The 563,096-nt window shown below is 35.7% G+C and overlaps 65 protein-coding genes, 6 long non-coding RNA genes, 1 other non-coding gene and 1 pseudogene across 118 annotated transcripts; 43 read left to right on the forward strand and 30 right to left on the reverse strand.

The window, feature by feature from the left end:
• The first annotated feature begins 4,540 nt into the window (after positions 1-4,540).
• On the forward strand, positions 4,541-7,364 carry LOC121263751 (TSET complex member tstD). The gene is made up of 5 exons (XM_041166817.1): positions 4,541-4,683; positions 5,214-5,327; positions 5,779-5,858; positions 6,372-6,496; positions 7,080-7,364. The coding sequence occupies exons 1-5, from the start codon at positions 4,631-4,633 to the stop codon at positions 7,152-7,154; spliced, it is 447 nt and encodes a 148-aa protein (XP_041022751.1). The 5' UTR covers positions 4,541-4,630; the 3' UTR covers positions 7,155-7,364.
• A 1,355-nt stretch (positions 7,365-8,719) lies between these two features.
• Positions 8,720-11,676, forward strand: LOC121263753 (SPX domain-containing protein 2-like). The gene is made up of 3 exons (XM_041166819.1): positions 8,720-9,260; positions 9,743-9,869; positions 11,137-11,676. Exons 1-3 carry the CDS (start codon positions 8,961-8,963, stop codon positions 11,517-11,519), a joined length of 810 nt encoding a protein of 269 aa, XP_041022753.1. The 5' UTR covers positions 8,720-8,960; the 3' UTR covers positions 11,520-11,676.
• A 776-nt stretch (positions 11,677-12,452) lies between these two features.
• On the reverse strand, positions 12,453-15,585 carry LOC121263754 (protein BUNDLE SHEATH DEFECTIVE 2, chloroplastic-like). Of its 5 annotated transcripts, none has more exons than XR_005940332.1 (6): positions 15,446-15,585; positions 15,239-15,333; positions 15,003-15,066; positions 14,780-14,876; positions 13,927-14,146; positions 12,453-13,593 (listed from the first exon to the last, which is right to left on the reverse strand). XR_005940332.1 is itself a non-coding variant. In XM_041166820.1 (5 exons), the coding sequence occupies exons 1-5, from the start codon at positions 15,501-15,503 to the stop codon at positions 14,068-14,070; spliced, it is 393 nt and encodes a 130-aa protein (XP_041022754.1). In that variant the 5' UTR covers positions 15,504-15,585; the 3' UTR covers positions 13,781-14,067. The 5 variants fall into 5 exon arrangements, 2 of the variants coding, with proteins under 2 accessions (XP_041022754.1, XP_041022755.1); XR_005940330.1 differs by having other exon boundaries at positions 12,538-13,844; XR_005940331.1 differs by lacking the exon at positions 12,453-13,593 and adding an exon at positions 13,708-13,839.
• LOC121263752 (probable carboxylesterase 17) lies at positions 12,697-13,795 on the forward strand. Its single transcript, XM_041166818.1, has one exon. It carries the CDS (start codon positions 12,697-12,699, stop codon positions 13,633-13,635), a length of 939 nt encoding a protein of 312 aa, XP_041022752.1. The 3' UTR covers positions 13,636-13,795.
• Positions 15,586-16,902: 1,317 nt separating the features above from the next.
• LOC121263757 (DEAD-box ATP-dependent RNA helicase 15-like) lies at positions 16,903-23,099 on the forward strand. The gene is made up of 12 exons (XM_041166825.1): positions 16,903-17,126; positions 17,316-17,431; positions 17,879-17,979; positions 18,658-18,830; positions 19,023-19,254; positions 19,351-19,469; positions 19,979-20,035; positions 20,119-20,303; positions 21,014-21,158; positions 21,237-21,320; positions 21,843-21,906; positions 22,708-23,099. Exons 2-12 carry the CDS (start codon positions 17,319-17,321, stop codon positions 22,716-22,718), a joined length of 1,284 nt encoding a protein of 427 aa, XP_041022759.1. The 5' UTR covers positions 16,903-17,126; positions 17,316-17,318; the 3' UTR covers positions 22,719-23,099.
• Positions 23,100-23,234: 135 nt separating this feature from the next.
• On the forward strand, positions 23,235-26,095 carry LOC121263756 (probable L-type lectin-domain containing receptor kinase S.5). Its single transcript, XM_041166824.1, has 3 exons — positions 23,235-24,040; positions 24,160-24,879; positions 25,056-26,095. Exons 1-3 carry the CDS (start codon positions 23,611-23,613, stop codon positions 25,910-25,912), a joined length of 2,007 nt encoding a protein of 668 aa, XP_041022758.1. The 5' UTR covers positions 23,235-23,610; the 3' UTR covers positions 25,913-26,095.
• Positions 26,096-31,141: 5,046 nt separating this feature from the next.
• Positions 31,142-32,662, forward strand: LOC121263758 (probable sugar phosphate/phosphate translocator At5g25400). The gene has a single exon (XM_041166826.1). The coding sequence runs from the start codon at positions 31,354-31,356 to the stop codon at positions 32,401-32,403; it is 1,050 nt and encodes a 349-aa protein (XP_041022760.1). The 5' UTR covers positions 31,142-31,353; the 3' UTR covers positions 32,404-32,662.
• A 2,535-nt stretch (positions 32,663-35,197) lies between these two features.
• LOC121263755 (putative ATPase N2B) lies at positions 35,198-42,025 on the forward strand. Of its 4 annotated transcripts, none has more exons than XM_041166822.1 (14): positions 35,198-35,630; positions 36,452-36,588; positions 36,699-36,841; positions 37,121-37,266; positions 37,533-37,612; positions 37,769-38,026; positions 38,596-38,706; positions 39,044-39,166; positions 40,314-40,435; positions 40,515-40,584; positions 40,657-40,749; positions 40,957-41,084; positions 41,393-41,534; positions 41,626-42,025. In XM_041166822.1, exons 1-14 carry the CDS (start codon positions 35,213-35,215, stop codon positions 41,752-41,754), a joined length of 2,100 nt encoding a protein of 699 aa, XP_041022756.1. In that variant the 5' UTR covers positions 35,198-35,212; the 3' UTR covers positions 41,755-42,025. The 4 variants fall into 4 exon arrangements, 2 of the variants coding, with proteins under 2 accessions (XP_041022756.1, XP_041022757.1); XM_041166823.1 differs by having other exon boundaries at positions 41,611-41,752; XR_005940334.1 differs by lacking the exon at positions 40,957-41,084 and having other exon boundaries at positions 41,626-41,766.
• Positions 42,026-45,311: 3,286 nt separating this feature from the next.
• Positions 45,312-46,678, reverse strand: LOC121263759 (EG45-like domain containing protein). The gene is made up of 3 exons (XM_041166827.1): positions 46,523-46,678; positions 45,753-46,032; positions 45,312-45,490 (listed from the first exon to the last, which is right to left on the reverse strand). The coding sequence occupies exons 1-3, from the start codon at positions 46,635-46,637 to the stop codon at positions 45,484-45,486; spliced, it is 402 nt and encodes a 133-aa protein (XP_041022761.1). The 5' UTR covers positions 46,638-46,678; the 3' UTR covers positions 45,312-45,483.
• A 2,059-nt stretch (positions 46,679-48,737) lies between these two features.
• Positions 48,738-51,578, forward strand: LOC121263761 (adenine nucleotide transporter BT1, chloroplastic/mitochondrial-like). Its single transcript, XM_041166829.1, is given in 4 exon segments — positions 48,738-49,351; positions 49,354-49,680; positions 50,539-50,700; positions 50,855-51,578. Coding segments are annotated over 4 exon segments (1,191 nt in total). The 5' UTR covers positions 48,738-49,123; the 3' UTR covers positions 51,329-51,578.
• Positions 51,579-52,290: 712 nt separating this feature from the next.
• On the reverse strand, positions 52,291-54,875 carry LOC121263764 (uncharacterized protein At2g34160-like). Its single transcript, XM_041166832.1, has 5 exons — positions 54,641-54,875; positions 53,968-54,016; positions 53,442-53,504; positions 53,291-53,355; positions 52,291-52,519 (listed from the first exon to the last, which is right to left on the reverse strand). Exons 1-5 carry the CDS (start codon positions 54,761-54,763, stop codon positions 52,430-52,432), a joined length of 390 nt encoding a protein of 129 aa, XP_041022766.1. The 5' UTR covers positions 54,764-54,875; the 3' UTR covers positions 52,291-52,429.
• Positions 54,876-55,668: 793 nt separating this feature from the next.
• LOC121263760 (cellulose synthase A catalytic subunit 1 [UDP-forming]-like) lies at positions 55,669-63,397 on the reverse strand. Its single transcript, XM_041166828.1, is given in 15 exon segments — positions 55,669-56,691; positions 57,038-57,388; positions 57,491-57,687; positions 57,796-58,060; positions 58,159-58,371; positions 58,653-58,753; positions 58,756-58,777; positions 58,866-59,003; positions 59,635-59,980; positions 60,074-60,340; positions 60,898-61,084; positions 61,191-61,311; positions 61,589-61,767; positions 61,845-62,040; positions 63,097-63,397. Coding segments are annotated over 15 exon segments (3,252 nt in total). The 5' UTR covers positions 63,178-63,397; the 3' UTR covers positions 55,669-56,103.
• Positions 63,398-64,918: 1,521 nt separating this feature from the next.
• Positions 64,919-67,672, reverse strand: LOC121263763 (transcription factor HY5-like). The gene is made up of 4 exons (XM_041166831.1): positions 67,390-67,672; positions 66,859-67,039; positions 66,592-66,748; positions 64,919-65,448 (listed from the first exon to the last, which is right to left on the reverse strand). Exons 1-4 carry the CDS (start codon positions 67,484-67,486, stop codon positions 65,377-65,379), a joined length of 507 nt encoding a protein of 168 aa, XP_041022765.1. The 5' UTR covers positions 67,487-67,672; the 3' UTR covers positions 64,919-65,376.
• A 48-nt stretch (positions 67,673-67,720) lies between these two features.
• LOC121262696 (protein OVEREXPRESSOR OF CATIONIC PEROXIDASE 3) lies at positions 67,721-74,276 on the reverse strand. Its single transcript, XM_041165284.1, has 6 exons — positions 74,211-74,276; positions 73,958-74,095; positions 73,417-73,761; positions 72,229-72,546; positions 71,110-71,228; positions 67,721-67,889 (listed from the first exon to the last, which is right to left on the reverse strand). The coding sequence occupies exons 1-6, from the start codon at positions 74,274-74,276 to the stop codon at positions 67,862-67,864; spliced, it is 1,014 nt and encodes a 337-aa protein (XP_041021218.1). The 3' UTR covers positions 67,721-67,861.
• Positions 74,277-74,539: 263 nt separating this feature from the next.
• Positions 74,540-77,416, forward strand: LOC121263762. Its single transcript, XM_041166830.1, has 3 exons — positions 74,540-74,761; positions 75,642-75,873; positions 77,031-77,416. Exons 1-3 carry the CDS (start codon positions 74,643-74,645, stop codon positions 77,325-77,327), a joined length of 648 nt encoding a protein of 215 aa, XP_041022764.1. The 5' UTR covers positions 74,540-74,642; the 3' UTR covers positions 77,328-77,416.
• Positions 77,417-81,164: 3,748 nt separating this feature from the next.
• On the reverse strand, positions 81,165-83,071 carry LOC121263765 (uncharacterized RNA-binding protein C17H9.04c-like). 2 transcript variants are annotated; one of them, XM_041166834.1, is made up of 4 exons: positions 82,957-83,071; positions 82,154-82,572; positions 81,664-81,790; positions 81,165-81,525 (listed from the first exon to the last, which is right to left on the reverse strand). In XM_041166834.1, the coding sequence occupies exons 2-3, from the start codon at positions 82,564-82,566 to the stop codon at positions 81,688-81,690; spliced, it is 516 nt and encodes a 171-aa protein (XP_041022768.1). In that variant the 5' UTR covers positions 82,567-82,572; positions 82,957-83,071; the 3' UTR covers positions 81,165-81,525; positions 81,664-81,687. The 2 variants fall into 2 exon arrangements, with proteins under 2 accessions (XP_041022768.1, XP_041022767.1); XM_041166833.1 differs by having other exon boundaries at positions 81,169-81,532.
• A 4,491-nt stretch (positions 83,072-87,562) lies between these two features.
• Positions 87,563-90,123, forward strand: LOC121263767. Its single transcript, XR_005940339.1, has 2 exons — positions 87,563-87,737; positions 89,519-90,123. It is a non-coding gene; the product is annotated as an uncharacterized LOC121263767 (long non-coding RNA).
• A 92-nt stretch (positions 90,124-90,215) lies between these two features.
• LOC121263766 (protein tesmin/TSO1-like CXC 3) lies at positions 90,216-92,475 on the forward strand (the record flags this gene model as incomplete). The annotated part of the gene is made up of 6 exons (XM_041166835.1): positions 90,216-90,283; positions 90,354-90,531; positions 90,606-90,707; positions 90,812-90,878; positions 91,256-91,439; positions 91,591-92,475. Coding segments are annotated over 6 exons (1,302 nt in total), but the record flags the coding sequence as incomplete, so codon positions are not given.
• Positions 92,476-92,711: 236 nt separating this feature from the next.
• On the reverse strand, positions 92,712-96,579 carry LOC121263769 (acyl-protein thioesterase 1 homolog 1-like). Of its 2 annotated transcripts, none has more exons than XM_041166837.1 (10): positions 96,429-96,579; positions 95,746-95,838; positions 95,493-95,607; positions 95,246-95,282; positions 95,069-95,138; positions 94,735-94,839; positions 93,685-93,763; positions 93,469-93,551; positions 92,918-93,011; positions 92,712-92,827 (listed from the first exon to the last, which is right to left on the reverse strand). In XM_041166837.1, the coding sequence occupies exons 2-10, from the start codon at positions 95,774-95,776 to the stop codon at positions 92,746-92,748; spliced, it is 696 nt and encodes a 231-aa protein (XP_041022771.1). In that variant the 5' UTR covers positions 95,777-95,838; positions 96,429-96,579; the 3' UTR covers positions 92,712-92,745. The 2 variants fall into 2 exon arrangements, with proteins under 2 accessions (XP_041022771.1, XP_041022770.1); XM_041166836.1 differs by having other exon boundaries at positions 93,685-93,835.
• Positions 96,580-108,624: 12,045 nt separating this feature from the next.
• Positions 108,625-146,608, reverse strand: LOC121262697 (peptidyl-prolyl cis-trans isomerase CYP95-like). Its single transcript, XM_041165285.1, is given in 19 exon segments — positions 108,625-109,246; positions 109,600-109,668; positions 109,772-110,491; positions 110,581-110,711; positions 111,008-111,072; positions 111,588-111,620; positions 111,681-111,760; positions 112,864-112,940; positions 112,942-113,228; positions 113,786-113,913; positions 114,035-114,152; positions 117,521-117,559; positions 119,151-119,175; positions 119,475-119,563; positions 119,933-119,987; positions 130,687-130,811; positions 139,864-139,941; positions 140,105-140,262; positions 146,338-146,608. Coding segments are annotated over 16 exon segments (2,316 nt in total). The 5' UTR covers positions 130,774-130,811; positions 139,864-139,941; positions 140,105-140,262; positions 146,338-146,608; the 3' UTR covers positions 108,625-108,933.
• Positions 146,609-157,739: 11,131 nt separating this feature from the next.
• Positions 157,740-163,790, forward strand: LOC121263770 (pentatricopeptide repeat-containing protein At4g32450, mitochondrial-like). Of its 2 annotated transcripts, XR_005940340.1 has the most exons (3): positions 157,740-160,309; positions 163,402-163,464; positions 163,502-163,790. XR_005940340.1 is itself a non-coding variant. In XM_041166838.1 (2 exons), the coding sequence occupies exon 1, from the start codon at positions 157,953-157,955 to the stop codon at positions 160,290-160,292; it is 2,340 nt and encodes a 779-aa protein (XP_041022772.1). In that variant the 5' UTR covers positions 157,740-157,952; the 3' UTR covers positions 160,293-160,309; positions 163,402-163,790. The 2 variants fall into 2 exon arrangements, 1 of the variants encoding a protein (XP_041022772.1); XM_041166838.1 differs by having other exon boundaries at positions 163,402-163,790.
• Positions 163,791-167,725: 3,935 nt separating this feature from the next.
• Positions 167,726-170,297, forward strand: LOC121263771. Its single transcript, XM_041166840.1, has 3 exons — positions 167,726-168,005; positions 168,591-169,029; positions 169,297-170,297. The coding sequence occupies exons 2-3, from the start codon at positions 168,628-168,630 to the stop codon at positions 170,101-170,103; spliced, it is 1,209 nt and encodes a 402-aa protein (XP_041022774.1). The 5' UTR covers positions 167,726-168,005; positions 168,591-168,627; the 3' UTR covers positions 170,104-170,297.
• A 715-nt stretch (positions 170,298-171,012) lies between these two features.
• On the forward strand, positions 171,013-172,385 carry LOC121263773. The gene is made up of 2 exons (XR_005940341.1): positions 171,013-171,386; positions 171,876-172,385. It is a non-coding gene; the product is annotated as an uncharacterized LOC121263773 (long non-coding RNA).
• Positions 172,386-172,557: 172 nt separating this feature from the next.
• LOC121263772 (GTP-binding nuclear protein Ran-3-like) lies at positions 172,558-174,909 on the reverse strand. Its single transcript, XM_041166841.1, has 8 exons — positions 174,765-174,909; positions 174,551-174,620; positions 174,070-174,126; positions 173,784-173,901; positions 173,509-173,598; positions 173,231-173,410; positions 173,037-173,114; positions 172,558-172,881 (listed from the first exon to the last, which is right to left on the reverse strand). The coding sequence occupies exons 1-8, from the start codon at positions 174,765-174,767 to the stop codon at positions 172,812-172,814; spliced, it is 666 nt and encodes a 221-aa protein (XP_041022775.1). The 5' UTR covers positions 174,768-174,909; the 3' UTR covers positions 172,558-172,811.
• A 448-nt stretch (positions 174,910-175,357) lies between these two features.
• Positions 175,358-178,837, reverse strand: LOC121263774. The gene is made up of 3 exons (XM_041166842.1): positions 178,684-178,837; positions 176,678-177,175; positions 175,358-176,113 (listed from the first exon to the last, which is right to left on the reverse strand). The coding sequence occupies exons 1-3, from the start codon at positions 178,817-178,819 to the stop codon at positions 175,578-175,580; spliced, it is 1,170 nt and encodes a 389-aa protein (XP_041022776.1). The 5' UTR covers positions 178,820-178,837; the 3' UTR covers positions 175,358-175,577.
• Positions 178,838-185,429: 6,592 nt separating this feature from the next.
• On the reverse strand, positions 185,430-188,436 carry LOC121263775 (cytochrome b-c1 complex subunit 7-2, mitochondrial). The gene is made up of 4 exons (XM_041166843.1): positions 188,250-188,436; positions 188,004-188,161; positions 187,100-187,147; positions 185,430-185,718 (listed from the first exon to the last, which is right to left on the reverse strand). The coding sequence occupies exons 1-4, from the start codon at positions 188,341-188,343 to the stop codon at positions 185,650-185,652; spliced, it is 369 nt and encodes a 122-aa protein (XP_041022777.1). The 5' UTR covers positions 188,344-188,436; the 3' UTR covers positions 185,430-185,649.
• A 1,917-nt stretch (positions 188,437-190,353) lies between these two features.
• LOC121263423 (bystin) lies at positions 190,354-197,075 on the forward strand. The gene is made up of 11 exons (XM_041166299.1): positions 190,354-191,069; positions 191,673-191,799; positions 191,971-192,022; positions 192,325-192,652; positions 192,806-192,885; positions 193,337-193,384; positions 194,090-194,236; positions 195,315-195,387; positions 195,511-195,586; positions 196,053-196,143; positions 196,769-197,075. Exons 1-10 carry the CDS (start codon positions 190,740-190,742, stop codon positions 196,130-196,132), a joined length of 1,341 nt encoding a protein of 446 aa, XP_041022233.1. The 5' UTR covers positions 190,354-190,739; the 3' UTR covers positions 196,133-196,143; positions 196,769-197,075.
• Positions 197,076-197,604: 529 nt separating this feature from the next.
• LOC121262794 (probable 1-deoxy-D-xylulose-5-phosphate synthase, chloroplastic) lies at positions 197,605-203,207 on the reverse strand. 2 transcript variants are annotated; one of them, XM_041165396.1, is made up of 10 exons: positions 202,728-203,207; positions 201,809-201,922; positions 201,558-201,722; positions 201,185-201,335; positions 200,614-200,882; positions 199,591-199,873; positions 199,195-199,487; positions 198,752-199,030; positions 198,250-198,534; positions 197,605-197,963 (listed from the first exon to the last, which is right to left on the reverse strand). In XM_041165396.1, the coding sequence occupies exons 1-10, from the start codon at positions 202,893-202,895 to the stop codon at positions 197,814-197,816; spliced, it is 2,157 nt and encodes a 718-aa protein (XP_041021330.1). In that variant the 5' UTR covers positions 202,896-203,207; the 3' UTR covers positions 197,605-197,813. The 2 variants fall into 2 exon arrangements, with proteins under 2 accessions (XP_041021330.1, XP_041021331.1); XM_041165397.1 differs by having other exon boundaries at positions 199,606-199,873; positions 202,728-203,196.
• Positions 203,208-204,125: 918 nt separating this feature from the next.
• On the forward strand, positions 204,126-207,466 carry LOC121262282 (EG45-like domain containing protein 2). Its single transcript, XM_041164686.1, has 4 exons — positions 204,126-204,259; positions 206,346-206,470; positions 206,631-206,931; positions 207,192-207,466. The coding sequence occupies exons 1-4, from the start codon at positions 204,141-204,143 to the stop codon at positions 207,196-207,198; spliced, it is 552 nt and encodes a 183-aa protein (XP_041020620.1). The 5' UTR covers positions 204,126-204,140; the 3' UTR covers positions 207,199-207,466.
• A 4,871-nt stretch (positions 207,467-212,337) lies between these two features.
• On the forward strand, positions 212,338-213,223 carry LOC121262284. The gene is made up of 2 exons (XR_005940077.1): positions 212,338-212,866; positions 212,968-213,223. It is a non-coding gene; the product is annotated as an uncharacterized LOC121262284 (long non-coding RNA).
• A 1,246-nt stretch (positions 213,224-214,469) lies between these two features.
• Positions 214,470-217,087, reverse strand: LOC121262277 (3-ketoacyl-CoA synthase 11-like). The gene is made up of 2 exons (XM_041164677.1): positions 217,016-217,087; positions 214,470-216,756 (listed from the first exon to the last, which is right to left on the reverse strand). The coding sequence occupies exon 2, from the start codon at positions 216,391-216,393 to the stop codon at positions 214,849-214,851; it is 1,545 nt and encodes a 514-aa protein (XP_041020611.1). The 5' UTR covers positions 216,394-216,756; positions 217,016-217,087; the 3' UTR covers positions 214,470-214,848.
• Positions 217,088-217,114: 27 nt separating this feature from the next.
• On the forward strand, positions 217,115-219,462 carry LOC121262281. 4 transcript variants are annotated; one of them, XM_041164680.1, is made up of 7 exons: positions 217,115-217,697; positions 217,902-217,944; positions 218,041-218,123; positions 218,245-218,307; positions 218,397-218,517; positions 218,738-218,815; positions 219,213-219,462. In XM_041164680.1, exons 1-7 carry the CDS (start codon positions 217,552-217,554, stop codon positions 219,297-219,299), a joined length of 621 nt encoding a protein of 206 aa, XP_041020614.1. In that variant the 5' UTR covers positions 217,115-217,551; the 3' UTR covers positions 219,300-219,462. The 4 variants fall into 4 exon arrangements, with proteins under 4 accessions (XP_041020614.1, XP_041020618.1, XP_041020619.1 ...); XM_041164684.1 differs by having other exon boundaries at positions 218,397-218,492; XM_041164681.1 differs by having other exon boundaries at positions 217,425-217,697; positions 218,031-218,123; positions 218,397-218,492.
• Positions 219,463-221,768: 2,306 nt separating this feature from the next.
• On the forward strand, positions 221,769-223,996 carry LOC121262283 (V-type proton ATPase subunit c''2). 2 transcript variants are annotated; one of them, XM_041164687.1, is made up of 4 exons: positions 221,769-222,040; positions 222,162-222,239; positions 223,346-223,522; positions 223,616-223,996. In XM_041164687.1, exons 1-4 carry the CDS (start codon positions 221,910-221,912, stop codon positions 223,785-223,787), a joined length of 558 nt encoding a protein of 185 aa, XP_041020621.1. In that variant the 5' UTR covers positions 221,769-221,909; the 3' UTR covers positions 223,788-223,996. The 2 variants fall into 2 exon arrangements, with proteins under 2 accessions (XP_041020621.1, XP_041020622.1); XM_041164688.1 differs by having other exon boundaries at positions 221,773-222,040; positions 223,346-223,516.
• A 124-nt stretch (positions 223,997-224,120) lies between these two features.
• LOC121262278 (protein ECERIFERUM 26) lies at positions 224,121-226,175 on the forward strand. Its single transcript, XM_041164678.1, has 2 exons — positions 224,121-224,697; positions 224,968-226,175. The coding sequence occupies exons 1-2, from the start codon at positions 224,272-224,274 to the stop codon at positions 225,898-225,900; spliced, it is 1,359 nt and encodes a 452-aa protein (XP_041020612.1). The 5' UTR covers positions 224,121-224,271; the 3' UTR covers positions 225,901-226,175.
• A 110-nt stretch (positions 226,176-226,285) lies between these two features.
• On the reverse strand, positions 226,286-229,494 carry LOC121262280 (probable protein phosphatase 2C 22). Its single transcript, XM_041164679.1, has 4 exons — positions 228,792-229,494; positions 228,260-228,466; positions 227,346-227,557; positions 226,286-226,994 (listed from the first exon to the last, which is right to left on the reverse strand). Exons 1-4 carry the CDS (start codon positions 228,957-228,959, stop codon positions 226,430-226,432), a joined length of 1,152 nt encoding a protein of 383 aa, XP_041020613.1. The 5' UTR covers positions 228,960-229,494; the 3' UTR covers positions 226,286-226,429.
• A 1,208-nt stretch (positions 229,495-230,702) lies between these two features.
• LOC121262775 lies at positions 230,703-231,459 on the forward strand. The gene is made up of 2 exons (XM_041165375.1): positions 230,703-230,891; positions 231,000-231,459. The coding sequence occupies exons 1-2, from the start codon at positions 230,788-230,790 to the stop codon at positions 231,367-231,369; spliced, it is 474 nt and encodes a 157-aa protein (XP_041021309.1). The 5' UTR covers positions 230,703-230,787; the 3' UTR covers positions 231,370-231,459.
• Positions 231,460-243,653: 12,194 nt separating this feature from the next.
• LOC121263548 (probable indole-3-pyruvate monooxygenase YUCCA4) lies at positions 243,654-246,235 on the forward strand. Its single transcript, XM_041166500.1, has 4 exons — positions 243,654-244,735; positions 244,875-245,123; positions 245,230-245,352; positions 245,791-246,235. Exons 1-4 carry the CDS (start codon positions 244,100-244,102, stop codon positions 246,013-246,015), a joined length of 1,233 nt encoding a protein of 410 aa, XP_041022434.1. The 5' UTR covers positions 243,654-244,099; the 3' UTR covers positions 246,016-246,235.
• A 4,576-nt stretch (positions 246,236-250,811) lies between these two features.
• On the forward strand, positions 250,812-252,637 carry LOC121263549. 2 transcript variants are annotated; one of them, XR_005940291.1, is made up of 3 exons: positions 250,812-251,074; positions 251,746-251,799; positions 252,228-252,637. It is a non-coding gene; the product is annotated as an uncharacterized LOC121263549 (long non-coding RNA). The 2 variants fall into 2 exon arrangements; XR_005940290.1 differs by having other exon boundaries at positions 251,746-252,637.
• Positions 252,638-252,987: 350 nt separating this feature from the next.
• LOC121263550 lies at positions 252,988-254,418 on the reverse strand. 2 transcript variants are annotated; one of them, XR_005940293.1, is made up of 2 exons: positions 254,131-254,418; positions 252,988-253,374 (listed from the first exon to the last, which is right to left on the reverse strand). It is a non-coding gene; the product is annotated as an uncharacterized LOC121263550 (long non-coding RNA). The 2 variants fall into 2 exon arrangements; XR_005940292.1 differs by having other exon boundaries at positions 252,988-253,380.
• Positions 254,419-257,203: 2,785 nt separating this feature from the next.
• Positions 257,204-268,205, forward strand: LOC121262660 (transcriptional corepressor LEUNIG-like). 4 transcript variants are annotated; one of them, XM_041165241.1, is made up of 19 exons: positions 257,204-257,378; positions 257,645-257,761; positions 258,252-258,349; positions 258,470-258,579; positions 260,109-260,558; positions 260,630-260,718; positions 261,985-262,063; positions 262,139-262,214; positions 262,450-262,499; positions 262,783-263,091; positions 263,268-263,486; positions 264,530-264,775; positions 264,856-264,991; positions 265,115-265,224; positions 265,484-265,633; positions 266,525-266,680; positions 266,920-267,036; positions 267,430-267,636; positions 267,844-268,205. In XM_041165241.1, the coding sequence occupies exons 2-19, from the start codon at positions 257,730-257,732 to the stop codon at positions 267,985-267,987; spliced, it is 2,778 nt and encodes a 925-aa protein (XP_041021175.1). In that variant the 5' UTR covers positions 257,204-257,378; positions 257,645-257,729; the 3' UTR covers positions 267,988-268,205. The 4 variants fall into 4 exon arrangements, with proteins under 4 accessions (XP_041021175.1, XP_041021176.1, XP_041021174.1 ...); XM_041165242.1 differs by lacking the exon at positions 257,204-257,378 and having other exon boundaries at positions 257,401-257,761; positions 264,545-264,775; XM_041165240.1 differs by lacking the exon at positions 257,204-257,378 and having other exon boundaries at positions 257,402-257,761.
• Positions 268,206-268,614: 409 nt separating this feature from the next.
• On the reverse strand, positions 268,615-274,042 carry LOC121262664 (annotated as a pseudogene).
• A 703-nt stretch (positions 274,043-274,745) lies between these two features.
• Positions 274,746-278,683, reverse strand: LOC121262662 (pentatricopeptide repeat-containing protein At5g11310, mitochondrial). 2 transcript variants are annotated; one of them, XR_005940153.1, is made up of 3 exons: positions 277,948-278,683; positions 275,585-277,727; positions 274,746-275,032 (listed from the first exon to the last, which is right to left on the reverse strand). XR_005940153.1 is itself a non-coding variant. In XM_041165244.1 (2 exons), the coding sequence occupies exons 1-2, from the start codon at positions 278,534-278,536 to the stop codon at positions 276,484-276,486; spliced, it is 1,833 nt and encodes a 610-aa protein (XP_041021178.1). In that variant the 5' UTR covers positions 278,537-278,683; the 3' UTR covers positions 275,522-276,483. The 2 variants fall into 2 exon arrangements, 1 of the variants encoding a protein (XP_041021178.1); XM_041165244.1 differs by lacking the exon at positions 274,746-275,032 and having other exon boundaries at positions 275,522-277,727.
• A 33-nt stretch (positions 278,684-278,716) lies between these two features.
• LOC121262665 (photosynthetic NDH subunit of subcomplex B 3, chloroplastic) lies at positions 278,717-282,084 on the forward strand. Of its 2 annotated transcripts, XM_041165248.1 has the most exons (6): positions 278,830-279,128; positions 279,238-279,351; positions 279,847-279,900; positions 280,362-280,424; positions 280,756-280,818; positions 281,783-282,084. In XM_041165248.1, the coding sequence occupies exons 1-6, from the start codon at positions 278,844-278,846 to the stop codon at positions 281,816-281,818; spliced, it is 615 nt and encodes a 204-aa protein (XP_041021182.1). In that variant the 5' UTR covers positions 278,830-278,843; the 3' UTR covers positions 281,819-282,084. The 2 variants fall into 2 exon arrangements, with proteins under 2 accessions (XP_041021183.1, XP_041021182.1); XM_041165249.1 differs by lacking the exon at positions 279,847-279,900 and having other exon boundaries at positions 278,717-279,128.
• A 154-nt stretch (positions 282,085-282,238) lies between these two features.
• On the forward strand, positions 282,239-293,348 carry LOC121262663 (cyclin-A2-2-like). 3 transcript variants are annotated; one of them, XM_041165245.1, is made up of 12 exons: positions 282,239-282,482; positions 288,122-288,478; positions 289,477-289,768; positions 290,119-290,249; positions 290,697-290,789; positions 291,021-291,154; positions 291,630-291,705; positions 291,862-291,938; positions 292,020-292,053; positions 292,148-292,297; positions 292,394-292,528; positions 292,866-293,348. In XM_041165245.1, the coding sequence occupies exons 2-12, from the start codon at positions 288,152-288,154 to the stop codon at positions 292,932-292,934; spliced, it is 1,518 nt and encodes a 505-aa protein (XP_041021179.1). In that variant the 5' UTR covers positions 282,239-282,482; positions 288,122-288,151; the 3' UTR covers positions 292,935-293,348. The 3 variants fall into 3 exon arrangements, with proteins under 3 accessions (XP_041021179.1, XP_041021180.1, XP_041021181.1); XM_041165246.1 differs by lacking the exon at positions 282,239-282,482 and adding an exon at positions 286,540-286,774 and having other exon boundaries at positions 288,114-288,478; XM_041165247.1 differs by lacking the exon at positions 282,239-282,482 and adding an exon at positions 286,540-286,774.
• A 1,183-nt stretch (positions 293,349-294,531) lies between these two features.
• Positions 294,532-297,898, reverse strand: LOC121262580 (serine/threonine protein phosphatase 2A 57 kDa regulatory subunit B' kappa isoform). Its single transcript, XM_041165109.1, has 2 exons — positions 296,137-297,898; positions 294,532-295,137 (listed from the first exon to the last, which is right to left on the reverse strand). Exons 1-2 carry the CDS (start codon positions 297,280-297,282, stop codon positions 294,781-294,783), a joined length of 1,503 nt encoding a protein of 500 aa, XP_041021043.1. The 5' UTR covers positions 297,283-297,898; the 3' UTR covers positions 294,532-294,780.
• Positions 297,899-300,108: 2,210 nt separating this feature from the next.
• LOC121262659 (E3 ubiquitin-protein ligase At1g63170) lies at positions 300,109-305,465 on the forward strand. Of its 2 annotated transcripts, none has more exons than XM_041165239.1 (5): positions 300,109-300,304; positions 301,584-302,423; positions 303,270-303,395; positions 303,486-303,884; positions 303,919-304,497. In XM_041165239.1, exons 2-4 carry the CDS (start codon positions 301,762-301,764, stop codon positions 303,877-303,879), a joined length of 1,182 nt encoding a protein of 393 aa, XP_041021173.1. In that variant the 5' UTR covers positions 300,109-300,304; positions 301,584-301,761; the 3' UTR covers positions 303,880-303,884; positions 303,919-304,497. The 2 variants fall into 2 exon arrangements, with proteins under 2 accessions (XP_041021173.1, XP_041021172.1); XM_041165238.1 differs by lacking the exon at positions 303,919-304,497 and adding an exon at positions 304,839-305,465 and having other exon boundaries at positions 300,110-300,304; positions 303,486-303,777.
• Positions 305,466-310,645: 5,180 nt separating this feature from the next.
• LOC121262247 (death-inducer obliterator 1-like) lies at positions 310,646-317,228 on the forward strand. Its single transcript, XM_041164643.1, is given in 7 exon segments — positions 310,646-310,809; positions 310,986-311,044; positions 311,693-313,963; positions 314,925-315,045; positions 315,726-315,785; positions 315,883-316,192; positions 316,195-317,228. Coding segments are annotated over 6 exon segments (3,393 nt in total). The 5' UTR covers positions 310,646-310,809; positions 310,986-310,994; the 3' UTR covers positions 316,776-317,228.
• A 272-nt stretch (positions 317,229-317,500) lies between these two features.
• Positions 317,501-320,574, reverse strand: LOC121262249 (dnaJ homolog subfamily B member 1). The gene is made up of 3 exons (XM_041164644.1): positions 320,020-320,574; positions 318,884-319,287; positions 317,501-318,165 (listed from the first exon to the last, which is right to left on the reverse strand). The coding sequence occupies exons 1-3, from the start codon at positions 320,182-320,184 to the stop codon at positions 317,727-317,729; spliced, it is 1,008 nt and encodes a 335-aa protein (XP_041020578.1). The 5' UTR covers positions 320,185-320,574; the 3' UTR covers positions 317,501-317,726.
• Positions 320,575-321,956: 1,382 nt separating this feature from the next.
• LOC121263612 (polyadenylate-binding protein-interacting protein 5) lies at positions 321,957-324,416 on the reverse strand. Of its 2 annotated transcripts, none has more exons than XM_041166594.1 (3): positions 324,261-324,416; positions 322,867-323,314; positions 321,957-322,413 (listed from the first exon to the last, which is right to left on the reverse strand). In XM_041166594.1, exons 2-3 carry the CDS (start codon positions 323,284-323,286, stop codon positions 322,240-322,242), a joined length of 594 nt encoding a protein of 197 aa, XP_041022528.1. In that variant the 5' UTR covers positions 323,287-323,314; positions 324,261-324,416; the 3' UTR covers positions 321,957-322,239. The 2 variants fall into 2 exon arrangements, with proteins under 2 accessions (XP_041022528.1, XP_041022527.1); XM_041166593.1 differs by having other exon boundaries at positions 322,867-323,319; positions 324,261-324,409.
• A 706-nt stretch (positions 324,417-325,122) lies between these two features.
• On the forward strand, positions 325,123-330,190 carry LOC121263844 (psbP domain-containing protein 5, chloroplastic-like). 4 transcript variants are annotated; one of them, XM_041166920.1, is made up of 12 exons: positions 325,125-325,288; positions 325,383-325,549; positions 326,077-326,197; positions 326,717-326,766; positions 326,971-327,038; positions 327,126-327,224; positions 327,727-327,786; positions 328,034-328,093; positions 328,172-328,226; positions 328,568-328,617; positions 329,925-330,070; positions 330,158-330,190. In XM_041166920.1, the coding sequence occupies exons 1-11, from the start codon at positions 325,215-325,217 to the stop codon at positions 330,021-330,023; spliced, it is 903 nt and encodes a 300-aa protein (XP_041022854.1). In that variant the 5' UTR covers positions 325,125-325,214; the 3' UTR covers positions 330,024-330,070; positions 330,158-330,190. The 4 variants fall into 4 exon arrangements, with proteins under 4 accessions (XP_041022856.1, XP_041022854.1, XP_041022853.1 ...); XM_041166922.1 differs by having other exon boundaries at positions 325,123-325,288; positions 328,008-328,093; positions 329,925-330,167; XM_041166919.1 differs by having other exon boundaries at positions 329,925-330,167.
• An 874-nt stretch (positions 330,191-331,064) lies between these two features.
• Positions 331,065-334,663, reverse strand: LOC121262600 (tol-Pal system protein TolA-like). Its single transcript, XM_041165136.1, has 3 exons — positions 333,803-334,663; positions 332,415-332,673; positions 331,065-331,813 (listed from the first exon to the last, which is right to left on the reverse strand). Exons 1-3 carry the CDS (start codon positions 334,142-334,144, stop codon positions 331,425-331,427), a joined length of 990 nt encoding a protein of 329 aa, XP_041021070.1. The 5' UTR covers positions 334,145-334,663; the 3' UTR covers positions 331,065-331,424.
• Positions 334,664-336,902: 2,239 nt separating this feature from the next.
• Positions 336,903-340,616, reverse strand: LOC121263463 (syntaxin-32-like). Of its 2 annotated transcripts, XM_041166366.1 has the most exons (6): positions 340,305-340,616; positions 339,816-340,095; positions 338,645-338,895; positions 338,332-338,507; positions 337,816-338,010; positions 336,903-337,117 (listed from the first exon to the last, which is right to left on the reverse strand). In XM_041166366.1, exons 2-6 carry the CDS (start codon positions 340,048-340,050, stop codon positions 336,958-336,960), a joined length of 1,017 nt encoding a protein of 338 aa, XP_041022300.1. In that variant the 5' UTR covers positions 340,051-340,095; positions 340,305-340,616; the 3' UTR covers positions 336,903-336,957. The 2 variants fall into 2 exon arrangements, with proteins under 2 accessions (XP_041022300.1, XP_041022301.1); XM_041166367.1 differs by having other exon boundaries at positions 339,816-340,616.
• A 734-nt stretch (positions 340,617-341,350) lies between these two features.
• On the reverse strand, positions 341,351-380,933 carry LOC121262434 (protein MOR1-like). The gene is given in 55 exon segments (XM_041164902.1): positions 341,351-341,986; positions 342,081-342,366; positions 342,538-342,609; positions 343,248-343,343; positions 343,470-343,586; positions 343,667-343,823; positions 344,028-344,125; positions 345,429-345,587; positions 345,677-345,835; positions 349,731-349,808; positions 349,968-350,090; positions 351,072-351,204; positions 351,295-351,357; positions 351,872-351,951; positions 352,018-352,094; positions 352,251-352,362; positions 352,491-352,673; positions 352,828-352,929; positions 353,024-353,125; positions 353,215-353,310; positions 353,494-353,568; positions 353,657-353,755; positions 353,837-353,952; positions 354,031-354,112; positions 354,205-354,279; positions 354,396-354,545; positions 354,623-354,733; positions 354,834-354,958; positions 355,150-355,225; positions 355,361-355,510; positions 355,949-356,028; positions 356,106-356,211; positions 356,327-356,434; positions 356,623-356,723; positions 356,960-357,047; positions 357,159-357,271; positions 358,024-358,129; positions 358,226-358,242; positions 358,245-358,332; positions 358,421-358,492; positions 367,244-367,284; positions 367,387-367,504; positions 367,632-367,697; positions 370,573-370,709; positions 375,498-375,600; positions 376,354-376,473; positions 376,947-377,060; positions 377,190-377,275; positions 377,382-377,464; positions 378,212-378,276; positions 378,435-378,612; positions 378,830-378,909; positions 380,007-380,130; positions 380,265-380,370; positions 380,565-380,933. Coding segments are annotated over 55 exon segments (6,084 nt in total). The 5' UTR covers positions 380,725-380,933; the 3' UTR covers positions 341,351-341,714.
• Positions 380,934-387,738: 6,805 nt separating this feature from the next.
• LOC121263670 lies at positions 387,739-394,943 on the forward strand. Of its 2 annotated transcripts, XM_041166702.1 has the most exons (5): positions 387,739-388,000; positions 388,112-390,636; positions 391,037-392,758; positions 393,572-393,827; positions 393,924-394,943. In XM_041166702.1, exons 2-5 carry the CDS (start codon positions 388,195-388,197, stop codon positions 394,499-394,501), a joined length of 4,998 nt encoding a protein of 1,665 aa, XP_041022636.1. In that variant the 5' UTR covers positions 387,739-388,000; positions 388,112-388,194; the 3' UTR covers positions 394,502-394,943. The 2 variants fall into 2 exon arrangements, with proteins under 2 accessions (XP_041022636.1, XP_041022635.1); XM_041166701.1 differs by having other exon boundaries at positions 387,739-390,636.
• A 3,506-nt stretch (positions 394,944-398,449) lies between these two features.
• LOC121262447 (probable ADP-ribosylation factor GTPase-activating protein AGD14) lies at positions 398,450-404,077 on the forward strand. 3 transcript variants are annotated; one of them, XM_041164921.1, is made up of 13 exons: positions 398,450-398,594; positions 399,066-399,127; positions 399,224-399,311; positions 399,417-399,478; positions 399,766-399,865; positions 400,001-400,387; positions 400,872-401,465; positions 401,798-401,929; positions 402,007-402,114; positions 402,204-402,335; positions 403,040-403,133; positions 403,311-403,356; positions 403,690-404,077. In XM_041164921.1, the coding sequence occupies exons 1-13, from the start codon at positions 398,496-398,498 to the stop codon at positions 403,823-403,825; spliced, it is 2,040 nt and encodes a 679-aa protein (XP_041020855.1). In that variant the 5' UTR covers positions 398,450-398,495; the 3' UTR covers positions 403,826-404,077. The 3 variants fall into 3 exon arrangements, with proteins under 3 accessions (XP_041020855.1, XP_041020854.1, XP_041020856.1); XM_041164920.1 differs by having other exon boundaries at positions 398,453-398,594; positions 401,765-401,929; XM_041164922.1 differs by having other exon boundaries at positions 398,457-398,594; positions 401,765-401,929; positions 402,204-402,287.
• A 3,802-nt stretch (positions 404,078-407,879) lies between these two features.
• LOC121262448 (molybdate transporter 1-like) lies at positions 407,880-409,680 on the reverse strand. The gene has a single exon (XM_041164924.1). The coding sequence runs from the start codon at positions 409,458-409,460 to the stop codon at positions 408,036-408,038; it is 1,425 nt and encodes a 474-aa protein (XP_041020858.1). The 5' UTR covers positions 409,461-409,680; the 3' UTR covers positions 407,880-408,035.
• Positions 409,681-409,767: 87 nt separating this feature from the next.
• LOC121262445 lies at positions 409,768-414,354 on the forward strand. 5 transcript variants are annotated; one of them, XM_041164917.1, is made up of 8 exons: positions 409,768-409,916; positions 410,083-410,157; positions 410,393-410,664; positions 411,014-411,674; positions 412,164-412,363; positions 412,460-412,704; positions 412,923-413,818; positions 413,974-414,354. In XM_041164917.1, the coding sequence occupies exons 2-7, from the start codon at positions 410,137-410,139 to the stop codon at positions 413,615-413,617; spliced, it is 2,094 nt and encodes a 697-aa protein (XP_041020851.1). In that variant the 5' UTR covers positions 409,768-409,916; positions 410,083-410,136; the 3' UTR covers positions 413,618-413,818; positions 413,974-414,354. The 5 variants fall into 5 exon arrangements, with proteins under 5 accessions (XP_041020851.1, XP_041020849.1, XP_041020850.1 ...); XM_041164915.1 differs by having other exon boundaries at positions 410,089-410,157; XM_041164916.1 differs by having other exon boundaries at positions 410,089-410,157; positions 412,923-413,814.
• Positions 414,355-415,044: 690 nt separating this feature from the next.
• On the forward strand, positions 415,045-426,386 carry LOC121262620 (probable E3 ubiquitin-protein ligase RZFP34). Its single transcript, XM_041165170.1, has 12 exons — positions 415,045-415,398; positions 417,698-417,954; positions 418,039-418,126; positions 418,212-418,271; positions 418,386-418,418; positions 418,649-418,726; positions 418,947-418,990; positions 424,316-424,356; positions 424,477-424,559; positions 424,641-424,732; positions 424,905-425,016; positions 425,784-426,386. Exons 2-12 carry the CDS (start codon positions 417,755-417,757, stop codon positions 425,892-425,894), a joined length of 942 nt encoding a protein of 313 aa, XP_041021104.1. The 5' UTR covers positions 415,045-415,398; positions 417,698-417,754; the 3' UTR covers positions 425,895-426,386.
• Positions 426,387-427,382: 996 nt separating this feature from the next.
• Positions 427,383-430,110, forward strand: LOC121262617 (pentatricopeptide repeat-containing protein At3g62890-like). Its single transcript, XM_041165167.1, has one exon. It carries the CDS (start codon positions 427,435-427,437, stop codon positions 429,994-429,996), a length of 2,562 nt encoding a protein of 853 aa, XP_041021101.1. The 5' UTR covers positions 427,383-427,434; the 3' UTR covers positions 429,997-430,110.
• Positions 430,111-430,765: 655 nt separating this feature from the next.
• On the forward strand, positions 430,766-438,305 carry LOC121262621. 4 transcript variants are annotated; one of them, XR_005940146.1, is made up of 5 exons: positions 430,766-430,929; positions 431,843-431,894; positions 431,960-432,122; positions 433,417-433,678; positions 437,953-438,305. XR_005940146.1 is itself a non-coding variant. In XM_041165173.1 (4 exons), the coding sequence occupies exons 1-3, from the start codon at positions 430,848-430,850 to the stop codon at positions 432,108-432,110; spliced, it is 285 nt and encodes a 94-aa protein (XP_041021107.1). In that variant the 5' UTR covers positions 430,766-430,847; the 3' UTR covers positions 432,111-432,122; positions 437,953-438,305. The 4 variants fall into 4 exon arrangements, 2 of the variants coding, with proteins under 2 accessions (XP_041021107.1, XP_041021106.1); XR_005940145.1 differs by having other exon boundaries at positions 431,960-432,115; XM_041165173.1 differs by lacking the exon at positions 433,417-433,678.
• Positions 432,146-442,540, reverse strand: LOC121262619 (potassium channel KAT3). 2 transcript variants are annotated; one of them, XM_041165168.1, is made up of 13 exons: positions 442,137-442,539; positions 441,420-441,635; positions 440,382-440,543; positions 440,115-440,172; positions 439,671-439,988; positions 438,981-439,220; positions 438,523-438,621; positions 438,401-438,433; positions 437,418-437,603; positions 434,124-434,201; positions 433,288-433,357; positions 432,790-432,942; positions 432,146-432,386 (listed from the first exon to the last, which is right to left on the reverse strand). In XM_041165168.1, the coding sequence occupies exons 1-13, from the start codon at positions 442,307-442,309 to the stop codon at positions 432,283-432,285; spliced, it is 1,890 nt and encodes a 629-aa protein (XP_041021102.1). In that variant the 5' UTR covers positions 442,310-442,539; the 3' UTR covers positions 432,146-432,282. The 2 variants fall into 2 exon arrangements, with proteins under 2 accessions (XP_041021102.1, XP_041021103.1); XM_041165169.1 differs by lacking the exon at positions 437,418-437,603 and having other exon boundaries at positions 442,137-442,540.
• A 4,317-nt stretch (positions 442,541-446,857) lies between these two features.
• On the forward strand, positions 446,858-452,256 carry LOC121263795 (DDT domain-containing protein DDR4). Of its 2 annotated transcripts, XM_041166868.1 has the most exons (12): positions 446,858-447,318; positions 447,450-447,560; positions 448,689-448,775; positions 448,875-448,912; positions 449,007-449,088; positions 449,353-449,459; positions 449,539-449,698; positions 449,770-449,862; positions 449,949-450,072; positions 450,218-450,260; positions 450,542-450,617; positions 451,465-452,256. In XM_041166868.1, the coding sequence occupies exons 1-12, from the start codon at positions 447,133-447,135 to the stop codon at positions 452,008-452,010; spliced, it is 1,653 nt and encodes a 550-aa protein (XP_041022802.1). In that variant the 5' UTR covers positions 446,858-447,132; the 3' UTR covers positions 452,011-452,256. The 2 variants fall into 2 exon arrangements, with proteins under 2 accessions (XP_041022802.1, XP_041022803.1); XM_041166869.1 differs by lacking the exon at positions 450,542-450,617 and having other exon boundaries at positions 446,859-447,318; positions 451,461-452,142.
• Positions 452,257-453,636: 1,380 nt separating this feature from the next.
• LOC121262599 (DDB1- and CUL4-associated factor homolog 1-like) lies at positions 453,637-463,734 on the reverse strand. Its single transcript, XM_041165134.1, has 14 exons — positions 463,257-463,734; positions 462,407-462,485; positions 462,073-462,189; positions 461,817-461,983; positions 460,833-461,694; positions 460,639-460,736; positions 460,093-460,516; positions 459,362-459,959; positions 459,091-459,272; positions 458,272-458,838; positions 456,866-456,976; positions 456,576-456,694; positions 454,835-456,464; positions 453,637-454,411 (listed from the first exon to the last, which is right to left on the reverse strand). The coding sequence occupies exons 1-14, from the start codon at positions 463,493-463,495 to the stop codon at positions 453,713-453,715; spliced, it is 5,892 nt and encodes a 1,963-aa protein (XP_041021068.1). The 5' UTR covers positions 463,496-463,734; the 3' UTR covers positions 453,637-453,712.
• A 1,137-nt stretch (positions 463,735-464,871) lies between these two features.
• LOC121262597 (glucan endo-1,3-beta-glucosidase 5-like) lies at positions 464,872-469,221 on the reverse strand. The gene is given in 3 exon segments (XM_041165130.1): positions 464,872-465,977; positions 465,980-466,116; positions 468,470-469,221. Coding segments are annotated over 3 exon segments (1,470 nt in total). The 5' UTR covers positions 468,826-469,221; the 3' UTR covers positions 464,872-465,000.
• Positions 469,222-476,137: 6,916 nt separating this feature from the next.
• LOC121262598 lies at positions 476,138-480,055 on the forward strand. Of its 2 annotated transcripts, XM_041165132.1 has the most exons (4): positions 476,138-476,377; positions 476,935-477,054; positions 478,823-479,037; positions 479,539-480,055. In XM_041165132.1, exons 2-4 carry the CDS (start codon positions 476,965-476,967, stop codon positions 479,837-479,839), a joined length of 606 nt encoding a protein of 201 aa, XP_041021066.1. In that variant the 5' UTR covers positions 476,138-476,377; positions 476,935-476,964; the 3' UTR covers positions 479,840-480,055. The 2 variants fall into 2 exon arrangements, with proteins under 2 accessions (XP_041021066.1, XP_041021067.1); XM_041165133.1 differs by lacking the exons at positions 476,138-476,377; positions 476,935-477,054 and adding an exon at positions 478,473-478,560.
• A 2,485-nt stretch (positions 480,056-482,540) lies between these two features.
• Positions 482,541-493,660, forward strand: LOC121262596 (protein arginine N-methyltransferase 1.5-like). The gene is made up of 23 exons (XM_041165129.1): positions 482,541-482,788; positions 483,941-484,058; positions 484,953-485,062; positions 485,711-485,800; positions 485,886-485,951; positions 486,515-486,594; positions 486,708-486,783; positions 486,874-486,960; positions 487,486-487,570; positions 487,961-488,052; positions 488,152-488,187; positions 488,349-488,417; positions 488,566-488,634; positions 488,736-488,789; positions 488,969-489,043; positions 489,939-490,031; positions 490,114-490,217; positions 491,127-491,175; positions 491,258-491,344; positions 491,618-491,723; positions 492,107-492,194; positions 492,489-492,582; positions 493,179-493,660. The coding sequence occupies exons 1-23, from the start codon at positions 482,651-482,653 to the stop codon at positions 493,260-493,262; spliced, it is 1,950 nt and encodes a 649-aa protein (XP_041021063.1). The 5' UTR covers positions 482,541-482,650; the 3' UTR covers positions 493,263-493,660.
• A 1,614-nt stretch (positions 493,661-495,274) lies between these two features.
• LOC121263851 (guanine nucleotide-binding protein subunit gamma 2-like) lies at positions 495,275-496,420 on the forward strand. Its single transcript, XM_041166929.1, has 4 exons — positions 495,275-495,617; positions 495,754-495,806; positions 495,902-495,946; positions 496,056-496,420. The coding sequence occupies exons 1-4, from the start codon at positions 495,429-495,431 to the stop codon at positions 496,135-496,137; spliced, it is 369 nt and encodes a 122-aa protein (XP_041022863.1). The 5' UTR covers positions 495,275-495,428; the 3' UTR covers positions 496,138-496,420.
• Positions 496,421-497,316: 896 nt separating this feature from the next.
• Positions 497,317-503,498, reverse strand: LOC121262644 (uncharacterized protein At2g24330-like). Of its 3 annotated transcripts, none has more exons than XM_041165213.1 (8): positions 503,056-503,498; positions 502,413-502,710; positions 501,712-501,856; positions 500,699-500,808; positions 499,863-500,229; positions 499,366-499,625; positions 498,210-498,305; positions 497,317-497,706 (listed from the first exon to the last, which is right to left on the reverse strand). In XM_041165213.1, the coding sequence occupies exons 2-7, from the start codon at positions 502,695-502,697 to the stop codon at positions 498,288-498,290; spliced, it is 1,185 nt and encodes a 394-aa protein (XP_041021147.1). In that variant the 5' UTR covers positions 502,698-502,710; positions 503,056-503,498; the 3' UTR covers positions 497,317-497,706; positions 498,210-498,287. The 3 variants fall into 3 exon arrangements, with proteins under 3 accessions (XP_041021147.1, XP_041021146.1, XP_041021145.1); XM_041165212.1 differs by having other exon boundaries at positions 497,317-498,028; positions 499,806-500,229; positions 503,056-503,491; XM_041165211.1 differs by having other exon boundaries at positions 499,806-500,229; positions 503,056-503,490.
• Positions 503,496-503,690, forward strand: LOC121263902. The gene has a single exon (XR_005940386.1). It is a non-coding gene; the product is annotated as a U2 spliceosomal RNA (small nuclear RNA).
• A 7,979-nt stretch (positions 503,691-511,669) lies between these two features.
• Positions 511,670-516,992, forward strand: LOC121263267 (glycosyltransferase BC10-like). 2 transcript variants are annotated; one of them, XM_041166064.1, is made up of 11 exons: positions 511,670-511,897; positions 512,243-512,649; positions 513,349-513,447; positions 513,561-513,661; positions 513,764-513,835; positions 513,939-514,029; positions 514,823-514,903; positions 515,327-515,386; positions 515,496-515,618; positions 516,116-516,154; positions 516,695-516,992. In XM_041166064.1, the coding sequence occupies exons 2-11, from the start codon at positions 512,272-512,274 to the stop codon at positions 516,827-516,829; spliced, it is 1,179 nt and encodes a 392-aa protein (XP_041021998.1). In that variant the 5' UTR covers positions 511,670-511,897; positions 512,243-512,271; the 3' UTR covers positions 516,830-516,992. The 2 variants fall into 2 exon arrangements, with proteins under 2 accessions (XP_041021998.1, XP_041021999.1); XM_041166065.1 differs by having other exon boundaries at positions 511,670-511,879.
• Positions 516,993-519,499: 2,507 nt separating this feature from the next.
• Positions 519,500-522,543, forward strand: LOC121263613. The gene is made up of 4 exons (XM_041166595.1): positions 519,500-519,880; positions 520,732-520,828; positions 521,242-521,301; positions 522,151-522,543. Exons 1-4 carry the CDS (start codon positions 519,642-519,644, stop codon positions 522,229-522,231), a joined length of 477 nt encoding a protein of 158 aa, XP_041022529.1. The 5' UTR covers positions 519,500-519,641; the 3' UTR covers positions 522,232-522,543.
• A 6,998-nt stretch (positions 522,544-529,541) lies between these two features.
• On the forward strand, positions 529,542-530,074 carry LOC121262777 (flowering-promoting factor 1-like). Its single transcript, XM_041165378.1, has one exon. The coding sequence runs from the start codon at positions 529,586-529,588 to the stop codon at positions 530,060-530,062; it is 477 nt and encodes a 158-aa protein (XP_041021312.1). The 5' UTR covers positions 529,542-529,585; the 3' UTR covers positions 530,063-530,074.
• Positions 530,075-550,976: 20,902 nt separating this feature from the next.
• LOC121263504 lies at positions 550,977-551,551 on the reverse strand. Its single transcript, XR_005940276.1, has 2 exons — positions 551,362-551,551; positions 550,977-551,263 (listed from the first exon to the last, which is right to left on the reverse strand). It is a non-coding gene; the product is annotated as an uncharacterized LOC121263504 (long non-coding RNA).
• Positions 551,552-563,096: the final 11,545 nt, after the last annotated feature.

Genomic DNA, 563,096 nt, shown 5'->3' on the forward strand with positions numbered 1-563,096 from the left:
ATATAATTATATATGAAAGTTGTATATAAAATATATATAAAGTTGTATTTATAATTATATATCATATATGAAATAATTTCGTATTATAATTTATAAATTATAACATAAAATGTTAATCTTAAATATGAACATTTATAATTTGTTTGATCATATGTTATTAATATAATTATATATAAGATAATGTTATATAATTTATAAAATAAATAGTTATACTAAATCACTATAAACTTATAACTAATACTAATATAAATATATAACTATATTAATAGTATAAAATTTTTAATTATCATTTAAAAAAGAAAAACTTAACCATTCAAACACGTTGGGAAAATGGTGTCGTTTCCTCTCCAATAAACCCTAAAGTCTCCTCACTTTCTCGTCTCTACCTCACTTTGCTGCCCCACTCTCTTGTCATTGTCTTTCTGCAATCTACATCACTCTCTCATCTCTCATCTCTCTTCCTTAGCCTCACTCTCTTGTCCCTCAGTACCACTCTCTGTCGCACATAACTTAGTCGCAGCCTACCGGTGCTACCACGCACAGACCCTCGCCCTCACCTCACTCTCTCTATCTTCGATTCCTCACGGTAAGTTGTTTTTGTGTTTTTAAAATTATTTTGAAATCTCAAATCTGATATATAGTATAATATATTTGTTTTATTAGGATTTTTTAATTCGAAATTTAGGATTTTTGTGATTTGTCTTTCTACAATCTACATCACTCTCTTGGCTCTCATCTCTCTTTCTCAGCCTCACTCTCTTGTCCCTCAGTCTCACTCTCGTCGTACATAACTTAGTCACAGTCTACTGGTGCTACCACGCACAGACCCTCGGCCTCACCTCACTCTCCCTGTCTTGGAATCCTCACGATAAGTTATTTTTGTGTTTTTAAAATTATTTTGAAATCTCAAATCTGGTAGATGATATAATATATTTGTTTTATTAGGATTTTTTAATTTGAAATTTATGATTTGATTGTGTTTATGATTATGGTTAAGTTTGTGTTATTAGGACTTTATGGTTGGGTTTATGTTATTAGGGTTTTTATGTATGAGTTTATAAGTTTAAGAAAATGCGATAATTACATCTGGCTTGGTTTTGGAATGGTGGCCAGTGTGACCATTCACCTTTTCTTTAACTATCTCTAAAATGTAAATTATATTAGTAATTTATTTTAATTATTATGCTTATTTTCTTTCCTTTTGTGTATAGCTTATGGAAGACCTAGGGAGTTCTTCAAGATTTATTTATTTGGCTGTAGATAATTAAATTTAAGGTAGATCAACTTGTATAACATATTTCCTTAAGTTTTGTATTTTTTTTATTTTTTATTTAATGTAATTACTAACTTTTTATTATGATTAATTGCTTGATTTATTTTCACACAATTGCAAGGTTTGTTGAATAGACTATTGGAGTTGGTGGCTTGGTGTATAGCTATTGGTTCTAATTGAAGTTTTTCGTTGGATGTTCTAAGTTATTGTAATTTCAACTCGTAATTTATTAGACTTTTAGACTTGTAATTCAAACTTGTAGTGTTTGGACTTGTAATTTTTTGGGCTTTTGGACTTGTAATTTAGACTTTTGAACTTATTTTATTCCACAGGCGCATAGGCTCGTTAATGTTCATTCTTGAGTTTCTGGTGAGTTTTTTAATTTATAAGAGGAAATAGATCTTCATTTTCTCTAGTTTTCTTGTGACTGCTCTAAAAAATATATGTGTAAGTTATTTCCTTTAACATGCAAGGACTTGTTACAGTGTTTTGTTTAATGTATGATGTGTAAATTTTTAAGTTATGTCCATTAGTCATAGCAAATTTTTCTTTTTATTGCTGATTTTTTTTTTTCAGTTTTTGTAGTAATTATATTTATAAACTTGTCGCAGATTTTGCAGCTTTTTGGAAAGTAGTTTTTAGTAAAATAGATTTTAGTTAATCAAATTTTTTTTAGTAAAACATATTTTTTATTTAAGTAGGTTTTAGTAAACATATTTTTTTAATAAAAGTATAAAACATATTTTTTTTAAATTGGTTTTTTTTTATAAACATATTTTTAATGACAAACTATCAAACTTACATTTTAAAAAAATTGAAAAACCGAACTAAATCTGAAACTGGTAAAATCGGAAGTACCAGTTTAGGAGGATAACTGGTGTGTAATCGGTTTTGAAAAATGCAAAATTGGTACATACCGGTTTGGTCTTAGATTTTGTCTAAAACTGGACAGGATCGTGTCCAAAACTAGACAGGATCGGACCGATTGCATCCCTAGAGAGAGATCGAAGAGAGAGAGAGTGCTTGAGGAGAGAGAGAGGGGTAAAAAAGAGAGAGCTTGATAAGAGAGAGAGGGCTCAAGGAGAGAGAGAGGTAGAAGAGAAAGATGAGGTTTGATGAGATAGAGCTTTAGGAGAGAGAAAGGTCAAATAGAGAGATTGAGAAGAAAGACGTAGATGAGAGAGATGGGTTGGATTCGGTAACGAGGGTCTGACATTTAAAAAATAAAAAATAAATAAAAAGTTGTGTACAGTGTGGGGTATGAAACGATTGCTGATGTATAGCAAAACTCTTGTTTGAATTCAATTTCTTGAGTTAAATTCTCAACTTGAACTCGAGTTCAAGTCGAGTCGAGTCGAGCTTGAATTATTTATTTTCTAGTTTTGGAATAAGATTTAATAATTAAGAAAATAGATAAATAAAAAATCTAAATTTAATGAAATTTTTACAACTAACAAGTAGACCCTTTATTGAATTAGAAAATTGTAAAAATTTATAAATAATTAATATATAACTAGTTTATATTTATACATAATAACCATATATTATATACCTACCTAAATTACCAATACATATAGATAATATTATAGTATATATCAACATTTCATATATGATTTCTACATACTAATATATAGAATTATTAAATATTACCGACTAACTATTATACAAATTATAAATAGTTATGAAGTACATTCAATATGTAGACACAAGTAAGTTACACACTATGTATTTAATTATAAAAGACGTTATACTTATATTATTAACCGATACACATACATATATATATGTATGTATATATAAGAAAACTGTCTATTTGTGACTAACTATTTCATGCGAAAATAACTATTTTTCTGTCAAAATAAGTATATTTTCGTTGTAAATAGTCTTTATTGTCGCAAATAATCCATCACAAATGCTCGTTTTTTTGTAATATATGTATGTATATATACACATTTATCAATGTATGAATGAGTTAATCGAGTCGATTTGAGCATAAACAAGTAAGCTTCGACGAGTCTTAATTGAGTCAAGTCAAGTTTAGTAGAATGTGTTATTTACTAATCGAGAGGATATCTGTTGTCACGAGCGAGTCTTTTTTCACAAGTCGAGTTCAATTTGAATTTAACAGAGTGAGTATTAAACAGACTATCGAATAAACTTGTTGATTTACAGCTCTAAGTTGGAGCATCAACTTAAGCATTATAAATGGCATATTTTTCCTTCCACGAAATCGCATTCATCATTCTTCCTATATTCAGTTCATAGTGTTATAATTTTTACACTCAAATTTCTTTCTTCCTTTCCAGACTACTATTAGCTAGCACAACTCAAACTCCATATATTAGTTGGAGATTATATTATTGAGTTAAGGAGAGACACAAACCACATCGATGCTTACATTAGGAATGATAAGAAAAAAGAGTAAAGCAAAAGTGTATAAAATTTATGTGATTCTGGTTACGTTTACGGAGCTGTAAATAATTTTATTAATATGAAAATAAAAAAAATACAGTATGGCGACCGTACAGATGTTTAATACAATATATAAAAAATCTTAATTAGCAAATTGACAAATATTAGTAAACTCTAGTTGACAAATCAAGTCGAATCAAGTCATCAAACTAGATTAGACACACAAAAAAAAAAAAGAAAAAAAAGAATTAGGCCTTGTCACGATACGGATAAAGTTTCGTTTCATTTTATCTTATCATTATAATTTTTTTAAATTTTTACATAAAATATAATAAATTATTCAATTTTTTTAAATTCTAAAATAATAATCATATTAAAAAATAATATTTTATTTAATTCATCTCATCTCATCTCATCTCACTCTCTGAACGTAACCTAAAAAACATAACAACGAAGAAAAAAAAAGAGAAAGTCTACTTTGCCTCCCCAACTTGACACCTCCATTTGACCGCTAGTCAAAATTTTTTTTTTTTTTTTACTTAGTGGTTAAGGAAGTGATTTTAAGTGTATTGATGTATTTTTTTTATTTTTTAAATATATTTAAATATGTTAAAAAAATGTAAAAAAAAAAAAAGAAAAAAAAATATATATATATATATATACCGCCCAGCGGTCAAAAATAGTCACTTTTAATAGTTTGAACTTTATTGTAATAATTATAAATATTAAGAAAAATCTAATTTTCAATGGGCTAATCAGATCTGAATGGGCCTAGTCTATTTATATCGAGCCTAAATAAACGGGGGCCATGAAATTTCATGGGCCTACAATTTATTCCCTAACGATATTACTGAAACAATTGGTTTAAGCAAAACTTCCCCTCCCCTCCTTGAAGACTGACTACTAGGGATATAATTTTCTCTCACTTAACGGGAAGAGGGAAAGATGTTGCTGGCGTTGCTGATCTCCAATTCCGTGGGCAACATTCTCGTCGAACGGTACTTTTCTCGATCTCCCACTTAATTCTGAACTGTAGTATCAGTTTTTTATTGTCATCTTACATTTGAAGGGAGTTCAAACTCATTCCATTTCTCCTTTTCTGTTCTCTTCGAGTAATCTGGTCGAGCATTTTGAATGATTAAAAGTTAATATCGTTTATTTACATGTATCTTCTTCGTGTCGATTCGAATTCGTTTGAGGTTTCCGAAAAGGAGGTCGCTTAAGATCTGATTTTGTTTTAATAAGTGAATCAATGGGTAATTTTGTCTCGGGCTTAATTTCGGGAAAAATCTTCTTTTTTTCCTTGAATTTCAATTGAGATGTTTAATTGGTGTGCTGAATCAATACAATTATTATACGTTTCTCTTGTGGGTATCTTTTTGAAGAAGGGTATAAGAAGAACCAAATCCAAGTAGGCAAGTACTGTGCAATATTACAAATTAGTTGTCACTCTTCCTTAAAAGAAATAAAAATTAGTTCTGAATTTTCCTTTATTATCTGATTGTCGGTTTTTTTTGGTTAATTTCAGGTATCATGGAGTTCCTGCTGAGGAGCGATTGCATTGGAGGTCTTTTTTAGTTAAACTGGGAGCAGATAATCTTAGAGGTGCGAAAAATGAAGAGCTCCTTGTGGCATCTCATAAGTAAGTAAAGTTCGCTGTAAGTTTCTTATCAACGAGGAATAGAGTTTGGGTGACAATAATGGATATGTATCATAATAAGTCTATTTGAAACACAATTCAGAGGGTACTCTTGAAGAGTTGAGAGTAGATGCAGAGGGTGTTTATGTCCATATCAATATCATAACTCATTCATATTTCACTTTTTTTTTTTTTTTTTTTTTTTACATCTCCTCTTAGTCCAATGGGATTGACCGTATATGTCTCGGTAAAGGATTAGTTACTTCCCATAATTAGTTACCGGTTCTTTTTGTTGTAGCTGCTAGATCAATTGGAAAGTTATCTTTTGCTTCTTCTTTTTCTTCTTCTTCCCCTTTTTGTAAAAACTTTTCGAGCTAAGTTTGCTTGATAGAGATCGAGAATACTTGTGACTAATTCATATATCCTTATCTATGACTTTTGTACTTTCTTTCAGGTCTGTTTATATTGTTTACACGGTACTCGGAGATGTCTCAGTTTATGTGGTTGGAAAAGATGAGTATGATGAACTTGCTTGTAAGTGGCGTGGCTCCCTTTTTCGGTAGTTTTTGAGTGGAAGCTGAGACCTGTTTAAAATCTGTTGGAAAGGATTACATAACCAATTTTATTTTTATTTTTTTTATATTGTCATCTTGCAGAAATGTATTGTTTTATCATTGTCATCATGGCATCTGAAGGCACAAAATCATTTTATTTAAGACATTGACACCAGTGAAGAAATTTAGGAGTCCATGCCTCAATTTTAGTGAACTTCACTCGATAGGTTTTTCACTAATGTTGATTGATCTTGAGAAGAACAGGTGATAGAATTGCTCAAAATGCTACAAATAGAAAAAAGCAGGCTATTTTGTAAATGTTATGTATGCTTTGTTACAAAAAATCCAGACGAGATATACAAATGCTCTTTAAATGAAATGCTTTCCCTTCCAAAGCAACAACCTGTACCTCTTCTTTGTTATCTCTACATGGCTTATTTTGAGTTTTTGTTTCTCCCAATTGACCCTTACTCATTTCTTGGTTTCTCTCTAGTGGCTGAAGTGATCTTTGTGATAACCTCAACAATCAAGGATGTATGTGGGAAACCTCCAACTGAACGCTTGTTTCTTGACAAATATGGAAGGATATGTTTGTGTCTTGACGAAATAGTTTGGACGGTATGATTCATTTCCCCTTTGTTTTCATTATTGGATTGATTAGCTGCATATTTCTGCTTGTGGCATTAGTATCCTACAGGGTTTTTTTTTTTTTTTTTTTTTTTTTTTTTTTTTTTATATAATAATCATCCTTTCTTTGGTGCATCATGGGAAAGGCACAGTCCCGTTTTCAAGTCTCTTACATGAAAAACGGGCTGTTGACATCCTTAGGTAACATGTTAGCATTTGCACGTTACTACTACTACTACTACCACGCCATTGTGGAGATTGTTCATCATGGTTGGGAGATTGTGGATATCTGATTATGACTTTTGTTGGAATCTCAATTGAACTTCAGCCAAGTGACTAATGAGAAGTTCTCTAGCATTACAAAATTATCCAACTTTATTTCTTGTTTAACCATTTAGAGATTTCCCCAGTGTGCTTCTATCTTGCTTAAAAGCTTCATAAACAAGGCGATTATGGGTTCTCTTATCTTGATGAAAGATTTCCCCCGCTGAGATGCTGGATTTCAAGGTGCCAGGTTTTCTGCACTGTGTTTATCTTGAAAACTCTAATGCTTTATTATTCTTCTATTTTGAAGGGAATCCTGGAGAACACGGACAAAGATCGAATCAAAAGGCTGATTAGGTTAAAGCCTCCAACTGAATTTAGCTGAAGGGAAGCTGCTTGTCATCTCACCTGTGCGGATGATAGTAAACCAGCCATGATTAAGGCAAATGAATCACTGTATCTTGTTATTTGAATTGAAACAGTCTTAATTTTCAGTTTGCTCCATTTCTTTTTTTCTCTATTTGGGGTCTGTAATCGAAATCTGTAACACAAGCAAAGTACAAAAAAACCATTAATAACGCTTGGGTTTTGATTCCTTGTATTCCATTAATGATTTGATTCACCACTGGCATACATGATTACTATCAGAAATAAAAAATAATCTCATCTCTAATCTTCGTGAATAATTGCACTGTGGTCCCCATATATGGGGTAATTTATAGATCGCCTATTTAATGAAGGAATTTGCTAGTCGCTCCTCCCTTATTTTTCATGGACTGGGCCGAGAATGCACATATTTATCTATTTTTGAACCTGGCTGCTAGAGCTTACTGCTTGTTTTCAGCACAATGCCAATAAAACATATGGCATATCAAATTATTAGTTATTATTTATCTCGAATATATGAGTATAATCCATAGCTTCCTGTGATGGATATGGGTCGACTATTAAGTAACAAGAGCATAGTTCCACTATCAACCATTTCCGTACTGAACTTTTTGAAATTTGTAGAGATTTTAGTGAATTTTCAATTACATAAAAGAGAATTTTCATACAAAAAAATCATTTCATCACAAGGATTTAACACTTGAGTTTAATTTTTTATTTCTTAGCATTGGGTGTACGAGAACAGCGTCCCAACTAGTTTCGAGAATGCACAGTCCCTTGATAAGGAGTTTCCCGCAAGTAGACTTTAAACAATGTAAGAAAAAAGTTCCTTAATCCGATGGCCTCTAAAGATTATTTTGCACCCAAAAGAAGAGATTAAAATGATTTTCTATGGTCTAAAAATATACCATAGATTCTCTTTGTTCAACTGTAGAAAACAAGGAACTTTTTTTTGTATGTTTTCAGGGCGATCATGGTATTTACGAGCATCTTCAAAAGAATATATAACTTACATACATACAGAACCAACAGAACATTATGCTTGTCTGTGCTTGTAGATGATACCACACTATCTACCTAGTAATTGCCAAACAAAACCTCAAAGATTTTCTTATACAAAGGGACAAACGCCTTTTATATATGGGTGTAGATGACAATGTCGCTAGTTTTAACAAATTAAAAATAAAAAAACAAAACAAAACAAAAGACACGAGTAGTACTCAAGTTGGTACAATCGGAAATCTTTGTGACATTTCCCTAAAAACATTAGTATAATTCAAATGGTAATGTTGACCTGGTAACACAAGAAAGTTACTGCAAAATTAAGATCGGAGGCCTGAAATTAAACATAAGCTGTGACCTTATTTTCCCAACATTCATATGCTATGGATACAGAAGTTAATGTGAATCTGGCCTTTGTTATGTACATATGGGACCACAAAAATAAATTACATTTCCCTGAAAAAAATAATTAACGATTTAACTGTCGGGATATTACTTCGTTAGTTCCGAGAGAGATAACAATAATTAACGATTTAACTGTCACGGCAGACGTGGAAGAGAGGATTAAACTCGAAGATATTCCTCGAGAGGGACGTGTCGAACAAAATAGAACCAGTATATACCCGGCTCCCTATCTTCCGAAAGAATATCCGATTTCATTCGCCCAGTATTTATCTCCGTCTTTTCGCTCTCTCTCTCCCTACTTCTCTCTCTCTCTCTCTCTCCATCCATCAATCGCGTAGAAGGAACGAAGACTCGGTGTTGTTGTGGGGGGGAGGAAAATAATCTAGTGCGCGGGGCCATGAAGTTCTGGAAGATCCTCAGCAGCCTAATCGGAGAGACCCTGCCGGAGTGGCGGGACAAGTACTTGTCTTACAAGGACCTCAAGAAGTACCTCAACCGCTTCTACCCAAAGGACGACCCCAACAATCCTCCTGCTAAACGGCGCCGTCTGGATTTGGATTTGTACGTCTCGTCGGACGCTCCTGTTTGCCTACCCGAGTTGTCCAAGGACTATTTTCTCAGGCTCTTGGAGGACGAGGTAGAAAAGTTCAACGGCTTCTTCGTCGACAAGGAGGAGGATTACATTATTCGAGTAAAGGTACCTTTTTTTTGTTCTAATTTGTTCTCTATAGTGCTTGTTGAATGTTTCTTGTCGGAATATGGGAGATTTGAGCTTGGGGGGTCTTTTTTCATAATTCTTGATTTTCAGAATTACGGAAATGATTGTTTTCGCGTTGTAAACATGACAAGTGAGAAAGTGTGCGTTTCTCCGAAGATGGGAATTCCGAGAAATTGATTGTTTCCTGGTTTCGTGTTTAGAATACATTGATTCATTTCCTAGAAATTCTACCCTGATCCAAGCATCACACTTTCTTGTTTGGCATTTAATTGTACTTGGCACGTTGTTCTTCACACGATTCATGTGGGTCTACCTTCTTGTCCATCTTCGATTCTTTATATATTGAACACGTTAAATTGCTTTGGGGCTTGCCCGTTGGTGATGCAAGGATTTCATATGCATGGGCAAGGGTTCTACACTACTATTTTAGAATATTATATGGGCTTGTGGTTGGGATGCAGGAGCTGCAAGATATGATAACAAAAGCCAAGGATTCAAACGAAGAGTTGATGCAAGTAGGAAGAGAATTGGTGGATTTTCATGGAGAGATGGTTTTGTTGAAGAATTACAGCGCACTTAACTACACAGGTACTCGTTTCTTAGTGCCATATTATTTGAGAGTAAATAAGCGAAGTTTAGTATTTACGAATGCATGCATGGTCATGAAAAACTTGGAATACTGGTTTTTCAAATTCTTGCGAGGAAAAATGTATTCTTGTAACGATAGTAATGAAAAATAATAATAGGTTAGAATTAACCCAGCAAGCTACTACTAACATATAAAATAGCACGTGTTCTCTGCATATAGTTCAGTAAAGAGATAAACTTGTGAATATGGGTGACAATATGTGACACGACCCGTTAACCCAACATGAACACGACACGATAAAAACGAGTTAGGGTTTAGCCTTAACGGGTTCAGGTCAAAATAGGTTGACCCGTTAAGACACGATTACTTAACGAGTTGATAACAGGTCAACCCGTTTTGACCCGTTATAATCCGTTATGACCTTTTAATAAAGTTAAAATTACAATTATACCCTTATACCTAAAAAATAAAACTGTTGAGATTTTAATTTCGATATTTTTATTGTTTAGATTGTAATTTTGGACTTACAGTTAGTTTTATATTTTTTATAGATATTGTGATTTTAAAATTTATATAAAAATATGCTAAACTTAACTAGATCAAACGGGTTAATTTTGAGTCTGTTCAATCAATTTACATAAACGGGTCAAAACGGGTTGACACGACACGACCCGTTATGTTAATGGGTCGTATTAGGATTTGAGATTTTGACACGATAAGCTTAATAGGTCAGGTTAGAGTTGACCTATATAGTATAATATGCACGACATGAACACGAACCGTTAACACGATTTGACACCCCTACTTGTGAAGCATCATTGGTTACTAGCTTTTGAATCTTTGACCCATGACAATTGCTCCAACATCATTGCCTTGCCATATGTTTTTCTCCTAAAAGTTAGTTTTAATGCATATATTTGAGCAAGATTGATAAAATCTGAATTAACAAAAATGTAAAATCAGATGTCATGGAATTAAGGCTACGTTTGAGTAGTGAGGTTATATCAGATAAACTGTAAATAGTAGTGAAAAAGTAATGATAAAATATTGAATAATAGTGGAGTGATCTCATATCACTCCACTACCCAAACACAGCCTAAAGAGAGCTTTTTTTTTTGGGAGGGGGAGCAATATGTTCCATATATGGAGGGTTAGTATTGATTGCAGGATTTATCAGCTCTCTTTACTTCTTTCTTAATTTTATTTGACAACATGGTGTACATTTTCCACACGTTTTAATAAATAACCCTGACATGCTATACACAGGACTGGTAAAGATACTAAAAAAATATGAGAAAAAAAGCGGTGCTCCCATTCGGTTGCCTTTTATCCAAAATGTCTCGCAACAACCATTCTCAGCAACTGATATACTTAACAAGCTTGTGAAGGATTGTGAGAGCATGCTGTGTCAAGTTTTCTCCATGAATGACCCGTCGGCTCCACTTGAAGCAACTGATAAGGAAGAAGGGAGCAATTGCGATGCTGCAACCGGAAGTACACAAACTATACTTAAAATTCCCAATGAACTTGAAGAAATCAAGCACATGGAAGGCATGTACCTGAAGCTAACATTATCGGCACTGCATGGCTTAAAGATGATCCGGAGTGAAAGCTCAACAGTGAGCGAGTATTCGTTGCCGCCATTGTAGAACAATACAATGGAGATAAAAAATATACCGATACTTGAACAAGAAGCCATATAGTTTTTTCCCCTTATACCATTAGTTATAGACTATATGACACCACAGTTGTATGCTAAACACCATGGTCTTTATGGTACATTCAATAGAAAAATGTTATTCTCCATCTCTTAATGTGGCATCAAACGATTGAAAGATAGGTAAAAAATAACAAATAGTTTTTCAATCATTTGATACCACATCAAAGAATTATGAAAAGGGAGGAGTTTAAAGAATGAGAATAGTATTTTTCATTGGATAATCCTTTGGCCCTCAATTATATAAAATTTCTAATCTTGGATCCTTGCATCTTTTCTATAGAATGATACTATCATGAGCTTTTGAGTATTAGGAATCTCCCAAGATATAATCCAAACCTGTCAAGGTGCAGCTTGGTAGCTTGGGATGAGCTGTAAATTCAGATATCCTGAGTTCGGTTATGCACTAGGAATTATTCTAGATTACCTAATGCATGGTTCTAGCATATAAGGTTGCGTATTTGGGATTTATTCTCCCGAGATATATGATACTGTCTTGCTGAGGTTTCATGTCATTAAAAAAACATCATAATCTAACCCACAGGCTACCGAGTCTTGGGTTACTAAAAGCTGTCTATAATCAGTAGTTGGGCCATGGATGATCTTCTGTACTCGTGATTTTTCCATGTGAAATTGAGTTGAAAAGTAGCAACACAAAGAAATATGTTGACTCGCCAATTCTGTCAATTTATACCTTTCAGCGATGCTTTTAGTTTAGACTGAGCCCAAGAAGTGACGAAAAACATTTAATCAATTTCCTAATTGGCGCAAAAACCCAAATATGGATCTCCAAATAATTCTTGCGCTCTCTCTCTCTCTCTAACACACACACACACACACAAAGACAACTTCCTACCATCAACCGAACATTCTCAAAGTCTTCCAAGTTCCTACCTAAACTCTTAGGAACACATGCAAGAACCCAATTCACTTGACATGACCAACCAAAATACCCAACAACCATGACTCACGAATCCTTCATTATAAGAAGACTCATTTTCCTTGGCATTCCAAAGTAGCTATTTATTATAACGCCCCCACAAGCTCTTCAAAACTAAACAGAACTTAGTGTTCGACTCTTCTCCCACCCCACCCTTATATAAGAAAAAATGTCCTTGGTAGCAGAAGCACCGGGTTACCTTCAAGTCTTCTCTGATGGATCTGTGGAACGCTTTGCCCCTGAGATTGTTCCAGCCTCACTAGAATCAACTAACGGATACTCGTCTAAAGATGTGATTATTGACTCATCAAAACCAGTTACAGGAAGATTATTTCTTCCAAGTATAGCAAGTACTGGGTCCAAAAATAAGCTTCCTGTTATTGTTTACTTTCATGGTGGTGGCTTTTGCATTGGCTCCACCACATGGGCTGGCTACCATCATTTCCTGGGAGATCTGTCTGCTGCCTCCCAATCCATCGTTCTCTCTGTTGATTACCGTCTAGCTCCCGAAAATCGTCTCCCCATAGCATATGAAGATTGTTATAGCTCTCTGGATTGGCTTGTTCGCCAAGTAGGATCTGAACCATGGCTCGAGCAGGCTGACCTTTCCCGTATGTTTCTGTCTGGGGACAGTGCTGGAGGAAACATTGTGCACCATGTTGCTATCAAATCCATTCAGAACAACAGCTGTCATATTATAAAGATTAAGGGATTATTGCCAATACATCCTTATTTTGGCAGTGAGCAGAGGACTGAGAAAGAGAAGGCCGAAGGAGCAGCAGGAGAGGTTGCAAGCAATGACATGTTTTGGAGACAAAGTATACCAGAAGGCTTGAACCGTGATTATTATGGTTGTAATTTTCAGAAGGCTGAATTATCCGCAGCTGAATGGAGCCAATTTCCTTCTGTTGTAGTATTCGTGGCTGGCTTGGATTTCTTGAAGGAAAGGGGAGAAATGTATGCAGAATTTCTGCGGACTAAAGGGGTTAAAATGACAAGGCTAGTGGAGACTGAGGGAGAGTCGCATGTATTTCATGTGTTTTATCCCAAGTCTGAGGCAACCCGCCTGCTCCAACAACAAATGATTGAGTTCATGAAGAGCTCTTAACCTTCAAAATCATCTGAAAAGAATTCTAGTCTTATTGTAAGCCAGTAATCGTAAGGACAATGGTCTTTGGAGTGCTGAATAAATCAAAAGGCAATTTAAACAATGCTTGGCAAAGAAAAATCCCAGTCAATTTTGGATCCAAATCAAACTGAACAACTTTTCCAAATTTGCACTGCCTCTTCAGGTTGCAGGATCTTCCATCTCCTACCCTAAACAGATAGCTTGATTATACGATACAGATGAGCGAAAGAAACTAACAGAAATATATCTCTCACCTAAATAATTACTTACTAATTAGGTCAAGTTTCGCAGGCAATTCTGATTTGTATGCACAAACATATACACACGCTCTAACTCTGAGGATACTGTGGACCAAATCATACTTCTATGCATGGAGCAAATACCCTTCATCCAGCACACAATTTCTAATTTCTATTCATCAAAAGTGCTCAGAAAACCTCCAACAAAACCAGCTCCATTGCAATTTCCACATAGCATCTCTTTTCTACCTCTGCATGGGTACAAAGGAAATCATATTGATAATGATCCAACAATAATCATCCAAACAAAAAATAGAAGATGATAATTGAATATTAATGTCGACTACAGCACTACCACTCCTCTTCTTTGACTCATAACTCGCTCTAATCTTTTGTTTTATCACATTCTAGCATTTAGCTGAATATGGAATATTAGTTTAATGAGAAAGAGGATTGAACAATAAAAGAAGTTTAGCCTCTTAGAATCATTATAAGGGATTTGAACTTTTCCTTCCCAATTAATATGGGATCTCATTCACCGCTGTACAATCCAGGGTATATAAAAACACTGCGCTAAATGCTAATACCAATTTGTTTAGAAGAAAGATGCTTGAAGAATTCACCAACAGCCTGCTGAGATACATCATGAGACACCAATCTAAAGCATAGATTCGGATTCAACTACGTATATCAAACTGTTCTCTCTGTTTTGCTTTTCGTCCACGTGGGACTCAAGATTCACTGATATATCATAAGAGTTTCCATGATAAAACCCGTAGTTTCTAGGATAATGAATATAAGGCAGTAAGATTAATGGCGGTGTTACCAACAATAGCAATTGCAATAATAAAGCACAAAAAGGGGTACTTATTAGAAGTGATTACCCGCAAAGCCAACATGAGTCGCCAGCTTTAAACTGTCCGTTGAAAAGATCAACAGAGTTCACTCCACTACCTTTGCATTGCGAGCATAGAACTGCACCTGCTCATTGGCCCAAAACAATAAAAAAATCAAAATAACCTGAAATTTTCCCCACTTTTATCGCTTTCCCATCTTCAAAAGAAGGGAACTTTACCACAGATCACCAAGTATTTTAAGAGTTTTTACCATTTCCATCACAGTCGGCACAAATCACGCTATTCGGTTTGGGCCTTTGATCACTTTTTTCAGCCTACTTGGACAGGAGTTCGAGGGAGGAAAAAAGGCAAAAACATATCATATTTAGGGACATATACGAGATTATAAAGACGATGAATTACACACCAATTCATGTATGCGTGAAAGTTATGTTCAATAGACAGTACGCAACGATTTAATAAATAAAATGGAACGAAGGGTAGGACCTTAGCTTTTATATTGCCGAATTGAGTGGCTGCAGAACTCTGGCACAAGTCATCTCGAAAATGATTCTTATTGTAGTGATAGCCCAAGCAATTCCCTAAGCATTTAAAGAGACAGACAACTCAATTCAAGTAAAAAATGGGACTTTCATTTGCTGAAGTAAATTCAAGGATGAAGAGAGAGAGAGAGAGAGAGAGAGAGAGAGAGACCTGGTTTTGGTGTGGCTTTGAAGGAAGCAACGGATGCTGAGAACAGAGCAGAGGCCATTGGAACTTTGATCCAGCTAAAAGTTGGTTGGATGGAACAGCACGGAGTTAGATTTTTTTCTTATTTATTTAGAGGCCACGTGGCTCAGTGTCGGCCCATGGGTTGAAGATAGGCCCGGGACCATTATGAGAAATGGGTAAGATGTCCATATAATGTCCGAAAGAGGAAAGGAACTCAAGCCCAAAGAATAAGTTGTTGTAGTGTAAGCAGGCCGGGCCTGGGTGGCAATGGATCAGATTGACAAGTCAGGAAATTCATAAATGATATTAAAGAAATGATATTTATAATTTTAAGATGTACAAATTTCGTACTCTTTTTATAAATAAAAAATAATAAAATTGAGATCTCATGAAAATCACTTTCTTAATATAGACCCCATATGTTTTCAAAGAAAATGTGTAAAAACTTGCATATCATAAAATTGTATTTAACATTACTCGTGAGATTAAATTTAATTATTACTTATAAAAATAAAAAAATTATTCAAAAATAAAAAATAAAAAAACTTATAAAAAAAAATCAATCATTACTTAACAAGCAAATGTTATCTATATTTTTCAGAATTTTTTTTGTAAGCTAAAGTATTTTAAATTAAATTTTAAATATATCATGTACACTTGCCACGTATCTTTAGGATTAACTCTTCAAAAATAAATCACACGTATATTTAAGATTAACTCTTCAAAAATAAATCTACATTATAAGATTGTTTGTTATGAGTGATAATACTATTTATCATTCTTCTAGTTATTCTTAATTCATCATTATTTTAATGTCATATGAATAATGACAGTTAAAAAGATAGAATTATTCTATTATCAAGTCAGTGTATAGAGCACAACATCCACATTACTTAAATAGTAATATTTTATTTGTATGATTCAAATTTTAAAATTTATTTTTCATATCAAATTATATTATTTACACATTTTACTAAATGTATTATACACACCAACTTAATAATAGATAATAAATAGCAGTTGACCAATGTTATTGTAATTCTTAATTTTATGATCTATAAATAGTAATTGACTGATGTTCTTCTAAACTTTTTAGTATATCATGTTTAATTACGACCACTTATAGGACTTTTTAAACAAATTCATAAGCCAACCATTTTAATAAAGCAGTAATGCTATATATAATTTTAGAACGTATAGTTTTTGTATATAAAAATTTTATGTGCAGTTACTTTTAGGTATTCTTTTTGAAAAAATAAGGTTTGTTATTAAAAAATAATTTTTTTATATGTCTCATATTTACTTTTTTTTTTCTTTTAAAAAAGTATACAAAAACTACTACAAATATAAAAATATTTGTATTCGTAAAAAAGTGGCTTAGAAAATTAGAAGAAAAATTTTAAAATATATTTATTGATTTTTCTTAGGGCAATTACGGCAATATGGTGTTACTCGTGCTTATATAAGCCGGCACCAACACCACTCTCCGAACCCTATCAGATACTGTTGGAATCAGTAGCACTCTGAGCTATCGTCGAGTTCTCCGCTCTCTCGAAATCTCTTTCCCCCAAAGTTGATTATTTTTCCGCTAACCGTTTTCCTTTGCAGACTTTACAAACCCTAAACCTAGCCATATTTTTTCAACTTATTCACAGCTTCAGAGGTAATTACGATCTTATCCTCCCTAAACCCTAAGCTTTCATTTTCTCCTTAAAACTTCATCTTCAAATCCCTATTTCCTCTTTCAAACTCTCGATTCAATTTAATTCTGAAATACCCTCTCATTTTCCCTTTCCCATCTGATTTCAAGTTTCGGAACCCTAATTACTGATCTCTGTGTTTGTTTATGTAGAATATGGGAGAAACCAGGGAGAACGATGGGTACGAGGAAGAGCTTGTTGACTACGACGACGAAGAAGCCCATGCCCCAACTTCCGCCGTCAAAGTTAACGGCGAAGGCGCCAAGAAGTGAGTAGATTAGTCCTTGGAACTCTCATTTTGATTTTGGATTTTTTTTTTTTTTAAAGTAATAAGAAGTTTTATTAAGACAAGTAAATAGGCATAGCCTAAGTTCACAGGAAGTATACAAGCTGAAACATCCAAATAAAAGCATTTTGATTTCGGTCTATTCCAGTTTTATAGGGAAAACCGGAAACGAATGAACTACTTAGTCTAAATATTTTATTCTTGCATATTACTATGGAGAAGTTTAAAAATGAGTAGCATAAACCAAACTGTTCATTTATACATTGTTGAGTTCTAGTCTAACCACTTACTTGGGCGCTTTTCATGATGAATTGATGATTTTCTCAGCATTTTGCTGGTTCTATGGATTGTACCCGCAAGATTCTCCCATTGTAATTATGTTCCATGTATGTTTATTAATACCATTATTTCGTTCTGTTTGTTTTGTAGGGGCTATGTAGGAATTCACAGTTCAGGATTCAGGGACTTCCTTTTGAAGCCAGAGCTTCTTCGAGCTATTGTGGACTCGGGATTTGAGCATCCTTCTGAAGGCAAACTATTAACTCATTTTCGTACCATTTTTATTTGTGAAGCACCTATAAAAAAACCATTTTTATTTGTGAAGCTATATCATTTGATATCCTTATGTGAAGTTGAAGGAATTTTTTGTAACCAGCCCACAATTATTATTTTTTTTTAGAAATTTGGAATGGTTAGCATTATATCTAAATATGCATAGCTAGTTTTAACCTTTTTTTAGACGTTCTTTACTAATTGCACATTTATAAATCATATCCTTTCTTTGATGTAGAAATATGTTATGTGGTCCTTGCTATTGTCGTTTTACCCCTTGTGAATTTCTTAGGGCCAAATGAAATGCGTACTTTTATGTTTTGGCAAAAATTGTAGCTCACTGGGTCATTTTAATTTGGTGTTCAATAAAGATTGGTTTTGTGTGTATTTTATTGAATCTAAAATGATTACAATTTCTAAAATATAATGGCTTTTGTGCTGTTTAAAAAATTGTAGCCTTTGGAACCTTCTCCTGGATAGCTTTTTTATTTTTTATTAATTTGTTGATGTCATGATATTTTCAGGTAATATTCTATTGTTATAAACTTGATTTCGGAGAACTTATGTGGTCTGGTAATCCTTTGGATTAAAGGATCTGAGGGATTATATTTTACTTACCGATGGTTCCTTCGATCCGATTTTCTTTGGTTCATCAGTGCAACACGAATGTATCCCTCAAGCCATCCTGGGCATGGATGTCATTTGCCAAGCTAAGTCTGGGATGGGGAAAACCGCTGTTTTTGTTCTTTCAACATTGCAGCAGATTGAACCCGTTGCAGGACAAGTTTCTGCAATTGTGCTGTGTCATACAAGGGAGTTAGCCTACCAGGTATTTTCAAGATCTTTCATTGTTACAGTTCCATGGGTGAGTCCTAAGGGCTCTGCCGTGGGGTGGTTCCCCCGACATCAAAAAGATCTTTCATTGTTACAAAGCTCATAATTTTAAATGTGCTTGCCTTACATTGTAAAGCTTTTTGGGTCATTGTGGTCCCTCATTTGTTTGTACGCATTTTTTCTGTAGATTTGTCACGAGTTCGAGAGATTCAGTAAGCACTTACCTGATCTCAAGGTTGCTGTCTTCTATGGTGGTGTCAATATCAAAGTTCACAAGGATTTGCTGAAAAACGAATGCCCCCACATTGTTGTTGGAACGCCCGGAAGAATATTGGCACTGGCAAGAGATAAGGACCTTTCTTTGAAGAATGTGAGGCATTTTATTCTCGATGAATGTGACAAGATGCTTGAATCACTTGGTATGATTGAACCCCCTTCCTTGAATTCTTAACAAACTGTTTAAGTGTCAAGTTTTTGTATAGCTGTAGTCATCATATGCTTTATATGTTCTGCAGACATGAGGAGAGATGTGCAGGAGATTTTCAAGATGACTCCTCATGATAAGCAAGTTATGATGTTCTCTGCAACACTCAGCAAAGAAATCCGCCCAGTTTGCAAGAGATTTATGCAAGAAGTAATGTTCCATGGCCAGTACTACTTGAATTTAGAAGTCTATTTTATGAAAATCTGGTGCTTCCATCACTGTTAGCTTGCAATTGGGGTTGTATTTTCACTATGTATCCAGTCATTTTTTTGGGAGGTTTAGTAGGGTGAAGCTTCTAGTCCGTCCAATAATTGTGCGGGATTGGTGTTTTACTGACCTGAACTTCTGATTTTCCTTCACTTGTTTTACTCCTTTTACTTTCTTACCTTAGGTGTTGGGTGTGTGTTTTTACTTCAAGTTAAGTTATTGAAAGAAGAGAAGGGAGATGGGGAGGGTAGTTGTTCACCTGGGTTGTGCTGTCGACTGTATGATAGATTTCTGTGCTTGATTGGCATGACTTAAAATGTACCTGCGGGGGAGAAGCAGATGGAGCAGGATCTTGATACGGGGGATGTGCATCCATCATTAATTTCGTTCTGGATTCCAATAGCTTGAGGAAAGGCCCTAATATGATTTACTATGCCATTTGTTCCTTTCAGCCAATGGAAATTTATGTCGACGACGAGGCAAAGTTAACCCTTCATGGTCTTGTTCAGGTATTATATCCTTCTGAAATGATTGTTAGTTTTATTTGGTAGTCTCTGTGGGTTTCTCTTACCTATTACAATTTAAATGGCAGCACTACATCAAACTGAGCGAGTCGGAGAAAAACCGCAAGTTGAATGACCTCCTTGATGCATTGGACTTTAATCAAGTTGTTATCTTTGTCAAAAGTGTCAACAGAGCGGCTGAGCTTAACAAGCTACTTAAGGAGTGTAATTTCCCCTCTATATGCATCCATTCTGGCATGTCCCAAGAGGAAAGGTTTGTATTGGAGGCAACTTGTATGCCTGTCTAAATACTTCTGACTTTAATTTATTATTGGTTTTTTTATCAGTTTGATTGTTTATTGTTATCTGTTGTACTGTGTATGTATGCCCATATTTTATACAGCTTATTCTATCATTTTCTGACTTGTATATTTTACTTATCAAAAAAATTATGAGTTGTATATTTGAATTTATTGGTGTTGTGTGTATATGAAGGGATATCATCCTGGAAAAACTATAGATGCAGTGTATATGTTGTATGCTTGTGTCTTGATATTGCATTATATCTCTATTTGGGGAGGAGTTGACTTCTATTATTATATGTTTTTAAAATCCAGCTTTCTTGATTCAGTAATACAAACTACTTTCAATTGTATGTGCATGATTTATAGTACTAAGTTTTGTGTTGCATGGTGTATATGTTTTCTCAAGAAAGGTAGGTGATCATAGTTATTCCACATGATTTAGTTTTTGTGCTTGAAATTGTAATCTTAGGTTATTGTGTAGTTCCATATGCTATTCATTCTGTTTGTCTGACATTGTTTTGGTTGGAAAATTTGTGAATCATTCAAGAGTTCAGCTGGATTGATTTTTTTATTTCAATTTGTTCCAGATACTGCTACCCAATAACGAATAGTTGCACAACACATGTTTTTATTAAAATGTGGGACACTGAAATTATTGTGAATGTTATGCCATTTGCAGGTTGACACGCTACAAGAATTTTAAGGAGGGGCAGTCGAGGATTCTTGTGGCCACAGACTTGGTTGGTAGGGGGATTGATATTGAACGTGTTAACATTGTCATTAATTATGACATGCCAGATTCTGCAGACACTTATCTCCACAGGGTATGTTCTAATTAAATTTTCCTTTGTTTAATATAGGTTTGTGTCATTGTTATTCCTGATGTTTTTGACTGCTAACAGGTTGGTAGAGCTGGTCGGTTCGGAACCAAAGGGCTTGCAATTACATTCGTTTCATCTGCTTCCGATTCGGAGGTTCTCAATAATGTATGGAATTAAGTTTTATTAAAATTTCCTTCCATTGGGTTTTCACTTGGTAAAAAAAATCTCTATCTACCAAAAAATTAGTCCGAGTTAAGGGACCTTTTACCTTCTGTCAGGTTACTTTGTACAATCCTGACAGAAATGCTAATGAGGCATGCCCCTGAAGCAGTGGTTGTCAGTAGGGATATCTCCCTCCCACTGCAGCACTGCAGTGGTATGCCATATGGCAACCACTGTTTTAGTGGCGTCACACTGCAACATTTTGTCAATGTTCTGGATGGGACACTAACAGAAGGACCTCTTTCATCTTTTTAGAGGTCCTTAGCTAATGGTGCCCTTTTTACTTGTAAAAAAGTCCTTAACTTTGATGCCTTTTAAAAGAAAAAAAGTAGTTCATGGACCTTGTTTTTCAAGTTAAAATGTAAGGATCAATATTCGAATATCCCATTTAATTTTAATGTTTTGTTTCTCAATTTATTGGCAGTTTGATTTACTATTTTTTATTTTTTGTTTGGATAATTGCAGGTTCAAATGAGGTTTGAGGTGGATATAAAGGAACTTCCTGAGCAGATTGATACCTCTACATACAGTAAGTTCTCTTGGGTCCATGTGGTAGCGATGCCATCTATCCATCACAATTTGATTAAAATTTATATTATTTATTTGGTTAGGATAAATTGGGACCTATTTGACCATTTGAATTGGATATATTGAAAATTATGTGGTTTGGTTTGTCAAAAGTCTTATAATGTTGTTTTTGAGTTTTCTTGTTTTCTAGATTTGGGGATTGAGATCACCTATAATTTCTGTTCGGATTCCAAGGCCTAGATATGGCGTCATTGATGTGAGGGAGAGAAACTTAGCGAATGGGTTTACAACATTTAGTTGTTCATTCTCTTGGCAACATTAAACAATCAATAAACATTGTATTGCTCATACACTCTTTCTGATCTTAGCCTTATAATTCGGGCAAGAATTTTAGAGGATCCCGATCAATCAATTTTGAAAGTATGGTGCCTGATTACAGTTTTATCTTATTAGTCAAAATCCCACCCTTTGTATAACATTACCTTCCACATGGCTTTCCTGTTCTCTCCAGTTATGGGTTCCCAATTGTTTTCACTAACATCCTTATTTTCTGTGGATGAGTAGATATATTGTGTTCCTTTTTTTTTTATGCTATTTCTAATTTTATGGGGTAGTATTTGCTTCTTAAAAGCTTTTTGATGGGTAAAAGATAATTAGCTTATTTGTTTACATTTGCATGTTGATTGTAGTTGAGCTCTTTATGGCTGTTAGTTCATTTGGTTTCCTGGATTTTGCGTATACTATTTTGCTATGGATCAATACTTAACAATTTTTTTTTTTTTTCTAAATTTGTTGTTTGTAGTGCCATCATAAGTGGGTGGGTCACTTTGGTTCGCATATCCACAACGGCGCATCACTTGGAAAATGTAGGGGGGGCAGAACCATAATGTCGAAACTAATATGAAACAATTGGGGTTTGAGAAATAGCAGTTGCTCAGATCTGGTGTACACTTGGGAAGTTAAAAATGTAGCTTTTATAAAAAAAAAAAAAAAAAAAACTTGTTGCGAGTGGTTCAGCACGCGAGGAATTAGGTTTTATTCTATCAAGACTTTTACCGTGGAGTTGCATTTTGATTTTTGGCATTGATTTTCCGTATTATGTACTAATCAGAGCTTCTTCTTTTTTATTTATTTTTTAATATGTGGAACTTAAAATAAAAGCCTGTCTGTTGTTTTAGGTGGAGGATTCCGGTAGATTATCTGGTCCATACAAATATCATGTCTGCTTTTTAAAGACTGCTCTGTTACTATCAGGTCTACCTGTATGCTTGTTTGACTAATGTCGTTTTTGTTCCGCCTATATAAGTATCATCTACTGGTCAATTAATATATTTAATTAGCAGGCGTAAATTGTAATCAAATATGTGGCATGATCGTTGCTGGGTTCGAGAATAATTTACTCTGTCCATTTTATTGGCCGTATGGGTAAAAACAGCCACTTATTTGCCGGCTGGCCCCTTAAAAAATACGAGTGACAAAAGGCCATTCAAATCTCAAATTCATCTATTGTTTCTCTAAACGTTAAAAGGCTTCAAAAGATCTTTGAATGTTCACTGAAACCTAAATTCCATTATTCGTATGCTTTTGGAAGTTGTAGTTAGATTATGACAAATAAATGCCAGTTGCTGTATTTTTGCCGGATTCCCAAACTATACATATTCGTCAAAGAATGGACTTTGCTTAATGCTGTGTCCATCAGCAAACCATGTTTTTGCTTTTGCGCTTGTTTCTCTGTACGTTTATCATTCAACCTTGTTTAAGCTACCCCGTCGAACCCATGAGTTTCTCCTTCACCTCATTCAATCAAGAAAGTTGCAACACTGGACAGCTTATCTGCATGGGTTCTGTGACTGCAAGCGATGGATACTTGAGTATAACACCGGATCCACAGCAAGGCAAAGGCAATTCAACCTCACAACCTCTACCACTAAACAATGTTGGTCGGGTTCTCTACTCCCACCCTTTGCTTGCCTGGCCGGCCATTATCTCGACCACCTTCACCATAAGGATTTCCGCCTTTTCAAACTCAACGGCCTCCGGTGATGGAATGGCATTTGTGTTCGCACCAGATCATAGTCACTCACCACCTGATAGCTATGGCTCTTATCTTGGACTCCTTAATCGATCACCCCCAGGTAATTTCTACTGCTTTTTAAATGTTTGTCCGTGGGATTTTCCATCAATTAGAGGTGCTTTTTAATGCTGTATGATGTATCCAATAATTGACATTATTTAGCTTTCAAATAAAATGTAGGTGGCGTTGTTCGGCAACTAGCCGTGGAGCTCGACACCTCCATGAATGATTTCGATCCAGACGGAAACCACATTGGAATTGACACAACAAGCATTATACATCCGTTTGCAGCGAAGAGTCTTAACAGCACGGGCATTGACCTCAAAAGTGGAAGAGACATCAAGTGCAAAATTGATTATGATGGTTTGAGTAATATGCTTCTGGTTTCAGTGGGATATTCCGGGAATCCCTTGGTCAATGTTCTCAGCCGTTCAATAGTAATGTCTGACACTGTTCCAAGCTCTGTTTTTGTGGGATTTACGGCATCAACTGGAACTTTCCCGGAAAGTCATCAGGTCATTGATTGGGCATTTACATCAGTGCCATTGTCATTCCCTTCCCTCAACAAAAGCCTTGAAAAATATGACAAAATTAAGACCGTATCCGTCATTGTCGCTCCAATTTTCATGGCTTTGTTGATTATAGTGATTTGCGTCTTTCCATCATTGCTAAGAAAGCTGAAGAAGAGGGTTAAAAAGTTGGAGGATATTGAAAGTCGATCGAGGAATGCTGCAAATCTCCCTAAGATGTATACTTACAAGCAACTTTCAAAGGCTACTCACAACTTCAGCAAGGAAAACCTGTTGGGCAGGGGTGGATTTGGGAGTGTATACAAAGGCACCATCTTCGACCCTCCGAAGACCATAGCTGTGAAGAAGATCTCGGCAACCTCAAAACAAGGTTCGTTCCATGCACTTTCATTTCGTTGTTTCATGATGATGTGATTGTGGGTTTCGTACGGGAAGTGTAGCAAGATCCCAAAGTTTCTGTAATTTTTCTTTCCCTATTGATTCCTAAATTTTTTCATCACCATCTTGTGTTCACTTTTCGTTCATAATAAAAACTTTTCGCTGCAGGTGAAAGGGAGTACATGGCAGAGATATGCACAATAGGGCGTCTTAGGCACAAAAACTTAGTGCAACTCCAAGGCTGGTGCCATAAGCGGGAGCATCTCCTCTTAGTGTACGAATATATGCCGAATGGTAGCCTGGACTGTTTCATCGGAATAGGGTTTCTCGACTGGAAAACGAGGTACAATATATTAACAGGGCTGGCCTCGGCATTACTATACCTGCACGAAGAGTGTGGTAACCCTGTTGTTCATCGAGACGTTAAGCCAAACAATGTGATGTTGGATTCTGATTATAATGCTCATTTAGGTGATTTTGGGCTCGCAAGATTGCTCGAAAACGATGCTTCTGTGACAACTGTGTTAGCAGGAACTCCAGGATATTTGGCCCCAGAAGTAGGCTATACGGGAAAGGCTACCCCAGTATCGGACGTGTATAGCTTTGGCATGGTGGTACTAGAAGTTGTATGTGGGAGAAGATCAAAGGGTATCAGGGGCGAAACTAGTTTAGTGGATTATGTGTGGAATTCATATGGAAAAAACGAGTTGCTCGAGGTTGCTGACAGAATGCTTGAAGGTGAATTTGATGAGGAGGAAGTGAAGAGGACACTGATTTTAGGGCTTGCATGTTTGCACCCAGATTCTATGTTCCGACCTAAGATGAGAAAAGTGGTGCAGATCCTTCTGAACCCAAACGAGCCCCTGATTAAGTTGCCTGAAACTCGACCTACTGGAGTGTATATATCTGTATCTTCTTCTGCTACTGCTTCCACAACCACTAATTTTGGTTCTAAAAGTAGCCGTTCATTGCTTCACTCACCCGTGACATCCCCAAGTGAGATTGAGGTTGATCAGTATGACTAGTTGCTGATTACATCATACATAATGAAATTGACTAGCATGAATCACATATACACACTTGCATTTCTTTCAATTTTTTCTTGACATTCTTTTGCCATTTCGTCCTTGTCTTCTGGGTGTTTTACACACGTATAGAACATAATTATTCACACAGTGGGAAAGATTGAGTCCTGATCTGATTTTTATTTACCCTCAGACCCTTTTTGGATCCAAACTCTAGCAAAATTTATTTATTTAGTCGTTTTATTTTTCATGTAAAAGTAGTGATTGGTGGGTGGTCGTAGTTGGTGACTTTAGAGTCTAGACTTTTTGAACTTGACCAACCCTAAATATAATCCAACCCCGCCTACCACTTCCAGTTGCGAGTGAAAGAGCTTTAAAGTAATTTATTTTTTTCTTCTGTGGAAATGTAATTAGACGGTACCTCCAGGTCGACCAATAGTGCAACAAAAAGGGTAATGAGACGAGGAAGATGATGGTGGCGAGAGAGACAAAAAGGGGGGGGACAGCGTGAGAAAAAGTAGCAATCAAAAGAAAAACTTGAAGGGACTGAGCAAGATTGTGTGGAGTATCTGAAGAAAATAGCTATTTTTTGCGGGAGCCTATTCTAAAAAAGTAGGTGACCAGTTACCTAGGAGGCAGTTGGAACCTGGTACAGCAAGTTTTACCCAAATCTACTTAAAAATTTTCTCACTTGTTTTAATAAGATTTGTTTTGATTATCAATTCATCTCAATTTATTATTATAATTTTTTTAAATTTTAATATAAAATATAATAAATAATTTAATTTTTTTAAATCTTAAAATAATAATAATATTAAAAAATAATATTCTAACAATATTTTACCATCTCAATTCAACTTAATTCAATTTACTTCAACATCTAAACGCAGAAGCCACGCTTTTAGAAAACATTTAGATACAAAAATCTTTTAATTTGTTTAATCTCATTTAATTATTATAATTTTTTAAAATTATTATGTAAAATATAATAAATAATTTAATTTTTTTTAAATCTTAAAATAATAATATATATTTTTTTCATTTTCTTTGCAGTCTCTAGCTTTTTGTGCCTTCCCATCTCAATGCATCTCCCCCTTCCCTCTGTTGAATTTCCCCCGTTCTAAAATAAAGACCGGCCTTTGTTTCGTTCTCCTTATTGAGTTTCTCCATCTTATTTAGGAGAATTTAGACGATTTATCCCAATAATCAATTACCAGAATACACGGATGCTTAAGATAATATTTAGAATAGTGTTATTTAAAAGTTTTTATACCACACAATTTACATCATGTGATTTAATTTATAAGATTTAAATTTTAAAATTAGCACGTGAATGTGCGGTAGAAAGAGCTTCGAATATAATTATTTTGTACTTACTGCCTCGGTGATCCTTGCTCTCCACGTGTTAAAATTACATCATTCACTTTTCATTCTCATTAACCCTTTATCTGTATTAGAAAATTTTCAGTGTAAACATTTTGCATATATTTTGATTATTTTTTATATCAATAATCCAATCAATCTTTGCTTCTTATTAACTTTTATTCTAATATGTTAATATCATGGAATTAGCATAGAAAACAAAGGTAAATTAACTTGACTTAGAAAAAACTTTAACACTGTATTTAGATATAGAAATAGTTTTATTTTATCTCATTATTATAATTTTTTTAAATTATTATATAAAATATAATAAAAATTTTAAAAAATTAAATTTTCAAATAATAATAATAAATAAAAATATTTTATTTAACTTATTTAAAATCATCTTTATCAATCTCACTATTCAAACTTAAAAGGTTTCTGGATCATCAGCGTTTAATGTAAAGCCTGTGCCACCGACATCGTTAACAAAAACAACCAAACACGTGTCGTTCGGTCCCACTCCCATTACTTACTTCTTGGAGCGCGAGATAACCCAAAACTTTACCAGAGTGAGAGGATCATATTACTGGATATTTTTATGATTTTTTTTTTTTTAAATAAACTCTTTACTTTATTGGGCTAATGAAATCGTAATCATCATTTGTAAATTGAACTATTAAGATTTTATAATTAAGCTACTTAAAATAATTAAAAGGATAAAAATCTTCTTAATTTTACTTAAAATTTATGATATTTATTTAGTGTCGAAATATATAGTATTTTGATTGTCATGTTTCTAAAAATGATTAGAAATTATATTTCTAAAAATTAATGCATATATGGTATTAAATATCCATGAAGAGACCCTTTTGGAAAATGAATAATTATTCATGATTTCATTTCAAAATTGCATGTGTATATTTAGCAAAGGAGTCTTGTAAGGGTTTAGTTTTTAACTTTAATGCCCATATGATTAACAAAAATTATTGAGAAAAGACATTTTCGCCTTGGATTAAATAAATAATAATATTACTGAAAAGAATAATTAGGAATAATAATCAATCCGGTGGTTGAAATGGACTGGTTCTCATGGACCAAATAAATAGATTTTTAAATGAGTAATGTTAGGTACAGTTCCTATTTAGATATTGCAATACAAATTTAAGTAATTTTATCTTTAAATTTTTTAAAAATTATAAAAATATTCTTTTTAAAATAATATTTTTTCTCATTTAATAAAGAGTCTGTATATACAGTCTCTAAGTGAAAACTGTAAATAAAATTTCTTGCTTTGAATTTGTCCTAGATATGGATAGCTTAAATTAAGTGATAAAATATTATTTATGGTGGAATATAATATATTACACACCAAACGTCTCTATTATTATGTCTATAATTTTTGTGTTCCATGATTGGATAAACATTTGTTCACGTCGTAACGCTACCCAACTTGCAATTACGTACCTACTACCTAAAAGAATAATACAAAAAAACAGAACAAAACAAATAGAAAATTAATCAATATATATAATTAATTAATATATCATTATGTGTACAAAGTCAAACTCTGTACAACACAAAACAAAGCCACGGATGCTATTAAGTCCGGTTTGGATGCCAATGAGATACTAACTATCTCATTTTTGCTGTATTTCATCTTTAGATAGGATATCAAATTTTATCTCATTTAAGATTTTTGAACCATAACTACAGTAATGCTACAGTAACAATATAGTATCGTTACAAAGTTTCATCTGTCTCTACAGTAACACTAATTACCACATTTTTAATATACAAGCAATTATATAACGTGCAAAGCACGTTTACCCAGAATTTGTCTGATTGAAAATGACGTGTCTAAAAAAATAATATAATGTGTAAAAATAATATATTTTTTTAAAGAAAAATAATTAGTTAATAATTTAATGCACATGAGCAGAAAAATAAATTTTAACAAGTATCACAATAATAACAAAACGTTACAATAATATGAGTAATATGAAAATTAAAAGATTTTAGATATTTTAACAATAGTTTTCTTAGCAAAAGATATGAATTGTGTAGAATTCAACCACAATACTCAATGACCCAATGAGCACTGAAAAAATACAGAATCTTTTATTTCTATATTGCTCTCATATTTTTTCATCATTAAAGTAAGTCTCTTCTATTTTGAAAACTCTAAAAATATTATAATGGTAGAAAATCATTTTATCTAAATGATTTTAGTTAATTAAGAATATTATGAGATTTAAATTATATTAAAAACTCTAATTATTTATATGATTTTACTCTCTTTAAAATATTTAACAAAATTCTATCATTTATTTAATGATAAAAGATTAATATTTTATAAATTAACGTTGAATTTATATTTTAATTATCTATTTTAAATTAGTTTAACCTCTACTGTTGGATCAAGTTTAGAGATTGAAGATGAAGGGTTGAGATTTAAAATCCTAAACCCTAACTTTTTCCCTCATTTTGTAATTTGTGTAGTGATTTTGTGATTTGTATGGTAATTTTGTGATCTTTGTGGTGATTTGGTTATTTTGTGGTGATTTGTGTGATAATTTTGCTGTAAGAATGTAGAGAGGGACATGCACGTAATACTGTTTATTACTGTAGCTGTATTCATTACTGTATCATAGTACTGTTCATCACTATAGTACTATTTGTTATTGTAGCACTGTTCATTACTGTAACATTATTTGTTACTGTTCATATTTATAGCCACTTTAAGTTAAATGAGATGTGACTACGTATTCGAATTTTTTTATTTTATTGTAATATATAATTAGAAAAATATATTTCAATTTTTTATAAAAGCATAGTATAATAAATAGGTCATAATTAGTTCTATAAAAAAAAGTCATAATTATAATAATTTTGTTTAACAAATAAATGGGTTCATATTTAGAAATATTGAAATAATCACGGTCAATTACAAAAAATTATATTTTGAAAAAGTTAAAATATTTATGAGTTTTTAAATTAATAATAGATGTTACTTATTTTAAAATATTAATAATATTTTCCACTCAATAATTAAAATTACTTTTCAATAATTTGTGGGACCCATCATTTTATCAAATATCCAAAAAGTTAAAATTATTTTATCTCATCTCATTTTACTATTCAAACACACTATTTTTTATAAAATATCTTATCTTATTTCACTATCAAAATATATTTTTTTACAGACCATCTCATATCTTATCTTAACTCAAAAAATTTATTATTATTTACAATATCTAATCTTAACTGTGTAACAAAAAGAGACCTAATTATTCACAAACAATTGAAATAAGAGCTCGAAATTCTCTCGGAAATTTAAAAACGTACTGAGATGGAAAGATGTTTTTGAACAACTGATACTGATAGAGATAAAAATGTGCACCATCATTTAAGATTGATTTGTTTGTTACCTTGCTTGAATTTTAAATACCTTGATTTGTTTAATTAAGAAAAAATAGTTAGTAAAAAGCGAAATGTTTAGTCCGTAAAAGGATTTATAAAACTAAAAAAGTTATAAACTTAAGTTTACTGGATACATATATTATATTATAAAATATTTTATTATTATTAAGTTATATTAATTTATAAATATATTAATATCTTTTTTATATACTTGATATAATGTATTCATGCTTGCAAAATCATAGAATTTATCTTTGTTTTATAAATTTTCATTATTGAAAAAAAAAGGTGATAACTTCCCGAGACATTATGAATTGAGAAATGCTTTAATTATAAATAGATTATATAAACATAAATTTACAAATTTATTATGTTAATTAATAAATTTATTTTTTATAAAATTTCTGCTAAGTCAGTTCTCTTCCAAATTTATACGCAAAAAGGGAAATGAAAGCCACATTAGTTATAGAATCTCATACCACAACAGGCTCTTCATCGGCTTCTGGTCTGTGTCTTGCACTATACCTCTTCCGCTTCAGTTTCGGTTTTTTAAACTCCCAGAGTCCCAATCCCCACTCCGCTCCAAACACCCAAGACCCAAATAAGTGAACAACTCTCCGAATCAACCCGCAGCGCGAGCAAGAGTAACTGCGACAATGGGCAGGGGCGGCGCTCTTAGCGACAGCGTCGTCAGGAAGGCGTTTCTGGCCTACGCATACGTCTTGATCTGGATCACCCTGAGCTTCACGGTTATCGTCTACAACAAGTATATCCTCGACAAGAAGATGTACAACTGGCCCTACCCAATCTCCCTCACCATGATCCACATGGCCTTCAGCTCCTCCCTCGCATTCCTCCTCGTCCGCGTCCTCCGCCTCGTCGAGCCTGTCTCCATGTCCCGCGAGCTCTATATCTCCTCCGTCGTCCCCATCGGCGCCCTCTACGCCCTCTCCCTCTGGCTCTCCAACTCCGCCTACATCTACCTCTCCGTCTCCTTCATACAAATGCTCAAGGCTCTCATGCCCGTCGCCGTCTACTCCATCGGCATCCTCTTCAAGAAAGATCCCTTCAAGTCCGACACCATGGTCAACATGGTCTCCATCTCCCTCGGCGTTGCCATCGCCGCCTACGGTGAAGCCAGATTCGACTCCTGGGGCGTCTTTCTCCAATTGGGTGCCGTGGCTTTCGAGGCCACCAGGCTCGTCATGATCCAAATCTTACTCACCTCCAAAGGAATTAGCCTGAACCCCATTACCTCCTTGTACTACGTCGCGCCCTGCTGCTTTGCTTTCCTCTCCCTGCCGTGGATCTTCGTTGAGTACCCGGTGTTGAAGGAGTCCTCTAGCTTCCATTTCGATTTCGTGATCTTCGGGACCAATTCTTTGTGTGCATTCGCCCTGAATCTCGCGGTGTTTTTGCTGGTGGGAAAGACGTCGGCTTTGACCATGAATGTCGCCGGTGTGGTAAAGGACTGGTTGTTGATCGCGTTTTCATGGTCCGTCATTAAGGACACAGTGACACCCATTAATTTGTTTGGGTATTTCGTTGCGTTCTTGGGCGTTGCCTATTACAACCACTCGAAACTGCAGGCTCTGAAGGCGGCGGAGGCGCAGAAGAAGGCTGCGCAGGCCGATGAGGAGTCTGGAAGGTTGTTGGAAGAAAGGGAAGGAGACGGACTGGGAAGGAAGAACGAATCGCAGGATTAGGCTTACTAGGAGTTCTAGCAATTTTTAATTTAAGGAAAAGAAAAATATGGAAATAAGAAGAAAGGAATGAATTTGGGGCTTTTGGTCTGCTAGCTTGGGTTGTCTTCTTTAGCAATGTTTAGGAATTTGAGATTCGATCTAATGCTTAGCGCCATTCCTGTAGCTTAGTTGAGTAAGAATCTCAAATGCTCTCTGTTTTCAGTGTTTTTTTTTTTTTTCCTTTCTGAATTATGTTTGTGTAGGAGCTCGTTCTTATAAATTTTTCAGTGTGCTTATTCATTCATAGTTGTTTATTTTTGCCAGTTGAATTGTTTTTTGATGCGATTACGATTTGGCATCTGCATGCATGTACATCGCAAGAAAGCCCACATTTTAGGCTCTATTGTACAATTCGTCTGATATCATAACATTTATCTGGAAAATTAAGTCTTTGAATGAAAGGGAGAAAAACATCTCTCTGAAATAAGAAAGAATGATCTTGGTACTATAATCTCTCTGAAATTGCAATCTTTAAGGCTTGCCTCTTTTTATTCAGTAATGTGCATGACCTGTTGGTGTGACTTTGCTAACCGGATGAGAGGTAGTTGAATTTGAGATATGCAAGCTCCTGTTCATTGGCAATGGTTAAATCCCAGCACCATGCTATGATCACTCTCGTCCACCTATACCCTAGGTTTCTGACAATCGAGCATTGGCCATTTTGCCATTCTAGATAAGCCTTTGATTTCAGTCATGTTTTATCTCCTAACTTCATGCGTTTTATTCTACCTCTCTGGCTTTTCTCCTCTGCTTGCAGTTACAAAGTTGGAAGTGGTACCAGTAAGAGAACTGGTAAAGGACAAGTTTCCAAGAGACTGGAAACCCGGTTAACTTCTGTCTGCATGTTCTACGCTTTATTCTGCCTTTTCGTGGCTTTTCTCCTTTGCCTTTGTCATAAAGCGGTACTGTTTAGAGATCTAGGCAAGGACGAGTTTCCAAGAGACTGGAAACCCGGTACTTTCTGCATGTTCTGAAGGAAATTGATATACTTTTACAGGGTATCTGTGTACAATTATCATAGTGCTAAACCATGTCAAGCTATGTGCCTTTTTTTTTTTCTGTTTCCCATAAGAATAGAAGACTTCCCTCAGCTTGTTGATTTTCTGATGTTTGAACCAGTGGGTGAAATTCACAGATGAACCCACGTGAAAGTTTGCATTCTTTTATCTTGAACAACCTCAGCGTATCCTTTTTCAGGAAAAAAAAAATGATCCAATCAAATCTAATATGTATGGTTTGGGAAGGCACGTATGCTGACACTACATGGTTTCCAGCAATGACATACCCATCTATGCTTTACGAATCCATGAAAGGAGATACCAATGGCTGTTGATGAATTCAAAGTAGTGCTCTCGACAAGTTGCATCAAGCTATAAGAATGAGAGACAAATGTTTGAAAAATGCTATTTTGTCTATTCTTTTTGTCCTCTTATTTTGATATATTCGTGTATTTTAATTTTTTTTAACTTAATAGTTAAGGAAGTGACTATTAGTGTATTGATATATTTTTTTATATTTTTTAAAAATATTTTAAAAAAATAAAAAAATACGAATAAAAATGAAAAAGAAAATTTTGAATGTAAGATGGAGCGGCGTCAGCGGCAGAGGCTCTTTGAATTAACACTCGTATAAATGTGATTGACAGTACAGCCTTTAACTTACTACAATGTGATGAATGTTGTACGCAGGTTGTCATCATAAGACCTGGTGTATCGACAAACCCATTTTTAATTGGTCTTTTGACACTGAAAAACTGATCTGCAACTCATGAGAATCTAAACAAGTATTATTTTTCACTTAAATTTTTCGTTTTTCTGTAAAATATTTTAAGAATTATACCATACCCAGCCTGCTTGCGTTGCAGCGTGATTGGTGAAAATTTGTTTTTCATTCTTTTATTTGATAAATATTAAATTTACTATAAACTTTACTACAACAATTTTATAAAGAATAATGCTACACATCATCTCAATTTTTATCATCTTATGATGTGTTATTAAATGATTAGAGATTATTTATTATATTTTATTTGTGAACCGATCATCTAATGTCACATCATGGGACGATGAGAGGATGATGAGAAACAATTTTATGAGAGTCAAAGGCTAATAGGCTTGTTTGAATAGGGAAACGATCTTATCTCATCTCATCATTATAACTTTTTTAAATTTTAACACATATAATAAATAATTTAATATTTTCAAATCCTAAAATAATAATAATATTCTAACAATATTTTATTCAATTCATTTAAAATCATCTTATCTCCAATCCAAACGAGTCCCAATAGTTCAAAATGATGTTGCTCCAATACGATGCTGATATTAAATTAAATAATATATATAGATTTATGTGATTCAAAACAAAGATCTAAGAGTATTTTGAGGACACTATGTTGAATGATTTTACACTCATGAAATTATATGTCGTAAAAATTCAGAAAGAGAGGATCTCAAGAGAGTGGAGAGGGGCTTGTAGAAGTCTCTTTTTATTGAGATCTTAGTATTTCTGTGGAGTTATCCCTTTTAACAGTTGAGTCCTTGTATGTTTTATATCAACAAATTTTTTTTTTTTGAATTTTTTTTTTATGTCAATAATATTTTTTTTTATCAAAAATTATAAATTTAATTTAGTTGGTAGATTTTACAAAGACTACCTTGTAAATTGTAATACTTACCTCTAAAATACATTACTCTTGATCATCATCCTTCTTTTATCATCGTGTCACGATCCTAGTCGTCGATAAAATGGGGCAGTCCTAAGTGGAGTGATGAGCAACTGCGTCCGTCGGATTCAACGACGACCTCGTCATGCTCTGATCCTGCGTGATGTTTTCTGTCCACGTCGAAAACCTTCAGTTCTTTCCACTTGGTCGGCTAATACATTGTCCACGTCACTGACCATCTACCCCTCGAGTACACTTTTTTTTCCTTTATATTTTCACCGGCGGCGTTGCTGGGAAACCAAAAGGCGTCAAACTGAAGTTGATTCCGAGCCGGAGTTGCTCCGTCTCCGAAATCATTGGATAACAGAGCGAGACGCTGAACGAATTGAGAAAATGAGAAGAGCCGCTTCGATCGCTTCATCTTTTTTCTCGTTAGAGTTAGCTCCTCGAACCTTGAAGTCTCGCATCAATGCGGTTCGCCCCTACTCTGATCCGTCCTATATATCTTCTCTTCAGCCTTCAGGTCCTCTCTCTCTCTGTGCACACACCCGCCTATGTAGGTATATATGTTTCTGTATATATGTGTATATAATATCATAGTATCAGTATGTTGTAAGGTATGTCCACAGAATCTCATATCATGTCCGTTCGATTTATATCTCATGAAGAAAAATGGAATTATATGTCTTAGCTGGTTTTGAATTTTCTGCTGCATAATTTTTTTTTAATTGTGTCAGGACTTAATTACTCTCTCTCTCTCGGTGAAATTTTCATCTTCACTTCGTCCGTGTCTAATCGAAGTTTTCTGTGATAGAAACTTGAGGCTGAGGGTTGAAATCCTGTCCATATGTTATAAATGCGAACATTACAGCGCCGAGACCTGTTTGGTAACTACAGAATGCGGTCTTATCTGGCCTTAAAAATGAAAATTTGACTGGATAGAGAAGAATGAATAATGTTATGGCACATGGAAATCTGGGTATTTCTGGCGAGAATGAGAGAAATCATTGTAGGCCCCACCCAATTGCACCCTGACTTGGTTGAAATAGTTCATGCGGAGACGCCAAAGGCTTTTTAGATTTTTCCCAACTAGAAGCCCCAGAATTACATATGATGTGTCAAACATAAAAATGTAATTATGGCATGTGGGTTTCCTTGGTAGACTATGTGGAATCTAGCATATCTAACCGTGCCTTATGCATTACAGCAGTCCCTCCCCCCACCCCAATAAGATCGAATAAGAGCTAAAAAAATAAAGGCAAGGAGTTTCTGGTAATTCGTTGATTCAACTTCACCTTCTTGATGCCATCTTCCGGTTCTTACGTATGAAATCTTCTCTTTCAGGACCACTCACACAGTACAGGAATCAAGTTCAACAAGGGAAGCTACAACATGATCCTTACCAGGAAACAGTTGCGTTGGAATTAGAGAAGTTACTTGGGAGGCTGGACCAGTATGAAAAAGACATGGAGGAATATCATGTATGGTTTGGAATTCTGGCATTTTAATACGTTGGACATCTCAGTTGTCTTTGGAAACCATATGCATTTACACTCTGAATAATTCTGCATCTTCCCTTGGGAATTTACAGGTAAACCTGGCTAATTGGGAGAATGGCAGGGAGGATGAGCGTCGAAAACTCTTGATGGAGGAAGCTGAGTTGAAGCAGCAGGGAGGCATGTGGGATTCAGTTAACAAGCATCGAAGTAAATTTGTTGAAAGATGGATGTTCAGGTGAGGCACATTACTTGTGTAAATTCCTATCTTGACATGTTTTTAAGTTTGGACTAATTACTACTTCAGTGATTGCTCTTTGCTATGAACTTCACCTTGCACCTAATTGACCAGGCACGTCAGAATGTCTAATGGGGTGTTTGGTAAAACCATAAACCATACAACTGGGCCAGCCACAATTAGTAGTAGTGGTAGTGGGATATATTGTCTGTGCATTATTAAATGTATGAAGTTATTTTTTGATTCATCTCTGTATTTAAGAACTTTCTCTTGACTCAGGAAAAAAACTGAAAATGTAGAATCGGGAGTGGGGAAATGGGTTTCATATCTCAACCGAGAGAAGAAGCTAGATTCTCTTGTTGGTCGCCGTCCAACTGCTCCTCCTGCCCCAAAAGGACTATATATATATGGCAATGTTGGAAGCGGTATTATGCTAAAAAAATTTATTCATCTTTAGAGTCAATACTTTTCTTTAAAGCCAGTACTTGCCGGCAAAAAATGCTTTTCGTTTCTCATTTGACTGCATCTCCCAATGTATTATTCCATCATTCTTCACTGCAAAATATGTTGCTGTGGATATAAGCCTCTTGCCTTCACAGTCATTTTGAGTTTCTCTGTCCATTTAACTGTTTCAAAGTGGTTCACTGAAAATAATACAATTAACTGAAGTTAATTATTGTGGTTTTTGTAGGGAAGACAATGCTTATGGATATGTTTTATAGTGCAACTGATGGAGTTGTTAAACATCGAAGAAGGTATCACTTTCATGAGGTGAGCTTTTGGTTATGTTTTCACAACACCTGGTCCAAGTATGATGATCATCATTCCTGCATTCTATATGGTCTATTGAAGATTTGGCATCTGACTATGGTATTCTTGAACACACACGGAGTAAGTTATGTTTGATTTGTATTTTTTTATGCTCAGGCTATGCTTAAAATTAATGAACATATGCATAAGATATGGAAGAGCCAGGTGGAGGAAAAGTCTTTGCAGTCTAGCGTTTCTAGTTGGATTATGAATCTTCCATTTGATACAAAAGTTAAGGAATGGTTGGCTGCAGAAGAAAGATACAAGCAAGACATACAGATGAAAAATATTCTCCCTGCTGTAGCAGACAAGTTTCTCATTGACCAGCGATCAGATCAAAGAGGAGCTAGCATTCTTTGCTTTGATGAAATACAGGTTTGGCATTATATAAATTGAGAGAATTTTCTCTTATTGATATCTTGGCATCACTATTTTGAATTTTCTCTACTGTTATACTTCGCTGTTAGTTTAATCTCTTGGGATTGTAAGTCAAAAGGTCTACTGGGCCTTCATTCCGTGTTCAATGGGGAGACAGGCAATTTATTTATACAATTTTGAAGTCCACTTTAATCTTGTGTACATTTGATGATGGTAAACTAGTAAAGGGGGCTTTCTCTTTTTTCCCCGTAAGAGAGTAAACAAAATGCCCATTATTTTGTTGAGTGAAATGCATATGCCCTGCTAGCAATTTTATATGATGCAGTGGATGTTTTTTTTTTTTTTTTAATATATGCTGGAAGGTGGACATTGAACTAGTTATTTTCATTTTTGAACGATCTAGTTGCATCTCTTTTCCACCCAACTTTCCGTATTCAGATTTTAGCAATTTCTTCACATTCTGTTGATATGAGAATACTCACAGGGGCAAGTACATGTTGATAAAGGAACCAGCTCGAGGACTTTTCAGCTCATTATTGACTTAGATTTCTTGCTTTCTATTTCAGACGGTTGATGTATTTGCTATTGTAGCCTTATCTGGAATTATGAGCAGATTGTTGAGCACTGGAACTGTTATTGTGGCCACCAGTAACCGAGCACCAAATGACTTAAATCAGGTGTGGCTCTAACTTGCATCACTGAAAAAGCCGACCTATTTCCTGCCTTTTTTCCTCGGTAATAACATGCATTTATGTTTCTATTTATCTTCACATATCAGTTTCAGCTGTTTCTGTGTTTTCTTGGTTGAGAATTGATGAAGGCATTTTAAGTTCGGAATCTTTTGCTAAGATAGCTTCAAATTATTGTATAGAACTTGCTTGACTGTTGCAGACATCACCTCCTACAGTGTGAAGAGTTTCCGGAGTTTCTTTGTTTGTTTTTCACTCTTTTTTTTACCCTGGAAGGTGTTTAGCCCTAAGTTTATTTCCTTTCAACATTTTATTTTTCATGCAGGATGGTATGCAGAAGGAGATATTCCTTAAATTTTTAGCCAAATTGGAGAAGCATTGTGAGATTGTTCTGATAGGAAGTGAGATTGATTATCGCCGTCTTATAGCACAAAGATCTATTGATGAGGTGAGATATTAGGAGTCTTCGTTATTACTATTTTCTTTTTCTGAGCACAAATATGGAGCCATGACTTGTAATATTCTGGAAGAATGAAAGCAACTAAGAGAGTCTTCGAAGGGAAGCAAGTGAGAAAAATAGATATTTCCTCAACTACACAGAACTCTACAATAAAATTCGCAAAATTTTTGAACTTCTTATCAATGCTTTTTCTTGCATACCATAGGAATAGATTGATGCTTGCAATTCAGGCATATCGAAAAAAATAACTTTGCAATTCTAAATATAGAACTACTTACGAATAGAGCTTGGTTTTGATGTTTCTTGATGAATAAAATTGTGTTGTTAAATTTATCCAAAATCAGAGTCTCTAACAGATTCATCACGAAATTGTTTTTACATTGGTGCTCCAGACTCCAAGTTTTTTTTTTTAATCCACAAGTACTTTTCTTGTTCATTCTTATCTGCCATTTGGACTGTATTTCTCTTTCGATTTCTCATTAAAATACCAAAAAACTCTTACCCATCTTAGCCATCTCTCCCATCTCTCTCGTCAGCAATTGTTGCTTCCGTTTTCATTTCTCATTGGATATATTAGTTGCTAACATTGGCTCTTTTATAGCTGCTCATCTACACAAGTCCATTTGTGAATATGTTGGTTAGCTCTTGTTAATGCACCATTATCATTGTTGTTGTTTTAGTCTCTTGAGATAAATATAAATGATTAAATCTACTTCTTTTCATCAACTTAAACTTTTGGGATAAGTAGTGATTTCACATGGTATCAGAGCAGCTATAAAAGTCCTGAATTCAAACCTTGACTTTACACTTCATCCCATTTAATTAAATATTCCATGTGTTGATCTTACTCATTCAAGGGGAGTCTGGCCTACATGTAAAGGGGAGTGTTCAGATAAATATAAATAATTAAATATACCTCTTCTCATTTGTTTAAGCTTTTGGAATAAGTGGTGATTTCATATAGTCATCATTTTTTTTCATGAATATGTTGCATATGCATCAATAACTCATCATTATATACATTATATACTAGCAACTTATGCCCCGAAAATAAATTTTACATGAACACAATTTGCATATTTGTGTGTGAATGTTTTGTTCTGATGGTTGAAATTTGACTTGCATGAACATGCAGGCTCATTACTTCTGGCCCCTAAATAGCATTGCTGTAAATAAGTTTGAGAAAATATGGTGTGAAGTTACCAACCATTTGGGAGGACAAATTTTGACAGATACTATTCCTGTGATGTTTGGCAGGTACTTGTTAGTCTAGTATTATTACTTGGAAATTTTTTTGTTATGCAGTTTAAAGACATGCATGTTTTTTAGAACACAGAACATTGGAGGTTCCTAAATGCTGTGAGGGAGTGGCAAGGTTCACATTTGAGTATCTCTGTGGTCAGCCGGTATTATTCTTTCCCATGTCTGAGCTCTCTTCAGCTTGAGATTTACGTCTTGACCTTGTTAATTGTCTTCAGGTAGGTGCTGCGGATTATATTGCAGTAGCAGAGAATTATCATACCATCTTCATATCTGACATTCCGAATATGAGCATGCGAATCCGTGACAAGGTACTGTTGGTTCTTGTTAGGGTTATTTGTGTTTCTGTGACATGTTCACCTTAATTGATTTTTAACCAGCCAAAAGTTATTAAAAGAAATCTTTGCTGTAGACACAGAATATTGTTCGCCCGAGGTATATTGTAAGATGGTGAAATTTCCACGCTTCACATATATTTTTTTTCCTCATTTAAAGAACATTGAGTGTACACTTTACAGGCACGGCGGTTTATCACGCTCATTGATGAGTTATACAATCATCACTGCCACCTATTTTGTTTAGCAGCTTCTTCAATTGATGAATTATTTCAAGGTACTGAAGAGGGTACACTTTTTGATTTGGAGAGGTGAGCGTTGTTCTTATTTTAATTGAAGGTTTGATTCATTTTCTTTTCTTTTCTTCTTTCATTCTTTTTTTCCTTGCAAAACGAAATGTGATCCAAATTGGCATGCCATCACTAGGAAAGATTATGTTTCTCAATGGACCATTGAATACTAGAAGAACTATTTCGTTTTCATTGTTTGTAATCCTTATCATTTACAAATGAATTTATAGTGCTTGGCTCAGAAAATAAAATTCTATAGTGCTTGTGTATTTGGTGGTCTGAGGTGTATTATGTCTCTGTGATTCTGAGTTAGTGTACTATGCTTCCAGTTTCCAGTTTGAAACAGAGATAGAAGGCGGGAAACTTCGCAGAGATGTTTTAGCAGAAGGCAATGTGAGCTCAGGAGGTACCCCATCTGGTATTATATCAATGCAATCCGGCCAAGAAGAGATGTTTGCTTTTCGCCGAGCAGTAAGTGGTGCTTCCTCCTCCCATTTAGATCTATCTCTATCTCTATCTCTATCTCTGGTAATTATATATAACATAGGAGCTGCCTGTGTAGGTCTCTCGCTTGATCGAAATGCAGACGCCTTTATATTTGGAGGGAGTCCCTACTCTTCATCCATATTACCGGAGACCACACCAAGAATATGAAAATAACTGCACAAACAGTAGTACCTTTACTTTATAGTCATCAATCTCTGGCCTTCATCATCCGGATCAGTATCTTTATTTCAACTTAGCTAGGCTGGACTTTCCTATTTTGTCATAAACATATATATATAATAATAAAGAAGGAAAACCCTTTCTATCAAAAGAAAGAAAAAAAAAAAAAAAAAAGGAAAGGAAATTAGAATAATGGAAAGGATGGTGTAAGAATAATTGTCTTTGTCATGGCACAAGTGCCCTGTTCTTGGCCCTTGAAGGTATCGTGCATGGATCAGTGAGTCAATCTTTTTGTTCGTTCCTGGGCATCATTCGTTGTTTGTGTCGTTTTCTTGAGCATGCATTACAAGACGTTGTGAAAGAGATGTCATTCGGTCAAAACGTCACAAATAGATGAAGGGATACGGTGGGGTACGTGGAGGCCAACCCACTTAGATTAGTGGACGACTCGCCTTGCCACTTTATAAGTAGTTCATTTTTATTTTTCTAGAATTCCGCCTGCAGTAGTGCTATATTTTACCAGAACTCCCTTTAAGGCTACGTTTGGGTACTAAGAATATCTTAAGTATTCTCACTACTATTCTTTACTTTATTATTACTTGTCACTTATTTTTTTACTATTTATTACTTTTTACTTACTATTTATTATTCTATTATTATTTTTTTATTACTTTTTCATTACCATTCATAAACATTCTCAATACTTTTCAAGTATTCTAACTATCCAAACGTAAGAAGACACGATTGTATTTATAAGTAGTGCATATTTAAATAAATAAATAAAAAAGGTTAAAACCGTGTGGGACATACATGAGCATCAATTTCGATTTTGGTTTAAAATAAGTGATAAGTCATGTAATCGACCAGTACACTATTATGTTTGGACTTCACGGTACAAAAAAAATCCATCTTAGTTTATTTTATATATTTAAATATATATATATATATCAACTTATTTACATTTAAAAATATTTTAATAAGATTTAGAAGATATTATTATTCACAAATCAATTCAGATAATTAGAATCACCTCCTTATTAACTCTTCTTTTTTTTACTCGCTCAAACTAAACCCTAAAATTATGATATGCAGATCTACTGAAATTTCTTGCTCCCACCGGTCTGATTTTGTTTTATCTACTGTTTCAAGATGAAATAATAAATTCGCTATCATCGTGAATGCATACTTGATAAATAATAAGTTAGTAAAAGTGATCCACACTCGAGTATTTCAATTCCTAGTCTATTGAGAGAGAGAGAGAGAGGGAGAGGACAAAAAAAGTTCTTCTGTCGAAGAAGCTCACGCTTCTTTTGTTGAAGTAAATACAAATGGTCTGATTCGAGATTTCCTGCGGAGAGGGAGAGAGAGAGAGAGAGAGAGAGAAGGATCTTCGATCTTTAGTTGAATGACTTGCAATAGACGTCAGGACGTACTGGAACACGGACTCAAGAGTACTGGCAGCAAGCTATCACTCCGGTCTTGAGTGATGGTGTCGTGCATACTAACAGTTTCGCTATGTACAGTCGCGGGCTACAGTCGCCGCGCAGTCGGTTAGCTGACGTGGCAGCTGCTTTTTTTTTTTAAAAAAAAAAAAAGAAAAAGAAAAACAGAGTGCAGTGCATTTCGGATTCCCGCTTCGCTTCTCCGCTTCTCATCTTCTTCCTTTTGTTTGGCGATTTGTGCTTCTCTTCGGCCAGAAACTTTCTTTGACGATTTTCTCTGAATGCTACTTGAAAATGATGGCGATTTGAGTGCATTTTCTTGTCTTCGGCGATTAGCTTCTCATCTTGCTCTGGTTTTCTTCTTGCTAGAAACTGATGGCGATTTGAGTGCATTTTGGAACTTCTCTTGCGTTGGTGCTTCTCATCTTAACTTGGTGCTTTGGTTTTCTTCGGTGATTCGTGGTCTTCGGCTCGGCAACTTGAACTCTTGTGGATCTGTGAACTGGTGTAGTCTTTGGCCTGGCAACTTGAACTGGTGTGGATCTATAAACTAGTGTGGTCTTCGGAAACTCGAACTCATTTGTTTTGAAGTGGATCTGTGCTCGAGTTCATTTCGTGTTGAATTCATCAAAAAAATAATATAATATTATTTTTTTAATAAAAATATTTTTATTTTTTTCATATTTTATAATTACACTAATCATATGTTGATTAATAATTTAATTTGATTATTACATTATTATTACAAGACGGTTGGAGATTACACGTGAATAAAAAAGACGTTTGGAGATTAAAAGTAAATAAAAAATAGATTTGATGAATGAATAGTAGACCTTCAAATTTGAAGAAACCTATACATTTACTGTAGCTCAAAGTTTCACATTTATCTATTTGACTAATCCAATGCAGCTCTATTTTGATGAAATTCATCAAATTTTGCATTTAGCTAGGCTTTTGATGATGCCAATGCCAATGCTCTTAAGTATACACATCTTTAATCATTAAATAAATAAAAATTTAAATATATAAACAGTTAAAATGAGAGAATAAAATTGGGTGGCATACTAATATTTTTAAGGTTGAGTTTGGATGTTAAATTAAGTTAAGTTGAATTGAGATGATAAAATATTATTAGAATATTATTTTTTAATATTATTATTATTTTGATATTTGAAAAAGTTGAATTGTTTATTATATTTTGTATTGAAATTTGAAAAAGTTATAATAATAAGTTGAGATAAGTTAAAAGGAGTTGACGATTCAAATGAAGCAGAGTCCTATTTCTAGTATAATAGGACCATAAGCACATTTTTTATTTTTTTATGTTTATTTTTTATCTATTTTTTACACATTTAAATATTTAAAAAATATACACAAATTTATTAATAATCACTTTCCTAAGATTTTGTTTTCAAAAAATAAAAATAGAAAAAGGCAATCGGTCAAACTGCTGATCACACTATGCATGATTCACATAGCATTCCTCTTAAATTAAACCAACTGTTTAATCATCTTACGTACGTACTAGTACTGTTTAATTCTTAGTGGATGATTTGCGCAAGCGTGCTTAAAATCGAGTTGACCACCAGTAATATATATATATATATATATATATATAATGAAGAAAAGATATTTACGATCGTGAATTATGTAATTATCACGTAATTATTTAAAAAAAATGAATAAAATATAAGATTTACGTGAAAAAAATTAATATTTTAATAGTAAATTTTATTCTTTTTCAAAGCGATTACGTGACGTTTATAAATTTTACAATTGTAAGTAGAATTATTCTATATAATATACGGCAAGAATCACTAATTAATTAGTAAACGTGTACGACTTGTAGTACTATGGTTGGATATAATGAATGATCACGTACAGGAGGCCAGTAGACTAATCAGAGAAACATGGACATGGACACAAGAAATGCTGATATTCATTCTGCATGTGCTGGTCAATTTAGTGGTAGCTTAGCTGATAAAGGCATTATAAAAAAGCAAGCAAGCTAGCACTGATTAATGATCACTTCCACCCAGCAGCTAGCTCTTACGTTTACTATTTTGTTATAGTGATCGTGATTATATAAATAATATATGGAGAAACCCTTAATTTCCATGGAAATTCAGAAGACTAGTACTTAACAAATATTATATATATTTATATATATACATACGATTCAGCAAGAGAATATCTATAAATTATATATCAAATTAACGCCAAACAAATTATATAGGACATGACAAGATTCTCTTGCAACTGATCATGATGCTTGCTCGATCGGCTACTCCATGATCAATTAATCATGACGATTAAACCCTGCAAATGCAAAACGAAGGAGGTAGCGTTGTATATATCAGCATGCACGATAAATTATCTATCATGTAGTATTATATATATGGTATATATATATTTGTATATATAAATATATATCGTGTGATCAAGATGATCTATCTGTAACTAGTAGTACTACTACTAGCTACTGCATGCATAATGATGTAGTACGTGATGATCAGGATCTAATTAATAAGATGAAAAGATATTAATTAAAAAAGAAAAAAGAAAAAAAGAAATTACGTACTGCATAAATTCGATGTTGATTTGGACGTTGGTAAATCTGGAGAGGACCTTAAAGGCTTTAATGGAGAGGGCCATTGTTGCTGGGCATGAGGTGCCACGACAATGATCAACAACCAGCACCACTATGTCTTCACCTTTGCAAGGATGGCTCGGTCCACTTATGCACCGTACTCTGTATTTCCTACCGCATGCACCTCCATTGTCCCAAAGCCCCTCTGACACCGCTGCAAAATATCCGTCCGACGGCAATTGATTCTCGTCTTTACCGCTGCATCTCGTTGCTTCATCATCAACCAAATAATAGATATTTAAACGCAGATCGAGAGATCAAGATAGATCAAGATTTGCACTTTTTCAGGTTATATATATATATATATATGTGTGTGTGTGTGTGTGTGTGTGTGTGTGTGTGTGAATTAAAGTGGATTCATTTTTAATTAGCTAGGTTTAGGATCGAAATTCCAATTAGATGATGATCAGCAGGTCAGAGTTGAAAAACTCTTTCTGAATGTTCCAACTAGAATCATCCTAAATATCTAATTAAATCTATCGTATTATATATATTGAAATAAAGACCGACCAGATATCATATATCATGAATGTTGAACATTCAAAAACCGTGAAAGCTGGCTGGGTTTTTGAAGATGATCATCATGAATAGGTAACATCCAGACGTTCGGGCCGGGACATACAACTGGCCGGCCGTCCGGAGATCAGAAGGTCTGAATTATATATATATATATATATATAGATATATGATTTAGTACTTACGTAGGTATGGAGAAGGATAAGCCTTTGCCGTCCCAATATCCGCCAGAGCTCGAAGAATAATAACATCACAGCATAAGCAAACAAGAAGCGATATTTTTATAAAGGATGTCTGCATCTTGTTTTGCTTCAATCTAATTATTTGTTCCCGAGTATTAATTTCTTTGCTCGCATCCTTATTTATACTCAGGAAATTAATGACACCCATAAAAAGGTCAGCCGATATATTTTCTCTCTTATTTTTTGCGGTATATTGGATTTGAGTTTTTTATATTTCCGCACTCTTTTGACCCAAAATATTAGAAGCGTGCGTTTTTGCTGAGATTATCTATTTTGGACCTACCTGGCACATGCGACAACTGCATTGACTGTGAGTCAAATATTTAGGTTTATTTATTTATTTATTTATTTATTTTGAGATGTTTGAACGAACGTGCTATAGGTGGTGGTGGGGGTTTTTTGACGGAGATGATGATCAATTAAAGTGCTGAGAGGAATATCAATGTCTACCAAAACCAAATGTTGTGTTGGGCTCGGACCCAAACTGCACGTGCTAAACGTGTTAGTTGTGTTTTTTTATTTTTATTTTTTTTAATATAATTGTGTAAAGTGTTGTGAATATAGTTGTCAGTTTATAATATTTTTCTCTTATTTTTGTAAGAAAATCTCGATAGATATAGATTCCAAATCTTGTGATCTCTTTATTTACGCTTAAAAAACAAATTTTAAGGGAAATGGAAAGTATTTAATCGTTCTTAATTGTCTTCTTTTTTATTTATCTTTTCCTTTGCAAGTATCCATGATGCTGTCATGACCAGACTCGAAAGGAAATAAATCAATGTTCTCAGTATCTTTTTATAGACTTAGAATTAATGGTATAAATTAAGTAACAATATCTTCAAACTTCAATGTTATTAATCATTACAGGAAAAATACTGTTATTGGGTGAACTTGATCTACGTTTGCTAATTTGTAGCTTTAAATCAAATCAATTACAAATTATGCACGTCTCTGTATGGATTATTTTGGTAGAAATAAAAAACAAACCATTGCTGCCATTGTTGCAGTTCGGATGAAATAAATAAATAATGTTATTTATCATCTTTTCATAATTTTTTTTTGTAATATCAAATAATTAAAAATAATAATATAAACGAATGTGCAAAAAAAAAAAAAAAAACAAAAACAAAAAACAAAAAAAATCCTAGTTTGCAAAAAATGGAGTGGCACTTTTATTATCTTTATCCTCAACTGGAATACGTCATCCATGACTCATCTAGGTATTTTTCTACTAATTTTATCTTTATTCTTGCATCCACCTTCGTCATCTTCAACTTACAAAATTCTATTTGCAGACACAATTTTGTGTAAAGAAGAAAGAGGGAAGAGGCCGAAAGGGATTGAGAGTTTGTTAGCAAATCTAATGCATTGCAACTTCTGCCAGTAAATAGCTTAGTTATGATTACCTCGCTTTTTTATTGTTTTATTCTTCCATATTCAAATAAATATCACCATATGCACGATTCTTCTCATCTAGGAGAAACAGTAAGGAAGCAAAAGAAGAGCAAAGAGAAGAAATATAGGAGGGGGGCTGCGGAGTAGGTTGGGGGACTGGACTCTAGAAGCCACAACGTTGAGGCTGTGTAATTTCACGACAACAATTTCAACAGGGCCTACGAGGAAATAGGCACGGGGAGAAGGAGCGGAAATCGATGTTGCGCGAGGAAGGGGAGAGAGGAATCGCTGCGCGAGGGAAAAGGGAGACGAATTGCTGCTGATGAGTAGGGAAAAAAGTTTATTGCATGCGGGTGTGGAAAAGAATTTCTTGCAACTCCTAAGTGGCAAATTGTCATTGATGAGTGTAAAAATATGAAAGGCACACGACCGGCTTTAACTTTTCTCTTACTAAAAAAAAAAGACAGTGCTATATGTACATACAACTTTATGCATAATATTATATATATTGAGTATCCAACTCATTTTATAATTTTTTTTTTTAAATTATATTTCAAATTTTAAAATCTTCACCATTTTAGTAAGTGACCGGATATAATTACGTGCATAAAATTATAAATATAAATAGCATTTTTTAAACAAAAATAATTTGGTAAAATAGTTCGTTTGTAAATTGCAAATACCAAGAACATCCTCAATATAATTCCACCAGAGAAAGATACCTTGGAGTCTTGGACTCTCACCCAACAGCCGCCCACCCACCGAGAGACAGGCAAGCAAACCAAAGCCGAAGGCAAACCTAACAAATAGCAACACCGAATATTTAAGGTTAACAAAAACAGCAGCAGAGTGAGGGGAGAGAGAGAGAGAGAGAGAGAGAGAGAGAGATCACCTAACCCTCTTTCTCTCCCTTTTTGTTAGGGTTTGCCCTAAGATTTTCCTTTCCCCTCACAGCATTTTTCTCTCCTTTTCACCGCCTCCACTCTGGCATCGCCAACCTTTGCACGGATTCTCTCTCATTCTCATTTCCTCAAACCGAGTATTGCCCTCCCAAACGCTCTGAATTCGCTTAAACCCCATCAAAGCAAAATATTCGGCTTTTCACTAGAACCCCAAGAAAGATAGCATATTTCAGGGTCCTTTTGATTGATGGGTAGGAGAGAGGGACTCCAATTGTTCGACGATAAACGGGATGGGCTTTTCTCCGTGTGTGATTTGGGCTCTCAGTGGAGCCTTCAAGAGGGGTTCTTTCATCCCGGAGGCTTATTCGCCAGCGTTGGTCAGGTTGGAATGGGATTCGGCGTTTCGCCTAATCCTCCAGACTCCCGAGACAATAGGGGCGTGAAAGTACCGTACACCGATTTGTACGCCAAGTACACGTCGTCCCGGAGGGGGTTCGGATAGTTGGTGTGCGGGAAGAGGAGGGGATTGTGAAGAAGAAGAAGAAGACGAAGAACGGTCTTAAGTTGAAAATTAAGGTCTCGAATCCGTCGCTTAGGAGGTTGATAAGCGGCGCAATAGCCGGGGCGATATCGCGGACGGCAGTGGCACCGCTGGAGACTATAAGGACGCACTTGATGGTTGGGAGTAGTGGGCATTCTACTACTGAGGTTTTCCAAAATATTATGAAGACTGATGGGTGGAAGGGATTGTTTAGGGGTAATTTGGTCAATGTGATTCGGGTTGCGCCTAGCAAGGCGATAGAGGTATCCTTACACTTCAGAGCAATATTTTCGTTTTTATTTTTGACTTTCTTTGACTACAATGGTAAGTGTGGGAGAGAGAGAGAGAGAGAGAGAGAGAGAGAGAGAGTAGTGTGCGTGTGTGATAAAACGTTTTCTTGATGTTATTCTGATTATCCAACTCTTCTGAATTCTGATTTATACTTGTATGGTTTTGGCATGACATCACTAGTCCTCCAGAATAGTCTTGGATCACCCCCTGGAAGGTGTTAATTTTCTGGTGTGGTAAACATCAATTTTTGGAACTTCTGTTGCCTTGTCAAGAATATGAACCTGTATACAAATCGAAAAAAGTTATACGGTGCATTTTTGTGGGCGGTGGCCGTTGCACACTTGCACTGTCTATTCTTCACTTTGAAACACAAAATGCATCTTGTTTCACCAAGAATAAGAGATATCATCTCTGAAGACACGGTCTTGGACGTCTAATTATTTGTAATAAAAAATTATAATAAATGAAATAAAATTTAGCAACTGGTTACGTTAAGTTTTCTACATTGGATCTGATAGCAATTGAGTTAATTTGCCATTACAAATAGGTTCTCTATTATTTCCTAGTCTGTTGTTGTCCCCTTTTCTTTATAATCTGAATTGGATGTGTCCATGGACCAATTTTCATGTATTTAAGTTTTGGACAGAAAAAAGAGAGGCAGTTATACATAGTGCATTCTCTTTTGGTACTCTCCATAGAGATGTGTGGCAAAAGAAAATTAATCTTTACTACTCACCTCTATACATCAAGGGTATAGTCAACTTTCAAGACATTAGATTTAATAAATGTTTGGTCCTGTATCTAAATATTTGTGTTACTTTCTATACCAGCTATTTGCTTATGATACAGTCAACAAGCAATTGTCACCCAAACCTGGGGAACGGCCTAAACTCCCAATTCCTGCTTCACTAGTTGCTGGGGCCTGTGCTGGAGTTAGTTCAACTTTGTGCACATACCCTCTTGAATTAGTCAAGACCCGAATAACCGTAGAGGTAAACATTCATGTTCTATATTGTATGCTTCCTACGTACTTGGGTTGTGCCTTTTGCGCTTATTAATAAATTTCACTTAATAAATTTTACTTATAAGAAAATGTTTCTATCTCGAGTATGAATTTGGTAGTTAATTTGATGGTGGCTGTTGCAGAGAGGTGTTTACAAGGGACTCTTTGATGCATTTTTTAAAATACTGAAAGAAGAGGGACCTGCTGAACTCTACAGAGGCCTTACCCCTAGTCTTATTGGTGTTATTCCATATGCCGCCGCTAATTACTTTGCCTACGACACATTAAGGAAAACCTATCGTAAAATTTATAGGCAAGAGAAGATTGGCAACATTGAAACCCTTCTAATTGGGTCAGCGGCTGGAGCTATTTCAAGTAGTGCGACTTTTCCTCTTGAGGTGGCTCGCAAGCACATGCAGGTGGGGGCTCTCAGTGGAAGGCAGGTATACAAGAATGTGATCCATGCACTTGCAAGCATAGTTGAACAAGAAGGGATTCAGGGTTTATATAGAGGGCTTGGCCCTAGCTGCATGAAGTTGGTCCCTGCTGCCGGGATTTCTTTCATGTGCTACGAAGCATGCAAGAAGATACTGGTAGAGAATAATGAGGAAGCATGAAAGAGTTTTTTGAAAGTACCAAAAGATCTCACGAAATGCTGGGAATTATTTTTTCATTTGCTGCGAAGCTTGCGAGAGTATGCTAGTAGAGAATAATGAGGAAGCATAAAAGAGTTTTTTGAAATCACCAAAATGTCGGGGTATCTTCCATTTGCTCTAGAGCATGCAAGAGGATACTGGTAGAGAGACTGAGGAAGCATTAAGAGTTTTTTGAAATGATTGAAAGATCTCACAAAATGTCTCACTCGGAGTAAGGAGGGAAGAATTATAGCACTTTTTTTTTTTGCTTAAGTTTTTTGGGTTAAGTTATTGTGTTCTTTTATTGTTTACTCGCCTCTGGATTACTATTGTTTTCATTTCTACCTTGTGACTTAGTTCAATGAGCCTTGTTTGAGGTTAGATCTGATGCTTTTTTGAAGATATGAATACCAATTTAAAGTATGTTAGAATGATGGCTGTGGGCACTACCCGTATTTCATGCATTGGCTGCTATAAAATAAATTTCGTTAATTTTGGGAAACTTTTCCAAACAAGCAAATGTTTTAGACCATTGCTTTTATGTTCAGACATTTTTGTTGGTTTGTCGTTCCGAAGTTCCAGGAGGTTCCCATTTTCAAAGAATAAAAATTCTCAATTGCTTTTCTCGGCTTTTCCTAACACAAAGGTTAAGACGATAGTTCAGTATTGGTAGCTCCATTGTCAAGGAGATGAGTCTTGAAAGCCTTCCACGGGCTTATTTTGAAATCAATAACCTAAGTGGACACAATCAAGTACAGCGTGGTGACACTGTTTTAAGCATGTCACCAAATGTGATAAAGCTAACAAAGCTTGGCCTTCTGCCAGATCAACAACCGCATTAAAGTGGCCACTATACAGCAAAAGAGTGAGGTCAACTGAGTTAGATGCTCAACCAAGAGAGGGCACAAATATCCACACAACTAAGAACAAGGAGGTGACAACAATTAACTAAGAAACGAATTTGAATTTTTTATAGCCAGGATATAGTTTACAAAAATTCCTAAAAGAAATATGATGAAAGCTGGTTAACTTTGCTAAACAAAACCAATCTAAGAAACACATAGTTGCAAGCTACAATTCACTTCAGTTCTGCTCCTCGTAATCTAAGGCTTCCTCTTGAGCAGCAGCCATCAACTCATCAAATTTCTCCGACTTTCCTAGCAATATTTCAATCTAGCAAACAAGACAACACAAAATCAGCCTAGAAATAAAATCAGCCTAGAAATAAAATCAGAGTTGCAATCCTTTGATAAGTCACAGGCTTAAAATTACATGAATGAATAAAGAGTAATTTGGTTAAGACATGCTACAACCAAACCTTTGCCCTCTAGACACAAATAGCTGCTGGTTTGATGGGACAGTCAACACTATAGCAAATGCAGCTATAGATAAGAATCAACAAGTCATGAACACCCTTTTTGAAATCATACACGCTAATACTTTGAATGTGACTGAATCATCATCTACCAGAGGACAATCAATAGTCAACAGACTGAAGGGCCAGAAAACCTAAAGTTCTCAAACATAAGCACCTAATTCATGGAAATTACTAGCTCTTCTAAGGGGTTTGACACACCCACTTCTATAGAAGCAGATCACACACCATGTAGACCCAAGTGGCTATATTGGATGAATGGGAATTCATCAAAATTACAGTCATCTTATATTTGAAACAAAGTGGCACATCCTCAAGCAGCTCCTAAAAGAAGAACGATATTCACATAACACTTCAATCAGAAAGGATTGCCCAGATGTCATCAATAAATAAAATCATATGTGCTAGCAATAAGGAAATGGGTGATCATGCACCCAACTTACCAGTATTGGTGGTCCACCAATCAATAAAATATCAAAACCAAAATGTAAATGTTATCAAAATAACCAGATGGTGCCTGGTTACATATTCTCTTTAGATTTCCAACATATATTACGTTCACACTCTACCTTTGCCTTTTGAATGGGCTGCCCTCCAGCATCCTCTCTCATGTCAACAGTGGAAGTCACGATCCCTGTATGCATTGTTTTTCACCAAAGCTAAGTTTTCAGAGTAAGATTGAGAGAAAAATGAAATTTGGAAAAGGAGCAAGGATCTCACTCTTCTCAACAGCCAGTTCATTGTTCTTCAAAATCTCAGCAATAGTAACCACCGTGGCAATAGCTGGAGATACAACATAAAAGTCCATCCTTTAAGAAATACAAGAAAACCTCTCAACAGTATAAATTATATCAGTCCAAAAAATGTATAGTTCCCCACTTCTTTGAATATACTATACACGTATTGTGCACAATCATGTCTTCTACAAGGACGATGGCAGTCCATCTTGCAGGTGAACATCTCAAAGACAATATATAGTAATACAAGAATTTATCAGATGTTCACAGTTCAACAGACATGGTAAATATAAAAATCGAATTCCTACGTTGCAATCAGCAAACTTAGCAACCCATCAAAAATAGCTTGTGATCGGCAAGAGAAGGGTTGAATTCAAAAATATTAAATGCATTTCCAGCATACAAAAGATATCAATAACAAAAAAATATATGTATAAGAAACGACATCCATATTGAGATACTAGAACTACATGGTACACAAGGAAACAAACAGGGGGTTAAAAAACTACCCATTCCCAGCGCAGACAGTTCCACCTCATTGTGTTGCTGCATGTACCTCTGGAAAAAAAAATTTAAAATACATAATTACTAAAAGAAAGGGCAAAGAGATATAACGGGACATGCACAACCAAGTCGGCCTAATCGGACTGTCGGAGCCCATTAACTTTCCTAATCCCAGGAAAAAAAATCCTTTCATTTATTATTTTACGCTCGACATAAGCTCAATCATGCCCGCAACAAAGAGCATGTAAAAACCCTAAACACTACTCGGCGAAAGGACTAACTAGAGTCTCATAAAACAGAGCACAATGTTCTTTTTTCTCAATGGGTAAAAACAGAGCATAATGTGCAAACTGGCATTACGATTAAAAAAAATATTCTCAGCAATCAAACGCAGGCAATATGAAACGAAATCCTAGCGTGAGAGCCCAGTTCGTAGAAGCGACGAACGAACAGATATTATTAACTAATACAAAAAGGGAGACGAGATTAAATAACGGTAAATAACACCAGACCGTTCGGTCGTGAGTGAAAAGAGTTCGAAGCAAAAACCAAAGAATAATCTCTTCTATTTCCTCGAGTTTTCTTAGCAAACGAAAGAGGAAGAGAACGTCGCTAAGAAATGTTGAGAAAGTGAAATTATATAAAAATAAATACATAATAATAAAGAAAAAGAAAAACCTTGGCGAGATTGACGTAGAAAAAGAGGGGCTTTTTGGTGTTAGAGACTTGGATGCGATTCCGCTTGATGGACAAAGAATCCGTGATGTTGATATTGTTAACTCCCTCAGTGATGCCCTCCATTCTCTACTTGTTTCCTAATCCCACAGTTCTCTCTCTTGTTTCTCTCTGAAGCAGATTGGGACGATGAAGGGCTTTAAAACTGAAAAACCCTTCTTTCGACCAGCACTGGAGTCGAGGGTTTTTGATAAGAAAAATGCTACTTGTACCCGAAGGCGGGTACCTGTAGCAGAATTGTTTTAATAAATTGGGTTAACAGGTTTAGAACATCGCTGTTCATGTCGTGGGCTTTTGGGCTTTCACAGAACAGTACACTGACCCAAAGTCAACAAAATCACGCTGGGAATTCTGATGCGTGTATTCACGTGACACATCCATCCACTAACGAACATGTGGCACATCCATTACTGCCTCATTTATTTTTACAAAATTTTTCTTTTATTTTTATAAAATTTTTCGCTTCATCTCATTTAATTATTATAATTTTTGTTTAAAATAAAATAAATAATTCAACTTTTTTAATTTTCAAAATAAAAATAATATTAAAAAAATATTTTATAATAATATTTTATTTAACTTTCAACTTTTATCCTATCTTATTTCATCTCATATATAAAAATAATCGAGTCAGTCAATTATAGGTTTTGCCCATTTTCTTTAAAAAAAAATATATAAAATCTACTATTAAAAAAGTAATTGCTAAGTAACAATTAGCAGAAAAAAACCTACACTATCAAATTTATTTTCTATTTTTTAATGGGCATTGATTGCGAATCATCCTTTTTCAGATTCTCGTTAGCATTCTTAAAATGAAGGGTAGCTATGTAAAATTAAAATTAATTTTTAATAAAGTGTCACAAGTACTTTGATTGATTTAAAATGAGTTATAAAGGAATTGTAAGTACATCCATATCCAATTTGAGAATCCTAAGAATAACAAGTCAGTAAGATGACATAGAATAACCCTTATAATACATAATATAATTCTTATTCCACCGTCACACCAAATGATAACATATCTAGGCATCAAAGAATAATTATTTCAAAGTACTGTAAGCACTCGCATATATCGTTTGGATATGCTCAAATTCCTTGACAAAAATTATCACAGAACTGCACAAACAATAACTTTAGACAAGTTGGAGACAGACCTTATGAGGGGCCAACATACACACTTTTTTAGAGAGATGGAACAAAAAAATCCATATGGTGGTTCTCTCACGTTTTCATCCATCTTAACTCCTTTTCACACATAAATAGAGTACGTGACATAGATCCAGCAGACAACTTTCCTTTCTGTTGGGGGGCGGTGGCAGAGATCTTGATTTCTTGTGTTATTTACACAGCAAGCTTCAATGAAAGGGATGACATATCCCGCAACAGAATGATGACGAGATAATGAACTAACAGTTAATGCCGCATTGGCCTCTCGCTGCAGCTTTAGCAGAATCCGAGGTGAAGGGATCAATCCGTACCCATAATAAGGAGAAAATTGAAGCAAGAAGAATGGACCATACAATGACAATAGTCGGGGTACGATTTTGCCGACCTAACAAACCCTTCAGGAACGGATACAGATGGGCAATGACCCATATAGCAAAGAACAGCCTGCCGAAGAGAGGACCCCAAGACTGGTATCCACTGTTTACAGCATATGAAACACCAGCCACAATACCTACTAAGTTCACAATAAGAACTGTCGTTGGAGGGATGAGAAGTGATGTCCATTTGAACACATAAAGCTCTGCAAAGTCTCCATCTTCATCAGATGCCTTTGAAGTGACAGTAAAGTTGGTATCAATTCCAGCAAGCACTTTCAAGAGCCCTTGAAAGACTGCAAAGAGATGGGCAGATGTACCACCAATGACCCAGAATTGCTCATTCCTCCACCAGTCCTCAATACTGACCCCACTCCACCTAAGCTCAAGGATTCCAGTAGCAGCAATGGAGACAAAGAGGAGAATAAACAACATGCTGGCAAAATTACTTATCTGCATAAAAGTTTTTGATAAGTTATAAAAAGATTTTTTTTTCAAGTCATAAATTACTCATGCAGATATTATAGACATGTCAATGGGAGAGAGATAGACTTATCAAAAAGTGGGAGGGAGATAGACATATGAAATGGACCCTACAATATTTCTTGCTGCCCTTGTGGATCTTTTTCCCTCTTTTTATAACTTACTGTGTTGCACATTTCCAGCCAAAAGTTTCCCCCTCACCAATTTAATGACATACAAATGCCAGAAGATAAGAAAATGAAAAATTCAAGCAGGCTAGAGCAGTTCATCTGATTAATTGTAATTAAGGATCACTTACTAATTAAGGATCACTTACCTCAGGAATGATAAATTTTCCAGTGAGAAGGCAAAAGGCAGGAAGCATGCAGTAGGCAATCAGAGGGATTGATGTCAGTGGGTACACAATAGTATTTATGTAAGCCAGTCTCTCCAAAAGCTTCAGTCTCCCATTGTAGCCATACCACAAGGGGCAATGCCTACTCAGCAAAATCTCAATTGATCCCAAGGCCCATCGAAGAACCTGGTTCAATCGATCAGAAAGATTGATCGGAGCAGACCCCTTAAATGCTGGGCGAGCGGGCATACAATAGATTGAGATCCAACCACGAGCATGCATCTTGAACCCAGTTAAAATATCTTCTGTGACAGAACCATAAATCCAACCAATCTGGTGGTAATAAAAAGTATAGTTAACGTTTCAGCACAACATCATCAAATGAGTATTCTAAGTGCTAGCACTGCTAGGTCCTCTATTGCTATACTAACTGACCTCTTTTCCCCATTCAGTTTTGTCTTCATATCCACAGCTGATAACATGGATCGCTTCCTTCAAAAGAGTTGCAGGGTTGGTTGTTGGTGGAATGCCACCTTGTTCCATGAAGGTGGCTGCAATAAAAACAGGAGACTGACCAAAACGCTTCTCTAAGCTCTTTTGAGACATAAGAAGCAATCTCTCATCATCATATCCTGTGGAAGAAGGTAAATGGAGTTCACATTACAACGCATAGACGCACCAAACCATCATTTAGTTTGAAAAATTATTCTTACTTAAACTTGGGGAAACAGAAAACCAACCTTCAACACCCTCCTCAATGTCTTCCATATTAAAAATGGGAATGGTGGATTCGGTTCTTTTCATTGCCCTCTTCTTGTCAATGTACTTCTTATTGCCACCCTTTCCCTTCTTTCTTGAACCACAACAACTCTTGACAATAATATTTGGTTCCAAATCTTCCTCAGTTAACACTGGATCATACCCATATAGAGCTTGCCTGTTGAAACAGCAACCAGTTCCCACATAGACAGGACCCTGAATCCCGTCCAGCCCTTTTAAGTTGATCTGAAAAACACAACAAATACAAGATTGTACTTAAGTCCAACCACAATAAAATGTAACATGGAAAAATATTTTCCAGTGAAATATCCAGAAGAACCTACATCAAAGAAGACAATATTGCGGTTAGCATATCGATCATGCAAGTCAATGCCATCAAAACGCTGTGGGAACTGTACATAACAGGTTTTTTTTCCAAAACCAGGGTCCATCATGAAACACATGGCTTCTTTAAGAGCTTTACTGTTATTAAAGTAGTGATCACAGTCAACGTTCAGAAGATATGCACCATTGGTTAGGACAGCAGAAACTCGGATCTGCAGAACATAAGATGAAACCAAGTCAGAAAAGATGGCTTAAACAACCTACTCATATGATGATCCACCTCAATCCATCAGGCAACTAATAGAAACGCAGGTCATTTCCAAACCATGGTACAAAGAATTGTGATGTCCTTCTATTGAAGAAGAAAGGGGTTATTTTCAAAAAAATCATTGACTGGCACTACCTCGAATTGTGGACAATGGTAACTATTATGTTTGTAAATGACTAAGATATCTATCGTATTATAATAATAAAAGGCCTTCAGTAGACAAACCAATGCGTTCATTGCTCCAGCCTTCTTGTGATGCTGGAAGCCAGGCCGCTTCTCACGAGAAACATAAACAAGTCGAGGTAGCTCATTTCCATCTGTATCAAGCCCCCACTATGTCCTAAGAACACCTATTCTTCCACCCAATTTAAAATATTGTGAGAAGAATATCATGGAAGCAGTGAAATTCCAAAAACCATTTGGAAAAAAAGATGATACCTGAATCATTCCTGGATGATCTCTAGGATTATTTCCAGGCCATGGAGTGCCATCCTGCATTGTCCAACCTTCTTCAGGCGTCTTCTGTGCTTTGGCAACAAGGGCATTGATCCGTACCTTGAATTCTTCATATTCTCTCTGAGAAACAAAATGGTTTCAAAGTTCCGCTGACACACAAAGTTTAAATATTGTACGGATCATTTTATTGATCCGTACCTTGAATTCTTCATATTCTCTCTGAGAAACAAAATGGTTTCAAAGTTCTGCTGACACACAAAGTTTAAATATTGTATCTACCTATAAAATTCTTATGTTAATACTTATCAAATTCTCCAGAATAATATGCTTTTAAAATTAGTTTTCGTAAATGATTGAATTGTTATAGTTCTCAGTCAATAACATTACATCTTAAAGCATAAAAGCTTTTTCGTTTCAATAGTTGCTCCAAGGTCCATAAAAAGAACGACATACATAATTAGATAATACATACATAATTACATGATACACGTTAACTTTATTATTGCAACCATGACAAATGAGACAAGAGTAGACAGCTTTAAAAGCACCAAACCACAGCAATAATAAAGTTTACATTTCCACCATGCACCACATAATACAAGAAAGAGAATGATGCTATACAAACTACCACAAACACAATAAACATATTGATCCATCTATTTTTTCTTTAAGATCATTTTATTAACAAGAAAAAGGTGCTACCGTGCACACCGGAGAAACATATTGATTCATCATGGCAATGCTAACTGACCTTCATTGCCCGTCGTTCTTTCACAAATGAAGGTTGTATTTTGTCTTTCAAGTAATCAATTTTCTGGGCAAAGTAAAACTCAGGGGCCCTAGGCTCAATGTTGTGCTTCTTGCAAAAGGGCACCCACTTCCTAGCAAACTCTGCAGTTTCAGAAAGGGCTTCAAAGGTCAACATTGCCGACCCATCATCTGATACATAGCACGAGACCTTGTCAACAGGGTAATCCACAGCAAGTATGGACAAAACGGTGTTTGCTGTAATGAGAGGGGGCTCTTTTAGGGGATCCACAGTACTAACAAAAACGTCTACAGGAGCCAGCTGTGATGGTTCTCCTTCCCTATCGTATCTGCAGAGTTTGAAAATGTCACCAAGAAAACTCCTCATGTTCAAAATAGACATAAAATGAAGCACAGTCACAAATAGAACGAAATAAACTTACCTCAATGCAAGCCTGTCAAGGTAGGTCTCACGGTTGATTGGAGACCATTTTGGGAACTGATCCAGAAGCCAAGATAAAGCAAACCAGATCTCACAAATAATTGATGTTAGCCACAATGGGTATGCATCTTTGACTGGGTGAGTTACACGGTATTGTAAGAAAAATCCCAAAATAATAAGCCGTAGTATGATAACAACACGATAAGGTGTCAAATGCGAAGAAGAAATAGGAACCACACGACTCAAAGGTTGCCGAGCATCATCAGCCCTGTAACAAAAAAGATTTTCAATTCACCAATAAAACATCCACAAAAGAATGCTTAATACACTGTGCGAGAAAGCAAAATAATTCATTCTAGTGTCAATCTAAAGAATATAAAAGGCACCAATGCATGCTACGATATTATAACATGGCCATATTGAACGTTAAAGATATGTTATCATATAAAACATATGAAGTCATAGATGGAGACATAAATTGAGGGGTGCAGGTTATCGAAAAAAATGATAAGAAAGATCATTACAGAATCCCTTTTTTATAAGTAGATCATTACAAAATCTCAAAATGTACACATTCCAGGAGATATAAAGAATTCAGATGCCATTCAAACCAAAGAAAATTGGGAACGCCTTTTGGAGATTTCTCTTCAGAAAGAAAGAGAGAGCGACGAGAAAAAGCGGTTACACTTGCACCGGATGCAAATTAATTACAATGTGGAGTGAGAAATTATCATCAAATCCATTTATCAAGGAAACAAGGATAATTAATAAAACTCAACCAACAAAAGTGCAAGGTGATAAATATTTTATATTTGGGATGCTCACATTTGGAGTTCTTCTCCATTGGAACCGGTGCCTTCCATATCTCCCTTCCCTTCAGTGTATCGACTGGTCACCTGCGTCATATTTTTCTCCTGTTTGAGTTTCCAACCTTCAACCCTTTCCTTCCAGTCAACATTTCCAAGGCCATAAGAATTCAAGTCCTTTGATGGGTCAACAATTCTCACTGGAACTATAGAAATAAATGACATGATCAACCGACAGTTGATGAAGTCCATACAAGAAATACAAAAGCGTGCGAGGATTTCTAAATGAACAAATTCAAGTTACTTGACTACCTGGAAGCTTTGGATCAATATAAGGAAGGGAGTGGGCATGCTTTTCTGAAGGGCCCAAAGGACCTGATGTGCTTCGTACAGATTGGTTGTCAGATGTAGCACATGGAAAATCACCAGAGACCTGAAAATTTGTTGCCATATTAGTAGAGAAAAAGGTAGGAAAACATCACCAAGAACATCAATTGGAAAAATCAAGCACATAAGACATGAAAGTTTTAATTAACGCTTGCAAAGTTGGTAAGAAAAAGTTGCTGGAAACGGCAAAAAAACTGTAACTTATAAAATTTCCGAAAGAATGCAAATCACATCAATCACCCAAACTTTGGTTTCTGATAAAGAAGTAGTGCCACAAAGACATGAACATAAAAAAAGCCCAAGGGATTTCTCTAATTGCATACTGGCTGCCCATTTGTGAGAAGGGGAATCGGTTGTTGAGATTCATGTCTAGATGAAGACGAGAGTTCAGCATCTTCACCCTGCCACTGGCGTCTTGCTTTGCTTCCTTGGGTGTAATTGAACTCATTCTCTAGATCATCAACATCATCCTCATCATCATCTCCATCCACTCGAGGACTCCCTGAAGCACATAGATCATGTTAATTAGATTCCTAAATGTAAAACTGCAAATTAACAATGGACTCAGGGCAAGCTAACCTTTGTGCCTCTTATATCTAGTCTTGCACTGAGGACAAGACTGGTTCCCATCTTTCCGCTCATACTCATAACAAGGCCGACAAACAGGGAATGCACACTCATTGCAAGCAACAAAGACATCACCGTTTGCTGTAAGTCCAACAGTATCACCACAGATCTGACATATTTGGCCATTCAAATGCTTCAAGGGCTTGGGCTGCATTTTACAGAGATAACGTAAGAACCAAGAGTACGGAAAAGATAAATAATCCAAAACAGCGTAATATATACTTAAATAAGCAACTATTGCAACTTTATAAATATGAATTTAATTATGCCTACTACCCCCATTTTAAATAGAAGTTTCTAACTATGCAAATGCAATGGCACATTATTTGGCATTTCAGAAACCAGGATAGCGTTCCTTATTATAGAATACATTTCAGAATGACAGAAACAATAGACAAATTATTTATAGCTAAATAATTACATAACTCTCTCACAGAAAGAATTCAGGAAAACCAGGTAACCAACACAGCTAGAGCAGATCTCGTGTGTGTATGCTGATTGAGACCAAAGTCTGACCTAGTAGTCTTGTATGGTGGGCAACGGCTTATATCATCCACGTTCACGAAAAAGAGTATGATTCCACGGAACTTAACTTTGGAGATCTCAGCTGAACTATCCAAATCAAAGCTTAAATGCTCCCAAATAAAGCACCATCAGTTTTTATAAAGTACCAAATAAAGTACTATCCAAATCAAAGCTAAAATGCTCCCAAATCAAGTCTTACTAGTAAATATAAAAACGAGTAATTAATAGGACAAATTTCACCCAAAAAAATCTGTCAAAATCAAATAATCATCCGGTGCATCGAAATCAAATATTCTACTCAGAGGAACAATGAAAAAATAGATAGATCCAATAATTCCACAAGATCAGGACTGCAAAAAGTTCAAATTGATAGATTCAAATGAAAAATCTCCAAACTGACTGAAACAACCCCTACCTACTATCCAGTTCCAGAATAAACAGTATGGACTTTGAGTTGACACTCACTCACTCCCACAGAATTGAAAAGTGGATCCAAGCATCACAATGCAAACAAAGAAAAACACGTAACGATCGCCATACTGAGAGACCAGAATATACAAATCCTTAACTATGAAGACCACTAGAGAGAGATTTTAATAGACTACATTTGAGAGAGAGAGAGAGAGAGAGTATTTATGGGACTGAAAAAATCCAAAATGGGCATATCGATAATACTAACCCCATTGTCGGAATCGTGGCGAATCTGGACCAGCTCGTTCCTCTTGTACGACCCAGCCACCATTCCCGCATTTGCTTCCATGTTGTTTTCTCAATTCTCCAATTCTCCAATTCCCTCAAATTGATATTATCTCGCTGTCAAACTCAGAAAGATCTGATGAAAGTGTCGTGGGAGTATAGGAGAGAAGGGGCCAAAGAGAATGGTGCAAAGGCTGTGAATTCTTCGCCCTTTCAATACGCCATCTCTGTCTGAATCTTCTGCTCCGGCTATGACTGTCCTTTTTCAGTCTCGTCTTGTGAATTTACTTTATTAGTGTTGATATCAGTAGTGATGCAATGTTGCTACCGGCTGGACCGGTAGCTCCTTCCTAAACCCAGCGCGGCTCCGCGGACAGTACTCACAACTAGGCACAAGTATAGGCTACAGCAAGTGTGTAGCTCACATGTACGTCTACATAAATTCTATATTATATATCATACTTTTATCCCATTCACACCTTTGATTCGTAGAAAAATGTGAATTCGTTAGAGACGTGTCAATATCAGATTGGTTTTAAACAGAGAGAAAACTCACGTTTTATGACCTTCTCTCGGTTTGCCCAATAAAATTGCGACACGAGTGCAGTAGTTCCCGCTAGGCAGTCTCTATCGAAGTGGGTTCGGAAGGGACAGGCATCGTATTAATGTCGATAGTTTTTTTTTTTTTGTCTCGATTTTAACAATACTTGTTCAGTTGTTCTCTACTGTTAACAGCCTGTCCTATGGGTTTACCGGTAAATGTCGGTAGCTTCAGGTTCCGGACTCAGAGTGGCTGTCGGTGGAATCGATTTTAGAAATCGTTAATTAAATAAAATATTATTATTATTTTAAAATTTTAAAAAATTAAATTATTTATTATATTTTATATAAAAATTAAAAAAAATTATAATAAAAAGATAATTTTCATATCTAAACAGATCCGAAGAACAATGCATCTTTAATTTCTAACCTTTCTATAAAGGACAATGTTAGTTGACCATATCTTATATTGTACTGTATTTTTTAAATTTATTTGTTAATTATTTTTTTATATTTTAAAAAAATAAAAAATATTAAGTTATTAATAATCATTTTTTTAATTATTAAATATAATAAAATTATAATAAAATCGATCAATTTTATTGATAAGGATTCTCGATTCAATTAACATTTTTTATTCATAAATGAGTAATGATTTTCGCAATAAATTTTATTAACACTTTTTATAATTATGTGTTTGGAATGTAGATATTTTTGTAATTTAATGTTATTTTTATAAAATATTTTATAAAAATATTTTTATTTTAAGACATAATGATTTAAAATGATATATAAAAAAATACTGTGTCCTCTCTTTCATTGTAAATGTAATTATTAACAATGATTGTGATACGAAACGTCGAAAACTACAGGTTACACATTGCTTACTTCTGTTCTGTTTGGCGACATGCACACACCCATGCGCCGTCAGGAGCGAGACTATCTTGCACCAATTCAAGGGATATTTATAACTCACCAACTTTTCATTTTAAATTTTATTCAATTATTATATATATATATATATATATATATATATATTACATTTTAAATAATTTTTTTTATTAACCACTTAAATAAAACTCACTTAAAATGCACTACAATTTGGTTTCTACTTTAGTACATCTCAAATTGTTTTGAGGTCATAATGATTTCAAGAATTGAAACACCATAGGACCCATTTGATAAGGACAACAAATTTCAAGAAACCGATTTACATGTTAAGTCTTAACACAACCATCTTAACTAAATGGGTTCTAACGAGGATATGCAGAGGACAGAAATTCTTCAATTGACACAACCATCTTAACCATATGGATTCCAAGGATAATACAATAATCTCCAAAGATGCTTACATAAGTAAACTATTCATCCACAAGGCGGTATGAGCCCCGACAGAACCTATTGCACAGCCTCCATCAACACTGCACCGTCACCACCACTTCCACCACTGGCACCATAACCATAGTCACTGATCAGCCACCACTGTTGCTGGCATAGCAAGTAGCCAGATATGATCATCACAATCCTCGCAACCGGCATTGCACATTGGAGATTATTAGTACGAGAACGAAATACAAGATGAAGAAATCCTTGGGAAAACACTAATCTAGGATTAAGCATGTCAAGATTCTCTGTCCTGATACTTCCCTATGTACCTAAATTATTAGTACTCTCACATCCTCTCTATATATTAATCTTACAAACCCTACACTCGTTATCTGTCTCATAAAGACCCATCATTGGCATTAGCACCATTACTTCCTCCTTTCCTGCTTGCTGTCGTGTTCTTCAATATCTGCAAGTTAAAATTGATAAATTGCAAGTAATTACATGTCACGCGATGTGCAGTTTGAGATAAGATGCAGATACCAACAACCCAATAAAGCTTCATATAACTTGACAAGCTTCATATACCAACAACCCAAACAAGATTTTATTAATAAAGCGAAAAATCGAGAATACTAAGCTACAAGACAGGAACGGCCTTATCCTAAGAAAGGGTGCTGTTGAACATGGTTAACAATCTCTAGGAAAAATATAACTTGCTTGTGGCTGAGACCACATTGGCCTTTCATATTTTCTGTTTTCTCTCTGGCATGGATCTGCCATGTTTCCCGGCTGGGGAGTGGGGATTCACAGGATGCCCCCAAGTCAGCCAAAAAGAAAAATGGATGCCAATGCATATGGTGGTTCACAACCGTGATGGACATGAGACAGTGGATTATGAGCATCACTCTTAACACTATTTTTTTGGGGGAAGGGGGGAACCATATTTAGAGTCATGCTATATGCTATACTCACATCCCACTCCAATCACATTGTGCTGATTAGGTACTACCCAACAACAATTAGATCGGCTCTAGTTTTTTACTAAGGTCACTGTTTAATGCCACGACAACATAACTGAATAAGGATGGAATAAGCGTGTAGCATACAACATAGCTCTTTAGGACACTTCATACCATCCGTTTTGTATTGCCCCATGCCCGTGCTTATATAGCTATCAAATCAAATATGTTTTGATCATGTAGACCCTAACATGGAGCTGTGGTCACGTGGAGCCTCACCCACTCGGTCAGATCATTATCAACAAGCTCATTGCCATTCCATCATTGATGGAAAAGTGATAATACTGCAGATCTGATTACAACGGCCCACAAACATCATATATGATGACCACTCCCATGATCATTTTCTAATTGATAGATTGCACACACAGGCACGTAATGGTAGTTGGCAATAAAAATACTTAATTTTGACGCAGGGATCACAAAAATGCAATAGAATGTAAATACCGACAATGCCCTCCCAAAGAACAATTGTGTCGACATCATGATGATAATGATCTACCATTGTATAATCATTAAAAAATAATACTACGATGGTATACTCGTAAAAATGATGCTACTATGGTATGATGTAATGGTGAAATACACACATGTCTAAGCATCTGATTCTCGTTCTGCAAGGTGGACAGCCTCTCTTCAAGCTCAGAGTTTTTCTTCTCCAACTCTTTCACCCTCGTTTCCAGGTCAGTCAAGTATGCCTTCTTTCTTTCCCTTGCTTGCTGAGCCGAAACTCTGTTCCTCAGCAACCTTTTCTCCATTTATTGCAGCCCAAAATATAAAATATTACTAAAATGCAACTGACCTCACTAAACAAAACGGATAGATCGAAAAGGGGCAGAACCGTAATAAGCTAATACCTCTTTAGACGCTTGCTTTCTTTGTCAGCTGGACTTCGGCCTCTCTTCCTCTGACCTTCCCCTGCCACTTGAAGTCGGTCTGGACCTGCCCCTGAACCGCTGTCTCGTCTCGAGGCTGAGGTCCCCGCAGATTCACCACCTATCTCTGGTACTCTCCTGATCTCCTCATCACTCTCCAAACCTAAGATATAAAAGACAGAAATATTAAAATGGGCCGAGGATTTTCCCGGGAAAATACAGAGAGACCCTGTTGAGAAACTTCGACTTTGTGACTCGGATCGGAAATTTCGATTTTTTTTGGCACTAAGAAGATAACTACCGCACATGGGAAGGAAAAAACAAAAAAAAAAAAAAAAAAAAAGGAAAGCTACAGAATTTGTGAATATAACTTCACCCCTAGAAAATTCTCAGCATTTCCCAAAGCCAAAAATGGAAAATAGAAATAATCTTGGAATCAAAGAGGACAAAAAATCACCAAATGGATAATCCGATTGACTAATTTTTTTTTTTCCAAAGTTAGGAAGTTTCGACCTTCTTTGACTTCAGGTTGAAGAGCGGAGCTCGAAGATCTTTCGCTGCTTGAAGGCAGAGAATTCGCCGCAATGGAACTCGTTGCTTGCTCTTGCATTGCGTCTACGAGCAATTGAGAGAGAGAGACACACACACACAGCAAGTTTCTTCGGCTTTCAGAGGGAGAAAACAGAAAAGAGCGGGACACTAACGTTACAGCGAGCAAATAAGACGACGTCTGTTCGGAGAGATCTTAGCCGAGAGATTTTCCTCCATCCGACGGATCTGAAAGTGGGAGCGTGGAGGGTTATGAGCCATAAGGAGTGGCATAAATCAAAGGTTTACAGGGGAGAGCCGTGGAAGTTTACAGGCCGTTGGGTGGAGGATGGATCCGACGGATGGGAAAGAAGTTGGAAGCGTAATGCAACGAATCGGGACCACAAAATGCGCTGGCAGACAATGCTGGTCTCGGTTTTGGGGAAGCGCTTGCAATTTACCATGAACGTCGTTCGTAGCGGTGCCTGCACGTACCAAACACGTGCAATTAGGTAATGGAAAAGTCTAAAGGCAAGCACTTATGCGCACCGATGCGTACCGAAATGCTGATATGGAATAGTTTTAATGAAACGAATCGTTTGAGAGTCATACGGCTGACTTCATTTGGTATTCAAAACAATTGGCAAAATGCACGGTTTTAAACAACCGAAAGCCTTGAACTTTTCTTCTCTGGTTTTGCCCCAGCGATGCTTCTCTCCTCTGGTTGGAGCTCGCTTCTCTCTTTTCTTGTAGATCTTCCCTCTTTGTAAGACCAAAGTGGGTCCAAAGCCACCGAGACATATAGTTTTGCTTACTCCAATTATTTGAAGTTTTACACGCAGCACTCACTGCTTATTTTGCTCTCACTCTAATGGGAAAAGAAGAAGAGAGATTTGAAAAGAGGGGCAAAGCATTCAACGATAAATCACCTCCAACTATATACATTCCTAGGTACGTGGTGCAAATCTTTTTTATTTTTATTTTTTACTTAAATTTGTTAATGTGAAAGATTTTTGTGATTATTTGTTCAATATCCCTATCAGGAAACACTAATTACTTTAATTAGATTTGAATAGCATAGAATCTAATATTCCCTCAAAAGCAAGAACAGAGAGTAAAGTAACGCATTCATCAGAAAAAGAAAAAAAAAAAGGCCTAAATCCTAATTAATCCTAGAAAGTGGGTGACTCTTTTAGAGCAAAATCTCCTCCCTTTTTCACTCATCGGCTGATATTTAACTCCTCCTTAAGCGAGTTTTAACACTAAAGCATGTTTTTTTTTTACATTCAAATGGTTCACCTTTTTCACTCTCAGAGGTTTTAGTCGCAAAAACAGAAAAAATAATAAATAAATAATGGTGTTCTTGTAGCTCAATGTACAACCAAACCATATTACTTGACCATGTGCATAACTTTCGGTTGGTTGATTCTTCAGAGGAGATCGTCTGCATCTCAATGATTTTTTAGTTGTGCTTTAATGCCTCCACTCACTGACTTTTTTCAACAGAAGAGAAGGCTTACTTCACATCTCGCCGTCGCATGCAGAAGAAGGGATTTGGGAGAGTTAGCTTCGTTGAGGAAGAGATTTGGGAAGATAGAGGAACTGGGCTTTGATTTTGGAGGGAGACGGAGGCTTTGATTTAGGAGGAAGACGAGGAATAGTTCTATTTTTTTTTTTTGTTTAATTGCTTTTGTTTCTTTAGTTGTTATAATTACCTAAATATCCTTGTTGCCTGCCAGGTCATCTTTGGGTACGCAATCGGTACGCAATTTTGCTTGCATGTAGAAGAATTGGTAGGTAATTACCTTTGTACGAACTTACCGTTGTACATAATCCGTTTGAAAACATAATTATTTTTTTAAATATTTTTAGATATTTTAAAATGTTGTTTATGAAAAAAATATCTAAAAATATTTAAAAACAATTATATTACTAAACAAATCCAAAATATCCAAACGGGCGAATATGAATGGGTTGATATGTTTGTTTTATTAGAGAATTAGCATTAGTTTATGCATATGTAAAATCACATTTTTTGCATAATCACTTTACCATTCAAGTAAAATTTTCACATTGGCTTGTGTATATTTGAGACAAAATAATAATAAAATTTTATTATTAAATTTTTGCTAAAATCAATTTTATATATATATATTTTACAATTAGCATCCACTACATACATTTGACATTAATAATACAAATGCAATAATAAAAAACATAATTTTTTATATATTATATTAAAAATATAATAAAATAAAAAATATATATATAATATATTATAATAATAAAATGAATGTGCATGTGAAGGTTTGTTGTGTTGTTGAAATATGGAGAAAATGAAAAGATTGTGTGAGAGAGAGAGAGTGGGAGGAGAGAGAAATAATGATTAAAATATATTTTGTGAAGTAAATAGTAGTTATCAAAATTTAGATAAATACTGTTCATAACTAGCTAAATATTTAGATATACATAAGCTAATGTAGAAAATTTTAGGATGGTATTATGCAAATATGAGTTTACACATACATATACATAGACCAATGTGGATGCTCTTACTATATGTACTATAATTATAATTATTTATATAAATATAAATTGACAAAAAATTTTACGATAAAACGAGAGTATCACATATCCACTAAAAATCATAAATAAAAATAGTAAATATTTTCTCTCTGTTATGATTTGTTAATTTGTGATGGTAACATCGTAGAGAATATATCCTTCAACCTGAAGGTAGAGAATTCTAATGTTATAGAATGAATGTTTCAATGTTCCAATCTTAGAGGTAAACAAAGTATCATCAAACAGATTTTTTTTATCCGATATTTGCCAAGAGCCATTGAGTAAAAGTTATAGTTTATACCCTTCTTTCCGATTCAAAACAGATTAGATCAAGATGCATGCTTATGTGATCTGAACTTGACTTGACATAATCCAAACCGATAGGAGATCTCTAAAATTATCTCATCTCATTTTATATAATCATTACAACTTTCTCAAACTCTTATACAAAATATAATTATTCAACATTTTCAAATTCCAAAACAAAAATAATATTTTAAGAATATTTTATTCAACTTTCACCTCATCTCATCTCATTGTGTAACCAAACGATAACTTTTGTCACACCCTCCAACCTTAACACGAATCGAAAAATTAACCAATTATAAATGAAAGGTTTGACTTATTTAATTAAGTAGGTTGGATTAACATTTGCACATATATAATTGATTTGACACAAAATGTTTCTTACAAGGAATTACGATCGCCTGGATTAAATGACTCAACCAGGCCGGTAGAGTATCCTGGAAATCTTTTACAAAATGTACTTCAAAATCAGCTATTAAGACAGGTATTCCAAACAGGTGGCAAAATCCTAACCCACCCTGCGTAAAAGGGATGAAAAACCCTTGATATCTGAGACATGTTTATTCAATCAAATTGGTAATACTAAGGAAGCCAAGAAAAGAAGGTGTTTTGTGGAGGAAACGTTTGAGCGGAATCTCTAGCAGAAAGAGTGCCAAAAAAGTAGTGTCATGGTCCAGTTGCCTTATGGAATAACCTATGAATGGTAATTTCCTGTTAGGTTTTCTAATTATCTCACCAGAAAAGTAAGAAGCATAATATACTCTTATCAGAGATCATTACAGACAAAATCTCATCACATGCATTTAAAGGGACTACACAGTTCCAGGATCAGACCGTTGGTATGGAATGCGATGGTCAGGGACTCCATCTTCAGCACGTTTGTCTTCAAACCATTTCACAACTCTTTTTCTGGGTAGATTTGTCACATGCACTATGCTACTAATCATTGAGTTCTGCATTGTTTGTCAAAGTACAGAGTAAGAACATAGAATTCGAGTTTTTAGAGAAGATACCCAAGAAGCATGCTCTTAGGAGGAAATCAGTTATAACAGGGAGCACAATCAGTACCAGCGTTACAACAATTAGAAACCTTTTTTTTTTATCAATAAATAAGAATTTGATTAAAATAAGCGCAGCCAATTACACCGGATACAGCAACTAGGAACTTACACAGGCCAACCTCTCAAAATGTTGAAAACACTGCATTGGACAATACCAACAGGAAGCACGATGGGGCCAAAAAGTATAAGTCGATAATACGACTTGATGCAGAATAAGTTCTAATTTTGAGAGTTTTGCATTTCCCAGTAAATCCTGTGTAGGTACAGTGATTTGGACCAAACGTGTATAGATTTTTTAACCTTAGATTTCCTTCAATTCTAATAAAACTGACCAAATGATCCGGGCCTTGGGTTTGCTCCCCAATGGTCACTAGTTCGAGTCCCCTTAGGGACACTGGAGGTTTACCTGGTTATTAACTTCAAGGCTCCATGGGATTAGTCAAGGTGAGTGCAAGCTGGCCCGGACACCCACGGTTATAAAAATAAAAATAAAACTGACCAAAAAGCATCCATGATGAAAGACTGAACGAGATGATGTTATTGCTGTTTTTTTTTCTTTTTCTTGAACCTACAATCTCACTTCTACCTCATTCCTATGAGTGACAAAGCTTTAAGTGACATCTAGAAAATCCTAAAAGAATCATGATATCAAAATGGATTTATTTAAAATTTTAACAGCTGATATATTTGTTTGATAAAAAGTTTTAAAAGCTGATATACATGAACAGAAACATATTTTCCATTAAAATCAACCAATAAAGTAGATTAAATCAGTTGCATCCTTGCTCAGTTAACAATTGACATATGTTACTTACTGGTCATGAGGAACAAAATTCCCCAGCACCCCCGACAGTGCAAGTTTGCAATATTGAAAAAGAAACAGACTACTTACAGTAGGGCGTTTTGTTCTCCTATAAACTCTTTCAAGGGTTTCAACGTGCACTTTTTTCAGTCTCTTTTGAGCATTCCATGTCTGTTGCATGACATGGACAGGCAGTTGCCCCTTGGTCTTAGGTTCTGCTGCATCCGCACTTGTTTCGCTAGGAATTTCTGTGGGTGCGGGCTTATTTTCAGGCACTGCTACTGATACTATCGGTGCCGGTTTATCAGGTAAAGCGGCACTCATCATTAAAAGATTTGCAGGAGGGTCACGAAGCAATTCAAGAACCACAGCCCTATCAAGACAAAGCTCAGCAGCAAGAGTTTTTATCTGCAAAAAGAATAAATTGGATATGATAAGAAATAATTTGTTTAGGAAAGCAAAGAAATACTATAGATATCTAATATCAATAGAAAAAACGCTTCACAAGCAGAGTAAGAAGCATTTATCATGCTGAACACGCCCCCCCCCCCCCCCCCAAAAAACACACACACACACACGCACGCAAAGGGAAGACAGATTTAATCATTACCTTCAAATTAGTATATTACTTTCAAGCAAAATGTAAAAATATTTGATCCAACTACAAATTAATTTGCAGCTAATGAGATGATTGAAAATGAACATAGATAATGTGGAGAAAACTACTAAGGATCTCCAAGAAACTCAGAACATTAGCCTAGATGGTTCATCCAAACAGCCCATCTGCCAGAAACAATTCCAATGCGGTTTTTCTTGCCTTAAACAATTCCAATGCGGTTTTTATTTTTTATTTTTTATAGTATGTATATTTTACCTATAAAAAATGTATATTTGACAGTGCAGTAAACTGAACTTGTTCATTATACAAAATTGTGGCAATTGGCTAAAATGGTCAGGCATAGTAAGCCGCAAAGCCAAAGGTCAGGAACATGTCACTTGACGAGGTTCCCCTGTGATAACAAGATTCCCAAATGAATAACCCATTCATCTCTTCGATCAGAATTCGGAAAAATGCATACTTGCGGACAGGTACGGGTATCAGGAATGCATATGCATCAATCATACATCTATGGACTGTAGCAAATGAAAAATCCAGTCCGACTTCCGAAAGGTTAAGATTTTCCATATATTCGAGATAACAACACGTCGAGACATCATTGTCTACCTTTACAGAACCATATTCCTAGAATAAAACACACAGGATATAAAGATACGTACGCTAGTTTTTCGACGGCCAGCTTTCAAAGCTGCAGCCAATCTTCGAAGTTGCCAATTTTTAAGCTTCGCCGGCCTTTCGTATTCTTCATCGTCATCTTCTTCAGCATCATTATCACTTTCAGTGTCATCCGCAGCTGAAATCGCCATTTCTACATCATCATCTCCTAGTACCTCCGCTAATTCTTGTTCAAACCTGGCAAGGTCTTCTTCACTTATCTCATCATCCTCGTCATCTAGGGATAGCCCATCATTCTTTAAATCTTCCTCCAGTTGGCTAAAGAGTGCGTCAAAGGCATCCTCGTCTATAACGTCGTCTTCTAAAGCATCATTACGAGGCAAGACTTTCTGTATAATAGAAAGGCATGGAATTAGAATGATCCTTTACGCAGCAGAGCAGTCAGAAATTTGCATAAAACAAACAATTAAAAGGATTTTTCATTTCAGTAAGAAGTAGACACTAGGCAATTTCCAAGCCAAACAAAGATAAATAGATATAAAGACTCTTCATTTTTTCGAACCAAACAAGCTCAAGCTACCAGACCTTATTTCTCTTCGAAGAGGAAGACGCAGGGGTGGAAGAGCTGGGGTTTCGACGGCGCGAGAGAGCTAGTACGGAGCGGCGGGGAGGGTGAAGTGGCAGAAACAAACGGGTGGGCCGGGATTGGCCCCGAGGAGGCGGTCAAAGAGAGAGAATGATAAGCGCTGAACCGCCATGGAAGTGTGAACCGACGAAGCAAAAGCCATTATAGCTTATTCTCAATTCTCCAGTCCTTGGATTTGGAGATAGAAAGAACCGAAGGAAGACGAAGGGACTTGTCAGTTGTCACTTCAAAGCCTCGCCTCGAAGCGGTTTTCCCCATTCTCTGAAAACAAAACGGCACAGTTTTCATAGAAGCTCCTGGATTGAGACGGCGCCGTTTGATGACAATAGGTATCGTCCGATTCGTTGGCACAATAGGGCCCAAGATATAGGGACAGCCCAGCTCGGCCCAGACCATAAACTGTACCCCGGTAAAAAGTTTTCCTGATCTTCAAAGAAAATTAATTTTGGGCCCAGCATTAGATTACATACATTTTATACGGGAGCAGTATTTTTCATTTTTTTTATTTTTTTGAACAAGTTGCAGTATTTACAATTAAATTAGTATCTGTGGACTTCAGAATTCAGATTAGGCTCAGCCGGATCAAGAGCCATCAATCTCTCTTTCGCTCTGTGCGCGGCAATAATGGCAACTTCTTCTTCTTCTTCATTATCGTCGTCATCAAAGAGATTGGCGAGCAATCTGTCAACAATAGCATCTCGCATCTACTTCTTCCTAATCATTCTTCAGATCCCTCTTTTCAGGTACCAAATTCATTTGTTCTTTAGCTCTTCCACTATTACTTGTCGTTTATATTTCATATTCTCATGATCTAGAGAGAGAGAGAGAGAGAGAGAGAGAGGAAAAACTCTGCACCTTCCGTTTTCTTTCATTTGTCCTAGATCCAATCCCTTTAGTTATTCGCTGCCCAACTAGTTTTTTCACTCTGGCTCTTTCCTCGAACCTTTTCTTGTGATTTTCTGGTATAGGTGTATAAATTGTCAAATTAAGACTTCAAACTGTATCGATCTCTATTTGTAGAAGATGTATCTATCGAAATTGCGGCTTGGTGGTCTGAAATATGTTTGGGTATATGAATAAAAAGTTCTCGAAATACACCGCAATTCATCGCAACACTGCCTGTGATGCCATTTTTTCTTATCATTCAAAATTTTCCCTGGACGGTATCTCAGAAACACTTCAATTGGCGGAGTGAGAAAATCCACCAATTTGCCTCCAGCATGTTATGTTTAAGAAAACAAGATCTTGCTGCTTTTGGCACCTGACTGCTGTTCTGATACATTTCTATGCTCTGGGATTCCACTCCCCATACTTCGCAACTGACTACATCCCATTAAGCTTGCTTTCAGCTGCGTGTCTCAGCTGTCTATTCGGTTTGCCATTTAATATCTCCCCGTAACTTCTGTTTGCATTTTCTGGATGTTATTTTAATGTTTGAGTTTTCTATCCATTGGTTTGCCTTGGTTATGTCCCCCCCCCCCCCCCCCCCCCCCCCCCCCCCCCCCCCCCCCCCCCCCCCCCTCAGATGATTCCAAGGTCAATTCGAAATAAATTAATTATGCAACAAAATGTAGTACTTAGTTGCTGTATTTGAGTTTGGGATTTATATTTTTACCTTGGCAGGGTCCCATGTAGATCTGGTATGTGTACAACACCATTGCATGTCACATCCTCCCAATTGATTGCAAGTGAGATCTTTCCTGTTGCTGTTATGAAGACCCTTTTGTACCCTGGGGCTGTTGCAAATGGCCTTGTCAAGAACTTTACTGTTCCAAGCTGGAATAACCTGTTAGACATCTATAACTTAACCAGTGTGAAGGAAGCTCCTGCTGTAACAGATCTCCAACGCTTAGAGGTTCTGTTTAATAGCTGATCATTGCCCTTTTCAATTATTTTACTGCATAGTTGTTTGTTTTGTGGAAGTTTACAGTTTTGTTGGGGGGAACAGAGGCACCTAACACGATATTAATGGTCCCTCAATAAATAATCTCTGCGTAGTGCTTAGTCTAAAATAGCAATCAATTATGACAACATACTCTAGACATTTAATTGATCATGAATTAATTTTCCTTTGGTGTGATTCATTCCACACATCCGCCCTGTTTATGGTCTGCATGTCATTGATATTATTCCACATAATTTTAAAGAATTATCAATTTTTTTTTTTTGATAAGTAAAATAAAGAATTATCAATTATAGAGAATAAAATAAACGAGGCAGCCTATTTTCCTTTGGCTACTTCCAAGCTGGCTTGACACTAGCACGTGCATTTGCAAGCATACAGACACAAAAAGTCTGTAGCATATGTTGATTCTTTGGTGGAAATCTTGGCTGATTGAATTAGTATGACTGGTTCTTAATTTCCCCAAATATTTTCACATAAATTGCTGAAGCTTGAATAATTTCCCGGTTCACTACACCTCAACCAAGCCCATTTCTGCTTTATCACAAGAAATTTTCCCATAAAAAAACTAGCCCTTTTCTGACTCATTGGAGTAGACTATATGAATCTTCTCTGTCCGAAGCAACCTCCTCTCATTTTCTTTGGTGGCGACTTCTCTATATTCGCCCCATATGATTAGCTTCCTCGTTGAATGTTTGGTTGTTTTAATGCTTAATAAGTCGTTGAGGTTCCTCTAGCAACTGAAAATCTCCAATAGCCTGTTTTCTTTAAAACATTGTTCTCATGGGTGGGGGCCATTGTTTGTAACGGACTTAAATGTCCATGACTTTTTACTACCGGTTGTAAACTCTAGTTAGGTATTTCTCATGTATACTCCTTGTATACGTAGGCTTTGCCTACTCTTAACCTTGATTAGTGATTATCGATAAAAAATAAAAATAAAAATAAAAAATAAAAATAAAAATGGACAATAGCCTGAATGTGTATTATTGAGTAGGTCTTACATATTTCAAGTTCCCGAATTACTGCAACTTCACTTCTCCATGACTCCTTTGGGATTCTTGATTTAAGCTGTCAATTTTCTCAGCCAATCTTTTGGTTTTTTCCAGGTTCTTGCAGGAAGCTACTTCTCCGTGGCAGGAGCGCTTGTGGGTCTTCTAAGACCAGGGAGGATGAGCATGTTTGGGACACTTCTCGTAATTTGGGGCCTTGTCAAGGAGGGGATTTTAGGAAAGCCAGTAAATACAGATCCAACGCAAGCCGTATATGTCTACCCAACAATGTTGATTGCTCTGATCTGTGCCTTCTCGTCTGTAAAGTATGATGTGAAGAAGGTTGTTAGGAGTGCTCCAGCCCGACCCGTGGCAAAGCCTCTTCAGAGCTCCTCAAAATCTAAGCTGAAATGAATCGTCGAATGCTGTACTTCGGATTACTTTTTTGTGAACACTTTCATGTTAATGAGTTTAAAGTTTAAACTGGATTCATTTCCACCAAATCATTCTAAAAATTTTGTTGCGTTTCAAAATATTTCAGTTGTTTCCCCGACATATCCAAGTAATTTAAGAGGGCACTGATTTAGGAATTGAAATTTCAGGCAAAGGGTGATTCTTGCCAATGCTGTCTGGTTCCATTAGCTTCTTTTAATTGAAGTGATGGTTCCCTTGAGCCTTTCGCAGTTCGACGAAACAGAGATCGTCATGTTGGTGGCTATTTGCATTTTATTGGTGTCGGCAACGATATTGGCTGCATGCATATTTATATTTCATGGAGTACTCCTACTTCTTAACAAGTCAAGCCATGTAGCCGAAAAAAAAAAAAAGTAAAGCCCAACAACCCAAGTGTTCCATTCAAATGAACTCGGTTACTAAGACGGAGCATAAGGAGGACTACATGGATTAAGCCCATAGAGAAAGTTCCATATCGCTACTTTGCAAAACCCCACTGATCCAAGACAACTCCTTTCCTCATCATTTTTATACTATACATTATTACATTATATATTAGTTTCTATTTATTTATTTTTCTTAATAAATATGTAGAGTATGGATGATAAGTAAAAAAATTCAATTAATTTAGAAATAATAAAACCAGAAAAAAATAAAAATAAAATAAAAATAAGTATAATATATAGTGTGTAGGGATGATAAGCAACAAAACTTTACGTGAAAACCTTATCTCTCAAGCTCTATCTATCTATTTTTTTCTTTTTTTTAATATCTTCTTTTTTCACGTTACTTGTGCCTACCCTTCATCAAACCCTTGGTGCATGCACAAAGGTTTAGTTTGATGCTTTAAAGACGCGTGTTTGGTTCGACTAGGAAAGAATAGGGAAAAACTTAGAAAGTGTAAACAAAAAAATAAAAAAAATGCCCCACTTTATAAAGAAAGAAAAGGGAAAAGTACTTTAAAAAAAGCTTCGAAGCCCTTTTTTTGGTGCCTTGAGTTGGATAAAAAGTGCCCTTGTTTTTGCTACCATTGACTATCACAGTGTTGATTATTTTTCAACTCTCGTACTTAGTCCATTGAATTGTCTGTTTTTGTTTACCTTTGGGGCCCGACTGACATCTAAAATCATCATTAAAGATGTTCATTTTGTTCTTTAATCATCAAGACTCTCTCATATGTCTTGTCTCAGTTAGATTGAGATATGCACCAAAAAAAAGTAAGAGTAATATACAATAATATATAAATATTGTGTAATATTTAATTTAAAAAAATTAATTTTATTATTAAAAAATTAATTTTTTTTTATGTGAGTCCTGTATTTATTTATTTTTTTTAAAGTAATTATATAACGCTTACAAACTCATGATTGTAATTGTCATTTCTCAAAAAAATATACAGCCAATAATCATGATTTGTTGGATTCGTAAACTAAAAAAGAATTTCATGAACCCAAATAATCCTGAAAAATCGGCTGTGTTCTTTGAAATTAGTTTGCAAGTATATACAAAGTATTTGTTAAAGAAAATGTGTAAACTCTAAGAGACGAATGGAAACTATATATAACATTTACTGAAAATGGCACATGAAAAACCTCACCCATGCACGTGATCGATGTGATTGAAGAAGAGGCGTACTTGCATGCATGCGACCTTCACTAACACCAACAAAGCATTAAATGAAGTAACATAAGGTTATAAGCTTAAAGTGGAAAGACAAAGATTCTTTGCTAAAAGCTAAATAATGGAGTGTAGTAGCAGACAACTAATATGGATCATGTGTGGTTACTTTTTGACCAATCAAGTTACTTGAATGTCAATGAGGGAACACATTAAAGGGTTTTTTTTTTTTTTTTTTTGGGTTAAAAGGCCTTTGAAATGGAATCCAATGTGCATCTGATCATGACTTTTTAAATATGTTGAACAATATATATCTTCTTAGTTGAAAGTTCATTCATGTCAGTCAAAGTTAAACAAACCACTAGCTAGCTAGATTCCTCAACGAAGGTGATATATAATTAATGTGGAGTTCGATCGTGACAGTTCATGATCCTCTCTTTCTTATAATTTATGTTCGCTTTAATGAGCAAGATTACTTTATTTACGAGTGTGTTTATTATTTTTCGTTTGAATGATGACACACAAAATCATTTTTTATAACTTTTTACATAATAGTATATTTTTATAAAATGATATTATTTTATAAAAATAGCCATCGATTGCGTAAAAGATTGTGATATATATATATATATATTTTTTAAAAAAATTATGTATAATCATTTTTACTTATTCCTTATACATTCTATTAATGTGATTAGTCGTGTCACTTTTTTTTTTAATGTAAAATAACTATTTTAATCAATTACATCAATAAAATATATAAAAAAATATATAAAAATAAATGTATATAACTTAACTCTATTTCTTTTACCTCAATACGTACATCCATCATAGTCTCATGTACATATATATATATATATGTTGTTTGTCATCACTGCAATAAAGTTGTACGTCTATTAATTCAAGATTGGTAAGAAAAATGATATGGAAAGACGAGATGTCATGATTTGAGATTCTTATATATACATACATACATATACATATATATATATATATATATTGTTTTGCTTTCATCTACAAAATCTGCTTCCATCAATAATCGGCCGGCCTCAAATTATCATACGTGGCAATGCAAGAATATTATTAGACATCGAAACAACAACGGAGATAATTTTATTAATTCTAAGATCCCTAGCTAGCTCGATTGATCAAATGCATGCACCATGTAGTAGTACTGTGAATAAGAATACGACGAAGCCGAGGGATGATCTGCATCATGGTCGAAATTATATATCCCATTTTAGCCGTATACTATCATGTGATCAAGTTGGATTTATAATATTTAAGAACAACATAATTAATCATGAGATAGATGATCAGAACCATATTATATATATATATATAAATGTCATGAATAATTTTTTTTTTTTTAAATATGGTACTAAAATCATGTGATCAGTAAGCTAGCGCGCGGTTAACACTAGCTTCCTCGATCGGATGCATGGTGACAAATTAATATTGGTATATATGTTTCAATATTATATATATGTTACTAATATTAATTATATAATTCATATATTTTTGTGAATAAAAAGGCAGAAGCTGGGAAGATAAGAGGTTGAAAACCCTCAACTTGTCCATGACCATAATATACATTCGTACCCATGCATGCATGTAAGAATTAATTAATTTGTTTGATATACATTAAATTAATTTTTATATATATACACACTAATTAATATATATATATATATATATATATACACACACTTGAGAACTAGCTAGCTAGCTACTTGAAGTGCACATACGTACACGATGACTCATATTTTTAGATGAAGAAAATGAAGATCATGGAGTTTGAATAGCATTAAACCTGCATGGCACCGCGTGATGTTTTTTATTTATTTATTTATTTATTTAAATTTTTATTATTTGAATGTATGCATGATCTGATTCTCGTCTAATAATCCGGGATTGTATATTACCTGCAAAGGATTCTAATGTGGTCCACGAACAGTCCTTTAATTTATTTCTTTATATATCATCATGTGAGTATTATTGCTTTTTCCCCCATTAAAAATCAAATATTCCATATTAATTCCATGGACCAGCCCCATGAGTAAAAAGCGAGAGATCAGGCTCTGGAAATTAATATATATATATATATATATATATATTCTCGACATTATAACTAGCTAGCTAGCTATATGGAGGATTGAGGCAAGCTTTGAAACACAAGGACGGACACATGGATTAATTATAAATATATGATACACCAGAACTACATACCTTTTATATTATGCTAAATTAATATAAGAAAATAATTAATTAAGTTCATGACAGAACGCTGAATGATCATGATCTGCATGTAGCTCTGCATTAACCCTAACTACCTGATCCTTCAAAAGCTACCTACCCAGTACTGGTAGCTAGATCAAGGAGATCATAAATATGAAAGAAAAAAAAAAAAAAAGTGCACAAAACAAAAAATAATAGAGGCCGTACGTAGGCCAAAATGAGCTGATATCTCTATCGATCGTACGCACGTAGGGATGATCATGATCCGTGATATCTTGATTAATCTCCTCCAACAACACCATAACTGTAAACTAATAAATAAAAGTCATGAAAATTAGTATACAGGCCGGAATTAAGAAGCTGCCATGCATGCATTAATTAATGTTTAAAATCTGTGTCGATCGATATATATGAAAGAAGCTACCAAATCGATTAATCTTACCCAAAAAGGGAGGCCGGACATCGTCTAGGATGAATATGGAGACCTGCCGCCGGCGCTCGAGTCCCTCGGCGCATTGCATCGGAAACATTCCATCCTGTTGGCGAAATTGTGCTCGTTGCACCCCATCCTATTTAATTATTCCAAATATTCACTCACAAATTTATATATAAACTATTTTAGATTCACCCAATTAAACACACACATGCACAGACATGTCAATCATGTGTATATAGATATCATAAATAATTAAAGGGCGTGATATAATTGGGAGGTTCAAGTCTCCTTTTTTTGACAAAAAGGTTCAAGTCTCCAGCTTGGGTGTACTAGCTAGTAATAAATTTACCCGGTAAAGAAATTAAAGTACTAGAAAAGAATCAGTTAAAATACATCTGATATCCCTTATCCTTTAAAAAAAAAAAAAAAAATTTAAAGCAACCTTTTAATTAATATGACTGATGATGCATGCATGGAATATGCCAATTGAACTCACCTAGAGCAAATCCAATCACCAGATTTCCAGCCAGAGCGGCTGGAGCTGCCAGTACTGCTGCCACTGCCAAACCCCCCAAAACCTCTCATTCTAGGTTTGTCACCCTGATCATAATCATATCCCCCACCAGAAGATTCATCCTTGGAGGCACCGCACTTGAAGCAGCTTGAGCGGCTAGCAAAGTTATGGGTCCCACAGTTCCCAATGGTGCAATACCAATCACCAGGGCGGACATCTGGACCTGTAATATTGAACCCAAATGATGATGAGCCACCTGATGATCTTCCTCCAAAGCTTCCATAGTCACCTGATCTCTCGGCTGGTCTTGTCTCTCCACATCGTTGGCACGAGTCCCTCCTTTGAAAGTTGAGATGGTTGCATGATCTACAATTCCAATCTCCTGGCCTATTCATTTTCCCCTTTAATTCGATCGAAGAGATAAAACATCATTAGTCCATTAATATTACACGATACAGAAAGATCATACACTAGCCAACTTCTTCTATGATTTGAGCCAAACTAGCAAGAAATTAATTACACTGTATTATTGAAGTCTAGCTGTTATTCGTGGATAGTAACTCGTGAACAGTGCTATGCACTATTAATAATTAAATCTAGCTAGGAACTCAAGGCACAGTAAAAAAAAGCTATAAATTACAATATTCATGATCAGCTCGAAACGAATCCACGAATCGAACGTCATACAATCAACCTAGCTAGCTATTAGCTAGGATGTAGTATTATCAGAAACACGCATATATATGCATGCATCGTGGTAATCTAAGCTAGCTGGACTCACCTACCTAATTCAGAAGACAGATATATAAGATGGTTGAAGTTGAACAAATTATTAAATAGATCAGTAGTACTACTGTCTGAGCTGGAATTTATGATTGTGGTGTGAGGGTTGGAGTGGCTTTATATACTTCCTCAGGACATCGGGAACCGTGCAGATTGAGGTAGCCAGTGGAGGGTTAGGTTGTTCTTTTTCATATTCGCGTCACTTTGCTTCCTTGAACAATGGATTCACAAAACACTAAACTTAGGAAAAGAGATAAAAGAAAGAAAATTCGAAATTGGGATTCCAAAACCAAATTAAAGCAAAAGAAGTAATAATAATATTAATACTAAAGTTTGTAAATCAAAGCTAGCAAGCTCGATCTGAGTACAGCCTCTTTTAGGGTTTTTGGAGCTGGTTGCCGTAATAATTATAAACTGCATGAACGTACAACTAGCTCCCCCAAATCTTACATTATTAATGAAGTTCCATATATTGAATGCAGACCAGTTCTTCCTTGTTTAGGAAATGTCAAACCGCATCCTTAGATGTTTCTTAAACATTGTCTTCCCGGCCAGGTTATATTAAGATCAGCCATATTTCACAATGGTTCGAAGATGATCACTGGCATCGATCCTCGTATTAATGTTTCAAGAAAAGGTTCATACATGCACATGTTTCTTACTTATAAATTAAGGAAATGGAAATCAAACTAACACTTCTTAATGTACAATATTATGACCAGTACCAAATTGTCACTTTAATTTTCCGTACATCTTAATGGTCAATTAATTATATTAACGATCGAATTATAGGTAAACTAATTAATTGCGCGCAGCTCATGTTTTTAAATTAATTTGGAGGCTAAGTGACAACATTGATATTTTGGTGGTCAAATTACAAAAATAGTGTTAGTTTGAGGCCGGAGTAAAGTGTTGTTTTCCCTTGAAAGATCGATTTAGCTTATCGTGTTCAACTTTGTCAAGCTCAGGCGCTCTCAGTCTCAGCTTGCCCCTACATAAAGCAAATTAGCCTATTAAATTGACATTTTAATTAAACTCAAAGCATGACAACATGATAGTAGTACTACTCCCTCTAACATCCTTTACATCTAGTATTTCCTGATCAACACTTTAAAACACTTTTGACTATTGCATTTACGACCCTCATCCGTCAACTTGGGGAAAAAAAGTATATTATATATATATGGTCTGAGTGCATGCTTTGATCTTGTTGAGTCAGGGTTAGATAAGGAGGAACAAAATCCTCTATTTCTAACCAGACAACATGAATATTCCTCACACGGGAAAAACAAAACACCCCTGAGAATTAGAACGAAGGACCCATACCCTTATCTATATATATATTCTTATCTCAAAATATATGACCAAGGCGACTTCATGTGTCCTTCCGATCATGATATACTTTAGAGCCCACAAGGAAACAGTCAATATCTAGGAAAAATGGTGGGTACTTTTCCATTTTGAATTTTCCTTTTATTTTACTAATTAATGGAACCCAAATTTTGCTAATAAGTCAAAAAGACAACCCTAATTATTAGTAATTTTCAATAGGACGTCAATGCTAAGTTACCTACCAAATGTGCCCACCAAATATGAACACTAGTATATATAAATGAGTTTTTTTTTCCTTTTATTTTTTTAAGTGTTTTTTAAACATCTTTAGCTATTAAGAAAAAAATAAAACAAAATATAAATTTACTAATATTCACTTCCTTATAAACCATTAAAAAAAATATAAAATATATGAATGGGCACATTTGATTATCATTTTCCAAATATTAATTGCCTCTTCACGAGTACTACTCCTGCTAATGCCAGAATCCGTTTGGTAAAATATATAATGAAATAAATCAGTGGTACACAGTATTAATTCTTCTCTGATCCTGGAAACAACCACCACTTGGTATCTAAGTGCATGCCACATCTCTTGAACGCCAAAAACTAAAATCAGGTCACTTGTGCGTACGTGTCAGAATCGATTGTCTAGAGGTAGTCGAAGCTAAAGCAAAAGTTGCATGTCATGTGGCCATAAGTTCAATGAGGTTTTCAGAATCAATTTTTTACTTTACATTAATTTGGTGATTGAGATATATATATAGAGAGATAGTTTTTATGTTTACATACAGTTACTTTTGCAAGTTCTTTGTGCACTCTATTGATGTGATTGATCAAAATAATTATTTTATATTAAAAAAAATGACACAATCAATCATATCAGTAGAGTACGTAAATAATATACAAAATTTACTGCACATAGAAATTTATATATATATATATACACACATTGTAAAAGAGAGAGAATTCTCTTTTTATGACCAAATTTTGATGGGGAAGGGGTATATATAATCGAATGATGAGATATATGGTTCAAAATCAAGGATAGGAAAATGGCAGGGTTTCGATAAAGACATGATCAGTCGAAGTTGATCATGATGCAGGAAGAGAATTCTTCGAGGTTTCAAAATTTTGACCATCATTTTTCTTTTCTTTTTCTTCTTCTTCTTCGATCGCTTCCTTGCTATGGCTTTTTCGCTGCCATTTTCTTTTAACACCGGCTCTCTCAAGAGAAGGAAGAGAGGATATATCAAGATTCAAGACAGACAAGTGATCAGTGAAAGAGAGAACCAAAAAAAAAAAAAAAAAGAATAGAAAGTGTAAAAACTACAAGATCTCACGTACCCACCATTATTCTTGGGAAATGGTAAAGAAGTCTGTAGCAAACTGTGAAAAAGCAAAAAAGAAAGAAGGGGTCGCCCAAGGACTGATTCCGGTTCTCTAGCTCTTCGGGGAATGCCTCCATGCATGCATGACCATGACCCACCCCAATATACCTATTGTATACATGCCTCCCACTTTTCCTTTTAGGTCGATATATAAACTATTCAACCTACGTACGTACAGATGTTAATAACAAATCTTTCTGAAATATATAACGTAAAAAACTATAGCTTAGTACAAAATAATTTAAAAGTATATTATATATGTAAATTTGTATTTTGTTGGCACACTCTCGAACCAGCTTGGGAGTGACGGGCTCTGTTTGGATACAAGAAATGTTTCATTTCATCTAATATCATCTCATTATTACAACTTTATTAATTTTTCACACAATATATTAAATTTTTTCAAATCTCAAAGTAAAATTAATATTAAAAAATAATAATATTCTAACAATATTTTATTCAATTTTTAACTTTTATCTCAACTTATATCATCTTAACTCACTATCCAAACGGCACCTTATATATTACTTAACCAAGAATAAAATACTAGTCATCCAAAGTAGGGCCTCAAGGGAAGTGATTTGATTTTTAAAGAGATGTTACAAAATAAAGTTTATAAGCTAATCTGATACATGATCATATAATCTAGCTAGTACTTATCAACTCGCGTCAGTTTGTAAAATCTTGTTATAATCAGCGTATGTGAAGTATTCTTTTTCACTTGATATCAATTATCATGTGTTAAGTTTTCAGCTATCGTTTAAGAGGATTTCCAACTCATTAGAAGGCCGCATGAATCTTCAGACTAGCTAACTACTTTGAGTGGCAACCCGGTAATTTATGTATATATATTGGTAATTTGAATAAATCAACTTGATTGTTTAAATTTTCCAAATAAAGATAATTTCTGTTCCTTGTAGATCATATCGGTACTATTAATTAGTTTTTTTTTTTTTTTTTGAAAAATCGGTATTAATACGATAATTTGCTGAAAATTCTAATTAATTATTAACTCACGGCCTAGCCTTTCTCTTTGTGATGATCTTATCGGGATTATATCAAATAAGAGTAGTGTTATTTAAAAGCCTTTATATCACATTAATACATTATCTATATTTATAAAATTTAAATGTTAAAATTTATTTTTTAAATCAAATTATGTCATGTGAAAATATATAGTGTAAAGATTTTAAATAGAATTTTTTATCAAATATATATATATATATATTTATATTGGTAAAATAGAAGCTTCATGATAATTAATTCCTGTAATTTCCTGATCCAGTAGTGACTTTAGTTATTTCAAGTGGATTTAAATTTTATATTTAAATAAAGAGAACTGCTATAAACACAAAGAAATTATACAAAGTAAACTCACAAATTGATTATGTGGTTTCTTGAAATCCGTTAGATCTATTTTATAATAAAAATAAATTTACAATCTGACGTAATATATCAATTCACATAAGTTGTGAGTTTTCTTTTATGTATTTTCTTTGTAGCTAAATGATTTTTCTTAAATAAAAGTTATTTAAAATGTAATAAATGTGAACTATACCAAAGAAAGAAATATATTTTTCTTAACCTACACCCCGAAAAACGAAAAAGAGCAACGTGACTCCATGGCGCGCGAGAGGTTAATAGGCCGAGGCCCGTTGGACTTTGCGTTTGCTCGGGTCCGGCCCAGATGTCAGCAGCGCCAAGTCTAGTTTGCAGTCTGCATTCCCGCCTCGCGTGTTTGTTCAAAGAAAAATGCTGTGTGCATCGTTTCATTTGATTTTTTCAAAACGCACCGTTGCTCCCACATCTTCTCCACGAAGCCAACCCCTTCCCTTCGTCTTCTCCACTCCAGACCTGGTTGATGCTAAACATCAGAGTAAAAGAGGACAAGCAAACTCGCTCTGAAACACGGGTGCCTTACATCAAGAGCTCGAAACATGCTCTGAAACACTGCCTTGCATACAAATTACATTAACTGATTAACATCTACAAGGAACAAATACCCCTTAAATCAAAACTCATCTCTGTCAAGACCCATCTGGGATCTCCCATTTTCGATTGTAAGTAAACTCTTGGCCTCGCTTGTCTTTCCACTTTAATTCCCTCACTTTCTTGGTCTCTTTCACATTCACACTTGGTTTTCTTGCTCTAATTTCAAGATCTGATTGGTCACTCAAACGGGAAAATTAAAGGTTCGAGTATCTGGGTTTTTCTTGAATCTTAATTCCCTCACATAAGGAAGCAGTTCTCACCAACTCTTGAGAGTTCTTCGTCTCTAGCAGTTGCCGATTCCTATCTATGGAAAGATGTTAATACATTGCACAAATGATCTAACAGTAAGATTAGTTGAACAAATACACCCAAATAAGGATACCCAAAAGAAGTCAGAACCTTTCTTGATGCAAAATGGAATCCATCAATAGAAGAAAAGCCCTTAAAAGAACTGAGAACTTCTAGTTTACCAGGACTCTTAAGCGAATATCGGAGAAAACAATACACACGAAGACCCTGCGTTTTTGCGTTTTTGCTTATGTTTCGTCATCTCGTCTTTTTTTTTTTTAATATATGACGTGGCATTAACAAATTAGTCCATTCCCCGAGGTTCCCCATCCCCGGTTGCCCCTAGAAGAACTGAGTTGTGCCCAATTTTTTCAGTTGTTATTAAGTTAATCTTATCGTAAAAGATAAAAATTAAAAAGAGACGTAGCCTATAAGGGCGGGCATTTATCATAAAAGATAAAAACCAAAGAGAGACATAGCATATATAAAGGCGGGCATTTGTCGTAAAAGATAAAAACTAAAGAGAGACGTAGCCTATAAGGGCAGGCGGGCATTTGTCATAAAAGATAAAAATCAAAGAGAGACGTAGCCTATATAAGGGCGGGCATTTGTCGTAAAAGATAAAAACTAAAGAGAGACGTAGCCTATAAGGGCGGGCATTTGAGCAACATAATAACAACTGAAAAAGTTTGACACAATTTTATTCTTTTCAGTTTCAGCTATATAGAGAGTGTGTGGGGGTAGAGATCATAAAGATCCGAAGTTGAGTTTTCTAGGGTTATAGATCATCACCACCTCAGATTCTCTTCCAGTCCAAGTAAGCCAGTCCCTTCAATTCCTACAATTTGCCTCTTTATTTGTAGAATGAGCAATTGTACATACAATTGTAAAGTGCGTAAACGCCGCGTAATCGTTTTGAAAAAGAGTAGAGTCTATTATTAAAAAATTAATTTTTTTCATGTAGGTTTCATGTTTTATTCACTTTTTTCGAAGCGATTACACGGTAGTTGTACAATTCACAGTTACAAATATCTTTTCTCTATTAGACTATCTCCCGGAAAACTGGTTTCTTTTATCTCATTGATTGTTCCATTGAAAACTGCGTGGTAGAGTTCCGGACCTCTCTAAATGTGGTGTTTTTCATCGTTTTGTTGGAGTGGTTCCATCTGAATGAAGGATTTTCAATGAATATAAGGATTCAGGGTTTGCAATTTGATAACTTTGTCGAGTAATGGTGATTAATTTCAAACGTAATGGTTAATTGATTCATAACTTTTTGCTTTATGAGGAAATGATACCAGGATGTCACGAGTAGTAACAAGGCAGCCATGCGTTAGCCTCACATGTTTGCTGTTTTCAGAAAGGTGTTCTGAATTTTAAATTAGGCATTTGATTTTGAAAAATGATGGTGGTGTTTTGTGCATTAGAAGATAAAGCCATCAACTCAAGAAAAAGAAGCAACTCTTCTATTGTTTTTTTTTTTTTTTTTTTTTTCAAATAGAAATTACCATTTTAGAAATTTATTTTTTTACAGTAGAATAATTGCAGCAGTTTATTATAGGTCAGTGAAAGAAATTATGGCGTATGGAGACGTTGCATTCAGTTTGAAGAGGCTCCACTGAATATTATTGGAAACAGTCCCATTCCTTTGACCCTACTGGTAAAGTCACCAATTCAAGGTCACCCACTATGAATGAAGGATTGGGGAGTTTGGAATCATCTCCTGCTTATTTAAATGCAACTTCCAGCAATGGAAAAATGGTTCAATTGTCCCAATTCAGGCCTAATTCGTTTCCACTTCAATACAGTGGAACCTCTTCCTTGCCAATTTCCAAGCCGTCAGGTATTGGCTTGCATTTGAATAGCATTGCCAATACCGTGCCAATAACCTATGGTGCCACTGCAAACATGAAACTACAAGAGGATTATATGGGTGGACGGGGGATGGAGTCAGCATCTGCCTGTTGCCCGATTTCATCAAATGGAGTGGGTAAATTTTCATTTATTCCTAAAGATGTGGGGGGCAGAAGTAAGGCTTTAATAGCTGCAAGTTTTGCCTCTTCTGAGTCTCCCCATATTACAGAACCTCCAAATGATAAGAGTAAAATTATTTCTGAACAAACTGACAATTATGTTTACAGCCGACTAAGCCCCAAAACGAAAAGGCAAGTTGCATTTTATTTTTTCTCGTATGATATTCTATCTCTTCTAAGTGATAGTTGGGTTGACCACTAAACTGTATATAATTCTCCAGGACAAAAACTTCAAGCACCATTGATGGTGATGACAGGCATTGCAACTGCAAGAAGACCAAATGCTTGAAACTGTAAGTATATTTATCTCTACAAATTACGGTTTAAAATTTTTTGTAACATATGGTGATTGATTCCTTTTAGTTATTGTGAATGCTTTGCTGCTGGAATCTATTGTGCTGAGCCTTGTACTTGCCAAGGGTGCTATAACAGACCTGACTATGAAGACACAGTTCTTGATACAAGAGAACAAATTGAATCACGAAACCCACTTGCATTTGCTCCCAAAATCGCACAGCGTGTCAATGAGTTCAATAGTATGGTATGAAACACTTTCAGTTCAATTTTGTTTTCATTCTTAATTAGCAACTTGATTCACGGATTTTCCACATGCAGAAAGATGGAAATCGTGCAACACCATCCAGCTCAGGGAGACACAAAAGAGGCTGCAATTGCAAGAAGTCAATGTGTCTTAAGAAATATTGTGAATGCTATCAGGTTTTATTTTTTTTCCCACTACATAATATGGCTTAATGCTTGTAACAATTGCTTTTTTTTTTTCAATCACTCTAATTAACTTTTATCTGCTATCTTTACAAAAGGCTAACATCGGATGCTCTAGTGGATGCCGGTGTGATGGATGTAAAAATGTCTATGGCAGGAAGGAAGGTAGGAACATACCTTAAGAACCTGTGCTTCTTAATATGACCACTAAATAATCCCTACACTTTTGTTAATACTGTCAAGTTTGTAATAGCTTTTGTTAATATGATAACTAAATAGTCCTTGTACACTTTTTTTCCCCCAAGAAGTTGCCACTAGTTTATGTGCTACACTGTTGAAGACGGGAATGTCATAGGGGAAAGTCTGGAAATTTGGTATTTTCGTTTAAAGGATTATATAGGTATTCCCGGAATATCACAGGTAATGTGTTTGCACTTATCAGAGAAAAAATCACTGGTAATATATTTGTATGGCCAAAGAAAATGGTGTGAAATCATTTTGCATGGTGTCTGCTTTAATAAATTTTGTTGCCGGCTTTCCAGAATGTGCTGCTACTGAGCTTGGTATGAACAAAGAAATGGTTAGTGACGAAATTGGCAAGGAAAGATTTGAAGGCACATTTGATAAAAACCTGGAAGGGATGGCAGCCGGAGCAGATTTGTTGTATGCCGGATTGTATGATCCACATAACATCACCCTATTGACGCCAGCATTTCAGTACTCAGAGTAAGATTCCATTAATGATGACATTCTTTTAACTCAGCTCAAAGGAATATAGAAATTTATCTTACTCTATTTTGAAACTAATCTGGATCTCAATTTTTAATTACTTATTTGCTAATTGCCGTTTGTTCCTCTAATCATGTGGTCATGGAAGGTCTGAACCTAAATCCCAAATTGTTTCAAGAAGCTACGCACGATCATCTGAATTTGATTCTCCCTTGTCATCTTATGTGGATTCTTCAAGAACTTCAAATAGCAGTGACATGCTTCTGCACGCAAATAAAGAATCACTAAGTCTAGGTTCTTATGATTGGCGATTGGATTACAATAATGTGGAAATGATGAAAAAATTCTCACCAGAAAGTGATACAGTTGCTCTGTCCTATTTAACTTCACTTTCAGATCCACCCTTCATGGCCATGGCTTCTTCAACTTCATCCAAAACAAGGGACTCGGCAAATAATTCACACTTTCAACTTTCTCCGGGAACTGACTATGTCTCATCTGCTGGTTCCCATCATTGGTGCAGTTCCCCAATTACTCCAATGACTAGTTTAGAAGGAGCCAAATCACTCCAGGGACTTATTCCTGATAGTGGGTTTTGTGACATTCCGGTTTATGGCTCTCCTGACATACTGAGGGATAGGACTACACCAAGTAAATCAGTTGAAGTTCGTTCACCAAATCAGAAGAGGGTTTCTCCTCCACAGAGCCATATGAATGAGCTTGGGTCAAGCTGTTCAGGGGGCTTGAGAACTAGCGGCAAGTTCATGTTGAGGGCTGCCCCTTCTTTCCCACCTCTTAGCCCTTGCATTGATATCAAAAGCAGTACCAATAAAAAAGATACGAATCTTTGAGGAGAATCATAGTAGCATATGATATCAATGCAAGGGCTAGTCATTAGTTTTCAGCTTTCCATTTTTTATATGGTTTCTACGCTTTAGTGTTGGACATTACATGGGCTCATAAGAACTTGCCGTAAGTCGTATGGGTGAATAAGTGGCAGGTTTGGAAATAGATAATTTTCGAAACCATATCCATATTGTTATTGCTTGTAAATGTTCAATAAAATGTCTTACGTTGTTGACACAAGTTGATTTGAGTACTTATTACATCCTACAGCCCGATGATGTACTTATTAAAAACGCTTATATATATATATATATATGTGTATATATATATATATATATAGAGAGAGAGAGAGAGAAGCAACCGTGCCCCAACCATATAACCGACTGCATCTATTCTTGAGTGCCACTTGAACCCTTCTTTTTGTATGCTTTACCTCCAACTTGTCCCACTAGTATGATCACGATCCCTGGAGCCCCAAATTTGCAGTCAGCCAATTACAAACTTCATCGGTCTCTTCAGGGATTGTGTAGTGACCCAACCTGCATAGCATCATTGCTCGTGAGAGGCTTAACTCTTGAGAATATTAAAATTTATATAGTTCTTACTCCATAGTGAAGGTAGTTAAATACCCATCATAAGTTCTAAATGTAAGATTTTGAAATCCGGCTGAGCTTAATGTCTGAGCAGATCTCTTTCCGTGTTCATATGCAATCACATCATCATCTGCAGCAATGAAATGAAATGTATCCCCATTTTAAAGAGCAATCCTTTTCATTTTTTTTTTTTTTTTTTTTTTTTGTTCTTTTTCGTAGGGGCTTCGTGGCTCAGAAAATATAGAGAATTAGATGTCTCCAATACAGAGTTGTCTTTTCCAAACAAACTAGCAAAATAGCACACGATGGTTTCAGAAGATTTATGTTAGAATTGTTTCTGCATTAACATATTCTATAGGAAACTGAATGGTAGCCCATTGCTAGAAACAAACATTCTATAAAGCCAGTAAAGCAAAGTACACTGAGTTCTTATGAAGATGGACTTAAGTAGGCGAAAGCACTGTGATTGTGAAACTTTCTTTTTGGTTTCGTCTCTTGACATGATTTTGAAGAGGAAAACCATGATGTTAAACAAATTCTCTTTAAACTCGACAAAAAGCCACACTATATAAGTTGAACATGGATACCCAGCCCATGACAGAGAAATATGGGTAATGATGCTGCACGCCTTGCTGCCCCATGTGACCCTTCCACTCGGTTCCTTAAGATCCTACAAAAAAAATTATAGATGACACTGAATATGTTCCTTAATAACAAAGTGGATATATATGGTCATGTTTACAAGCTGGTATGTTGGCATTTTACAAATTTGTCTGTGCACATAGATATCATAGAATCCAAACCTTGAACATGGGAGCCAACCACTAAGACTGACAATTGCATTTAGATTGACACGATAAGGGTTTCCATTTGCATACTTTCCTGAAACAAGGCACATAACTGAGTGGAGCGCAGTTGCAGCACCCATATTGAAGCCCCCAACACCAAGTTTGACTGTAAAGTATGAGTAAAATAACATAATGAGCAATAGGGTCGTAATGGTACCTCATAAAATTTGGTGTGATCGGATGACTACAATCTCCAAGAGTTACTCACCTCCACCACCACTCTCCCCTCTCCCCCCCCCCCCCCCCCCCCCCCCCCCCCCAAAAAAAAAAAAACCCTTTCCCTGGCTCTTCCTTCCACCCACCCAGCTGGAAGATCTATTAACTATTTTTTTCCCAATTTAATTGATACATTAAACTAGAGTAACAGACAAGGTTTTTTTATTTCCTTCTAGTTTTTTTCCTTCCTCTAATTTATAGGTAAGAGACCGAAAAAAATAACACCGATCCCATGTCATCCTTCTAATCTTGAAAACCTTCACAGACCAGGTTCTGTAGTATCTTAAGATTAAGTATAATTATAAATTTTAGAAGAAAATTCATCTGGGAGAAAAATAATCAATATATCAGAAGCAATTGAATTAGACCAGGTGTAAATGAATGTAGCCACATGCATCTACTACCTTCATCCTAAGCCCTTTATATATATATATATATATATATATATATATATATATGTTGGGGAACCTCTCCAAGGCAGGGCCCTTCGGACCCACCCCTTCAAGGTAAACCCTGGTCCCATGCACCCTCCGAAGTTTCCCTACATGTAACTGGTTAAATCGCTGGCTTTTCACCAGGAGATGTAACCCTAAAGGATTGTTTGCACACATGAGATGTTGAACCTTGGACTTTGAAGGGAGTGATACCCCAATACCAAGGCCTTTACCACTTGGGCCAACCCCTTGGGGTTATTACCTTTATCCTAAGCTCCTCAGCTGTTATATTTATTTCATATAACTAAAAGAAGAGAGCGCTCAAAGAAATCAAGAATTTAAAGGAGAATCCTACCATCAGCAGGCTCTGTTGACAATAGGTTGGCTACATATGCTGCTGAAGCATCTAATCCCTCCAAATCATCAGGGTCTTCTTCTGAAAAATCTCCCACATCGAACCCTGATATAAATCATCAAAGCACTTTAAACTATGTTATTCAGAGTTCCGAAAACAGAAAGGTAATATGGAATTGGACATAAACTCTTGGGATGGAACCAGCCATAAATGACTGGATAACTTATATTTTGCACATGCACTGCCAGAATCTTAAAATTTGCAGTCATCGTAATTTAAAGGTGTCTTTGGTCAGTAAAGAAAAATTTGATATATTTAAATCAGTATATCTTACAAGCAGTACAAGGAAATCCACCAAATATTTTTACCGGCCGAGTCGGAGCTGTGGGGCAAATCCATTTTATCTGAAAAACATTCTCAAGAGAAACAGATATTAGGGATGTGGCGATGCATGTAGCATGTGCATAAGTTTAGAAGCTATTAAACATGGAAAAGGCATACTTATTCTTACATTTGGAAGAGGAAGAGTTTCCAAGAGCTGGGACCAGCTGCGAAGCAGAGCAAAGACAGAACAGTTTATCTTAGTCACAATTGGCTACCTTCATATCAAATTTTCAACTGATAACATACTTGCTGAAATAACAAAACCATAGAATCGAATTGCTAAGACAGGTTGCCAGAAACCATTAAAGAGAAGAACCATGTCAAAACCATTACCTTGGGCAAGGGTAGATACAGTAAAGAACTAGCATTAGTACCTTGAGCCCTTGTCACCAAGGCCATGCAGCCAAACAATAGTGGCCTGGTGCATCCCTTTGGGCCTGACCACATGAGTCCTTCCAAACTCGAATGTCCTTGTGGCCGTTCCACTACCTGAAACATTGGAGAAACAAATTACCTAGCAGGCTTAGATATGAATCAACTGGCTAGAAACTAACAGCATTAACTCTTCACTGAAAAACTTGCTAGCTTCATACGTATACAGAAACAATGGCAGGGATAAAAACTAACCAGAACCTATATCTGAGCTACCGTAACTCATTCTTTCTCACCCGAGTGTTTGCACACTGCAGGTCATTTGTTGCAAAGGATAAAGATGAGCTCCTGCAATGAAGAAAATAAACATTGACTATCCCTACTACTTATACCCATATGGCGGGGTGAAATTGGAAATGCAACCATGAATGCCATCAGCTATTGCTGCTTACACGAGCTATGAACGGCCAGAAACTTCCTAAAAAAACACATGGAAAGTGAGAGGCGCCCAAAAAAAAAAAAGGAGAGAAAAGGCAGGAACTCTTTATGAGCAACGAATTCACAAACACATCAATACAGACAATTAACAAACAGAGTTCTAGTTTGTAAAGTAAAGCACCAACTACAGCAACCCCAGAATACTAACCCCATACAAAAGGGAAAAAAATAAGAAAAGAGAGATGATATTTGCACAACCTGCCATAAACACAAAAGCGTTTCCTTTATACATATAAACATACATATACATATATATATATATATCATGAATGACAGCGAAGCATTAGCAAACAAGACGATAAATTTAATATCACAAGGCCAATGAGGAAATGAAAGCGGCATGAACTTGCAGGAATAGTAAAAGACATGATAAAACAAGGAAACAATATTGAATATATGGAGGTGAAAAGGTGAAGTGGGGTTAAGGTTTTTGTACCAACCTGGTGTGGAACAAACCAAAAAGCAAAGGGATTTTATCTTTCCTCTTTCATTTGCCTTTCCTGGTTTCCCACCACTTTTTCTCACCTCCTTTACTTCTGTCTGTTCATACTTCGGAAGTAAACCCCTACAGGGGCACATACAGTGATGCAGAAGCCAACTCCAAAAGCCCGTCATTTTTAATTTTTCTTACAATTACTGTTTATATGACCAAATTACCCTTGAGTTTTCCTACAACTAGCATTTGTGTGACTAAACTGCCCTTCAGACACGTGAGCATGGATCGATCCCTCTATAGAGTCTGAGGCTGCGTTTAGATATTGAACTGAATTAAATTGAATTAAGTTTAAATGATAAAATATTATTAGAATATTATTTTTTAATATTATTATTATTTTAAAATTTGAAAAAATTAAATTATTTATTATATTTTGTGTTATAATTTGAAAAAGTTGTAATGATAGGTTGAGATGAGTTGAGTAATCAAACGAAGCCTAAGGTTGCGTTTGGATGTTAAGCTGAATTGAGTTGAGTTGAGTTGAGTTGAGATGATGAAATAAATTTTGTAGGACCCACTTAAAATGAGTTTAGATGTTAAAATGAATTTAAATATATTTATAGGAATTTAAAAAAGGTTGCGGATCCCGCGTGTAAATAAGTGTTGAATTGAAAAATATTGTAGGTCTCACGTGTAAAGAGTTTTTGAATTGAGATGAGTTTAATGATTTGAGAGTTAAGTGTTTAGATGTTAGACCTAACTTATAATTAGACTGAACCGAGTTGACGTCAGTAGAGTCCAACAACCAAACTGGGGCCTAAACTCTATGTGGTTCTATTCAAAACTCCTTGAATTTAATTCAGTTATGTCCCATTTGGATAAGTAGATTATCTCATTCTATCTCATCTCAGCATTTAAATATTATTTAAATATAAATACTTTTCAAATTCTCTTTTATATTTTTTTATCTAATCATTATTAGTCATTACAACTTTCTTAAACTTTTATATCAAATACAAAATATAATTCAAATTTCAAAACAAAATAGTATAAAAAAATTATATTCTAACAATATTTTAATTTTATAATATTTTTATTCAACTTTTTCCATCTCATTTCATAAAATCTAATAAAAATCTTAACTTGAACTATTTTACTATTATTTATAAATATCTTATTAATATTCATAAATTTCTCATCGCATCTAACGTGACTATCAAAACTAGGCTTACGTACCAATTTATTTGCAAGTCAAAGATGTTACACTAGGTGCCAGATTTGTGCAGTATTTGTGAAGTCACTATTTTTTTTTTAAATTTTATAAAAAGAGGTGGATTTTAATATTTTATTTTATTTTTTAACATCATCATTCACGATTGGGTCATTCTCAGTTAATTAATTATCCAATACATAGAATATTCAAATAAATAAATAAAATATAGAACCAGGATTTAAGTTTAAGACATCTGCTTTAATATCACGTAAAAACACATTTATCAAAAGTTTAAATTGAAAGGGTGGGATAAATTGTTATCATTTAATTTATCTTTTACCAGTATCATGCAACAATAAAAGAACACGAAGTAAGGCTGTGCATCTGGATTTAACTTTTTAAAAGCGCGCGAATATCTATCCGAATAAATAAAATTGAAATCCAGACAGATATCTAGATTTAGATCTGGATTAAAACCTGACATCCAGATTTTATATATTTTTTCCTCAGAAAAATTATGTTTTTAGTTTTTACCACTTTTAAAACGCATTTTAAAAATAAAATCTTTTTAATACTTTTTAAGAGGCTTTTTTTTTTTTAGGCTTTTATATTTGTCATTTTTATAGGCATTTTTTTATATATTGAATATTTTTATAGGAATTTTTTGAACTTTTTTATTGCCTATTCAAATTTTTATAAAACTAAATAAATAATAATAAATATCAACGTATACAATACACTACAGATTTTATATTATTGTTTACATCATACTGCAAGTCATTAACTTTACAAGGAACAAATAGTAAAAAATTCAAAAACAGCAGCTAAGAACTGTGGAAGAACATTTGAAAGCAAGCCCTCTTATCATCTTTATTGTGAGTTGCGAGAAACAAAGAACTGAAAATCAAGAAATTAGTAAAAAATCATATCCCAAATAATATTCATATATATAGAAAAAAAATTATATGGAGTGTGTCGATAAGGAATGGAAGGTTAGAAAAATGGCTTTAGTCACAACATCCAAAGAGATTAATAGTAAGAAAAAACCAAAAACAAACTAGAGATTAGAGAAAAAAACAAAACCAAACCAAGACCAGTTCCAAACCAGAAAGGAAAAAAAAAAAAGTTTAATGAATGCAGTGGAGAAATAGAGAACTTTATATTCTTGATATACAACATTAAGAGAAATAAATAGCATGAAAGAAACTGAAAATAGACTAGACATTAGGAAAAAAAAATAAAACTCAAATTCAAACCAAAAAAGAAGGGGACAAAAGTTTAATGAACGCAATCCCAACATCCAGAGAGATGACTAGCAAGAAAATAAAATAAAAAATAGACTAGAAATAAAACAAAAAATAAAAACAAAAAAACTCCATACCCATATCCAAATCAAAAGGAAGGAAAAAAGAAATAGAGAACTTTAGATTCTTGACATACAACATCCAAGATTATTAGGAAGAAAAAAAATTTAAAATAAACTATAAATCAGGAAAAATAAATAAATAAATAAATAGAAAAATACCCAAGACCCAGATCCAAACTAAAAGAAAGAAAAAACAAATAGAGAACATTAGATTCTTGACATACACATCATCTATAGAGATGAATAACAAGAAAATAAAAATAAAAAATAGACGAGATTACAAAATAAAAAATAAAAAACCAAACTAAACCCAAATCCAAACTAAAAAGAAAGGAAAAAAAAAGTTTAATGAACACAATCGCACCATCTAGAGAGATTAATAACAAGAAAAAATGGAAAATAGACTAGAGATTAGGAAAACAAAAACAAAAACAAAATCAAACCAGACCCAGATTCAAGATTAGAGAGAGAGAGAGAGAGATGAAAATGGACGTCGGCAGCTCATAATATGAGTTAGGGTTTCTGGAGAGAGAGAGAGAGTGTTGAGGGAAAACTAAAGCCTCGTTTGTTTTTAGAAATGAGATGAAATGAGTTAAGATTAAAGTAAAAAAGTTGAATAAAATATTATTAGAATATATTTTTTAATATTATTTTTATTTTGGGATTTGAAAAAGTTAAATTTTTTATTTTATTTTGTGTAAAAATTTTAAAAAATTGTAATAATGAGATGAAATAAGATGAAATGAAATGAGATGTTTATCGAAAACAAACGAGGCCAAAGAAATGAAGACTAGGGAGTTGGGACCTGACATCATTTTGTACAATTGAATGGGATAGGTCTGCTCTTCATTGGAAAACGTAATAGTTAACAGCAGAACGAAAGATTTTACAATAATTCTAGATACAACCGAATAGAGCACTTGTCGCGGAACCGGCTGAAGAGAGGGAGAAACTGAAGAGGTCCCGCCGTGCGTTGGGGCGTCGTGCGTTGGATGCGTCTTGCAGTGCCGTCGTGCGTTAGAGGGAAATCGAATCCAAAAAGTTGCTTTAGGTTAAAAAATGTTGTAGATCGAAACCAGAGAGCGAAACCAAAGAATGAAACCAGAGAGGTAGCTGTCATGCGTTGGATCATCTTTGCTGTTGCTGATGTGGTATCATGCACGTCAGCTGATATATTATTGATTAAAAAAAAAGCAGACAAAAAATAAGAAACGAAGAAAGGAGAAAACGCGTCTGAGAGAGAAAATGTTGTCGCGCGTTGTGAGTAGGAGAACCAGATCTGTCGTCGTAGTCATGGGTAGCCGAGTCTGCGTCTGTCGTTGTCGTCGTGGGTGGTACCGAATCATTGATTCTAAAACCAGATAAGAGCTTGAGGAAAAACAAAAACAGAGATGTAGAATATATAACAGAGCTCAAGCTTTTTTATGTATTTGGAAGATTAATTGGTTGTTTATAATCTCTTTTGAGATTCTTATGCATCTTTGCATCAATTTTAGGTGAGTCCAGTGCCTCTTTCTATCGTCTTTCGCAGTTCTAGGTTCTTCTTCTGCTTCTTTTTTATTTTTTTTAATGGAGTTTCTTCATTTCTTGGTTCTTAATCTTGATCCAAGGTCATTGGTCTTTTTTTTTAGTGAATTTGTACGTATTTACTTGGATCTGACCTTGAACAATTTATTTCCCGAACATCAAATATAGTTTATTTTTTATCTTGCTCTGTGTTTCAGTGCTTCTATTTTTCAGTTTGAGTTATATTATCTGTTTTTTTCGGAAGGCGAATTTCTGTACAAAGTTTCCATTTTTGGCTTAGATCCATATGTACTTTTTAAGTTTCCAGTTGCGTTCTTGCACATGATTATGGTTGTACATCTCCCATTTCCTATCTAATTCAAAGCATTCTCAATACGGCTCTATATTTATGTGACTTTACACTTGACAGGTCTACTTTATCCATAACTCCTCACAAAGCATCACCAGCAACTCCAAGAGTTAGTAGACCAAGCATGGGAGTAGCTAAATCAGAATCTGATTCAGCCTCTCATTTGCAGAATCCATGCCCCCTAAACTCCTTACTAATGATGATTATTTCTTGTGATTACTAACTGTTTCTTGGTACAAAAGAAGGAATGTTTAGATCACTATGTTGAACATTATTTTAGAAGAATTCCTTGTCCCCATATGTTCAGCTAAATTTAGCTGCAAATGTATCAAAGAAACTGGTTCCCTAGTTGTATTGGTTATTGGAGTCCTTTACATATATACATACACACAAAAATTTTATTCTTTCAATTTTCAGTGGTGGGATTGACACATCCTTGATTGTCACCAACAAGTTTTGCTGAATTAGTATATACCTGGGTGGGGTGGGGTGGGGTGGGGTTGGGTTTGTATAGGTTTAGGTTTTATAAGTCTTCCTTGATGAGATTGGTATTTTCCATCCTTGTATTATATCAAAAAGTGAAGGGGAATTTTCTTATCAAATTAAAGTTTCTTTGTGACATCTCTGCTACTATACTCCATTTAAGCAAACTGAATAACAGTGACATTATAATGGTATTTCAATGATTAATCTCTATTAATCTCCATTTAAGCAAAATTGGATGACTAAATAAATCAACTACTAACTTAAATGAACATTTTGAGTACATTTTTAAGGATACATATCAATGATAACAAAACCAAAATCAGTTATGTCCCATTTGGATAAGTAGATTATCTCATTCTATCTCATCTCAGCATTTAAATATTATTTAAATATAAATACTTTTCAAATTCTCTTTTATATTTTTTTATCTAATCATTATTAGTCATTACAACTTTCTTAAACTTTTATATCAAATACAAAATATAATTCAAATTTCAAAACAAAATAGTATAAAAAAATTATATTCTAACAATATTTTAATTTTATAATATTTTTATTCAACTTTTTCCATCTCATTTTATAAAATCTAATAAAAATCTTAACTTGAACTATTTTACTATTATTTATAAATATCTTATTAATATTCATAAATTTCTCATCGCATCTAACGTGACTATCAAAACTAGGCTTACGTACCAATTTATTTGCAAGTCAAAGATGTTACACTAGGTGCCAGATTTGTGCAGTATTTGTGAAGTCACTATTTTTTTTTTAAATTTTATAAAAAGAGGTGGATTTTAATATTTTATTTTATTTTTTAACATCATCATTCACGATTGGGTCATTCTCAGTTAATTAATTATCCAATACATAGAATATTCAAATAAATAAATAAAATATAGAACCAGGATTTAAGTTTAAGACATCTGCTTTAATATCACGTGAAAACACATTTATCAAAAGTTTAAATTGAAAGGGAGGGATAAATTTTTATCATTTAATTTATCTTTTACCAGTATCATGCAACAATAAAAGAACACGAAGTAAGGCTGTGCATCTGGATTTAACTTTTTAAAAGCGGGCGAATATCTGTCCGAATAAACAAAATTGAAATCCAGACAGATATCTAGATTTGGATCTGGATTAAAACCTGACATCCAGATTTTATATATTTTTTTTCCCAGAAAAATTATGTTTTTAGTTTTTACCACTTTTAAAACGCATTTTAAAAATAAAATCTTTTTAATACTTTTTAAGAGGCTTTTTTTTTTTTTAGGCTTTTATATTTGTCATTTTTATAGGCATTTTTTTATATATTGAATATTTTTATAGGAATTTTTTGAACTTTTTTATTGCCTATTCAAATTTTTATAAAACTAAATAAATAATAATAAATATCAACGTACACAATACACTACAGATTTTATATTATTGTTTACATCATACTGCAAGTCATTAACTTTACAAGGAACAAATAGTAAAAAATTCAAAAACAGCAGCCAAGAACTGTGGAAGAACATTTGAAGGCAAGCCCTCTTATCATCTTCATTGTGAGTTGCGAGAAACAAAGAACTGAAAATTAAGAAATTAGTAAAAAATCATATCCCAAATGATATTTATATATATAGAAAAAAAATTATATGGAGTGTGTCGATAAGGAATGGAAGGTTAGAAAAATGGCTTTAGTCACAACATCCAAAGAGATTAATAGTAAGAAAAAATCAAAAACAAACTAGAGATTAGAGAAAAGAACAAAACCAAACCAAGACCAGTTCCAAACCAAAAAGGAAAAAAAAAGTTTAATGAATGCAGTGGAGAAATAGAGAACTTCATATTCTTGATATACAACATCTAGAAAAATAAATAGCATGAAAGAAACTGAAAATAGATTAGAGATTAGGAAAAAAAATAAAACTCAAATTCAAACCAAAAAAGAAGGGGACAAAAGTTTAATGAACGCAATCCCAACATCCAGAGAGATGACTAGCAAGAAAATAAAATAAAAAATAGACTAGAAATAAAACAAAAAATAAAAACAAAAAAACCCCATACCCATATCCAAATCAAAAGGAAGGAAAAAAGAAATAGAGAACTTTAGATTCTTGACATACAATATCCAAGATTATTAGGAAGAAAAAAAATTTAAAATAAACTATAAATCAGGAAAAATAAATAAATAAATAAATAGAAAAATACCCAAGACCCAGATCCAAACTAAAAGAAAGAAAAAACAAATAGAGAACTTTAGATTCTTGACATACACATCATCTATAGAGATGAATAACAAGAAAATAAAAATAAAAAATAGACGAGATTACAAAATAAAAAATAAAAAACCAAACCAAACCCAAATCCAAACTAAAAAGAAAGGAAAAAAAAAGTTTAATGAACACAATCGCACCATCTAGAGAGATTAATAACAAGAAAAAATGGAAAATAGACTAGAGATTAGGAAACAAAAACAAAAACAAAATCAAACCAGACCCAGATTCAAGATTAGAGAGAGAGAGATGAAAATGGACGTCGGCAGCTCATAATATGAGTTAGGGTTTCTGGAGAGAGAGAGAGTGTGCTGAGGGAAAACTAAGAGCTCGTTTATATTTAGAGATAAGATGAGATGAGATGAGTTGAGATTAAAGTAAAAAAGTTAAATAAAATATTGTTAGAATATATTTTTTAATATTATTTTTATTTTAGGATTTGAAAAAATTAAATTTTTTATTTTATTTTGTGTAGAGATTTAAAAAAATTATAATAATGAAATAAAATAAAATAAAATAAAATGAGATGAATTATTTACTGAAAACAAACAAAACTAGGGAGTTGGGACCTGACATCATTTTGTACAATTGAATGGGATAGGTCTGCTCTTCATTAGAAAACGTAATAGTTAACAGCAGAACGAAAGATTTTACAATAATTCTAGATACAACCGAATAGAGCACTTGTCGCGGAACCGGCTGAAGAGAGGGAGAAACTGAAGAGGTCCCGCCGTGCATTGGGGCGTCGTGCGTTGGATGCGTCTTGCAGTGCCGTCGTGCGTTAGAGGGAAATCGAATCCAAAAAGTTGCTTTGGGTTAAAAAATGTTGTAGATCGAAACAAGAGAGCGAAACCAAAGAATGAAACCAGAGAGGTAGCTGTCATGCGTTGGATCCATCTTTGCTGTTGCTGATGTGGTATCATGCACGTCAGCTGATATATTATTGATTAAAAAAAAAGCAGACAAAAAATAAGAAACGAAGAAAGGAGAAAACGCGTCTGAGAGAGAAAATGTTGTCGCGCGTTGTGAGTAGGAGAACCAGATCTGTCGTCGTAGTCATGGGTAGCCGAGTCTGCGTCTGTCGTTGTCGTCGTGGGTGGTACCGAATCATTGATTCTAAAACCAGATAAGAGCTTGAGGAAAAACAAAAACAGAGCTGTAGAATATATAACAGAGCTCAAGTTTTTTTATGTATTTGGAAGATTAATTGGTTGTTTATAATCTCTTTTGAGATTCTTATGCATCTTTGCATCAATTTTAGGTGAGTCCAGTGCCTCTTTCTATCGTCTTTCGCAGTTCTAGGTTCTTCTTCTTCTTTTTTATTTTTTTTATTTTTTTTAATGGAGTTTCTTCATTTCTTGGTTCTTAATCTTGATCCAAGGTCATTGGTCTTTTTTTTTTAGTGAATTTGTACGTATTTACTTGGATCTGACCTTGAACAATTTATTTCCCGAACATCAAATATAGTTTTTTTTTATCTTGCTCTGTGTTTCAGTGCTTCTATTTTTCAGTTTGAGTTATATTATCTGTTTTTTTCGGAAGGCGAATTTCTGTACAAAGTTCCCATTTTTGGCTTAGATCCATATGTACTTTTTAAGTTTCCAGTTGCGTTCTTGCACATGATTATGGTTGTACATCTCCCATTTCCTATCTAATTCAAAGCATTCTCAATACGGCTCTATATTTATGTGACTTTACACTTGACAGGTCTACTTTATCCATAACTCCTCACAAAGCATCACCAGCAACTCCAAGAGTTAGTAGACCAAGCATGGGAGTAGCTAAATCAGAATCTGATTCAGCCTCTCATTTGCAGAATCCATGCCCCCTAAACTCCTACTAATGATGATTATTTCTTGTGATTACTAACTGTTTCTTGGTACAAAAGAAGGAATGTTTAGATCACTATGTTGAACATTATTTTAGACGAATTCCTTGTCCCCATATGTTCAGCTAAATTTAGCTGCAAATGTATCAAAGAAACTGGTTCCCTAGTTGTATTGGTTATTGGAGTCCTTTACATATATACATACACACAAAAATTTTATTCTTTCAATTATCAGTGGTGGGATTGACACATCCTTGATTGTCACCAACAAGTTTTGCTGAATTAGTATATACCTGGGTGGGGTGGGGTGGGGTGGGGTTGGGTTTGTATAGGTTTAGGTTTTATAAGTCTTCCTTGATGAGATTGGTATTTTCCATCCTTGTATTAGTAAGGAGTTAGTAGACCAAGCATGGGAGTAGCTAAATCAGAATCTGATTCAGCCTCTCATTTGCAGAATCCATGCCCCCTAAACTCCTTACTAATGATGATTATTTCTTGTGATTACTAACTGTTTCTTGGTACAAAAGAAGGAATGTTTAGATCACTATGTTGAACATTATTTTAGACGAATTCCTTGTCCCCATATGTTCAGCTAAATTTAGCTGCAAATGTATCAAAGAAACTGGTTCCCTAGTTGTATTGGTTATTGGAGTCCTTTACATATATACATACACACAAAAATTTTATTCTTTCAATTATCAGTGGTGGGATTGACACATCCTTGATTGTCACCAACAAGTTTTGCTGAATTAGTATATACCTGGGTGGGGTGGGGTGGGGTGGGGTTGGGTTTGTATAGGTTTAGGTTTTATAAGTCTTCCTTGATGAGATTGGTATTTTCCATCCTTGTATTATATCAAAAAGTGAAGGGGAATTTTCTTATCAAATTAAAGTTTCTTTGTGACATCTCTGCTACTATACTCCATTTAAGCAAACTGAATAACAGTGACATTATAATGGTGTTTCAATGATTAATCTCTATTAATCTCCATTTAAGCAAAATTGGATGACTAAATAAATCAACTACTAACTTAAATGAACATTTTGAGTACATTTTTAAGGATACATATCAATGATAACAAAACCAAAATCTCCAATTACAGCTCCGGTTGTGCTCCATCCACCCTAAGTTGCATCTATAATGCAATTCGTCCAACTTGCAATGTAAGTTATACTGAAAGGAAACACAGCATTTGATGCAGACAATATGCTTCATCCAAAAACTAGTAAGGAAACCAGAGATTATGTGGAAAAAGAAAATTGTATCTTAGCTTATGAATAGAGAGAGACAGATCCCAAGTCACATAACTATAAAGCCTTACCAGCAAAAACAAAAACTGGACTCACATTCCGAGAGAGTGTTCCTGAACCATATTCCTAGAAAAAAGGCTAGTCACTAAGCAAAAGGCATGTAATTTAAGAAGTCGACTTGACGTAAGTGCTAACCGGGTTGAATTTCATTAAGTATGGATATACCACATAATGTGCTTACTCTGTAGTCATCGTCTTGAACAGGGCCATGATAAAAAAGAACTAGATGAACAATAACATAAAGATAGGTGTATTGTCCTACCAAAAGAATTCACTTACATACATAGTCACAACAAGTATTGTGTTTACACCAGAAAAAATTATCTCAATTCTCACCTCATAGTAGTATGCATATCACATCCAAATCATGGCACTTTTAAAGGAACAAGTTTTCGACTATGTTAATAATTGAAATACCAGAGAATAAAAAACAAACTCCATTACATAAATTTGAAAACACGAAAATTACATAACTAGTCCTTGTAGTACTGCTAAAACTAATATCAACACAACTCAGTAGCACTAACACAAGCTCATGAAAGAAATAGCCAACTACGAGAGAGGTCGGCAAAATGAATACATTCTCATATGCACACAAAATCTTTTATTCCCTTTTAACCAAATAATAAGCTGGATCAAGAATGCAAAATCAAAAACGCATATTGACGTGAGACACACCTCAACTATAATGAACATAAAATTGTAAGGTTTAGAGTTAGGGTTTCGGGGATTTATGTGAAGGGGATTTCAAATCTAGGTGGAGAAGACAAAGTGGCCATTCGATGGGTTCATGGAGAAGACAAAGACAAAGGCCTCTGTCTTCTTGGGGATGGGGGTTTCGAATCTCCCATGGGGCTTCAGTCTGTGCTTGGCAATAAAATTAGAACAACATCGTTCCTTATCTGCCACGTTGGACGCGATGCTGCAGGAGTTCCCCAGGTCGGTTGCAAATAGAATTTTTGAAGATTTTAAAACCGGATACAAAATACGGATATCCGGCATCCGTAACTGCATCCAGGCGGGTAGAAGAAATTTTCTATCCGTCTGGGTTTAATCTAGGCGGTAACCGCCCAGTATCATCCGATTTTTCAGATTTTTAACCAGACCGGAAGTCTGGATGCACACCCTTAACACGAAGTATTCAATTGAGCATGACTTCTTCAATTAGGCATTCCTCAATGCATTATTATGAACTAGACTGAACACTATATTGCGACAGGTGTTATCGTGGGACCAAATTATCAAAAATGTGCAGCATGGAAGGGAGTGAATTGAATGAAGATAATCAAATGAACTGATGTGAAGTGGTGAGTTTTTAATGATCGAACAGCCACAATGCAATTCCCATGAAACTTGACAAGATCAGCTAGAGAACTTGGGGAAAAAAAGGTGAACTCTTCAGAGGTGACGGGCAGCCAGGCAGCAGCCTTGACCAGCAACTGCATTTTACCGGCTACCCAAAATCAAGCCTTGTTATCAAGCATTGTCAAACTGCAACAAATGAGGGAGCCAAATCTGCTTGTGCCATCTAGGGACCGCTTTACATCAGGGTTGAAGAGGGATTGAACGATGAGAGAGTTCCAATGATGAGGAAGATCTGGAGAGTTGGGGGGGAGGGGGGGAGATGTCACCATCATTTGTGCGATCAAGCTCAACCTTGGTGATGGCACGCTTTTGTCTAGCTTCCACGAAGCTGGGTTGCTGACATTGTATTGTGGGCAAAAATGGCTTTGTAAAGCATACCGGGGCGGCATGTTGATGATTTCAGGGTCAATGGCATCGGAAGGAGCTTTCAATTTAAACAGAGAAGCTGAACCTGTAGCAAGGAATAACAAAAGGACAAACAAAAGAGAGGCCTATAGATAGGCATTCATCTCAGTTGACGTTAAGATTTAAGCAACAATCTCTAACCTGTATCTCTGAATTCAATAACACATCATTTTTCAAGTTCTACATATTATTCTCAATTTAACAAAACACATCCTCAAAAATATTCCAGCAATGATAAATTTCTAAATGGAAAACATCACAGCTAAATATTTAACTAGCAACTGCAATCTCTTGCGACACTGAAAAACATAAGTTCAAGGTCCAGCTAAAAAAGGCAAACCTCCAATACATAAAAGACAATGCGAGTTCCTCCAGAACAATCTATCAATGCCATGATTTCACCTTTGGGCTGAGTCAGGAGAACCATCTCCATAAGAGACCAGGCCCTTCTTACCATCCAGGCTTCCGGACAATGACCTTGACCTGTCTTTGCTTGCCCGCTTAGGAGATTGAGAGTCCAATGAGGACTTTGATTCCAATGGGCTTCTGCTCCTAGAAAGTGATCTCCTCTCAGCCCTTGGAGACACACGAGATCTATAGATCTCAACTGGTGAACGGCTGCGTATGGGGCTACAGCTACAGCTGTAGCGCCGATTATGGTAGGGTGGGCTTCGTGATACAGATCGTGTCCTACTTCTTCTGCTTCTGTATCTGCAAACAGTTCATGTAAAACCACACTGTAAAAGATATCGAGAATGCGCATAAAAACATGGTAGTGGCCAAATGCTCAGCATAAGAAATGAGACAAAACAGAAAAAAGGGAGAGAGTTGGCCAAGCTTGACTTCATTTGGCAACATCTCCAAGGAATCCAACTAAATCAAGAACAATTTTCTTTTTTGATCGGAACTAAATCACAAACAAAATAACCTCAACATAAAAACAATCTGCCTCGATATTGGAAAAAAAGGGCAAAAACCTATTCGAAGAGGAATACAAGTCATTTCAAAAGTAGTCAGTATTTGTGTGAAACACGAAGAAATTATAAAAGGGTCAGACCACAGACCTTGGAGGACTTCTCACTCTTGGTGGGCTTGGGTAACGTCTAGGGGAATACCTTCTGTAACTTGAATATCTAGGTAAGCAGGCATGCACTTTTAATCATTCATACTTGTACAGAAAACAACATGAAATCATACTTCTGACAGTCAAGGAATTAAGAACTCGTTGCCACTCACCTGTCGTGATCACTTCTACCACCATAACGATAAGACCTCACAGGAGATGCAGACGGAGTTCTGTATTGCCGTGCATAAGAGTACCGCTGACTAAAATCACGCCCCCTTCTGATACGCTTGGGAGACCCATCTGGGGAAACACTTCTTGACAAACTCCTTCCTCGGTCAGGGGGTGACTTGTTCCAGTGTGCAGGGCTAGGGCTCCTGGAATAACTGCAATGATTATTCCGGATTGGCGGCCTAAATGGACTTCGGCTAATCCTCCTTGAAGGGGCCCTACCTGAGCTTCTGCTCATGCTTCTCGGAGATCTGATTGGGCTTCTGCCTAAGCTTCTTCTAGAAACTTTTATAGGGCTTCTGCTAATTGATTTTCTTGATAAGGTTCTCCGTGGACTCCTGCTTTCGCTTCTTCCCGGTGGGGACCTAACAGGACTCTCAGAAACATTTCTTCGAGGCCGAGCTCCCAATGGGCTCCCACTGATATTTCTCCCTTTCCTGCCGCTTGCTGGACTTCTGCTGACACTTCTGACTGGACTGCTACTGCTATCACTTCTAACAGGACTTCTGCTGATGCTCCTTGCTCGTCCAAGAGAGGGGCTTCTACTAAGATTACAAGGACTTCTGCTCAGACTCCGTTTGGGACTAACACTTGGGCTTCTGCCCAGACTCCTGGGACTAATACTCATACTTCTATGCCTCTTAGGACTTGTGCTTCGGCTCCTGCTCGTCAACTTTGAATAAAATGCCAGATCGAAAACAATCATTAAACACAAAGAATAACTTAGGAGTGACAAGAATGGGAAGTAGACCTAGATTTTTCTGGGTAATCATCTACTATGTCAGGTTTTCTATCTCCGCTCCCATCGGATTTAGCATCTGCTTCTATGCCATTGCTTCTGTGCTCTCCATTCTCATTGGGGGATTTGTGCACTTCCTCCCACTTTCAATGACGGACGGGAATAGGTTCTTCCATTACAACCACCGCAGGCTGTTCTATAGCTGCATCATATTACAAAAAGCAGCAACACATGTTCAAAGGTGAGAAAAAGGATACCCAACTTGAAAAGAGAGAGACAAAGACATATCCCTTGTAGAATAGGCAATCTTATTCCCTCAATTTTTTGCAGTGACATTAAGTACCCTTCAATTCAAATGATGAGATCAGATATCCAACCTAATGAAGGATTCCCAAACACCAGTGGATTCTACAGACATTAAGCCGAGAATATAAAGTTAAAAAAGTAATGCATATTTTTTTACTGAGGTGGTAGCAGTTTTCTCCAGAAGGATATCCATGCATCCAGCAAAAAGAGAATAGAAAGAGAACAAATTCACTACTGTGCATGGACTTCGGTCCAATTATAAATCCACACTTACTACAAAGGATAAAACGTAGGTGTTGGGGTAAAGGTAGAAACTATCTCAAGAAGGATTGCCACGCATCCAATAAAAGAAAATAGTTTCAAAATTTTCAAGTTCGTTATTACAAGTAGTTCCTCCAAAGGATCGGACTAATAACGTCGATGTAGAAGCTACGGTTCTCATCCTTCAAACAAAATGAGTGTATATAGCTCCATTTGTTTTGACTATTGTAACCACCATCGTACCCCACCACACCTTTACCCAAGAAAATGAAACAAAAATAATGAAAGAAACTCAAGCACAAAAGAAACAATGGTATCAGTTTTACTTCCTTAACTATACATGAAATCTAAAATATCAACATGAGGAACAATCTAGAGAATCACTTGAATGGATCTACTACAATGCAGATATATGAGAAACTACAGATAGATACAATGGCATCAAGCAATACCAGTCTTCTGAGAATGATTGTTCTGCTTCTGATCTTTTCCAGGAACATCAAGCTCATCACTATCAGAGCTACAATGATTGTTCTGCTTCTGATCTTTTCCAGGAACATCAAGCTCATCACTATCAGAGCTACTTTCACTCCTGCTCTCACTATCAGTAGTACTATCCGACGTTCTACAGAGAAGGAAGCCAGAATTCAGCACTGTTCGTCAAAAGAGGTTATGCGAAAATGTAATGCCTACTTAAAAAACCGCTTACTCTCCAAGATTTTCTAGCTCTATTTTCCCTCTTTCACTAAGTCTATTCTGTTGCATATCACCACGTACTTCAATTATGCCTTTCTTTTTAATGATCACTAATAAAATTCTTTTTTCAAAAAAAGTACTTAAAAGCATGCTTACTCAGTTGGTTGATGAAGGGAAACAAGTTGGTTATACAAATGACAACCAAAAGATTGCTCATATTTATGACCAACTCCACAATGCATCTCTCTCATCCCTCGCCCCACATAAGTATTAACCAAGAGGTTTATCACAACTACAATAAGCATAAGCACAAATAAAATGATATGAACATCCCCCCAACCACAAATAGAAATCCCCCATTTTCCTCCTAACAAAAGAAGATCAAATAAAGAAACAAACAGTACACCCCAATAGATCAGTATAAAGAACACATCTCCACAAGAAAATTGGCTTGTCAAGCAGAAGATATCCAACATGTATGATAAGTCACATAAGTTGATTTAAGAAAACCATGCATGAAAGCTAGATGCACAAAGAGTAAAAGAGATATTAGATAGAAACAATGTATATGCCACTGAAGTCTATTACATGTTGGCATGTTGCCTACCCATTAAGAATTTTGCAACATGTAGCATATAAGATGAGGGATACAATAAGTAATAAATAATGCCATAATATGGGAAAATATAGATATGCACCTTCGCTGCCTACATGAAATGCATGTATGAAATCATCTTTCTCGAATGTGTCTCTCCTAACATAGGACAAAGTATAGAACCAAAAACATGCATTTTGGTGCTTTTCTAGCACCACCTCCGCCTGGCAATCTCTCTTACGGAATAGGGTTCAAACAATTGAGCTAGAGCACACTGGCAACAAGGTCTAATAATTTCATTTTCAGTTCACCTATTCAAATTAGCAAACAAACACCACATTCAAAAACTGGGAAAAGCAACACACATTTAACAACTCGAATGGAATCAAGTACAAACGATACAGATATTTTTAAATTGCAGAGATTATTCACAAAACCTTCTTGCTCTGCGCTTGGATCTCTTATCACGCTTCTTTCGCCTTTTTTCCTGGTGTTTATCACTTCTTTTTCCCCTGTCTATATTTATCTCTCTTAGAAGATCTCTTCCTCTTCTTGCGCCTGTCATCACTTGGAGAACTAGTGTAAGATGAGGATGATAAATCCAAGTCGGAGTCGCTACCAGATTCAGATGATTCCAGCTCAGTATCTGAGGAACTCTCTGACTCGGATGAAGAGTATCTTCTTCTCCTTTTCCTCCTATCTCTAAATGACTTCTTGTGCTTTCCCTTCCGTCGTGCTTCATGATTGTTTGCATCAGAAGGTACATCTTTTCCTATTTTCAATTTATTTGCCTTTTTCCTGTCTGCATATGGAATAACAAAAAGATACAAAAGGGAATCTCTCACCATACTATAGATCAGATAAGCACTGGAAATAGGATGAGTATACCGGAAAACACTACTATAGTCAACGGCTATCCATCAAATAAACTCAAAGTTTAACGCTCACGCCTGTGTACTCAACTTATTTATAAATCTAGCTTCTAGTGCATACATGGGCTACGCATATCCTCTTGATTCAATAAAATTTTATTTTAAAAGAAAGTTTAATCACTGATACCCCCCCCCCTCCCCCCCCCCCCAATCTACCCAAAATCAAGAGTCCCCCTTTCATGGGATGTCCAAAAGTGTTTCCCTCTTGAAAAGTTAGAGTATGAAGTACCCTTTTGGAGGAAAATATTGGATTTTTTATGCACAAATTAGATATTTTCGAGCATTTGAGGGATAACCTTGATCCCTTTATCACTATTCCTTCAAAGAAAATTCTAATTCTCCTCAAGGGACTCTCAGCTTGTAATGGAAGGAGCTTTTCATCTAAGATTGTCATAGGCAAGCATTGTTGTAGCTCTGTGATTCTTACTCTCACTAAAGTCACCGCAATTGATGATTTTAACTGTTACAGTCGGCCTTCCATTTTCATCACCCGCATTTTCAATTTTCCTCAGTACTTTGTGTCCATGAGCAAGTTTCCCAAAGACAACATGCTTCCTGTCAATATAAAGACACGTTTTTGTTATAGTTAATATAAAGACACATTTAAATAGGCTATTGAATGTACCAAAGAGTGTTCATACTAGAAACAAATTATAGGATGAAACGAAAAACAAACCTGTCAAGATGACGATCAGCCTCAAAGGTGACAATGAAATGAGAGCCTAAAGTATCTCGATCAGCAATTGCCATTGATAAAAGACCAGGCCCATCGTGCTTTAAGCTGGGTGACTCAACTGAAACAATATACCAAACCAATTGTCACTTGACACATTTGCTGGACCAAAAACCATGAGATCTTTCCATTTAGTAGACTCATAAGTCTACTAAATAGAAAGAACCACACGATACATCAAAACACTTCATCAATTTGTACATGACAAGGTAGATATGTGCATAACTCATACGCAACATAGAATACAATAAATCGAAGGAACAGATGGAGCCGCATTCATTGAAGATGCTGAGTGCTCATATGAGAGCAAAATTTCTCCCAAAAATTAAGTAGGTTGACAACAGAATTACAATCAATTGAAAGAACGGATGGAGCTGCATTCATTGAAGATGCTAAGAGCTCATGGAAAACTCATGAAACTAATTTTTTTTGTTTTCTTGATTAGTAAAAATATTATATATATCAATAGGAGTAATCAAATACACTGGATGTATACAAGAAAACACCTAGCTCATACTAGAGAGCTCTTAATGACCCAAAAAGCTCGTGAAAGACTACCCAAAATACATCAAACCCGAGTTGGAATAAAACACACCTCCCCAACCCCAACCCATTGATTCCCATAGACTAATACTCCACACAAAACACCTTCTATGAGAACATATTCATAATGCCCTCGTTTTAGTCTTCCCTCGACTTGAGTTATCGCCCTTAGCATCGTAGTTGATCCCCCAAGAAAGACGGTTCAACTCCTTGCTTTTCTTAAAACTTGATTTGGTATCACGCGAGTGGCTCGCCTCAATCGCAGTGAGTAGTGCTTTAAATTAGTCTTCACATCCTCCATATGAGAGTCCCACGATATGCTGGATCTCATTAACCTTTTGAAAAACCCAATCCGATGATGATCTAACTATATTGTTTAATAGAGGAAGAGATACCAAGGGGACAACATCTTCCCCTGACATAGTTTCCAACGGAACACTAGATCCTAAACATTCACCATCGCAAGGCACCAACGACAAACCCTTATACAAATCCCGTGCCTCCTCAACAACTCCATTGGAGATGGGTTGGTACCAAGTCCCTTCACCTCTGGCGACCTGGTATGTGCAACTTCGACGGACCCTACATCTCCTTCAGACCTCGGCATTACACCATTATCTTTCAACTCCAACATGGGAGCCATAGTTTCTTCAGGGCTGACCAAGGGTGTAACACAGACTATCGGTCTTTCCTGTATCACCTATGGCGAATGGTATTCCATTAAGGATGTCTCAACCCAAATACCCAACGTAGAACCCACTTCAAATAACCCGGTTTTCTTTTGACTTGCCACAATCTCCTAGATCTGGTTAGGGACAAGGCCGAATCCAATTTTCCATTTTCCTTTATCTGAGCTTAAAGGATTCGGGCCTATCTTTGGCTTGTTTCTTATGACCATGTTGCCTCCAACTAAAGGCAAGTCTATTTTCGAAGACAAGAAAGCGATCGCTGCCTTCAACTCGACAAGCTGGGTTTCCATCTCCTTTAATGTTTTGTGCATCTCAACAAGCTGGTTTTGGACTTGCGTGATTTGCAGGCCACTTACACAGTTCCCCTCACTCTGAGTCACCGAAGCTTGACCCGTCTTCAAAGTTGTCGCGTATGATTGCCTCGCCAAGTTGATGTTCTCATGATCGGATGTCCTCTTCTGGCTTTCCTTCCTTGACCCATCAACATAAAAGGAAAAAAAACATATACGCAGCTCTGCGTAATTCAACAGCAAACTTGTCCCAGCCCTGACCTTCACACCCTTCAAGAATGACTACAACACTCCGTTGGCCTCCTCCACCATATTCGGTGATAGTTAGATACCTACCATGTACATTGGAGCATCGTTGAACCACGAATGCTCTGTTCCCTTCACGCAAATGTTTTGAGAATTCCAAAATTCTCCCGGCCTATAATCCTGCTTCCACCGTGGCCACCAACTATCCTATACCACTACGCCCCATAGCTAGAGACCTTCAAACCCTTTTGCTTCTCTCCACAATTTTCAGTGAGGACCTCCATGCTTCTGGTAAAAACTCACAAGCCTTTGATTCCACCCAAAAAGGCACCACCGGACCCATATTAATTTCAAAGCTTCAGTATCAAATGCAGGGGCTTCCCCAGCTTCATTCCTGACAAATGTTCATGCAGAGATACAAGCACAACGCAAGACAGATCTTGGCGCCGGAGTACTCCCAGCAGCGACTCTTCTGTGTCAACAGCAAGTCCAACGGAGCCGACGATGAGTGGGTGAAACCAGATTTGCACTGGCAAAACTAAAGCAGCCAAAAAATACGATCGCCAGAGGGGGACCAACATTGGAGGGCCCTTAATGGGTTCGCCAAAGCCTGTCGGACTTGTCTGTGGCGGTGGAGATGGCGGGAGCACAGGATCGATGGTCGATATTGCCTCTGTAAAAATGACTGAATAGATTTTGCGAAACGAAAATTTATCCCAACCAATAAATAGCTCAACAACAAAACTGCAATGTATTGAAAGAACAAAATGGCACTGCATTCGTTGAAGATGGAAAGAACTCATATGAACTAATATTTCTCCCAAATTAGGCAAAAAACAAATTAAAACAATAGCATAAGCCCCATGTGGTAAGGTGGGTAGCCCCAGTGGTAAGGGCGAACTTGTGTGCATGAGCCCCATGTCACAGGTTCTATTCCCCCTAGGATCAAACTGCGATTTAAGTGGGAGGCCATGGCAGTGGGTTGCTGTGCTAAGCTCCCCAGAGGTTTAGGTTCTATGGGTGAGTCCTAAGGACTCTGCCGTGGGGTCGTTCCCCCCTTATAAAATACATAGCGTAAGCCAATATATTGGTATGAAAACTATGCAAATTAAAATACCTTGCCATATAGTAAAACATTCAAACAATTTACACAATTTACACCCATGTCCCTTAGAGATTGACCACCTTTGATTGAGGTATTACCATAATGTATCAATTTATATATATATATATATATATATATATAATATGCATGGATAATTACAATGTCCTAAGTCTCCCACTCCACTATCATGTTTAAAAACTTCTGGAAATTTTTTTTATGTTTAGGGATTAAACAGATAGAAGGGTAGCATTCAAAATTTAAATGTGACTGGTAAGTGTGAGTGTATTACTTGTCATCTCCATGAAATGTTAAATTAACTAGAGTAAATATGGCATTTGATTTATGATTTGACACATATGGTTGGCCATACTAAGGACCCATCCAACTGAAACTTAAATTTATAAAGATGTCAAAGGTTCTGGTATCCAGTTTTTGAAGCGGAATTATCACCAACCATGCTACATGTAAATACAAATATATTTCTAAATTGTTCTTTGAATAATTTTGGACTTAAAATGAGGTTTGGGATAGAAAAAGATAGGTACAGAGCTCTAACCTGGAAAATCTTCCACGTATATGCTCTCTCCACAGGTACCTAAGAAGAAAAGAAAAATGTATCAAAATCAAGTATCAAAAAATAATCTCAATGTTGCACATTTCTTTTTATTGGCACCGGGTGTCCAGGAACAGCATCCCGACTAATCCGAGGGTGCACTGGCCCTCGGCAAGGAGTTTCCCGCAAGTGCACCTCAGGTAATTCTAGAAGAAAATCCCTCAATCCGATGGCCCTCAGAGATTGCACCCAAGGAGAGTTTCTCAATGTTGCACATTTACGACTACATATTAGAAACTGAATGCATATTACCAATTGTTTGACATCTTTTAGCCATATTTCTTGACACAGATGGAGAGCACCACCAAAATATAGCATTTTTTGGGTTACTTCACAAATTAGCAACATGAAAATTGAAAACAAAAAACTCAGCCAACAAGGCAGAAGGCAGATCAACATAAAAGATTATAGAACAGAGAGGGATTAACTCATTACCGTGTGATTGGAATCTATAGACCATCCCCCGTTGTTTTATCCTTATCGGAAGAATGTAACCTCAAGTAAATGACTTATTTTTCTCTACATGTTTTACAGATCTAACATCTTATACCAGCAAGCATGAGTCAGTTTTCAACCCCTGAGCTTCAAACAGGACCACTTCTAACTATAGGCCATTATAAATGCAATTGGCAGTATAGATAAAGTTCAACAAAACAGTTGCAAAGAAAATGCAAAACTGGATGATGTAAAAGGGGACACATGACTAGGTGTTGCTCTTATATATGTCCCATGTTGTAACGCCTCAATAGAAGGCCCAAACCACATAGTCTATACTCCAAAAGGATTAATCAATGATACAATTGGAATCCCATTGGAACCTTATAAAGAACAAGAATTTCTCCTTCCCAAGCAATGTAGAATCTCATTCACCACCAACACTTATCCTTATCAAATAGGGTATCACAATCTCCCCCTCTTAAATTCCCAATGTGAGGTCGGGCCTGTCCGTTATAGGTGACATGGCTCAAGTCCCACATTTCTGGTTAGGATAGACTCTGATACCATTTGTAACGCCCCAATAGAACGCTCAAACCACATAGCCTATACTCCAAAATGACTAGTCAATGATACAATTGGAGCTCCATTGAAATCTTATAAAGAGCAAGAACTTCTCCTTCCCGAGCAAGAACTTCTCCTTCTCATTCACTACCTACACTTATTCTTACCATATGGGGGTATCACACATGTACTTGTGCTATGCCTGTTTCTACTTTCTATCAATAAATTTGTTTACTGATCAGGAGAAAAGGGAGGTCACATGAACAATGCATTTGCAAGTACAATCACAAAAAACTAAACTAGTCCACCCCTAGTAGTTATCTCCAGCCAAAAGCTATTGGTCCAAATGAGTCCATAGAGTGAAGATAAAGCATGAATTCTAACAGCATTGGCGACAACAAATTTTACGAGTGCAAAGGTTTTTAGAATATTCCATAATAATAATTAAAAAAAAAAAGACATACAGATCCAAGATCTAAAAAACATAGTGGCAACAATATCACTTTGTATTACACACCATGCAACATATACAGAATTAGATATGAAAATAATTGGTGTCAAAAATTAAACATACCATCTCGTTTAACAAAATCGCCACCCTGCAAAAGATCACCGGCTATTAATAAACCAGAAAGCAAAAAGACTGTACAAAAGTGGGTCGGGCATGGGTAAGCTTAGTAAAATTTTGAGGACGGACAACTTAGTAAGTACAACCTTAAAACTATATCACAAGAAAAGCAGTCGTGACCATCAGCCCTGTATCCTACAGCATAAACAAGGGTAACTGACTAAAAGAAAAACTACTTCTAAGCCATGTTCAGCCAGAAACATAACACAGAAGCCAAATCACAATTAGTCTACCGAAGAAATATCAGAATGTAAAACATAAATAACATACCTGCGCAAAGGAACCCCTGATTATGTGATGGAAAAATGATCCCTTGTAGTGTAGTGGTCTTCCACTTTTAGGACCAATCCCCTTTTCTCCTAAAAATGTAAAGAAAGATTAAAGAAAGAAGGAAGACAACTACCCATTGATCACGACCCCCTGCTGTTAGACTTCAACTAAAATTTGATTTCTGAAATGCAGCTACCCCCCCCCCCCCCCCCCCCTCCCCCAAAAAAAAAAAATCAATGCAGGGGCAAAAGCAAAAAATGCAAAATAAGATGAAACATAGGAAGCTCTATATGTAGGTGGGAGCAACAGTTTTCACGAAAACAAGGAATGCAACCAAACATAGTGGCAAATAAACAATTATGGTGCTACATTAAATATGAATATGTAAGAAATAAGATGAGGTGCCCATTAGAGGGCTGATAAAATAACGAAATTCCATAATATCAATGTTGCATTACCTGTACAAAGTGCACGAAAATTTTCAGCAGTCTTGGGAGCAACATCGGGGAAAAGCTGTAAGACCAAAGATGACTAGTAATAAATTACTTGCTCTTTCATTAATAACACCACAAAAGCTACAGAAGCAAACAACAAATACCGTAGAACACAGATTTATAAGCAACTGATAGTTTTTTTTTTTTTTTGATAAATAAATAAATTCTATTGATCAAAGAAAGGCAAAGCCAGTACACAACTCTGATGCCCTAACTAGGTAGGCACATTAGAGGCAAGAAAATCATGAAGGGTCATGCCATTAAAATCCACAACAATAGCCTAACTACAAAGAGTTCTAAAAAATAAAACTTTAAGCTCCTCCGACGATTTTTCCTGGTCTTTGAAAGTCCGCTCATTGCGCTCTTGCCATAAGCACCACATAATGCAAAGAGGGATCATCTTCCAAATTACTTTAATTGGTTGCCTACCTCTTATGTTTGACCAACTAGCCATAGCTGCCTCCACAGTCTTTGGCATAACCCAAGCCATATCCATTCGAGCGAATACCTCATTCAAGAGAATCCTTGCTGTATCACAATGCAAGAGGAGATGCTCTACCGACTCTCCCCCTCCTCTACACATGCAACACCAGTCTGCAATAATAATCCTCATTTTCCTCAAGTTATCAGTGGTGAGTATTTTACCCAAAGAAAGAAGCTTTAGGAGGTGCCTTGTGTCTCCAGATCTTTCTCCAAGGGAACTGAGTATTAGACTCTTGAGAAAGGGCCTTACGAACGGAAAAAGTATCTTTGTCTGCTAGAGTCCACATAACATCCTCTTGCCGCCTGTTTTGTGTCAGAATATATGAGGCCATAGAAATCTTCAAGGGTGCTTATTTCCCAATCTTGTGCCGCCCTACTAAAATTAATGTTCCAAAGGATCTGTCCCCCTGATATCTCCATAACTTCCACCACTAAAGCATCCTTAGCACTTGCAATCTGGAAAAGAGAAGGATACAAATTTTGTAGAGCCCTATTGTCACACCACGTGTAACATCCCGATCCTATATCATTAGAGATAATTACACGGATATTTTATTAGGTTTGATAATTAGGTTATTATTTTTATTAATATTTTTATTTTATCAGATTTTACGTCCCTCGGTTTTGGTTTGAATTCAAATCTTAGTTTTTCTATCTCCACCGAACCTTATCTCTTGTTTTTAGTCTCTTAGTTAAACACTTTAAATCTCAAGCCCGTACATTTTTTAGTGTCTGTTTCTAAAGTCCTAGTTCTTCCTATCCCGTAAGCTTTAGTGTATATCTCCTTGCTGAAATAATTTCCTAATGGGAAACCAACTCTCAACTCCAAAACTCGTACTCTCAAAACTGAGGCCCAAACCCGTTTGCTTTAAACCGTGAGAACCAACTCAGTTGGTGATCATCCGCACATCTCCACTCCCATGCATGCACATCTCTTTCCCTAGGGTTTATTTTTGGTGTTCTCTACCACCTTATATATATATATATATATATATGTTTATACGCTAGATTTTCTGCATGAAGAAAACCTCACGCCACAGACCAAAACCTTTTCGAGCCTTTGCCCAGCTCACACTCAGCCCGCCGGTCATCCCCAACCTCTTGGAATACTCTATTTTTCCATGTCAAAACAGAGCACCCAAAATAGGTGCTGCCGCAACGTTGCACCGAAAACCACATAGAGTAGCCCAGCTTCGAACCCACACGGCACCACCACCACCACCACCACCGTTAGATCACACCGACGCCACTACCGACCACCTTAGAAGATATCGGACCACCCTCAACCGCCAAAGCACATCGCAGCAGCGACGGACGTGAAGGCTGAAGCCTCTATTTTTCGCTTCCACTGTAGCCACCTAAGTGGACGTCGAACCACCCCCTAGCCACCACAGAAAGAGCCGACCAGCCCAACCCCATCGTAACCACTCCCTTCCGGTAAGCCCACGACCGCCGCCAGCCTCCTCTCCCTCTCGGTAGTTTTCGGTTGATTTTCGGTCTAACAGTTCTCTTTTTCTCTCTCACGCTCTCTCTCTCGGTGTCGCACCACCACAGAGAAGCCGCTGGCTGCACCGCCGTGACCCCGCCAGCAACCCTGAATCACCGACTCAGCCCTCTCTCGGTGAGATTCCCTTGCGCAGAACTCTCTCTCTCAAACTCTCTGTTTCCCTCTTAAGCCCGTGTGTTTCGGGTTTTGGCAGAAACCCGTGAGTTTTTTGGTGGGCCCTTGGGCCTTAGGCCCTTGTATGCGTGTGATAGCTTTTGTTGTTGGGCCAGGTTATATACTTTTACAGAAACTATTTTAGTTATGTTTAAATGGGCTTGTATTTTAAATTGGGCTTGATCTTATTTTATTTTAACAACAGTTTTAATAAATTTTATTGGGCTTAATATCTTAAAAGTCAGTTTTTCTTAAATAAATATATTAATCAAATACTATTTTTATAAAGATGTTTTGCGAGTATTTAGTTAATATTTCCTTTGTTGATTTAGTAGGATTTAATAAAATTATTAGATTAAGAATTTAATAAAATTATTATGTTAAGAAAGGAAACTTGTTTTAAGAATTTAAGTTTTATGAATTATTTTAAAATAGCCCTAGTATTCTACTAATTTATAATATATTATTAGTATTTAAGTAATTTAGATACCAGGATTTATTGAATTGTTTAACACTATCTTTTAGATTGTAGATTTAATTAAGTAGGATATTAGTACTTTGTGATTCCAAACCAATTTAGTGATAGTTATTATTTTATATAGGTCTCAAGTTACGAAGTGTTATTCAAGAAGACACGCAGCGAGGTAAGTAATTTGATCACAAGTTTAGGATCATCACAGTTCAGTTTATAGATAATTAGTATTCAAGCCAGTTCATTTCTAGCCATTATTTATGAACCACTCATGTCATATGCAAACATGTCATCCAGCATAGCATACTATTTTGTCATTCCGCATCATGTTTAAATTCAGAAATTATGATTATGTATGTAATATACCATGCATCTCATGTGTATAAGACACGTAAACCATCTTAAATTCAAGTGAAAGATAAGATCAGATCAGTTAATAAGATGGCCATTCAGATGCATGGTACCAATGCAGTTCAGTTTCAGGGTGGATGTGCAAGCCATGAACTCAGTCGTGGTCCACCATAGTATGCCAGAAAACTATCAGCGGCTCCCCTTGCTGCAGCGGGACGTGGGGTCGGTGCACAACCTCGCACACAAGGTTAAGTGTGTTGGCCAGTTAGATAAATCAGATCAGTCAGATTAATCAGTCAGATCAGTCAGTTAAACAGTCATGCATAGCACAAACATCAGTATGAATAGTCATGATTTTAAACTCTCAGCATGAAAGTTTTTATGAAAACCTTATATTTAGTATGTTTACGTTGTGATGGATTCCTTGCTGAGTCTTCGACTCATTTTTGTTTACTTTCATGTTTTAAACCCCCAGGTGATGATGATGAATACGAGCAAGCATGCCAGGAGTAGAAGGAGCATTAAATTTTTGTTCAGACTTTCTAAAATAAAACATATTTTTATGACATGAGTTTCGTTCAGTTTATTTCATTTAATGCTTTTGGAAGATTTTTTATTAGACCTTTTCTACAAAATAAATTGCTGATTTCATTTATGAAATTTAAGATCTCTTGCCGGATTTTATTTTTATGAAAAGTACGTGACACTCCTAGCCTACGGGAAGAGGGTGTTACAAAACATCTATCGAGAATTTGATCCTCGAGCCCACACCCAACTGAAGCTTAACATAACGGATAAACACCCCCCATCCTCTTCTTATGAATTTCCACAAACCAACTCCATAAGTCCCCCCTGACTTCTCTAGTACACCAATCCCCCCATAAACCACCATATTTCTTCTCAATCACCAATTTCCATAGATTGTCTGGTTCACAGGCAAATCTCCACAGCCACTTGCCTAATAACGCTCGATTGAATACCCTTAAATTTCTAACCCCCAAACCTCCACTAGAGATAGGACGACAAACCTGCTCCCACTTTACCAGGTGAAACTTGAACTCCTCCCCCATACCCCCCCCCCCCAACAAGAAATCATGCTAGAGCTTCTCAATACGGTTTGCCACACTAGCTGGTATTGGGAAAAGAGATAAAAAAATAAGTATGTAGGTTTGAAAGTGTACTCTTTATCAGGGTAATCCTTCTACATTTCGACAAGTACATTCTCTTTCACCTTGCCAATCTCCGCTCTATTTTCACGATCACTATATCCCAGACCGAAGGCACCCTCGATGCACTCCCCAACAGAAGTCCCAAATAAGTCATAGGAAAGGAGGTTATCTTACACCCCAATGTTCGAGCCAATTGGCGTATGTTAGAAACTTCCCCCATTGGCACCAATTCTGATTTCTCCCAGTTCACCTTCAATCCAGAAACCGCCTCAAAACAAAAGAGTAAGGCCTTCAGAACTTGCATCTGGTTTTGCTTTGCTTCACACATGATAAGTGTGCCATCTGCAAACAGTAAATGAGAAATATTAATAGTACCCATATCCGGGGTTCTGATCGGGACTCCGTTTAGAAAGCCATTTTCAACCATAGCCGAGAGCATCCTACTCAGGGCCTCCATAACTATGACAAATAAAAAGGGTGACAACGGATCCCCTTGTCTCAAACCGCGTGAGCTATGAAAAAAACCTGTTGAACATCCATTTACCAACACAGAGAACTTTTCCGTAACTATACACCAACGAATCCACTCCCTCCATCGCTCCCCAAAACCACACCTCCTGAGCAAATGAAGCAGAAAATCCCGATTGACATGGTCATATGCCTTTTCCATATCGAGTTTGCACATGATCCCAGTGTTCCTAGCTTTCAGACTACTATCAAGGCATTCATTAGCTTTTACAAAGGCCTTTTGAGGTTTTGTAACAATCTTACCCATCATCTCACTCAGTCTATTCGCAAGCACTTGAGAGATTATCTTATACACCCCATTCACTAAACTAATAGGCCAAAACTCCTTGATCTCCGTAGCCCCACCTTCTTAGGTATCAATGCAATGAAAGTGGTGTTTAGACTTTTTTCTAATTTTCCAGCCAAGAAAAACTCCTTAAACACCTTCAATCTTGGAAGAACCCCAAAGAGAAACCATATGGTCCTGGAGCCTTGTCCCTAGCCATTTTCTTCACTACTTCAAAAACCTCTATCTCCTCAAACTCCCTTTCCAGGCGTATCACATTGCTCGACGCCATGGTATCAAAGACCATCCCATTCAGTGGAGACAGCCATCCCACTTGCTTCGTTAGTAGGTTCTCGTAGAAGTCAACAACATGATTATGGATTACCTGCTCATCTCTACACTCCACCCTATCGATTTTCAGCATCTCAATGTTGTTATTTCTCCTATGCGAGTTTGCAATTCTGTGAAAGAAACGCGTGCTTCGGTCTCCTTCCCATAACCACAATGCCCTAGACTTTTGGCGCCAAGACATCTCTTCTAGTAAATATCATCCTCTCCACATTTGCAACCAACACAGACTTTCGATCTTGTTCTTCCTGGGTAAGTGGTTGAACCTCTTGAAGCCTCTCCATCTCCTGAATTTCTAGCAACTTTATTTTTTTGTTTTCCCCTATATTGTCAAAAGAATCCAAGTTCCATACTTTAAGGTCTCTTTTAATTTACCCGCAAAAATGAAACTGGGAGTACCTTGGAATTGATAGGAAGACCACCATTGTTTTACCCTATCTACAAACCCTTCCGATTTTAACCACATATTCTCGAATTTAAACGGGCAACGACCATTACGAACTCCTCCACAATCAAGCAAAATAGGCCAATGATCCGATCCAATACGGGGCATACGCTTTTGCCATACATCAGGGAAATGACTTTCCCATACTTGTGAAATTAAGAACCGATCCAATCAAGACCATGACTGGTTATTAGACCAAGTAGCGGTACCCCCTACTAGTGGCAAATCCATTAGGTTCAGGTCAAAGATACACTCCGAGAACTCCTCCATAGCTGGCCGCACTCTTCTACTTCCAAAAACTTCGCTTGGGAATCTTACAACATTAAAGTCTCCCCATATACACCACGGGAGTTCCCACCAGTTATAGACCCCCGCTAGCTCTTCCCATAGCAATCTTCGATCTATATCTAAGTTGGGACCATAACCACCTCCAAAAGCCCACAGAAAGTTATCGGAGACACACTTAAACGAGCAAGCTACCGTGTACTGCCCAATAAAATCCTCCACCTTCTCCACCACCCGCCGATCCCACATCACCACAACCCCTCCCGCTGCCCCATTAGAGGCCAAGAACACCCAATCCACATGTATTCCACTCCATAAACTCCATATAATTCTCCTATTAATCATTTTCAATTTCGTCTCTTGCAAGCATACAATATCAGTCTTCCACTCCCGAAGCAAGTTCCTAATCCGTAGACATTTATTGATCTCATTTAGTCCACGGACATTCCACGACACTATCTTGGGCTCAATTGAGAAACGGCTAGCCCCTTCCCTTTCCCCCTACCCCTGTTGGAACTGCCCTCCGTATTCATCGACCAAGTCAATTTTTTGAGTTCCCTATGCATCTTCAATTCACCTTTAGTTTTTTGTTTATGTCCCGCTTCAATTGTTGTGGACAAAACCATAAATTGATCCTCATAGCCATCACACTCAATCCCCCAAATTTTTGGATCTCTTTCACTTTATGAAAGACCTAATCTAAAACATTCGGTTGAGCCAGGAAGCAAAAATTCAACGGGATAGGGTCCTCCATCCTACTACTCTGAATTCCGTGAGTTTTGCCATCCACATAAATATCCAACCCCAACTGTCCACAAACATCAGGGAACACCAGATCACCATCCACCGAGTGCGTTAGATCCTCAAATCCCTCCCCCTCTTCAACCCCCCCTCAAAATTGAGATCTGGTCGAACAGAGACTTCCATCGAACGCACAACCATGTCTTCTGGACTTATCGGCACCGCCTGTCCTCCCATCGATAGAAAGAAACCTTCCAAACTCGGCGGAGAGCCCAACGCCTGCTTCGTCAGAACTAATTGATTCCACTATTCATACACCGCCACCAGGACATCATCGGCATCACCCACTAACATCGTCGGCGGTGTCTGTGGACATGCCGCTACCTTTTCCACTGATAGCAAGCGCGGCAATGTCTCAAATATGCGCTCCACAGATCCATCGCAATGGGACGGGCCATTGCTGGGTTGAAAAAGCCCAGACTCAGAAACAAAACCTCCACTCGAAGAGGCCAAGTTGCCATCAGGTTGGCCCGTGGGCTGGGCCTTGACCATGGCTGCCTTATCCAGCCCTCCAACGGGATTTGGATTGGGCTGAGGTTAAGGCCCAACCTTCATACACCATCTTGGCCCATGAGTCTCATTTGAATACCCTAAGCCCCATCCTTTACTTCCCTTTCCTTTATCCCGTTTCCCACATCTTTCCTTTTTCAACCCGACATGCCAACGTACTTCCTCCATCTCCCTCTGCAACTTCCCCAACTGTCCCTACAAATCCATCAAACGTCTTCTGGTCTCCCAAGCCTCCTGCCCAACATACGCCCTGCCATCCTCTGCACCCCGTACATGATGCGGGGCTCGACACTCCACCCCGTCAGAATGGCTTGCACCTCTTTCACCACTCCTTTGCGTGTGCCTAGGTCCCGCCGCCATGAGTACCTCCTTAAAGGACCGTTCAAAAACGTTCACCCCCCTTGCCCCTCTACTCACCTAAGCTCCTACGATGGCTCCATCCCTGTTTCCCCTGGAAAAGGCCATCTCAAAAACGACTTCCTTCAGCCTTCTCCATCCCCACCCATCTTCACCTTCAAGGAAACAAAGCAAAAGTTTTCTTCTCGCCTGATCGTACTATGCGATTGACAAGTACCGCCCATGGCTATTCCAACACCGTTGAGCAACAAAGCTTCGATAGCTCTCCTGTATCACCTAGTACACCTCCTTTCCCCCTCTTAGGCTGTAACACCCCCTTCCCGTAGGCTAGGAGTGTCACATACTTTTCATAAAAATAAAATCCGACAGAGATCTTAAATTTCATAAATGAAATCAACAATTTATTTTATAGAAAAGGTCTAATAAAAAGTCTTCCAAAAACATTAAATGAAATAAACTGAACGAAACTCATGTTATAAAAATATGTTTTATTTTAGAAAGTCTGAACAAAAATTTAATGCTCCTTCTACTCCTGGTCTGCCTGCTCGTAATCATCATCATCACCTGGGTGGTTTAAAACATGAAAATAAACAAAAATGAGTCGAAGACTCAGCAAGGAATCTATCACAACGTAAACATACTAAACATAAGGTTTTCATAAAACTTTTATACTGAGAGTTTAAAATTCATGACTATTTATACTGATGTTTGTGCTATGCATGATTGTTTTAACTGAATTAAATGAGTGATCTGGCTGATTTATCTGACTGGTCAACACACTTAACCATGTGTGCGATGTTGTGCACAGACCCCACATCCCGCGGCCGCAAGGGAGCCGCTGATAGTATTCTGGCATACTATGGTGGACCAGGACTAAGTTTATGGCTTGCACATCCACCCTGAAACTGAACTGCATTGGTACCATGCATCTGAATGGCCATCTTATTAACTGATCTGATTTTATCTTATCTTTCACTTGAATTTAAGATGGCTTACGTGTGTTGTACACATGAGATGCATGACATAAAACATACATAATTATAATTTCTGAATTTGAACATGATGCTGAATGACATGATCGTATGCTATGCTGGATGACGTGTTTGCATATGACATGAGTGGTTCATAAATAATGGCTGGAAATGAACTGACTTGAATACTAATTATCTATAAACTGAACTGTGATGATTCTAAACTTGTGATCAAATTACTTGCCTCGCTGCGTGTCTTCTTGAATAGCACTTCGTAACTTGAGACCTATATGAAATAATAACTATTACTAAATTGGTTTGGAATCACATAAGTACTAATATCCTACTTAATTAAATCTACAATCTAAAAGATAGTGTTAAACAATTCAATAAATCCTAGTATCTAAATTACTTAAAATACTTATTCATAATTTAGATGAATACTCAACTATTTCAAAATAATTCATAAAACTTAATTCTTAGACTAAGTTTCATTTCTTAACAAAATTATTAAATCTTATAAGAAACCTAATAAATTCTATTAAATATTCTTAACATCACAATTTTATTAAATTCTTAACATAATAATTTTATTAAATTCTACTACATAGACATGAATATTAACAAAATACTCGCAAAACATCCTTATAAAATAACCTTTGACTACTATATTTATTTAAGAAATTGACTTTTAAAAATGTAAAGCCCAATAAAATTAATAACCTGCTAATAAAATAAAATCAAATACAAATTAAAATACAAGTTCATTTAAAATAATTAGAATAATTTCTGTAAAAACATACAACCTGGCCCATAACATAATATTGTACTACATGAGCCCAACGAAAATGAGCTCAAACACCCGCGCAAGGCCAAGGGCCAAAGGCCCATCAAAAGCCCACGGTTTCCTTCTAGAAACAGAGAACACGGCTAAACCAAAAGGAAAGCAGAGAGTTTGAGCGAGAGAGGTTCTGCGATCGGAAGACTCACCGAGAGAGGTCTGAGTGCGACGGCGACTCCGGGTGACTGGGAGAGACAGGCGACGCGACTGGGAGTTCCTATGGTGGTGCGGCACCGCATGAGGGAGAGAGAAAGAGAGTTTAGAGAGAGAAACTGTAGGACCGAAACAAAAGAGAGGGAAAAAGAGGAGGCTGGCGACGGTCGGCTTACCGAAAAGGAGTGGCTGAGCTGGGGCTGGGCTGGTCGGCACCTTTTGTGACGCCGAAGAGGGGGTTCGGCGCCTCTGAGCAGCGTGGAGTTGCTACGAAAAGAAGTGGGTGGCTCACGGTGTTTTCGAGTTTTCTCCTCTCGTACACGAGGTAAGCCAGATTTATAATGGTAGCTGATAGAGGAAAAATAAGGAAAATTCTAGAAGGGTAGAGACGTGCATGAAAGAGTAGAGACGTGCAGAGTGGATATCATTACTCATTAATAGAGTCGGTTTCCACTAGAATTTGAATTTACAAAGCTAGGGATGAGGCTGAATATAAGGTTAGAATTTCAAATTCGACAGAAAATGGGATGAAACTTACGGGTTGGTCGTTTAAAGTGTAAAAAGAGGGTAAAATCAAGAGGTAAGGTTCGGTGGAGGTAGAGAAAATAAAAACCAAACTCTAGTAAATTCAAATAAAATTATAATAGTAATTGTTAAAAAAATAAAATAAATATAAATTCTGATAAAACTATAATAAAATAAAAATTTTCCAGGAAATTTACTGATGTACCCTAAAACCAAAACTAGTATGTTACATAGGCACTCCTCCAACACTTTCACAAACCACTTAGTTGTATTGAGTCCTACCATCACCTCATGTTTTGCCTTCCAACCCTGTTCTGAAATAAGTAGATTACCTCCCTCCTTCACAAGCACTATCAACTTAGACTCTACCACTAACTCTCTAGCAATTGCCATCTTAACCACCGCTTTACTACGGCGCCATCAACATAGCAATATCACTGACGAGTCAAAATTTGCATGTGTATGGAGAGAAAAGTTTTGCATGTGTACATAAAAGAACATAACTCCCAAAACAGCAACTGATAGTTAGTGTACAGGTTCAGGCATAACAATACCTCAAAAACCATTCTTTCAGCAGGATCTCCATCAACAGACACATCCATAAAAACTAATGGGTTCTTCTTCTTCGCCACTTTCTTCATTTTTCACTATTGAAACTCAAGCCAGCATAACCATTTGTCTGAGGAAATGCATACATATGTTGTTACTAACTACCAACCATATAAGCGACAGAAAACAAAAAAACTAATAGGACCTCTTGAACTGATTATTAATGAGACCGAACATGAGAAAATAAGCTTTCCAAGTATCCCAAAACTCAACTCAACACGGACACAAGTATGAAAGAATATGCAGTATCCATGCGACACATACATGCCATGTAGGATATGTCAAGGACTTATAAAAAAAAAAAGGATATGTCAAGGATACATAGCAATGATAGTGATGCATCCACATTCACCAAACTCTATTTCTTAAACTAACCACATACTTGCATGAAGAGAAAACCTGGTTTGAGAACCAGTAAAACAAAATTCGGAATTAGCCACTCAAAACAGTTAACAAGTGCATGTATCCAACAAGCAATGAGTAGACAATTCCCAAAAGAAAAATTGATTATATAAAAGTTACAACTACAACTCATCTGTTTGGTAAAAAACATGGGATTTTCATAGCTTCCTGCAGCATGAGAAACCCAAAACCCATAAACCAAAACTCAGTATCCAATTAATACTAAAAGAATCAACAATCAAATTGTACATATCAAGTTAATCCACTTGAGGAAAATAAGTGAATAGATAACGTGAAAAAAAACTAGTCAGCATCCTTTTGTATTTAAGACTAGCATAGATCCAAACCTAAGCTTCACAACTATTACCAGCGATTAATTAACAAACTTGTGATTCAAAAACACAATGAGCCAACAACACTTCCATTGAATACATGACCGGCCAAATCGCTAAGGGGAAGTAGTGCACTTCTACTCTCTCTAATTAACCACACCAACTTGAAACGTATTTACAATACAGGGTTAATCGAGTGCAGACCTTAAGCCCTAGCTGAATTTTTCACAAACCCTAGAGTAAACAAATGAAGTAGGAGAAAATGAGAACTCTACCATCAAAGCGAACTGAAATTATATTTATTTAATATTAACTCAGTGATTAACTATTGTACAAGTGCGAATTGCAAAACATAACACTTGTAAAGAAAGGATTTGGGTAAAAGATTGAAGGTGCAGATCAAATTCATGAATGAAAACAGAAAAGAAAATGAAGAAAAGTAAAGATAAACCCTAAAGAGCAACTGAGAGACGCAGAACCACTTAAATGTACGATGAGATTAGCGATACTGAGCTCAATGATAGAAAAACCTAGGCTTCTATGTGTGTACGTGTGTATGTGTTTATATATACACACACAAGGAGCATTGCTACTTCTGCTGGACCTCAGAAGTTACCGGACTAACCCTCGTTTTTTTATGGAGATGGACAAAGGTGGCTGCAAATGACGACTACGTCCCTGGGCTGGATTTTTTCCCTTCTTTAACATTCTTTTATTTAATTTTTAAATAAAACTATATTTTTATTTTTTTCTAGAATTGTGGAAATCTTCTCTATTTTTTTCCCATATTTCTCATTAATTTGAACGGTTAAATCTTAATGCATTTTACAAATTGTCAAAACTCATCACTTAAGATGCCCAGTGTCAAAGGAAAAACAGGAAAAGCAACGCCAGTTCAAGTTCCTCTAACAAAAACAACAACGTACAGAGAGGGGCTGTTAGATATTAATAGTAAATCTCCATAAATATCTTAATAAAGATTAGAGTCCCTGCTGTCCTAGTTGAGTCCTAGTCTTAGTTTAAGTTTATTTTATTTTATCTTTATCAATATGGTGTTTGCCTATAGATTGTAGATACAAAAATTCTATGTACAATCATTTTTGCATAGTTTTTGCGCATTATGCTAATGTGATTGGTTGCTTCATTTTTTTTATATAAAATAACTGTTTTGGTCAATCACATCAGTGGAGTGCGCAATGAGTATGAAAAAGTGATTGTATATAGCAGAACTCTTTTAGATAACAATTCCGCTGCAGGTACCCGGCGTTGGGTACCTATTGCGGAATCGGCTGCCTATATTATTTAAATTAATTAATTAAAATTTAAAAAAAAAAACCAAATAGATAACGCAGATAAAGATGGTCTAACACATCCGCTCGTCTGACTGACTGCAAGTTCTTTATTTTATGGAATTGGAGAGTGAAACCAAATAAGATGATTTCAACTTTTTCCCTAGCTTTTCTTTGCTAACAAACACAAGGAGATTGAGAGATACAGAAGGAAAAACTTTGATGAATTGTCTAACCTGGCACTAGGAGGAGATCCACCCTCTTGTGAAACAGAGTCAGCAGCTCTCTTCATCCCAACCAGCACCCAAATCAGTCTCAGAAGCAAATCAACATTCTCAAAGCTGTTGTTTTGAGAATGATTTTTTGGGTAGCTGTTGTAGGAGTAATTGCCTTGTTCTTTCATTTTTACAACACTATTTGGGTAAAGTCTAAAAGGATCAGAAAACAACTACGAGTACAAGGACTTGCCGTTCAGAACGAAATGGGTTCCTTCCGTTCTTGCAAAACTAGAACCTGCAAGGCTCCCACAATTCCCAAAAAAATTTACATTTAAACAAGACGAAAATTAAGGAGTTCTTCCTTGAAACACTTACTTTGACAGTGAAATCACAGATCGTCTTATCCGTAGCCGCTCTAGAGTTAACTGCCAAAGAACGAGATTTCACAAGGAACCCAGCAAAAGTTGGTTGTTGCAAAGAGAGCCCGTTCTGAAAAATGTCTAATTTGGAGGACCCCATCGAGGTTTTGAAGGATGGGATCGATAAAGACATTGAAGGCCATAGAGGATAAGAAGTTGGAACCTTTTTAATATTTTTCGTAAGGATCGAGAAGTGCTAGCCGTTTTGGTAGATGAAAAACTCTAGAATAACACAGTTACTCCTCCACGTTTTGGTAGATGAACAAAGTTTTTTAGCTTTTTAATAACACAGCGTTTCATGTCCACGTGGAGGCCCGTGTACGCGGGGGTTACTCCTCTAGTGTGCAAATAGATTTTTTCTTTAGATAATATAGTCTTGACTCCTAGTAGAGATAGTGATCCCTATTTTGTAAAAGAATGAGTATACACATTCATTGCTCGCCTTAATAATAAACATTATAAAAAGTATTGAGTAATACTATATACAGTCGTGAAGTATGCAAGCGCCGCGCAATCCATTTAAAAAAATGAAGTTCACCAGTAAAAAATAAATAAATTATGTGAATCTCGTATTTATTCACTTTTTTCAAAAGAATTACGCATCGCTTACACACTCCACGACAACAAAATATCATTTCTCAAAAATATTTGTTATCAACATAATTTGTTGGAGCTTGGACATAGCTCTAAATACATCAACCTATCGTTTTCTTTATTTTCCCACCACCATGGCTCATCAACTCCATCTTCATTCCAAATTTTCGCCAAAATATCGCCCCATCACTATTTCATAACTCGATGCTCTGTCAAGGACTCCCACGGGAGGGGAGATATTCTTTTGAATTTTTATTTTTACTTCTTACTCTTAGTATTTTTAATCTTGTTTTTTTGGTTTATGTTATGATCCTGAGAATTAAATACTTAACCAAATTAGTATTCAACAGTTTTAGGAATTTTGGATTAATAGTTGGGTCTTTAACAATTTACCTTGTTTTTCTATATTTGCTTCATAATGTATTTGCTTTTTTTTCTTCTTCTAACATTTATTTAAAAGGATTTAGTTAAAAATTATGATTTTTTTTAAAATATAAAAAAAGTAATACTAGATACAATTTTAGGTGTATGAGTCTAGCGTACTCTATTTCCAAAATAATGAGACCTACCATTAAAGAAGTAAGTTTTCTAACGTAGGTCACAGATTTGCCAACTTTTTTTCAAGTAAAATACATTAGACTTAAGGATGTTAGAATTTTGGTCCTAACCAGACCGATTAAAAAATATGTCAGTCTTGGTCCAAGAAAGTAGAAAATTTTAATTTTCGGTCCGGTCTCAAGGTGGAGTTTTTTCACTTTGGACCAAACCGACCGAATTTATTATTTAAGTTTTTAAATATATTTTATATGATATTTTATAGTTTTTTTAAAGTAGTTATATAAATTGAGAAAATTAATTATATAATTTTCTTCTAACTAATTATAAGTAATTATGTAATTGCATTTTAACCTAATTATTTATGTTTATTTTATTTTAACCTAATTATTTATGTCTAGATTATATAAAATATTAAAGGTTAAGAATGTTAAGATAGGGTATTAACTATTGATCATTGAGAATACACAAACAATCTATTACTTATAAAAAAAACAATACACATACTACTAACAATTTTATTTTAACCTAATTATTTCTGTCTATTTTATTTTAATCTAATTATTTAGGTCTAGATTATATAAAATATTAAAGGTTAAGAATGTTAAGGTAGGGTATTAACTATTAATCATTGAGAATACACATACAATATATTCCTTATAAAAAAACAATACATATGCTATTAACATTATTAGTTAAGCATATACTTAAATAAAATACTTAATTAGTTAAGTATATACTCATTTGAACATCTTAGATTAAATCATTAACTTAATTTATTTTTATTTTATATAAATATTTTGTCAAAAACTCGAAAAAGACCCGAAGCTAGATGCTTGATAAGAGTATTAGCATTGGATTATGCAAATGCAAATGTAAAATTTGCATAATATGACATGATTTTGCATTTGGCTATTCCACTCAAAACTTATTCTCACATTAGATTATCCATCTATTAGTCAAAATAATAATAAAATATTATAAATTTAATATTTTTTCTTTCTATTTTTTTTTTCTAAATTAAGAGCTACATGGAAATATTAATGTTATACAATATGAGACTTGGATAAAGATGTGGATGGGTCCTGGAGTGCAGCAAATATTATATTTTCATGCACTTGTTGATGGGTTTGTGCTCCTTTTGGAGTCCCACACCGATGGGATTTGTAAAGGGAGCCAAGGCCCAGGCCTATAAATAGGGTGCTTGGCCTCTTAGTTAATTACACCAAGTCATAAGCTTAATTAGTAACTTGTGACTCTAAGAAAAGTCCTTTATTAGCCTTTTCTTGTTAAAAGGAAAGAAGTGAGAGTTAAAATTTTACTAGTGGGAAAGCTTTGTGGGTGTCATTTGGAGTGAGGAGAAAAATTGTGTGATTGTAATAATTTTTCACATAGTGTATTTTCTTCTCTCGGTCTGGTGATTTTTTCTCCTGTTTTTGAGAGTTTCCACGTAAATTCTTGTGTTGTTATTATTTCTCTATTTTTCTTTATATTTCACCAAAAAGTGGATCCTATGGGTGAATTTGAGAGGTCAAAATTCCTAACAAGTGATATCAGAGCCACTAGCTTCTTTTTTGTGGGTGGAGCTTTGGTGTGGTAGTGTGGATACGTACAGTCTAAGGAGGTTCTGTCTAGGAGATTGGTAGTTAAGTGGTCCAGTGTGACCCTCCAATCTTTCCTGGGAACCTTGAAGTTCTGTCTAGGAAAGAATAATCTTTCCTGGAAACTTACTTAGTGAGTACCATTTATTTCTACGGTAAAATTCATCGAGGCAATGTCAAGAAGTAAGGCTTCATCTAGTGGAAAAAGTTGATGGGAGAATCAATTTTGACTTGTGGCAAGTTAAAGTCAATGATATTTTGATTCAATCAGGATTACACAAGGTGTTGAAGGGCAGACCAATCCTTGAAGTCAGCAGTAATACTAGCGTGACTGATGAAACAAAAAGCAGATCTGTAATGAGCGATGAAGATTGCGAAGATCTGGATTTGAGATCAGCAAGTGCGATACGTCTGTGCTTGGCCAAGAATGTTCTTGCAAATATTCATAGAATATCTACGGCAAAAGAACTCTGGGAAAAGCTCGAAGAGTTGTATCAAACAAAGAGCGTCTCAAATCGGGTGTACCTGAAGGAGCAGTTTCATACACTGCAGATGAGTGAAGGTACGACTATTTCAGATCATTTAAGTGTTCTCAATGACATTGTCTCTGAGCTAGAATCTATTGGAGTTAAAATTGATGATGAGGATCAAGCCTTGAGGCTCATCTGGTCTCATATGAAGCCTATTTTGATACATGGGAAGGAGAAAATAATTTCTTCAGAAGTTACCAGTAAACTCTTTTCTGAAGAGAGAAGATTAGGTGGTGGAAGAAATGGTTCACCTGGAAACTTAGCATTGGTAGTAGCTGGTAATGGGAAGAGGAAGAACTCCATGAAGATGAAAGTAGTCTGCTGGGGGTGTGGACAATCTGGGCACGTCCAGAAAAATTGTTCAAGAGCAAGAGCAGGTTCGGCAAGTGGCTCCAAGTCAGTAAATGGAGATACTGGTAATGAAACTAACGTTGTGTCTCTCTCCATAGAAGACGATGTCTGTTAAAGGGACATGTACATCCTCGTGGCATGCCGCTAATTCCCAAAGTTGCCATGATAGAGGATGTTAATGTTAATGGGTCCACAAGTTTGCACACAGTCATTGGTTTGGCATTAATGCAGGGTGTGTGGTGGAAATTTATGTCGATGGCTGATAAACTTCCAGGAAAGCCAAATGTGGAAGTTGCACCATAATTTTTTAGCAAGGTTATTTTCGACATGGGCCGAAATTGAAATACTTGAAATTGGTTTATTCTGAGTGGGTATGCTTTTATGGTGGAGCATTATAGCGGAAGCTATGAAAATCTTCATTGTCGTGAAACGTGGTTGTGGGACCAACCAAAGTCGCAAGGTGGAGATTGATGGGTTTGTGCTCCTTTTGGAGTCCGACACCGATGGGATTTGTAAAGGGAGCCAAGTTCCAGGCCTATAAATAGGGTGCTTGGCCTCTTAGTTAATTACACCAAGTCATAAGCTTAATTAATAACTTGTGACTCTAAGAAAAGTCCTCTATTAGCCTTTTCTTGTTAAAAAGAAAGAGGTGAGAGTTAAAGTTTTACTAGTGGGAAAGCTTTGTGGGTGTCATTTGGAGTGAGGAAAAAAATTGTATGATTGTAATAATTTTTCACATAGTGTATTTTCTTCTCTAGGTCTGGTGGTTTTTTCTCCTGTTTTTAGGAGTTTCCACGTAAATTCTTGTGTTGTTATTATTTCTCTATTTTTCTTCATATTTCACCAAAAAGTGGATCCTATGGGTGAATTTGAGAGGTCCAAATTCCTAACACTTGTTGGGTCAAAATCTACATAATTTTAGAGCATCTTTGACATAAATGATAAAAAAAGAGCGACCTTGGATAAGTCATCAAATTTGACCTTTATATACCATCTTAACATTTCTTGAAGTGACATTATTAACAAGCTCAAAACAGTGGGTTGCTGGAATCAGTCCAGAACATGCAGATTAGACAATGTTGTATTATTTCCTAACAATTTCTTGCCCAATCATTATGTGTGAATTTTGATTCTACCATTTAGGCTGCAATTGCCAGATATTACCAGAAGCGGAGTTTGACCTCAATGATGGCTATACTGTATACCTTAAGCATCCTATATGTCTGTTATTTGTCTACTATACTTCTATTATGCATACTCAGATTATCTTCTAATACAGTACTTACTGCTGTGAACTTCATCCATATAGAGTATCTCTGCCTACATGGGATCAAAACTATCTGGAAGAACGCTGGCAACTTTTGTAAGGGGTAGCCTTGTCTACAAAAAGGAGGAGCATGCTCCTGCTGCCTGTGGTGTTCCCATCCTTGCAAGATTGAAAAACTTAATTTACTAGTTGCTCTTGTATGTAACTGATTCTAAATCTCAATGGTATGTGAAGTTATCATCTTTCTTCAATTATGGATTTTTTGACAATCCCTTCAACTTTTGTCCATTTCCTAGCCTAGTTTCAGTCGAGTGTGTACCAGTTACTGTTGGGGGCAATTCATTAACTACTTTTGTATTCTATTACATGTTTTCATCATTCCAAGACCACCCAATATTTTAGAGTCTTTTAATTTTTTGCTAGTCATGCACCTGAGTACTTGCTACACCCTTTTAACTTGTGTTATCAAACTTTAATTGAAGATTAAGTTTGCTGGTATAACTGATGAATGCCAGTTATAAGAGTGAATACTCCTCAACCCTCAATCAATGCCAGTGAGCAAAGAAGAAGTAATTATTCTTTCTTGCAGATTTTATCGACCAGTGCAAAATTAAGCTAAACTGTGTCAAATAAGCATTATTATTCCAAGTGAAAAACACAAGAGCGCATTGAACAAAACCCAAAAATTTATATTGCAAAGTGCACTTTTGAACAAAACCACAAAAAAACTGATGCAATGGCTACTTATAACACCTACACGGACAAACAATAAAGTAATACCCTTCCCTTTTTTTATAAATAAGTAAAGCTATATTGAAAATTGCCTTACAGAATTTAATATCACAAAGACAACAAATAAATATTGATTATATTCCCTTTAGATAGATTCTACCTTGATAATTGGTTCCACAAATCTCATGGAGAGGATTAGGCAATGGTCCACAAATCTCAACAGTGTGAAAATTGGTTCCTACATGTCTCATATGGTGTATTGGAAAGCAAATATAGAAGTTTTGAGGATCGGGAACGGGATACAGGAGCTCAAGACTTTCTTTTTCAACATATTCCTCATCTCTACAACATCTAGGACTTTAATGGGCTTACTCTTCATGATTATTTTGTCACTCTTTCTATTTCTTGGTGGTCGACGCTCTTGTACACGTCGTGAAATGCCCCTTTGAGCGGTTCGTAATGAAATGGGTATCCCTTATCAAAAAAAGATTCTACCTTTAGAAAGATTCTATCTTTTGCGTTCTCTCCTTCATGACTTTATACAGTGAGTGTCCATGCAAGAGCAAATCATCCACGAGCTCTTCCACAACAATCACATAACTAAAAAGAAAAAAGAAATAGTAAGACCCAAAAGACAGAATAAAAATCTCGAATCTATTTGTCTCCAAAACAAGATTATAAACAATAACCCAATTACTCCTCTTCAAACAATTTCCAAGAAACTCAGCGACTATATACTAACCCAATTGAATTCAAGACTCACATTCTTTAAAAACCAAAACAAGAAATGAACAATCATAAAACTACAAGAGAAGTCAGATATGAGAGTCACCTGGGTACCCAAGATTCAGCAGGGGAAGAGCGAGAAGAAGGCTTCTCTGCACCTTCAATGGTGCTGGAGCAAAAGACCCTGTTAGAGAATGCATCAAGGGAGCGAAACCACTCATTATGTGTGAATTTTGAGTTCATATTCTCCACAATCCTACCCATTCGAGCCGGGGGTTGAAATGATTGGGCATTTTGGGTTGAAATATGAAAGACGGGGAGGGACTCTAGGGCAAGAAACCACTCACCTGGCTGCCGAGATGTAGATTCGGATCGTTGATGTCGATTCTGAAGCTGGGAAGATGAGAGAGTTAGCAACCGTGCGACATGTATTTCCCAAAATCAATCTCAAATGCCGAAAACAGAAATGAAGGAAAGAAAATCAGGGAGAAACGCACACACGCACCTGGGACGATGACCAAAATGCTGGGAGGATTTTGTGAAATCCTTCTTGGGGTTTCTGGACACTGGATGGAACGAAAATGGTGAAGAGGAGAGAAGAAGGAAGCTCGGGTTGGGTCCTTGGGAAAAAGAATTTCGAGGGAAAAGAAACCGGCATTGAGTTTTATTGAATAAAATAAGATTTCGTCCCTGTACAATAGACTTGCATATACGACCGCAGAGTAAAATACCAAAAGTCATATATATTTATATAAAAAATGTTACTTTACTCATTTTATTTGTGTCTTCGTTTTGATATTTTATGTATTTTTAATTTTTTTAATTTTTTATTTAATGAATAAAAAAGTATTGCTATTTTTTTTATATTTTTTTAAAATATTTTAAAATAATAAAAAAATATAAAAAAAATATAAAAAAATTTTAAACTAGTGATAAAATAGAATGGTAGGTAGAGCAGCACCACTCTTTTTATATTTAAATAATTTAGGTAATTTTATGGTTATTTTATATAAATTGAATCAAATTTCATATTTCACTTATATTTAGATAATCCAATGGTAATATTCTAACACCGATCAAAATGGATCGGGTCTAATTCAGACTTTTGGTGGATTTAAAATTAAATTCGGTCCGAAATTCTCAGACCGATATTACACTCAATTTAGAATTGCACACCTGAATCGATCATTTTCCGTATAAAATATAAAAGGAAAATGTTAGAATTGCCTACTCATATTTTATCTCGGGTGCAAATTAGTTTTTTTTATAAGTTTTTTAAATATTTTTTAAACATCTTTAATTATTAAAAAAATAAAAATATATAATTTTTTTTTTGAACTCGTTAATATTTATTTTCTTAACTATTAAAATATCTATTTTATTATAATAAGTGGCTATCTAACTGTGAATAGTAATTTTTATTATTTTTCCGTTAACTTTTCTTGTTTTTCTCTTAAGTTTTGTTTTATCAAAAGGCTTTAAAATTCTTGATCATTTGACGTGTAACTCTCTTGTAGAATTTAATGAATTATCATATTTTATCAAAAGGTCCTTACGACCCAAGACCATTTGACATGTAGCTGTCTTGTAAAATTTAATAAAAGATCATGTTTTACCAAAACGCCATTAATATTCTCGCGGATAGATACTTTGCTAAAATTTAAATTTTTTTTTAATCTTGATTTTTTGTCTTTCTTTAATCTTATATTTTCTTTTCCCAGAAAAACAAGTTACTGACTTTTTTACTTCTTTTTTATTTAAATTATTATATCAGGTGCACATCGAGGCTAATGCCGGGGTCATTCCCGTGTGTGTGTATAGATATATCGTTCTATTATAATAAGCAGCTATCCAGCTGCAACAAGAATGAACAGTAAATTCATTATTATTGTGTTTATTTGTGTATATTTCTCACTCTTCTATTTTATTCCTTTTACATTTTGTGTAAGACGATTTGTTTTATTTTTTTTATGTGTGTTTTGGCTTGTGTCAGTTCTTGTTTTATTTTTTATGGCTTGTGTCAGTCAGTTGCAGAAGTGTGTTTCTCGATTCTCTGTAGGTGTGTGAGTGGTGGGTTGTGTCAATAATTTAATTTTTGTGATTTTCCGCTAGTTGCATCAATGCATGCGTAAAAATTATGGCAATTCATCAAACATGTGTACAGGTAATTGTGCCGGTTTACATCTTTAAGTATTTAAAAAAGAACTGTAAAAAAAAACTGTGTTCACTATGGAAGGAAAAAAAAATAACAAATATTTAAAAATAAAAATCTAAAAAACAAATACAAAATACAAAAAATATTGCTAAAAATATTCTTAATCAACGGGTAAAAAAAATAAATCAAAACCTAAAAAACATATAAAAAAATACAAAAACCATTAAAAAAATATTCTTAATCAGTGGGTATAAAAAATATTCACATGCATGTCTTCTGTAGGTTCATGGTTCTGTTATTGGATTAGTCTTCTACTAACACTTTATTTATCTAATATTCCAAATTGTACTTTCCTACAAAGTAAAATAAAATACATATCAGATAGACTTTTAAGAAGAATACATCTAAATGGGTAAAAAAATTATACTCATTATTGTAGGGAAGAAACAAAAGAAATCATAAATGTTAATAAAAAACTATGCCCGTTACTAAAAAAAAAGCATGCATGATTTCGCCATTTTTTCCCATATCTGGTTTTAAATTTTTTTTCTCATATCTAGTTTGATTGGTTTTACAATATTTTGATTAATTTTGCAGTGGTCTGATGGGTGATAGGACGCTTGGGCTGAGAATTCAGGGGACATTGCACGTTAAAAGATAATGTGTTGTGTCGTATTTGTTTTCTTGATTCATGGGTTAGTTTCCTTACACTACCGGCTTCTTTTTGAAATCTTTAGTGTTTTCGTCTTGTGTTCTTTGTTTACTTTTGGATATTGTTCCTCATTTGATGTGGGTTTCTGAAATACTTTTTTTATGTTTTTTACTTTTCATCTCTTCTCTTCTTTTCCATTTTTTTCTTTTACTAGTTTTTAATGTTTATTGCTGATTTTTACTAGTGATTTCTTTTTACCATTTTTTCCAATTCTTTTAAGGTGTTTTTAGTTGGGGATTTCTAAATCTAGAACTTTCTAATTTTGATCATCGTGAGTGCATGGTTGTTTAATGAAGTATTTTCTAACTTTTTTTTTTTTTGTTCATTGGTTTTACTTGTATTCTATTTTCTTCTATTTTTTTTTTAGTTGTTTTTAATGTTTACTACTTGTTTTTATTGGTGATTTCTTTTCAGCTTCTTTTCAATTCTTCTAAGGTGTTCTTAGATGGGGATTTCCAAAGCTGGAATTTTCTGGTGTTTAATCATTGTGAGTGCATGGTTGTTTACTATAGTATTTTCTGACTTTTTTTTTTTTTTTTTTGTTCATTGGTTACTACAGTGCTTAGTATTTTCTGTAGGTTATTTTTAGTGGTTTGTTTTTAGGTCTTGTTGGTTGAGGGCTTTCAAAGTTGGACGTTTCTGGTTTTTATCTTTGTAAGTGTATGGTGTTATTTATTCTGTCACGTCGTTTGTTATATAATTTATTTATTTTTTATTTATTGTTATTCTATTTTATACTATTTTTCAAGCTTCGTTGATATTGGGTTTACGAACACTACTATGTTCAAACAGAATATATACAATATATAAAAAAATCTAAATGAAAATCGTGTTCTGTAAGTATTTAAAAGAAGTTTGCCAGATAGGTAGAGATAAAGAAATTGTATCTAAAAATCATATGTTATATTTATTTTTTCTTCTTTCTATTTATTATTTTTTTGTTTGATACTGTGTTTCTGGCTTCGTTGGTCTTATGTTTAAGGACACTATTGTGTTCAAACAGAATATACAATATATGCGAAGATCTAAAAGGAAATTATGTTATGTAAGTATTTAAAATAAGTTTGGCAGATAGGTAGAAACAAATAAGATGTTTCTAAAAACCGTATGCACCACAAAGAATATATAATAACATAATATTGCTTATTTCCTAGTTCTTCTAAGGTGTTCTTAGTTGAAGATTTCTAAAACTGTAACTTTTTGGTGTTTGATCATCGTGAGTGCATAGTTGTTTAATGTAGTATTTTTTGACTTTTTTTTTTTTTTTGGTCCGTTGGTTACTGCAATGCTTAGTATATTCTCTGAGTTATTTTTTGTAGTTTGTTTTCAGGTCTTATTAGTTGAGGGCTTTAAGAGTTGGACGTTTCTAGTTCTTATCTTTGTAAGTGTATAGTGTTATTTATTTTGTCACGTCATTTATTGTATAATTTATTTATTTTTTATTTATTGTTATTCTATTTTATACTATTTTTCTAGCTTGTTGATACTGTGTTTAAGAATACTACTATGTTCAAACAGACTATACAATATATGCAAAGATCTAAATGGAAATCATGTTATGTAAGTATTTAAAATAAGTTTGCCAGATAGAGACAAAGAAAATGCATCTAAAAACCATACGTTGTATTTTTTTTTTTCACTTATTATTTTTCTGTTTGATACTGTGTTTCTAACTTCGTTGGTCTTGTGTTTAAGGACACTATTGTGTTCAAACAGAATATACAATATATGCAAAGATCTAAAAGGAAATTGTGTTATGTAATTATTTCAAACAAGTTTGACGAGTAGGTAGAGATAAAGAAAATGCATCTAAAAACTGTATGCACCACAAAGAATATATAATAACATGATATCTTTACTTACAACAGATGTATATATTGGTGAGAAATCAAACAAATTGCTACAAAAATAAAAGTCATAACATTAGAACATACAAGCAGATAAGTGGTTTAATACAAACCAAACACAATATACAGTAAATATAACCTAACAGAATTTGTGAATGTATTTAAAAAAAATGACAGATAAGTAGAGATAAGGAAATGCATCTGAAAGCACTATCTACAAAATAGGATATGTAATAATCTTATTTACAATAGATAATATATTGGTGATAAATCAAAGAAAAATTACTACACAAATTCAAAAAAATAAATATTGGAGCACACTTAACAGATAACTGGTTTAGTTCAAATTTAATACAATATATAGTACATAGAAAGATCTAACAAAAGTTGTGAAAACGGAATTTTTTAACATTCCTAAGAAAATATTTAAATCAAACCAAAATTAAATATATAAAAAAGGAAACACAAGTAAGGAATTTATAGCAAATAAGTAGAGATAAGGAAAATGTACCTGAAAGCCCTATCTACAAAAGAGGATATGTAACAACCTTATTTACAATAGATAATATATTGGTGAGAAATCAAACAAAAATTACTATAGAAATTCAAAAAAAGAAACATTGGAGCACACTTAACAGATAACTGGTTTAGTTCAAACCCAACACAATATACAATATATAGAAAAATCTAACAGAAATTGTGAAAACAAAATTTTTTAAAATTCATGTTTTTATTAAATAAAACATAAATCCTAATTTATCTACAAAAACTAAAAATAAAACAGAATATAGGAAACCCATTGTAAAAAATGAGCACAGATTGAATCATAGAGAAAAGATTTAGGAAAATTAAACCTAATGTGTAATAATACAAAGATATAAAGGAAATCATGTTTGGACATAAAAGAAATTTCCATACAGACAACCCAGACACACCTAAAAAAAAATCCAGAAACCGAATCATATAAATTAGATGTAAGAAAGAAAAACAAACCAAACAGTCAATGAAATATCTAGAAGAAGCAAAGAATGGATTTAAACCAAACCAAAATTAAATATATAAAAAGGAAACACGAAAATTAGATATATCAAAAGAAAACACGTATAGGAAATTTAGAAAATCAAACCAAACAGTGTATATTTATGCACAAGTATTTCTCAAATATGTTAAAAAGAATCTGTGGGAATATATGAAATACAGAAGGCATTTACAAAATCAAATCAATTGTGCAATATATATAAAGATCTAGATAAAATCATGTTTATAAATCAAAATAAAACTCAATATATGAAACCCACTTCTAAATAAATTCCTAAAAATCCGAACGAAAAAATAGATTTCTTTAAAATAAAAAAAAATGGTTGATATGTGCTATTTCGACACCAACATTTCTCATATCTGTTTTGGAAAAATCTTGGGAATGCATGAAATACAAAAGGCATTTGCAAAATCAAACTAACTGTACAGTATATACAAAAATCTAGATGAAATCATGTTTATAAATGAAAACAAAACTCAATATATGCAATTGACTTCTAAAAAAATCCCTCAGAAGCTGAATGAAAGAATAGGTTATCTTAAAATAAAAAAATGGTCGATATATGCTCAGTAGTAGGAGATCTGAAATATTTTGGAGTGGGTAATCAACAAACTCGGTAGAAATTTCTATAGATCTAGAACAACAAACGTTTTATGGTAAAATTTTTTAACAAAAATGTGTTCAATAAAAATGTTTGCAAAGAACAACAAATGATTTTTTTTTTCTCATAGGTAGGGGTAAAAATCGTAGATCTAAATAATATATATATAAAAGAGGGAAAATATGAAGCGAGTTGAACCAATAAAAATACTGAGAAATGAGCTTACTGGCATGAGGCGGCCGCCTGGTGGGAGTGCTGGAAATCAGCTAGGTTGTGACTGAAGTGAGAGAAACAGAGGGAGAGAGAGGCGTTGTGGTTGGGTCTCACAACTTCAATGATTTTTTTTTTAAGGGGGGGGGGCGCTGCTGCTGTGGGTGGCTAAGTTGGTGGCTGGAGGCGACGCACAACGTCGCAAGCGGTTACATAGAGTCGTGAAGGAGAGGGAATGGAGCTGGGGTAGATCCGAGAGAGTTGAAGAATTGAGTGAAATGGGAAAAGCGTGTGTGGCGCGGAGGGGGGACGAGAAGAAAAAGATAGAGTTTTTACCCTTAACTCAAAACGGCAGCATTTAGGAAGAAGGGCTGGGTTCCCTTTTGGCACACAGGCTGGACACTTCACACACACACCCTTGGTCCAATAATAATAAAACTCACCCAAACACTACGCATAACCCACCAGCACAAAAGGCCCAATCTGAAAAGTCAAAATAAAATATAAAAAAATACTTTAACACAAAATATACAACAACTTTTGCAATAGTAAAATAAAATAGTGAAAATTATTATAATAATAATAAAAATAAGTTGAAATTAAAGAGCCAATAATAATATAAAATATTATTAAAAAATTGAAATTTATATAATAAATTATTGTGACAAAATAGGAGAAGTGTAAAAACAAATTCATGTATCCCCGTTGGTTTTGAATTAATAAGAAAGTTTTGAATAAAATACTATAAACAAGTTTTAAGAGTGGTTTAATTTTTTTTTTGCATTGTTCCAAAATGTTTGCAAAAAATATATTTGAACATTCTTTTTGTACTTATTCTAAATAAGTATAAAAAAATTGAACCATGCTTATAATGTTTATTCTTTATTTATTCTTATATTTGTCATTAATCTCTTTCCCTTTGAGTACATAATAAGCATTTTAGCCTTTTAATTTTTCTTATTTCATTTCAGTAGTGTAATTATGACTTTTTCCAAATAATGATTTTTTTGAATTCGGTAATTTGCTACATTATTAAAAAAAACAAAATTGATATTATAATGATAAAACCAAAAACACTTGGGACATTCTTTCTTTCCAAGAAAAGAGAATATAATTTAACATATTTTATTCAAAATTTTTTTTTATCTCATTTTCTTTGTAAGGGAGGAATGTTCTTTGTAAGAGAATATGATAAGTTTTGTTATTGCTCAAAAATGTAATGAATATGACAAATTCTAAATCATTTTTTCTTAAGTATTTTAGTAAAATAAAATAATGGAAGCGATAATAATAATAAAAAAAATTAGAATTAAAGAACCAATAATAATATAAAATGTTATTTAAAATTGAAGGTTATATGATTTAGAATTTCTATTTCATTCTTTATAAATATATATATATATATATATATATATAATTATGTGATTGTGGCAAAACAGGAGAAGTGTAACAAAATTTCTTGTGTACCCATTGAGATTGGGATCAATGAGAAATGTTTGAATAAAATAATAAAGAACAGTTTTAAAAGTGGTTTAAATTTTTTTGCACCATTCCAAAATGTTTGCAAAAAATATATTTGAACAACATTTTTATACTTATTTTAAATAAGTATAAAAAAATTCGAATCACGCTTATAATACTTTTTCTTTATGATTATTATTATTATTATTATTTGCCATTGATCTCCTCCCTTTTGAGTACATAAGAAACATTTTATACTTTCGTCTTTTCTTATTTTTGTTGCAGTAATATAAGTATCACTTTTTTCAAATAACGGTTTAATAAATATTTTAAATCAAAAAATTAGTTAGTTACTAGCATATCTCTGAAATTTTGACTAATCAGATGTTCTGATTGTGATTACTTGATTGATAGAAAACTTTTGGTATAGATATATATATATACACACACACACACACGATAATTTAGAAGAGATCGGATCTCCAAATAAAGATGAAACTGAATATAGAAAAACTATCCAAAAAACAAAAAATGACTAAATTAAAATAATAAATTTAGTCGTGAGAAAAAAATTGTTTATAAATATACCGATTAGAGCACATATGGTATTTACAACCAGCAAATTTGTCATTTGAATTATACTATCTATATTTTTTTGTAAATTCTTTGTTATGAAGGAACGTGATTTTTTTGAATTTGTAAATTTACTACATTATTTAAAAAAATCAAATTTATATTGTAATAATAACACCAAAAACACATAGGATGTTTTATTCAATTTTTTTTGTCACTTTTTCTATGCAATAGAGGAATGTTCTTGGTGTTTTAGGAATTGTTGTTATAATAAGTTTTATTCTTGCTCAAAAATGTAATAAATATGCCAAGTTCAAAATCTTTTTTCCTAAGTATTTTAGAAAGATTTTGGGTTTCTTCCGTTACTTAATTTATTACTGAAAAGTTAAAAACTTTAAGGTTAATTGTGCACGACAATATTATTACAACGCACATTTTTTTCTCTATGCATTAAATTATTGATTGAAATCAACTTTTTTATAAAACCACAAAGGAAGAAAACAAAATAATGAATTTTAACAATTTATACGTGTGTGTACAATGCAATCAAAACTTACAATGTCTTTTATGTCTAAACAAAAATTATTCTCCTTATCAAGATATCTAAATATATAAAAGACTCTCCACTATTCATTTCAAGACCTATAAGTGCCTTTATATATATATTATATATCTTTTTTTGCTGGTCCCTGCTTGTAATTTTTAATGGGTACATGCTAATAGTAAATTAATTTTGAGAAATATTTTATTTTAAGAATTTTGATATGTGATATCGATCTTATGCTTTTTATAAGTTCCATTTTCATGGTATTTTTTCATTTCATGTGTTATTTTGTTATCTTTATTTCATTATTGATTTGATATGTATTTTTCAACATATGAATCAACGAAATTGTTTATAGCATTTAAAACGCACCGTGGAGGTGAAGATTTCGCATTAAGCAGTTGTTAATTATTCATTTAGTCTTGATTGTGTGGAACAATATCCAACGTTTGGAATAATTATTTGTTTCATTAACATAATGAGAAGTGGTAAGATTGTGTTAATGAGTTATGTAACATTTGTTTTGAAATAGTAATATTAATTTTATAAAAATTAAGCTTAGAAACTATTTTTTAAAGATCATGGAAAACAACCAGTAAAGAAAATCCCGTATAAAGATTAATTAGAAGATAAAAATGAAGAATTTCGTAGAAAACAGACAAAGATATGCTAAAAAAAGCATTTAGAAACAAATTCATCCAGTTAAAAGATTTAGCTTCATTTGGTGCTGATTAAATGATTATGTCAATTGATGAATTTTCAAATGATGATATCAAACATATAAATATCATTCAGGACTTCATTGTTCTACAAAAAGTGTCAAAGAGACAACAAATTTTTTGCGCTGATGTTGACATTGATGAATTGACTTCGTCTCATGAAATATGTGTTCCACTTGGTGTTAATGTCAGTGTGGTTGATTCATAGGCAACTTCATAATTAAACAATGTGGCGAATCGTTATGATTATTCGAGTTATTATATGGGTTTCCTTACACGTAAATCAGGAAACACACATAGATGAAACGATCGTCTCTAATTAGCTTTTGATTCAACATATTTTCCTGAAATTATTTTTTCATCTTTTTTATTCAAGCAGTCTTATATTATTTTTTCATTGAAATTTGGGAACATTCTATTCAAATAAGTTCCATGTGTTCTTTGGGAAGAGTCAAGTTTTGAAACAAGTATACCACCACTTTGTAGGGGTAAGAAACAAGTATAATTATATTATTCGTTCTTCTGATTCCATTGTCAACTCTTGCCACTCTTCCAGTAGCTTCATTAGTCAGATCATTCAAAGAATTTGATGGGTTTACGCCTATTGTCTTGTGTTCATTTTTGAACTCAATAGGTGAGAGGCATCACCGCTCTGCAGGATTTAGACAATTATTGCAAGTCGTGCCATTTGAAGCATATTATTTGACATATGTGCCTTGTTGCAGACATTATAAAGCAAAACGATTATATCATAAAACAAATAGATTTTGTTGTGCTGATGGGATAATTTATTTGGCCACAAATGATGTCCCCGACCAACTTTATGATCTTTTTACCTCCGACATAGATGAAGTTGAGTATTTTAAAATATATGTTCGGACTTATAATAACAAGTTCGCGTTTACATATTTTGGAGTTAAATTCAATAGAGATATTTGCAGATAGAATAGAGGAATTTATACTTTCCGAATTCAATGATAGATCTATCATTATATCAATGATTTAGTCCCTTTAAAATCGTCATCCTTCTTATCTTCAATTGTATTTCTATGATACAAAGCATGAATTAGAAAATCGCATTTCTAATTCAGATATAATGAATCCATCAATTATAACTCAAGTCATCAATAATCTTCGCATCAATTCATATTCTCTGTTTTTTCGATCTCTTGGTGATTTGCCAAATTTAAAAAATCAAATAATCCATATAAGATCAGATGCTGGTCTAGATCAACGTGTATTCAATGCCCCAACATCTTCACAAGTTGCAGCAATAAAGATTGAAAATGAAGATGCAGATCAGTTAGGAGGTCGAGATATTTGTATCTTTAGTCATTCTTATGGAAGTCATATAGTTCAATATTATTTTGGCTGATATTATCCACTTCAGTATCCACTGTTATTTCCTTTTGGGGATACTGGTTTGCATCAAGGCATTCAAAGGGTCAATAGAGGAAACACATTAATATGTAATGAAACAACCCCATCAATAGATCCTTTCCAATCAATGTCAACAGAATAATTACCTACAAGATAATAGCAAGGTTATATTGTAATCTTAATCTTTCCATTTTGTGCTTAGTTTGCAGACGTCCAACTTTATAATATTGCATTCACTCCCAACTTTTGTAGCATTAAACAGTAAAATGAATGATCCAATTATTTTGTACCTTGAATATTATTGCTATAAATTGTAAATAACAGAAAATGTCAGATCAATTTTGTTGTTGCCTGGTCATCTATTGCAACAATTTGTTGTTGATATGTATGTTAAGATCGAGATGTCAATATTAGAATATTTCCGTAACAAACAACAACATATTCAATCTGAGTTATATCAAGGTACTGTTGATATCATTATGCTTGGAGAAACTAATGCATTTAATGTTGAAAAACAGATTATTCGGCCTTCGTTGTTTATTGAAGGTCCAAGAGACAAGCGAAAAAGATATATGAAAGTAATGACTTTAGTTCAGCATTATGGTAAATCAAACATGTTTTTAACCATGACATGCAATCTAAACTGGTAAGAAATTTCAAATGAATTACACCTACATGAGGAGAGTCAAAATCGGTCTGATTTGGTTGCTTGGGTCTTTCGTACAAAATTAGAAGAATTAAATGATCGATTATTCAAGCGGCAGATATTTGGAAAAGTCTTAGCATATGTTTATGGTATTGAGCACCAAAACATATGGCTTCCACATGCTCATCTTTTAATTATATTACAGAGGGATTGAAAACTCTATACGTCTGAATCTTTTGATATGATTGTTTCAACATAAATACTTGATAAAAATATGAATTTACACTTGTATAACGCTATTGTTAAGCATGTGATGCATGAACCATGTGGAGTACTGAATCCAACAAATGTTTACATGAAAAAAATAGTTGTTGTAAAAGCCATTATTCAAAAAATTTTGTATTAGGTACGACTAATGGAAATTATTATTTCTCAATATATAGGCATTCTGACAATAGAATAATTGTCAAAATGAGAAGTCATAATTTGGATAACTGTTGGATCGTTCCATATAATCCGTATTTACTTGCAACATTTAACTGCCACATTAACGTCGAGATTTGTTTTACGATAAAAATAGCCAAATATATTTATAAGTACATTTATAAATGGCATGATCGTATTGCTTTCAATTTGATTTCTGAACAAAACAATCAACAAATTGATAAAATCCAACAATTCCAATCGTCCTGATAGATTGCTCCGCCTGAAGTTAAGTGGATAATATATGGCTTCATTATTAATGAAATATACCCAACAATGTATAGCTTATATTTATATCTTGAGGATCAACACGAGCAAATGAAGACTAAATTAATGTTCTCAATTCTAATCGGTTTGCAAAATCGATGTTAACAGGATTTTATATTTGGAGTCAACAATACAAAGAGTAGACTTGTCGGAAAAAGAAAATTGTTATAAGTCAAATTGTCACAGCAAATCCATTTGAAGGTGAGAAGTATGGATATTACTAAACCATGTAAGAGGACTTTTGTCATTTGGAGATCTTAGAACAGTTGATGGTGTTGTGGCTCCAACATTTCGTGGGGCAGCAACTATGTATGGTTTGCTATAGAGAGAGTAACTTAGAAAATTGTTTACATGAAGCATCTCTATATCAAATGTCGTCTAGTTTGAGACGATTATTTACAACTATATTTGTTTATTGTAATCTAACCAATTCGAGAGAGCTTTGAGAACGTTTTGAGTAAGATATGCCAGTTGATTTTAAGTTAACTAAATATTCTATGTTGAATGTAAGAATGAAAGTTTTGCGTTCAATCTCTTTCACACTTGAATCAATGGGAACGACATCAATTCGTTCCAACTTCTTGATGATGACATTTGTTTAGATGAAGACCAATTCAAATCTAGGGAAATCGATAATGAATTAGCTGTTGAAATTTCAGATAAAGATATTTCTGCATCAGAAGCCCTTAATAGTGAACAAAGACACGTCTATAATTCAGTTTGAAAAATATTTTTTCAAATAGAACTGTTACATTCTTTGTTGATGGCCCTAGTGGGACAAGAAAGACATTCATGTATAAGACACTTATCGCCGCAATAAAATAAAGAAAATTAGTGACACTTGCAACTGTTTCATCTGGTGTTACTACATCTATCATTCTTGGAGGTCAAATATCACACTCATGCTTTAAGATTCCACTAGATACTGATGAACATAGCATAAGTTGTGTCAGTAAACAAAGTACCATTGCAAAGTTACTACATGTAGTAAGGTTAATTATATGGGATGCGACTCTTATGTCAAGAAAACAACACATCGAAACATTAGATAAAATGCTACAAAATATTAATGATATATAGTTAACATTCAGTGGAAAAGTTGTCATTTTTTATGAAGCTTTTCGTCAAATTTTACCTGTGGTTCGTAAATGAACAAGACAAGAACATGTTGACGCCAATTTGGTTTATTTCTATTTGTGGCTTACATTGATTAAACTTCATTTGACTGAAAATATGCGATCAAGATTGAATCCAGTTTTTTCAGAATATGTGTTAGAATTAGGTAACAAAATGCCACTAATCACAGGTGATAAAACTATAAAAATTCTTGATGGCATGCTTGTTTCCTATGAAGATGACTGTACTTCTTTAGATAATTTAATAGATGTTGTTTTTCATTATATTCATGAATATTCAATAAATATTTCAATTATGATGAATCGGACTATATTAACACTAAATAACAGTTATATTGATGAAATAAATACATTACTAATTCATAAGTTTCCTGGTGAGCTTAGGCGATATCATATGTTTGATGAAATAATAGATGCATCTGAACAATCAGTTATGGAGGATTTTTGAAAAACTCTAACTCCAAATGGACTTCCTCTGCATGAATTGTAACTGAAGATAAACTCTCATATTATGCTGCTTAGAAATATTAATCATTCAGAATGATTATGCAACGGAACATGTCTAATTTGTCGAGCTTTTGATCAAAATGTTATTAATGCAGAAATTGTAATTAGGCACCATAGCGGAAAAAGAGTCTTTATTCCATAGATCTCATTCTTGCCAAATGTTGATGAAAATAATAGTTTCTCATTCAAACGAACCCAGTTCCCTATCAAATTAAGTTCGCAATGACTATAAATAAGTCACAAATGCAAACATTGAATTTTGTTGGAATATATTTACCTCAACCTGTTTTCTTACATGATCAATAATATGTGACTTTATCAAGGGTTAAGATTGCATCTACAATAAGAGTTTTAATACGGCCAGTATTGACTGAACAATCAGAAAAGAACTACACAAAAAATATTGTGTATACAGAATTGTTAAGATTGGTATGTTCAGATTAATGTTATATGAGTAATGATTCAATTGTATAATTTGAGTTTAACTACTTAAACAAAATTGCGCATTTAATATAATTCTCTTTTCTGTATGTTTAGTATTGTATTCTTTAATTTTCTTTGCAATTTTTTTTTAAAATTTAGTATTGGGTTTACTATACTTACACGTTTAATATATTTGTATGTGAATAACTTTAAAGATGCGAACGGTTTATACATCGATAAAATATATCATTCCAAGTATAAAGAATTAGAAAATCAAAATGATCGAGACAGAAAAGTCACCCAAACAAACAAGCCAACGCTCACCAGTGAAATACCAAAGCCTAACATTGATTGATCCAGAGGTATAATATTTATTTTTATCTATTGTCTTTTATTTTTTATTTTTTTGTGTACTAAAAACTGATAAAGGATTCTGTTATTTTTGCATCCTATTTATTAAGCTTTGTTTTTTTTTTACTACTGGTTTGTTAGGTCTTTTGATGTTTTATTTTTTAAATCTTTTCATATTATATAAATGTTGATGATGTTCCATTCATTTAGTTCTATTCCTATACCAAATTTAAAAAAATATTTTTTTAAAACCCAAAAACAATTTAAAATCAAACAAATTATTATACTCAATTATTCATTACAATTTTTTTTTTTGTAAATTATTTGTTACAATTTTTTATACTATACAGGGAAATCGAGTGCATGCTACAATATTTGATAAAGATATTGACTCACGAGATGATACTTTACATATTTTCCGGTCATATTATATCAGTAATGCATATGTGAGGCCATTAGATTCAAAATATAGAATTAAAACACATGAATATCAATGAATCTTAAATTTTAAAACAATAATTGAGGAAGTTTCAAGGGATGAAGAATAATTGGAGCCACCCAAGTACCAGCTCATTCCGTTTAATAAATTAGAGGCTTACAAAGACTCGATTGTAGAAATAGGTAATTCACTCTTTATTTTAGGATCTTTAATTATCAATATATTAAAAATTTAAATCTTATTTGTCATATATTTTAGCCGTTGCAATCCATATCAAGCCATGTAGAGATATAATTTCAGTGCATGAACCAATAACTATTCAGGAAATATATCTCATATATGTCATGGATCAAAGATAAAAATATTTTTTTGGTATTTCACTCTTTTATAATTATGTTTCAGTCTTTATTTCTTGCATATTCTATTAATTTTTTTTTATTCCAATCTTGTAACTTAAACCCCATATGTTTAACTATGTGGGGGTCGATTTGTGCAAGATGAATGTAAAAAAATTTCGAAAATAATTAGGACAAAACCAGTTATACTTGGAACAAAGACAATAATTGGTTCTTATAATGATATTTTTAATAATTAACAATCTTATATTTTCTTTTATATTATATATGCTTGCATTAATCATAATCTCTATTTTCAATAAATGATTGTCTCTTTCATCAAATCCGAAATGTAAATTTATAATCAATCTTATTGTTCTTGAGGCAACTTCACTGCAAGAGTAGTAATCGTCACAAAAAAATCATTATTTATTTCATGCCACTTGAATATTGAAATCTCTATATTTTTATTTCTTATGTTACATTTGTTTTTATGAATTTTAAGGGTGATAATTAATGTTTCATTACTTGAGAGTATTATTGCAAAATGCTTGAAATACCCGTTTGCATCTCTGTCTTCTATTGGTATTTGGGAAATAATCAATAATTGTGATGTTGCTGAGTTGATCAAAAGTTTCAAACTCATGGCGGTAAAATCCTATTCTTCGTAACAAATCCAAATATTTATACAATTAATTTATCTAAAAAATTGTTTCTAATGTAATGTAGAAAGTAAATTTTTGGATAAAAACAAAGATAATTGTGGTTGACTTGCGCCAGATATTTTTTTACATGTTATGTATTGGTTTTAATAAAGAAACTGAGCATGATTACAATGATAGCTTCATTTTTACCATTGCAAACACCAAAACATTTCCCAACTATAGTATGTATCTTTTGAATTTTTTGTTTGATAATTTGTGTGATAGATTAAATGTATAGTTTGTATTGATTATAACTTAAAATTATATTTCTATCAAATTTATAGTTGTTGAGTATATGTTGAACTCGACGATAGTACATAAAAACTATTTGCTATTATGTTTGGTGAAGTTGTAGAATAAACATTTAGTTATTCGACAGTTGAGCTTATGAATCATATTGGCGGTGTATATTTTCTTATTTTCCATTACCTTTATTGTTATGAGTAAAAAAATCCATCTTAGAATTTTTGACATATTTATTACATTATCTATAAGGACATTGATGTTTATATTAAAAAAAACTATTAAAAGCAAATTATAATAAAAATCATTTAAATTGATTTTTATATACTTGTCTGTTATGCCAATTTTATTTTTATTTATAACATGCATAGTAATTTAATTAAAAACATTGCATTCAAATATTTGTGTTAATTTACAAGATATCAATTTTCAATATATAAGTTTTTTAAATTTTTATTAATCATGTAAGACTATTAAAAATTTCTTTTGCAGGAGCATTTGCCATATATAAAAAATCTTGTAGCATAAGCTTCACAAAAATAGTGGATAATTGAACTTTTAATAGACCCCAATCGATTCAACCAACAACAGCACAAGAATTTCAATGTCGTCTTTATTTATGTTGTACATGATGGCACAAAATGATGGATCATAGTAAAAAATCAAAGGATTCATATTTTGAACTGATGTTTTTATTGGGTTTGTTGTTAAAACTATCGATGTTATAAATATGTGTTGGACTATGCTATATTTTGAACTAATGTTTTTGTTGATCTTGTATTAAACTTATCGTAGATAACTTTGTTAAAACTATTGATATTATGAATATGTGTTGGATTATGTTATATTTTAAACTAATATTTTTATTTTCTAATCTATGCAAGTATGTAATTATTATACTCTATTTAACTATCATTATCCTAAAATATTTGTTAAATTTCATATTTTTTCTCATATGCTTTAAATTATTAATTAAAATTATTTTTTTTATAAAATATATACTTTTTTTTAAATAATTATTTTACCGAACTAAGTAAACGTTTGTACGTTGTTCAGACCTAGTATTAAAATATATATGACACATTTGATGAACATATTTAAAAATTGAAAAACTTAAAAATTAGAAATTTATTTCTATTTCATCGAACGCGTGAACAGCTAGTCCGTGTTAAATAGTTTTTTTTTTTTTTTTTTTGAATTCCCGTGTTACATAGTTGACAAAAGAAAAGCTTATTCCTTTTTTTCATTCGTCGACGAGGAGGACCTCAGTCCGTTTGTAGCTCAATAGGGTTTATCGTTCTAGCAGCGCCTCCATAAGTCCAGCATCTCCTTCCCTCTGTGGAATTCTCTCCTTCTGTAACTTTCTCTCTCTTTCTCTCAACTTGTAAGTGTCGAAACAGTAGAGGGATTGGTGGCATAAATGTCCACAAAGGGAGCGACGAGTCTCACAAACAACTTCCTCGCAGTACTATCTAAGGTATGTTCTTCCAGCAACTCATTAGATTCATTCAAAAAGCTTACATTGCTGAGAAATCTCAGCATCAGCAGTGCCGCTGAAAGAACAGATCTTCAAAACGCTAATGGATATCACGTAGACAACTCTTCAGAATATCAGCAAAACTCTGGTGGGTTTTACGTTGAGAACCAAAATCCCATGGTTTTTCACCAGAAATCAACCAGTTTTATCGGGGGAAGTTCCGTGGGGGCTTCACGGAGCTCAAACCCCAACGGGAATTGTGGAGAAAGCACAACAAACGATTTTGTGGTGAACCCAGTTGCGCAAAACGAAAGTTTTAGTGGGCTTTATGGGCAAAACTATGGTGATTTGCAGCAAAATTCTAGTGGGCTTTATAGGGAAAGCTATAGAAGTACATATCAAAACCACCCAGTTGAACAAAATGGAAACTTTAGTGGAAATTATGGTCAGAGTAGTGGAAGGCCACAGCTGGACCCAAACGGAATTTCTGCAAGTAATTCGAGAGGGTTTGAGCGGAATTCAAGTGGCTTTCACCAGAACAACGGCGAAGTTTACAAGGAAAGCACTATAAATGAATCGCAGAATAACCAATATCAGCAAAATGGGAATTTTAGTGGGCATTATGTGAATAATGACGGAAAGTTCTTGCAGAACCATAATGGGGATTACACCCAGAGTTCACCGGTACAGCATAGTATGAGCGGGTTCAACGGGATAAATAGAAATATACAGCATTCATATGGGTCTTACCTGGAGGGAGCTAGAGCAACGAGGCAGAATCCACATGGATTTAATTCCCAAGGCCTTTCAGAATCTCAGGGAAGCCTAAACGAGAACTACATGCAAAATTTTGGGCAAGCTCAGCAAGCCTCGTATGATCATAACATGGTGAATGCTGGAGTGCAGCCGCAAGGCCAAAGTTGGTGTCAGCAGAGCCCTAGTGCTGGACATTATAATCAGAGCCTCTATGGAGGACAAAATCCGCCAAACTCAAATGCTTCTCAGATTATGACGACTAGTTCTCAATCATCCAGTCATTCAACAAATGGGGGTGAATTGGCTGAAACATCTGACAATCACCCATATGTCGGTACACTTGAGGAGCTAGATAGTTTTTGCAAAGAGGGGAAAGTGAAGGAAGCTGTAGAAGTCTTAGGTATTTTAGAAAAGCAGTGTCTTCCTGTTGATTTGCCCCGATATTTGCAGTTGATGCAGGCATGTGGTGAGGCTCGATCTCTACAGGAAGCAAAATATGTTCATGAACACATTGTAAGAATACAGTCTCCTCTCAGAGTGAGCACCTACAACCGAATCTTAGAGATGTATTGGAAATGTGGTTCCATAGATGACGCTTGGCAAGTGTTTAACACAATGCCCAAGCACAATTTGACATCGTGGGATGTTATGATAACATGGCTTGCTAAGAATGATTATGGGGAGGATGCCATTGATCTATTTACTAAGTTTAAGAAAACAGGACTGAAACCTGATGGTCAAATGTTTATTGGAGTTTTTACTGCTTGTAGTGTTCTAGGAGATATTGATGAGGGAATGCTGCACTTTGAATCAATGAGCAAGGATTATGGCATTGTCCCATCCATGAATCATTATGTGAGTGTAGTAGACATGCTAGGAAGTACAGGGTTTCTGGATGAGGCTTTTGAGTTCATTGGAAAGATGCCATTGGAGCCAAGTGTTGATGTATGGGAAACTCTAATGAATCTCTGCAGAGTTCATGGGCACAGGGAGCTTGGTGATCTTTGTGCTGAGATTGTGGGGCAGTTAGAACCCTCACGCTTGAATGAGCAATCGAAGGCTGGTCTTCTACCTGTGAAACCTTCAGACATTGCAAAACAGAAAGAGAAGAAGAAACTATCTAGTCAAAATCTTTTAGAAGTTAGGAGTCGGGTCCATGAATATCGAGCAGGGGATAGATCTCATCCTGGCACGGATAGGATCTATGCAGAACTTAGGGCTTTGAAGGAACAAATGAAAGAGGCTGGTTATATACCAGAGACTAGATTTGTGTTGCATGATATAGACCAGGAAGCCAAGGAGGAAGCCCTTCTTGCTCACAGCGAGAGACTTGCTATTGCTGATGGTCTCCTGAGTAGTCCAGCTCGATCACCTATTAGGATAATCAAGAATCTTCGTGTTTGTGGTGATTGCCATACTGCACTGAAGATCATCTCAAAGCTTGTTGGCCGAGAACTCATTATACGAGATGCTAAGAGGTTCCACCATTTCAAAGATGGGTTGTGCTCTTGCCGGGATTATTGGTGAACAAACTGAAATTTGAGGTACTATTTGCTTCTATTTTTAAAAAAACTTTACAGGAAGAATATACACTGAAGCTTCTATTATGTGTATCTTAGGTGTGAATATGTTATTATATTCCATACACCAAAGCAATCTCAATATGTTAATCAAGCGTGTAATTAATATCAACTCTTTCAATGCAAATTCTGAAGTTCTCTTCAATTTTTTCTCTTTCTGTTGATGATCGGGATACAATATGCAGTTGGGTTCTTTAAATCTTTAGCTCTAGCTTTTTACGCATCATAAACAAAGGACTATTTATCTTCAACTGGAAAAACCTGAGAAGAGTACAAATGGAACTGTCTTTTTTTTTTTTTTTTTTGATAAGTATAAATGGAACTGTCTTGGTTGCTTTTATCACAATTTTGGCCATATACATCTGAAGAAGACGGGAGATTTCTCCTTTTCAGTGTTTGCTTTTGGTTCATTGGTCAACGAAATTGTCACCTTTTAACCAACGAAAATTGTCAAACTAATTTCAAGGCTCAAAATTAACATTTAAATCTAACAAAGTGAAATTAAGCAATCAAGAAACCAACTAAGCTAAGCAATTTCAATTGACAGAAAATTAATTAGCAAAACTGAAATTAATTAACCCTTAATCAATCTAATGTCTAATGGAACTAACAGATTAACAAAACTAAACTAAGAACTAAGCTAGATTAGAAAATAATTCATGCAATACGAGCTGAAAATTGAAAAGCTCCAAAATCAAAATTCTAGGGTTCATCCTTGTATTTAAATCATAAATTCTCAAAATCAATCCGTGACAATTATAATGCCTATTTAATGGAAACTTAAAGAAGCAAGAAAAATAATTAACATCGAGTAAAATAAACTGCAAATAAAATGTCAAAACTTCTAAGCCAAAGATCTCAAAAATACATCATAAACTTTAAATTAAAATTAAATAAAAAGTAGGGAATGAAAATGGCAAGGTAGATGGTTGGAGATGGAGATGGAGGTGGTAGGCAGTGGAGGACGGCTGGGTAGCGGCAGACGTTGGACCCCTTGAGTTTCTTCAATGCGCGGTGCTGCTCTATTCGTCCCTTTTGTGCTTATCCTTTATTAATACTATTGTTTACTTATAAATAAAAAAAAAAACGATTTCTCCTTTTCAGTGTTTGCTTTTGGTGTGGAGATTTGAATCACATGTAATTGTAGTTGTGTGTGTCTAGAGCTAGGAACTGCTATAATTTTGGAGTAAGTTCTTATCTGTTTGTAAATTGTTATTAAATTGAATTTGACGTTGTTTGTAGAAAGTAGGGTGGGTGGTGTTGTGTATGTTGATTTACATATTGAAATGTTTGTCTACAAAAATAGACCGGCTTTCAGTTGGAGGCAACGGGGTTGTAAGTAACAAGATAAGCCTGAATCCTTTAAATTCAAAAAAAGGAAAGTGGAAGATCGGATTCGGCCCTGTCCCTATAACCAGATCCAGGAGAGTATGGCGGGTGAAAAGGAAATATGGGTTATTTGAAGCGGGGTCTACGTTGAGTATTGGCGTAGAGACATCAGTGGAATGTCATTCGCCTCATGTAACACAGGATAGACTGATAGTCGGTATTACACCCTTGGTCACCGAAGAAACTATGGCTCCCTTTTCAGAGTTGAAGGAAAATGGTGTACTGCCGAGGTCTGAAGGAGATGTAGGATCCGTTATCAACCCAGAGGTGAAGGGACTTACTGTCACCCCATAATCTCCAATGGAGAGAACCAATGGAGTTGCTTGAGAACCTATGGGTTTGGCGTTAGTGCCTTGTGTAAAATCGGGAGTGCAGTTGGATACTGTGTCTGGGGATAATGTTGCTCCCCTGGTCTCTTTTCCTTCAATAGCGGACTAGATTCTAAAGTTAACGAGATTCAGTAGTTTGTGGGAATCTCACATGGAGGATATGAAGATCAATTTAAAGAACTAATCATTGTGGTTGAGGCAAGCCACGCGCTTGAAACCAAATCAAGTTTCAAGAAAAGCAGGGAGTTACAACGTCTTTCTTGGACAATCAACTACGATGCTAAGGGTGGTAGCTCAACTAGAGGGAAGTCTAAATGAAGGGCATTGTGAAGACGGAATCAAGAGGTTGGGGTTCGGGTAAAGTTTTAGTTCTACGGGAAACAAGGGGTTGGGGTTGGGTCTGGTGTATTTTTGGTTGTTTTTCCATGGGCTTTTTGGGTCATTTTGGGCAAGGTGTTTTCTTGTATACATTCAGTGTACTTGGTTTCTCCTTTAGATATATATCATTTTTTACTTATAAAAAAAAAAAAAAAAAAAAACATATTGAAATGCTTGAGTGGATAATGGATTATGACCAATGTTATTGAATAGGTGCCTAGGCTCACTTGAATTGCAAACCACTGAGAGAAAAGTTCTTCTGGGTCTGGTGTATTTTGGGTTGTTTTTCCACGGAATTTTTGGGTCATTAGGGGCTTTTTGGGTCATTTTGGGTAAGGTGTTTTCTTGTAGACATTCGGCGTACTGGGTTTCTCCTTTTGATATATATAATTTTTTACTTATAAAAAAAAAAAAAAACATATTGAAATGCTCGAGTGGATAATGGATTATGACCAATGTTATTGAATAAGTGCCTAGGCTCACTTGAATTGCAAACCGCTGAGAGAAAAGTTCTTCTTGATTGTAAATGAATGCCAAAAAAGAAGGAACTGTTGCCTGCAAAGTGCCTCGAATTAAAGGCTGTAGATTTACACACAAGAAAAGAACCTTAAATGAGGGTTTTTAATATTCATTATATCCTGTACTGGAGATAGAATTGGTTTGAGGCTTAAACATCTCATTAATCATGGGAATAAATTTTTGTTTTGTTTTTTAAGCTGTTATTTCATTTTGTACTGATATCTGGTTTCTTATATTTCATTTATTCTCCCCTCCCTTTTATTTACTGGGTTGTAAGCTGGGTTTTGGTTCAAAATTCAAATGACTGTGGATTGGTGTGAATTTATGACAAATGCAAAATTTTCATTTGAGTATAGCTTATCTCGGAATGTTTATAGGTCTTTTTTACGTAAGCCTGTTTATTCATCTTTACAAAATACGAACTTCTGAAATTCGATGCAGGTCTTAGTTCGGTGATTTTGAAGGTAAGGCCATGGTGCTTCCTCACACAGAAAGCAGTGAAGAAAACTGCCCATAACATGTCTAAATCATTATTGGAAGGAACAAGATCTCACTCCCCAGGATTGATAATTTTTTACTCAATGCTCTTGGGTATTTTGTCCGTGAATTGACCTCGACGCAAACAACCAGAACCTCTCTTTCCCAGCACTGAAGCTTTGTTTTTTCTTTCCCAACATTGTTCTGACATAGTTGATTGGTCTGATGTCAATATATTTGAACTCAAAACTTCATAAAATCTGTATCGGATAATTTCCTTTGTATACGCACCAGCTTGTATCTGGTATCAAGACTCAATATATGCAGTAGCAGACAAACATTTCAAAAGCTTTTATTTTGATGGCGAAGATTAGGTTGCAATTAATCAGATGGTTGAGAACAATCAGTATCATATCATGTAATTCAAAAGGTTGGATGCTAGTTTGAGATGGATTTAAAATTTCTTAGATTTTCAATTTTGTCAATTTCCATCCTGGATTAACCCATTAGGCTAATGCTATATAGTGCATAGTTTCTGCATACTCTAATTGAAAAAAAAGTCAAGACTACTGTTAAAAAAATAAATTTTTCATGTGAATTTTAAATTTTTTTTATTTATTTTTTAAATATCTCGAGATTGCATATTGATTGTAAATATCATTTTTTAATTGTTTATTACGTTTAAAATAGAATAATGTTTATGAATTTATCCTTCTTTTAGACAGTGGGAGAGAGTCAGAGACCTCTCCCTCCCCACCTTCTTATCATCCTTGAGAGGTTTTTCTATTTTTATTATTTTTTATTTTAATGTTGTGCTGAGGTGTGATGCATATCACATGTTCATTGATCGATAATAATGGTTAAGAGAAATGGTATTTGTAATTTTAGAGAGTGTAATTTATGTGAATTCTTTTGAAATAAGTGAATAAATTTGGATCCATATAAAATATATATATATATATATATATTTTAATAGTACTCTCCACTTTTCAAGATTGTATATAACATTATCCCATAACATATCTTACAATTTTTTTTACAACTTTTTATATTATTATATTTTAAATTGAGAATATTTTTATAAAACGATCTTATTTTTATAAATTACATTCATGCGTAAGTAGCTCTCTTCGAGAGTTTTACATTAGGAAAATGATAATATGGTCCATAGATTTGTTCTTTCATTTTGACGGTTTATGTATTTAATTTAATTTAATTTTAATTATAATTTTTACTTAAAATTAATAAATTAACATATCTAATATATTAATCATTAAGTAGGTAACTATTAATATATTTTTTTATTTTTAAAAAAATTAAAAATTTTAAAAAATATTAAAAAATATAATTTATAGCAGCCAACAAACCTGGGCAGCATACTAGGCTACTAGCAAGTTAGCAGTGTCATTTCCATTAATATTCCCATCCCAAGCCTAGACCAGACCAGACCAGACAAGCTCCAGCCTTGTCTGAACGATAGTGAAGACATCTGAAGTGTGCTTTTAAGCTCAACGTCTCAGGATTTTGGCTCGTAACCTTCTCTATGTGTGATCCCACTTGAACGATGAGATCTTCAATTACTTATTCTCCATGCCTTACCCACTCCTTCTTAAACCCTAAATCTTTATGCTCACAACCACAATTTCCCAATAAAGCACCCATCTTAGAGCCTCCATCTTTCATGAATCCTAATCCAAACGCCTACTAACTTTCCCACGAAACCTACCACAGAACTAGAAGTTTCCATCAACGCATTTTCCCTACAACCCAAACACGCAGACATCGCCGTATAAATATCTCAAAACTCGGTTGACTCAAACCCATGTGATAAACATCATTTTGAGCCAAAAGAGCAAGCCAAGATTGGCTTTGCAGTACTTCAAAGGGACTGAGAAAAAGCGAGGTTTTGTTAAAAGCATGAATTGCTTTTGTGTTTTATTGCACATTTTAGGGGGGTTCTGCAGACTCATAAAGCCGCTCAAAATTTGTTTAATCAGTGCGTCTCATGTGATTCTGGTCCCACCCTAGGTGTTTTAGTTGATCACTTGGCAGAATGCGCTAAAAGGTTTGCGTTTGGATTAGATCCAAGGGTTTTTAATTGTTTGTTGAATAGTTATTTTAGAGCCAATAGAATAAAAAATGCTATGCTTTTATTCTAGAAGAATGATAGAGTGATATAACTCCTTGGATACCCTATATGAATATTCTTTTGACAACATTGGTACGAAGAAACTTGTTCAATGAAGGGCGAGAGATGCATAATAAGATGGTATTGAAAGGAATTAGCGACGATTGTTATACAGTGCATGTGATGATGCATGCGTGTTTGGAGGAAGGGGAGGCTGGAGCACTAGCATTAGTTTGTCTATATGCATGTTCAAAATCACATCTTTTAGATATTTATTTTGCATCTTTGAACTAAATAATAATAAAATATTATTATTTTTAATTTTTTTCTTAAAATTATTATTTTTTTATATATTTTACAATTAGCACCACGTGCTTAAAAATACAAATCCTATATATTTAAATATGATCAATTTCATATATCAAAATGACCAATTTTATCAATAAATATTAATATGTTCTAAAAAATATTTCGTATCATCAACTAAATACAAATTTCATATATCAAAATTATCTTAATACAAACTGGTCAGTCTTGATTGAATGGTGCTGTAACAATGGGAACATGGAAAAGGCCAACGAGCTTTATACCCAAATGAAAAACAAGGGGATCCTGCCAAGTGTCTTTAACGTGAATTCCTTGATCCATGGATTCTTAAAATCTCGCTCTCTTGAAAATGCATCCCAGTTGTTTGATGAGGCAATCAAATGCGGTATTGCCAATGTGTTCACATATAATAATATTTTGCCACGGTTCTATGAAGAAGGTAAGGTTAATGAGGCTAAAACTGCAGAGAAGGGAATACGGATGTTGCAAACAGTTTATTTTTGGAGATGGTGGAAAATGGCTTAAAACCTAATGTCATCACATGATATTCTGTTTTGATGAATGGGTATTTCAGAAAAAGAGATACTGAACATGCCTTTGATTTGTCTGACCAAATGGCAGGTGCAAATATTGTTCCCACAGACTTCACATTTAACACTATTATCAATGGTTAATGCAAAGTTGGCCGGACATCTGAGGCGAGGGATATGTTTGACTTACAATAGCATCGTGCATGGATTTGTCAAGGAGGGTGCCATCAATTCTGCGTTGGCTGTATACAGAGATGCATGAAAGTGGAGTTAGACACAATGCATTGGTTTAAATATTGGAGTACGTCAAATCTAATCGAGGAAAGTAGTTAGATGGGGATGATAAACGAAATTAGACTGATTAATGTTGGACATCGAAAGCTCCTAGATTTCTCTTTCGACACATGTGGTGCATGATAGCGGGAGATAGTGATGCCCGACGCTTTAATTACAAAGAGATCTTACAAAAATAAATTTATAAATTAACATATACTCATATGATGTGTTAGAATGAATATCTCCTTCTCATTTGTATAATCTTTTTAAGGAATATTTGAAGTCTTGTTCTAAGAGATAACATAACGATCTTGTGAATATATCTGTAGATTTAACCAACAGTGTGTTACAAGACAAGTATACTAGATTATAGCAAATTGTTCATCGAATTATGGTCATTTTCTATTTAAATCATAGAGGAGTTTGAACTATTAGAGAAATGATATTCATAATTTTAGAATGTACAAATCCAACACACTTACTTTAGAAAAAATCAAGTAAATACGAGTCTATAGGAAAAAATTGTTTTTTTTAATAATATATCTCATTATTTTTAGAAAAGGATGCACTGTACTTAAACACCCTAAAACGATACGTGCCATTACTCAATTGTTCACGACGATTTTCATGATAATAATGCATGCGAGAGAATACCATTCTTGAGTGTCAATTTTAGTACGAACACTTCTCAATTCATAAGCATTCTTCCATATTGGGTCTCTTTAGAAGATTCTCATTGAATTGGTCAAATACAAATTTAAATTTTAGTTAATATCACATGAATTTATATTTGCCTGTTCAATTCAAATTCAATCTCTACATTAAATTATCTGTTTTTGTTAAAAAAAAGTTGAAAATTTGAAAGATACATTAAAAAAAATTAATTTATGGCCGTAAAAAAAATGGATCTCCTAGACTTTTAAATTTAATCTATATATTAAATATTAAAATTCGAGAGATACGTGTTGTGATTCATTCAAAATTTCAAAGGGTCTAGATGAATAGGATAACGCTTTAGACGAGTCTGTGTGCACTACGCACCCCTCCTTTTTTATCGTTGAGACTTGAGACTTGAGAGTAGGAGTTAAACTTGGAAAAGAAGTATAAAAAAAACTTGGAAAAGAAGTATAAAAAAATGTTTATTATTTATACCAATTTATTTTTGTTCTAACAAACCCTAGCTATTTTTCCCCCTTCCAACTCACAATCGCAAAACACACAAATCTATCAGAAAGAGAAGCACACAACGATAAAGAGAAAAAGTCTGGATTCTACAGTGATTCATTTTCGTACGATCATCGGGGAAGGTCAGTGAATTCTCTCCTTAATTTTTAGTTCCAGGGTTTCAATTTTTCCTCATAATACTTCTTTATTGTTGTGCTATCTGCATTTTTTGGTATCAATTCAAAGATTCTTTTTTGGAATTTTTCTCTGAAGTTTGATGTCCTCTGCATGCTCTAGAATGAAAATATTAATTAATTTTTTTTTTTGAAAAATTTTGCGGTTATATGTTTTGATTTAATTTTGCTCTATTTATTTAATTTAATAATGCTATCTTGGCCTTGGATTGATACTTGTTAGTTGTTTTTGTACTTTTATTTTTTAAATATATATGGAAACTGATCGTTTTTTTATTAATTTGTGCATGAACTACCACCGTTATGTTTGTATTTTCTTAGTTTATTTTATTCTCAACTGATTTGGGTTTCTTGGATTGTTGGTTCTCTCCAAAACAAAAAAGAGAAGATTACACACAACGCACATATTTGTGGTTGTTCCAATAAATATCGGCATGCTTTTTTATGTTTTTTAATGAAAATTGTATGACTTGTATGTTTGGTGTTCGGAATCACATAAACCATTCGTAACATATGAAATCTTGGGTCGTACAGGTTCTGTAATCTTGAATTCTCAATCAGAATAACAATCATGAGATTCATGAAGGGGAGTAAAGTGGAAGTACTAAGAAAGAAAGAGGCGACTCCTGCTGAATGGGCTTGTGCTAAGATTATTTCAGGCAATGGGCACACTTATAGTGTCGTATTTGAAGGTTCTTGTGGCATGAGAAGTGAGGCACTTGTGGAGAGAGTGCCAAGGAAGGCCATTAGACCCTGTCCTCCTTCTGTGGGAAGTGTGGAGAGTTGTGCAGTTGGAGATATTGTGGAAGTTTTTGATGTTGGTTCTTGGAAAATAGCCATGGTTGTGAAGCCTTTTGGCAGAGATTATTATTTGGCTAGGCTACTGGGGTCTTGTGAGGAGTTCAGAGTTCACAAATCCAACGTTCGGGTGCGTCAGTCTTGGCAAAATAATGAATGGATTGTGATCAGAAAGGTGGGCATCTATTTTGTCTTTCTTTGATATGTTATTATGTTTTGTTTCTTAGTTGAACTTTAGTGAGAACATTTAAAGGTTCTTGCCTTTTACTGGGTCCTGGTATGTTTTATCTTGACTAAAAAATTTTCTCACTTACTTCAGTGTTCATATTCAGATGGTGAATTTCTGTGTAATATTCAATGAAGAGTTTGCACTTTTAATCGAGAAGTGCACCGCCTATCCTTACCCTTGTTTTGACTGATTTTACATTGGCTTTTTTCACAGGGTTTGGAGAGTTGTGATTTGGTGAAATCCAACAAACCATCTAGCTCGTATTGTCATCAGATTACTTCTGGAGTTCCTCAATTCATTTCAAGAAGAAAGATGCAGGCAGGATATAATTGTTTAGCTGCTCAAGACAATACATGCTTTCAAGAGCCTTATACTGTCTCATCTAGGATATTGAAGAGATCTCTCCCTTATTGCTCCTCTAATATTGAACCATATGCCAGAAAAACGAGAGGAATCCAGAAAGAGGGTGAATCCCTCTTGCTGAAAAAGGTAGATGCTGTTGCTTGCCCACGAGTAAATCTGGGTGAAACATACATGCATGCTTCCTGTAATAATGGAACAACTGGATGGTTTGAATTGGAGAGGGGAAATCAGATTGGTTCTATTTTTTGTTTCCATGAAAGAAGTTCAGAACCTAATGATTGTAGTAGTCTTGCATCTTCTGTTGGTAGTTGTAGTGTTGTTAGCAACAGTACAAATGAGTTGTCTGGTCATAATTTATCAGATCCTACTCAAGATGCAGATCCTATTGGTAGTGATGCAGATTCCTTTTATAATTGTGGAGATGAGGAACGAAAATGTCCCCTTTCTATGAAAGAGGATGTACCTGCAAGAATCCATAGATTAGAGTTGCATGCTTATCGCAGCACTCTAGAGGCAATATATGCTTCTGGGCCCTTAAGTTGGGAACACGAAGCTCTATTGACAAATCTCCGCATTTCACTCAACATTTCCAATGATGAACATTTGATGGAGATTAGGAATTTAAAATCAGCTCAAACTAGCATTCATCTTAGTTAACTAACAATCAAGGGATTTTTTTCCTTTAGAATAGGATATTCTACACTTGACAATTTCCTTCTCGTCATTGTAAGAAGCTGGAGGAGTGGTTACATTGTGTAGCTTCTGGTTGATTCAATTTGTAATTTGGAAATCATGTACTAAATACTTTTATACAAAAATGAATTTGTCCAGGCTCATTGTTGTGCTCTTTATTTCATGTTTTATTCTTCATTTACACACACACACACACATTGAATTTTGGGGTGAATTTTTTATATATTTTTCTAAGTGGATGGATTTGTGATATTTAATTATTTTCCAGCAAAGATGTTGATTTTTTAATCATTAGAAAGGTTTGGCTGACATATCTTTTGAGAAGTTTCTTGTTGACCTCTCTATCTGCAGCTCTTGATTATTGAAATCAAGCAATGGGAGTGAAAAGAAAGCTATTTTGTGCTCCTTTGAATAAACATTTTGTTGTATTTAATATGGTATTGCTTGATGCCTTCACCCTTTAGTGCTGGGAGTTCTGTTTCAAGAATTCTATTGATGAAACCCCTACTTTTTCCAGGGCCAAAGTTGGAGGCTTGCATGCCTTGCTTCCAAAGGTCTAAAGATGATGCTGGGTTTTGCTGCCTTTCTCTGGGCTTAAACAATTGTGCAAGCACTTCATCCATGATGTATATGTATGTGTCCGTGTGTGTCTGTGTATAGCAATATGTCATTCCTGCTGTTAATCCCCAATTCCAGGATTGGAAGAAGTTCTATATTAGAACTTCGAGATCAAATATAGTATTTTATTTCCATCTCCAGTGAGTCACTTATTTGTCTGAGACAAGATATCAAAGTGATTTTCCTCCTTTTATGCAATGAATCCTCGGCTTTACTCCATTTCGGGGGGGGGGGGGGGGGGGGGGGGGGGGGGGGGGGGGGGGAGAATGCTTGCTTTCGTCCAGAGCATTGTACAAGTAAATAACCTAAAAAAAAAGCATTCTCCAAGTAAATAGGCACCACCTACCTTAGATGTTGGGCAAGGCAAGTCCCAAGAAGGTATAGGTTGGCTTCCAGCTCCATCTTGGTTGACATCTTTCTCTCCAGGGGTGGAGAGTCCTAGGGCAAACTACTCGCTTTGCTGTGTTGCCCAAACCCAGGGAAGGGCATTTGCTGAGGAGTATGGTTTTGAGGGAGGGAAAGCATGGCTGACAAGCCATCAGTGGCATGGTTGATTTCTGATCTGCTAGGAACCATGGGACCCATATGGTGCCAACTTTTGAAACTTTTGGGAGAACAATCTTGATATGGTAAATCTTCTGATCAAACTTCTAGTTCAGTTCAGATAATGTGTGTATTATTACAGTTTTCTTTTATATTGGCTAAAAGTTTGTCTTTTATCCCTATGGATAAGTTTCTGTTAATTTAACTAATTCCATTATTTCTTCAAAATTGACAACATAATGAGGTCTGGATTTTCCCAGTTTTGGCTTTGTATTTAATATATGATAGTTATGAAGCTACTCTCTAGTGATTGTACAATTCATATAATCTACTTAATTAAATGATAGTGTTTTTGTAGAATGCCTACTTTGTTATCAAGGTCAACTTTGCACCCTTGCGAGTATAGTAACGAGTTAGGACAATCTCAAAGCTCTCTATCAATACCCAACTTCCCTTGTGTTTTCCCTTCTAGGAACTTTCCCCTACTTTCTCATGTTGGATAATGCTAATCAGTAGATTAAACGACCTCTCACTCTGTAGTATTAAAGGGCACAGTGACTTGTATTTATGTGCAGATCTCTGGGCAACCCATCCTTGATAAAGCCTGTCAATGAGCGGAAGGGTTGCTGGGACTCTATCTTACTTAATTGCTGCTCTTCTTCATGTATTATCATAGATTTACTGTCTTTGAGATTTAACGCGAGTGGTGGCTGGGAAATTGAATTTGCAATGTTTCTTAGGCTTTTAAGATCGTTGATGATCGAGGTCAGACTTATCCTGAATTGATTGTTCGAGGAACAGTTGGTTGATTTTGATGGCCACCACGATCGTTCCTCAGGGTGTGGCGATGCTTATGATGAGTATTTTTAGCTGAGGATGGACCGCCTAGGCACACATTTGATGCTAATCTGAGTGATACTGGAGAGCAAACGAATGGTTGTTACTAACTGATGGAAATGAGTATTGATGTTGTAACTTGACGTGCTAATTGATTATTTTTTTTTACGCATCTACGAGCTGATCAACAGCATTATTGTACTCGAAATGGGATGTTATCTCTTACATAAATATGTTTAACCGATTTATTAAAATCTAATTGAATATGTATATCATTTTCGCTACCCGGCTTCCTGTTCTATGCACAATTCCAGTGGAATTTCAAGGACAAGGTCTTGCATGCAGATGCGGTTTTACAAACCCCAGCCACGCCGTTCCAACTTGCCAAAATCAGAGTCTGAAGCATTGTTAAACCAGGCAAAACTGAAAAGTATAGAATCGGGTATGGAGACATAAGAGGTCGTGCCCCAAAGGCAGGAAAAGAAGAAACAAAGCAACAAAAGAAAAAGAAAAAGAAAAATCGGTATAGCCCCACATCCTCAAAATGATGCAACAGCCAAAAATATATGTATGTCAACATACAAATGCCAGCAATTTAGAGAGAGAATACATGGCTCAAGTACTCGCATATATTGGTAAGAAACTCTGCCAAAAACATGAATCCCCCCCCCATTTTACTCGAATGCATCATCATCGTCATCAGGAAGGGGCTGACTAGCGGCAGCAGCAAGCTCATCCTCGTGCCTGTGGGGAAATCACCAACAAAAAGTAAATACAAGGGTTAAGATCCAAACTGATGCGAGAAGAGCAGAAGGGAAGAACTACGTTATCATACTTGATGAGTAATTCATAACTAAACAAGGGCCTACATGAAATTTGCCAAGTCAAAGAGTGTTTACCTTTGCTGTGCAGCCAAGTCAATTTGCACTTCTGGGGGAGCCAAGGCAGGAGATTCAACAAAATGCAGATTAGGATCCCTAAACAAGAAGCATATTTCATCATAATCCTTAAAACGCGTTCTGCAGAATTATCAGCAGGATTGCAAGTAAAGGGGAGTATTTTCTCTATCACTTATCAAGAAATAGGTCTTTACCCTGCAAGTTTCCTAGCAAGGTATAAGAAAGGCTTCTCAAAGTTATAATTGCTCTTGGCTGATATCTCGTAATACTGCAAATTCTTCTTTCGGTGAAATGTAACCTGCTTTGCCTTCACCTGCCTGTTCTTCACATCAACCTTGTTTCCGCAAAGAACAATTGGGATGTTTTCACATACTCTGAAAAACGATACCATATGAAGTGGTGCTGAATCCCGACGATGCCTTAACAAGACATTCAAACCTAACAAGTGACCAGTCATGGTTTCAGAACAGACCTGCAAAGATCGCGGTGCCATGTTGGAACGTTCTTGTATGTCAGGCGGGCAGTAACATCAAACATGATAATTGCACACTGTCCATGAATGCTGCAAAACAAACATGCTTTGTGAAAAGTAAGTTCCAAACTATTATACATGAAACAGAAGTTACAAACATTGAAATACAAAAATTAAAAAGGGTGGCTTAAAGAGGACAATGGTACACCGAGCATGCCCACCACACTTTTAAGAAAAAATAATATTGCCTAAAATTTATTACGAAGGATACTCACTAGTAACCATCTCTAAGACCGCCAAACTTCTCTTGCCCAGCCGTGTCCCAGCAGTAGAAACGGATTTTCCCGCAGTTGGTGAAAAAGTCCAATGGATGGACTTCCACACCAATGGTTGCTGTACACGAGTTGAAAGATCAGTCCCACAAAAACAAAGAAGTTCAAGCAGTTTTTTCCATGAAAGCGATGTCTTGGAGAAAGCAAGGCTTTGACTTTGTAGTCAAAGCAAGGTTTTAATCCTTCCTTACCACCAAGGAAAGAACCCAAAAGATGAAATCAGACTTACGTTCGTATTTCTTCTCAAACTCCCCAGTAAGATGTCTTTTCACAAACGTTGTTTTTCCTGCATTGTTCAAACACTCGAAATTAAATAAGCAAAATCGTCAACAATCCAATATGACTTCCAAAACAACAACGAAATCAAAGGTAACTGATTTATCACATACAAACCCAACTGCACGAGATGGAAATGACAGAAAAAAATTTAAACCTAAAGAACTATGAGTTATTATATACGATCAAAAATGGGCAAGGTTGCTTTTTAATTTTTGTTCTACCATAAAGATCTGTTCTTTGGAATGTTTTCAATTGAGAATTATATAATGAAAATGGTAAAGAAAGGGAATAAAACCCTAGATAAAAGAGACTATATTAGCAAAACATACACAGCTTAGTCAAAGTAAATATTTTTTTTCTATCTCACAATCCTAAATTTCCCCGACAACCAGTCAGATCTTGAAGGAAAGAATCCATTAAAGGAAATTTACCGGTTCCACCATCGCCAACAATTACAAGCTTGAAGCTCGGATAATCGACGGTCTGCTGGTTTGGCAAAGCCTGAAACGCAAAAGCAAAAGATCAAATACCCCAAAAAACTCAGAATCAAAATGGCAAACAACTGCAACATGAAACGAAGACGAAAATCAAATAAAAGAAAAGAAAAGGGATATTTTTCGAGAAATCACGAAAGCAGAGCTATACCATTTTTTTCCCTCTTTCCGCTGTGAGTAATGGCCCTCTCTGTGGCACAAATCATTTTCATTTTATATCTACAATGTACAAGAGGAGCTGGCTAGTACCTCCCCGGTAGCTTCAGGCTGACGCAGTTCTCTGGGCCGTCCGATTTGAGTCTTTTGAGCGATTAATATATCATGCTCGCGTGGGGCCGACCGATCCAATATTTGGTCCTGGGCTTGGTGATCAAGGTCCGGTCCATTCGGTTAACATAGGCTTATATGATATAATTTAATAAAGTATTTATTAAATTTAAAAAATAAGTTTAATAAAATATTTATATGATATAATTTAATTCAAAACATAAATTTTAAAATTTTAATTTTAATAATTGAATTCTATTATTTAAATAATGCATATGGTATGTTACATACAGAGAGAATATAACAACAAAGCTCTTAAAAAATATTAAAAAAAATTTTGTTACGAGGCCTAGATTAGTAACATCCAGGAGGCAGCCCTGATCATTTTTTTTTTTTATATGTACTCGGGTAATTCATATGTAATAAATATCCATTTTTTCCATTTATTTTGCTAAAGTACATGCATGGCTGTCAATATAATCAAACTAATACATTATATTAATATATCGATCGTTACATAATTCAGTATATATATATATATATATATATATAAATATATAATTTTTCAATTTCGAATTGTACTCTAAACCCATACTAAAACCCATTAATGCTTCCTTGATTACAAACAAAATTACTCAGTAGTTTGACCAAATTAAGATACAAATATACCCATCCATATGCATGCATGCAAGCTGCCTCACATCCGCCGAGGGTTACGCATACTGAGAAGCTTCAAATCATCGACAATAGGGCCACAAAGTGAAGAAAAGTCATCGCTTCTCATGGTGTAAAATGTGCTGAGGAACATTATACGTGTTCGTGGAGACACAGCCACAAACTTGAGCACAGCACGCTTATATCCGCCTTTGCCCTTAGATTCATAAGGCACTTTCACAGTGTCCTTGCCTGCAAATGCCTCAACGATCATAGACCCTTCACAGGAATTGCTGGCATCTCCCACCGCAAAAGAGAGGGTGTATGTTTTTCCAGGAATCGTCCTGACTACTTGGGCAATAGCACTTTCTTTTCCGGCCACAAGCTCTACTGCTCGTTTGCCTTGTGGCACTGAGAAATGGTCCGAGTCTATGTACTTGACTGCTTTGAGAGACTCCACCATCCAACCTGGCAGTGGAGAATGGTCGTCCTCGATGTTTGGTGGGATTAGGACTCCCCAAGACGTGTTGGGGAAAATATATGGTCCCTCTTCGAAATCCGGATTCTTCAATATGTTTTCTGCACAGTTACATGATTAATGTTAAAACAAGTCAGGTAATCAGAATTTAGCATGCTTCTGAAGAAAACCCAGAGGGAAATAAATGGCATCCAGTAGACATGCTAGAGGTTCAGTACTATATGGTGTATATCATGAGTGTCTATCCCTGCAGAGAACAGGGGCGTAAATGTTTGGTAGATTTGCAGGCTCTCATTAACTCAGTGTTTCTTGCTGCTATCTACGACAATACAGATGACGCCGAACGTTTTAACCAAAGAGGTAGGACGTGGACGTCAGGTAAAAAAAAAAAAGTAGTCCTATCGCTGCTAAACTGGGTACCTAACTGCATGGTCATCTTGCCCAAAATAGAAGCACGTAAAATAAGCCAAATCCCATGGAAAATTGACTCATGTCATGTGATTGATTTTTTTTTTTTTAATTTCTGATAAAAAACACTTACAATTAAGAGAAATATAGGCTAAATTCCAGGACATTGAATGTGCTCGATCGTGGCCTGATAATGTGGGTGTGTGTCTGCGCAAAATCATTGATCATGTCAATGTTAAAAATTAAGTATGACTTACTGTTGGTGAGTCTTGGAGGATATAAAGCTCTAATGGCAATGGAATCAATAAGAGGGCCACATGCCGGATCCTCTTCCCTTCCCGGATTATGAATGAGAATCTCCGCGACGTCACGCTCGGCTTGGAATGCCCACGCATACGAGTCCCACCCATTACTGCTATATAGAGTTTGCATCGGTAGCACGCCCCAGTCCGGCGCTACGGACACGTTCAACCGCTCCTCTTGAGCACAGGTGCGGGCTGCACTGAACGTAAGCGAATAGTATAAACCCTTAACCACTTTCATGCTTTGCTTGATTGACGCCTCGTTCCCAAGCCTAACAGCAAAGGCTCCCTCTGGCACCACCAGCAACATATCCCCTTGCTTTTGCCCCGATTTTATGTACTCCACAAACCCTGAAATCTCCCACTTCGGTATGGCGTAGCGCCCCACCACTACAGTACCCTTCAAGTTGGCAGGCCTCGGGCCGAACTCGAAGTTGCCATTTGGTAATAATCCTGCATTTTCAAGTTTGAAGTGAAAGGTACAAAATAAAGCTCTGATAAAATAAACCATTAGAAATATGATATTTCTTCTCTTCAAATATGATATTAAACTCTAATAAAATAAACCATTAAAAAAGGTCCTGAGTATAAATGTGAATAGTAATTTATATATAACATATAATAAATAATTTAATTTTTTAAAATTTTAAAATAAAAATAATATTAAAAAATAATATTTTATTCAATTTTAAATAAAACACGACGTGTAACTAAATGAGACTTACCCATTAACATAATTTTTATGGTATTATATTTTTAAATATATTAATTTATAATTTTCTTTTTTTTTACAAAGATGTCTTACTAACTAAAACATTTCTAACTAAAAATAGCCTTCAAGTTTATTAACACCAGCACCAACTTATTCCGGTCACCTTGGAGTCGTACGTAGTGCATACAAATTAACGTTAATGCAACGACGACAAAACTGAGTTGTTTTCCTTTCCTTTCCTTATGGTAAGCTGCAAATAAATTTCGTGGATAGTAATATTAAATGTATTTATAAAAAATTTACTTACATTGAAAATTATAAAACTTAAATTTAAAAAATAAACTAATAAAACAAATAATACGATAAAAATAATGAAATTTAAAATTTAAAATTTAAATTTAAAAAATGAACTAATAAAAATAAATATTATAAATAAATAAAAAATAATTTATCCACAACATTTTATACAGTTGAAGGAGAAGTATTTTTATAAAATTATATTTTTTTTTATAAGATATTTTATAAAAATATTCTTTATTTAATATATTATTATATAATATATTATGGTATATTATTACTCTAAATAAAAATATAACATGCACACAAACCAATTCATGTGCTGTGTTTTCTGGCCAGCCTGAAAAAGTGATCCCACATGGGGCAATCGCAACCTTCCAAACTCATTACTGACAAAGCAAGTGGGCCGACTGACAAAAAGCCTCTTTAACGAAGGATAGCTTTCTTGGATGTCAGAAGATTCAGAATCAAATACGTATGCTGTCAACTCAAATCAATGTGCAACAGAAAATAATGCAGAAGCATGTTATTACTGGAGAGACAAAACCTCTGACACTATCAACTAAACCCTGACAAAGATCAGATACACATTAATTCCTCCGAATATTAGGCCCTCGGAATAATGCCTGAAACTCTTTCGCCGCTCACTTCAAACTTTCAGGTTTCAAACACCCGGCCAGTAGATCATGACCATGCTAAAATTTCGAAACTCGAAGTAATTGCCATCTGATCTACCGGTCCTTGATCGCAGCTTAGAAATGAACTACGTTAAGGATGAAACTAACACAAACAATATCGATCTGATCACAGTATGCATGAGACCCACTACTTCGGAGCAGAAGGAATAAAAAACTAGTCCCAAATCTCAAATTTCAAGGATTAACACTTTTGAAAAAAATGAAAATTTATACGTATTTGATATATACGTTGGGTACGTGCATAAAAGACTCACCATCTGTGAAGGAAAATGCGATGCTGCCAGTTGCACGCAATAGCAGTAGCACCGACAGAAAGGCGATCCTTCCCATGGTGAAAGCTCTCTGCAAATTTTGGAGACTGGGGTTGGAATCGATGGGGGGAGAAAGCATTGAGCAGAGAAATGGGTAAGCATGGCTACTCTTTATATGCATGACATGTTACCAAATAACTCTCGGTTTGTAAAACAATCTCAAGATTGCCATTACTCGAGCCCCGTATAGAATGACGGATTTACGCTTTTCTTTAGATCGAGATCGGACGGTCGGACCCATGGTTGTATGTTCCAGCGAGGGCAATGTTAGGTATGGTGTCAAGATATGCAACTCTTAAGATAAAATAGTAAAGTTTATTATTAAAATACAATTTTTTTATATAGTTTTTATATTTATTATATTTTTAAAAAATTTAACACTTATACATTCTAAAATTATAAATATTATTTTTCTTTTTAACAATGAATTAAAGACAAATTTTGACTTATTTTATTTTACACATTTATTGTATATATTAATAAGATTGAAAAATTAAGGAAAAATTCAATTTATTTATTTATTTTTACTTAAAACAATCTTATCTATTTATTGCATAAAATAAAATACAGTAATATTTTAACACGATGGAAACCAAACTCGAAGACAAAAGCACGACATTACTTTTGGTCCGAGGTTGTTAAAGGGCATCTTGATCATTAAATAATTGTCGTTCAAATTTAATTAAGACCACCTCAAAAATATTTTCAATACCATTTATCCATCCAAATTCCAAGGTATATCCATCCTTCTGTACTGTCAGTTTAGATCATGTGAAAAAAGCCAGATGTCACATTTCGAAGAAGTATACGATTCACCCTTTACTAAATATATGGTATTTGAATTGTGTGTATATATATATATATATTTTTTTTTTTTTTTGTGGAACTTAGCAGCTGAGGCTTAAGCCGCCCAATAAACATACGAACTAATGCGACCTTCAAGAAACATACCACCGAAAACGTGGGCCGAAGATTGAGGATGGTGGACCCAGAGGGCCCAGAAAGTGAAGGTGGGACAATGGGGCAATACTGAAAATCTAATGTCCAATACGTCTGGCTCTGGGCTTTCAACCATAAGATCAGATGCATGTTGGCCTTTTAAAGCCTTGTTAGCTCTTCTTCGTCCTTATTCACGTGGACACCCGAGCTTCCGCGAGGGACCTAATTAAATGGAGTGGTAACCAACTGTATGCTTTTTAAAATAGTAATTTTACTCATCATTTTAATTCATATTATCTTATCTTCATCTCATGATGTGATATTAGATAATTAAAAATTATTTATTATATGTCACTTGTGAATTTATCATTTAATATCACATTATGAGATGATGAGAAGATAATTTGAATTGGAATGATGTGTATAATTTTTTTTTAAATATAAATGCTTTAATTATTAAGAGATTCTATAAAAATAAATTTATAAATTAAGACAGCTTGATCGATGTGGTATGTTAGATTATAAAACTATTTTTTTATTGTAAAGTATATATAACGTACGTATTATATGAAGTTGTGTCAGTTTATGAATTTAATTTTGTAAAATCTTTTTGTGAGTGTAGTTTCTTTTTGAAATGATATTTTCGAAGTTACTACACAGACATATATGATGAATTTGTTTCATGCATCATACTTGTATTATAATTAGAAAGTCTTTGATTATGAACGCGTGAAAACCTCGCCATATCAAAAGATCTTATATATCAAAAATTGCTATTTATATAAATAATTTTAGAATTTTATTTACAGTCCCTATTTAAAGATTGTATGTACAAACTCTTTATTAAATGAGAAAAAAGTATCATTTTATGAGGTATATTTTTATAATTTTAACAAATTTTAAAGATAAAATTGTCTATACTTGTATTGCAGTTCTCAAATAGAGACTGTACGTAACATTGCTCATAATTTTAATATTATGATATTTTATAATAAAATGAAAGCACTCCAATATCTATAATTTGATAGTACATAATAATTATGACAAAATGTCTTCTTATAATATTTATAAGAAGTTACAAATTAAAATAAAATAAAATATTAATATCAAGAACGAAATAATACAAGTTAAAAAAAGTTATTTAATTGTGAAATATAATTAACATTGAGAAACGGCGTCGTCGAGTGATAATTGGGTTGAGGGCCTGAGGCTACGAGCCTACGAGTTTCTCTTTTATGGGTTTGATGGATGGAAAGATACGAGCCGACTGATCATGTGCTTAAAAGTTAAATGGGACAATGTAATACGGCGGCCGGACAATCCATTTGCTCGCATTAATTAAATGTTGTTGTCTCGACGTAACAACATGCATTAGTACTCATTAGTCAATCCATGATCAATCCCTTTCGTTAGAAGTTCAGTGATGGAACGTTAAACTTGCATTTGAAGATGAGTTTAATTATTGTAGTTTAATGATTGTAACGCTAGATACAGTTTAAGTTGAGTTTTGGTGCTGTGGTGATTTTAAATCATTTGTAAATAATAATATTTTATGAGTCTTATTGATTTGTGTTTGAATATATAAAATATGTTGAGATATGCATTTGATTGTATTAAATAAATAAATATATGCTTAACTTTTTATGAAGAGTTAAAAAATTAGTGGGACCTAACAATGATTGGTTTGAGATGGGTTTGACACCCAAACATTAAAGTGTTCAAGTCTCACGTATTCTCTTTTTTAAAAAAAATGGAGTGCACCATTAAAAAATAAAATAATTCTACATACAACCGTGAAGTGCATAAACGCCGCGGTAATCGCTTTAAAAAAGAGTGGGGTCTATTATTAAAAAATTAATTTTTTTCATGTGGATCCCATATTTTATTCACTTTTTTTTCAAAACAATAATGCAACGGTTATACAATTTACGGTTGTAAATATATTTTATCTTAAAAATAACTTTTTTTATATAAATTTCAGATTATCATCTTTTATCAAAGAGAGTTTCCGAAATTTATACACTACTAATATCATTTCTCTTAATTATAAATTGCACAAATATATTTGATTGATGCATCTCATGATCTCCATTCCTCCCATTCGTGCATACAATTAGTACTTGACAAAGACAACAAGAAATGAAAGCCTTGATCAATTATTTCAAGCTCCTAATACTTCTTATATTTTATCCCACTCGTGTTGGTTGCCAAATCAATTCACGAGGACTGCCATAATATTCATATATAGAGTACTGAAGCTCTTCACGGGCACTCCATGGATACAAGGACAAAGATCATCACTGACAATAAATCGATCGATCGATATACTGTCTATATCCTCATTTAATTCCATAAAGCAACTCCACGTGTGAAATAAATCTTCAATCAGACTGCAGATTGAGGTGGTTGCTTTCAACTAGCATTACATTGATGCAATCCAATTCTCTCGATCATTCAAAAAAGGACGTCCTAACAACTGACAATATTGCCACGTCAGAGCTATTAGTTTCGAAAATTGATCCAGAATAGAAAATAAAGAAAAAGATTATCCATATTTGTTTTGAGTTTCAACCAAAATGATATAATTTTTCTTTGGTCCTTAATTCCATTAAATATGATGATCCATGTCAGTACCAGGTTATCGGCTAGCTGCAGAAGACGTGCAAGCATGGCGAATCAATTGCATGCAGTCAATTTTAAGGTTCGTGAGTTATGCATGCACCATACAACCGGTGACAGATACCATTATATATATATATATTTATATATTTATATACTTACTATCATGTAAATTTGTGAAAATCAACAATCGATAAAGACTCTTAATTACTATTAGAAAACTATTTATTTGTGGTCAGTTATTTCTTATAAAAATAATTATTTTATTTTAAAGCGAATCATAAATAATCATTTTATGACTATTTTATTGTAAATAGTCATTTTTATCGTAAATAATCTATCACAAATACTCGTTATATAATTAATTAATGCCGATCGAAAGCAAACTGATCATCATGATTTAGCTAGCTAGCTAGGATCAAATTAAGCATGATGTGAAAGATACTTGGACATCAAGCTGAACTAAGTTAAAAAATTCAAGCGTTTTTCAGTGTTTTCTTATTGTAATTAAGGTGGAAAATTGGCATCATTAATATAAAAATTTTACTATCTGATCATCTACCAGTTCGAGCAGTAGTGAATCCCCCCAAGCAAGGGGATATTATTGCTGCCTGCATTGTCCTCAAGTTCCCTAGCTCTTTTTGGCTTGTCTTGCATGTACGTAGCAGCAGATATGGTCAATCAACTCTGGAAACTCATCAGCTCAAAAAAAAAAAAAACCTCTGGAAACTCATCAGAACTTCATACTAATCTCTCTCTCTCCACATTTTTTTTTTTTTTTAAGGTTTTTGGGTACCATGCAGTCAGATTTTTCCCGGCCAAGACAAAGAGATAGGGGTCTTTACTTTTTGAGAAATGCTATGCTCGCCGTTGGGGCTCCCGTTAGTAATTTTTTATTTTCTTTTAATTTATTTTTTTACTTCATGATTAAGTAAATATTTTTTAATAAAATTGTAAATTTTTGTATTTTTTAAAAAATATTTAAAAATATTAAAAAATTCACGTAAAAAAATATAAAACAATAAAAAAACACTAAATGCATTAGTAGGAGCCCCAGCGGTGGGCATAGACCCACCCTTACTTTTTAGTAATAAAATATCCCAAGAGACAAAAAGGAGGATGGCTTATAATTGCTACAATACTCCTTCATTAAAATGTGGGACTGGGTATCACATGGAATGTCCAAGGTTAGATAAAATTCCACGAGGCATATGCATCCTAATCCTGATCAAGTACTCTACAGTAGTATGATGAGATATACTAGGGCTGAAATCACTTTGCGCCAATTTCTGGTCATTCCCATAAAAAAAAAGGAAATTTAATTCAAGCTCATTGTCCTTTTTGGTGCTTTTAGGTCCTCCATTATGCATGGACTACGCATGTCCTTCCTATTTGGCAAACACGTACAAATTTAAGATCTACCTCGAAATAAAAAGAGCAAGAAGAAGAAGAAGACGACGACGAAGAAGAAAATATGTATATTAAGACAAAGTACCGTCATGATACTCGGAAGAATCCGAGTAAAAACTTTGGAAACAATTAGCTCTTTTTCCATTGACACCATTTTATTTTTGGATCTCCTTATTAAGTTATCGTCATTATTATTTTTCCTTTAATTTTTTCTAAACGGAGGTCATTATCACGAGAAATTATTTGTACAAGTCTCAAATAAATAAATCTTGTGCAATTTATTTGTAAAAAAAACATATTCTTTTTAGTGTGACCTACTATTTTATAAAGAGATACATGAAATTTATCTATTTGAAATTTGTACCTAACATTATTTCTATATTGATTGACAATCTTGTCAATTCGTTGGCACTAGTCCTTAGGTCACCGTTGTTTCAGACACTACCAAAAGTACCCAATCATTCTTTTTTATAAAGAGATACATGAAATTTATCTATTTGAAATTTGTACGTAACATTATTTCTATACTGATTGTCAATCTTGTCAATTCGTTGGCACTAGTCCTTAGGTCACCGTTGTTTCAGACACAACCAAAAGTACTCAATCGTTCATGGACCACTCTCGTCCACTCTTTATTATTCTTAGTAGAGATTGGAAATGAAACAACCATGTCTCTAGCATTTAAAAGGTTGGTACTCGTACAAAATGGACAATCAGAGCCACTGGCAGATGCACACATCACATGTATTGATGAGAAACATATATAGCATTGCATGATTGAGGGAGATCGAATTCGAAGCTTGTGGACATTAATTTGTTTGGTGGATAAGAACTTCGAATAATTGCACCTTACTGTGAAAGATGCATGCATGCTATAATTCACAAAACTGCTGTGTATTTGGCAAGCATTGTTCGAGCTGACAAATTTTTCCAGAAATCAGGCTGTGTCTGACAGCAACCTCAAGCTCCAAACTATATTAACGAGTTGTCTACTTCACAAACACACACAATCAGATTTTCACCGAGTCATTTACCATTAATAAAGAGAGAAAAATAAAATGGCCCAATGGCTCAAGCTCAACGACCGAACTTCGCCCGAGCGAGCGAGAGAGATTCGAGATCAGAGGACAGAGCGTGTGAAGCAGAGATTCAACGTTATCGATATTTAGCAGATTTAAATACCGTAAGCTGCTCATAGATATCTTGGCCTTAGAATTGCTTATTTTAACTATATCTCTGCAATCATCGATCCTTGTGTAAAACAACGAGACAAAATTATCGGACTATCAATCTCTTACAAGAAATGACACGTCACGGGGAAAAATCTGAAACAATTGGGACATCGCACCTACCCTTCAAGAAGTCGGGCTTTATTTTCTATCTTCATAATCCATATGGAGTGAATATTAATAAATAATTAAATAAAAAAAAGAACGAGGAAAACAACCCAGACCACAATTATTGATAGATCGAGCATAGAAAAACAAGATCACAGCTAAAAACTCTTCAAGACACAGCAAATTACCAATGGACAGGGTGAAGAATCAATGGGAAAAAAATCAACCATTTTTTTTTCTTTTTTTCAAACATATAATAAACATGACTGGCGACAATAAACACCTAAATTCAAATCCTTACTTTCAGGATCGGCATCCTTTAATTCATTGAAGGCACCCAGTTTACATTTGAAACAAGTTTTAAGTATTCAAAACATTACAAAATAAGTTAAAAGTAGCGTTTAACTTGATTATTTGAAATAAAGAGGTTCGCCAGTACACGAGAACCAACATGCGATACCATCCAAATACCAAGACTTTGGAAATCAAATTCTGAAAGAGACATAATGTATCTCCGCTCTACAATGAAAAAAATTTACCACAAGTACCAACATAATATCATTGGACTTCCACCCCAGCATAGTGATGTGAGAGACTTGGATGCTTAAGGAAAGGTACGCTGGTAGAGAGGCAAAGCTCCCAGGGCCTCACGTTCTGCGTTCTCCCTTTTAACCTACAAAACATAGGCAAACCATTTGATCACACATTTGGAACCTATCATTGCTTTTTAGAATTGTTTGACACAGTGGTTAAACACTTTAACTGGAAACTTTCTGATTGAGTATACTACCATCTAGCCAAACCATTTCATTGTTTTGTTCATAGTCTCAGAGAGTAAGAAACTCTTATTAAGAAGTAATGTTCTTTTATTATTTGTTCACTCAATCTTACAAGCAACACATACAAATATAGCATATAATTAGGATATAAGGCCCCTACAAGGCCTGCACTAAACATATTTCAAGATACCCAACAGACATTCGATATTCCACATTTTCCACAATGTGTGTTTTCAATCAAGTTGGTTTTCCAGTGTGTCTGACGCTTTGATGAAATCGCACTGCAACAATGAGTGCAGTATCATGGTGCTGGTACAGTCTCCTCTATATCAGCATCTTTGAGCACTATTTTTTTTCCTGGGCTTTTTTAGTACAAGCTTGTAAGCATGGACCATGCCCTCATATTTGAATAACGTCAATCTGAAGTTTGAAGATAGCCATTGTAGGATATAATACTTTATCACAAGCATACTGGCACATATTTCTTCGCATAAACTGCCATTTTATGTTCTAACACATCCTCCTTTCATCATAGGTGAACCCCCCTGAACACATTATTTTTTTGTCTAGGTATCCAGCATTGCCTATAGTGGTACGTTGCAAGTGCAAGATACTTAAGTTGACAATGAATTTTACAGGGAAATTCTCTTTTGATCAATAAAAAATTTGACACCTATATATTGGTAAAAACCACATTGTCAAAAGAAGTTATGCCCATCCAGTACATATTTAATCCAATACCTTATTCTATTTTCCATTGAAAATTTGAAACAAATAACACATTATCTAGACCTGGACAAACATAAATCATAAGAAAATACTAGGTGCTTTGAATAGATGCATCAAGGAACAATGCCAAAGCCAATAAGAGTGGTCCCATTGAGGTTTATGATAGGGGAAAAATGAAGAGAGGACAAACTTACAGGTTGAAAGTTGTGAAGGGGCAATAAGTCATAACCAATGAACAAAAGAGGCAATAATAAACATCAGAATTCTTGACTCCCTGGTTCTAACATTTTTGGAAAAAGTTATTCTTCTTATTTTCTAGCTTGCTAAGGTTCAAACCTATCCCCAACTCCACTTGTTACAATGCAGAAAGAATCACGTTATGAGGATGCTTTTTTATAACTAAGAATATAAATCACGTAATATGGATGTTACGGATGTTACTTATCAAAGAGACAAAAGGATGCTGTCATCCCACCAAAGGAGGGTGCCGTTGATAAGCACAGAATGTTTCGTATGCGTGCGTGCAAGTTATCTCAAACCACTTACAAGGGCTAGCATTTCTTGAAGGTAGCTCCTGAATGGTGTTTGCACTGCCTGCAAAAGATTTTTAAACAATAACTCAAAAAGGGCCATAGGGGAATTTGCTTCATACTTAACATGTTGCAAATAGATTCACATCAGAAAATTTTCAGGAGAAGACTCATGATACTTATCCCTTTTTTCCTTTCGAAAGTGAGAGAAAAAACTATGGGGATACAATAACTAATACTTGTGTGACCTAATTTAATACCCAAACCAAGGTGGACGTTAAAACTTATAGCTTGAACTTATGTATCAAGAGCTTTATTGGCCAATAAAAATTAAAACCAAAATGCAGCAAACAACACTAGCATATCTAGTGAGTCAGCTCACAAATCCTAGAATGAATATATTGAAGTCGACAAAAAGAGGTTTCCATAGAACAGAAACACACCAAAGTAATACTTGGTAGATGATTATAATTGCATGTAGTGAGTAACAAATAAAAATCAGCAATAAGATTAGAATGCCTTGTATTAAGCATTTGACCATCTCGGTCCCAACACGAGAAATTAATTATATTTTTCCTGGAATAAACCAATTCTTATGTTAGGAAGCTTGTTTTGAGCGCCTCTAGCATGAATTAAATTTCTAAAAGCCGATCCCATAAAGTAAAATAAATTGGGGAGCAGAGCAAGAACTAAAGAATACGACAGGTTCAATTTTATTTTCTCGCGTTTCCTCGGTCACCAAACAGAAAAAAATACTAATAAAAATTCTTATTTTTGATCGGAAATACTAATTAAAAGATTTCTCCTGGCCTTTTTAGCACGGATTAGTCGGGACTCACACCCGGTTCCGATTAAAAAAACTAATCAAAAAAAGTTAAACAAAAAGATAAAAGAGAGAAAAAATAATGGCGAAAGAAAACCTGAAGGCCCTCGGGGAGGTACTCGTGCTTCATGGAGAGGTCCATGGCGCGCTTGAGTCGCTGATTGCGGGCGTCCACTATCTCCCTGGGCAGCCGATTCAGGGCCTCCTTCACATCCAGATCGTAGTACGGATCGTACAGATCGTCGTACCGAAGTCCTATATATCATTTCAAATCACACAAAATTCAATCATATACGTATTGAGGAATGGACTGGAAAATTAGGGTTTCGGAAAAGAGGTGGACCGTATCTGCGGAGGCGATTGGAGATGGTTTTCATGTGCAGAGCTGCGAGCCAGTTCTTCTTTGGGTCCAGAAATGACCGCAGAAACGAAGACATGTTTCCGTCTCCTCTCTCTGACTCTAGTTCTCGTTCGGAATGTGCGATCGGAATTTTCTGGAAGACTCGTCCGCTCCAGGAGCAAGATATTCAGAGCCGAAATTTTAAAATTAAAAAAAAAAAAAAAAAAAAAGTAGGCTAGGCTGGGTTGTCCAGTCCACGGTCAAGACAGGCCCAGCCCATTACCAATTCATTGGGCTCTGTTTACTTCTGATCCAGTGAATGCTTGGATTTTGATCCTCAGAATTTGGCTCGTGGCAATTTCTAAAACAAGTAAAAAACACAAAAAAAAAAAGAGAGAGAGGGAAAAAGGATCACACGCACAAATTCAATACAGAGACAATAAATCGAGGGTCTAGATTTACTTAAAAGATAATTGATTCACGTGCGGTTTGAATAGTAAGTTGAGATAAGATGAGTTGAGATGAAAATTGAATAAAATATTGTTATAATATTATTTTTAATATTATTATTATTTTATAATTTGAAAAAAATAGGTTGTTTGTTATATTTTGTGCAAAAATTTTAAAAAATTATAATGATTAGATAACATGAAATGAGATACTTTTTGTATCCAAATTATTAACGTCATGTTTTGCATGCCTTTGAACCAAGTTTTGGTAACTCAGGTTTTTATAACTTTTGGCCTGCAAAATATAAGAAATAAGGTAACTATGAGAGAGAGGTCTTAGGGCTGGAGAGTCTCTGATGTCAAAGTTAACTATTGAAAGTTTGTAAATAAGTGATACAATCTAAGGATCATAGAGTTTTATCGTACCTAAAATTTGCTATTTATACTATAAGTTTGGGGAACAGATCGTGTATGCTCTCATTGAGTCAATGTCCTTTGTACTATTCATTTTGTCAAAACCCTTTAATGCGGTGTGACTCTGCGATGGCGTCATTAATATAGCGTGTAGCTTAGATAATGATGTCATTAATGCAGCGTGGTTCTCCAACTTCTCTTATCCCACTAGCGTTCTCAGTGGTCCGTTATGCCTCTATTGTCAAATGATTGAAGGTCCCTTATACATTGCGCCCACTATACAAATAAGCACTTAAGAGCCTGACGCTATTTGAGAGATCTACAAGTTGCATCTAGAGGAGCCTACTTATGGGTCATGTTGGAGACTCTGCCTATTTTGGGCTGAGCCTTTAGTTCTTATGCCCTTAGTTGTCATTCTCAAACCTACGTAGATAGAGGAGAGAAAAATCCTCTTATACGAACCAACCTCAAAGGCAAAAAGGTAATGATATTTGCAATTCTCTACGTGAAAGTCTCGATTTTTTTTTAAATTAGAATTTATGTAAGAAAATATCTTTTTAATAATAATTCTATATTTTTTAGGACTGCACAAAAGTTTTGACTTATTAGAGCACTCTCAATGAATTAGCTAAACATAAAGTATATTTTTTATGAATGTAAGATAAATTTAACTTTTGACTATTCTATTTACATAAATCTCCATATTGAAATAACCATTTTTTCATTATATGATAATAAAATAATATAAGATGAATTTAACTTTAGTTATTCACATCAAATCTCAATATTAGATGATCTATTTATTCATTATATAATAATAAGTAATTAATAATTTAAAAAATATTTTAATTTTTTTAATCATGAATTTATTTTATTTTATCATATTTAACTATTCATAATATTATATATTAATCAGTAATTATATTCTAATTATATTTTTTCAATCGTCATTTAAAAGGAAGAGAGATAATTAATATAAAATATATTTGATGTATAAATAGTTACTTTCAAATTTAAAAATTATTTTAATAATGACTGTAGCAATAACTAATCTATTATAAAGCTATTTTATATTTTAATAACTAAATCCTCAATCTATTGAGAATGCTTTTAGCAATGCCTTCAAACAAAAAAAAGTAAAACCATACAGGAAATACGTGTAATAAGCCAAAACAAAAGTTGTACAAAATGAATGAATAACGATTGTTTTATGGGGTAATTGTATAAATATGGTTTCTCTTGTGGCTTTAAAACCCTACAGATCAAAACCCCGGCTATCGTTCCGCTCTCCTTCGCCGCCTCTCTCTTTCTCCTTTTTTTTTTTCACCTTAAACGCAACACCACCAGGGCACAATCACCGGTCCCCCACCGCCGGTTCGAACCTCTCTCGGTCTATGTCGCGCTCTCTGCTCTCTGATACAGACTAAACCATCAGAAACTAATTATATTGACTTGAGAAGTTTTGCTTCGCCAGTCTGGTCGTGTGCCCAGAAAACGGCCGACGTGAGGAGGAGAGACCGCTTTGTACTACTGTTTTTGTTTTCAAGACCTGTTTTTTGGAACAGGGTTTTAGATTAATCATTCGTCGGCTCCGCAAAAGAAATCAGTGTGTTGCTTAGTGTCGGATTCAATGCCGAAGAAGAGGAACCGGCATCAGAACCCGCAGCCTTTTATTGCTGACGAAAATGCCTCAGTGGCCTCAAAGAAGCGATCGAAATTGCCCAAACAGCACCAGACGGATGAGGAGCTGATATCGTCGGGCATGAGCTCCAAGATCCTGAAAGAAGCCTTGGCACAACAGAGAGAAATCCAGGACGAGGCGGAACCTCGAGACGCTAACGGAAATAACAACTCCTTGGTTTTCACTGAAACATTCGCCGAGGCCGAAGAAGCAGAAGAGGATGAAATCGACAACTTTGGTGGATTCTCTGAAACTCGGACCCTATTTGACTCTTATGATGTGAGTGTCATTTTTTTAAAAAGTTGTTTGGCTTACACTGCTTGGTTATTGAGAATCTGCATGAAATGTTGGATTTCGAATTTTAAGTTTTTATCTAATCTGAATCGGAAAACAGTCTAGGTAGTGAGATTCAAGCTTGTATTTTCCTTGCTACATTGTGATTATACCGCATTTTCTAATTTTTTTACCTATTGTTATCGAGAATCTATGGAATGACAAAAAATGAAAACTGGGAGTTGAGGCCCCAGTAAATGTTTAGGCTGCCAAACTGCGTCTGTGACCACCGTTTAGTGTACCGTTGTTATCAATTATTGAGAACTATAGCACTTCAAGATTAAAAAGCAAAATATTTTTCTTCCTTTTTTTTTTTTTTTTTGAGTGGCTTTGCGTTTCGCATGAAAATGTTATTGCGCGATCATTTAGGAAAATATGAATTATTGATAGGGCATCAGTGATGCCAGTATGGTGCAACTCTAAAGACCAACTTTTATTTAGCTGCCTGGAAGCTTCCGTAGGAGCATTCAACGAGTCAATCTGATACTAATAAAACCAACCAGCCTTTTTCCTGGTATGGACTTGGCTTACTAGTTTTTCAAGTTTCAGGAGGAGATTAATGAAGAGGATGAGAGAATACTGGAGGCATTCTTAAGAAAGGATGCAGGTCCCCAGCGTACGCTTGCTGACCTCATTGTTGAAAAAATTAAACAGAAAGATGCAAATGCTGCTTCAGGTTGATATCTATTTTTATTATTCTATTTTTTTTAATGTTTTTTATTTGTAACTGATTTAAGTGTTTCTTAGAAATATTTTTTATGGGTAAGTCATAAGTGTATCTTAGAAATAATGCCATTTATAGTTATGCTTTTTCGTTTTTTATTCATTTTGATTTGTTTGATTGCAGAACTGCGACCTTTGCCCAAATTGGATAATTCCATCATAGATTTGTACAAGGGGTATGTAGGTCATGCATTTTTTTTCATATAACATTTAACAACATAACATCTCATGCAAGATAAGTGCAATGCTCATTCATGTTGGTTACTCTCTTGATTTAAACTTATATCCATTTTTCTTGATTATTTGAATCATAAATTGTTTTTGCTTTTCTTTAAAGTGCTATTTCTATATCTTGTCTGAAATTTGTGGGAATACATATATATACAGTAATGATATTTAATTATGAAGATTTGCTGTATATGTAGAGAAAGCTTATTCCAAATGGAAAATATAGTAAAAGTAAATAAATACTATGCAGAGTTGGGAAGCTTCTTAGTAGTTATACAGCAGGAAAAATACCCAAAGCATTCAAGCACATCCCTTCTATGCAACTATGGGAGGATGTCCTATATTTGACAGAGCCTGAGAACTGGTCACCAAATGGCCTGTACCAAGCAACTAGAATATTTGCTTCCAACTTGGGTGCGAAGAAGGCAGAACGCTTCTACAGACTAGTCTTGCTCCCACGAGTGAGAGAAGATATCTTGAAGAATAAGCGGCTTCATTTTGCACTGTATCAAGCTTTGAAGAAGTCACTCTACAAACCTGCCGCATTCTTCAAAGGGATACTATTTCCTTTATGTGAGGTATACAATCTTCAACATATCATAGAAAAGTTTTGTCAAATTTGCTGACATCTGTGCTTCCTGTTAAAAGAAATCTAAGATTTAATCAATATTTCTGGTCTGAAACATAGATTGCCTTTGGATTAAGAATTACTTTTGTTTCTTGATGTTCAGTCAAGGACATGTAATCTCAGGGAAGCTGTCATTATTGGGAGCATTCTACAGAAGGTCTCCATTCCTCCGCTTCATTCAAGGTATTTCTGGCCTGGTTTCATATATTTAAGTATCAAGGCTGCGAGTCTATGTCAAGCATTTTGTATTGCTCGGCTGTTGTCGGCCTTGTTCAGGAAATATGTCGTTAACAATATATGCCTAGTTTATTTTTATTTGATAAAAGTTTAAACATGTCGTTTCTTTTGATTTGTAAATTTCTTGTTTGTACCTTGAGCTTTTTTATCCGAAGTTGTGGTTTTTTCTTGCTGGTTTCGTTCTTGTATTTGTTGTTGTTGATACTAATACATTGTATATGTGAAGTTCTTATAAATGGTGGGTATGTTGTGTGCGTGTTTGAGTAGGTGTTGAAACTTCGATGAGTGGTTTTACCTTTAGTTGAATTAATTTACTTTTCAGAAAAAACTTCAATGAGTAGTTTGACCTCTAACCCCCCAGGGAGATGTCTAACGCTGTTTCTGAATGTTTTTGCAGTGTTGCCTTATTGAAGCTTGCAGAGATGGAATATGGTGGTACAACAAGGTAGTCAATGATGTACCATGTAGTTTAAAAGGAAGTCTAACGTATGTGAATCTCAATGGCTCATTCTATGTGTCCTTGTGTGCTTGAGTAGTTTATTGAATGGATTTTCTATACTCTTAAGTACTTTGGTGTTTTGTGATTTGGCCATAAGCTAGATGGTAATTTGTTCACACTAATATCTTGTCACTATTTGATCAAATGGACAAACTTGCTCATTTTGGTATGTTGTTAGTTAGAAATTGCACAAGGAGATAGATTGTGTGATAGAACAATGTTACTATAATATGTGATTTATTGGATGAATAGAGGAGATACTACCCTTATATGCGAAAACTATTGTTTTAGTAGAAAGATGTAGGTACAAGGGATAAAGGGCAGGCTTGGGATGAGCTCTAGATTCAAACATCATAGGTTTAATTCCGCACTAAGAGTTCCCCTAAATTACTTGATACATGGCTTTTGCATGCAGGGTCATGTATCTAGGGTTTACTCTCCATGGGTGGGCCCCAAGGTTTTCCCCTTGGTGAGGTAGATTAGTTTTTGTGTTGAACTCTTTCAATCATTCACTTTAGTTTGGTGTATAAACTGACAATAGGTTTATTTATGAATTAGCTTATTGTATTGTTGATATTTTTTTTTCAACTCTTTTTTTATGGCAAATGCTTATGAAACTATTTGACAAAGTTTCCTTTGTAACCATTGCAGCTATTTCATAAAGCTTCTTTTGGAGAAGAAATATGCTTTGCCTCATCGTGTCCTTGATGCTACTGTTGCTCATTTTATGAGATTCCTCGAAGATGCCAGGATAATGCCTGTAATATGGCACCAGTCACTGCTTGCATTTGTACAAAGGTTAGTTACCTTTCCTAAAGAATATCTTGTCTTACCTTATTGGCATCAAGAAAAACTTTGTCCCTGGTAAATAATTTCTATTTCTTTGTGTTTATCGGTAAAGACATATTACTTATAAAAAAAAAAATCTATAGAACGTTATTTGGTTTACTTGCATTATGTTTGGAGGGAGAGATGGAGAGGAGTAGAAGGGAAAAAGGAATGAATAGGTAAAATCAATCAGTTTAGTAGGTGGGGAAAAGGGGAGGGATGTGGAGGAACAATGTGCCCAGGCCATCCAAAATGGTCTGCCCAAAAGTGGGTGGCTTGGGGAAGGGGAGAGAAGGGGTACAGATTGTTAAGAAAAAATAAAATTGTAAAATCACTTTTCGCCAACTTCTTTTTTGACCGTTGAAGTGAGAATGATGATAGTTTTAGCTTCACACTCTACTTGCTCTCTCTTCTTTCCCTATTAGCTGAACCAAGTGGAAGCGAAGTGATCCCTCTCACCTTTCTTTTCCTTCCCCCCTACACCCTCCTCCCTCTTCATCCTTCGTCCTGTACAGTATAGTATTCAATGTCTCTTGTCTAATCGTGGCTTTCTTCTCAAGAAAGGGCCACACACGTATAACATACAGATTATGTGTTGCAAGTTGTCTTGATTAGACGATTAAAATTGTTACGGGTCTTGTTTTGTTTGTGAGGGGCACCATAGATAGCCAAGTCTTGTTGATTTGGACTTCATTTTTTTTATAAGTGATTTGGGCTTTATACACAGACTTCTATGATTTAAATAACACGGGAAGTCCTTGCCTGTTTGGCTAATTAGATGACATAATGCATTTTTCCTGTTTATTAAGTTTATAACTGCCATACATCAAACATGCCCATTCTTTTAATAGAAAAGGAGAAAAATGCAAGTAGGATTCAAGTGGCTTGTTGACCAATTTGTAAAAGGGTTTTTTATATCTCTGACTTTTTCTAAATATGTCTATTTCATTCCAAGCTATTGTATGCTTTTCTAAGACAAGTCATGGTATGAAATTGATTTCAACTATGTTTCTTCTCTATACTACTGCCATGTCAAATTCCTTTGCAGGTATAAAAATGACCTGCGGAAGGAGGATAAAGATAGCCTCAGAAATCTACTTGAAAAGCAAAAGCACAAACTAGTAAGGGCATTCTTTTTATAAGTCACTGACTACTAAGGACATTGTCCCCGATGTAACTGCTTCTGCAAATCCTCCCAATTTAATTTGTTGTTATGTCTATGCCCAATGCCTTCTTCAATGTAGGTTACTCCTGAAATCCGCCGGGAGCTAAATAATAGCCGCAACCGTGGTGAAAAGGAGGATGATCTTATGTTAATTTATATCCTTTTTCTCTCTTTCAAGATTATTTTCTTGAAGTCTGAATCTATCTATTTCCTTTTCTTTTTTTGAAAAGAAAAATAAGTAAATTGCTACAGTGATTAATAGTTTCATGGTGTACTGGCTTGCTGTAAGCCTGTACATGTAAGCAATTATGTGGTTTCAGAATAATTCTAGCACTGTTAATCATTGACCAGAGAGAGAAGGGCCACTTAACTTGCACAAGCTATCATACAATACAAGGTTTTCAAAATACTTTTGATACATATTAGTTCCTATTTACTAATCTGATATTAGTTACTATGCATTGTAACATAAAATTGAATAAGTTTTGGAGTGAAATACTACTGTATAGTACTGTGATGATGCATCAAGGCATTCATCAAATATGGAGCTGCTTTTGTTGGTTTAAATTTATGTTCTCATTAGATTCATTGAGAAATTCTTGTTTCCTTGACTTCGCATACCCTCATCTGTTTCTGTGATCAATAAAACTATTGAAGAAGATAGGTTTGATATTCCAGAGGTGCCCATGGAGGAGGATTGATTAATTGGCTGGTATGATGCTGCATATTGCAAATTGTTAAATAATTATTGGGGCTAGATAAATCTACTGTGTAATACTAGTGAGTCTTATATTTGACGATCTTTTCTGGGATCCATGTTTCACTAGATTCAATTTGAATTACAAGGTATCCTGCTTGTCATGCCCACCCAGTTATAAAATTAGCGATTAGTATGCCCTAAACTAACTTCGCGTGGACTTTAATTTTCACTTTATTCAATTTGGATTACAAGCTATTCTCCAGTTCTTTTTTTTTTTTTTTTGACAAGTGATTCTCCAGTTCTTTTAAGTACATAAAATGTATGTGAAGTTAATACAATAGAAGGTGTATCGTGTTGTTTTGGTAAACTTCAATGTGGCAGTTACCCACAAAAAAAAAAAAAAATGAAGATTGGCTCAAACTCTGGTAAGTGGCATGCATGACAAGCATAAGGTGAATAACTTTGATAGATTTAGGGACATGCCCCATAAACCAGATGATATTAACAATCGAGAGGCGTAAGAGGCATTAGCTTTGCACTGTAACTTATTCCCTCAAATGTATAATTTTATCTGTGGATGTGTGGGGAAAGAGAATGTGCCCTTCGGCTTATTGTGGACTTTTTTTTTTCTTTACAGGTTTATGGACATGGGTTCCCCAACATGATACGCTGCATGTTCGCTGGGAGAAATCCAATTTCATGCTTTTAGATGTCCGGAACAAATGCGGTTTCAGGCATGTAGAGGTCAGGCAGTTTTGGCAGTGGTAGTTACGGTTGAAATACTGCTTATGTTCGAAAGAGTATACTCTTACAGTGCTATAATTGGAACTCAAATTGGAATCTAATGAACTAATGATATCCGATGAGAATCTGTTTCTTTATGTCTTTTGTGTCTATATTATTATGACAATACATGCTCGATAAATGTTTCTTTTTTCCTTTCATGCCAAGTTTTTGTTGTGAAATCTAGACTTTTGGATTTATTATGTCATATATATTAAGCAATAACGCACGGGACCAAATTTAGGGCCTATTTATGCAGATATGAGAAATGTTACATACAGTTATAGAGTACGCAAGCGCCGTACGGTCGCTTTGAAAAAGAGTGAGGTTTACTATTAAAAACTTAATTTTATTTTCATATGAGTTTCGTATTTGTTCACTTTGAAAAATATACGAAATGTTTGATGAGTTCGTATTTGTTCACTTTGAAAAAAAAGTGATTGCACGACACTTGCATATTTAGGACTGCAACTATTATTTCTCTTATAAAAAAAGAACTAGAAGCTGCAAGCTAAAGAGGTTTCATATAATTGGGTTGGAGGTGCAGCTCCGTATATCAAACAAGTGTCTATAATGACATTAATACTATACAATTACAATATTTTTGATGCTTGACTGTGACACAGAAGAGTCGGAAGAAATATACAGATAACTAGAACCAATAACCAAAACTCTAATGACAATACTGCGTTGAGTTCCAATGCATCTTTTCCTTTCTTCCCACTGATAGGTACAAAAATGTAGAAAGAGATCGGATTACTAGAATCAATAGCTACAACTCAGTAGAGACTGTTACATCGAGGTCCAAATGTCCAATGCATTTTTTTTCCTTTCCTTCCCCTAGGCGTTCTTGAAATGATCATAGTACTCTCCAACAACAATAAGAGAAGTACGACTTTCTAGCACATCAAGAGGAGGGCTTCACGGTTGCGGCCAAGCAAACTTAATGCTGTTGCAGCTATATGATGTCCAGTCAGCCCAGCAAGAGCAAGCTGTTCATCAGCTGATGCATGCTCTATGTAGTTGTCTGGTAGAACAATTGGACGCCACTTGAAAAGTTGAATAAGAAAATTTAAACAAAAAATAATAATTAGACTTGGGGAAGTAATCAAAACAAGAAATTCTATGGTTGCATGTGCGTAGATCATTGTATTTTCCTTAGATGAAAGTATTTTACTTTGTTCTTAGTATACACGTCCAGTTTTGTTTAGTTGGCCCCCTTTTCTATCTTTGCTCTATCAAAACCAAATTTAAGAAACACAACACAATTCCCAAGTTCTGTCTCTCTTAACAGGAAAATGAACTAATCATCATCTTTGTGGCCAAAATCGTTACCTTAATTTTTCCATCAAGTTTTCCATCAAGTGTGAGGAACTGCGCAACATGGGATCCAAATCCCCCAATAGAGCCTTCCTCAACGGTGATCAGATATTCATGGTTTTCACACAGCTGTCTGAGAAGCTTGATGTCTAGGGGCTTACAGAACCTAGCATCAGCCACTGTTACCTCAAGGCCAAGCTTTGAGAGAAGGGACCGAGCCTTCAGACAATTCTGAACCATTGCCCCATAGCCGAGCAAAGCAACATCTTTACCCTCTGCAAGAACTTTCCCTTTTCCAATCTGCTTCAGAGTATAATGTGGTCAAGAAGAGGCATAAAGAAGTCGGGTTTTCAATGCCATTAATAAAGAAAGAAGAATAGTAGGATGTTGAACATGCGATCAACTTTTAACTTTTAAAATACCATAAGTTCGGGTTGGAAACTTTTGGTGAGCAATTATAGTTGAAAAGTTTGGGCTAGTAAATATCAGCAAAATCTGTGGGGTGACAAGGGACTACCTCAATTGGAACTCCACCGCATATAGAGTAGTCTGCCCGTACGATGGCACCCCTAGGATACCGGAAGCAAATAGGTCTATCATTAATCTGGGCTGCAGTGGCCACCATGTGTGCAAGCTCGTCCTCATTGGATGGTGCCATGACTATCATGTTTGGCAAGCATGACATGAATATAATATCAAATGCCCCACACTGCAACGGGCCATCAGACCCTACAAGCCCTGCACTGGTAATGATGAATCGCACTGGAAATCTCTGCCGATCTACATCATGGACCACCTATATGACACATGAGGAAAAACAATTCAAAATATAGAATTCATAGATTTTCCTGTTCAAGCCAAACACCCAGTGATCACTGAAAATCTTTTTCCAAGAAGAAGTATTGCGTGAAATGAGTGGATTTGTATGATGAAGTGTAGAGAGAGGTAGACAGAGAGAACCTGATCATAAGCCCTCTGTAGAAAGGTGGAAGGAATTATGCAAAACGGCTTCAATCCAGCACAGGACATACCGGCAGAAAATGTGACTGCATGTTGCTCAGCAATTCCCATGTCAAAAAACCTGTCTGGAAATTTTTCCTGTAATAGTTGAAGAGTAGGCTCCATTTGCATTCCAGCATGAACTATCACAATATCTTTATCCTTCTCTGCCTCCACAGCTAAAGCCTCCACAAAGCAAGCACTATATGTCAATGAGTGGATCCTAGACGGTAATGGACAAAAATTGCTTGAATCTGCAAGTGTGTGAGGGAAAACAATCAAAATATTGAACCTAACTTAAGATGTTGAATCTTGTGAGTTACTGCAGGAAAAAAGGAAGATTAAATTGAAACCTGCCTTCAAGGTGCTTGCCTGATATTTCACTCTTTCGATTATGTTCTGTTCCCTCAGTTTCCTCTGTTACTACATGAACCAACACAGGACCCATTGAATCCAGAGATGCTACTTCTTGAAGAACACAAATCAGATCTTCAATATTATGCCCATCAACAGGACCAATGTAATACAATCCAAGCTCTTCAAAAAGAGTTGATCCCAGTGGGCCCATCATACCACGTGCATACTCGTCTACTTTGGCTGCCAATTCGTGCATACCGCTACCAATTCTTTTAGTAACACCCTGACCAGAAACATATGTTACTTTATGGTGAATAGGTTACAAATATAGATGATTTCAGCTCAAAACATTTATTATAATTCCATGCATTTACTAATGCATGCTAACTATTGCAACAAAACTTTAAAATTACCAAAAAGCCCCAAAATAAAACCAAGTTTTTCATTAAGCATATCTGACCAGAAGACCTCAAATGCATCCCATATAATTTTACAACTACTCAAATTATTCTACCATACTGACATTGCCTAAAGTACCCATGAAAAGGTCCATCAACCGAAGACCAAACATCTGCTACCAAAGAAAAAACTATGCCAAAGGACTGCCCCATCATAAGATACCAGTACCAGAAGGTGATATATAAGACTGTTACAAGCATGCAAGATCGCCTTCATGCTATAGAGACCATTCACGATACCATAAACAGGTATAAGTTAGCTTGGCTAAAAAGACCTTTTCAGATTGTACCTACAGACCTAGGATCAATTCTCATTTTCAGCAGGATTTTCCATCTTTTTTATGTTCTCTTGTTGGCAAAAGAGGGGAGAGGTACCACTCATTGTGTGTCTCGTAGGTCTGAGTGACCAAAAAACTGCATAATTCATTTTGGAAACATAATTCAATCTAACTTCACAAATATGCATATTTAATGATCTAAAATCTCCTTATCCTCTTTAGAAATATGTTGAACTAGACATTCTCTCCACAGATTTATTTAATTGTAAGGATAATCAGAGAAAAACCTTAGCAACTTGTCTCAACTTCCGAAAGGATTTACTTGACTGTAGCTTGCTTAGAGTACTAGATAGAGCATTAATGGATGTCTTGGGGCCCTCTTCAGTTTTTGGGTGTAAACAATGACGACTGTCATTTAAAATAACCACCATATTTGAGTCCAGATAGCCCACATTACTCATTGCCTCATAGATCTGACCTGCCATAGTTGTCCCATTGCTAATGACAGCAACTATACGCTCCCGCTTTCCTTTAATATCCCTTGCAATCGCCATACCTTGAAATGAAGACAATAGGATTCAAATTAGAAGTTTCTAAATTAAAGTGGAGCTAATCAAGCTATACACACACCGTGTGTGCATGTATATGTATAGCAAAGAAAGCTTTAAAAGGTTGCATTAATGAACTAACCACCGAGCATACATATTAATCCACATTCAAAAACGCATCTGATTACTAGATGCAGATAAGTAACTGTATGAAGGCAAGTGAAAGCTGGAAAAAGAAAGAAAGAAAGAAAGAAAGAAAGATTCAAAGTGGGTAATTAAACTATATGGCTATATGGAGAATGAATACTACCAAGCCCAGCAGAAATGCTGTTGCAACCATGACCTGCACCAAAAGGATCATAATCACTCTCAAACCGAGATGTAAAACCAGAAAGGCCATTCTTTTCTCGCACTGTATGCATGAGGGTCCGCCTTCCTGTTAGAACTTTATGCACGTATGTCTGCCAACCAAAAAAAGCATTAAATGGTATAATTATAGAACAGGTTTTCATATATAAACGAGAAGGTGTGAACCCTCAAGATCTATTGCTTTCCTTGTTTTCCTCTCCACATTTTCCTATAAAACAATAACCCCATGAGACAGAAATCCGCTCGGGAGATTATTGTAAGAAATTTAGAAGAACTTAATCTACGAGATGCAATATGAGCCTTCCTGATCTTACCTGATCCCCCTCATCCCACAATATCTTATCGACTGGAGCATGGAAAACGTGGTGTATTGCAATTGTCAGCTCTACCACTGACAAACTGGATTTAAAGGATTTATGTGTCTTTGACATCACAGAAGACAACTCGAAACGAATTTCATCCGCTAATTCTTTCAGTTCCTGCAAATACCACTCTTCAGTGAGCATATTATGAAATTACACGCATGCTACATAAAAAACAAAAAGTTCCAACGCTTTTAAACTACCTTCGGTGACAAATTTTTCAAGTGGATTGGGCTTTCAATTACATCAAGTAGAGGTGTTGGGACTTTCTCCCAGAAGAAACCATCAGTATCAGGTAAAGAATGACTAACAAGTCCCTGCATCAAGAAAAATCAGATGTCACAGGTTTACAAGGAAGCTCCATTGGTTTCAAAACTATAAAGAGGGGATGACCGACGAGCAAAGTGGGATCAAATAAAATCCCAAAATAAATTTGTTTCGATATTTTACCTAGAAATCTCATTTTTCTCCAAGCCTATGAGCATAAATTTGAATAACAAGAACGCAATTTCAAAATGTTATGCAAAAGCACTAACGACATCGCCTAATATTAGACTACGCTGGACGGTATTAGAGTTAGTCATATGCTTGAATCTATTCATAATCGGTTGGCTGCCTGCAGCACCTCTCAATTTGTTAGTTTTCTAGAATTTACTAACTTTTTTTGCTCTTCTACTTTGTAGAGTGCCTTCTCTTGTATACTTCATGTGTATACAGGTTGCGTCTCTTTGCATGATTAATGAGATTGCCTTGCCGATCAAATTATTAGAGTATGCCAACATGGGCCTTTGAAGTCATGCGGTATCCCCCCTTCTAAGATGAGGTCTTAGGTTCAACTTGTTATAAGTTGGGATTTGTGGGATTACTGAATTTTCAAAGGGTTGCCTTTAGTTTGCACTCACAGATAAAGTTATAAACTTGTTATAAACTCGAGCAATGTAAAGACATATGATGCATCCATATAACAATATAATTTTAACGTACCAAAACGAAGAACTACACGCAACAGTTACCACCACCATAAAACCAGTCACACGACATTTAACACAATACACGAATTTGAATATGAAACAGGGGAGTAGAGCACATGAATATGAAAACTGGGAGGGATTTTCAGCATACCTTGAAATTAATGGCATAATCGGAACTAGGGTACAACTTAATTCTTGAAACCTCCACATTGAGAGGGAAACTAGAGCTTGAGCAATCCATTCTGTGAGGAAAAGCACCGATTTTTCCATTGGAATGGATAGTAACTCCAAATGGGTACCCAGCAGAAGCAGTACCCATCTAGAAAAACAGAGATCCAGCCCTCTAAAAACGATCAATTTCAAGAAAAAAACACAACTTGAGACTTCACTTGCAGACACGGAACTAAAAAGAAAATGATATAAAAAGATGGATAAGCCAAATGAAGACGAGTGTCAATTCGAAAAACTGGGAAGATGACTAGATGAGACACAGGAAGGGCCACGACGTATGTTTTTTAACGAAAACGGCAAACAATAAAAGGTACTGCAATTTGCAAGAGAATTTAAGCGAGGAGTTACAGAGGAGACAAATAAAGCATAAGCCTTGCAGACTGAAGAGTGAAGAGGGTATCATTCCGAGAGGAATTACATGCGTAAGCTACTATTCAATTTTCACACTCCACGATTATAATTTTTTTTTTTCATAAAATATAAAATATTTTTCATAAGTTATAAGAATATTTTTTAAAAATATAAAATAATAAATAATAACTGGTGCATTGAATTTTTTTTCTTAATATTTTTTTTTTAGATTTTTCAACTGATACAAAAACTAGCATGTAGTTTAGAAGCAGTAACATTTACACATTGGGCTTTTGATAGGCCTACTACGTTGCAAATAATAGCCCTTTTTTGTGCCAGGCCCAAAATAAAGTAAACTAGGCAAATTATTTATGGGCTGGGCCTGAGGAATCTTGCTTCAAAGCTTCTTATCTGAACTTTATTAATCTGATCCTTAATTACTAAGGATTATAATTCCAAGCAGCAAGCAGCAACCATATTTCAGGATGATCTCTCTGACTCTGAGCATTCAAGCAATATCTTTCTTGTAAGGAAGCATAAACTGAGAAACTGACAATGCATGATCCACCCTAATTGCCTTTTAAGCAACAACATAATCGAACCTTCTCGTTCTTCATTGATTTTTTAGTAACTTTTCCTTTGAAGGAAAGTATGTATGACTTGATTCTATGTATGTATATAGATAAATTATATTCATCATCTTCACACATCATACTTTTTTTTTATTTTTTTCTCTTATCAAATATGTGATAAATAGATAATGAATAGAATAATTCAATTAGTTTAAGAAGAATAAAAAAAATTTTAAAAATAATAAAAAAAATGTGGTATATATATGATATATAAAAATGATGAGTAACAAAACTCGTATACATAGCACTCAGCGACCCACTTTCTTCTACGCACAATTAATATGTATTGGGGTGTACGTATTACATTACCTAAGTGTCTACGCATGCATATAAGATGTTACTTATCATCCATGCATGTCATACATGCATATATACATATATATAATGTTGTTCATGATGATCACTTTCCATCTAAAGATTATTACTCTATTTTGGCATTTGGCAGGCCTCCCTCCCAGCTGTGTGTCAGGTATGTATTTGTCATGTGGTGAAACTCTTTATAATTTATATGATAAGATGATGCCTAATCAAGTGGAATCGGAATATTGCTGATTAATTTATATTATGCAAAATACGAACTCTTTTCAAGTAGATGATCATGACTTGAAATCTTGTAATTTAATGTATCTTATATCTATTAATTTCTTTTTCTTAATCGGATTTATCTTAATTATTATTATATATATGCATCATGCACTTCTTTTCTATATGTTACGAGTTCACAGACTTTAATCTGTATCAACGGAGAAAGCAGCCGGGGATCAGAACGTAGACGGCAGAAAATAACAATTTAAGCCAATGAATTTTTTATTTTACTTTTCCCAGTAGCAGAAAAATGAGAATTATATATATATATATATACACACATGTATATATTTAATAAATTGTCACATACAGTCATTTTTACATACATATTCTTTGCATATTTTATTTATGTAATTAGTCAAATTTATTATTTTATATTAAAAAAATGACGCAATCAATTATATTAGTGAAATATATAAAATATATATATATAAATGACTCATAAATTTTTTGAAACAATATATGTCGTTTGTGTTGCCGGCGAGCTAGGACAACGGAAGCGCGGGGTATTCGGCTGCCAACTCGCTTTCCGACAATAATATTGGGCTAAAAACTAGTAAAAAGTAAAGTAAAAGGATCTGAAAACAAATTCTTTTTTTTTTGTTCCCTAATTATTCTTTTCTATTTCAAATGTCTATACTCTAATACGTAATACATATGCTTTTTTGTACCTACTGAACCGACAAATTAATGGCCCAGCTTTCCCACTTCTTGGGCCGACCATACTTTGGCCCTTTATTAAAGAGATTTCTACATAATATAAGTGTTTTAAAATATATTATTATATGAAAAATATTAGTTGAATAGTGACTGGTTGAATTTTTTTTTTCACTTAAGGAATTGAATATTAATGAATTTTTATTTTTTTATTTTTAAAAAATGGTTAAAGATGTATAAAAACATTATTAAAAAAGAAAAAAAAAAAGAAAAGAATACATTTAAACTTATCAGTCGAGTTCTTTGATTGGTGTCTCGGTCCCTGTAGAACAGTCCTTATTATATTGTTAGTAAGTAAAAGACTGTTGTAAAATCATCTCACTCACTCTTTTTTATATTATTATTATATGAAAACAAAATTATATAAAAAAGTTTATTGGTCAATTAGCAGTTCTATGACATGCCCTTCTACCTACTATCCAACTAAACCACTTATTTACTGAATCGTCTCGTAGCCCTAATTTTGTTTTCATATGATAATGACATAAAAGAAGTAAGACAAACACAAAAAAAATTTCTATATGAAAAATAAATTCATAAATCGGTATGACTAGTTTGTATCGGAGCTGCTACAACTAATGCTGCTTTAGCAGGAGCTGCTCGTGTTGGTATTGGAAACGTTTTTGTCTTTCGGGGAAAGAGTAGAAAAAAAAGTTTAAAATTTTTTTTTTCACATATTAGTAATTATTTAAATATTTATTGTACCTATATTTTTTATTTTTCATCTGTAACGAGTGTTTTTTTAACTATTTATCTCTCTAAATGATAATATTTTTAAAACTAGTACTTTCGTGACAATAATATTTAAAAAAAAAAAATTGATCATAAGATTTCAACTGTAACAAATATGAGCATGAGAGAACGTGTAAATGGTTGGAAGAAGAATTTATTTTATTAGTTAGAATAAAATATTTGTAAAATATAATTTAAGAAAGAACAGTACTATATATAAACTCCCCATATTTAGAGTCACTGTTCAAATTCTAAAACTTTTTTTCTAAAATAAGCAATAACTCTCCATATTTAAGGAGCCATCGTTCAAATCCCAAAATCTTTTCCTAAAATAAGTAGCCGGACGTTGAGGAATTTCTGTTAAAAAGTTTAAATTTTTTTAATAAATTTTAGGAAATGACCTCATGTTACGCAAGCATCCTGATGCGGATGATATTGGTCATCACACCACGGTCTTGAGAATACAATTTTACTTGAATTCCTGTCTTACCTTGATCAGTACGTACCTTGTTAATTTGCAGGATCATGTCTCCGCCTCATTACCTAATCTTCTCGGGGTGCCTTTTTCTACTGCTCCTACTACAGCTCTTTCCCGTCTTCCAAGCTGATGTTGGCACAGCTGCCCGCTACCGGCCTCCATACACACGTAAGTTAGATCAGCACGGTGGTTTGGAAAAACACAACGAATTAAAGCATGCATGCATGCATGTCCCTGATCCCAACATAACTTATAAATCGATCCATACATGATAGTTACTGTTTTTAAAAAACTAATACAGTTATGATATTCTCACGCACGTACACAGCCACAGCTTGTTTTGGAAACGACGAGGGACAGTTCCCGTCGACCAACTTGTTCGCGTCAGCCGGCGAGGGGATATGGGATAATGGCGCTGCTTGCGGGAGACAATATCTGGTGCGGTGCATTAGCGCGGCTGTTCCAAGAACCTGCGTTCCAGACGAGACCATTCAGATAAGGATTGTGGATCGTGCGCTCACTTCGGTTTCTAGGCCATCAAGGGATGCCGTTACCATGGTTCTTTCCACCTCTGCATTTCGTACAATCGCCAACCTTTCGGTTGCCTCCATTAACATCGAATTCCAACAGTGAGTGATATTGATGATCATCTTTTTCATGTCTGCAAGTAGAATTAATAACTCAACAGCACACATGCAAAGTACTGCTGTACGTAATGATCTTCTTATGCTAAAATCATGTCATGACAAACGTGTAATGATCGATCGGATACTTAATTTGTAACTTCCAATGAAGAAAGTGGCCGGGGGTAGCTTTTAAATTTGATTTTTCAGCTTCTAATTGGTATAATAAACGCCTGAATTAAAGACTAATTTCTTTGCATATGCAGGGTTTGAAGGGCCGGGGACATGATACTCCATGAATTGATTCATCAAATTACTGCAGAACCTGACTGTGATCCTGAGATATATAGTTTTGCAGTCACTGCAAAAAAATAAAATAAAAAAGATCCGTAAGTGACTGGTTTCATATCCCGCTTTATTTCTTTTTTTTTTTCTCGTGTTGTATTAATTAATTTAGAGATGATTCATGTTAGAGTCTCTCATAACACCCTTTTGGGCTCTTCTATCTTGTTATAAGTTATTATTTAATATATATATATATGAAGCCAATGGATTAGAAAAAAAAATCTAGAATTAATTTGAGTACTGGAAGTCAATGTTTGGTTTATTAGCCCTAGACTTTTCTTCCTTCAGGCCGGCGGCGGCCGGCTTCTAGAAAAGTATTCTGCATATATGTATATATGTCCTGCAAATTCAAGCAGTTAATTTATGGATGCATTTGATCTCTCTGATGATCAGAATTTCTAAAAGAATTTCTCGATCACATGTTTTAAATTTTAAAATTCTAATAAAGCTTTGTTTGATCTTAACGTGAATGAATGGACGACACAATCTCGGCATAATTAGTTGCGCACCTTGAGATGCATGGTTGAAATTTTTTTGTTGAAAAAGTATTCTTGCATAATTAGTTGTGCATGGAATTTTGTGTTGGTGGGACTCGATGCAACTTTCCTAGCTAGCTAGCTTCTTTGTTTGTTTGTGCGCGAATTGATATCCATGATCTTCGATCGGCATCTTATCACGATGTGTAATCCATTTACTTGAATATTTTTGTCATTTTCCTATCTATTTGTCTGACTAAATCTTTGGTTAGACAATAAAATGAGGTGAGATAATTTTAAATAAGTTAAATAAAATATTATTATTTTAAGATTTAAAAAAAATTAAATTATTTTTTATTTTTTATATGAAAATTTAAAAATTTTATAATAATAAAATGAGATGAGTTGAAAGTATTTTTTAATCAAATTATATCTAATGAACAAATAAAGAGTTTTTTTAATCCACCACAGAATCTCGAATAATTTCAAGAAAACAAAATAATAATAATAATAATAATAATAGTGAGCAAGAATAAGATATTTCTCTCCCTTTTACGTGTAATTGCATTTTAAAGATGATTGTTCAAATATAAATATTTTTTAATTTTTAATTTTTTTATCTAATTATTATCTAATCATTACAATATTATAATAATATTTTAACTTTATAATATATTTATTCAATTTTCTCTCTCATTTCTCAAAATTTCATAAAACATATTAACTCAAATTATTTTACTACTATTCACAGATTTTTATATAATTTCATCTCATCTGTATAACGAGACATGCCTTCACATAATACATCAGATATATTTTATAATCAAAAGATCAGTTTATACTTTAAAAAATATTTTAAAATTTAATACATTATATTAAACCATGCCAATGCGTAAATTTTCGAGATAATGAGTTTTATAATTTTCTCACTGATCTTAACCTAAACATCCTTTCATCAAAATTATAGTCTCAATCATAAAAAGATGTTTTCGTAACAAAATATATAGAACAACTTTCATAAAATTAAAAAAAATATCAGGCGCTTTATTCTCGAATATATATATTCTCAATGGACTCCACTCCATCACTTCTTCAAACCTCACTAAATAAATAAGAATTTCTAAAAATTTGTTTCAATCCAAACATATTCTTAAAATAAAACACAACTATCTCATAAAATTCGTCTTTAAAAATTCCAATCAAAATTCTCGAAAGGTTCTGGCCGTAAAAGTCCTATCAAAACTTTTGAAAAACTCTCACAAAAATCTTAGGTCCAAAGATCTTTTAACGGTCGAATCGTACGTGGTACCAATCTGATTATATATTCAAATAAAAATAAATTTTGATTTGTTTGAAGTCAAAACTGCTCTAATAGTCGTTGCGCGGTTGTTTTGTTAGAAGAAAGTTGATGAATAGGTTGGCTGATGCATGACCTAACAATATGTTACAAATGTTATATGTCCATATATGGTCCCATGGTTCACATTCTAGAAAACCGGTTTGTTAGGCGGAGGTGCCCTAAACTTATTATATGCACATCTACTATTTGACTCATAACCAATGTGCACGAGACCATAACATACCCCCACCCCTCAAGACCAACGCTGACTCCCACGTTGGTCGAGCACTATGGGAGGGGCTTTCACCAGGATGGGGCAACGTGGTGCAAGCTCAGCCCGTTAGGCGAGGCAACATAGGAGCTCACAATCGGTTCTGATACCATTTGTTATATGTTCATATATAGCCCAAAGTGAAAACCAGCTTATTAGGTGGAGATACTCTCAAGTTTATATGCACACATACTATTTTGACTCTTAACCAATGCGAGACCATAACAATAAAATTGATGGAGCTAACCATAAGGTTGCGTTTGGATGTTTAATTGAGTTGAGTTGAGATGATAAAATATTGTTAGAATATTAATTTTTAATATTATTATTATTATAAAATTTGAAAAAGTTGAATTGTTTATTATATTTTGTATTGAGATTTGAAAAAGTTGTAATGATGAGTTGAGATGAATTGAAGTGAGTTGTGATTCCAAACGAAGCCTAAATGTACTTTTTTTTTATCAATGATTATTCATCTAAAAAGAAAGAGTAATACTAGATATAAGATTAGGATGTGCAAACTTTCTAAGACTATTAAATTTCTTTTACGTGGATTATAGATTTAATCATTTTTTTAAAAGAAATATGCAAAACTTATATAAGACTGAATATATCATTTAAAAGGAAAAAAAAATAGATTTTATTGGGCAAGAGTCGACCTTTCCAAAGTTGTTGGGCCTACATTTGTTATGGGCTGGGAAAAGGTAAGTGTTTAAAGCTCAGACCAATTTAAACTTCGGGCCTGCTTTCTTATTCTCCAGATATTGATTGAGACATTGGAAAGAATTTTAATCTTGATCAGTAGGCTTAACTCGGAACAACTACCAAGCCCAAACCCCAACAATAAATGGACCAAACCAAAATTTGTTATTATCATCGCACTTTACATTTTAATTAATAAATAAATAAACTTACTTAAAATATATCATATAAATAAATATAATAAATAATTATTCTATTTATAAGTCTTTAATCATATTACTAACCTAACAAAAATTAATTTATATAATCAATTAAAATACTTAATTTTTACACAATCCAATAACTTTTCAAATATAGGAACAACATTTCCTAATTATAATTTTATGGGAGTCAGTTTGGACATAATTAAATTAATAAAAATTTTTTTAATTTAAATAGGTTTATTCTATACTTAAAATGGTGCGTAAAGCATACAATTCACATGATTTAATTGATAAGATTCAAATTTTAAAATTTATTTTCTAAATCAAATTATATTACATAAATATTTTCCTATAATAAAATTCTTCATTTAAATACACTACAGTGAAAACAATTGTTAACCAAAAATAAAAAATAAAAAAATGTAATTGTGCTCAGTTAAAATATCGGTTGTCCCGAGTCCTGACTCTTTACCATTCTTGTATTTTAATTTTTTGCCATTCTCTCTTGACGCTATCATCATCCAAGATTTTTCTATAAATACTTCCGAACGTTCTCATCCACCCTCGGCGAAATCTCTCTCTCTCTCTCTCTCTCTCTCTCCGTGTTGGTGAACTAGTCTTTGAATTGAGAGCGGACAAAATGTCAGGAAAAGGAGCGAATGGATTAATAATGGGCAAAACCCCTGCCCTAAATAAGGATAAGAAGAAGCCCACCACTCGCTCCTCCCGAGCTGGTCTTTAGGTCCCAACTCTTTCTCCCTATCTCCGTCTCTCTAATCATTGTGTTCAGTACTTGTTTCTAGTTGGTTTTGGGTTACTACGTTTTCACTCTCATGGTTATGTTTCTGTTCCTAAGATTGGATTTTTTTTAACCTTAATATTCATGCTCTATACATATGAATTGTCTTGCAGTTCATTTTCTATTATTATTTTCTATTATTATTGTTATTTACTGGGTTTTAATCTGGCTATCAGTTTCTAGGTCAAATTTATCTTCATGTTTTGGAAGATAATTTTAAAATAATTGTTGATGTCGACAACTCCACGCTATAGGGGCTCGGTCTCTTTCCTATAAAGATGAAGAATGGGGGAGTTCAGGATTATAGTAACTCCGACGCTCAAGTTAGTCCAAGGTAAGAGATGAAGAGAGAAAGTGAGAGATAGAGAGAATGAGTAGAGAAGTATTTAAGAGTGTAAGTAAGTAACCCCTTCAGAGGGAGGGTATCTATGCTTGGTCAGAGTGAGCTCTGAGGCGATGGTGACCGGTGTGTGGCTCTATACGGGATTTGGGTGTCCTTGCTTCCCTGCATACCTGGCCAGGTCAGACCAGGGTTATCGCTAACACTTAAGGGGGCATGCCATAACATGCCAACCCCTGGGATGCATTGAATGCAGCGTGGCTGTGGCACTTGGCATGGCGTGTCCACTCCTGTTCCATTAAATGCAACGTGGTCTTGGACAAGCTCGTTCGTCCTCCAGCATTGTCCGGATAGCTATGTCAGGGATGGAGATGTCTCTGACGGTTGGCCAGTTATGGTGTTAGGTGACCCTGCTGTGTCAAGGTCATCCTCTTGTCAGGACACTCTGTCTTGTGTCCTTCATTTTGGGCCGACCCGGCCCACCTCAGATCATGTACGCGGGCCCGAGCCCCATTCTGGGCCTGGCCACTGGGGATTTCTCCCCTCATAATAATATTCATTTGGCCGTCGAGGTGTTCATGATTTTTTAAGTTCATAGTTGCTCATATGGTTAGTGAATATGAGCTTGATCTTTCATAATTGTCCGCATCAAAATGATTCTACTGAATCGTGAACCTTCCTAGTTATCCAATCTCCATCTTCAACTCGAAACATCATTCCTTCTAATTAGCAGTGAATTTAGATGTTAGCATATAAACATTACAAGAATTTGGAGGTAGCAGGGGATTATGGCTAGATTAGGAGTAGGTAAATGGGGTTCTTCAAAAGCACAATCTTAAGGAACTGCAGCATTGTGAAAGATTGTCCCTATTTGTCTAGTGTTGTGTATATGGAGGGAAGGAATGGAAGGAACTTCTTAAGGATAGGGAGCATATGGTAGAATGCTCAAAAACCTTTTTCCATTGGTTAGTGAACGATTATCTATCCACCTCCATCCTTTGTAGTCACCGAAAAGAAAAATGTGCTTGTAGTTCAGTATAGGCTTAACCTTGTACATCTGAACTTGCAGTTCCCTCCTCAAGTCAAGGGTCACAGCTCATGGAAGGATTGGTGCAATAGTTGCCGTATACTCTGCTGCAATCTTGGAATACCTGACTGCAAAAGTTTTGGAGCTGGCAGGTAATGCAAGCGAAGATCTGAAGGTTAAGCGCATAACATCGAGGCATCTACAGCTTGCAATTCGTGGGGATGAAGAACTTGATACTCTTATAAAAGGAACAATAACCGGTGGTGGTGTTATTCCTCACATTCACAAATCGCACATCAACAAATCCTCGAAGGATTGAAAGCATAGCGTGGTCATATATCGTCAACTAACTTACTTAGAATGAGAGTAGTGTGTACATTTTGTGACATCTTGTCAGTGGATATCGGTCCTTTTGTAGGGTTTGCAGCCACTTCTGCAGGTGATCAAAGGACATCTTTCATGGTTCCGTTTTGGTACTGCAGTATGAATTAATATATATATATATATATCTAACATCGATTCCTCCATTTCCATGTGTAGGTGTATATAACAGAGATTTTTATTTATTTATTTTTCATAGTTCTCCTAACGCTACGAAAAGGTATTCACTGTTAATTGGATCTAAATTCTAATCAGTTGTCAAGATTGTGGACAGTTTTTTCTTAAAGCGGAGACTGGAATTAGTCACTATTCAATGATCGGAAACTATTCCCCTACGAACTTGTAAAGATTTTCTTTAATTTTCCTCTCTTTGCTTAAGCAGCGGTGGAATTGGTGAGCATATGTGCAAAGCTTATTTTGTTCGAGGAATTCTCTTCCAGATCGCGGAGCATCTACATTGGTCTATGCATATGCAAAATAATATTTGCATAATATAACCCTAAAATCCTTTACATTAGTTTATGCATATCCAAATATTTAGCTAGTTATGAACAGTACTTATATAAATTTGGATAATTACTATTCACTCCACAAAATATATTTTAATCATTATTTCTCTCTCATTCTACTCTCTCACAATGTTTTCATTTTCTCACTCCTTCAACAACACAACAAACTTTCATCTGCACATTCATTTTATTATTATAATATATTGTATATATTTTTTCATTTTATTATATTTTTAATATAATATTAAAAAATTATATTTTTTATTATTACATTTGTATTATTAATGTCAAATGTATGTAGTAGATGCTAATTGTAAAATATACATATAAAAAAAATTGATTTTAGCAAAAAATTAATAATAATAAAATATTTTATTATTATTTTGTCTCAAATATGCATAAGCTAATATGAAAATTTTACTTAAATGACAAAATAATTATGTAAAAAAAGTGATTTTATATATACATATGTATAGACTAATATTAATGCGAAACGGTAAAACCCTTGTGGCTTTCAATCGTGGGTAGCGCTGAGAACTTTTTAGAAGAATACGTGAAGGAAATGCATCCTTGTTTGCAGTTCTTTGCTCCTACACGTCTTGTCTCGGCAGTATCTTCAGTTCCTTGAAAAATTGGAGTCCAAAACCTAAATAATGTACATTCTATCATGGCAAGAACGGGCTAAAAGTCAATGTCTCATATTTGAGAAATTTCTTCATGTACGGACAAGTGAGGATAATAAGAATGATTTCTCGGTTGCCAGTAGTCATGGTCACTATCACTGGCAAAAAATGATATCTAGACATATTAAGGTTGTATAAGTTAAGTTGAAATGATAAAATATTATTAAAATATTATTTTTTAATATTATTATTATTTTAAGATTTAAAAAAATTGAATTATTTATTATATTTTATATTAAAATTTGAAAAAATTATAATGATAAATTGAGATCCAAACAAAGCCTAAAGAAGAACAATTAGAGCTACATTCTGTTCAAGATCCTAATGCGAATTAAAATTAAAATTAAAAATTAAATAAAATATTATTAAAAAAATATTTTTTTGACATTATTTTTATTTTTAGATTTAAAAAAATTCAATTATTTCTTTTATTTTATTTTTTTGTTTTGAGAATTCGAAAAAATTATAATGATTAGATAAAATGAAATTAATTGAGAAGAATTGTGAAAACAAACGAGACCTTAACGTGAAACAATCTTACTCCTAGCCTGGTCCTATCTCAAAACAAACACCTGATAAGTAGAGTCAGAAATCAGAACTCCAATTTCTGACTTGAACTAAATGGACCTCGATCTTGAATCACAGCAAATCAGACACTAGCATTCTCCATTTCCTACCAAACAGTAACAGTTGCCACCCTATAGAGCTTTAGAAAGGAAACTACACCATTCCTTGCCACCTTTTCACCCAGAGAGAGAGAGAGAGAGAGAGAGAGAGAGGTTTTAGCACTCTATTAGCAAAGAGGCTATCGTCGAGATGCTGCCACAAAGGCTAACAACCACTCCATGTCAAATGGCTGAGACCCTAGGAACATTCACTGGAAACTGGTGGATCTCGTCTATCCATGGGTTCTCCCCCTTTCCTGGATTTACAGTGCGTAGAGCATTCCAAACTGCACTGTTACATTTGAACCCAGACCCAAATGCGATCTGCCATATTCTGTCTCCCTTCTTCACCCTCCCCTTGGCTTCTGTATAAGCCAATTCATACCACAAAGAGCTGCTGGAGGTGTTGCCAAAACGGTGGAGTGTCATTCTTGAAGGTTCCATATGCCAATCTGAAAGCTGCAAATTCTTCTCCAATTCATCCAGCACAGCTCTTCCTCCAGCGTGAATGCAGAAATGCTCAAAAGCCAGTTTAAAGTCTGGAATATAAGGCTTCAACTTCATCTTGAAAAGTTTTCTCCCAAACAATGTGGCAAAGAAGAGCATTTGTTCAGACATTGGCAACACAAGAGGACCCAAGGTAGTTATGTTAGTCTTCAAAGCTTCCCCAGCAACTGCCATTAGATCCTTAGACAAAGAAACTCCAATCTTTCCAATGGAATCCTCTTGTTGAGTAACACAAGAGAAGCACTTATCGTTGGCACCTTTGTGGGTTCGAACGGTATGAACCAATTGATACTTGGATCCGCGCCAGTCAGACCTCTTGTTCGAAAGCAAAATTGCGGCTCCTCCCATTCTAAACAAACAATTTGAAACAAGCATCGATCTATCATTCCCAAAATACCAATTCAAAGTGATGTTCTCCATGCTAATCACCAAGGCAAGTGAATTGGGATGAACTTGAAGAAGATCTTTAGCAAGATCAATGGATATCAAACCAGCACTGCAACCCATCCCGCCCAGATTATAACTAACAATATTCCCTCGAAGTTTGTAATGGTTAATAACCATTGCAGATAGTGATGGTGTTGGGTTAAACAAGCTACAATTCACAATTAAAATCCCAACATCTTTTGGTTTCAAACATGTCTTGTCAAAAAGCTGATCAAGAGCACCAAACATCACTGCCTCAGCTTCTTTCCTCGCTTCTGCCATTGACAGATTTGGAGGAACCCTCAGAACTGATTCAGGAAGATATGTTGACTCCCCAAGACCCGACCTTTCCAGAATTTTCCTTTGGAACTCCAGGTTTTCCTTGGTGAACGTCCCCGTCGAACAGGACCGATCCATAAATATCTGCCTCGTGCATTTCCGAGCATCCTCAGGCTTATAGCATGAGAAGTCAACGAGGTAAACAGGGCGGGGACGAGTAAGGAAATAAAGGGTCAGTAAGAAGACCAGGAGTGTTGAGCATAGAATCACGGATATGAGATTGTATTGGAGATGGTCCCAAAGCTCATAGAGACTTTCGAGTGAACAAGTAGAGAGCTGTGCTGCGACTACAATGAGGAGAGGCGATAGAAAAAGGTACATTCCATGGGTTATGAGGTAGTGGTAGCCAAGTTTCACATATTTCAGCTTCACGGATTGTTTGAAATCTGGAAGCTTTCGCGAATATGTGGACGGTCGAATCAATGGCTCGTTTGCATTTGGATTGAATTCTGACATTTTCGGTAGAAATTTTTGAATATAGACTTAATGGAAAAGGAATAGGTCAGAGTCTGACAAAACCAAGGACTTTTCCGGAGATCCAAATAGAATAATGGATGAAAAGAGCATGAACCCCTCTTCCTTTGGAGCAAAAAGACTATGAATTTGAGCTCATAGAAAGCGCATTGCACAGGAAATCAGAATGCATGACCCCGGTAATTAGTAAAATAACTTTTAGGTTCGTGGGTTGGATTAAATTTACTCACAATTCGGGTAAAAAAATTATATGTATTTGGAAATGGATTTTTTCAGAATAAGAGGGTATCTCGGTAAGGCATTGATGAATCGCAATGAGAGAAGCATGATGCTGCACAAAAGAACCTAACATCCCTGCCCAAAAAACAAAACAAAAAACAAAAATAAAAAACAATCATCAAAAAGAAAAAAGTTTTGAATATTCTTACAAAACTCCGCACCTCACATTTTCTAGATGCGATCTATAAATGTTTCTTTTCTGTGAAGTGCAAGAAAAAGAAAGAAAAATAAAATTAAACCAATGCAGGAGAGATTCTTCGTGCAATTGCAATGCAAGAAGAGACACACTGGAGAATGGGCTGAGACCCAGATGAATAGACCTTACCTTAAAAGGCTTAGATGTAGTATCTGATCAGAGTTCTTCCTGTTCGTGCCGGAGAAGTCAATTGCATAGAGAGAGAGAGAGAGAGAGAGAGAGAGAGAGAGAGAGAGAGAGAGAGCGAGGTGCAGAGCGGAGACGCCGGAGAGCTTCAGCATTTATGCATGCTCCGATTGTACTGTACAAATGCGCCGTGACTCGTCTCAAGTGAACTTGGTGCAGTTACTCCTAGTTTCTCTCTGATCTTGGCACACAAGGAATTTGAGTGATTCTCTGAAATTCGTCTCCAACTTATATTTAAGTTTCGAGTTTTGCCATTTTCCATTCACGAAAACGTCCCTTCTGGTTATGACACGTGTATTTATAAAATATGTTCGTCAAAAATTAAACTTAGGATTGTCCTCTTCGATACATAGCAACGGCCCAGATCTAAACATCGTAGACAGCTAGCGAGCGCCATCATCATCTCCATTTGCTACTATTCTCCATTCATCGCAACTTTACACACGGGGAGGGTGTAGAGATACAGAGAAATCAAAACGATGTCGCTCTGTTCATCTTTCTCGTCTCCACCCCGTTCCCTCTCTTTCTTCTCCAAAACCAGACCCTTCAAAGACGATCCCAAACCCCTTGCAACCTCTCGCTTCAGAGCTTCTGCCGACGTTCCCGATTTTCTCTCTGCCGATTGGTACGCATGTTGTTAATTGTTCAATTCTTTCCGCACAAATACGTACATGGTTGCTTGTTGAATTTTTGGGTTTTTAGTTGTTTCTCAAGTTGGACTGATTAGGTTATCTCTGTAGTCTTATTCACAACAATTCTACAATCCCATTAACTTGTTTTGGTTGACTATGTCATTTGTAGCAAGTAATTGTTGTCTTTTGCTTTGCAGGCTTGAATCTCGTAAGAAGAGACCTTTTGGCCCAAGATTAAATGTAATTCTCCTGTTGTTTCTGTTTCCTTCTTCTATGTTACTGTTGTTTCTCTCAAGCTTTTCAATCTATGGTAACTCTTGCTATAGTTTGGTGCAGAAGAAGCTGTCCAGTACCAGCTTGATGCACTCAAATACAACGACCAGCCCCGTCAAGATTATGGCATCGAGGTTATGTACAGGGTAAGTTACTGATTCTGGCACTCTTTGTTCTTTTGGCTGGTTAGCATCACTTGGGAACAGTTTAGCAATGTAAACAACGTGGATTAGGTGAAATCGTGTGATAATCGTTTTTCCATGACAGTTTGCTGGATTCGATCCTTTTGAAAGGTCCACCTATTTTGGGCCCTTTTTCGATTTGGGACAGGTAATTGATTATAAAATTTGAGAAACTTGCCAATAATGCTAACATGTGTTGATATCTCTTCTTGGTTTGCTGCTTCATTGTTAGTGCAGTTTGAACGGTTTAGGCGGATTTTTCATCATTCAACCTATCGCGTTTTACTTGGTCATAAGGATCGAAAGATTCTTAGCAGTTTGTTTGTGGAGGAGGTATAAATGGCTTATCATTTGCATGGTAAAGAGAAAAATATAAATGGCTCATCTTTCGTGTGGTGAAGGAATAAAACATGTTGTATATAAATTACTTGTCATGTAATTTGTAAATTAGGCTGAGCACTTTCTGTTGTAAGTCATGCACCTTTCATCCAAACCTAAATTTGTTGATTCTTCATGCTGTTCTCGATTGTTTTTCACTTTGCTAATCAGCTCCTATGTGTGTATGAGCTGAAAAATAGAACCGATTCAAGCAGAGAGTTTGGATACAAGGAAGTCGCCCGGAGGAAGAAGAAATATTTCAGTTTACCATGGTTCAGGTTTGTTCATGGCGCCTTTTGTTTATGATAATCATCTGTTTCTTTGTGGCATGGTACATGGTTTCAACTTGGCACTTCTATCATTAAATTGTTTGTTTCCACTTAGATGGTTATGATTGAATCTAGGGGTGGTCAGCGGGTGTTTGTTGAACGTTATAATCATATTCCTAATTTATGTGGGCATGTGGAGGAGTTCTATTGTACTCAGTGACCTTATCTATACATTTATCTGAAAATATAACAACCATCAAAGGCATTCCATTGGTTGTATAGATGTTTTGCATTATTATAATGACAGGTTTGATCAAATATTTTTACTTAATAATATATGCTATGGAATATCAATTTTTGTTGACATAATAATCTTACCTCGTAATTTATCGAACTATGGAGGCAGAGGGTTGGTGGTTCTTGGGATGGTTATTGGCTGACGGAAAGTCTACTTCACGATGGAGATGCTTTTACAGGTGGATTGGCTTACTGAATATCGAATGCAGCCATGGGGGACTTCAGTTAATTACTTCTGCCCTGTTGTTGAAACATTACATTGTTCGACTAAACCTCAGAATCTGTACATATGGAAAAATGTAAATCGATGTCACTTCAACATTAATCTTTGTAAATAAAAAGTATGTAATTAATTATTAGTTCCAATGTATGTCTTAAGTCTGAACTTCTCTCTCTCTCTCTCCCCTAATATTCTATTTGCATTGGCTTCATCAAAGTCATCTTCAAAATTGGATGATGAAAAGTACATGTTTTTCATAAATCTAAAACCTTCTTATCCATATTTCACATTGGATTCATCAAAATAATAAAGGAGACGAACTTGTTGAGGAAGAAGAACCTGTGAAGAAGAAGGTGTACTGCAAAAGCGAGAGAAAGGGAGAGAGAAAACACACGGGGAGGAAATAAAGTGAGAGGGAAATGAAAAAAAAGTATGTTGGAGATTAAATCGTGAATAAAAAATACATTTGCTTGGTGAATAGTAACCCTTCATATTTGAAAGAACTCATCTATTTACTGTAGCTCAAAACTTTCCACTCTTCCTTTTAGCTAATCCAATGCAATTGTGTTTTGATTGCATTTGGCTAAGTTTTTTATGAAGTCAATACCAATACTCTAAACTGTGTTTTCGACTGCTGGGATGGGAGTATTTTGATTAGGACTTCTTCAGGTAAGGTGATGCACTAGAGACCTGATGCAATCGTCACTCTTTTGCTTTGCCTTGCTACAATAAAACAAATACAGATTTAGAAGTAATTTAGCCTTTTGGTAAACCATAATTGCTAGAAATTTTCTGGCTGAATTAGAAGACTGTAACCGTGGTTTGCTCATGGAGCAAATCAGCTTTATTTTACAATAGTTCTGGTTCCGGTTTGCTCATTCTTGGCATTTATTTTACAATAAGATGGCACATTTATTACACTTTTATATCCCATACGAGCTAGCCTTTAGTAATTCTTTGGTGTCCCATGCTCACCAAAGAAAGATTGGGTTGCATGCTCACCAATGCCTAACCCTCAATACGGTGCTAAGGCACCCAATGTCATGAGATAAACAAAGACAGATAGACCTTCTCAAGCCAGCATGCAACACAGATATCGCTATATTATGACAAGTAAAGGAACAAAAGAGTGAACATTAGGGATGACCAATCCAAATATCGATGGGAGCCACAAAACTACAGTTTCAATTTACATAGTAGATGTTGGAATATACAAAATTACCACAATCATAAGGTGTGGACATACACACAGCTATATGTATGTATGTATGTATGTATGTATTCTTGTGATGTGCTTCACATACGTTGTTTTTTTACATATGCCATGGACGTTTATCTACATAGTATGATAGTAGTATTCCCTTGTGCATGGATCCTGTTGTTGGGGGCTAAAGCTTAATCAAGTTGAGTCATCTTCTTCCTTCACATCTTCAAGACATAAGCGGAACCATAGACTAGCGAAGGAAGACAAAATATAGAAGAACCAACCTTCATTCACTAATACCAACCATTTCATGTCTCAGGAATTACTTGACGTTGGAAGTTGTGAATGCAGAAGCATTACAAGAAACTTGTACTGAATATTTTTAGCAAATGCCCAAAAATAAGGGCTTGAACACACCTAAAAGAATGAAGGTTAAGAATTATGCCATCAAACAACGGAGTTTATCTTGTATTCATTAGGGCTAAGCTTTTGGATTCTTCAATAAAATCTCGATTCTTTAAAAAAAAAAAAAAAAAAAAAAAAAAAAAAGAGTAGAATTATAGAAATCACTGAAACCCAAATCGATAACGGAAATAATATTTTCAATTTTAGAGTGTTGAAGTCATGCATATTTCCTTTTATAAAAGTAAGTAAATCTGATTATTTACGTAAAAAAAAAAAAAAAGTGTTATTCTTTCTACTTTTTTCCAACAAAAAAAAAAAAAAAAATACACATACTTGCCCACCATAATACTATATCTAGTATTATTATTTTTTCTAATGAAATGGTGTATAGCACTTCTTGACATTTAATTAGAAAAGAGATAATTTTTCAAATAAACAAATCCTAAGCAAGTCCTTGTAAAAATATGGATCCCATCTTAAAAGTATAAACAAAACTATTCTTTATTTATGAGATCCATTCTTTTTATAAATAACTTATTTATCTATTTAAAATTTGTACTTAACAGAATTCACGTTTATTCTTTCTTTTTTTTTGTTCTTTTGTAAACACACGTAAAAGAATAATGATACACATGTAAATACTTTACAATTAGTTTACAATTCATTTTAAATCAACTAATATAATTATAATACTTTATTAAAAGATTATTTTAATTTTACTTAACTACGTAACAAATTAGTTGTAGAATTGTAACTTTATCATTTTCTCACGTGAAAACCACAGCTGAAAAGAAACGGAAGGACGACGGCGTGAAAAAAAATCTCGCGCGTGCGAGAACATAAGTACGTGCGACATCCACGCTCGTCTTCCGCCATAACTTCTTTTTCTATAGGCGCGACGGAGTAATTAGGAAAAAAACCAAGAAATCGAAACTCAACCTCCACCAGATCAGATCAGACCGAGTAGAGGAAGAACCATGTCTGGCTCAGCAGCAATGACGAGAGATGCGTCCACTTGGGCTCACGCCCTGGTTAAGATCTCTCCCTACACTTTCTCCGCTATCGGCATCGCCGTCGCCATTGGCGTCTCTGTCCTGGGCGCCGCCTGGTACTCCTACTCTTTCTAGCTTCCCGAAGTCTTTGATTTTCAGTTCTCTCCCTTCTTTTTTTTTTTTAAAAAAATTTTCTGATTTGTAAATCCTCTATTTGTGGAGACGTGGATTTTGCAGGGGTATTTATATTACCGGAAGCAGCTTGATCGGTGCTGCAGTCAAAGCTCCTCGTATTACTTCCAAGAATCTAATTAGGTATAATGGCCGCATATATTTCTCGTTTAATTTTGTTCTCCTTAATTTTTGGGAATGATTAGGTTTCTCTTTGAATTTCCGAATTTACCTTGCGAATGTGCGGTTGATTTAGAATTTTTTTTTTTTTTTGATAAGTGCGGTTGATTTAGAATTATGCCGATGAATGCCCCTATAACTGAATGCCAAATACTTATAGTAGACATTTCGGCATTTATAGTTTTGTTAATTCAAGCTCACGTTTATTTACAAAGTGGTCTCATCCAAGTGTTAGGTATCTACTATATTCATAAAAAAAAAGTATCTACTATATGTTCGTTTCAGCTTTTGGTTTTTGCTGAAATTTGATCTAAAGTTCGTAAGAGTACTTACACTTGCTTGTTATTAAGTTGGATGGTTTTTGTCTGATAATTCCAGTTTACTCACGTATGATGGATTTAACACCTCTTTATTTTGCACAACCCTTTCACATGTTAAGGACTCTATTTCTTTGGGCTTTCACTTAAGTGCTAAGAGCTGAGCTGTAGCAAATAAATTATCCCAAACCACATTTGTCCGATTGACGCCTTTATTGAACTCAAGGGCATCAGTGTTGTTGCCTTAAACAGGTGTTTTTGTCTGGTTCACTTTCCCAATCTGCTCATCTTAATAATATAATTAACTGAGAAATTGAAAACCTATGGGAAACAGGATGAGGGATCAATGATGACATAGAAGACATTAAGAGGATTTTGGAAAGATTATGATGAGAACGATACTATCGCTTTCTCATCCATGGGTGGCTCTAACTCTTTTCTTCGGGTTTAGTATGCATGATAAATCTTTAAGCCTAAGAGGTACAGTGCCTCATATCCTTGAAGATGATCTTTATTTATGTGTCTAGTTTTAGTAAAAGCCTTGTAGCAATCATTGTAAATAAGAAAAAAAAGCAAAGAGAGAACATTGGTTCAACTTCAAATCTGAAATTACAACAAAGTAGCTGGAGTACAAAAATTTCCAACCCTTTCTTTCAACTTATAGGAGGTTTCTAGAATCTCTCAATATAAGATGGAAAACAATGGATCAGCTACTTTTTATGTATTGATGGCTACAATTCTTTTTTTTTTCAGTGTTATCTTTTGTGAAGCTGTTGCTATTTATGGGGTTATCGTGGCAATTATTCTACAAACAAAATTAGAGAGCGTTCCATCATCACAGATTTATGCACCCGAGTCTCTTAGAGCAGGATATGCAATCTTCGCATCTGGGATTATTGTGGGCTTTGCAAACCTCGTCTGCGGGTTAATGTCTTTTTCCATTGCATCTTCCATTGGATTTGCCATGATTAACATATATACCACCTTCCCCATTACTATAGTCTGATTCTTCTTTGTAAACAGGGTTTGTGTGGGAATCATTGGGAGCAGTTGCGCACTGTCTGATGCTCAAAACTCCTCTCTTTTTGTGAAGATTCTTGTGATTGAAATCTTTGGTAGTGCACTTGGGTTGTTTGGGGTGATTGTGGGAATTATTATGTCAGCTCAAGCATCATGGCCTGCAAAAACAGTGTAAAATGCCGTTCTCGTCGGAACATGATGACCTCAGTTAAGCAATGCAATCTTATCTATGGCTGTTTCTTGTTTATTTCTCGCGAAGAGGGTTTCAATCTGTATAGGCATGAAAACAGATTGCCAGAATTTTGTGCGACCTTGTATTATTGTATGTCTTTGTGCTAGTGGACTAAAAAATGCAGCAACGATACACTAATTTACCTGATTGTACATCTTTGCCTCTTTGGATTGCGTCTTTCGTTAGGTGTTTTACTTAAATCAGAAACCCTCTTGAGGATTCGGAAACGTGAGCGGAAAAAACCTAACAGCTTCAGGGTTCATGACAGCCTCACTTTCCTCAAAAGCAACAAAAAGGTTGTTTTTCTGGCACTCATGCAAATGGACCCTTCACCCTCACTTCTCTTAGTATATATAAACTCACTCGCAAAGAAACCAAAAACGTAACACAGTCAGACTTTCAATTATCTCCAATATCCTTAAAAATAATGGCCGAGAACGAGATCATGTATGTCTGCAAACGAACAGTTGTCAGCACCAAACCAGTCCAACCTGGAAAACACCATCCCTTATCAGTCTTGGATCGCCATATGGAGAAAAACCACCTTAGAGTAGTGTGCTACTACAAAGGGCCTAGGGGTCAGGAAGAGGCCGGAGAGATAACCAAAAGGCTCAGAGAGTCCCTATCGGAAGTGCTTACGCATTTTCCAATCATGACCGGAAGGTTAATCCAAAATGACAAAGGGCATTGGATGATCAAGTGTAACGATGCCGGAGTGAGGATGGTGGAAGCAAGGGCCAAAGGGAACGTGGAGGATTGGCTTGGAAGTGTTGATAGGGGCAGGGAGATGATGCTTGTGCATTGGGAAGACATGTACTACAAGCCATACTTTTGGTCTACATTTTATGTTCAGGTAGTTACCTATATGTTCTTATCCTTTGACATCATAGGTTGGATACTTCTTAAGCCAAATCACGTCATGTTAATAAACCCCTCATGCTCAAAGACAAGTCAAAAGATCAATATATTTTCAAGATTTGCATTAAAACTTATTTATTGGCACGCCAAACATACCACTAATATGAAAACTTGCTACATCAGTTAACATAAAGAATAATATTGGTGTTTTTATTTTTCTTTTATAATTGTAATCTTATAATTAAATATCATTTTTCAACTTCAGGTTACAGAATTTGAAGAAGGTGGACTAGCGATCGGCCTGAGCTGCATTCATCTCCTGGCGGATCCCACCTGTGCTACCATGTTCATCAAGGCTTGGGCTGACACAACTTTGCCACGAAAAATGCTTGCTCCTCCTTTCTTCGACCCACTGCCTCCCCGAAGACCTGGTAACAGAATACCCAACCACAAGCCTTACACTGCCTTAATTGATCACTACAACTTCTCCCTCCACAATTCCAATCCATCCACAGATGCAAAACACACAACTATAACCCTAGCATTTTCCGACCATATGGTCCAAGCCTGCATGGACATGACCCTATCCTCCTCTGCTACACCAAACAAGCCCAGCCCATCCCCCTTTGAGGCCCTAGCTGGGCTTTTCTGGGTCTGTATCAGCAAGGTGAAAAGTTTGAGAAATGGGCTACTAAACATGTCCATTTGTTTGGATGCAAGGAAAGTTCTGGGCTTACACAAAGCTTTTTTTGGGAATTGCATGATCTATAATAAGGTCCATTTGGATGGTTTGGAAGAACACAAGCTGTCACAAGCTGCTAGAGCTATAGGAGAAGTGGTGGCAAAAATGGACAGTGAGGGGATCATGGATTTAATCGAGTGGCTTGAACAAAACGAAAGCCTAACACCTCCATTGATGAATAGCTGTGATCTGATTTGTTCTAACTTGGAGGTTGTGGACATACATTCCAGCGAATTTATTGAAAAGCTCCGCCCAATTCAGGTTTCTTATTATGTTGAGCCAGTGTTTGGAATAGGGCAGGTTTTGATTTTTCCGGCTCTGCCGGGTGAGGGTCCATTGGGCAGGGTGGCTATGGTTACGCTTCCTGAGGATGAGGTGATTAAACTGTGTGAAGATGAACTGCTTATGCAATTCTCTCCTACAATTCTGATGGGAGTGAATAGAACTCATGCTTGATAATAGTTTTGAATATGGTGCCACCAAATTCTTTCTATATGGGTGGTTCTTTATGAAATACCATTTTATGATAATGAAACAAAATATATTTATGGTATGCGGTAGGAAAAGGACATGCCCGAGCCTGCAACGTATTTGTGAATGGATCAAGTACTGATCCAGTGTCGTTCGTATATGGCAACCACACGACCTAGACTAGTACTGTCGTCAATGTTGCATCTGTTGTTTCTTTATGATATAAGCATGTTGTAGACACTCATGCTGAACTGCGAAAGCTATGAAAGTCGATCGAAAACATCATGAACATGTGATTGGTCTCTTGCTTTATAGCGCAAACAGCAGAAAGTGCGAGAGGCAAGAAAACATGGAAGATAAATCAACTTCAATGAAAACAACAAATCATGTTAATTGACTTGTTGCCGCATATGTTACAGTTTGAACTCAAAATTCTCTCTCAATCTAAAACTAAAACAAAATTTTTAAATTGAAAAGACTTAAAAACAACAAATGAAAAGGGCGTTCGTCACCATTAATTTGCCAAGCTATCTAAGAAGCTTTGCACCTCCCTCAACCCTTCAGCAGAAAAGCTCCTGTGCACTCTGGGGCGTGGGGCAACCAAGTTAGGGGGAGGATGGCTTTGAAAGCAGACCACTACAACGGCTAAATTATCCCCACTATTCCTCTTCAAAGCCTCATCCACCATATCCTTACTACACAAGGCCGGGTCATTGTGCTCTTGAAGCCTGCGCCGAGCAAAATCAACAGCATTTTGGCTCATAAATACTTCCCATATCCCATCACAGCCTATGATGAGGAATTCGTCCTCCTTCGTCAGTTTTGTAGACATAAGCTCAGGCTCTGCACTGAGTGGACCGCCATCCTGACCTTTCATTCCTTCCACATGCCAGTCTCCCAGGGCACGAGCAACATTCAGTTGTCCGTTAAGGTAACCATCATAAACATAACCTCCAGATGCCTCAATCCGCTTCCTCTCTTTGCTACAGATTGGTTTGTGATCCCTTGACATTTCAATCGCTTTGCCACGGCGGCAGAGCACAGCTCGACAATCTCCAGCATTCGCCACCACCAACAACCTGCCATCAGAAACTACCATCAAATTTATGCTACAATGTAAGAGTAACTTATATCTCAGAATAACTCCAAAAACAAACTGTGGAGTTCAGGGAGTACAAGATGTAGTGTATTATACAACCAATGAACGAATAAATAACATCAATTCATAACAAAATGGCAAAACAACCTGCCAACAGAAACTACCATCAAATTTATGCTACAATGTAAGAGTAACTTACATCTCGGGAGTAATTACTTATAAAAAAATGGGAAACACCTGAAAGAATAAATTAGAAAACAAAACACACGCACATATATATATCCAATGGACGAAATGTGCATGTACATTTGGTGGGTAGAAAGCCCCTAACCTTCCAACCACAAGAGCTGTTAAAGCAGTAGTGCCAGACGCAAGGGTTGCATCCAAAGAGCAAGCATCTGCAAAGGCAGTGTCAGTTTGCAAAAATGCTGAAACAACAACCTTCTCAATATCCCTTGGAAAGTTTTCATCCTCAACAATGAACTTTGGCAAATGATAGCAGACAAAGTCAGCAGCATGCTTTCCTCCATGCCCATCAAACACCTGAACAGAAAATAATATACTGTATTTGAATAGCAATATTATATTAGAAAGCAAAATCAAGACAGACAGATGACTGTTCCGATCTTAAAACAATTTTGTGAAAGCTGTGTAAGAAGAATGCCACAGAACCTAACAGGTAAATAGAACTAATATGCAAGCATCTCCAGTAAATCTACCCAGCTATCATGAGCGAAGAGAAAACAATAAATTAGTTTTTCATACAAATAGTGCCACAAACCATCACCAGTGCCACAATGTTCACCGTGCAATCACATCAATCACACCTATTCTCCATGACCCACCATTTGAAGTAGAGGAGAATACAAGTTCTCAGAGAGAAGGGAAAACTTGAAAGATGGGAGACCAAAATAAATTGAAATGGATAGAAAAACTGGCAATAGCATTTCCAGTTCAATAAATGGATTTTACAAATATTGGCATGTGCATGAAAACTGACTTATATACATACCTCCATCACTACAAATGATCCAAAAGCAAAATAAAAAATAAGAATATAAATCGATTACTTTTTTTTTTTTTTTTTTTCATGGATAATTCGATTGTCTAAACTTTAGAAATAAGGCATAAAACAATCACCCCGGAAGGACCCTACACGTTAAATTGAAAAGTATATCAGCCACACAAGTATGGCATGCAGTAAGCGTTGATCAGTCCTTAACAACAAAAAGAGAAGAGAATTACCCCATAGAAGGCACTGGGCACATCAGTGAGATTCCAAAGCCCATTATCCCTCGTAAAGTTGTCAACACAAACATATACATCTTCCATGTTTGAACGAAACCCAACGTCGGCCCACGCTCCAGAGCGCACAATTGGAATGAACTCAGACTCAGGATTCTCTACGCCAATCCCCGGTTCAACAGAGACGTCTGCGGTCTTCGTCTTAATCTGAAAGAAAAAATTCCAATCATCAATTCATCACCGTAATTTGAAAGGAATACAGTACTACACTTAAAACCCAAAAAGAAGGGCAAAAAAAGCATTATCGAACCCTTTTAGAGCTAGAGGCCAAAAATAGAGAAGCATAAAATCAAAATTCAACGTCTACATCAACTACAGTCTACAACAATTCAAATGCCAGAGCTCAGCTTCGACAAGTTAATTGATACTAAATTGGTATCGTATAAAAATAACATAAAATACGGAAGATTTAAAAAGGAAAAAAGGAATCTTGAAAATTGAAACTGAGGCTTGCTTTGAGAAGAAAGCTCACGGGAGACGGGTGGCGAATGAGTGATTTGTTGCACGGTACTGCGACGCGCTCGTTACTAAAGCAAGGCCGATACGCCGCAGAGGAAGGGTTCGGAGGCCGACCCTGACAGTCACTCTCGCTTCCATTCTCTCCGGCGAAACACCCTTTACTTTCTGCCGCCATTGTCATCAAACGACAACCATCACATCCTCTGACACAGAACCCAATTAGCCAATGGGGTTTAGTTAGTTAGTTAGCTCGACTAGAAAAATTGGAACAAAATAAGAGCTTGAAGAAAGTTCGAGTACATGGGATTTGAACTTTGGGGGTGAAAACGACGAAATTAGGGTTTCTGGGAGAACTCTGAAATTGAATGCCTCAATAAGAAGAAAAACTTTTAACTCCAAAAAGATTCTTTTCTGCTAACAAAAATACGATAGAAGAAATCGAAGCACTGGGTGAGTAGACAATGAGCCAACTCAGTGGGATTTGATGGAAATGACTAAACTTTCACTGATAGAAGAAAGAAAATGTGTGGTTTGGGTAATCAGGATTTGCAAGAACTTGGATAAAAGGGTGGGTAAAGTTAGAGGGGGAAAGAGAGAATCAGAGGTGTAAGGTACACTAAAGACTCCTTGAAACTTGGAAGACGTCGGGGGCCATTCACTGCAGGGAGAGGGAGCGAGGGACACCGGTTGTGCTAACAGCTGAATGTTTTGTTGTTCATTTTGACTTACAACCGGTGGCATTTAAGCTACGTAACGACGACGTTTAACGTAGTACGACTACGTCCTTTTTTTTTGTGGCCAAATATGGGAAACGTCAGCTTCTCATTTTGGAAAATTTCCACATATTTGCGACAAAATATAAATGGGAGATATCTTCCACGGAAACTAAAATCGTGCCTTTTTGGTTACTACTTCCACCTTCTTTTCTTTTCCTTTTTGTCTCTCTCGCAATCAACATCATGCGATATATGATATATTAGCCAACGATTAAATCTATTCATCATCTATTTTTTTATTATCTTTTTATTATTTTATAATATAATATTAAATAATAAATTCATTTTATGACGTGATATTAAATGATAAGTTTATAAATAAAATATAATAAAATAATTTTTAAATATTTAATATTACATCATGAGATGATAAAAAAATGATGATAAAATAAATAACTAATAAATTTACTCTTAACCAATATCCCTTGGTTTGTCTTTTGACGCCCTTACCTGTATATAGATTGTTATAATTTATGCATGGCAAAATTGCAAAAAGATTTGTAGGAGAGGTCGTTGTATTCGGTCGGCTCCATCACCCATAATAAAATACAAAATTTTAATGTGTTATATTGCCCATTTTTTTTTTTTTTTTTGAATCATTGTTATATTGCCCATTAAACCATGCACTCGAATCGAACGCAGTATATATGCCTCACGACTAAGTCCGACGCTTTCACGTTTATTTTTGTAGATGAGGTGAATTGAAATAAAAATTAAAAATTTAAATAAAATATTATTAAAATATATTTTTTTAATATTATTTTTATTTTGATATTTAAAAAAATTAAATTATTTATTTTATTTTATATATAAATTTAAAAAAATTATAACAATTAAATGCGATAAAATGAAAATATTATGAAAATAAACAAGAACTTAATTTCTTTAAACTGCAATTAAAACCCATTAAAATCAATTACAAAAAAATAATAACTTCTCTCGCATTTTCCTTTTCCCATAACTTGGGAGTTGGTAGAGCAAGACGGCAAGCAACGAAGCGTCTTTGAACGAGGCATGAGGGGTCCAGGACTCCAGAGTCCATACTCCAAACCCCACGTGTTTCTCGTCTCCTGCCGACTGCCGTGATCTGACCAACCACGAAACACCCCCCTTTTTCTTCCTTAACTTGCGCAAAACACCGCCTACTAGTTTATAAACTCCTCTCCCTAGCGCTCCCACAACCTTGAAAGCAGAAGGGAGAGAGAGAGAGAGAGAGAGAGAGAGAGAGAGATCATGGCCTTTGCAACCAGTTGCTGCCTGCATCTCCCTCCTGCAGCAGCAACCCCTCCTTCAAAACCTTCTCTCACTCCAAAAGTAAATCACCGAGTTGCATGCAGGTAACTCAAACTAGGAGTAGTAGTACTCCTAATGACCCGCCAATGCATTTTGGTCTTTACATTTACCAACTTTAATTTAGTTGTTTAATATCTGTATGTATTACGCAGGAAGAAAAATGAAGAATCATGGAGAAACCGATGCATTATAGGCATGGCTTCCATGATAATTGGATTGGAAATAAGCAGCAACTTAACGATCATTGACGAAACCCATTTTGCCAATAATATTGCCAAAGAAAACACGTCGACCTTGCAGCTCGCAGTAGACTCGAACGGTCAGCAAGTCACGAGATGGAGCGATAAACGAAGTTGCCCCGCTTGGCGAGAGAATTCCCTGGAGACCATCATGCCGGAGAACCTCCCCAGGCCGTCGGTTCGCCGGAGATGGGAGGCTGTTGGGTATGATTCGAAGACTGCCCCGCCGGTTAAAGTGATCGTCAAAACTACTACCAGAAGCAACTACTGCTTTTCTCTGTAATAAAAATTACAACGTTTCCCACGATATACGATAATATTAATTTGTACGATATGATCAACATGAGTAATGATCTGTAAAAATTTAGATATATTTCTTGAAGGTCATAGTCACTTTTGCCTTTTTATTTTATTTATCAGAGTCTAGTCTTTAGATTTTTCAATAGCTATAGACTCGACTTTTCAATAAAAACTGAGATTTGAAGTAGTCAAAAGTTCGCGGCGTACAACGTTGGAGGTTTCAAATGGAAGCCCGGTGGCGACGTGGCTTTACTGATGAAAATGGGCCAATATTGGGCATGCAACGATGGGCCTGCATTACAGAAGCGGGGTTTCTTTCTATGCTGTCCAGGATTTTCCTGAGCTGTGGATTTTCGAAGTTGGGCAGGCCGGCCCATAATAATATGTCGGCAACAATAAAATCACTAGTAATAAAAGTTCTTAAAAATAAAATTAAGAGTGTGTATAGATGTTGAAGTGAGTTGAGTTGAGTTGAGTTGTGATGATAAAATATTGTTAGAATATTATTTTTTAATATTATTATTATTTTGAAATTTGAAAAAGTTGAATTGTTTATTATATTTTGTATTGGAATTTAAAAAAGTTGTAATGATGAATTGAAATGAGTTGAGGTGAGTTTGATAACCAAACGCACCCTAAATGTCACGTGTGATGCGAGAAGATGCTGAATAGAAAAAATCTAGATTAAGTTCTTGGGTTTTTTTTTTTTTTTTCAATTTTAACTTTAATTTTACAATTTTTAAATATATAAAAAAAAGGTCGTAAACCGTTGAAAAGGAAGGAGAGAGGTATTCTTGAAGATGGTTAATTCCAAGTAAGGTTAGATATTGTCATGAATTGTATAAGTACTATGCTTTTTCTTAAAAATAAAAATAAAATTTATCATTAAAAATTTAATGAATACTACTATATTTATAAATAAATTATATAAAATTAATCTCATAAATTGATATAATTTTATCTAATTTGTTAGATTTATTTTATAATAAAAATTAATGTTATGCAAACTCTTTTATTAGTTGTTAGACAAAGACTAGATATAAATTAATTGGGAAGTAGGAATTTTGTAGATGTGGGAGTATCTTAAAAGATCTAGATTTTTGTTTTCACGTGAAAGGTGAGATCCTAATTGGTACGAGACGTTGAGAAATAATAGGTAGCTAGGTAGGAAATGATGTAAGGGAATAGGAAAAGGTATGATATTTTACAGTAAATGCATAAAAAGCAAAAGGGAAGGAGAGGGCAACCCAATGTTTCTATTGGGACATTTTGACACTTTTTGAACAAGTGGCGACTGATCAATGTTTCTTTCAAAGAAGCACCAATTGTAGTAGACTTCGCACCTACTGATCTATTCTACAATTGGCAAACTAGGTGATATTATCATTGCTCTTATTTTCAGGCCTTCTGTTTCCTTTATATCCATCCATCCACGCTCTCTCCTCTAGTGGCTTTTTCTACATGAATCTGGCTGTCCAGTTTAGTATTATGGACCTGAATGCCCCACTTTAGAAAAATTCCACCTAAGCATCATATCATTATATCTACCTATATAGACAGCATGCGATTGTCCTTTTTGTTTGCACCAACCTCTCAGTTTTCAATCAATTTATATAATATATAAGAGCTATTATGCTGCCCTTTATTATATCGCTCACTTTATTTTATTAACGAGTTCCACAACATGTTATCATATGATTTGTTTAAAAAAAATATTTGAAATAAAATAAAAAATCTAATTATAAGTAATTTTGTATACTAATACGCGCATCTATTTAATATAATTGGTCAAAAAATAAATTTTATTGAAAACAGTCTTAATTTAAATTTAGAATATAAAGGCAACAATATTAATACACATATTGGTACACAAACTTACTTGTATATTACAAGACTCAAATAAAATTAAGTCTGAAAACTATCTATACTTTTTTATATTTGTATTTTAAATTTTTTTTTAATAAATCACATAACACTACCATACCAATAAGACAAAATGAGATATAACTGAAACGATATAGTAACATTTCTTTTATATATATATATATTGAAATAGAATCAACAAACTAATTGGTATGATTTTGGCATTTTTTATGGGTTAAGAATAAGAAAGAGATTTTTGTGAAGAAGATCAATGAACTATTATGGATTATTTGCATTTGAGTAACACATGAATAATTAGGTCCCACATGATTAGAAGAATATGCATTGTTGCAACTTGTCGTGAGAAAGTTGTCAAGAATTCAACTTTCAATAATTGAATGGAGAAGTTGAACCGGCCGGATCGATTTGCGATGATATGTACAAGGGTGTGTGCCTTTTCGGGACATTTAACTTTAATCATATTAAAAGAAAAAAAAATAATATAAACTTTTCTGCACATAAAGCATAAACTATGATCAAGTTCTATGTGTTTTATATTTCAAACTATTAAAACTAACACATTATACTCTCCAACTATATTACAAGTGATGAGTTCTTGGTCATGGGGTATTATTGATCTCTTCAAGATTTAAGGTTCAACACCTCATATGCAAATAATCACTTGAGACCATAACTTCTCGTTAAAATTCAGCGATTTAATCAGTTTCGTGTAAGGAAACTTTTGAGCTGGACGGTGCACGGGACCGGAATTTATTCTGTATGTGTGAATGTGTGAATCCAAAAGACCTTATCTTGAAGAGTTCCCTGATATTAATATATATATATATATATATATATATTATGAAGTAAGAAAAGTATCCTAATTTTTAAACTAACCGGCCATTCTGATGAGAAAACGTAAGATGATTAAAAATAGATGATGTGGCATAAATATCTTATTTGCCTCAAACTACTTGAAAAATGTATAATTGAATATAGAATGAAAACGAAAGAAAAATTATAAAGATCATCCCTTGGTTGGAGATCCATAAGGGGTAGGTTGGCTGGAGGAAAATTGAGGGCCGGGAAGCGCCGCTCCTCACGCGCTCCTCCACGATTGAATGATTCAAGGATATTGTTTATGAAGGAGGCAGTGCATGGGGTAAAGATTATATATAGAGATCATCGAGTTTATAGAGCTAGGGCTTTGTTCCATTACTATACTTTTACATAAACGAAATAAGCTTAACAAATATTAAACCCTTCTCAAAGTTGGCAATGATCGAATTTGCTGTTCTGTCTTCTATATATAGGACGTCTCGAACAATATTAATTGCTCTTCTCTTGCATAAATGCAATTTGAATCATGTGTCGGCAGGCAGTTTGACTCATGTGTCGGCAGAAGATAGTGGTATATTGTATAGAACATATGTTGGCCGCCACCCGTGTGTCTAGGTATTTTGCTTGAGACGACTGCTAGAATACGTATATATATCTGTGTGTGTGTGTGCAGGTTTTTCTCTGAGCAATGAGCATGCAACTAATTCCATGTTGCAATTAAGCCTTGCTAGCACAGTGATGAAAGTATATATAGTGATCGATTATATATATATATATATATGTGCGCGCGCGCGCGCGCCAATCATGTCATGTATCTGAGTTTCTTATGGTCGTACTAAGTCTTCATTTCTTTTTCGTTTTCTCCTGTAACTTCATGTTACTTGTCTTCACCAAAAACATCCATAAAAGAAATCATGACAATAATGCTATATATATATATATTATGCAGAGTGCGTGCATCCTAGCTCTTAAAGCAATTAATGATCGTCGCACGCAACAATGATATAGTACTGATGATGAACAGAAGGAAAGATCTAGAGAGATCGAGATTCCCTTTCTCTGACAAGTGGCCGGCCCCCCAAACACCATGAAAGAAAGCCAGCAGTCATGAGATTTAGCTTGTAGAAATTAGACAATTGTGGAGTCATTTGACGACAAAATTAATGTGGAATTGGAGTGTGGGTGCATATCCCCACTAACCAGGGAAGCTGCTGCTAGCTTGTATCGATCATGGGCTAAGAACGAGCATGCAGAGCCTAGATCGAGCTGGGTAGCATGAGCTTTGAATAATCAATATCCCATTAAAGAGTATCTTGGCCTGTTTTCCTCCACCGTAAGAAAAAAAAATATTTGTGATCATTCTTTTACAATGAAATATACTAGTTACGATAAAAATAGACTTATTTTAGTTAAAAAAATTATTTTATTAAAAATAACTGATCATAAATAAGCGATTTTCTTATAGTGTCAGTCCCTTTTTTTTTGTGGAAACAACATCTAGTATATATAAAAAGAAAGTCTGCTGCATTAAGCAGCCAAGCCAAATTACAACATAGAAGGTGGTCTTTCCCATTATGAAAACTTAATAAAAGAAGGTAGAATTGCAGTAATTGGAATATTGTCAAATATATTGGTTGGAGACAGCCCACTACGCAATTGAATGCGCGCATCAATTTTCATCTCGATATATTTTCCTGAGTTCCCATTTCTCAAACCCCTTTAACATGAGCCTGATGTCATGTATTATTGGTTGCACTTTCCAGTCAGGAATATAATTAGAATTCTTCACTGCTTGGAGAGTTTTGAGAAAATCTCCTGCAATCACAAGTTTTCCAAGCTTGCTTTCTTTGGCTTCTTTCACTCCCATAAGCATTGCTTCTGCTTTCCCATAATTTGAATTTTGACTATTGAGATGCTTTGTAATAACAAAGAGAATGGATCGTGATGTTGTCCAACATACAATTGCCACAGTGCTTCTATTTTGTCCGACCGCAACATCAAATGTGACTAGATAGTGATCCTTTGAAAAAATTCCCCATTGTTTGCTAGAATTGATATGTAAATTGCACCATGCATCACAATGATCTTTGAAAATCATTTCAGTGGAAAATATAAAATCAAATAAGTTAGGTTTGAAATCTTCGTGAAGGACTTTATTTCTACGGAATCACATACTATCCATAGCCACAATTGCAAAAATTTAAAAATGATGCTCTTCCTCTATGGGAATTCCTAAAGTTCTAGATGGGTCAAGGATGTAGTTAATCCACAAGCTAGTGTCATTTTGAGCACAAGAAGAAATATTTAATGGCCAAGGGGAGTGAAGCCACAAAATTCTAGTGAATCAGAAATTTAAGAAAAGATGAAATTGTGTTTCTTCACCAGTATTACAAACAGGACAGTCTATATTTTCCAGATTCACAAAATTCTTTATGCGAGATAGAGTTGGATTGATATTATTCAGAATTTTCCAACAGAGGAATGTAAGCCTATCCTATATCCTAAATCTTGAGCTTCCAAAGATGTTTCCACATGTCAGCTTGAGTGATGTTATTATCCATCCTACTTTAGTCATGAGATAAACTAATGGCAGCATAAGCTGACTTTACACTAAACAAACCAGAATTGTGATAAGTCCAGACAGGTTTATCAATAAGAGTATAGAAGCTTTGTTGAGCAAGAGGAATTTTTTCTATCTCATTCACTAAACTTTGATTGAAGAGTGCTTGAAAAAGGATGGTATTTCATCTCCTAGGTTCTTCCATCATTAATTTTGAAACTCTAAGAAATGGGTCTTTTGGAGTATTTATGTCTTTTTGAATTGGAATGAAGTTTGGATTGTTAAAATCGAAGAATCATTCCATACTTGAGTATTGTTCACTCCATTATTGATCTGAATGCATAATCCCTTCTTCAAAAAGTCTTTTTGTTTAAGAATACCTTTCCATATCCATGAATCAATGTATTTTTTACTGATATTCAAAAAGGAAGTTCCTTTCAAGTACTTCCCTACAAGAACTCTACTCCAAATGGCATTAACATTGATGATCACTTACCATCCAATTTTTGAAAGGAAAGCTTGATTAAAATTAGACACTAGTCTAACACTCAATCCACCCATAGACTTTAGTTTACAAATAGAATTCCAAGATTTGAATATTAGATGTGGAATTTTCTTCCGAAAAATCCCACTAAAAATTTATAAAAGATCGATCAATATTATTAGCAACACTTTTTAAAATCAAGATAGAGGACATGATATAGGAAGGTATTGAACTAACAACCGTTCTTGTAAGAGTAGTGCGTCCTGCTTGACAAAGTAAGGCATTGGCCTGTTTCCCATATGCTAAGCTGACAATCAGTCTCCCCATTTACATCCAAAATATTCTTCTGTATCAGATTGTGGGGTCTGATTGTGCTAGAGTCGCATATGGCAATCACGCCGACATGATCACCTTCAGGACTAGTACTTACATTATTACATACAACCCTTTTCTCAAATCTCAAGTCCAACCTATATTCTACTTTCTCTTCTCCGAATGATTTTCCTTGAGAATATCCCGAGCTAGACTAGTTTTGGAACACATACAAGAATCTATATAAGGATCCAACAGATTTCCATTTTTCTTGTCGCTTGGCTTTTTATTATCATTACTTAATAATATTATTGCATCATGGAACTCATCTTGAGCCATAGACAACTCTTGCTTGGGCTCTCTAAATGTTTTTTTTTTTTTCCCCTTCAAATATATATATATATATATATGCCGTGATAATATCTAGGATATTTTTTGAATGAGAAGTAGTGTTACAATTGTTAAGAAGTTTCATAAAAATAAATTTATATGATACGTTAAAATATCTAATTTACAATACAAATAATTTTACAATCTAATATATCACATCAAGTTACGTTAGTTTATAATTTTATTTTTATATGATATCTTTATAATTAAAACATCTATCTTTATAGACAAGGCACCATAGACTCAAACTGACGTGCGTAACTGAAAAGTGAAAAGGGCTTGTTGAGTTACATTTGGGTACAAGTGGGAAGATTTAACGACCAACGGTTACGGAAATGGCAATATTAATTTTTCTTTGTTAAAATACCAATCATAGGGTATTGTCTATTAATATTAATTCAGTACACTTCACACCCTATTTTAAAGATTCCATAGGAATCTTCAACTAAAAATTGGGTGATTGTTGTCGAAGACAGAAGTCAAAACCCCAGGCCAGTGATGACATCACCTAGACGGAGTGAAGATATACGTACGAAATCCATGTAATTATTAATTAACTAAGCCAATCAAAAGCATGTCAGAACGCATGCATATATGGAGGACTCAATAGAAAGCCTTGAAGCCGTTGCATCGGCTACAGATTGCGTTTCTACACCTTTTGAGGAGAAACTGACGCCCCGGAGTCAAGCATATATATGTGTATATATATACATATAGCAGGTCCCTTGGACCTTGGAAGAGCCAACCTCGAAATCAAGCTTAAACTTCAATCAAAATCACTCTAAAAAATGGAACAAACTAAAACCAGTGAAGTACGACGTGGCAGGCAGGGAGGAGTAACGGTACTGGGCATCTAATGTTTAAAGAAAAACGCTTTAAACGGGTCTGATGCATCTAATGTTTGCACCGACAGCTTGCAAACATTAAACGGGGCATCTAATGTTTGCAAGCACTTGGAGTAAACCGCGTGCAAATAAAATTAATGTAAAAACATTTGATGAAAGAGATCGAATTGATGAGAGAGAGTTTAGAAGAGAGAGACGATCCAAGAAGGGAGAGATAGAGAGAGAGTTGATGAGAGAGAGCGAGCATTAATAAAAGAGCTGATGAGAGAGAACATGTACGTTTAGAGAAAGAGTAAATAATTTATTTTAAATCTGACGTGGTATAGACGACTATACACCAGTTATATCTAACGATTGTATATAGAAGAACTAATATTTAAATTGCCCTTTACCTCTCGAAGATCAAATCCTTCTTAAACTTAAATTTTCACTTTCAAAAAAAAAAATTATGAAATTTTGTTCAATGATCAACAAATTAAACACATCCAATAAACCATCAACGCACCATGAATTAGGATGATTTTAATGGAACATGAAAAAAAAAAAAAAGAATTCCGTGACATCAATAATCTCCATTAATTAGTACTTTTTAATTAGTTAATTAGTTCAATTTAAGAATTAGATGGATAGCATGCATATATAATAAGAGTAATGATATACACACAATACATTACACACCATATTACAAAACAATGTTATAAAATGAGAGTATTTTTATAAAATAATATTACTTTTATAAGATTTTTTATAAAAATACCATTCATTTAAAATATAGATGTATAAAATATTATAAAAAATATTACGTGTAAATCATTTTTCATATAATAATATATACCTTGTGACAAAATTGAGCTAGTAATTGTTGTTGTTTATTATATATTATTGTTTTTGTATAGCTAGCTAGTGATTGTTGCTGAAAATGAGAGGAATGAGATGTGGGCTCGATGATTGGGTCCCAAAGGGTATTTTCCATCTTGGCCCCAATGGTCCTACCTACGGAATAAATTGGCATTTTAACTGCACGCAAATCTAATTACACATACTCATACATATATATATATAGAGAGAGAGAGAGACAGAGAGAGAGAGATCATGCCGCGTTATGCAGCTTGTGAAAGTGTATATGTTCGGTGGGATTTCCAAAAGTTGGACATCCATATTTGTCCTGGAATTTAGATACCATTTTCGATCGAATTGATTCTATTATATATATCATTGTCGAACATTTGGTGGGATGTGTAGATGGGACGACATATTCCGGAGGATTTGATGTTGGGTTGGCAAAGTTTCAACTATAAAGGGAAAATTACAAAAAAGAAAAGAAAATGCATCGATCGCATGTTGTCCTGCGAATTATATTGTTATCATTCGCCAGACAAGAATATTATACTGTTATCATTTGCCAGACAAGAATATTACGCGCGCCCAGCTTCAAATTTTTGTCCTTCCAGGAGTGCATGGCATGATAACTCTTGTTTGGATACTGAGAATATCTCTATTATTCTCAGGATACTTTATTATTATATATTATTTTTTATTATTATTTAATATTTTATCATTTATTTTTTATTACTATTCACAAAATACCGGATAATACTTTTTTACTACTTTGTCTTAATTGCATGTGATTATTTTAAAAACAAAAATAGAGAATTAGCACTTTACTATTTTTTATATAGGTCTTAGATTTATCCACTACTTTTGAAGAGAGTGTTCAGGATTTGCATATCTTAAAACTATACAAACTATTTTTTTTTTTTTTAGATGAAAAGGGCCTATGTTATAGAAAATATTGACTTTGATGATAGATACATTTCGTTTAACGACATATATACATGTAGATACATATCTCTAATTTAGCTTTGAAGTCAATTTAAAAAAAAAAAAAATGCCACCTAAACAAAATACAAACTTCACCGGACATTGATTTAGTTAGAAGCGACATATATTAAATAATAATAATAATAGTAATAATAATAATAATAACAATGCGAAATCGAAATGTATAAAATATATACCAAAAACATATATATGATCGATAGACTAGGAGGCATCATATATAACAGCTGGAATTGGCTCCAGCTAATTAATTAAGAATGGAGAATGATACTTTAAGAACATATTCAATTCCATGCAGGAAATCCTAACCCTAGATCGTGTTTCTATATTTTATATCAGGTTTAGCTATATATATATATATATAAAAGCATGCACGGAGCATTAATTAAGGGCCCTTTGATCCGCATATCAGAACATGACTCTCATTTATGGAGGTCGTTGGATCTCCCGTGATCTATGGAGATCAAAGTACTACACATGATCCATTTCCATAGATATTTATAGGCGGCTGAGGATTTAAAAAAAATTAAAACAGTATTATATATATATATATATATATATATATATGTATTTTCGTGTGTCTAGCTACCAACATTAATATCGATCAAAGGTCACCACCCCATGTTTTTTTGTTAGAATAAATGCATACAAATTAAATAGCTTTAAAAATCAACAAAATCCAGATATATATGGAGTTATTTTTACGTATTCTTTATACATTTTATTAATGTGATTAGTTATATTATTTTTTAATATTAAATATTTATTTTCACCAATTATATTAATAAAATGCATAATGACTCAGCAAAAGTGACCGCAGAACTCTAATATTAATGCAGAGCAGTAATCAGTAGGCCGAGTCGACCCTTCATGCATGTACATGATGTAGAGTAGAAGCGGGTTTTAATTCTGTGGCCATCTAGATAACGTTAAATCTTAATGAGGCGGTCATCATGTAATTTTTGTCCTGTCGTGTGATCAGTCAATAGACGCCTGCATTTGACTCTGAAATTGCCCTGAGATACTTAAATTGATGATCAGGTCCAGTTAGCCTTGTCGGGTTCGTTGTTTCCTGTATATAGCTAGATCATGGTATATATGCAAGATAGATACCTTTCATGAGTGCATGCTTTCACGCTATAGGGTTTTGAAGGTTAAAGGAGCTTGTTGGACTTAGAAAAATATCTATTTATTGACAGATCGATCAGATACGTTGCTGCATGCTGTCATGCAAATCTATTCCAGCAGTCTCAAGATCAGGATGAATAAAATCTACCATAGGGCTAGCCGGATTGAGAATTTGATTTGGGAACCGTGGATCCCTCCGTGTGCTTATGGATTATTAACCATTTTGGTCGTTTTGTGTCTGAGAATTTTCCAACCTAATTTAGAGATAAAAGCTTGAGTTGTGTTTCCCATCTTTTCTAAACCCCAAACAACTCTTTTGGTTTACAACTGGACAGACGATGATTTTTTATCTTTTAAAAAACAATCAATATGGGTAGAAATACTATGCATATAATAAAAAAAATAATACTAGATATAAGTTTTAAATAAATAAGTCATGCACATACATTTTGTAAAAAAAATAAACCATATTAATAAAAAATAAATTTTTTTTACTCCTTTTCACAATAAGATTCTTTTTTTTTTTTTTTTTACAAAAGCTGTGCGCAAGCTTATACAAATTATTACTCATATTTAAAAACTCATACTTAAAAGAGTAATATTATTCATCATCTTAATCTCATCATCTTATGATGTGACACTAGATGATTAGAAATTATTTATTATACTTTATTTGTAAACCTATCATCTAATATCACATTATGTGATGATAAAAATATAATGAAAAAATTAATAATGAATAGATTTTTTTTCTATTTAAAAACCACGACGACGTGTTTTATTCAAGCGCATGACCACATCATTCAATTAACAGGACTTGAGATAACTGAAAGACAAAGTACTTGCAAGAGCTAGGAGTTCATAAATATGACGTTTTACGTTACATTCACGCGTAAATGTTGCCACATTAGTTTTACAATATGATTATATATATATATATAATGTTTTCAAACTTTATTTGTATCCGTACATAAATGGTCTTTAAATAATATTAGAGGCCTTCTTAAATCAGGTCAATATTTTTGCGACATGCGACATAAATACCAGGAGATCATTCGCGACATATATATTATTGCCATTGGAATATTTGTCTTCGTGAAGCTTTACTCGAAAGCTTACTTAATTTGCACGAGTCTAATAATATAATGGCTAGTTATTAGGTACTTTTGAAATATTATAGAATAATTTTTCTCATCAATCACTATTTATTTTCACAACTCACGTATGACAATATTTTTTAATAATATATTATAAAATGTGAGAGTGAATAGTCTCTGATATATAATAAATTTATATTAAAATTATTTATATAAATAATAAATTTTAATAATATAAACGACGAGAGGAATGACAATTTTTTATTTATTTATAATGGACTAATTCCATCACATGATGCGGATGTATCTTAGAGCATTAGTATTGGATTGACTATCATATTCTTTAAATTTTGACAAATATATAGCTTTTTCACTTTTAGCTAATTATTCAAAATTAAAGTATACATTGGATTAGTCATCACACTCTCTATAATAATAAAATTTTATTATTTATATTTTTTAATTAATTTATATTTTATTTTTATAATTTTTAATAACCTCCAACAATCATATTCATTTTTATTTTCACAATCTAACAATCTATAATATAATAATCTCATATGTATATAGATGATAAAATCTCATATGAATAAAAATCTCATATCTATAATATAATAATCTCAAAAAATACTTTTAGACTTGCTATAGTTCTTTTTATATTTGAAAAAAATAATAAATTTATTGTAGTTTATAATTTGGAGGAAACAGTTTAGCTAATTCAATATGAAGTAAATATAGATGATATTTATTAAATTTAAAGATAAAAAAATATTTAACTAATTCAATGTCACTGCTCTAAGTTTTTGTTTTCGTTTAATTGTTTTGCTTTTTTTTTTCTTTTTTCTTTTTTTTTTTTTTTCTGGGAAACTCATGTATTTACTATTTATAGTGTATCTTCTCGATGCCCGTTGTCTCCTGACCCCCAGCCAGCATCAAGAGCACCCTGCTGAGATTAGAGAAGCTGCGAAGAAAAGGCCTTTAGAACCAAATCCTTTTCTTTCGTAATAACAGGATAACTCTCTCTTTCTAACTCTCTCCCTCAGATTTTCTCCCTCCACCGCTCACCTCTCATAAAAACTCTGTTCTCTATCTGTTTTGTCTGATGCATCTAAAGCCCTGAAGTCCCCAGACCACACCCCTGATTCGCTTCTCCTCCTCGAGTACTCTTCCTTCGAAGTACACAGTACTTCCTGCCTCTGCTTCACTCCACGCCTCCCCACTCGTTTGCTTCATCAGGCGTGACACAGTCAAGAAAACAGGGCAAGTAGAAAGAAGAGGAGAAAAAAACACAGGATTCTCTTATTTTCTTTCCCGTTCTTTGCTTTCTTCTTTCACTTTTCTTGGGATTTTCCTTCATGGGTTCTTGCACAGATAAAGAAGAAAAACCAGCAAAGTGTGTGTGGGTTCATGGCCCTATCATCGTCGGCGCTGGACCATCCGGTCTAGCTGCCTCTGCTTGCCTCTCCGAACACGGAGTTCCTTCTGTGATTCTAGAGCGAAGCAACTGTATTGCTTCTCTTTGGCAACAAAAAACCTATGACCGTCTCAAACTACACCTTCCCAAGCAGTTTTGCGTCCTCCCATTACTAGGTTTCCCTGAACATTTTCCCAAGTACCCAACAAAGGATCAGTTTATCTCATACTTGGAGTCCTATGCTGCTCATTTCTCAATCCAGCCCAGGTTCAATCAGTCCGTCCAGAGCGCAGAGTTCGATTCCAGTTGTGGGTTTTGGAAGGTTCGGACCCAGGACATGGAGTACATTTCCAGGTGGTTCATCGTCGCCACCGGCGAAAATGCCGAGCCGGTGATACCGGAAATTGTCGGTATTGGGCGGTTCCGCGGGCCCATTGTTCATACCAGTGCGTATAAGTCCGGCTCCGATTTCGCAAGCCAGAGGGTTCTGGTCGTTGGTTGTGGCAATTCCGGCATGGAAGTTAGCTTGGACCTTTGCAGGCATGGTGCTGTTCCTCATATGGTTGTCAGAAATACGGTGAGTTATTTTCTATAAGATCCTATTTCATAGATATAATTTCAGTTTTGATATAGGAGTTCTGCTACTTAATACACAATATATTCAAAAAAGCATTTAGATTTTTTGCTTATTTTGTTCAATGATGTTGATGAAACAGGTGCATGTTCTACCTCGAGAAATGTTTGGCTTCTCTACATTTGGCATGGTAATGGCACTTCTCAAATGGTTTCCTTTGAGGCTTGTAGACAAACTCCTCCTGCTTGTCGCCAACTTAACTATTGGAAACACAGGCCAATTAGGCATCCATCGGCCGAAAACAGGTCCGATCGAGCTCAAAAATGTCACCGGGAAGACCCCAGTCCTTGATGTTGGAGCACTATCGCAGATTAAATCCGGTAAAATAAAGGTAAATACCCATAAACTTGCAGTTTTCTCTGCCTATATATATCCATTTGGTTTCTATAGACCTTTTAGCTGATTTTGTTTTTTTTTTTTTGGGGGAATGGTTTCAGGTGATGGAAGGTGTGAAGGAGATAACCAGAAACGGAGCCAAGTTTATGAATGGACAAGAAAAGCAGTTCGATTCTATAATCTTGGCAACTGGCTACAAAAGCAATGTGCCTACTTGGCTCAAGGTAAAGCCATGAACTGTTCGGCTTTATTTATTTTTAGTTTTACTTCTATCGTGATATGAATCATCTATCGCTTTCAGTGGACTCTCATGCACAGAGGGCAAATGACTACAAATCTCTTCTTTTCTCCATGCAAAAAGGAATAAAATCACAACCTTGGTTCTGCTTGCTGGGTCATTTCAGCAGTAGTACCCTTTGTTATATGCATGCCATCTTTTATTCTATGGTTTTCTTCCTTACTCCTTTTTTGCACTGGCTTTAGCTTGGGGTTACTACAAAAGAAACTTTTTTTTCATCGACCACTATTTAAATTACTATTCACCATCTCACATCCAAGCTCTATTCCTACACACCCCACTACAAGAGTCTACCATATTCATGTATTCAAGTTCCTCTCTCTCTCTCTCTCTAATGATGTATTAATTTCATTTTGAAACACAGGGCTCTGATTTCTTCACAAAAGATGGGATGCCCAAAACGCCCTTTCCTAACGGTTGGAAGGGAGAGGACGGGTTGTATACAGTTGGGTTCACGAGAAGGGGTCTCCTTGGAACGGCCTCTGACGCCGTCAAACTTGCTAAAGACATTGCTGATCAGTGCAGGACAAATCAAGACTGTAGAACTTACTCTAATATTGTCCTTGTTAAAAACTGTACCAAAAAATAAACTGTAAAAAAAAAAAAAGGAAAGTGAGAAATTGCGTTATTTCCGGGGGATAAAAAGGTTTTCAAATGGGATACTTTTTCTTCTATTCATAAGGACCTGTAAATGTGTCAATTTTGCTGGGCCGGCGCCGGCTGTATATCTCCTTCTCCTTTCACCATGTTTCTTGGTTTGTTTGTACAAATGCACTTTTATCAATAGAATAGAATGCCTTTTAGTTCCATATGTTAACGTTCAGTTTTCAATTAACTCGTTCTATATATGTTCAAACTATAGTTTGGATATTTAGAAATGATAAATTTTTGGCTCTAAAATAATCTCATAAAATGATATAATTTATGTCATGTTGGAATATAGAAACACTTTCAATTTATCTCATCTTATTATTATAATTTTTTCACATAAAATATAATAAATAATTAAATTTTTTCAATTTTTAAAATAATAATAATATTAAAAAATAATATTTTATTTAAATCATTTAAAATCATCTTTTATCTTATTTCATTTAACTATTCATATGAGTTCAGTGATAGATACGAGTACTGTGATACGATACGATTGATATTCTCAAAAGAAATTATTTCAAAAGAAAATATTAAAAAAAAGAGTATATTTTGGGAACGGGAAAATATAAGAAGGGCCCAATTTTGATTACGAACAGAGTGGAATTCCATGGTATTTTTTGAGATTATAACCTTCTTTTAGAAATTTGGATCAACGTACCTTTACAGTTCGTTCTTTGAAAATAGTTCTTCTATATATAATTATTAGATATAATTGGTATACAGTTATTCATATCATGTTAAATTTAAAATGAATTATTTCTTTCTCATCAATTCAATCTCTTTCTCATCAGCTCTCTCTCATATCAACTCTCTCTCATCAATTCGGTCTTTCTCACTCATCAGCTCCAGCAGTTCGGTCTCTCCCTCTCCTTAGCTCTCTCTCATCTCTCTCATCAGCTCGGTCTCTCTCATCAAATGTCTCTATGTCAACCACATTTACATGCCGTTTATACCAGTCGCTTGCAATAAGCGTTTTTCCTTTAAAAAATATTTGAAATTATCTTTTAGGTGCCTTCTTCTTGCTCACTCTTGTGCCGGTGGCCCGGATGCGACTTTCAGCAAAGCAGCACATCAGTCATTGAATCAGGTCTCGCAAATGAAACTCAGGTTGCGTTTAAATGATGAACTTAATTAAATTGAGAGTTGAAAATTAAATAAAATATTATTTTGATATTTGAAAAAATTAAATTGTTTATTATATTTTATGTATAAATTTAAAAAAATTATAATAATGAAATAATGAGTTAAGATGAACTCCCTCTGAACATCCAAACCTCAATTCTCTATGTTATTTGTAATGTAAAAAAAGGTGAATATTATCATGAAAGAGTATAAAAAATATATTTTTTAGTGAGCATTCATATTTTTATAAAACTTTTGTGTAAAATTTATGTATTTGACATTTGTATCAGTGTATTATAATCATTTTTTTTTTGTTTTATTCATACTAAATTAATTGAATTTTTTTACTTATCATCCTTATATGATGACATATTTATTAAAAAGAGAAATAAAAATTATATATGATGTGTAGTATAAAAGTGATAGATATAATTTTTGTTGTTGATAATATATTAATATGTTATACGAGTCTGAAAATATTTATTATTGCCCGTTACACACATATATATATAGGTATGTATGTATATTACATAAATATATTGTACTGACTGCCCAATAATGGAGATTAAGTACAATTCAAAAATAGGAAACAGTAGTAATAAGCGGTCTCTCAAGTGTGTGGAACTGTGGACAAGTACGTACGTACAAGTTTCTCTAATTGGGGTGGTTGTGAGCTGTGAACTCTTTTAAATGCCTTTAGCTTTTAAGTCTGGATAGTAAGATAAAATGAGGTGGAATGGAAATATAATTTTAAATAAAAGTTAAAAAATTAAATAAAATATTATTTTTATTTTAAAATTTTTTAAAAATAAATTATTTATTATATTTTATATAAAAATTTTAAAAAAATATAATAATGCATGATGACGTGAAATAACTTTACCGTTCCTTTCCATTAATCAGCTAGCTGTCTTGGATCGAATACGAACTAACTACGTACATTAAATCCCTTAGATTAATTTGACCATTTAACAATATATTATTAATTTATAAAATTATTTTTATAAAATTTATTGATGCAAAAGATATAGATCTTCCAACGTTTAATAAAGTCTGGCAGGTCAATCAGCTGTACGCGACAAAAGGGTTGATTTCTCGACAACTTAGTGACGAAAGAATATTAATGGCAGAGATTAGAAAGTCAAAATTTACGGTGAAAATTAAAGAATCACAATAATCGCGTGATGTAATTTGAGCGAGCATTAATTCTGACTCCCCTATTATACAGTCTTCGCAGTAGGGTTTCTGAATGCATGCATGCGACATATCGCGGTTTTATTGATGAGAGTCGGTGGAGGAGTACTACTTGGTCATGTACTGCCTTTAATTTCTGGACTAATTTGTAATTATATATATGAGAATTGTTTTTCTTTTTGACTGTGCGCAGCTTGATCCCAAGACCTCATCGTCAAAAACAAAAGTGTGCCAGAAAAAGCTGGTTTCCGGGAGCACGAGAAAAACCAGAGTACTGGATAATATTAATGTAGTTTAGTTTGAAGATCGCTTTTTATATAGCGCAATAGAAAACGATCAAAGTTGAACTTCAATGAATGATACTAGGTAAGCTAAAAGGCCATTTTCTGTGGTTTGTTCCTCCATGTTTACGCTGATCTGCCTTTTTGTCCATGTCTGGAAATGGAAAGGCATGTGTCCTTCGTGGGCAAGCGACGCCATGCATGGATCTAACCAGCCTTTATGCCCCTGTAAAGTTGCTTAAGAATACTTCCCGGTTTTACATCAATCCGTGAGCATGACGCACAGTGCATGTCAACGTCTTAATTTGTAGCAATCTCTCTCTCTCTCTCTCTCTCTCTCTTTCTCTCTCTCTCTCTGTGATAATTGAGACAATGATGGGGCTCTGACTCCGTCTCTTCCATACAGATCAGACGATTGTACGAAAGTCTCAGAAACGGATTGACATCTCCGTTTCACTCTTACACCTTCTCCACGGCCCCTACTCTGCTACGTAGCTGCTGATGCAGCAAGCTGCTTCTCTCTTCTCTGGCCTCTCAAAAATAATGTCTATATATAAATTTCTGGCCGTGCATGTGCCGCCATAAGACAAAGGGTGTGCCGTGTGGGCCGGTGGGATGGACATATTAACTGTACGGAGAGGAGGAGGAGGAGGAGGAGGAGGACTGCTGTCTGTTTACGTAGAATTGGCCTGGGAGAGAGTGGGGGAAGGGTCTAGTTCTCTGTGTGTGTGTGTGTGAGAGAGAGAGAGAGAGAGCTTAATAGGTTTCTTCTGAGACATTGAATTCGAAATCCTCATCACACGCTTCCCCAAGAATGCATGCGCTAAGGTATTACTTACGTCATCGTTTTTTTTTTCTGTCTCTATCTTCACTGTGCCACCGATCAGTCCTACTGACCCATTTTGCAGAGAGCCAGAGAGGACCGAGAGGCAGATTGCATGGTTTTATTGAAGAACCTCCATCTCTCTGCGTCTCCTCCTTTGATAGATTCATTTCATTTCCCTTTGCATGCACATCCTGATCGTATCAACCCCACTCTACATACCCAACCACCCCCCACACTCTCCAAAAACTTGTGTGCGGTACACGCCTTTTCTTAGCTGCTTCTCACTTATTACGTACATTAATTATATATATGGAGCGCTAGCTAGCCCAACAAGATCGTGATTTTATGCTTACAACACTTACAAAAATTTGACTGGCACATTAATTTAGATTAGCTTGTCAATATAACTAAAAAGTGATCTATATTTTTAGATGATGAGATGCATAGATGAGTTGAAATAATTTTAAATGAATTGAATAAAATATTATTAGAATATTATTTTTTAATATTATTATTATTTTGATATTTAAAAAAATTAAATTATTTATTATATATTTTTTTAAAATTTAAAAAAATTATAATGATAAAATAAAATAAAATAATATGAATTGTGAATAACTTTCAATCTAAATATGGATTAATCTTAAAATTTGCTGGGAATCGAGAAAGTTGTTTCACATGATCATATACTATATCATACGCGCTGATGAGGTGCATGGGGGCTGATCCAAGGGGGTCTGTGTGGATCATTTATTCAGACTTCGATATATGCATATTGCAGGGGGCGTGTCAATAGGAAGTACTATAGGTTGGCCGTTGGCATGCAATTGTATACTGATCTGAGACTGATGATATATGGTGTCATGTGCATGCATGCCATCCCACATGCATGATACTTTTTTTTCTTTTTTCCTTTTTTTTTTCAAATTTACATATTGTACACAGCCAACTAGCAAAATTGAAATAGATCTGCCATTGTACTGTTGGGATCGAATTTTTTTTTTTTTTTGGGGGCAGTGATGAGACGAGGAGGACGACGATGAATGATGATATAAGAGAGAGGTCCCAAGAGAATTCTCTTGAACATGGGGCCCACTTGATCTCAGTGGTACGTTGCTTTTGCAGCAGCTTGGCTTATGCTGACACAATGACACACGTTAAATATTACAGGACTATATCGGAGGAGAGAGACCTCACAACAGTTCTTCTAGGTACAAGCAATCTCGTGTACCGATTGTGCACCATTCTGCTGACGTGGCTTTTCATATTATATAAAAAAAAAAAAAACCAAAATACAAAATGCAAAGAATGAAGAAGGCATACACGAAACGCTGAGAAAGAAGACATCATCTTCATTAGATCCCCTTCGTCTAGGTACAAGCAATCTCCCCTTCGTCTGTCTCTTCTCTCCCAGATCCCACCCCAAATCTCGTCGTCTAACCTTCGGCTGGTCTCTTCTGTGTCGATGGTCTCCTCTGCGCACGACCCACCTCCGTAAGGGAACTCCTCTGCGCGCAACCCACCTCCGCCACTCAAGGGAACTCCTCTGCGCGCGACTCACCTTTGTCAAGGTCAGTCCTCTCCTATGCTCCATGATGATTACCAGCCAAGGTGATTCAACTTTGAATGCTGAAATGGAACCCGTATGTTTACTATGAACCCGAAGGAATCACTGAACTGAAACTCTTCTCCCACGTTTACAATATTTTCTGTTAAAATATGATGGTAGGCTAAAAGTAGCGCAGTTTTATTTGCTTTATACATGGCTTTTGTTCGGGAAAATTTGGGACAAATGGAAGTTTCTGTTTTCTTTTTGTTCAGAAGACCGTTTTAAGTGGTCTAAAAGGCATACTTTCTTGTAATTGTTGGGGTTTGCAATAGAGAACTGAGAACCCCATTTCTTACCGCACATGCCATAATGCCATTGAGTTCTGCTTCAAATCTTCTTGTATGTTCTCTTCATTTTTAATTTTCTTTTCCTGGTTCTAATTGAGAGAAAATGATGATATTTGTTCAGTCAAGTCTGCCCAACTGAGATGTTCATGATAAAAAAAAAAAAAAATGTGTTACTTTGATTTCATCACCCATTGTGATGTGGCATGAAGTGGTTGGAATTGATCAAACAGGAATCCTGACCTTTTCACTCATTCTTAATAGTTACACTTTACCCACCCTTCTTGAGTCCTCCACAGCAATAAAATCAGTTCGAATGAACACTCATTCTTTTGACTTGATAATGCAGGAGATGTACATGACAAGGGTAGAGATTGCAAGGGCACAGGTTTATTAGCATGAGGTAGGAAAGCAATTTAGGCATAGCCTCCTCCATAACTGATCGAGCTTTAACTGATTGTACGAGCGTGAAAAGAGCTCTACCATATTAACATTTTTTTTGTCATTTTCATTGTAATTAATTTTACCCATATTAGTATTTCATAATTTGTTTGTATTTCATCATGATCTTACCCATATCTGTATTCCATAATTTTTTTTTTCATTTTCATTGAAATTTGTTCAAGCCTTCCATGCAAACCAAGGTGCACAACCTGCAACAAAAATAGAGGAGTCCATCCAGTGCATGCAGTATTTCTGCAGAAAGTTCTTGGCTTTTCATATGCAGCTTCTGTAGTGGATTTCAAGATTCCAGTCCTGGATGTGAAATTTTCATCTCCGGAAAATTGCAATACCAAGGCTCCCCTTGAAGCCCTATTGACTAACATCCAGGAATCAAAGGTCGAAGTTCCTTGCATCAAGGATACGGATGATGACTCCCCAATTACAGAGCAATGCAACTTAATTTCATTGTAGAATGGTGAACTGTCAGCTCCTGCAGACAACAACCATATTTCAGTGGATATGAACTATTGCGATGTAGTGGATGTGCCTTTGATCGTTGAGGGTGAAAACCTGCAGGACCATTGGACATTCTGCAGCCATGAAATGTTTGTAAAGAGTCTCATATGATACAACTTTTTTTTTTGTGTATAAACTTGGTTTAGGCAAGTAATAGATGTAGCTGCTGTTGTAATATGTAGATATTGTTGTTGTTCCTTGTTGAACATTTTCTTTTTGGTAAAAAGTGTTAAGTTTTGCCCTCATATGAATAACAGTCCCCTTGTTGAATTTAGCTTCTCGATCTCCTTATAAATAACATATTCCAGGTTCCCCTATTGTCTGTCATAACCAATCTAGGTTTTATGGGTACAAGTTTCCAAGTTCTTTTTTTCTTGTTCTTTTTTTTTTTTTTTTTTTCCAAAATGGGTAGTTCCAAACACAGTAACACTAACTAGGAGATGCACAAGCAACCCAAAATTTATGTACAGTAAGACTTCCCAACAATATTTTCGTAGCAAATATCATTACTTGGATTATCTAGTACAAAAAGTAGATTTCCATTAGCATACAACAAGTGTTCTTAATTAGTGCCAATAATTTGCTAAAGAGATAAGGATAACATAACAATTGGTCATGATCATTGTGCTAATTTTTAAAATAAATTTCCATTAGATTTCCACCAGCAAACAACACAACTTACATAACCTAACAGTTTCTTTCGATAACCTTATCCATCCATTACATAACCTGTCCGTTTGGTAGAGTTTTATTTACAAAAGCAAACCAACATTGGAAATTCACTTAGATCCTATTAACTAACATGAAATAACTATGGCAAGTCCTCAATACACATGAAGTAGTGTGCGTGAACACTGCACTTCTACTTGTTTCATCAGAAGATCGGTTTAATCATCGTGGATAGCTAACCCCCTCTTCTCAATCTCATCATTTCTCTTGTGAAGCACCATCTCCCTCTTCTCGATCTCATCCTCTTTCTCGAAGATTTGAATCAAACAAGTCACAGATGCATTGTTATCTGCAGCTTGTGACACCAACAATACAAGTTATTGAATTTTAAAAGATAAATAAACCTGAGAAAGAGTATAGTAATTGTTGTAGAACAAGTAGGTTTAGTAGATGGGCTTCTCAGCTTGTAATTAGCGATAGATGGTACAAAATGATTTTAAATCAAAAGATTAAAAACTAACTGGAATAAGAAACAGATAAACTCTCAAACTAATAGTGTGCTAGGAAAACAAGTGCATCCAAAAAAGTTATCAAACTAGAACGAATCTGAAGATATAAAATAGATATTGAAAATCGAACTTGTGTTAGCCTACAAAGCAAGAAAACTTCTTAGGCTGAGCACAAATGGACATGATTACTCGACTGCATACAGAGTTTTTCTAGAGAAAAAAAGGCCTTGCCGTGGAGGAAAAAAAAAAACTCAACCTTCCAATTGAAGAATTGGAAGCAAACTCTGGAAACTAAGCTAAACTAAAACTATTAGAGTAATTTACCAGGGAACTAACTGTTTTTTAGAAAATCTAGCCATGACTTATTTCTAATCATAAAACTAGAAAATCTAAAAAATACTCAACGCGTCTTTGAATCCAGATCAATGTGAGATCAGCAATCCCTCAAGCCTATTTTGAAAGCACAACGAAGATACTAGTAGAGAAATAATTGATGGCAAAAGGGTTGTATATTGGGAAATTTTTACTGAAAATCTCTAAACAAATCAACCTAAATTTATTGAAAATCACAGAGAGAGATAGATAAAGATATATACCGGTGCTTGAGAAAATTGGTGTTGGCTTCGATGACAAATCAGGGAGACAACAGGGTTAGGGTTCGGAAGCTTTAATGGGGGTTAAACGTTTGGAATCATATGGGGGTTCCAAAGCTTTAATGGGCTTCTAGGCACGAGACGACGGGGAAAAGAGGAGAATGAAGAAGAGAACGTCATCGTTTGAGAATGGAAGAGAGAAGTCTGAGAATGGAGGAGAGAATGAATTTCAAGTTGCAAATAATGAAGCTAGAGAGAGAGAGAGAACAAAAATGGAGAGGAAAAGTCCTGAGTTTCATTTAATTAAAACTCACCGTTTTACTAACTGACGTGGAGATTGGTACGCAATCGGTACACGAAATCCGCTTACATTCAGACTTTTCCACCTCACAAAGTCATGGCAATGGTCAGTACCATTCTAGCTTGTTCTCTTCCACGTAGATCATGGCCAGTTTGGAGTTGCCTAGCTTTTTAATTATCAACACGGCAATTGGCATTGATCAAATCTCAAACAGTGTATAGTTCTTAATTATTTTAAGTTTGAGATTCATGAAAACATTAATTTGAATCTATGAAACCTATGCTTCCACTTTTGGAAGGTGGAAATAAGCTTATAGATTTTATTTTGTGTGCTTTAAAGTGAGATTAATTTATTTTATTAAATTATTAGCATTAGGTGTTCGAGAATAAAGTCCCAACTAATCAATCAGTTAGGAGTGCTTAGATCACTACAAAAAAAATGTTTATTTAAGACCAGTTAATTCTAGCGAAACAACTATTTGTAACTAAAATTAGTTGTGAATAATCTTTTAGTTACAATAAATTGATCATAAAAATCCATTTTTCTTATAGTAGATATTAAAATGATATATATATATATCTATATATTAATAACCATACATGCACACACCACTCTGTTCTTTGTTGGGCAATGCTAACTGTACTCACAACAAATTTAGGTTTTACCATGTGTATACCAATTTTATTAAAAAAATAAATAAACCATAAGAAAAGAAAAAAAATGTGAAAATTCACGTGGATAAGTAAGTTTTTTACGAGTAAATTTAGCATTTTTATTCTTAATTTGTTACCTTCTCATATATCCAAGTCAGTCACCTTTGAAATTATTTACAAATCTTGAATTACTTATATAAAGAGGATGGGGTTTAGGACTAATTCAAAAAAAAAGGAAACATGTATAGCACTTTTTGCTGTTTTTTCAAGGTATTTAACTTGGGCAATTATATTGTAAATGAGGTTCTTATAAGTTAATTAATGTCATGTGTGGAAAAGGAAAAATGAAATAAGAAACGTCAATGGAAAATAGAAAGATTCCTCTATACTAAGTTATGACAAATTAATTTTCAAATTGTTTAGAACTCGTTTGGATAGTGAGATGGGATGATTTTAGATGAGTTAAATATAATATTTTTAGGATATTATTTTTTAATATTATTATTATTTTAAAATTTGAAAAAGTTAAATTATTTATTATATTTTATATAAAAATTTAAAAAAATTATAATATTAAGATGAGATAATTTCTATATTCTAACAACTCTTCAATGTATCATTATTCAATTAAACTTACAAAAAAGAAAAAATCTAATAAGAAAAAAAAATCACGTGCGGAAACTCATTCGTTGGCCGATATTGAATTGTCCAAAGACTGGTCCAAAGTCCAAACCCAGTCAGATTCTCTGATTAATATTTCTCTGATCTTCCACGGCATGGGATTGAATTGATACATCTAATTTTTTATCCATGTCGTAGTGGTGTAACGTTTTGTATTTTTTTTTTTTTTAATTTTTTTCATGGGCTGATGGTCGGGACACAATTTGGGCCGATAAATAAGGGCCTATGGAAAAGACCCAGCCCACTTATATATCCCTGCCAATGGCCTAGAATTGTTTGCAATGGCGTTCGTCTGTTAATTTCGCTGCAAGGACGTACAGATGAAACTGCGTACCATTAATAAAGTTGACGATTCATGACTCGTTCGGTCATCCCTTCAATCTCTATGCAATTCCACGGTCAGACAGTAGTAACGTAGTTGGTGAATTGGTGCTGAACTTGGCTTCAACTTCTTAGAATAGTTACGTTTGTATGATGAACCTGATTGAATCGAGATAATAAAATATTATTTTTTAATATTATTATTTTAAAAATTATAAAAATTAAATTATTTATTATATTTTATATTGATATTTGAAAAAATTATAATGATGAGTTTAGATAAGTTTACTTACCAAACAAAGCCTAAAATAATTCATTATTATTTTTAATATGTTATTTACTATTATTATCTATAAAATATCTGAGATTATCTTACTATCCAAAAATAATCTTGAGTGGTTTGGATTCAGAGATGAGTTGTGATAGTTTGTGAATAGTAGAATAAAAATTGAATTATTTATTATATTTTGTATGAGAATTTGGAAAAATTGTTTTGAGATTTGAAAAAGTTGAATTGTTTATTATATTTTGTGTGAGAATTTAGAAAAGTTGTAATGATGAGATAAGATGAGTTGAGGTGAGTTTTGAATGCAAATGAGACCTAATCTTCAATCTTCTCCAAACGTCACCGTTTTACCTATAGCCATGCAATCTTGTCGAGATATATCCTCCTACTGTCCATAAAAAAAAACCTTATAATAATATTTTTTCAATATATTAAAATTGGAGATCAAAGTTTAATATTTTTCAATACTTGATCCGGTCAAAATAGTCATTTCGTGGTTGATAAGCAAGGCAAGAGCTACCCACCAATGATTAGCAAACTTATAGCGTTAGGCCAAGCAAGGGCCTTAGCAGATTTCTTGAAAGTATTGTGGTAGATTCCGGAATAATAAAAACAATAGAGGGCTCCTTGATAAATATAGGAAAAGAAAAGCACCACAAGAGAAAAGTCACTGGGAACTGAGCGCAGGCACAAGATTCACTAAATTACGCAGCTTTCTCGGTAAGATTCACAGGCAATCGCATGGACACGAGGGTATCTCGGTCATTCAAGTAAAAAGTTATCCATGCGCAGAGTGTCACAGCCTGAAAATTTGACGGGACTTGCGGGCCGATTTGGTAAATTCGTTTAAGGAAGCCATCATGATATCACTGCACACACAGCAACAATCCACCGAGGGCTCTGAGAAAAATCTTTCAGTCTCCAAAAGAAAATTGAAAATGGAAGAAAGAATAAAATTAAATTAAAAAGCTGAGGAACGAAAGAAACGTTTTTTTTTGGGGACTCGTAGGTATCTCTATCCATCCTTCATTTTCTGAATATATTTATTCAATTAAATAGGATATTAACGTTATAATAAATTAGTTTCTGTGCTTCTAACTTTCTATTCGCTACAATTTGAGGCTCTGGTTCCATTCATTTACATAGATTCTCTCTCTCCTACCCTCCCTCCCTCCCTGTTTGTCTCCGCACTGTCTCCTCTTTATGTTCTATGGGTTTTGATGTTCAGTGACAAGGATTTCCTCTTCTGCTTTTCCGGGTTTGATTATATTCAAGGGTTAAGGGAATCAGAAGCCGGTATTTCCCTCGGAAATCATTACGTTTCTATTCCCTGCGCGTGTGAGCTTTCAGTTTCAGCATCATGTCACAGACTAACTGGGAAGCGGATAAAATGTAAGCTCTTTATGTTCCTGGATAGTGGTCTCTTTCTTTTCATTCAATGGTCATCTTGTGTTGCTTTTTTTTTTGGGGCAGATTTGGGTTCTAGATTTCTGGGATTTTATTACTTTTATGAGTTATTTTATTTTTTCAGATTCAAAGTTATTTTCTTTAATCTTTTGCCATTTCCTACATATACTACTTATGGGTGACCTGTGGTAATTTAGGGTTTCTATTTTCTGGTGCTTAATGTGGTTGAATTTGTTTAGTAGTCGTTTTACTTTGGCTATATGTGCGGGTTTTCTTGCCGAAAAATTTATTCTAACATTAGCGTTCTTTATAGGCTTTCTACAATCTCTGTTTTGTACTTTTTTCTGACAAGTAATCTATTTTCTACTGCAAACATGTGTTATTGTTATTATATATACTGTTCTCCACGAAAATTTTCATTGTTTCCTAGCACGCATTCCTGATACCATATGTTCTTCCCACCGCTAATTAACAGGTTAGATGTGTATATACATGACTATCTAGTGAAGAGGGATTTAAAGGCTTCCGCACAGGCCTTTCAAGCTGAAGGAAAAGTATCGTCTGATCCCGTTGGTAAGTAGATTTAGGAGAATGATCTGGATTAACAGAGGCACTTTTCAGTTATGAATCATGGGTGGGTTTAAATATTTATGTATTTTGATTGATTTACATTTATGGATCATGGATTTACAGCTATTGATGCCCCTGGAGGTTTCCTCTTTGAATGGTGGTCAGTATTCTGGGATATATTCATTGCTAGGACTAATGAGAAGCACTCCGACCCCGCTGCATCGTACATCGAGGTTGGTTTAAGAATATATTATTACTAATTCTCGGGTATGCACCTTTGTTTCATGCTTGTGATGATGGGAGTACTGAGGAAATGTGGTAACTATCCCGTATAATGAGAGAAAAATGAAACGGTATGCAAATTGTTTCATCTAAAGTCGCTAATGCTTTCATTAAAAGCATGGATTTTGAGCTTCCTGTGCAGAATCGCAGATCAATTTGAGCTTGTGTTTGCTTGAGTCCTGTATATCGGCTATAATCGTGACTTTCTAGTTCTAAAATAGCTTGTTTTGATTCGTTACTCGTGTTGGATGAGTTAGTAGTTATTATGGGATTTTGGAATTTTGTTCTCACTTCATTTGTTTCCCTCACCTGCTGGAGTTTGAGATCAACCTGCTTCTTTTTCTGTTTCTGCTTTTGGCACTTGATGACATTGCATCCTTGTCAACTTTTCCTTGTGTTTTTCCTTGATTAACAAGAATTAAGATTCAAGAATGATGGGTACTTAACATGCCAAAACACCTTACAGGATTCATTTTGAGATGTGATTTCTCCTTCTCCATGCTTGTTTTTTTTTTTTTTCCCCAACTACAACAAGAGTTTCTTCCCCTTACCTGCTGGGGTACAGCTTAGTGGTCTAAGGGCATGCTTAGGATGAGTTTTCCCTGGGTTCAATTCTGTACGAGGAGTTCCTCTGGTTTACCTCATACACGGTTCTGGAGGGTGGAATCATATATCTAGAATTTACTCCCAAGGGTTGAGTCCGAATGGCCGTTCCTTGTTAAGGTTCCACGTCATCATAAAAATGAGAGAAGAACGTTTGCCCTCCCCCAAATCTATGCTATTTATGCCCTTGTTCAAGTGGTTTGAATTTTGCATTGCTCATCTGCAACACTTCTTTAAGAACGTGGGATAACTGGTGTAGAATTAGGATGCTTATAGTTGTGGGAATCGTGTTCTTATTAAAAAAGGTGTGGAATCATATTCATTTTATCCATATATACTTGATGGATTAAGGCCCGTTTTACCTTGGAATGCATTAAAGTCTGACCAATTTTGAAGTTAGAATGGTTACACAAGGTTTCTTTGGTGCTACTTTTGCAACGAAAATAAATGTCCAACAACTAGTCAAGGGTAGGAAGCTGTACCAATACAAAAGCATTACCTCGATTATTCTCCTATGGTCAGTTTTAACTAGTGTGCTAAATACTATTTTTCTTGCTTATTTACGCCCTTGGAGAATATGATTGTGGTTGTGCAAAACAGGCCATAGGTCCAAGGAAACTTTGTGCATTGCGGGATATTTGGATTCCTTCAAGTACATCCTTCTAATAGCTGGGAGATTGCTCTATCAAAAATTGCTAGAAAAGTAGCTATTTGTAAATTGGCCTGAAGTTGATAAGGTTTTTTATGTATCCGTTGTATTTATTAAAGTGGTGGACTGAAAAATCCAACCTGTACAAATACACTGGTGTTTTTGGAAGTTCTTAGGTAAATAGTACAAGGCCAATCATTGGAAGCTTATGGGCTTATGAAATTGCAGACTCAGTTGATTAAAGCAAGGGAGCAGCAACAGCATCATCAACAACAGCAGCAGCAGCAGCAGCAACCCCAGCTGCCACAGCATCAACAACAGCAACAGCAGCAGCAGCATAATATGCAGATGCAGCAGCTCTTGTTGCAGAGGCATGCTCAACAGCAGCAGCAGCAGCAGCAGCAGCAACAACAGCAGCAGCAGCAGCAGCAGCAGCAGCAACAGCAGCAGCAGCAGCAGCAGCAGCAACAACAACAGCAGCAGCAGCAGCCACCGACACCACAACATCAGCGAAGAGATGGAGCCCACATCCTTAATGGAAGTACAAATGGCCTTGTTGGAAATGACACTCTAATGCGACCAAACCCTGGAACTGCAAATGCATTGGCCACAAAGATGTATGAGGAAAGATTAAAATTGCCTCTCCAGAGGGATTCTTTGGATGATGTTAATATAAAGGTAGGTAAATATAGCCTTCTTGATAGCCTGATTTTTTAAAACTTTTTAACCACCATAGGAAATCTTTACAGCAAAGATTCGGTGACAATGTGGGCCAGCTTTTGGATCCAAATCATGCCTCAATACTAAAGTCAGCTGCAGCAACTGGCACTCCTTCGGGGTACTTTCTCTAAAAGTTGACATCTTAAAGTTTTATTGTTCATGTAGCGCTTCTTTTTATTTCCTAGAAAATTCCTTCCACGCCCTCCCTCTCCTTCTCTCAACCAAGGCCCTATCTGTTGTTCCTCTCTTCACACCCACACAACTAACCACATTAGCCACCCCCAAACCTTGTGGTGGCGTCCCACTCCCCCCCCCCCCCCCCACCACCTTCTCTACTTAAGTTCTTATCCATTCCTTCCACCGTGAGAGGCTGATTGCAATGTGAAATCTATCATCAATATAATAATTCAAGGAATCCAAGAAAAAATTGCTGAGAATCCTGACGAGATCTCAGGAAAACCCTAAGGGAGCACGTTAGCACCAGAAAAATACTAACTCGCACCTAGAGAACTCTCTTTGAAGGTTTGATAGACATAATGCTCCTTAAGCCTCCTGTAGGTTTTAGGAGAGCTATGATTTTTTCTACAATGAACAAGAGGCCATGTCTTTAAGGCATGTTAATTGATTGCAGCCAGAACAAAGATGGTTAGGCACATTAATGCTAGATGGATGGTGGGTGGACTCCTTGTTGGAGCGGCGCTCGCATGGGTTTAGACTTTAGAGAAGAGAGGGGCTGAGTGAGGAAGGGATGTTGGCAGATTTGGGGTTGTGTGCGTGGTGTTTTGGAAGATGGGTAGGGTTGAAATTTTTTGTACAGAGAGAGGGAGGGAGGGGGGGGGGGGTGATAAGCTGAAGAAAAGAACCAGAAATTGTTTGGATCTTGACTCCCCCGATCTTTGATGGAACTAGATGAAGTGCTATGTTGATAAGATTACCTAATTTTGGGTGTTAATTCTTAAATTAGAACTTCAGACATCAAATTGATGGCAACACCAAAATAGAGCTACTGAAATGTAATTTTGCCTTCCCCCCTACAAGTGTAACTTTGCATACAATGGGAAATGAAATCAAAGATTTTGTGCCTAACATTTGAATGGAGCCTGCGCTTCATTGACTGTAAGAAGATTAGAACATTTTTGTTTATTTATGAAAAAGAAGAAAATATTTGACAAAGATTCCTGTGTCTTAGGGATCTGAATGATTGTATGTGTTTGCCCCTTCAAATTCTGTGAAATATTTATTCCTTACTTATAAAAAAAAAAAATTCTATGAAATATTTTATGGAATCATTCCCTATCTCATTTTTTGATGTTCAAATAATAAAGATTTAACATCTGATTCTTTTTTGAGAATAATGTTAGTGTCTTAATCTTCTTAATTTCAGGCAAGTGTTGCATGGTACAGCTGGTGGGATGTCTCCACAAATTCAAGCTCGCAATCAACAACTACCGGGGTCCACACCGGTATGGTATTTGGGCAACTGACTTATTATGTTTCACTTTTCTTATCCTTTCTGTTCTGACTTATTGTGGAATCAGGATATAAAGAGCGAGATTAATCCGGTTTTAAATCCCAGAGTCGCAGGTCCTGAAGGATCATTGATAGGAATTCCTGGTATTGTTTGCTTGGTTTCTTTCATCTTTTGTGGAGAGTGTATCATTCTTTTGAATTATGATTAGTACTAGAATAAAACTTATCTCAAATTCTGTGTTTGTTTCTTTTAATAAAAAAGGATGATGCACTGTACAAATTTTGGAAATGGACAGTTGTAAAATTTATGGGATTTTGTAAGTGGTATCACAAAGATGCTTGCTGCCATCTACTAACATTATAGGCCCTGATGTTGCAGGGTCAAATCAAGGTAGTAATAATTTGACTCTAAAAGGATGGCCACTCACAGTAAGTTTCTTTGCAATTATTATTATTTTTTTCTAGTGTGGATTTAATTCCTTTCCTCTTTTCCACTCCTCTCTTTGGCAATTATTTATTGAAGTTTTAAGTTCACGAGCACTAATGTCTTTCTTTTTGGTTTGAAATATCTAATACTTCTAAATATCTGTTCTTTACAAATACACTTATCAAGAAAACTTGGTTTGAAATATCTAATACTTTTAAATATCTGTTCTTTACAAATACACTTAAGAAAACATTTGGTGTTGTTTTAAGTAAGTTTAATGTTTAGGGACTGGATCAGCTTCGCAATGGGCTTCTTCAGCAACAAAAGCCTTTTATACAGGCACCTCAGCCCTTTCATCAACTCCAGATGTTACCACAACACCAGCAACAGCTTTTGCTTGCACAGCAAAACTTGACCTCACCATCTGCAAGTGATGAAAGTAGAAGACTAAGAATGCTTTTGAATAACCGGAGCATGGGTCTTGGAAAGGATGGCCTTTCAAATTCTGTTGGTGATGGGCTTCCCAATGTTGGATCACCTCTTCAAGCTGGTGGCCCTCTTTTGTCTCGTGGAGACACAGATATGCTGATTAAGGTTCTTTTCACTGTCTATTATCCTTCCATCTGCAGTTGTTTTCCCTACATCAGTTGTTGCTACTGTGGTTGCTATGTTACCCACCTTGCCTTGGGGGCCCTGCATAGAGATGTTACTGTATCCCTATTGCCCTAAATATCATGGCCTTTCAGTTTCTAAGAGTTTCTATTTTGTAGTTGAAAATGGCTAATTTACAACAGCAACAGCAGCAACAGAACAATAATCCACAACAGCAGCAGCAGCTTCAGCAGCAGCAGCAGCAGCAGCAGCATGCTCTTTCAAATCAGCAATCTCAGAGTTCAAATCACAATCTTCACCAACAAGATAAAATGGGTGGTGCTGGCAGTGTAACTGCTGATGGTAGCATGTCAAATTCCTTTCGAGGAACTGATCAGGTCAGTCCATTTTAAGTCACCTCTCGTAATATATGCTTGAGATATATTTGCACTTGGTATCATCTCCTCCCTATGTGGTACTCTTTTCTAATATTTTTGAGCAATGCACTATTGTGGAAGTTGCTATCTATATTGTGCCCGTATCAACATCGTTTTGGACTTTTTCAACTACTTATAATAAAATTTCTGTTTGGACTTTAATCCTTTCGTGTTCATATGTACAACAACTTGAAGGACCATGTTGGGAGCCATGTGCACTCATGTGTGGGACCTGTTTGTACTAGTACAGTTTTATTCGCCCATTCAATTGGGTGTAACTCGGCTTTCACCAATATGAGTCATGTTTCGTCCTTTGTAGTATTATTGTCCCTTCAATGTAATGGTGTGGAACTGCAGTAAATGCATTGTCAATAAGCTTTGTACACAACTCTCTCTCAAAGATGCATGTGAATTGTTCAAACTACAAATGTCGTAAGCATTACTATTTTCAAAAGTAGGCAAAGTAGAAGTCCTCCTTCCTAGTTTTTCTCATGGAATGTCTTTCGGTGATGTAATTTTACAAGGGTTAAGTACATAATCAGTGTGGGTTTTACGCCATATCTTTTTGCTCAGGTTTTCAATGTTGTCATTTCGATCTTTGGATGTCACTTTTTTCAATAGGAACACTATCAGTTCCCAAGGAGTAAATGATAATGATGTAATACCCAGGGACTAATTATGTACTTATCCCTTTTTATTACTTATAAAAAAAAATATGTACGTAACCCTTTTAACAATAGATCTCTCCTTGAAGGTTCTGTTTAATTGAAGCTGTTTCCATTCACCATGGCTAGTTAATATCAATTATGGTGGAAGGTTCACATGTGATGAGAATAATAGTGGTGCCATACTTTTGGGGAATGCAGCTTTTTTTTTTTTTTTTTTTTTATCATGAAGGATGGATTAGTTATATCACTGAACAATGGGATTCCCGAGTTTTGACGTGAATATCCTATGAAATGGTTGTGAGGTTCCTAACATATTTTTCCTGAATGCAATTTAAGGTTTCTAAAAACCAGACTGGGAGAAAAAGAAAGCAGCCAGTGTCATCTTCTGGTCCTGCCAATAGCTCAGGAACTGCTAACACAGCAGGGCCCTCTCCAAGTTCTGCACCGTCAACTCCTTCAACACATACACCTGGAGATGTGATATCGATGCCTGCTTTGCCTCATAGTGGTGGTTCTTCAAAGCCATTGATGATGTTTGCTGCTGATACAACTGGCACCCTTACATCACCATCAAATCAATTGGTGAGTGTACACTTTATGTTCTTGTATTAAGAAACTCCAAACTCCCTAAATTGTATTCTCATTGGAATTCCTTTTGGCAGTGGGATGATAAAGATCTTGAATTGCAGGCTGATATTGATCGTTTTGTAGAGGATGAGGATAATGTTGAATCTTTTTTATCCCATGATGATACCGACCCTAGGGATGCTGTGGGTCGTGGTATGGACATGAGCAAAGGTGTGGTTGACATGTATATTTATATACATATATTATGTTGATCATGAGTTTTATGATTTTTTAAGTACCAAAATCTTCTTGAATCTGATGTTACAATCTGATGTTACAATTTGCAAACTATAGGGTTCACATTTACAGAAGTGCATTCTGTTCGAGCAAGCATAAGCAAAGTTGTCTGTTGCCACTTCTCATCAGATGGGAAATATCTTGCTAGCGGTGGCTCTGATAAGAAGGTGAGTGGAAACTATTTGCATAAGAGAACCAAATAAGTGCCTTGAATACTCTGTGTCAAAACTTAATCTCTCTAGTGTTGGATCGAGAATTATGTGCCTAATTTTCTTTAAATTTAGAAATAATTTTATTTCTACCAATAAAAAAATTAAAAATAATTTTATTTCCACTTGACAACAAAATTAAAAATATTTTTTTTCTCCACTTATACTTTTCTAGATAAGAGCATATGAAATTCTTTGCTTGATGATTATGTGGCAGGCTGTGTTGTGGTCCACAGATTCTTTCAAGGCAAAAATCTCACTTGAAGAACATTCATTTATGATTACTGATGTCCGGTTCAGTCCGAGCATGCCACGACTTGCAACATCTTCATATGACAGAACTGTCAGGGTTTGGGATGCTGACAATGTTAGTTGAAATTTTTTCCCGATCCGTAATAGTTTTGAACTCAATTCATGTTTCATGGATCGATCTCTGTACATTTGAGTAATTTACCTTGTCATGTTCTTGTTTAAATGTGTATAAAGTGAGTTACCTGAATGACATGCTATTTTTGTTGTATCCTCGGGATAGATGTTTCATTGAAAAAACTAAGTTTACATATGAATCTGCTCCTTTTTTTCTTTTTTCTTTTTTGTCTCCCATGGGTATGGCTTGTGAACATGCCCACTTTTGGTGAAGAGGTGGTTCAGAAAAAAAAAAAAATCGGATGATATTCACCTAAGACTGATTAGCATGCAGTGGTATACAATATCCTTTGCTGGTCTCTCTTTGTGCTTTGGTATGTGGCTGAAAACTCTGACCTAGTTTAATCTTTTACCATATAAGAAGTTAAGTTGATCTATCGAGATAGATGCTTTGGATTGTGTTTTATGTATGAAAGGATATCGTGTTTCCGATCATTTAATCTGGCTACTGATTGTGAGGGTCCCATGTGTATATCTGATCTTGTCAGTGTACAATTTCATAAAGATTAAATATTGGTTCTTTTAAAGCTTGAATCTCGTGTTGCATGCCATGTTAACTTTTTTTTAGACGGCTACAGTAGATTCTTTGTCATCATCTGTATTAACAAGATACTGGGTTGATCAGCATGCTGGAAAATTGTTAAATGGCTGCATGATCCTGTATTTTCTGTATCTGGTGGTTTTGTCACATTTTTGCTATTTTAATTTTCTTTGTTGGGGTGTTGTGGTCGTCAAACCTATATTTTCAGTAATAATTTGCATTTTTATCTTCTCATAGTGATGCCCCAGTGAACTAGATATTTTTGTGACTTTGTTTATGTGCTATATGCAGCCTGGTTATTCACTTCGTACCTTTACGGGGCATTCTTCTGCTGTTATGTCACTTGACTTCCACCCAAATAAGGATGACCTCTTTTGCTCTTGTGATAGTAATGGTGAGATACGATACTGGAGTATTAACAATGGCAGCTGCACAAGAGTGTTTAAGGTAGGAGCTTACGCACTATTCCTTCAAGGTTTAGTTTAAATGGCACCTCCTTTGACATGCGAACATGGTAAAGGGTGTGGCTCTAGGTTGCCCACTGGGTCAGTCCATGATTTACCAATTTAATTGGTTTTTAAAATATTCTTCATTTGAAGGCCTACTTTTGTACGAGTAAAGTGGGTAGTGGTGGTTTCCATGTGGTTCTTGGTTTTGTGAATACTAATACTTTACACATCTAATAGGGTGGTATGACCCAAGTGAGATTTCAACCCCGTCATGGAAGGTACCTTGCTGCAGCTGGACAGAGTGTTGTATCTATTCTGGATGTGGAGACACAAGTTTGTCGGCATTCATTACAGGTCGATTTAACTTTGTCTTTTAGTATTTTTGAATTAGACCCAGTATGGATTCCATAAGCTCTGATGTGAAATAAATGCTGTGGAAGAGACCAAAGTCCTGCTTGATCCTGCAAATAATATAACTATTTTGTCCATGCAGCATGGCTCATTATTGGAGTTCTCTCTTAAAACGTGCACTTTAATTCTCGTGCTAACAGAATCCCCAGTCAAACATAAAATATTGCATCCGTATATCATTTTAATCTGCTCTGATCATTTTAGTTTTTCAAATTCTTGATCTTTTTCTTGGCTTTTTTGGTTTTTAAGATTCTTGTCTTTGTGCTCCTTTGTTCTACCTCCTGAAATGTGGCATGGCCTAACCTTCTTCCTGGGATTTTGGGTTTGTAAATGTAGGGACATACTAAGGAAATCAATTGTCTGTGCTGGGACCCTTCTGGTGAGTTCTTAGCCTCTGTCAGCGAAGACTCTGTTAGAGTATGGAGCTTTGGATCAGGGAGTGAAGGAGAATGTGTACATGAGCTCAGCTGTAATGGCAATAAATTCCATTCCTGTGTTTTTCATCCTACACACCCTTCATTGCTGGTCATTGGCTGTTATCAGGCAAGCATCTGCTTTTTTCTTTATGATCCCTTTCTTTCTACCAAGGGTATTAAGTTGCCGCCACATTGTTAATTATAGTGAATATTAGAGTATTTTTTTGTGTCAAACTTTTCCCATTTTTAATTTTAATTGTTATTGGAATGCGGGTTCCAACCCTGGCTCCGTTACTTCTTTATTTTACCTGATTCACTGCCTGGCTCCAACCAGTCTTTGGAGCTTTGGAACATGGCCGAGAACAAGACGATGACTCTTTCAGCTCATGAAGGACTCATTGCTGCATTGGCTGTGTCAACTGTCACGGGATTGGTTGCATCAGCTAGTCATGACAAGTTTGTTAAGCTGTGGAAGTGATACGATTGTCTTCAAGTAACTACACTTGCATCATTACAGGATTAGTTTTCCTTTCATTCACCGCAGATTATATCTTTGTAGTTTGTATGTTTGATTGCTTGATCTGCTCGCGTATTTATCTTTCCTTTTGGATCATTTTGAGCTACATCTCACACCAAAAACTAACCTTGTAATATTGTGTCTTATGCCTGTTCCAGTACCTACTTTTTGCTGTCTTGAGTTGGGATTTCTTTCAATGCTGTCTTGGAAGAAGGGTTATGTGCCCTTCCTTTGTGGACTGCTCCTAAAATTGTTTACCCTATTAAGAAAGATAGTCTTTTAGCTGCACTAGCTTTTGTTTTGGTTTGTAACATTAACCTCTAATGCAATAATTTTCATTTTTCTTTCCTGTAATGGAGCTTTTTTCTGATCCGCTGCCATCTTAGAAGAGTGATAATGATATTTATTCATCTGATTGGTCATGACTCATTCTCAAAGAAATTGCTCATTTGGTTTCTCTGATGTAGTCAATTATTACTAATTATACCACTATATTAGCTTGGAAAATAAGGGAAAATTTTAAAAATAAAAAATACTCTGTTCTAGGACAGGGACAAAAGAATAAGTAAGATTGGCAGGAGACAGAGATAAAAGCATATCATAGAAATTGGCCAAGTGCTGTATCTGATAGCTCTGTTGGGTCCCCTCCCTATAAACAAGGAAAGCCCCATCCCACCACCAAAGAAGAAAAATGTCGAAGCCCGAAAGAAATCAGAATAAGGAAAAGCTCGATTACCCTAACCTGTATAGAGTAAATTTAATAAATAAATAAAAATTAATAACACCTATTCCAGATTTAGCATCACATCTCTCTTTTTGCCTCTGGATTAGCTTCTTCTGCCGCTTGAACAGGGTTCCTTCTATCTTTTGCTGTAATGCTGCCTTGATGTCCCCCTACAACTAACAGTTTTTTGGCAACAATTAGTGTGTATTGAGCAGATGACAAAAGGAGCATTCGTATCCACAGTAAAAAAATCCTTATGCCCATCATAACAAAGATTACTCATAAGGACAAAAAAAATAAAGAATCATGGCAGGAATATTAAAATGATGTATTTTGGGAGGTGATAAGTCAAAATATAGGCGGAAGTACTGCGAGTATTTAAATCACATCAGATATGAGTGGTTAATAAAATATTGTCGGGTCCAAACCCACAAGTTTAAACTTTTGGATCAATCATTGCCGCTAGTCCAGAATTGGGAAACCTCCCCCCATCTGTAACTTATTTATTTCCCAATGATAGTCTGACTGAGTTCACATGCAGTACAGCAGAATTAACGCAACCATGCGCACCAGTGTGAACAAAGCAAAGCAACCTCTTAAGTAGATTAGTGGGTTACCTGATGGTGTAGATATTTGATCACCGGAGCCAACTCCATGATTTGAAACGCCAGTGGCAGATAACCTCCCACGAAACTCCCGCAAAAGGGCCATGTTAATTGCTGTACCCGTTTCATTGTCTCCACCATGCATGTTACTTTCACCACCTGCCCTCACAGATTTAGGATAGTAGTTTGTCGACCAAGATCCTCCATTTGATCCAGCTAAGGCCATTATAATGTCTGCCTGAAATATATTGGGTAGCAGATAATGATAGTGACTTCTCATGTATATATTTAAGTTTTTCAGGTACTCTTAACTGCATAAAATCCAATGACATTAGGACTGCCAAAACACCCTTAGGAAACCAAGAACAAATGTCAAATACTCGTACAATTCAAATGTTCCTCTTTATTTTGCTAGTTTTAACTATTGCAAATTCTCTATGAAGTAGGTATTATTCAAGGGCTTTATGTGGTAGAACATATTAAAAACCTCCTTAAAACTCAAGAAGGTTCTATTTTGTATTTTCTTTAGCAAATCCACTTACTTCTGAATTTGCCACAAGATCCTTGATGTTCAATATCAATATATCACAAATAGCAAACTAGGCTGTAATGCCCAATGGAAGACCCAAATTACATGGTCTATACTCCAAAAAGGACTAGTCAATGATATAATTGGAGCCCCATTGGAACTTTATAAAAAGCAAGAACTTCTCATTCCCAAGCAATGTGGGCTCCCATACACCACCTACCCTTACACATCATATGGGGTATCACATAAGCCAACTTATGCTGAGAAAGACAGAAAAGAGGATACATTATTCCAGGACAGAGAATGCCAATTCAAGAATGATAAACTTTGACCAATGGAGGCCCAAAACAAATACCACAACAAACAGGATGAGTGGAAATGCCTCATCAAGACTTCCCTAAGGATAATCTAGTAATGTAGGAGTGAACAAATCAAGAGTTCAACAAGTGTGCATAAACGTATTGCCTGTACTTCAATATTGGAGCTTGCTGACATTTTGCAAGCACCGAATGCTTTTGGAAAAATATTTAGGTTAGGCATGATAATTGGCATATGAATATCATGAACTTCTCTATAATTACTTACAAAAAAAAATGATCTGCACACAAATTCTCTAGCAGCAACATGGCAATCTGGTAAATAAAGTTTACGTCCGAAGGCCAAGAGCTTATGGTGTAAAGAAGATGTTCCAATTTGACACAAGTGATGTATACCTAGCAAGTGACTCCAAGCTTTCATGGTACACTACCATGCATATTGAAAGGTTTGTTCATTTGACACCTGGGAACTCATTACAAGTAAATGCAAGCCCAATTTTTTCATCAAAACAAGCTAGTACATGTCCCATGCAATTTATGACACAAATCCAATAAAAGACCTACAGAACTTTTCAGCAAGAAAGACCAACAAATAAGTATCCTAAACTGATTTGACTCTGTGGCTTAGGTTTAGTTGAAGAAGCAACATGGACATCATGTTACTTCAGCACCAAAGCCTTGTTTCTTGATGGTCGTTTCATATCACTAAAGCTTTTTTAAAACAGAAAAGTTTTTTGCAATTTAGTAAAACATTAATTCAAATCTCTGGATATCATACCAGTCCATGAGCGAGTAATCTTAGATCTTTCGGAAACCATAACAAGAATGTGAACAGTTCATAAAAGTTTTTGCAATTCATGAACCTAAATGCTAGCCAACAGAGTTTTTCTATCAGCATTTGTGCCAAACATTTTGAGAGTAGCTCTAAATAGGTTTCCAGTAACTCTCAAAAGATTTTGCATTGCAACTTATAGCTGTGTATTTCTGCTATTGCATGCAGATTAGCAAATTTAGGAATTAACCGTCAGTAAATTTCAGAAGTACAGATTTATAAAAGAATTTTGACAAAATTATTACTAGAAAACCTAAGAAGCAATTAAAAAAAAAAAATCTTCCAACCAGCTTTGCCAAAAATTTTAAATATAGTATGAGCCATGAGGCTTTGTGAGTTCCAAGCATTTTTATCAATCCTCTACCAGCACTGTGAATAGCACAACAATATCATTATAGGAGAGTACAGCTGGGGGAAATGCACTGGAATATGTCTCGTGTTTTATAAATCAGGCAATTTTTACAGAAAGTGGCAGGCAATTGTGAAAAGCCAATTTAATACTAATCAACTATGTAATTTCCCAAATAATTTACCAACATAACCAATTTAGGTCAAGCAATCACCATAAGTTTATTCAACTAAGAGACTATAGAATGACATGCTTAAAAGCTTATTCATCTACCTGACAGTAGAAATGGTAGAAAACAATAACATCAAACAAAGATACCTCCGCCACTGGTAGAGAACAAGAATACAAACCTTGTTGGGATGGACATCATCGAAAACATGAGCTTGACCGCCATAAAATATCGTCATCTGTCGACTAGCAGGTGTTGGCCCAAATCGACTGCAAACACAGCAGATACAAATACATAACATCAAGTATATACTCCTTCCCCTATCCCCGGTGTGGTGTAGTCCCCTCTTAAAATGAAAAATGTAAATGAGATACAGAGCTGGGAATCGACAGTATTTTCAATTACCCTGGAGGAGCAGAAGATTCTGGCTCTAACACAGTAGTCCCAGACTTCTGTCTGCTGCCACTTGGAAGCACTCCAGGTGAGTTTCTTTCAGGCGCACCACTAGTGGCATTAATGGAACTCAAAATTCCAGGGCCTTTCTTTCCAGTTCTAGATCCCTCATCAGCAGCTGAGTGTGAGATACATGAAGGACCGGCAGTGGCGTCCCTGAATCTGTTTGAAGGTACCTGATGCAGGATAGGTGCAAATTGACCCCCACGCGGGGGATATTTTACTGCAACGCCAGCATTCATAGAAGTAGACCAATCCCATTTGGAGACATTAGCATCAGCTCTACTTCCAGTGGGAGGCTGAGACACAAGAGAAGCAGAAGTTGGCCTTAGTGGCTGCATAGCAAATAACACTTCATCATCATTGGACCTTCTATGTCGCTCCACCCCAGCTCCATTTCGGAGTAACTGCAGTAGAACATGATAACAATATAAGAGAACACAAATCCACATATGGAATTCAGTGGCGCTTGTTTTGAGAATAGAGAAACAAAAATCATTATACTTCACACCTTAATCAAATGTGAGTTCTCAAGTGAGTCATGATCCAAGTTTATGATCCCATCCCTAAATGACCCCATAAAAGCAGAATCAGGATGACTTCGCTTACTTCCTGCTATTCTGTTACTTATCTCAGGCCAGTAATATCACTCCTTGGACCATAGAATGGAATCCCTTCGAGATGATTTCCAACCTGTCTCTCTACAAAAATTGACGAGGAAACTTTGATTTAGATGTGCAAAATCCCAGATCGGAAATAACAATAATAATAACAAAGACAACTACAACAACAATAGAAAGAGCAACAATACTGATGTGATCTGTCTGAAATCGCAGTTTCAGCAAAACAACGACAAGTACGGAGCATAACAAGATGCTTAATTAGACTTCTCACTTTGTAGTGAGAATAAAATCTCCCATAATTACGTTCAAGACACTTTTATTTATCAGGGTTAGCAAAAATAAGTAAAGAAACGTACGAAACCACATTAAAAGCGAAACACTAAGCACTAGATACAAAATTTAATACGCGTAATCACAAAGGAAGAAGTTTAAACATAATCAAGAAAAGCCATAAAGAGAAAAAAAGTGAAAAGGTGTAACGGATACAAAAATACCCGTGCAAATAAAGCAGAGAGGGCAATGACCTAGAAAGCAACTAAGCCCTTATTGACTTCACTAGGCCTAACCCATAACAAAGACACCCACCCCACTATGACACAGAGAGAGAGAGAGAGAGAGAGAGTTTCTAACATCACCTGATGAAAGCCAAGACTATTCAATTTATTACAGGGACACACACACAAGCACACCGTATGTCTCCAAATATTAATCAAATAACCCATGAAACTACTGAGAAACAGAGAAATTTCTTAGAGTCGCCGGATGAATAAACAAGAGTGGGAAAAAAAAAAACGTTTTTGTCAATCAAAATGAAGAAAAGCCAAAACAAAACCATCCGAAACTACGAAGGACGTGAAAACAAACAGTAGTTGAAAATAAAAAAGCAGCCACTAACCGACAAAGAGCAGAGGAAGCAGAGAGAGTATGAGTGACTCACCGGAACCCAAATCAGAAGTGGTGGAGATGAGGCCACGGCCACCACCAGAGGAAGCACCTAGAGATGCGGAGGCAGAAGGCGACTCCGCGGCTTTGGGGGCAAGACCCATGTGTGAATCGGTGGGCTTCTTCATGCCCAGAAAGTCATGGAACATTGTCTTAGCTAATTGAGGTTGTTGGGTTTGGCTCGAACTGTTACTACTAGCATTGGTACTAGCATTGTTGGGCATAGTGGACTGCTGAGCCATTACTTGTATGGCCATTGCTTCTTCATCCCCATATTATTCTTCTGCATAACTTCTCTTCTATAGAGAGAAAAACCAGAAAGCCAGAGAGAGAAGAGCACGATTTTCTGAAAAGATAAATAAATAAACAAAAGGCTAGGATAGACTAGAGAGCGAGAAGAAGAGAGAATCAGGCTTTTCTTGAGAGAGAGACAGAGAACAATAAAAATCAAGGATAATAAATTAAAAAGCAAAAGGTTCTCCTGTCTCTCACTCTCTCTCTCTCTCTCTCTCTCTCGTTAGTGTTCAGTTGTTTTGTTCTGAGAATATAGAATAGACATTTGCTCGTGAGTTACTTGAGATAAGTTGAATTTCTTTACAAATAGAGTAGAGAGGATGACGTGAATTCTGATCTGAATGATAAGATGAATTTATACCAAAAATTTAAAAAAAGTTATGAGTTGTATATATAAAAGTTGAAAAAAAGTTATAAATCTTATAAAAAATTTTAAATTGAGATGAATTTAAAAATTAAAAATTAAAAATTTATATATTAGATACAGCTAAAAATTATATCGAATCAATTCGGTCCAAAGTTCAAACGGGTCCTAAATGTTGGGGCGTGGGTTTGTGTGCTCACGTGTCTGAGCTTCAACTCCACTATATTTAAAATTAAAATTTGTTTATTCTTTGAATTTACTCATAAATTATTCTGAAAGAGATGATGATTGTCTACTAAAATAAAATCTAATGGAACTTCTTGTTGTCGTCAAATACTATTTCCTTCCTTGTTAGAGTGGTGCGATGTGGCGGTGGTGCAGAAAGCAATGGCCACTAATAACAAGGGGGTGATGGGGAAATAACAAACACGTGATTTATTATGGTTAGTTAAATTTATTTTATAATAAAAAAAAATGACATTAATTTATGAGTTTTACTTTAATGTTTGTTATAAACCCAATATTTCTCCCGATCACACTGTCCACGTTTTAAGGAAATTTGGTCCAATTCACGTGGATTCATCATTCAAGTGGCATCCATCGTTCATCTCCAATACCACAATATTCATGAGATAAAACCAACCGTGAAGTATAATCAGAATACATTAACGACTTGAAAACGAGGAGTAAAATCAGAATAGTCAGCTGTGGTTGTCTCAGATGTGGGCCATACAAGTTTCATCAACTCTTATCTCTCATTGGATCACATTCCATTCCATTCCCTCCCTCGTGCACGCCATGTTTTCTCCAATGATTTAAAACAGAACAGAAGAAAAGAGTGTCATCAACAATACGCAAAGCAAAGGTCAACTTTACGTTGATTAGAATTGGTCCGGTAAAAAGATTATCACCTAGGAAAAAGCCTTGCAATTTCTAAAGACAATTTGGTATGCCTACACACATTGCTGCTCACCACTATTTATTAGTCAAAAAGCATAATAATAACGTATTGCCTAAGCCTCGACTCCACAGGGTAACTGTTTCCTGATGCTTTCTCACGGTAAGACATTTGTGCCTTCCGTCCAATCCCCCCCCAACTACGCGTTTCAAAACTCAGACAATTTTGGTCTTGTCAACCTCTTGGATGTGACTTGATTTTGTTAATCTGAGGTCCCAAGACAAGAAATAACAACATCCTTTGTTCTTTCCTTTGAACTTTCCTTATCCCCCACCCCCCCCCAAAAAAAAAAAAAAGACTAGTAAGCAAATCCAAGTACTACCAAGAATTCGAAAAGAAAGGCTAAAGAGCAGGCAATTTCAAGGCAACAAAAAGTATACAAAGAAGAAGAGGTCTAACCATATATATAGTCTAGGCAGGATTCCACAAAAGAATCGATCCTCTTAACAATTTGCTTCGCTATGTGATATATGGGAAATCATTAGTATGACCAGGGCTAGCAAGAAACATGTTACCGAAGCAATTTAATCCGAAGGTCATCTTGCAGGTCGTCCTGAGAGATAAGCTCACAAACCAACATCGTGTCTGGACCGTCTGGTATTGACGTTTTCTATCCCAGACAATGCAACACTAGTTATACAGCAATTTTGTTGCAGATAGGAGTGGTTCATCGAGCACCCTCAATCCCTTCTTAGCAACTGTTGATAGGCCGGGAGTCCCATCAAAACTAATGTCTGCTTGATTTACAAGGGAAATTACAGTTTCATCATCGCTTCCTGAATCACACACTTGCCTTGGCACTTTTGAGACCCAATATTTATAAGGCTGGCTTCCACAAGAACACAAACCAGATAGCTTTTCAGCAGAGACTGGTCAGAACTCTTAACAACCAAGAAAACAGATTAACCGATGCCCAAGCCATCTTTGGTGAAAGAAGAAATGGTGGAAGTGATTGCAACATAAAAAACACTCCAACTCCATTTCAAATCCAAAAATATCTTGCATATTATATTCCTACAAAAACTTGATTTAATAATCCACAATACAACGCACCGTCCTGTTTTCACCTTTCATGGCATCCAACTCAGATCCCGCTTTTTCTTCAACTTTATCCCCCACAAATAAAGCCTGCACGTGCTGATGGGTTCAGTATTGATTTGAGCAGCTCGATTTTAGTCATCCATCAGATTGCTGCACAGGCTGAAATCTAAGCTTTTTGTCTTCCCAATTCAATATCTAAGCTCATCCTATTGCATGTGCAATTAAAGAGCCATTTACTCCTTGTGCTGGCTCTTGGTTTAAGTACTTGGAGATTCATGTCGTGTCAGCTTTTTCTTGATATCTTCTATCAACTTGTTTGCATTCAATTCAACATTCTTGGACGAACCACGCCACTTAACAAGCTCTCTGGGATCTTTAGAAGTCTTTAGCAACTCAGACATTGCTTCGGCTTTCTGGATTATAGATGTTCTCCTTGCACGTGATGCATCTCCATCCCCACGATATGTATTCGGCAAGTTCATTGAATGAGGGACAGAAGACATCATGTCCCACAGTCTCTGTGCCATTTCATTCATTCCTTGTTTCTTTAGTTCATTTTTTATTCTCTGGAAAGTAAGATACTGAGGAATAACACCCCTTCGAATCATATCCTCAAACTCTGCAAAGGCCTCCTCCAATCTATGCATTTTGCAAAGCAAATGAACCAACATAGTGCTTGTTGCTAAGTCCATATCACATCCCCTAGCTCTCATTTCCTTGCTAACTTGAACTGCCAAGTCTAATCTCTCCTCCTCGCACAACATTTTCATCAAAAGATGGAAAGTAAGCCGATCTGGTGCATAACCAGATTCGATCATTTTGGTATAAAGGTTCATACCCTCCTGAATCATCCCATGTTTAGAGAAATACCTAAAGAAATAGTTATAGGTTGTAGCAGTCGGGATGAAGCCCCTACCTATCATCATCTTAAGGATCTCACTTGCCCCTACAAGATCTCCTGCCTTACAAAAACCCTTCACCAGAGAATTGTATGTCGAGATAGTTGGCCCTGATTCTAAAACCAAAAACCGCTCCAACATCCGCATTGCGTCCACAAACTGCCCGGCTTCCCCCAGTGCATCAATTATAGGATTATACACAATAGCATTTGGCTCAATTCCCTCCCGTCTCATCTCATGCACCAACTCAATCGCTATTTTAGCACGACGCATCCGACAGTACCCTTCCACAAGAGTACCATATGTCACAACACTTGGTTTCACATCATCCATTTTCATCTCCTCCCAAAGCCGCTCTGCCTGTTTGAGCTTCCTCGAGCGAAACCATCCATTCAACAGTATATTATAAACACGTACCGACGGAACCCAATTTGGATCCAACTTCCTTTTCTGATCTAAATATTCTGAAGCTACCTTCACGTGGCCTTCCTTGCAGAGGGAATCCAACAAAACCTCAAACAAACTCATCTCTGAATCCGAGTCTTGAATTGGGTCTAAATTACGAGCAAATTCAAACGTCCGGATTGCAGGTTGAGTCATACCTACAGAAGTTTAGCATAATATTAGGATCACAAATCTAGCAGTCATAGTTTCAGGTCCATATATCAAATATCACCAACAAAAGCCTTGAAAATGAAAATCCAGATGTCCCCATTCAGATAACAATAAAATTCCAGAATTTCCAGTTTGAAAAATCAGCAAAGCCAAATTTCATAGTCAAATTACTTGCAAATCCAATAGCATATTGTATTATGTATATACCTGCGCGAGCGTAGCGTCTGATCATAATCGCAAAAGTGTCCCCAGAAACGAAAGCGGGCGGTTTCTCATCTCCACCAATCCGATCAAGGACCAGCGACCACACGGAATCGAACTTCTTAGATTTCCCTAGCACATTGATCACTGAGTTGAAAAGCGTCTCAGAGGATCTAAACCCAGGCTGCTTCTTCGCCCAAACAAAGAGTGTGTGCAGTAATCTGGGGGAATGATCAAAACGATCGAGTACGGCCTGTACCAGACTCGGGTTCGGTTCAATCCCTGTACGGTCTAATGCAGCCTCGAGGGATATACCGGGAGAGATGCTAGGGTCTGTAAGAAGGTCAGAAATGGTGGAGAAGTCACTGAGTGAAGAGTCGGGGTCGGGGTCGGTGCTAGGGATAGGGTTTGGTGTTGTTGGAGAGCAGGGTGGATGGGGCAGTGGAGGCCACTTGATAAGGGGGTTACCGGGAACGAATAGCCGCTGTTGGTCGGAGGAGAATCGGCGACCAACGGTTTTGATGTAAGGGTTCGAGTTTGGTTTGAAAAGGATGAAATATAGAGAAAGAAAACGGCTAGGTCCGCGCGACGGCATTAGGACGGAGCTACTCTGTGCGTGAACAGTTACGAACCCGCGACAACTACTAATAAGTAATCATATCTGGGCAGACTTTTAGTGACGAAAAACTAAACAAGCGGGATGGATGGACAAAATTTTATGAAAACATATTGTGACGAAGAATATCGCTGCATAAACGAGAGCTCGACATAGTGAACGTCTTTAATGTCGTCACAACATTGATCGGAACAATCAATATGATTCGAGGAATGTGAAACGACGTCGTTGCCATCGTACAAGACAAAAAGCGAGACTGCTGAGACAAACGATATATCAGAGATTCATGTCAGTTAGATACCTCTATCTTCGACTAGGCAGCTGCTCCTTGAAACGAGAAGACAACAGCGAGAAAGCGAATGCTAATATATATTATATAATGGCTTCCCTGAGTTTCACTTCCTCGTCTTTCCGGCCACCGGAGTTATCATTTGGCAACGGAAATTACGGGAACACCGTCAAGGTCCACCGCCGAAAGAAATCCATCTCAGTCCCGTTAGCTGCAAATTCGCCAGAAGAATCATTGTCGGTTCCACCCGGAAAGCCTGAAATCGAGCTCGATTTCATAGGGGTGCATTACACATTCAAAATGTTTCATTTTTTTTTTTTTCTTTTGAAAGTACAGAATTTGGGAATGGATAATGTAAAGCTTAACATATTTGTGGTTGTGGTTTTGGCAGCCGAAGTCTGGGAACGACGGGTCGTATCCGGTGGAGAAAGCCAAAGCTATCAGTGGAGAGAAGCTGCTGAGGAACATCATGTTGGATAACAAAATCGAACTTTACGCCACGTATGTAAGTGTTTTTCTTGTAACCAGCCATCGTTCAATTATCCCTATTTATCGATTTTTGACAATCACTGCCTCAATATCGGAAAAAGAAAAAGAAATACCTATCCCTCCATAAAACTTACTTGGAAGTACCGGATTTAGTTGTAATCGGCTATGCACTAAACAGTATCAGAAAAATAAAAATAAAAAAATCCGACCGAATGAACAGTCCTACTTGCAGAACTAAGTGAAGCCCACCAGCCCGGCACTGTCTTTTGCACTAACAACCTGTTGTATACTTTTCTTCTCCAATCATGATTGTCATGGATGATCATAATTTTAATCGCACCAGACACATTGGTGTGTACTTTTCTTCTCCAATTATTATTGTCGGGGATGATTGTAGTTCTACCCTAAGGAAGCTGTCTTTTCTACTAATATGTTTCCTGATCTTGTATATATATTTAATTTTATTTTAAATGGTCCAAAAGTAAAAGATGATGATTACAAACTTGATTAGGGAAAAGTGATGAATTGTGGTGGTGGTGGAAGCTGTGGAACTTGCATTGTGGAGGTATAATTCTGACATTCATCCGGCACATGACATCTTTTATGTATTTCTTAAGTTGAAACTTTTGTGACGCTTTCGAAGTTCAAAGAACAGTTATGTTCTTAGGAAGTAACATGTTTCCAGGTTTGTACACAATCTGTCCACATCTGCGCTATAATTCCATAATGACTGGTCAATTTGAAGCTTCCCTATAATCATTTATAATGCTGAATTTTATATATTAGGTAGTCAATGTGGGACTAAGCAACCATTATTTTTTTATTACCTAATCACTCTTATGTGTATTATTCATATTCCCAATGTAGTACTGGAGTGTTTTAGTGTGCGTGTGTGTATTGATAGGGGGGATGAGGAATATACGAGTCAAACAGAAGCAAACCAGTTGAACATATTTTGGATACAGTCACTTTTTAAATGGTAATGTTTTCTAATTTCACGCAGTTTCGTTGTCCTCTGCTTTGCAGATTATTGATGGAAAGGATCTTTTAAATGAAAGAACAAATACAGAGCTCCGGTATCTGAAGAAGGCAAACACTCTCTCTTATCTCTCTTGCTCAATTGCCTTTGAGCTTAGTTGAAAGTGCTTCTTATTAACACTCTCAAGTTCTCAACCTTTCGTGCTTATTCCATAGCTGGTAAAGTGCTAAACTAAATGATAATGATGGTTTGTAAAAGGTTGCAGGAGTGCTAAATATAGAGTTCAAACAACCTGTTGCTTCTATACAAAAAATGATGGCATTCGAACTGATTATAGCTAACATAAATAGTCTGTTGCTGTGTTTCGATTTTCTTTGGTTCATCATGTAATTAATTTTTAAAGTGATGGCTAGTTTAACTAACCTGGGTTATTATGTACAGAAACCTGAATCTTGGAGGCTTGCTTGTCAAACTATTGTGGGAAATAAGGAAAATTCTGGCAAGGTACTCTTTGAAACAATTTATTCTTCATTAGTTTCTAATATCCATGCTTTAAGTATGTTAAAATGTTACATATATGATACCCAAAGTATACAAGTTTTAGTGAGATTATTTACTTCCGTAGGTACTGCCTTAAAAGAGGTATCATGTCAACTCTTTCCTTTTTTTTTTGATACCCCATGCATAGTGATAAGGGTATGTGGTACATATGGGATCCCACATTGTTTGAGAATGAGAAATTATTGCTCTTTATAATGGTTCCAATGGAACTTAACTGTATCATTGACTATTTCTTTTGGAGTATAGGCCCAAATGTGGCTTGGGCCTCCCATGGGGCATTATACTTTTATTCTCTAGACAGTTGTGATTTTGGTTTTCTAGTAGGATTGGACAAGTATGTTTAAGGATATTTTTTTATGTTTGGAGCTTTTCTTCCTTAGCCAGACCATGTAGTTTTGCTTCATTATCTATTGAAAGAAAAAAGAAGAACTAGTGCTTTTGACTTATGGGTGATTAACATGGAGGTCTGTGATTTCTATGTAATTTCTTGGTTCACTGCCGGCAGAAAGATCAATACTTGGTGTATACCCCGGTTTGGATTCAAGAATCACTTCAACTCATCTTATCTCATCATTACAATTTTTTCAAATTTTCACACAAAATATAATAAACAATTCAACTTTTTCAAATCTCAAAACAATAATAATATTAAAAAATAATATTCTAACAATATTTTATTTAACTTTCATCTAAAACCATCTCATCTCATCTCACTATCCAAACCTCACCTTAACCTGCTACGTGTATTCCGACTTTTAAGTTACTCTAGTCTGGATATATATAAATTGAGAAATAATTTGTACAAGTCTCAAATAGACAAGCTCTGAGCGTGAAGTAATACTAGATACAAGCTTAGAGCGCGCATTTGACAGACTCAATGGTTCTCTTTTGTGATTGTTCTTTGCAGGTAGTGGTTCAGAGGATACCCCAGTGGAAGAAGTAATTAAGAGCCGAGCCCCACTGCTATTTTTGAATGAAGCCAATTATTTATTGCAGAAGCGGATGCATTATTAAGTTAAAAATATGCAAAACACCCAAGACTGGTAGGTAAAATATTTAAAATTCTTGGCTTGGCATGCAGATTTGTGCAGATGTAACCAGTATCTATGTATGCTGCTTTTTCTTAAAAGTAGGAAGTTTTTTGTGCTTTTCACTATTCCATCTGTTGTCCAATAGATGATAAATAAGGGAATAAATGATTTTTCACCAGTTCTGATTTCTCATAGAAACTAGAGTCTGGAGATACCATGAATTTCTGAAATCCAGGCCCATTCACGGAGGAACTCAACCCCTCATTCCCATTTGGACATCCCCTTTAATTAAAATAAATCGGGCAGCGGAAAAGTATATGATCCCTTTAAAGTTTCCGGATGCTTAAATTTAAGGGTTTCCTTTTACTTTTCCACTGCTTTTCCTGTCAAAATGGGGAGAATGAGATTGCAGGCTGACACTCATAAAACACTTGCACAACATTAACTACAGCCTTTGACTAGCGGCGGAAAGAAGGAAGGGAAAATTAGGTATCATCTATGAGAGCGAACTTCCAAATCAGCTGAAGGCACAAAAGGAAAGGGGCATGACAGCCTTCCATCAATCCATCCTCAAAGGGAAGTATGGCTTTTACCCTAACAAAATAAATGGCTAGCTTGTTTTCAAAGGAAAGTAAGGCCTCGTTTGTTTTTACAACTCCTCTTAATTCATCCCATCTTATCATTACAAATTTTTCAAACTTTCACACAAAATAAAATAAATAATTCAATTTTTTCAAATCTCAAAATAAAAGTAATATTAAAAATATATATTCTAATAATATTTTATTCAACTTTTAACTTTAATATCAACTCATCTTATCTATGAAAACAAACGAGACTTTAACACATCTTGTGTTTACAAAGTTATTATTTTACAACTCATTTTACTATCTGTCTGGAAAATATTATTTTATTTGAATTTCGAGTTTTTCAAAAATTTGAATTTTTGAAAAAAAATATTATAATAACATAAGAGATGTTTGCCAAGAAAATGGGAAGTTGGGGTGGGGGGGACCATGACAAACACATTATAACCCGATCGAGCTTCCTAAAATTGAAGGATTCACGGGTGCAAATGAATGGAGACAGTCGAAAAGGGACTATACATTTCTGCCTTTACTTTTCTCCTTTAAGCCCATCTAAAGAGGACAAGAGCCTGCAATTATAAAGAGCTCCTCAACTAGTTACGATATCAATTTGATGCCCCTAGCTCTAACTATTCATGCAGAAAGCACATGGTCCCTAAACAACTTGTCCAAACAACAAACAAACACATGCTACAAAGACTTTTATCCCTATTACAGATTCCTTTAAATTCTTTGGAATTGATTTTGGAATTTCAATCTACACAATGTGCATGTGCATGAGTTTCGCTGCCTATGGCCAAAGGTCTTTCAAGGAGCCTCTCTCGTTTCAGAGTCGTGGAAAGTTGGTGGCTTTTGGCCCTTGTTTTCGTTTTTTTATTTAAAATGAGTTATAAAGTAATGTAAAATAGTTGTAGGTGTATCATTTTCGCATTTTGGAGCATTGGTAAACTATAGGGTATGCATAAGATTTTACAATATTGCATCCTCAGCTCTTAAGAGCATTTTCTTTGTGCATTGATTGTGGGGGCACGGGAGAAAGTTCTTGTTCACTCGTCCTTCTAAACTATCTTTTATTGAGTAGTACCGCTCAATGTTACTGACAGTTACAAAATAATTTTTTTTTCTATTCATATTTTTTAATATTTTTAAAATAATAAAAAAAAATACATCAATACACTTAAAATTATTTCTTTCATTATTAAGTAAAAATAAATAAAAAATATTGAGCGATCCAATGGAGCGGTCATTTTGGGGGCAGCATAATAGACTTTTTCATCTTTTATAGCCTTCTAGCGCTCCACTCTGCTGCCATTTCACCTCATAACATTAAGGGTTCGTTTGTTTTTAGAGATGAGTTGAGATTAAAGTTAAAAAATTGAATAAAATATTGTTAGAATATATTTTTTAATATTATTTTTATTTTGAGATTTGAAAAAATTGAATTGTTTATTTTATTTTATATATAGATTTAAATAATGATGAGGTGAGATGAGATGTTTTCTAAAAACAAACTAAACCTAAGAAAGCATGGATTTGGTAAAGTGTAAAGAAAAATGTGTACAGTATAGCGGATTAATTCAAGGCTCCAGCTTTGAAAACAAGACGGATTCTGCAGAAATATAAGGGCATGTTGGCTAATAACAGTCCGTGGCGCATGAGATGTTTTATAATATCTTCCATCATTATTTTTTTTTATAACCCACAAAATTAAACTCATAAACTGACGTAATTTGATGTTATATAATAAATTATAAAATAGATCTAACGTATCATATGAATTTATATCAATTTGTAAATTTATTTTATGATATATTTTTATAGATGTAGAGGTTCTTCTTTTTTCTCCCTTTGAAATAAATATTAAAAAAAAAAAATGCCAAGGATTCAGTGGAATGTGACAACAGGAGCGTCTGCCATGTCTATGGCTCCTGTAAAGTTGATATATGGTATTTTTGCTTTAGCTCCATCTCTTATCTTCTTTTATATTACGACTTTTAATACTTAAGATGAATATGAACGTCCTCTCAAATTCGATTTAAATACTACTTTTAAGTGCTTTAACCCTTTAACTATTTTACATCAGTTGGGGGGGCCTTCCTAGCTTTCAAATTCTCTCTTTCAACCCCTTTTTTCCAGTTTTCCAAACAGATTCTCATGGTCGCCACACAAAAGCACCAATGTATATAGCATTTGATGGTGACTGTCTACAATAAATTCTCTAGTCTTTTATAAAATAAAATAATTAATAATTTTTTCAAAAATTGTCTTCACTCGCAGATGGGTTGTAATAAAAAATAAAAAATATTTTTTATGCAGAGTGTTGGTCCCCCATCTTCATTGTGCCCCAATCTGTAGGACGTTTTGGAGGGACCCTCATGGGCATGGATTATTATTTTAAAATTAATAATAATTTCGAAAATTTTGAATGTGATTCCATTTATGATGGGTAGGTCTTTGACAACTGGATTAATTAATTTTTTTAAAAATAAAAATAAAAAATAAAAAACTGGTCCTACTCACAGCGTCCTTTCCCAGATCAGCCAATTTCAAAAGAAAAATCATTGACATGGCAAAAGGTTATCATTTCCGTAAGGCAAGTCAAAAGCATGAAAGAGCCATTTTTCTATCTTTCCAATTGAGTTTCTATTATTCCTACTCTAAAGCCTGGATTCATCCTTTCCTTGCTGGAAAAAAATGGAACAAGACAAGAAGGGAAATATGAAAAATACATTAGAGATTCTATAAAAATAAACTTATAAATTGACGTGATTTGATGTGGTACGTCAGATTATAAATTTATTTTTATTATAAAATAAATTTAATGAATTTTATAAAGACATGTCAATTTATAAATTTATTTTATGTTCAGTTCTCGAGAAACATTGACATCTCCTAAAAGTTGCAGTGTACAAACTTGTTGAAGGGTAGATTGCTAGTTTTGATTCTTTTCAAGTTAGATTTTATTTTCCTTTTATGCCATCTCTAGGCACTGTCATGGTGCATGAAAAATGATCAACGCTAGATCTCTCTCTCCCTCTTTCTTACCCTTTTTGTTATGTAATTTTAAGAGACCATGCAGATTGGCTTATTAATCTTTTAACATTTTTGTACATATAATATTTAACATTCCATTTTTAGATTTCACATTGCACCAATCACCTTACGAGTCGTCATGAATTTGAATCTTCGCGATCGTGATGATAAAGATGAAACTCGTGTTCTTTATCACCATCTATGAATTTAGTATCATTACTATAATATTATTTTATAAGGGAATTCTTATTACTCTCGAGAGATTTGTCTGATAATATTATTTAGGGTTGATTTGAATTTAAAAATGAGATGAGATGATTTTATATGAAAGTTAAAAAAAATATTGTTAAAATATTATTTTTTAATATTATTATTGTTTTTAGATTTGAAAAAATTGAATTATTTATTATATATTGATTGAAAATTTGAAAAAATTATAATGATGAGATAAAATGAGATGAAACATTTTTCACCTTAAAGTCTTTCGGCGAGTATCCTTTTATAAAAAAATTAAAAATTTGAAAAACTTGAAATTTATTGGCATTACATTTTAAAAAAATATTATTTTTCTTAAAATGTTTGACCTCAACAACTTTTAAGAGTCATAAATTATCATTTTTTAAAACTCAAGACACTGTTTTTTTATTCCTCATTTGAATTTGTCAATTTTCTTTTAGGTTAAACTTGAATAATGGGTTAAGATAGAAGTTGAATAAAATATTATTATTATTTTAAGATTTTACAAAATTAAATTATTTATTTCGTGTATAAATTTATAAAAATTATAATAATAAGATGAAATAGATTCAGAGCCCCTCTCAATCAAAATTGGTACACTTATTTATAAAGTTTTATATAAACACATATAACAAAATATATATATATATATATACTGTATAAAAGATAAAATTAATTATTCAAAAATTAGGTCGAACTCATAAAAATAAATTCCAGCACCGTTGAAAAGATTTAAAAATAAAAAAAAATAAAAATAAAAATAGGGAGAGTGAGGAGACATCGAGACACTAGACAGGACATCGTGGAAGCAGCAAAAAGGGTGGCGGAAATAAACACAAATTTGACCTCTGGAATTTGGAAGTTCAAACTGTACATCCGTCCCGCTCTAGCTCCGCTTATATCCACGCAGCCTCTCCCAGTCGCTCTCTCACTCTCTCCAACCCCACACACTCTTCAGGCTTAGAGCTTTCCCAGGCCACCATTGAAGGTCTCGGAGCTCCCAATCACACAGTAAGCTCAGCTCTTCCACACTCTCCTTCGCATGTTTCTAATCCTTCTCTCTCTCTGTTTTATTTTTTTCCGTCAAAACTTCGTAATTCTCGTATATTGGAGCTCCATATCGCACATTGTCTTCGTTTTCGGGTCGATGATGTTCCTTGGATTCCGTGGAAACTTTCTCGATCCAGTTTCGCTACGTAGATCGGTGACCAAAACTCTCTCTATATATATATTTTTCTCGTCCCTCTTTTTTTTGGCTTTGAGAGTTTGTTTAAGTACTTAGTCTCCTTGTGTGTTTCTTAATTTTCTCATCCCGGCGGAACTAGTGGAAAAAATCGTGTCAAAGAGTTTAATCAGGTGTTTTGTTCATTCGGCACCTTCAAAGTTATTACAGAAGGTTTTAGGCTTTCGGGGCATTAGTAGGGAAAAGTCTCTCAGAAGTTAGGGTTTTGGTTGGGTTCTAAAATCTCTGTTTGGTTCCCGAGAACTCGTTCGAAGAGGAAAAAAAGGATTTGTTTATTTTCTCCCTATTTTTTTGAACTCGAGGGAAAAGTAGAATGCCATCTACGCGGTCGGGCCTTCTGCGACCAACTTGGCGTTTTTTCAGGCCAGGTTCTAGTCAAAGGAGAATTTTACATCAATTATTTTTCTCAGAGAAACAGAGGATTAGAGTAATGAAGAGCTAGAGCCAAATGCGTTATGGCAACCTTTTTTATCTTCTTGTTAGAGGTCACTTGTTTAGTTTTTAGCTTCTTTATTTTTTAATTTTATTTAATATTTTTTTTCTATTCGGTTTTGTTTTCCAGTCAACGCTACGTTCTGAACCTCATTTTTGGAATTGCAACTTAAATTTTAGATGTTAGGCTGCTTGCATTTCAGTTTCTAGCACGAGTTCCTCCGTGGACAAGATTTGTTTTCGTATCTTAAGAATTTACTGTAGTCTTTATATCCATCACTCATCTGCAAGGAAAAAAAACCGGAGTGGTTGTTGCCTCTGGCAAGGAGGATGAAATGGATTAATGGCAAGTGCCTCCCATAGTTGGCTGATAGAAACGTCTGCCTATCGAATAGACTTCTCACCATTATGCTATGAAGATGATGGCCCACGTTTTAACATTACCAACTTGATGATGAGTGGCAAAGAAAGATGTGCATCCCTGATTTAGCCCTTCTTGTTTTTCTCGTTTATGTTTTTCAAATTACTAAAAGACTCGGTACGGCTGGATTGTTATGCTGCTTGGGTTGAAAGGACAAATTTCATTTTATTTTTACTTTTTATTTTTTATTGTTTTTGTTCCCAGCTTATCAACCAGCTGCTTGTTCCTATTATCTCGGATTGAATTGATCTTAGAACTGCAGGTTCAATGAAGAAGATTTCAGTTTGAATTCATGCAATACTCTTCTACAATGCATGCAAACATGAATAAAGAAAATATAACTGCTGCCAAAGTTGATGAATCTAATGTCCGAATCACACGAGCACGGGCTAAAGCCTTGGGTCTATCAGGAGGGATATTCCCACCCTCAAAACCTTCCTTAAAGCAAGATCAGAAGCATGTTCTTCCCTCAAATTTCAAAAGAGCAGCTGCGGATGAGAACAAAGCTATGATTACCTCTGCTGGCATAAAACATAAAAGAAGGGCAGTGCTTGGGGATGTGACGAATGTGTTATGTGAAAATTCAGATGCGAACTGCATCCATGCATCAAAAACTCAAGTAAGGATTGACCATCATCTAGTTTGTAATTAATAAGCATAAAGCAGATTTTATGTTATGCGATATGTTTTTCTTCTTATTCTATCTTATAACTTCGAATTCGATAAAAGTGATTATAGCATCATGAATTGGATTGTGCGGAACAGTAGAAGGGTTGTGTGGGTATGTACTAAGTCCTACATGAAGCATATATTAGGTTAACATGGGCTACACAATTACAAGGATCTCAATTGCGAGTAATCGCTCTGAGATATTGTGCAGATATGACTCGTCAGGGTGCACTCCAATGGTAAAAGGGCGGGTTTGGAATGACCAATAGACTTGGCCCACTCGGGCATCCCAAGTCTGTTTTGCCCTGGGGTTCACTTGAATTACGTAATACACAGTTTTAGCAGGTAAAGTCAAGTAGTTGGGGTTTATTCTTAAAGGTGGGTTCCAAGGGTCTTGCCTTGGTGAAGTTCTATGTCATAAATAAGGTATCGTTCAAATATGGGAGCACTTCACTGATTCATGATAAATGATATCAATGTCAACATGGTAAAATAATGTGACTCGTGGGCATTGTAGGGATTTGAGTGGTATAGAATGTGATACCAAGATCAGATTGTGTAAAATGAGTTGTGCTGTTGTGGTTGTGTTCTAAGTCTCATATTGGGCTTATATCAGGCAATCTAGACTATATATAGGATTGTGGTCAGCCCCAAGTACAATTAATTCTTGCGAAGCAGTGTGCAGATATTTAACTCATCCCTTGGTTTTCACAATTGCCTGCGTGTAAAAATATATAGCAGGCTGCCCCAAATATGTTTAATTCTTATGAAGTAGTGTGTAGATATTTCTAACTCGTCCCTTGGTTGTGATTTTTAGGACTGCCTGCATGTAAAAATTTAGAGACGTTTTTATGGCAATAAGTTATCTCATAGACCTTAACTCGTTGGAAAATAGCAATCATTGCTCAATCATCTGAACTTAATATTATTGATATTTATGGTTGACAGGCTAGTGAGCAGGATAGAAGAGGTCGTGCAAAGAAGAACACTGGGGTGGTTGCAGGTGTCACTCCAGAGATTTCACCTGTGGAAGAGGATGCAAAAACAAAATTAGCTGAAGAATTGTCAAAAATAAGGATGGTGGAATCACATGAAATCTCATTACCAGTAAATTTAGAAGAGCAAGAGCCTGCAGAGAAAAGCATGAGTTATAATATAAGGGAATATGGTTTAGCAGATCAGATGCCTCTGGTACAGGCTTCCACAAAACCTGCCGGACTCCAAAGTGATCAAAAGAAAGGTTTGTTTTTTGTTGCATCTCCCCAGGATGCAACATTATGTGAACATAGTGTTTAATGGACCAAGTTGGATGGTGACTTAACTAAGTTCTGTAGGGAATGTGAAAATACGGTTCCTTGTAAATACATTATTCATCTGGTTGATGTTTTGACAGTGAAGGAATGTCATGATTACCATCAGTTAATTTTTTTTTTTTTTTATAAGTAATAATTTTGAAGGTGAAGATGAATGTAGTTCTCCTAAATTATATTCAGTAAAAAATAATACTAGTTGTTAGATATATCTAGTTTATAGCAGTATGTACTGAATATAATAACCCAAGGCTGAGGCTGTTTATATTACATACTGCAGAAGATATGGTCTGGGAGAGATCAGGAACCTCAAATGGTCTAGACATTGTGGATATTGATTCAAATCTAAAGGATCCTCAACTCTGCAGCTTGTATGCTCCTGATATATACAGTAATACCAGTGTTGCAGAGGTTTGTGCTGCAATTACTATCAATTTGAATTCATTTTATTCCTATTGTCCATTCTTAAGAGCATATCACACTTATTGAACGATTTAAACATATCCTTATATAAACACCTTGAAAATTTGACGTTGCCACCTTTTCATTGTTGAGAGGTATCCTCAGTGCTGACTGTAGTATGGCACTGCATAATCATTAAGATTCTGGAAAATTGTATTGTCGGCTTGCAAGTAAACTCTCATTTGATAGAGAAACACAAAGTTTCCACTTTCCAGTATTATATATTTATTAGTTTGTTTACTTTATCAAAATAATTATTTATATTAGTTTTTTCAATCCGAAGTCAACATTTCATTTAAACAATGGTTATGGGAAATCAAAAGATTGCTAAATTACAAGTTTACTTTTAGGGAGTGACATGTTATGCTAACTTACTGTAAAAATCTCCTTCCTCAGCTCGAGTGTAGACCAGCAACTGATTATATGGAAAAGTTGCAGCAAGATATCTCTCCAAGCATGCGGGGGATTCTGATTGATTGGCTTGTGGAGGTAATAATCCAAATTGATCTTGCTGTAAAAGATTCTTAGAAGTTTCTCTATTTGCAAGATTTGGCATCCATTATGCTCTGTTTGTGTGTGTCTGTGGGTGTATATACATATATTTGATTTGTAAGTTACACAGTGGATAGATCTTGAACCATGGCCTCATTATTCATCTCATTCTTTTAGATGTTCAATGGGTTTGCCTTTTGTCTTATCAATTAATATTTCCTCTTCCAGGTTTCTGAAGAATATAAGCTCGTTCCGGATACACTTTACCTCACAGTGAATCTCATTGATCGGTTTCTCTCCAAAAACTATATTGAGAAAACAAAACTCCAGTTACTTGGTGTTACATGCATGCTAATTGCCTCGTAAGTTTTATTTTTTGTGGTGGTTCCAGTGGAACAAGATGCAATAGTCTTCTACATTTGAATTTGGATAGGAAGTTTTTCTCGTTCATTGAAAGGGTTCCAATTCAGAACTATGGTTTGCATAAGACTCTAATAACAATAAAAGTGAAAGTTGAACTTTTTTGAATAAAAATATAAATTTCATTAAATTTCTGTTTGAAAACAACTTGTGATTCAAGCCATGTGTGATGTTGTTGGCATATGAAACACATCTGACATCTCTCCGTGTTTGTGTGCGTGCATGGGTGTACTGTATGCCTTCTCTAGTATTGTCATTGCATAGTTCTTAATGCAAAATTTGATGTGCTGAGGTTGACATAAGCCAATCTTCTGAGCACTTCGTAATGCTGGTAACATTAGATGTCACATCTGTTAATGCTTTTTCCTTATCATTAAGGGTTTTCTAAGATCTGTCATTTTCTGCTGTGGCTTGAAGGAAGTATGAGGAAATCTGTGCACCAAGAGTGGAGGAATTTTGTGTCATCACAGACAATACCTACATGAGAGGAGAGGTATTCTCTTGGCTATTTGACATTTATATTTGTGGCATCCATACTTCTGGTTAGTCATTGAGATCCATTTGGTGTTCTATTCATACTCATTCAAACTGAATAATCAGTCAGACATAGCGGTGTATTAGACCCCTGATTGTTAATGTCAAATGGCAGGTATTGAAATTGGAGAGTCAAGTTTTGAATTTCTTGCACTTTCAGCTATCTGTTCCTACCACCAAAACATTTCTCAGGTAATGCACTGCCCTTTTCAGAAAATGCCATCTAACTGTGAGTTAGCTAATCTTTCTGATCCTCAAATATTTTGCTTTCAGGAGATTCATTCAAGCAGCACAAGCTTCTTACAAGGTATTCTGGATGATGGCATTCTTATTACAATTAGAAAACCAATTTAATACAAAAGGAAATTAAATTTTCTTTTGTTTTTAATTTTTTTGTGCAGCTTCCTTCTGTCGAACTTGAGTTCTTGGCAAATTATTTAGCAGAATTGACACTTCTCGAATATAACTTCCTAAAGTTTCTACCTTCCCTCATAGCTGCAGCTGCCGTGTTCCTTGCCAGATGGACACTCGATCAGTCAGAGCACCCATGGGTCTGCAATTTTGAAGTGTTTTCTTCCATTCTAAGTTTTGCTTCCTCTCCGTAAAGAAAAATGATTGAAAATGTTATTGATGTGCATTTGATGCAGAATCCGACTTTAGAACATTATACCAGTTACAATGCATCAGAATTGAAAACTACGATTCTTGCACTGGAAGATTTGCAACTGAACTCCAATGGTTGCTCCCTAAATGCTATACGCGAGAAGTATAGACAACAGAAGGTAATGATATGTTATGTAGGACTTTATGAAAGAGGCTATTCCTTTTTATTATATCAGAAGTGTAATTGTAGGCTCTCTTTCAGCTCAAACCAAGCAACCAAAAAAGGAACATTGGTTTACCTAGTTCTTAATTTGGTTGTTGCTCGTGATCAGAACAGCTCCAATTACAGCAAGCTACCTGGCTTTTAGCTATTAGTTCTTAATTTGTTTACTTATATATATAAAAATAAAATAAAATCTTAATTTATTTAGATTCCTCAAAAGCGCATTTCAAGTTTGAACATGAATTTCCTTTTCAAGTATTCTGATCAAATTGAAATTGCATCTCTCATGGCAGTTCAAGTGTGTGGCAACTCTGACCTCTCCTCAACCGATTGTTTCACTCTTTGAAAATCATGATAGCTGACTCATCTCTTAAGGATGAATGAAAAATTTACAAGGTGGAACAACTCCCTGCATTCTGACACTACAAGGGTGATCAAGATCTCAAGTTACTAAACTTATTTTCAATCTAATATTTACAGTCTTTGTTCTTTACCATGTCGTTTGTTGTAGCATCTTATCCAGTTCTGGTGCTTCCAGATCTGTCCTTGTAACCAACCTGAAATTGCAGAGCATGACACATTTGAGGCAGTAACCTATATGCCCCTTTCGGCAGAATAATGATCTAAAGCCTCCTATAGCCCATGGGAAGTTTCAATTGCACCTAGGATTCCTTGGTAGCTAATGTGCAACGGGAAATATAGCCTACTTGTGAAGTAATGTATCTAAAACCTTCATATGAAAATAAAAAGAGAAAAAAAAGTAGTTCCTTTTTGCATAAAGTAAGTATTCACGGGTAATATTTTCATTGCTGTTTGTACGATTCTATTTTTTTCCTTTTTGATCCTTTTAGTCCACATGTTATATCTCCAATCCGATTATGGTCAAGAAGGTTTTGTATATCCGTAAGAAGCGTGCATGTGAGCTTGTGCCTGTACCCTAACAGACAACTCAAGTCTAGAGAACTTGATTCCGCCTCCCCTCTGTTTAGGGATAGATATTTCATCGAATACAGGTGTGGGTGAATGCCTGGACGTTTTATAGTCATCAATGTGCAACTTGCGTCATGCCCTCGTATTCGCTCAAGAGAGCAAAATGCTCTCTGTGGATGCTGGGTACGCAGATTCCAATCTTTCCACTGAAAGCAAGCAAAGAACATATTAGAGCATGATCCTATAGCTAAAGTTCCAGGCCCTTCACTTTACAGCTCTCCCACCTCCTGCGATGGTAAAGAAAGATTTTAAAAGATCACTGAATGGTGTCATATGCATTAATGACATCCACTAACCAAACGTACAATTCCTTCTTCATCGGCATCTAACATTCGGCATTGATTTGATTGTGGCAATCATTAATTGATATAATGAGAGATAAATGCTTCAGAGATGTAGTACTCCCCGAGTGAACGAAGTAGAGTCCTGGTTTAAGGATGGAATAATGATAGTCTTATCACTCTTTTATTATTTTTCTACTATTTTTTTTTAATTTTTAAAAAATTTTTTTTTATTTAATGATTAAAAAAGTGACTATTAATAAAATTGTATATTTTTTAAATTTTTTCTTAATGATTAAAGATATTTAAAAATACCTAAAAAAAAAATATATACTAAAAGTAGTACAGTGATAGTAAAAGGGTTGTAAGTCTATCATTACCTGTATATATATACACATAAGTGTATGAATATATGAACGAGGTCTAATCGAGTTGACTCAGGCATAAATAAGCGGGCCTTAACGAACTTTAATTAAGTCAAGTTTAGTCGAGTATGTGTTATTTACTAATCGAACGGGTATCTGCTTTCACAGTAGAACTTTTTTTTTTTTTACAAATTAAGTTCGATTTGAGTTTAATCGGGCGAGTACTAATCAGACTATCGAACTATCGAACAGATTGGTTCATTTACAATCCTACTGCATGCAGGAAGGCAAAAATAAAATCACCCATTAGCTAGAACAAATAATTTTATAATCAACTGCATGGCCCTTCTCATTACCATTTTTCAAGGGAGCAACTAACATTTCCACACAGCAGTAATGGAAAATACAGGATCGGAACTAAGTTACAACTGGCCGTCACAGGACAATCCAAAAATAAATTTTCACCCCAAACATCGGCCGTTTTAGTACATTGCTATTGAAGTGCCATTTCTTCTGGTTTCCCACCACCCTAAAAGAAGGAGAACCTTGAGACAATAGACTGGTAACTGCACTTAATACGCAATTGAGGTTGCTAAGGGAGCTACCAGAACAGCAGTATTCCCGGTAATTGGCTGAAGACTGGCTGCATTCTCTAATCTCTCCCACGCTTCCTTCCGCTTCTTGGCTACCAAGCCTAGCTCTGCTTCTTCCTCCTTAAAGTGAGCATGACAGGACATGAAAAGTTCCTCGTCCATCTCCATGAAAATCTTTCTAACATTTAAACTTAAGTTGAGCACTGCTTGGTTCCAGTGAGTTTGGGCATTCCTCTCCAAGGCTGGGAATATTATGGGAAGAATCACCATACGGTTATGTGCAATCAAGTTGACAATGTGATCGTTGTTCCATAAGAAAAGGGCTCTTTCAGCTACCTGAAAAAAGAATGGGGGAAAAATTGTAATTTCTTTACTTCTCAGTCAAATGACATGCTCGAGGCATCACAAAGCTATTTCAGAAAAACAAGTTCCTTATTTTTTATTTTTTGGGCTGGGGGCGACAGTTGATCAAATAAACTAACAGAAGAAAGAATGAAACCCAGCACCCAATTAGAATCTCGTGGTTATTGTACTCAGCCAAAAATCTGCATCATTATTGCAGGATGAAAAAAACGATGAAGAGTTAAGTGAGATCTTCAGTATGCTATGAGCACACAGCAAAAATCGATGTCTAAAGTTAAATGAGACCTTCAGTATCTCTAGGCAAACGTCTTGCCTATTGCAAGATTCATAACACCTTTATGGAGTTAATCCATAGGATTCCTAATACCCATGAAGAGCTCTTGCCCCATATTTGGCTCTACCTCTAGCCATGCATGGCAAGGTGACGGATCTTACCATTATTTCAATACTAACGAACAAAACATCCCCACGAGTTTGCAACTTTGCATACCTATACAAAAAGCACAACTCTTTTTTTTTTTCTTAATAAGTAAACCAAGCTCCTACTCTAGATCCATAACATTCAGAAGATGACTCCGTGTTTTCTCCCATAATTAATGCCAACAGAGGCAATCCAGATTTGTATACCAAGGGCGTGGTACTTCTCTTATATCTGGGGAAGGTGTACTTACACGAGATATTGGATGCAGAGGTGGATGTACTTTCATATCGGCACTTTGGAGCCTTAAGTGAGATGATAATATTGATAGACACCCACCCCCTAGTTGCTCAGATAATAAGTTTCAAGCCCAAAAAACTTCAACCACATATTATTTAGAAACCGTTTAATAATCCATCGAATCATCATCTAACGAAAGGACTATAACAGCAATGAAAACGCATCAAAATATCATATTCGTGTGAGGAAGATAAAGCAAATGTTCCTATATCATCTTTGGCAACAAAAATGAACGTTGTGAAAGGAAAGAGTACCTGAAAGTGGAAACTGTTAATGCAGCATCCAATCCGCCAGAACAGCGGGACCATGAGTCTCTGGAACTCCACCATGTTGATTGCTTCTAAAATCTCCTCTATCTCACCCAAAAACATCATCTCCTTCTGACTATTCGTCACCGGCCAGTACCTCAACAACCCTCCTATCACCGTACTCGTCAACTTAGGGTCCTTCTCTATAAACTGAGTGATGCAGAAGGACAATTGCTGAAAGTAAAGCCCCACAGACTTTGGCTTGTGCAGCGGAACCAAAACCCTCCACAAGAATATCTTATGCTCCTCTTTCAAAGGCAAAGCAAACCCACTGATTATGCTCCCAAAAATCTCTAACAAGTCGGCAATTCCATTGTGTCTCTCGGTCTCAGACACAAACATATAGAAAATGTTGTTAATAGCCTTTCGAATAAAAGGTCTATGAACCATGAATTTCCCATAAACCCTATGCAGAATTGTTTTCAGACACTCTCTTTCTCTGGGATCCTCGGAATCGAAGAGCTCAAGCAACCTCGATATAAAAGAATGGTCAATGTACTTCTTCGCTACCTTGCTGTCGAGGCACGAGGAGGTGATGAACCTAAGCAGTAAATCGTAAACCAGATGCAAATGCGGCCAAGCCGGATCGAACATCGGCTCTTCGTCGTCGTTCTCGCCGCCGCTCGACTTAGATCGGTAGTTAGGCGGGAAAACCCTAAAGAGATTGGCGGCGCACATTCTACACATCGCGAGGATGGCGGACTCAGTGAACCGGGTCGACCCGGACGCGACGAAGTCTACGAGTTCGATCAGGGTCTGTTTCTTCACGTCCTTCTCGACCGAGTTCTTCGACGGGTCGGTGAAATCGAAGGTGACGCAGCAGAGGCTGACCTTGCTCACGAAGAGGTTCATCTTCTCGGCGTTGGGCACTTCCGTGAACGGCACCAGGGGCTCGATCCCAGCCACCACGCTGGTCGGGAAGACCGCCGTGCGTTTGGCCACGTTGTTGGATCTTGCGGAGGCGGAGGAGGGGGACGAATTCCCGCCGTTGGATCGCGGGGTACGAGCCGAGTTTGTCCGGGGCGACTCGGCCGAGTCGGATTTCGACGACGACTTGTTCCGGGGGAGTTTACTGAGGAATTGCTTGAACATGGTGGTGGCTGGAATGTGGTGAGAATATTAATCCAAGAACTGGGCTTTCAGATCAAACACCCATCAAGGGCTAATTAGGTATAGAGATAAGTTACAGGTAATTCTAACGAGGTGAGCGGAAAAGAGCCCTAGATCTTCATAGTCATAAATCTGGAGGGAAAATGAAGCAATGTGAGATACTCAATCATGAGATCCACTCGTCGTAAAAGTCTGGGGCAAAGGGAAATTTTTGAGATTGCATTGGAGGCAGTGATGGAAATATCAGATCTTGAACGTGCGGGTCGATTTGATATTCCCTGAATCCCTGGAAAGAACCAGAATCGGGCAAATATAGATTCCGATTTCCTGAGAGGAACAACAAAAGTAGAAAATTTCAGGTTCTGATCGTAAAGTTACAGCTGAAGCTTATTCTTCCAATATCTACAAAATTTAGAGAGATAAACAGATTTAAAAAAGAAAAAGACAGATTAATAGAGAGAGAGAGAGAGAGAAGAGAGCCGGAAAATATGGGTGGTGGAGATCAACGAAGAAGATATTGTAAAGGTGAATGAAGGTTTCTTCAGCTGTCGAAGTTTATAGTTGTTTGGTCTCCGTCAAAATAATGCCTGGTTTCTAGTTTTGCTTTTCTTCTTTGGTACGAGAAAATTGTGCAAAATAAATATTAATCAAAACATTTTAAGATTAGGTTTTGAGAGTGAATTGGTATGATATAAATTGGGATAAAAGTTAAAAATTAAATAAAATATTATTAAAATATTTTTTTAGTATTATTATTATTTTAAAATTTAAAAAAATTAAATTATTTATTATATTTTATATATAAATTTATAAAAATTTTAATAATGAAATAAGCTTTCAATCCAAACTAATGTTTGAAAAAAGTTTGGTCCAATTTTATAAAAATAAATATTATTAATTAATGTGTAAAGATACTGTGTAAAAAATATTACTTAAATATACAAAAAATAAGAATGAAAAAATAAAAAATAAATAAAAGGGCCGTTAGACCTTTTTGGAACCTATCTTCGGACTACACCCTCGGTGGGGTGGGTGTAGTGTGTATACATATCCTAGTTGTTATGAAATTATTGAATAAAGAGTGTGGTTAGTATATTGCTTCACTCTTATCATTGGACGTGTTGTTCAGTAGTTTGATTTTTTTTTTTATATTTTTTGAATATATTTAAATATTTCAAAAAAATAAAAAAATATATTAATATATTTATAATCACTTCCTTAACCACTAAGTAAATAAAAAAAAAATTGACCAACAGTCAAATTGAACAGTTATAGTGGAGCGGCATAATAAACTTTCTCTTGAATAAATAGCGCTAAGTGATTTGTTATGAAAACTTACTAGGCCTATTTGACGTGATACGCCATGTATCATGTGATGCTAGGTGATTTGTTAAAAAATAAATAAAAATATGTACACAAAAATGATATAAGGAACTTAGAGTTTAAATTTCCGTCTTTTTATATTTTCAATTGTCATTTTGATTTGAGTATCAATTTTTTGTATTTTTTTTTAATAAATCATGTAGTGGTGCCACATCAAGATAGTCATTTGAATTGTAAGTAATTAATTATTTTAATTAATCACATCATTAGAGTGTATAAAGATATACAAAAGTAATTGTATATAACAAAATTATCTTGTAAATCATGATTATATAATAAGTTGTAAAAATAGTTGAATATTACTAATCCCGTGATACTCTTGGTGAACGCCGACGGTGACTCAAAAAATAAGGAGGCATCCATAAGGGTAAATCCTGTGGGTGTTGCTACCATAGAGGGCCTCGTATATTTGCCACTCGAGTGGCGACTTTGCATGAGCCAATCTGTACATGATTAGTAAGAGGGGTGGTTGGAGAAAGGAACATCTCATTCTCCTCCTCCTCCTCCACCTCCTTTATTTAAAGAAAAAAAAAAAATCTAAACTAACGCATTTTCGTCATGTTTAAAGCGCAATGTCAAAATAATAAAAGGTAAATAATTTAGAATATTAAATAAACAATTTATGAGTAATTTGAAAAAGAAATGGAAGGGTAAGTAAAAAGCTGATGAGAGATCAGATGATTTTATATGAAAGTTGAAAATTGAATAAAATATTATTAAAATATTATTTTTTAATATTATTATTCTTATAAAATTTTAGATAATTAAATTATTTATTATATATTGTGTAAAAATTTAAAAAAATTATAATAAAAAATAAAATATTTTCACCGTTCAAACCAACTAATACTCAGGATGAAAAGTGGACGGTGAACGACTCATTCGGCCGCAAATGCAATTGCTCACCGAACCTTCCGATATTTCGCTTTGACAATCCCACAAACACATTCAATTACTTTTATTATTATTATTATTATATTTTTAAATTAGAAAAATATAAGAATTTACTATAAATTTTTATAAAAATAAATTAACAAAAGTTTGTTATGTGCCTAAGATTGTAAATTTTTTAAAAATCTTATTTTGTTGTAAATCTAATACTTATTTTAAAATTATATCATAAAATTTATAATTTTGATTTTCATAGTTTATTATTGTACATATTTCCAAAAAAAAAAATGCATTCATTTTCCAAGATCTCCGATTTTCGAATTAGGATGTTTATAAATTTATAAGTTTAATCATTCCGTAATATTATATATATTCTATCTCATTAATATGAATTTCAATGATAAATATAGCGAGATTTATATACAAATTAAAATGTCTATATATTTTTGAATTATAAAAAGATAAATTAGAGAAAATGTTATAATTCATATTTTATTAAAAAAAACTATATATTTTTTGACTGCTGGTCACAAGACCAGAAGAATAAAGAAACGATGATCCCAGCTCTTTAGGCTCGTACGGTATATATTCTCAGGCGACGCTGTCAAGCAACGGGGGCCCCCAAAAGCTGACGCGCGCGCTCTCTCTGTGGTTCCTAATAAAGAAGGACCAAACCGTCTACGACTCCTACACGGCACCGTTTCATCGCCTCCGATTCCAGCCCTATCTGGTACCTGCCCCTCCCCACTACTTTCTCCCGAGCTCTGAAAGTGTATTTGCGTTTGCTCGTGCATATATTTATATATTTGTAGTTTTGATCAGTTTTTTGACTGTTTTGTGGGTTTATTCTGGAAATTGATGAATCTTTGGGTGGGTTTTTAGATTTTTTGGTATGTTTTCTGTTCTTTGAGCGTCCGACCGTTCTTGATGAGTAGTAAACGTTTGAATTCCTGGGTTTTGTAATTTCTTTTTACGATTTGATTTTTCAATTGTGCCCCCGACAGGAAATTGCTGAATTCTTACTTTTCAGCTGGTCGCTGAGAAAATCTGGGAACGAAACAAGGAATTCATCACATAACAGAACATAGAATTCTAATTTCTCTCTAGTGCTTGTTCTTTTTGGTTCTTTTCCCAGTTTCTTTCTTTCTTTTTGTCCTTTAAAGGAAAGTTACCCACTCAGTCGGTGGGTCTTGAACCCACCGTCGCAGTGCCATTTGAGCTAGAGCCCGTTGGCAATTTTAGATTTTGTATAATAATGAGGATATAGGGTTTGAGAGGATTTATATCGATCTTTGCAAATCTTTTATGACCAAACAGAGACTGCTTCTTTCTTGCACTGTAGGAGCTGAAACTGCAATCTATTTGTCATATCTTTAGTTTTTACTCAACCGTTTTGATCGGAAATATATTCATCAGAAATGGTGAAGGTGGGTTTCGAACCAGTGACCTCCCTTGGTGAAGGGAGGTGTCCAACCACTTGACCAGGCATACCCCTTTTTTTATAGGTTTGGTGATCTTATCAAGTTTATCAGTGTTGGCCAGTGAATCGGTACAGCTGCTGTCATTATAAATTGATGCAAGTAACCAGGGTACTTTTTTTTTTTTTTTTTCTTTTGTTGTTGAGGGATTTTTTCTGTGACATCTAGTATCTTTTGGTTTTACTTCAATTAAAAAACGGTGGTTAGTTTGTAGCATTATATCCTTGACACTTTCATGTATGACTTGCATATGCATGGCTGTTGAATAATTTCTACTTTTACTTTCATATGGCTTTTGTTTCTGAAATTTGGCAAGCCATCTCTACAAGACATCTAGTTACATCACTCCCGCTTGGGTTGAGGTTTTGCTTTCACCACACCTAAAGGAATGAAAATTCCGATGTTCCATTTTGTATTATGCCTTCTATTTTCTATACATTTTTTTATGTTCTTAAATCATAACAAGGGCTCTTATAAAATAATAATAATAATAATAACAAAAACTAATTGTTTTATTTTCCTTCTAAACAGAACACAAGAAATTAACTTCTCCACATCTAGTGGTGCCAATAAATTTAAGTTGGTCGGTACTGCTGAGTCTTTAGGACTGGACTGGCTTGTTAAGCAAATTTGGGACAGGATGTAAGTGCAGTATTCTTGTTACACAAGTCTATGTTTTCCTTATTCCCCACTGGGTTGGTGGACTTGGATGGACGTTCCCTCAGTGGAACTGCATTGTGAAAGTCAAAGTGACACTTGCCCATTGTTAATGGCACGGCCAGAGTACATTAATAGTAGTGAGCATGTTATTGACATAACGGGAAGTGGTGATGCTTCCTCATCTAGCTTGCCTTATGATAGATGCTCTACTAGCACAAACACACCGCAACTTGAAGACAGACCTTCGAGCAGCATTAGAGTTCCCGATTTGCAACCTACAGTTTCTTCCTCTAATGGATCGAATTCTAGGAACTCATCACTCATAAGGAGAGGGGACGCCCGTCGGCGCAGGAGTCCTTTGAATTCTGGGTTATGGATATCTATTGAACTTGTTCTCACTGCAAGCCAGATTGTTGCTTCTGTTGTTGTTTTGTCTTTGTCAAGAAATGAGCATCCGCGTACCCCGTTGTTTGTATGGATAGTTGGTTACGCATCTGGGTGTGTTGCCACCCTCCCCCTTCTTTATTGGCGCTATCACCATCGTAACCAGGTTTCAGAGCAAGATTCAACTCAATCTCATCAGACTTCTCAAATTAATGTACCTGCACGGCCAGTTTCTCTGTCTGTTACTAGGAATTCAGAAGTGGGAGATCGTCAGACTGCTGTTGGATCCTCTGTTGGCAGCCAACATTCGCGAGTACTAAATGCAAGGTATGGGCTTGTTCTTTTTTTATTAAGCTTATTATGTTTGGAATGTCTTGCACTGCTTGTTTTCCCCATTTGCCAAAGTGTTATTTATCATTGCACGATGATGTGTTAATCACATCAGTGACTGATGCTATTTGAAACAACTTGCTTCGAACATCGAAGCTCACGAATCCAAAGCTATAGCCACAGTGATTTGGCTCGTAGTAGTAGATGCAAGGTTCTTTTAAGGACTGACTATAGTTTAGGGTATGGTGCAGAAGTGACCTTTTTGGAAGAAATAATGATAATGGGATGGATTTAGCCCATTCTGCCTGAAGTTGAAATCCCTCAGTTATGCACCACAGAGTTTGGGCAGAAGGGCTGGATTTGTGCTTTAGAAAGTTCTGTTTCTTGCTTGACAGTCAACTTGCACATTTTTTGACAAGACTGCCCTATTGCTGATTTATCTACACTCTCTTTCTCCTGAAAGCATTTTTCTGCTATGTTGAGCCACATCCAATTTATCGAGTGTCAGTCATTGCTGTAAACTAGTTTTGTGATCTTTCTAAAGTGGCCATCACTGTGAGTTGATAAGAGGTAACAATTATGTTAGTGTGATCTGATGATTACCGGGAAACAACTACTTTTACGGATGATTTTTATTTTTATTTTTGGTGCTGTCATGCTATTGAACAATGTCAGCTCTTGAAACTTTTCTCTTTTTCAAATGCTCGACTTATTATATATGTACTATTATATTTATTTTTATCGCTCGGCTACTCCTATTTATTAGATGCATGGTCTTGCAATTTGGTTGGAAAGTTGGCATTAGTTTTTTTCCTTACAAATTAGTTTATTTTTATTTATCAGGATTAAGGGACTAGTGGAATACTTCAAAATTGCCTTAGATTGCTTCTTTGCGGTCTGGTTTGTGGTTGGCAATGTATGGCTCTTTGGAGGGCACTCATCTGTCGATGAGGCTCCGAATTTGTACCGGTATGGCCCTGTGGTAGCTATTACTTTCAAACATTTTAATTTTTTCTTTTGTGAGAGCACATACCATTTCTGCATCTTTTCTCTTTGCAGGTTATGTGTAGTGTTTCTTATCTTCAGCTGTATCGGATATGCAATGCCCTTCATTTTATGTGCAACGATCTGCTGTTGTCTGCCTTGTATAATCTCCATCCTTGGTTTTAGAGAGGAGGCTACCCAGACCAGAGGAGCCACACCTGAATCAATTGATGCTCTGCCAACATACAAGTTCAAGTTGAAGAAAAGTAGAAGTGGCAATGATAGAGAAAGTAACTCAGGTGTCAGTGAAGGTGGTGTTGTGGCTACTGGAACTGAAAAGGAGCGGGTGATCTCTGGAGAAGATGCTGTAAGTCTTCTATCATCTTCCTTCTTGGCATCCATCGTGGGCCTCCCATGTTTCTTTCTTTTGGATACATCACATCTTGTCATTGGCAGGGGGTTTGTGTAATGAAGAAAGCAGGGCTGTAATTGCTATTCCAGTTGCTTTTTGGTTAAGGTCAACAGTGCCCTCCACATAGTGAGTTAGATCATGTGACTATCATATGATGAAATGAGAGGCATGTAACTTGGGGGTTTGTGGTGGACTAATTACTTTGAAAAAAAGAAAAAAAAATGAGGTCATACCTTGGAGGTTTGTTGCCCCTCTTTAAGGGTGATTCCACGTTTTGTACTTTCCTATGACCACTCAAATATGGCATCTTATCATCGACTCGTAATACCCTAGATTGTGCATAGGCAGGTGGTGAATGGGATCTCACGTTCCTTGGGAGAGAGAAGTTCAAGCCCTTTGTAATGATTTCAAGGGGCTCCAATTGCAATATTGACTAGTTCGTTCAGAGTATGGACCCAAATGTGGTTTGGGCCTTCCTTGGGTTACATGATGTGTAGTCATTTCCATGATATGATGAATGCATGAAAAGTTTAAATTGAGGTGGCTTGAAAAATGCTAATTTAAATGCTTGACTGATCATTTGGGTTGAATATTTTGGTTATATATATGCAGTCATTCCCTATAAAGAAAAATGGTTACAATAAATATGCAGGGGATATGAAATTTTGAATCTATGGGATTCTGTGTGGTATTAGGTTATAATGTTGTGGAAGTTGATCTGTCACTAAAAATTGACTGACTTGTACCATTTGCTCCTTGCCACCATTATCTGATTTTCTCCTCTGTTTTGTCATTCAATGCTAATATTCGATTTGTTTGGACCTCCTGAATAGACAAGTCCAATATTGAAATTGCTTCATCACATTTAGCTGCCTTACCAATTACTGAGAGAAGCACCCGATCGCCCTCAACGCCTTATGGGTACATGAAGCAAGTCTTCATGTACAAATGACTGGCTGGTGGTGGTGTTTTTGTTTATCATCCCGTGACATTAATTATTTGGTAATTTTCTGCAGGCTTGTTGCATCTGCTTAGGAAAATATGCAAACAATGATGAGTTGAGGGAGTTGCCATGTTCCCATTTTTTCCACAAAGATTGTGTCGATAAGTGGTTGAGGATCAATGCGTTATGTCCTCTTTGCAAGAGTGAGGTGGGTGGCAGCATTTCGGGTTCACTCTCTGGGCCAAATGCCAGCCAACGACGGGGTGAAAGTAGAGTGGGAAATGGTTTGGCGAGCAATGTGCTCTAATCTGATTGTGTGCGTGTGCGTGTGTGTATATATATATATATATATATATATATATATATATACTGGCTATTGGGAGGGAGTATATCCCTATGAACTGCTTTGAAAATAACTACTGGAAATGCTTGGTGAGCAACCTGGGAAAATGGCTTGGCGCGACCATATTGACTCTGGGATTAAATCCATATGAACTGTGAGTTAAATAACTTCTGGATAGGTAGATGATTGTTCAGATCCCACTCATTTGATTCTTGCCATTACCCCCATACTCCCTTTCTCCCATTTTTGCTCCCTATTTTGGTCAGATGTAGGTTGTTATGGAGAGGCCCTGCGATGTGGGAATTTATGAATCTCTTTTATTTGGCCGCCAGAGTGAAAATATCTTTATTTGAATGTGATATAGGAAAACGAAGAACAAAGATGTTGCAAGATGGTATTAGATTGCTCCTTTCTTATATACTTATTTCGTTCTCTCTCCATATGCTCTTTCTTTTCAAACAAGTTTTTATCAAAATTTGAGATTCTCAAAGAAATAGAATCGGCTTTATTTCACTTGAAATGATGGCTATTTCGGGCATTTTATACCATATTGAGAGCATCGGCCATTGGATTATGCAAATGTAAATGTAAAATTTACATAATATGATATGATTTTGCATTTGGCTATTCCACTCAAAACTTATTCCCACATTAGATTATCCATTTATTAGTCAAAATAATAATAAAATATTATAAATTTAATAATATTTTTTTTTCAATTTTTTTGTTCTATTAATCTTTTTTCTAAATTAACAACTACATAGAAATATTAATATTATACAATATTAATTTTATACAATCACCTTCCAAATTTAAGGCATTTCACTGGAGGATGGCATATTAGAATGTGCTATTGGTATGTAATCTTAATTTTCATTCAGTTAATTTAGCAGTAATTATATGAACTGAGGGAAAACAGGAAAGAAGCAGCCCATAAGATATTAAGGTCGTATGGATGGAAGTAGAAATTGCATAATAAATTTAGCATGCTTGGCATGTTTATATGCCTGATATTGGTTGCAGCGAGGGGGCAGGCAGATGTGTGGTCGTTCCTCAAGTTTCTCTCAAGTTTCATTCTTAGGTACTACAGGACATTGCATATGGGAAATTGTTAATGAATCGCATTAGCTAGCAAACAATACTTGCAATCGTTATATACACAAGTCCACAAGATCCAATATGAAGTTTCATTAACAATACTGGCTGGTACAAATTCATTATATCAGCTCATGTTTTAAGAGCAGTCATCCTATAATGCATATCATGTTAGCTTCAAGATTACAGCCGATACATATGGAAATGTATGCCATATTAAAGTGATCACTGCAAATAAATAGGAAAATTCATTTGTTCAACAATCATTGCCTGCAATATGTACAACCACCATTTTTAAATAGTATGCTTTCCAGCCATGTCAAGAAACTGACCAATCCCAATAGAGACAGCTAAACATTTTCTCATGAAACTCAAAACCCACCATGCCCACCAAAACCCAAAGACCCAAAATTCAGATTACGCCATTTTCTTCATAGTTTCCATATCAACCAAACAGAAAGTTAACCAAAAAACCCACAAAACAAAAGAAAGTTGAGAGAGATAGTACCTTTATAATACAAAAATGGCAGAAGAGCAAAGAGCTGAAAATCTAAACCGGTTTAAGACTCAGTGAATGCCCATCCCCCTCATTCCGAAAACCAACGGGGAGAGAGATGAATAAAGAGATATAGTAAAACAGGTGAGAGATCAAGAGATTTGAGAGGGAGATTTACCTGAACAATAATGGGCAGAATCGACAGTATCCTTAGGTTGAACGTGGTGGCACCTGGCAGCAGTGATTGGACCTCAGAGGACGGCGACAAGAGTGGTGAGATACTGGGAATACAAAGCCCTAATTTTTAAGAGAGGAAAAATCAGGAGATTTTATTCCCTGATGGAGAGGATTTGCATGATCAGGGGGAGCAGGAACGAAAATGGTGAAAAGGAGAGAAGAAGGAAGCTCGGTTTGGGTCCTTGGGAAAAAGAATTTCAAGGGAAAGAAATCGGCGTTAAGTTTTATTGAATAAAAATAAGATTTGGTCTTTGTACAGTAGTCTTGCATATATGACCGCCGAGTATGATATACTATAGTTCAAAGTCATATATTTTTGCATTTAGATAATTCAATGTAGGTAATTTTATGTAAATTGAGTCAAATTTTACATTTCACTGACATTTGGATAATCCAATGCCAGTGCTCTGTCAAATTAAATGATTAAAGTAAAATGGATACTATTTATTTCATTTGAAATGGATGATCAATTTGGTTTTCGTTATTTTCAATGTTGTTTAAAATTTTGAGAAACATTACAACATTATACTGAAATCATTGAAATCGTTTTTTTTTTTTTTTTTTTTTCTCTCAATTCTTGTTCTTATAATCTGTTACGAGAATGTGATGCATTACATTAAAAAAATATTTTTTGTTGCAAGATTCTTTTATGAATATAACATCTCTCTATTCAGAATAATTCTATTCTAAAGGTCTCTATACCATACATCATCCATGTGGTATAATTTATTTTGAAAAATAAATTTTGAAATTTGAATCTTATAAATTATATTATATTATATAGATCGTGTGTGGCATAAAAATTCATAATCAATTCAAAATTGGGCCAGCGCCGCAATGTTACGGATACAAAATTAAAGTGTTAATAGGAATAGCCAAAATATTGCGGGCTTATCTCTCCAAGGACGGAATGCTTTACGGCATTGATCTTCCACTAAGCTAATATATTAAAGTTTTGTGCAAATGATTGAAGATCCGTTGCCAAATATCTGTCTACCTTCGATTGAGCCTCTATAGAATGACGAACTATGGAGTTGTGCTCCACCCTCTCATCTCAGTCCAACCTACGTCTTTTCCCAACCCCGGCTTCTGGAGAAGGTAGAGGGGTAGGTATAGGTGCTGGACTATTACCACCTCTTAAAACAATAAACTCAGCAAACAATCTAGTAAGCCCTAACCCTTGTCGCAATAAGCTCCACCTATGCATTGCCTTGCACAATTCTCAGTCCATATACTATGCCATTAATCTTAAATTGAGGGTCCAAAGTAATAGCCACATATAACAAAATATTTAATCTAATTCTTATTCTACCCTACATATTTGTTGACATAAATGAGGGGATGTAGGATTCAAAGAACTAGATAGCCTCCTGGTGATCTTGTAGAACAGTCTCTAAAATCTACAAAAGTAGCAACAACCTCCCAATCATCATTAATTGGCTTCCCCAATCCCCCGTGCTCATCAAAATATCTGACATATTGAATGTTTTCATCATCTAATAATGCAAGGGTCGACTTATATTCTTGGACCGCCTCTAACATCAAGAAGATTGGGTTCCATATTGTAGGAACATCAGTACAGAGGCACTTCTTGTATGTTATGCCGGCAAACCTCAGAGCAACCTTCAAGTTCTCCAATATAGTAGGATAATATCTCACAAATCTCAAAGCAGTTTTGACCCGAGCAATCGAGTCATCAAGATCTTTTAAACCATCAGTAACAATTAGATTTAAAATATGTGCACCATATCTCGTATGCAAACACTTATTATCAAAGATTGTCTTATTTGCCTCTTTAAGATAGGTCTTAAGATGCCACAATGCGACATCGTTAGACAATGCATTATTAACTGTATCTGTCAGAACTAGTGCCAATCCCCACTTATTTATTGCAGCCTCTAAGGCTCTCTCAATCGTCTCACCCTTGTGATCATAAATTTGACAAAACTTTAAAAAAATTATGTAATGTCTAATCTCAATCAACAAAATGCACAGTCAAAGACATATAATTAAAATTTTGGATAGATGTCCAAGTATCGGTGGTGAGACAAACTATTTGACCTGCTAATTGGCTCCTCAACAACTATTTTTCTGACATATAATATTTTTTTATATCCTTTGCAAAAACAGAAAATATAAACAGAAAACATACACAAAAACAATGCAAGTCATAATTAGATGCAGATGCAGAGAGTTATTGTATCTCATTCCTCTACTATAATTTCCTGTATTATATTTCTCAACAATTATTTTATGAGAAATAACTCATTGGAGTCCCTATTTTCTCCACCGCGAGCAAAATTCGGAAACCATTCTAATGATACAAGTATTTCATTATATTTCATTGGGGATAACTCATTCTCGGCATCACAGTTAACATATATTATACCTAAATTAATATATCTGAAAATATATTTGAAAACATAACTAAACTGAGATATCTTCAACGTGCTTATAAAACGATCTAGCATGATAATTGCAACATTTGGAAAAAAAGATTCAATTATAGTACTCAGGTAGATGACTTGAAAGTGAATTTAATGACAATCTTGTGACATATCCTGGCTTAATTAAGTGTCAAGATTTTGTAAATCTTAAATTAATTTAGAGGTTTCAATTTTAGGGGTTATTGAAACCCCTAACATAAAATTAAGGGTTTTGGATTGAAACCCTAAATTAATTTAGGATTTAAATCCGAAATCCTAACGAATTTCAAATACATAATTTAAAGATTACAATTATAAAAACACATGCACAACTCAATCCTCCACAACACATAATTCACAATCCCATCCTCAAACTTCTCAATTTAATCCCATCATCTATAACTAAGAAGAAAAAAAAAACATGTATGTGAATCGGGAAAGGGGAACTTACCTTCAGCGACAAACTAGGCGTGCAATGGACTTCACGACGATGGAGAATGGCCTGAGTCCTAACGGTGTACAACGGATGGACTATGGAGTGGGAGAGAGAGTGGCGAGTACGAGGGTGAGAGAGAGAGAGAGGAGATTCTGAAAGCCAAAGGAAAGTGGGGGAAGCGGCAGCTTGACAACCAATATCAAAACGATGTCTTTTTTATATGAGTTGTTTTTTAAAAGACAACTCAGCCATCAAAACGTCGTATTGATGATTGTGGTATTTTTTTTAATTATAAAGTTATATCGTATGTTTATTATATATATGAATATATATGATTTATTTATATATTATTATATATGCGGAGCAGGGTAGGGGTTGAGTCCATCCCGCCTCTGCTGAGGGCAATAGAATCATAGATGCAGACGGGATCACCCGCTCCCGCATTTGGCAGACGGGGGTGGGCGACTCATTTATCCAAACCTCCACAAGTGATTCAGGTTGTGTTTAAATATTGAATTGAATTAATTTGAGATGATAAAATATTATTAAAATATTATTTTTTAATATTATTATTATTTTAAAATTTAAAAAAATTAAATTTTTTATTATATTTTACATTAAAATTTAAAAAAATTATAACGATAAATTAAAAAAAATTTATCATCCAAACGAAATCTCACTGTCCAAAAGAAAACTGCGGACCCCACTTCCCAGGAAGACACTAGTACTCCACGTGTCAAAAGCAAGCTCTAGAGAACCGCTCACGAGCTCCATTACGGTTCACGTAGAAGTCGTGGTGTGCAAGTGTATATATATATATATATATATATATTGAATATTTGTATGTATATTTTGTTATCCCTATCGATCTCTAGGGTTTGCAATTCTTACAAATAACAAAGCTTTCTAAGCCAAGCAGCCTACCCCTTTTTCTCGCCGACTCTCTCCTGTATATCTGAGCTTATCTTTTCGACTGCGTGCTCGCTGATTCTCTGGCGAATTTACGTTCAGGTACTCTTCCTCACCATCGGAGCCTAACCCATCGCTGTAACAAAACCCTTGGATTTGTCTTAAATTGATTGAATATATAGGTTCTTTCGATTTCCGTTTTTTTTTAGTATTTTTAGGTGTAGTGCTTTTTTAACGTGAGTCGTTGCGTTCGATTTAATGGCGTTTCTTCTGCATAGGTGTTCTGGATGAAATTTGATGGAAACTTATCACTCGCGTGCTTGAGAAACCGATTTATGTATGGTATATAAATTGGGGTTTCTTCGCCTTTTTTTATTTTTAATTTCTGGTGTGATTTCCGAGATTTCCAATGCTGATTTCGTAAGCAGAAATCTCCTAGAATTGTCGGTTGGACTTTGATTGTATGAACCGTATTTCACTAAAATTTTTGCCTTCCTGTGATAATTTATTGTTTTAGATTGAATTTATGTAGCAGATAGTATGACAGCCATTTATGTTCTCGCGATACTTTTTGCATAGAACTGTTAGATCATATGTCATGCTTGCTAAAAAATATTTATGCAGTTCATTGCCTCCAACATTGTAAGTGCATAAATGTGTTGTACCCAAACACATCCACGCACACAAAATCCAGTTAGAGAAAATTCTGCTATCACAGTTCTTTACTCTCTTGTTGATTTGTGATTGTTGGATTTTTGTTGGCTTAACTGTGAATTTTCATTTCTCAATGTGCAATAGATATTTTATTTTGCCAGTCTCTCAGTTTGTAGTTAGTTTTGGATCTTCAGCTACGTATATCTATTTTTGAATGCTTATTTTTGTCTTAAGGATGCACAGCCTTACGAACATGTTTGAATGGTACTGGGTTAAGAAACTTTGAATATTCAAATTTTGTTTTGTAGTAAGTTATTTGTTGCTGGTCCAGTATATCAAACAATCCTGTTTATCAGCAGTTATCAATACCAAGAATGCAAATGGGTCAGTTGGAACCCATTCTGAACAAAGTGGACGCATCAGTGCAAGAGATGCAAATGGGGCTGATGGGATCTGTATCCAGTGTTCCTGCAGCTCATCCGCATTCACTGTCTAACAAGCCAGTGGGACTAATGGATCCCTTTTCCAGCAATCCTGGGTTTCCTAGGTTTTCAATGTCAAACATACAAACATTTGGTGGAGAATCGAAGGCAAATGGTCTGGGCTTCCAACAGTTTAAACCAACGGGGCAAATAGGATTGATAGAAACCATGCCAAACAATGCAGGGTTCCTGCAGTTGTCTGCATCAATTAAGCGAAAGGCACCAGTGGAACCTGTTTATAATAATACTGCTTTGCAGCAGTTATCACTTCCTAACAAACGTATAGCACAGTTGCAGCATAGACCTTGGCTGCAGCAAGTATCTGGACCAAATAAAAAACCTGTGCAGATGCAATACATGTCCGCCGCTCCTGGATCACAAACACAAATTAAGAAAGTGGTATCCAGTAAATCTGGTTCGCAGCGTTCTGCTATTCCAAAAAATCAAATGGCAGCAGTGCAACCATCTCCAAAGGTTCAAACTGAGTCTTCCGAGTCTGTTAGATCCAAGATGAGGGAATCACTAGCTAGTGCCCTGACATTGGTTTCTCAGCAGAAAGCCAAATCTTCAAGTCCAGAGAAGGATTTTCAGAGTGACATTGCAAGTGCGTCAGGGCAGATCGAGAAGACTTCTCACCCTGCTGAATCTCTCTCCGATGCTACTGATGGACCTGATGGTGTATCTATAGAGCCTAAAGCAACTTTGCCCTCCCAAAGAAACAAGAACGGTGGAAGTGAGTCTGTGGGGGTTTTGGCTAGTGAGAATACTGGTGATTCTACCCAGGCCCTGAAATCTGATGGGCAAGAATTCCGTTCAAGTTATGTTTTGCCTGATGAAGATGTTTCTTTTAGTAATGACTTCTTCGTTAGAGATGAACTTTTACAGGGAAATGGGCTCTCCTGGGTATTGGAGTCGGATATGCAGGTGGCAGAAAAAAGGGAGATTTGTACTGCCGAAGAACAGAACTTGGAGCATGATGAACTGGGTAGAGTTCCCAATGAAGAAGCCATTCAAACTCCACAAATAGTGGCATTTAAAATTGAAGCAGAACTCTTCAAATTATTTGGTGGTGTGAATAAGAAGTATAAAGAGAAGGGAAGGTCTCTTCTGTTCAATTTGAAAGATCGCAATAATCCTGAACTGAGCGAGAGAGTCATGTCTGGAGATATTCCGCCAGAGCGGCTATGTTCTATGACTGCAGAGGAACTTGCTTCTAAGGAGCTTTCCCAATGGCGGATAGCGAAGGCAGAAGAGCTTGCCCAAATGGTTGTCTTGCCGGATGCAGATGTTGATATTAGACGTTTGGTGAGGAAAACACACAAGGGTGAATTTCAAGTAGAACTTGAACAAGATGATGGTGTTCCAATGGATGTTTCTGTTGGGGCTAGTTCACTCACACGAAGAGAATCCAATAGCAAGGAGACGAAGGTACCTTACCCTTTTAAACATGATGGAACCAAGGATGAAAGGGATGCTTCCGGTGAAAAGAGTAATTTAGATGACCGGGACACCTCATATACGCTTACTATTCCTTCCAGTGAGGGTACTGATTTAATGCAGGGGCTAATGGTTGATGATATGAAGGATGCAGATTTTCTACCCCCTATTGTATCTCTAGATGAGTTTATGGAATCTCTTGACTCAGAGCCACCATTTGAAAATTTACCAGTGGGTGCTGGAAAGAAGACCCCCATTCCAGACAAGGATGAGTCAGAGCCAAGCTCTGCATCAAAGTCATCTGAGCCTACTCCAAAAGAAGATATGGCCACAGATGAACCCGCAAAACCTGATGTAACATCCTCAACAACCGATGCTGATCAGAAATGTAACGAAGATGATGGTGGTGTGAAATCCAGTGATGGTCATGATGACATGAAACCAAGTGATTGTCAGACTGACATGAAATATAATGAGAGTAATACTAGTGCTGATGTAAATTCCAGTGTCAGTCATGCTGAAGTGAAATCCAGTGAAAGCTATTCTGATTGCAGACCCGGTGACAACCGTGCAAAATCAGAAATTGTACCTCCTGCTGGTGTATCAACAGGTGCTCATGTCTGGGAAGGTTCACTCCAGCTGAGCACGTCAGCTGTGGCCTCTGTTGTTGGCATCTTCAAAAGGTGTGTCTAGTCACTTAAAGCTTTCATTTGTTTAGTGTTGTTCTTTCCTGTAAATATTTGTTTATATATATTTGTTAAAACCGTGAGGTTGAGCAAAGACCTACATTTTTGCCTTGATTACTTAGATAAAGTTTTGGATTATGTGCCAGTCGGGGAAATTGAATTATCCATGCATATAATTTTTGTTTGATAGGTAAAATAAAATTTTATTGAATCAAGTAAATAAGCGAAGTTCAAGTACACAAAGAAGCATATAAGAGAGAATACCTTGTTACAAGTTAGGAGATAAATATAAATCCCTTGGATCTATAAGGGGGATTTATAAATTCCCCTTGCTACTTATAAAAAAAGAAATATAAATCCCTTGGACTACTGATGGAAATTTATCCATGACGTCTTAAAATAAAATGGGTTTGTACTTTCAGCTGTTGGACCTAATTATGGAAGCATCATTCGGTATCATATGGGAAGATTTTGCATGGTATGCCAAAGCATCATCAGGTGCTTTTCGATCAAAAGGCTCAAAATAAAATGGGATGAAGATCGGAAACGTAATAGCCACTAGAGTTCCAAATTAGAATATGTTATAGAGTGACATCCGAGGGATGTTAAAGTGCATCGTTTTTATATTGTTTAGACTCCATTTCTGATTTGGGAGAGGTTGGAAAGGTACGTCGACATCAAAGTCTGTGCTGGGGGAATGGATGATTATGTTGGCGTTTGGTGTGATTGTCAATCCTTTTAAGCAGATGATGTGAAGATTAGTGTTGCTTGTATATATGTGATTGGCTATACACAAAATCATAACACAATAACCTCTGTCTATATCATAACAGTAGAGGATCTGATTCGTACTTATCTATAGATGATGCAAGAGAGTGATTAAATTATGTTTTGCGAATTGATTATGGATCTTTGTAGTTCAGTTTTTGCTTCTTGCTGATTTTATTTTCTTTTATAGTGGTGAAAGAATATCTGCAAAAGAGTGGCCCAGTTCACTTGAAATCAAGGGGAGAGTAAGACTTGATGCGTTTGAGAAGTTTCTCCAAGAGCTTCCACTGTCACGCAGTCGTGCTGTCATGGTATCTAATGTTACTTTTCTTCATTGTATTGCTGTATCCTTATATTCTAAGTTCATAAAAAGAAAAAAGTCCCTTCCAACCAGCTTGGTATTTTCATCGATCTCCCATCTAGTAATCGCACTGTGTAGCATCATCCAATACACCAATGACATTTGTTTTAGGCTAATGAGAGGCACGAGGAATTATAAATTTGAAGGAAAGATATTTTTTTATTTTTGGACGAATGATCTCCTTCCAAGTATTTTAACTGGCTTAAACAGGACCTGCATTCCTGCTCAAGCTGTTCGAACAAATATAACGGAGGAGTCTTCTTGTGTCGGCTAAAGTTTTTAATAAATATAGATGAGAAAAATGCCCAATTAAATGATTGTCCAATTGGCACGACGTTGTTGGATGGTTGCATTGTGTGTGTGTGTGTGTGAGAGAGAGAGAGACGCCAGTAATCTCGTGGTATACTACAAGCTGTAACAATTAATTGAACCCACGCAAGTGACAAGTCACTCTTGCTTTCGAGTGAAAAAATGTCGCTCCCATGTGATGAGAAGCCGTATCAGATTAATTAAATACAGAAAAAATCTGTTGCTCACCCCAAAAATGAAATTCTCTTTTTCCTATTGTTATTATTATTAATATTATAATATTGAATCCTAATTTTCTGTTGTTTTTTTGCCTCTTCGCAGGTGATGCATTTTGTTATTGGAAAGGGGTCTCTTGAGAGCGAGCAAGCGAGTCTCCTTGAGGTAATTTTTAATCTAGTCTGTGTATTATCATTTTGGTTTTGTCCTTTTGATAGGCAAAATCAATTCACGTGCTTGGAATAATCTGCCGTGTTTGCAGGTGGCAGATTCATACGTTTCGGATGAGAGAGTGGGTTTTGCGGAGCCTGCTCCTGGGGTGGAACTTTACTTTTGTCCGCCACATAAAACAACACTTGAAATCCTCCCAACCGAACACTTCGAGTCACTTAATAAAATCGATAATGGCCTAATTGGTGTTATTGTTTGGAGAAAGGCCCAGCTAACGTCCAGGATATCAATCAACTCATCCCCACACCAGAAACATAAAAAGCAAAATGTCACTTCTAGTAGTACGAGACAGCAACAAACGAATATGAATGCCAGTTTCACACCTAAATCAAACCCCCTCGAGGCTTAACCCCCGCCAATTTCAAACCCTCCCCTGATGATGAAGACGACGATGTTCCTCCTGGGTTTGGCCCCCGTGATGAAGATGACCTTCCTGAGTTCAATTTTTCCGGTGGTTCAGTCCCATCTTCGCAACACAATTTTGTCAAAACTAGAGGGCTTGCACCGGCACCAATTCCTTCACTTTCTCATACCCCATCTCGCCCTGTGGATCAAATCAGGGAGCTTATACACAAGTACGGACAACCTCAAGCCGTTGGTTCTTCAGGAAACTGGCAGGACGAGAAACGTTTTGGGGTTGCGGTTCAGCCATGGAATGATGACGATGACGACATACCGGAGTGGCAGCCACAAGCCCCTCGGCGCCAACTTCCACCCCAACAGTCTATTTACAGCTTTCAGCAACCAATGCTGCGGCCACATTTGGTGAACCAGCCACCTTTGGGATCAACTCCTCAACAGCCATCGCATGAGTCAATGGTGGAGATGCAGTCTCTGCAACCTTCCATGAATGTGACGCAGGTCCCACAAGGAACTTGGTGGGTTCCGGCTGTCCAGGGAGTGGGCAGCAACAAAGTAACTTAGCTTCTCAACCCAACGTAGGGCAGTTTTACGGGGTGCCCGGGCGAGGTGTTGGGCATCCAGGCGTGGCCTGGCGACAGAATGCCCCCCAAAATGGAGGCGTCTGATATTTTTCTCATTGTATAGTTAGATCTCATTTTCCCATTTTCAAGTTATGCGCGGTTCCATTACCATAGACGTCTTTCATGGTGGCTAGCTTCGCAGTTTCTGGAGCATGCCGAAAACCAATTTTGCCATGCAACAGAAAAAGGGCATAATCAATCAAGATAAGATGTTAGTTTAGGGGATCTGCTAGCTTAAGCGTGTCATGGTGTAGGATGAATAATTTTCTAAATGTTGCCGAACCCTTCCACTTCCGGATCACAATTGGAACATTTTGGATGTTGTGTGGGCGGGGTGGCCCTATTTGTGTGTATCATGCTTGCTTGTATACAACGTTGGCTTCTGGTCATTAAATACTGTAGGATTCTCGTGCGCATTTTCTTTGCTAACACATCACTTTGGATTGTCCGAATTAAAATTTATACGGTAAATAAAAGCTGGCAGGGAGCCGTGCGAAGAAGGGTTTTACAATACAAGCAATCCTCTGGTGAAATAAAAGACAAAATATAGAAGAAAAAGTACAGGAGGCTCATCAATCATCATCCAGAAAAAGAGTACGGGGGGAAAAAAGAGGGAAAAGAAAAGACTGTCAGGCATATCAAGCAAAGCAAATAATAGTCGCAAACAAAGAAAGAAGGATACATAGCACAACAGCCGGGTAAAATTCAGTAAAATATAAAGAGGAAAGGTATTTGGGAATAATTTCTCAGGACGCTGGCATCTCTCGAGTGTTCAAACACCAAAGTGGATCTCTTGGATATAATGCAACTTTAATTTTTTCGGAGTGGGTTCCATTGATGCCCCAAAGTAGAGTCAAAATACATGTAGAAAAAAGATAACAAAGTCCTCAACTCAACCCCCCAAAGCACGCTTAAGTGCTACTCTTTGCTCAGGTGTCAATCTCGTAGGAAACTTCACCTCAAATTTTATCCTTAAATCGCCTCTATTACCTGGCTCTCTCACTATTGGCATTCCCTCTCTTGCAACTACAAGCTCATAACTGGGGCTCACAATGTCAGTCACCGGAATTGATAGATTACGTCCATCAAGCGTGATGAGATTAACCATGGTCCCTCCCAGAGCCTCGGCCAACGACACTCTTTGGTTCACAATGAGGTCATTGCCATCTCTTTTGTATACATCATGGGGTTTCTCATCAATCACAAACACCAAGTCTGCTGGGAGCTGGTTATGTTGTTCATTCCCTTTGTCTGGGAAAGTGATCTTGGTTCCTTTTTTCCATCCAGGCTTCACATCAATGGTCAATATCTCTGTTTCTGGCACTTGTCGCCTGTAATGCAATGTTTGCAGAGGAAATAACAATTATCAATTAGAGGAGGAACAAGTGAGCCTGAAGTTGTCAAAAAAGAAGTCGTTTATGATGTTTAACAGGATTCCATCACCTTCTGTTTTTTACTTGTCAATGAATTTTATCACTTAAGGATTATAGACCAACATCTATACCAGCAACATGACAGTCTAGCAATGTTCAGATGTAGAACTGAAGAAATGGAGCACTTTCATCGTTACGAGGGAAAAAAAAAATGAAAACAGAACAATTTTGTTTATGCCTATGTTTTTGCAATTAAAAAACAAAGATATTAGAGTATTAGTAATTTACTATATTACAGAGTAGGTTAGCATGATGAACTGTGGAAAAAATGCCATTGAACACGCTCAAAAGAAGGAAAAACTTTCATCCTTAACCTGAAAACCAAATAATCCTATCTACCAAAGCCTAAAGGCCATAGAGTTGGTGGAGATTGCAAGTGGATAATTACTGTGAGCAGATGCGCCAGTTTTGAAAGTAAGTTGGCCCTCACTCAAGCAAGAAAATGACAAGAAGAGATATCATATGCTATTACATAAGGTCACCATAGAGTAAAACCTTCAAAAGAAGCACATCGATCCGGGTTTCAATGTGTTTCTTGGTTAGGTAAGATAACTCCAGCAGTTTATCAAGGGAGAAGAAAGCAAGAAGGATCAACAGTTTGAGAAGAAAAAGATACCCATTAGCATCAACAACAGTCCTTGAAATCTTCATTTTCCTTGTTGATCCAGAGTAAAGCTCTGCAAGGCTGCATGGCAGTTTGCTCTCCACAGGTGGTGGTTTCTTTGGCATGCTGCCCTCACTATTTGTTCGAAATACATTGTCACTCCCACTGAACCCTCCAAAAATCCCTGAGCCATCAGACGCGAACCTCATAGACCTCCCAGGTCCTGAAGAACCGAATCCAAAAGGGCTACTTCCAAAGAATTCTGCAAAAATGTCCTCTGCATTCCTAGGGTTGAACCCACTTTCCCCACAGCCATTTCCAAATGGGAACCCACCACTGCCAGATGGTGGCATATCTTTCAACCCTTCCTCACCGTACTGATCATAAATAGCCCTCTTCTGCGGGTCACTCAATACCTGAATTAACTAAAAAAAGTTAAACTTACATTCTATCAAGTCAAGTGTAATATTAACAGAATTAACCTAAAAAATTCAAATATGATTGCAGATGCTATCATTAAGGAGCAAATTTATTGCAAACTAACATAAGTATAAGATAGTGCTTCTAAGTTCTATTTGAATTCCAAGAAACTGTAGAAAAAGAAAAGAAACTTAGATCCCAAAACACTCTGAATCCGTTCTATCTAGAGCCATGTCTTCCCTTCTTTCCATATATCTGAAAAGTCTCTTCTTTCTTGCTATCTCAACCACGATGATTTAGAAAATTAGAAACAATATATACTGACTCTTTAACTTTTGCTAACTTGATGTTGTCTCTAGTCCCATAAATGTGTTCATTTTCACATAATGTTTTATCTCAGTCATCCATCTTACCATTTCAATTTTGAGGCTATCAGCTATGCTAAGATTACGATCATGTTGCTTCCTGACAATCCCATATCCAATAACATAATTTTATTCTGGTAAGAAAAAATGACACATATTGAAGGGGACAAAAAAAAAAAAAAAAAAAACGAAGAAAAAGAAGCTCAAACTTGATTTTCTTTCCTTCTCCTAAGTCACGCAAAAACCAAGCAAGCTATTTTAAATGTAACTACCAAACCAACGAGCTACAAGGGGAAAAAAGGGAATCCAATGGAAAACAGAAACAACATCTAGGGACAATAAAAGTCGGGAAAAAAGCATTGCCTCATAGGCTTCGGAGATCTGCTTGAATTTTGCTTCGGCTTCTTTCTTGTTTGTGGGATTCTTGTCAGGATGCCATTTCATTGCCAATCTCCTATAAGCCTTCTTGAGATCTTCATCGGTAGCATTCCCGTTCACCATCAATACTTTGTAGTAATCAACACCCATTTCTGATCTTAGCCCAATAAATGTTCGATACAAACTTTTCTTAAATCTTCAAACCTTCCCACAAACACCCAGATCATCAAACAGGATCCTTTGCTCAGCTCTCACACAAACTCTCTCTCCCTCTGCCTCTGACAATTAGGCGTCAAAATCAGCTTCCTCCAGAAGAAACCACATGAAAATGATGAAAGAAAACAGAATTGTTGGGAAATCTGAAACGGGGATCCTACAATATCATTGATCTTCCTCGCTGAATTTTTCTAAGGAAGTTTTCACGTCTACAAAGAGACAAACATAACGAGCATTATGGTTTTGGTGCCAATGGAGATTTTTGGGTTTCATGAATTATAAACCGAGAGTTGCGGACCTCTGTTTGTTAATGTCGTTTGAAACATTAAATACCTTCTCATTTCTGTTATTTTATTTTATTTTTTCCTTTCGTTTATTTCCGGCTAAGGGCGTTTTCTTCTCTGTGAGAGCCACGGCCCACGCCCACATTTACTACAAAAAAATCTCTCTCTTTGTGACCATACAGCAAGACATTTAAATAAGTAAAATATTTTAATCAATTACATAAAAATAAACCTATAAACTGATGTGTTTTGATATGATACGTTAAATTGTAAAATTATTTCATATAATCTATTTGTATATGCAGTAATAGTCAGCTGGCCAAGTCTTTTCATCCCAAGATAAACCTAAACCAGCTCTTCCCACGACACGTTTCATGATGTCGAAAAGCAGGAAATCAAAAGCGTTGTGATGGCACAGTAGATTTTCTGGGTACATTTCTCATGGAAATCGAAGTTTCCAGATTTTTCTCAAGTAACCCGAGGTAGAATAATTCTAAATTCTACGCTGTAATTCGATGTAATCACAGTCATGGGTATTGCTCTCTTCAATAAAATCTACGCTTCTAAGAGCACAGGACGAAGAAACGAACAGATTTGCAAATTCTGTACGAATAATTAACTGTTGGAATCGTAGAAAGAAGCATTGCAGGGTAAAGCGGAACAGGAGCTTTAGACCCAAAATAGCAAACAGAATGCTCCATGGATAATGGGATTGCAGTAGAACTGCATTTAGTGAAATTTAAGGATTCGTTTGGTCGCAGGAAACAGCACATAGCAGAAAGGAAAAGAAGATATATTGGGCGCTGTAAATTGGCCAAGAATCAGGTAGTCCATTGCTCTCTCTCACTCCCTCTCTATTTTTTATTGTTTATTTTATGGGCAGTCTTTTTATTGAACACCTTGGGGCTTGGGCGAAACTGTGTCTCCCCTAAATGTTCCAAGTAGTGCTATATAGCATCCACTGTAGTGGTGCACACAATGCACACACTACAATCCACTAACTTCTTCTCCTCAGATGGATGGCTGTGATGATGCCACATAGGGTATGCAAAGTGACTGCTCCCAAACAGTGGCTTCTCCCAAGATTATTTCTACCTTAAAATAATTATACCTTGAGAAGAACATTGGTATCATTTTAACAAGGATGAAGTTCCATCAGAGGTATGCCCGTTCGCCTAATAGTAATAGGTGATTTGATGGGTACGATAGGCATAACAAATCCAACGGTTGAACTTGAGATGGGGTTCAATCTCCCATAGCTGGGGCTATATGTACCTAAACACATTGCCTTGGGAAAAAAGTACAGAAGCTGAACCATCGATCCAAAGCTTCAGGTGACATTAGAATGAAACCATTACACAGCATATACCCCATGAAACCATTACACAGCATATACCCCAAGCATGTCAGAGGAAATTAACAGAAACAAAACAACAAAGATCACTTTCATTTCAAAAGAACTGACACCAGCACACTAACTCTGCACAGGGGTATCTGGCCCTTCAAACAGAAAAAAAAAAAAAAGAGAGGAGAAAAAGAACCTTAGAAAGAAAAGAGAGAAGTGAATAACAAGCTGCTGAGAACTTTACAAACATCTCGACTGGTGTTCTACTGTCTCCAAGGAAGATCCCATATTTGTATACGGCTTATCTACAAGACCAAATATGCCAACAAAAACAATTGTGATTGTTGTTCACAAAGTCAATCAGGAGATAGTTACGGAGCCCTTGGAACTAGATGAAGCAGCAGCAATAGCATTGGCTTCACCCTCTATATTCTTCAGTTTCAGTGATGCATAATCAGCTGAAGATCCAAATTCTGAAACATCACCGATGTCCAAAGTGTCTGGTAGAATTTCAGAAGTCTCAAGAGAATAGAACTGTCAAATGAAGGCAATCATATCCTTAGATTTAGAATGATAACAGTAAAAGCATAAGATAATTCAATCAATTAAATTTAATTGATTATTATGAAGGAGAATGCCTAATAAGTAACTCCTATAGAGTACTGAGTTTATAATGTTCTAGTAACAACTCTATTCATAAGCAGGAATTGCAGCAAACAGGTATTTAGAATACATACTCCCCAAATTTATTTAATCATTCGATTCATTGCTTTTTTTTTGTTTTATATTCTGCATATCTCGATCAGCTCTATTATGTGATGTGTTGGTAAGGAGGCAAACAAAGCCAACTCCCATTTTTTTTTTTTTGGGGGGGGGGGGGGGGGGGGGGGGGGGGTGGGGGGGTGTTGGGAGAAGAATACAAGGAAGTATAGAAAACAAAAATTACAAAAGTTATAAAACTCCAAATTAAATACTTTACTCATTCACCTCAAGTTGGTTCAGCATGTCGGTAGTCGCTTCCAAGTCACCCTTATTTGCCAAATAGACATCACTAAGGGACTGAACAGATATACCAGGAAATGACATCTGAAGATATTCCAAATCAATGTCATATTCTTCATCAGATATTTGCTTATCTGACACTTGATTCACATTTTGTGCCGATGGGCCATACCCATGGACAGGTTGGCTCTTCAATGTGAAAAATTCAGGACTGGGGACTTTTTCAGTACCGTGGAACTTAGAGTCAATAGAAGCTTTGTGATGGAGCTGCACAGGGCCTCCAAACTGGACACACTCATTGTCAATTTTAGAGACTCTTGCTGTCACGTAAGTGCTATCATTTGCATCTCTCTTGGAGAGCGGAATGTATGACTCTGCATATGGATTCAGAGAAGATGGCTTCATGGCTTCAATTCATAAAAGCAAAAGATCACTTCCCTTTTGAAAAAAAAAAAGGAAACAAAAAATCACACTATTAGCAGATACGACAAATGGTGAACTAAATTTCAATGAAACTAAACTTCAAAGTTTCTAGGCCATAATAGGTCGAATAAAATATGGAAACAAGAGTCAAGATTATAATTGGAATCCAATGAAATCATAATAAATATTACAAGAACTTCTTCCTCTCAAGAAATGCAGGATCCATTCACCACCCTCTCATACTGAATCAGGGATATTGCATTCATGCGCATAATTTTCACACCAACCAAACACAGAAACCCCTAAAACAAATATCAATTATATTACTAATCTTTTCGTCTAACTACCCCAGAGGCTTACTTAGCAATCTCTCCTTGTATGAAGGGATAACTCAAACCGTGCACGGGTGAATTCACATTATAACTTCAGAAATATAACTAAAAAATTAACACATGAAACCAAATTAATCATAAAGAAGAAGATTTTCACTTATATTGCAAGACTCCGGTCGACAATATAATAGGAAAAGCGATCCTAAGGCTTAGACTATCGATGAACACCTTCTACCATAGATCATAGATCAATTCTAAATCCACAAAAGGGAAGTTTTTTGTACGTCATACCAGATTACAAATGTAAACATCATCCCCTCTCGTGAAGAACTTGATCAAATCAGAGAAGAGAATGTTCGAGATTGATTACTAATGTTTTAGTTTCTTTAATTATTTTCAGGCATTTCTTTGGTCACTGACCTACAGAATATTTTTTTATATTAGTTTCCATCCTATAATGAAACTAATCCGACCCGAAAAACAAAACCCACGACAAAAATTCTAATTCAATGAAAAAAGATCCATGATTCAATCAATAATCCAGAATTTCATAGAAAAACTAGTGAAAAAGAAAAAAAAAAGCAAAAGTGAATGTGAACGATTGGAGATGGAGCGGAAACAAACCGAAGAGAATCAATCTTCTAAGGAGAAAATGAGAGCGATCAAAATTGAAAGAGCGATGAAAACCCGAATAGTGTTACAGACCGGTCAGCCCGGAGCGCTCAAGAAAATGGAAAATGAATGATCGAAGGGGATACGTGGGTGGGGGTATTTCAGTATCGAAAAGTTTCGTAACGTAGTGGGGTCTGTTTGGAAACAGGGTTATCGTAATCAGTTCAACTATTTGAGATTTTACCTTTACCTTAAAGGCACTTCCTTTACCTACCTCTTTTTAACTCTTTACCATTTCTAGACAATATAATTTTATTTTGTTTTTTTCAAAAAAAGCTTATAAAATTATTCGATATTTTTTATATTTATTTCATAATAAAAAATATTTTCAATTGTCTTATTAAATTATATCAGATTTTAATGATTCAGCCGTAACATTCCTTAATATAATTATAAAAAAAATTAATTTTAATATTATTCTATTTTGTATTATCAGTTTTCAATATATTTTTGTTTTAAATAACACTCATATCATGTCGTGGTTGTTATAATTATGAGTAATTTTTTTTATCAGTTATTATTTATTATTTTATATCTCACATTTTATAAAAAATACTCTATATTTTATGAAAAAAAATCAAAATATTGGGTGTATGGTGAATAGTAGTGGATGTATAGCAAAATTATATAATTATATAATAATTTTTTTCTAATCATTATTAACCAATTTCTTTGTGATCATAATTGATTTTATTAGTGTATTTTAAATAATTTTTCTATATTGATTATTTAAGTATTTAAATATAAGATAAAAAAAAATAATATTTATCACTATTTTATGGTTTTAAAAATTTTACTTTTTTCTTGCTCGGTAGAAAAACAAATTGCAGAGACAACCAAACCTATCTGCCGTATCTCCTCGGTATGAACAACTGCGAAAACTAGCAGTGTTCCTCCTGCTCTACAATGGTTCTCTTCTCTCCCTCTCCTTCTCTCTCCACAGCTAACCACCCTTTTCTTACGCACCACCTTTGCTTCAGGTACTTTCTCTCTCTGCTTTTTAAGTGTGAATTGTATGTATATAGTGATGTATGCATGCCTTTCTCTGTAAGATATTTCTTTCTTTGCAATCAGAAACCAGGCCAGAGCTACGCCAGACCACAAGAAATGTAGAAAACATGAGAAATTCCAAATTTGTGCATGTGCTGCTTCAAAACCCACTTTGGAAAATGAATTTTGCAGACGGGACTTGGTGCTCTTCGGCCTCTCTTCTTCATTATCTGTAGTTTTCCCATCTTCAGGTACCCTCAGTTTCCACTTGACCAGCTCTTTATTTAATATTTTATTCAAGCATGGTTCTGTTTTGTAATATTCTGGATTTAATATAGAGAGTGCTGAACCGGATTCTAAATTTCTTGGAAGAGATAAGTTCTTCCGGTCTACAATAATTCTAAGGATTCTAATTATAACCTTGACTAGTCAGTCGTTAGAAATGGTATTAAATCGAATCTCAGCCAGTAATGTAGGAAGTGATCCGTGACATCTACACTGGAATGGCTTGGCGAGAATGTCAAGGATTAAGAGGGTGGATTGTAATACCCCGGATTAAGTATAGGAGAATGGTGAACGAGATCCCATATTTCCTTGTAAATAATTTTTTGCGGTTAATGATTTCAGAGGACTTAATTAGAACCTTGTTTGACTAGTCTTATGTGCTTTGGGCTTTCCTTGGATCCTTCAATGTTTATTTTTGTACTCTTATGTATACGTTGAGAAATATTGCTTAATCCTTTAATTTCAGTTTATAAAAATTATCATATTGCCAAAGCCTCTCTTGCAGGTTCTCTTGCGGAGGAAGAGTTGAAAATGGCTTCACTGATTGATGATATAAATGCTTATTCTTATATGTACCCAGTGGAGTTGCCATCTAAGAAGTTCATCTTCAAATGGTAGGTCTTTTGGATCAAACCTTGAAATTTTACCGATATTCCATTAAAAAAGAAAAAGAGAATCATGCATGCCATTTTTTATTTGATACAGGAAAGTATTTTCATCATGAGTAAGCTAATGATTCCAAAGCATTTAAGGTTGAGTTACAACTCATATTTTCTATTCCATGCAGATAAGATCATAAATATGAAAAGTTTTCACAGGTGTCTAAAATTAGTTAGTTTAAAATATCTGATTGCTAAATCCCTAAAACCTTTTCAAAACTACATGCTCTAGGGTCACCAAATGCAAGTACAGAGATTGCCCTTCCCAAAATCAAAATGCATTTGGCTATTTTATGCAAAAGCAAGTCAGTTCCTCTTTATTTATATTGTACATCCTTAAATTGACCATAAAAAATTGCCCTTCCCAAAATCAAAATGCATTTGGCTATTTTATGCAAAAACAAGTCAGTTTCTCTTTATTTATATCGTACATCCTTAAATTGTAGGAACCTGACTCTTTTCATATATGTCAAGGGTGGAATCTAGGAAGCCAGAACGCTATTCCTCGGCTGCACCGCTGTCTCGTAAGTCCAACTAACTTGCCTTCCTCTGCAGTAGGATTGATAAAACTTTTTTTGCAGCAGTCCCAATTTCCAAGTTTCACTTGGTGTATTTGGGTTTTGGATCACATAGGAACCATTTTACAATCACTCTATTGAATAGAATAACATCAAGCAGCAGAGATCACCTATGTAGTACTTATGGGATATTGTTTGGTTGTGACACAGCTGATGCACGCCTGCGCATTGTCTCAGAACGTGTTGACATAATTGATAACCTCATCATATCTGTCTCGGTAACTTTTGATATAAGCATTTACTTGCTAAGTTAAATTCCTTTTGGTTATTTCTCAAGGTTTATGATCTTTATTTCTTTGGTTCAGATAGGTCCCCCAAATTCTCAGTTTCTAAAAGCAAAGGACAAGAGGACATGGACTGCAAAAGATGTTGCTGACTCGGTTTTGTCTGACAAGTCTGCCTTGGTAATTGATTCCACCTTTTTCACATGTTCTAGCTCTTCAGTTTTAGGAAATGTATTTGGTGGGTCTAGACTTTATTGAGAACCATTAGAAAGCCTTGAAGTTTTACGGGAAACTTCAGTTTTCTTAAACCATTCACTTAGATTTTGGCCCAATTATTAAATAGGATTAAAACCTTTGAGAGGAGAGATTACCTACCTGCCAACGTTAATGCCTTGTATGCTAATTGACAATGGTCTGTCAGTATGTGCATGCATAATAATGTGTTCCAAGACAGCAAAGGAAAACCTTCCAAAATTGAATTTTCATTGTTATGAAGTAAAAATCATGAGGACAACATATTTATAAGTTTCATTGTTTGGATGGAAGGAACAACACTGAAGATTGTTCATCATTGTGGTGCTTCTGCTGTGATCAATCTCGTGGCCTGTTGGATTCCCTTCCAAAAGCTTGGCACCTTTGAAGTCGATTCTACTTTGAACTAACTTACTACTATATTTTTCAGCGAGTCACCTCAAGTCAGCGCATGGCTGAGAGTTCAGTTCTGGATGCACATTCTAGTGAAGTACCCTCTCAAACTTTGCTATGATTTTTAGTCTTCCAATATTGACCATAATATAAAAGGATGCCAGAAAAAGTGCCAGAACTTACACTTCGAAAAGCATCAGTGCAAATTCTTGTTTTTCTTAGTGCTTGTATGCATATAAATGTGCAATACATCCATGCACACAAACATACATGCATGTGTATCTGTGAGTGTGTTTTTGTGTCTTAATGTGTATGTAGAACTTGATCAGAGTCACTTTTTCCAGATTGATGGGGAGCCATACTGGTACTATGAGTACCTTGTTCGCAAATCACCTACAAAAACTGTAAGTGTATATAGATTCGTAGAACAAATGTATGAACATGGTGTTATGGTTTTTCAATGCTTCCATCAAAATATGCAGGCTCAAGAACCAAACCTGTATCGACATTATGTTGCTTCAACAGCTGAACGAGATGGTATGAACCTACTATTTCCCAGTTCCGCCATTCTTTGTTATGCAAGTGTCAAAATGTACAAAACTTAGTCACGCCTATTAAGAACGGTTTTTGTTGATCCTGTTCTTGAACTTTCTTGAAATACATATGCTCATATCCAATTTGAAATTGGTGGAAGCAAAAGTAGGAGAACTAGTTTTTAGATGTCTTCTTTACTGTGATTTTTTGTCAGATTCAATGACTAAGTGAATTTATTTAGCGTGGCTGATATTTTCGCTCTACTCCAGGACCTTGGGCTTATGCTTGTGATTTTAATTCTTGCACTAGAAAGATTTTGCATTTGACTTGACACTGAATTACAGGTTACTTGTACACTCTAAATGCTTCAACCCTTGGCAAGCAGTGGAACAAGGTCTCTCTCCCTCTCTCTCTCTCTCTTCTCACACTCACTTGTGGGCATGTATGTATACAAGTTGCACACACATTATGATGATGGGAAAAAACTAGGGGAAGTCTTTCATTGAGACTATTATAACATGTTGAGATCCCACTCGACCCAGTAGTATAGCATATAGGTTTAGGCCAAATTGCGGGGTATTAATCACTCACTTGTGATTTCTTTCTAAGATCTCTCTTAACCCTTTACGCTTACGTGCAGGGACGAATTATGGGGGGGTGGGGGGCAAAATTTTTGATATTTTTCATTAATTTAATCTAAAATTATGTAAAAATAAAAACAAAAGGGCATTAGATGTGAATTTTTTTAATTCCAAATATGATTTATTCTCCATAAATCAAATATATGCTCATTGATTTATCATGTATACCTAAGTTTTTTAATTTGATTTATTATGTTGTATGTACGTTTAAATTAGTTTTGAATATCATAATATGAATTTTCATGGGTCATTTTCTTTGCCTTTTATTTTGAAAACTTAAGTTGAACAATATAGACAAGCTAAAAACTTTAAATCATAAACATTGTTAAGACTAGGTTTCAAATAAAAATAAATTGAACGGGCTTTTTCAGTTTTTAATATTGTACTTGAGATAAGGTTTTGAAACAAATGATTACATAGCAACTTTCTTATAAATTATTTGCTAGTCTATATTGAGAAGGAATGTGATAATTAATATCTTTATTTGTTGAAAGAACATTGAGATCAATTAGCATGTTAAATGTTTTTATTTTACATTCAAACTTGAAACTTCTTATATATTTATGCACGCTTTTAAGTAGTCTTTTAATTTTTGTTATGTGCAAACTTATATATATCCTATGGGCAACCCCCCACCCCCCCTTACATAAATCCTGGCTTCGCGTGCATCATGCATCATAACCATGCGTGTAAGCCACACACTGAATATAATAGCTTAAACTTATGGGTTTAGGCCCAATTATGCTCTGCTATATTAACTGCTTAAAACTAGTGTCGTCTTTTCAATGTGCAATTTAACCTTTTTATAGTTACATGTATATACTCATGTGATGTTCATAGAGAACAGATATGGTCTTATGTACTGGGTATTCTCAATTTTAGGGGCATTACCTCAGATATTATAGGGTTTGATATTACAGGATTTTGGATTTTCATTGCAATTGAAACGAATCTGTTGTTTTGCATGCTTTTAAGGGCATGATGTACAATATACAAATACCATCAGTGTCTTGTATTGAATCTTTAATAATTAACAGGAAAATGATTTGATCTGATGCAGATGGGGCCTTTCTTGGAGAAAACTGTGGCATCTTTTCGCCTTAATCTTCCCACAGAAAATTATGTACCTGCATATAAGGACCCATGGAGATTTTGGTGAACAATTCTAATCTTGTTTGAAACAGACTTTTGATCATTGAAATTTAGGTCAGGTTCAATTTTTGTTCCTGAAATTGAAGGAACTTTATAATTTCGTTTCTAAACAATGTTGTCTTATTTGGTATGCCATATCAGATTGCAATCATTCCACATCAGCGTTTTGCTAGTTACGTGTACTGTTAAAGTCTCGACAGCTCAAAATGGATCAAACACAAGGAATATGATAATAACCCAAAAGAAAATTCTATTCACAATACTATCATCCCATTTTCATCCCACTAAGTATGATGTGACAAATTTATCACCATTAAATGATCATTTATTGCATGATTCTTTATCATCTAATGGTGATGAATGTGCTACATACTACTTAGTATGATCAAAATAGGATGAGAGTATGGTGTATAGCATTACTCGCCTTCAACTTCAAGAGACTGTATCGAGGCAATTGAGTTTTAATAGAGAGAGAGAGAGATGCTGGCTGGTGTGAACAGTCTTTCACGAATTGCTCGGAGCTTTTTGTGTAGAGAAATGATAGTTGTCTGCAAGCGCTGCGTAATCACTTTAAAAAAATTGAATAAATACGAGATCCAAATGAAAACAAAATTAATTTTTTAATAGTGGATCTCACTCTTTTTCAAAGTGTTTGCATGGTGTTTGTACACTCCACAACTGTATGTAGCATTACTCATTGACGAAAATGCGAGTGGAATATTCCTATCGCAAAAGCAAAAGCCCAGAAAAGAGTACCCATGCAAAAATTTGTTATCTTTGATCACATTACATCAATTGATGATTTGTGGTTTGACTTTTTGTTTAAATGGTTGACTACTGAACTACTTAAAATATATCGAGCCAGTCTGACTGCAGTTGATAAAGTCTAAGATATCATTCCTAAGTTGCTAATGATCTCTCGTGAATCTATAAATTAGATAGATACTGTTACAAGTAGTGCACATGCCAAGTAGCCCCACATTTTTTTATCTGAACTTCACTAATTTGCAGTGATTTACAAAGGCTTGGATCACTCTTATTTCAGCAATAACCAGAACAAGATTCCTAAGCAACTGCATTAATTTTTCGTAGTGTCAAAGATTCCAGAAGATCTGAGCAGCAACCAAAGACAAAAAAAAAAAAAAAAAAACGTGGAAACACTACAAAAATACACAGCCATCAAGAAGAATATTCCAAGGACCAAAACTGCCACAATGAAATGTCCCATGACAATTGACCAACAGTAAGATCAAAAAAGCCAAAAGAGAAATCTCCTTAGGTCCATGGCAATATAACTACAAGTTATCTTTCGCAAAACCAGAGCCGAGTTTATTTCGGATTGTCATCTGAACATTGAGAGATAAATGTATCTATATAGATGTTGAAGCTCAGTCTGTCAAAATCATTTTCACCGCACTGGCTGCTGGTTGTAATGGTTCTTCTCTTTCTTTTTTGCTGCAGCAAGTCTTGCACTCCTTGCAGCAGCCTCTTGAGCAGCAGCTTTGGCAGCAGCATCCATCTCTTTACTAGATTTCTTCTTCTTCAGAGATGCCATCTTCTTTAGTCGCTCCTTCACATCAACAGCAGATGCATCCTCCTCTGTCTGTTCAGCACCAGCAGCTTCATCTTGTCCATTGGTTGCATCTGAGTTGTTTGGCTGATCATGGGCTTCTTTCCCCTCCTTGGAAGTTTTATCCTTCTTTTTCTTCTTCTTGGCACTTTTGGACTCAGCGGAGACATTTTCCTTCTTCTCCCCATCTGCATTAGGCTCCCCATCTTTCTTATCTTGTGCAACACCTGAAGATGCAAGTAAGGAATTCATTTTCAAGACAATATTTGGCATTATTAAGATCATGACAAAGGTTGCTAAATGCGTATGGCGGATCTACATCTTAGGATTCATAATTGCATCAAAAGATAAGCAGAATAATCCGAAGCCAAAACATCAAAAGGACTAACTCCTACCATTATGCAAGATGCTAAAAAACTTAAGGATTAATATCTCAAATTGATAGATCAGAAATAGGCCCCTGAAATTACAGATAAATGTGGCAATTCAAGGACAACAAATCGCAGCCAACCCTAAGCTTCAGAGGGTATGATTCACAATGCATGCATGTCTGTCTACCTGTGTTTGTGTATGACAAAGGTGGAGTGTTAAAGAGTATTTCTATTGAATATGAAAAGTTCTATTGCATGACCCTAAAAAAGACATTACTTAGATTATTGGAACAAGATCGTTTGTGATTCAAGATTTTTATTTCTTAAAAGAGTTCAAAAGACCAAAAAAAAAAAAAATCAAAAAGGGGGACATGACCTTGATATTTTAAGTAACAAAACTGAAATAGGCGCGCATAAAAATGACTATTTTCATTTACAGATCATAGGTCAAATTTACCACTTGACTCATCTTGACCATTACTCTCTTTCTGGCTAACTCCAAAATCAGCCAAAAGGGCCTCAAGTTCTGCAAGCTCCTTTTTCTTTCTTTCTTTTTTCGAAAGCTGCCTCTCTGCTTCTTTGGGTCGCTCAGAAACTTCGAGGGGTTTCTTCACCACTTGTTCGGGGTGCACAGGAAGCTCTTGTTCACGTTCATGCTCGTCCTCTACATCATCATCATCGCCTTCATCGAGAATATCTTCTTCACTCTCACTATCCTGTAACAGCAAATATATAAGCAATTTACACTTCTAATACAGAGCATCAAACTGATTCTCCACGATTCACATTATCATAGCAATGCAACCAAAAATTTAACTTACAGTCACCTAAGCAAGGCCAGTTCAAAGTAATTAAGCTATATTAAAAAAATCTAAAACTTAGAACCTGCTACAGACCCTAAACAGAAAAATGGAAAAAAAGAAAAAGAAAAAATAAATCAGCCATCTACTAAGTTCATGTGGATATATTCAACTACCACCACAAGTCACCAAAAAACCTTCAATCTAAAAGTCACCGAGACTGACTACGCAATTGCTTCAAAACAACAGCAACACATGACATTCTCTTCCCACCTAATGCTGCCATATCTTGTTAACATAGTTTTGCATCTATTCATCAACCATGATCTACCTATCGGCACTCAGAGTTCAGAAAAGACACTATTTTTCTCAGGGCCTTCATACCTATCCATCAACTATGATCTACCTATCAGCACTCAAAGGTTTCAGAAAAGACACTAATTTTCTCAGGGCCTTCATACCTACGCATTCAAGCGAAACAAAGAATATTATAGTTATAATCCCATTAAATAAATTGCCTATAATGATAAAATAAATAAATACGATAATTCTTTCTTAAACACTGCCAAAACATATTTAAATGTACCGTACGCATAGGCCTCTTACCCAGCACACGCAGCTGTTATTCCCATCATCTTGAAATACATACTTTCTTATGCACGAAGGGATTGCTTTTCATAAACTTTTCTTCCATGTCTGTATATCTGACAATACAGCATATGGATTTTAGATTTTCCGATCCTTTAGATAGGTTCCAAGCATAATCCCATCGCCCCCTTTCTAGGAAAGGCAGCCCTTCGTTTCAACTTTCAGCCATGGAGTTCTTGATATGCTTAGAACTAAGAGCAATCGACGAGAATATCTCAAAATAGTTTTAATTGAAAAAATCCACATAAAAAAGGAAATGTCAAATTATTGAGCCCGGTGATCCATATCGTCATCATCAGGCAAAAACATAAAACATACAAGGAATAAAAAAAAAAGGAGAGAGATACAATCACCAGCTCATACAAATAGAACGATAAAAGCGAATGAAATACCCCACCTCTAAATGACTCGCCTGCTCCTTATCCTGCTGCTCATGCTGATCCGGCGCACCCCAGACCGCCTGGGGTGGGGCGGCAGTAGCATAGTAGTCGTCGTCGTCTTCATCGTCAACATCGGCCCACGATTTAGCATTCAAAGGGGCCGGGGCCCAGAATACCTGGGGCTCGGGCTCCTCGGTCTGGGCTGCCGCCGAGGCGGATTGGGCTTTGGAAGAGCCTTTGCTGCTCTTGCGGTCCTTATCGGATTTCTTCTTCTTTCGCAGCGTCTCGAGCGCAGCAAACACGTTGGTATTGTTGATCACCATTGAACCCTCGTCTCTCCTGCTTCCACCGCCCACCATTTTCTCTCAGCTCCCAGATCGGCCACAAGGGATGCAAATGAAGATAAATTATGGGAAAAATGGGTCCGAAATGTATAATTTCAGTACACCTGTTGGGTTGAGGCGAAAATTCGCAGGAAATCAAATCAAATTAGAGGATTTCTATATCGTTTAGGGTTCGAAGAACTCGAGATCAGACAAAATACTATCCAAAATACACTATTTTACAAATATTGTGAGGGGAAAAACAGAAGAAACAGACAAGTTTGCGATCACGTATCAAACTTCCTTTGGCGCACAAATTGAGATGAGACAGTCGCGAATAATCAAAGGCCCTTCGGGAGATCAGAAAGAGATTCCCCTAAGATCAGGTTTTCAAAGAGAGAAGTTATAAAAAGGAGAAACTTGCAATAAGAGAGCTTGGGAGAGAGAGAGAGAGAGAGAAATGACAAATGAGAAAGAGATTGTTGTGGTTGCAGATGAGTAGGGCTAAATTTGAGACAGAAGATAACGTCAGGAGGGAAGCAAGAAAGGGAAGATTTTATAGCGGCCGTTCGGTTCTTTACCTAATGGTGCTTAAAATTCTCTGGAATTTCGATTTTGGTATTTTATTTTCGTGTAATTATTTAATTACCGCGCGCGCACACACACCTACGCTCTATATTCTCATTTCTTAAAAAGGAAAAGTTTAATGACATAATATTAAGTGATAAGTTAACACTAACAAGTCATTTACATTCTCAAATTTGTTTAATAATATTTTTATATTTTATCATAATTGCGAAAGGTGACTTTTTTAATAATGTAACGTATGATTGCTAGCAATAAAATTAATAAAAAATTAAAAATAACGCCATTCTTTGTCTTCGGTTTGAGTATTCAACTTCAGGCAAATGGATCTTTAAAATCTGTCTTCCATGAGTATTCCTAAAATCTTTTAAGTTGTCATTTATTTTTGTAAATAAGATGAAATAAATTGAAATAAAAGTTATAAAATTAAATAAAATATTATTAAAATATATTTTTTTAATATTATTTTTATTTTAAGATTTTAAAAAATTAAATTATTTATTTATTTTTTATGATAATTTGATAAAGTTATAATGATAAATATAAGATGAAATGATAATAGTTATAAAAGGTCTAAAATAACACAATAATATAACTCGATTAATCAAAAAATGAGAAAAAGGAAAAAGAGTGAACAGGTGGTCGGTGCATGGCAAGATCCACGACGGCCACTAATTTTTATTTTCACCCTTTAACTTTTATTATCTTAATGAAGGATACTTGTGAAAACTATTTTATGGAGGGAGGGGTATATTGCAATTTTTTTATAGTTTAACACAATAATTGCCGAAATCAATAGTTTGAGGAGATAGTTGCAAATGATGTGATAATTTGATTAATTTTATAATTTACACTTCCTTTTTTCTTTTAGTACAGGGCAGTGGGAGGAGTTAATTAATTTATTTAAAATGAATAAATTACTTTCGACGTCGAGCGGGACCTAAGGGCGGGCGAGTAGACTCTTCCTAAAATGCAAACAGTCCATCGGCGTTTTATTGTGTATATATATGATCACGAGTTGGGCTTAAATCTAATAAAAATAAATAAATCATTAAATATGTCTTACTAAAAAGCGAACGAATGATACCAATTTATTATATTCATTACAATCAACCTAGTCTGTATATTTGCTTAATAGAACACACCTTTTATATATATATATATAGGGAACGCACCCTGATGCGTTAGTCTCAGAGTTCACCTGATGTAATGATTTAAATAAAAAAAAAATAAAAAAGTTCATAACTTATTTATCTGAAAAAAGAAAATACAAGGTTAACGAAAGATTAAAAAAAAAAAATCTAAACTTCAACAATGTATGAACATTGGCTTGCATCCATATTAGATTTATCTATTTACTCTCTATAATAATAAAATATTATTAATTTTTTATTTAAAAAAAATTGAAACAAAAAGAAAGGAAAATAAGTACACTATCAAAACAAAGACATGAAAAAGAGATGTCAATTCATATGCGCCGCGGGCTATTAAGGACCTTTTAGTAAAATATGATCATTTATTAAATTCTACAAGAGAGCTACATGATCAAATGGTCAAAAGTCTTAAGAATCTTTTGGTAAAACAAGATCCATCATTAAATTCTACAAGGGAGCTACACGTCAAATGGTTAAGAATTTTAAGGACCTTTTAGTAAAACAAGACTTAATAGAAAAATAACAAAAATTACTATTTACAGTTAGATAGCCACTTATTATAATAGAGTCGATATATATTTCCCTGAGTATAAGCGAAATTACATGCCTATGAACTTCTTCACGGATAGAGCGATAATGCGTGTAAAAAAAAGGCATTGATAACATTGCCAGAAGAAGTGAAAGGAAGTTTCAGAATCCCATTCAAACAAGCAGAATCTACCTGCTTTCATCAATCTCTCATCATGATATAGAAAAGCAAAGCATGACACGAAAGGCTAAACAATAAATTCGAATATGAAGACAGCAATTATAATATTACATTACAACAAATCTAGGAAGAAATGAAGGCATAAGTTTTTGCAGTTCTCATTTGTTTTCAACACCTTTTATACTTGCATCTATCCCCATATATATATATATATATATATATATATGTATGTATGTATCACATTAGCGAAGTGAAACCTTAAGTTCTATCGGCGAGTCTGCCTGTCATTAATATTTAGTTCAAGCAAAATGGGATATGAAAAAGAATATTAGATGGCTAATCACAGTGAAAACACACAACATTTCCTCCATTCTTTTCAATTTTGTCCGTCTCTGCAGTGACTATGCCACAAAAAATAGAAAAACCATGAGGAAAAAGATCAGTACAAAGAATATCTTGATCATCAGCCACCTATTAGATGATATGCTGTTCAAATACTTGAGCAGGGCCCCTTGTGCCCCCTCCACATTTGCCAACGTGTCATCCATGTTCTCATCAATCCTGAAACAAAAATATCAGCATCAATTGTCAAAAAAAAAAAAAACTCGGGTCGGAAAGTGATTTAATCACTTATATTATGAACATTGCTCATAAAAGCCTTTACACATTCTTAACTGTTGAGCATATGTACGAAATTGCTGCATGCTGAACTGGAACAGTTTAAAATAATTGTCGACTATTCACATATTTTTTTAGATTATTCTTCAATGAAAAAATGTGTACCTAAATTTCCGTGTGGGTGTGATCCCGCACACCTAACAATCCAAAGGACATGGTCCAAGAATATAGAGTCACTTCATTTCAACATCTTCCCTAGGGTTGCTAAAAACTCAATGCTTCCAACTAGCTCACATTAAAGTTTATACTGGCAGAAAACTGACACAGGCCAGTTAATTGTATGTAATCGATATACAAGCAGTTCCAGCCAAAATATGGTGAATGAATTACAATAATATTCTCAACACGACTCACAAGAGTAGCAGCTAGTCTTAATACTTAGTGACTGGAATATTAAGCTACTAGTGTTAACCCCAATTTATCTGTAGTGTACATATAAATATCTATAGTGTTAACCCAATTTATATGTCCCGTATACCTGGTACTTTGTCTACTTTATGCTCAATAAAATTTTGTTTATTGATAAAAAAAAAAAAAAAAAATGTGGTGTACAGAGTGATTCATTATATATGAAGTAAAACCTGATGGCAATCTCTCCTTGCTGAGAAACCAGGGTTGCCAGCTGGTTGAAGATGCTGCTGAGCTCATGAATAGTGGACTCTACATTTTGAAGAGCTTCAGCTCTGCTCTGCATGTAAGTGTCTTGCAATGGAACAAGCTGCTGTTGTTGCTGTTGATGCTGTAGCAATGGCTGACTCTCTCCATCCATCTGCTTCCTGTATATTTAGAAACTGGGATAAGGTTTACTTGGACATAAATACAAATTCAATACTTTATTGCACCTGAATCTTGGTTCAGGTGATAAAGGGCTGCTGTTGGGTAGGCCTTAGCTTTAAATCTTGCACAAAAATAATATAATAATGATAACAACAAAACAAACTTTACACTCAAAACACAAATACTCTTGATGTATTAGATCATGCATATAAACTCATAGTGATAAAAGCAGTGTTTCAGGTCTTCAGAAAGGTGTACTTGATATATAGGTTAAATAATAATAACCTAGTTCACATGTTGCCTAACAAACAAAATCTTACCTAGGAAGCGATTGAGATGAGGATGGTGTCCCATTGGCCCAAGGCAGAGGAGGGGCATTTGAGGTACTAGCAGCTGACCTGGCAGCCAGTGGACGCTGACGCACAAAAGGATTTGTAGAGTCCTTAGAAGCCGTAGAAGAAAACAACTGTCTTCTGTTCTCGTGAACCTTCAAGTTCTTCAGGAAGCCAAGGAAATACCTTTAGTCTTGAATGTAATAATTTTAAAAGAGCTATGGAACAGTGGTGGAACAGATTCCCAACGAGTAAATGGCACTAACTGAACAAGCAAGGATACTGAGCACATTGGTCTTACCTCTGTTCTCAAGGTGAGAACATCTTTGAACTCTTTCGTGGTGCTCATCAACTGATTTTTCAGGTCATCTACAACTGTGGCTGAGTGACTATTGGTATCACTAGAGATATTCCCACTCCCGTTTCTAGAGTTGCAGTGAAGCTGAAGGTCTACCACTGCAGAGTTTAGTGCAGTAATATCTTGTTTGATAAGCACCGTCAGTTCCTGGATTTCCTTGGTGGGGTCATCAAAAACTGAAGTCCTCTTTGCCACTACAAAGGAATAGAAACAAAGGTGAGCATCATCCTTCACACAATACATTTACAATAATTATAATGCAAAAATTGGGCAAAAGTGAGCCAGTACCAGTAGGGGGGATGTGGTAAGGAATGATCATTTGGCAAAGTATTGGGTTGTAAAGTAAGAGAATTACCATTCAGATATTCTAACAAAGCTTGCCTAGTATAGAAGAAAGGATGTACATGATATTAGTGAGATGGATTACATATTTTTTCAGTGAATTATCTTCTCGAGCTTTTTTATTCTATTTTCCCTCAGGAAAAGGCAGGATAGACTGCGTTGAACATTGACTGGCAATGGCATATTCATTCTGTATCATTATCGTGCTTTTTTTTTTTTGTTGGGGGGGGTGTTCAAAAGTGTCATTTTTGGTTGTATCAAAGCTCCCCGGAAAGTTGCTTTGTACGTACAACAGCTTTAGAGAAGATTTTGACAAAAGAAAACCTGAGAAAGTGGGGAAGATCAATCCTGATTGGTGTTGTATGTGTGGAGAATCAGTGACCATTTATTAGTTTACAGTAGAGTTGTATGAGTGTAAGAGACAATGTCTGGGATGTGGAAAGAAAGAGACGATATTATGGTGTTGACCTCCCTTTAAATTCCCATTAGCCCGTGTTCTTAGGATCTTTGTATGATTGAAGGATTTTTAGGCAGATCCTCCTGTAACTTATTTGTGCTGTTTTTAAAGGAATTTTACGTATAAAAGAGAATAATTTTTTTGTTAGAATATAAAGGAAATAGTACAACAACAAACATTATTAATATCAACACTATCCAACTATCTGATTAGAAGAATGCCCCCGCGCCTCTTCCTTTCTGATGTCAGATTCTACAGTACAGTTCATGTCTGGTAATTTAACAGTTTAATTAGGACTTTCAATTCATTACTTACACTTAGCCAGCTTTGCCAGCTTCTGCGATGTCTGGTGTATCCCATACCCGATCTTGGAAGCCCTCCTGTTAAACTCAGACTGAATCGCAACCGCAGAACGTTGTTCCTCTGACTTTGAGCTACTACTCGGCCCATCTGGCACTGACCCTGATGAAAAAGACTTCTTAAGCTGCTCAGCTATACTCTGGAACTCCTGTGTCCGATCCCGGAACGATTGTGCAGATTTAACATGCATTTTCCTAAGTCACCTTAAATGCAATTCGCACAATAACATAACTACCTGAAATCACAGAGATCCACTCAGATCTTTGGATTGGAACCTCAGTGACCTTCAGATACAGATAAATCATAAAATACATTTGAACTCTAAAAAAATGGATAAATTTTCTAGGTAATACCATCCGCCTAAATCTTCAAAATCTTTTCCCTACACATTTTCTCATCAAACTGTCAGGAACAGGAAATCAGGCTAAGCGCAAGGAAAATCACCTCCAAAATGCGAGATCTGAAACCTGGAATCAATATTACTCTCATAAATAACGTCCAATTTCAAGAACAGAGCGAGTCCCTAGATCTGGATGAAATAAATTCCGTCCCCGGAAAGATTGCGAATGGTATTGAAGTCTGATACGATGTCAGATCAGAGACGAAAAAACGAAGATTTGCGAAATCGAGAAGGCGTTGCCAGTTATAACTTAGAACTTATAACGAAGCGCGTGATGGAAATTAGAGGAAAAAGCGAGCCGGTTGGGAAAACCGGAAGAAAATCAAGAGACAACGTCGCCTATGTAAACACCGGGACCGGGGCCACTTCATTTATTATTATTATTATTATTATTGTTATTATTATAATAACCATATGCCACTATTGTACTAAAGATAATTTAAAAAAAAAAAAATACTGTAAACATTTGCACTTGTCTGATATTTCTCAGAAGAGCAGTGCTACATCTCCCGAGAGATGTAGTCCGAGATCCCACCGAAAAGGTAAAAAGTGTTTTTTTATTTTTTATTTCTTTTATTTTATGTTTTTTTTTTACACATCATAAACATTTTTTAAAATAATAAAAAAATTCATAACATCATTAAAAAAAAAAAAAAAAACATTTGGGACACAAATTCGAGACCCAAATTCAGATCCCAAAACATTTCTGTTCTTAGAATTATTGCAAAGACTAATGCTACATAAATAATTATACAAAAATAATCTTATAAATTGACGCAATTTTATCTGATCTATTAGATCTATTTTATACTAAAAATAATTTTATAATCTGATAAACCACGTCAAGTCAAGTTAATTTGTGAGATCACTTTTGTATAATCTTTTTATGACTAGAGTATTTCGCAAATATATAAAAGTTTTTCGTTTCGATAATTAGGCCTGCCATTCCATTTAAGTTTGTGGTTGGGGAATGCCAGATCTGTCCACGAGAAACACAGCATCTTCCCATTCTAGACAATCCTTTGCATACATCGATTCTAAATTCAATCAAAATTTCTGTCAGATGAAACTCCTCAAATACAAAAGCATATTTAATAATAAAAGAAAAGCTCAAATTGCACTACGAAATGCGTATAGTAGTAGTACACCGGAGTATTAAATTACAGAAGATCAGGCATATCTGCCGAAACAAACATGATTCAACTACAAATATACAATTAAAACAAACAAATGGCACATGGAGAAAAAGTGCTGCTTCTTCATAGCTCCTGCCACTTAAACCATAACATGGGGAGGCTTCTTCTAGGCAGCAACTCCATGCAGATCCCAGAGCTATATTTTTACTTGAATGCACTCTGGCTCTCTTCTTTTCATTTACAAAGAAAGGTGGTGATTGATGCCAAGATACTCCTCTAAGCCCCCTTTTTTTTTCCTTCTCTTTTTCTCCTCATGGCCTACAGATGTTCAATTGTGCCGCTTTTGAGTCTCTCCATTCGGGCTTGAAGTCCAGACAACGCTTTCTCGTCCATCGGAAGCACACCACTCTGCACTGCATTATCGGAACCAGTGCGGTCTGATGCATGGGGAATCTGGCTAGAGAGTCCATGGTTTAAGTTGTCATTCATGGACATCAGTGGCTTGCTTCCGGTGTCTGGATTCCCAGCAGCTGCTGCTAATTGCATGCTCCTCATCCTTTCTCGAATTGCATCCAATGTCCCACTCGTTACTGCAATTTCCATCAGGATTTTCACTCTCAGCTCTTTCTGATTACAAGAACTTCAAGAATAAAACAAAAGGCATAATCACTAACAATATATTACCTCCAGTTACATATCTTTCATTTCTTCGGTCGCTCAATGAGTTCTCAGATGTAAATCCCCTACAAGAAAGGGGATCTATAGCCCTGTTGTCTTCATTATATGATGGTGGTAGACTAAAGTTTGTTGGATCAGATTTGACATTCAATGTTTTTCCATCATTTAAAGCATTTGCATGCAAAGGAGAAAGAGGCGCAAATTCAGGGGAAGAAATAGTTAAGGATGCTGGAGGAGGGGTTGACATCGGTAAACTCGAGGGAGTCCTTCCAGCAGCTGCATTCTTCTCCATCTGCAAAAAGGCAAAACCAAGATTATAGATTCTCATTCACTTTCAATTGTTTCTGTCTGTGAACAGGTGCACGTGTAAGCAAACACATGTTGGTGCACCTACATATGTTATTTGATAATTTTCCTTTGGCTGTAATTATAAAATTCACCAGTAAGGACAATGCTACAAAACCTGAGATAAACCATCTCTAATGTAAGTGCGAAATGCCTCACTTGCATTTTGGAGCTGAGAAAATATGTCAACCTGAAATAAGAATTACAAATACTTTAACAAGGTAATCAAACAAATGGAGCTAAGCTAAGCTAGCATTGGCAATGGCTAACCATTGCCAAGTTCAAAATTTAGCTAGAATCTTAATTTTTGGCTATAGTATCAATTTTTGACTAAATAAGTCTACATTGGACTAGCTATCTTAAAGTTAAAATAATAATATTATATATATATATATTTTTTGTAAATACAATTCATATATTTCCTAGATCTTCATGCTTTGTAGAAATAATGTGTCTACTCTATCAATATTCGCAATCAGTAGAATAAATAAAAAATTTTACTAGTGCATGCCATGCATGTTTTACCATTCAAAGAGAGAGGGAAGTGATGAAATAATAAAATATTGCTTTTTATTGTAAATAGTAGCTAGCCATGTTTGGAGAGGACTTAAGATTTACTGTAGCTCAAGTCTTAAGCTTTGGACCATTGGCTAGTCCAATGTGGAGACTTTTTCTCACATCTAGCTAAAGTTTGGACTTGCATTGGTATTTAACTAGTCCATTGCCAATGCTCTCAGGCACTGTAACTGACTTTTGATTCCATTCCACGAATAAATGGATAATCAAGCATACATGTTCCAAACGGAAACAACAAAATCAATTACTTACCTTTGGGTATAATTGAGTAATGCGGTATAGCTCATATAGACCAATGGTGCATGTTTGCTTATCGCCAATTTTCTTGAATATGGCAGCAAGTTCTTGCTGCAAGAGAGAGAATAAAATATTAAAACAGTTGTTTTTTTTTTTATAGGTAAAATATTAAAAAAGTTGATGATAATGACAAATGAATAACTGAATGGTAAGAACTGAAAATAAGCAAATTACTACCTTCAACTGGGAATCAGCAGAATGTGTGCCAGATGATGGATTGTTGGCTGTTGAATCACCCCAATGAGTTTGACCCCCAGGCCCTGACGAGGTCAACATTCTTGCTGCAGCTAAAGTCTGCAAAAGAGTAGAAAAACAGGTCTTCTCCATCCAAAATGAATCGATCAAGAAAGCACATCCTCTAACTGGATAAATACCTCAAGATTAAGATCAATGTAGGCAAGAATAATTGGCTGAGGTTTCATATCTATAGGAACCATAGATAGGTGGCCCTTTATTGCAGCTCCACGAAGCTTCACAAGTTCATGCAGGACAGTTTTGACCATACGTAATGGTTTGTCATCAGCACCAGCTCTATCATAAATTTATATTTTAGATGGAGGGAAATGGAGACAAAAGTAGTTCATATAGAGTAAGGAGAAGAGAACGAAAGTTTAACTGCAGGCAAAAAAATATATTGCAAGAAGCATGCAAACACAAACACAGATACACAGCAAACAACATAAAAGTTAACCGAAGCCTTCTTCAATATAAAGGATAACCGATGAAGCAGATTACCTCCTCCTGATTTCTTCCATCCCCAAGTCCTGCAGGTATAAATGGATGCTCTGAAGAACGCGATCAAGATCCACATCATATATGGTGCTTTGTAGAACCTGTACCATATGGGAAAACAACTTTTTTGATTGGTAAACAAATTTTTATTGATCAATAGAGTAGACAAGAGCCCAATTATACGGCACACATATAAGAGCAATGCCTAAGCATGCTAGTTTTGGGGAAAATAACTATGGCATATCCAACAATATCTGACCGTAATCAGAAAAGGCACCAAAAACACATGCAAAAACAATGCTTCATCCATGGGTAACAGGTTACCCTCTACCTTTGGCTACATCCATTTGATCTCAACAACCCAACTCCTTTAACAATTTTTTTTTTTTTTTTTTTTTTTTTTTTTTATCAGTAAACAAGAATTTATTGTTCATATGGATTGGACCTCTTGTTGATGAAGTTGGGGATTCCGAAAAGCACAATGTTTCGCCTGAAAGGTTGGACCCCGATTTGTTTGACAATGTAGAGTTGTTAGATTTCTCTTTTTCATCAATAAAGTTGGGGCAAATCAGGTTCGAGTTAAGCTTCCTGTTGCAGTTAGTCCTGAATGACTCTTCTAATAATTTTTATCGTCAGTCTCTTAAATATTATGAATGACGCTTACTCTTGGCGAACGTGATTATCTTGCATACTAGTATTAACACTCAAAAAATGTTAAAACTTATTCATGTTAGAAAAACTTCGTCGGATTGCGAGCTGCCAATCTACTTGAAATCAATTGGTGTTAGGAAAGGTACACTCAAGTTTTTTATGGCATTTGACATCCCACCCTACAGTTTTGTTTTAAAAGTCGTCGAAGGGAGCATTATTGTAGACACGCCCTAACGATGATGCTCCCGCACACTAACCCATGACGTTTGGCCCTGATACCACTTGTTAGACTATGAGCTAACCATTGGTGTTAGGAAAGACACAAGTTTTTTTATAGCATTTGACACCACATTTTTCAGGTCTGAACAATCGCAGGAAGCAGTATTGTGGACACACCCCAACACAGTCACTAAGGAGGACAAGCAATTAGCAATTTCAACCATGTGCAACGTCTAGCAACTGTCCAGTGCAAATGGTTTCTTAAAAAGGACAGTGCAGTCTAAGAACAAAACTACAGCAGTTTTAACATTAACTGTGACATCTTTGATCGTTTTATTTTTATTTTTTCTTTGGGAGTATTTAACTCATTAACTGCAATGTACTATATCCAATCACAAGAATTATGCAACCACTTGAATGTAAATGAAAGCATTGTTAGACCTTCTGTGTATGTGCATAACAGATTACCCTTACACAGAAGATGAAAAAAACAAAAGGATTCTAAAAAAAAAAGTACTTAAAATGAAAAGTTACCTTTGTAAGTTTGATTAAGCATTTGACTACCAAATCAGAGAACTTCTGATTTCTGACAGCAAATGACTCATTTGATGCCGGTGAAGGCCATCTTGACGGATCCAACGGACACAAGAGATTAATTAGAACAACAAAGGATGAAGTTCGATCTGCATTATCCTGTAAATAAAACCACTTACTAAATTAAAACAGATCCATTAAACTTACTAAAACATGAATGATTTTTCAAATTTCAAGTAGATATTAACCAGAATCTTAAGCATCAACACGTTCAAAGCTTTCAAAAGTTGGCTGCCATCATCCATATGGGGAACCCTTTCATCCAAAAGCCAAAGCAGAAGCTCAGTGATTAGACCGTCAAGGGTACTCTCCTTTACAGCATGAGCAAGTCTTTTATTTTGAAATGTCTGAAGAAAAGGTCATATAATTAGTATTTGGTAACAAAATAATTATTTGATGCGAAGTCTGATTGCTGAGGAGAAACACAGAGAAGAAAATCAATTTTTATATAATTAATAAGAGATTTTATTAAAAAGAGCCTTAGCCAAAAAACTCAAGGTATTAAAGAAAAACCCTAAGTTCTCCCATCGAGCGTTCTCCATCTTGAAAGCACCTCTCATTCCTCTCTAACCATAAGCACCACATCAAGCACGAAGGAAACATCTTCCAATGGCAACAATATGTTGTCTCCCCTCAAAACCTTTCCAACATGCAAGAAGAGCCACCATATGCTTAGGCATCACCCAAGCAATACACGTCCTACCAAAAATCTCATTCCACAACGTCTTAGCCACCTCACAGTGAAGAAAAAGATGGTTAACAGATTCACTATCTTTCTTACACATGAATCACCAATCTACTACACAAAGTCCACGCTTTCTTAAGTTATCCATGGTGAGAATTTTTCCACGAGACACCATCCGGGCCCGGAGCCTTGTCCCTTGCCATTCCTCTAACCACATCAAGTTCTTCTTCTTCTTCAAAAGCTCTTCAACCATTCTGCACTCACCTGGTCAATGGAATAAAAAATCAGCCCATCTAACTTAGGTCTCCAAAAGTATTCTTCCCTAAACCGCTTCTCATAAAATCTCACAATATGTTCCTTGATGGCCACTTGATCCAAAAGAATATTATCACCTTCATGAAGGACCTTAATAGCATTATTTCTTCAATGAGAATTTTCCATTTGGTAAAAAAATATTGTACACTTGTCACCTTCCTTCAACCAAAGAACCCGAGATTTTTGCCTCCAAGAAATTTCCTCCATTAGAGTTATCTTCTCTAATTTAGCCACCACCCGTTTTTTCTCTCCATTTCCTCACCGGATATATCCCTTAACAGCTCTCTATCCTCCAAACACTGCAGCTGTTCCAAAAGATGCTTCCTCTTATTTTCCATGTTCCCAAACACCTCCGCATTCCATTTCTTTGAATCTTGTTTTTGAGCTTTGAGTTTTCCAACCAATATAAAACTCAGAGTACCAGAAAAACAGGTACGAAGACCACCACATCCTTACCCTATCTACAAAACCCTCATCCTCCAGCCACATATTTTCAAATTTGAAGTACCTATGCCCTCCAATAATGCCCCCACAATCCAACATAAAGGGATAATGATCAGAACAAATTCTCAGTAACCTTTTCTTACTCAAATCAGGAAAATATGTTTCCCAAGAAGCCAATACCAAAAATCTGTCCAGCCTAGACCATGTCCTTCCATTGGACCACATAAAATCCCCACCTGCGGTCGGGAAATCAATCAAATCTAACTCGAAAATCAGATCTGAAAAAACAGTCATAGCATGAGAGAAGTGAAAATCCCTACTCAATCGCTCGCTAGGAAACTGAGTAATGTTGAAATCCCCGCCAAAACACCAAGGAAGATCCTACCAGCAGCAAAGACCCGCCATTTCATCCCAAAAAATTCTCCTACTACCATCCAAATTAGGACCATAAACACCTGCAAAAGCCCATTCAAATCCATCATCCACATGCTTAAAATGACAAGCCAACAAATATTCTCCCACATAATGTTCTATCAACTCCACAACCCTCTCGTCCCACATAACAATGATGCCTCCCGAAGCCCAATTCGAAACTAACTCAACCACCCCCCCCCCCCCCCCCCCCCCCCCCCCCCCCCCCCCCCCCCCCCCCCCCCCCCCCCCACACACACAATGACAGCTCCACAAACTATTAACAATTGATTGATTAACAAACTTCAGCTTGGTTTCCTGAAAGCATATAACATCAGCCCTCCACTTACGAATCAAATTCTTCACCTGGAGACGATTTCTAAAATCATTAAGCCCCCGAATATTCCAAGAACTAATCTTAGGTTTCATTGATAACAATTCGAAGCCCTCTCCTTGCCTTTATCGCTAAAGGCACTTCCTCCCCTAGCATTATAGTTAATGGAGCACGACAATCTCTTCAATTCCCTCTACTATTTTGAAGTGGATCTAGCCAAAGATGGTTGACCAACCTCAATAGCTATAAGGAGAGCTCTAAATTGTTCCTCAAATCCGTCACAAGAGATTCCCACGCAATCCTTGATTTCATCCACCTTTCTCAATGCCCAATCAGAGGATTTATTGGTCCATTCAATTCTTGGAGAAATAGAACGCAACAGATCAGGAGAAAAATCCTCATCTGATTCAAACAATTCACCAGATTCGCTATCCTCAGAACCTTCCCATCCACCAAGAACCAGTTGTAAATCTGTGTTATTAAACTAGGTACATGAGACCCCATAATCAAACTTTTCAGCAGACCCAGGAGCATACACCCTCAACCCCTCACCACAATCTACCTCCTCCACTACCACACCTCTACCACCTGCTCAACACCACCATTGCATAACTGCAAAGATGACAATGACTGCACCAAACCCTCTCTACTCTTCTTGAGGTGAAAGTCATCCTTCAAAACCACAGGATCTGAAGAAAACATCTACCTTCCTTTTGCCGGAGAATGACTCGCCGTCAGAGTACCCCCAGAAGAGTCACCTACCGCCGTCGACCCGTTCTGTGTTGATGACCCATCCATAGGAGCCGTCTTAGGTCTGGGTTGGACCGCCACACATGGTGGATTCTAGATCTTTGTTGTTGAAGTGTCATCATAGAGGAACTCAACGCTGGATTACCCCCAGAAGATTCGCCTACCGCCGAGAACCCATTCTGTGAAGTCGAAACATCCATCGAAGACGTCATACGCTTGGGCCGAGCCACCACTCCTACCAGGCTTTTGGAATTCTGCTGCTCACATAGAGGCTTAGCCCTCCATTGAACAGGCCTAGTTACTGGGCCTCTGCCCAGCCCAACTCCCTTCTTAGCATTAGAAACCAAAGCCCCAGGCAACACCCCCGTAGCCTCCTTAACCTCTTTAATACCCACAGAAACTTGGCCCAGGCCCTCATCTACTTTCTTCAACAATGAATCCAGCCTCTCCTTCCAGCCAATAAGCCCTGCCCGAACATGCCATAGTGACACTTCAACTTCTCCAAATCTCTGCAACACCACGGAAGGCCCATCAGCTCCGCCATCAAGATGATTCTGCCGAGATACAACATTCACACTATCCTTCCTATTTCTTCCTTCCATCACAGGCTCATTTTTCCTCTGATTTCCAATTCCATCATTCTGGCGTAAACCAGAATACCCATACGCTGGCTTCACCAATGCTGACAAGTATGAAGCTTCACAATAAGAGGTAACACCTCTGTTAAGAGTGACCGAGATCACCTCTTTACCTCTAGAATCCCGAGAAGCACTACCACTGTTTAAATCAACTTTGTTTCAGAAGCTAAAACAGAGGAATCAGAACCAACCGTCTCTCATTTTCCCCACAAAACCAGCCCATCCACTCCCTTTCCACCCTTCAGAAATCACAATGATACCCTTCCCCATTCCAGTGCCAAACTCAATCAACTTCACAAACCTCCCATATGAATTTTGACACATTTGAACCGAGAAAACTCTATCTCCCTCCCTCCTAGTCTGGTAAGATTCCATTTTTCCCAAAGACCTCAAACATTCCTCCACCATCTTAGCCATCCAGACAACCATCCCTCCACTAAGATAAAGGGACTTCGTCAACTTCCTACTCTTCTCAGAGATACAGAAAAAGTTGCCACCTTTCCTGCTAAACACAAACAACTTAACTGCTATCCAAAATCTACGTTCCATCTTCACCTAACTAAGGAAATATTACCAATCCCCAATAAGAAATAACTACAAAACCTCGACATACAAAATGAAGAGCATAAAGCAAAATGTAATGCCAGTTCAAATGGTAAACCTACCTGCATGAGCGTGTTCAGGACATATTTGCAAGACCTTGATGAAGCTCCCGTCAGACTGAAGTCGAAAGTAGTTGCCACCTATGAGAGAGAGAGAGGACACAAACATATAACAATTTTAAGACTATATTTGACTTATAAACAATATTTATTGCTATTTGACAGGATGAGAGAAATGAAGTAGAAATGAAGGGGGTGGGGGTGCAATTAACATCATTATAGAAATAAAGACGTAATTGCCTTATTTGCTAAGCATGAAACCAGCCTATCTGCATCCTTCACGAGTTCTTCCATTCCATTGCCATCTGGATCACTAGTGGCCTGTGCCAGCTCATGACACACAACTTTCATTCCTTCAACAGACTGCAGCAGAAGCATATGTCAGCGCTTAGAACTTGGATTAAACTAACTTTTTTTTTTTTTTTTGATAAGTTGGATTACACTAACTTACGTACATATACATAAATGAATTGCAAGTCTGAATTTTTTAAGAGAAATGCCCCCAAGAGGAGAACCACAGCTTAGAAAGAATTGACACCAGGCATAACTAGGGATCTCTAAAATGGATCCTTTATGAAATATGAGGTCACATATCCAGCATGTTAGCAGATAGAAGAGGTAAAATTGACATGGCACACAAACCTGAAAAAACCCATAACATTTAATTTTATACATACTTTGTTTACAGTTCAGTTGATGATAAAATAAAGATGAAAAATTCTGGATTCGTTGTTATGCTAATTACAAGTTCAAAACTGAAGGTAAATCCAACACACAAATACTCCAGAAACCCCCTTCTTAACCCCAGACCTAGCCAAGAAAGAGAAGCTCCACTTGGCAACAGAAGATCCTAGAAATAAATCGACAACTAAAAATAAGCATAAATAATTTTAGTAGGAGACAGGAAGCAAAAAACTAGAAGCAGAAGTGAGTCAAACAAAAAGAGCCATCAAAGTAAAAAACATCTTAAGATTGTACATTATGTGCTCCATTCCTTCATTTCATTTTTATTTTTAATGGAGAAACATTTTTAATTTTGCAAATGAAAATCATATAATGAATTTTTTTATAGTTAATAAGAAATTTTATTACCAAGAATAGGCAAAGCCCAAGTACACAGGACATATACAAAGGAAATACCTATTACACACTAGAAAACAAAAAAGAGGCTGATACAAATTCTGAAAATTTCATCATTTAGAAAAATCATATAATGAAAATAAATTTCCAAAATGAATTAATCAACACATTTGTGACAAGCTTATCACAGCACGTGTGTCAACATGCAAAAAATGATCATGCATCTTAGTTTAGTGGATGATGACTCCCCAAATATAAGCTCACCTGCTCAGGCGAACCAAAGGAAATTATATCCAAAGCTTCATTCCATTCTGTGGGGCCATTGGCACTAGCAAGAGCATGGGGCACCAAATGTTGGTCCATGAGAAGTTCAGTATGACCATAGTTTTTCCTTGAACTGAGAGACATTAGTGCCATGACATAAATCACTGTACCAAACAGAAAAAGGAACTACAAAAATTACAGAAGTTGGAAGTATGTATTTTACTTGGTAAGTATGGGGCCTGAAACAGATCGTAAAACTTCCCCACTTTGCTCTGCTACATCAGACCTGGTAATCAACAGAGGAAGGATGTTGAAATTTCGAAAGAACCATGACTAGAAATTCTCAACTTAGTACTTTTTTCTACTTTCAACAAGAAAATTTAATACTCCAGCTAAATTAAAATCCCATCTCAGCTGCATAAGCATCAATAATGGACATTAAAGGGTTCCTATAGAAAAATGTAAACGCCATCTATTAACCATCCAAATGAAACCTCAGTTTAGATTTGTAAGAACCATGACAAGAATTGTGAAAAATAACATCATGCCTTCATTTCATTACCCTTTTCATTAATTGTTAAGGTAAAGATGACCACAAAGCAGGAATTTCGAAAGCGGATTATTCTCAGTTCAACTTCATAAATTCACCGTCATGATGCAAAATATGGAAGATTAGAAGCATAAAAGAGCAAAAACAGATTATGCGGCCAATGGTACAGATATGCATATGACAATCATTTTTATAAGTAAAACAATTGTATTAAGATATGCATATGACAATCATTAAGAGCAGAACAAACCCGTTTTCCATGACAGAACGCCTTAAAGAGGCTCTAGCTTCACCAGGCCTGCCTTCCTTCTTCTTTTCCATCTCTCGGACCTGATAAAATGCATCCTGGTAAATGTACAGGAACAGAAACGGGGCACATCATAAATATATACCCACCTTCCACTTGAATCTATCATCTAACATGCTTTTCTGTGCATCTGTTAGCTTCCCGACATATCTCCATATATCGTCACCTAAAAAAATGGAAATCATAGAAGACTTCTCAGCAACAGCCAGGCCGAAGCAGAGAGGAGAAGGAACACTGAAATCCTCAAGGCATGAGTTGTATACATTATCAAAACCTATAACAAACCATAACTGGTATTTCAGTTGTAACAAATATGACATACCAAGAATCTTATAACCCATAGCTAGAGTATTTAATGCAGCTTTCCTAATTTCACCATCCCGTTCTGCTGTCAAGCTTGCAACAACTTGAAATGATTTTAATTGTCCACTAATCTGTTGAAATGCTAATAGAGTTAAGTATGCTAAAAATTGAAAATGATATTAGTAGTAGTAGTAGGAGTAGTAGCAGCAGTAGGAAGGTAATAAAACACATGAAACAAGCCAAAATCCTCTACTTCTACCTCAGCTCCATGATGATCAATGATGAATCCAATGAGATCAACACACTCTATCCGAGTACGATTGTTCTTTGATCGCAGACCCTCCAAAATATAAGGAAAACATTTTGATGGAGAGTATAAGTTTACAATTTGTTTGGTCAGCTCCCGAATTTTTTCTCGTAGCTTCTCAATGTTATGCCCCGACTGCATCATAGAAAAAAATGTAAGTAACTTCAACCATAACCATTTTATACTGCACCTAGCATCACAAAGTTTGAAGCAAGAGAAGAATAACAACAAGAAAAAATACATATATATTTATTTATGCACCCCAATCTATCCACTAAAAATATAGAACCTTTTCTGTTAAGCATGGAAGAAAGATGGCCGCTTCAGACTCGCTCAAAGAGTAGGCCTCATCCTTCAGAGTGTCAAAAAGCTTGGGAAGAAATTCTAGTACCTGTACTGTTCAACAGAATGTTATATTTACATACCTGCAGGAACAAACAATGAAAGGAACAATGCACTGTTAAAAAAAAACGAATATACACCACCTTCAGCAGGCATGTTGTGTTTGATTTACAAAACTGCAACACAAACCACCTCAGAAGTATATCCAGAACTTCAATAATTTCCTTTGCTACAGAAGGAAGTGCCTAAAAAATTTATAGAAGATTCATATAAGACACAGCTTCATATGCTTGAATTGAGTTCGTGCACTCAAGGACAGAAGAAAGCATAACACCTTCTGCAGAATCTCAAGCCCATCCACTTGCTTCTTAAAATCTGTACTTAGAAGCCGCCTATGCAAATCCTCTCTGAAGTGCCTCATCATATCATTCTACATCAAAGGCAAGTCTCAAAGATCTTCCACAACTTGGTGAGGGGGAAACATATATACCCTTCTATAAACAAACTTCATTAAGAACATAAAATTCCAGATACACGGGAAACACTACGATAAACAAACTTCATTAAGAACATAAAATTCCAGATACACGAGGAACACTATCCAGGTACAAACCTCAAGATCTTGAATCTGTTCTAGCCGTGGCTCTTCAAACTTGAACCTACGAACTACCATTCTCTCCCGATCCTCCTGAACAAGAGCCATTCCAAATGAAGCAAATTTATGAATGCCATAAATGTTATAAAAACTTATACTACCAAGAATTCCTCTGAGATACCTTATTTGAGTCCTTAACATTTAATAATGCCTGTGACTGGACAGCTATATCTTGAACAGGTATTACTGGCTCGGTCCTTGAACCCTTTGTCATGGCTCTCTTTCCAGACCATGAAAAATATAATCAATTTATGCATTAAATTCCAAAAAAAAAAAACGTAACTAAGGAAGAATAATATACCGAAGACAGAACTTTGTTCCCATGCTTCATTACACCATTTGAAGTAGATTTTCCTACCCTTGAGCTGCTTTTGAGCGTTGGTCCCATTGACATTGCTTTTGCTGATTCAAATGGTTCTAAGAAAAAACAGTTCATATTAGCATTGTGCATAACCGATCAAAAAATACAATTAGCCAAGTTATTGGCAAATCCACCTTGAAAAGACCCATAAGGTTTCAGTCGTTCATGAATAATAGCCAAAGCCGGTCCATGTATATCTCTGAGAACTTTTTCAATCTGAACAAACCATAAAATCAAGAAATGTTTAGTCACCAATCATATTTCAGATGAATTGGAAAAAGGCACCATAATTTATCTAGCAGACATACTGCCTCTTGTCCAGTAACTCTCAAGATTTCATTAATGCATGCCTCTGCCGCTTTTCGAACATCTGACGATTTATCCTAAGAAATATTTCATGCACAAGTGTTATTTAAAGGGGAAAAGATCGGAAACATATTGGCAGAAGTTGGCAAAACAAAAATTACTAAGAACTATTCTTTTCTAAATTAACTATTACCGTCATAGCAGAACAAGCTGGTTTCAACAGATGTACCCCATCAGAAAAATCACTTAATCCAGCGAGTTTCCTTGACAACCAATCAAAAAGATCCTTACGCCCTTCTACCCCAATCTTAGCATCCATCAATGCTGCTGTAACGTAAGGAACCTACAAAAAAGTTAATGTCACCTCACCTGACACTGAAGCAACAAACTTTCAAAACACCAGATAACACTGTCAGTTACCATTTTATCAAGATGGACAGCACCAAGCCAAGAATCTAAAGTCGTCAAAGTGCATTCTCTCATATGCTTCTTATTGTCACCAAGACATTTCATAACATCAGAGAGAATGCCCTGCAATAATAATAGAGAAAAACAATTCAGAATAACCTTCAAGTCTTAAAAAAATAAACGCATATAAGATTGCAGGAATTGTCGAATAAGGGCCAAACACCTTGCTTGACTTCTCAACAGCTGGTCCCATCGCAGAGGCAACGCTGCCAATAGTCGTTAGGGATGCCATGACTAAATTTTTGTTGCTGTCACATAGACGCCCCCTAAGAGCCCCAAATAACTCACCTGGCAGTCAAAGAGCAAAGCAGAACTTAACAAATTGACAATTACACAATGATGCTTTTTCAAAGGCACGAAAAGCAACATCAACAGACTCTGACCCAGGAGAGTAAGGGAGACTGAGGAAAATATAGAGGGAGAGAAGTGCCCTCATTCATTTTAAAAGCACTTGATCAGAATCCACAATGGTATTGCACCTGTTCCAGCTGGTTGAATTCGCTTATTAGCCTCTTCCAAAATCTTATTGACAGCTTCAATTGACTCCAAACGAACCTGATATATAGAAAAGTTTCAGAATCCAAGTGGTTCTAATTCATTAATGAATGTTTTCTCAAATCAGTTCCTAAACATTTGCAGCAACCAGAAGAATAGCATAAACCAAACTGTTAAAATACACAAGAATCAAACCTTCCAATCAGGACTTTCCAAGCTCTTCAGCAGAGTAGGGGTGATTTTTCCACTAATATCTTCACGTGGAAGGCCATCTAGCCCACTAACTGTTATAGAAGAATTGGATTCTGATTCCTTAACAGTCCTCTTTGGAACGGCAGAAGCACCCTGAAGGATAACATATATGTGGACAATCAGTAAATCATAAACAAGAAAAAGAGAGTTGGAACTATAAAATAAGGAAGATTGCACTTTAGACCCCCAAACTATCACTCCATTTGTGATATGACCTCCAAACTACCAAAGCTGTCACTTACTTCCCAATTTAAAACATAAGTTGTAATGTGCACCCTTGTGGGATCTGCCAGTTAAAGATAGACGAAAAATAGGTGATGTGACATGATCTTAAAAGTTGGATCACCCAGAAGGTGATGTGGCAATTGAAACATAAGTTGTAATGTGCACACCTGTTAAACTTGCAACTTATGCTTCAAATTGGACGGCTAAGTGACAGTTTTAGCAATTTGGAGGTCATGTTGCATAAGGAGGTTTCTTTTTTTTTTTTTTTTGGGGGGGGGGGGGGGGGGGGGGGGTAATGTAATATACCTCGAAAGGATTCTTTTCATACTCAGTATCAAGTGCACTAAGCAGTGCAGGCTTGACATCAGCAAGAAAACCTTTAATATCTGCCAGAGAGAATAGTTTATAACCTTTAAAAATCAAAATGAAGCAGATGGACAATTACAATATAACAAGTAGTCACCTGGACCAACAAATCTATGCACAACACCCAAAAGCTTGATTGTAGCATTTCTAGTGGCAGCTGCACTAGACTGCAATCCAGTTTCTTTGCAAAAATCAATTAAATCCTGTAAAATTAAAGTCACATTCACTTAATCACGACTACACGAGTTTATAATTGAAAACCACAAGAGAAAAGAACAAGACAGCACATAATACTAATGTTAAAAAAGCACAGAACACCTTAAGTTTCAAATGTGATACACCAAAGTCCTCGACAGCTGAAACCATCCACAACAGTCCCTCACTGAGAACCTTAGGATTCTTGTGCTCCTTCGTGATTTTGTAAAGCTACCAAAATCACAATATTGAATTATTATCCATGACAATTGTCAAAAGATTATGTGCAAATGAACATGAATGACTACAGTAGAAACTCTTCACAGCAACTTCTACACAGACACCAATAGAAATCTTTTTTTTTTTTTTTTTATAAGTAGACACCAATAGAAATCTTACCAACTAAAAAATATACTTACTCTATCAAAAACAAATCCAGGACCAACTGCCTCTGAGAAGATAGTAAGGCATTTCATGGCATGAGCACGGGTCTTAATATCCGCTACTCTTTCACTTATTCCTGTCAATTAGGCATAACAAATCTAGATAAGCCAACAGTTGACTTGACATGCATTCTTTTAGCCACAAGAAGTTGATGACTAGTACACACACACACACACTGTTTCTTTTTCTTGTGGCTAAAGGAAAAACAGCATATTCAGCATAAAAAGTTTACATCAGGTCCACTTAAATAAAAATTCAGCAAAACCGACCACAAATCTAGCTGTCGATTCAATATATAAGAACAATACCTACCCGATAAGCAAAGCACAACGCATTTCTTTGGAAATTTTGTCGCTGACGAAGCTATGTAAGTAATAACTTCAATAACCTGTTGTTGAACCTGCAATGTTCAAATTAAAACCTTTATTTTTTTATTTTTTTGCAGTAGAAAAAGAAAATAGTATTTAAAAAAGGAATCTGTCAAGATGCCAAAAGCAGAACCCTTAAATACCTGAACATTTTTTTCATTCCAACCAGGCACAGCGCAGAGTAAACGAATCAAAATCTCCACCGATTGGCCAAGTTCAGGTAAACCTTCTACTTGTTGTTTCAATGAAGAAATTGCTGCATGGGAATTTAAATATCAGTAACCATAAATCCCTCTTGCTTAAGTGGAGTATGACAAGAAAGCAATAAGCGTATTTTTGAAAGTGTGGACAGTCGGTGTCACAGCTTTAGTCATCTTTCATTAACACCCTCTTTTATTGGATAGTGGTCCAAATCACTAACACTTCTCCCTATTCCTAGTTAGGTGGATCTCTTGTATACTTCCTATGTTACCACCCTTTTTGTCTTAATAAATTTTTATCTTATCCAAAAAAAATAAAGTCTATTCCTTTTTCAAGCTTATTTAGAAGCAAAGCCTTTATTGGCCAAACCCTCAAAAGAATTTAAGAAATTATTTTGGGAAGCTCAAAAAATCATAGATTTTTCTTGTATACTTCCTGTGTACCTAGGTCTCGCCTAATTACGTGGATTAATAAAATCTCTTTCTTACTTATCAAAAAAAAAAATCATAGACAACAAAATCTAGTATATCTAGAAAACATCATAAGCAGGGACTCGTGACAAGTATTAATAGGACAAAGTATTTTTTCTTTTACAAATAAAAGAGATGTTTACTAATACCAACAGAGGAATAATCATAGCCCAAGTACACGGGACATATACAAGCGAAAATAGCTATGGTAACCATAAAATACAAAAAGCAAAGATGATAACCAACCCTTAAGTAGATATTAAATATTAAATGAGCCCAAGGTAGATATTAAATATTAGCGAAAATAGGTCTAAAAAAAGAAACGGTAATAACCAACCCTCAAGTCGTTCTTTCCATATGGTACTCCTCAATTGAGAAACGGTCTCAGCCTGTAGAAGAGAACCTAATCTGCTTTCAATCTCTTCAAGACTCATTTCTGCCGGCTGAACATTTTAAAATCATTACAGGAAGTCAGCAAAAAGCTCGTAAAAGCAAACAAAAATCAAAATACAGCTATCATAAACAAATAATTCATTTACCTCAACGTCTTCAGGGGCTCAACTGGCTTTGACAATTTCAGCTGTCCAGTTGCATCACTTTTCTTGTTCACACCACATTTTATAGTGCCCCCTTTTTTAATGTTAGGCTGATAAGGAACATAACAAATCAAGAAGGAAACACACAGTGATTCAAAGTAAATTAAGTTCCAAGAAACAAGAAGCAGAAAAACTCACAGCTGCCTGAACAGGCCTCTTCCCACTAAGCATGCTTGCTGCCGATTTTCTCACAAACACGTCTTCTGAAGTCTGCAGCAAAATCAAGCATGAAAACATAAGCTTGAAATCTAAAATAGGAAAAGAATAAACTTGAATGATACACTAAAATTGTATCATGCAACACCTAAAACCTGGTAAGGACCTAGTTACTAACAAGAGATTTTTGTATGTAAAACTTGGTATGCAACTCTTTGGTAAACATCAAAGTGCCTCAAACCAAAGATTCAGTAACACTGTTCTCAGAGGTACTGTTCAATCACACAAATAATTTGCCTTCCCTTGCTCTGTTTAGATCCCAGATCAGGAGCCTTTTTTTTTTTTATTGGCACCGGGTGTCTAGAACAGCATCCCGACTAATCCCGAAGGAACACAAGCCCTCGGCAAGGTGTTTCCCGCAAGTGCACCTCGGGTAATTCAAGGGGAATCCCCCAATCCGATGGCCCCTAGAAATTGTTTGCACCCAAAGAGATGAACCTTAGACCTAGAGGGAGCATACCCCTAAGCCCAAGGCCTTTACCACTTGAGCCAAACTAGGGGTGGGCAGCGGTGGACGCGCGGGGGGTCGGGGCCGGGCCTCCGTTCCACAGATGCGGGGGGCCCCACCCGCATCTGCGGCCTCCAGCGGAGGCGGGTGCCAACCCCGCTCCAGGTTTCCCCCGCCCTGCTTATATATATGTAATATATAAATATATATGTATTTCTATAAAATTAAAAAAAAAAAGGCTTGAAACGACATCGTTTCATACCTAGGGGGTTTAACTTAATAACATATGACCAAATGACTGTTAACAGAAATAATTTAGGATACTTGATTGATACTATAATATTTGATTTATAATATTTTAGGATGCTTTCCTTTATAACTAGCTTATATATATATAGCAGATAATTAGGCTGTAAATACGTTAGAGATACTTACCTTGTATAGCACATAGGTGTTGGAAATATGGCAACATTGATGTAAAATCTATTCTATATAATGAAAGGAAACCCTATGGAAAGGATATTCAGACCAATTTGATATGGTACCAGAACCCCTACTCTAATATTCATCTATGTGGTCTAAATCCTTCGTGTGCGACAAGAGGAATTTTTTTTTCCTCTGTTTCTGCAAGATTTTCTTGCTCTCGGTTGTTCTCGGTTGCGGAGTCGAAGCTATCTATGGTGGTTCTTGGCTGTTTTTGGTGTCTGTGGTGTCTGTCGGCACTGTCTGTGGGTGGTTGTGTGGCTGTCGGCATTGTTTGTGGGTGGTTGAGTGACCATCGGCCATTTCTGTTGTGATTTGGTTCGTCGTTTCTCCGGTTGACGTCGGTGCTGGGTGCACCTTTTTGTCTGCGTGATATCGGGCCTATCGGCACTCTGGTTTGCCAATTTTGTTTTGCCGAGCAGGTATCATTACTTGGGCTTCTTTCTTGTGGGCTTATTTTGGCGTTACCTGGGCTTCATTGTTGTTGGTTGGATATAATCATGTTTTCTACATAACTTCCATCATGTCTATTGAGAATACTATTGTTCACTTTACTGGAAAGAATTTTCCTATGTGGGAATTTCAGTTTAAGATGTTTTTTAAAGGGAAAGAATTATCAAATCATATTGATAGTTCTGCTAAGGTTCCCACTGATGAAAAGGAATTTGCTCAATGGGAGGTCAAGGATGCTAAGGTGATCTCTTGGCTGTTGGGGACGATTGAGTCTCACCTTGTGACCAATCTTCATTGTTTTACTACGGCTCAGGATATGTGGGATTATCTCCACCATATTTACCACCAAGACCACAGTGCTCGGAAGTTCCAATTGGAGTTGGAAATTAGTAATTACAGTCAAAGTAATTTACCTATTGAACAATTTTATTCTGGTTTTATTAATCTTTGAAGCGAGTATTCTGCTATTGTTCATGCTAAGGTTCCCGCTGCGGCACTCGCGGCTCTTCAAGCGGTTCATGCTGAGAGTCAACGCGATTAGTTTGTTATGAAACTTTGACATAAATTTGAGCATGTTCGAGCTGGTTTATTGAACCGTAATCTGGTTCCTTCTTCGGATATTTGCTTGGGAGAGTTATTGCGTGAAGAACAACAGTTATCCACTCAGATGGGTATAACTTCTAAGAAGGAATTTTCTGAGACTGTGAATGTAGCCTATGCCGCACAAGGGAGAGGGAGGAACAAGTTGCAGTGTTTCAGTTGCAAGGAGTTTGGTCATATTGCTCGCAATTGTCCTAAGAAAGTTTGTAACTACTGCAAGAAAGAGGGTCATATCATCAAAGACTGTCAAGTGCGACCTCAGCATTGCCAATCCCAAGCCTTTCAAGCTACTGTTCAGTCCTCGTCTTCTTCTGCGTCCCCCACTGTAAGCTCTGATTCATCTGTTCTCACACCAGCAATAGTCCAATAGATGATTGTGTCTACTTTTACAGCCTTAGACTTGCAAGGTACGAGTACTAACTCAACTTCTTGAATTGTTGATTCGGATGCTTCTAATCATATGACTTGTAATATGACAGGTGTCAATGGTGTTCGTAAGTATAGAGGCATGCAAAATATTCAAATTGCTGATGGCAATACTTTTCCTATTATTGCTGTTAGAAATTTCGGCTCTTCATTTCATAATGTTTTTGTCTCTCCTGACTTGTCTACCAATTTTATTTCTGTCGGACAATTGGTAGATAATAACTATGATATTCATTTTTCTCGTGGTGGTTGTCTTGTGCAGGATCAGGTGTCGGGACGGTGATTGTGAAGGGGCGGAACATTTATTTCCTTTACAGTTTTCTATTCCTAATGTTATTTATCTTACTTGTACGGCTACTGCCAAAAATAATGAAGTCTGGCATAAGAAATTGGGTCATCCTAAATCTGTTATCTTGGCTCATCTTATGAAACATGGTTTTTGGGCAATAAATATTCCTTTTCTTCTTCTCCTATATATTTTGATTGTGCTACTTATCATCTTGGTAAGAATAAAATTTTACCATTGGGTCATCCTAAATCTGTTATCTTGGCTCATCTTATGAAACATGGTTTTTGGGCAATAAAGATTCCTTTTCTTCTTCTCCTATATAATTTGATTGTGCTACTTATCATCTTGGTAAGAATAAAATTTTACCTTTTCCTGCGCATAGTAGTCGTGTTTCTAATTGCTTTGAGACTGTGCATACTAATGTTTGGGGTGTGAGTCTTGTTATTTCGCATGATGAGCATCGTTATTTTGTGACGTTTATTGATGATTATAGTTGATTCACTTGGATATATTTTCTCCGTTCTAAAGCTAATGTGTTTTCTATCTTCCAAAAATTTGTTGCGCTTGTAGAGACACAGTTCAGTACTTGTATCAAAACTTTACGCTCCGACTCAAGGGGGAGTATATGTCTCATTCTTTTCAGACTTTTCTTCAGTAAAAGGGGATCATTTCCAAGCATTTTTGTCCTTATACCCCTCAACAAAATGGAGTCGCTGAGCGTAAGAATCGTCATCTCTTAGATGTCGTTCGTACTTTGTTCTTCTGTTCCTTCTAAATTCTGGGTAGAAGCTCTATCTATTGTTGTCTATTTGATCAATCGCTTGCCTATTGCCACTCTAACTTATGATTCTCCCTATTTTCGATTATTTGGCATATCTCCTGAGTATCAATCATTTCATACTTTTGGGTGTGTTTGTTTTGTTCATTTGCGACCTGTTGAGCGTCACAAGCTTGCTGCCCAGTCTGTCACTTATGCCTTTATGGGATATAGTCCTACTCAAAAATGATGTGTCTGTTATGATGCTAATGCAAACAAATTCCGGATCTCCTGGAATGTGATTTTCTTTGAAAATTAATATTTCTTTCGGTCTCAGATTATTTATGATCCTCCCATTACTCTTCTACCCGCTTTTGATGATGTGTCTTCTTCTATTGAGCTATTTAAACCAGGTGTGGTGTATCATCGGCATCCTCCTTAAAGGCCCCTTCCAAACACTGATCCGTCATCTGATCCTGCGATTCCTATACCTTGGTGCTCCACCAGGGTTACACATCCACCGAATAGGTATGGTTTTTCTCATACGTCGATTATTGCCACTCTCGACATTGTTTCTGTTTCTCACTCTTATACCCAGGCAACCACCCAAGCATGTTGGCAGCAAGCCATGCAAGAAGAAATCCAAGCTCTTAAAGACAATCACACTTGAGATCTTATGACTTGTCCCTCTGGTGTCAAACCTATTGGCTGTAAATGGGTGTACACAGTCAAGTTTTGATCTGATGGCTCACTGGACAGATATAAGGCCCGTCTCGTGGCTCTTGGGAACCGAGAGGAGTATGGTATTGATTATGAAGAGACATTTGCACCTGCTGCCAAAATAACTATTGTATGGACTATTACTCAAAACCAGTTTGATTCCTCTCTTTTTCTTCACAAGACTTCTGCATGATTGGTATTGCTTTTGGTATATGTTGATGACATTGTGATTACTGGCTCTGATACTGAGCTAATTAAGCAATTACAACAGCATCTCAATGCCTCTTTTCACATGAAAGATCTTGGTCCTCTGCAGTATTTTCTTAGCCTTGAGGTGCAAATTACTCTGACCAGTACGTTGTTACACCAGAACAAATACACACAAGAAGTGATTTCATTGGCTGGTCTCCAATCGGGTAACTCTGTTCTTACTCCCTTGGAGGTCAATCTTAAGCTTCGTCAAGAGGAAAGCGAACTCCTATCAGATCCATCCTTATATCAGTAGCTCGTTGGGAGTTTGAACTACTTGATGATTACTCGTCTTAACATTTCTTTTGTTGTGCAGTAGGTTAGTCAATTTATGTAGGCCCCCCGACATCTTCACTTAGCTGCTATCCACCACATTATCCGATATCTAAAGGGCACCTCTACACTCAGGTTGTTCTTTCCTAAGGAATCTTCCTTACAGTTGGTGCGGTATAGTTATGCTGATTGGGCCGAATGTGCGGATACTCGTCGCTCTGTTACTAGCCGGTGCATGTTCTTAGGCAATGCACTCATTTCTTGGAAAAGTAAGAAGCAAGACAGAGTTTCCAAGTCCTCCACTGAGTCTGAGTATCGTGTTATGTCTTCCACATGCTCTGAAATCACATGGCTTCGTGGGTTATTGGGTGAAATTGGTTTTCCTCATCTTCATTCCACTCCTATTAATGCTTAATAATACAAGTGCTATTCAAATTGTTGTTAATCCTGTTTTCCATGAGCGTACGAAAAATATCGAAGTCGATTGTTATTCCATACATGTGATTACTCTTCCTCATATTTCCACCGAAAATCAAACTGCAGACATATTCACTAAAGCTCTTTCTCGGCACCGGCATCAGTTCTTAATTGACAAATTAATGCTTCTTGATCTCCCAGCATCAATTTGAGGGGGTATGTTAACAGAGATAATTTAGGATACTTGATTGATACTATAATATTTGATTTCTAATATTTTAGGATGCTTTCCTTTATAACTAGCTTGTATATATAGCAGATAATTAGGCTGTAAATACGTTGGAGATACTTACCTTGTATAGCACATAGGCGCTGGAAATATGGCAACACTGATGTAAAATCTATTCTATATAACGAAAAGAAACCCTATGGAAATGGTATTCAAACTAATTTGATAACGACGTCGTTTTGTCATAGACAAAACGGCATCGTTTGGTCATGTGTTTAAGAAACCCCCCCTCCCCCATGACTCCCCCTACTCCTCTGACTTCTTTGAAATCTCTCTCTCTCTCTCTCTCTCTCATCTTCGTCGTCGTCGTCCAACGTTGTCATCGTGCCCACTACACCATTGTCGTTCGTCTGCATCTCCATCGCCGAAGGTAAGAAATTTCTCTCAATCTCCGATTATGTTTATTTAATTTTTTATTGAGTTGTGGAATGAAAATTGGAGGAATGATGGGATTTAATCGGAGATGAAAGATGGGATTGTGTTTGTGAATTGTGTGCTGTGGAGACTAATTGTGTGTGAATGATTGAAATTTGAATCTATGATAGTGATTTTCATTTTTGTGGGTTTCAAAATTCGGGTTCAAATCCGAAACCCTAAATTAATTTAGGGGTTTCCCTAAATTTCCCTAAATTAATTTAGGCCCTGTTTGCTTTCAGGGATAAAACTCAAAACTTTGAAAATCTCTCATCTAATCTCATCTTATCATTACAATTTTTTCAAATTTCCACATAAAATAAAATAAACAATTCAACTTTTTCAAATCCCAAAAATAAAAATAATATTAAAAAATATATTATAACAATATTTTATTTAACTTTTTTACTTTAATCTCAATTCATCTCATCTCATCTTATCTCTGAAAACAAACGAGACTTTAGGGTTTCGAAATTCAGATTTTTCAAAGATTGAAACCCTAAATTAGTTTAGGGTTTCGAAATTCTGATTTTTCAAACATTGGAACCCTAAATTTATGGTCTAATGTTTTGAAATGATGAAAACATGCCAATTTGCCATGGATTGCACAATTTGTCTATGGCTACCTCTGCTACAGTATGACTTTGTGTATATTGGACCCACCATCGCCAATTTGTTATGGTTTGCACAATTTGTCTCTCAATTATTTTTTGCATTTATACTTATAAAAAAAAATTTTTTTTTTGCATTTATAATTTTATATAATATTTTAGTATCGAATTATTTTTCTTATATGTTTTTTAGCTTTTATATTCTCAATATACATATGCCGAATCCTAATCCTAATGACCCAATGATCTGTGCTCATCTTCATCCCAATGACCCAATCTCATCTTGGTTAGTACTTTTAATATTTTGTATTTTAAATTTTTGTTTCACGTTTATAACTTTATAATTCTAATTTGTTTTATTTTTTAACTTATTAATATTGCAAGTTTTATGATCTCCATTCTCACAATCTCACAGCAGTCGACACAACTAAGTAAACTCATCACCACCCAAATTGATCAAATTTGAAAAGTTATGATTTTGTTAATTTACAATTAATTGTAATGTTGTCAGTTGCTACAATAGTTAATAGTACAATTTGTAATATTTACTATTTTTAGATGAGTTTGTAATATTGTAATAGTTTATTAGTTCTCTTAATTTGTATAATTGTAATAACTTAGTGTCTTAGTGATGATTATTAGTTAATACTTAATAGTATTAGTTGAAACTTAGTATATAGTTAATAGTTTCTATCCATATAATTTATTTTTTGTTTTCAGTTTTTAAATATATTTATTTTTGTAGTTAACTTTTGGGCCCAAAATGACCAAAAACAGGTTCGAATGTGTTTCTGGGCCATTTTGGGCCCAGATAACTGAACTGGGCCAAAGGCCCAGTGGGGTGCCAGGGCGGATGAATGGAAGTCCACCCCCACACCCTGTGCAACGGACGAGGTACCCCGCCCCTACATGGACGGGGGTGGATTGCGGGGAAAAAATCCCCACTGAAGGGGTGGCCCCGCCCCATAGGGGCGGGTAGCACCCCTAAGCCAACCCCTAGTGGTTAGGTCAAGAGCCTTTTTTAACAGCTCTAAAATAAGTAAGGCCTCGTTTGGTTATGCAGTTCAGATGAGATGAGATGTTTTGTTGAAAGTTGAATAAAATATTGTTATAATATAAATTTTTAATATTATTTTTGTTTTAGGATTTGAAAAAATTGAAAAAATTTATAATGATTATATGAGATGAGATGGTTTGGTTTTGTGTAAACAAACCAGCCATAAATTTTCCAAACAATATCTAAACTAGAAACCCACAAATGCTTCTACCTAGGATAGTCCTGAAACTTCTAGCTTGTAGTTCCAAACTTTGAACCTTTAAGAAAAATTGACAGATTCATCCAATTTCTAGTCCACAATGATCACATCAATGATCCTTCTTACAAACCCAAACTTAAAGCCTAAGGCACATCATGAAAGCTATTTTGACCTTAGGAAGCCCCAGATCTCCAAACTGAAAGGCATCCTACATGAGTTCCACTGCTTCATCTTCTCTCTAAGCTGTCGGTGCAATGCAGACAACACATATCCTCTATGTGATAAGCATCTCAAAGCAAAATTCATTAAATGGAAAGACAACAAATACAACTATTGATCATGATTCTGGTTTGTCTAATTTGGTGTATATGGTGATAAAGAAATTATGAGTTTCAAAGACAGTACAATGACAATGGAGGAACTCAAATCTCTCTTTTGTTTTTTGATAAGTAATAAATCCTTAGTGCAAAGTGCAAAATGCAAAAGGCACAATTCAAGTACACTGGGCATATATAGGAAACACATATCAAGAAGGTGATCCAATCTCTTCTTTTTTTCTTTTGAGTACATTATACTACTGGATGCCCCCAGATATGTTTCTATAGCTTTAGCTTTCAGAAGCTTGACCCCTTTACTTTCTCTAGCTAAGTGTATCTGATGTACACTCTATACGTACTTCGATCATACCTATTTATAATTTTTCTTTTCATGATCAGTACATATCGAGAAGGTGATCAAATCTCTTCTTTTTTTCTTTTGAATACATTCTACTACTGGATGTCCCCAGATACGTTTCTATAGCATTAGCTTTCAGAAGCTTGACCCCTTTACTTTCTCTAGCTAAGCATATCTGATGTACACTCTATATGTACTTCAATCATACCTATTTATAATTTTTCTTTTCGTGATCAGTACATATGCATTTAATTGATGAGGTTAATAGGTACAGCCCAAGTACATGGGACTAAAGTTACCTTAACTATAAAGAAATGTGTCACATCTGAAAAGAAAACAGTATGAGGAGCAAGAAACTTGATTTGAAAAGCAAGTATCAACTCACCTCCAAAGCGGGCACAATCCCACCAGCAGTTTGGACTGCAACTGGAATCACCATAAGAAGATGTAAGAAGCAAGGATATAAAACCTACAAATACTAACACTGCAGTAAACTGGTGTTCACTTGGAGTACAATTATTTACAGACCTGAACTTGAAGCAGTGGATATACCAACTTCAGAACCCATAATCATTTCGGAGAGCTTCTTTCTCCGGACATCGTCAAGTTTCTCCAATGACCTCTCCAAAGGCCTCATGCCTACCAACTGAATTAAAAATGAATAAACATCAAAGTTTAAAATTATAACAGTACTTTTTAACTTCATGCATTAACGGTTTATTTGATAAGTTCACTGTTCACGATAAATAATTGTCAAAAGTTGCAAGCACTACCTTAGCTATTGCTGCCAATGCCAAAAAGGCTGCATCCCTCACTTCAGGGGTACCATCATTGAGGCTCTGCATTAACCAAATTATTCCATCTTCAGATACACACAAAGAAGAAACTAAAATACAGCAGTAGATAGTCTCAAAGGAATCATAAATCAATGACAATACATTTTGCATATAACTCAGAAAAACATTACCAGCGGGAATCAATCTTGTAATTATTAAAAAAAAAAAAAAAAAAAGCCATATCATGTTCAGAGCAAAATTCTGTCCTTGTATCAAACCCTGGTGGAGGCACCAAGGAAAGGTGCTCGCAAACACATGGTAAAATATGCACTATATCTTTATAGGTAATGCACAAATTTTATTAGAAGCATAGAGCGTCCTGCAACAGCAAGCATGGGAAAGACAAATAATCCGCCAACTAAGTATGCACAAATCCAAGTACATGCAAATAAAAAAAAAAACGATACGCTCATCTAGCTAGAAGAAGAAAGAAGCAAAATTCCTTAAACTCTAAGGCCCGGTTTGGTTACACAGATGAAACCATCTCATCTCATCTCATCATTACAATTTTTCCAAATTCTAATACAAAATATAATAAACAATTCAACTTTTTCAAATTCCAAAACAAAAATTATATTAAAAAATTATATTCTAATAATATTTTATCCAACTTTTAACTTTTATCCCATCTCATCCCATCTCATCTGTATAACCAAACGAGGCCTAAAAGATTGGAGACTTGGTAGCTGGTGTAAACATTCAACCAAGCATAAAGATTGTTGAACAAGACAGCTTTTTCTGTCATTGTCATTTCATGCCAAATACACCTCATTGCATTCAACCGGTCTGATTTCCAGACCCCTGAATTATGAACACCACAAGGAATCTGCCAACAACTCCCCCACACGCTGGGGCATAGCCCATTCAAATCCAAAAGGGCTAAATATTTCCATCATAAGATCCTAGCCAACTCACAATGCAACATAAAATTAGCTATGTTTTCCTCATTTTGCTTGGGATGCAATACAATTGTATCCATCGAAGGTCACTTTTTTCACTTGGTTGGCAACCTTCGGAAAAATCCTGACAATGGACAATCTTAGAATGAATCATATTATAGACATGGATTGGTGCCCTATGTATAAGTAAAATGGGAAAAGCATTGATCACATTCTGTTCGATGAATTTGCTAGGGATTTACGGGCAGGTATACTTACCACTTTTGTGATTGAGCAGTCTATACCTCTGCGAGTAGTGGAGATGTTAGCATATTGGCAGTGGCTGATTCCTATCACTTTTCTAACAACATGATTTGCTGGATTGTGGAATTTACTAGAGAAGTGCAGGATAGGGAAGTATGTGAAGTTTCAGATTTATTAGGAAGATTATATGAGATGAAGATTGATCAGAACAAGGAGGACAGTTTGCTATGGGTGCATTCAGTTAATTCAAGATTTTCAGTGAGTTCTTTTTACAAGGCGTTAACCAGTCATGGGGTCAAAGATATCCTTGGAAATGTATTTGGAGAGCCAAGGTGCCTAGTAAGGTTGCTTTCTTCTGCTGGCTGGTGTCCCTTGGGAAAATATTAACCATAGACAATTGAGAAAGAAAGGTTTTTAGGTGGCCGAATGGTGTTTTATGTGTAAGAAGGATGGTGAATCTATTGATCATCTTTTCCTTCATTGTGAGGTGGCGACATCATTGTGGAATGAGATTTTTGTAAAGGTTAACATTTTCTGGGTGATGCCTATGCATGTGGTGGATTTCTTTGCATGCTAGCTAGGTATTGAGGGGAGAAGTAACAACACTGCAGTGTTGAAGACGATCCCCCTGTGCTTACTTTGGTGTTTATGGTTAGAGAGGAACGGGAGGTGCTTTGATAATTGTGAACATTCTATAAGGGAACTTAGGGAGCTTTTCCTCAATACTTTAAGCTTTTGGGTGAAGAATCTTGTAAGGAATGGGAATGATTGTAAGGTTTTGCTTTAGTTGTATTCTGTTTTAGCTTGTAAGTAGGTGTTCTCATTTGTATACATCATGTGAACTTGGGCTATGCCTATTTACTTGGAATAAAATTTCTCTTATTAATTATCAAAAAAAAAAATATTTGCAGAATTGGCATAGAAATTTAGGACTCATTTGGACACTTAGAATATCTCAGAATATCTTAGAATAGTAGTGAAATGGTTTGTGAATGGTAATAAAATGATTTCAATTAAGATTTTTATTGGATTTTGGGAAATGAGAGAAAAAATTGAATAAAAATATTATAAAATTAAATTGTTTGAATATTATTTTTTAATATTATTTTTATTTTCAAATTTGAAAAAGTTGTATTAATTTTTGTGTTTTGTTTGGAAGATTGGGAAAGTTGTATTCGGTTTTGTGATTGGATAATGATTTGGTAATGATCAGATGAAAAAGTTGAAGATTTGAAATTGAAATTGAAAATTGTTTTGTGTTTGAGTAATGTTTGGGAAGGAAATATCTGGGAATACTTCGTTACACAAACAAGGCCTTAGAAGTTTGGAGGATGGTTCCCAATCGTTAAATGTGGTGCATTTGAAAAACAATCCAAAACTCAAAATTTTCAGAACCATGAGAGGACGGTGACATATTTAAAAGCTATCCCATTCAGCACCCTCCATGCTTGGATGTTTGCTCACCATGCCTTCCTATTCTTCAATTTTCTAGACTTCAAAGATTTTTGCTCTTTTTCATCTTCTTGCCCACTGGGGCATTTCTTTTTGTATATCTCCCTTGTACTTGAGTTGCACCCCACTATACTTCTAATGAAATCAAATGACTTATTTAATAACAAAAAAACTTCTCACTTATAGATCTTCAGTTAGAACAACATGGATTAGATTTGGTTAATCTAGGTTCAACAACAAGAAGTATGGAAAATATTGCATTGATAAAACCAAAAGGCACTTACCTCCATAAGAATGGGTACATAATCCTTATGCAATTTTAGAATAACCGCCTTGTTGCTAGTTTCAATACAAAACGTAACCCAGTTCAAAGTTGATGAGCGAACCAAAGGAACTTTGTTTTTTGCCGCATTTTTAATGTCTGCAATAAATAGCACTCAATATAATCAGTTTTTTTTATAATTAATAAGAGATTTTATTACCAAGAGTAGGCATAGCCCAAGTACACACGAATTTACAAAACGAAAAACCTACATACACTCTAGAGACTGAAAATGACTAAAGCAAATCAAGAACATTATCTCCATTCAATACAAGAGCCGTAGCCCAAAAATACAAGGTATTAAAGAAAAAAGCTCCCTAAGTTCTCCCATTGAGCGTTCTCTATCTTCAAAGCACCTCTCATTCCTCTCTAACCATAAGCACCACATCAAGCATGAAGGAATCATCTTCCAAATGGCAGCATATGTTGACTCCCCTCAAAACCTTTCCAACATGCAAGAAAATCCACCACATGCTTAGGCATCACCCAAGCAATACCCGTCCTACCAAAAAACTCATTCCACGTCTTAGACACCTCACATTGAAGGTAAAGACGATTAACAGATTCATTATCTTTCTTACACATAAAGCACCAATCTACTACATAAAGTCCACACTTTCTTAAGTTATCCGTAGTGAGAATTTTTCGAAGAGACACCAACCAACAAAAGAATGCCACCTTACTAGGCACCCAAATGCATTTCCAGGGGTAATTATAGACACAATGATAGGTTAGCGCCTTATAAAAGGAACTAACCGAAAATCTAGAATTTCTTGCATGAACCCACAGCAAACCATCATCCCTTCCCTGAACAATCTTCAAATCATTTTTTTTTATAAGTAAAAAAATATTATATATCAAAGGAGAAACCAAGTACACAAAATGTATACAAGAAAACACTTTGCCCAAAAAATCCCTAATGACCCAAAAAGCCCGTGAAATAAACAACCCAAAATACACCAGACAGGTCCCCAACCCTAGTTTCTCGTAGACCTAAAACTCTACCCAAACACCCAACCCCAAACCTTGATTCCCATCTTTACAATGTCCTCCCTTTAGACTTCCCTCTAGTTGAGCTACCACCCTTTGCATCCTAGTTAATTGTCCAAGAAAGACGTTGTAACTCTCTGCTTTTCTTAAAACTTTTGGTTTCAAGTGCATGGCTTGCCTCAATCGTAGTGATTAGTTCATTGAATTGGTCTTCACATCCTCCATGTGAAATTCCCACAAACTGTTGAATCTCGTTAACTTTAGGCAAAATCCAGTCCGCTATTGGTGGAAGAAACACCAAGGGAGTAACGTTATCCCCAGACACAGTATCCAAATGCACTCCCAACTCTAGGCATTCATCTACATGAGACACCAACTCCAAACCCTTTGGTTCTCCAGCAACTCCATTGGTTCACTCCAATGGTATCATGGTCTTCATTGGAGATTCTGGGGTCACAGCAAGTCCCTTTACATCTGGGGTTCCTACATCTCCTTCAGACCTTGGCAATACACCATTTTCCTTCAACTTTGATGAGGGATCCAAGGGTGTAGTACCCAATGTTTTGAATACCGTACCGGATGCCGTACCGGTCAAGGCAATGGAACGAAATATTTCGGTACCGGTACCGCTTCAGGATAGTTGATATATGAATAAATTATATATATAAATATATATAAATTATATTCCAAAATAATAGTCTATATGAATAAATTGTATATAAATATGTATATATATATATATAAATTATAAATAGCCCAATGGCCGGTATGGAAAATACCAACCGTACCGGCCGGTACGATACGGTATTAACAACACTGGTAGTACCGACTATCGATCTATCCTGTGTTACATGAGACGAATGACATTCCATTACTGATGTCTCTATGCCGATACCCAATGTAGACCCTGCTGCAAACAACCCAGATTTCCTTTTGACCCGCCATCCTCTCCTGAATCTAGATATAGGGATAGAGCCAAATCCGATCTTCCGTTTTCCTTTAACTGGGTTTAAATGCTTCTGGCCTATCTTGTTTCTTACAACCCTGTTGCCTCCAATTGAAAGCCGGTCTATTTTCAAAGACAAGAAAGCTATCGCTGCCTTCAGCTCGACAAGTTGGGTTTCCATCTCCTTTAAGGAATTGTGCATCTCAACAAACTGGTCCTGAGACGTGATTTGCGAATCTACTTCACTCTGAACTCTCGAAGCATGACCCGTCTTTAGAGCTGCCGCATAGGATCACCTCGCCACTGAGGATTTACTATGATTTTTGTGCACCTCCAAGTTTTCCTTCCCTAACACACCACCGACATGTCTGCTACGCGACTCCCTAGCAGAGCCACGTCCTGCACCTTGTCCTTCGCTCCCTCTCTTGCCGAAGGAAAAGTCACGCAGCACCTCCCCCATCCTTCTCCAACCACTGCCCCCCTCCGCAAGAATGAAGATAAAATTCCTCCTCCCACCACCACCATATTCTTCTACCGCCATATAACGTCCTCCAGTATTTGAGCAGCGGTGCGCCGTGAAGCTGTGTCTACCTTCCCGAACATTGGAGAAAAAATCTTGTTTTACATCCTTTGTGCACGCTTCCATGGCCTTAGCCAACCACTGCACTGTTGTTGAACCCAAAACCAACTTAGAAATCACCCTTCGACCCCTTTCAATAATGGCCAACATACTCCCCTCCTTCACCAGAGTAAAGGATTTAGATTTTATGGCTAACACCATAGAAGAACCCATACTGAGCAACTCCCCTCCTTCAACAGCCATTCATCATCACATTGAAACCAGTTCAGAACTCGATACACGGCTAAGAACCACTGTTGAAGACCAACGAGCTAGAATGACAGAGGGTGGTCTGTGACCACCGTGCTGTCTCTCGCATGTAAGGGTGTGTGGCGGCAGATCTGTTTTCTTAGGAGATAGAACCAATGACACGGACGCCCAAAATGGATCCCAAAGACGGATCTAGAAGAAAACCAGGTCGCTGGAGGGTGACCAACGCCGAAAAACCCTTGGCGTAGCTGCCGGGGCAGTCGTTCTATTTTGTGCCTCCAGGAGCCACTCGCCGGTCTAGGTGACTGCGAAATGGATTTCTCTCTTACAGGAGAAAACAGATCTGCCAAAAAATCATAGACATTCATTTCCTAGTCATTCACATTTCTGACAAAATCAACATTCCATTGAAGATTATTATTCAAAAAAAAAAAAAAAAGAATTAGCCACTGCAGCATCTTGATGCCTAGCAATCCTAAAAAGGGAAGGTTAAACACTCTTGAGAGCAGACTCCCCACACCAAATATCATGCCAAAAATGAATCCTTGTCCCATCCCCCACCTTGAATTTAAAATGATAGATGAACTCCCCCAAACCCATCCGAATGGACTTCCACAAGCCCACCCCTCTTACTTCATTAGAATAGCAACTCCCCCACATTCTCCCATATTTAATGTCAACAACATTTTTGCCATAATGAATCCCTCTTAATATCATATCCCCACATTCTCCCAAGAAGAGCTTTGTTAAAAAGCCTCAAATTTCTCACCCCCAAACCTCCACAAGAAACCGGTTGGCAAACCTTAGTCCAACTTACCAAGTAAAACTTTCTTTCCTCCCCTTTACCTCCCCACAAGAAATTACGAAAAATACTCTCAATTCTATTTGCCACCCCTACCTGCAAAGGAAAAAGAGAAAGGAAATATGTGAGAAGATTAGACAACGTACTCTTTATCAAAGTAATTCTTCTTCCTTTAGACAAATATAACTTTTTCCAACCAACTAACCTCCTCACGATCTTCTCAATCACCCCATCCCAGATCATAACAAATTTGTGAGGAGCACCCAAGGGAAGACCAAGATACCTCAACAAAAGCGAAGATACCTTACACCCCAAAATATTAGCCAAATCTGAAAGATTCGAAATGGAGCCCACTGGAATAATTTCAGACTTAGATAAGTTGATTCTAAGACCCAAAACAGCTTCAAAACATAACAAAATGACTCTCAAAGAATGAAGGTGGTCTTGATTGGTCTTACTAAAAATTAAAGTGTCGTCGGCAAAAAGAAGGTGTGAGACTTTTAAGCTACTCCGAGATTAATCTCCCACAACGAAACCAGACAAGAAACATCCTTCCACCGCCGCTTCAATCAATTATATTCATAGCATCCATAACTAGAACAAAAAAAAAAAAAAAGGAGATGGAAGATCTCATTGTCTCAAGCCACGAGAATTATTGAAAAGCCCAACTGGGGTGCTATTCACCAAAATGAAGAATCTCGTCGTCGAAATACAATGCTTGATCCACAAAGACCACTTCTCTCCAAAACCATATCTCCCAAGTACAAGAGAAACTCCCAACTAACATGATCATATGCCTTTTCTATATCCAATTTAACTAAAATTCCAGATTCACCCAATCTGGTTCTACTATCCAAACATTCATTGGCAATTAAAATTGAGTCAAGAACTTTTCTCCCCCCTCACAAATGCATTCTGAGAATTCAAAATAATATTTTCCATCACCACACTCATACGATTAGCTAGCACCTTGGAGATGATCTTGTACACCCCATTTACCAACAAATAGGCCGAAAATCCCTCATTTCCACAGCACCCACCTTTTTAAGAATCAATGCAATAAATGCAGCATTAGGAATCAGTATTAACAAACAACAGCTACCATGTGTCAAGTATCAAACACATATGATAAACAAATCATTCCACCCATCGGCCTCCTTACAGAGTTTCATTTTTCCTGAAGCAACTTATAGCAATTAATCAACAGTGAGAAGGAGATCTATAAGAAAAGTGACTAAAAAGAAAATAAAAATGAAGAGGAACTCAATGCATGTGGAAATGACGGAAGCATGTTTTAAAATAAATAGAAACAAAACCTGCCTTCAACAATATCAGCAAGATTTAAGCATCCAGCCCTGTGCATTGCTTGGAGAGTTTGAGTAAGTGATTCCGTCAACGTAGGTTTTTTCTCTTTCAATTTTTCCTGTTTAATAAATAACCCTCTTATATAAGAAGAATCCAAATTTCAACGGCCACTTTTTCAGGCATAGTAGCAAAAGTTTAAAAAGTCAGTCTGAACATTAGATCCACAGAAATCTCAATATACAATCAGAGCATTAAATAATTACGTATAGAAATTTGGAAGGCCGCCAATTCTCTACAATACATATGGAAATGTTTACCTAGGGATATCACAAGAACCAACTCCGCCCTTAAATCACTTCCAATTATGCATCACAATATTAAGGATTTTTTTGTTTCCAAACTATGTAGCTTAACATCAAGCGTGATTTAATTAGTAATTCCTCCAAAATATGGGAACAACATCTTCTTCTTTTTTTCATAAGTAAAATATGGGAACAACATCTAATTAGACAAATTGGTGGAACACCTTCCCAAGTCATAGAAAGCTTCTACACTTTCATTTTATACTGGTTATTTTCTTGGAAAGTGCAAAAATTGCAGGTCATGCTTTTTCATTTTCCAGTCTTCTTTCACACATTCTTGATTATTCCACAATAACTGTTTTCATTTTCAAAACCAAACGAAGAGGTACAGAAAATATTTTCAATAACAAGAGACATCCTTAGTTTACCATCACCAACAGGCACGCTATCACAAGATGACACATAGCACAAGAAACAAACAAGGAGGAATTGCAAGAAGATAGCAAAAAATATTAATATATTCCTATCAATTCTTTTTCTCACATTGTAAACAGCATCATTGTACTTACAAGTAATACTGGCAATAAGAAGCGTGAACTCCCAGAAAAATGCAATCTTAAACCACTAGCAAGATTGCCAATAGCTTGGATGGCTTCAACTGCGACAGCAATGTTCACATCTGTAATAAGCTGCATGCATAAATAACCAGGGAAATGCATCAGCAGCAGTCAACAACAAGCATAATGCATATCAGAAACTAAAAATTTTTACTTAAAAAAAATATATCAGAAACTATAAAAGAGAACAAGCAAAGCATATCAACATGCCAACTTTGAGCACTCAAATGAAAAACTCTATAACTAGTCCAGTATGCATTCAAAAAATAAAATAAACTTCTCAAACCCTTGAAAAAATGCTACCAAACTAATGGGAAATGTATAAATACTACTGTATGAGAAAGTATCTTGAGGAAAGGCTGGCCTAATAAAAGATAGGAACCATACACAATATTCCATAATGCATATCAAAATTTTAAAAGTCATGGTAGAATAGCGTTACTAAAATTTACCCATATTTCAATCCTGAAGAGAAATACAAGGAGTAATCTCAACGCAAGTGAAAATTAAGACTTAGCTGCATGAACAAAATAATTTTAACACACCTTCTTCAATATTCGACAAACTTCTGTAAAATCACCAGGTGCTATTCTTTTAGTAGAGGCAAGCTTGGTTAGCTCTGCTACAGCCTCCTTTCTTTCTGACCATTTAGAAGCTTTCTGAAGATAGATACAACGTTACTTGCATAATTTCGTAACAAAATGGAAGACTGAGTCTACCAAATAGCACAACCAAACAACTTTGTTTGCCACCCAGAAAGAAAACACAAACAGAGATAGAACACTGACCACTCCATCCCAAAATCCGGATTTTTCAAGAGGAGTCAATATATCAACAGGATCAACAAGCTCATACTCATCTATTTCCTGAGGAGCTGTTAATCAAGATACATCAGGGACAATGATAGATTAGTAATGTAGCTATGGCCTTAACACGTTTATCAAAAGCATGTTTAAAGACCATGCAGATAAATCACATACCATCAGTTGGAGAATCTGCAGTAGCAACAGGACCCACAACTTCAGATATAGCTTCTTGCTCTGGTTCTTTGTCTTGCTCGGATCTAACAAACATACAACCATTAATTCCATCCATAAAAGGAACCACCAAAAAAATGCTAAATTCGTGTATAAAATCATTCCTTAAAAGGACTGCTTTAAATATTAGACAATCAAAAAAACAGTGTTTGAATACAATTTGCATGCAGTCAGAAGGTAAATTTGTTAAACAGGTTGCAAAAATGAATTGAAAATTTGTCAGACTAACCCTTTTTTTTCTTTAGATTCACCCCCAGCCTCCAAGGAAACATTATTACAAAACCATTGAAGCACACAAAGGGAATATAATGCTACAACCTAATAGCCAGTGATTTTCACCTAGGGCATATAAGAAGGAAAATAGGAATGCCGCGGTCAAAGAAACTCCTCATTCAAAGATATAAATTTTTAAACATCTAGAAGAACTGAGACCACAAACATCAGACTATGTTTTAAAACCAGTGAATTGAGAAGCCAAGACATGAGACTACTCATATCTGAAGCAATTGATGCAAATAATAAGTAGCAACAAGAGTTATGCAAGCGTAAATTTTGATCAAGTGACATGATTTCAAAATAAAAACAGTGTAACAGATTTAAAATGACAAAATGTAACATATGAAGTAAGAAAAGAATAGCGCTAGGAGTAAAATGGAGTTCGGGGTACAAATAACAAGCATGAACATCCACTATTGCCGATGAACCTATTCAATCTTGAAGCAAGTACACAAAAGTTCAAAATTGGATACATTTCTTAACAAAAGGACATTCACCTTATTTTGCGAGATGGCTTAGCTGTTCCCGTGACATTTACAAGCTCAGCCTCCAGCTCTTTTTTCTTCCAGCCCAGGAAAAAATAATAATTAATTTCCAGCAAATAGGAGAAACGTAGACAAGCCAACAGTAAAAATGAAAGAAAAACAAATTACAGCCACACATCTGAAGAAGGAAGAAATATGCATAAATCCAAAGAAATAGACAAATAACATAGAATACCATTGTATCCCGCATTTTCTCAAATAGTATCGACTTTACAGGATCCTTCCCAATCCAACGACAGAGCTCCAAAGTCAATCCTTTAGAAGATGCACGAACATTTTGATCTTGATGGTCAAATAGTTCAGGAAGCATCTTCAAAATTCTTTTTGGAGGAACAACTTTTGCTCCAAACTCACTAATACAATCAGATAAACGAAAAACTAATTATTAATACAACAAAAGAAGTTATGCAATTTCCATAAAAGTAACAGCGCAAGTGCAACAGATCTCCATTCGGAAAACCTAAAAGAATTAAACAAATTCATGACGCCATTTCTCCATCTTTTGTTGGGGGGAAGAGATGCTTAGAGAACTAATCCATAATTTGTAGAAATGAAAATTCGTATGCATACCTTAGGGCTTGAAACATGACATCAATAGCAGGCACAACAGCTTTGGCTACTTTGTTCTTTATTGCTTTCTCCATCACATCCTACAATTACTGTGAAACTTAAGTCTACGAAGAAAATTTGACCAATCACAGCAAAGCCACAAAAAAAAACAAGAAGAAGAAGAATGCTAGGCATATCTTTGAATTATAAATAACCAGCTTAATAAATCTCCCCAAATTCCACATATCAAAAATAAATAAATACACCTCTCATAATTCAAGCACAAGAGCACCACCAAAGCAGCAAAAGACAGGTGCAATATATTGTTAATTAACGGTTTATGTACAAATATTTTAAGTTAGAATTATACAATAGATATTAACTTAGTTCAGTTATTAGGTACATGGTTAACTTAATAGCAACAAGATGCAGATTAACATTTTTATGAAATGAATTTTTCTTGATTAATAGAAAACAATAGAATCACCCAAGTGCATGGGATGTATACAAGAGAAACATTCATGTGGGATTTACAGCCGATACAATAAAGTCGTGGACACTTGGTCCGTTAAAATCTATTGCAACTGCCCAAACGATCAAGGTGTTGAAAAGAAAACTTTAACTTCATCAGTTGTCCGCTCACGATCTTCAAAACTTCTATCATTCCTCTCTCTCCAAATGCACCACAACAGACACACGAGAGCCATCTCTTCAAAACTTATTGCCTAAATGACAATCACTTAAACCCCATATACACATTTCCACCTGCCAGCATGGCGTATCAAGAATCAAATTGAACTTATAGTGCATAATCACAACTAGGATGTCTGAGTCTACAACTCACCCAAGTTTGCCTTTTAACCACTAGGCTACACCTCGATAGATGGTTTGGCCTAAAAAATTAAAATAATTTATTATATAGTGTTATGGTGCATTCAAATAAAAAGTTTGAGAAACATTGGTATGTATGCATTCCCATTGATCCTGGGCCACTGAATCACGTTCGTGCATTCTTATAAATTCACCAATAAAAATGTTTTTAAATATGATATTTCAACACTATTTAGTTGAAGGAAAATTCATCAGAAAGTTTTGCTAAACTAGACAGAAAACCAATACTTCGGTTGAAAAAATCCAATCATTGCATAATGAAATAAATTTAAATTTCAATCAAGAAAGAAAGAGAAAAAGAGAGCACCAAGAAAACATCAACAGCCTCCAATTCTACCCATAGCATAAATGCAGCTTGGGCCTTTTCCACTGTCTTTGGCCTTCCAGTGAGGCACTTGGCCACAATTGCATCACATATTTCCTTGCCATACCTGTGACATTAACAATCAAGATTTTCAGATTCAAGAAACCAGAAAAAGGCGAATAGAAAGCACGAAAACCAAAAGATTTAAACACACGCCACATGACACAACTTCTAAAAGAATAAAATAAAAAAATATCCGACCTTGCCGCGTCGGCATCGGCAGCTCGTAAGTAGGCAATCAAAGCATCCAGCGCCTTCTCTTGCACCGGCATATTCGAATCCGCCACCGTCTTCTTGAAAAGCGGACCTGTTTGAAAACAAAATTCAAATCCCAAGGCACGACCAATATCCACACAACAACGGAGAACAACACTGTATGTCACTCTATTACTTAGAAAAGTAACGAAACGAACAGATCGACCATGAGAAACGGAGAAAAAGGGATCTGGGGCTTCAAGATGGGAACCCTAAGGAGAAAAAGAAAACGAGCGAGGAACGTACCAAAATCGCGAAGGCGGGGGTCTTTAGGATCTGTAATGGAGTCGCATACGGCGATCAAGTCAATGTTGGCCTCGTTCCTGACCTTCCAGTTCTTGTGTAACAGCCGATCTTCCCACGGCAATTTCTTCGCATCCCGCAACAACTTTTCCTCCTCCGACATTTTTCTAACTCGCACGAGAGAAGAAACGCGACGCTTCTACCTCCGCCAATCGACCAATGCAAAATGCAGGAGTGCCAGAGAGTCGCTTCCTCTTCTTCCTTCGTCCTTTATTCTTTTTTCATCTTTTCTCTGCCGGGTGCCGGCGATAGACGGAGAAAGGACAATGCACAACTGAGAAAAATGTTTGGGGGGAGCGTCCCTTTCCTTTTTATTTTTTCTATTTTCTTTTGGAGGACAAGTATGGCATTTTAGGTTTTAGTTTAAAATTTTAAATGGAGTGTGACGTACTCAGAACATTCTTATTGGATTAGTTAAAAATTAAATTCAATAAGTATTTAATTATTATAGAATAAAATATATTCACATTAGATTAGTCAAATTTTAAATATTTAAAATTTAGTTACAGTGACTTTCAAAAATTTTTCTAAATTTAAAAATTACTATATATACATTAAATACATATTTTATTAATTTTTTCTCTCTCATTTTCTTTCTATCACATATTTTATCATAATTGATATATTAATTTAAGTTAATGATATATTAATTTAATAAGAATATGATTATTAATTAATATATAATAGGTAGAATAATAAAATATGATAAAATTAAATAAATTAATAATTAAAAAAATTAAATATTTTTTAAATTATTAGTTATTCATTACTATATAATGAATAAATATATAATCTAATATGAAGATTTGATGTGAATAACTAAAATCAAATTTATCTTATATTATTTTATTATTATATAATGAAAAAATAACTATTCTAATATAGAGCTTTATGTGAATGGAATAGTCAAAAGTTAAATTTCTCTTACATTCATCAAAAATGTCTTTTAACTTTGATTAATCCAATGAGAGTGCTCATAAGTCATAACTTCTCTTTTTCTTCCTACTTTATACGATATATAACTAATAACAGTAGTGATATCTATTCATTTTTAATAACTCTAATTTAAATGCAGAAAAAACTATATAAAATAAAAATTCAAGTAACAAAATTAGTATTATCAGTAAAATAGAACTATCAAATTAGGTAATTATCGTATAGTTGTAAGAATATTATTATTAATACGATAATAATTATATCAAATTAAATTAAATATATTTGCATGCTAATTGATGTGACGAGTTCTTCACATAAGTAATGTGTTGCAAAATAATCGTAAGAATATAATTGTTTACAAAGACAATAGATGTATTAAATTAAAGAGTTATGTAGATATAGTATTTATTATAATTATAAAATATAAATATATTTATTATGTTGAGTAATTTAGCATATTTATTATAAAATCTTATTGCCTTAGTAATACAGGAGTCCCGCATTATTTAAGTAAGACTCTTGTATTGCATTGGCCTCTTATATAAAGGTCATATTAGGCAACTTTCTGACTTACACAAAGTATACACCAATAAATTTAAAACTATGTTATTAGTTTTTAAATTATAATCGTATTTAAACATTTAAATTTACAATTTTGGTCTAAAAATATGTCTTTAGTCACTTTTACGCTCATAAATAATTTATGTGTCTTGTAGGCCATGGGCACTATTGAAGTGGGCGAGGGGTGGGGCGGATGAGAGATCCACCCTCGCCCCTGCCAAAACCCCACCCCTCGCCCATACAGGGGCGGAGATGGGTCGACCCCGTGGGGGCATGGATATCACCCCTAGCTATTGGCTACTTTCATTTGAATTGAATGAGATTTTTAGACATACAAACTATACTTAGAAGCTACTGAAGTACTCATAAATACTTTTAATATCAACTAAAATAACCACCCATTTTGTCTTCAATTGTTCCATTACCCTCGTTGTTTTAAGACTTGATGTACCCACCATAACTTGCAATGAGATTGAGGCAATCTCTATGCATTCCTCAACTACTCCATCTACAAGATCTGTAACTTGTTCATGATACCAGTCAGGTTCAATGGCACTACTATCAGACAACTTCATACCCTCCAATAAGCACAATATTGGCAAAGGCTCTTCTCCCTACGTTTCTAAATTTGTGCTTCAGTTACCTTAGTTGGGTTTTAAGTGTTCCTAAAATGGAACCCATTTTTTCAGAGTTATACACATTCAACCCTAACTCTTGCTGGCTAGCGTCCAAAGATCCATTATTATATTGTCTTCTTGTACTCCACACATACAGTTCTTGAATTTTGGCTAACCTAATTGCATCATTCAAGTTTACAGGATTCCACATTCTAATAGGTAGCTTAATTTTATCTCTTAAACCACCAAAGAAGCAACTAAGTTTATTCTTTTTAGAAACATATTCAACTCTATTAAAAAATATTTCAAATTCAGCTTTATAAGCAATTACCGTACTAACCTACTTTAATCTTGTAAGGGCCTCTATTAGATCGTCATAAAGTGATAAACCAAGTCTTGTATGAACAGCCTACACAAACTATTTCCAATAATGAAAAGCGCTTGCTTCACTAGCATCCTGAAACTATATCGAGGCATCTTTATCCATATGAAATGAGCCTATGGAAATTACCTGACCAGTAGGAAATTGGTGGTACAAGAAATACTGGTTTGTTCTATAGACCCAAGTGGAAAGGTTCTTGCCACCAAACCTTTGGAGTTCCAACTTAATTCTCTTGGTAAAGCCTCTGTCAAAAGTCTCCCGATGGTGTATCTCACCGACTCGTTCATTGACATCACCGTTCATACCAAAAGTGTGATTATAGTGACTATTCATTCTTGTTGCTTTATTACCCGATTAACCATTTATTGGAATTATTAAGACTTGCTACAACATTTCATTAAATTTATTGTCTTTATTTTCCTTGTTTACATGGGCAGTCTCGCGTTGTTGCAACAAGATGGCAATTGTATCTTTAATTTGCTTTTGTTGTCTTTCTTGTTATTGCCAGGGGTGATTCAATGATTCAGCTAGCTAAGCATATGATCGAGCTCTTTCTACCATGACAACTTATACCAACTATAGCGAACCCTCTCCAAATGGCTTAATTCGAGATAATTAATATTTAATAACCAATAATTAGATATATATATATAGAGAGAGAGAGAGAGAGAACAAAATGATTACCAAAGCTCAAATGCATTTCTCTTGTTTTCTTTCCTTTTTATAACATACTTCTCCATCATGCCATACGACCTTGCTCCCCATGTTTACAAAATCAGTATAACAAAATGACATCACTCTACTTATTACATAAACCAATACAGTAAATGACGTTGTTCTTACATAGCTAAACAAAACTGCATCCATTACAAAGCTTAACAAATTAACTACTACTTTCCCTTTCTTCTTCATTCTTTCCGCTGTGGTCCTCTATGTCTTCGCTGCCTTTAAGTTAACTCTTAATCCACGATATGCTACAAATTAAGAGCCATAGTAGATAATGATGCGCTGCGATTGATTACTTCTAGACATCTAATAAAACTTTATAAACCCTAATAGCACTTGCTTTACATACATAAGTATAAGAGATTATGGATTTAATATATATTAAAAACTGGAAAATCGAACCGAAACTGGTAAAATTAGAAATACCGGTTTAAGAGGGTAACCGGTACGATATCGGTTCTTAAAAATGTAAAATCAGTGCACACCGGTTCGATCCCAAAATTTATCAAAAATAGATCAAATTGGACCGGTTACACCTCTAGTTGTATAGTTTTCATGCACAAATTCAATTTGCTTGAAACATGACTATTTATTATAAAAAAAAAAAAGGGTTAAATATTATGCATTTGAGTTGAATTGGAATATATATATTAATTTTTATACAATTTGGTGCATGAGATCACAAGTTTGTCTTTGTGAGCACAATTTTTAGGAGATGATACTTGTGCTTATTGTCTATATTTGTCCTCAGTGGAATTTGGCTTAGAGCATGACTCGTAAGGGAGTGTTTGACACTCTCTATCATCTATGTACTTCCTAAGAGCCTTAGGCTTATGGTACGCCTGCTAGGATTAAGATTCAAATATCTTTGCATACAATCTTTAAGGATTATTGGACTGAGAGATTTTCCTCTTGAATTATTTGATGTGTACTTGCAAGAAATTCATTGTATAGGGTCGATACACTCGTAGAATTAGTTGAAACGCTATTCTTCGACATTTAGTACCAATAAAAAAATCCAAACACTTCCTAAGAGCTCCCCAAAATCAATCTATAAAATTTGGTCTTCTTTATTTTTTGAGGGCTGTTAGAGACACAAAATGATCTCACAAACTGACGTGGCACTGCACCACGCAAGTTTAAGGTTTTTATTTTTCCTCCCTTCCCAGCACCAACCCCAATCCATCTTTCCCCTCCTTTTAATTCCCTCTTGTTGCAAACCCACGTCGTCATCCCTAGCAAATAGCTAGCGTCGCTCATCAAAGCCAGCCTTAGAAAATAGCCAACGTCGCCGCCGCTGTTCCCATCCCTCATTGGCAGCAAATAGCCGACATCTCTCTTTCCCTCCTCTCATATTCATTCTATTTTCTTTTTATTTTTTTGACAACCAAATAGAGAACAAATATTATTTTCCATTCATTTTCTCAATAACCAAAGTCACAAACAAAGAACAAGTTGCAATTTTATTTTCTCAACAACCAAAGTTACAAACAAAGAATAAGTTGCAATTTTATTTTCACAACAACCAAACAGAGAACAAACATTAGTTTTCTTTTATTTTCTCAACAACCAAACAGAGAATAAATATTATTTATTTTTATTGTCTCAACAACCAAATAGAGAACAACTATTATTTCTTTTTATTTTTTCATCAACTAAACAGAGATAGATATTTGGCGGTAGAGGGTTGTCGACGATGTTGTCTAGCCTATCGAAGACTCGACGAGACTGCGGCAGGGGGAATTGGCAAACGAGTCTATGTTTTGGGGAGGGGGTATGGTACAGGAGAAGTGAGAGAGAGAAAAAAAAAAGGAAAGTTGGGGAGGAAAACTCGGGACGGAAGTGAAATAAAAAATACCTAAAGGAAAATGGGGGACGGTTAGGAAGTGGCCAAGTGAAATAAAAAATTTTAAAAAATCCACATGGCACATTAGTTCGTGAAATCTTTTTTTTTTTAAATAGACTTAATTTCATTTCATAAACCGAAGTTACATATGTGACTTATAAATACAGGACAAACCTGAACTGAAAGTCAAACTACGCACATCTGCTCAGGGGCACCACCGCACATAAATTTAATTATGGCGGACATTGTCTTAACTTCTATAAAACTCTCTCCTAACAGATAGAGCGCTCTGTAAAAACAGAACTAAACCCTCATCCAAAGAAGAGAAGCACCATCCCCCTCCATCCTTACAGACAGGAGGAATATAGGACTCTGCTACTATAGAAATCAAATCCAAAATAGCCTATTTCTTTTTTTATTAAAAACTAAAAACCGAAAATTACACACGAAAAATACAATAAAAAATACCAAAACACAAAAAAAACAAGTGGGCCCGCCGCCCCCTTCTACTTTCCTTTATTTTCTTTTGTCTATTCTTTCTTTTTCTGCTACTGCCTTCTACTACCTTCTTCTTCTTCTTCTGCGATTTACGTTGCCCATCACCCCCTCTGCCACTCTCTCCTAAGGCCATCTCCCTCTCTGCTACCACCACCCTTCACCAGCATTGGCGTGAGCTCAGAATAGCGCGTCCACCGCAAGCATCGACATCCCAAGTCCAGACGGCACGAGCACCCAGCTCGCACGAACACCAACCTCCATTGCGCAAAAGACCTCCTACGCACAAGCTTCGCCGCATGACCAACCGGCCATAGCATCGCCCGCCCCTCTCGACCAACTCCTGCCCCAGCTGCGGTCGTTCCAGGCGACTCAACACCACATACGGGTCCGAAAGAAAAAATTAGAGATGAGGTTCCGGATCTATAAGTATATTCAGAAACACATAATATAGAAAGAAGGAGGAACAAAATTTATGCAAAAAAGAGATCACTCGAAAGAGCACCCCTTAATAGAGCTAAAACGAAAACACGTCAAAATAAAACAAAACTAACATATTGAACATATAGACAGGAAGGAGGTGAGAGGGAGGAGCCAAACACCCTCCCCCTCAAAGCTAGAACCGGATTTGGAAGGGTTTTGTAGAGAGAAGATGGAGTTTCTCTCTCTAGAACCGGTCCTATAGAACAAAACTAACATATTGAACATTTGAATCTCTAATGCTTTTCTTATATATTTTTTTTGGCAAACTATGAGTGCACAAAAGTAAATAAAATAGGCCAAACTGGCGTGACAGCATTATTTGCACCGAATGCAATTCAAAAGCGGAATACAATTTAAGAGCTCGTTTGTTTTTAGAGATGAGGTGAGATGAGATGAGATTAAGTTAAAAAGTTGAATAAAATATTGTTAGAATATATTTTTTAATATTATTTTTATTTTAGGATTTGAAAAAGTTAAATTATTTATTTTATTTTATGTAGGAATTTAAAAAAATTATAATGATAAAGTAAGATGAGATGAAATGAAATATTTCCTGAAAATAAACTAGGCCTAAGTTGTTGGCCATAGAATCTAAATTTCGGATCTCGGCCCTCCACGTGGAGCTGGCCACAATACTAATGATCGGACCTCTCTTGTTTCCCCAAAAGCTAACGTCAATTTTAGAGCTGGTCTAAATTCTTAAATTTTAAGCGTGTTTATTTTATTATTATGATTTTATCAAATTTTATATAAAATATAGTAAATAATTTAAATTTTTTAAAATATTAATTCAATTATTTTAAAATTTTAAATAATAATAATATCAAAAAATAATATTTTATTCGATTCTTAATTCTCATTCTTAATTCTCATGTAAGACCATTTCATATCTTCTACTTTCCAAACCAGGCTTAAATCGTTCTAACAATATCCCCACCACAGCTTCCGAATCGGACAGTGCACAGTGTGCCATTTAACACATTGTGAACCCTCCAAATGTCTTCATCATATTTTCCTTTTCCTTTTCATTTACTTTATCTTTCCTTTATTTATTTTATTTTTTGTCATTTATCGATCTAAATTCTAAACCCTGATCTCCTGCAAACAAAAGAAACCCTAGCTTCCGTCCGTCTCTCATGGTAAAAAAGAAGAAGAAAAAATAGGAGCGAAAATATCAAAATTCCTGGAAATTAATGCGGAAAATCTTCGAATCTATTAGGGTTTCAAATGAGAAGGCTCGTCGTATTCACACTCTAGTCCATGCTTCTTGTTCGTGATCTTCACGATTTTTCCGAGGATTCCGTTTTTTTTTTTTCGTGGCATGTTGGTTGAGGTATGTATCGTTCCATTTTGCTTGACTATGGATCTGTATAAGTGGTAGATGAGGTTTGATCGTTAATTATGTGTCATTCCGGGGGATTTTTGTGATGGTTTTGGTGGACAGATCTCTAAAATGCGCAGGGGCATGAATGATGGAATGTGAAAATTGGGGATTTTCGATTTGGGTGTCTGGATTTATGAAAGTTAATGGAAAATAGAGTAGAAAACTCACATGGCGCTACAATTCCTAAGAAATCTAGATCTCTGGATCTTAAGAGTTTGTATAAAAATAGGGCAACGAAAGAGCTTCAGAGTAGGAATTTGAAGAGGAATAATAGTAGCTCTGAGGATGGTGACTATAGGAGGAACAAGAAGAAGAATAGGAAAGAGGTTTCTCTGAGTAGTTTACAAAATGTTAATGATAGCAGCAAAAAGAGTGTGGATGGAGTGTATAGTGGTCAGTCAAATTCCAGTTCCCATGATACGAAGGATCTGAATTCGGGTTTGAGTCAGAAATTGAATAGCAGTAGTGGGTTTGATGCTGTTTCTCATAGTTTAAATGATAATTTCATTTGGATTCCGAAGCGGAAGAGGGGTTTTACTGGTCGAAAGAAGTTTGAAGGCCATCAAGTGTTGAAGTCGGCGGGCGAGTCTAGTAGTCAAGTAGCCCTTGTTGATCAGATAGACAAGTCAAGCCCCGATGATTCAGATGCCCAGGTTGAGTCTTCAAAAGTTAAACTAAAAAAGGGTTTTGACGAATTTAAGGAAAATGGAAATAGTGAGCCGAATTTGGCCATGCACTCAAATGAAGAAGGGCATGCAGGTGTTTTGGTTGCGACCAATGGTGACTTGTCTTTGAAAAAGTCTCTAAGGAACCGGAGAAAAAGGAGGGATTTGATACCAGATCGTAAAACTGTAGTGGAGGAGGCTGTGTCCTTGGTTGATAATTCTGTTACTACATCTGATGAGTCACGGGAAGATGATGAGGAGAATCTTGAAGAGAATGCGGCGAGGATGCTATCATCACGGTTTGATCCTAGCTGTACTGGGTTTTCTTCAAACAGCAAGGCTTCTGCATTGCAATCCATGAATGGGTTGTCTTTTTTCTTATCTTCAGGACGAGATTTTGTTGGTCGTAGGTCTAAGTCATTATCTGGGTCAGAATCTGCATCTGTTGATGCTGCTTTTAGAGTATTGAGACCAAGGAAGCAGCACAAAGAGAAAGGACAATTGAGGAAAAGGCGCCACTTCTATGAAATTTTCTTTGGGGACTTGGACCCATATTGGGTATTGAACCGGCGAATCAAGGTCTTTTGGCCTTTGGACCAGAGCTGGTATTATGGCCTTGTGAATGACTATGACAAAGAAAGAAAACTTCATCATGTCAAATATGATGATCGCGATGAGGAATGGATTAACCTCCAGAATGAGAGGTTCAAACTTTTGTTGCTGCCTAGTGAAGTTCTTGGTAAGGCAGGGCGGAGAAAATCAGCTAATAGAAATTCCGCTGAGGGAAAAAGAAGCTTGAAGAGTAGAGAAAAGGAAACTAGAGGCTTGACTAAAGAGGATGAGAGTTGTGTAGGCAGCTTTAAGGACTCAGAGCCCATCATCTCATGGTTGGCTCGGTCAACTCGTTGGATCAAATCTTCTCCCTCTAGTGCTGCAAAGAAACAGAAGACATCTGGTCCATCTTTGCAGCCTGGGTCTGCAGGTTCGTCTGACGAAACTTTAAATCCGCATCATTGTTTGGATGGGGGTTCTTTGAAAAGAGATCAGGATGAGAGTAAATTACCTGGTAATACCAATTTTTCAGGCAGACTATCCGAAGCTGTAAGGCTCGAGAGGCATACCATGGCTACCGCTTGCCCCAAAGATAGAAAACTGCCTATTGTTTATTTTAGGCGGCGGCTGCACAAAACAGGCCGAGACTTGTATCATACATCCAAGGATGCTCCTGTATCAAGAAGTACACCTGATTCTGTTGCATCATGTGCTCCTCTTGTTGATGAAATTGGTGATTCCGAAGAGCACAATGTTTCTCCTGGAAGGTTGGACCCTGATTTGTTTGACAATGTAGGGTTGTTGGATTTCTCTTTTTCATCAATAAAGTCTGGGCAAATCAGGTTCGAGTTAAGCTTCCCGTTGCACTTAGTCCTGAATGACTCATTTGGAGCAGATAACTTTTGGTTCTTTCGAGCTATATTATTACTTCAGCATGGAATGGTGATGACCATCTGGCCAAAGGTTCACTTGGAGATGCTTTTCATTGATAATGTAGTTGGACTGAGGTTTCTCTTGTTTGAAGGTTGCTTCAAGCAGGTTTTAGCCTTTGTTTTTCTCGTCCTGAGAGTATTTCATGACCCAAAGGAACAGGGTAAGTGTTTAGACTCTCAATTGCCAGCAACTTCAATTAGGTTTAAATTCTCAGGTGTTCAAGATCTTAGAAAGCAGCTTGTGTTTGCATTCTACAACTTCTCTGAACTGAAGAATTCGAAGTGGGTGTACCTAGACTGTAAACTTAAGAGGCATTGTTTGCTTACCAGGCAACTACCTCTGTCAGAATGCACTTATGATAACATTCATGCATTTCAAAATGGAAGAAATCAATTCCCTATCACTTCTGATCGTGCGTGGACCTCCTCTGTCAAGGTACTCCTTTTATTTTTCCTCCATTTCTCGAGTTTGATTCATTGGATGTGAATATTTTTCCAAAAGTTTTTTGATAGGTAAAAGAAATTTTATTGATACTACACAGGAAGTATACAAGAGAATGCACCCAATTAAGAGCTAGAAATAGATACATGGATATTTTTCCATTTTGTATTTCTTCCCCCTCCATTTAGATATTTATCTCTATTCTAGCTACTGCCTCTTCCCATTATGAATCAAGTTTATTAGTAAAGCAAAGAGAATATATTTTTGTTGCCATGGACTGTCAGGCATGGAAAGGTGGCTATTTTTCTTTAATCTGGTTTATGATCTGTATTAACTCCTACTTATAAAAAAAAAATGATCTGTATTAACTCCTATAAGTTTTTCCTCCAACCAGGACTTATGGAATAAGTCTAAGCAGGGTGTAAGTGTCATGGGGTTGGCCAGAGATTGTACCCTCATGAAGATCAACAAGCCGTCATCTAATTTCAATGAGATGTGCTGGAAACTTGCTCCATTTGCTCTTTGTTTTTCTGCTGCACCTACATTTTTTCTTAGCTTGCATCTGAAGCTGCTTATGGAACATCGTGTTGCTCATGTCAGTTTCCGGGACCGTGATTCAGTAGAGCATCCAGAAAACTCTGGGAGTTCGAGGGCAGATGACTGTTTTACTATGGAGAACTGCTCTAAGGATATTGTTGGGATTAATACTGTTTGTGATGGATGGATTTCTCGTGGCAAATCAGACGATGGAGATTGCATAAACTCCTCTTGGAACTCCAAAAATGTTGATCTTGATTTCTCTAGAATGTCTTCCAGTTCCCGGGATTCTGAAAAGGCTGGAACCAATGCCACTGTCCAGCTACAGAAGTGGCAAAGCCACCATTCTGATCAGGAAGAATGTGCTTTATTGCCAAGACCTTCAGTTGACAGAGATATGTCTGATACCAGTTCCCAATCTTTTTTGAATGATTTGAGTGTTGAAATTCCGCCAACTAATCAATTTGAGAAGCCTGAGAATGGTGAATTACACAATGCTCAGCATTCTACAGATCTGTCTTGGAGTAGGAATGGTGGCATCATCCCCAGCCCCAACCCTACTGCTCCAAGGAGTACATGGCATCGAAATAAAAATAATTTTTCGTCATTTGGGTACCTCTCACATGGATGGACAGATGGAAAATCTGACATCGTCCAAAATGGCTTTAGCAATGGACCTAAAAAGCCACGAACTCAGGTTTCATACTCGTTGCCTCTTGGAGGTTTTGATGTTAACTCGAAGCATAGAAATCATCACCAGAAAGTGCTTCCTCACAAACGAATCAGAAGGGCTAATGAGAAGAGATCATCAGATGTTTCTGGAGGCTCTCAAAGGAACGTGGAGTTGTTATCTTGTTATGTAAATGTGTTGATCACACTTGGTGACAGAGGGTGGAGAGAATGTGGAGCACAACTTGTACTAGAGCTTTTTGATCATAATGAGTGGAGGCTTGCTGTAAAACTTTCGGGGGCTACAAAATATTCATACAAGGCACATCAGTTTTTGCAGCCTGGGTCAACAAACCGTTACACTCATGCCATGATGTGGAAAGGAGGAAAAGATTGGGTTTTGGAGTTTCCAGATAGGAGTCAGTGGGCTCTTTTCAAGGAGATGCATGAAGAGTGTTACAATCGCAATATTCGTGCTGCTTTGATTAAAAACATTCCCATTCCTGGGGTTCACTTGATAGAGAAAAACGATGATAATGGAACAGAAATGGCATTTGTTCGCAGTTCTTCAAAATACATCCGTCAGGTTGAAACAGATGTTGAGATGGCTTTGAATCCATTACGTGTCTTATATGACATTGATAGTGACGATGAGCAGTGGATTTTGAACAATCCAACTTCCTCTGAAACCAACATCTGCAGCTCAGGAAAGATCACTGAGGAGATGTTTGAAAGGACAATGGACAGGTTTGAGAAGGCTGCATATGCTCAAGAGCGTGATCAGTTCACATCTGACGAAATTGAGGACCTCATGGATGGAGTTGGACCCATGGATGTAACCAAATCCGTTTATGAGCATTGGCGTCGAAAAAGGCAGAGGAAAGGAATACCTTTAATCCGACATCTTCAGGTATCTTCTGAATCTCTTTTCTACTGACTAATTAATAATGATTTTTTGGTAGTATATGAAATAATCTTGTTTAGTGGGATGCCATCCCCTAGTTATAAATGCACTTTAATTATCAAAGGACTTGGCTTTTATTCTTGCCTCTCTGGAGTCTGGTTTTTGTAAAACGAGAAAAGGTACATACATACATACATATCTCTACGTAACATGGCCACCTCCACACCCGTGCACAGCCACATATACTCACATTTGTACATGTTTGAGTGTTGAGTAGCAAATGAAAAAGATTCAGAAGCCACTAGTACTAATTACAGGAAATTTACAAAAGCAGAAATGCTCCTAAGCTTACCAGAGATTGCTTTGGCGTCAAAATCATCCAAGTTATTTTTGGAGAATATAAACGCTAAAGTAAGATGACCATGTAATTTGCGGCACACATAATAAAAGGAGTGACGAAATTTGAACATATACGCATCTTTCCTAGGAATATATTTTCTTGTTTAAATTGATCTGCAATTTTAAAACGAGGTAATTTTTATTAGTAATTTGGAAAGGAGGCAACTAAATATTTTTTTCTAACTGCTTACCATATTCCTTAGCCTTTCGTCTTCTGGTTGGCCTTGTTTTCACATCCTTAATTCTTGGGCATATTTACACAATTGTGGTGATATATATTTGATGTGGGGTCATTTCCGCTGGTGTTTTAAGTTGTGATTTTCTCCAACTCCTTTTTATTTTGTTCATGTATATATAGTCTGCTGGTTCAGATGTTTCTAGTAATGCATTGCAAAGCTCATTTCATTGTGCTTTATTCAGCCGCCACTATGGGAAAGGTATCAACAAGAAGTTAATGAGTGGGAGCTAGCTATGGCCAAAGTCAATACCCACCTCCCTAATGGATGTCAGGAGAAGGCTGCACCAATGGAAAAGCCACCCATGTTTGCTTTCTGTTTAAAACCACGGGGTTTGGAAGTTCCCAACAAGGGGTCCAAGCAAAGGTCTCAGAGGAAGTTTTCAGTTGCTGGGCAAAGCAATGCATTCTTTGGAGATCAGGATGGTTTCCTTGCTTTTGGTAATCGTCTTGCACTTTTATATGTGCAGTCACTCTTTTGATTTGTTTTTTTTTTGCAAACCTTTTTTCTTATTTTGGTTTGATCTGTTTCCTCAGGAAGAAGATTGAATGGGATTGCTTTTGCTGACGACAAGGTTGCATATCTGGGTCATAGCTATGAATCTTTAGATGATTCCCCTTTGCCCCAGGTATCTCCAAGGATATTTTCATCACGGGATGCAGGCAGCACGGGGTTTTTCTCTATGAGCAATGATGGGTTTGATAGGAATCAACTCCCAAGATTTCAGAGGAACAAGTCAAAGAAACTCGGGACATTTGCATCTCTGAATGACCAGCGGATGGTGATGTCATACAATCAGGGAATTATGGACAAGAGAAATGGGGTTCATAGATGGAATATGGGATCACCTGAGTGGCCAAGACAGCAGCATTATCACTTGGATGGATCTCAGAGGCACAGTATTGAACAGTTGGATGGCTCTGATCTTGATGAGTTCAGGTTGCGCGATGCATCTGGTGCTGCGCAACATGCAGTTAACATGGCTAAGCTCAAGAGAGAGAAGGCTCAGAGGTTGCTTTATAGAGCCGATCTGGCTATTCATAAGGCAGTGGTTGCTCTAATGACTGCTGAAGCGATCAAAGCCTCTTCTGAGGACTTAAATGGTGATGGGTAGAGTCACCAAATGAAATATTATGATCAAGAGCTAGAAATTCACCTATTCCTCCAGCCTGCTGTTCACATTGACATCGTTTCGAATGGAATCAATCTGGTTTATACTTCTTCAGTGGAGGCGGCAGTTTGTCATTATTCATAGATTCGGTAATGATCTTCTAACATTGAGGTTCTGAGCAGCGAAAGGGGAGAAAGGATTTGCTGCTTCAACAGTGTGATTTGCCACTTCCATCAGTTTTTTTGGTTCAGTGCAATTGTTGCAGTACTGATCGTGCAGGTTATAGGGGCTTTCATGGAGTTTTGGCTGCCAAATCGTTGTACAGGAATTTTTTTTTTTTTATTAATATTTTTGCTTCTTTTTCCTCTCCCTCCTTAACCGCAGTGTATGGTTCGGTAATTAAAGCAGCACTTGGTGCAAATAATACAACACGACGTGAATGGAATCAGAATCTCCTGTCTGCTCATACATTGGCATCTACTAGATATATACAAAAGATAAAAAAATAAAAAAATAAATAATAATCTTCAATCCGACCTGTTTGTTATATCTTATGGCATGATGATCGTTACTAATTTCTTCGGGATAATTAATAAAATTAGAGATATTGTCTCTCTCTGTTAAAGATTTTCATCTCGGAGAGTGGTATAATCTCTGACTGCACAACACTATGGATAGAATAAATTGACTTAATTCTTTGTTACGTCTTACGCTTTGCAGTAACTTTGACATGCAAAAAGCTTAGAAGGTAAAAGATTATGGAAAAATCTAATTGTAAATGATTTTGCGCACTAATACGCGTATCCATTCAATATGTTTGGTCAGAAAGTAGATTTTATTAAAAATATTGTTAATTTGAATTTAGAATATGAAGGTAATAATATTAGTATACAGATTAGTACATAAACTTGTTTGTCCATAATAAAACTCAAAGATTATACCACTCTAACTACTAAACTAGTTTGAGAAAATTCTGCTCATGAGACTGAGATAATTCCTTGAGCCCAATATCAATTTCACAACATCAGTGATAAGCTCAAATGACCCAATCATTCATCTGGGAATCTCTCTATGAAATCTGCTTATGTGGCAGTGGCGTTAACAATTCAATCTAATAACTCTATTTCTTTCCATGTCCCTCTAATTGGAAGAAACTTTGGATTTAGGTTTCGTTTGATTCTTAAACCTATTTTAACTTATTATTATAATTTTTTTAAATTTCAAAACAAAATATAATAAAAAATTCAACTTTTTCAAATTCAAAAATAATAATAATATTAAAAAATAATATTCTAATAATATTTTATCATCTCAACTCAACTCAACTCAATTTAGTTTAATATCCAAACGCAGGCTAAGAATTTAAGATTGGCTGAAACTCTTCATCTGGAAAGTGATAAACAATATTTTGCCTTCTAGATCTCTACTGAAAACATGCATCACTCTTCCTCAATTGCCCCTATTCCATAATTCTTTGGCGTCAATCACCTTGGCCTTTAGATATATTCTCTGTTGGCAGGGATAACATTTCCAATTGGATAATTTTAGACCCCACAGCCAATCTGCACATTTCTTCTCAAGAGAGTCATGAATTCCAAATCTTTGCAATCAATGTAATGGACAACCCCTAGTTCTGTAGAAATCAAATCACTCATACTTCCCAAAGTATAAACATTGACTTGTTTGTTTCAAAAGCTTTGAAAACTTATAGGGACAACTGCAATGCTTGAGATTTGAAAGAAATCAACAGCATCCCCAGCAGAAATCTCCCACCTCTAGAATACTTCTCAATCTCTTTTGATGTTGCAGTAAGATCATCGGGAAGTACCTCAACATCAATATGTAGGGCTCATAATGGTTCAGTGGAGTTTGCAATAACAGGATTTTCAACTAGTTGCAATCCACATCAAGGTGAAGCCATGGCAGCTTTCCTAGGAGTAAAAGAAGCATTTTCAAGACAACTCAAGAAGATGACAATTGAAAATTTGAAGGGGACTCTTAGAAAGCCTTGGAAAAACCTCAACAAAATCCGGACTGGATTTTAGAAGGCATATCATGAGACACGGGATATCTTCTTCACAGCTTTGAGGTGTGGCAAGCAGATAAGTTATATTGTTTTCAGAATCGATGCGTGCATTCAATTGCGCAATGGGCTGCAACCAACAATATGGTTGGTTGTATACCCTTAATCAAAATTCTGCAATATCTGTTGGATTTAGCGGCAATGATCCACCTTTTTAAATTGTATTTATTTTTAGTTATTTTTCCTGTTTTTATTATCCAGTGTATTAAGGATGGTTAATATTTGTTGATGAGTAAAGCTACGCATTAGCTTGTAGTCGCAGCACACCACACAAATTATTTATTTATTTATTTATTTTTACCGCAGCACAACTATGGGCTGATACAAATAATTTTCCTTAATTGATATGCCGTGAGGAAAACTAGTTTGAGGTTGATATGAGTTTGTTTCATCTATTTGATTTTCTAATAGCAAGTTTTTGTGAAACCACGATAGCTCCTTAAAACGATCAACATGTACCCTGTACATGTTAATGTATTTATTTGATAATTATTAATCAATTACTTGCATATTACGTTGTCTTAGTTTGCGTTTGGGTAATGTGATATTATGAGATATTCTGTAAATAGTAATAAAAAAATATATTATAAAATATTCTGTATATAATAATAAAAAAATAATGAAAAAGTAATACGTGAGAATACCTTGACACCCAAACTAGTCCTAGGCAAGACACCACTATGTCCTAATGTAATTTTAACTGATAACAACTTTTTTAAAAATGTGGATGGAACATCCTATCCTTTATTTTATATACTCTAAAAAATCATTAAAAAGAATCATCAGAAATTTCGCATTTAGCACTGCACATGACGCAGTGCAGAGATCGTTTTCGAAAGTTAAACTCTGTTTAGTTAAGTCTAATTTTTGAAAATTTTCAAAAGAGTTTTTCAATTTCAAACTAAATACCTTTCTACCTTAGTAAAATTTATTATTTCAATATTTTCATTTAATCATTCGTCCCAATTTTAATAGAAAGTTAAAAATTATTTTTTTTTTACAAAAATCATGACAAAGTATCTTTAAAAAAATTATATTTGAACAACTTTTCAACCTTTTTAAGGCTATTTTCACAAATCTGAATATGATATATATTTTTAAAAAACTTTATTCAAATTTTCCTTTTTGACCTTTACAACATAGTACTCCAGCTAAGCCCAACGGAAACCACAACAGTTCGGCTAACCGTTATTTCCGGCAACTTCCCTTCCCATCCTCTTCACCTCTCTCTCTCTCTCTCTCTCTCGCTCGCAGAAGCAACGGTTTTCTGTTATACATCTCCTTCCTGAATTCCTTAAAAATTGTGCAATTCTCTGCAATTATGCTTGGCTATATTATTCTCTCCTATTCTTCTTCTTCGTCTTCTTCTTCAAAGTTTTCATTCACAGACCGATTTCTCTTCCAATGCGGTTCCTTTAGGCACAACTATCCGTCAAAGAACCAGGCCCATTCCAGAATTTCTCCCCCTGTTTTCCCTTAGAATTGCAAAACTAGTTCTTACATCTTCGGATTATACTGATTAAAAATACATAACCAAAAATAAGAAGGCTTGTTTGCAATAGGGAAAGGAAAATTAGCCAAGTGGGTTCAAGATATTGTCCCTGTCCGGTGGCTGAGAAAATGTAGGAAAGGCGGAGACTTGAAAGCTAAAATTGTACGTTCAACATTATACAGGTTGCCATGTGAAAGTAGAAGTGCAGAAATACCTGAAAGCATATCAAACTTTTTTTCCCTGCCCAATTCGCTCGGAGAAATAAACAGAACATTACCAACTTGGCTCTGATTGACTGTGTATCTGTTGATTTTAAAAGAAAAGTTCCTTTCTATTGATCTGTTGTTTTCATTCTTCTTTTCTTTTTTTTGGAGGGGGGGGGGGGGGGGGGGGGGATAAAGGAGGTGTGAAATTTTTTAACAATGGCAAATCGGATGAAGGAAGACGAGAGAATTGAAAGAACTATCCGCGGTCTTTTGAGGCTTCCTGAGAATAGAAGATGCATCAATTGCAACAGTTTGGTATGAATTTTCTTCACAAGCGATCCTCTTGTTATTATTTGATTTTAGTTGTGAGAATCTGACAGGGAAAATGCATTTTGACATTCTCTAAACACGCTTACTTTGTATACTGCAATCATTTAAAGTCACAGGATTGAGCACCCATTCCTGTGTTTGAGGAGTGGTGCTATCAAGGCTCTTTTCTTGTGAGCCTTGCGTCCCTAAAACATGCGCGCGCGCGCGCGTTTCACTTTCAGGGTTTATTTTTCTGAACTACTATATCTATCTCTTATTTAGGAGCATTGAGGTCGTTTGATGCCTTAAACTTCTTCAGTTTCATCTGCAATGTTTGTGTTTCATTAGTCATTGATTTGAAATGAAATTTATAATCTTGATATCTGGTCTTATTTTTTTTTCTTGAAATTTCTATGCTTTCATGTGATTCCATTTTATAAAACGATAGGATGACTAACTTATAAGTTCTATTAGCAGGGACCACAATATGTTTGCACAACTTTCTTGACGTTTGTTTGCACAAACTGCAGTGGAGTGCAGTAAGTATCTATGGATGCACTGTCTTTCTATTGGTTGAATGATCTGAGAATTCTCACTTAATTAAAGCGACATACTAATTATCGCAAGTATTCCAGTCGGGAATTCACTCACCGTGTAAAATCAGTATCGGTTGCTAAATTCAGGGCTGAAGAAGTTAGTGCTCTTCAAGCAGGGGGAAATGAGGTATGCATTCATATTCAGTTGTAGTACTTGATCTAGTTACTGCTCTTTCTCGTCCTCTAATTATACTTATTATTATTTTTTTGATCAACTCAAATGGGTTCGTAGCGAGCAAGGCAAATTTATTTCAAATCTTGGGATACTCGGCGCCAACTTTACCCTGATGCAAGGTTATTACCCAACTCCTTTCATGGGTTTTTTTTTTTTTTTTTTTTGAGTAATGTTACGTATCAGTTTCAAATAGATAAGTTATATATAAAATTTTTGTAAAAAATGAGTTTCATTAATAAAAAGCAATTTTTTTACATTTTTGTTAAAGTAAAATTCACTTTTTTATAAAAAAGACTTGTCATTTGGAGCTTGACAAATCATTTTTTTTTTTTTAATTTTTTTTTACTCCTTTTATGTTGATCTCAGAATTTGTATTGAATGTTTCTGATTCACGTATATTCTCCAGTAATATTCAAAGACTTCGGGATTTTATTAAGCATGTCTATGTGGATAGAAAATACACCGGAGAGAAGAGTACGGACAAGCAGCTCCCTAGACTGAGATCGGTAAGCTCTCCATATGGATCATATCCTACTTTTAAAATTCTGATTTTTGTCCACTGGAAAAATAGAAGTTCTATTGAGTGCTCTAGAGTCAAAGATGCCTTCATTTTTGAAGTGTTTTTTCTCTATATTCTACAGAATGAAAAGAAGGAATCTTATGAAAGCACAAAAGTTCAAGCGTATCGTGGTGGGTCTAGAAGCTCTAGTCCTGGTCGGCGAAGTGAGGATGGAAGTTTCAAATATTATTATGATGAAAGAAGAAGTCCTCAATATTCACAAGAAAATTCAAGATACGGAGGTTTCAGGAGAAACCCTGTCCGCTTCGAGATTGTTGATGACAGGTTTCGAGAAAATGAGTATGGATCCCGTAATTTCTCACAATTTCCAAAGAACATAGATAGGTCCCTTTCACCAGTGGTACGCTCTCTTAGAGATATTTTGGGAGACGGCATTCCTCCCCTACAGGTAGGCGAACTTTCTACAGCAATTAACGGGAAGGATGCTGATGGTTCTCCCCATTCTCAGGTGCCGTAATGCTATGGTTTCCTCCTTTCTTTCAGAGGCCTGTTATTGTTATGTGTTCTCTTTCATTCAAGAATGTAATTATGAATTTTTAACTGGATGCATCTGCCATATATTCCCTTGAGGAACAATATAAGGTAGCCTACAACAGGGAAGGTACCTCGACAGAAATACTTCTGGGAAAGTAATGTTTCACAAGTCAAACTGTGTTAGACAGTAAACACTGTCTTTTACTTTTATGTAATTCTTCCCCGAACTTAATTTTGTTCATTTTCTATAAACTCTGCGATATTTATATTGGTTGGTTAAGTGAGGTCAAGGTGATAGTTTATTAGGGCATGACTTTTCCAGTGCATGAGTTCTGATTACTAGCTGTTCTTGAGCTCTGCGCATTGAATTTGTTATTCCTTTGTCTTCAGTTTCTAATCTGTATTTTTGGAGTTTCTAATTCAAAAGGAACTTATTCTTTAAGTGTTCCTCGTTGCAGAAGATTGAGTCTTCCAGTGACCAGTGTTCCACTGATAAGAGCCCAGCAGAACATAAACACAAAATTTCAGGAAGCTTGATTGATTTAAGTACTGATTCTGATCCCCTCGATGCTGAAACAATACCACAGACACCACAGATGCCTCACTCAGATAGTGTTGGCGACATGGCCTCAATTCAACAGCCTACAAAGGAGAAGGCATTTCAAGTTCCAAGCGCAAATACTTTCGAATCTTTAATATTTGAATTGTCAGTACCCCCAGTTGTACCCGCTAGTGGCATGTCTGAAGGGCCTAGCAATGATGATACACTATCAACCTCAGCCACAGGCACCACCCCTACAGGTGTACAGCAGATGCCCGGATTACCCATTAGTGCTGGAGCTTCTACAACAGCGTCAACTACACACTATACGCCAGAAGAACCTTTTGACATTGGTTCTCCACAAGCTGCACCTAGTGACAATGGTGACAATATTAAAATTTCTGACAAACCATTCAACATCCAGCAATATCATCCTACCGCATCCTCAGCTGCAGATAACAGCCCTGTCATGCAACAGACTAATACACCTGTTCGAGCTTCAAATGATCAGGTGAGGCACATGATGAGGCCTTTTTCTATTAGGATTTAAATTTCATTTTCAATTTCAACCTTGATGTTCAACTCTAATGAATGCATCTCAATCTTTTTCAAAGACCAGCAAATTAAAACCAAATGGTGAAAAAATGTTGGATTTTACAGACGAGAAAATTTAGTATTGGTGGAATTGACAAAGAATGTACAGTTGTTTGCAAGTTGAAAAATGATTCATTTTCATTTTTCCAGATAAAATTTCTCCCTATGTAAGCTTGTTTATCTTGTGATCCTCTTGTTTCATCTGCATATCTCTAGCTGTGGATTTCCTTGAGTCTCCCTGATGGACAGGGGCATGTGAGCGCTCCTACTGAACAATCTTCTCAAGCTGTCTCAAAATCAGCACAAGACACCGGTTCTGGAGCTGGATCTGAGCCTCTTTCAGTGGAAACCCAGTCTAATGGAAGAAAGGAACTTCCTGCGGTAATAGCATATCCTTATTCCATTTCAATTTTCCTCAAAACTAGTCTCGGTGATATGTATTATAATTTTATGTGTAGGACCTTTTTACTGCAGCCTACGCAGCAGTCGCAGCGCCTGTTGCAGGTTGGCAAAATGGTTCTCCTTATGGCATGGGATTTGGCATGCATTATTATCCTAATGCAATGGTACATTCAGCACCACAACAATCCACCAGAATAATCTGTATTACTATATGCAGAGTGATGATGTGCTAATATGGATATTTTTCATACAGACGGTTTCAACATTTCCCAACTCAGCAAGATCAACAAACCCATTTGACCTTAATGAAGAAAGAACTCAAGTAGAAGCCCCACCAGTACGCACAAAACTGAAACTGATACTGATACTATATACTAGGATCATTGTAATGTTTTCCTTCATCCCAGTGTTCTCTTGAACATTTCAACATCTTAAATTATAAATTATGTTTATCTTGTATTTGTGGCCAACCAAGAATTGCTGGAGGAGAGTTTCAAAAAGATACAACAGGAAGTATGTGTCAGAAATGAAGAACTTATATCTAAATTGGGATCCCTATTAAATGCACACTGAACAACAGAAATGATTATTTGGAATCTAAACAACATACATTCATTTCCCATATCATGCTCTCAAGGTGATTGATTACACTTGAATGACATCAACCTGTATCCATGCGGTGTCTCACTACAATTCTTGATATTCATATCCTTGAGAATCTGTTCACCTCTCAAAGAATGACACGTGTATTAAAACTTGGAGACATATGTCTGTGCTGATGTATCTATTTGGTTTTCCATAAACATGTAGATGGAAGCTATATCACATGCAAATTTTATGCCAAAGCAAAAGGTTTCTTCAAAGGCTTTTCTACTAAAAAAGGCTTGACTGTGTTGACATTAAACTCTGCATGTATGAAGTACTTCAACAATTGATCATCAGTAAATCAGTACTGACATATTCCTATTTAAATTGTTTTTCTAAATGCATATTTTTTGGGTACTCTTGCAAGGTATTTGCTTAAAAATTATAAAATAAAGCAGATAAAATTTGTTCTAACCTTCAAAATTTGTGTTATCTGTGATGTAGTTTCCTTCCATGGCATCTTTGCAAGGTGCACTCCCAAATGTGTCGGCTGCTAGCCCCTTATTATATACTTCCAGCCTTAGTACCCAGTCTTCAGGTTTGATGGCACCTCAATCACCATCTAATGCATCTGGAATGACTCCACATTCATCTTCTTTTGAATCGGCCATGCCCCTGGGTAGTTTCACTTTTCTTTTACTAAAACAAATATTTATTCCTCTAGTGCTCCATTTTTTGTTGGCTCTAGTTTTGATGTTCAATCTAATAATCTCAGGTGCATACATAGGGACACAAGCACATAATAATATGCCACCATCCAGGTAACATGTTCTTGGTCCAGTTTTGTTCTTTTTTTATTCTCTTTCGATTTGAAGCATGCTCAAAGTGGGACCATCAAAGTGGTAGCATAATTTTATTTTTTTTTACTTATAAAAAAAAAAAAAAAATTATGTTCAAAGTGGGACAATCCTGAATAATAAGTACACCTAATGCCAGTTGATTGCTTCCCTTCATTTCACTTGAAGCAAATACCGTATTATTTTCTTCCAAAATTACACTATGGAAATAAAAGGGTCCTTGTAAAGAGTAGTTTTTTCTCACTTCAACACCCTGCCAAGGATGATAACTCGGAGCTTTCTCGAGTGTCATTGCAGATCACAAGGACTCAGTGGGATTGGCAGTGATTGTGTCTTTGGATCCTTAAACACAGCTCAACAGTCAACTGGAAAATACTCAGCATCGAGCAGTCCAAATCCTGTTTCTTCAATGGGAGGAAATCCTTTTGGATAAGTAAAAGAACAATATGATTTGCCTAGTGATCTGGTGGCTTATTTCTTATATTTCTGCCAAGTGATCAAGGGTATTAAAACATTGCAAATGCTCAGAGAAGTGCATGGATAAATGCATTTCACTTCATCCTTTCATATGATTTGCTGTCACCATTTATAATACTACTGTACTGTAGCTAGAGCCTTTGATTGCTGTATGTATGAAATGATGTATCTTTTAATCAATAAAATTGAGAAAGAGAACTTAGTACCATGGAATTACTGTTTCTTATTTCTTATTTCTGTTTTGTTTTGTTTTGTTTTATGAGTGTACTTCTTTAGGACGAGACGAGGGCTGTTTTGTTTTTAATGGTAGGAAAGTTTATCACATCTGTGATGCACAACTTGTAAGATCTGCGTGTAGAACTTTGTTTTTTTTCTTTTTTTCTTTTTTGGAATGTAAAACTTGTTTTACACATAACGTGCTGGAAAAATATTCTCTGAACTTGAGAGAATACCTATATATCTCAAATCCATTTTTCTTAATACCTAAAAACAAATAAAAAAAAAGTGGTTAAAAATGGAGCTTGTAACTACAAATGAAATATTGATTGGCTGGCTCGAGGAGATATCAGGTGAACTTCCACATTGGGTTAACAATCGACCTAAATATTCTCTGAACTTGAGAAGAGTGGAGGCAGTTAGGAGGTGGCCATAAAAGGCAAAGGAGTTGGGGCATTGCTGAGGAGGATACGTGCCATAACAGGTGTCAACTCCGATAGGAAGAATTAAAGAGAAATTGACAAACACTTGGAAGTGCTTGGAAGGACTGAAAGTTGACTTCTATGCCACTGATCTTAATCAGAGATAGACCCATTATTATTCCCATCATTTGCATTTTCAAGGGAGCCAAAGGAAGAAAAAAGTAGGGGTGGGCAGTGGGCCTCACCGCCCCGCTTTCACCCCGCCCATCATGGAGAGGGCCTAGCGGGGGCGGGGGGCGGGATGACACCAGCGGGGCCCCGCCCCGCCCCCCCCCCCCCCCGCTTCCCATATATATATTTTTATTTATATATATATATATTAATATATAAATAAATATATTGTATATAGATATATATAATTTATTAAAGACTTAAAATTATATTCAAGTCATTGGATTGTCTTAGCCTCCTAGACCAACCTTTATATAGGAGGTCAAGACAATACAATAGTCATTCTTAAACAATGTGAGACATAGTAATCAATCCAAAATTTGACTCTAATGAGTTTAAGGTTTTTTTATATTTATAAAATTTAATTTATTATTTAAATTATATTATAATTTGGGTCTAAAAAATATTTTTAGACCAAATTTTTTTTTTTTAAACACAATGGGATGGCCTAAGCGGGGGGCGGGGCGGATGTGATTTTTTCCCCTGCTCCCCGGCACCGGGGCGGGGTGCGGGGAGGGTACCCCCGGCCCCGCACCATGCTGGTATCACCTCTAGAAAAAAGGGTTTCAAACTTTCAGTCCTTTCAAGCACTTCCAAGTATTTGTCAATTTTCTCTTTAATTCTCATGCCGGAACCGGATGAACAATCCTATAATGACTGGCCAATGTGTAGTTTTTTCATTTGGAATTTGGTTCTTTATTCATATTCTTAGAATCTTTACCTTCATATTTATTTTGTGAAAGCAACAAACTTGATTCAAATGGATGATGGATTTCAAAAGAGGGCCTAATAAAAAAATTAGTGTTTGAAGTTGTAAAGATGAAAGGAAAATACTTTAACCACAAAGGGGTTCCACAAAAGTAAACCTATAAGATGTGGTGCGTCAGATTGTAAAATTACTTTTATTATAAAGTAGATCTAACGGATTTTATGAAATCACATCAATTTGTAGGTTTACTTTGTATAATCTCTTTGTGTTTGTAACAATTCTCAAGATGGAAATATATCTCATGGGCTAGACTTCTTTTATCGTTTAATTTGCCAAGATCAAGAACTTAATTTGTAGTAGACTATGAGTCTATGACAAGCAATTAAGTAAGGGGGAGTATTCATTTGACCATTGATCTGATGAATCAAAACCCTCTATATTTTATACAAAATTAATACCATTTTTTAAAATAAAATAAATAGATCAGATAAATTAAACATTTATAGCAACATCGTTGAATTTTCTCAATCAAATAACTAAACTATACAAAAAATGAGAATTACTTGTACACACTTCTTGTTATTGTGCTATTTCATTGAAAGCTTTATTTATTTTGATTAATTATTGTAAACGAAGATGTCTATTTTGATATTTTTCTGGTGTTTTCCAACTCACTCATATATTCGATATGGGCATCGATGCCCAAAACATGCTCTGCAGACTGCCACAACATCTTTACCCCAAATCGATCTCTCATAAAGAGGTACTGCCATCGACTGCTCGTGTAATAGTTACGTTGGGCATAGATATTATGTGAACATGCCACTTCGCATTAGGTGCGGTTTGTCCTATCAAAAAAAAAAGCAGCATTAGTTACAATTAAAATGAGATAATTTTAAATAAAAGTTGAAAGTTAAATAAATTATTATTAGAATATTATTTTTTATATTATTATTATTTTAAAATTTGTAAAAATTAAATTATTTATTATATTTTATGTAGAAATTTGAAACAGTTATAATGATGAGATGAAATAAGATAAAACACTTTTACTATCCAAACAGAACCATGTTTTTTTAACATTTTTACTGATTGTTCAATGTTCATGGACAACATTTCCTCTGTTTTTTTTTTTTTTTTCATTTACTTCAAAGAGTCAAATGTATGCGTGTTTTCTTCTTCATGTAATAATTTTGATCTGATATTGGGTGTCTGAAAACAATGTCCTGACTAATATCGGAATGGACAGGCCCTAGGCCATAAGATCAAGGTGCATGTTTACCACTTGAGTCAATCATAGGGATTCTCTATGTAATAGTTACGTGGGGCATAGATATTTTGTGAACATGCCACTTCGCATTAGGTGCGGTTTGTCCTATAAAAAAAAAAAAAAAAAAAACATTAGTTGCAATTTGGATAGTGAGATAAAACGAGATAGTTTTAGATGAAAGTTGAAAGTTGAATAAATTATTATTAGAATATTATTTTTTATATTATTATTATTTTAAAATTTGTAAAAATTAAATTGTTTATTATATTTTATATAGAAATCTGAGACAGTTATAATGATGAGATAAGATGAGATGAAACACTTTTACTATCCAAACAGAATCGTTTTTTTTAACATTTTTACTGATTGTTCAATGTTCATGGACAACATTTCCTCTTTTTTTTTTTTTTTTTTTCATTTACTTCAAAGAGTCAAATGTATGCCTGTTTTCTTCTTCATGTAATAATTTTGATTTGATATTGGGTGTCTGAAAACAATATCCTGACTAATATCGGAATGGACATGCCCTAGATAAGGAATTTTTCACAAGTGCAACTTTGACAATTCAATGAGAAAATCATCTAGTCTGATGATCTCTAGAGATTGTTTACAACTAAGAGGACTCAACCTTAAATCTTGTAAAAAGCATACCATAAGATCAAGGTGCATGTTTACCACTTGAGTCAATAATAGGGATTCTTTATGTAATAGTTACTCATATATAAATTAAGCTGCATATCTAGCAAAATAATAATAATAATAATAAGTTGCATAAAGAAACTACGAAGTGGAAGATTTGCCATTCGAATTGTCACAAAACGAATAAAATATTGCAAACTTTAACACCGAAGAATATGTAGTGATGTATTGGGTTCTCATTCCATTCCATTTAATCAAGAATCTGCAATATTGCAAGATACACGGGAGACAAGGACATGAAGAGTGGACAACATGATTAGAAGGAATAAGCAATCGTGAATTAAGCATCAATTACGTACAAAGAGTTTTTGACTACTTTTTATTCATATAATCATAGCAAGCAATGATATTTACATGATACATTAATGTAGGGGAACTACAGCGCAGGTGGGGAGCTAGGAAACATTAATTTAGGGGCCTCACAATACTGTAAGCAGTCCTCTAATTATTAATAAAATAACAAAGTAGAACATGCAATGACTTGACTTAATTTTTGCCACCAAGAACTTTCATTCACATCGGTACTTCAAACTTCAAATCCGAAACCTCAAAAGCAAATCCTTCAAACAAAGCACATGCAACTGCATATATGCATGTGGTAAACATTAAGATCACTTGGCTAAGGGTTTCCATGCATCCATCCCGTAGAAAGGGATTGATCCTTACTAAAATTTCGTAGCTTTAAAATCAAATGCGCAACAATCCCGCACACGAAGCCAAGCGCCGCACTCGAGCCAACTAGAGAAACGGCTGTGCAAAGAAGCATCACAAAGGATTCCTCCTTGGTATTCATGTCCCTTGAAGCCATGGCTAGTTCAATCCCGGCGAACAGGAGGAGAACTCCTAAGACCCCAACAGGAAATTGGTTCAAAATCTTGGCCAAAGAACTCCCTAATACCAAACCCAAGACCAATTTGGCTGTACCAAGAAGAGCCACACACCCACCACTTCTGCCACCAAACTTGTACTGGCCTGCTAGCCCTCCGGCGCCATGGCAACTCGGCATGGCTCCAAACCAACATCCTATAATATTCATTAATCCTACAGTCACCGAAAGGGACGTGGCCGAGAAATCCTTTTCCGGAAAAAGATCAGATGACAACTTGCACACAGCTATCACAGAATTTAATACTGACAAGGGGAGCTGAGGAATTGTTCCCTTGATGAACCCTTCCCTCCAAGCATGTTTCGATATTTTCACCACTTCAAAAGAAGATGGTCCAAATTTGATGTCGTTCACCACTTTAGGGTTTCTTATAAAAGCCAATACAACACCCAAAAGAAATATCATAAAAGCTGAAGGAAGTGAGAAGATAATTCTTCTAAAGTTTCCTCCTTTTGATCTTGGGGGCCTCTCTTCATAACCCAAATCATGAGTACCATTGACTTCTTCATCTCTTTCCTCCCTTTGTTCGTCGCCCGCACCATTGACAATGGCAATAAAACAAGCACAAACAATGGCCAAGACCATTCCATCCAATCCAAGCCAGGGCCTTTCCCCTATAGACTTAGAAAAATCCTGAACTTTTCTAATGTACTTCACCGCGGTCAGGGTAAATGACAAGCCTTGTGCCAGCTGAATTCCCCTAACAACAGAAAGAGGAATTATCTTATACACGAGCTGCATCAACCCCGTGACACCTAAAACAAATAAAATCCCCCCGGTCAAGATTCCGGAAGCCATGATTTCCGGGACGCCAAAGCCGGTCCCGGAGATGGCCACGGCAGCGATGGACTTCATGGGCTGCACAGGCATGGGGACGCCATAAACGGCCCCAGTTATAATGTTGTAGAGCCCGGTAAAGATCAATGTTGTACCCAGGTTAAGGTTATCCACAAGTGTCAAGGCCAACACTATTGGTATATACGTGCCTAAGTCCCCCATTGCCCCATTCAATTCAGCCCATTTCGACCGGAAAACCAAGTTGGTTTTCACTTTGTCTACAACTTTAGCCGTGAAACCGGACACAGAAGATTTGCGAGCGGTTTCAGGTGGGTTTTGGAGGCCATGCAGATGTGGGGTATTAGGGTTCTGGGCCTCCATGGAAGTGTAACAGTGAGAGAAGACGAATGCAACATGGAAGGTTGGGAATAAATATGGATTGATGCCGTATTTTATACTGGATTCCAAGCTGACAGAAGGTTAATATGTCTTTTCGATTGATTTAGAGGGCACCGGGAGAAAACAAAAAATATATTCGACGTGCCACAGCCGCTATTGGTGGCCCAAGGTAACTGCTCTACGTTTGACTTTGAGCCCTTGTTTGGACAGAATTGAGATGAGATGCGTTAAACAAATAGTAATAGGCTTCAGAAGCCCAAGATCCTATTGAAGTAGCCCAAGCCAGAAAGACTACCGAGGGTGGACTTTTTGGTCCTTTTGATGACCGTTTTGGTAATTTTGATTCCATCTGATAACAGAGAGAGCTCCACAGAAACATCGAAGAAACCCTCTGAATCATAATCTTGTGGCAGCCCATTGAATTCATATACTCGAAAGGTACTTGTATTTTTGTTTAATTAATTTTTCTGGTTTCCGAAATGAGTTTTTGATTTTGTTGTTTTGTGCCCAGCGGTCTTCTGGCCTTTCTGCTAGTTGTTCTGTGTATTGGGAATTTGGGTTGGGGATTTCCATTTCTTAATGGGAGTTATTTTTTTCTGTTTAGCTGCAGAAATTCGCGGTTGTGAAACTTTTTATTGCCTGTAGCAGTTGAAGAAGCATGAAAGGCCACGAAGCAAAGGTAAATGAATAGCAGGAATTCACTTTTGCTCGACCAAAAGAAAGGCCTGAAAATGGCATTAACAAGCTTATGATGCAGTAACTTAAAACTGCTACCCCTTTCTTTTCTTTATTCATGTAATGTGTTTTTCAGCTTTGAAATATTGTCATGCCCCGTTGTCTGCTTGATGGTTCTGATGCTCAGTGTCATTCCAAATTACGTTTGTTACTTGTCTTAATTTCATTTTCAATCATAGATGCCGAGAATGGAAGATATTCTTAGCCTTCCAGTGCAAGATCCTCCTTTTGCAGAGTTTTCTGCTGCTCAGTTAAAGTGGGTAAAAGTAGAAGGTGGTCGCCAAGGTGGTGATGATATTGCTCTCATCCCTTATGCTAGAGTGGACGATTTTGTCAGAGGAGAGTCTTCTAATGCAGAATGCCCAGCTAGTTTCCGCATTGAGTCAAGTAGGAAGAGACCTGTGGGGAGCATCACCAAACCGAGGGTTGATGGCTATCTGGAGTACACATTGTATGTAGTGATTGTAATTTGGAATCTCTTGGTGGTGCTCGAGTGGATCTTTCTACCTTTCTTTTTCCTTAAAATGAAAAAAAAAAAAACATTTTTCTAGTCTACTTGGCATCCTGATTTGGTGTAGCATTTGCTTTTTCTTAAAAAATAAAAAATAAAATTAATGGTTAATTAGTGTGCAAAATAGATATTCTTTTTCCCATAAAGCTCAACTGTCTTAAATAATTATGTTGTCGAACAAAAGACATTCCAAGAGTTCACAGTTTTTGTTCAAAAAAGGATGTGCATTTTGACAATTGTATTTAAGTTACATTGACCGAACATATAAATCTTCATGGTGATTCATCAGGTACTGGTGTTCTTATGGTCCCGAAGACTACCGAGAAAGTGAGTCTGGAACGGGGGATGTCTCAACCATCAAGCCTGCATCAGGGAAGGGGAGCAGGCCAGGGAGGCGTCACATGATGAGAGGTTGCCTTTGCCATTTCACTGTGAAACGATTGTATACCCGCCCTCTCCTATCCCTCATCATCTATAATCAAAGAAAGCATGTAGATAAGACAGGAGCCCCATGTCATGGCAGACTTGATCGTGATGCTCTAGGGACAAGAGCCATGTATGCTCCAAGGATATCAGAAGAGTTACGCCAAAAAGTGATGTCTATGCTTTATGTTGGGATATCTTTGGATAATGTAATTCAGCATCACATGGAGGTGGTGCAGGGGCATGGTGGACCCCATAATCGGGATGATTTTCTCACTCGAAATGATGTTCGTAACATGGAAAGGCTTATTCGTAACTCTTCTCACGAGTTACATGCAAATGATGAATGCAGTATTAAAATGTGGGTCCAACGGCATCAAAAGCATGTATTCTACTTTCAGGAGAACTCCAGTTCAGAACCCTTTATCTTGGGAATACAGACAGAGTGGCAGCTGCAACAGATGGTCCATTATGGACATAATGGTTCGATAGCTTCTCATTCGACATTTGGCTTGAAAAAACTTAAGGTACCATCCTTCCATTTTTATCATTTCCATGTTTCCCACATAATGATGCTTTAAGTTCCCAGTCCTTCTTTGCCTTGAGATTAGGATATGCGATAATTTTCAGCTGTATCATTACTTAAGATATTGAAGTAACTTGAATAGTAGCTGTTAGGCTAGTAGTAGGGTGGTAACAAAATTTTTAACAACGAACGATATGAATTATATTTTAAGAGGAGTTGAAGAGAGGAATACATGTTATGGATTTGGGATCTATTTGAATGATTTGTGATACATGTATATAATAAGTTGTGCGCAAACCTTTCTTTTCGTTAACATTTCAGAATCAATATTATTCTGATTCCTCTTTCTTTAACTATAGAAATTTAATATCACTGGATAGTTTGGATGTATAAACAGCTGAAGGAGCTTCTTCATGCTTGCACTTATTGATTATGATTAAATGCTACTACATACTTAAAACTTCCTTTTTTGTTTGGTTTCTCTTTACAGTATCCCCTGTGTACTTTACTCGTTTTTGACTCATCCCACAATGCAATTCCGGTTGCTTGGGTCATTACCTCTTCTTTTGTCGGTCAAGGTATCCATAAGTGGATTGGCTTACTAGCTGAAAGAATCCATGCCAAAGACCCCAGATGGAGACTCAATGCCTTTCTGGTAGATGATCCTTCTTTTGAAGTTTCCATTATAAGGTAAATCATAGTAGGCATTCCAGCTTTATTTATATGGTTTTGATTTAAATAAATTTTTTTTTTTAATTTTGTTGCTGTGATCATGCTTACATGCAGAGAGGTTTTCCAATGCCGGGTTCTATTATGTGTCTGGCGTATTCGGCGCACTTGGATAAGAAGTCTTTTAAAGAAATGCTGTAACTTTGATGTGCAGCGAGAGATGTTTAAGCACCTAGGCTGGCTTTTATATTGCACAAGAAGTGGGCCAAATGCTGTGGACGCAATTGAAGAGTTTATGCAAGTATTTGTTGATCAATGTGCATTTATGGATTATTTCAAGATCCGATGGCTACCAACCATAGGTATTTGCTCATTTAAGCATGGTTTTTTATTATTTCATGTTGGAATGACTTCTTCACTGTTATAGGGCCATTATCATTTTTCCCTGTACTGTTATTTATCTGTCTTTTCACTCTTCCTTATTGTTATAATGATAATTCAGGACCATGGATCTCCCAAACATTGTGAACCGTTACATGCAAATCTTATCTCAATTCTAGCGTGCTTTTATTTTTGGCAGAGTTGTGGGTTACTGGTGTAAGGTCTCTTCCTGTGGCCAATCCGGAGATTCTTGCTGCAATTGAGTCCTATCATTTGAGGTTAAAATCCAAGCTTTCCAATGATCAACATGCTAATTCCTGGGCAAGAGTTGACTGGTTGATCCACTTTCTGACGACAGAATTTCACTCCTTAAATTGGTTAGAACAATACAGCGTGGAGACTGGGTATCTTGAAAATCTGAGGGACGAGTCTTTCTCAACCAACGCTTGGTATCAGGCTTTACACATTGTTGACATTGATGTGATACTGGATGAGCAAAATCTTGAGTTTGCAAAAGTCATTTCTCAAACAGACAGAAGCCTGGCGTATACAGTTTGGAACCCTGGTTCGGAATTTGCCCTCTGTGATTGCCCCTGGTCAAGGGTGGGAAATCTCTGTAAGCATGTTATCAAGGTGGCAATTTTATGTAAAAATCGGCAGGTTGCAAGACCATTATTGGCTGCTCAAGTTTATCGGCAGACATTGCTTACCCTTCTGCAGAACCCCCCTGATGATCCTCTAGTTCTGGACCATGCCATTTTACATGCCACTCGCTTTCAACAGGACATCAAAGGTTTAGAAGATTTGTCTAATAGTGGCTTACTCCAACCATTACCTCCTGAGATTAACTCTCAAGTGGCAGATAATATTCTGCTTTTTCCCGGTCTTCATTGAACCTACCATTTACAAAGGGCTATTGAGCATCTTCAATTGAGCTGAATCTTCTTCAGCCAAAAGTTTCAATGGGGGGCCTGTGAAGCCATGTGTTTTTATTGGCTCATATTCAACTTGGAAACAAGTCAGAATTAAAATCAGCACGGTTTGATTGCACGAGACAGCGTTTATTCATGAACATGCCAATCTTTGCTTCTGTAGGTACATTTCTTCAGTTTCAAAACCATCCTCTGTTTATCTACCCGACCATGATTCATATTTTCAGCTTCTTCTTCTTTTTTTTGTTCCCCCTCATTCTCCCCTCATTCTTATAGAATTTCCTTATTGACTGAAACTTATCAACTTTATGACTGCAGCAAATGAGGAGGGCAGAGTCCGTGGACGATGTGGCTTCAGCATCCTACACTCTGTCTATCACCCTTGCTCAAATTACGAAAATTATTCAACCCATATTAGAGTCATGATATGAAGAATGAAGATAAGTTCCAATGTCAAACACGAAAACAGAAAAAAAAAAAAAAAAAAAAAAAAAAACCCTTAAATTCGTAAAATGTACAAAGTATGCCGTGTTGGCGTGTTCCTGACTCAACGGAGGAGAGGTTCTTTCCGTGTGTTTGCATGAAATGATAAGAGTCCATTATCCTCAAAATGTACATTGCAATCCGTTGATCTTCTATATTCTTATTAAAAAAACCTCTGTATATGATATTTAATGAAAATAGATGTATATATTGTATTAATTCCCGGACATCAACCTACCTACGTGGCCAGTGGCTCTCCATACACTGTTACTATTAGGTATATTAGTTTAAATTTTATGTAGTTTCTACTGATATGATTAACTATATCATTTTTTTCAATATAAAATAAATGTTGATTTCGTCGTATTTGTAGACAACACACCGGTTATTGTCTGGGAGACTTATTGTATTGTATTTATAATTATATTTTTATGTTAATCAATGAGATAAATTTTTATATTAATATTAATAGTCTAATTATTATTCTATCATTATTTCAATCCTTCCACGTCATAGTCTAATTATTATTAGTGATTTTAGCACGTTAAAACACACCACTCCCTTGTCTGGTCGGTTGGAGACGTGGCAAACAATCACAAACTGAGCCGGCCATCCTAACACGCGTAGCCGTCCAACTCGCTTTCTCTAATAAACTTGCGGTAATCATTCACTGATCAACGTCATGACGAGACATATGATATCTCAGATCCTGGCCGTTGGTTTTTCAGTCCAGATAACAATCTAACAGATCGCTTCGAGAAGGGCAGACTGTTCAAAGGGACCGACAATTTAGGGGTAGAACTACGAGGCAAGCAAACTCATAATAAATACCGTAATTCCCTTTTGTCAGCCGTCTGATTATTAGAATACTGTTTCCGTGACTCCGTCTGGGATCGGACGGAGTGGACGCACTTGTTTTTTGCGTTGATTAGATTCCTTGTGGGTTCGTCTTCAAGAGGTCGAAGATATGTTTAGGCGACGAGAGTGAGTAATTTCGTAAGACCTGTAAAAAACAAATCCTTGGCTCGTAGCTTCCGTGGCGAAGGTTCTCGAAGAAACTGATTTCTTCAAAGCTATAAATAGGACTCGGTTTCGAATTTTCTTTCGTCGTCTTGATCTCTAACTTTCGAACTCTCTATTACTCAAACTCAACGTTAACACGGCAAGCGAAGTTGAATCGGAGCTCCGAAGATATACTCGGATCTACTCGGGATTCTCTTTTCCGAGTTGGCGACCGGGACGTCTCTCCGCAGATTGAAAGTTCGTTTCTGTTGTTAATTTCGTACGGTTTATAGTTTCGTTTTCATCAGTCGTGTTTGAGTGGCCCTTTATTAGACTTAGTAATGTAGATGTTGATTTTTTTAGGGGCGTAGATTGGGTAACATTTTAGTTGGTTTCTGAGAAATTTATGCAGAGGGGATAGGAAGTTATATGAAATGTTGCATGTTGTGGTTTAGTTGAAGAGGTTTCGAAATTTCAATTTTCTTTTTCTTGGTGTACCAAAAAGTTCTGCTGGGTTGATGAAACTAGATGATTGAGAGTGTCATTGCTTCTTTTCGTTTGTGCGCATGCGTGCGTGGTGCTCTTTTTTTTTTTTTTTGGTTGAATAACTAATTCGTGAAATTCGGGGTTTAGCTGTTTCCTTTCCGTTCAACGTGTGAACTGCTGTGGTTGTGATTCTTGGTCGAATTCGTTGAGGCTTAATTAACCGAGGAAAGTTTCACTCGATCGGTCTCCCGCTCCATTAAATGCTTCTGCAGCTAGATTCTGGTTGTTGAATTTCATTAGAGTGTGGTGATGGTTGTGTTTGAGTATTTTTTTTTTTACCGCTAATGACTTATTATACGTTTGCGTTTTTGTACTAATTTTATGCGTATGTTTTTGCTTGAAATTTTAAATTCATACGCGAAGTGAAGTGCCAGTGGTGTTGTCTTGTTTCGGTAGATATTCTTTGTTACCATTAGCCACACGGTTGTTTGTAGTTGAGATGTTCATGTGGTGGGTTTCATTTGCATCTTCAAGTATTTATGACCTTCACTTATATAAAAAAAAAAGTATTTATGACCTTCTTGGATGATTTTTACTGTGGTTGAAGATCAATAAAACAGTTTCTTAGCAGGGTTGATGTTGCTCCGGTAGTCTTGAAACGACGGTACTCAATTAAATGGGCGTTTCTGGAACGTTGCTCATACATGTCTAGCAGTATTATAGCTTCTTCATCCATGTTGTAGGCATTTTAATATTTTGGGTTGCAGGTGATGATGCTTGGTTCATTACATAGGTCAATTTCATCAATAGCTGCTTATTCTAAAGGCAGAGATAAAATAAATCGAGATGGCTAGGATAGATGGTTATTCTTTTCCCTTCTCTCTTTTTGTTTCTTTACTTTAGGAAGTTAACTTGGACTGACTGACTGAAGAAAGGCCACCACAATGTCATTTCTTCTTTTATCCCCCGTGGCCCGTGCTTGGGCTTTCTTTCTTCTTCTTTCACCCACCCCCCACAAAAAAAACTTCTGTCTTTGTGAACCCTCTAGACCCTCCAATATTTAAGATTGTACTGTGGAAACAAACAGTTTGTTAGGTTTTTGCATTGTTAGAATTAAAGCAGTAGGAACTGTTCTTCACTCAGTTTTAAAACGCTAAGATAGGTCATTGCAATCATGCCTGGGAAATAGGTATTTGAATTCAACACTTCTCTAAGTGGTTGGTCTTTAATATAATTGATTGACCCTTAAGAAGCTGGATAGGTCTTTCTCTCCTTTCTTAATCTTGAAGTTTCTTGAAGCCTGTCAATTTATGATCCATGTTGGTGGAGAGAGATGCGGCATCACTAACTGCGAAAGGACTGCATCTTCTCGAATAAGCCTCATTCTTGGAGGAGACTGAATTTCCTCTTTGGCAACCATACCTTCCGATTATGACAATTGTTGCACTTCAAGACTTATTAGTTAGATAATGAGAGAATTTACTAATACACAGGTGAGCTAAATTATGAGTGGAGAAAAGCCTCTCAAGTCATTTGACGTAATGTTTAAGATTTTGGTAAGTTCCGTTCTCGATGGAGACCTGTGGCAGAGTTGCCAATTGAGGTAGGCTTGTCCTTGTCGGAAAATTACATGGCACATTTCTTCAAGCTCACGTACTCTTGCCCGTGATTTTACCTTCTTACTTCTTAGATCACATTTGATCAGATGATGTATTGGTTTTACCTTAGGTTGGGGCATCCCGTCCAGTATAGTGGATTTGGTTCTGAGATCTCTTCATGGAATCAAATGATCGTGCAATGCTATTGGTTACTATTCACAGCTGGAAGCTTGGGAGTTCCATTATATTGGACTCTTATAGATCTGCTTGTTATTGATGAACCATTCTCTCCAAGTATTGCTGATTGGAGCTGTTCAACCTTTCTTGGATTATGTTGTTGCTGATTTCCATTGCTCTGCAGCTGTATAGAAGAAAGCTACAGTATCATGAGATGTTTGCCTGGCATGGTCGGGTGACTGAAAAAATGTGTTTTGAAGTTTTAGAATGATTCCAAAACTTGTTCATATATGCAGGTGCTTTAGCTTATTGCCAGCTTCTAGGTAGTTCATATTGTTCATCCCAAGGATCCAATGGGGGAAGTGGCTATGGAAATTAACCATTTTGAGGCTCAACAATTTGTGCTGGAAGACATCCAATATACAACTTGTAAAAGTAATGGAACAGAGGCTGTGTGCTCTAAACGGTCCAATCAAGAATGCATACTTGCAGACGGGTCAACAGGTTCTGCACAAACTGCTGAAGTATTGGAGAAAGGAATTTTGCAATACGGGTAAAGTCCTGCTTGTTTACCTGCCAATTTTTATTTGCCCCTTATTTAATGTTGATGACTGATGTCATACATTGTTATTTGCAGATGTTTGCATTATCGTAGAAGATGCCGCATTAGAGCTCCTTGTTGCAATGAGATATTTGATTGTCGTCACTGTCACAATGAGGCAAAGGTTGTTTGTTCTCTGTCATCCTCAATCTATAATATATGTGACTTTTTAAATGTCGTTTGATTTTTACTCCTCTGTTGTCATACAGAATAACATTAAAATTGATCACAAGCATAGACATGACATTCCACGCCATCAAGTGAGACAGGTGCATATATTCAAGAGTTTTAGTTTCCTCTGTTTTTCTGGCTTTTGATGCATTCTTCATGGTTGTAGTACCCCCCTTAACACTTATGAAGTATTCCTTCTTCAATATTTTCAGGTGATATGTTCACTCTGCGGCACCGAACAAGAGGTGAGAGTACTTACTACTTAGATTTATTAGAGTTTTGTTAGGTACTTCATAAATGGGAATGCAAAACTACAGAGCTTATGCTTGTATAAATGGCTTGATAACTATGGACAGTAATATGTTTCGCTCATAAGACATTATTTTTCCCTAAAATTCTTGTTATGGTGATCTCTTTGAAGTAACTACTTTAATCTAACTCAAGTTGCTCGTTACGTTGGCTGCTGCTATTACAGGTTCAACAAGTATGTATTAATTGTGGTGTATGCATGGGGAGATTCTTCTGTGAGACTTGCAAATTGTTTGATGATGATGTGAGTAGTTATCTTTTTCCCCTCCACCCCCCCCCCCCCCCCCCCCCCCCCCCCAAAAAAAAAAAAGTAACAAGGACCTCGGCATGGTTGTAAAAAAACTGCATCATAACTTTGTCTGTGTTACATAGTCTTATTTTAAATTGTTGTCATCTTGATGTCTTTGAACCCGTAGTTCAAGTGGAAAGATTGATTTGATTGCTTCTATTTTGTTATGTTGCAGACATCTAAGGCACAGTATCATTGCCATGGCTGTGGAATTTGCAGGTATGATTGATCATGTCTCTATTTGGTTAGGCTTTAGATCATATTGAGTGAATAACTACTGCTGATTAAAGGATCTGGTCCATATATATACATCTATGAGGGAGAGCTTGTTAAGAGCCTCAGTCTAGCCCTTAAACATAAGCCTTCCTCTCCTTAGATCCGAATGATGAAGCCTCCTAGACCGATCAAGGGAAACACAAGATCTCCTCCCACAAGCCTAGAGTCAACAATATGAGGTTAAAGGTTAGTGTTTGAGTTGAATGAGGGTTCGGGTAGGTGTTTGGAATGCAAGCAAGAAAATAGCATAGAATTGAGTCACTCTTATTCACGGATTGCAAAGAGACACTCTCTACAAGGAATTCACGAATTGCACCCTAGTAGCCCAAGTGTAGAGCAAATCACCCTGGCACCAAAAATCTAAAGAACTAAACAAGCCTAGCCGAAATTTCTAAAAGCCAAATAATGAATCAAAACTAGGCCACAAGGCCTTTATTTATAGGGTTTTCTAGCAAAGTCCCTACATAAATGAAATGCTAAAAGTTAGGAAAATAAAGTCTAAAACATAGGAGATAAAGTCTAAAAGCTAGGGTGTAACGCCTAAAATGTAGGGATAGGCTTATCCCCTCTTGGTGGCCGGCCACATAGTGCCCTCATGTGTCTTGGTCCGTCTTGTCTTCATCTTGGACTCTACCTTATCTTGTGTAATCACTTGAGAGTCCTGCTTGATCTTGTCTCACTCTATCCTCTCCAACAACCTTATCTTCTAGAAGCCTTGAGTCCCCCTCCTTCATGTCTCCTTAGTGGCCATAGGTTGGGCTTGCTTGGCCATGGCTAGCCATGGATTGGCCGTGGCCTTGCTTGGGCCGTAGCCTTGGCTTGGCTTGTCATGGCATGTTGTAGGCTAGCCCGTGGCTAGTCTTTGGTTGGCCCTCGTGGGTTGCTGATGGGCAGGCCATGTGTGGCTGTGGCCTGTCCATGGCTGGTCCTTGGTGCTGCTGACGTATGGGCCATGGCACGGTTGAGGCTCACCCATGGTCTGTTGTGGCATGGTCATGGGTGTGTCCTGCTGGCCGCGGGGCAAGGGCCATGGCACGACCAAGGTCGGGTACCAAGGTCGGGTCATGGCTTGCGTGTGGCACGGGCCATGGTGCAGCCGAGGCTAGGCCATGGCCTGCTCGTGGCACGGATCGTGATGTAGCCAAGGCTGGGCCACGCCCTGTCACTAGTTCAAGGTGCCAAGGCTCGGTCATGGCCGAGGCAAACCTTGGCCTTGGTTGAGCCACAAAGTCCTTCTAAGACCTGCCACGTCCCCACCAAATCTTCAGACAAGATTGCCCAATCGCTCCTATTTTCTCTCCTGGCACATTTTCTTCTAGGGTTCTTGTCAGAGCTATTATACACGCATGTATATGTTTACAAATACAAATGTGTGTGGGTGTGAAGGGTCCCAATATGTGGAAATGGTAACTGTGTTGTCAAGTGATTGCCTATGGAATGTAGGGGTTGAATGAGATCAACAAACGCCTTTGAATTAGATCTTTGTTACGCTAATGGAAATTAGACATTATCTATTTGCAGGAAACAAAGTTGAAGTTCATCACAAGAAGAACTATACGGAGTATTTGGAGCTGTTAGTATGTAGGATGGTCTTACTTACCTTCACAGGGGGCTTCGGGGGGTATTTTGGTGATGTGGGACAAGAGAGTAGTGGAGAACATTGATGAATTTGTGGGAGAATACTCGGTGGGGTGTTCTTTTAAAAATTCTATAGATGGTTTTGTTTGGGCTTTTGCAGGGGTTTATGGCCTTAACGTAGATTGCAAGCGACGATTGCTTTGGGATGAGCTGGCAAGCTTATGTACTTGGTGGGGGGTCACTTGGTGTATTGGTGGAGATTTTAATGTGACAAGATTTCCTAGCGAAAGGTTGGGGGAGGGGAGACAAAACCGTGCAATGGTGGAATTCTCGGATCTAATATTTGAGTTAGACCTTATGGACTTACCTCTCATGGGTGGAGACTATACTTGGTCTAATAATCAAGTTTGGTCAAGGCTGGACAGATTCCTCATATCTCCTTCATGGGAAGTGCAATTTCCAGATTCATGTAAGAAAAGCCTTCCTCGGGTATGCTCTAATCACTTTCCCATAATGCTAGACTGTGGAGGAATTCCAGGGGGTAGAAGACCATTCAAATTTGAGAATATGTGGCTAAAAACGGAGGGGTTTGTGGAATTGGTGAGACAATGGTGGAATTCTTATCAACTAGAGGGCACTCCGAGCAAAGTATTGGCTGGAAAATTGAAGGCTTTGAAAATGGATTTAAAGAAATGGAATGAGTAGGTATTTGGTAATGTAACCTTACAAAAAAAGAATCTACTACAGGAACTACAAAGTTTGGAGGGTGTTGAAGAGGAGAACGAATGCAAAGGGCAAGTTGTCTCAAAGTTAGAAAGGTGATTTTAATGGAGGAAATCTTGTGGAGGCAAAAGTCAAGAGCATTGTGGCTTAAGGAGGGGGATAAATGTACAAAATTTTTCCATCGAGTTGCAAACTCACATAGGAGGTTCAATGCCATAGAGTCCATGAATATAGATGGAGGTGTATCCTCAGATCAAACAGTAATTAAAGATCATGTAGCTGGACATTTCGAACAATTGTTGTCGGAACCCTTTGCATGGAGGCCAAAAGTTGATGGTTTAGCTTTTGAGGTCATCAATCAAAATAGTATGGCTTGGTTGGAGAGACCATTTGAAGAAGAAGAGGTACGACTAGTGATTGGAAAAATGAACAAGGACAAAGTGCGGGGTCCGGATGACTTTACCATGGCATTTTTTCAGACTTTACCATGGCATGTTTTTAGACCAGTTATGCAGGTTTTTCTGGAATTTTTCTCGTTTAGAAAATTTGAAAAAAGTTTAAATGCTACTTTTATTGCACTTGTCCTTAAAAAGGTTGGTGCAATAGAGGTGCAAGATTTCAGGCCTATTAGCCTTGTGGGTAGCTTGTACAAAATACTTGCCAATAGGATGAGCACAGTGATGGACAAGATCATTTCTAAGTCTCAAAATGTTTTTGTAAGAGGTAGACAAATATTGGACTCGGTTCTTATAGCCAATGAGTGCTTGGACAGCAGGCTTAAGTTAGGATGATGCAGTGTGTCAATGGCGCATTTCTCAGTTTTGGTAAATGGAGATCCAGTGGGTTTCTTTAGTAGTTCATGGGGGCTACGACAAGGCGATCCACTATCTCCACTCTTATTTGTCCTTGTGATGAAGGCTCTTAGTATAATGGTGTCGGCTGCCATGGAGGGGGGATTCTTTTCAGGATTTTCAGCGAGGGCTTCTAATCATGGCTCCATTACTATTTCTCACCTCTTGTTTGTAGATGATACGTTGTTGTTTTGTGATGCTAATGCAGGACACATTAAAGCTTTGAAGGCTATCTTACTTTATTTTGAAGCGGTTTAAAGATAAATCTTGCTAAAACAGAGATGATTGCGGTGGGTGAGGTGCGAAATATTACAGGGCTGGCTAGCTTTTTGGGGTGTGGGGTTTCCTCTCTGCTGTTGAAGTATTTTGGTCTCCCGTTGGGTGCGACCTTCAAAGCTAAGACAATTTAAGAGGAGGTGTTAGAGAAATTAGAGAATAGGCTGGTTGGGTGGAAAAGGCTATACTTATCGAAGGGGGAGGATCACACTTATCAAGAGCACTCTTTCTAATCTTCCCACTTATTTCTTGTCCTTATTTCCCCTCTCGGCAAGCATTGCATCTAGAATCGAGAAAATCCAACGTGATTTTCTGTGGAGTGGACTAGGTGAGGAGTTTAAATTTCATTTAGTTGGATAGGATAAAGTATGTACTCCATTGAGAGTTGGTGGGTTGGGGGTACATAATGTTAGGGTTTTTAATAAGGCTCTATCAGGGAAATGGTTGTGGTGTTGTAATCATGAGAGGGAAGCTTTATGGAAAGGGGTAATTGATGCGAAGTATGGGAGTGCCCCGCGGCCCCGGGGGGGGGGGGGGGGGGGGGGGGGGGGGGGGGGGTGTTCTAATGAGGGAGGGGGGCTTATGGTGTTGGGTTGTGGAAGTCTATTAGACAAGGGTGGGGGTCTTCTCGAGTAATACTAGGCTGAGTTTGGGGGTAGGCAGCAGAATTTGCTTTTGGAATGATGTGTGGGTGGGAGATATAGCTCTCAAGGATGCTTGGTGGGGGTCTTCTCGAGTAATACTAGGCTGAGTTTGGGGGTAGGCAGCAGAATTTGCTTTTGGAATGATGTGTGGGTGGGAGATATGGCTCTCAAGGATGCTTATCATACTATTTTTAGAATTGCATGAGAAAAGGAAATTATGGTGGCTGATGTGAGGGCAGTTAGATATGGCTCACACGAGTGGAACATCCACCTCACTAGGGAGGTACAAGATTTGGAAGTGAGTGAGTTGGTGGACTTTTTCAGCTTGCTGTATAACATTTCTGTTGAGGTTCCAGCTGAAGATAGGGTGGAATGGCTACCTTCTAAGAGAAGGAAATTTTCGGTATGCTCTTTCTATGATGTACTTACAGCTCAAGATAGGCCCAATTTTCTGTGGAAGAACATATGGAGGAGTAAAGCACCTCCTAAGGCTTGTTTCTTTGTTTGAACAGCAGCTTTGGGGAAGATACTAACTATGGATAACCTACGAAGGCGTGGACTCATAATTATAGATTGGTGTTGTATGTGCAGAAATAGTGGGGAAATGGTAGATCATCTACTCTTACATTGTGATTTTGCAAGGGACATGGAATTATTTTTTCAGCAGAATGGGATTAGCATGGGTAATGCCGGGAAGGATGGTGGAATTACTAGTTAGCTGGAGAGGGCTCACAGGGACACCACAGATTGCAGCTATGTGGAAGATGGCTCCTATTTGTATTTTCTGGTGTATTTGGAGAGAAAGAAATGATAGACTTTTTGAGGATCATGAAAGATCCTCCGAGGAGTTTAGGAGCTTTTTTTTGGAAGATTGTATTTATGTGGGCCATTGCTTTAGAGTTAAATGGTCTCAGTTTCCATGGTTTTCTTGTAATAGTTTCTAGTTCTTAACTTGGTGTACTCTTATGCATACCTCTGGTGTACTTGGGTTATACCTATCTTTATCAATACAATTACTTCTTACTTATAAAAAAAAAAAAAAAAAAAAGTGATTGCCTATCATCGTATTGAATCTCTACAATTTATGCAAGTTCTGCCCCTTTAAGTCCCCATCAGCCATCAGACAGTCTTTATATTCTGTTTTCTATGTCAATTTCCTTATTTTAGACACTTTTTCTCAATATGCTTTGTTGTAGAATTGGAGGGCGTGAGAATTTCTTCCACTGCTACAAGTGTGGTAAGATGCTCTTCTCTTCTTAAATGTGTGAGCTAAGATTCTAGTTTGGGAGCTTACAGATAATTATTTCAAGTAATATATTGTATATTTGTGCTTATTATATACTTGATCGTGATGAAGGTTGTTGCTACTCGATTCTTTTGAAGAACAGCCACCCTTGTGTAGAAGGAGCCATGCATCATGATTGCCCTGTTTGTTTTGAGGTATACATGCTTTCCATTTTTTTCCGTTGATGTAACATTGATTTAGATGAAATTTCAACCTTATTAAATGGTGATCTGCAGTATTTATTTGATTCAAGAAATGATGTGACTGTTTTGCCATGTGGACACACTATCCACAAAAACTGCTTGAAGGAGATGCAGGATCATCTTCAGTGAGTGCTGGCAGTTTCTTGCTTACTTTGTTTCCTCTCTGTTTTTTTTTTTTTTTTTTTTCAATTATTTCTTGCTTACTTTGTTTCCTCTTTTTTTTTTTCTTTTTCCAATTACACATGTTTGGCATTCTACCTTACTGACTTGCTACATATCATGTTGACAATCAAACAGATATGCTTGCCCTCTCTGCTCCAAGTCTGTTTGTGACATGTCCAAGGTATGGGAGAAATTTGACATGGAGATTGCAGCTACCCCAATGCCGGAATCTTATCAAAATAAAATGGTCAGCCCCTCTCTCTCTCTCTCTCTCTCTCTCTCTCTCTCTGTGTGTTTAAATCTACAAGTAATAATCCAATTTCACTGTTCCAATTGGTTTGGAACTACTCAAACTCATCCGTGGGTAGCCCAAGTGGTAAGGGCAAACTTGTGTGCATGAAGCCTATGTCACAGGTTCGATTCCCCCTAGGATCAAACTACGATTTAAGTGGGAGGCTATGGCAGTGGGTTATGTTACTGGTTTGTTTTCGCAGATAAGTTGAGATAAAAATTGAAAGTTGAATAAAATATTGTTAAAATATTATTTTTTTAATATTATTTTTATTTTGAGATTTGAAAAGGTTAAATTGTTTATTTTATTTTGTGTGAGAATTTGAAAAAATTATAATGATTAGATGAGATGAAATGAATTGAGAAGAGTTGTGAAAACAAACGAGTCTACTAGTCTCTCCGTCATGGGTGAATCCTAAGGGTTCTGGGGTGGTTCCCTCGTTATTATAAATAAATAAATAAGTAAACAAATGAACTTGAGTCTCGGCCGATTGTGTTGTTTTTATAAATTTAATATGCTTGCGGGAACCTTTGTTTAACCTCGTTTGTAGTATTTTGTGCCAATTCCTCTTTAGCTTTCTTAAATTGTTAGAACCACGAATGTCCAGAAGTATGCCAGATGCTGTTACTATATACATTCTGTCCCCCGTGTGAAGAGTTCACCAGAATATTAACTATGGTTGTTACTGTTTATGAACATCTAATGGAAATACCGTTTCACAGGTTTGGATCCTTTGCAATGACTGTGGGAAAACATCAAATGTGCAGTTCCATGTAGTGGCTCAGAAATGCTTGAGCTGCAAATCCTACAACACTCGCCAAACAAGGGGCTGAGCAAGTGACAGTGGCTAGAATGGACTGGAAAAGGTAATGACATCTACAACTGTACTCAAATGAATGTAATTGGGTTTCTTCAAACCGAGCTGCATTCATGGGTAAAGGGAATCGTGATATTTCTTGGTCCTGCATCTTGTTCTCTGCCGGGAGGTCTGTCACGATCCACCCTATCCTGTGGCGTTTTCTCTGCCAGGAGAGCTGTCGTGCTCCGCTTTCGTACTCCTTGTGTCCTAAATTGCTTTTTCCTTTTTGCCTTTTGGCTGTCTCATTGTATTCTTGTACTCATAAAACCCCATCTGAGGTGATCATGCAGACAATGTTGTTTTACTCTCTTATGGTGATCTTGAAGAGTTACTTTCCTGATCATCCTCAGTCGTCATGCCCTACAGACCTAGGAGATTTGTTACGGCATCCTGTAGAAGTGGGGTTAACTGGCAATCTCAGTCCACCTGTGAATATATGTGAATAAAATCGTTTTTATTTTGAGTTTGTGGACATTGTCCGTGGACCATGATACTTGGTCTTGCTATGAGGAGTTGCGTGGAAAATGGTTATCCTGGATTCCTGAGAGGCAGACGCATTACGCTAACCCATCGTGGAGACATTTCGAGTACGAACTGGGGGATGACATCGATTTTTTTATGATATCTGTCGTATACGGTTAGATTGGGATTTCTTTATTTATTTAAATATTTTTTACAATCTGAAGAAATATAAACATTACAAATAGATTTTATTATAGAAAATCAAAGGGTTAAGACGAGGCAATGCCGAAAATGGTAATCCAACTGGTAATATATTAAATTTACAATATATTAAATTTACATATTTATAAAGAGTTTCAAGATTTAGGATAAAGAGTGTCGAGGATATATTTGGATAGTGAGGTGATCTATTTGTAAATGGTAATGAAAAAGTAGTAAAAAAATAATTATAAAATATTAAATAGTAATGAATAATAATAAAAAGTAGATAAAAATTAATAATAAAATATTAAATAATAATAGACTGATTCACTATCCAAATAGATTTAGGGTTGGTTTGGATTTAGAAATGAGATGAGATGATTTTAGATGAAATATGAAAATTGAAAAAAATATTGTTAGAATATTATTATTATTTTGAAATTTAAAAAAGTTGAATTGTTTATTATATTTTAGATGAAAAATTAAGAAAATTGTAATGATGAGATAAAATGAAACACCTTTCGAATCCAAACGTGGGCTTAATGTATCATGCTGCTATTGTTATTCTTTTATAAGATTGACTATACATCAGCATACACTCTCTATGTACTTTACGTGACATCACTTACTTTTTTTATTTTTAAACCTGCAATGTTAAGTGTGCAGCACACAGTAAGCATACACTCTCTATGTACTTTACGTGGCATCACTTACTTTTTTTATTTTTAAACCTGCAATGTTAAGTGTGCAGCACACAGTAAGCTGCTGTAAATATTTTCTCTCTTTTATTTGTAGTGAACTCTTTTTATAGCATAAAAAAATGAAGGGGAATCAACGGCTAGTACACAGTAATGGCGACAATCTCTCCCTCTGTCCTGTCATCTCCCTCTGTTCCAACGCGGAGATCAACAGACGTTTTTACCCACAAACCCGTTTCCATACCCACCGATGGCGCCATCTCTTTGTTGAGATCTTGTTCAAATATCAGGGAATTCTCACTAATTCACGCCCATTTAATCACCACAAACCTCATCCACGACCCTCTCATAGCCAGCCATGTCCTTCATTTCTTCATCTCCAACGAGAACCTCAGCTATGTTCACCATATTTTGAGCCAAGAACACGGCCCGGAGACTATAATTTGGAACACCCTTATTGAAAGCCATATAAAAAATGGTTCTCCGCGAGAGGTCTTCTCAACTTACCATCACATGGTTACCCGAGGGGTACCACTTGATATTTCCACTTTTCGTTTTCTTCTTCATGCTTGTTCTGGTGTCTCTGCCTTTCGAGAAGGAAAGGAAGTTCACGGTCGAATTTTGAAATATGGGTTAGGTTTCAATAAGTCTTTGACGAATATTCTAATGGGTTTGTACTTGAAAGGCGGGGAACTGAAATACGTACACCAGCTGTTCAAGAATTTGCCTGAGAGAGACGTGGTTAGTTGGAATACCATCATATCGTGCTATATTCGTCAGGGAATGCCTCGGGAGGCTTTGAGTCTGTTCTGGAGGATGAAGGTCAGCGGGGTTAAACCTGATGAAATAACCATGGTTAGCTTGGTTTCGGCCTGTACAAAATTGAGAGACTTGAAAATGGGAGAGAAATTATATCATTATATTGAAGAAAATGAGTTGGGGATTTGTCAGAATTTGTTAAATTGTCTGGTGGATATGTATGTCAAGTGTGGGGAAATGGAGAGAGCACAGGATCTTGTGGCTAAATGTAAATATGAAATTGACGTTGTCTTATGGACTACAATGGTCAGTGGGTATGTGAAATCTAATAAAATCAACGCAGCCAGGTGCCTGTTTGAGCAGATGAGAGAGAGGAATTTGATTACATGGACTACGATGATTTCAGGTTATGTTCAAAGAGGTTATTATTATGAAGGTCTAGAGTTGTTCAAAGAAATGAGATCTGAAAATATGGAGCCGGATGAGGTTGTTCTTCTGACTGCACTTTCGGCCTGTGCTCGTATGGGGGTTCGTGAGTTAGGCAGATCCATCCACAATATGATTGTCAAATATGGCATGATTGTTGACGGGTTTCTTGGGAATGCCTTGATAGACCACTACGCAAAATGTGAACTATTGGATGAAGCTTGGAAAATATTTGAGCAGTTGCCATGTAAGACTGTAGTGTCGTGGAATTCAATGTTGGATGGGTTTTGCAGAAGTGGAGATATAGAGAAGGCAATAGCCTTCTTCAATGAAATCCCTGAGAAGGACGTGATTTCTTGGAACACCTTGATCAAGTCCTGCACCAGGTTTCATCATCACAGTGAATCGTTTAAGCTGTTCCTTAATATGCAAAGTCTAAATGTAAAACCCGACAAGCTCACTTTGATCAGTTTGCTATCATCCTCTGCTAGTGTTGGGGCATTGAACAATGGCATTTGGGTCCATGTTTACATAAAAAAGAATCATATTGAATTGGATAGCATGTTGGGGACTGCCCTAATTGACATGTATGGAAAGTGCGGAAGCATTGATAAAGCCTACGAGTTATTTTCTGAGATAACGGAGAAAAATGTGTTTGTGTGGACAGCAATCATTGGAGCGCATGCCATCGAGGGGAAAGCTCAGGAAGCGATTGATCTTTTCCTGAAAATGGAAGAAACAGCAATAGAGCCAGATTATGTCACTTTTATAGCTCTTTTATCTGCTTGTAGTCATGGAGGCTTAATTGATGAAGGGTACAAGTATTTCAACAAGATGACTACTGTCTACAAAATTGCTCCTACAATCCAGCACTATGGGTGCATAGTTGATCTTCTAGGTCGAGTTGGGAAGTTAGAAGAGGCAGTAAAACTCATTGATTGTATGCCAATAGAACCAGATGTCTCAATCTGGAGTGCCTTGCTTAGAGCATGTGGAAGCCACCAAAACATAGATTTAGCAGAGCATGCATTTAAACATCTCACAGAGATTGACCCTCTAAATGATGCAGCTCATGTGCTACTCTCAAACATATATGCAAAAGCCGGTAGATGGGATGAAGTGAGCTGGGCGAGAAAGAAACTGCATGATCTTGGGGTACAGAAGCACCCAGGATGCAGTCTAATAGAGCTGAACGGCATTGTTCATGAATTCAGAGCTGGAGATTTTTCTAGCCCTCAATCTGCAGAAATTTATGCCATGTTGGATGAGTTAGAGGAAAGATTACCAAAAGAAGAACCAGAGGAAGAGGCATCATCTCAGCATAGCGAGAAGTTGGCCGTTGCTTTCGGTCTTATAAGCAGCCTTGCAGGAACTCCCATCCGGGTTGTGAACAACCTGCGGATTTGTGGAGGGTGTCACTTGGCTATGAAGATTATATCTCAGGTTTATAATAGAGAAATTATTGTCAGGGATAATTACAGGTTCCATCGATTTATAGACGGGTATTGCTCCTGTAAAGATTACTGGTAAATCCAGTTTTGGCTTCTAAAAGCTTTTCATTGTTTTCGATATAAAAAGAAAAATGTAAAGATAAAAAAGACATAAGAAATGAGTTGAACATTATACCATATTAATTATGGTCAACATTTTCTTTTGAGAGCAAGCTTCTACTTTTTGAGTTTTTTTGTTTGGCCGTCAAGAATATAAGTGGGAAATAAATAATGGGGAGCCAAAATCAAATAAATTTAGATCATCTAAATTTTCTAAGATAATCTATCTCTGACCCTTGCTTTCAAATCAACGAAGGAGATTTTGAAGCATTGATCTTAATCGGATTTAATACATGGAGTTTAAATTTATTTAAGTGGTAAAGGCGGTTGTGACAAAATTCTCTTCAAAATGTAGAGTATTGCATCAAATTCAGAAGGAAACATTAATAAAATATTTGGATAGTGAGTTGAGATGAAATAAAAGTTGAAAGTTGAATAAAATATTATTTTAATATTATTTTTATTTTGAGATTTAAAAAAATTGAATTGTATATTATAATTTATGTAAAAATTTAAAAATTATAATGATTAAATAAAATGTGTTGAGAGAACGTTCTCTAAAATACGTTGTTTGAGCATCTAAAACTAGAATAATCAAGTTTTGCCGAAGAAATGCGAAACGGACCAACGGTGCAGGTTGAAGTGGGCAAGCCCAAACTCATTACCATTTTGTAAAAGTTAATTAGGCCCATTTCATTGTGCACTTCAATATAAAAGCAGTTCGAGTCGGGGGCACGTTTCAGAACTTCTAGGCAGCCTTCCCTCTCAAATCCCGTCCCGCCCATAGAACTATAGAAGTCCGACTCTCAAACTCTCCCAGAGAGGAAAGCAATGGCGACCTCGCCACCTCACTCGGATGCTCAACTCCTTCCTGCTCCGGAAGCTGACTCTCAGCTCTGCTCTCTCGTCTACGGTCAGTTGCTTGTCTCTCGCCGTCTATCCTATAAATATAATTTGGTGATGTTGAGAAATTTCACATGGTTAGGAAGGGAAAAAAAAGAGTTAAAAAATTCTCACTGTGATTAATCTGTCAAATCACGTTTACTACTTCGGTTGTACAATTCCTTCGATTTTATTTCAGCAAAATGAAAGGGACAAAAGTGCTTTCCAAAACGCCAAAGAGTTCGTTAGTAATTGAATTCCTTCAAGCTTCCTGAAAATGTGAGAAGCTTTATTTTATCGCATAAAATGTTAAGCGCAAGCTCGCTCGCTCTCTCTCTCTCTCCAATGTTCTAGAACTATGTGGATTTTTATTTTTTTTCATTTTTCTTGTAACAGACATCGCACCAGGAGTATCATAGATTCTCGCTAATTATCCACCAATACTTGAGTAATTGGTGATATTTCAAAGTTGAACCAAATCTACCAAAGCATCTTCTGTGTCTCTAAGTTTTTAATAAGCGACGTTTCTTGCCAACGTTTTCTTTAAGATAACATTCATTAACTCATCAAGTTCTTGTTGATTTCATGAACGGTAGAGGTATTATCCGAATTAGAGACTGAACTTGTCCGTCCTTACGTAGTATCTGAGAAATAGTGGATCACGTCACATCTGCGAAGATTCTCTTTCTCACCGTGTGTATTTATACTAGTTCATTTATAAATGATAAAGCATATTTGAACAGTTGAATTACTGAAGCCTCTCCAATCAGAGGTCGTGGGTTTGATGCTCACACCAACCAAAATCCTTTTTGCTCTAGTTGAGTCAGCTGCACGCTTGATTTGCTTCCATTTTGACGACAAGTAGAGTTTATTGCTTCAAATGAAGATTCCTAGAACCTGCGCATTTTTTCCTTCAAACTTGATGTTGCTTTTACTGAATGCAGATACGTTGCAAGAATTCCAAGGGGCAATGGAGAACATGCTTAAAATGATTAAGTGAGTTTGTAATTAGCACTACTAAGTTGATAGATATTGCTTCTTATCACTACCATACTCTGCAGTGAGATTGATCAAAACTCTGCTGGAATAATGGAAGAGATGGAGAAATGCAAAGATTCTGCTCTTGAGAGGAAGAGGACCTTGGAGGAGGAGAAGGAACGATTTCAGAAAGCTGCTTACACTGTGTTAGACATGTTCAACAGCAGAGATTAAAAGTTGTAAGTGGTACTATTTTCCACCGGTATCCCTTTGAGCCTTGATGACAGATATGAATTCAAAGAGAACAATGTCATGCTTCTGAAATACTTGGAAGATGGTTGAAATCATCACTTGCCCATGGCAATGGATTACTAAGGTGGCATTTGATCAAATATTATGTTAGTGTTCAAAAGATAAACAAGTGGTCATTCTCTCTTAAAGCCCTCAACTCTTCCACTTCTGAGCCATCAGACATGAGAACTTTGCTTCCTCTTTTGCCAAACTTTTTCTCTGCATTGACAAAATGTAAGAGTATTTCAGTCTGGTGAGTTTAAGTCATATGAATAGTGAATCAATAAATTGGCATAGAGTGAGAGTAGAAAATTATTGGCACATATAGTCTAAATAATCTGGACATATGTCAAAGCACCGAACCCTAGCCCATCTATTGTTGACTCATGAGATCTCATGAATTCAATTTTATATTGTCACACACTGACTCACAGTCCTTCTGATTTGTTGGTGAAACATTTAAAATGTATTTTGGACTTGCATGTTTTCTGCCGAGGATATCTCACAGTATCTTGATAGTGAATCGGTGTTTGGTTAAGTCCTTTAGCATGTCTTCTGGTAATGATTCATGAAAAATACTAGCATTTGAGAATCTTTTGGAGGTATGCATGTGCGGTAATACCTGCTAATCTGAAAAGGCCGTCTATTGAGTCAGGCAGATTTATAAGCTTTCCCATCATGTCACCTTCCTTTGCATTTTCATTTGGATGATGCCCATGGACTATCACCCTTATGGAAAATGTGCTTGTTATTGATTTAGAAGTTTCTTCTGTTCCTGCAAGACAGTAGCTTGAATTCTACTGAAGTTCACAAATTCCTAAGAGTTCTTAAATTGGCATTTATTTAAGAAAAATATGTAGCAATCTTGACTTATATCTGTTGGTTGCGAGCCCAGTATGTTACGTGCACTAATTGAAGGATTGATCCAAGGGGCAGCCAGTATGTTCTGCTCATGAAAATATCCCAGTTGTGGGTAATCATGAGAAACCATGCTGGGTATGGGACATTATGTGTAACTCTTACCTGATATTCCGTGTCTCACCTACATCCGAGTTAAAAAAGTGTGCACGAATACTAATAACTGTCTCTTAATTTTATATTGAATGAGGCTTTAGGTTACCTTCTACATTTGGATCTCCATGATAACTCGGGGCTTCATGATTGTGTGTGCCCTCATTTGGCACTGTATGCTGCAAAGAATATACACTGATTATCACTACCTAATTATTGCAACTGGAATTTGTAACAGGCCTGGGAAACAATGACATATCTGTCACTGGAATGACAAATAGATCAGAAGATGACATGTTCACGAATAGCTAGGATTGCATTGTACCTGTCTAAGTGCCACAGGATTTCTCTTACCTGTTAAAATTTTGTTTTCCTGTATGTATGGAATGAAGACTCAACTTTGGTGAAGTTTGAGTTTTTTTTTTTTCCTTCCTTCATTGCCCCCCCCTCTCCTCTCCCATTTTGTATGGAAGCATTCCCACAAAATTGAGGTTAAAATGGTAAAGTTTTAAATCCTTCCTTTTCCCTTAAAATGCATTACTTTCCTTTTTGGGATATTCCTAAATATTCTGTTTCTAAAACTGGAAGTTCTTCCATCTTTAATTCCCTATGGTACACTTGTTTTTTCTTGAAAAATAAAAAAAGATTCTTATTTGCATTTGACAAGCTGTGGTCCATACGTTATATGAGGATATTTTAACCATATTAGATATTTCAAAACACAATATCAACTTACTATAATTGAAAGTACTTATATATGACATCTCGGCCCCTTAAAATAGTGGTGCAAAATGAAGTCTCAGGTTCAATCTTTTTCTGATACAGTGAATGTATTTTGTTTAGTAGGCATTCCAAGGATGTGGTAAATCTTGCTCATTAACATCCAGATAAGAAGAATCAGGTTTGCAAGCATAGTGTATATATGGAAAATTAAAGATTATATACCTCTGTGGTCAGGCCACCTAGCAATTCTGTTACATAGGGTATGTCCTCTAGCATCTCTTGTTTTAAGCCCTTCAAGTACTGTGTGGAGGATTCAGTATAAATAAAGACATCTGACATTAGAGTGAGATGTAAAAATATAAAGAAGGAAAGAAAGAATGGATTCTCCAGCTGCTAGCTATATTTTGAAGCCAAATTCCAAGGCTAAAATTGCTTTTTGTTCAGATCATGATATCTATCGATACAAAAATAAGGTCTTGCTTTATTTTCACACCAAACCATAAGAGTTCTTCTGCTGTGTCAATATCAAAGCAACCCTACATGTGCTTGTTTAAAACATTTTCAACTTCTTTAAGTCCCCATATGGACTTTCCAGGGAGAAGTAATTTTCCCTATGACTTCTTTTGTGATGTCTGATCTGTTTAATTTCTTGATAAAACATTGATTCTGATTATAGCTGAGAATAGAACAGATCACAATTTTTAAAACCTGAATGAATTGGAGAGGTGAATGAGGATTCTTTGTCAAGAAAGAAAGTGGTGGTAACCGAAATCGAGAAGGTGTTGTTGATGGAGGAAATATCTTGGAGGCAGAAATCAAGGGCGCTTTGGTTGAAGGAGGGAGATAAATGCACTAAGTTCTTTCACAAGGTGGCCAATTCTCATAGGCGCCACAACGCTATTGAAGTCCTTCATTCAGACTCGAATGTGTTACAATCTCCCTAAGAGATCCAAGACCATATAGTTCAGTATTATGAGGAGCTCCTAGCTGAAAAAGTTGAGTGGCGCCCCAAACTAGATGGTTTATTGTTTGACCAGCTAGATTCGGAGGTAGCAAGTTGGTTGGAGAGGCCGTTTGTTGAAGATGAGGTGCATCTAGTGGTGAGAGGCATGTGCAAGGATAAAGCCCAGGGCCCGGATGGTTTTTCTATGGCTTTTTTTCAAGAATGTTGAGAGATAGTGAAGGAGGAAGTGATGCAGATTTTCCATGCTTTTCATTATAATCTTAAGTTTGAGAAGTCATTAAATGCTACTTTTATTGCTTTTATCCCCAAGATAGTTGGTGCTCATAATTTAAAAGACTTCTGGCCAATTAGCTTGGTAGGTGGGATATACCAGATTATTTCAAAGGTGTTAACTAATCGCATGAGTTTGATGATGGACAAACTCATCTCCAAACCTCAAAATGCTTTCGTTCGGGGGAGGCAAATTTTGGACTCCGTTTTGATAGCAAATAAGTGTTTGGACAGCCGAATAAGAGAAGGCATTCCGGGGGTCCTATGCAAGTTGGACATGGAAAATGCTTATGATCATGTGTGTTGGGATTTCCTCTTTTATATGTTGAGAAGATGTGGTTTTGGAAGCAAGTGGTGCGAATGGATTAAACACTGTGTTTTGACCACTCGGTTCTCAGTTTTAGTCAATGGAAAATCTTGTGGGTTTTTTCAGCCTTCAACGGGTTTGCGACAAGGGGATCCATTATCACCATTGCTCTTTGTTTTAGTTATGGAGGCTTTGAGCCGCATGGTGGAGGTTGCCGTTAGGGGGGGTTTTATTACTGGTTTTTCGATGGGCAACAATAGTAATGGTGTCAGTTTCATTTCTCACTTATTATTTGCGGATGACACGCTTATCTTCTGTGATGCTGCTAGTGACCAGATTCAAGCTCTAAGGGCAGTCTTGTTGTGTTTTGAAGCTGTTTTGGGACTTAAGGTGAACTTGGGGAAGTTGGAGTTGGTACCAGTGGGGGTTGTGAGTAATATTGCTTCTCTAGCTGAGTTGTTGGGATGTAAAATTGCTTCACTTCCTATGAAATATCTTGGACTCCCCTTGGGGGCGTCATTTAAAGCAAAGAGCATTTGGGATGAGGTGGTAGAGAAGATTGAGAAAAGACTATCGGGGTGGAAGCGGCTATATTTATTAAAAGGGGGGAGATTAGCACTTATTAAAAGTACCATTTACAATCTTCCTACTTACTAGCTTTTCCTCTTTCCTTTGCCGGTGGGAGTAGCTAACCGTATGGAAAAGTTGTTTAGAGCTTTCTTGTGGGGAGGGGCATGGGGGAGGAAACCAAATTCCACCTTGTAAGTTGGCAAAGGGTGTGTTGTCTGATTGCAAACGGGGGATTAGGGGTACGAAATTTTAGCATCTTCAACAAGTCCCTTCTTGGTAAGTGGTTGTAGAGGTATCAAATGGAAGGGAACTCATTGTGGAGAGAGGTAATCGAACACAAGTATGGTAGTGAGTGGGGATGATGGTGTTCTAAGAAGGGTAGGGGGTCATATGGAGTGAGCTTATGGAAATTTATTAGCAAGGGCTGGAACACCTTTGAAAAACATATTAGGTTTGGAGTGGGTGATGGAGCAAGACTTCGCTTCTAGCACGATGCTTGGAGTGGGGAGAGACCTCTTTCCATTATCTTTCCAGTCGCTTTTAACATGGCTGGAAATCAGCAAGCGGCAGTTTCAGATGTACTGTGTTGTACTAATGGGACGGTAACTTGGAATGTCACTTTTATCATAAATGCTCAGGATTGGGAACTTGATGAGATGGTAGCCTTTTTTAGCCACTTGTATTCAGCAAATGTAGGAGGAAATGGAGGAGACCATATGTTGTGGATTCACATGGGGAGAAAAATTTTTACTGTTAAATCTTTTTACAAGGCTTTGACAGCACTACAACCCATCTTTTTTCCATGGAAAAGTATTTGGAAAGCATAAGTTCCACCTAAAGTTGCGTTTTTTACTTGAATAGCAGCTCTTGGAAAGATATTGATGGTTGATAATTTAAGGAAGCGGGTATGGTGGTCATGGAGTGGTACTACATGTGCAAAAGGAATGGAGAATCGATAAATCGTTTGCTTTTACATTGTGAGGTGGTGGGGGAATTATGGGCTGGTATCCTTGATAGAGCCAGACTGAGTTGGGTAATGCCTAAGAGTGTGGTGGAACTACTAGCATGCTGGAACAGGAGGCATAACAGTGCACAATTGGCAGCAACGTGGCGTATGATACCTTTGTGCTTAATGTGGTGTTTATGGTTAGAAAGGAATGATAGGTGCTTTAACAACAACGAGCGTGCAGTGGGAGAAATCTGGAATTTTTTTGTATTCTCTCTTTTACAGTGGTTTTCTGCTATCGTACTGAAGGGTGGGAGTGTCCATGAGTTTCTATCTTCTTTTCAGCTCGCTAGAATGTAATTAGGTGTCTCACTTTGTATACTTCTTGTGTACTTGGGCATTGCCTAGTTTCATTCTATTCAATAAAGCTATCTATTTCCTTATAAAAAAAAAAAAAACCTGAATGAAGTTGGAGATAATTGTCTTTCCATCTTCACTATGTGGTTGCAGCATTTGCTTGAAATCATGATGACTGAGTCTAATGACCTGGGACAGCCTCCTGGTTCTCACTGTAAAAGGTTGGGGGATATTGAAAAACACCCCAATTTCCCCAGCCATGTCTGCAGATCCGAGCTTTGACAAAAACTGAAAAACTCGTATGAGTTCATTCAAATAACATAAAAAATGTGTTAGGTCACTTTCAGAAACGTTTATGGTTTTCTGTTTCAAACATGAGCAGAATCTCCCTGGCATCATCTCTTTTCTTTGTTATGTTGGTTTTGAGAGAAGGGGGGGGGGGGGGGGGTGTGGTGTGATCTTTTGGAACTCTCTGCTCTATGCCAATTTCAGTCTTGTTTTCTATTTTTGCTATGTATTTTTATTGTGCGCAATTTTATATATTGTGTTGATAGTTGTGATGGACACTTTTCTTAATGAGTACATTCCCCCATCATGGACCTGGTTTACACTATATTTTGTCGATTTTCGATTGCAGGTTGCTGTTGAAAGTGTATAGTGACGAGAATTGGTCTGTTTTTTTAAGAGAAAATGCGGCCTTTCAGCAAGTCTGATGTGGTTTGTTGCATCTTCTTCTAGATACACTAGAAACTATCAGTAGTCTGTCAGATGTAATCTCTTGTAAGTTTTGATCCAGAATTTGCATCAAGGGCAAGACAGTCTCTCTATGATTGTTCATCCTTTTAAATTCTTATTTTGTGCAAAAATATGTGATTCCCTATTAAAATCTGTAAGCCTTTTTTTTTTTTTTTTGTTCACTTTGATATAATGTGAATGAAATCTCTGGGTTACATGATGATTAGGATGTACAATGCAACATAAGTTTCAAGAGAATTACTTTTTTTCTGAATTATGTCTGCCTATTAAATTGAGAATCTGTTACCTCGTGGTGGTTTTTCCTTTAGTGAGAGAGAGAGATGCTATACCTGCTCTGTTCCATTCTTGTATGTCAGTATGTCCTGCACTTTCAGATATGGTTCAGATTGTGCACCTGAGATTGTATAGAATGAGAATGCCATAGGGAGGGAGGGAGGGAAAGATGGTATACCACTGCTCCTGATACTAAGATGTAGAAATCTGTTGCTATTTCATTTTGTAAGATAACTTCCACCTTAGGTGGAAAATACTCTGCTTTCATCTCTGTCACCTGTGAGAAGAAATTACACCAGGTACTACTAAGAGAGCAGCTTTCTAGAATTAAAGATCAATTTTTCCTGCTTAGTACTCTGAGTTTCTTATTTGATACTGATGATTGAGTTACTGGTGAACTGGCGATCCTGTGGTTTTACCCTAAAGTGCCGTAGACATATGGAACCTTCATGATCAATATTAGTGTTTTCAGTAATCACGCTGACTATGGTTTACATCTTAATCTTTTCCACTAGTTGCAAAAATTTCATCGGATTATTACTGTCATTATTACTACTAGTTTTAGTAAAAACATCACTCATCAACATGCTATAATGCAAACATTTTATTGGATTGAGAGGGAAGAAATATATTTACCAATTGGGCAATGAAGTCTTCTGAGACTCCTTTGAATAGGTAGGTGTTTTCAGCAGTTCTGCGGAAAAGGTGCTGGGCAACGCTTGATCTTATTGCCTTGGGCAGGTCCTCTAGTACTGCTTCCTGCTTTAGCTCTGCTGTCTTGAATTTGAGTTGCATGTGTGCCAGCATTTGTTCTCTCAGGCCTTCTGGGAGTCTATTTTTGCTTCCATAGTTTAATATCTGATTGATGGCATCTCTCTGCATGCCCATCATCCAAACAATTTCAGTGTTCAAACGACTGGCTGAGACCAAAATGCATGTATGGGTTTTGTAGTAGATTGACATCTTTTTGAAGAATTGAGCAATCCAGTTCATTTTACAAAACAAGATGTGGTTGGAGTTTTGCTTTAGATGTACTTAACTAAAAAAAAAAAAAAAAGGTTTTGCTTTACATGTTTGGCTTATTTCCAACTCCATAGGAATAATCTTGAGTCCTGAGCTTGTTAATGCTCTTACTCTTCCTAGAAGCTTCAGTGATTTGGTATAGAATACCGACAATCCAGTACAAGTAGTGCTTCTATAAATGTCAACAGTTCTTTTAGGCCACTGATTGGAAACCCTAAACTTTAATTTATCAAATATAAATAAACTATATTTTTTATTAAAAAAAAAAAAAAAGATCAACTGGAAGAGGGCAGGAGACTTTACCATGGCAAATGTTCGGGCAGCGCTGTGGACAATGAGATTTGTCATATTTCCAATAAGATAAGCAGTGAGGCTAATGTTGAATAGCATGTATAACATATTGAAAATCTTCTCCCCTGTATTCACTGCATGCAGGTCTCCATAGCCAACTGTGGTGAGGGTGACAATGGACCAGTACATGGAATAGGTGTAGCCTAACCAGATGTTCCTGTGCTTGAAATCGTGGACCAGCGATCCAATCCATGTATTCTCTGGCTGTCCATTACTGGCGGCAAGCCAGTAATAGAAGCAGCCTGCTGAATGCACTGCAAATAGCGTAACCTGCGATGGATTAGTCAGAATCCGTGATGAAAACTCTTGAGAAAAGACAATTTCACCTTTGAATGAAGTTTGCATGGCATAAACAGGTAAAGGTGAAGGTATAGTTGAATAGAGGTAGATGCTTACGGCTATCAGCTTGCAGTATCTTGTCCAATAGTAGCTGAAACGTGTGTCTTTCTCTAGCCTGGAGAAGACGAAGTGCTAATTAGAAATGATAAGTTGCTCTTGCAGCTTGATGCTTTTTACATACAAGAATTATATTTACAAGTGACCTGGAGGATACATTCTCGTCATTGTCGATATGTCAGATTGAAATTTTTTTAAAATTTTGTGCTAAATCAATTCTTACCATATCGACAATGTAGAATGTGTGTTCTCCACATTAGAATGTACCTTGTGAAGAGTTCACTGACACGCCTGAGTCGCCATAGGCGAAGCAGGTTGAGGAAGCCAAATACGTCACCTCGGTGCATCTTGCCAGTGAAGATTCTGTATAGAAACTGAAATGGCAGGGTTGAGGCTACGTCCATGGGGAACCATAATTTTTTGAGGTACCTGATAGGCATAATTTTAATTGGTTAGAGCTTGACATTCATTCATGTTTCTACTCAAGCATTTAAATAGATGAAAATGAAAGGGTGAGAAACCTAATAAAAATCCCATTACGCCCATCATAACAGATTAACGGTTGAAATCTGAAAGCTTAGGAAAGAGGGTCTCATCCATTTTACTTCAAATTACTTCTACAACCTTTTCAAATAAAATGTTCGAATACCGTGAACTGCGATAAATTCTTGTAGAATCATCCACGCAAAAATTGGGCATACCTTCTTCATTTATTAGGATTAAATCATTTGGTGTGTGTACTCCAAATCATTTCAAAAAATAAACTCTTAATTTCAAAAAAACAATATAATATTAGTCCTCGTATTTTGCATTTCAAATAAAAAAAATATAAATAAATAAAACCCATTTCATTCATCTTATAACACAAACGATCAACACCTATAAAATTTTGATACCTGCCCTCAGTCCTGCGTCGAGTCTACAATGTGATACAACATACCTATTATACAAAAATATTATACACATGCCGGAGGGTAAAGACAGTTGCCCTTTCGAAATTTTCAAGGGCTACTTTCGTCGGGGCTTTGTTAGGCAAGAAGTCTATGGCAAACAGTCCATGGATTTTTGTAGACCCCTTTTCTACGCTAATGGGTCTACCTCTAACTGGGATCATAAAGACAAAATTAACAACGTAACCAAGAATCCGATCGTTACTAAAATCCCCTCCTTGGCCAGCTCAACCCATTCACCCAACGGTTCAACAGCCACCTATCAATTCATGTAGATCACGTAGGCATGTATGGTTCGAATTTTGGAGTGTAGCTTATTTATAAAATGCATAGATAAAACAAAGGTGTTTCGTACCTCAAAGCGATCTTCTTGCGGTCATCGACAAGGAGATAGGTTGACTTATCGAAGTAAGCAATGAAGAAAGTTAAGATTATATCAACGACGAAGAAGGCATCTACGACTAAATCAACGGGCTCAAGTGATCCGCTTGCGACCTTTCCAAAGGCTAGCTCGAAAGGCGATGCCCATGCCGAGTAAACCACTAGCACCACCAGAAATGTCTGCCACAGCCTGCGCCACACCCCACTACTGCTTTTTATACAGATTCTCAACAAAATTCACAATAATTTAGACCAAAAGTTAGAGATCATGAAATAGTGGATATGATTCATCATAATAGTAACTGTTGCATAGAGCTGGAATTGGCTTTGAAATGTTGAATGTCCCCTCAGGTTGGGACAGCCTCAAAAAACCATCGTTTTCTCTATCTATTTCATCGCTTTTAAACACTGCTCTAAAAGCGACCAGACCGATTGTTCTTGTTTTAAAGAGAAGTTTAATGAATGAAAAACATATATGCAAATAGAACTGCATTGACTGGAGCTATATATAATTCCTCCCCGAAAACATCAGAAGCTTTTAAGACAGTTACCAGTACTCAACCTATTGTAGCAGAGTCACTTTTTTCCATGTATATGTGCACTTTTTCCATTCATTTTTGCACCAAAACATACATATATTGGGAAAGAAGTGATCAGGATTCTGGAAAATTACTGTCGTTTTAAATATCACCTGTATCTGCGATCGTAGGGAGCAATTACATATTTCTTGAGCTGTAAGTGCCCTTCATCCACGATGGTTCCAAAAGCTGGTAAAAGACTGCTGGAAACTGAGGTTAAGTTCTTGATTTCGCCACTGGAACGCCTTCTGAATGGCAAAGGTAGAGGCGACCTCGTTTCTGACATCTTTAGTTCTTGATTCTATGCCCCCCAACTTCTACTTCCACAATATTAGAGCACATATAATTTGATTTTGTTCTTGCTATTTTTGCTCTTTAATAAGCTCATCAATATATATACATATATATATATATATATATATATATATATATCAGAATGCCAAATCTAGCCATATAATTTGATCTTGTAAATGTTTTCAAATCTGGGCTCATTAGAATATTAAGGGGAAGGTGGTAGAGAGCTTTCATATGGTACATTATTTAGTGTTATAATACTGATTTGGATTTGTGCAGTGATAATTTAATTTAATTGGGTTTGACTGATTGTATATTCAAGTAATCGCATTAAATTTGCTAACTCTACAATTCATGGGAAAAAAAAAATCACTCAACTAATATACATATTTTAACACATTCTTGAAGCTATTCACATTTAAATTGCTGACTCTCCAAGTCATAAAAGAACGCTCGACTAATATGTATTTATACTGATTTCAACACATTCTCACCGTCCAATCGTCTGATTTTCAATGTTGTAATTTTTTAACGGTTCTGATCAAGTATCAAACTCATGCATGCTGATGCTCCTACATGTGCTAGGAATAGATTGTTTAAGACAATATATAAGGGTTGAAAAAACAGAGGCGAATTCTATTGTCATTGATGACCAATCTGCCGCTTACTTTGATGCCATATAAACTATAGTAATTGGAACGATGGGTTCTCTTATATTTGTCATCAACTCTTCTCATATTCTGTCTACTCTGAACTTTTATCGTTTGGATAATAAGATAAGATGAAATGAGTTAAGATGATTTATAAATAGTAATTAGATTATTAGTTGAAATTAAATTAGATGAGATGAGATGAGATGGTTCACCTCTATATCCAAACAGATTTAAATAATTGAGATTTTTTTCAGAACTAAAAACAATTGGCATAGTTATTTTTTCTTTTTTCAGATATTAAATAATCTTTCATTTTTCTCCCTTTCCACCAAGTATGAAACTAGCTTTTTTTTGTGGGTTAGGAGGGGACTGAGTTCTTGCCATGATGTTTTTTTTTTTTTTTTTAATCCCTTCTTTGTTTCAGGTATCAACCAGTTTTTTTCCAAGTTCTCCTACGATCAACTGTTGAGTACACTGTTTTCTAGATTTGATACCAAATCACTTGCATTTAGGATTCAAACTCCTAATTTTTAATGCTTTTCCATGGCATTCCAACATAAGTTGACCTTTTTAAAAAAAAAATAGTAAGAAGAAGGATAATAATAAAAATAAATAAATAAATAAAAAGGATAGGGCAGTGGAAGGTCCAATAGCTCTTGGATATGATGTGTAGGGACGTTGACATTAGGTTGATTTTGAGCTATACGCACTATTTATGACATGATAACTATTAACAGTGGAGTCACGTCCAAATCCAATAGATTAGTTTCGTTTGAAAGTTAAATTTATTTTAATTCATTCTAATTTATTATTATAATTTTTTTAAATTTTAATATAAAATATAATAAATAATTTAACTTTTCAAATCTCAAAATAATAACAATATTTAAAAATAATATTCTAACAATATCAACTCAACTTATTTCAAAATCCACTAAATTGCCTAAAACCTTTAAAGTCAACGTGTCGACAAACGAGACGCGCGAACTTGTATTTGTGCACACACGTTATGACTAATTTCCTTTTCTTTTTCTATATATTTTTCTGGTGTCAATTTCAGATATTATATGAGCAACTTGATGAGATGACATGATTCGGCACTTCTTGCAATTCCAATTGTGCGTTGTGATGGCATTTTCTCTGCATATTTTCCTAACACTTGGTCTCAAAAGTTTACGATGTATAAAAAGATTTTATTATTTATTTTATAGTTAAATATTTTATTACATATGAGTTAAATTCACTCTTAATAAATAAGTCTAATACGTGAAAAATATAATTAAATAGATAAAACGTGGAATCAAAGTTTCAAATTCATAACCTTTGTTCTTATATGTGAAATCATAATTTGTCTTAAAAACTTAAAATAATTAAAAGAGGTCAATTTTATTAGTTAATTTATATTTGACCATTAACCATGTTATTTAGGCCAATCTAAAAATACTCAAAATCTCTATCAATTTGAAGACCGTGATGCAAAAATATAATGTTACCTGAGTGATTTAGGGAACAGTGAAAGAAAATGAAATATACAATAGACATCAAAATAATAAAAATTGTCATAACACCTTTCCTTTTTGCACCTTTCTATCCATTTTTCTCGTAACTTGACAAGAGAAAATTTGAATAAATGTAATTATATCAAATAGGTGGGCAAACCATTTATATGAATTTTAAGCCACGTATGGATTTATACTTAACATTAGTTAATCTGATAATTGGAGCTCATTTAGGTCTCATTTGTTTTTACAAATTAGTTGAATTGAGATGGGTTGTAAAAACAAACGAGACCTTAAGTTTATTGTGAAATACAACAGGTTATTTCTCCTATACAAAAGCTCTTACATTCTTTTAAGAAAATGTTAGCGCACCAACATCCATGTATGGACTGGCACAATAATAAAAACTATGTATGACGCTATAAGAGCCATATAATAAGAGAATAACTTCAGGTCAGTCTAATAAACCTCAAATAACAGCCCTCTAATGAGTTGTTGACAAATAGACTCCATGACCCTCCTCACTCAATCAAAGTCGTCGATGTCGACCCTACATGAAACCACACACCCCATAACCCCCTCTCCCCCTCCCCCCTCTCCCTCATCTCCCATCCTCTCGCATGAAATCCACCGAAGAGAAAATAACTCCCAGACCTCCCTTCCTTTACTCTACGTTAAATCCTAATTCTTCAACCAAATAACGAGTTGTTTCTGTCAAAAGAAAAAACTTATCTTTAATGTCTATAATTCTGGCTGAATATGAACCAAAACAATAAGACAAAAAACTAAAAAATGAAAAATGAAGGAACTGTTAAGAAAAAAGAGAAGGGTAAATAAACAATTCAAATTTCTAAGTAATTGTCGACAAAAGTATTAACAGGTCTCAGAAAACCCACGCAAAGAAATGAACATGCAACCTTTGAAAGATGAATTTCAATAAAAAAGATACTTATTTTAATCTAAAAAGTAATTTGTTCCAGTAGAAGTAGTGCTTCCTTGAGTTCCCCCTTTTCTCCATTTGCAGGCTGCAATAGGACAACAATATGGCTTGGCTAGGGTGGTGGCTTAGACAAGACAAAGGCTAGGTTGTGCTTTTGCATTTGATAAAAAAGCTCATAGCTTTGTATTTGACTTGAGAGAGAGAGTTTGGAAACGAAGGAAAAGTTGGATGGCAAGTAGGGGAGAGATGGCCTGGGAGAAGAAGAGAGGGAGAGTTGAAAAAAAAAACTCCACGTTTGTTATTTAGTAACCGGCAGAATAGGCGACGACAAAACATGTGCCTATTGTGATGGTGGCAACAAAACACGTTGGTGACACAAAACATGGCGGTGGGTGACGGAACTTGCAGCAGCGGTCTAAAGTTTGTGAGGGTCAAAGACTCGAAATATGTTGTGGTTGTGTTTTCTGCTAAAATCTTGATTTGATCTAGTGTATTGATCATGTATGGCTTTTGTGTGGGCTTGCTTACATGGAAGAATTGTATTGAATGTTGTTGTTGCCTTAACATCAGTATGACCTTTGCAAAGTGAAGTCCATCTAATAAAGATACCGAAGGAAATGAACAACCATTGCTCTCATCTCTAAGAGCATAATGCCTATATATATATATATATATATATAGTTTAAGAATATAATGCCTTTGTGTGTGTGTGTGTGTATATATATATATAAAACAAAACTAGGTCTTAAAATATAATTGGATCAAAGGACAAGCTTGTTTGGAAATAGATTATATTCTAAAATTCTCATCTCATCTTTTTTTCAAACATAATCCAAATACAAAATTTTCAAACTAATCATTACAATTTTTCTAAATTTTCAAATAAAAAATAATTCAACTTTTTCAAATTTACAAACAAAAATAATATTATAAAAACTATATTTTAACAATATTTTAACTTTATAATATTTTTTATTTAACTTTTTTTCTCCTATTTTTCAAAACCTAAAAAATACTTAATTTAAATTATCTCAGTACTATTCACAAATTATCTTACTACTATTTATAAAATTATCATTTTATCTCACACCTCAAACGAACCCTAAGAGTAGGACGTAATTTCTCAGTGGAAACTTTGAAGAAATTATATTTTCACCCTCGACTATCATTTATTCAATTAGACTATAAAAATTGATAAAATACGATTTGAATCATCAGTCTTGTAATTCATATATTGTTGTATATCTGATTGTAAACATGGATGAAAATAGAATTTGTAGCACAATCTCAAAGAGCCAGATACCGGTCGAGATATAAATTCTTAAAATTACAATGGTTTAAAATATGAAAATTTCAATTTTGATAGTCGCAAATTGAAAAAGCGGATGATAGGTAGGGATACAAATGCAAGTTTAAAAAAACAAGTTTTTTTTTAACCTGCGTCCGAGTAGTGGTAGTAGAGTAACTTCAAAACGGTACGATTGATTGAGAGAGGGAAAGGAAACTGAGCCGAAAAGACGAATGGCGGCCTCTGAAATTAACCCTAGAATTCTAGAAATCTAACCCAACTTTAACCGCGATCTTCAACCCGAGGTGAAACTGATTTAGGCGGGAAAATCCTCCAGAAAACTTGCACGGCACGAATCCTTCAGCTCCCTCTCTTCATCAATCCGGTACTGCACAATTCTTGTTCCCCCTCCAGCTTCGCTTTTTAAAAGCTACCATGATTAGCGGTCGCCGGACCCGTGCTTCGACGAAGAGCGAGGCCGTCGGGAAAGATGTGCTCCCAGTGGCGAAAGACGGAAGCGCGGACCAGCCAGTCGTAGTTCTGGACGATTCTCGTTTCGAATCGGAGGTTGCAAAACTACGTGGACGATGGGAACTAGCCTCCGTTTTCAATTTCCTCAGCGTAAGATCACCTCCTCCTTCTCTTAAATTGTAATTAAAAATGTACGTTATTTCTGACTTTGAGAGTGAGAGAGAGAATGGAGGACTTTATAGATAGAGAGAGAGGACAACTGAACGTGACTCTGTTTACAGGTTTTTGAGCCAGTGATTGGAACTGATCTGAAACTCTCAGCGGAAGAGATTGAGACGGGTTTAATCAAGACTAACAGATCAAACGCTCAGCTTCACATTGCACTTTTGAAGGTTCTCCATTATTTTTACTATCATGCATGTCTATATTAGCTTCATTGCTGGAAGATTCATTATTGTCAGAACTATCATTGAAATAGATGGCATCTCTACTATTGCTTATCTGCGCTGAGTGAAATATCTGCTTGCTTATCTGATGGTATTCATATCGCGATCAGTTTCATAAGATGAAAGAGAAGAGGTTGTTTGGGTTCCTCTTTCTTAGCGTGACTTCCTTTTTTGTCCTTCTCGAACCAGTTGAGTGGGATCATAAAATTCGCGTGATTTGGAATTCATGGCAGTGGTAAGTATTGATGGAAATTGGGACAACCAATGCCTTGGACAAATTGTATATAGTACAGACGACGGAAGGTATTTTGAGATATCCTGTAATGAATCTGGTTTTATGATATAACGTTTTCTTTTTGGAGTATAGCTTCACACATCGAAAATATGGAACTAAAGTCAAAAGAAAAAAAGTCAAACAAAGTATTGTAACAGAGAAGAAAAGTTAGTTAGAAATTTAGTTAAGTTAGTCATTCTATTACGTAATTAGCTTTCTATTAGAGGCTGATATAAATGCCTTGTAAAGCTTTGTAATTCAATTCATTCAATACATTTTGTTCATTCTCTCCTTTCATTGAATTCTTAACACCTGTAAGGCTGTAATGAATCTGGTTTTATGATATAACGTTTTCTTTTTGGCTTGGATTTATGTTGATACGTACTCAACATAGTAGTAACACTGGGGCAAGCCAATGAAGTATAACGCTAATTGTTTAAGAGAAGTATTCTGTTTTAAGATGATTCTTACTCTTCATAAACTATGATGCAAGATGAATAGTTTGAGCAGGATGCGGATGGTAGTTTTTTTTGTGGGGTATATTGCTATATTCAAGCTAGGCAGTATAGAAAATAATAAGTTGTAGCTAATTCCAAATGTGACAAGAACCAAAACACTCTAGGTTTGATTACTTATTAAAAGAAGTCCGGTTTTGGTTTCAAGATCTCTATTATCTATAGCAAACTTTTTTTTTTTATAAGTATTATCTATAGCAAACTTGGACACTTCTCAATTTTTCACAGAGTTCTTCAGATTTTCCATCCCTTTAATCTCATTTACATGGCCCGAATTCTTTCCAGGGAATACCACCTGTAAGTAAAGTATTGAATGGTTCTGATGCATGGGTGACTGCACTTTGTAAGAAACTTGCTATGTGGTGGCCATGGGTAAGTTGTCACGGCAATCATGCTTTTGTGTACCATTCTTATCCCCTTTATAAAGAGGATGCCCTAACAATTTGGACCCTTTCTTTTCTCTTATTGCAGGTATCTGAAGGGAAAGTTCCATTAATGGCAGCTAAGGGGTATTTAATCATGCATTTCTCATGCTTAATTTGACGATGTTTATCTGATGCCACTTTCTGAGGTCAAAGTATTTTTCTGCTGTTTCTTGTGCAGGGAGGAGATATCCAGATACAAAGGACTTGATCCAACAGATCGTTTATTGATCTTGAAGGCACTTTGTGAAGTCCGAGCTGATGTGATACATCCTGCCTTTTCTTATTTTTATTTTTTCTCTAAATTATTTACAATTATTCTGCATGCTTTCTAACTAGTGATTCTGTAACCTTTTCTGTTGTTTGCAAACAAATGGTTATTTGTTTCCTTTTCTCTTTACAATATACTTTTACTTTCAATTTGCCACCACTTTTCCTTTCTTTTCTTTTTTCCTTTCTGGTTAAGGAGATTTTTAAATGAAAAGTATGTTGGATGTATTTTCATAACCCATCTTTTTTGTTCACAGCAACAAGATGTACTCTCTTACATAAATGATGCTTTAAAACAAGGAAATCAAATGTCTTGTTTTCGCAAAGATAAAATAGGAGGAGATGGAAGTGGGACTTCCTATTGGTAAGTTTTATATATATTATGAATTATACATAATTATTATAATGATTGGTATTGATAGTTCTTACCATGTTCATGGTAGGTACGATGGGAACAAAACTATTGGTCATAGATTATACAGGGAAGTAAACATATATCAGTCAAAGAGGAATTCTAATGGTAAACGATGTTTAACCCCACCAACTATCAGTTTTCAATGGGAAACTATTGCAACCAGTCTTGAGGAATTTCGTAAAGTTGTGGTAAGCCTGAATTTTCTGTTTGTCATGGGCTGAGGCCCTCAATTCACTTTGTCTATTGCTGGCAATATCAGGATGAACTCTCATGTAGCAAAGTCGTAGCAGAAGTTGATGTTGGTAAGACAATTGAAACTGATGCAATTCCCGTTCTCGAGAAACTTCAGAAGGTAAAGTAAATTTCTCCAGTTTAAAGCTTGTGCAGTCATTCGTTCTTCATGTTGATTATGACTAGATTTGTTATTATATTCCACAGAATAAAGAAAGGGCACTCAAACGAAAGCAAAGGCAAGATATGCTCCTGAATAGTTTTAGTAATCCTCATGTTACTGGAATTACTCGTTCTTGTCGGACTCGTAATCCTATCAGCTACACATTTGGTACGATGTAAATTTAGTTATTGTTGCTTACATTATGCTGTTCTTGATGAGGTTTTTTCAGATGTCTTTTGTTTAAATATTTTCCTTGAATTTAATTTCTTTTTCGTACTAATGGAATGCTTTTGATTTTGGAAATATCATGCAGATGAATATGATCGGGCCATTGATGAGGCTATACAACTAACAAAGTAAGAGAGAAGGAACTTTACTATAACATTTATAAATTAATTATTTACATTGTTAGCTATGCCCCGCTATTGATCGAGTTAGACGCAGTGAGGTGGTTCTTTGCACACTTTTTTTGTGAACTTTTGTTTTTTTGAAGCTAGACCATTCTTTTTTGTGCAAAGTTTTTTTCCCCAGTCAGCTAGGACTTTTAGTTCATTACATGAGAAAAAGACAAGTTGCTAGGTTTTCTTCCTGGCTACATCTGATCATGTTGGCAAAGTTTCCACCTTCCCTTTTATAGTGGACACAAGAAATTGGACATGTTGAAGACAGATCCTGTGACCCTCTTAAATGGCACTAAAACTTCCCAAAGATATGCTGTCAGAGAACACATTGTAGAAATTTCGTAGTCTACTGGACATATTTGCTGATGGTTGCCATGTCATGATAGGGCTGAATTGCTCCTGAATTTGGCTGGCTGATGGATATGGACACGCGCGCGCACGCGCGCGATTGGTCTCATGGATAAATTTACCATCCCCTTCATTAGTTAGGAGAAACGTATCTGTAGAACTGATCCTAGTCATACTTATATATATATATATATATATATATATATATATATATAAAGAACTGATCCTAGTCCAACAGAGACTTCCAAGAGCAATCTATGAGGATATATGGCCGGATACAAAAGCTAATGATTAATGCTGCATCAGCCAGTGTCCCATGTCATGAAATTTCTTTTAATTAAATCTCTATATTTTTCCATGGATGATGCACGAAGGGATAATTAATCAACAAAAAGGGCAAGGGTTATGGATTGTTAGGCTGGATTCAGTTGCATTGAGACTACTGGGTTTCGATGATAAACATAGCAGTGCAGGTAAACATGAAACTGTTTACTTGCATCTTGGTTTGTTCCCCCTCGCCAAGTAGAGCATGAAAACAAACACCCTATCATGTAAACATTACATTTTTGGAGGTAACTCCCCCAAAATAAAAGGATTCATAAATGACAAGGCACTTGTTTTCATTGCATTTTTTGTCTTATGCTTCATGAATATTCTCTATTACTAAACATGTTTCTATTGCTCTTTTGCTTCATAAATATGCTTGGAGTTAAGATGCTCTGTAACAGAACTATCTTTTCCTACTTGATTCGCTTGCAAATTCCATTATATGAGAGGGATTGATCTTTCTTAATTGTGATGATTCAGAAAGGGGAAAGCTAGTCTTGAGCAAAGTCCAGAAAGGGAGGGTGCTGAGCATGGAACAAGGAATGGGAATGGGGGCCAAGAAATGTACACGGGCTCAAAAGAAAATTCTGGTGAAAGAGGCGACTCCATGGATAGTGACATCGAAAGTGACGTGCTTCAAGAAGTTGGTATTGACGATGAGAATGAGGATGAGGATTATTATGGACAAAAGGTTGATATTGACGATGATGGTTGTTGTGACTTGGGATATTCTGAACCGGACAGGAATCGTGCAACACTTGATTCTCAGAAGGCTAATAATGATTTCTGTACCCAGAAGCTTGAGGAGACGAGACTGACCGGAGCCACAGCACATGCTGACGTGAACACCAGGGGCTTGGGTACAAAGAATAGGTTTAGACAAAGACCCACCCGTAATTCTGCCCTTGACTCTATTGTTATACCCGATTCAGATGATGAAAATGTACCAGAAAATACTAGGGAGTGTCGGGAGATGAATGCTTTTCCCCAGACACTACTGACCCAGAACTCAGAAGAAGGAAGTCAGTGAGCCGAAAAAGACTTGAAATATTATCAGACCTAAGATGATATTCCAGGAACTGGAAGTTTATATTATGGAGGGGAATTTTGAAACAATACGTTTTGTGAAAGTGAGGGTAATGCTAACGTACGTGTTCTCTCTCCCCCACAACCTTGCATCTTGGAATTTTTACTCTGCAGCCTGACTTCCAAGATTTTTGCTGCTTTTTAAATGCTTGAAAGAAAGATGGTCCATACAAGGTCTTTAGTTTGGAGATCAATCAGACCGCTTTATACATCCTCCAACTTGTTTCTCTTATTTAACTTTCGATATCTTCATCTCTGCTGACGAAAAATGTAACGACGCATTTGTTCTCCTACTAGGATGGAGGTATATTTCGTAGATTAAGATTTTCTATAATTTTTATTAAGATTTTCATCAAAAATAAAAAGAGCTATCAAACTGAGCCAGAGCCATACTCGTTCCTTTTTTTAAACAAAAAAAAAAAAAAAGATTTATTTTTTCAAGTTGGTGTGTATAGCACATCATATACATCATTTAAATAGTAAAATTTGATTTATAAGATTTAAATTTTAAAATATATATTTCAAATCAAATTATGTCATTTAAAAACTTTATTAATATAAAATTATAGTTAAAGACATGTGGTTTGATTCACATAATTTTCAATTTCTAAAATAGAAGTTTGGAATTCAAAACTCCCCTCCCCCAACTCAAAAAAAAAAAAAAAGAAAAAAGATAAATTATGTCATATAAAAATATATTTCAAATCTAATTATTTATCCCTCAAATCGAGCTTTTGAAAAAATATTGAAACTAAAAAGTACTTTGAACCTAGTCCGACCTATAATTTAATTTGTTGTGTAATGAAATACGCACAATATTTTTTTTAAGAAAATTTTATTTTTAAATCAGTGTGTTTCTATTAAAGTGTTTACATGAAATAATTTAATTTAAAAAATAAATTTTAAAATTTGAATTAATCTTACAAATAAAATCTGATCAATTGAGAATATAAATGATATACTTCACACACCAACTTAAGAATAAAATAAACCTTAATTATTAAAAAATACTTTAACCACAAAGATATTATACAAAAATAATTTCACAAACTAACGTGATTTATATAATTCGTCAAATTGTAAAATTACTTTTAAGAAGCCTCAATTTGGATTGAAAATTTATCTCAACTCATCTAATCATTACAACTTTCTCAAATTCCTACACAAAATATAATAAATAATTTATCTTTTTCAAATCTCAAAACAATAATAATATTAAAAAATAATATTCTAATAATATTTTATTATATCATTTACAAATCATCTAAACTTATCTCTAAATCCAAATGGAGTTAAGTTTGACTGAATACCATGATGTTGGTTTAAAATTTAAATCTTGCAGATCAAATTATGATATGTAAAATCTAGATGTCTGTCTAGTGTAAAGATCTTCAAATAACACTACTCTCTTTATAATTCCTGCGAACTTCATTGCCCGGGGGGGAGGGGACTATTACTGGAGAAATGCCTTCGGATGGTTTCCACCTTTGCGGGAAACAAAATTGATTTAACGCCCTCATCCATCCTATGCTCTTATTGTCCTCTCTCACACGGTATTTGGCATCGGGTAAAAAGTAAAAACTTCTATCAGCATAATTACAAAATCTGGGCCATAATTTAAAATAAATCTAAGAACTACGTAACGTTTAATAACCAAAAACGTTCCCCATAAAATCATCCCCATCGCTACTGAATGATTCAACCAATTCGCTATCATCCTCATCCTCATCACCCTCGGTCACAATCTCCAGTAATCCCGTTCCCCCTTCCAGCATGAAATCTCCATCACCGTCGTCGTCGTCGTCATCATCAAGGTCACCAACACTATCATCATAATCATCATTACTCATATCATCAGCATCACTATCACCATCCCCATCAAGATCTGGGCCCAGTAAGGAGTCCACATCAGCATCATCATCATCATCATCCTCATCTTCCTCCTCACTCTCGGCATCATCAGGATCAGAATCGTCATCTGTTGGCCTTCGACGTCCAATTTCATAAATCCTAGCTGAAGAGTACATCTCATCTTGGTCATCCATCGTAATCAACCCTACAAAGGAATCTGTCGGCTCTTTTGCAAAGTCAAGGACACAACGATCTACAGGTATAGTGGAAATGTCAGAGTAGTTGACTGCATCCACCGTGCGAAAGGCAGCAAAGAGAGGATGCTTGACTCGCCGTGTGTGAACTGCTGACATTACATCCTCAAGATTTCTCCGTAGTATTGCATAAATTACATCTCCACGTGCATTAAATGTTACCATCGTTTGGTCTAATGAAGGTACACTTCGGAGGAGCCTAAACTTCCGGAGATCCCAAACCTCCGAGTTTATAATTACCTGTCAAAATGAAAATTCTGTATTTGAGAAGAATCACAGAAAGGAGGAGGGGGACAGTTTCCAAAACTACGTGGATGTGAACAGAACTTCATGCAAACAGTATTGTATTTTAAAAAAGCAGGAAGTGGGCTTTTTATTTTTATTTTTTTATGACCAACTTATCCTCCCTGCATAACGTACATACTTGAATAAAAACAATCATAAGTAAAAAGAAAAACCAAGTGCTCGGATTTGGGTTTAAAGCAAACCCAATTGTTCAAAGGAAAAAATATTTAGAGAATCTTGTCTTTGTTTTTTTCCCTCATATATTGAACATAGGATAACGTAGATAAAAGGAATGGAAGACGATTTTTCTGTAGCGATGAAGAGTTCAACAGGTTCTCAATCATATGATGATCAAATAAGAACAAGGGCTCTACATACCTCGTTCCCAGCTGGATGAAAGCCGCCACCTCCATAATCTGTAAATTGATCAAAGCGATGAACATGACCAGAAACCCGCCGATCCCACAGGACCCCGTTCCATAGCAGCATAGCATCTGAAGGGCTGAAGTGTATGAGAGAATATATATGCCCCCGGCCTGTAGAACTTGCAGACGTGTCTGATAGCTTTGATTCCAACTGGCAGGTCTGGATATTGTAGAGGAGAATTTCTCGTGGAGAGGGCTCTACTGTCAAGGCTGCAAAAATGCTTCCAGAGTTGCTAAACCTTGCAGCTTTACACCCTTCAAATGGATGCATTGGTCCACCTGAGATTGAAGATGCATCCCACAACCTTACATCCTGGGAGCTCGACGAAAGCAGCAGCTGTGTCTCACCAGAAAGATAGGATTCAACAAATGTCAAAGGAGACTGATGGCTTGTGCAGCTCTCCAGCACGTTGTTACTGTTAGAGTCAAAAATTTTGAGCTCTCCAGAGTGGCTGCCAACTGCAAGACGGGAAGAGTCCCCAAGAAAATCAATGCATGTCAAAAGTGCACCAGCATCATCCCTACAAGTTCTCCAAGGTCTAAATCTACTATAAACAAACTGGCGATCTCTTCGATTTCCATGTACCCCACCATATATACTTCTGAACTCACGTGTACCAAGTCGAGCTGTTACATTTGATGGGGCATCAAGGCTTCGTTTAGGTTCAGGACAGACATGTGGATGCAAGAGAGAGAGTGGTGGAAGAGTGGTTATAGGGGCAGGGCATTGGCGATGCTGGTGCTTCAGATATTGAACAACAAGAGAGTCTAGAGTTAGCCTCTCTGTGCTGCTGGGCTGGGGATCATTTAAAAGCTCAAGTTGTGAGGATGGTGTCACCTGACCTATATGGGGGTTACCGTAATGGTTTTCATCCATATAACCTGCCAAGCCACCAATTGGCGTTGATTGCCAATGCTGATCTCTAAGGTTAGAAGTTGGTGTAGAAAGTCCAATATTATCAGTCAGTAGATTGCTTTTACGAAGACTACTGGGTGTAGGACAAACTGGAGACTGAGGTCCTTGCTCACCTGTGTGGAGTCGCCTTCCGGAGAACGAAATCGACCCAACATCCTTCAACTCTGATAGTTTTCGCTTCATTGGCAATATAATAGGAGTCTTACATAGGGATTCTGTATCAAGATTAGGTTTCGTGAAGGACTCTGATTGAGTTTCTGCAGCAATTGCATGAGCAGAAGATTGTTTTGAAGAACTGAAGACTTTCCTGGCAGATACCGACTGGGAATCATGGAATTGCAACTGATTTCTTGAGTGCAAGCCAAAACTAGGTGAGAAAGCTAATAGTTTTTTCTTTGAAGAAGATACATTTGAATCAAACTTCAAGCTTGTATCCTCATCTCGTGTGCTAAATTTAGATTTCTTAGTGAGAAATCCACAAGGGGCTCGACCAGAGGGCCATTGGAGTCGAGTATAGGGAGCTTCTAGGGTGGAGGTTTGGTGAGCAAGAGATGATGGGGCTGCCAAGGACGGCAGAGGAGTCAACTGGGCCTCTTTCAACAGTGCCGTAGCAGTTGCACCCAAACCAGATGCCTGTAGGTGTTCATGGATTAGAAGTAAAAGTTCCCTGGGAGTTTCGTATGCATAGACCACAAGACAGAGTCAAAAGGTGGAAATTAGTAGAAAGAAGTTGATAGTTAATATAGACAATCGCACTGAACAAAAAATCTAAAACTACCTGGAATGGTAAGTAATAGGCGTAGCAGCAGCTATAGCTGCTCTTTCTATGCGCCTCAAAGTAGGGGTGGCGGCATCAGTAGCTGCTAGCGTACTTGCACGGCCTGAATTTGTCACAATCTGCAAAAGAGAATTCTAATGTTCAGCATTTTTTTGCTTGCTTACAAGGACATTCAACTTGAACTCCTGACCTCTAGGTACCTCTACTCAGCTTGAATTTTTTTTTTTTTGTGGCCCCGCGGGGGGGGGGGGGGGGGGGGGGGGGGGGGGGGGGGGGGGGGGGATACTTACCGCTATCAGTTCAATTGCGGCCTGGGAAAGCTCGACTTGCCACCTGCCTTGCTCAGTTCCAGATGTTTGGCCGCCTGAATCTCGAATTAGTTCTGATAGCTTTTTTCCAACCTAGAACACCAACTCGCACTTATTAACACAGTGATGATTTATGTCCACTTATACGCAAATCTCCCAGAGTAATTAACATACCCAGGAACTTATGACTTAAAATCAGAAACACAGCAAACTTTTTGAATTTGGCAAAGTATAAAATTGTTTTGTTTTTCAATTTCATTTTGCATCCCCAAACTATCACCCAATTTTCAAATTTCACACCAAACTACAAATACCAACAATTCACTACCCCAAAATGCACCATCCCTCCCATTATCGCATTAGATGACAAAATCCTGAAAATTTTCAGTGAACTCTCTGCTGAAGTTTAATAAAAATAATAATAATAAATAAAAAAAATGCCGGGTGATGGCCAGCCACTGCATGGCCCATGAGTGCCCTGGACAATTGGTGTCCACCATCTAGCAATTTTTTAGAAGTTTTTTATTAATTTTTCAGTTTTTTTTGTTTTAAATTAAAGGTAAAATGTACTTTAAACTTTGCAGCAAGGCCTTTTTAGACAAATCACTTGGTGGCTCTACGTTAGGTCAGAACTAACCTGTCAAATGGACAGTGGGATGCAAATCGAAGGAAATTGGTATTTTGAGGTGGCCAAATTGTTAATTTTGGTAGTTTGAAATGCAATTTGAAAAAACAGAGGTAGTTTGAGGATGCAAAATGAAATTACACCATTTGTTTTCAATTTTTTGCCATGTGGAAAGTGTTACAAAGCTTAAAAAGGTAACTACAGGCTGCATCAAAATTATACATCAGGAACACATCAACCAAGCTACATGGAACTATCAAATAAACAACTAATGTTTCCTTGCAACCATTTGATACCAGGTCAAACAGGGGAGTGAGAGAAAAAATAGATAAACAAATACAAATTTACGTTTCCTTGCCTTGAAGACTCTAGTAATACTGATCCCAGTTTTCTTCTCACTTTTGCAACCAGAAGAACATATTGAGCAAACCATTTGGGTATAACATGCTTATGTTCCATAAAAGACAGTAAAATATTGGCACAGGGCCACCAACGTGATTAGCTTTCATAAGTATAATGCCTCGTTGGTTGAGTGTAGCAATGCAAGTCCAAAAATGAACTCATCTCTGAAAACAGTGAATGATGACTACGGCATTGACTGCCACCTATTTTCTTTGTATGCTGAAATAGTGTAAAACTGGGTATGAACTGAAGCAGCCTAGGATTGGTTCAACTGATTGAGTTCTAATATTATACTTGTGGTAAAAAGATTATTCATTTTACGTAAAGCTATTACTAGTACTTATTTTAAAGAGTCATTCACCTGAAGCTTTGTCAATATATGCGCAATTGTATCATCTCTGGCTAGACCAAGCAGAACTCGGCAAGAGAGGGCACGGAGACAATCAAGAGCAGCAGGAGGTGAATATATGCGTGGCTGGAGGAGATGAAGAAGAACCTTTATCCCATTGTTGGCACGTACAGCCTCTCTTGCTTGACGATACCCTAGTTCCAACTGTGTAGCAAGGCCGGCGCAACCTGCTCCAGCACCTAAAGATATTCTACGATCTCCAACAAGTCCTGAAGTGGCTGTGGCAACAGGAGTTTGTGAAGTGCTACCGATGAACTGTGTACTGACTCCGGTGGCATTTAGCCTATCTGCCACACTAGATTCCCCATTCCGCTCTCTTGAATCACTCTGGCTGGGCATACTAACAGCTCGATCTGAGATATTGCGTTCTGTGTTTCTATCTCTATTCTCCATCGCATGACCATATGGGGTTTGAGAAGAAACAGAATGCTGACCTTGTGCAAGTAAAGGTGGTTTATTGCTGATTGCCGGTGGTGGACAAACAAGATTGACTAACACATTTAGGGCTGGTTGGATGATCTGCAAAGGTACAAGTGAACAATTAGAAAATATGATACGGTAGTGAATGAAAAACAGGCATGATAATATTACCAGAATCTGCTTCCAACATTGACAAATGTTTTTTTTATAAGTAAAATTTTATTAAATAGGTGTAGCCAACTACATAGGGTGTATACAAGAGAAAACACCTAGCTAGGAAGAAGAAACCAGTATCGACAAATGTTACAGAAGAATAATAAAAACAATAGAAAAATGGTTGAATATGTCTACCTCTGGGTCCACATAACTACTAGCACTATTTGCTGCATCCAAAATGACCGCTATACCAACACGATTGTTGCTTAATGTGGCATTTACAATCATCTTGCGGCTGTTGGGTACCAGTGTAACAATGTGCAAAACACCCAATGCATACTGAAGCAAATCATGCAAATAGCGCTCAATGGGTGGGCCTACATACAACAAAAACCAGATATGACAGGAGAATGAAAGAAGTAAAAAGAAGAGAGAAAAGTTAAAAATTGAATATATAATACCTGACACAATTCCAACAAGGTAATATGCCCATTAGAGCTTAAGAACTTCTCAACCACAGGCCAGCGAGTTCTTACAAATGCTGGACCCAGCTTTCGATCCTTTTGTAACTGCAGAAACACTGCATCCATAGCTTCATTACTGATGTCGAGTGGCTTGTAGGCTGCCCTTACACTTGGAGTATTCCGGGCTGTACTTCGATTGTTTTTATTTGGACGGATAGAATCCACAAGCAAAAGAAGGTGAGCTCTAAAATATTGCCGCAAAGCAACGCAGGTGTGATAAGCTATCTGTTTCTCTGATGATGTCAGTACTTCCGCAGGCGAACGATCATTTCGAAAGGATCCTGAACTGGAAAAGCCTAATGCTCCAGTATTTACTCCTGATCTAACTGAGGCAGCATCATTTAAAAGGCCCAGTAATTTGTGTAAACCATCCTGAGCATCAAAGGCATCAAGAACTGCTCGGAAGACGAATGTGGCAGCAAAAAACAAGGCAGCATTTTTTCTAGCTAGGTCCTGACTGCACTCAAGAAGTTGGATAGCTAACTCAACCAACTGGTGAATAACATCTGAGGGAAGAGCGCACACACGTTCCATTATTCCCTGAAAGGTTTTCTAAAAAAGTAAGAACCCAATGGACTGACAAGACAAATGCAATTCTGATGAGAAAATATTAGTGAAAAAAAAACCCAAAAAAGAAAAGAGTTTGAAGCAATCAGACGTAACAAGCCATTACCTGGAGAGAACCAATTGTAAATAAGCAAGAAGAAAGACCAAAGAAGGTTTGAGCATCTCTAGGGACAGCAAGCAGTTTCTGCATGCCACCCCGATCCACAAAAAGCGCAGCGAATTTTCGGTGAGCAGCCAATGCACAGATTAGCTTCATTACATCAGTCCAAAGAATGGCTACTTTTGATCCCTCATTGTGTCTGGAACTCCGTTGAAATAGTGAAAGGCAGACATCGACACCCTTTTCATGAAGTACAGGCCCAAGAACTTCAACATATTCTCCAAGTATTTCAAGGCACTGAATACAGTATTTTTCTCTCAGCTGTGCAAGAGACTCAGAATCCAGGATGAAATATTCTTCAACATCCTCATTAGTTTCTGTCTCTGTACAGTGTGGATTCATTGTCTCATCATTGATGCTATTAGAACTCCTGAAATCATCACATGGAAGTATTATTAGACTATTGTCAAACTAACAAATGATGCTAGCATTCAATAGCAGCACATTGTTATTCAATATTTGTATTACATGCTTAGATACGAAAGTACATACCTTGAAACTTCAATTGAATTAGAAGCATCAATAACAGTGGATGCAGCTCTGGAAGCAGCCAAAACGGCAGCTTCTTCATCACTTGTGCTTTTAAATTCCTAAAAATATAGAGTAACAAAGCATTAAGAAGTAGAAGACTCCATTACTCCATATAATATATGCCAAATGAAAGAAATAGAGAGTATGCTGCATACCTCAAAAGCTGCACTTTTGACAACTTCAGCAGCAGCATCACCTGCTGCTTTGATAGCTTCTTCAGGTGCATTGGCTGCTCTTGCTTCAGCTTCGGCAGCTATAACTGCTTTCTTTACCATATCAGAGATATCTTTACTTCCAACTCTACATTCCTGGAAGCAGTCATCATTATCATCTCTTTCGACAGCTAAAACATCAGATGTGATCCTGCCAAAAGTCTTTCTAGCATCTTTTTTCACATCTAAATGTTTTGAAAAACTCCTATCTTTTGTACTCCGCCCCTGTCCCAATCGACTACCAGATCCTGGTGAGGTTAACACCTGTTCATTCTCTGGACCGCCTTCATTAACCCTTCCCTTGCATCTGGATCTTGCTGATCCACGATTCACTCTGCGTCTTGAGGAATCATCTCGGCCATTGTCGTCAAAATCCCACAATTTTGCCTTCCCATCACGTAATTCTTGACCTTGGCTTCTTACCTCCCCATCAGCATCTACCTCACAGGCATCAACCCTTTGACCCAATGCATCAGGTGGTTCTCTATCATTCACCCAGCACTCTTCTCCATCTCCTTGTCGTACAATGCTTCTATCCTGATCCCTTTCGAGACTTTGTCCATCTAAGGATCTCTCATCTGCTATCCTCAGATCATCTAAATAAGTTGTTTCCAGAGCCTGCCGAACCCTACCCCTACCTTCGTCTCTATCTCTTGTACAAGTAGAACCAGTTACAATCTTGCCCTCTGTTAAATGAGTAGCATCTTTCTGGCTACTTGTCTCTCCAAGTACACGCACGCGAAGATAGCGCATAAGCTTGGCAGACAATCCGGATGTCAAGACATCTTCGACTACTTGACCACCACTGAAATCAGCCCAAAAATGTAGGACATTACATTAGACTATATTATTTGACGTGATGCAAACTGGTATGTAATATAATGCAAGCTAAAAAATATGCATAAGCCATTTACTCCTGGTGCATACCTAGCCAAACAAACAGCAAGAAGTCCGGTAGAATAGCTCTTCAACATTTCATAATTTGAGGCCTTCTTGCTTTTGCAACTGTGATGTTCACCAGGAAATCTGGCAGTGTCATCAATCACCCAATTTTTTATGTTCTCTAAGACGGCTTCTTCAAAAACGTGAGGATACTGCATGACATCTCATTGAATTTATATTTATCACAACTTAAAGAATTAGATAATCAAGCAAAGTAGATGCAATAAAACAACAATCTTACAGTCCAAGTCGGTGAGCAGCTTAAAAGAAGCCTAGCAGCAGCTGCCTGGATGGGGGTTGGGTATCTTGTTTCTGATAAAAACTTTGAAGATATCAATTCGAAGAAATCATCATTTTCCTGAGGACAAGAGGGAAGATTTTAAATAAGCATGTTTTCCCCAAAAAAAGGGGATCAGAAGCGCAATAATCTCTTCATGTTGATTATGAATCTGAATGGAGTTGCAAAGGCGCACAGCCCAGGGGAAGGGGGGTTGCAAGAAGAATGGAGAGAGAAATAACAGTAATTTAACCAAAAAACAACAATAAATCAAGTTCAAGCAGGCAATATTAATTACCCGGATTAAGTTTCCCAGCCGTCCAATGTTATGTGAAGAACGGCCACTATTGGAGGAAGGATCATGCTCTTCCATGTAACTGCTCTCAATACAGACAGAAGCAAAGAACAAAGTTCAGAACTTATCAAGAGCCAAACAACGATGTGGGAATAGGAGAAAGTGCTAAAGGAGCAAACCAATTCACGATAAAAAAATTTTCCCCTTGTAATGCACAGTACATAAGAAACAAACTTGCTAACCTATACAACATTTTTTATCAGTAAAGCAATTTTTATCGAAGGCGAAAAGGGGCACAACCAAGTATACACTATAGAGTAAGTATACAACAAAATAAAGGTGATATTGCTATGTTATAAACCAAAAGAATTTCATAAAAACCAAGATTCAAGAAAATAGTTAAGAGCTAAGTGAATCGAAAGGCAATTGCTTTACACTTTCAAATCTTAAATGAGAACACATTCAAGAACTTCACCAACATCCCTCAGCCAACCAAAAAAACACACGTAAAGTCACTGACAAACACTTTTTTTTTTTTTTTCGTTTTTTGAACAAATATAATGTTAGCGGACCATTGGATCAATAGAACTACACCTCCGGAAACTCAAAACCTTAAGATTTATCATAACCCACCAAAGGGACGCGATTAGAAAAGAAATTAACATTTAAATGATCCTAATTGCGTATTGATATAAAAATATCACGCATAAATACACTCATAACCTTAAAAAAATATATCACTAACCCCAAAATCCACATCTATCGTTTGACGCCTCGGAATTTAATCCAAAACCTTTGATAGCATAGTACAGCCAAATAGAACTGACTAAAAAAGAAATGGGTGGGGCCATACCGGGATTCCTGTGTTTCGAGGATGGAGGCAAGGGCATGGAGGACGAAGGGACTAGGGTTTTCAGGAGAAGAAGTGATCTTCTCCATCAGCTTCTGAGCATTCGCGATCAACTTGTCGTCTTCGTTCCTTGCTTGTTCTTCTCCGTCTTCTTCTCCCTGAGACTGAGGTTGAGATTCCGCGGCAGGAGCCAGAGCTTCGGCTTGCGTTTGGTTCTCTCGGTCGTCCATGGCCACGTCCATATACAATCAGATAGAGATGATTGCTATATATATGTGTGTATCGGAATCTATATACGAAGAAATGGTAATTGGAATGAAAGAAATTTGGAGGCCAATTTGTATGAAATTATGATAACAAAATTATGTGCGTGCGAGCGCCAGTTTTAGCTTCTTTGGTTTTGAAGTTTGGGAGTCGCAGAGCTTGAAACTGAGAGAAACCAACAGAATGTGAGAAAACAAAAGAAAAGAGGAACGCGTCGAGGTGTGCGTTTGGTTAATTATAGAGAGAGAGAGAGAGGTGGGGAATCGGAAAGTTCGTGAAAGAACCGACCCGGTTAAGGTATGTAGCCCTAGGAGCCCCAGCCTTTTAAGTTTTAACTCCTTGGAAGCGTAAGCCCGTTACTGTAATTGCTGGACCAAGTATCATGCACCTCGATTGTGCCGACCCGTTTAACAGTTTTTTTTATAAGGATGTAAGGGGTTTCGAATCAGATTTTTTATTCGGAGAATCAGACCTGTTTAATAGTTTAAATATGTTTTATTGGATGGACAGAGTTTTTTCGAATAAATTTTTTCTAATTATGTCTATTAGATTGTGAGATATATTTTATGTAGAAAGTTCTGATGTATTCTTATATTAATAGGGTATGCTTCTGACATTTTTTTTTTTTTATTAGAGGATGGAGATTTCGAACTCTAGACCTCAATTTTAAAAATTGAAACCTTAACAATTATGCTAATTAGGTCACATATCTTAAGAGTATAATTGATTGCTAAAAAAAATGTGTTTTTCACATGTTCAATGAATAGATAATAATCTAATAAATCAAATTAAAGAAGTTTCATTAGATCTAATTTGATGGATGGGGAGTTGGTGGTGCTAATAAAAAAAAAGTTGGCAAATTTATTTGAATTCTCAAGATCGTTTTCTATCGCATTGTTGCAAATCATTTTTTTTTTTTTTTTTTTTTTTGAGGTCCCGCTGTCAAGTACAATATTTCGAGTGAAAAAAAATATATATTATTTAATGTAAAAAATTTGAATATTTTGATAATTCTAACATGCCATTATACGTGTATGCTATTCAAAATCATTGGTACTAATTACTGATTGGTTTATGCATAATAAATTGAAAGAAGGACCTTCAAGTTCAAGGCGTTTGTTTTTACAATTATTCTTGTCTTATTTAATTATTACAATTTTTTCAAATTTTCACACAAAATAAAATAAACAATTTAACTTTTTTAAATCTCGAAATAAAAATAATATTAAAAAAATATATTCTAATAATATTTTATTCAACTTTCAGCTTTTATCTTAACTTATCCTATCTCAACTAAAAAAACATACGAAGCTAAGTGAGATATTTAGATCATTTGAGCATGTAAACAAAAGCCTGACTTTGAAATGCAATATATATTTAGTTTGCTACATGTATAAATGGACCAAATGCTCGGATGGTTTTCAACATATACATATAATGAAAAATAAATGAAGACAGTATTGTACTATATATAGCAGCAAACTCACAAAATTGGAAAGAAAAGCAAGAACAAAAACAGCAACAAACCAACTGGCTGTTGAAGTGATCCAACTCCACTCAACTCCCCTGCAGCTGTAGGCGTATTGATCATGATCCTAAATTTGCAATCTCCGTCCGACGGGTCTGTTTGTGTGAGAATTGAAAGGTTTGGGAACTTGCAGGCACTCGCAACCTGATTCTGCATCTGATAGTAACTGTTAAATGCATAGGAGATATTCCCTCGAGCATCCAAACGTCCGCATGAAGTGCCATATCCAAGACTAGTGCAATCGGCTTTTGCACAAGCGTAACTGACACTAAGTGCGACCTGTGGATCATCAAGACTAGCCGAGGGGGACATGACACACCATTGCTTGGCCAGATATTGTACATTACTTGCTCCAACCAAACTGTTCGAGCTGGCTGTAAGGCTAAGCTGGTATTTGGGTGCTCCATCGAAGTAAAACAGCCCCCAGTGGCGTTCAAAATTACCTGGCTGAATGCTTTTGGCATCTTCATCTATAAGGCTGAATAAGTAAGCATCTAGGGGACCGGATCTCATTGGTGTCCCCTGCCCGGCATTATAACGGGACATGAAGCCTTGGTTGAACTTCTGCCCCAATTGTATATTTGCGTTTTGATCTCCATCAGTGGGCCAACCAATTTCTCCAACTATTATGGACATGTTTCCATATCCAATTTTCTGCAGGGTCCATACAAGGGTATCATAGTTCGCACTAAACATGTCTTGATATATTCTTCCATCATCATTTATGGGAGATGAATAGCCATCAAAGAAGGCATAGTCAGCAGGAAAACTGGGATTATCATAGAGGCTGATAAAGGGGTAGATGTTGACAGTAAAAGGAGATCCATTATCATTCAAGAACTTAACGATTTGCACCATGATATCGCGGATGTTTGCACGAAAATCACCCTGAGAAGGTATGTTTGTTGAACTCTCGTATACATCACCATTTAGGGTACAGTGACTTTAATCTGATTGCTCAAACCAGCTTTTATAAGGGCTGCCTGGATATTTTGAAGAGCAGGAAGAGTTATTCCTTCGAAGGTTCCATTATACGTTTCCAAGAATGGTTCGTTTCCAACTGCAACATACCTTGCAGAGAATATATGGGAGGTAAATTTAACAGGAAACATAGACTGCACACTAAATAAAACAAGACGAGCAGATATAAGAACCACTGAACGAAGATAACCAGAACGGGTTTGCCTCCAACCTTTCTCATGCTTTTTACAGTTTAGTAAATGTTGTCTGGGAAACTACTCTGTTCGCAAGATGTATTCTCATCAGTATGCTTTTATCCAAAGTTTTATCCAGAGTTTTGTAAAAAGTATCTGGAGCATACATTAACTACTACATTAGGCAAAAGGATACTGAAGTTGCAGTCTTGCTTAACAGTGTTATGAAAAACCAGATATATATCTTACAACTTCACAATGAATTGAGAAGTGGAGAATATATGCCCGACTTTCATAACATTGTTAAATAGCAGGCGTACAAGCGCGCGCACACATACATGTCAATCCTGGAAATATAAATCCCAGTTTTGCAGCAACAAACCAGAAATGAAAGATGTATATTCATGTTGGGTAGGAACTATGTAAGGTTATCCTCATCACAAATTACTTCTTCACCAATTGACTAAGCAAAACAAAATGAAGGCAGCAATCATCAAAAATATTGTAGAGTTAATTCCCCAGTGCAACAACATACACTTTAAAAGCAAACAGAATATATAGTAGAATGCATAGTCTGGAGGGACAGGCTCCATCTATCAACTGAAGTGATAAAAAATAATCTCCAGATGAGGGAAAAATGATGTTGGATAGATGGCACTATAGGAAGGCACACTGTCCATGCCATTTGCCAAATACCCTCAAGGGTTGTAGCCAATAGGATAAGTGTGTGCGCGCGCGCATGTGAGAGGGGGGGGGGGTGGTGGGGGTGTTATTGAGGGCCAAGCTGTGTGACCTATTGAAATGAAGCCACAGGAAGACTACAGCAGTGTCAGGTCAGAGTAGGTCACTCGGATGTTTAGTTTTTGAGCTGCACTGCTGTGCTGACCGCTAGTGTGAAAGTAGTGTTTTTTTTTTATTCACATTTTTTTATCATTTTTAAATATTTTTAAAAATATATAAAAAAATACATCAATACACTAAAAATTACTTCTTTAATCATTAAGCAAAAAAACAAAAAACAAAATTCACTGAACAGTCAAATGGAGCGGTATCAATTGGGCGGCATAGTAGTTTTTTTCTTAGTTTTTTGGGTGAGCGTAAACATCCTAGAAAAAGGCGTTGTCACTGCGTTGAGATGCAAAATAAAGGTACTTAAATCTTCTTCAAACAGTAAGTGAAATTCCATCCGTAGATGGAATACCTAATGATAGTTTAATGTGAAAAAGGAGATCGAAACTAATTTAGTTATTTTTTTAACAAGAAAAACTAAGGGGCAATAAGAATCAAAGATGATCTACATTTCAGAATAAAGGACCACACAAGAACTAGTGTGCAAATAAAAAGAAGTTGTGTGAAGTTATGCAACAGAAGGTGGGCCAACCCAGTCAGTCCTTCATTGCCTACTTGTCCGGCAAGTCTACCTAATTTTCTTTCAATAAGAAGGGTTCACTAAGGTCAAAGGTTCAAGTGCAAACAATGAGTTAGAGCCACATCTCACATCTCCTGATGAAAAGTTAAAGATTTAATCAGTTTCATGTAAGAAAATTTTCGAATATGCGGTGCACAGATCGGGATTTATTTTGTAGGGATGGATCCGAAGTGTCCTGCCTTGGAGAGATTCCCAACATCAAAAAAAAAAAAAAAAATTTCACCATACCAAAATTTATCGTCAGCAAACATGAAAAACTAATATAATTGCTGCGCAGGATAATCGACAAACATTATAAAATATTAAAATGAAGAAGAATGCGCTCCACGTTTAGTGGGGAATCTTACGAGTAAATGAGTTGGCTAGTAGGGCCAATAGCTGTAAAGAACGTGTGCTCAACTGTTTGTTTGGTTTCAGGGGAAAAAAATTAAAATATAGAACTCAGAAAGAGACATACAGGGGGAAGTTTTATCTCAGATTCTCAGTGGAGATGTTCACTGTTATTTCACTGTTATTCCACTGTATTCAGAGGTGCAAGTTTTAGCAATCTGACCAAAGCACACGAATTTAGTTAAATATGCAACCTTTTGTTTGTTCTCGAATTGAAATTCTTCTTCAATTGGAATTGAGGATTTTTCATGAATATCATGTGGTTTGGCAAAGATACATGAAAACACTTTTCAAGCATTTTGTTGCCCCAATAAGTAGCCATGGGTGATAAGATTCATCGTATCACAGCCATCATACCAGGTTGATCTGTTCGATGTAAATAACTAATAAAATCATAAGAACTTCAACTTTGTCAAGTTATACACACAGCTGGAGTTGGTTTCAAAGTTACCTGATGTCTACCCCGTTGGAAGAGACGTGCGCCGAAACATTCTTGGCAACCCAATTCTCAGCTGCTTGCACACTATTAGCCAAAGTATTAAGCATGTCATTAGGAATACCAACCATCACCTGAATCCCTGAATTCCTCAGAGCGTTCAATATTGAGGAATCAGCATCAAAGAGCTTCACTTTCTGAAAACCATTGTCCTTCAGCATCTTCACCACCGTTGCAGCTGGCAGAGGGTGTGTTAACTGGGTTCCCCAGTTAACTCCAATTCCACTAACTGAACCCATAAAAAACACAGTGAATAGCAACAACATGGCGATAAGAACCCCAGCTAAATCCACGCCTTTCAACAACCTCATATTGCCTTTATCAGGGTACGATGCCGATTGCGGTTGGAGGCTGTTGAAAACTTGAAACAACTCAAAACTAGATGGGTATGATTAGTAGATGTTGAGTTTAAAGCAAAGGATTGGCTTTAATACATGGGTCTTGAAATCGAAGTTGGTTTTATCCAGCAACTAGTCAGAGAGGGAGAGAAAGCTAGGGAACAAGGCAGAGAGAATCTTTGCCAAAGCAGCAGCTTCTTTGTTGGGGGGGGGTTATTCTTGATGTCCAATACAAAAAAGTTTTCAACTCAATAACTTATCCAAAAACAGAAATTTTCAACCAAATAAGAGAGTAATCAATAAGGAAACCGGGGGGGGGTTTGGATGGAAAGAAGTTCAGTAAAGCAGAAACAGAAAGGGAGGATTGAAAGACAGCGGGAAGAGGCGAGGAGCTCACGCGGAAACAAAATAAATAAATTCATCTATGAAAGCACGTATTCAAAAGCTATAGATGTACTATTCTGAACGGAAGCGAAACAGAGAACTCCCATGCCTCAAAATTAACTGACTGTAACCATACATTACTAAAGTAAAAGCTATCAACTATTCTGCAAAGAAACGAAAGAGAGAGCTGCCATGCCTCAACACCAACACTGGCAACTCCGACCATAACCAAAAAGGACTGGAGAGTAGAGAGAGAAAGGGGTTTGACCTTGGAAGGGACTAGGGAGGCATATTTTTTGAGAAATGAGTTGTACAGATCAAAATAGATAAGCTCGATGCAAACTTTGTAAAAAGTGAACTAAAAACCTAGTCTTTATTAGTAATAAATGATTTATATAAAGATTGCCTATCTGAAATTTATATTTGGTGAGAAATAATCTCACTGTAAATAAGATTTTAGACGTATTTATAAAAAATAAATAATTATTTTTTATTGAATTGATTTTATAAGATAAATTATGCTTATAAATTTTTCAATACTTAACATTATTTTATTTTTTTATATTATAAAATTAGTATTATTATAAAAGAATAAAGTTTTATTATATTCTTGAGTGATGGATAAACAGATTCCACCAACAAAGCTTTTTTTTCATGTATTTTAGCGCTGTCAGCTTGTCACCTTTCCATCTCTCCCGTGAATATTGATTTGCTAGACGCACTCCAAATTCTCCAATGTGAACGAAGAAAAGCAGAGAAAAGGATAGTCACCTCCATTCTTTTTAACTTATAAAAAAAAAATAATTTAATTCCTTAGTGTTCTTGTATATCTCGTATCGGGTCTTGTACTTCTATTTTACTCCTTGGTGGGTATTTCTGTCGAAAATGTATTTGCATCGTGTCATAGCCGCAGTATAAGATGTAAAAATATATATATATATTGTGAGGTATGCTGTAATTGTAAGCTGATGTATATAAATATTCATTTCTGTTTAATAAGTTCAGAACTGAATACAAAGCAAATCCCAGGCCAAAAACAGTGTAACTTCTGACCTTTACTTGTGCAATTTACACGACATAAAAGATTGTAACTTTTGATCCGTCAGCCGTCGCCGTAATCCAAAGGACAGTGATAAAGGAATTCCTTTCCACGTGTGGAAAATTTTTGTGAGAACAAAAAAAAAATGATATTCAGCTTTTTAATTTTTATTATCTTCTTATTATCTCATAATATATTATTAGATAACTAAAAATTATTTATTATATTTTATCTGTAAATTTATCATCTAATATCATATCATGAAATGCTGAGAGAATGACGAGAAAAATAATGATGAATAAATTTTTTCGAACAAAAAAAAATAGCAATATGAGAAAGGAAAATTTTATATAATATATCACCATTTTACTTTTATCTTATTATACAATATGTGACATATTTATTATCATTTAATAATTCTTTATTAGATAATTTTTATCATCTAATGATGATATAAATACTACATCTTATATAATGAGATGAAAATAAAATGATATTATGATATATAACATTACTCAAAAGATAATATTAAACTTTATTTAGTTCAATTATGGTACATATATCTAGGGATGAACAGTACTACACTTTCCGAAAAAAACTCCGGAATGCAGTTCCCAAACAGTACATTTTATTTTATTTTATTTTCATATATTTTTTTAATCATCATAAATATTTTTAAAAAATAAAAAAAATTTACAATATCATTAAAAAATACTTCCTTAATTACTAAGAAAAAAAATAACAACAACTCATTCGGGACCATTTTTACGTCTCGAATTCGGAACGTTTAGCATTTCTCTTTTGGCCTTCTTCTGTGGTAGCTGCTGATTGTATAGTTTTTTTATTAGGTTTTTATTTTTGGGTGAGGTTGGTTTTTTATTTCTTGGGATAGAATTCTTTATTTATTTGAAGGTTTTCCTCTAAAGTGGGGTTAAAGATTAAGAGGTGTCGTACTCTTTTTTTTTTTAAAAAAAAAATCAATTAAAAACAAAAATATATATATATAAAATAATATTTGCCTATTGCCTGTGTCGGAAAGGCACGCGAGTGAGGCAAAAACTATCGATTCTTCCAGATGGAGAGGTTTGTACGTCGCTTTAGATTTTCAGGTAGGTTTGGTTTGGGTAGTGACGTAATTTAAAAATATTTGTAAATAGTAATAAAAAATATATATATATTATATAATAGGAATAATAATAATAAATACTGAAAAATAATGTTCAAATAATAAATAGTAATTGAGTGATATTATAACACTCTACTACCCAAACGAAACAGATGATGTATGAAAAACAAAATTAGGATGATAAAATAAGATAAATATTTTAACCACAAATATATCTTATAGAAATAAATTTATAAATTGATAAGACTTGATGTGATATATTAAATTGTAAATTACTTTTAATGTAAAATAAATCTAACATATCATATAAAATCATGTAAATTTGTAAATTTATTTTTTTTATATTTCTTTGGAAATATAGTACTTATCATCAAATATTTTTTAATTGAAAATAATAGTGAATATATCTTTGTGGATGTAGTGAATTATATTATAAATTAAATTATGTTATGTGAATTATTTATGGTGTAAAGTCTGCATTCAAAATAGAATTATTAATTTTTATTATGTGTATCAATGATTCAATTAAAGCATCATCCATAAATTAGTTAAAAGCTAAATACATTAAGTATTTAGTTATTAGAGTATAAAATGTGATTACAATGGATTAGCCAAATAATTGAAATTTAGTTACAATTACTTTCAAAATAATTTTCAAATTTGAAGGTTACTATAACACCAAATATATATTTTATTAATTATTTATCTCTCCATTTCTTTTTATCACATATTTTATCACAATAGCTGGATTCACGTATTGGGAGCTGGGTTAATGTATTGATATATTAATTTGAGTTAGTGATATATTAATTTAATTAGAATATGATTACTAATTAATATATAAAAAGTAGAATAGTAAAATATGATAAAATTAAATATATTAATAATTAAAAAAATTAAATATTTTTAAAATTATTAATTACTCATTAATATATAATGAATAAATGGATAATTCAATATGAAGATTTGATGTGAATAGTCAAAACCAAATTTATCTTATATTATTTTATTGTTATATAATGAAAAAATAACTATTTCAATGTGTAGATTTATGTGAATGAAATAATCAAAAGTTAAATTTCTCTTATATTCATAAAAAATATCCTTTAATTTTAGTTAATCTATTGAATATGTTCTTAGTTAATAGTATGGTTGCGAGTTTTGGTTGACTTAGATTTCGATTACATGGAACTGGGGCCCAGCAAATTAGCAAATTGTGTAATGCAATTAGCAAATGGCCGAGACACAACAGAAGATACCTGATTATCGAATGTAATTTCGTAGGTCTGATTAATGCTTGAAAATGATGTCTGTCTCCTTGTTACCAAAATTCAGTGGCTTTGATATATAGTTTTTGTTATTCTATGTATTAAAAAGTGACATAGCAAGATATGGATTAAGGTCTCATTTGGATATATAAATGGTTTCATATCATCTCAAATAATCTTATCTTATCATTACAACTTTTCAAATTCTCACATAAAATATAATAAACAATTTAAAATTTTCAAAAATCAAAACAATAATAATATTACAAAATGATATTTTAACAATATTTTATTCAACTTTCATATAAAATCATCTCATATCATCTTACTATACAAATGGGGCATAAGTTATCAGGAAACCAGTGAATATGTATGTAATTCTCACGGGTTGAAATCTTTAGTTATTGACAAGAGTTACTATGTTCTCAAGTAGATGCGTAAAGCACATAATATATATCATTTAAATTGTAATATTTGATTTGTATGATCCAAATCTTAAAATTTGTATTTCAAGTCAAATTATGTTATGTAAAGACTTTACTATGTATTTTATACATAGACCTTATAATAAAGTTTGGTTATTTTTGCCAAGGGAAAAAACTTATTTGCCCATCTATATTGACCACTCTAGTTGACCGTTGGTCAATTTTTTTTTTTAGTTAGCGATTAAAAAATTGATTTTAAGTATGTTGGTGTATTTTTTTATTTTTTAAAAATATTAAAAAATGTGAAAAAAAGCAAAAAAAAAAAAAAAAAAAAAGCCTGGGCAGCAGAGTAGCCTTGCCCTTTCACAAAACAATTTGATGATATAATATTAATGATAACATCCATATATATAATAATAGGAAAAATTCAATTATTATCTTTTTTATCATCGTCATTTGATGTGGTATTAAATGATAGACTCACAAGTGAAACATAATAAATAATTTCAAATTATTTAGTATCACATCATAAAATGATAAAAGAATAATGATAAAAAAAATAATAATTAGCATTACTCGTAATAATAATAGACTACAACAACTAATATATCAACCGGTATCTATCAACATCTTATGATTCTTCTCTATAATTAGAGGTGTAGTGAAGTTCTTGTGACTAATCTCGATCTTCTACAAAATTCATAGGATCTTTTGCTACAACGGTACAATGATTCTTTTTAAGGATGAGCATTTCTTACAATTTTTTGATCAAAATATTTTTATACTTTAAAGAGCAATAGAGATAACATGTACATTCCATTGTATTTAATGCTTATTGAAGTCAATACAATATATCATATATCGAATGAGTTTTTCTTTAAAAAAAAAAAAAATTGTTGAATGCGTTTTAAATAGAAAATTGTATAAAATCTCAATTAGCTAAATAATATATATATATATATATATATATATAAATAAAAGATAGATATCATGGTTATCCAGGTTCCGGCCGAGATGAACAGTCTTAACTTAAAATAGAAAAATATCATGATTATTAACAATAAAAACTTTCATATCAAAAAATACTTAAAGAGAAGATATTTATAATCGTAAATTGTGCAACTGTCGCGTAATCATTTTGAAAAAAATGAATAAAACATAGGACCTACATAAAAAATATTAATTTTTTAATAGTGAACGTCACTATTTTTCAAAATCGATTATGTGACTTTTATGTACTTTACAGTTATATGTAGAATTACACATATTTAAAATAGAAAAATTGTAATTTTATACTATATATCTCTCGGGCCTAGGCGGCTGTTGCGAATCTGGGGGTAGAAGCTGGGTCATCTTATCATTTTGCCTCGAGTTCGACCATCTTAAGAGTGGTTTGGATTCAGAGATGAGTTGAGATGAGTTAAGATGGTTTGTGAATAGTAGAATAAAAGTTGAATTATTTATTATATTTTGTGTGAAAATTTTAAAAAGTTGTTTTAAAATTTGAAAAAATTGAATTGTTTATTATATTTTGTATGAAAATTTTAAAAAATTATAATAATGAGATAAAATGAGTTAAAATAAATTTCAAATCCAAACAAGGATTAATCAACCACAATGAACGTGAGATCGCCATCGGCCTACATAATTACATTCTTGACAATGCTAGTACCGGTTTTTAATTATTTTCTACTATTGTTATCATTAATATTCTTAACAACTCTTCAACAATCATTATATCATCTGCCCTCTGGTTCACTTTCTAGTTTCTTCCAACGGCGTGATGATTATGATACTGTTTTTTTTTGCATCTGAACGTCACATTGAATAAAAATCCTTTTTATAATATGGATTATTTTGCTATTAATTGTTTTTTAATTGAGCAGTGATACGTATACTTGGAATTTTATTTATAAGATTTATTTTATTAATTTTTTTTTAAATTTCAAATTTTATGATTTTCAGTATATTAACAAGTTATAATTGATACGTAGAGAAGTAAGCTTTTTTGTAAGTTTTGTTTTAAATGCATTTAACATTTTTCTTTTTAATTTGTTTAATTTATATTACTCACATGCATTATGATTTATGCTCTGAAAATAAAACATAAACTCCTTTTCCAACATTCCTTTGAACTTATATATATATATATATATATAAAAGGTTATGTTTGGATGTTGAAGTGAGTTGAGTTGAGTTTAGATAATAAAATATTGTTAGAATATTATTTTTTTAATATTATTTTTATTTTGAGATTTGAAAAAGTTGAATTGTTTATTATATTTTGTATTAGAATTTGAAAAAATTATAATGATGAGTTGATGATCCAAACGAAGCCTAAATCTAAAGCCAAGAAAAATATGCATTGAACAATCATACCAGATTAATACTAGATACAATACTAAAGTGTGCAAGCTTATTCAATTTGTTTAAAAAATTATGTCCATTATAAAAATATAAAAAATATTTGTTATGGGTTCCAAGTATACCTAATTTGTTTTTCTAAAATACTTCGTCAAATTAGAACATTCTAAGAATATTTAATAGAAAAATTATATACACCGCACTATCATCTCATTTTCATTTTATTATATAAGACGTGACAAATTTATTATTATTAAATAATTTGTTATCATCCGATTGTGATAAATATGACAGTAATATATACCTAATTTGTCTTTCTACATTAATTCATGAAATTAGAACATTCTAAGAATATTTAATAGGAAAATTTTATATATTGCACTGTCATCTCATTTTTATTTTACTATAAAACATGACAAATTAATTATTATTATATAATTTATATGATCTAATTATGATGAATATAATAGTAATAAAATAAAATTGAAATGTGAGTGCGGGTGTAAAGGATTCTATCGTTACATAATCACCGGAAAGCAAATTCAATCAATTGCCATCCTTTTTATAAATTAAAAAAAAAAAAGGAGTAACTAATCACTGTACGAAAGCGCACTTGACATAGGGATTGTTAGCGATAGAATTACTATTGCTATTTTCTAACTTAATTGTCTATTTACTACTTATCATTATCCTTCTTAGGCTCGGCTTCGGCTGGGTACAATGTAAGATGCACTCGCCATCACATAAGGCGAGATTCCAGCGAGCGAAGACTTATCTTCACTGACTCGACTACCCGAACCAGGAAACTATTTCCTATATAGCTCCGTCTCTAAAGAGTCTTCTGCATGCACTGACTCTCAGAACGAGAGAAAAAGAGATCGATCTCTTCAATTTGGCGATTAGCTTTTACCGATCTCAGGTATAATCCACTTATTCAGGCACCATCTTCGTAAAATTTACGTCTATTGTTTATAATTGTCAAGAGTTCTGTTCGTTCAGCAGATTCGGTGAGAGTGACTTTTCCATGGTAATAATTTTCTGGGGATACAAGCGGATGTAAAGGCAATTGAGGGGATGTGGTTTGTTTTACCTAGAATAAGTTTTATTTTCTTCGTTGTTAATTAGCTATCCTATCATATTTTAATTTTAATAATCGCCCTTAAATTTGTCCTATAATCAGTCCAAATAAACAATTATTTTTTTGTATCTCATAGAACACATCACGTGTTTATTAATCCCACTTTCATTCATTACTTTATTCGTTCTATTTTTCATGAATGAAAATATACTATGTCCCTTGAGTTTGATGTCTCAATATTTTATTTTTTAATATTTTTTATTTAATAGTTTTTTAAATGTTTAAACATATTTAAAAAAAAAAGAAAAAAAAAGAGGGGGCATACGCAAATTTGGGTGGACTACCCTTTCATGAAATCCTTTTTGGTGGGACTGAACGCTCTACGCTTTCGTTTGCAGTGAATCAGTACACTTTCAGTTGGGGGGGCAATGGCTGTTTCCGTGAGATTAATGGCCACGATAGTAGCATTTTGTGGTATCGTTTCCTTCATATTTGGAGTTATTGCAGAAAACAAAAAGGTAAAAACTAGCTGCTGTTATAGAAAGATCCGCTATTCCACTGCTCTTTACTCTGTTTTTTTTTTTTTTTTTTGCTTGGAATATGAATTGGTCTTCGCCTGAAATGAATATATGTAAAATTTCGTTAGCAATCTCAAAAATAGTTTTGGAACCAGGTTTCAGTAATGTCGTTCTTTCAAGGCAAAGGATGATTATTCCACCTTTTTTTTCTTCGTTCAGAATTTGATTGGTCAAGAATTCATTACAGTTCAATATAAGTATGAAGAAACATTTGTTTAAATATTTCAATAAACTATTCCTAATCGTTATTTGACGCTTTTATCTAATTTATTCAAAAAAATTAGTACTTATTTTTCAAGAAGGATACAAGAAACAGCTTAAAACTCACCCAGCAAACTCTAACTTCAATATGGGTGGAAGATCTTATTTCAAGAGGCGATTCCTTAAACAATGGATGAGTTTATTATGGCCATCTAATTATTGACTTTTAGTATAAATGTTAATAATCGAGTGGTAATTGGAAGTGAAAACTTTTATCAGTTGAAAAAAAAACTGAAATGCATGTTCTTTATTTATAAAAGTCGCTTGCTTTCTTTCTTGATGTTATATATCATTTGAGTAATTTCATTTAATTGGGAGGCTATTTTTAATTTCAGCAAAATTTGGAGGGCTAAGGGGGCATAGTTTTTTTTCCTGGAGAGCTTATCAATATTATTAAGTTTATAAGGGAGACCTTTCTGGGGGGTAGGGGGCATGTGAGAGTTCATATTCGCATGCCACTGCACTGGATATGAGGATACCCTGGAGAGTTCCTTCTGAATGAAACTGATTAGTTACATTTAAGTGCTGGAGTTTCAGTAGAGTTTTCAAGGCTTTATACTTTGATTTATAGTCCACAAAAATAAATTTTCGTTTATTGTGTATTACTGTATATAGCCCGTAGAAATCACCAAGCCGGAAATTCTTCTTGTACGTGCAAGCTATCTACTTGGCTTTTGCACCTGATTTTTTTCCCAAGCTCTTTAGGTGATATACAGTCATTTTCAATCCAAATCCCCCCCCCCCCCCCCCCCCCCCCCTCCCCCCCAAAAAAACCACCAAGAAAAAAGGAAAGCACCGTAAACATTTCTCACTTCACAGAAAAGGCCAGCCTCAAAAGTTTTGTATAGAGAAGGTAATAAACACCCGGGAAAGTATTTTCAACTTAGTATTTCTAAAATGTCTTTCATAGTGAAGGTGGAGGACAAAAGGTTGCAATGCATAATATCCATTGATGTGAAACAATCATGGAAATGCATGTCCAAATTTCTTGACAAAATGTTGAAAGCTCGTAGTCAGTACTTCATTTACATGAATGATGGATAATCCTTTGTCATTGTCTAAACTCCAAACAAACATTTTACTTGTGTTGACCCGAGTGTCAGTATTCACAAGTGTCAGTGACACGGTCAAAGCGCAATGAGAGATTCATCTCACTGTAATTGCCCTAGCCTTTCAATAACACTGGTATACGATCTTTCAAATGCCCATTGTTTATTGACCACTTTTTTGTATAAGCATATAGCTGTAGGCAAGATTTGTTTTTTAAGTTTTATTGCCTTTCTCACTATCATTTCCCATTTTCTAGTCTGCATACCTTCCTTTCAGCTTTTTATTTTATTTTTCCATCTATTTTGTTTGTTAGTTAAAGTACATATCTTAGTAAAGGAAGTGAATCAGAGTCGTTGCTTCGACCTTTATTTACTTTTCTTTTCTCTGCTCTCTGCAGCCAGCATCTGGAACTCCAATCACAGGGAAAGGTGTTGTTGTCTGCAAGTATCCCTCTGATCCTACTGTTGCTTTGGGGTATTTGTCTGTAGTATTTCTCATTGCGACTACCGTGGCTGGGTATTTGTCTCTGTTTTACCCTTACAAAGGAAGATCTATTCCACAAGCTGCTTTATTTAAAAGCACCAGTTTTGTTGTATTCTTCAACATTGCTATGTAAGCATACTTTTCTCGGTTCTCGCTCTTCCATTTTTTTTGATATTCTTGATCTATCTGGTCCCTCTGTAGAGAAAAACATTTATCATTCTTATCTGGCATCCTTACACATACATGACCACAAACATATTTATGCGGGTGAAAGGTGATCATTTATTAGCTAAGGCTTCAGTAGACTTCATCCTGGTAGAGATGTTTCCATAGATTGTCTTGGGACTCTATAGGAACTCACTGTAGTACCTCATCATATTGGACACGCAATTTGATTTTTTAATAAAAACAGCAGAAGTATCATTTTCCAGCATCCTATCGATGTAGAGTAACCGTATATATTGAACACATCGACCCATACTAAATAATACTACTACATCTATGCTTGGTCCACCATACTTTCTTACGTTTCTTAACATGACCATGGTGGTTTTATATAGAACTGAGTCTCTCTCTTCTCCTGCTAATTTGATTTTTCGTTTTTGAAATGGTGCTGGTATAATTACACAGATTTACTGCTGGATTAGCTGGAACACTGCTATTATGGCCGACAATCACCGAGCAGATTCATCTTGCACGCAATGTGCATCACAATCTCAACACGGATTGCCCAACTGCCAAGACTGGTCTCCTTGGTGGTGGTGCTTTTTTATCCCTCGATGCATCCCTATTCTGGTTGATTGCTCTTATGCTTGCTGACAATGCTCGAGAGGACTACTTTGACGAAACAGGAAAGGATGGTGTCGTGGAGCAGGGTCAGGTTTTCCTAGATGATTATGATACACGTGCACCTGCAAAGGGCAGCGTGTGAAATATTTGTGTAGTGCGGGCTCTCTCTTTGACTTTAGGATTCTCCATTTTATATGCATATGATAGATCATCAGCAACAGCGGACACCTTTAGGGGGATTAGAGTTTGGTTGTGAATATTGTTCGCACAATGATTGTCCTTTCTTTTTTGTTCTCTCTTTAGCCATGGATTGGATTCTACGTTTTAGCATGTATAAAATTATTTCATGTTGGACTCTTGATTGTTTGTTCTCATTTCTACTCTTATTGTTATTTGGATTTTTGCTCTCCTTAGAAACTAAAAGCCTGGGCTGTTTGGGAAATAAGTTCTTCTACTCAACAGTCTTATATCACATACTTCTTGAGAAAAAAAAAAAATATATAAAGATGAAAATAAAAACAAATGTGTGGTGTGAGGTTACTGAATAAATTTTTTCTTGGAAAGACGAAAGATAAGTAGATTATTCCAAGTAGGAGTTTAGCTTTTAGCTGTTCATTTAGTAGCATCGGGAGTTGGCTGCTAGGGAGGAGGTAAAAACAAAGGCATTTCGGGTGCACTTTTAGGTCGAGGTTTCTGTTTAGAGTTAATCTTCTTACAGGCACATCCGATACTCTTCTATCAACAGCATCGAATGGTAGCTTGTCACGTAGACTCTACATGAACCCAATGGTAAACTACGATTTAGAGGAAGAAAAAAAAATATACGGGTGATTTGTAGTGTCCTCCTCTCTCTCTCTCTCCTAATAAAACTTTCAAGGAGCAGGGGCCATCGTCGGAAAACCTTCGAGGAGCAGGGCCCCATCTTCGAAAAACCTTCAAGGAGCAGGGGCCACGGTCGACTGAAACCCACTCCCTTTCTCGGATTCCTATCCACGTAATCCCTCCTCCATGTGACTCTCTTGTCCGTAAGTCACCCTCTCTCTCTCTCTCTCTCTCTCTCTCCCCCCTCCATCGTAAGTCATCGTAGTTGCGAGTTGTGGAATTATAGTTCAAATATTATTATCCTTGTTTTTGAAATTGTGTTTGAAAAACTAATTTCCAGTTCAAGAATTTGATTTTTTTTGTTTGAAACTGTGTTATTATTTTTTATAGAAACCTGTTGTAATTGATGCTGTGAGTATTGTGATGTAATAAGGATTCAGTGGAGTTATGAATGGCAGCTGCAATAATGAAAATGAGAGACACATGAAAGGTGTTTGATGAAATGTTTAAAAGAGCCACAAGTTAAAATCACGTTCAAACAAACTTCACTCATTGCCTCAATATTTGCTTCGACACGAGGGTTAGAACATAGGTCAGTTTAACAAACTTCACTCATTGTCTCAATATTTGTTTGGACACGGGGGCTAGAACATAGGTTAGTTTTTTGTTTAAATAAAATCGATGTTACATCTATCATTTGCAGAACAAGAATGGGTAGTAGTGGGTTGTGCCGCACAAGTCTGGAGCTTCTTCGTTAGTGTGTACAACGTGCGGCGGTGAGGTGGTTACAAAAATTGGTCAGCGTCAGAGGCAAACTCGTGTTGGTCTGGAGGTGCTTCTCTCTTTATTGAGCAAAATAGATATTCACGAGAGGGAGGGAGAATTTTGTGTTTTAGATCCTGTGTGACGAGGTGCACATCTTCTTATAGAATTTTCTGACGTGTTAATTTTCTATTAGGTGCCGATAGACTTTGAATATAGGTATTGCCGGTCCAAAAGAGGAATTGTTCTGTTTATTACTTTCAAATTTATGGGTTTGATGTTCTATAGTCGCCCTTGAGTCCTCGACCGATTTTATTCAATAGACTGATTGACATGCTAAAAGTCCTATCAAGGGAAATTACAATTGGTTGATAATCAACACAAGCAACATGGGTTTTCAAAGAAAAGCCTTTTTACTCATCGTCTGTATACCATATATTTGGTAAAGAAAAAAAAAATTATGTGTAGGATGTAGCAATATTTTGAATACCGTAACAGATGCCGTACAGATCAAGGCACTAGAACGAAATATTTTTGTACCGGTACCGTTTCGTGTACCATTTCGAGATAGTCGATATAGGAATAAATTATATATATAAATATATAAAAAATATATTAAAAAATAATAGTCTATATATGAATAAATTATATATAAATACATATATATATAAATTATAAATAGTTTAGTTTGAACTGAGGGTCAAAAAATAAGTTTGTAGTTTGAAAAAATGAAAAAAAAAATTAAAGGCCGAAATATAGGTCGGTACGGCCAGTATGATTGGTATTTGAGCCGGTACGAAATGTATATGATCAAATATCGGCCCAATGGCCGGTATGGCAAATATCGACCGTACTGACTGGTACGGTACGAGATTAAAAACACTGGAATGTAGTGCAATAATGATGAGTATATATATATTTTTAAATAATTACAAATAAAAAGTTGATCAGGAACAATCGTAGAATTTCAAATGGAATTTTTGGAGTTGAAATTGCAAGCAGAAGACGCCCTTTTGTTTATATTAACAAAAAAAAATTCAAGTTCAGTATCAAATTGGGGTTGATTAATTGGGATAAAGATTTTCTGAAGTAAAGGAAGTTTTATAATATTATTTATTGTCTATGTAAATTTGTTCTCAATACTAAAAATTGGGAGTGTTGGACTTGAAACTTGGACTGGACTTCTAATTGGGCTTTCAATTTGGGCTGGACTTCCATTCAAGTTGCTGGTTCCTATTTATTTTCAGAACACGAACATTTCCATTTCGGTCAAAAACCCTACCAAAACCCTCTCACCCTCTTCGCCTTCGCACGCATACCAGGCCGTTTCCCCGGACATCTCTCTCTCTGTGACTGAAGGTGAAAGAAAATGCCGCTGGGGGAAAGGGCAGGGGATAAGAGCGAGTCTCGGTACTGCGGGGTGGAGACGGAGTTCCACGATGACATGCCTCAGCTTTTGGCTCACAATGTTTCTTCTGGTGGCTTCGATTTCGTCGTCTCTCCTCTGGTTAGTGATACTGTTGTTTCTCGAAATTATTGCTTTGCTTAATTCCTTTTCATTTTCCACACAACTAAAAGAAAACCTTGAAAAGCGTTGCTAATATCATTGTTCACTTCGATTTTTGCTTACGTGGAACAACTTGAAAATCGGGGATAAAATCATTGCTCACTTCAGCGTATGCTTGTGCACTCTCACTCTACACGGAAATGGAGCTTGTATATTATGAGCGTATGCATAGTGATCAATTAGTATGTATATGTAGATTGTTTTATCGGGTCTTGTGTACTTGCATACGTGTTGTAACGCCCCAATGGAAGGCCCAAACCACATGGCCTATACTCTAAAAGGACTAGTCAATGATACAATTGGAGCTCCACTAGAACCTTATAAAGAGCAAGAACTTCTCCTTCCCAAGCAATGTGGGATCCCATACACCACCTACCCTTATCCATATCATATGGGGTATCACAATCTACCCCTCTTAAATTCCCGACGTCCTCGTCGGGCCTGTCCATTGTAGGTGGCACGGCTCAAGTCCCACATTTCTGGTTGGGATAGGCTCTGATACCATTTGTAACGCCCCAATGGAAGGCCCAAACCACATGGCCTATACTCCAAAAGGACTAGTCAATGATACAATTGGAGCTCCACTAGAACCTTATAAAGAGCAAGAACTTCTCCTTCCCAAGCAATGTGGGATCCCATACACCACCTACCCTTATCCATATCATATGGGGTATCACACGTGTCATGGTGGCCAATTAGCCACTCACATAGCAGTTCAATGGCTGTAAATATGTGTGAATGGTCAGTAAGCTCACCTAAACCAATGCTTTGTTGGTGGCCTTGATAGTGAACCTACTGGACCATAGAGTTTTACTATAGGGCTGTTAACTACATTTGCATGAATTTTTACTTCTCGGCGGCTTTGGGTAAGGAATAGTAAGTGGTGTGTGTGATGAGCGGTAAATCTTTCTTGGTTCATGTATAAACTGTTAAATTCGTAGCCCAGTCTAGACAGTTAGAAATATTTAACAATCAAATTTATTATTTTGATCACACACGTGCACACTCTTTTATTTAATCAAACTTTAAATTACTGTCAGATTTGATTCTGAATTGGCAATAAAGACACATTTATATGACATCCTGGTGTAGATGGATCCTTCTTATCGGCCGAGCTTAATGGACAGAGATCATGGTGGATCTGGGGTTCTGCCATTTGCTGGGTCAGACTTGGTTTTGAGCCCTTCCCATTGGAGTAGTCACGTTGTGGGTATGAACTGTTCGAGATCACTTGCAAATTTACCGTCTCCCACAAGATCAGCTTAACATTTATCTTCTTTCTCCTCCTAAAGGAAAATGTTTGTTGTATTAATATTGTTTGAGTTGCCTTTTGATATTTTCTAACTAGATTGGGCCTATGTAGATTCTTTGGCCTGTTATTTTTCATTTTGGCTGATAGAAGGGAATGCATATGAATGAGTGGCTTGGGCTGTTCATCCCTGACTCTTTTAATTATTAAAGCCAACTTTAATGTGGCTTGAGCTTTCTTCACATCTTTAAAAAGATATTAAAGCCCACTCAGTAACAACTAATTAGTGCAAAATGGGCTAGGAGGAGGACACTAAGGATTTGAGTGGGGGAGATTGTAATGCCCTCACTAATCCCATATTGGTTGGGAGAAGCATGATAGAGGTGAATTGAGTTTGATAAAAGTGCAATAAGTCAAGTCTCACATTGGTTCTTTACTTGGTGGGACTAAGTTTTATAATGATTCCAATGGGCTCTGATTGTAATATTTTTTTAAGTCCTTTTAGAGTATAAGGTAAGATGTGGCTTGGTCTTTCCTTGTGTCGTTTACAATTAATAGTTAGCATCTTGTTGAGACCTTATTAAGAATGTTGTTGAATTAATGATTCAATTCAGCTGGTTGTCATCTAAGGAAGTGTTACTAGTTGTTGCATGCTTGATGATGTCTTGGCTAAGCTTTATATATGTGTATGTGTGTGTGTGTATTCTTCCATGAAATAGTTAAATTGCATTGGTGGAAGTTATAGTAGAGATATTTAATTTCTTTCATTATGCTAATTTGTTAACTCTTTTGTTGTATAGATTCTGCTTGTAAACCTTGGAAAGCTCATAAAATTAAGCTTTTGCATTTATTCAGGAAAAATTAGTTCATGGATTGACTTGGACTCAGAGGATGAGATCCTTCGAATGGATTCTGAAATCACTTTGAAGCAAGAAATAGCTTGGGCTTCTCATCTCTCTCTCCAGGTTTACATCCTGTTGATCAGTTCTTTTTTCCTTTTTAGATTGCTACTTTCTCAGTTCTGGACGCACTTCAATGAGCATGATTGACTTGAGAATTATTACTACTTTTTACAAAAAGTCTTGATCACTTAACTTTTCTTTCCATAATATTTTCTAATTTCAGAAAGGGGCATCTAATTTTCTTAATTTCATTTATTACCACTCACCACAATTGAATAACATATTGACGGTTTTTTTTCTTCCCAAATTGTTTCCTTGTGCTATGGGTGGATAATCTGGGGAACTAAATGCATGCAGGAGACATGTGAACTTTGTATTTGCGTCCTAAATTTTCAGCTTTTTCAAACACGCTGTGAGCTAGAGGAAGTACATGTGTTTGCAAACTGATTGACACGGGACAAGAATTAATTATAGAGGCTGGTTGATGAGGGCCATAATTTCCTTACATCGTCTATGCCAAATATTTTATTGCAGCTTCGTATGAGGGTATCTAATGTAATCAAATGTGTTTGAGGCATGTGCATTAAACCCTATGGTGGTTGCAATATGTATGACGGTGTTTCATGCTTTGACATGCGGTCTGTACAACACACGCACCCACACTCCGTGATTGAAGGCTGACGTTTTCAATTTTTCACTCATCTGCTTCAGGCATGCCTTCTTCCTGCTCCAAAGGGGACATTGTGCGCCAATTATGCCAGGTGTGTGAATCAGATATTGCTGGGCCTGAACAGTATGCAGGTGCCACTCGCAATCCAAGTTTATAATTTTTTTTTTTTTAAAGTTTATTTCCTCATAATTTCTGTGTTCTTATTACTTCTTAAAGTTGTGGCTAAGGATTCCTCTGTTGAAAACTGATGATGACTCAATGGATGTCAACTCTACTAATTTGGTGAGTAGTCCCTTCCAATTGCACTAAAACATTTTCTTTTAGAAGATCTCTGTTTTACTGGTTGGTGAGCACGTGGCCATATGACCTTCAAAGCATGACTATGAAATTTTTGCCCTTGGAGTTCTCTTGGCATTGTTTGTATTTGGAAATGAAGAGAGGTGCCTTTTGTGGAGAGCTTGCTTTGTGCTTATATTGGTTTGTTTGGACTGAGAACAGTAGCTAACTTTTATTCCGTGCAATGACCACTGCCTGAACTTGAAGCTTTTTTCCTTTTCAACCAATTTTTTTCTACCTCATCTATCTTGTGTTCTTTTCTTCCCTTAAATATTCTCTCTCTCATCAGAATTATGAAGCTGTTGTTAGTACCTTTTTGGCGGTTTTAGTGACTATATCCACGCATGGTGAAAAAAGTTGAAAAGAAATATGAATTTGTTGATTGCTACCTAACAATGCGCTTTTTGATGTGGAAACATTATAACAATTGAAGATATTGGATGTTTTTGAGGTGTGAATGTTAAAGATGTTCTCTATATTTTATTTACCTCTCTTTTTCTTCCACACAGGTTGATTCCTGGGAGTTATGGAATTCATTTCGCATGCTTTGTGAACATCACAGTCAATTATCAATTGCCCTCGATGTTTTGTGAGTTCAATAAATCCTATGATCTATAGTACTTCTATAAGACTAATTTTAAAGGTTATTGCACTGGATTTTCCACTTTTATCCTCGTTTAATTGTATTTGCTGGTTCATTAGGAGTTCAATACCTTCGGCAAACTCCCTTGGACGCTGGTTCGGAGAGTCTGTTAGAGCAGCTATTATAGATACTGATGTATGTTGTTAACATTTATTATTGCGCCTTTAAAAGATTAAGCATACTGCTTGTTACTTCTCATATGTGACAGTGTCATTGCTTTTCCAGTCTTTTCTAACGAATTCACGCGGTTATCCATGTTTGTCAAAGCGCCACCAGAAGCTAATTATAGGGTTTTTCAACCATTCTATACAGGTATCTAGAACATAGTTCAAACTTCCTTGACTCTTAGGTTTCTGTGAAGTTTTTTTTTTTTTTTTTTAAATATTCTGGATACTGCTCATCCCTCCAGATTAAAGTGCTGAAAGCAACTTTTGTATTAAAAAAACTGCTATAAGTTGTTTATTTTTCATGTCTCATTCTATGGTATTTATTAATATAAATTTTCGCTTTAGGTGATGACTGATCATATTTCAACATGCCATATTTGCATCTTTTCTGGAATGTACTGGCATTAATTGGGATTTTTTGGCATCATGGTTCGAGATGCAGAAGGTGTTGGTGTTACATGCACCATAATTGTTGCATGGGAACAATCATCATTTGGATGGCACTCTTGTTATTTGAAATTCAGTGATTGCATCGAAGTACTTTAATTCCTTTTTGGTCTTTATTTCAATTTAGACTAATAGTCAGATTCAGCAGTCTGTCGTAGATCAAACAAGTACTTGTCATCATTAAATATTACTGATCTTTGTTCTTGAAAACATCTTTTCTCAGATAGTTGTATCTGGAAAACCAGTACACAGTCTTCCAAAGGGGAGTAGAGATTTAGCTGCTAATCATAACGATAGTAATTTTGATGGTGAGTTCCAACCTCTGGTCAATAAGGGTGTACTTGGGCTATGCCTATTTCTATCAATAAAATGCGTAGTGCTCTATTCTGTTGGCAATTGTTTTAGTATTTATTTCTTGGAAATAGAACAATTGTATTTTCTTTGGTTTCTTTTTAAAATGACAATGATTGACTGCCTTTTCTTTTGATAAGTATGGCAATGGTTGACTACTATTGATATAAGTAATACTTCATGTTTTTGTCATGCATTCTTTAGTTTCTATCCAAATTTTTATACCTGGCTACGCCTTTTGCGTTTTCTAATATTAAAATTTGCTATTACTTATAAAAAAGGTTTCTACGTATGATTTTCCATAGCTCATATCTGTTTTAAGGGTTCCAAATTTCTTTGCCATTCAGGTGTACAGGGACATCCTCTGAGGCCATATTTGGACTACATTGGTTACCTTTATCAAAGAATGGATCCACTTCCTGAGCAAGAAAGATTTGAGGTAGTGTGCTCTTCTCTCTCACTCTCTCTCTTATACACAAGTGATAGTAAATCTTTTCCCCTGGTATTTTTTATTTTGACATCTTAATCTGTACTCCAGCTTGGTTACAGGGATTTTTTACAGTCGCCCTTGCAAGTAAGTTTTCTCTGCCTAGCTATTTTATAGTATTACCGTTTCTGTAGTATTGTCTATCACAAATTTTTCCTTGTGGGAATGGTTAATCCTACACTGCCATTCATGTGTGGTAATTTTTCACTTATTCTTAGTGGTAATTACAAGCTGGGTGTTGTATACAGCCTCTCATGGATAACCTTGAGGCTCAAACCTATGAGACATTTGAGAAAGATACAGTGAAATACATTCAGGTATGACTGTATTTTGTTGATAGGCAATTGTTTTGTGTCATGTGTATGTTGGTTGTCATTTTTGTGGTTTTGAGTGCAACAAAACACAAAAACGACAAATAATGATGTATTTTTTTTAACTGATACCTCATGCTCCTACTATTTGTAGTACGAAAGGGCAATTTGTAAAGCTTTGCAAGATAGAGTTCCTGAAGAAAAGTCGTCGATGATAAGCACTGTAAGCAACAGTTTGTTTTCATGATTACTTGGTATTTTATTGAATGCAATGCAATTGGGATGTGTGATTCATTACATCCTTGTACTTCTATATCTGCCCAGGTATTGATGGTCGTAGGAGCAGGGCGTGGACCTCTTGTTAGGGCATCACTGCAGGTAATTTGTTCATATACCTTCTGCTTATTCAATTGTGGCTATTTTATTTGTCTTTAGACTGCATATCTTGCCATCCTTCTGCTTATTCAATTGTGGCTATGTTATTTATCTTTAGACTGCATTCTGCATGGTGAGATTTTTTGTCAACTTATATCTATGTTCCTCCTGTTCATACATAGGCTGCTGAAGAAACTGGGCGCAAGCTTAAAATTTACGCTGTGGAGAAAAATCCAAATGCAGTTGTTACACTACATGTGAGTTACACATGTTTTGCATTGCAAGCTGTGGTACCTTGCCACTACTTAGATTGCATGCTGGGAAGATGTGAACAATTATCATAATGGTTTATAACTGCGTAGTCCCTTTTAAGTTAACCAATGCTTTACCGATAAAAAAAAAAGTTAGACCAATGCTTTAACTTTTTAATAAGTGTAACAATTAATTTTCGTATTCAAATTCTTGGTTATTGGTTAAGTAGGATATTGCAGTTTTCTTTTTTGAGGTGGAAGTAAGTCAAGTAACGATTGACCAAATCAATTACTGGTATTGTAGCCTTCAATTGAACTCCATAGAAAAAAATGCCAATGAGATGCCTTGCTAGTGATAAAGATTTTAATTTACCTTCTGGAATGAGTCACCTTTGCCAATAAGAAAACCTAGATTTTTCTATAGATTCGCACTACGTACTTTTCTGGTATGTTTTTACATGGGTATTGAAGTGGGACGAAGTAGCCTTTAGTTCTTATCAAAAGACAACGTAGCCTTTAGTAGAGAGAGTGTGAAACATTGTTTACTGTTTCAGGGAAATTAATTATAGGAATAGCAACATATCTATGAAAGGAGCACCATTCATTTAGTAGGCTTATAGAGAACTAACAGGTTTCATAGTAACATTGCTAGGAAGTATGAGAAACTACATCAGATAATTTGGCGCAGAATGAATAGGTGAAAAGTGATGGCAATGCAAGTTGAGATGGTTTTGTCATTTAAATTAGGCCAGATTAATTAATGGAGATAACTATTGGCTGGATGGGTCAATAGATGATGGATCCTGTATATATTTTGGTTGAATGAGCATTATGTATGCCTAGTGTATCTTATGTTTATGTGGCACCTGTTTTACTAGCATTATAACATTTTTTGGAGCAGAGTTTAGTCAAACTGGAGGGCTGGGAGAACATTGTCACCATCGTTTCGAGCGACATGCGTTGCTGGGATGCTCCTGAGAAAGCTGACATTTTGGTATGGGCACATTACCATGAATTGATTTTTATTTCTTTTTATGCCTTGGTGCTTATTTTCTTTGCCTTCTGTCGGTTGTTAGGTTAGTGAACTGCTAGGTTCTTTTGGTGACAATGAGCTTTCTCCTGAATGCCTTGATGGAGCCCAGAGGTTTTTGAAAGATGACGGGATTTCAATACCGTTTTCGTAAGTATATTCTGCTTAACTCTCAGATATCTATAATTGTAAAGGAAATATAGGATTGTGATACTCATATCAAAAATAAAAAATATAGGATTGTTACATCTTATCAATTGATCGGACTGCAGAAAATGTGGATGGGCAATGTGCTTGCTTTGCTTTACGGCTGGCCTGCATATAATGATAGATTAATGGCAACAATTTGATGACTTGCGGGTGATCTCCTGTGCCCATGGATGCTTACATAAACAATAAAAAATATTATTAAGCTAGCTAGCATAATATATAAAAGTCTTCGTTGTTTCTAATGTGCCATTGCATACTTCTTTGTAATTGGCAGTTGTTGCCCATTCTTGGATTAATAATACTTATTTTACTTATAAAATATATATATATATATATATATATATATATATAAGTCTTCTTTCTCTCTGTTTCTTATTGGCAGTTTTTCCACTCTATGGTTAGGGTCAGTGCTCAACTGGCATGAGTTTCATTCTGTTCATGAGAATCTCAATGTGAACCATGACATAACTATCCATATACAGATCAGATAAAAGAGGCATTTGTGGATGAACACTTGTGGATGTATTGGTTGTGACCCAAGCCTCTTATTTGAATTTAGCTGATGGACCGATCACATAGTGTCTATCAAGTTGAGTTCAATGAGCTAAGAACTCAAAATCTACATTAGTGAATCGGCAATAGTTGAAAATGATATTGCTCTTGGTGTGTACATTGTACTGCCAATAAAGATCTGCACTGTAAACCCTAACTGAGTAGTAGCCACTCATAATTTGTCCAATGGATAGTGGTTATACAAGTTGTGCCATACAGTTGGTGAGACATTTTTCTTGATGCACCATATATTTTTGTATCATATGCTTTTATGAAATTATAATAGGCCACTTTCAGGTACACAAGTTTCATTCAACCAGTGACAGCTTCAAAGCTGTATAATGATGTATGACCCTTGTCTTTGCGCTCTAAAATTTCCACTTTCCCAATTCAGGTATTTCATTTAAACTTTTGTGGTTATTTTGCAGGTTAAGTCACATAAAGATCTTGTGCACTTTGAAACTGCTTATGTTGTAAAACTGCACAATGTAGCAAGGCTTGCTGCTTCTCAACCTGTGAGTTTTAATTTCAGATGACATAATAAACCTACTTTCCAAAAGAAGGAAAAGTAAATCCCATACTTACCCTATTGTGCAAACATTATTTGGCCTACGATTGTCTGATAATATTAGTTGGGGTTCGCTCGGAATATGGTAACCTGCCTTTTATACTAATTTGATTGATATTTTCTTTTAACTTTTTCAAACAACTGACATTTTATGTGCCAATCGTTTCTTCTCCCTACTTTGGTATTATTTGGTTTCAGCAACTTCTTTCCACTTGCATAGGTCTTTACATTTACTCACCCAAATCGATCAACTAAGCAGAGCAATCAGCGTTACAAGAAGCTTCAGTTTGAGATACCCAGCGATACTGGATCTGCCATGTTGCATGGTAAATGATGGCTGATTTTTTTTTTTTTTTTCCTTTTTTTTATTTGAAGATAAATTGTCCACATAAATCATATTGCCCGTGAACTTGTCTCTGGGGGTCCTTTTACTCCCTAGAATATGAGGCTGGTACTCATACTAGGATCTTGAACCACAGCTTGGGAAATTTTCAAAATAATAACATAGGGTACGAATCATGTTGAATAAAAATCCAGGTGATCCTTAACCACACCGCCATTTTTTACCACCTGAGCCTGGACCTGTGGGTATTGCGCATTTAATCTATACCACTTATTATTCCTTTCATGTATATTATTTTTTAAGTCATAGTACCCCAAGAACTCATGGAAGATTTCAGATTGACCTCTTTCATGCACCTTATCACAGGATTTGCTGGCTACTTTGATGCAACCTTATTCAAAGACGTACATCTTGGCATTGAACCATCAACAGCAACACCAAATATGTTCAGCTGGTATGTCTCTTGCTTCTCTTTTATTTTATGCGTGATGTACTTTTTCATCTCAATTTTTCATTTAATGTAGTGCCTTGAAATTGATATCCCTTGATTTTTCAAGCAATGCCCCCACCCCTAAAAAATAAATTGTTCTTCTGGAGCTCACTTATTAACGTGAGATATTACAGTAGTTTACTTGACCAAAAGGGAAAATACTGCTCATGGTTTGTAGCATAGGTATTATATTAATCTGAAGAACCTGAGGTGACCTTTCTGAATGCATTCCTGTGGTTGTCGCCTTATGTTATTCAGGTTTTCTATATTTTTTCCACTAAGGACACCAGTAATTGTGCATCCTGGTTCAGCTCTAGAAGTACATTTTTGGCGATGTTGCGGCCCTACCAAGGTGTGAACTTGTGTATTACATAACTGTCTAGGATTGTTGATATTTTTTCTGGACTTACTTATCAGTTGAACAATTTTGATAAAAAAAAGTTACATGTCAGTGGAACCATGAAAACTGAAACGGCAGCTTTCATTGTTATGCATAGTAATTTATTTTTTCCTAGTTAGATACTTCTCATGTATACATCCCGTGTTCTTGGGCTATGTCTCCTTTTTCTTGGGTCCCGTTTGGATAGTGAAAGTGTTTCATTTCATCTCAACTCATTTCATCATTACAACTTTCTCAAATTTTCACACAAAATATAATAAACAATTCAACTTTTTCAAATTCTAAAATAATAATAATATTAAAAAATAATATTCTAATAATATTTTATTCAACTTTTAATTTTTATCTAAAATTATCTCATCTCATCTCATCTCACTATCCAAACAGGGCCTACAACTTTTTGATTACCTATCAAAAAAATTTATTTTTTTATTTTTTATGATAGCTGGTCTCAAACTGTTGCCCAAGTACAGTCAACGTTTCAGCAGAAAAGTATGTATACAATAGCTAATGATGGGAACTCACATTGTTTTTGTGGAATGAGACAGGTTTGGTATGAATGGTGTGTTACCTCTCCTTGCCGATCTCCAATTCACAACAGCAATGGACGCTCACACTGGGTCGGCCTCTAGGGTTTCTTGATGTTGTACAATAGTTAAACAAAGGCATGTTCAAGAAGCCGTTTTGAGGTTTCATGTCGAACTGCCGGGGATCTCTGTATAATCATATGTCAAAAACATGCTTTGCCAACTGGTTTGTGGAACTACATCCAGATCCAGATGCTTTTGTTGTAACATAACACTGGAGATCTCCCCCGTTAGATTTCATAATTTCAGTCAATATCAATGTCCAATAAGCATGGCCAATGGAGATTAGATTGATGAATATTTTTAACTCCTATCACACTATGATTTCTCTACGGATGATGCTTGTTCCTGCAATCGCATAAGGATCTACGTATATTATAAGAAGGGCTTTTCTGTACAAATTACAATTAAGTAGGACTTAGGTTTGAAGAACATGTTTATGCCAATTGCTTGGCTTTTTCCTGAACTGATACAATTTTTATGGAGTATCTGTCTACGGTATCTTGCCCACAACGTACGTTACAGAGGGAACAACAACTAGAAGCACATAAATGGCTGTATATACTGTTATTGATATAGACAACTCTGATACATCGACTGTACCTCGGTTTACTTTCGTACAAAAAGACGTTTAAAAAAAATAAAAAGAAATAATGTGTAAATTTCGTATAAATCCATTAAATAGAACTCACTCTTAAAAATTAGTTTTCAAGAGAAGGGTGTCTAAGGGTTTATAAACTATCAACCAATCGCATGCTTAGTCGATGTGGGATCGTAACAACCACCACACTCTGTAGCCGACGTCCACGGTGGTCTTGACACTCACACGGGCTGGCTGTGTGCTAGGTCTTTTCCTAGTTCAGTGCGAATATTGCCATGCAGGCATCAACCCCCGTGCTGCACAATTGCAACAGTTGCAACATGGCCTTAGACATGGGGTGACTCTGATACCATTTGTTATGAACCCACTAGGTAAAACTCATTCTTGAAAACTAACTTACAAGAGAAGGGTAACTAGGAGCTTATAAACCATCAACCAATCGTATACTTAGTCGATTTGAGATTATAACATTATTTTTAAAAAAATAGATAAATACAAACTCACGTAAAAAAAAAAAAAAAAAAAAACCATTAAATTTCTCAGAATAGTAAAAAAATTCACCAAATCTGCCATTCAATCCTAGCCAGATGTCGTGAGAATCCGTCCGTTGATTTCATCCTGGAACTGGAACCAAACTATAGTTGCAACCAGCAAAGTTTTTAGAATTCTGTCTGACTTCACAATCCATTGCGTCAGAAACCTAATGCTTACTGCTCGTCAGTTGGATTTCTGTTTGAACAACATCACATAACGTGTCATCATTTCGTCACTCGCCCCACACCAAATAAATAAATAAATTAAAGAAACAAACAAGTACGTACGTAATAATAATGAAATAATAGTCATCACTTCAAAGCACCCATTCTGGTTCCTAATAATCGATTAATGATTCGATTTAATGAAATAATAGTCATCACTGCTAGCGGGCTGGCGGCTAGTGTATTTAATTTTTTAAATCATTTTTAACATATCTAATCATTTAGAAAAAAAAATATAACTTTTTTAATAATTTTTCTTAATTATTAAGTAAAATAAATAAATAAATAAAATTAAAATAATTAACGGTAAGTTTAAAGGGTTTCACTAACATTTTCCAATTAATAATAGATAAATTCCACGTATTTTATTTGTAAAATAATGAATTAAATAATGAAAAATGTAAACTAAAATATAATTTTTTAATAAAACTTATTTTTTAACAAAAAATGTATACAAAATTTATTTATTTAAAATTTGTAATCTTAATAAAATACCAGCGCGTGTGCGTGGAAAAGCTGTAGAAATGCAATATATATTGGGTGGCTACCAATTCCATACTGTTTTTTCTTTTTGACCGACTAATTCAGTTTCCTTTTTAAAAAAAAATATTTTTTTTTGAGGATAAGCATTTCACTGAGATATCGTAACTTCTATTTTGTATTATTTATACGAGATGATGACTTTCATTGCTTTCATGTTCCATCATTCAATGTACGTTTTTCTTCGACTTGGTCCACTTTCACCTTTAACCATATGTGCAACACTTGGTCCCCCATTCTCTCTCTCTCTCTCTCTACCATTGGCATCGACCTTTCCTCTCTTCTCTTCCCATTGCCGTGAGAATCTATCTCATGGATGAGCCAGCTCCAGTGATGAAGGATGTAAATGAGGAACAACAGTTACAGCAGCAATCATCATCTCCGGGAGTGCCTCTGCATCCCCAAGCTAACGCAAAAGCAGACTCTTATACTGCTTTCTTTGGGAAGCATAGGATGGCAGCTGCCATATCCAATCTCCACAACCAAATCAACATGATCCAGGTCATCCATTCACCACCTTCTTTCAAAATCATCCTACTGATGTTATCATTACAATTTTCTTCTTCTTCTTCTCTTTTTTCTGTGGAAACGCAAAATAATTATACGAAGTCTAAAAAAAAAAAAGGTTGTGATGCAGGAAGAGCTGGAACAACTCGAGACTTTAGGCAATTCTTCGATTGTATGCAAAGAGTAAGTTTATTCGATGAATATTTTCTTCACTCTTGTGCTCACCATTTTATTTTAAGAAATCATAATTACTGATCATTTTCGAATCCTCGACACAGACTTATTTCAAGCGTCGACTCCGTCCGCGATCCGCTGCTTCCGTCGTAAGAAATTAACCATTGTCGTCGTCTTCGTTGCCGTTGCAATTAATTACTAAGGTAAGGTTGTTTACTGTTACTTGTTGTAACGAAAGGGTGCATGGGTTTGATGCAGGACCGTGGGTCCAGCAGATGTCAGCTGGGATCGTTGGTTCCGAGGAGCCCACAACTCCCGAAATCACAAACGCTGGATCTAAAGCTATTACCAGTTCCCTTCTCGAGCATGCTAAAGTATCAAAAGCATTGAAGTAGGCAGGGAATCGGAGAGAGAGGGAAAGAGGGTGAGTTTTGTCGTTTTTCTTTGCTTTCTATCCTCACTTTTTCGTTATTTTGGTGGGTGGGCGGGTTGGTTGAGATGTCGGGTGCATTTCCTTTGGCCATGTTTCTGCTTGTCAAAATGCTACGAAGCTGGAAACTTCTATGTCATAATTCGGGTAGTTGTCCTCTACTTTTATGCAATTTCTGGTAGCTTGCTTTCCAAGATATCGTCGTAGAAATTATGCCTCTTTGGCCCCAAAACGCAACTTCGTTCTTTCTTTCTTTTTCTTTTTTTTTTTTTTTTTTTTCCATTTTTTTAAAAGAAAAAAAAAAGGTTCCTGGAGGTTCTATTTCCTTTTGGAGGAATAGAAGGATATATAGACAATAATGCTAGAACTCGCCTAATCAAAAACCTACTTCCATGAACGAATGCTCTTTCCAATATATTCCATAGTAAAAAAAAGAGTAAAATCAGTGTTGAGAGAGAGAGAGAGAGAGAGAGAGAGAGATCAGTAACATTTGACGCTTAAGATATAGATTAATGCCCACATGAGAGATCAGCCAATCCTTCACATAGGCACCAAAACATGTATAAAGGACCCTTAAAGCCACTACATTGACAAGGTTAGGCAGGCTGAAGCCAGCAACATCCACGTGAGCATCGAACTAAACCCAATACAGTTAGGACCCAAAACCACGAGTTTGAAAAGGCAAAGTAAGTAACCTGCTACAATACGTTTCATATTTTCTCTGGTAGAGTCTTCATTCAAGGAGTGTACAAAGCAAAATCTAAGACCCGAACTTGTTAAGAATCCATGCATGTAGAATGGCTTATACAAAAATCCAGTATTTAATCACAGAAAAAATACCCTTACTGTACAGTCAATCTTAATATGACACTAATAATTACCAGCAATTAGGACTGTCAGTCGATCCAGGACCGACGGTTTCAATTAGGCGTTCTCATGGGCAACTTATGCCTGATCAAGCTTTCTTGGTTCCTGAGAATCTATGTCAGTCCTGCATCGACTTCATCAACGATTTTTCTTTTCTTTTTAACTACTGTTGCAACCTACAGATATCAAAAAGCTGGTCGATACATTATGAGAAGCACAGAATAAGGAAAAAAAACTTTTTTCTTCTACCCATATCATATGGCATCATCTGAAACTAATTACTTTTCTCTTGCTCGGTAGATTTTTGAGACGAGAAAAGATTCACCACTGGCAGTCATATGCTTTTACTCATTACAATAAGCTAGCAAATCACAGGGGCAAATTATGGGAAGCATTAGAGTTTGCAGCCATACCATGTTTTAGATATATAATACGCTCCATCCACACGGTACCCTTGATCTGCCTTATTTGCAATTTGCTTCATTATTGTTCTTAGATCCCTATAGCTATCACCAAACACCACAGTTCAAGATCCATCAACAAGGCCAAGGCAATCCATGTAGTAGTCATCATTGGCCAGTGTAGGACCCCCATTATGCTGAACTTACAATCCTTTAGTACATCCCAAAGAAAATCAATTATGTCAAAGGAATCAGTAGCATTGAGCAGACAGGAATGCATATAAGCATACCTAGAATCGATGTATGAAGAGGATACAAGTAAGAGACAGAAAGCCTGAACCAGATGAAGATGGCTTATGCAAAAATAAAATGATTTCTCTCCATCTTTATGGGATGTAAAAATATGCAGAGAAAGTGGTACTCCCACCCCAGTTTTTATGTTAATTGTTTCTTCTCCCAAAGCAAAATGTTGCCATCATTCTTTCTCATCTTTCTAGAGCTGCCACTTCCTCGTGTATATTTGGCCACACACCCTATATTATATTAACTTATTATATTTTTGCAAAAACAATCATATATCTAAGAGAACACATCGCACTTTTTTTTTTTGGCTAGATGATGATAACACATCGCATTTAATGGTATATATCTAAACTACAAAAATAACTTCTTGCTGTTTATTCATAGAGAAAAGCTATACTTGCTTTGGTGTACCTCAATATTTCAGAAGATATCAACACTATCCTCTTGTCTGTATCTTTTGTTTTTGCTTCCGTAGTTGGTCGGCTCATCTTACCAACCTGATTGACCCTGCAAAAAATAAAAATTACAAATTGAAAACCACCGTTTTGCATAGTGAAGTTAAAATGAAAAATGAAATGAGAGAGACATAGTGGATACATGCGAGAGACGAGAGAAAGGCGAAGGAAACCTCTGCTTCTTTTATCTTGGTTTTTTTCTTTTGGGTGGGGGGAGTTTAAAACTGGAACCAAGAGAGAGTCAAGCCAGGAGTTCGATGATGCAAATGGAATGATTCGATTGCCGGGGGCCTGGAGTTTCACCGACGAATGAAATTGCAGGAAACCTTTCATTTTCTTGGTATTTTGTTTGGGTGTTGAGAATGAAAATAAAATGAGATGCGAACATTATTCCGGGGAAAAAAAAAAAAAAAGAGGAAAGGTCGAACAGTCCCTTGGGGAAGAAGGGAGGGGTCAGAGTCAGAGACAGAGAGAGACAGTCCAGACTCTTGGGATCGTTTGTTTGGACTGACTTCAGACACAGAGAGGGGGCTCAGCGTCTTTCCGAGACTTTTACATCGTACCAGCATTCTGATATGATTTTACAGATACGCTTAAATGGTCACATTACTTTTAAAACAGGGGAGCAAATCTTCCGAATTCGCTTGCTGCGTATTCTTTCTTTTGGTCGAGTTCGTGAAAGTGTATTGTATTTGCTAATTGCTAACACTAAGATTTAGATGGACCAATGGAATAATGGGATTAGGATTTTTAACAGGAGCTCTAGATCTTGTCGCATACATGGGTACAAAGAAACCTCCTCCAAACAAAGGAAGAAACGTGTTGTCATCCACTGGAGACACAAAGGTCTAAAGAAGGACCAGATGACTTCCACATTTTTATTGTACGTAGCATCTGATTTTTAGCGGATTAATCGGGCTTCACTGATTCTGCACAGCCCCCGAATCATGCAATTGTTGGAAGATTTGTGAAAAGTAGTGCAAACGATTTCAATGATTACAACCAAAACTAGTAATTACGTATTAAATCTTAAAAAAGTATAAAAAATGTTTCTTGGTGAGACCCCCTAATTAGATATAGCTCCATCCCAACACTGGCTTTCAACTACCTACCTGCTCGGAGGTTTCCTTTTCGATTATTTCCTCAATCTCTGAACCAGCTCTTACAGGGCTGGCAGTTGTCAAACCACTGTCGCTCGTAGAAGGACTGGGATCGTTGATTACATAATCACTGCCCCCTGTTCTGAGGGAGCCGATATTGAGGGTATTGGACCCGGAAACATGCTCCTCCTCGGACTGTTTTGGCCTGTTTAGAGCATGACAATGTGGGCAGTAATAAGTAATGAATGGGAAATCCTCCTTCCTGGCAAGTCCTGTAAAAAAAATACATGAATTCGATTTCTCTGTGCCAACCACATTCTGCAGACAAAACAGCTAACAAAGGGAGATGTGCCTGTCTGTGCAGGTGTGCATGATCAAGTAACTCTGATTTGGTTCTACGATTAAAAGGAGTATATATCTGTAAGAAAATATATGGGACGCAGGCCTCTCACCATTGTGCATATGGCAGTTGCCACAAATGAGTGCATAGGATTGAGTTGGATCCTCGCCCACAAGTAATGCTGCAATTCGAGCAATCCATCCTCCATCCTGTGTGGCTGATTCCTGAGGATAACTATGGCTAACTACCAGGTGATTATGCTCGGAAGTCTGCGGACCCTCAGTTCCCTCAGAACGAGGTGTTTCCTCATCAGAATGATGCAATGAAGTGCCACCTGAACTGTTGGAACTGGTGTGCACTTGTTTCCGATTTCGAAGCCCACCAGTTTGCACAAATTCAGCATCATTGCTTTTCCCTGTTGGAGCATTAAGCCTTGACTCATCTTCCACATACAACTTCAGGCCCGAATCTGCACCTAACTTAGATGCAAGAACAGTTGCAGCAGCTGCCTTTGCTGCTGGGTCAGGGTCATATCTCTGCACAGAAAAAATAAATAAAAAGTAATGCGGGGAGCAGGTATAATATGAAAATATGTGGATACTAAAAAGAAAACAGGTGATATGACCCTCAATCCAGTGCCTCATACCAAATACGTCTGCAACTCTTAGGCCTCGTTTGATTATACATATGAGATGAGAGAAAGTTGAATAAAACATTGTTAGAATATTATTTTTATTTTGAAATTTGAAAAAATTGAATTATTTATTGTATTTTGTGTGAGAGTTTGGGAAAGTTGTAATGATGAGATGAGATAATTTATGTAACCAAATGAGGCCCTTCACATATTCAACTCCCGAATTAAAGAAAGGAAAATTGTGTACCAAGGCTAACTCTTCAAGCTTCACATTTTTTTATTATAAAATTCAAAGGCCTATAGGAACTCAGTTCCAGGTGCAAAGGATGATGAAAGCAACATAACAACATGACAAGCTTCCAAATCACAACCTGAATAAGCTGCTGAGTAGTGTAATAATTTGTCCTCTCTTTAAGCTCATCAATTTTTGCCTGCCTTTCAGCCCGAAGTCTTTCCAGAGTTTTCTGGTCCATCCTATCACCTATCCAATTACAGGTAAAACATCATCACATTAATATGCCACCTCGATTTAAGGTTTGCGCAAGTTTTGAGATAGAAATCAATACCCTTTGTAACACAATTTACATAGCACTGTGAAAGAGAGAGATAGAGAGAGGGATGTCTACACAAGAGTTCTTTAGTAGTCTATAGGACTGACATATGTAGAGGTGTATGTTGGAGTCATTAATTAGAAGTGAAATCTTAGGCAGATATACAGAGATTTGCATCAGCCGAATCCAAAACATTGATCCAAAAGTTCAATTAAACATTGGGTTCCTAAGCTACAGGCCATATGAATTTCCAATTAAAAAGTTAAGAACCCTAAACTATGGTTCCAAAAGTAGGCATTTGAACCAAAGATCAAGCCCAGCATAATAAACAAAGTACTATTGTCACCTTAAAGAAGGAGATTACAGGAAGACAATTCAAGCCAATATTGAGGAGTGTGCCCTCCAGGGCAAGTATATAATTATAGACCTCCATGAGGTGTCTCATATAAATCCTCCATTTTAGGAAAGTCTGAAATTACTGTGAAGTCTTATGATCACTCAGAAGGTCATATTTGACTAAAGGTTGGAAAAATACACCCATTCATAGTGTCCTTCCCAAGTTCGTGACCACTATCTCTATTTACTATTCTAGTTTCCCTGCTGAGGTAACAGAAAAGGCAACATGACTTTAGGCATGGGAAAGATAAACAAACCAAGTATCACTTGTAGCAAAGGGGTCCCATAAAGACGAATTAGGCACAGAGAAGTCCCTTGTGGCCACAAGGTGTTGAAGGACAAATGAATTATGAACACAAAGATTTTAGCATGTACAATGAGCATGGAACATACAAATTTTAAGAAATCAAGTTGGAAATGAAGTTTGAGAAGCTCACACATCCTTATGAAGCTTATAAATGCCGAATAAGCAACAAAAGATAAAGCAGGGAAAAGAAACATCGGCAAAACGCTGAACGCTCTGATCTTCCAGTTCAAGTCCATTGATCTTGTTGTCATTATAGCATAACTAATAGCAACAACCTGAAAAAGGGACAATAAAAAGGGAATGAAAAGGCGGCAATTATCATGCTAGAAGAATTTTTGACATGCAACATTATAATCCATACATTTTTTTGTGAGGTATGTTTTGTTATCGATCAACAAGGAGTATACGAGGTATACAACAACCGTGTGTATAGGTTCCTATTCCGTTCAGGAATAGTCATATTCACATCCGCACGCAGCTATATACATATTCCTTATTCGTATCCTACCTTCATGGATTGAAGCTGAGCGAAAACTTTTCAAACATAGCAACGCGCGAAGGAAATATTTGCAACCATAAGGAAAATTCACATCTCTCATACACCGAAGAAAAAGCACGCACTCGCTATCAGAAGTTATTAGCAATTGGTACTGCAATCATGAATGTCTGCCAATCCTAATAAAAACAAACTACTATTTTTTTTCGCCAGGTTCTTAGTCCTCTTACGTCCCAAACACAAAGGCTTCTAGTGCAATACATGCTACAAAGCAATGATTGAACTAGAAGGGACCGATTTAATATTAGAACAAGTAACAACAGATCAAAGAGTACCTCAAGAATGACAGAGAATATGATAAGATTACGGGTCATCCGCCTCCAAGTCCGGGATCTCCGCTTCGTTCTGTTGAGAACAGCGGCTTCTTCCTTAGAAATGTACTGCAGTCTCTTTTCGAAATCATCACCATGTAGTCTAAAGATTCCCTTCCAAACGCGAGAAAGAAGTCCCCGCTGCTTCTTCTTCCCAACCTCATTATTATTACTATTATTAGTCGTCGTAGCAGCACCGCCAGCCGCAGACTCCTTTTCAACTTCCCCAATCCCTTTGTCCTCCACCATTTCCTTCTTCCCCGAATAGACATCACAAGAAAACAAATTAAACCCCCATAAGAGAGAACATCGACAAAAAGAAGTTAGTATCAACACATAGTTATGTAGAGGCACTCTTCTTCTTGATCAAATATTAAATAATCGTGAAAAATACAAGTTAAACCATTGTAATATTGAAATTACAGGTTGAATTGTGACAGAATCTTTGAGCGAATGATATTATACAATGCGAGAAGCGAGAATAACAGCGTATCTAATTAATTAGAAAAAGAAGCAGCAGCAGCTTCATGCACCGCGGACAGAGAGAGAGAGAAAGTCAGATCACATCGGATCTAGAAAACAACAGAAACAAGTCGAAGAAGAAACCTTCGAAAGTAATCGTCGATCTAAGAAGCTTCGATCAGTCAGTCAATCCACGAATCCACCTTCGCTTCTTCTGCTTCCGATCTCTCTCAGACACACACGAACAGAGAAAATGATGAAAATGAGGAAGGAACTCCTTGTGCGCAACGCAACGTCTTGATCAAGCAAAAGGCAGAGGCCGGTGGGATTGTACGGACAGAGAATCTACGATGGAGTACGTAGGGAAGAGAGAGGTTGGGGGCGGGGGGAGCAATGTGAAATTCAGAGGATGCGTTTAGCATGACACGGGGCGACGATCTTCGTACTTACGAAAAATACTTTAATCGCTACTCCTAATAGTCGGTAGGATACTTTAATTCGACTCTAGATCCCACATTGAAAAGATGAGAGAGGAGAGAAACAAAGGCTTTCTATAAAAGTGAAAGCAAGCGTTCAGGTTTGAGCATACCTTTCTCGGCCTTTTGGCTAAGATCAAGTGTAGTATCTGTTCTTATCAGTTTAATATCTGATACGTGGTCCAATGGATCACACGATATTAAATTAATTTTTCAAGGGGGAAGCCCATCACGGTAGCTTGCTACTGGTGGTTCCGCGCGTCGCCTGTGCGTTGCACTACTGTACGGGCTAGGCGCACCCTACCCAATCCCAGTTAAAATATTTATCAGCGTACAGAACGGGGGGCCCTATGGAAGACATGGAGTTCACACTACAAAGCGTGTGGTGGATTGAAATATTGCAGTCGTTACAGCACATATGAGGCTAAATAAAGTTGTATTCTGTTAAATTCTTGAAAAACATTGGCGGACACTGATTTTGATATTTTAGCTTTCTACTCATTGTCTCTTCACATCTTTTTTCTGGTTTTTTCTTTATAAATTTATTGATTTCTTTTATTGATTATTTATATATATCACATTTAAGGCAGTGAAAGAAAAAATGTTATCCACGTGATGGACCTTTAACGCCAGTTTAATTGCGCCTCAGGAAAACAAATAGAGAGCCTCTAGAGCCCTTCCCCAGCCTGATCTTGTCATCTATGTACGTTTAACCTCTCACTCTGACCGCCGTATCAGAATTCCAGTGCTCCTATCTTCGGTTCAGGTGGCTCAAACACAACTCTTGTCCATTTATCATCAAGAGCCGTCAGTGTCCCCGTCCATGTAAATTTGAAGATAGAAATTCAGCACAAACATCTATTAATGTAAGACATTCACTTCTTTTTTGTCAAAGTGAATATTCAGACTTTAATAGAGCAAGATCCTCTGCCTAAATTCACAAATGCGCACTATGGTGTAAGAGCATGGTTTTTTCATTACATGCAATAAAATTGTTGATGGCATTACCTGTCAAAGAGACCTCCCCATCCAGAAACCCAAAAGCAGAAAAGGAGACCCTTGTTCCTGACAGTTTCAGGTGCTTCAACAACCTGTATCATTTCCTTGGTTTTGAAAACAAGGCGGCCCAAAGCACTCCTGTAGCCACCCCCAGGTGATGTTGGAACTGAGCAGTAAACGACATCCCACTCTGAAAAGAACTTATATTATCAACCCATAACAGAATAGACAATAATTAACAACTTAGAAGTTAAGTGACAGCAAGGTGCAAAGAAGCAAAACTCCCAAGTAGCTTGACTGACCCTGTTAATGATGGCCACAAAACAAAAAATTGTACCATTATTTAGTCAAAAGAATTTAGGACATTTTGACATCTCCAGTCACTAATTGCAAATACCAGGTAGGAGAAAACTTCCTGTTTAGGCAGCATTGTACATATCTCATGCACCTTGTCGATGGGTGAAGACCAATAGAAACGTAATGGAATGGTTAATTGTTTTTTGATTGATAAGTTACAGAAGCATCCAATAGCTCTTGAACTCACAACGTGGCCCTCCATCCTATTTCTTTTAAATCAAAGAAGATGCCATTCAGCTGGAGTTCATTGCATGAAACAACATACATTGTCTCAAAAGTACTGGCAATATTATCATGAAACTTATTTTATCAACTAAATAGTTTTATTGGAAAGAAAAAAGAAAAGAAAGCTAATCTAATAGATGAAGAAAAAGAGGATCCAACCCAGTATGCATGAAGACTTGAAGTTCTAGGAATCAATCAGATGGTTGAGGAGAAATACAGGTTTTATTTTTAACACCAAATATGAGAGGACATTTCACAGTCTCATCAACGCCAATATTTCTGCAATTCTTCGGCCACTGCAGCTACCTCTTTATGTTCTTCATTTTTCAGCAAAACTTCTCGATCTGTTTGTGTGACCTAATTCAGAGATATAATAACTTAAGTTTCAATAGCTGTTGGGTATTTATAAACCATGGGTAGGAGACCACCACAATACAAGTCAAGTCTGAAGCCTACCTTACTTCTACCACATTGACAATTTAAAGACATACAACACAACACAGATAACTGAATACTAATTATCTGCCATGATATGCTTATTTGCCATGTTACCCAAGTCATCCTTTAGAGCTGATAATCCCATTTTCGATAATTGCTTCCATGGTTGTACCCTCGCACGTCAACTCCTCTTCAATGTTCATGTTATTTGCATACTTCGTGTACGAATTATGTGTTCTGTGGGAACTAATATAAGTGATCAAAATAACATCACTATCTGTGATCAGGATCAACCAAACTCTCACAAGTGGCAGAAATGTCAACAGATTTCCTCTAATTCTTCGCACAACCCACACCAACCACATTCCACTCCTTTGAACACTATAATTTTGATAAAATAGACATCTATGAGAATTTCAGGAAGGTTAAGTTATTCGGGATTAAAATTAAAATTACTCAAACATCCCTGTAAAATAACATAAAGATCTACCAATTCACTCAACAAATTGGTTAGTCGTCAATCATGCAATTATTTAATAACTAAACAATAACATAAAATAAATTAATTGCATAACACCAAGATTGGTAACGAAGTGAAATCCTTTAAAGAACTTTTTAAAGGTAAAACGTTACAGGACAGCCAAACCCAGAAAAGAAAAGTTAATTTTATTATTTGAAAATCAAGTACAAGTAAGTCTCAATTACAAAACTTTTTTCAATTGACTCTCTTATTTGACATGACAAACGACCCGCTTGCCTCTACTGTAGTAGCAGTCAGAACTTCTGACAACTTTCAAACATTAGCTCTTCTCTTGAAACTCCAGCTACTGAATCACGATCACTCAATCTCCAACATGGAGCACAATCACACTTGATGACAGAAAAATAACTAGAAAATTCTTTCTCACACATAAGCACTCGGAAGACTCTCCAAAATCTCCAAGGCTGAAATCACTACAGTTCCTAACCAGTAGGACAATTTAAATATATTTCTGGAAGCAGTTTCCACGTCACAGTAAAACTCTGCTGAAGGATTTTGACACCTGGCACTTATCTTCTCAGCAGTAGCAGTAGCAGTTTCCCATTTAAACTCGTCTCTGGATAAGATCAAAACTCTTGGAACTCGAATTCTACTGTTTTGACTTATCTAAAACACTTACTAACAACCTCTAGATAAAATCAAAATAACTTTAGATAAACTCAAAGTGTTTTACATTCATCCAAATTAAAAAATCTAACATAAAATAAAGTCTATCATCTTAGTCACCTAGTCCTAACCAAACTCTTGCATCTACAAAAATAGATGTTATGGACATGTTTCGTAGCTCCTCTAACACGATCACTTACAACCAAAGAGAGACAAGTTTTGGCGGTTCGTGGGAACGCCTACGATGCCTAAGTCAGTATAATATGACTATTTCCTTAATGTGAAAAAGATGATCTCATGGTCATACCTGGCGATATAAATAGAGCTTATGATATCTTCTATTTGACGTGATAACCGCATGATCCTTCATTTGTCCAGTCGTGAGATATTCAAACTTCACTTACTAAGGATAACATACTGATAATCTCTCTCTCGAGGTTTCTAGGGTGGTTATCCTCTCTGTGAATTTGTATGTCGAGGTTCAAGGTTCATGGGCCAGGCTATTGTCTGGGCCCATGACACGGCCCAACAGGCCGAGAGGGGGAGAAAAGATTAAAGCCCTTCAATAGACATCCCATATCAGCTGGAGTATGTATCATCCAGTTGCTATGAGTGTCTAGGAAGGAGGACTCGAGGCTTTCTCAGTCGAAATGGTTCTTGATAAATTCAAACCCTCAAAGTTGCATGCACATGAGTCCAAATAATTTCATATACAAATAAGATTGGAAACCACTATCAACTGTCCTCAATAACTTCCATTCCTCTACTATTTGCTTGGGAAAAATTCTTGTATACTACATTTTATTATAAAAGAGCCACCGGGGACAAATGTTAGCCTGCCATACCTTATACAATGACCCAAACGATAAAATTCGTTAGATTTCAGCAATATTCTAGCCACAATACTTGAAATTGTACCGGCAGCAATGTTAAACATAAAACCGGCTCTGATTCTCGCTTTCTTCATTTGGGTACAAAGAAAATTTAGGAACATAAAAAAACAACATAAAAAATCACAGACTGAGAAAATGGAAATGGAAATACCTTGGAGAGGATAGACGCAACAAGATCATCGGGACCGGTCCGCACCTCCGGGTTGGAGACCGACACAGAGGCCGAAATTCTCAACGTTTTGCGATGGCGGTGTCGATAAGGAAATGAAACTAAAGGAGGTGGGTTGGAGGGAAGTGAGCAAGACTTTAGAAGTTTAGGTTTTGAATGCTTGACGCCCTCCGAATGAGGATGGTAATAGAGTTGAAGAATGAATGGCCATGGAGTCGGATGGAACTTCAGCTTCCGAAGAAACTTGCAGGCAAGAGGTTCCAGATTTTTTCCTACGTAGGCATTGAAATCGACAGGAGGACCCACCGGCAATTAAAATACTGTTATTTATTTTGCCATGTAGTCAAACCTGATTTTTTGCCTTATCTCGTGGATGTTGGTCGTTTACATCGATTTCGTACACGGATTTTTGAATAATAACGAATAACGATATTCATTTTAGCTCTTATAATTTATTTATAATGCAAGATATGATATATTTTACTTAAGTAATTTTATCACAAAATCTTAGAGCAATATAAGTATTTTGATAATTTATTTACCTATTTTTATTTTATTTTATAGAGCTTATTAATTTTATGTTTTGTTTTGAATGATGAAAAAATTAAGAGATATTTTTTTTAATTTAAAAGATGTTTGGATTAATGGAAGGAAAAATATTCCTAAAATTTGTAAGATGGGGAGTAGGTTATTTTTCCAGGGATCACACACGTATATATTCCTCTAAGCCTCCATTTTAGTTTTTAATGCTTCGAAAGAGAATTACCGATAGTCCTTTCATCTAAGATTTTTAAGTAATTTTTAGATAAATAAAATTTTTTACTCTAAATACATAAAAAAATTAATTATTTCCTAATTTATTTTAGGTGAAAACTTTGTATTAAGAGTTTGCTAACTTCGATTGAATGGAGTAAAACAATAGCATTAATGATATAGAAAAGTATTTTTACAAGTGATTTCACGCATCAAATCACGTATCAATATTGACATGTAAAACATTCGTTTAATGAAACAGTACGAATTAAATATAAAAATTATTTTCGTGAGATAAAAAATTTTCTTTTTTTTTCAATTATTTTTTTATTTTTCTTTTTAATAAAAAAAAAGACCAGCGTGGTGCGACGGTTTGGTGCTACCTAGCAAAGCTCAATAATATAGAGGTGGCACTAATTGGCCTCCCAAATGATGCAGTATCCAAATTGTTTTATTCAATTTTTCATTTTTTAAATAAAGTCAAAATTATTTTAAATCAACTAATTAAAGTTTTTAGATTAAAAATAAATAAATTCAATCTCAATTTAGTCAAGAAAAATGATAAATTTACAACCCTATTTTAAATATATATGTTAATGTAAAAAATCCAACAACGAGTCAGAACCGGAGAAATAGCCATTTTCAGCTCACAGTGATGACCCGGACCTCGATCGATGTCGTCTGAAGCCCATAATGTCGATCCACAACAGTGGTATGGTGCCAACATGTACATCCATAGTAGTAAATAGAAAATAAATACGGGTAATGTAAATAGAGATGAAGACATAAATTTACGTAATTCGGCACAAGACTTGTGTCCACGGATCGTTTGGAGGGTAAATTTACTATAATATGAGTTTTTTATAGTCTCTCATAATTTCTTATTTTTCTATATATAATGGAAGTCGAAGACCTCTTTTATGGATAATATAATATCTTGGAGCTCTTGTTATGAGGTTTAAGATGACCTATGTGTTCTCATAATGGTTGTCCATTGTCCCTCAGATCTTAGATCTCTCTTATTGTGACCTTGTCAGTGATAGGTGAGGAAATCAACTTTATGTCACTCTTAATTTGCAAGTCTGACTTGCTTTCCTCTCATTTAATCTCTCTTTCCCCATCACTTCATTTTCTTTTCTTTTCCACTCTTTTTTCCTATTGTGACCTTGTCAGTGATAGGTGAGGAAATCAACTTTATGTCACTCATAATTTGCAAGTCTACTTGCTTTCCTCTCATTTAATCTCTCTCTTTCCCCATCACTTCATTTTCTTTTCTTTTTCACACTTTTTTTCTTGTCCCTTCCTTGTATTTTCTTCCTCTCTTTCTTTTTCATGGCCTTATCCATTTTCTCTTCTCCTCTTTAGCTCCCGGACGGTGATTTGGACTTAGTGGATGTTGATCTGGGCCTGGTATATTTACCCTCTAACAAGATAGTAGTAATGTAAAATTGAAATTATTTTTAATAACGGAAATACTTTAGTCCTAAAATGATTATATAAAAACAATCTAGAAATTAATATGATTTGATGTGATTTTAAAGTATAAAAAATTTATTAATTATTCCTCATGCTATAAATCATTGGCATTGGATTGGTCATTCCAATCTTCAAAATTTGAAGAATATGTAATTTTTTAACTTTTAGCTAATCACTTAACACTTAAAATTTACATCGGATTAGCGATCATATTCTTTATAATAATAAAATATTATTATTTATATTTCTTTAATGAAACATAATAATAACAATGAATGCACAGAAAAAAATTTAAAAAGGCACATGAAACCATTAAAAAAAAAAAGGAAAAAAAATCTCACTTTCAAACGCTGCAAACTCATGGTTGGTGGATCAGCTAAAGCTTTGAAAATCCTAGCCGAAGATCCCCGCTCAGAAGCCAGCTTCTGAATCACTCGTAACTTGTCCATCCATGGCTTCGACACTGACATTTACATGCACTCAACCAATATCAACCACTCACAGTTTTAAGCCAGCTAAAAATAAAAACCTCAAGGCTTGCAGAAATTAAGATAAACCTAAGCAGTAAAAAAATTCTGACCTTCGAAAAACGTACTGGGAGTGACGAAATCAAACCTAAAAGGAAAAAAATCAAAAATAAAAAATCTAAAGGAAAAGAAAGAAACAAAGAGGGGTTGATAGTACCTGAGGGCGTCGAGGACAATGATGACGACGCGATCAATAACCGGCTTGGTCCAACAACGGGTAGAGTTAGGAGAAAGAGGGAAGAAGAAGAACGCGGGAGAGAGGGAAAAAGAAGAAGAAGCGAAATATAATAAAAAAATACATTTAGACTTTTTAAAGTACATTTCATAATGATAGAATTAGTAGAATTAGTGTAACTCATATTTTAGATGAAATTAATTTGACTAATTGAATGTGGGCTAAATGTGGATAATATTAGCTAAAAGATGAAAAGATATTTAGCTAAGCTAATGCTCTAAAATGAGGTTTGGATAGTGAGATGAGATGAGATGGGATAATTTTAGATAAAAATTGAATCAAATATTGTTATAATACTATTTTTTAATTTTATTATTTTTTTAGAATTTGAAAAAGTTTAATTATTTATTATATTTTGTATAAAAATTTAAGAAAATTATAATGATAAGATAAGATAAGTTGAAATGATTCTTAAATCCAAATCGAGCCTCAACCAGTTGGGCTTGTATTTGAAAAAAGTAGGAATAAAAAAGGTTGGGCTTGCGTGTGTCCAATTAATAAAAGAAAAAAAATAATTATAATCGTGAATTGTATAATCGACATGTAATCATTTTGAAAAAAGTAAATAAAATATAAGAACTATATAAAAAAATTAATTTTTTAATAGCAGAAAATATATTTACAACTGTGAATTGTTCAACCGTTGCGTAATCACTTTGAAAAAAATGAATAAAACATGAAACCCACATAAAAAAATTAATTTTTTAATAGTAGACTCTACTTTTTTTTAAAGTGGTTACGTGACGTTTACACATTTTACAGTTATATGGAGAATTACTCAATCCCACTCTTTTTCGTAACGATAATGCGGGGATTGCATACTTCTGCTGTTCTGTTCTTTGTTAACACTCTCTGCTACACATGAAAAACATTTGCTGCACAAAGAAAGAATTGAATGTTGACGCACGTTATCTGCAGAATCTATTTGAATGTTGACATTAATTGTCGGTTATGTGTAAACGAAAAATATCAGGTGCATTAAGGAAGATTTCTGCTGCACAAGGAACATCATTAAATAAGTGAATCCATTATTTAATTTATCTCCTTTTATAACATACCATTTGCAATCTATTTATGTTAACACCATAATTGTGTATATATTAGAACTATTTTCATACCTTGAATTCATTCATGAGGACGCAACAATTGGGAAAAAAAAAAAGGTGTGAAAATCTTCATTTTCTTCATATCTTTCTTTTCGTTTCGTCTTTCTCTGCGTTTCAAGGGTTGATAGAGTAGGTTAGAGTACGTGGTTGCCAGAGCTGCAAAAGCAGGTGTGATCCGCAGGGGTGGTATATATTTTTTCCCCTTTTTTCTTCATAGATTTTTTTTTTTTTTAATGAATGGTGATTTTTGTTCTCTTTTACTCATTTTATCTAGAAATTGCATAAGATTAAACCTTCGCCTGTGATCAGCGAAAATCCTTTCACGTGTAGACATGCACATACATTGTTAATTTTACTAAATTAATGAATAAAACCTCGTACTAGCTGTAATACAGTTTACAAGTTGTTTGTCGAAACTTCGGATCGCTGTTGCATTACTCTGCGTAATCTTGTTTTGGGAGAAGTTGCTGTTGGAAAGCATTCGTCTTTCCATGGTACACTAAAGAATTTGAAAGATGCTCTTGGATGCAGTTATAAACTTATAATCCCATCAACATAAAATGAAGAAAGTTTCTGCAATGCGCCCAAGCATAGGAGACACAGTGTCTGGGTCAAGACAGAGATTACGTATAATGAGGCGAATTTCAACATGGACTATTGTCTTGGTTTCTTTGGCGAGCATTTTTCTGCTTGGTGTCTATATTCACCCACCAAGAAGCTCAATTGCATGCTCTGTCTTTTCTTCTGGTGGTTGTGCTGTGCTGGAACAGCATCCTTCACAGGAATTAATTGATGATGATGATCAGATTGCGGCTCGAGTTGTATTAAAAGAAATTTTGAAGATACCACCTATTCAATCAAAAAACCCAAAAATTGCTTTCATGTTTCTGGCTTCAGGTTCATTACCTTTTGAGGAGATCTGGGATAACTTTTTCCGTGTAAGGCTTTGTTTCGTGTTCTTCAATTATTTCGTTTCGCTTATTCTTGCACTAATTAATGCATATAGCTTCTCATGTGTTTGTGCTTTCATTCACTCTTTCACATGGAAATAACTCTAGTTTTTCTTGAAGTTTTAGTCCAACCTCCCATTTTGAAAATCCTTAAATCTCGTTCAGCTGTAGACATGACATTATAGCGAGCTAGGGGAAAACACCTGAACTTCCATCCTTGGTTGAATGTTCTAGTTGATCTCAAGTGATGATAGAACAGAAAAGGCACCAAAAAGTGACTGAGACAACCAAAGTTTTGCTAGAAGTATGTATAATTATTCAAACAACTATAACTTGAAGTATAAAAAAATACAAACAACAAACTAAGCTTGAAGGGAAGTCTTTTGAAGTATAAATGAAAGGCCTGAAACTATAGTAATAGCATTGACTGGTTACAGTTAACGACTTCCTCAGGAGGTAAACATCTGCAAATTCTAAAATTTCAGTAGTTTAATGTGCTTATCGAGGTATGAATTATACATAGAAGTGGATGGTGCATGCAACCATTCATTCATTAAAAGATTGACTGCGGGAACTTCTAATTCTACCTGCAGCATTTCAAGTGCAACTTGATATTCTTCTCACACGTAATATAAGTAGTTTTTGTCCCCTAAACAAAATTTAATATGGTTTAATTTCTTTCCATAGGGCCATGAGGGCAGATTCTCTGTTTATGTACATTCATCTAATGAAAAACCAGTGCATGTTAGCCCCTATTTCGAGGGCCGGGACATTCGGAGTGAGAAGGTAAATGGAGCCATGTTATTTAAATCATTAATAAAACTTGTACAATACGAATAATGTTTTTTCATTCATCAAAACAGATCTTTAAGTTGATATACTGAGCAATGTTGTTGCAGGTAGTCTGGGGAAAAATCTCCATGGTTGATGCAGAGAAGAGGCTTTTGGAAAATGCACTCCTAGACCCTGATAACCAGCAGTTTGTACTGCTGTCTGAAAGGTGATTTAATTATCAGATTTGTGTTTCTACCCTTGTGAAATCATGCTTGATATTTTTCTGGGATTTGTCTAATTCCTTTTTTCTTTTGTAATCTTTTTAAAGTTGTATACCCCTGCATGGCTTCCAATATGTGTATCACTATCTGATATATACAAATGTCAGCTTTATTGACTGGTAAGCAATCTATAATAGTTTGTGAAAGAGAACCTCTGATTTAATATATATCACAATGATCTCTATTGTGTTTGTATCCCTCTCTGTCTATCTCCCTCTCCAGCATCTTGGATCCTGGCCCAAACGGAGTAGGCAGGTATTCAGAGCGTATGTTTCCAGAGGTTAAAATAGATGATTTCCGGAAGGCTTCACAGGTATGATATTATGAATTTGTACTGAAGTGGATTAGATGCTTAAAGCTTATTCATTTGTTTGCAGAAGAGAATTATTCATTATTTTGAAAGCAATGGCCGAAATTATCTATCATAATTGGCTCCCTTATTTAATAGTTATCAATACCTTTGGAATGCAGCAACTCACCCAGCTTTAAATTGCCTGTTCCCACCCAAAGGGCAAACTTCCCTTGTGGAAAAGAATTACTCTGCATGAACTCCCAAGGCCTTTTAGGACATTGAGGTTCGGGATATCTGCGCTAGCTTTTGAATTTAGGATGGCCTGACATTTTTCCCATATACTGTGTAGAGAGAGAGACACACACACACATGTGATATAATGAATGAGCCTAGTTAGCAATGATCAGGAACTAAACTTCAAGTTTTCCCCTTTACATGATCACGATGGCAAAAGTTTAGATACTTCTTTTTCTGAACATAAATTGAAGTAAGCGAATGAATGTAGATTAGAATCGGTGTACTGACATCATTGTTGTTGTGTTCTGCCTTGCAACTCGCTAGTTCCTAGGCCCTAGCGCTTGTCTTGAGCTGCAGCTGACAATTTTATTCAAGAAAATCAGTAGAGAATCTATTCAGAAGTTTATAATTTATGGATTGGGTCTTATGTTCGTGTTCAATGACAGATGCAGAATACATGCTATGATGGCTTGGTTTTGGCATAAAAATTGGTTCTTCAATCAGATAATATGACTTGATGGTACAGACGATTAACAATTTCTTAAATCATTGGTTGTGAATCATGTTTGTATTGCAGTGGTTCTCCCTGAAGCGGCAGCATGCTGTAATGGTTATATCTGACAGTTTTTACTACAGGAAATTCAGCCTTTACTGCAGGGTAATCCATTTCCAACCATGATTTTATTTTTTGCTTATGCTATTTCTAGTTAGATTAAGAACCCGGTCTTCTGTAGGGCTTGCTCCTGTTTTGCCTTGCATATCTAATTGTTGACTTGATCTAAGTTGGCAAGTCTTTATTCATTAAATTTAACCATGTTGTAAATTAACAACATAATGATCTCGAGATGATTACTGCATACCGCCTTACGTTTACAAGAGATGGCTACTTCTAAAATCTAGAATCCTGGGTGGTTTTCACATAAAACTTCCTTCAATGTTTTCATGGAAATTTTCCATGTCTATCTTTTGGACAATACCTGCAATTTAACACGTTCTTCCAAGCAAATGCTGAAATCAAGAATATATATATATATATATATATATATATATATAATGTCATTGATGTTCTTAACTTTCTCAGCCAAATATGGATGGGCAGTACTGTTTTTCAGACGAGCATTACTTTGCAACTCTATTTCATGTGAGTGTATAATCTAACCATGATCTTCTACGCCAGACTAGATCTGAATTTAACTATCTTCAGAGTTTCTTATTGCCATGACTTCACTCCGTTTCTGTGTTCTTTATAGATGACTGATCCTGCTGGCATTTCAAATTGGTCTGTAACACATGTTGATTGGTCCGAAGAGAACTGGCACCCCAAAACATATATGGCTCCAGACGTTACTCACGAGCTCCTGAAGAACATTGCAGTATGTGCCTATACCTTTTTCTTCTGCTTTTGTTGATTTTTCTGGTGGTTGCGTTTAGCCAGTAAGTATTCTCAGTTATTCCGTAAATAATAGTAAATAAGTAAAGAAAAAATAATAATAGAATATTAAATAGTAATGAATATTAGTGAAAAATATGTGAAAAGTAATAATAAAATAATAAATAATAGTATACCCAAAGGATAATGCTTAATCCACATATGAAAGCCACCGAAAGCAGCACCGATTTTTTTTTTCTGCTTAGTGATTAAAGAATTATTTTTAAATGATGTTGTGAATTTTTTTTAAAAATATATATTTAAAGATATAAAAAAATGTAATTGAAAAAAAAAATAATAAATTTACTCTTTCCGATGGCCACCTTCGGTGGAATTCACGCGTGGACCTAGCTGCGTCCGTACCCAAACTAGGCCAAATTTAGATTTTATATTACTCTTGCAATTGTTCTGACGACATCTTGTTCATGTTGGCCATTTCAGTCTTTGGACGAGAGCATAAAGTACACGTCCGAGGAAAAGGTATTTTCGAAAAGTTTTATTTATCATCATTTTAATCATTTATCTTTTTATTAAATTTTCATGCGGCATTAATGCTATATTTGAATAGTAAAAATATTTCAACTCACATCTTTTGATTATTATAATTTTTTTAAATTTTTATATAAAATATAATAAATAATTTAATTTTTTTAAATGATAAAATAATAAAAATATTAAAAAATAACATTATAACAATATTTTATTTAATTTTTAATTTTTATCTTAACTCATTTCATCTCAATTTAACTCATTGTGAAAACGTACTTAATCGATGGACAGATAAGTAATATTTTTTCAATCTATCTATTAATTATTTGATGATACGCGGGAGCCGATGAAAAGATGATGATTAAAAAACATGAATAACATTTTTCTTTAGTTATTCCTTCAAGATGGTAATGATTTAGGCCAGATTTTTATCTTAATTGTTTTCTTTTGGTATAAATGTCCATTGTACTAAATGGAACCTTAAGCCATATTCCTGATCTTGACCCATTTGTTTTCATTTTCCCACCGCAGAAGAGAGCAATGGTCACCCCTTGCTTATGGAATGGGAAGAAGCGGCCTTGTTTTCTATTTGCCAGAAAATTCCATCCTGAAACTTTGGGTAAATTGATGTACATTTTCTCCAACCCGACAAGTTCGACACCTTAACTTTCCTCCATCAGTGTCATTATTTGGTCGGGTCAGCATCATTTTATTCCAGCCCTCACCTCTGTTATCACATAAAAATGTTTGGATAAACATTGTGAGGTGATCAACCTTCCGGACATTTCGATCAGATTCTTCACAGGATTAAGTTTTGAATAATTCTACTTATAATTCACACATTTCACGTATTATATATTTTTTTTTTCAATTTTTGTATATGAATGATAAGTAGAACAACTCAATTAGTTTAACAAAAATAAAATAAAATAATATTAAAAATAATAAATAATATTAAAATATATAAAATGTGTGGTGTAGGATGATAAGTAACATTTCTGATTATCCAAACATTTTTATCATAAAAAAATGGGATTTAGATTTTTTATAATTGTTATGGAACTACATGGTTTAAATTAAATTATATAGTGAGTTTAGATTTTTAAAAAAATGGGATTTAGATTTTTTATAATTGTTATAATTAGAGTGAGTTTTTTAATATTCATTAAATTCACTCAGAGTACAATAATTATTATGAAAATGCCAGTTCTTAGCATCTTGTATTAGTTCTATTGGAACATCACATTCTGCGCATTAAAAGCATTCAAAACAGTCAAATAATAAAAGTAGGTTTACAACACGAAGAATTACATCAAATAATTAATTTTATATAAATACTTTAGGAGTATTTTTAAAAAAAAAGCTACTGGTCTTCGTATCCAACCTAGACTTTAAAAGTGCAGCTCAATTGAAGAAAAATAAGACTTTTGTAGGCCAATTAAAAAAATGAGATTTGCTACTTATTATTTTCATACACTATACATCACAATTTATTTTATTTTATTTTTCTAATTTTTTTTTTTAATTTTATTCTTCTTAAAATATGCCAAGATCCACTCCCTTGTGGGTTTCTTCATCGAATAATCAATCTTTTCTATCATGCTTGTCGTGGTTGGAGTACTTGGACCGCCGTTAAACGGATAAAAATTATAAAAATGATTTAATTATAAATATTATAAAAACTCAAATGTCATACATAGGAAAATAAAACTAATATCATAAGAAATGAGAATGACATGAATTGAAATCTGAGTTAACTTTATAATATTTACTTTAACTTTACAATATTATTTTTTTCTTTTTTCAAAACTTAATAAAAACTTGAACTCAAGTTATTTTATTATTATTTACAATTCATCTCATTATCATTTATAAATTTGGTATCTCATCTTATTTTATCTCACTCTTCAAACTAGATGGATGGCGAAAGTGTTTCATCTCATCATTATAACTTTTTTAAATTCTTACGTAATATATAATAAATAATTTAATTTTTTCAAATATCAAAACAATAATAATATTAAAAATAATATTGTAACAATATTTTATTCAACTTTCATCTAAAACCATCTCATCTCATCTCACTATCCAAACCGCACCTTAGAGCACTCTCTTTGGAATAGTCAAAGCCAAATCCAATTTTTAACTAATATGACATGAATTTGTTTTTGCCTATTCTATTCACATCTAATCCTCCTATTGGATTATCCATTTATTCTTTATATAATAATAAATTAATATTTTTTAAAAATTTTTAAAATTATTTATTTTTATCATATTTATTATTCTACCGATTATATGTTAATTAATATTCTTATTCTAATTAAATTATCAGTTAAAAAATCATATTTTCAATCATCATTTAATATTGATAATCACAAACGTAGTGATGTTAAATCGGGCGAGTCCATTTCATAAGAATAGAGCAAAGAAGCGAAAACGAAGAAGAAAACAAATTTCAAGAAAAAAACAACAGACTTTGATAGAAAGAGAAAAAATAAAGAAGAAAGAAACAAAATAATAACAAACAATTACTTTAATCGAGCTATATTGCATTGAGTATTGTTACTGCTACCGAAAATAGGTTCCGAATAAGGATTCTGAATACTGTATTACACTTTTTTTATTTTTCTTTTTTTTTTCTTCATATATTTTTTGAATCATCATAAACGTTTTTTAAAAAAATAAAAAATTCATAACATCATTAAAAAACACTTTCTTAATTATTAAATAAAAAAAAATCTCATTCGGATACTTTTTAGATCTCGAATTCTGGACCCAAAGCATTTCTCTATTACATATCCAAATATGACCAAAGACTTCAATTTACTATAATTGAAAGTTATTCTTAAATGAATTTATCTAATTTAAAGTTGTGTTTAGATATTGAATTGAGTTGAGATGATAAAATATTATTAGAATATTATTTTTTAATATTATTATTATTTTAAAATTTTAAAAAATTAAATTATTTATTATATTTTATATTAAAATTTAAAAAAATTATAATAATAAGTTAAAATATCATCCAAACGTAGTCAATGAAGCATATTTTCATGTCAGTGACTTTATTTAGATTTGACTATATCAACGAGAGTTTAGGGCCTATGTCCTTGATCTCTCCGAAGCAGAAGCTGAATTGGCAGCAGGTAGCAATATGCGAGGAGTTGAAGAGGGAGAAAAAAAAAGTCAACTTGGTCTTGAGTAAAAGTCACCGAAATATTTCATTTGCACTCGGAAGCCCATGCTCGCCGCCGTCTCGTCTTTTCAGTTTTTACTGTCTTTAACATTACTTTGTCCACCCGTACACAGCAACAGCCATGAAATCCACACCGTCCGTTTAAATTCATCTAGCGGGAAAACGATAAAATTATCAGAGCGTCACAGTTAAGCAAACATTAAGCGGAGTAAAGAGCCGGAGGGAGAGGGAGATCAGAAACAGGGAGAGAGGGAAGGAGAGAGGGAGAGAGGGATTTCAATGGCGCCCAGGAAACGCGGAGATGTGCAGGAAGAGCCAGCGAAGCCCAAGTTGTCAACGAGGGTGACTCGGAGCGCGGCCAAGCGAGCGGGCAATACAAACTTGGCTGACCTCGTGGTTGATTGGCCGCAGCCCGAGTTGCCGAAGAAGAAGAAAGCAAAGAAGGCTGTCAACAAGGAAGTGCAGGGGGAGGACAATTTGGAAGTGGCGAAGGCCAAGACCATAGTGATTGAGCACTGGTGATTTTCTTAACTCAAGTGAAAGAAAGTTTTGTTCTTTTGGTACGAAATAGAAGGCATAAATCAAAGGAAAGTGAAACTTTGACGTCCTCTCTCTCTCTATCTTCCCCTCTCTCTCTTTTTGTTGCTTATACAAATAGGAGGGAAAGAGGAGAGTTAAGCTTTAGGGCGGTGTCTGAGTTTTTGTTATCCAGGAAGAAAAATAGGGGAAACTCTGTTCACGTAAGCAAAGTTGTTGCGTAACCTGAGTTGGCTGGGTTTACGTTTGCTGTTTCGTTTTTTCATCGTTAGCGAACCGATTAGGGCTTTCTGTAGTAATTGGTTTGGTTATTCAGTTCTTGATTAAGTTTGTTTTACATGATGAAAAATCGAAATTCGATGTGTTTCCGGTAAGTCTTTCTGTTTGGCTTTTAAGAAAACGGATACAGATAGGGAAAATGATATTTTGAGTGTAGCAAGGACTGTTCTTGGGTCAAAATGAAACTAGGAAAATATCAGCTCGGGGCTAAATTTGTTGTAACAGGCATTTTGAATGATTCTCCTGTTATTTTCTTCGGCGTTTTCTGTAATAGGCATTTAGGGGAATGGATTTGCTGAAGGTTGTTGGCTTCGTTTCTCAGCTTTGTAGATGGCCGAGTGAATCTGATTGTGTTAGAGGTTATTGCCATGTGTAAACCTGCCCTTTTTCGCTATTGTGAGTTGAAGTCTTCTGTTTTTGACCATTGTGGTGAATATTTCCCAACATGTTGTCCACTGATTTCTGATTTATACCACTGATAACAGCCTATTGCTTAGAAGAATAAACTTCCTATGTTGGTGTTCTTCCTAATTTATTTGTTGCTTTACCCTAGCAAACAATGCAATTCATTCAAGACAAGGGCTATTCAGGTTAAAGAAGGTTTGGAGAAAGGTGTTTTTGGTATCACAGTGGTGATCAATCCTGATAAGGTATGCTAGTAAATGCTATTATATTAGGATAAGACCATTATATGTTACGAGATGGGATAAATGTGATGAAAATAGCTTCTTTGTATTCCATCCTGTTGTCTGAGTAAGAGTTTTGGTTTCAAAATATGAAAGCACCTCTAAAAGGCCAATGTAAGGTATTCCTAGTGAACTTGCCTAGGTCGATTCAATCCATTACTGTGTCTTTCTTGCTCTTCCAAGTGAGTGAATCATGAGTACATCCTTAGGTGACCTAACTTCTTTCCCTAAAGAGATACTGTTCTCAAACCAAATAATTATAAAGGGTCCCCTTATAGCTCAAAATTATCCATGTGACTCATATTTTTGAAGTTGATTGCCATTTAATTATGGGATTGGTGATTTGACTCAGTTTTTGTTTTTCTTCTTTTCAACAGCCAAGAAGGGGTTGCTTTGAAATACGGGAGGAAGGTGGAGAGACATTCATCAGTCTTCTGGTAAATGTTTTCCAGCACAAATAAACTTCAATAGTTAATTTGTTCTATTCGGATATTGACATGTATCATGAATTGCATGTGGCATTCTTTAAAACATCAATTTCTATACGCCGTTTAGGTTATATATTTTGTATTGACAAAGAGATGTAGTAACCTGAAAATGGTCTGATGAATAAATTGATTTCCACTGGATGATACTCGAGAACAGAGTATATGACATTTATGGGCTAGCATCTTGCATGGAATGAAAACCTCTTTAGTGTTACTTTTTTTTACAAGTATTGTTACCTTATTTATAGCAAAACCCACGTGTTAGGTTACTATACATGCCCAAACTTTGGAATTTATTTTATTCTTGAGAACTTCCCTGACATTTTTCAGACACTCCTTAAACACTGTTGAGGTACTGGCAGCTTAAATGTTATTCAACTTATTCTGATCGTCACAAAAAATCTGATGAAGACATAACTTCACCTTGTTCTGTCTTCTCATGAGTTATCGAGTTAGCTGCAAACATAGATGATATTATGGTTGCCACAAATCATTTTGATGAAGTATTTTAATCCAATTGCTTGGTGCATGATGCTTGAGAACCTTAGGTACGTTTCATTTTATCACTATTTCCAGACCCCAAGTTCTGTATGTGGCATGGAGTTCTTCATTCATATTTTAGATCCTTTTCTGACAAGGAGATTCTCAGTTTTCTTATCATATTTATAACGATGGTAAATGTTTGTGGCCGTGCCATTCTTGTGCCACAGGCAGTTCTATTAGATGTTTAGATATCGGCCGGGAAAACATCTGGTCAACCTCTCTGCTAGCTGCCTATTTCTGTGCTTTATTTTGCAGGACATGAAGCGACCGTTTGCACCAATGAAGGCTCTGAATATGGGTAAAGTCATCTCTGATATTACCGACAAGATCAAATGATGAGCAACTATTTGCAAGTGGATTTTGGTGTTTGCAGTTCAGTCATTTTGTTGTAGTGCTTGAGATCAACTGCGTGTCAACTCCGTTTTTAAGGTAGAAACTTTAGTACTCATATATGCTGTTTGTTTGGTTTTTGATTTTTGTCAATTGCAACACTCTTAAGATCACGAGGGTATTTAGGCATGGATGGTCATTCTGGATACCTATTGACAGGATGAGATGATGCATACAGGTGCATTTAGGTTGATTTAACAATGTCATTGTTGTAAATGCCCTTTTCTGTTAGCGCTTGAAGGTAGCAAATTACCTTAATTTTTGTGGGTATTCTCTCTCGATTGTTCTTGTTTTTACAAATTTTTCAAATTTCAATACAAAATATAATAAATAATTCAACTTTTTCAAATCTCAAAATAATAATAATATTAAAAAATAATATTCTAACAATATTTTATCATCTCGATTCAACTTAGCTCAACTTAATTTAACATCCAAATGTAGCCCTTTCGTTTTTTGGATTTTATTTTTATTTGATCTTTTGCTGCTTTCTCTTTCATTTATATTGGTCTCCTATTGACTAATGGATCCCACCTTAGATGATCCTTTCAGATCAGACTTCTGATTTCATCTCAATGTTATTCTTCGAGAGGAAAACATGATTTAATACCTTTTACTCGCCCCTGTTCAACCTTTTCTTCTCCTTTTAGAGAAGAAAGTTTGATAAATTTTCATTATTCGAGGTGAATTTAATTGTCTGACCTATATTATGATAAATTTAAGCAACTAGTGAGAGCGATCTGAATGATATTATGCCGATCATTTTCACAATCATGATGCTGGTTTAGGTTGAAATCTCAATAATATAGTAAATCTCTCAAACATGATCCACCAGTTCGGAAATCCATGAAGGATTTTGACCCAATTAATTGGTAGTAATTTGTAAATTTGGAAAACCAAACTTTCGAATCGGCCACATTCTACGTAAACAAAATGATCATCTCTATTATTAAGAAAACTCGATCACTTTTTCAATGTCTTAACTGTAACATGCATGGCAAGGCAGGCATTGCGTAACTGAATTAACTGGAAGAACTTATCATCTCCTACACTATATGCCAATATATGATTTGTTATCTTTATCTTTTTATTTAAATACATATTGATGTGTAAATATGTGTTTAAATAAATGACAAAAATGATTAAAAAAAAACATGTTAGTGTGGTGTAAGAATGATAAATAGTATTTTTTAACGTTAAAAATATATAAGTAATGTACAGTCGTTGAGTACGCAAGCGCTGTGCAGTTATCAAGACTTTATCACTCCAAACCATTAAAAACCGACACAAAATTGGCCAATTACAGCTGGTGAAGCACCCCATGCAACAATCTTATACACCTGTCCATCTCGCTAAACCTTATCAAAATTTGATTCTGTACATGTAGATCATATATATATAATATTAGCAGAGCTCAACCTCATTATCTAAATATATATAAGCATAAGGGCGTCTTGAGTTGGCCTTAAGGATTAATATTCCATTTTATTTGGAATTTTTTTATCCGTTGGTGATGCTATATATATCCTGATCATTCTAGAAAGACCAAACTAAAATTAACGTCGCAAATAGAATGAAATAGGAATTAATTATGGGTGCATGGCACTACTGCCACCGGCACGAGAATGAATGTATTTAATTTTTTTAAATTTTTTTTTCATACATTTTTTAAATATTCTTAAATATTTGTTTTTATAAAAAGGTCATAACATCATTAAAAAATACTTCTTTAATTATTAAGTAATTTAAAAAAAAAAAATAGTCGGAACACATTGTCGATGTGTCGGGACCATATCATTTTCCATTAATTAAATCTGCAATTCCTCACTACTAAGTACTTGATCTCAAGGAGAAAATTTAAAGAAAAAGGAAATTAGAAAGATCTAGATGATCAGACAGTGGACCATGCATCATGCGCATTAAGCCGACATGAGTGGCGTGATGGGAATGCTTGTTTCTTCGTTCAGCATATAATCTCCGATATATATTGGAAATTAATTATTTTATTAAGATTATCCGATTCGGTCAACCCCGTCATCTTTAGGCTTCAGCTGGCACATGCTTAAAAAACGTGCTGCTTTGACTCCGTGTCGATCATAAAAAAGTTTCATTCTCATTATTTATTAATTTAATTTTAATAATTGTGAGTGTCCGGCCAGCTTGTGCACACCTCGTCTAATTCTATGAGGCTCTGAAGTTAATGATGAGGTAAACCTCCAGTGACCTTAAAGAAACTCGAACTAGTTACTATTGAAGAGCAAACCTAAAACCAGACCAGCTGAGCTACCTTTCAGGATTATAAAAAGTTTCATTCTCATAACATACATCACACATAATTTTTTAATTTTTTTCTCTTATCAAATGGATGATAAGTAAAAGAACTCAATTAATTTAATAAAAATAAAATCAAAAAAAGAATATGATGTGTAGTGCATGTGTGGGATGATGAATAACAAACCTTTTATTTATGGTACCCTATTACAACGTGTATCTGTGTGTGACAGTGTGTGTATATATATATGTATATATATATATATGTATGTATGTATTTGTGTGTGGGGGTCTAGTACAAGTATGCATGTCATGATGTTATGTATATGCGTGAATTTCCAGACGCATATATATATATATATATATATATATATATATATATTGTTGTCTACGTGCATGGCGTCCATTCTGCAGGACCAGGAAGTGAAAGAGTGCAGATTTGAATGGTTATCCATTTGTTATGATTCTATATATGATGAGGAAGTTACACAAACTTTTCAATGATATGTATGCAGATGAATGATCTTATCCAAACCCAGATCACATATGCATGCCAGTTGGAAATTGATCTGGATTTGATAAAGCTGCGAAATATGTACCAATAACAAATATTCCGAAACCAAAGGAGATTTTGGTGGATCTATCTGTGTCGTATGGAGAATATTGTAGCATGCATAAAGAGGGACACACAGAAACATAAGCAGGCCTTATGCTTGAGGATTGAATGCCTAAAGGCTTGCAAAAAGTTTGCATTTCTGTCCACAACTGGATAATTTCAATATTGGCCATGCATGCATGCATGCTTGAAGGGGAATAGAATCATGACTATGATCAACGATTAACTTTGGGACCGAAAAGTAGGATCGAGGACCACCATCGCCTCAAGCCCACGACAGATCACTAAATTGTCATGGTTCTCCTTCAATATATATATATAGCTTGCAAGACTGTTTCTCGTTAACTAGCAGATCCTCAAATTCGAATAAGATCGAACTTAAAGATAATCTTAAAATATGTGTTTCGTCACGTGATCATGATCGTAATTAAACCATTCATTTGGTGGGATGTTTATATATGGAGCTCATATATAGTGAAAGAAAAATTATTTTCATCAGTCACTATTCATTATCTCATATTCTATGAAAAAAAAATTATCAGGTGTGAAATGTGGAAGTGAATAATAATTAATATGTAACATTCTTCTATAGTAAAATGGTCTCATGATTCATGTTGATCGTGCACATATATATAAGATGTTCATTGCTTACTGAACAATATTGAGGTATCACAACCTTTCCTTTGGAACATAGAAAGTATCGGAAGTCTCATGTTAGTATGCTTAAACAATAATAATTCTGACTCTCTGAATGCTTCCAACCAAGAAAAAATATAAATAGAAAGAGAAAAACAAAACTAAAACGTGCAGCAATTATTTTTTATTATTTTTTTAAAATATTTTTTTAACATCATTAATCATTAAAAAAAATTAAAAAATTTTATTAATAATTAATTTCTTAACTATTAAGTAAAATAAGAAAATTAAATAAAAATAATAATAAATGAATAATAACACTCATTTTCTATATGGCAGTATTGCATTAATTGCTTTGGATGCCACCCCATATGATGTAGAAAATTCCTCTGAAAGGTTTCATGCAATTAATGATAGATTTGACAAGACGCAGCAAAAAAAGGCAATGGACCAGAAAGCCCATGTGATGCCATGTGGGCAACATTGCATACTTATACCCTAAAAATATTCTGAAGTTGTAAGCTGTACGTGAAAGGAAAGACTCTAATTAATGAGAATTGAAACCTAGTGCATGTGGTGGTCCTTTTGACCATTAAGACTACTACTAAAGTACTGGATGCAATTGCCTACACAAATTGACAGTGATGTCAGAAAGTTTGCGTTTTGGTTTGTCAAAAGGGGTGTGAATTAATCCCATTCACAAAGCTGATTGAGAACAATATCAACGTTGTGTTTGATTTTTAAATTCAAATGATTTGAGTTTACTTTAGTTTAATTTTAAATTAAATCTAACATCTACATATTTAATTATGAAAAGATCTTATTATAAATAAGTTCGTATACTAATTCATGCATCAATATTGATATATAATACATATATTTAATGAAATGATACGAATTAAAAACGAAAATAATTTTTATGATATAGGAGATTTTCTTCTTTTCTCAATTTTTTTTTCATTTTTTTTCAATTAAAAAAATCATCGGTACGCGATGTGGTGCACGAACTCGCTTGTACCTAACAAAACTCTTCAATTATTAAATTCATTCCAACTTAAAATTTTTTTATACGTGAGACGCATAACATTTTTCAATTTAAAACATATTTATACGTGTGATTCACAACCCTTTTCAATTTATCATAAAAAATACTAAACTCATCTTAACATCTAAATATACTTTAAACTTAGTTTAGATATGCCCTATATAACTCCATCTACTACTCAACTTACTACTGTTCATAAAAAACTCAACTCAACTCAACTCAGTTCAGCTCAGTTCAACTCAACATCCAAACGCAGTCTAAGTGATTGTCCAATCATCAAGATTAACAAATCTAAGGACAAATTATTGGCATGCATTCTGGCAGTAGTCGTACATGTTTTTATTAATGATCATTAAGGTCCTATTTGGTTGACAGATTCAGTTGAGATCAACTCAGTTCAGTTTAATTTTAAATTAGATCTATCATCCAAATACTCAACTCTCAAATTATTAAATTCATCTCAACTCAAAAACTATTTGCATATGAGACTCACAACATTTTTCAATTCAACACTTCTTTACACGTGAGACTTATAATATTTTTCAACTTTTCATAAATACATTTAAACTCATCTTAACATTCAAACACATTTAAACTTATCTTAGGTGAACTCCACAAAATTCACTCCACCATCTCAACTTATTATTATTCATAAAGAACTCAACTCAGCTTAACGCAAGTTAATATCCAAATGCAGCCTAAGATGCACTTACATTATTCTAAGCATATAGTTTTTTTCTTTAAATTATTTTTACACGTCTCAAATAGACAAATCTGGTACAAGTTTTTATATAACAAAAAAAATATCACTTAAAAAAATATAAAAAAACTAATTTTTATTAGTGAGACTTACTTTTTTACAAATTACTTAAATGAAGCTTGTGTACTTAGTATTATTCGTTTTTTTATTGGTATTGAGTGTGAGAGAATAGCATACTAGCTAGAGTAATTCAAGTGAAAAATCTTCAATCCTATAGTTCCTAAAAATTATTTGCAATCAAAATAATTTGAACTTTAGATCTTAGAAAGAAAGCATACCACAAAGACCAAGACTTTTTACCTCAAAGACCCTCAAGGGTTTAATACGCATGTGGCTGATGATCCTTAATTTTAGAACATTTTCTTTCCTATTTTTTTCCGAGATATATTTAGACATCTTGCAATAATCTCAACCCTCTACTCCGGCAATAGTTGTTTTTTAGTCTCCCTAAGAGCATCCTCAATAAATTAGCTAAAAGCTAAATCCATTAACGATTTAGCTATTAGAATATAAAATGGCATCACAATAGATTAGCTAAATTCCAAATAATTAGAATTTAGCTACAGTCACTTCCAAAATAATTTTTAAATTTGAAATAATTATTCATACATCAAATACATTTTATATCAATTATTTCTCTCTCCCTTTTATATCAATTATTTCTCTCTCCCTTTTAAATGACAATTGAAAAAATATAATTAGAATATGATTACTAATTAATATATAATATTATGAATAGTAAAATATGATAAAATAAAATAAATTCATAACTAAAAAATTAAAATATTTTTGAAATTATTAATTACTCATTACTATATAATGAATAAATGGATAATCCAATGTGGAGATTTGATGTGAATAGCCAAAACTAAATTCATCTTATATTATTTTATTGTCATATAATGAAAAATGACTATTCCAATGTGGAGACTTATGTGAATGGAATAGCCAAAAGTTAAATTCATCTTATATTTATAAAAAATGTACTTTAACTTTAACTAATCCATTAAGAGTGCTCTTATATCCCTTTTTGCTGATTTGATAACGCCATCGGCGTCCTACCATGCATGCATAACGACCGTCCTCCATTATGTGAACATGGAATATTAATTGGCAAGAGATATGATACTAAATATATCATCTAGTCTCGAAAGAGTAATGATACCCACACAACACATTTCACAAGACATGTTGAAAAATAAGGGTATTTTTATAAAATGATCTTAGTTTTATAAAGTATTTTACAAAAATACCCCTCGATCCTTTTAAAATATAGTTGTAAAAAATGTCATAAATTTATTATTTTTCTTATATAATTTGGGCAGACATATGGATCACATGAGGACATCGATGTACAGCATAGGATTTCTGGTCTAGGGCAAATATCCAGACCTCAGTTTTAGGAACCACAAAATGCAACGTAACGAATTTGATCCACATGAAAAGAACCAGCTGACTACTAAAAATGCCCAAAGTTTTGGGTTTATCCAAATGACTGACTGGTGATGAGTACCGGCCAACTCATGAAGTAAACCCATATATATGCACCTTTCATGAGTCAACAAATGCGCCCAACATCTCAAGAACCTTAACAAATTAAAGATCTCACATTCTCTCCCACTCCCTTCACATGGACAGCTCGTGATTTGTATGTGGGCGCAACTTCTTTTTATTAATTGACTTCTTGGAAATTTTTGCTCAATTTAAAGAGCGTGTCCAGAAGATTCCCAATTGAAAGAGCAAATGAAAGCTTGCCAAGACATTAAGATTCTTGACAAACCCCAAACCCACAGATATTACCTGCGCCCTAAATCATACCCTAGGAGCATCCCTGCACCCTCATGTTTAAACCCATTTGGACCCACAGCATCTAAATTCTATATGTACCAAAGCCCAACATACACATCATTACCATCCTTCAACTCCTTACGCGCTCTCCCATTGAGTATTCTCTTCTCGTTTTGTCTGCCATATGACACCTATAAATACCACCTCCACCCTTTCCTTCCCTCACCACCCCACTATTTCCTTTATTCTCCAGCTTAATTTGAAGTACTTCATTCAAAGAAACCAAAACTACAAACACATCCCAGAATTAAAAATGTCGGGGGTTTGGATTTTCAGGCCAGATGGCGTATTTGGACCTCAGGTTGGAAGTCATCAACCAGAGTCCTCCTACGATGGAGGGCAAGGAAGTAGTTCTAGGAGAAAGGTTTTGGTGCACTTACCAACCGGACAGGTGGTATCATCCTACTCCACCCTGGAGCAAATCTTGATGGGTTTAGGGTGGGAGAGATATTATGGAAGTAACTCTAACCTCTTCCAATTTCACAAGCAATCTTCCATTGACCTAATTTCTCTCCCAAGGGAATTCTCCAAGTTCAACTCCGTTTACATGTACGATATTGTCGTTAAAATTCCCAATATCTTCCACGTCCGAGATATGTGAGCATGCACTCATGTCTCTCTCACTATCTCTCAATATGTATCATGTGATCTCATTAGTTGTCGGCCGGTCATTTATGGTTTCTAGTAGTTCCTATGTTAATTTGTCCCAGAATTTCGAATGGTTTCAGACCAATCGACTAGGCTTCCTCTCACTTCATGTTTTCTATATATAATAAATGCAAAAGTACTCTCTGTCTGTTTAAGGTACCTTATCATTGCATTGTAATGATAATTTACTTTTGTAACATATCATGAGCGTGGCCTTGTATCATATCAAGTTATAATAAAGAAAGAAATTAATTAGTACCCTGCATGTCATGGGATTTCACATCAACTTGACAGATAATTTAAGATAGCAGATTATACGACATCATTTTTGTTTCTGCCATGTCACCAAGCGAGCTGGCATGTGTGTTTCTGATGAAGAGACAACAAGCATTTTTTTAAAAGAGTTATAAAAGTAGATGCGTAGGACTGGTTAATAGAATTTGTCCGAGAGAAATTTTATTTATAGTCTTCAAAATGTATGTGTAAGTTTTTTATTAAATGAAAAAATATTATTTTGATAATAATATTATTGTAATTTTAAAAAAATTTAAAGACAAAATTGATTAGACTTGTACATACAATTCCTAAATGAAGACTGTACGTAATATTGCTCTGAGTTAGTCTACATATAGTCTCTATTTAGAGACTACTCATGCAAACCCATACAATTATATTTAAAAAAAAAATAAAATTACAATTTTTCTCCTTTAACCCCATTCATCAATTGCAATCCTCACTCAGGATTGCAAATAGAATTTTTCTTTATTCTTTGTGCTTTGTGATTAATGTGTCAGATTGATTTCTTTTTTCTCATTTCTGGGCACTTAAGCTACGTTAGAGTAGTGAGGTGATTTTAAATGATTTGTGAATAGTAGTAAAAAAAGTGATATAAAATTAATGATAAAATATTAAATAATAGTTAATAATAGTAAAAAGTGTGTGAAAAATAAAAATAAAATATTAAATAATAATGACTATCCAAACACAGCTTAAACTCACTCTGTACCTTCTAGAATAGTACTTCCAAATACAGCTTAAAGAAATAAGGAAAAGAATATGAAGGAGAGGGAGAGATCATTCACTCTGCATATATCCCAGGCTGCAAGCAGAGTGTATACTTATCTGATCGGAGTACTTTGACGTAATTTTGGGGTCCCCATAATGGAAAGGGAGATCCAAGTTTCCAACAGGGCTTCACGTGAAGTCCCAATGGCGACAATTTATCCCAGACCAAGCGTGGAGTAACACTTGTCCAAATGGGATGTGAGAAAAAAATGAACAACTTTTCATAGTTCTGTTGGAGGAAATGCGCACGTGGGCATACACGTGGCAGGCACGTCCTTGAATAATTCCTTCAAGAAAACGAAATATTTTTTTAGGTCGACTTTTAGAATTCTTCATTGACCGACCCCAATATATAATTAGGTTTCAGCTATGAAATTTATGTGGGCTGGAGATGCCTTGATGTAAAGCTATATATAGCTAGCTCGCTCTTAGAGCATTGGCAGTGGCTAGCTATTGCCAAGTCTAAAATTTAGTTAGAATGTTAACTTTGGATTATAATATCAACTTTTGACTAGATGAGTTTACATTAGATTAGTCATTTTAAAGTCAAAATAATAATACAATATTATATATTTTAATAATATTTGACAATTTTTTTTTTTATATTTTACAAATACACTTCATATATTTTAATAATATTTGACAAAAAAAAAATTATACAACAATTCTTGAAACTAACAAACTAATTTTTGTCAACCCTTATTCTTTTGCCAATTTTTTTAGTTGTGAGATACTACGCTTGTAATGTAATTGTTATTTTGTTGAATTAATTTAGCAATACTCGAGGAGCACAAAAAATTAGTAGAGCTTAGCAAACAAGAAAGGAAAGTGGGCAGATTAATTCTTCAAATATCATAAATAATCTAATAATTCATTTCAAAGCTCTATCTAAGGAACAAGAGGCAATGATGGCACCTAGAACCTTCAAACGCATAATGTAGACTTCATTGCAATCACTTGATTTATATTAGAGTGGCACAATACAACTATCATTATGGAGTTATGAGTCAACATTCCCATCTCAACTCAAGACCATCCAAACCCTTGGTCATTACCAGCAATCACAATCATTACCAGACCATCTAACCCTTGAGTATTACTAATAATCAATAGTAGAAACAGCAGATAATTTGATGCTTTTGAATTGCAGTCATAGGCAATACCATTCAAGAATACATTGCAAATGAAACTCGTGCTTGCAACTGGTGATCACCTGTGTAAAGAATAAAGATAAGGTGTATTAAATCAGCATATGAATACTAACTCAAGAGAAGATAGGTACAGAAATGCAATATGTATATAATACCGTCGAAGTATCACTATCACATGAGAAGGATTCAAGGCAAATGCTGATAATGGAATAATAAACATTTACTAACTCATAAAAAAACCATTTATATATATTAGAAAATTAAAAAATGCAATACTGCTTAACTTGGGTACTCTCATTGCACCTTTAATTCTTTATAATAAAAAAATTCAATGTAAATAATATTATATATATTTGATACACAACGCTTTAACAAATGCAGTAACTAAAAAAGGAAATGGTAGGAACTCTGTGCAATGAAAGGTCATTAACAACAGCAGAACATTTCAGTAGTCAAGTAATAGACAGATGAGATGAATCCAATTGCATTTGCAATAGAATTTCAGAGTTCATTCTAATATCCAAGATATTAGGCTTTTTTTTTATTAGTAAAACCCAAACTGTACACATATCACAATCGGCAAGTGCATTATAACTTCAAAAGGTCACCAATCAACCATGAGAAACTATATCTCACAACTGAGATGCAGAATATTTCAGTAATCAAGTAATTGACAAATGAGATGCATACAATTGCATTTGCAATACAATTTCAGAAAGATATTACGTTTTTATTTTATTTTATTAGTAAAATCCAAACTGTACCCAAATCACAAACAAGTGCATTATAACTTCACAAAGTCGCCAATCAACCGTGAGAAACTATATCTTACAACGTATTGATACGTTGTAAGATATAGTTTCTCACGGTTGATCAGTTATGGGTATCCATTAACAAAAGTAGATTACCAGTTATGGGTATCGTCTTCAAGCACAGACCATTATACAAATGAAAGTTGTACTTACATTGGGGTCATCACCAAAACCATACATCATATGCTGCACTGTTAAAATCCAAAAGAAGAAGAATTAGGTGGATAAAACAAGTTTTGAAAAAAACCCAGCAAAGCAAGATGGTTTTCACATACGCACATTCTTTCTGGAAGACTCCGCATTTACGCTTAAACGAAGTTTCTGATGGTTGTAACGACCCGGCCTTTGATTTCGAGGAGGGTCCCCCAGAATTAGCATTCATATCAAACTCTCAATTAAGTCTGTCACGTTGAACATCGAAGTCCTAAGATTGAACCCAATATAATAAAACTAGAAGCTTCGTAATTTATATGAGTCAAGAATCAAACAAGACTAACCTAGCTTAACGTAATTGTTGCAAGCAAAAAACTGCTAGACCCAAATTCTACTTCTTAACTTCTCAAATTTGAAGAACCAAAGCTTACATACAGAAAGGGAGTGAGGCTGCAAAGAATAGACTTTGGTGAGGCAACCAGTAAATCGAAATCCATGTAAAGCAAAACACACGGAAAAATCCAAAACGCAAATAAGTTTGTAAAAAATACCTAAATCGTGATTTTCTTGTGACAGATTTGTGGAGGAAATGCGCAACCTTCTGGACGGCGATTCACTGACAAGGAAAGGGCGTGGACGATCGACAGAGAGAGAGGGCGTGGATGATCGAGGAAGACGCAGGTCTCTTGTGTTTTGCACGTTTCGGGATGAAGAAAAGAAAAACGAGGGAAATGAGATGAAGAAAGAGAAAGAACGAGGGAAAGAGAGAGGTGGTAGATGAAATAATAAAACATACATTTCAGGGTAAACAGTAACTCGTTCTATTTAGAGAAGAACAAAGATTTACTGTAGCAGTTTTGGACTTTTAGCTAGTCTAATATAGAGACTTTTTCTCATATATAGCTAAACTTTAGATTTGTATTAACATTTGGCTAGGCCATTGCCAATACTCTTACGCTAGTTTATCCTCGCATCAGTTCTTTCAAATAGGTGGAAGCCTGGATATATAGATGATCTGCATCTATTTGGCACTGTCTAACACAAATTAAATACATAACTCTATATTATTTGGAGTCACCATCCACATAATATAATTAAAATTATATTAAAGACATGTAGTAGTAGGCTGAGTTCATAAATAAAATGAGATAAGATAATAGGAGATGAGATGAGATAGTTTGTTAAAAAATGTGTTTGGTTATGCAATTTGAATTAAGATGAGATGAGATGATGTGTTAAAAAATGTGTGTTTGGATAATGAAATGAGATAATATAGTTTTTACTTTTTGAAATTTGATAAAAAGGTAGACCCCACCAATAATTACAAATCATTTAATATGATAATAGTTATAAACATTTTAAACCCCAATTTTATATGTTAAAAGGGATCTTATATATATCATGAAGGCAAGATAAGGCATATATGCAACATAATGACATTAATTAGGGCTGAAAACCGAAGGTATCGATGCGGTTTTGGTCCAAAACCTCATTGACACCTAGAAATACAAGATTTTCTCGATCGAAATCGGTCGACGAGGAGAAAGAGCACCGGCTGGAGTTTAACGGTCGGTGCTGTATCGGTTCATCAGTTAGAGGATTGGTTTCCCAGCCAGACGATTTCCCATCACCAAATTCACCATTTTCCAAACACAATCCACAAACAAAGTTTTGATCTCATTCTAACTACCAAACAAGCTAACAAAGTTAAAAACCATTACCTGAGTCCTGAAGTCACGGAGTTCCAGAACTTTCCTTGGATAGCAAGGAGAGGGCAAGATGGCTGCGGGACGTGAGAGATGAGAGATCTGCAGCATGGGACGTGGGTGGCTGCCACTGTGCATCAGAGAGGTGAGAGAGAGAGCTGAGATCCATAAACGGTGAAGTGAGAAGTGAGAAGTGAAGAGTGAAGAAGAAGGAGGGGGATGGGGGACGTGAGGGTATTAATTTTAAATCTTAAAGTGAAACGACGTCGTTTGGTGTTTTAAAGTAAACGAAGTCGTTTCTCTTTATTTTTTTAAAACAACAATTAAAAAAATGACGTCATTTCACTTAATGAGTGAAACGACATCATTTCATATATAAGGAAAAAACATGTTTAACTCCTATCGGCCGGTTCAACAGTTTTCCATTGGTTCAAGGTGGAACCGAACAGGCCGATGAAGGTTCCAGGGATCTACAACCGCATGCCGACTGGTTCTCCACCGGTTTCGGTCGGTTCCTGCATCCGGCGGCCGGTTCACATCTGTGACAGCAGGTCTGGCTGGTTCCTGTACACCGCTAACATTAATTGTCTGGGTGTCGGAAGGGGAAGGGTAGGCGTGAAGGAGATGAGATGGACATCAAAAGGGGTTTTCGAACTGTCTAGGTAAATATGTACAGTATAAAGATAAAACAAGATGAACTCATGGTTTTAAACATTTGGATACATTGATAAAACAAGTTATACTACTCAAATGATATGGTTTTATGTGTATCCAAACCGACCCATCTGATTTAGCCTCTGCCCCATGAGTTAAGCTGAAGCATCCGTTTTCAATCATTTTATTTTATTTTATTTTTTGTAAAAATCCTTTTTTTTCTGTCTCTTTCTCTCAAACTTAATTGACATTACGTCTTGGATCTACTATATCCCCTATAATTTTTAACCCAAATATTTTCTAAAATTTGGGGAAAAAAAAGTCAGTGTAAACCCACCATTAAATATAGGGGAACGACTACGAAAATTGTAAGGATTTTTTTTTTTTAATATCATTGTGTGGCTTTGGGTTTAACCCAATCAGCTGCATGCGTTTTTTAGTTTTAGCATGTTTCGACTTGGAATTTTCAGGATCAGGATCGAACTGGGAATGTTATGTTGAGTCGAATACACAATTGCCTAAATTATTAAGAGTAATACTAGTTATAAATTTTAAATAGACAATATTCATACAAGCTATGTTGAAGAAAATTGTGTGGATACAGTAATCAGAGAATAAATGCCACTTTGAGGTGTGTAGAACACTATTTTTAATGTGATAATTGTCCTCACTTGAAAGAGTTTGCTACCGGGTTACAAGCAATTTACCTCCAGGATACAATAAAGTCACCAACTGCATATAATAATTATGAAGTCTTTCTTTCAGAGTTTCTCTACAAAATTGTGTAAGTAACTAAAGATATGAGAGAATGAAATGAATAAATTTGTGGGTCTCATCTCCTATTTATAGAGAATGAAGTGACACCATATGAAAGATCACAATTATTAACTTGTGACTTTTTAACTGGCAGTTACTTGTTGAAAGGTCATGATGTTTCACTTAAAGACCAAAGGATATGTGCCTAGCCTAGTGGTCAACATGCGCCTCCCTCGATAAGGGATGTCATTGGTTCGAGTCTCCAGAAGTGCTTTTTAATTAATTTGATTTTTGAAACATTGCACCCTATCAAAGTACCTATTCGGCCCATGTGCAAACACCCAAATGTTGTGTCTTTCTGGCCCACGTGCAAGGCTTGGCCGGCCCAAGCATTGTGTCTGTCCAAGTCTAACACTTCACAAAATTATAAATTAAATTATACTTGTAGAGTTTCAAACTTTTACTCTTCCATTCGAAACAACACACCATTACCATTAAACCAATGCATCTCTTTGAGATAGTGGTTCACGTAAATAAACAATAACCCATATTTAATAAATTCACATATTTAATATCACAATCTATAATAAATATAACAATCCCCCACTTAGATTGTGATATTACATTTTTAGTCAAATACTGATATCCTCATGCATACGAGAATGTATCTCTCGACTTAAACCTTCAATTAGTGTAATAAGTATATCAAATTCTTAACAAAGTCAATAGTAGCCTAGGCTTAAATCAAGACTCTATATGCTAAGAACAGAAATACCTTACACATGATTCTATCCAATTTTAGTAAGATAACTCACCAATTATTTGCACTAATCACGTGCTCTATCCTGACATTCATGAACATTTACAAAAGTAAACCTTAAACTTTTGCTAGAAGTTGTCCCCACCTTTTATGTTCACATAGGTAAAGTTCCTCTTTGTGTCTCTGTTACTTTAGACACTTATACAAATATTGAATTTCATTAAGAATATAATATTCATCCTACATTTAGCGTAACAGCCAGCATTAACCATCCTATAAGGGCTTTTCACATTAAATTAAATCTCAATGTTATCTCAGCCGCATAACTGCAACTTGTTATTACCCATTAAACTTTAGACTATTTATTAATAGTGTAAGGTTGGATTCCTATTACAGGTAACTTTTAAAAGAAAGCTTTCAAACTCATTCCACTAGATATACTATTCACCATATCTCTCGAGAGTCCCTTTGTGAATGGATCCTCCAAGTTTTTACTTGACCGCACATATACAATAGTGATAATATCATCACCTATTAATTGTTTGATATATTCATGTCTCAAGCTAATATGTCTAGATTTTCCATTATAGACCTTAGTATAAGCCTTTGACGCCCCCAATCCCTACTTGGGATGGAACGAAGACTTAGAGCATCGGGACATGCAACACAAAGTTACATACTCCCATTCATGACAGTTAATATGTAATGCATCCTAGTACGCAACTAGCAGTATGCAATAATCGTAGCGGAAATAAAAGGTTAAGGTGAAAAATATGCCAGAATAACTAAAACATCCCAACTTCATTAGATAATCATCATGTTCGAAATACTAAAGTAGCATAGACTTATATACAAAGTCATATTATTCTCTTAATGCGATCTAAAGCATAAAGGACTTGGGCTATGAATATCAAAATTAAGTTCAGCTTCCTCTCCAGATCCGACTCCTCCTCTATCATGCGAATCCATTGCTCCATCAATCTCGTCCTGGTTGATTCCTGACACGACTTCTATCATTCCGAGTGGAATGATAGTGATCCCATAAAAGGGTGAGATTTACTCGAAATCTCAGTAAGTTAAACGACTAACTGACACAAAGATAAATCAATCATGAAAAATGATAGATATGCAATGCATGAGAGGTGAAAAATCAGTACGCATGTCTCCCATCCAGATTCTCAACATCTTTTTTTAAAAATATAGAAACACGGGTTTTTACTCATTAAGTAATTTCGTCATCATTTTGAAAAGACATAATTTTTTTATAAAAAATTCATCATAAACTTTCATCATCATAGACTTACATAATTATCTTAATTAATAACATAACGTGTGGTAATGTCACAGTTCTTCATATGCACTGTGAGTACCTACCGGTGACCGTAGTATATAAGAAACTACGTTGTCTATAGACTCGTTCTCAATGCATTGATAAATATAACATATCATCATAAAATTCATAATGTGTATACCCACCAGCGTTAGGTGTCATAACATGTTGACTTCACTCTGGCGTTCTTTAAAAAGAACCCATTCAAAGCCTGTTGACTGTTCTTCGTCAATCTAGAGGTTACCACTCCATTATTAAACACTTCAGAGTGGACAGCGGAGTTCCATTAGGATTATTTTCCGACCCGGCCTTTGGGGTCGTGACAAAATGATTTTCATGTTATACTTTAAAAAAATATTTTTCATGACATGTGTATATGTAGTAAATTTCATACAAAAAATTACATTTATAAATGTAATATGCAAAAATGATGAAAATGTCATATGTTATGTAAGTATGCACTCACTGTGTCATATAACATGATAATTTATGCTCAAAATGATAATTGAAGAATAAATGAAGCATTTATCAATAATTCATAAGAAATTTATCAAGGTGTAAGTTAGAGTTCAACTTACAAACTTCCGGAGAAACTCGAAATTAGCGTCGTAGCTGCGTAAATCTTGTGTATACTAAGTTAGGGTTAATACTTTTATGGATAGGTTCAAAATCAATGGTTTCAAAAATTAGATATTTGCAAAAATACCCATAGACTTTCAAAAATTGCCATTTAGACCCTAAATTTTCACTAATTGCAAACGAACTCCAAATTTAACCAAATTTTATGAAATTCATATTTTTGGTATTCTAAAACCATCTATGTGATTAGATTTTTAAAATTCAAAGTGGAACTTGTCCAATTTGTCCCAACCCATGGCATGCATCCTAGTTGATGCCTATGTGTATTTTCAACTATTGATTCCTATGAATGCATGCATATGAGATTTTCTTTAATCATTAATGATCACTAACATCTTTAGGGACATTATGCAGTCTAATCCTTGAGTAATAAAGTTCATCCCAACACTTAATCAAAGTTAAGAAATCTTTAATCACCAATATGCTTAAAATCGATTCATGCTTGATGATCAAAACAAGATAGATTTAAAACCTAACATGATATGTTTCTAATCACAAATTTAACCTTCCATAATCATGTTAGAATATTGATAGATCATATAAAATCATGCTTAGGACATGCCATAGCTAAATTTCCAATTAAAAACATTCAATCACTCAAATCTTCCTTTAATTGACCCGGTTTTGCATTAAGCATCATAACCTTCTCAAAACTCAACTAAATTTCGTACCAACACTTGGAAACAAAGCTTGAAATGCTTTCCAAGATCAAAAGGAAGAAAACTTATAAATTTTGTGGCCTTCTAAGCACTCTAGACTGCCTTACACAAGAACACTAAAAAACTCACCAAAACTCACTCAGTTTGCACTCTTTTGATCTCTAATAGGGGGAAATGCTCTCAAGGTTCAAGATGATGCTTGGAGCTCTGGTGTGGATGAAATGAGAAGGGGAGGGAAGTATTTATAGGTGGCCAAGGGGTGCGGGACGTTGGCTTGGGTGCTTGGTGATTGAGTGAAGTGGGAGGTGCTCAAATCTGAAAAATTTTTAGATTTACTTGCATGAGTTTAGGTCACTTGTGCAAAATGGAATAGTGACCTAAACTACCATAATTTCTTCACCACAGTAGCTGCAAGGGTCCTGTAGATGACTCCAGGTCGTGGGGCATCATTTGGATGGCAGAAGATCCCTCAAATCACTCTTGGAAACAGGTGGATGAAGGTGGTTTTGTGGTGGCAGAAAATCAGTTCGTTTTGAATCTTTTTGGGTAGAAAAAATGAGTCAAAATCCTTCATGATGGTCATGGGACTTCTTGGTGATTGGGTGGAGAAGGAGGTGGCATGGGGTAGTGGTGCAAACCATGGCAGGAGGCTGGTCCAAACTCAATCCAATTGGTTCCTACACAAACTAGACCAAAGTGCACCCGGTTTGGTTCTTTGAGTTGGTTGATGTAACCAATTTCGTCCAAGGCTCAAACTGATTTTTGGAGGGTCTCATAAGGTATTTAAGGACCATATTACCCTTGAGGATAAACCACAAAAATGTTGGACCCAAGGGCAAAACAGTCTAAGCATTACAAAGGGAAATGCACAAAACCGATTGAAGCATGGTTTGGACTTGTTATGTCATTTTTCTTAATGACATGTGGAATGGTTTAGCTAGGGTATTAACATGGTCTAATTATGATTTAAGAGAGTATTAATTCAAGAAAATTTGAATTAAAAAGTTTAAGAAAAGATTAAGCATGATTAAGTTTCAAAGCATAGCTTAAAGTGCACTAACCTCAAGTATGATGGTTAATGGCCTTAGCAAATTTTCAAAACTTAATTTGGGTACTTTGAGTGTGATTTGGGCTTAAGGAAACCAATGGTATGGTGTATTGGGCCTTTGGTCTTTGAATGGTAAAATGAGCCCAAATATGGTTTTGGGCCATATAGGCTTGAAAATGGTCAAGGGTCCAATCTACACCAAAGGCCTTATGCCTTCCTATACTTGGGCCAAGACTAGCCTTCATTTCTTAAGGGCTTAGTTTAAGGTTTTTTTTTTTTTTTTTTTTTTTTTTCTCTCTCTCTTGGGCTAGGCCTATGAATGCACTTGGGTCCTAAAAAGCCTCACCAAAATTACTAATGGGCTTGCCTCTCTAATCCTTAGCTTATTAACACTAAGTATCAACATTAATGCTAATCCCACTATCAACCTTAATGAAAGTGATTAAAAAATAAAAGCCTAATCTAGAGTTAATTAAGCGGGGTGTTACAAAGCCCTAGACATAGTAGCTTCACTATCACAGTGCAAAGAAATGGCTAACATAAGTTGTCTTCACAACTTTATGTCAAATAACAAATTTCTCAGTCATTCTGCCTCTTTGTCCACTGCCGCCAAGACTACAAATTCAGATTCCATTGTAGAATCTGAATTTGTAGCCTTATTATCACTTGCACTAGTAAGGGTGAAAACCCAACCAGACGTAACCTTATTATCACTTGCACTAGTAATTCAACTAGCATCACAATACCCTTCTAGTACAGCAAGAAAATTGGTATAATACAGTCCTAACGAACTAGTACTTTTAAGGTACCCAAGGATTATACCAATTGCTTTCCAATGCTCCGTACTAGGATTACCCGTATATCTAGAAAATTTACATACTGCAAATGAAATATCTAGTCTAGTGCAATGCATTGCATACATTACGCTACCAATTGCATTAGTATATTCTAACTGAGCAACCACTCTACCAACATTCTCAGTTAATTTAAATGAAGAGTCATATGGGGTATTTGTTTCTTTAATTCCTAATTGTTGAAATTTAAGAAGCATTTTCTCAACATAATGAGATTGACATAAAGCATAACCCTCACTATGTTTCTTTACTTTGACACCCAAAATAGTGTCAACTTCATTAAGATCCTTCATTTTAAACTTTGAAGATAAATACTTAGTTTCAGATATTTCTTCCATATTTGTTCCAAATATAAGCAAGTCATCCACATAAAGATATATTATAATACCATAACAATCCATGAATTTTTAGAATAAATACACTTATCAGCATTGTTATGCCTAAATCTATGAGATAAAATTACCGAATCAAATTTCTCATGCCATTGTTTTGGTGCTTGCTTTAATCCATACAATGACTTAATTAATTTACAAACTTACTTTTCTTGCACATACATAACAAATCATTCAGGTTGTTCCATGTACACCTGTTCATCCAGTTCACCATTTAGGAAATCAGTTTTAACATCCATTTGGTGTACATATAAGTTATATATTGAAGACAGTGCCATAAGCACTCTAATGGATGTAAATCTAACCACTTGGGCATATGTATCAAAATAGTCTATGCCCTCTTTTTGGTTAAAACCTTTGGCAACTAATCTGGCCTTAAAAATTTGAAAAGACACATCTGTATTTTATTTTCTCTTAAATACCCATTTACAACCAATAGGTTTTGATCTAGGAGGCAAGTCTACTAAAATCCAAGTATTATTTGACAATATTGAGTTCATTTCATCATTTATCGCATCTTTCCAAAATGCAACATCTCTAGAATATAGCTTCTTTAAATGTTTTTGGATCTTCTTCTATATTTAATAGAATGAATATTTTATTTAAAACATCATTTTTATTTCCTTCCCAAAGGAAATAATAGCCTGAGATGACATAAAATCTGGATCCAAGCTTTGGTCTTTTTTTACTCTTTGACTTTTGTTCGGTTCAGTCAATGTGTGAGGAATTATACAATTCATTTTCTAACTCAAATCAGATTTTGGTGTTTGAATAGGATCTAATACTATTTTAGAGTCATTATAGAATTTATCTTTAATAAACTATACATCTTTTGATTCTACTATAACTTTAGAATCCAAATTCAAAAGTCTATATGCTTTGAATTCTCAGCATATCCTACAAAAATACTCGACTGCCATTGGATCTAATTTTGTTCATTTTGGGTCCGGAACTCTATAAAAGGCTAAACAACCCCAAACCCTTAGGTATTCTAGATTTGGTTTCCTACATTTCCACAATTCATATAGTGAAATTTTGAATTTCATATAAGGTATTTTATTATGCAAATAACATGTCGTGAGCAATGCCTCTCCCCACAAATTAAAAGACAATTTTGCATTTAAAATCATAGTATTTAACATATCAATTAGTGTCCTATTTTTTTTCTTTTTGCTAAACCGTTTTGTTGTGGGGTATAGGGTGCACTAGTTCGATGTATTATGTTATTCTCCTCGCAGTACAAAGAAAATTCAGTAGAAAAATGTTCACCACCTCTGTCATTAAGAAGTATCTTAATTTTCTTTTCCTTTTGATTTTCAACAACAAATTTATAAGATTTGAACATATTGAATGTCTCATCCTTACTTTTCATTAAGTATACATATGTATATCTTGAGAAATCATCAATAAAAGTAATACAATATATATTGTCTCCTCTAGTTAAAATATCATGTAGTTCACAAATATCAAAATGAACAAGTTTTAATAATTGTGTATTTCTATCTGTTTTAGGAAAATGTGTCTTTGTCATTTTTGCTTGAATAAAAATTTCACATTTAGCACCATGTCCATGATTATATGGAATTAAACTTTGTTTAGACATAAACTTTAAAGATTTAAAAGTTAAATATGCTAAACGATTATGCCACAAAGTAGAAGACTCAACAATATAAGCAGAATCATAACTTATTTTATTAATATTTTGTTTATACATCCCATAACAAGAGTATTATTTTTCCAACAAACACTCCCCATTTGGAAATAATTACATTATCAGACTCGATTACGGTCTTGACACCTTTCTTACAAAGTAAATTTGCTGATACAAGATTTTTATTTTTTATTTTTGGGATATGAAGAACATTAACAAGAATAAATTTCTTCCCAGAAGTGAACTGAAGTTCCACAGTTCCTTTTTCCACAACTTTTGCAAAGTCATGATTTCCTATTAGAACTGCATGTCTATCTGCTTCATCTTCATAATTTTTTAATTGACATCTCTTATTGCAAACATGAACGATAGCGCCTGAATCATACCACCAATCAGAAGACTCGGTTGTTGTAACCCTATTTAACTATGTAATCATGCTAATGTGCATTTCAGAGACCATGACCACAATTTCTAAAATCTCATTTTCAATCAGATTTGCACTATTGGGATTGCCACTTTCTTTCTTGTATTTCTTATTGTACATGCGTTCACGCTTAAAGTGCCAATTCTTTCTGCAATTGTAATAAGTTTTTATTTTTCTCATCAACAAAATTCACTTTAAAGCCATTTTGAGAAAATAATTTCTTATCACGAATTCGAGTTTCCTCTTCAATTCATAAATGTTTTTGAATTTTCTCTATAATAAAATCTTCTGTTGTGTGCATAGTTTATTTCTATAATTATTCCAACTTGGAGGAAGTTTGACAATAATAGCCTAACTTGCAAAGGTTCATAAACTTCAACATTAAGATCTCGATGTTTATTCTAGGGGTGTAACCGGTCCGGTCTGGTCCGGTTTTGGACAAAATCTAAGACCGAACCGGTATGTACCGGTTTTGTATTTTTCAAAACCGATTACGCACCGGTTACCCTCTTAAACCGGTACTTCCGGTTTTACGGGTTTCCGGTTTGGTCTGGTCCGGTCCGGTTTTTCGATTTTTTTTAAAATGTAAATTTCATAGTTTGTCATTAAAAATTTGTTTATAAAATAAAAAAACTGATTTAAAAAAATCTGTTTTACAAACTGTTATTACAAAAAATCTGTTTTAACTTTAAATAAAAAATCTGTTTTACTATAAAAAATCTGATTCACTCCAAAAAATTGTTTTACTAAAAAACTGGAAAAAAATATGAAAAAAACTGGAAAAAAACTGTTTTACAAACTTATAAATATAACTCCTACAAAAACTGAAAAAAAAAATCTGCAATAAGCTGCCTTATCTACAATAAATCCTTGCATGTTAAAGGAAATAACTTAGTACTTACACATATATTTTTTAGAGCAATCACAAGAAATTCAAGAATGGACATCAACAAGCCTATGAGCCTATGGTAGAAAATAAGTTCAAAAGTCTAAATTAGAAGTCCAAAAGTCCAACAAATTACAAGTCCAAAAGTCTAAATTACAAGTCCAAAAAATTACAAGTCCAAACACTTAAAAAGTCTGAATTACAAGTCTAAAATCTAACAAATTACAAGTCCAAATTACAATAACTTAGAACATCCAAAATTATAAATTTCACATATAAATTTATAATTTTATATATTAATATATATATAAAATATATTGTATAAAACTTAATAACTTATATATAAAAATATTTTTTTTTGTATATTTTTTTATGAACCGGTCCGGTCCGGTCCCAAAAATTCTAAAACCGGAACCGGACCGGACCGGTTCAAAACCGGTAAACCCGGTCCGATCCGGACCGGTTTTCCGGTTTAAAATTACACCCCTAGTTTATTCACCTAAACTTGCAATTCATGGACTTGATCCATCAAAGAAGTATTATCATTCATTGTAAATTCCAAATATTTCATAATAAGGAATTTATCCGTACCTTACTTTTCAGTTTTATACTTAAATTTCAATGCCTCCCAAATCTCTTTTGATGATTTGATTGATGTAAATAAGTCGTAGAGACGATCGGAAAGTATATTTAGAATGTGTCCTCTACATACCACTTCATCTTTTTCGTGCTTCTTGCGTTCCGCCTTGATTTGATCATTATCGTCAGGTTTGGGTTCTGGAAGTACTGGTAAGTTCGAATCCAAAACATATGAAATCTTCAATGTAGTAAGAATGAACATCAACTTGTCTTTCCAGCGAGTAAAATTCGTTCCATCAAACCTATCTAGTTTGACAAAGTATTGATTCATCATCTTGAAAGTCACCATATCAGATTCTGATCTCATTGCGATTATCATCTTAAAATTGTTGAAGAAAATTGTGTGAATATAGTAATCTGAAATAAATGCGACTTTGAGGCATGTAAAACACTATCTTTAAGGTGATAATTGCCCCCACTTGAAAGAGTTTGCTATCGGGTTACAAACAATTCACCTCCAGGATACAACAAAGTCACCAACTGCAGATAGCAATTTTGAAGTCTTTCCTTCAGAGTTTATCTACAAAATTGTGTAAGTGACTGAAGATATAAGAGAATGAAATGAATAAATTTGTGGGGTCTTATGCCCTATTTATAGAGAATGAAGTGATAGCATATGAATTATTACAACTATTAACTTGTGACTTTTCAACTGACAGTTACTGGTTTAAAGGTCATGATGTTTCGCTTAAAGACTAAAAGGTATGTGTCTAGCTTATGGTTAGAAGGCGCCTTTCTTTTTTTTAAACACCTTCACCATATACTTAAAAGCTCACTCTGGTTATACAATCACGACTAATGATAGGAGATTGAGAAAGGTGTTCCTGTATCATACCGATAAGTGTAATTATATTTTTTTAAAATATCTTTTAAACACCTTTAAATTTTTTAAAAAATTTTCTAAAAATTATTTCCATAAGCATCGAGTATAAATTAAGAAAAATTTTAACTTGATTGCAAACTGGAAAAAAAACAAGTTTTCTTAATTTATATGAAACCCTTTTTCATCTCCCTCATTGCACTCTCAATGGATTAGGTAAAGCCAAACCTCACTTTTAGCTAATATGAGATTAATTTGATTTTGACTATTCCATTCACATCAAATTTTTACATTGGATTATTCATTTTATTCATTATATAACAAGAAAATAATATGAGATGAATTTAACTTAGACTATTCCATTCACATCAAATCCCCACATTGAATTGTTTATTTATTCATTATATAGTAATAAAAAATATTAATTTAAAAAAAATTAATTTTTTTAATTATTAATTTATTTAATTTTATCATATTTTACCATTCTATCTATTATATGTTAATTAGTAGTCACATTCTAATTTATTTAATTGGTTAATGGACATGTACTGCATAGTTCATCAAAATATGGGCACTTGATGCTGGATAGCATGCTCTGTATAAATTGAGAAATTTTGGAAGGCAAATTCAACTAGCAGATTTACAATAGGTGCATATAAAGAGCAGATTACATTACATAAATATTCGCCATATCAGATACAAGAAAAACTACTCAAAAGTCAAAATACAAAAGTAAAACGGAATCAAAGCATGCACAATTAAAAGCAACGGCAAATGGAGAAATAATAAAATAAAGATTTGGTGTTGCTACATTATACATCATCAAAGAAGCACTTGGTGCCAGTCGGGTGTCAAGTTGTTTTTTACACCAGCGAATAACAACATGCCACACATGAATTTGAATAATATTGTGAATAGAACCGCATGTAACAAATTATTACTTTTCAAGTTGCCGCCAAGACCAAAACTCCTCCCTTCTCCAGTTTTATCTTCTCTATCATCCTCCCCCCACCCCTGTCGGCCTCCTCCCTTGCCTCTCTCTAAAAAAAATTGTCCCGTCGGCCTTCAAGAATATGAAGAATCTGAGGTTAGATAAATGTTTTTCAAACAATAATTTCTGTTCGGTTGCTTAGAAAATGTAAATTTGATTCAAAATGATTTGGTAAATGTGAAATCTGATTTTAGATAAATGTTGTTTGGTAAATGAGAAAATTGTGATTTTGAAACCAGCTCCTTGCAAAGAATGATTTTGATTTCGAAACCCCCATGCTAAAAAAAAAAAAAAAAAACTGATTTCTGCTTCCGAAGAAACCTTTTTACCACCGGTTTCTACACCATGAAAAAAAAAAAAAAGCCAAAAACAATTATTAGAGAGATCAAACACGAAAAATATTACCAAGTTGATGCAGCACACCTTAAAGAAACTAAATGGAAGCATAAAAGAAGTTGAAAAGTAGTGGAAAAAGTTGTCTTGGCGTTGCGTGCAGGCAAAAAATGGGGAGAAAAGTTAGAACAGGGAATCGAAAGGGGAGGGAGAAAACGGGAGAGAAAGGGAAAGTTTTATAATAAGGTGTGGTCCATTGTAAGATAAATACACTTACATATGTTTCTATAAGTTAGACACCCGATCATTTCTGAACTTTGCTCAACATCAAATCTGGTTTTAATTTTAGAATTACTGTAGCTAAAAGTTACTGTAACTACACTTTGTCTAATCCAATATGGACAGTTTTGTTGTCTTAATAGCTAAAAAGTATATTTATTTTAGCACTACTCTGTTTATACAGATGAGATAAAATGAGATGAATTGAGATTAAAGTTAAAAAGTTAAATAAAATATTATTAAAATATATTTTTTAATATTATTTTTTTTTAAAATTTAAAAAAATTGAATTATTTATTTTATTTTATATAAAAAATTATTATAATAATTAAATAAAATAAAATGAGATGTTTTTGACAATCCCTATATTTAACGATGCTCTGTTAAAATTCTTGAACGCATTGATTGCAAACCGGAAAAAAACAATTTTTTTCTTATTTTAAATGAAATCCCTTCCCAAACAAGTATCATTCAGATCTACAAATAAACAAGCAGACCCCAAGAAGCTAGAAAGCGTCACTTTTCATGTCAGGACTCAGTTCACATCTACATATAATTTCGATTAATTGTCCGAAGGTAGTGGAGGGCCACAGGACCACGGAAATTTCAGAGGTTTTAACGTAGGAAAAATAATAAACATACAACACATTTTATAATATTTTATATAACAATATTTTAAAAAGAGGAGTATTTTTATAAAATATCTTATAAAATTAATATTATTTTATAAAAATACTCTTAGTTTATAATATATTGTAAAAAATATTATAAAAAGTGTTGTGTATTTATCACTACTCTTTAACGTAGAGCCTCACTACTCACAAGTTTTACATCCTCCGTATCCATTTAAAAATATGTTATTTTATTTTTTTATCTTATTTTATTTATAAATATATCTGAAATTATTTTCATTAGATAGGTAAAAAAATGAAATATTATATTTTTAAGTAGGTATGCAAGGTGTGAAGCTTATATCTAGAATTTTTCTTTAATGTAATTCAACAAAACTTTTAGAGTAATTTATAGATTATCATACTCACCATACACCACACACCACACTTATTTTATTTTTATTTTTTAAAATCTGTTTTGGTTTTTATTTTTTTAAATTAATTAAATTTTTCTATTCATCATTCATATAGCATATATTTGATAAGAAAAAAAATAAAAGTAATAAAAATAGATGTATAATGTATAATGCGTAGAGATGATAAATAAAACTTTTCTTATAGAAATGCCCAGTTCGTGCGTGGGCAGTTTTCGAATGGGACGGCACTTAGACAAATATTTTAAGCATTAAGATAAGATGATAAAATTAATAAATTACATATTAATTAGATGAAAGTATGTAGTATGAGACTTCTATTTAAAATCTCTCGAATTGAGCTGTTCTGTGTATGCGACCACATTGCCCGGTTTTAAGTGAATGATGCCAAAAACAAATTATGTCTAAACTATTTCACTAACAATTTGATCTATTTTTAATTTTTTAGGTAATGTTCAGATCAAGAAGAGGGATGGATTAGGTAAGTGAAAAGGCTAAGGTTACTAGAAGGGGCTATAGGGAGAGGTCCCGTTTAGATAGTGAAAATATATCACTTATCATTATAATTTTTTTAAATTTCTACGTAAAATATAATAAACAATTCAACTTTTTCAAATCTCAAAACAATAATAATATTAAAAAATAATATTCTAATAATAATTTATTCAACTTTTATCTTAATTCATCACATCCTAACTTACTATCCAAGCGGCACTTTACTCACATGGAGAGAGAGCCGGGCTTGCAAATCACTTTTTCCATCCTATCTTATCAAAACAATAAAATAATTTACAAGAAGTTGCGCAAATCTAGCACCTTTAAATGCCAAACATAATTATTTAGGGCGAGTCCGCTGTTAATTAAGCAGATGGGATGATATCTTAGACATGGACTGATAATTAAGCAGATGGGATGATATCTTAGACATGGACTGATAAAAAGGTTGAATTTAGCAAGCAAAAACTCAAAATTTAGGTGAAACCAACTTTGGCTAGTCGGAGAACAAAATGTCTATATCATCCCCAAGCTGCCAACCATCATTTGAATCTAGAAACAATGGCTGGAATAAATCGCCTTCGATCTCCTTTTTAATTCATGTACTGTGGAGACTCCGTTTTAGAATTAGAATTTTAAGGCTTTTATATGTGAACAATGAACACGCGTTGGGCCAATTTTTTTTACTGCTACAGTAGCTCTCGACAATTTTTTTGAAATTCTATAGAGATGTCGGCGGTTCAAAACCGGAGTCCTAGAGTTGTTTGGCTCCTTCTGCCTTTTTTTGTTGAGTTTTTTATGAATAATAATAGTAAGTTGAGATGGTAGAGTGAATTTTGTAAGATCACCTAAAATTAATTAATATGTATTTGAATGTTAAAATAAGTTTAGATGTAATTATGAAAATTTGAAAAAGGTTGTGAGTTACACATGTAAAAAAATATTGAATTGAAAAAAACTATAAATCTCACGTATAAAGAGGTTTTGAATTTAGTAAGTTGAGAGTTATATGCTTAGATGTTAGACTTAGTTTATAATTAGACTGAACTGAATTGAACTCAAATGAGTTTAACTACCAAATGAGGACTTAGACTTTAGATTTTTTGGATCAATAATTTGGGTAAATGTTATTTATCACAATTTTTACCATTATTTTTCAATGTAACATCAAATAAATAAATAAATTATTTCTCATTATTTACTTGTTTGATGTCGGAATATTGAGAAAATAATAAATAAAAATTTTCATTTTTTAACTATCGTTCTCCCGAATAATTATAGCATCTCTATCACCAAAAGAGGCATGATCCTTGGAAGAAAACCCAAACAATTTACAAAATTAGTTTAAGAAAATAGCATTAATACAGTTTTCGGTTGCAATTATATAAAAGTCTTTGCTCAATTAAAACGCATCCAACTAGATATCTATCTACACACTCTTTAGACCAAATATAAGAAACATAAAACAGCAAAGGACACTCATTATGTATGGCCCTAACACCAAACCCTAACAATCCTCAAAGTGTATCAACCACATTGAGTTGACTTGTAGTGAAACTCGTCGATGGTGGAGTATATCAAACCCTCCTCTTCAAGAGACCTAATAGATTCCCTGGAATAGAAGAGTAGGAAATAACATATTCATCACTCATCAGGGAAAAAACTTGTGAAATTGTTCAAGATATAGAGACGGGGTGAGAGATTGATTACATGATCTTCTCCACAGGAAATTTTAGCTGCCGTGAAAGTTCATCCGTATGTACCCCCCTTTTCCTGTCCACTGCATAATGCATTCATGAATAGATCGAAAAACAAAAAAAAACCTCATTAGTGAGATGCATATTGCACTAGCCATCTCAGTAAAATGAGGCAAAAGTAACCAAACAGAAATATGATTTGAAAAAGACTATGGCATAATTGAAAAAGAAATATTGATTGTAATATTTAAATATATTATATGAGAAATCATGACTTCTTGTATTATTGACTGTATATCTTTTTTTAATATATTTACTAACTTATTAAAAGTAATCATCAATATTTTAGAATATAATATGCTTTCTAGTTTATTTTATATGTTTATATTTATTTTAATTTAATTTTAAGATCCGAACAAAAACTTTAAAAGCTAGATATAAATTACACTTAAATAATATACAATAAAAGCATTAAAGGGGCGAAATTGTTCAGCTGAAGATATGATGCAAGGTGTGCTTACTTAAATGTAATAATATGTAATTATGCTGAGATTTGAAATTATTTAACCTACTACAAAACTTATATGGGTGTATTTTTTTAGGATGTGGTGTAAAAATAGTTTTTACACACTTCGATCGTACGCCACCACGTCATGGTTCTGCCAATTATACAATCAACTAAATCTCCTAAAGTTTTCACACGTGGGGATCCAAGATCCACAAAGTAATATGACAAAGGACGAATATGTTAAAATCTTGTCTTGTTTTCATTTCTTTAGGGTCTTATGGCAAATTGATCAAAGGTTAGGAACCCTAAGAAATGGCTCAATTTTTGTTCAATGAAGCAGTACTAGCAGTCAAAGCACATGTAAGTTTTGAACATGAATAGAAGAGTAAGCAAACTAGACTGCAAATAGCATTTATTTTACGTTCTGAATATGGGAGGAAAAGAAAATCTTTCCCAATAAATTTTATCAAACTATTCACCTTTAGTCTGCTTAAGTTTTAAACTAGTAAGTTCTACATGATTAACACTTTGCAATTGTTTGAAACAGCATTTAAATCAAAATGGTGTCACTGTATACCGGCAGATTTACAGATTTATCTCTTATCATCATTTCTTACCTTCCCTTGAGCACCCCTTGCAGTTCCTCTCGGTACCAAATGAAATTCAAAGCCGCTTAAATGGAAGATAGTATCAGAATATGGAAAATGAGTATCTTTTTCATTTACATTTGCAGTGTTTAAATACACATATAGGATAACAAACATTTGTTTGAATTTCTAATTCAAAGGAACAACTATTTTGAATGAGTCTAAACTAGAGAAACTATCGGACTTGTTTACTAGCTGTACAATTGTTCTTAAATTCAAAAGGAAGATAAGTGTAGAAGCTGTTACAAGCAGTTGCTATCTTATGACTCATGATATGCCCCCTCAAGATGGAGCTCGAGATAGAAGTCCAATCTTGGATTTTAGTTCAAGAAAGCGAGCACGAGGAAGAGGTTTGGTGAGTGCATCAGCAAGTTGATCTGCTGAGGAGACATGGGCTACCCGAAGTATACCATTTTGCACTTGATCCCTGATGAAGTGAAAATCGATGGCTACATGTTTCATTCTGGAATGAAATACTGGGTTGGAGCAGAGTTGGGTAGCACCTACATTGTCACAGTATAGGACTGGACAGCTGGGCAGTTTAATACCAAGGTCAGTTAGGAGATAACAAAGCCAGTTTAGCTCAGCAGCTGCATTAGCTACAGACCTGTATTCAGCCTCTGTGGAAGATCGTGCAACCTTTTTCTGCTTCTTTGAACTCCAGGCGATGGGATTGCGACCAAGATAAATGATATAGGCACTGGTGGATGAAAAATCATCTCTGTCACCTGCCCAATCTGCGTCTGAATACGCATGTAGGTTGAGTGTGGACTGACGATGAAGATGGTCTGAAAAGGCATGTAGATTTAATGGTGACTGACGATGTATTTGTAGACCTTCATTAATGGTGCCACATAGATAGCGTAGTAGACGTTTAACAAAGCTCCAATGATCCGTTGTTGGGCTATGCATGTATTGAGAGAGCTTGTTAACCGCAAACGCAAGGTCGGGTCGTGTAATTAAGAGATACTGAAGGCTGCCAACCACTGTTCTGTACTTTGTAGGATCCGATAGAGGGGATCCCGACGTTAACGTTAGAGGTGGACTCGTGGGAATGGAAGTGAGCACTGGTTTGGCATCTGTCATATGAGTTCTAGATAAAATATCCATGATATAACGCCTTTGAGATAATAACAACCCTTGCTGATTTGGGACTACCTCCACACCCAAGAAATAAGATAGCTGTCCAAGATCTTTTATTGAAAACCGATGAGCAAGAATTTCAACAAAGGAGTCGATCATGTTGTTGTTGTCACCAGTGATAATTAAGTCATCCACATAGACAAGTATATACATAATATGTCCAGCAGTGGTGAGAACAAACAATGAGGTATCTGCGTGAGAGTTCTTGAAGCCCGAGTGAAGAAGGAAAGTGCGAAGTTCATGATACCATGCTCTAGGGGCCTGTTTGAGGCCATAGATTGCTTTACGAAGTTTGCAGACATAAGATGGATAATCTTGATCAACAAAACCTGGAGGTTGTTGCATGTAGACGTTCTCGGAGAGATTTCCTTGGAGAAAAGCGTTGTTGACATCTAGTTGGCGTAGAGACCAACCCCTTGAGACAGCAAGGCTGAGGACAACACAAACTGTGGTTGGTTTGACAACAGGGCTGAAAGTGTCCAGATAATCGAGTCCTGGTCTTTGATGGAATCCTTTGGCGACCAAACGTGCTTTGAACCTGTCAATAGAGCCATCGGAGTGACGTTTAATTCTGAAAATCCATTTGCACCCAACTATATTTTGTGTAGAATCAGGTGGAACAAGTTCCCACGTTCAATTTTTAACCAAGGCATCACACTCATCAGACATGGCTACACGCCAGTTTGGATCTTGAAGGGCTTTAGTCACTGTTGTTGGTTCAATGTCGTTGGTTTTTGATAATTGGGTGTGAAGGTTCATTTTTGTTATTGGTTTATGAATGTGGTTCTTAGCTCGGGTTGTCATTGAGTGAGTTGGAAGAGGATTAGTTGTGGGTGGGCTAGGAGGAGAGGAAGTGGAAATAGGTAGTGGTGGGGTTGTATTGGTTGAGGATGTTAAGGAAGGTTGGGTGGTTTGGGTTGTGTTGATGGATGGATTATGTTCTGTCTGGAGTGATGGAGTTGCATTGGGAGGTGGCTGAGGGATGTGTTCTTGCGATGATATGGTGAGTGGCTGTGGGGAAGGGGATGAGAGGACTGTAATTGGTACAGGAATCCAAGTGGCGATGATATTGGGAGGAGTAGTAGAGGACGGACGAGGTAGTGAGGAGTAGGGAAATTGAGATTCAACAAATTTGACATGTCTGGAGACATAGATTCTTGATGTTGAAGGGTCAAGGCAGTAGTATGCACTTTGAGTGAGAGAATACCCAAGGAAAACACATGGCTTGGACCTTGATTCAAGTTTGTGTGATGTATAGGGTCGGAGCCAAGGGTAGCATAAGCAGCCAAAGACCCTTAATTTCGAGTAATTTGGTGCTGTTTGAAATATCTTGTGGTAAGGTGAGGAGAGATTTAAAGTAGGGGTGGGCATTCTATTGATGAGGTAGACTGTTGTGGCAAAAGCATATGGCCAGTAGGTGAGGGGTAAAGAGGCATGAGTGAGGAGAGCAAGACCTGTTTCAACTATGTGAAGGTGCCTTCGTTCAGAGTAACCATTATGTTCAGGTGTATGAGGTGGAGTGGTGAGATGAGAGATACCACTAGTGGAAAGATATTGAGCTAGGGAGATGTATTCACCATCATTGTCAGTGTAGAGGGTTTTGATGGGTAAACTGAAATGTTTTTCTACTATGGCTTTGAACTTTTGAAAGACTTCTTTGACATCAGATTTGTGTGTGAGTGGGTAAAACCAAATGTATTTAGTGAAGTGATCAATGAAGAGGACATAATATTTAAAGCCATTGTGTGAGTAAATTGGAGAGGTCCAGACATTGGAAAATATAATTTCAAGAGGTTTAGTAGAGATAATTGTAGAGTTGGAGAAAGACAACTTGTGGCTTTTATTGCAAAGGCAAGCATTACATGAGAAATCAGGAGACAAAGAGGAAGAAAAGCCTAAATGATTGCTCAATACAATATGCTTGAGAATTGGAAAAGTAGGATGTCCTAATCTATGATGCCAGTTGACGGAAGTGGTTTTTATTGTGGAGAAGGCAATCAACGGGGAGGAGGTAGGCCACTCATAGACACCATCTTTAGTTTGTCCTTTCAGCAGCGTTGCACTGGTTTGAAGGTCCTTCACAAGAAAAGTGGATGGTAAGAATTCTATGGAAACATTGTTAGAATGACAAAATTGTGATATAGAGATGAGGTGTTGGGGTGGTAGCAAGATGAGCTTGTGGTTGCCATGGTGGTCCTTGTGAAGAATAGCTGGATGTGGGGGAAGTTTGTACTGGTACGAGACGAAATGAAGGGCACTTTTTGGCAGTGTGACCTTGAATTCTGCAAATTTGGCAGTGACCAAGGTATGGTCTGGGAGGATGACGTGGGCCCTGTGATGAAGGGGTTCCTGTATTGTTGGCAGCAGTGGGACGGTTGGTTGAGTTGAAGGGTGGGCGCTAGTTGGGGGTGGTAGTGCCTTGTGGTGGAGGTGGACGCCAATGTCTATTATTGGTCCTGTATGTGGGATTTGCAGTAGCTGGAAAGTGGTGTGGCTCGGGTGGGATGGTTTGAAGAGAGGCTTCAAAGTTGAGGAGTTTTTCATGAAGTTCTTCAAAGGTGATCGAAGTATCTCTTGCTTGGACAACACGGACTAGTTCTTTGTATTCATCCCCGAGACCATCTAGTATTTTGTCTATGATTTCCTCTTCATCAATAGGGGATCCAAGAAGAGCAAGATCATCTGCTCGAGTTTTGATGGTTTGCATGAATTCAGTGATGCTAAGGCTGCCTTTGGTGGTATTTTTGAGTTGGTTTTTTATTTGTTTGATGCGGCCACGAGAGGGTTTAGCATAGGTGTTGGCTAGAATTGTCCAGGCTTGTCTAGAGGTTTTTGCTTGAGCTATGAAGGGAATAATGGTGGGTGTGATGGAGCCAATGACAGCGTTGAGAATTAGCTGGTCCTGTCTGGTCCATAGACTATAGCTGGGATTGGGTCTTGTTGTATTGGATTGGGTTAAGGTGGCTGGCGGACAGGGTTTGGAGCCATCAATATAGCTAAGAAGGTCATAGCCAATGAAGAGTGTTTGGAACTGTAGTTTCCAGGAGAGGTAATTAGAAGAGGTAAGTTTGAGAGGGGCTTGAGTAGCAACATTGATGCTGATAAGAGTTTGGTGTGGCTCATTGGAATTGAGAATGGTTGCAGGGTCAGATTCGGAAGCCATGAGTGCTGAAGAGCAGAAAAGAAGAAGAAAAAAAAAAAATGGATCGACGTGATGTTAATCGTGGTGCTCTGATACCATATCAGAATATGGAAAATGAGTATCTTTTTCATTTACATTTGCAGTGTTTAAATACACATACAGGATAACAAACATTTGTTTGAATTTCTAATTCAAAGGAACAACTATTTTGAATGAGTCTAAACTAGAGAAACTATCGGACTTGTTTACTAGCTGTACAACTGTTCTTAAATTCAAAAGGAAGATAAGTGTAGAAGCTGTTACAAGCAGTTGCTATCTTATGACTCATGATAGATAGCTCCATACACTAATTTTGAATTAAGATATCCTATACACGTGCAAAGAGATAATTTTAGCCAATGACCAAGAGCAGACCCACGTCGACGGCGGCTCAGATCCGGAATGTGTGATGAATGGCAGCCGCAACAACCGGTTCTTTAGTCCACGAAGGCGACCACGGACGGAATTGTTCTGAGGATGGGTCTCTGGGTCTGGGTTCAACTATAGCAAGGGGTTTTTTTGTTTCAGTTTTAGTTTCCCTCCCATTTTGCATATGTCATACGTTTTCCCTTTTTTTTAATAATAAAATTTTAGTCGGTTAAGCGCCGGCGGTTGTATATAGAACAATTGTTTGACTTATTATTTCTAATCATTATAGTTTTCATTTTTCTGTTGTAATTAATGTTGTTGGTAGCTTATGGAGACTTAATCCAGCAAAAAATTTCCCAAAATGGTCATTATCAGATTAAGGTGAAGGAAATCATTTTTTCCCCCCAATTCTAGATTCAAGATGTTAAGACTAATGCATAATCTAGAATCGACCAGAATGATCCAAAAAATATCCAACAATGTTATTTATTTTGCATTGTTATATATTAGTTTAATTAGTTGTGATGTATTATTATTTATTTTGTTTTTTGTAAATTTATGTTTTGCATTGTGATGTAACAACAATATTATCTATTTTGCATTTTTATTTATTTTGTTCTTTAATTTATTTTTTTATAAATTAATTTTAGAAAGTGTTTAAATTATTTTTTTAAAAAAATCTGGGCAATTTAAGCATGATATCAATTTTTTTTTAAAAAACTGCTATAATTTTTTTGAAAAAGTTTTAAAGTCTTAAAAAAAACCCACATTAAATCCAGTTATAATCCGGATATCCAGATTTAACCATGATTTTCGATTAGAATCTAGATATCCGGATTGAATCCGGTTATCGGCCTGGATTGATTCGGGCGGATAACCGCTCATTTTTAAAATTTGGATCTGGATATATCAGGTTATGGCCGGATATCTGAATCCAGATCCGGATGCACACCCCTAGTATTGGATCCAATTATCCACACGAGTTGACAATGATGTCAGGAAGTTTGTGTTTTGGTTTGTCAAAAGTGGTGTGAAATCCCATTCACAGAACTGATTGGGAACAATACTAAGTGACTGTCCAATAATCAAGATTAACAGATCTAAGGACAAAATATTAGCATGCATTCCGGATATATCAGGTTATGGCCGGATATCTGAATCCGGATCCGGATGCACACCCCTAGTACTTGATCCAATTATCCACACGAGTTGACAGTGATGTCAGGAAGTTTGTGTTTTGGTTTGTCAAAAGTGGTGTGAAATCCCATTCACAGAACAGATTGGGAACAATACTAAGTGACTGTCCAATCATCAAGATTAACAGATCTAAGGACAAAATATTAGCATGCATTCTGGCAGTAGTCGTACATGCTTTTATTAATGATCATTAAAATGCACGTACATTATTCTAATAAGCATATATATATATATATATATATTTTAAGAAATTATTTTTACAAGTCTCAACTAGATAAAACTTATACAAGTCTTTATAAAAAAATGGATTATACCTAAAAAAATGTTAAAAAAAAAACTAGTTTTTATTATTGAGACTTACTTTTTTACAAATGGCTTGTATGAAGTTCGTACCCTAGTATTACTCTTTTTTTTATTGGTATTGGTTGTCAGATAACAGCGTACTGGAGTAATTCAAGTGAAAAATCTCTAATCGTATGATTCTTTTAAATTGTTTGCATTCAAGAAAATTTGAACTTTAGATCTTAGAAAGAGCATACCACAAAGACCAAGACTTTTTACCTCAAAGACCGTCAAGAGTTTAATACGCATGGATCCTTAATTTTAGAATCTTTTCTTTCCTATTTTTTTCTAAGAAATATTTAGACAACTTGCAATCTCAACCCTCTACTTTGTCAACAATTGTCTTTTAGTCTCCCTACACCTAATATCCCTTTTTGCTGATTTGATAACGCCATCGACGTCGTCCTACCATGCATGCATAACCCTCCTCCATTATGTGAACATGGAATATTAATCGGCAAGAGATATGACACTAACTACATCATCTGGTCTCGAAATGGATCTGCAAATAATTGGTGTTATGTATGATCGAAAACTTGCTGATTCATATATAATGTTAGGATATCATATAATTTGGGCAGACATATTGATCACAGGACTGTTGAGGAATAATCCTACATTACCTGTAGACAAGGTCTTGAACATGTTTATAAGCAATGGGCAATCCTCTCTTGTTGAACCGATTTTATGAGATGAGTTAGGCCGATGAATTTTTTCATGGTATCAGAGCCTGTCATAGGATAAATGGAGGCCCACACTACTTACCCAATGATAAGGACCAGGAAAAATACAGGCCAGCACGTCAGGATGGGTGTTGAGGAATAATCTCACATTGCCTCTGGACAAGGTCTTGGGCATGTTTATAAGGAACGAGCAATCATCTCTTACTGAACCGATTTTATGAGATGAGTTAAACTCATGAATTTCTTTAAGGACATTGATGTACTGCATAGGATTTCTGGTCTAGGGCAAATATCCAGACCTCAGTTTTAGGAACCACAAAATGCAACGTAACGAATTTGATCCACATGAAAAGAACTTGACTAAAAATGCCCAAAGTTTTGGGTTTATCCCCATGATTGACTAGTGATGAGTACTGGCCAACTCATGAAGTAAACCCATATTCACCTTCCATGAGTCAACAAATGCGCCCAACATCTCAAGAACCTTAACAAATTAAAGATCTCACATTCTCTCCCACTCCCTTCACGTGGACTGTAACACCCCATATTTTAGTATATTTTTATTGAAGGATTATTTTTACTAATTCAAAAATTTATTCTCTTGTTTTAAATATATCGGTTATTTTTAGATGTTTTATTTTATGATCTTTAAATTGTGAAAAAATTAATTTGAGATGTTTCCTTAATATTCATTATTGTTATGCATTTAAATTGTTCTTCTTTTATATTAATTGATTGTTGGATTTAATTATTTTATTTGCATTGTATCATTACGTTTAAATTATTTTAATTGACTTGCGGTTTTAAAATCTTTTCCGTTGGATCATTTTTGTGACCCAAGATGTGAGGATTGGACCTTATTTCTTTCCCTCCATTTTTCTCTTTCCTCTTTTCTTTTCCTTTCTTTCTTTTTTTTTCTTTCTTTCCCTGCTGCTCCCCGTGCACGCGCGACACCCTCTCCCCTCCTCTCCCGTGCGCTTCGCTCTTTCCACCCAACCCACCGCCGTCGCGCCGCCGTGCGCGACACCGCCCCTGCCGTTCGCTTCCCCACCGGCCGACGACCACCTCCCTCCATTCTCAGCTCCTATCGCGCCGCCGTTTGCCCCCACGAGCCCCTCCAAGCCGCGGTGCATCTTGAGCTCCAGCGCCGCCGTCGCGCCACCACCGGCCACCATCTCTTCACCACTTCATCCTCGACCTCCTAGCAACCCAATGGACCCAGCCCCAGCTCCGATCTGTCACCGGTGAAGCACATCCAACCCCATTTCCGATTTGGGTATTTTTGGTCTTCAACCACCATTTGCGCCGCCACCCACGGCAAACCACCACCACCATTGGCTTCACCGACCTCTCTAGGCCCTACCCTATCAATTTCAGGTCTTAGTTTGTCCCCATTCAAAAGTAGTTATTTGAGACCCACGGCCACAGTGTATTTTACACTGTTACGTTGCTGAATCGTCACTTCTTGCAGCTTCGTGATCCTTCAAAAATTATTATATAGCACTGTAGGTATTTTTCCAAAGAACTTTCGTGATTTAAATGTATTTTTGCACTAACACATATTATTGTGATCTGGTTGGACATGCCGGACTGAGTCCGAGGAGTTCGGGGGTCGGATGGATTATGGACGGAGTTGTGTGTTTGGTTGGTATTGTGAATTGTTGGTTGTTGTGGTGTTGTTTCATGTATATGGCATATTTGCATGCATGTTCATGTTTGTAAACGAAAACTGGGTTTTCACAATATTGCAAACATGTTCATGTGTTTATCTGAAAATTGGATTTTCATGTGAAATGATTTGAGTGTGTTTGAAACGACTGGATTGACTAGTTTGAGAAAAAGGAAAAGAGACTGTAGGGATGGTGGTAGAGTCCCGCCTGCGATTCCCGCCTACGGTGCACGCAATAGGGATGGTGGTAAGCAGGGATGGTGGTTGTGTCCGCCTGTGATTCCCGCCTACGGTGCACGCGGTAGGCATGGTGGTATAGTCCCGCCTACAGTGCTCTGATTAGTATTTATTGTGTGTGATAAATATTCATTGTGTGGAAAGGAACTGTAGGGATGGTGGTAAGCAGGGATGGTGGTATAGTCCCGCCTGTGATTCCTGCCTACGGTGCACACGGTAGGGATGGTGGTAAGCAAGGATGGTGGTTGTGTCCCGCATGTGATTCCCGCCTACGGTGCACGAGGTAGGGATGGTGGTAAGCAGGGACGGTGGTAGAGTCCCGCCTGCGATTCTCGCCTACAGTGTCCGATAAATGGTTTGTTTTGTGTGAATCATTTTCTGGGACAATGACGGACTATATTTTTTGGGCCAAAATGAGATTTTGGCGTGTGTTGGATATAATCTTTTTTCTGGAAAAAATGGTATTTTATGGCTAAGTGTATTTTGTCTTATGAATGTATGTTGGTTGCATTAATATGTTTTTATCCCGAGAGTTGTTTGGTTTATACTTACCTGTGGTACCATTTTATGGTATCGCAGATTTGATGCAGATGTGGATGACGAGCCTTAAGCTTGGCTCCGTTGGCTGAGTGATTTGGGATTACTCTTGTTTATTGAGATTCGCTTTATCAATTATCTATGTATTTGTTTTGTAATATATTTTGGGATGACTGTATAACTTTTAAAGATGATTTGTTTTGAATATTTGTATTTAAAATTCTGGTACTTAGTAGACTTATTTGTATTATCTGCTGCGATTTTTATTGTGCACTCTTGCATGTTGCACACACTTGAGCACATTTCGTTGGGATGCGTGACCCGTGTTGTCATCATCCTGACGTCACGATTCCCTTATTTTTGTACGTGGGAGTCGGGGCGTCACAGGTGGTATCAGAGCAGTTCGGCTCTGGGTAAAACCACATGTCCCATAGGTGGAGTACCAGAAAGTTTTAAAGTTGTGACTTGAAATTTTTTGGTTTGAAGTATGTTATTTTAATGGTTTGAATTTATTTATGTTCTTATATTTTGTTGGTTTTATTTATTTTATTGTATACTACTAGTATATTATTTTATTTTATTCGTTTTATTTTATGGTAGGTTATTTTATTTTTTTTAATTATTTTATTGTGTACTGCTTCATTGTTTTCTTCATTTTGTCTTATGTTATTTTATTGTTGGTTTTATTCTATTTTATTTTATGTTGTATTGTCGTATTTTAATTTATTTTGCTACAGTTGTATTTTAATTTGCTTGAGTTGAAAGTGAGGTTAAGGTTACGCTATGTCAGGAAGATGATGCGATCGAGAATATTATTGTTAGGCTTGAGCATTTAGTGTAGTAGGCCTGAACTCTTGGTGTTTGGCTTGTTTTTAATATCGAGACTTGAAAGGAACGGCATGGTCTGGGTGATCTCTTTGGGGAATAGGATATTTGAGGTTTTAGATTTCGTGGAAATAGGATAGGAGGTTTTAGAATAGGAGGTTGTAAGTTCAACGACCTTCAAGGTTAGATTTATGAGAAGTTCATCTAAGGTTTGAGGTCCTATAATTTTTAGGAAATAAGTTTATGGGATTTAGGGTGGTAGGTTCAACAAGCATTTGGGAGATTACTTAAATTAGAAGTTTTCGATCTTGCCGACGTTGATAAGCTATTTGATAACATTTGGGACTTTAGAATTTTCAAGCTTTAGAAGGTGAAATATTTTAGATTTAAGGTCATCGATCTTGAGGATT

The sequence above is a fragment of the Juglans microcarpa x Juglans regia genome, chromosome 4S (assembly GCF_004785595.1).
Source record: "Juglans microcarpa x Juglans regia isolate MS1-56 chromosome 4S, Jm3101_v1.0, whole genome shotgun sequence".
Taxonomy (NCBI): Eukaryota; Viridiplantae; Streptophyta; class Magnoliopsida; order Fagales; family Juglandaceae; genus Juglans; species Juglans microcarpa x Juglans regia.

Coding starts and splice junctions, on each gene's coding strand:
- LOC121262282 (XM_041164686.1), top strand. CDS start 204,141: ATGCATGTCATACATGCATATATACATATATATAATGTTGTTCATGAT. Junction 204,260..206,345: donor CCCTCCCAGCTGTGTGTCAG/GTATGTATTTGT, acceptor GTTAATTTGCAG/GATCATGTCTCCGCCTCATT. Junction 206,471..206,630: donor CTACCGGCCTCCATACACAC/GTAAGTTAGATC, acceptor GCACGTACACAG/CCACAGCTTGTTTTGGAAAC.
- LOC121262448 (XM_041164924.1), bottom strand. CDS start 409,460: ATGGAGGCCCAGAACCCTAATACCCCACATCTGCATGGCCTCCAAAAC.
- LOC121262660 (XM_041165241.1), top strand. CDS start 257,730: ATGTCACAGACTAACTGGGAAGCGGATAAAAT. Junction 262,064..262,138: donor AACTACCGGGGTCCACACCG/GTATGGTATTTG, acceptor TTGTGGAATCAG/GATATAAAGAGCGAGATTAA. Junction 266,681..266,919: donor GCTGCACAAGAGTGTTTAAG/GTAGGAGCTTAC, acceptor CACATCTAATAG/GGTGGTATGACCCAAGTGAG.
- LOC121263756 (XM_041166824.1), top strand. CDS start 23,611: ATGTTTTTGCTTTTGCGCTTGTTTCTCTGTACGTTTATCATTCAACCT. Junction 24,041..24,159: donor CCTTAATCGATCACCCCCAG/GTAATTTCTACT, acceptor AATAAAATGTAG/GTGGCGTTGTTCGGCAACTA. Junction 24,880..25,055: donor CTCGGCAACCTCAAAACAAG/GTTCGTTCCATG, acceptor TTTTCGCTGCAG/GTGAAAGGGAGTACATGGCA.
- LOC121263670 (XM_041166701.1), top strand. CDS start 388,195: ATGGAAAATAGAGTAGAAAACTCACATGGCGCTACAATTCCTAAGAAA. Junction 392,759..393,571: donor CTTTAATCCGACATCTTCAG/GTATCTTCTGAA, acceptor TGCTTTATTCAG/CCGCCACTATGGGAAAGGTA. Junction 393,828..393,923: donor GGATGGTTTCCTTGCTTTTG/GTAATCGTCTTG, acceptor CTGTTTCCTCAG/GAAGAAGATTGAATGGGATT.
- LOC121262659 (XM_041165238.1), top strand. CDS start 301,762: ATGGACGTTCCCTCAGTGGAACTGCATTGTGAAAGTCAAAGTGACACT. Junction 302,424..303,269: donor TCGCGAGTACTAAATGCAAG/GTATGGGCTTGT, acceptor TTTATTTATCAG/GATTAAGGGACTAGTGGAAT. Junction 303,778..304,838: donor TGATCTCTGGAGAAGATGCT/GTAAGTCTTCTA, acceptor AATTTTCTGCAG/GCTTGTTGCATCTGCTTAGG.
- LOC121263267 (XM_041166064.1), top strand. CDS start 512,272: ATGAAGAAAGTTTCTGCAATGCGCCCAAGCATAGGAGACACAGTGTCT. Junction 513,448..513,560: donor GGGACATTCGGAGTGAGAAG/GTAAATGGAGCC, acceptor ATGTTGTTGCAG/GTAGTCTGGGGAAAAATCTC. Junction 515,619..516,115: donor AGCTCCTGAAGAACATTGCA/GTATGTGCCTAT, acceptor TGGCCATTTCAG/TCTTTGGACGAGAGCATAAA.
- LOC121262600 (XM_041165136.1), bottom strand. CDS start 334,144: ATGGTGGGCGGTGGAAGCAGGAGAGACGAGGGTTCAATGGTGATCAAC. Junction 332,674..333,802: donor AGCAGGCGAGTCATTTAGAG/GTGGGGTATTTC, acceptor TTGCTGTTACAG/GATAGTGAGAGTGAAGAAGA. Junction 331,814..332,414: donor TGGTCAAGATGAGTCAAGTG/GTAAATTTGACC, acceptor TTGCATCTTCAG/GTGTTGCACAAGATAAGAAA.
- LOC121262777 (XM_041165378.1), top strand. CDS start 529,586: ATGACACCTATAAATACCACCTCCACCCTTTCCTTCCCTCACCACCCC.
- LOC121262620 (XM_041165170.1), top strand. CDS start 417,755: ATGGGGGAAGTGGCTATGGAAATTAACCATTTTGAGGCTCAACAATTT. Junction 418,127..418,211: donor ACTGTCACAATGAGGCAAAG/GTTGTTTGTTCT, acceptor GTTGTCATACAG/AATAACATTAAAATTGATCA. Junction 425,017..425,783: donor AATCTTATCAAAATAAAATG/GTCAGCCCCTCT, acceptor ACCGTTTCACAG/GTTTGGATCCTTTGCAATGA.
- LOC121262598 (XM_041165132.1), top strand. CDS start 476,965: ATGGCTGTTTCCGTGAGATTAATGGCCACGATAGTAGCATTTTGTGGT. Junction 477,055..478,822: donor TTATTGCAGAAAACAAAAAG/GTAAAAACTAGC, acceptor TGCTCTCTGCAG/CCAGCATCTGGAACTCCAAT. Junction 479,038..479,538: donor GTATTCTTCAACATTGCTAT/GTAAGCATACTT, acceptor ATAATTACACAG/ATTTACTGCTGGATTAGCTG.
- LOC121263774 (XM_041166842.1), bottom strand. CDS start 178,819: ATGCTTTCTCCCCCCATCGATTCCAACCCCAGTCTCCAAAATTTGCAG. Junction 177,176..178,683: donor CGCATTTTCCTTCACAGATG/GTGAGTCTTTTA, acceptor TTGAAAATGCAG/GATTATTACCAAATGGCAAC. Junction 176,114..176,677: donor TCCTCCAAGACTCACCAACA/GTAAGTCATACT, acceptor GTAACTGTGCAG/AAAACATATTGAAGAATCCG.
- LOC121263851 (XM_041166929.1), top strand. CDS start 495,429: ATGGATGAGCCAGCTCCAGTGATGAAGGATGTAAATGAGGAACAACAG. Junction 495,618..495,753: donor ACCAAATCAACATGATCCAG/GTCATCCATTCA, acceptor GTTGTGATGCAG/GAAGAGCTGGAACAACTCGA. Junction 495,807..495,901: donor TCTTCGATTGTATGCAAAGA/GTAAGTTTATTC, acceptor TCCTCGACACAG/ACTTATTTCAAGCGTCGACT.
- LOC121263770 (XM_041166838.1), top strand. CDS start 157,953: ATGTCCACAAAGGGAGCGACGAGTCTCACAAACAACTTCCTCGCAGTA.
- LOC121262619 (XM_041165168.1), bottom strand. CDS start 442,309: ATGTCAGAAACGAGGTCGCCTCTACCTTTGCCATTCAGAAGGCGTTCC. Junction 437,604..438,400: donor ACAAGAATGGAACAGAGCAG/GTATAGCATCTC, acceptor CGAGTTTTTCAG/TTTTTGTCAAAGCTCGGATC. Junction 432,387..432,789: donor CGGCCTTTTCAGATTAGCAG/GTATTACCGCAC, acceptor TTGTCAATGCAG/AGAAAAAGTTTGGCAAAAGA.
- LOC121263762 (XM_041166830.1), top strand. CDS start 74,643: ATGGCAACTTCTTCTTCTTCTTCATTATCGTCGTCATCAAAGAGATTG. Junction 74,762..75,641: donor CTTCAGATCCCTCTTTTCAG/GTACCAAATTCA, acceptor TTACCTTGGCAG/GGTCCCATGTAGATCTGGTA. Junction 75,874..77,030: donor CAGATCTCCAACGCTTAGAG/GTTCTGTTTAAT, acceptor GGTTTTTTCCAG/GTTCTTGCAGGAAGCTACTT.
- LOC121263755 (XM_041166822.1), top strand. CDS start 35,213: ATGAGCAACTGCGTCCGTCGGATTCAACGACGACCTCGTCATGCTCTG. Junction 36,842..37,120: donor GTTGAAAGATGGATGTTCAG/GTGAGGCACATT, acceptor CTCTTGACTCAG/GAAAAAAACTGAAAATGTAG. Junction 39,167..40,313: donor CACAAAGATCTATTGATGAG/GTGAGATATTAG, acceptor ATGAACATGCAG/GCTCATTACTTCTGGCCCCT.
- LOC121263771 (XM_041166840.1), top strand. CDS start 168,628: ATGAGATTCATGAAGGGGAGTAAAGTGGAAGTACTAAGAAAGAAAGAG. Junction 169,030..169,296: donor AATGGATTGTGATCAGAAAG/GTGGGCATCTAT, acceptor CTTTTTTCACAG/GGTTTGGAGAGTTGTGATTT.
- LOC121262665 (XM_041165248.1), top strand. CDS start 278,844: ATGTCAGTTAGATACCTCTATCTTCGACTAGGCAGCTGCTCCTTGAAA. Junction 279,129..279,237: donor TCGAGCTCGATTTCATAGGG/GTGCATTACACA, acceptor TGGTTTTGGCAG/CCGAAGTCTGGGAACGACGG. Junction 280,819..281,782: donor ATAAGGAAAATTCTGGCAAG/GTACTCTTTGAA, acceptor TGTTCTTTGCAG/GTAGTGGTTCAGAGGATACC.
- LOC121263751 (XM_041166817.1), top strand. CDS start 4,631: ATGTTGCTGGCGTTGCTGATCTCCAATTCCGTGGGCAACATTCTCGTC. Junction 5,328..5,778: donor CTCCTTGTGGCATCTCATAA/GTAAGTAAAGTT, acceptor ACTTTCTTTCAG/GTCTGTTTATATTGTTTACA. Junction 5,859..6,371: donor TGAGTATGATGAACTTGCTT/GTAAGTGGCGTG, acceptor GTTTCTCTCTAG/TGGCTGAAGTGATCTTTGTG.
- LOC121262621 (XM_041165173.1), top strand. CDS start 430,848: ATGGCGACCTCGCCACCTCACTCGGATGCTCAACTCCTTCCTGCTCCG. Junction 430,930..431,842: donor GCTCTGCTCTCTCGTCTACG/GTCAGTTGCTTG, acceptor TACTGAATGCAG/ATACGTTGCAAGAATTCCAA. Junction 431,895..431,959: donor AACATGCTTAAAATGATTAA/GTGAGTTTGTAA, acceptor CATACTCTGCAG/TGAGATTGATCAAAACTCTG.
- LOC121262277 (XM_041164677.1), bottom strand. CDS start 216,393: ATGTCAGAATTCAATCCAAATGCAAACGAGCCATTGATTCGACCGTCC.
- LOC121263752 (XM_041166818.1), top strand. CDS start 12,697: ATGTCCTTGGTAGCAGAAGCACCGGGTTACCTTCAAGTCTTCTCTGAT.
- LOC121262447 (XM_041164920.1), top strand. CDS start 398,496: ATGGCAAATCGGATGAAGGAAGACGAGAGAATTGAAAGAACTATCCGC. Junction 400,388..400,871: donor ATGGTTCTCCCCATTCTCAG/GTGCCGTAATGC, acceptor TCCTCGTTGCAG/AAGATTGAGTCTTCCAGTGA. Junction 403,134..403,310: donor CCTTAGTACCCAGTCTTCAG/GTTTGATGGCAC, acceptor TAATAATCTCAG/GTGCATACATAGGGACACAA.
- LOC121263613 (XM_041166595.1), top strand. CDS start 519,642: ATGGCGCCCAGGAAACGCGGAGATGTGCAGGAAGAGCCAGCGAAGCCC. Junction 519,881..520,731: donor ACCATAGTGATTGAGCACTG/GTGATTTTCTTA, acceptor GCTTTACCCTAG/CAAACAATGCAATTCATTCA. Junction 521,302..522,150: donor AGACATTCATCAGTCTTCTG/GTAAATGTTTTC, acceptor TTTATTTTGCAG/GACATGAAGCGACCGTTTGC.
- LOC121262278 (XM_041164678.1), top strand. CDS start 224,272: ATGGCCGAGAACGAGATCATGTATGTCTGCAAACGAACAGTTGTCAGC. Junction 224,698..224,967: donor GGTCTACATTTTATGTTCAG/GTAGTTACCTAT, acceptor TTTCAACTTCAG/GTTACAGAATTTGAAGAAGG.
- LOC121263759 (XM_041166827.1), bottom strand. CDS start 46,637: ATGCAGACATCCTTTATAAAAATATCGCTTCTTGTTTGCTTATGCTGT. Junction 46,033..46,522: donor TTATCCTTCTCCATACCTAC/GTAAGTACTAAA, acceptor TTGATGATGAAG/CAACGAGATGCAGCGGTAAA.
- LOC121263769 (XM_041166836.1), bottom strand. CDS start 95,776: ATGAGTTACGGTAGCTCAGATATAGGTTCTG. Junction 93,012..93,468: donor ATTTCTCTGTCATGGGCTGG/GTATCCATGTTC, acceptor TCATTGCTGCAG/ATGATGATGTGATTGCATAT. Junction 92,828..92,917: donor ACATTTAGAACTTATGATGG/GTATTTAACTAC, acceptor GATGCTATGCAG/GTTGGGTCACTACACAATCC.
- LOC121263757 (XM_041166825.1), top strand. CDS start 17,319: ATGGGAGAAACCAGGGAGAACGATGGGTACGAGGAAGAGCTTGTTGAC. Junction 18,831..19,022: donor CAAGGGAGTTAGCCTACCAG/GTATTTTCAAGA, acceptor TTTTTTCTGTAG/ATTTGTCACGAGTTCGAGAG. Junction 19,255..19,350: donor CAAGATGCTTGAATCACTTG/GTATGATTGAAC, acceptor TATGTTCTGCAG/ACATGAGGAGAGATGTGCAG.
- LOC121262280 (XM_041164679.1), bottom strand. CDS start 228,959: ATGACAATGGCGGCAGAAAGTAAAGGGTGTTTCGCCGGAGAGAATGGA. Junction 227,558..228,259: donor TGCCCAGTGCCTTCTATGGG/GTAATTCTCTTC, acceptor TTTTCTGTTCAG/GTGTTTGATGGGCATGGAGG. Junction 226,995..227,345: donor ACAGCTCTTGTGGTTGGAAG/GTTAGGGGCTTT, acceptor TTCTGATGGCAG/GTTGTTGGTGGTGGCGAATG.
- LOC121263775 (XM_041166843.1), bottom strand. CDS start 188,343: ATGTCTTCGTTTCTGCGGTCATTTCTGGACCCAAAGAAGAACTGGCTC. Junction 188,162..188,249: donor CAATCGCCTCCGCAGATACG/GTCCACCTCTTT, acceptor AATGATATATAG/GACTTCGGTACGACGATCTG. Junction 185,719..187,099: donor TTCAAGAAATGCTAGCCCTT/GTAAGTGGTTTG, acceptor TATGTTTTGTAG/GTTAAAAGGGAGAACGCAGA.
- LOC121263763 (XM_041166831.1), bottom strand. CDS start 67,486: ATGCAAGAGCAAGCAACGAGTTCCATTGCGGCGAATTCTCTGCCTTCA. Junction 66,749..66,858: donor GAAAGCAAGCGTCTAAAGAG/GTATTAGCTTAT, acceptor AATGGAGAAAAG/GTTGCTGAGGAACAGAGTTT. Junction 65,449..66,591: donor AGAATCAGATGCTTAGACAT/GTGTGTATTTCA, acceptor TTTAACTTGCAG/ATATTGAAGAACACGACAGC.
- LOC121263844 (XM_041166920.1), top strand. CDS start 325,215: ATGGTTCTCTTCTCTCCCTCTCCTTCTCTCTCCACAGCTAACCACCCT. Junction 328,094..328,171: donor GCAAATCACCTACAAAAACT/GTAAGTGTATAT, acceptor CAAAATATGCAG/GCTCAAGAACCAAACCTGTA. Junction 328,618..329,924: donor TTGGCAAGCAGTGGAACAAG/GTCTCTCTCCCT, acceptor GATCTGATGCAG/ATGGGGCCTTTCTTGGAGAA.
- LOC121262775 (XM_041165375.1), top strand. CDS start 230,788: ATGGCCTTTGCAACCAGTTGCTGCCTGCATCTCCCTCCTGCAGCAGCA. Junction 230,892..230,999: donor AATCACCGAGTTGCATGCAG/GTAACTCAAACT, acceptor TGTATTACGCAG/GAAGAAAAATGAAGAATCAT.
- LOC121262794 (XM_041165396.1), bottom strand. CDS start 202,895: ATGGGTACTGCTTCTGCTGGGTACCCATTTGGAGTTACTATCCATTCC. Junction 199,031..199,194: donor TACAGAGGGCTTATGATCAG/GTTCTCTCTGTC, acceptor TGTGTCATATAG/GTGGTCCATGATGTAGATCG. Junction 198,535..198,751: donor GCGGTGGAGTTCCAATTGAG/GTAGTCCCTTGT, acceptor ACTCTGAAGCAG/ATTGGAAAAGGGAAAGTTCT.
- LOC121262696 (XM_041165284.1), bottom strand. CDS start 74,276: ATGGGGAAAACCGCTTCGAGGCGAGGCTTTGAAGTGACAACTGACAAG. Junction 73,762..73,957: donor CCTCTTCGAAGAGAAATAAG/GTCTGGTAGCTT, acceptor TCTATTATACAG/AAAGTCTTGCCTCGTAATGA. Junction 67,890..71,109: donor CATCGCATTCCATACCAACG/GTCTGATCCTGG, acceptor TGGTACGTGCAG/GCACCGCTACGAACGACGTT.
- LOC121262599 (XM_041165134.1), bottom strand. CDS start 463,495: ATGGACGTGGCCATGGACGACCGAGAGAACCAAACGCAAGCCGAAGCT. Junction 460,517..460,638: donor AATTCAATTGAAGTTTCAAG/GTATGTACTTTC, acceptor TGATGATTTCAG/GAGTTCTAATAGCATCAATG. Junction 456,977..458,271: donor ATATATTGACAAAGCTTCAG/GTGAATGACTCT, acceptor TTGGTGTTCTAG/GTTGGAAAAAAGCTATCAGA.
- LOC121263754 (XM_041166820.1), bottom strand. CDS start 15,503: ATGGCCTCTGCTCTGTTCTCAGCATCCGTTGCTTCCTTCAAAGCCACA. Junction 15,334..15,445: donor CAAAGCCACACCAAAACCAG/GTCTCTCTCTCT, acceptor TTAAATGCTTAG/GGAATTGCTTGGGCTATCAC. Junction 15,067..15,238: donor TCGGCAATATAAAAGCTAAG/GTCCTACCCTTC, acceptor CTGTCCAAGTAG/GCTGAAAAAAGTGATCAAAG.
- LOC121263612 (XM_041166594.1), bottom strand. CDS start 323,286: ATGAAGCCATCTTCTCTGAATCCATATGCAGAGTCATACATTCCGCTC. Junction 322,414..322,866: donor ACATGCTGAACCAACTTGAG/GTGAATGAGTAA, acceptor TTCATTTGACAG/TTCTATTCTCTTGAGACTTC.
- LOC121262644 (XM_041165212.1), bottom strand. CDS start 502,697: ATGGTGGAGGACAAAGGGATTGGGGAAGTTGAAAAGGAGTCTGCGGCT. Junction 500,809..501,711: donor TATAAGCTTCATAAGGATGT/GTGAGCTTCTCA, acceptor GTAATTGGATAG/GTGATAGGATGGACCAGAAA. Junction 499,626..499,805: donor CAACTGCCATATGCACAATG/GTGAGAGGCCTG, acceptor TTTTTTTTACAG/GACTTGCCAGGAAGGAGGAT.
- LOC121263548 (XM_041166500.1), top strand. CDS start 244,100: ATGGGTTCTTGCACAGATAAAGAAGAAAAACCAGCAAAGTGTGTGTGG. Junction 245,124..245,229: donor TTAAATCCGGTAAAATAAAG/GTAAATACCCAT, acceptor GAATGGTTTCAG/GTGATGGAAGGTGTGAAGGA. Junction 245,353..245,790: donor ATGTGCCTACTTGGCTCAAG/GTAAAGCCATGA, acceptor TTTGAAACACAG/GGCTCTGATTTCTTCACAAA.
- LOC121262663 (XM_041165245.1), top strand. CDS start 288,152: ATGCAATACTCTTCTACAATGCATGCAAACATGAATAAAGAAAATATA. Junction 290,790..291,020: donor TGATTGATTGGCTTGTGGAG/GTAATAATCCAA, acceptor TTCCTCTTCCAG/GTTTCTGAAGAATATAAGCT. Junction 292,529..292,865: donor AGAAGTATAGACAACAGAAG/GTAATGATATGT, acceptor CTCTCATGGCAG/TTCAAGTGTGTGGCAACTCT.
- LOC121262580 (XM_041165109.1), bottom strand. CDS start 297,282: ATGTTCAAGCAATTCCTCAGTAAACTCCCCCGGAACAAGTCGTCGTCG. Junction 295,138..296,136: donor TTAACAGTTTCCACTTTCAG/GTACTCTTTCCT, acceptor TTCTTTTTTCAG/GTAGCTGAAAGAGCCCTTTT.
- LOC121262281 (XM_041164680.1), top strand. CDS start 217,552: ATGTCGCTCTGTTCATCTTTCTCGTCTCCACCCCGTTCCCTCTCTTTC. Junction 218,124..218,244: donor GCATCGAGGTTATGTACAGG/GTAAGTTACTGA, acceptor TTTCCATGACAG/TTTGCTGGATTCGATCCTTT. Junction 218,518..218,737: donor AATGGCTTATCATTTGCATG/GTAAAGAGAAAA, acceptor GCTGAAAAATAG/AACCGATTCAAGCAGAGAGT.
- LOC121262445 (XM_041164917.1), top strand. CDS start 410,137: ATGAAAGGCCACGAAGCAAAG. Junction 410,158..410,392: donor TGAAAGGCCACGAAGCAAAG/GTAAATGAATAG, acceptor TTTCAATCATAG/ATGCCGAGAATGGAAGATAT. Junction 412,364..412,459: donor TTTGAAGTTTCCATTATAAG/GTAAATCATAGT, acceptor GCTTACATGCAG/AGAGGTTTTCCAATGCCGGG.
- LOC121262662 (XM_041165244.1), bottom strand. CDS start 278,536: ATGCCGTCGCGCGGACCTAGCCGTTTTCTTTCTCTATATTTCATCCTT. Junction 277,728..277,947: donor CAGACGCTACGCTCGCGCAG/GTATATACATAA, acceptor AAACTTCTGTAG/GTATGACTCAACCTGCAATC.
- LOC121263764 (XM_041166832.1), bottom strand. CDS start 54,763: ATGGAGGGCATCACTGAGGGAGTTAACAATATCAACATCACGGATTCT. Junction 53,505..53,967: donor ACTGTCTGCGCTGGGAATGG/GTAGTTTTTTAA, acceptor TTGTATCTCCAG/CTATTGCCACGGTGGTTACT. Junction 53,356..53,441: donor TGAACTGGCTGTTGAGAAGA/GTGAGATCCTTG, acceptor CAATGCATACAG/GGATCGTGACTTCCACTGTT.
- LOC121262249 (XM_041164644.1), bottom strand. CDS start 320,184: ATGGGTGTTGATTACTACAAAGTATTGATGGTGAACGGGAATGCTACC. Junction 319,288..320,019: donor AGATCTCCGAAGCCTATGAG/GCAATGCTTTTT, acceptor TAGTTAATTCAG/GTATTGAGTGACCCGCAGAA. Junction 318,166..318,883: donor ACTGTTGTTGATGCTAATGG/GTATCTTTTTCT, acceptor ATTGCATTACAG/GCGACAAGTGCCAGAAACAG.
- LOC121263765 (XM_041166834.1), bottom strand. CDS start 82,566: ATGAATAGGCCAGGAGATTGGAATTGTAGATCATGCAACCATCTCAAC. Junction 81,791..82,153: donor GGTGATTGGATTTGCTCTAG/GTGAGTTCAATT, acceptor ATAATTAAATAG/GATGGGGTGCAACGAGCACA.
- LOC121262596 (XM_041165129.1), top strand. CDS start 482,651: ATGCCGCTGGGGGAAAGGGCAGGGGATAAGAGCGAGTCTCGGTACTGC. Junction 488,635..488,735: donor AGTCGTCGATGATAAGCACT/GTAAGCAACAGT, acceptor ATATCTGCCCAG/GTATTGATGGTCGTAGGAGC. Junction 488,790..488,968: donor TTGTTAGGGCATCACTGCAG/GTAATTTGTTCA, acceptor GTTCATACATAG/GCTGCTGAAGAAACTGGGCG.
- LOC121262617 (XM_041165167.1), top strand. CDS start 427,435: ATGGCGACAATCTCTCCCTCTGTCCTGTCATCTCCCTCTGTTCCAACG.
- LOC121263423 (XM_041166299.1), top strand. CDS start 190,740: ATGCCGAAGAAGAGGAACCGGCATCAGAACCCGCAGCCTTTTATTGCT. Junction 191,800..191,970: donor AGATGCAAATGCTGCTTCAG/GTTGATATCTAT, acceptor GTTTGATTGCAG/AACTGCGACCTTTGCCCAAA. Junction 192,886..193,336: donor ATTCCTCCGCTTCATTCAAG/GTATTTCTGGCC, acceptor ATGTTTTTGCAG/TGTTGCCTTATTGAAGCTTG.
- LOC121263795 (XM_041166868.1), top strand. CDS start 447,133: ATGATTAGCGGTCGCCGGACCCGTGCTTCGACGAAGAGCGAGGCCGTC. Junction 447,319..447,449: donor CCGTTTTCAATTTCCTCAGC/GTAAGATCACCT, acceptor CTCTGTTTACAG/GTTTTTGAGCCAGTGATTGG. Junction 448,913..449,006: donor CCATTAATGGCAGCTAAGGG/GTATTTAATCAT, acceptor TTTCTTGTGCAG/GGAGGAGATATCCAGATACA.
- LOC121263758 (XM_041166826.1), top strand. CDS start 31,354: ATGGGCAGGGGCGGCGCTCTTAGCGACAGCGTCGTCAGGAAGGCGTTT.
- LOC121263772 (XM_041166841.1), bottom strand. Junction 173,902..174,069: donor GTTTGAGAAGAAATACGAAC/GTAAGTCTGATT, acceptor ACTCGTGTACAG/CAACCATTGGTGTGGAAGTC. Junction 173,599..173,783: donor GGTCTTAGAGATGGTTACTA/GTGAGTATCCTT, acceptor TTTGTTTTGCAG/CATTCATGGACAGTGTGCAA.
- LOC121263753 (XM_041166819.1), top strand. CDS start 8,961: ATGAAGTTCTGGAAGATCCTCAGCAGCCTAATCGGAGAGACCCTGCCG. Junction 9,261..9,742: donor ATTACATTATTCGAGTAAAG/GTACCTTTTTTT, acceptor GTTGGGATGCAG/GAGCTGCAAGATATGATAAC. Junction 9,870..11,136: donor CAGCGCACTTAACTACACAG/GTACTCGTTTCT, acceptor TGCTATACACAG/GACTGGTAAAGATACTAAAA.
- LOC121262283 (XM_041164687.1), top strand. CDS start 221,910: ATGTCTGGCTCAGCAGCAATGACGAGAGATGCGTCCACTTGGGCTCAC. Junction 222,240..223,345: donor ACTTCCAAGAATCTAATTAG/GTATAATGGCCG, acceptor TTTTTTTTTCAG/TGTTATCTTTTGTGAAGCTG. Junction 223,523..223,615: donor AACCTCGTCTGCGGGTTAAT/GTCTTTTTCCAT, acceptor CTTTGTAAACAG/GGTTTGTGTGGGAATCATTG.
- LOC121263463 (XM_041166366.1), bottom strand. CDS start 340,050: ATGCATGTTAAATCTGCACAATCGTTCCGGGATCGGACACAGGAGTTC. Junction 338,508..338,644: donor TTCTCACCTTGAGAACAGAG/GTAAGACCAATG, acceptor GGCTTCCTGAAG/AACTTGAAGGTTCACGAGAA. Junction 337,118..337,815: donor CAAGGAGAGATTGCCATCAG/GTTTTACTTCAT, acceptor TTTTTGTTTCAG/GATTGATGAGAACATGGATG.